The sequence below is a fragment of the Chionomys nivalis genome, chromosome 26 (genome assembly GCF_950005125.1).
Source record: "Chionomys nivalis chromosome 26, mChiNiv1.1, whole genome shotgun sequence".
NCBI lineage: Eukaryota > Metazoa > Chordata > Mammalia > Rodentia > Cricetidae > Chionomys > Chionomys nivalis.
Genome location: NC_080111.1, coordinates 30,157,295 through 30,734,010, shown reverse-complemented (window position 1 = coordinate 30,734,010; position 576,716 = coordinate 30,157,295). Strand labels below are relative to the sequence as shown.

Genomic DNA, 576,716 nt, shown 5'->3' with positions numbered 1-576,716 from the left:
ACTATTTGTGAAGAATGTATGTAAATGCATATAATCCAGGTAGTACTATTATTAGTTCTCCATTTTCTGTCAACAAAACTGTCAAGGTTAGTATAGAATTGACCTAGATTCATAAATTGCTAATATTCGACTATTTATCCATACAAAGTTTATATGTTATAAACTGTTAAGACTCTGCAAAACTATTACACTGAAAATAATAGAAATATTAGTGGAATATTCAGACATTCCACTATCATTATCATATCTGAGAAACTTCCCCTCAATGCTGAGATGACTTTGAATCCAACCCACAAAGTTCCCGAGTGTGCTCTCTGTCTTCACTGAACTCCAACTTAGCACTCACAACACATTTGCTGGTCACGTTTCTTTAGATTCTCTTAAATAGAATCCCCCTTTGTTGTGACACTGGTTTTTCTTAAGGGACAGCTGTACTGTGGTTGTATGTGCTTCAGACTGAGCCCAGATGGAGGTGAGTGCTGAGTAATGGTATTCACAAACCAGATATGTCACTAGGAGAGCTTGTTTCTGATCTCCCTTCTGATGGGCTGAAAAGGAAGAGTCATAACCAGCACACTTCAGTGTGTTTGGTGGGTTCATCAGGCAGCCAGTTCTCGGTCTCAGAGGGTATCTGATGACATTCTAAGGTGTGTGTTAAGGGATGCTTGGGATCTGCTTGGCCTGAGACATAGTTGTGGGAATGCTAGACAGGCTGACAATGAGGGTACTATAGGGGCTGAAGACTGCCTAGGATAATTTGTGAGCAGGTTCTAGACCAGCAACATTCCTACCTCTCCCCATCCTTGAAGTTCTAATCAGTTAATCAGCCTTCGGAGAATTCTGAATGCAAGACATAGCTTCTTTCTTTCTGTGGTAATACAACCACTTTATATAAAAACAGCTATTGGGAGCTAAACAAAATGTAACGTTTGCCTCTCTTTCTTTTGCCACAAACAGGTGATTTCTACAGAGTTTCTTTATCAGAAGCAAAATAATGGACTACGGCGGAGACCCAAGCAGCATATGGCACAGGTGCACAAGCGATCAACAGTGCTCATAAAGCTGAGGTTATAAAACTAAAAGGGTGTGAGCGGTGGCCGGCCTGGAGGCTGAACAGGAGCCTCCTTCGTCACACACGAAGCTGAGGAGTTCCTTCCAGGGACTGGTTTGTGTTTATGAAGGTTGAAATAACAACCACTAATCATTTAGGGCAGTCCCGGAGGCTACAAACTAATTGCTCAAATGTACAAGACATGTTAAGTATGAAAATGAAACAATCCGGCTACCTCTTTTTGCCCATCTTCGACTTCTTGTCTGCTCTTCCGTTCAGGTCCTCTTCAAGCTCCATCACAACCTGGGGAGAAACCACAGTTCAGCAGCTAAATACAAATGTCCGCGGGGGCCCAGAGCCTAGGCTGACCTCACTGCCCCGTGGAGTCCAGCGGTGAGGAGGAGCCCCGCCCTGATGTTCCTGGTCTGGGTCTGGAGTAACTCAGCCCCGGATCCGGGGGAACTCACGTGGACCACACGGACTCTGAATCCTGCCGCCCCTCCTGCCGGGTCCCCCTCGGCCCTAGTGCACTCCACTCCTCCACCCGCCCGCGGCTTGGAGCCGGGCAGCAGGATCCACCGCCCTGGGCTGGCGCCGAAACACAGCTTGGGGGCTTCCGGAACGACTTGGAGATGTGGTCACTTGTTCCCAACAAACTTTCGAAGCCCATGCCCCCCGGACCAGGCTCAGGCATCCAGAGCAAGGAACCCTTTCTGGGAACTGCCTACCTCTCGAGTCTCTACCTCCGCTTTCCTTCGCAAAGTCCGCCAAGACGTGGAATTTGGAAGATGCGACCCTGAGTGTAGTGGAGCCTGGGAAGATGGGGACAGCGGCTCCTGGAAACCGCTGCTTGAGTGTGCTCGGGCTTTCTGAGGACAGGAGAGTACATTTGCTGTGCTCAAGCTACGCCCAGACACAGTCCCGCCCAGTCAGCGAGCATGACCAGGAGGTTAACTAGCTCCCTGCCCAGCTTGACTCAAGGATAATTGCAGGAGAAATTGCGAAACAGGTTGGATTTCTAGACGAAATGCGCAGCCTGGGCTCCCCTCACAAAGGTCGAGTTGACAAACTCATATCTCAGGAATCATCAGAGACACACTTATAGGAGTCGCTTCTCTACGTGTGCACACACGCACCCATATATGGAGTTAGTTGTGTACAGATCTGCACTTGGCTCTCTGCACTTAAAGGACACATTCTATGCATAACATCCGATAGTCAATTAAACAATGCAGACCCGGCCCAGTCACTAAAATTTCCCTTCCTTAAAAAGAATCCCTGTGCGGAAGATGTTCTTTAGTGTATTTCATAGTTTCTCAGGTATACCTGTTTATCTTTTATCAAAAAACAAAACCAACCAGAAACAAAGAGGAAGATTTCCAGCACATAAATGGGTCATTTCGGTGTAGCAATGGTATTTGAAATTATGTGAAATTTTGAGCTTTTAGCTATCAAATCAATGTTCATGTTCCTCCAGGGCATTTGAAATTCTTACAGTTCAATTGGATTACTAAACATAATTTTAACACATTACTTTAGTCACTATTTCTCTCTGTTTACCTTTTATATTCGTTCTGAGATTTTTTCAAAGTGACCAGAAGTAAAAGCAATCTTCCTAATTCAAATTCACAGAGCAGTTTTAAATCCTCTGTTTCATTCTTTTGTAAAACATAAGGAAAGGGTTGTTTTGTAAGCTCTAACTTTCATTATCTAACTTGTACCCTTGCCTCTGGACTTGCTGCAACCATTGAGAAAAAGAAAACGCTGCAGTTGTTTCTGCAGAGTGTGAAAGTGTTACTTCTTTCTTTAATATATTTCTGAAAGACCCCCGGTAGGGACCTTCCCTCAGGTGGAGACCCCGGACCCACAGACCAGGCCGAGACCACGAGTCGGATGCAAACTGCAAGAGGTTTATTAAGTAGACACAGGTACCTGCGGGCGGCAAAGTCTTTCGGAGGACTTGCGCGCCTGCAGACTGGGAGGAGGACTTTTTATAGGAAAGAGGGCAGCAAAAAGCAATTTACAGAAGCAGAAGCTTGGTTATCGGAATGAGGCGGGGGGCATGAATGGTTTTCCTCTCCCAGCATGGATGTCTGGCAGCAGACATCCTGCTCTTATCTTACAGATATCCTACTTTGCAGCCATCTTGGTTTGTAGATGTCCTATCTTATAGATATCCTGTTTTCCTCTCATGAGAGCAGGCTAGCTGCTGATCTTGAGAATCTTTCAAGCAAACAGGACGTTCTCCCGGGGAGCCTGCTAGCTGTGGGTTCTGAGGAGGGGGTCTGTAGGGTCTTTCATTTCAAAGCCATTTTTTTTCACTTTTTACCCAAAAACGTCCTTGCTTTGACTCTTTTGGGAAGGTACATGTAACTGATTTTAAAAAAAAAATACTAATATTGTTATAGACCTTGTAACAGTTAGTTCACTAGTTGTTTTGTTCGTCTTGGTTTTGGTTTGTTTGTTTTAGGCGGGGGTGGGAGGGGTGGGGGGTGGTTGTTTTTCTCTTTTCTAATTGGCTGTTCTCATGTACAGCACCTGTAGTCTACCTGGGGCAAACGTATGTAAATCCTCACATCCATCCCAAGCATTCCCAGTCTTGCTGGTGCTTTTGCTGTTTCTAGAGGCTGCATCTCTCCTATATTTGTCCTGTACACACTTGAAGGGACAACGGAAACTAACATTTCTTTAGTACATAGGAGAAACTGCACCAAGCACATCAACAGGATAAACTCATTTAATCCTCACACGAACCGAAGGAGTTATTATTCCTGCTGTTCTCAGTTCCCGGTGCGGGGTGGGCAGGTCTACAGCATTTGTCAAAAAGCATCAGACACAGGGCTTGAAGGTGCTGGGACAACTATCCTCTTTTTTTCTTTCCCTCCTTATTTTTTGTCTCAATATAGATTTCCAAATTGGCTTTGAACTTCCAGTATCCCAGTTTGAGTCACTGGAATGCTTGGCGTACAGGCACGTACCACCCCACACCTCACGTTAGCCACCCTACACTCTAGAACATGACTGTAGTACATTTTTACCCTACCAGTTTGAATCTCATGAAACTTTTCACCTTAGGACTCGGCTTTGGAAATGCTATAACGGCCTCTTACATCCCATCTAAGAATTTATTAGGTTTTAAGGACGGTAGCACAGTTGTCTCTCTACTCTTCTGCCTCACCTCCTTAGACCATCTCCCCCAACACATCCACGCTCATTCTTATTTCAGCCAGTGCACTGTACCTCTCAGGGGACTTGCTTTTCCTACATGTGAATCTCCCTGTGGTGAAGACTTGGACCCAATGCAGTAGGATTTAGAGGCTGGGCTTTGGGGAGTGGTTGGGCCATGGAGCTCTGACCTAATGAGTGAGTTGATCCAGTGGTGAATTACTACTCTGCTGGGCTATTGGGGTTTCACTGAAATTTAGAAGGTGGAACTTACTTCCAGGAAGGTGGTCTATCCTCATAATTATGTTTTTCCTAGTCTCCCTTCATTGCCTCCCTTTGTTTCCTGAGGGCCATGATGTGAACACTGTGCTGTACCACATAATCCCAGCCATGATGCTCTTCAGCCTGGCCTGTGGACTGACGTCTTGAAAATCATGAATCAAAATAAATCCTTTCTGCTTTGAATGTTTCTCTGAGATATTTCATGACAGCGATGTAAAACTGACATGTGTTCTCCTAAGATTTCTAATTATTCAAGTACTTCTCATAACCCTCTTGTAAATTGTGTCTCTTTCCTTGATTTTTATAAGAATTAATTTCCTCTTCTCGTAGCTCTTATATTTCTACTTTGAGTTCAAATTTAATATATCCTGAAAGAGGAGCAAAGTTCACCTTGTTGAACTTACTTGACTTGAGAGTAAAAGACTATAACAGGATCCCAGGGCAAAGCAGATGATTCACTTGTGCTAACAATAAAGGATCCACAATATTACAGTGTCCACCCATTTATGTGTAACTGACTTTTATGTGTGAAAGACATACAACTCTCTAAGTGACAAGGACATTGAATGACTATATCCTAACTCACATTATCACCAGATTGCTTTTTAAAATCCTGCATTAGAAAAATTCAAACTCTTGTTTTTATTGATATATACTGAGCTCTACATTTTTCTCTGCTCCCCTCCCTGCTTCTCCCCTCCCCTCTTCAATCTTCCCCCAAGGTCCCCATGCTCCCAATTTACTCAGAAGATCTTGTCTTTTTCTACTTTCTATTTCCCATGTAGATTAGATCTATGTAAGTCTCTCATAGTGTCTGCATTGTTGTTCTAAGTTCTCTGGGATTGTGGTTTGTAGGTTGGCTTTCTTTGCTTTATGTTTAAAAACCATCTATGAGTGAGTACATGTGATAATTGTATTTCTGTGTCTGGCTTACCTCACTCAAAATAATGTTTTCTAGCTCCATCCATTTTCCTGCAAAATTCAAGCTGTCATTTTTTTTCTGCTGTGTAGTACTCCATTGTGTAAATGTATCACATTTTTCTTATCCATTCTTCAATCGAGGGGCATTTAGGTTGTTTCCAGGTGCTGGCTATGGCAAACAAAGCTGCTATGAACATAGTTGAGCACATGTCCTTGTGACACAATTGAGCATCCTTTGGATATATACCCAAAAGTGGTATTACTGGGTCTTGAGGAAGAACGTTTCCTAATTTTCTGAGAAATCGCCACACTGACATCCAAAGTAGTTGCACCAGCTTGAATTCCCACCAACAATGAATGAAGTGTTCCCTTTTTCCCCACAACCTCTCCAGCATAAGTTGTCATCAGTGTTTTTGATTTTGTCCATTCTTACAAGTATAAGATGAAATCTCAGAGTTGTTTTGATTTGCATATCTCTGATGACTAAGGATGTTGAACATTTCCTTAAGTGTCTTTTAGCTATTTTAGATTCATCTGTTGAGAGTTTTCTGGCTAGGTCTATACTTCATTTTTTTTATTGGATTATGTGATCTTTTGGTGTCCAATTTCTTGAGTTCTTTGTATATTTTGGAGATCAGACCTCTGTCTGATGTGGGGTTAGTGAAGATCTTCTTCCACTCTGTGGGCTGTCATTTTTTCTTGTTGACCATGTCCTTTGCTTTACAGAAAAATCCAAACTCTTGGCTGGGCAAGATTTCTCATTGGGCAAAGGCACTTCCCACCTGGCTGACAATGTGAGTGGAATTCCCAGAACACACAGGGTAGAAGAGGACAACTCCTGCAGGCTGTTCTCTGACCTCTCTATGCATGCTCACAAACAAACAAATAAATTTTGATTTTTTTTTAGTTAAAAAAAAAAAACTAAACTTTTAAATTTGGTAATTTCCAAAGAGGTGGTCTTGCTCTCATTGAGCCTATAAAGCAGCACTCACAACTCAAGTAAGACGGTGATATTGTAAAGTAACTTAATTTAAAGTTGAGAGGTTTGTAAAATATTCTAGGCAGAGATGATTTCCACCCTTCATCCACTCCTAGTTAGCTTTGCTTTTAATTTGGTAAATACCAGAATTTTATCTGAGGATGGGGTTTTTTGTTATTTGTGGCTCACATAAAGATTACATATCTTATTAAAATACCATGTGCTGAGGGCACAGTGTTAGCAACAGCTTACTGAAGCTGGTCTAGTAGGTTAGCTGCCTGCATTAGCTTTAGCTTTGTGAAGTTTCTGTCACCAAACATCTCCTCGAAGATCCTCTAGTATTATCTTTCAAACTCCCCTACGAAATCATCCCCCTGAGGAAGGCACTGTCTTCTGTACCTACTATAAGACTTTTAAGAGACTAGTATGATGGAAGAGTTAGTTTCATTGGTTAATAAAGAAATTGCCTTGGCCTATTTGATAGGCCAGCCCTTAGGTGGGTGGAGTAGACATAACAGAATGCTGGGAGGAAGTGAGGCAATCGCCATGCCTCTCCTCTCTGGGTCAGATGCGATGAAGCTCCAGCCCAAGATGGACGTACACTAAAATCTTCCTTGTAAGACACCACTTCGTGGTGCTACACAGATTATTAGATATGGGTTAAAGCAAGATATGATAGTTAGCCAGAAGAGGCTAGATATAATGGGCCAGGCAGTGTTTATATGAATACAGTTTGTGTGTTGTTATTTCGGGGCATAAGCTAGCCAGGCAGCCAGGAGCCAGCTGGCAGGAATGCAACCCACTGTTCCTTCTACAAATGGCACCCAGACGTAGATAACTGAAACCACAGAAAGCCTGAGAAAGCTTGGGAAAGAATAGAGTAAAGCATGTTTTCTTGGTAGCAGCAATTTCTCGGGTCTGCTCTGCTTGCTAGAGGAAAGCAAGCGCTCTCATCTAAGAGAGGCTTCCTGACTCAGCTTTAGCTACAAAACCCTGCAACTCTTTTAAGAAGTCCTGCCACAAAACACTTAAATGGTGTTGATAAAAGCTGACTGCATGCTTGTTTGTTTTCAGCCGTAGCAGGAAAAAAGTTGTGCTGTTTTAAAATGCTGGCGTTCTGGTCTGGTCTGCCAGGGCAAACTCTGACTCTTTCAGGAAGGCAATCTGACTACAGAGTGTTTGAGTGTGGTTTCTGAGTGCAGTGCTGCAGCTTGCTTGCTGGCAGGGACCTTGAAATGCCACAGAATTGTGGCAATAAAAATGGCTCCAGCAGTACCTCTGCCATGAGGCTGGAAAGCTAAGGAATGGCCTGGATCCAGCCGCCAAAGCCACGGCTTTAATCCTACCCATATTGCTCAGTAATTTAAAGGCTCATGTGGTCAGAAAAAGAGAGTGAGATACAGTAAAGAGAGATTCAAAAACAAAAAAAAAAACTTTAAATGATTTACAGTGTGTTAAAAATATATGCCGGCTAAAAGTTAAAGTTCTTAAAGTAAAAAACAAAAAAAAAGGAAGAAAGAGAGTAGTTGGGTGTGGTAGTACACACCTTTAATCCTAACGCTTGGGAGGTAGAGGTAGATTGACCTCTGTGACTTCAAGGTGTGGTAGCACACGCCTTTAATCCCAATGCCTGGAAGGCAGAGACAGACAGATCTCTGAGAGTTTAAGGACAGCCTGGTCTACAGAGTTATTCCAGGACAAAGATATACAGAAAACCTGTCTCAAAAAATAAAAGTAAAAATAAATGAAATATAGATTAAAATAAAGCCGCACAAAGATGGAAAACACACAGAGAATCTTGATACTGTATGCTATTATGGTCTCTTTGACTTGTTTGAATGCTGAGGAAGGAGCAACAGCTGCTAAAAGATATTTGTTTATAAATGCTGCTGAACTAATCCAAGATAGATATTTTGAAAATACCTTGACTTTAAAATTTGGATCCAAGGACATGATGCTTTGGAAAGGAGTTTCTTCTTTTGTTTTCACAGAGGATGAGACCCTGTGGATTGCTTCTATCCCAATATGGTATGATAAACCATGCCTTCCTGAAAGGTTGCTGTGAACACCTTCAAAAAATTACTTCATTCAACTGCTGAATGAGATGAACCTGGCACACAGGTTACACCATGAAAGATTAACAGCGCCCCCATTCAGCATGAAGCAGTTTGGAGAGAAATAACTACATCCATATTCCCAAATACTGTTTATAAATGTTCTTTTACATTTAAAGGGGGATACGATATAGGTATGAATAATTTGCATTGGTATAGATTTTTGCTTTATTGATAGAGATTTAAGGTCAATTTTGTTATATGTTTATGTATTTCTGATATTGATTAAGGTATTGTGATTGTGTAGTTCATTTAAAAATGTAATGTATATAGGTTGTTAATGGGTAATCATTAATAATAATCAAGCTTGTAGTCTTGTTGGTTAGATTTTCTAGATGTGCATAGATATATTTTAGATAGACATTCTTCATATCTTTCAAAGACTACAGAATATGACATTTAATGTTTTAATAACTTAGGGCTTTTCATGACAATGAGACACGTCTGCTCCTGGCAGCACCAGCTACTTCAAGAAAAAGATGGGCATTGAAGAGGCTCCTTATGGAGTTTGATAGCCATTTGGGCAAGAAAACCGCTCTTGCCTGGACTGTTACATAAACTGGACACAGAGAAGCCACAGGCCTGGACTGTTGTATAAACTGGACACAGAGAACCCTCAGAGAGAGGACTGCTGAACTTGCCTAAAGGTGAGATGATCTTTCGGTGTTCTTGATTCATAGAGTCTGTGAGACATTCTGCAGGACACAGCAGATAGTGACTGAACTGCCTTTGAAATTTCCTGCTTCATGGAAATGTCTGCTGGAAACTATGGGCCTGTAGGCCGAAGATGGATGCCCCAACGGTACAGAGGAACTTTGGGTGACTGTCCAGGAAGCGAGATGTCTCTGTGATTTCTAGAGTTTTGTAAGTTGCTTACTTCTCATTTACTTAGGTAATATTATATCCTTCTGGAGTCTTTGATGGAGTTGAAGAATAGATAGATAGTTATAGTTGTTTTCCTTTGTTATGATAAAAGATAAAATAGACATAAATATTGTAACTGTAATTGTTACTTGATAACTGTTTAGTTATATGTAATTTCGCTGTGTTAAAGTTAAAGCTTTTTTTTGTTTAAACAGAAAAAGGGGAAATGATGGAGGAGATACTTTCATTGGTTAATAAAGAAACTGCCTCGGTCCATTTGATAGTCCAGGTCTTAGGTGGGTGGAGTAGACAGAACAGAATGCTGGGAGGAAGTGAGGCAATCGCCATGCCTCTCCTCTCTGGGTCAGATGCGATGAAGCTCCAGCCCAAGATGGACGTACACTAGAATCTTCCTGGTAAGACACCACCTCGTGGTGTACACAGATTATTAGATATGGGTTAAAGCAAGAAATGAGAGTTAGCCAGAAGAAGCTAGATATAATGGGCCAGGCAGTGTTTATATGAATACAGTTTGTGTGTTGTTATTTCAGGGCATAAGCTAGCCAGGCAGCTAGGAGCCAGGGGACAGGAATGCAACCTGTTGTTCCTTCTACACTGGTAGAGCAAAGGAGTAAGTTTGGATGGGGCTTAGAATGAAGTGGGCTAAGGAAGGTCTAATTCCAGTTTCATCACTTGTTGCTGGATAGCTCTGGACAAGTTACCCAGCCTCTCAGTGTGTGGATTTCAACATTGTTAAACCAGAGACAATATACAATATATGGCTTGAAGATGCAAATAGGGCAAGTTTTAGAAAACATTCAGTATAAAGCATGTTATTACCTGCACTTCCTGACGATGACCAATGGCCAGACACCAAGGTGAAAGGGAAATTTAAAAACTCAGATGTAAAGTTGTAATGACTGAAAGCAGTAGTGAAGGATCCTTAAAGTAAATATGATGTAGAAATAATTATAAATAATTGTTTTATATACAGAAACACAGAGTCTTTTAATTTTAAATGCAACAATAAGCTGAATGCATATTCATTTGAAACATTACAGAAGACCTATGTTTTAATATGTAAAGAAACTCATATAAATGGATAGGAATAATACAAAGACTCAAATATAACTGGGAAAAAATAAAAATAGGCAATGCATTTATAATAGGAAATAGTACACTAAAAATTAAAATGTTGAATACTGAAATATTCATGATAGCTACAAAGAAGCACAAATTAAAGCACAAATGTATTTTGAAAAAGTGTGGCTATAGAATGTACATAAAAGTAAAATAAGATGGCATTAAGATGAATAGAGAAACATTGTAGCCATATATATATATATATCTTAAATATGTTTGATCCATTAATTCAATTTGAGGAAATTTATCTTAAGTGATTAGAAGTAAAAGATTAAGGATAAAGCACAGATACGTCTATTTCTGCCTTATTTTCTTTTGTTAAAAAAATGAGAAATGGCATAAATATTTGTCCACATGTGCAAGGCTGAGAAAATAACAGTCTGTCTTTTAAATTTTGTTCCTTTGTTACGTATGGGCATTAGTATATGGTGTCTGTGGAAGAGAGTGTACATGCACAAAAGCCAGAGGGCACTTATATTGTAGGTGTTCTCTTTCAAACTTTCCAGAGGCTCCGGGGATTGAACTTGTGTTCCCAGGCTGGCATGACAAGTGCCCCGATGTGTTGAGCCACCTTGCCTTCATGTGATACAGTCTCTTAAAAGAGAGTAGGAATATTAACATCACTTACAGAATTTGTAATAACACCGGAAAATACCCATGCTAATGCTGCCAGGAAAAGGGCAAGGAGAAATTGTGAACTATGTGAAGTGAGCCAGTCTCTGCAAAACTAGAAATAAACACACTAAAGCATCAAAGGCTCTTCCTTTCTAGTGGTGGAAATTAGACGAAGATTTTAAAATTTAAACTTCTTGTATTTTGAAATTTTCCTGCATTAAAAGTGTATTTTTCCATAGTGGAAATGGTAAAGATGATTTTTTTATAAAGCACACGGAGAAGGCACGGGGCCAGAATCCTACCCATTGTTTCTCAATGCAGTTTGCTCGTTATTAAGAACCAGTCCTATCTGGGGAAGGCCAAAATGAACAGGCAAGTGACACAGAATTCCTAGGATCCTTTTTCCTAAAATTTTTCATGCATATTTTTCTCACCATATTTCTAATAAAAGGAAGGGAAAGGGATAGAGCTAAAGAGAACTGTGTAGCATGTGAAATGGGATGACCGAGGTGGCTGATGCCCACTGCTTTTGCCCATCAACTGCTTATATAACTTGGATGCATTTTTTCCCCTAACTGATAATTTCCTCAAAGATTTAAGGAGAAGACCAAAGACCTGATTGTAACTTCCCAGAGTAAACACTGGATATATCTACTTGACGAAGATTAAAGCAGGGAAGTCCTTAAGGAATTAATTGCTATACCTTGGAGTTTAAGTTCCTAGAAGTTGGCATTGTACCCCTTTTATGCTGACTGAAAGCCCAGCACGAGCAGCTAAGTGAATGTGGAGACTGAACGCCCCTAATGGCACTACTTTACATTTTAAAATATGTCCAAACAAAAAGAAGAACTTTAGCAGGAAGTATGTTTCCTTATTGATCCTTCACTTAAAATCGTTGATTACTGTATAGTGGGGACTTTGTTAGGTGTTGATGACACAGACAGGTACAAATGCCCTCAGGCTCTGGTGAGGTGAGAAATTTAGGGTTGAAAAATCATGGGCCAAGAGTTTGGTTTTTGCTTTTGCAAACCAAACTGAACTTACTCATCTAAGGGACTACTATCCATTTCAGAGTAAATATTCAAGGGAACTCTGCCTGTTGATGCCAGTGATGTCTGTCAAGGAATAAGACAGTATGTGTGTGTGTGTGTTTTCAGAGTCTACAGAAGTTGAGTGATGCCAATAGTAAAACTTGACTTTTAGTAAAACTTTCTAAAAGGTTGCAGAGAAAAGACATTCTAACATGCTAGTAGGCAATATGGATGTTAGCATTAAACTGAATTCAAGAGTCTTGGGTCTTTGGATGGCTCAAACTCCTTGGTTCCATTGACCCTTATCCTTTAGTTTCCAGAGTAGTGGAAGCAACTGGCAACAGAGTAGCTAAGTTATGGTGCTCAAACACTGGAAAACTTACTTTTCCTGAGATTCAGATTTCTCATGAAAAGCAGTTCTTTAGTACTTGAAGAGTTAAATTTGCAGGTGGTTATGTTGTTACCATTGTCAATGTACTAGCGAGTACTTTAATTAAGAGTTTCAATTCAAAATGAGATGTGAGTTGGGCATGGTTGTGAACATTTATAACACTTAGGAGGTAAACTCAAGATCAAGAGTTCAAATCCAGCTGGGCTTGGTGTTGGCACACAACTTTAATCCCAGCACTTGGGAGGCAGAGGCAGAGGCAGGTGGATCTCTGTGAGTTTGAGGCCACCCTGGTCTACAGAGATAGTTCCAGGGCAGCCAAGGCTTCACAGTGAAACCCTGTCTTGAAAAAAAAAATTCTCAAAGCCAGCCTGGGATACCTGCAGAATCATGTTTCAAAAATCATGACTAAAAAATAATATATAGAGTTTTCTTACCCCTTACCAAACTTGTTCTCAAGATGACTGTTAAAGGGACTTTTTTAGATTTCAATTACCATTTGGTTGTATCAATCCTAGTGAATAGCCAGTTCATTCTTATCTCAGTTTATAGCCAAACCTTTTACCCTTAGACATCATCACTAAGAAATTCCTGATGTAAATATAACATTATCTTTAAAAGTTATATTTTAACTCCTGGCAGCCATCATAAAAGCATCATTTCCTGTTTAGTTTTTCAATTGCTTTATGATTCATAGACTTTGAACCTGCCTAATCTCAAATGAACTTTCTCATGAGAGTAAGGTCAAATCAGTTCAAAGAGCCAGTGTTTGTTCGTTTATATTTTTCCAGGTTTTTATTATTTAAGATGATATATTTATTTAAAATACGCTTCCATAAATAAAAAGCGTTGCTCTAGGATATAGATTCATTATTGGTTACATCTCATTTTATGATTGAAATGTGTTAGTAAGCACTGTTCTGAAAAGGTTTGTATGAGGTGCGCAGTCATTCACTCCACAGCGCTAACTGCTGAGTAAGCACCTCCTAGGTTTTCTTTGCTGTCCTAGACTGCACGGCAGTGAATGAAAGCAAACGCAAACCTGAGCTGGGCTCTCTTTGTTTTTGCATCTGGGCCGTCAGACCGAAGCTAATAAGTGATCAGTGTGTTCAAAGGTGGAAAGTGCTCTGGGGACAAGGAGGAGGGGGAAGGAGACTGGACGCAGTAGGGAGGTAAGATGTCAAAGGTAAACAGTAAGGACAGAGCAGACCTCGCTGAAGGAGTAGCATTTAACCAAGAGCGAGGAAAGGGTGGCGGATAGTTTGAATGGTGCAGTAAACATTTTAGGAGTCTTCAAAGGTGAAGACTTTTAACCTTGTTTAGCGTGGTTTCTATGATAGGGTGTTTCTCACAAACCAGTGCTTGTAGATGCCTGGGCTTGGGAAGAGCATAGAGGCCATAGCATGCAGTCCTGCATTCCACTGAGTCCCTGAAATGCTGAAGAACCAGGGCCACATAGTCAGGTAGGAAGGTGGCCATGTTAGCAACATGGGTTCTCTGACGTGGAGCTTGGAAGTCTAGTGGTCAGCTTTCAATCAGGCAAGCGTGGGGTGCATGCTGTGGGGACAGGGTAGTGCCTTTCTGCCCCCATTTCCTCTTCACGCCGAGTTTCTCTCACCTTGATTTTATTTTCGCCATTGACCAGCTAAGCCAGCCCATTTTCTTTGTCACTCCCCAGGGTCCGCTAGAGAAGCAGTCAGTAGGAGAAGGCAGACAATGTATTCACCTTTCTAGTGTCTCCCTCCATGTACCTAGGATTCCAAGTCTGGACAGTCATGGAAAGAGCTTATTATAATGCGCAATACTTGAAAAAGAGTGAAAGAAATCTTGCTCGTTACAAGTTGCATTTTTAGTCTGATGATAAATTATCTCCAAAATACACAAAACAATATTAACATAGAAAATGAATTATGGTGCTTACAGCAGTACTCTAAAATAAATTATAAAACTGGGGTCATGGATAAATTTTGATGGTTATCTTTCCAAGAGGAGGGTTCTGTAATTTTGCCAAATATTTGGGTGTGAAGTGTTTATTGTTTGACATGGAGTTGCTATGATTTTGTTGCTCTTGCAGTCACACTGTATACCAAACTGCAGTGTATTCATTCAGGAAGAAGCTTTAATATACAATTGATAGTCTGTCATGTTAAGTTTGTTCCTTTTATTTTCCTTGACCATTGCATATTACAATCAGATAGTTTTCACCAAACCTGGCATGTTGTCCTTAAAGTCAGATTTTCCTTATTCTCCATCAACCTTGTTGTTGTTTCAAACAATACAATGTACAAGTTCTGATGTATGGGGCTGGAGAGGTACCTTAGTCAGGGATATTGGCTGTGTAAGAATGAGAACGTGACTTTGGTCCCCACACTCATGTAAGAAAGCTAAGTGCAGAGCGGGTACCTAACGCCTGGACTGGGGAACTGGAAATAAGAGGGCCTCTCCGGGCTAGCAGCCAGCTAGTCCAACTGAACCAGCAAGCCTCAGGGTCTGTGACTCAGTCTCGGGAAATACGGTGGAGAGAAATTTAGCAAAACACCCAACATTGACCTCTGGATTCCACATGCATGCGCATACGTGTACCCTGACCTCTGAATTCCACACGTGTACATACACTGCCACTTGGACACATGCCCACATGTATGGATATGCACACCTCTCCCACACAAAGTTATATAGTGGAAATTGCTGCTTGGGTGAAATAATGGCACTCACATTGAAGCTACCCCAAGAGAACTCTTGATTCTGTGCCCAGCTGTGCTCCTCTTTCAGGATGTACCTATAAGCACATGACACCATCATCTAGCTGGTGTCTGGGTCCTTGACTCCTCTTTCTTCCTGACGCTGTACATCCAATTAGAATTCGTTATCTTTTTAAATAATGGCACATAATCTTGTCCTAACCATTAAAACCACCTTGTTCTTTGGGGCTACTTTAAGAGTATCCTAGCAAGAAATGGTGACATATGCTTATAATTCCAGCATGTAGGAGATAAAGGCAGGAGGATGTAGAGTTCCAGTCCAGCCTGAACTACACAGTGAAAGTCAGTCCTAAAACAGAAACACCACGATACTACTTTCTCTAAATCCCCTTTAGTCTTCTAGTCCTTTCTCTACACAATAGTAGAAGTTATTTGTAATGTACACACAATACTGTGTCATGCTCCTTGAGCAATGGCTCCTTGCTCTCGGGTTACGTTCCGAAGCCCTATATGATCTGCCTCCTCCTTGGCTCTCCAGCCTCCGTCCATTTCCCGCCTTCTTCTTTCAAGAGGCATCCACCTATCTTTAGCCAAATCACTGGAGTTTTGCTGTGTATTCTGTTATTTTCTCTCTTCTCTCCTGATCCTACTTTCCCTTTCTTTCCTGTTACTCAGCACGTTTACTCTGTACACACACACACACACACACACACACACTTGGGGGGAGGGAGTTGCACCCCTGACCTTGTCAACTGGCTAATAGGGATTCTTTAGGATTTATTTAAAACTCGCTTCTCTAAGGGAAAGTTCCCTGTACTTGATTAGGTTTGGTCTGACTGATAGATATCAATTCTCAAAGTATCTTGTACATCTCTCTTCTATTATGTTTATCATAAATTGCACTTCAGTCATTACAAAATGCATCTTTCCTATTGAATTACGAGTTTTATAAGAGCAGACCATCTCTGTTTTATTATTTCCTGCTTTTCAGCACCTGAATCTTATAGTAGGGACTCATTAAGTATTTACCATATTAAGGAATATCTGGTCAGGCAGTGGTGGCACACGCCTTTAATCCCAGTACTCAGGAGGCAGAGGCAGGTGGATCTCTGTGAGTTTGAGGACAGCCTGGTCTACAGAGGGAGTTCCAGGACATGCTCCAAAGCTACACAGAGAAACCCTGTCTCTAATAAAAATCAAAAAAATAAAGAAAAGGAATGTCTGACCTGATGTGATTCGTCTCCTCATCTAGCTGCTGTCCTTCCCTATATCCTGCTTTTTCAGTTATCATTCTACATTTTAGATTAATATTTCAGAGACTTAGTAGGAGAACACGGTCACTATCATTTGGCATTCCCAGAAAGATTCCTCTTTGAGAATGGCAGTAAAATAATATATCATAGCTTTTACTTTTTAATGCTTAAAGCACATCTATATTCTTTGAATTATATCTTTTTGCATATATTGTAAAGAAACTAAGAAATTATGCCTAATGAAATGATTGCTTTCAATTTATAACTTTATAAAGCACGCTACAGGTGATTCCCTCATCACACATGTAAGAACTTCATAACTCCAAAAATTTAACACATGTTCATTGGTTAATTGTAGTGAACATTTGAACTATGAGGAAAAATTAACCTTTGGGGGTTTTGTTGCTGTTTTCTGGAGACAGGGTTTCTCTGTGTAGCCTCATTGGCCTGAAAATCTTTCTGTAGACCATGCTAGCCTTGAACTCAGAGATGCTCCTCCCTCTGCTTCCTAAGTTCTGGGACTAAAGGTGTGTACCACCAAGTCAGACTGTAAGTCTTTGTCCTCAGAGCAGCGTCTCCTGAACTAGAGAAACGAAGGTAAAATGTTAATAATATTGACCGTGTAATAATTGAGTATTTTCTTAATTTAATCTTGACACCAATTATGATTTTTTTCATTTTAAATAAGGAATTAAGATTCTGAAATGATTGAAATTTGAGGCAAGTATCACACAAAAATTGTAAACTCTGCAGCCCATAGCTTTAGTTACGTCTTAATGTTTCTTCAGGTTCATAATCAGAGTTAAGATTTTTTTATTTGTAACATGGTACTTAAGGTAGAACCATCTGGACTCTGAATTTCTCCTTTTGACATTTTTCTCAGATCATTAAAGATTAATTTAAATGCTTCTATATTTGTGGTGGTTTGAATGAAAATAGCCCCCACAGACTCCTAGGAAGTAGCATTATTGGAGGTGTGGTCTTGTTGGAGTAGGTGTGGCCTTGCTGAAGGAAGTGTGTTACTGTGGGGTAGGCTTTGAGGGTTCAGAAACTCAAGTTCTCTGTCTCCTCCTGCTGCCTGTGGATCCAGATGTAGGACTCTCAGCTCCTTCTCCAGCACCACATCCGCCTGTGTGTCACCATGCTTCCTGCCATGATGATAAAGGACTAAACCTCTGAACTGTAGCCAGCTCCAATCAAAGGTTTTCCTTTATAAGAGTTGCCATGGTCATGGTATCTTTACATAGCAACAAAACCCTAACTAAGATAATATTGAAGTTTGATATTGTAGTGTATCGCTTTGTTGTTGTTGGGCCAAAATTATCTCAGGGCCTGTAGGACAGAGAAAAGCCTGGCTAGAGTTTGAGGGAACCGAGTGAGGAGGAGACGGCAACATCTAGGTAGATGCCCCTCCAGCTAGAGGGAGGGCTTGGCTGTCTCTCATTGGCTGGAAGTATCCCCACATCACATGATGTCACTTAATATATGTAAGCTGATTCTCACAGTAATAAACTGAGTTCTTTCTTTGACTTGAATCCCTATCGCGTCTGATTGTCCTGCTTTGTGTGGAAAAGGCGGATAGGCGCTCACCTTTCCCTGGAGAATAAGGAGACTAAGGAAGCTTAGCAGTTGTTGGGAAAAAAAAACCTTCAGTTTTTCTTCATCAACACGCCAAGGAAAGCTACTCAATATCAATAGGACTTCAAACCATCCTGAAAAAGCAGTTGTTATCTTCCAAAGTAAACTTTGACCTGTCACAATTAACAAACATACTAAAATAGTTTGATGAGCAGGTTTCTGAGTTAGTTACTGAATGACTCAATACTCCAGGTGGCCTTAGGGCCTGGTAAGATGAGCCAGTCCAGAAAGGTGTTGTTCTAGTTTCTAAAGGCAATGTGTATTTTTAGTAGCCGTCTGGAGTGAGGTCGTGGACCTTAGCTTGGGTGTCAGGCTTGTGCAGTCTCATATAGTCAATGACGTTCTGTGGAACAAAAACCAAGATATAATGCCCTGTGTGCTGACTCATGATCCAAAGTATTCTAGTTCAGTTGAACGCCCATCTAAAGACACACCAAGACTTACAGAGCCAGTGGAAATATACATACATATCACATTTACATTTGGTGGACAATTACATGTCCTATCTAGTTGCGTAGTGGGTAATCACTTGCTGCTGTGGGGATAAAAGTACTGTGGTTAAGGGCATATCTCACATGCATGAGTCTCCAGGACATACTAAAAACACAGAAAAACCACAAAGCTTTTGAGGCTGATCAGTCCAAAATCTGTTTGACTTATACCTTAGGTTTTTTGCTGTTTTAACATATACTGATCCTATATGTTTACTCCTGGCAATCCTATGTCATAAAATGTTCTAGAGTATTTACATTCTGATCCATTATCTGTAGGTTTAAAAATAAACTGTCTGAGGACAGTCTAATTATTGGTTCACTAGGCAAACTTTTCCTTAGCTCTTTGGAACAGAGAACAGCTTCTTTCAATGGAAACAATGCCCAGAAAACTTCAATATTTATGCTTTCTGTTTTATTTTTATGCTTTTGCAGTTTATTTTTTAGAAATGGCTAGACTGGGCTAAAGAAACCTTATTACTTTAAAATTTTAAAATTTTATTTTACCAGCTGTGTGTTAGTGGCACACGCCTCTAATTCCAGCACTTGGGAGGCAGAGGCCTGCAGATCTCTGCGAGTTCAAGGCCACTGGTCTATAAGAGCTAGTTTCCAGGACAGGCTCCAAAGCTACAAAGAAATCCTGTCTCGAAAAGCCAAAAAAAAAAAAAAAAAAAAAAAAAAAATTTGCCTCAGATATAAAAAAATGTTTCCTTGGTAAAACTAGCATCTCCACAAAAGAAATTGCCAATGTAGAGAAAGGTTCCTACTTTTCTATGATCTGTGAAAATTTTATTTCTATAAAATTAATACTGAGATCGTGATAAAATTTAATATCTTTTCCTTGCTCTTTGTTTTGATCAAACAATTCTAAATAATTTTACTTTATGAAGCTAGACATCTGCCCCAAACCAAAACCTTAATAAATGAAAACTAAAGTGTGATATTGACGTTTTACAGATTGCAACATTTCTTAGTTTATGGCATTTCAAAATTCATGAGTGACAAGGGATCACAAAATATCAGACCAAAGATGTTCGAGGTATTTGTTAAGTAAGCAGAGTGTTGCAATCTAACATCACATGTGTTAGGCCTGTTGTTTTGTTTCTCATCTGTCACACTGTAACTAACACTGTAGCTCAATAGGGAAAGAAGCGTAGTACCCTGTCCAGTTTTATAATCCCCAAAAGTCGGTGCGCATAATATAGGCCCTCATAAATACTTTCTGAATTAAGTACTATAGTTTGGCTAGTTGACAGAAAGTTAACAAAGGCCTAGGAATTAAGTAGGTAAATGCAAAGTTTTTCTAGAACAATCTACCTTATTAGACTCCTTGCCTGCTAACTCAGTTCCTTTTCACTCAAAGCCAAGCCTCACTTAATACTAGAAGAACAATTCTGACCATGGACTATTTCAGTGATGCCAGGGGAAAAAAAAAAACAGAAAATAACATGTGGTCCAATCTACACATAAACTTCATTGCATCTCTTGTCCAACCCCTTCTTTGTTTAGCATGCCATCCCAGAGACCTTAAAGGAAGGACAGAGAGGCCACCATGCAGTGGAGCATTTTGCTATATCCCCCAAACCGTCCTCTTTTACTCAAAATCTTAAGGTTTTCAAATAACCAATAAAACTGCAATTTACCATATATAGGAGACAAGGAAGCAGGTGCCCCGGTGTTATCTGTCCAATTGCAGCTCCAATACCCCCTGTGCTTCTTTGCTAGTGCTGATTGTACTCTTTGATTGAAGCGGTGTTTTTCTCATGTCCACAGGTGACCACTGTGCTCAAGGAGTCCTTGTTTCTTTTTTTAAACCCATGGTACCCGTCTAAAACCAATAATGCGCTCTTTCCCACTTAAACGTATCATGTATGTGAAGAAATGATGCATGTACTTGTTTTTTTTTTTCTTTTTTTAAATCAGGATTTCCACCTTCTGAGTCAGTGCTGGGAGCGCATTCCTCTGCTACCATACCTGGTTTATGAATACTGAATCCATAGCCTTGTGCATGCTAGGCAGGCGTGAACTCCACCAACCTGGCCACACCTCTACCCTGTCAGTGTTGTTAAATTATTATGTCAGTGCTTGTGCTTCTCACTTGGCCACCAAAACTTCAATGGATGAGAGTGTTTTATTCAATTTTTTCAACCACAATATAATATGTGCACAGTAAATGATGAAATAAAAGAGGTAAAACTGGGAAAGAAAATCAAGGTTCATTTCACTGACTCAGGAATAATAATCAAACACCTTTCATATATCAAGTATATTTAGTACATTCATGACCAAGACATGAATCACTCTCTGCAGGAGTCTAAATATCAGTGAGTAAAAAGTGAATAAATACATGTGTGAAAAACATATTGAGATGGAGATAAGTGTTATTGGGATAGAACAATAAAGAAAATAAGGACAGCCTTACTGTTCTTTATCTCCCCTACCCTGATTAAAGCATCCTCTTTTCATATCCTGATTTGAATCACTTGTACCTAAAAAGCCCAGGAATAAGAAAAATTGTAGGCCTATAGCCTGACAATGGCCTTAAAACAGCTACCTGGCCCTTTGCCCTACATTCTCCCTGATATGGAAGAGCAACGTAAACATCTTGAACTAACACCCTGTAATCGGAGTTTGTAGATCACGACACCAAGAAGCACTTCATAAGAGTTGGAGACCCCAAGCCTTAGAAGGCCCTAAATCACGATCTGCACTCTTTCCCCTGTGTATAGCCTTGCACCATGGAAAGACACTTCATCCCTCATCAGGGTCACAGAGCCAAGTAACTATTCCATCTATACTGGCCCCTGCCGTGGTCTCTTGTTACTTTCTTAATTTCCGCAGTTGCTTCAGGATATATAAACACTTTGGAAGATTTGGATGTAGGAACGGCAGATAAAAGAGACCCTGCAACGGTCTTCCAGGATTTGGGTTACCTCCCTCAATATGATCATTCCTTACAATAGAGTGTCTTTTCCTCTTCCTATGTCCTGTAGGATAATGCCTGTATTTTCTTCTGGTGGTTTCATTTTTCACATTTAGGTTTTGGAGTCATTTGGGATTACTTTTTGTGCAAGGTGAGAGATATCTAGGGTGACAATGTTTTCCCCGAGAGCCATAGATGATCTTACAAAAAAACAAAACAAGACATTAAAGCCAGGCATGTGAAGCCTCTTTTTGAGATGTTGATCAGGATTGTTCAAGAGATTTCCAAAACTTTATAGACTATTGCTGCTGCTTTGGTTGCCTCTCAAGATTGAAAGTAAGTCTCTATTGCAGGAGACATCATGTTCTTTGGACATAGGACCTTGCGGACCAGAGCTGGATCAAACCTGAGAACTAGCTTTCGTGATGCCAGCAGTACCATGCAAGTTTCCAAGAGAGGGCAGCAACCAATAGTCTATTCAGCTATGATGCTCATGAACTACAACACTGACCAGGGCAGCATAATAACCCTAAGGGCGCAAAACTGGCACACATACCTTGGCAGTAACTAGCAGCTTTCTAATTAGACTCGAGGCCCGTTCAACAGGAAAGTACTGTGCCCAATATTAGAAACCTATCCAGCTACCCAAGGCTACTGCAGCCAAGGATCCTGGAGAAGAATCTAGGATATAATTCCTAACTGCATTCTATTTACCCTCATACCCAGAGATAGTATAAGTCTCACCCTTCATCAAAGAAACATCTTTTTGCAACAGATTAAGAACATTACAGAAAATCACAGTTGATTAAAATGCCAAGAACAAGTAACTGCGTAATGCCCAGCCCTGACTGATACATCTACAACATAACTCAGGCTTAGGGATCGCAGCTGAAGATGTGGTGGGAAAACTGCATGAATCAGAAGAGCAGGAAGGTTGCTGTGAGATTGCTTCTCCTAGAAATGTGAGAGACGCTACATCTATGCCATACCGTCAACATGGCTGCCTAGACAAGAACTGAACAAGAAAGACACCAAAAGATAAAACCACGAGGGAACCTCATGGGGCCTTAACCGTTGACAAAGAGCTACAAGCAGCTAAAGAATCCTGAGACCTGGAGAAATACGTTCTGTAGCATGTCTAATAAAAACCCAGAGAGAGATAATGGGGTTCAACCTCAAGGTCAGAAAAGCAAAATGGCCAGCCACTGGCTCTTACCTCTACCTCAGTACGAAATGACGATCCTGCCTCCAGGGATTCTCAGGATGAGACTGACCAACAGCTGTTTCCTCCTGTCTTATAATCCTCTCTAGTGCTGGAATTAAAGGCATGCACTACTACCACCTGGTTTCTATAGCAAACTAGTGTGGCTACTGGGATAAAGGTGTGTGTTACCTCTGCCTAGTCTGTAAGGCTGACCAGTGGGGCTGTTTTACTCTCTGATCTTCAGGCAAGCTTTATTTATTAAAATACAAATGAAATATCATTGTACACTTTCCCAAGGAAGAGGTCCCCAACTGATTATCTAATGTCAAATGATCAGTCCTGAAATTATATACATATAAGTGACATTATAAATATTGAACAGATTGTACTTAGGAATACGCACACACACACACACGGGGGGGAGGGGGAGAAATAGTGGCTATGCAATTGAGAAAGAGCAAGGGAAATAAATACATTGGAAGAGTTGGAGGAAGAAAAGGGAAGAGGAAAATGATGTAACTATATTTTTATTTTGAAATGAAAGGAATTCAGAGGAAAGACATTTGCAATTTAAATTGCATTCCAGAGTGAGTGACTCCCGGTAGATAAAAGAACGAGCCCTGTGGGTTCTCTACAGTAGACAGCTCAAAGGCCCTGAGGTGACAGCCTCCTAGTCACATTCAAGGATGAGTAGAAACCCAGAGTGACTGAAGCCGAGGGACCAAAGGGAGAGAACAAACAGGAGATGATGTTAGAGAAGGGGTGTGTTATTAAATCCTGTAGAGCCTGGTCAGTTATTGCAAGGGCTTTAACTCTGAAGGAAAGAGAAAATGCAGATTTGGGAGCAGAGGCACTGCACAGTTTACCTCTGATGTACTGGCCTCACATGCTGTCTAACACAAGTTGCACATTTGAGTAACAGCTGTTAAGATAACCTATTAATAACACACAGTCAAAACCTATTAATAAAACACAGTCAAAAAGGGGAGGTGAGCAAGAAGAAGTCATGCCAGATTCTCCTATTTGGAGACTTGACAAAGTATAGTTATTTTTACACTGGAAAATTATTTTGGAATATAAACTGCAAAAGGTAAATATCTAGAAAACCATCCAGATAATGGAGTAAGCAAAACTAATTTTATCTTTTTAACTGAAGAGAGAGAGACTAACAACTACCCCCGTGTTTGGCTTTGTTGGTAAGTATGTTCGTAGTAAATTAACTAGCAAATGAATACTCTGAACTAGTAAATTAGCATGTTGGCCATTGTAGTACAAATGTGACAAGTTTTAAAGAGAGTGGATTGTGTGTGTGGGTATGTGCGTGTTTGTGTGTGCATGCGTGTGTCTGTGTGTCTTGGGCACACTCAACCATGGACATCTGTGGAGGCCAGAGGTTGATGTCAGGATGCCTTTCCTGGATTCTTCCTCTTGATTTCTGAAACAGAATCTCTTACTAAACCTAAGATTTCTATCTTGGGTAAACCAGCTGGCTAGCTAGACCCCTGGGATCTGCTTGACTCTTCCCTCCAGAGTTGGGGTTACTGTCATGCACTGGGCAGGAGGCGCTAAATTGTATAAGGATCAGAGACCAAGCCAGTAAGCAGTATTTCCCTGTGCACCTGCTTCGGTTCCTGCCACCAGGATGCTGCCTTGAACGCTTGCCTTGGCTTCCCCAGTGGACTGTGACCTGGGATATGTAAGAAGAATAAACCATTTTCTCTCCAAGTTTCTTTGGCTTGTGGTGTTTTTTTTTTTTTTTGTTTTGTTTTTAATAGAAACCTTAAGTGAGATAATTAGTAAAAGAAGTTTATTGAGATCTTACATGTTTGCTATTTTTCATTTAAGTGAAAACGCAAACATAAGGAGGATAATTTGTACCCAGGCATTCTTGTTAGTCTTTAGGGCCAGGCAAGATCATACAGTTTCAACCACTGGAGAGTCTGATGCATCAGGATCTCTTGGACACAGGAGCTGGCAATATAGAGACAGTCTATCTAGGAAAACAAACAGACCTCAGCTATACAGGAAATTACCGTCTTTTCTGAAATTTACTATGGGTTTTTAATTGAAAGTAAAGGCTCAGGATTCTAAAACTTTGATGAGATGTGTGTCAAGTGGAGATTCTCACGCGAGGGACGAATTTCCCAGTAGCTTCAGCTGTTCTGAGTCAGAAAACACCTAACAAAGGCATATGACCTTAAGACATAAAACCACAGCCCTGGAAAGGCCATAGTTTTCAGCACAACTTGGTGTGCTCTGAGAGACTGCGCAGTACAGCAGCCTGTTATCAGGAAACCACCCGGACTTGTAAGGAAGAAAGTTTCTATCCACAGAGACAAAAATCAACCAAACAACCAAAAATAAAAACCAAAACAAACCCAAATAAGCAAAACAAAAACAAACCCTGAGGTCATTAGTGAAACTCTAATGAAGTCATGCATTTGAGGACTGCTACATTATCGTGGGCTGCACTTGCCAGCCTCCACATCCGCCAGGGTGCCCATCTCAACGTTCAAATCTGATCCTGTTATCACGTCTTTCTAAGCATCTCAAAGACTGCGCGTTGCTCTTAGAATGGTGGTGAAAATGCTAATGTGATCAGAGAACCTGTGTGTAAAGCAGATCCGACCTCTCTCTTAGCCTGGTCGCCAACCCTCTCCATCACTGCTTCCATATTAACCCCGGGCAGTGTATCTCCTTCAGACACAGGTCATTTGGAAGTCTTTTGCCTGGATTCCTTCTCTCAGAAGCTCTTCCTTAGTTCAATCTCCCTTCTTTTCCTCGGCTCAATCATCAGCTCCAGCCTGCCACTCCAGCAGGGCTGTGGTTTGTTAAACTTCCGAAGCACTGCTGACTCTGTTTTTCCCAGAGCGCTCAGATAAAAACAGCCCACTGCCACCTGGATTTCAACCTCAGGAGATTCTGAGCAGCAGCAAACCAAACTGACTGTACATGGCTGACCTCTGACCTAGTGAGTGGATGTGTGTAAGAATTTAAACTGGTGAAACTTGGTATAGGATACAAAACTAACAACCATAATGCAGCCTTCCCAAATCTGCCAAGAAATATTTCAGAAGATAGCATTCTTATTAAGGTCAAGTTGGCAAGCCAGGATGGGGAAGATCTCATGAAGATTCTGGAGCCAGCTCCCTTTACTTAGATTTGTTAATTGACTGAGGCAAATATACTTGGCTAAATGTCTAAATTGAGTGATGTAATTAGTCAATCTTGGGACACCAATCAGAGAATTTTATGGATATAAGTACACGTATAGATTTATATGCACACATATGTGCGTATTTCTGAATAAATTGGCCCCAGTATTTCAAGAAAGAATCGTTACTGTCATAGTCCTGCATGTAAGCTTGTATGTACCAAATTTACTGTGGACATACAAGATTTAATACTAAAATAAAATTTTATTCTTTTGATTTTTATAGATTTCTCAAGAATTTTCTCTCCCCGCCCCCTAGTTTTTCAAGACAGAGTTTCTCTATGTACCAGCCCTAGCTGTCCTAGAATTTTCTCTGTAGGCCAGGCTGGCCTCGAACTCACAGAAATCCTCCTGCCTCTGCCTCCCGAGTTCTGGTATTAAAGACGTGCACTACCACAGTCAAGCCTCAAGAACTTTCTTAAAAATTATTTTAAGGTAACAATGTCTCATTACGACTAAGTCATACCTTCTTGTATCATACTGAAAATCCCACTTACAAATTGATATTGTTAGTTTCCCTACTATTTTTTTCCTATATGGTTGCCTAGGTGAAATGTTTGTTTCTAAGATTAAAAAGTAAATTATGGTATGTTTGGTAATCACTAGCCTACAGAATTTTGTGCTTGAGGACTTTTATGTGCTATATTTATAATTTTATTTCTTTTGATGAGAAGGAGAAGATTGGAGATAATGGTATACACGTAAGAATGCTGTATCCATGAGCATCATAGGATTCCTAGAGGCTGGATTTATCATTGTGTTTTCATAGGGCATCTTATTTCTAGTGTGTATGTGTGCGAAAGTGCCGTTTTATGTGAATGTGCATTTGGAGGTCTGAGGTCACTCTAGGTATCCATATGTCTGTAGTTCCTCAGGGACCTTCTATATTTTTGTGTTTAATAGAGGTCAATTGGTCTAGATTTTGTCAATTAGCCTAGGCTGGCTTGCCATCAAGCCCCAGGAGGATCTGCCTGTGTCTACCTCCCCAGTTTTGAGTTTACAAACGTTCCATTAAATCAGGTTTTAAAAATATGAGTTCTGGGGATTGAACTCAGGTACTTTTAAAAGATTTAAATATTTTGCAAATGTTCAAATAGTGAGTTGAAATATTTACCAAGTTAAAAATTGCATGAAAACTCATTAAAGTTTGATAGTTGGAGTATAATATATACTAGATATAACTGATTTTTAATCTGTTTCATTGCTTATATCCAGATTAATGATCAGGAACACACTCCGAACACGTCACTCATGGGGGGAAATGTTATCAAATGTGACCCCCAAGTGGCAGTAATGATAACTGTCCATGTAAAGGCAAGTGGATTTTTATGGTAAAAGGTTGTTAAGCAAGTATTGTGCCAAGCAAATCCACTAAAAGCAGTGGAAATGAGCATTGTACCTGACAGCTTGAGGTGAAATTCTACTGTTTGTAGTCAGAAATACAACTTTATAGTACAAACAGCACGGAAGTGCACCGGACGCCAGAAAGCCAATCTCACTTTCCTTGTTCTAGAATGACTACTGCCTTTCACCGTCATATACGCTTCCCTTCCAAGCCTACCAAACAAGGTCGCCTGCGATTTGCTTCTCATCTCTTTGAGACAGGCTCTTACCGTCAGCCTCGCATTCACTTTGCGTCAGAAATATTCCCCAGAGGCACAGGTCTCAAATGCTTTGTCCCCACCTGGCGGCTTTCGTTTGGAAGGTGTGGAATCTTTAGGCAGTAGGACCATCTTGGGGGGAGACCGGGCACTGAAGAAGGTCCCAGCGTCGTCTTATTGATGGTGGATTTCCTGTCACTCTGCATCCTCTCAGAATTGCTGTCAGCTTCAGTGCTCTCCTATAGCCAGCCCTCCATGACGTGGAACTTCTCAGAATGGACCCAGACAAACCCTTTCTCCCTTTAACTGTCTCATCACAGCACGAAGCAAGGTCGTCAGAATTCTGGGATTACAAAAGTATGCCATAATCCTTTGCTCTAGAAGTTTGTTTTATGAGACAGGGTTTCTCTGTGTAACAGCCCTGGCTCTCCTGGAACTCGCTCTGTAGACCAGACTGGCCTCGAACTCACAGAGATTCATCTGCTTCTGCCTCCCAAGTGCTGAGAATTTTTTTTCCCCCTAAGACAGGGTTTCTCTGTGTAACAGCCCTAGCTGTCCTGGAACTAGCTTTGTAGACCAGGCTGGCCTGTAACTCACAGAGATTTATCTGCTTCTGCCTCCCAAGTGCTGGGATTTCCAAGCTGTGTTTTCAGGCCTCCAAGGCAGTATTTCCCTCCGACCTTGGTCAAACCTCTGCAAGGCTCGCTAGCTGCCGGCCAGTTCAGACCTCACTGCCCTGGACATACACACTCATACAACACTCTCTCCCCTCTGACTGTGGTCATGGGATGAGGCGAGGAGAATCAAAAATTCAGACTCATGTGACGCGAAATGCCACGGGCACATTCCCTGATGCCATTGTGTCGCTGTTTGTTAGGCTCGAAGAGGGCGTGGGGACAAAAGGAACTCCTCTCTTCTAGGTAATCACTTCCCCGCCTCCTGCACGGTGGCATTCTCCTGCTGGGACTACCGAAGCCCCAGGACCAGGAATCTCAGAGAAAATCTGAGATTTAGCCTTGCCGGGGAGGGAGGGGACTTCGGACCAGAATCGCTGTGGAACCGGCGTCAGTCCGCGCTAGGCCACCGTCTGAGTCGTCGCGTGCCCACTGGTGCAGCACGAGCCGGGTGCCCGGTCTGATAGCGGCCCACGCGCCGGGGCGGGGCTAGGGTGAGCCGCTTTAAAGGCGCCCGGGCTGGTCCCGCCCCCGCCTCCCGTCATTGGCTGTCTCCGGCGCAGCCTCGTTCCCATTGGAGGGGGCGGGGCTGCGCGTGACAGGCGTGGGGCCTCACCTCCGCGGCCCCGGCCCCGCTGCGGAGCTGGCGGGCTCGCCCGCGCGCTAGTGCCGCGTCCCCGGGGAAGTCGCGCAACGCCCGACTCCCACCCCGCACGCGCTTCTCCGGTGCACGGCGGCGGGCGGGCGCGCGCACGAGGGCGGAGGTGGCCCGTGCGTGCGTGTGTGTCTGTGTGTGTGCGCGCGTGTGTGTGTGTGTGTCTGTGTGTGTGCGTGCACGCGCGCGTGGAACCGGGGTACCGGGCGCGGATGCCCCATTGCCTTCCACACCCTGCGTGCTTCGCGGCTCCTGCCTCGGTCCCTCGCGCACCCGGGGGTGGCGTCCTGAGAGAAAGCCGCGGGACACAGGTGTGCCAGGCGTGCGGGACCGCCGGAGACAAAGGGGGCGCGGAGGGGGCCCGTCATGGCCTCCCGGAGCCTGGGGGGCCTGAGCGGGAGCCGCGGAGGCGGAGGCGGCGGTGGCAAGAAGAGCCTCAGCGCCCGCAATGCCGCGGTGGAGAGGAGGAACCTGATCACCGTGTGCAGGTGCGGGGCTGCGGGCGGGCGGGGGTGGGGGAGGAAGGGAGGGAGCTGCTGGGGTCCGCAGCCGCGGCCTCTGCCCTCGCCGCGCCCCGCGTCTACGCGGGCGAGCCGGGCCCGGTGGCGGGGCGGGGAGATGCGCTGCTTGATGCCGGGGACCTGCCTCGGGCTCTGGACCTCCTGCGGGAGGCTGCCTGGCGAGGGCCGGGGCGGAGCCGGGGAGAATCTGTTTTGACCGTGCCCTCTGGAGTCTGAGTAGGAGGGCGGAGGAAGGGCCAGCCGCGGCGGTAGGTCCTGAGGTCTCTCTGTTGCCCCCGAATCCGACTGCGCTCTGCTCTGTCGGTTTCTCTCGTTGGCCTGTGGTTTTCACGCCTTTCATTCCGCGTATATCCGTGACGGATGTTTAAGTCTCATCAACTACAGTGCCAGTCCCTTAGAAGATCTCCAGTCAGTCATTTATTCGAAGATCTGCCCTTCCTTAAAAGCTTTCTTATTGTAAATGTATCCCTTCCTCTAGGAAATACAGAAACAAATATCCACCATCTATAAATTTAGAATTCAGAGGAACTGATTTCTAAAAGCTGATAAATTTTAACTCTCATAAAATTTTAGGCATCCATTTCTTAGGAACCACTCAGCCAATAAGCTCCGTGAAAATTATTTTGTTTCTTCATCCTGTTTAATCATAAACCGGTGATACTTTTCTAGTTATCAGGTAAATGATGAGATCTTTCCCTCCTCTGCGGTTTATGCCTGAATTTCAAATTTTTTCCTTGTTTAGAAGCGTGTCTACTATTTTAAGCAGATTGTAGATATATGTAGTAGGAGTTATACTCAATATTTAATCAGCGTTTTAAATGTTGGATTTAATGAGTGCTCATCTATTAGGAAGACCTTCACTCACAGTTTGCATTATAAAATAATAATATGGTAAAATAATATGGACTGTATTTCTTATTTGTGCTGTATAGAAAACAACCTTTTGGGACAGATAGGCGTTTTAAATTGAGGGAAATTTCTAAGTTAGGCACATAGAAAAATAAGCTAGGTGGATAATTTTGTCTTTAATAGATCTTAAAACGAAAAAAAAATTTTTTTTTAAAGAAATGAGGGTAGTTCCAAAGCGGTTTTCAACCTAAACTGTGCATCCTGTCATTATCAAAGCTCTGGCTGAGTTAAAGTTCTGGATAATTTGACATTGGAGATCGGAAGAAGTCGCTCTAGTGGAAGTGTAACTGAGTTCAGAGTAGATGCTCCGGTTAACTGGTGTCTTTGATGCCACCTCCTCATTTTCTTGTCATGGTGATAGAAAAGTATTATAGCAGCTAGATAGGGCACATGCATTTCTTTGAACAAACATTTGAATTCTGTGAATTGGATTTGAATCAAATCGTTTGTGATTTCTTTTTAATTGGTGTCCTGGGAAAACTGAAATTCATAAAACCAGGAAAAACAACCCCCTCCCACTACTATGTATTGTATCTTATACTTGCACAATAATGCTTTTTCTTCCCTTAAAAAGTTAGGTATAGTTTCAGTTTAGGCTCAATGCCATATCATACAGCTACATAATTCTGCAGATTTAAAACCATATACAATATTGTTACTGTTTTGGATTTTGGAATTAGGCTGTTTGGTTATGTAGGACAGGCAGGAAAAGAGCTGAATGGAGTTTTGGTTCGTTATGGTTGTGCATGTGTATAATTACTTGAGTTTGTTAGAGAAAACATGCATGTATTCTATACTAAAACCGTTGTATTGTGCTTATCTCAGTAAATGAGTGTCTACCTTTTTTCCCCATAGAGTGCACTGTGGAGAAAGTAGGACATTTGAGAACTCTAAATTTTTCACACTCAGCTCCAAAATTTAGTTACTCTGTTTTGTGTAAAGAAACTTTATTTTTTAAAACTTTGAAAATTTAAGGCACTTTCTTTTTTCCCACATTGCTCCTGTCCCTGTTTTTTGATGCATGGCTTTGCTATGTAGTCTTAACTGGCCAGGAACTTGCTGTGTAGGTTAGACTGGCCTCAAACTCACTGAGATCTGCCTGTCTCTGCCTCTGGAGCACTGGGATTTCAGCCCTATGCATCATGCTGGGCCTGCCTTTGGGATTTTTTTGAGACAGGGTTTCTCTGTAGCTTTGGAGCCTGTCCTGGAACTAGCTCTTGTAAGACCAGGGTGGCCTCGATGAGTTAACTTGCAGTTTTCGTCCATAGAAATTCAGGTGTTGGTCATTTTTGCTGTTGTTTTTAAGCTTATGCATTTCCAAAGACGTTTAAATTTTTTATTTTATGTATGGGTGGTTTGCCTACAGGTATGTCTGTGCTACTGTGTGTTTATACTGCCCTCTGAGGCTAGATGTGTCAGATGCTCTGGAGCTGGAGTTACAAACAATTGTGAGCTGTCTCGTGGGTGGGTGCCGGGGATCAAACCACAGTCCTGAACAACAGCCAGGTCTCAGAGCCATCTCTACAGCTCAAGCTTGTGTCTTTCCAGGCTGATGGAGTTCTTTCACCTTAGTTCAAAATGAAAATCTAATTCACCTTTCAGTTTATAATGTTATATAAAATACACATTTTTAAACTTTTGTCAAACTTTTAAGTCAGTCCTTGCACTGCCTAGTTTTATGTCAGCTTGACCCAGGCTAGAGTCAAAGAGGAGGGAGCCTCAATTGAGAACAGTGCCTCTCTAAGATCCAGCTGTAGGCAGTCCTGTAGGGCGTTTTCTTAATTGCTGATTGATGGGGGACAGCTTAGCCTATTGGGTGTGGTGCCACCCCTGGGCAGGTGATCCTGAGTTCTATAAGAAATAGGACTGAGCAAGCCGTGAGTAAGCCAATAGCAGCTCCCACCATGGCCTCTGCATCAGCTTCTGCCTCCAGGATCCTGCCTTGTGTGAGTCCTGGCCAGACTCCCTTCTGTGATGAACAGAGATTAGTGTAAACCAAATAAACCCTTTCCTCCCCAACTTTCTTTTTGGTCATGGTGTTTCACCGCATCAATAGAAACACCAACTAAGGCCGTAGTTAAAAGGCACTTCCCGTACGAAAAAATACACTTCCTGTCTTGTGGATAAAATTACTAGGGTTTAGATGGCTCAGCGGTTAAGAGCACTGCCTGCCCTTCCAAAGCTCCAGAGTTCAATTCCTGCAACCACATGGTGGCTCACAACCATCTGTAGTGAGATCCAGTGCCTCTCGAAGAAGAGACCTGGTCAGTCGTCATCATCAACTTAGACCATGAAACCCAATATGGACAAGTTCAACAGAACCGCCATTACGGGCTGCCCGTGCCTGCTTCACCATTGCCAGGGCATACATTTCATATTTTCACTTTCATACAATAAGTTAAGAAGGATAGAGACAAATGATTTTATAATTAAAGTACTTTAATAACATGAAATCATTTTCTATAGGTCAAATATTATTTCATACCAATATTATTTCAAATTAGAACAGTACCACATTTCTTAAGTGTGGTCAAGGAATAAAGAGTTCATATTTTATATGTAACTAATATCCACTCCTAGCTTAAAATTCTTACCTCAACTGTACTACTTCCATATGTCAGCACTTACTATGGAATATAGCCTTCTGTATAATGAAGCTTGTAAATTAAGACACAGTGGTTAGACATTTTAGATAAATGACTTAACAAAAGAAGCAATCTACTTTCTTTAGAGAAGAATATCATAACTACTGATACCTATATTCTGGATGAATGCATGCTCTGTACAGTGGTTGTCCTTGGAGACTCTTGAGGTACCTTAGTATGGTTTGCTAAACGGCCCCCTAAGACCTGTGCTTAGAGTTCTTTGTTTTTTGCCACTTGCTGTTTCTTCCTATTGATTTCGCTGTTGTTTCTTTAAGGTGTGCATCCAGAATCCCTTTTCTTTACAAGTCACATCTTGACTTGCTGACTATCGTTGTTGTGAATCATGAAAGGGGACACGCAAATCTGAGCCCAGAGGCACAAGATAACTGAGAGAACTTCAGCAGTCTTAGCATTTTAGATATTCGTCAATCAACAGGAAGGGTTTTGCTCTTGAACTTTGTAGGCGTTCAAATGTAGGTATATGAACTTTTCCTGAATATATTGACAGCAATATCCTTTAAATGCAATAACCATTCTTAGTTATTATTTGCTTGAGTTATGCACTGATTACTTCAGTTTTCATTGAGAGTTAAGATAAGCAATCACAGAGGCTCTTCTTGGTGCTCTTATCAGGATCAATGTGTATCATAAGTGTAGCTTATTTTGTGAAGACTTCTGTGAGAGAAGGAACTGTTTTATTTCTATGTCAACAGTTGCCTAATTCTAGGCAGTTGGCCCATTGGCATTTATTGTGCACAGGAAATGTAACTTACAACTTTATCTTTGTCTTAGATAGCTGATAGTGTTGATTTTGTGACCAATTTCTAAAAATATATGTAGAACATTGTGATAATTCATTCAGGTCCACTATACCTCTACATTTCAAATATAATTTAATATATGTATCTGCATGTGTGTACGTACATGTTTTTGCGAGTATAAGTGCGTGTGACGGACCAAGGTCAGTCTCAGGTGTTATTCCTCAAACACTGTCTACCCTTATTTTGTGAAATAGTGGCGCGGAGGTCACCAAGTAAGCTAAACTGTGGGGCTAGTGATCCTCTGGGATCTTTCTGCCTCTGCCTCCCTAGCCCTAGGATTACAAGCACACTATGTCATGCCTGTTGCTTGCTTGTTTGTTGAAACTAGCATCTCTGCAGGTTGCACTAGCATTCTCTTGCTAACAAGTCACATACTATCCTGACCAAGCTAGCTCCTCAGCCACTGAAGATTGTGTTGACTTAAAATATGCATGTTCAAAAGTTTGCATAGCCTAAACATAGTACTCAATGCATTTTTGTTCCTCCTATTTATTGACTTTTTTTTTACTCTGCAATGTGAAGAGAATTCCTTAATTATAAAGCCGTCTGTAAATTTCCTTCATGCTTAATTCTGACCAGTTTATTAAGTCTGCTTCCTCCCAAGTGATCAAATACTCTCATTTTCTTCTAAACCTCTGTTTTTTTGCTTTAGGCATTTATATCAACAATCCATTTGTAGATCCTTTGTATTTGTGGTGTTAAATGTGGGGCCCAATTAAATATTGTCCTTAAAAAATCAGTTGACCTAGTACCACTTATTGAAAAGATCATACTGTATCTAATACCTTCAAATGTTACTTTTGCCTTAAATTAGGTCATAGGACCTTTCTGCTTCTGGTTCTGGGCTCTGTCTCTCATTTCATTAATCTGTTTGTTTCTCTTTGAAGTTATATTATACTGTCTTAATAACTATTGCTTTATAATACATCTTGCCATTTGATAATCAAATTTCTAGCTCTATATTTGAAGATCATCCTAGTCTTAGCCTTTTGTCAGCTAAACTGTGTAATCTACTGATCAGTTTCCATGAAGAGCAATCTGGGTGTTTAAAACTTTACAATTTTTAATATGTATATAAAGCATTTTAGTCATTTCATGTGCTTCCATCACCCTGTCATATCCCTCTCATGCTCCCCACAGAACCTTCTGCCCAAGAAATCCCCCTTGTGTTTATATGTCATTTGTTTGATTGCTTTTTTTGTTATGACTCATTAACTTATTTTCTTCTGGTTTGTTGAGACAGTGTTTCTCTGTAGCTTTGGTGTCTGTCCTTGGAACTAGCTCCTGTAGACCAGGCTGGCCTTGAACTCACAGAGATCCTCCTGCCTCTGCCTCCCGAGTGCTGGGATTAAAGGCGTGCACCACCACAGCCTGGAGTGACCCTTTGAATTTAGTTAAGATTGCTTTTATAAATGTGGATGGGCTGTCATTTATTAGAATATGAACATATTAACAATGGGTGGACCACTGAGGAGAATGATACCCCTCTTCCAGCAGCCATGAACTACCAATAGGAATCTGGGATTTTTCTTATGCTTGCATTTATTCGATAAATCAGTTTTTTGGTAAACTTTTATATCTATAATATTAACACATATATATTCAATAAACACAGTAAATGCTTTTCTATATTTAAATATTATGTTTCTCAGAAATAGATATGACTTTAGGATATATATGATATATATATATCATATGATATATATGATAAATCTCTTGTCAAATTTATTCTTGTATACTGGATATATTTTATATTAATATAACCAAAACCTTTTGCTGGTATGAAGACACACGATTGTTCTTTAAACATAACAGACTTGAATCCATGGTCTCCACTAGATTTATTTATTAATTCTAGCGGCTTTTCTGCAGTTTAAAGATTGATCAGAAGTCATCTATGCATGTGTCAGCTCCTCACTTTCAATCGTTCTCTGCTTTCCTGATCTCCTTCCTCACTGCACTGGCTAGGATCCCTAACAGTGTTAAAGAACAGTAGAGATTTCATGGCTTCAGTGGGCGTTCACAGCAGATTTTCCTTCTCTACTATTTCTAGAATCCTAGGATTTTAAAGTAGGTACCGAATACTATGTTGTTGTTGCATGCTCTTTTTTTTTCCTGACAAGATTAAACACGATGCCCACTCCTTTTTCCTGTTCATGTAATAAATTCTGTTGTTTGACTTTTACATGTCAGATTGCTTTAGAATAAAGCACCAGTGGGTAGATTATATATTTGAAATTTCTGTGCGTTTAGCTGAGGTAATATTTGAGTTTTTACATATTTACTCACGGGAGAGATTGGTCTATACTTATGCTTTCTCGTTATATGGTCATCTAGTTTTAATAAGATTACCTTGTCTTTTTTCCCCCTGTTCTACATAGTTTTTGTAAGAGTGATATTCTTTAATATACAGGGCAATTCACCACGTTGCAATCTAGACCACAAATTTCTTTGTGGAAATAAAAAAATTTCTGTGGGAAAATTAATAACAGATTCACTTTATTTAATAGGTAGTAACAACTCAGATTTCTGGTTTCTTTTCATCATTTCTTGCAATTTTGGGGGGGGCGAAATAAGTTTCTATATCATCACATGTATTCAGGTTTCTCTTAATGTCTTCTTATTTTTTCTTCTTGATGTTGCTGTATATCCTAGGCACCTTAAACTCGGAATCTGTCTGCCTCAGAATCTCCCAAGTGCGAGAGTGCTAATACCTTGTTATTGTTTAAACATGTGTAGAAATTTTCCAGTTTCAATCCTGAAATGGTATCTTCCTCACTGTTTCCCTGGCTAAGGCTTTATAGATGGTATTGATCTTTTTTCACAGAATCATCTTCAAATTTCGTTTATTTTCTCTGTCCTATCATGTATTTTAAAAAAATAATTCTTTAATTTTCAGGTAAAATTATTCTAGTTATCTTTTAAAAACTGTTTTAAACTTAATTCCGTACTGTAAAGACTATATTCTGAAGGACTTCAAGCATTTGGAATTCATTGGTGGTTGCGTTATGACCTAACATATGGCTGGTTTCCATGAGTGATTTCTGTGTATTTGCACATTCTGTTGATTGTTTTGTACATGCCATCTATGTCTAGTGTGTTGTGTCATTCATTACTTGCCTATCCTTACTAGTTTTCATGTACTTAGTCTACCTAGTAATATGGGAGAGGTACCTGGGTTTATATCTGTCTATTTTTCCATGTCACATACACACACATATGTGTGTGTATGTATGTATATGTATATATGCTGTATTACTATATATATTTGCTGTATTACTGAGTGTGTATTTAGAACTGAATTTTTTAAAAAAGATTTGTTTATTTTTTATGTGCATTAATGTTTAGCCTGCATGTATGTCTGTGTGAGTGTGCCGTATCCTCTGGGACTGGAGTTATAGATAGTTGTGAGCCACCATGTGGATACTGGGAATTGAACCTGGGTCCTCTGGAAGAGTAGTCAGTACTTTTAACCACTGTGCCATCTCTCTAGCCCTAGAATAGTGAGTATACTGTGTTTATAATTGTAATCTTTTCCTTGTTGCTTGGTGCATTTGTCATCATGATATATCCCTTTATCTCTCTAACAAAACTATTTCCTTCAAGGTTACTTTGTCAATTGCTAAAATTGTCAAAATAGCTATAGTTATGATTTGTATATCTTTGTCTGTACTTTTACTTTTTCTGGTATTATATTTAAAACTTTTCTTATATGATGAGAAAGTTTTGTTTTTGTGTGTGGTGTGGGGCGTCAAGAAGCTATGTGAGTGCTCCCAGTCTGAACTGACTTCCAAACCTCATGAACAACATGTGATAGAATTCTATATTTTATCTAGTCTGGTAGATTTTTATGTAGGGCTTTTAGCTTACTTACATCTAATGTTATCATTATATTTGGATTTTTAAACTTTTTATACTTTATCCTTACATTATAGTAAAGGACTTTTAGAGTTCCATTTGTCTACTGTTTTAGTTTCTGTCAGCATGTTAGTTACATGTTATTTTGCCTTTCCTATGTATATATTTAATTTACATTCCTTTGGAATAAATATTAAAACAGTTTAAAATTTTAATGCATTTTATAAACCCCACAAGACATGTCTGTCTAGCATCAGATGAAAACACATTTACTTAGTTTTAGGGTACGGTAACAGACTAGATGCCCTCCCCCATGAACTCCTTAAATGAGAAGAGTCAGAGAGGTAAAGGGAAGCTAGATCCTGAAGGGAGAAAGAGAGGATGAGACAGAACAATGGTGTCCATTGCTCCAACTTGACCTGGGGAGGAAGACAAAGTAGAGGACCTCTGGGGAAAACAGACAGCGCCATTTCTACCCTCAGGATAAGCCCAGTTCTCAAAAAGCCTTAAATCTAGGGTATGTGTCTAGGGAGGGCTGGGGTTGGTGTGAGTGTGACTCCTGTGGAGCCAGCATTAGAAAAGAGATGGAGTGCATCGATTGTCGTCTGTCTCAGAGAGTTACATCAGACATCGTCTCGTGAGAAGGCCTCTGATTTGAGAATGCCCTTTGCTGGGACCTGAGAGGAGCGAGCAGTCAGGTCACAGCGTTTGTTTGAGAGACTGCTGTGAGAGGCAGTCTTAGAAAAAGGGAAGGTTTGGACAGGGATCTCTCAATAGCAACTCCACCCCTTCTCACTAGTGTGGAAGATTCGGACTAAAGAGCAAGGTCAGTGACTCCACTCAAAGATTAGCACAATATACTACAGATTACTGCGGGAATTGAGAGCGCCACGCCTCCTCCAAAGCTGTCACCCTGTTACTTGTTTGCTTTGAGGAAGGACTGTGAGCTCTATCCCTTGTCCAGGGGATTGCCCAATATCCCATTTCCTCCCAGATGCAGGTGGACTCTGAAAGAACTGATACCGTCTTAGGATTTCTTTTGCTGTGAAGAGTCACCATGACCACAGCGTGATGCCACACAGGCCAACATGGTGCTGGAGAGGTAGCTGAGAATTCTACATCCAGATTGGCAGGCAGCAGGAAGAGACAGTGAACCAGGCCCAGCTTGACCTTCTGAAACCTCACAATTCACCCACCAGTGATACACTTTCTCCAACAAAGCCACACCTCCTAATAGTGCTACTTCCTGATGAGCAAGCATTCAGATTTATGAGTCTATGGGGACCATTCCTATTCAAACCACCACATTTCAATCCCTGGCCCCAATGGCCTTGTAGACCATAATGAAAAACTGCATTCAGTCCAACTTGAGAAGTCCCTGTAGTCTATAACAGTCTCAGCACTGTTTAAAAGTACAAAGTTTGTTTTGTTTTATTTTTGTTTTTCGAGACAGGGTTTCTCTGTAGCTTAGGAGCCTATCCTGGAACTAGCTCTTGTGGACCAGGCTGGCCTCGAACTCACAGAGATCCACCTGCCTCTTCCTCCCGAGTGCTGGGATTAAAGACGTATGCCACTATTGCCCCGCTAAAATAAAGTACAAAGTTTAAAGTTTCTTCTGAGAGTCTTGCAGTCTCTTAATTCTAAACCCCTGTAAAATTAAAATGAAAAAGCATATAACATAGTTCCAACATATGTTGGCATGGGAGATATACATTACCATTCTAAAATGTAGAGAAGGGAGCATAATGGCAAGCAAATACTGAATAAAAGCAAGACCAGTTGGGCAAATTCCCAACTCTGCATCTCCATGTCTGACATCAAAATGCTCTCTCTACATCTGCAACTCTGTTCAGTTTGTTGACCACAACACACTTCTCTCTCTTGGGCTGGTTCTGCTCCCTGTTAGCAGCTCTCCTTGGCAGGTTTCCTATGGCTGGCATATCCAACATGTTGGGGTTGCCAAGGCAATCCAGATTCATCTTCATAGTTTCACACAATGGTTTCTCTGAGCCTCCCTGCAGGAACATCCTTGATACAGGCCTGGCCGCAGCAATTTTCCTTAGCCTTAGAGGGAGATTCCATATCTTTTTCTTGTATCCTTGACTCTAAAGCCAGAACCATGTGACTGGACCTCCCAAGTTCTGCTGCTTGCTGGGGCTGGAGCATGGCCCCTTCATTCAAATACATTTTCACAAGTTTTCTGTTTTTGATGTTTTTTTATTTTTATTTTTATTTTTATTTTTTTTTGCTGCCTAATCTTGGCTGTCCTGAAACTTGCTCTGCAGACTAGGGTGCCTTGAAATCAGAGCTCCACCTGCCTCTGCTTCCAACTAGTCCTAAACTTTAATTTCTTTTTACAAGTAGGAAGCTTATTCGGGAGGGGTCTGGCCCTGAGGTCACCACTCCTTTTATTCCTTCTAGTATCGGGCTTTTCTTTAGACGTTTTATCTCTTTGAGCACTGGACCTCCGGTGCTCTTTTTCTCTTCCTCCTGTACATTTTGTATTTTTCCTTGCTCAGCATGCTCTTGATCATTACAGGTGTTCATAAGAGTAGCCATTAATAGTCACATGACAGAGTCAATACTAAGCTGTCTTGATACCTCCTCTCCCAAAACTCTTCAATTTAGCCTCAGGCAGATTTTTTTTTAGATAAGAGCAAAAAGCAAACATATTCTTCACCAAAATATCATAAGAACTATCTCCGGGCCACTTATTAATAGTCTTCTCCTCTGAAACCTTTGCGCGGGGCTGTCATAATCTACATTGCTCAAAACACCACTGCCTTCCTTGCTTCTGCTAGTATGTCCCATTAAACCCTGCTTAACGCATTCAACTGCTTTCCTAATCCAAAGTCCCGTAGTCCACATAGTCTGGCCTGCCGTAGAAACACCCCACTCCTGGCACCAACTTCTGTCCTAGTGTCCCCTTGCTTGAGGAGACTCTCTGACCCTGACAGCTCTTATAAGGGAAAAGATCTAATTGGAGCTGGCTTACAAGTTTGGAGGTGTAGTCCATTGTCTTCATGGTGGGAAGCATGGTGGCCTGCAAGCAGACACGGTGCTGCAGCTGAGACTTCTGCGCCTGGCAGGTGGCAAGAAGGGAGAGACTGCTGGGCTGGGCTGAGCTTTCGAAACCTCGCAGCCCACCCACAGTGACACACTTCCTGCAACGAGGCCACACCTCCTAGTAGTGCCGCTCCCTGTGATCCAGCATTCAAAACGGTGAACCTGCTGGGGTCATTCCTATTCAGACCACCACGGGCCACAGAGAGGTGAGATGGTGGATTCCAATTTTAGACCCCCACATTTCAGTGTCTCAAAAATGTTAAACTTTTTGGTATTTTTACTGTACTTTTACTTTTTTTTTTTTAAATATTTATTTATTATGTATACAATATTCTGTCTATATATATATGCCTGAAGACCAGAAGAGGCCACCAGACCTCACTACAGATGGTTGTGAGCCACCATGTGGTTGCTGGGAATTGAACTCAGGACCTTTGGAAGAGCAGGCAATGCTCTTAACCGCTGAGCCATCTCTCCAGCCCACTTTTACTTCTTTTAAAAAAAGATTTATTTTTATTTAATGTTTCTGAGAAAAGCAGGCAGAGAGAGACAGGGAGATGAAGAGAGAGAGAGAGTTAGAATGAATGGGTGTGCCTGCTATGAAGGCCAGAGAGAGAGAGAGAGAGAGAGAGAGAGAGAGAGAGAATATGAAAATGAGAATGACAATGAATGGGTGTGCCTGCTATGAAGGCCAGAGGGGAACTCCCAGAGTCTTTTCTCTCCTCCTATCTTGGTTCCGTGGCAGGGTCTCTAGTTTCTGGCTAGTTCTCCTGTCTCGGGCCTCCCATTGTACCATAGGAGTGCTGGGGCTGGGATTACAGAGGTGAACCATCACATCAGGCTGTTTTGCATGGGTGCGTTTCATTGGATTCTGGGGATCCAACTTAGATGTCAGGGTTGAGCTGTCTTGCTGGTGCCTTTCACTATTTTTAAAAAATATTTTAATTTTTAAAAAATATTTTAATGGCCGGGCGGTGGTGGCGCACGCCTTTAATCCCAGCACTTGGGAGGCAGAGGCAGGCGGATCTCTGTGAGTTCGAGACCAGCCTGGTCTACAAGAGCTAGTTCCAGGACAGGCTCCAAAACCACAGAGAAACCCTGTCTCGAAAAACCAAAAAAAAAAAAAAAAAAAAAAAAAAAATTTTAATGGGAGCTGGAAGATGGCTCAGTGCTTAAGGGGATTTACTGTTCTTGCAGAGGATCTCAGTCCAGTTCCCAGCAACCACAGAGCAGCTCACAGCTGTCTGTAACTCCAGTTCTAGGGATCTGACACCCACTTCTGGCCTCCGTGGGCACCTGGTGTGCATGTGGTGCATATATACATATATATGCATGCAGGCAAAACACTCATATCCATAAAATAAAAAAATCTTTAAAAAGATTTCATGTTTAATATTCTTAATTTATGTACTTTTCCTTTATTTTTTGGTTTCTTGGTCCTTTCTTTGTCCTCAACATTCTTTTCCTTTTCTTTTTTCTTTTATTTAGTGCTGTTTTATATATTTCCATTTTCCTATCTCTTCCTTGGTTTTGTTTTTTATTATTAACACTTGTACATTTATTAACTTTTAACTTTATGGTATACATTATTTTTCTACTTTTCTGTGGTTATTGGTATCATAGTGGCTGTAATAAATTAAAAAATTGTGAGTGATATATATGCGTATGTATGCGCACATGTGCCAGGTCCATGTGGAGGAGAAACAGATGGCAAGTGTTCTGTGTGTGATGTATATGCGTATGTATGTGCACATGTGCCAGGTCCGTGTGGAGGAGAAACAGATGGCAAGTGTTCTGTGTGTGATGTATATAAGTATGTATGCGCACATGTGCCAGGTCCATGTGGAGAGAGAAAAGTGGCAAGTGTTCTGCTCTGGCGTCCTCCACTTCATGCCCTTGGGACAGGGTGTTCTACGGAGCCAGGAATTAGACTGCCACCAGCAAACCCCAGAATCCTGTCCTGTCTTCATAGGCCCAGCTTTAATGTGGGTGTTGGTATCCAAGATCAGGCTCTCTCATACTTGAACTGTAAGTGATTTAACCTATTTAGCCATTTCTCCAGTTACCTAACCAGATCTTTTTTGGTTTGTTTGTTTGTTGTTTTTGTTTTTCGAGACAGGGTTTCTCTGTAGCTTTGGAGCCTGTCCTGGAACTAGCTCTTGTAGACCAGGCTAGCATGGAACTCACAGAGATCCGCCTACCTCTGCCTCCCAAGTGCTGGGATTAAAGGTGTGTGCCGCCACCACCCGGCTTAAGCAGTTCTTCTTAATGATACATATTTTTTTAATTTTTGAAATTATAATCACATCGTTTTCCCCCTCCCTTTTCTTTCTTCAACTTCTCTGTGGACTATCCTTGCTCTCTCTGGAATTCATGGTCTCTTTTTCTTTAGTTGTTGTATTACACACACACCCCTAAATGCATAACTACAACCTGCTTGGTCCATACAGTCCATACTTCTATATGGTCTCTGGGCTGGTCACGTGGTATATGTTTTCTTGTATTCCAATTCTGAGTTTGCTTTGGAGGTGTAGTATGGTAATTTGTTTTCTGCTTTGAGTGGTACTAAGAATTGAGGTCTCAAAAGAAGAATGTTCTTTAAGCGGAGCCCCACAAGAGAAACCTATCCAAATAGATACATAGAAACAGAAGAAATATAAAAACAGAAGCCACTGACTATTTCAGTATGTCATAACACTTCAGTAATTGAATCCAAATAGATAGGAATGAAAAACTGACAAAAAAAACCTCAAAAGTCTGATTTAAAATAATCAATTAACTCAAAATCACATGATATATATAATCACATGAATATAGAAGTCGATTGGAACCTTTATGAGAATTTCAGCAATCAGGATGAGAAATAGAATATTCTAAATGACAAAGATGAGAAAAGATGGTCGCAATATTTATGTGTCTGTGTTACAATGAAAGCTTTTTGAAAACCAGAAGCAGAGGACTGGAGAGGTGGTTCAGTGGTTAAGAGTATCGCTGCTCTTGGAGAAGACCAGGGTTCGATTTCCATCACCCACATGATGGCTAACGATTGTATACAACTCCAGTTTCAAGGAATCCTCTTCTGGCCTTCTCATGTACTAGGGGCACATGCAGTGCATATCCATACATTCATGTACGTAAAATAAAAATAAATCTTAAAAAGTCCCAGAGATCTTTTAAGTTGAATTTAACACGTGCATTATAGTTTATCTCTGCTTAAGGGATACATGGGAAGCATTTTTTCATCAAAATCTTTTTCTTGGTAGATTAAAATAAAAAATAGTGGCTGAGAATTCTTACATTGTTGCTTGAGGAGGAAAATAAAAATGGGAGTTCTTAGATAATGTCTGCCATGAAATATAAAAAAGGAAACTTAGCTGTATTTGAACGGTTATCTCCAGGTATTATGCTTACTGTTTATAGTATGTTTGCTGTGCTTTCTAGCTTGTCATCATGTATGTGCACAAGTGTAGGGGTGTAGTGCACATGTGCGCATGTGCATATGGAGGCCAGAGATTGAAATCAAGTGTCTCTTCTATTGCTCCCATATTAAAAAAAATTATTAAAGACAAATTCTCTCACAGAACCTGAAGCTTAGCAGTTATGTTAAACTGGCCCGCAAGCCCCAGGGGTCTTCCTGTCTTTGCCTCCTAGCACTGGGATACAGGCATGTATGACTGCGCCAGGTTTCACATGTGGACTGGGGGGTCGAACTCAGCTCTTCATGCTTGTGTGGAAAGCACTTTACCCATCAAGTCTCTCTCTAGCATCTCTCGACAGCCATTTCCTTGTTGAATATTTGAGAGTGGAAGTTACTTTTTTCCAAAAGAGGCTGTAGTTACTCTGCTTGTATGGAATTCAGGAAATTTAGTATGAAATGGTAGAAGAAACAACTCTTATCTTTGAATTTGTACATCCTTTATTAAGAGTGTCAGTCTTGGGCGTGTGAGACGGCTCCCGTGGTGAAGGTACTTGTTGTCTGGAGAGCAATAGGGGAAGTTCTTCAAACAGTCAGAGATCAAGCTAAGTTCTAATCCAGCTTCTTGGTGAAACATACCTTGTCATCATTATTTCAGAATGTGTCCAGTTGGCTCCATGGTGCACGTTACTGTTTCAAATGACATCCTTTTCTTCTACTCAAGTCAGCAATGGGGCAGAGGTGAGAGGCAGGGGAAAGGGTGGCGAGATGCCATTTCCTAAGTATGGCATGGCCATGCCGTTGTAAAGCCCCATCAGTTACGCCTACTGGCCTGGGTCACATACAACTTACAGATTCTAGGAGAGGAAGTGTTATTTCTGATTGTGTGCCCACCAGCTCTAGTGGGTAGTTCTAAACTATAAATCTGGAAAGAGATGTGGGGAATAAGAGGGGCTGGCGAGGGAGGGAAGGAAATAAGAGAGAGTGGGGGTGGGTAGTAACTAGAATATACATGTATAAAAGAATCAGAAATTCTATTAATAGAGGAAAGATAAATAGCTGCTTTCCAAGATCAAGATAAGCACCTCTAGGAACTTAGCAGAGGTGCGTGCGTTTATATCACTGAGAAGGTGGTTCTGATAGAAAAGAGGAAGTTGTCCCAAAGGAAGTGACCCTGACAGCTCTTCATACTAAGGACCTGTCAGAGATGTTTCCCTGCTGTAAGGGATACGGGGTGGAGAGTTGCCGCCAGTCAGAACTGCTTGAAGGCTGGCAGGGTGGCTGACTACATCTGGTTTGGCACTAGGTGTTTGTGCTGAGTGGAGATGCTAACTTGGGGAGAACTGGTGTGGTCGTTATGGGATCTTGCTTTGTTGATCGGTGGTCATGAGAGATGCCAACAACAGCTTTGCCACCTCACTTTCAAAGACTTTTGTAACTGGCAAACACGACAAACCCTGTCTCTCTACTCCATGGAAAGGGAATCCCCTTCATTATTGCTGAAGAGAGGAGACTCTAGCAGCCAAACAGTGAACGAAATGGTCTCTAAGTAACATGGGAGAGAGGATTCTACTCTTTACATTAAGTCTCTATAGCATATGCTTTCGAGTGTTTGTATGGCATTCAAGAGAAAGAGCTGGATCGGCTAAAAATGCGGAGAGTTGATTCGAATACAGAAGGGAGTAGGAGAGTTTGCCAAGGTCAGACAGGAGAAGACTGAGACAAAGTAAGAAAATTTAATTCTCAATGTTTCCAATATTTTAAGTTACAATATTCTATACTAAGCGACTTTGCTTTTCATTTTTCTATAATTAGCTAATTAGAGAATTTTTAATAGTTGACAAAACAAAAATTTATAAAGATCACAGAAAATGTAATTTATTTTTCTACTAAGATGATTTCTGCTTTTTCATAGCTAGGGTTATGAGAAAACAGCATGACCAAAGCAACTCGGGGAATAAAAAGGGCTTATTTCAGCTGACAGCTTCACATCACGGCCCACCATTGAAGACAGCACAGGAACTCAAACAGGGCAGGATCCTAGAGGCAGCAACTGATGCAGAGGCCATGGAGGGGAGCTGCTTAGTGCCTCGCTCCTTATGGCTTATTCAGCGTGCTTTCTTATAGAACCCAGGATCAGCAGCCCAAGGATGGCTGAACCAGCAGTGGACTGGGCCCTCACCTCAGTCACTAATTAAGAAACTGCTTCACAGGCTTGCCTATAGGCCAGCGTGGTAGGAGCATTTTCTTAGCTGAGGCGCCCTCTTTCCACATGACTCTAGCCTGTGCCAAGTTGACATAAAACTTGCCTGTACGTGCTCACACTCATTTTTGCAGCTTTATATCACTATGCTAAGGACAAGTTTTGTTTAAAAAAATTGCTGTTTAATATTTTTATTTTTTGAGCATATTATGTAATTACTTAATTTTCCCATTTCCTTTCCTCTCTCCAACACCCCCCCGATATACCATTTCTTGATTTTTTTTTCAAATTCATGGACCTTGTAAGTTGAAAATATTGTAAATTAAGAATTCATTTGTATTAGTTACTTTTCTGTTGTTATATTGAAACACCATGACTGAGGTAACTTATGAAGAAAGAATGTATTTGGGCTTATGGTTCCAGAGTAGAGGCATAGCAGCAGAGCCGGAAGCTACGGAGCTTCAAGATGCAGGGAACCCAGAAAGCTTACTTGAAATGGTGTGAATCTTTAAATTCTCAAGGGCTACCTCCAGTAGCATATTTCCTCCAACAAGGCCACACTTCCTAAGCCTTTTCAAACAGCTCCACCAGCTGGAGATCACATGCCTGAGACTCCGGGTTTTCTCATTCAAACTACCACATATCACTAGACAATAAAAACTATAGCCTGCCTGCTCTTCCAAACTGCTCAGAATATTTCTGTTCATAGTTAGGCAAAATCATCTAACACTGCTGTTTTCTAAGGAAGAGTCTTAAATACTTAGGGTCGTGAAGCAGCTTAGTGGACATAGGCACTGGCTGCTGGCCGTGATGACCTGAGTTCAGTTCACAAGACTCGCATGGTCGGACAATTAAGCTGACTCGTCAAGTTGTCTCTGACCTCCACATGCATATGGTGTGAACTGTGTACACACAGACACACAAACAGAAGTAAATGAGTAAATAAATGATTATAATAAAAAAATATTTTTTTTGTTTTGGTTTTTTGAGACAGAGTTTCTCTGTGTAGCCTGGAACTAGCTCTGTAGCTGGCCTCGAACTCACAGAGCTCTGCCTGCCCCTGTCTCCTGAGTGCTGGGATTAAAGATGTCCATCACCACCACCCAGCCAAGAAAAATTATTTAATGCAATTTATTGAATAATATACTGAGAATAAAAACAGAATAATTATACAGCTACACTTTAGCATTGTCATAAAGTAAAAAAATTGTCAGATTTTTGGTTTTGTTTTTATTTTTCTCTGTGTAACAGCCCTGGCTGTCCTAGAACTCACTCTGTAGACCAGGCTGGCCTCGAACTCAACAGAGATCTACCTGCCTCTGCCTCCCAAACATTAGGATTAAAGGCGTGTGGCATCACCTCCCAACTCAGATATTTTTATAGTATTAAGAAAGACTAAATTATAATTGTGTCATACTTTAATCTGGTTTCAATAGCTGTATTGTATGGACAGAAAATTATCCCAAATTCTTACTTTAAGCGAAAGGTTGTGTCTTAGTCCTTGCAGCATGCTCTGACAAGCTGCCCTCAGACTGAGTAATCTTTGGAAAACAAATGTATTGTTTCCAGCTTTGGAGACACCACCGCCAAGGGGCCAAGTACTACAGGTACACCAAGGGCCCATTCTCCTGTTGGCCTTTTATGTCATTTCACAGCAGAGGAGGCTGCCAAGCTCCCCTGAGCCTCTTCTACAAAGATGCTAATTGGAGAGCCCTTCCTTCTCGAAGACCTAGCTGTTGGTGTGCTGCCCTGGCCTCCCCAGCATTGTAACTGCCACATGGAAGCCTGTCTTCTGTAAAACTTTCCAGATACAGAACACATTGGATAAACAAAATTTTCAGGATTCTTTTCCAAACACCTTCTAACTCTTTTATACTTAAGCAAATGGATTTACTCTCTCTAAAACTAATAATCATCCTTTTTTCATAGATTTTCTGTGAAGACTCTGATTGATCGGTCTTGCTTTGAAACAATTGATGATTCTTCTCCTGAATTTAATAATTTTGCAGCTGTTCTGGAACAAATTCTAAGTCACCGACTAAAAGGTAACAACGTTAATATCTTATTCATTCTACCTAACAAATTCCTTGCAGGGAAATAAACTTTTAGAAATCTTACAGTCTGTTGTGATTTAGGTAGCAATCATGCTACACTTAAAAAAAAGCAACAGCATAAATCTGACTTCTTAACATCTGATCATTAGGTCAATGTCATTTAAAAGGGTCTGTTTTTAATATTTACACTCATTTCTAGAATCATTGCTAATGTTGAGTATGGATATGGTGTCACAGGCCTTTAATCTCAGCACTTGAGAGAGAGAATGCAGATGGATTTGTGTGGGTTCGAAGTCGGCCTCGTCTATAGAGGGAGTTCCAGGGCTAGCATGGCTGCATTAGTGTGACCCTTTCTCAAAACAAAGCAAAGTGTGGTGATGGAGAGTTTGCTCTGCAGTTAAGAGTGTTTGTTGCTCTCACAGAGGACCTGGGTTTTATCCCAGAACTCTTATGGTGACTTAAAAACATCCCTAACTCTGATTACAGGCGTTCCACCAGGCATAAGCATGGTGCAGATACATGCACGGAGGCAAAAGCATTCATATACATAAGGTAAAACAATTAAGTCTAAAAAATTTTAAATGAGTATATCCATTGCCTTACACAAGAGCAAAGCCTCTTGTCAAAGTATTCACACTCAAAGCTTGAGTGCTAACATATCCTAAGCTTACTTACTGGTTTTAAGCATTAAATTGTTATCTATTCCGTAAATTAGATATAGTTGAAAACTTCAGCAATAAGTACCAAAAAGTATGATTTTGACTTTGTTTTTTAATCAGTAAGCATGTTTATATTCTAAATAGGACTCATTTAAAATCTGAAGGGCGGCAGTGTAGTTAGTAGTAACTGCCCTTGCTCAAGTAAATAACATGTACCCATGGTATTCGAACAACCCTGTTCCTAGTTAAATGCAGTGGATCACACATAAAACAAAACAAAGTAGGAAAGTGAAGAAGGGATTTCGTGGAAAAGAGATAAAAGAGAGTAAAGGCGGGATATGATCCAAATATATATGCGTGGAATTGTGAAGAATAAGTTGTTTTATAATTTAAAAAGTTTATGGGAAGCATTGTCTCAGAAGTTACATTTTTTAAATTGAAAACTAATATCTAAAGTCAGGTATGGTGATACACGCCTTTAATCCCAGTGCCCAGAAGACAAAGGCAGATGGATCTCTGAGTTCGAAGCCAGCCTGATTGACATAGGGGAGCTACGTAATGAGGCCCTGTCTCAAAACGGATAATATCTAAAGTATAATTAATGAAAACCAAGAATTATATAGTATGCCTTAATAACAAAAAATAACAACTTTATTACATAATTCCGTTATCTAGTCTTCAAAAAATAACTTGGTTGCTAGATGGCTTTGCTTTAGTTTTCACTTTTTAAAAAGTCTTGGTAATATAGTTTTATGTTTGTAACCATAATTTGCTCTGGTAGTTTACAGAAACTTCGAATTGGAGTCTAAGGGCTAATTCTGTTCTGTGCTTTTCAATGCTGATGAGAAGTTTATGCTTAGTTTTACATCATTTGAGGAAATGAATTAACATGGGAACAAAAATTCTAATTCATTTAGAATTGTGCAGTTAAAATGGAGCCCATAAACTCATCACTACCTTTTCTGTTAAACTTAATTGTTTCATGGGTAAAAAGTGTTACTACTTTTCATTTTTTCATTTCTATATTTCCTCAATTTTCTGCCATGAAAATATTTTAATACAAATTATGTTTTTATGAAAGTGAAGAATATGGACGTATTTTGAAATATTGTTAGAATTTTTACCTGTGTGGTAATCATTTTTAATACTAAAATTTATGACTAAATAGCATATGAAATAAAATGTATTATAATATTCACAAGTACTTTATCTTATGAGAGTCCCCCTCATTACCATTTGTAATATGATTGTTTCACAAAATACATTTTAAAAAACTATCAGTAGAGCTGTGTAGTAGTAGCAAATGCCGTTAATCTTAGCCCTCAGGAGGCAGAAACAGGCAAACCTCTGAGTTTGAGGCCAGCCTGGTCTACAGAGCGAGTTCCAGGACAGCTAGGACTACACAGAACACCCTGTTTTGAAAAGCCAAAAACAGCCAACCAAACAAACAAACAAAAACTATGAGTAGAAAAATATAAGGGCATCTTGAGATTCCGTGTTGAGTAATTGGGCATGCTCACTAATGTAAGTGGACTCCTTTTATATATAACAAATAGATGTTTTCTGAGTTGTGCTGTGGTAAAATATAGATGATGAATGTTCCGAACTGACACAATACAATCAAATCTGTTGCTGTTATTTCTGGGAAATGCTGTAATAAGACTATAAAATCTAGTTAATTTATCAATATAAATTTTAGTGGTATAAATAAGGAAACTAATATAAAGTTGGGGAAATAGCTCAGTGGTTGGGTGCTATATGAGCAGGTATAGGGCCCAACTTCAGTCTCCAGCTCCACAAAACTCAAGAACAAAAATCCCAGGGACATAATAAAGTATTGCAGGTTTAAGTTGAATGAGATCAATAATTCAAAGCATACTTTTAAAGTGTTAATATAAATCAACTATTGTGATTGTTAATAGATATGGATCATGAGACGATTTTTGAGAAATATTTGAAAGTCTCAAGTACCTATAAATTTCATGTTTTCCTATTTTTAATAATGTAATATAATTTATATTTTGAGAGGTTTTGTATTTAATTGTACACTGTAAATGTTTACTTAAATTTTAGTTTTATTTTAATTAAAACTCCTAATTTTTGTTTTGTTTTGGTTTTCAAGACTGGATGTCTCTGTGTAGGTTTGGAGCCTATCCTGGAAGTTGCTTTTTGCCGCAGGTTGGCCTTAAACTTGCAGAGATCCGCCTGCCTCTGCCTCCCAAGTGCTGGGATTAAAGATGTGTACCACCACCACGAGACATAATTTTTTTATGTAAGTGCAAATGAAAAGGATCTTATCTTATCAGATTATAAGATTTATTTTTATCAAGCTACTACTTGTCTTTGAAATAAAGAACATTTGACTTATATATTAAATTTTCTCTAGAGAAAGGTAAATATCTCCTTCAAACATGGTGTAAGCTTGCTGCCATGGGTAAAATGAAGAGCTGACAAAATTATCTACTTTAAATTCATTTTAAAAAGTCTCATGATTGGAGAAAAGGAGGCTTTTAAAAATCTGTCTTGAGTATTATTTGCACTAATCCCTTGATCAAATGATGGTTTTCTCTAGTATATAGTTGAGAAGGGAGAATTCATCACAGGATATTAAAAATAGTAGGAGACCTTAGTTCTGTCTCTTCAGCTCCACAGTATTTAAACTGTAGTCACTTTAAAGAAGTTAAGCAGAGCAGCTCCTCTCTGTAATCCCAGCACTTTAGAAACTGAGACTGTGAGATTGAGGCCAGCCTGAGCTCTGTAGTAACTCTTCTTCATCTGGTTTGTGTCTTTGAATAAAAGCTACTGCGGAAGAGCTGCACACATGAGTGTTCGGCTGAAGTCAAGCTTTTCAGCCTTCTCAGCACTGACGGCATCCTCACCATGGGTTTCCATAGCACTGCCTCAGTCAGGATAGGGCACCATAGGCTGAGAAGTACCAGTCCATTGTAGTCTAATGAAGAAGTGCGCTTAGTAGTCTGTCTGTCCGTTTGTTCATCTTCTTTCCTTCCTTCTTTCCTCTCCTTCCTCTCTTTCTCTCTTTCTCTCTCTCTCTTTCTCTCTTTCTTTCGACAGGAACTTCTATGTAGCCCTGCTGTTTTGGCACTCACTTTATTGACCAAGGTGGACTCTGAACTCACAAAACTCCGTCGGCCTCTGTCTCCCGAATGCTGGATTAAAGGTGTGCACCACCACAGCCAGCCACTCAGTAGTATTTCTAAGTGGTAGACTTACACACTTTTGTTTAAACACATCTGGTCTCTGGGAACTAGGAAGGCAGTTCATCAAAGTTTGGGATAGTTTAGGTAGTTAGAAAATTCTTTTGTTTATGAGTCAGCAAGATGGTTCAGGAGGCAAAAGTGTTTGCAACCAAGCATGTCTTCTACACACGCACACCCCCCCCCCAAATAAATACAATTTTAAAAATTTTAAAAAAGAAATTCTTATGTATGCCAAGCCAATAAATTTGTGTACTTTGACTCTTTCTGCTAAATTTTCAAATATGATGTTAATAACTCTTACAGTTACATCTATAATACATATATAATACATCTTGTAAGAGATGAGTATTATAAACACTTCTCTCAGGCTCTCTTCTTGTCACCCCCGGTAGACAGCTGTCTGTAGTTCCTTGAGTCTTTGGAGCTGCTGGAGGATTGTTTTTCTTCCTGTACATCACTGGTTTCTTACTGTTCTCTTAGAGTCTAGCCCTTGAGACTATGTAAAGTGACTCCAATACTCGAAAGCCTGTAGTACTCATAACTTATGATTCTACTAACGTTTAATTTCATATTCAAATTAAAACCAAAGTACAATTCCAAGGCTTTCTTAAATACTACCATCCATTTATCCATTCATTCATCCATCCATCTATCATCTGTCTGTCTATCTCAAATAGTGTAAAGTGAAACTGTTTTAAAACTCAAACAAAATTAATATACGTGTAATGTTCAGAACAAAATTACAAGCTGTAAACAAAACAAGAAGTGATAAAATATATTGTATTTTAAAACAATAACAACAGCCACCATAAAATCCCAAGAAAGCCCTTTTGTCTCACAAAGACAAAGTTAGTTAAGACAGCAAGGTAAGCTGGACAATGGTGGCACACGCTTTTAATCCCAGCACTCGGGAAGCAGAGGCAGATGGATCTCTGTGAGTTTGAGGCCAGCCTGGTCTGCAGCGTGAGTGCCAGGACAGGCTCCAAAGCTACATAGAGAAACGCTGTCTCCAAAAACCAAAAATAAAACAACAAGAAAAAAAAAAGACAGTGAGGCAAGCCACAGGCCAGGGGAAGGTGTATAAATTACTTACTTGAAGAAGAGTTTATATTCAGACTATCCAAAGACTTGGTATATAATGTGATTGTCAGTACATACACAATAAATACAACAAAATTAAAACTTATGAAATGGAAATAAACACAAGTAGACCAATTATATAAATCAGTAAACAAAGCTGTACACAATAGTGTAAAAATGACCAAATGACAAACTTAGTTAAATACACAAAAGAGTTGAGCAGACAACACACACGCGCACACACACACCAGACACACAAAGATATGTAAGAAGCATATTAAAAAGATGCTGTCAAAATCATTATTACAGATATAAAATTGATCTGAGGAGCTGGGCATTCAGGCATATGCCTTTAATTCCAGCATTCGAGAGGCAGAGGCAGATGGATCTCTGCGAGTTCAAGGCCAGCCTGAACTACATAATTCTTGGACAGCCAGTGTTATGTAGAGAGAACCTCTTTAGAAAACACACAGACAAGCAAACTTTTGTTCTGAGGGTACCTTGGGATGCACAGGCTTTAAGCAGAAGTCTGTTTAGGAAAGCAAGTACTACATAGAAAACAAATGCCTATGACACAGTGATTCACTAAGAATGGCAGATTCTACTAAAAATTTCACGAATGTTATTAGAGTGAACTGTGTATACATGGGGACGTGATAGGCTGTATCTCCCTTTAGGGGTTTATTCTCTTGATCCACTAGAAAAGTATGCAGAGAGGGTGTTGAAACCACGATTTGAGGCATAGATCTGAGGTCTTTCAAGGATGCAGACTTCTTCGTGCACGTGTGGGAAATGTCCTGGCACCTTAGATTTTGGTGTAGGGTGAACACCTGTTTGCAGTCCCACACATGTCTAACCACACAAGAGCGCTCTGACTGTTAGAAGCACAGCTACCAAGACAGGGCTGTTGCTTTGTCAGTATCCATGTCTCACTCCTTTCTGAGACTGTTCAAGGTCTCAGAGCTGAGCTTACAGCTACCTCTTGCTCAAGATATTTTGTGATGTGGAAAAGTGAAGTTTGACAGGGAAGACCGGGTCAGAGTACCGATAAAGCCACAGGGCTCCACAAACGGAACAGAACTGAAGCCAATAGGATTCCCTCTCCCAGCTTTGGATTCTCTACCTTCCATTTAGCGCGCCACCACAGGCTTCCTCTCTGCACTTTGCAAACTGCCAGATGCATGGGGAGGAGCTAGAGTTGATATGCATTGCTGATGGCAGAAAATGCTACACAGCTTCTTTATGGGCACTTGTGAATCTTTTATAAAGATAAATAGAATTTTGTTTCCCAGAAATCCTGGGCCTTTACTCAAGAGACATGAAAACCTATGTTCATGCAAAATCTATTTAGAGCAGCTTTATTTATACTTGTCAGAAACCAGAAACAACCCAGATATCTTCAGTGTGATAAATGGCTAGCTATCATGTTCAGTGAAAAAACTCAGTAATCGAAAACATATATCTACTTAGAACATGTATGAATATCAAATGAATTATGGTAAATATGTGAAGCAAAGTTATGACAATTTGGATAGTGTACGATCCATTTATATGACATTTTGGAAAAGGCTAGACTGTACTGTCTGAAATGTGATTGATGGTTACAGGTTAGCAGGTTGATGCTGAAGGGTTTTCGGGTGATGGAGTGGGTCTGTGTCTTTTGTTTATAGTGTGCGTCTCCTGTGTTTCCCAAATTTGATACAAATGTCTAAGAATAATGAATTTATTCTAAAGAGCTATAAAATAGTGCTGGCATACGATATATTAAAGAAAAAAGCAAGATGTCATGCGATTTATTCTGAATTAATCTGCTCATTGTTCTTACCAACATTGGACCTAAGGACTCACATCCAGTTGAGAATTTTGTATTGATCCTGAGTATTTCTTCAGTTTCTCTTTGTACAGTTAATCTTTTCTTCATCCAGAAGTTACCACACTGTCCTTAGCCTCTCTACCTTTCTGACTGTACCAGGTACATTCCACCAGACAGTCATTGCCTGGCTTCCTAGGGGCCCTCTTCTATGTGACTGGTCAACTCCACAATTTACTTAAAAACTACCCAGTGAAGTCTACTCCATTCACGATACTTAAAAGTATGAATCATCTTTCCATTTCTTACCATCAGCCCACACTCCTGACATCTTTTTTCTCTGCATTATTTTCAAGTCTATTAACATATTTGCACAATTTACTCATTCGTATTTATTCTCCTCTTCCAGGTCTAAAACTTTGTCTCACTCTTGATAGATTCCAAACATCTGATTCATTGATGGGTATTCAGTGAAAGTTTGTAAACTGAACAGTTAATGCAGATATAATAATCCCACCCCCTCCCACCAATACCATTTGAATTCAGACACTTAGAGCTAAAACCCCTGTGATTTCTGTAATCCAACTAACTGAACTGTTCTGATACCTAAGCTTTGGCTTCAACCTCAAAGCGCTTCCTGTCTTAGCTGGTAAATAGTCACCTCCCTATGAGGCCATCTTTTGAAGTGAGTATAAACACTCTTAGAAACAATAGGTAAAGATAAACCTGCCCATTTGGCTTTTGAGTTTTCTTTGTTCATTTCTGACGGCTTTCCAACTTTTGACTCCTGGTTTGCACACAAAATGAGACTTGAATTGTTTCTGTAGTAATATGAACACGTCATCCAGTAAGCGCCCTTAGACTCAGGCAAAAACATGATAGCAGAGATAAGAAACTGCCCCGATTGCCAGGATTTAGTGTTTAGACAATGGACAAGGTCACTCTGAGAAATGCCCTTTTAAGTTAAGTGCTTGGAAATTTAAGAAAGTCTCAGCAGATTTTTAAGTTAAAAAATCATATTTAAATAATTTCTGAAGATAGGATTCTATGTTCTGTGGAAAATTTGATTTACTGTCTTATATTTTAACAAAAATCTTACAAAAATAACTATTAATGTGTCTTAGTAAATGTAAGGTTTAGTTGTTTAACTGTAGATTCTGAAAGTAGAAACTTGTAGATTCTAAGCCAACTATAGAGAAAAAGGTCAGTCACTGGAAAAGATGTCACTAAGTTTCTGTGCTTTTCACATACTATTTTGAGCACCATAATATTCCTGTGCTTCCTTTATTAATGTGTAGCCTTCATCATTTCTTGTTTTTCTGATGCCTGTTGGGTTGACTCTTGACAGTGAAAGTTACTATCATATGGATGCCTGAATTTTTTTAAAAAAAATTCTGTTAAAAGTAGAAAGAAAAGTACGAGGGGAAATGGACAAAAGATCATGCGTCTTAGCCTTTTTCTGTGTATCCTTTGGTGGTGCCAGTTTCTCCTTTGCCTTTTTCCCCCCACCATTCATGAACGAGGTGCATCATTCAAATATAAAGCTGTAATAATATGAAAATGTTAAGACTTACCAAATATAACTGCAAATTACAGTGTTGTGTATTTATCACCATTATTCACGACATGAACACACGGCTTTAATGAAAGTACCCTCCATCGGAGTCTGACGTCTTTGCACTTACGTAGCTGTCACTGGTGCCACCTCCAGACAGTTTTATCAGCCCTGGAACGGCTCCTATCCACTAACTACGTTGTTACCTTTCTCCACCTTCATCCATTAAACTGCCGTCTATGCCAGTGTATGTATGTATTTATTTTTTTAGGACGTTTCATAAAGTATGTATCCTTTTGTACTTGGTTTTGTGTGTACTTTCTTTGACAGCAGTGTTTTCAAACCAGGTTATTGTATATCAGGCTTACATTCTATTTTGTGATTTGATGATGGTCTATTATATCGATATACTCCCTTTATATCCATATAATATTTATTATATGGGTTTTTATATATCCATTCATTAGTTAATGGACATCTGCATTGTCCATTATTGTAATGGACAATGTTATTGTATTTTTGTTATTGTAAATTATGCTGTTAGATGTATCCACGTACAAGTTCTTGGTTCTGCAGGTTTTCAATTCTTGGGAATATTATTGCCATTTTATTTTATTTTTGACAAGTATATAATATTTACTGTGAATTATCAGCAGTTGATTTCTTCTGAGAATTTCCTTTCCGACCATACTATGTGTCAGTCAAATCTATTTTTGCATAGTGCTTTAATTTCTTCATTGTTATTTCCTAATGACAGTCACTAATGAATTGTTGGAATTGTGGTTATTGAAAACAAAGTGTTTATAAAATTTTAATTTTATATCTTGCCAAATTGCCTACCAAAAAGGCTTTTTACTAACAGTAATGTATGTGATTGCTATTTTCTGATATCTCATTTCATTGTTATTGTTAATGTTTAACTTTTTATTTCATGGAGAATAAATATTTATATAGCATTGACAGTCTAAAATTCTAAAACAGAACCCCTGTGTATTAAGGGGCTTGCTTTTGTTTGGATCCTGTGATGTAGTACTAATAGCACTGTATTTGGGGCCTGGAGGAGGCAAAAAGCAAAATCTTTGTCTCAAATATTTGTGTTTGTTAAGAGATAGAGTTAAATGCCCTTCATATTTAACAACTAGATCACTGAGTCATTTTAATCTGTGGATTTAAAATTTACTTATTTGAAGAGAAATTTTCAGGAATATTTATTTTTATATTTATATTTTCCTGAATATTTTATAGTAATATCACTTTTAAAATCCCGAGAAATCATAGGATTCAAAGAAGAGATGTATTCTCCCACATATGGGGGTACTTATAATTTTTGATGGTCTCTAATAATACTTTGTGTTTATTTTTATTTATTTGTCGCTTTTTGAGTTTTCACCAAAGGAATTGAACATTTGAAGTTACTTGCATAAAGTATTTTGCAGTTTATAAATCATCAAAGAATTTACATTTTATTTCCTTATAAATTTTATTATATAAACTTAGTAACAGTTTTGGTTACTTTATTGCTCTGATAGTTCCTCTTATAATAAACATATCTTATTTTGTAAAACAGAGAAGATTACAAAATGTAGGAGACTGTTCAGAGGGTGTCCTAATCTGAATTCTATTGTTTTCTTGCTTTCTAATCTGAGTGAGGTATTTGTCTTAAATTACTGGTAAATTTGTGATATTGTTACCTATTTCTCTTAAAAATAGAAGCCAACTACAAGTCCTCTACCAGAGGACTAGTGATAAGTTCCCATTGTAATCTATAACCTGATTCTTTTGACACTGTGAGGGGGTAGTTAGCGTTTGAAATGTCTGCTGTGCTTGCATATACACTATACTTTAAATTGTTGAATTGCTTTTACAGCTTTCTTGATGCTTTACATAAAACTGAAATGACTGTGTGTTCAGTTATAATTTAGAATTGTTTTAATCATACTCTTATTCATAAATTCAAATACTTTAGTTTTATGGGAAGTATTTCTGTTAACAGTTGAGTCTTATATATTTATTTATCCAGTTGTCATTGTTTATGTAGTCTAATCTATATTGAAATTATATACTTATTTGTTCTAAGAAAATTTTTATTTAAAACTTTTAAGAACATTTGCATGATTTAGGTATTCACAATTTTTAAATTGTTGTGTCCACAAACACTTCTTTTCACAACAATATACCAATACATGTTATATTATATATATGTTATAATATATTATATATGTGTGTATATAATTTTATGTTGCTTTATCTTTTGAACACAGTGTCTAACTTTGTGTTCTGGCTAGCTTGACACTAATTCTGTAAGCCAGGCTGACCTCAGACTCACAGAGGCCCTGCCTCTGCCTAGAGAGGGTACCCAGCTTGCTTTTTTTTATGACAGCCTCCTTCTCCACCACTCATGCTGGCCTTGAACTTGCTAAATAGCCTAGGCTTTCCTAAAACTCATAGTTTCTCTGCTTCAGCCCCTTGTATACTAAATCTAGATATGAGCCATCACATTCAACCTATAAATAGCATTTTAAAGCAGCCTTTTAACAGTTGAAGAAAAGTTGTGTATAATACATTTTAAGATCACAACCTATGAAATGATGAAAATGGCAACATAGATAAGCATTGCTTTATTGTTGGCTAAATGGCAGTGTGAGCTCTCACCCTATCTCTCATCCCTGGGTACTCTGCCCCTTTGTGTACCGCCAGGTTCTTCTGCCCTCTTCTGCAACCCCACTCAGTGCTTCCTTCCTGCCCATTTCCATTCCTTTGGCACACTTGATGACCCTCAGAAATACTTTCTACCAAAGATACCCAGGAGCTGTACTAGGCTGGGACTGAGTTAGGTGACTTTCACTATCTTTCCTGTCCTTACTTTAGTCTCTCCTGTTTGTTGTCCTGCTGCAGCCTGCCAGGAAAAACCTGTCTTCACAGCCTATCTTCATCCTCTAAGAACTCAGCGTCTTTATATGGACCCAGGGAGCCCCTATTCTTTCCCGCCACTCTTTTCAACCTTTCTCTCTAGTACATCTCTATTCCTTTATGACTGGCCAACCTCTAGAAACACTCTTTACCAAGGACCCCATGGATAATGGCAGACAGCGAAACAGAACACCAATAAAGATGAGACCAGATATCTACCAAGAACACGTCAAAAATCATAACTCCAGATGCCTAGGTCCTAGCACAGAAACACAGACATGAACACCCAAGATAATATGCCTTCTCTAGAAGCCAACCACCCTATTGCAATAGACCCTTACAGAGCGATTTAGTTAAAGCACAAGACAAGGATCTCAAAACTGTAATTATGAATGTGGTCAAGGACCTTAAAGAGGACATGAATCCGGGAGAACACAAACAGTTCCATGGAATAGTGAAAACATTTCAAGACATTAAAGTAAAATTTAACAAAGAAACAAAAACACTCACCAGGCAGTGGTGGCACATGCTTTTAATTCCAGCACACGGGAGTCAGAAGCAGTGGATCGCAGTGAGTTTTGTCTACCAAGCAAGTCTCAGGACAGCTAGGAATGTTACACAGAAAAAACCCTGTCTTGTAAAACCAAAAAACTGGGGATCCTGGGGACAGAGGGGACAGACCTCAACATAATAAAGACGGTTTAGAGTAAACCTACAACCAGCATAAACTTGTGTAGAGAAAAATTCAAAAAATTTCCACTGAAATTAGGATGTGCACTCTATCCATACCTAATAATTATAGTACTGTAATCTTTAGCTATAACAGTAAGGCAGTTGGAAGAAATCAAGGGAATAAAAATAGGAAATGAAGTCCAAGTATCTTTATTTGCAGTTGATAAGATTTCATACATGAAAGATCTTAAAAACATCACCAGGAAACTTCTAAAGGTTGATAAATACTTTTAACAAAATAGCAAGATAGGAAGATAACATGCAAAAATAAGTAGCCTTCATATACACATACATGTATATGTATATGACAAGCATACTGAGAACGAAGTCAGGAATATTACCTCTCACCATTGCAACCACAACAACAAAGTCTTGGAATAACTCAACTGAGTAAGTGGAAGACTTGCATGGTAAAAACTTGAAAACACTGAAGAAAGAAACTGAAGAAAGTACCACAAAGTGGAACAATCTCCCTGACTTCAAGTGGAAATATAGGACTATGGTAATTTAAAGAAACAGCATAGTACTGGCATACAGACAGACATGTTGACCAGTGGAATTGAATTGAAGATCCAGATGTAAGAGAACCTGGGGAATAAGCTGAACTCGTTGACATAGGAAAGTACTTTCTGAACAGAACACTGATCACTGATGGCATAGGCTCTAAGACCAACATCAATAAATGGGACTTCATGATGCTGCGAAATTCTTATGTCAAAGGACACCATCACGAGAGCAAAGTAACAGCATACAGAGTGTGAAAAGACCATTACCAATTATATATCTGGTGTGTAGTTAGTATCTAACATATATAAAGAACTAAAATCCCTGAACATAAGAAAACAGACTAACCAATTTAAAAGTGGGTTACAGAACTAAGTAGAGTTCCCAAAAGATAAAACACAAATAGCTGAGAAACTCTTAAATGGTCAGCATCCTTAGTCATCAGGGAAGTGTAAATTAAAACTACTTTGAGATTTCATCTTACGTCAGTCAGAATTTCCAAGACCAATAAAACAAATGACAGCAAACGCTGGAGAAGATGTGGGTAATGGGAAACAATTAGTCATTCCTGGTGGGAGTGCAAACTTGTACAGCCACTGTGGAAATCAGTGTGGTGACACCTCAGGAAACTGGGGATCTTCCTCAAGATAGCTGATACTGCTACTCCTTGGCATATATCCAAAGGATTCGATCCCTTTTACAGAGATAATTTATTAATCCATGTTCATTTCTACACCATTTAAATAGCCAAAATTGAAAACAGCTTAAATGCCCATCAATTGATGAATAGATAATGAAAATGGGGTTTGTTTATACAGTGGGGTATTATTGAACTGTTGGTAAAAATTAAATTATGATATTCTCATGTAAATTGATGGATCTAGAAAAAAATCATCCTGATTGAGCTAAGCCATACTTTAAAGACAAATATGTTTCCTCTTGCATGTGGATGTTAGTTTTTAAGCTAACTAACTTAACTATGTCTGCTAGAATCTGAATAATCACAAAGTTGAGGTACCTCGTAAGGGACCTGGGGAATGAGAGAGTCTCCAAAGGAAGGGAAAATAGAATATAAGGTTATGGAGATTAGATAAAGGGAACTAGAATCCGAGAGTTAAGTAGGGAGGGACGTGGGAGAACAGGATAAAGGAGGGGATACAGGGATAGACAACTAACACTAAAGGTTATTTGAAAAACCTACTGTAGAAGCTTCTGAAATACATACACATATGAAGGACATCTGAATGAAGTCAGCATATAATGGAAACAATGTCCCCAACTAGACATCTTAGGCCACCAAAGAAAATCTCTCAGTGTCAGGAATTGATTGAATTCTACTGAGTTTTTGGTTTACAGGGTCCTGTGGAATCCCCCAAACTTCATTCAGAGGTTATTACTAAGGCTACTGGTTGCCCTTCACAACCTGATGTTAAAACCCTACTGCTGTGTTGTGTAGTCAAACACAGAAGTCCAGCTGGTGCTAGCTAGACGCTTCTCCCCTGCTGACTAATGTTCACAGTGCTGGAAGGTACTCTGTATACTGTGAGAGAAGTAAAGGAATCATCAGTATCGCCCAAATATAATCCATATGACCTTCAACAGCGAACTGGTGCGATAGTGGCACAGATATTATGAAAGTAACCAACTTCTTTTTTGAATGGATTTAAGGCTTACTCCAGGAGATGCACTCCATTCCTGACATTGCTAAAGTGGTCCAGAACCTGAAACTAGATAGGTTATGGCCCTAGGAGAAGCCTACTACTGTTAGTCTGCCAAAGGGACACACTAATAAGATGACTCCTAATGGCACACTGCTATACCTAGACATCCTTCTGCGACCCTCATCGGAGAAGCTCCTTTTATTCAGGGATGGGACCACAGAGACCCACAACTCGACAAAATGCACAGAGTGAGAGACTGAGTGGAACTCTCAGTCCTAAATGAGATGTCTTCATCGAACCCTCCTCTGTAGTTCCAGGGATCTGTGCAGAAGAGGAAACAGAGTGATAGGAAGAGTCAAAGGTGATGGATGGATGGCTCAGTGGAACAGCATATTTCAGATACAGTAGGACTTATCCACATATGAACTCACAGACATGGTGGCAACATTTTTTTTTTTTTATTATTTACATGAGACCAGATATACTAAGTATTTAAATGTTATGCGAGGAAGTCCCAGATACAGAGTATTTCCTTGTTCCTCCTCTTCTTTCTGTGAGAATTCAAAACCGACAGGAAAACCAATAAGCTGATTCTCCTCCGTCTGTCACACCTATGATGCCAGAAGAAAAATAAATACCTGGTTGTCTGTGAGCCTCTCTTTTTCTATTCATCAAGAAAACTTGTCTACAGATAGCATGGAATTCAGTGGATTCTTGTTTGGCCTGTATGGTTCTGTTTACTTTTGTTCTGTCTAAAATAAGATTGTTAATTATGATTAAAACATTTGAGGCTGGAGAGATGGCTCAGTGGTTAAGATCACTGCCTGCTCTTCCAGAGATCCTGTGTTCAATTCCCAGTACTCACGTGGCTATACACAACTGTCTGTAATGTCAGAATCTAACATCCTCACATATAAGCAGAACACCAATAAAATAAAAATATTTTTTTTCAAAAAGTTCAGGTAGTGGTAGTCTTTAATCCCAGCACTAGGAAGGCAGGGACAAGTAGATCTCTGTAAGTTTGAGGACAGCCTAATCTACAGAACAGATTTCGGGGCAGTCAAGGCTACACAAGAAAAACCCTGTTTGAAAAAAATCAAAACGAAACAACAGCAACAACAACAAAAAAAATCCCAAAACACCCCCAAAAAACAAATCCTACAAGGAAGTATAGATTTTAAATCAAATGTTTTCCCATAACCTCTTCTAGTTAAGGGAATAGTAACCACAATAAGAGACTAATAATAGGGCTGGAGAGATGGCTCAGAGGTTAATTTCCTGCTCTTCCAAAGGTCCTGAGTTCAATTCCCAGAAACCATATGGTGACTCACAACCATCTGTAATGGGGTCTGTTGCCCTCTTCTGGCCTGCAGGCATACACACAGACAGAATATTGTATACATAATAAATAAATAAATAGACTAATAACAGTGTACTAACCATGTCATAAACCACAGTAAGAGACTAATAACAGTGTACTAACCATGTTGTAAACTGGGTCCTAGATTTAGAAAGTTTCATTACTTTATGTGATAGATAGTGTGAGCTTTGTTGTAAACTTAGTTGTGTAATGGGTTATTTTCCTTAAATGATATTTAATGGAAATTATCATTACTTTAGTAAGTTTTTGGTTCTACAAATAATAAACAATACAACAAATTTTGCAGGATAGAGATAATATAAGCATCACTTAAACATTAATAATTGATACATTCTTACTATTTTCAGGGGTAAATAATCTATTCTGATTTGAATTTTAATCTTGGAATATTTTTATAGCTGTAGTTTGATGTAGTTGTAGATCCTACCAAAGTTAAACCAGGACCAGGTGAACAATCTAAATAGACCTGTTAGTCGCGAAGAATTAGAAGTTGTTATAAAAAACCTCCCCACCAAAAAAAGCCCAGGTCCAGATGGCTTCAATGCAGAATTCTACCAGAACTTCCAAGAAGACCTAATACCTATACTCCTTAATGTATTTCACAATATTGAAACAGAGAAGTCATTGCCAAATTCCTTTTATGAAGCTGAAGTTACTCTGATACCAAAACCACACAAAGACACAACCAAGAAAGAGAACTACAGGCCAATCTCACTCATGAACATCGACGCAAAAATACTCAATAAAATACTGGCAAACCGAATCCAAGAACACATCAGAAAAATTATCCATTATGATCAAGTAGGCTTCATCCCAGAGATGCAGGGCTGGTTCAACATACGAAAATCTATCAATGTAATCCATCATATAAATAAACTGAAAGAAAAAAACCATATGATCATTTCATTAGATGCTGAAAAAGCATTTGACAAAATTCAACATCCCTTTATGATAAAGGTCTTAGAGAGATTAGGAATACAAGGGTCGTTCCTAACTATAATAAAAGCTATTTATAGCAAGCCGTCAGCTAACATCAAATTAAATGGAGAGAAACTCAAAGCTATTCCACTAAAATCAGGAACACGACAAGGTTGTCCACTCTCTCCATACCTCTTTAATATAGTGCTTGAAATTCTAGCAATAGCAATAAGACAACATAAGGGGATCAAAGGGATTCAAATCGGAAAGGAAGAAGTTAAACTTTCATTATTTGCAGACGATATGATAGTGTACATAAGCGACCCCAAAAACTCCAGCAAAGAACTCCTTCAGCTGATAAACACCTTTAGTAGCGTTGCAGGATACAAGATCAATTCCAAAAAATCAGTTGCCCTCCTATACACAAAGGATAAGGAAGCAGAGATGGAAATCAGAGAAGCATCACCCTTCACGATAGCCACAAATAGCATAAAATATCTTGGGGTAACCCTAACCAAGGAAGTAAAGGATCTATTTGACAAGATCTTTAATATTTGTTAATTTTTAATATTTGTTAAACTGTTGTAATTCAAGGTAAGATAGATGTGGTGTAGCTGTATAAATCTCCCTTTGATTTTTCATGAAATATCACTGTCATTGCTTGTTGTTTGGTTTAATAAAGGATCTCGTTATTTGGAATGGTGTCAGATAATGTCTTACAGGGCATTTCAGTCTTTGCTTATAAGAGAAGGAAATGTCATTTGTTTGGAATATGATTTAAGAAGTTTAGTCTTAGAATTTTCCCATAGAGCTGTACTAGAATTTTTAAAACAAAATTTATAAGACTTTTCCAAGTGGTGAGTGTCAAACACTTTGTGGACTGAGCAGGTCAATGTGAAAGGAAGGCAGCACCGAAGGTGGACGTGTGGCAGGGTTTGGAGGGAGGAAACCATGGGGAAAGTGACGTCATTGTATTTTAGCCTTAAAAACTAAAAAGATTATTTAAAAATAAAATCATCTGAGTGGGAGAAACTTCTTTTAAAGGTTGGAAGTCACAGCAAATAAAAGTCTGTCCTGCAGAGCAGGGATATAGTGTTGTGTTGTTGCTGGAATGCTGATTCCAACGTTCAGGAAAAGGATGACCTGTAACATGCTGGGGCACAAAAAGACCACTGCTATTTCAAAACATGTATTTATAATTTTCAGAAATGTTAAACCTAAAAATGTGTTTTTATTTTTAAAGCTACAAGTTCCTGAGCCAGATAGTTCGGTTCAAACAGCTTCTCTTAATCAGCCCTACAAATTCTGACATGAAAAGTGAGCACATGCATTCGGGCTCCTGCTCCCTTTAGAAGCTCCCCTAAGTCTTGCATTTGGAGAGAGTGGTGCAAGTAAAAGGGAACCCTTGCTGCTTGTTGTGAAGACTTACAACAGCCCAGTAGTAGCTCAGGCCACAGGCAGCAGCTTAGTGTTCCTAGAGGAGCATCTCACATGCATCTTAATTGGGTTCATTTTATTTATGAGATATAAGTGTGTGTTTCTTTCTTCAAGGGTATGGTATGCCTTCTTATTTGAACTATTCAGTGTAGAATGAAGATGGCTGGCTCATCTCCTATATGCTGGTGATGTCTTCTGCCACTGAGCTGCTCAGAGCATGGAACTGATGTACTGAGGAGGACTGTGTCAGTTAAGTCATCTTTCCTGGTACATTGCATGGGCTATGAAAAACTTCTAGTTTTGTTTCTTTAAATCTAGAGGGTCCGAGTGTCTTTTTTTAATTTATAAAATTAAAATCTTATTTTAGACTAATTTATATGAGTCTATTCTTCCTTTCCCACATGACCCCGTATATTTCCATTGTTTCTTTCTTTAGTCCTGGTTTTATTAGTTGTACATATTGTGCATTTATATTTATTAGAACTCATGATGATAACTGTCATTATTTCTCAACATCTTAAGTCTGTACAATAATACTTGATGGTATGGAAACTGTAGGTTCAAGGAAACGGCATGAATTTTCCAGTCATTCAACAAAACATACATGAGTTCTATCACCAGTAACTGCTCTGCATCCATTCACCTTTATCAGGAGAATATTTCTTAGTTTCTTTTCTCCCTCTTAGATTGAATAGCTTTATTTACTCACTGAAAATATCATACTAAATTTCCTACCATATGCAAATGATTGTTGAGCCTCTGTTGTTTTTGTTGTTGTTGTTTTTATTTTTATCTTTTGAGACAGGGTTTCTCTATGTAACAGCCCTGGCTGTCCTGGAACTCACTTGATAGACTAGGCTGGCCTCAGACTCACAGAGATCTGCCCACCTCTGTTTCCTGAGTGCTGGGATCAAAGGTGTGCGCCACCACCGCCCAGCTTTGTTTCATTAGACTCTGTAATATGATTTAACATTTTTTCACATGTTTAATTAGGAAAGTTATTTTTTCAAAGGTTAGAGCAGGACAAGTGATAAAACATAGACAGCAAGTAAATTTTCATTTTTTTAATGTGGATTCCCACAAGTAATCATTTTAAACAGTTACTTTGTCTTATGTGCTGTGTGTATAGCCATAATCACATTGGACATGGGTTATGTTTTATTTCTTTAGAACTGACATTTATTTGACCTTTAAACTATGTCACAAAGTCCAGGCTGGCCTCTGACTCTTCAGTTTTCTCACCTCAGCATCCAGAGGACTGGGATTACAGACATGCACCACACAGCCAAGTCATGTACTTAAGCCTTATGCTAACGATGCCACTGACAGGAAAACATAACCTTAGCACTCTTTTTGGATAGGCAGCAAAATTAGTAAATAAAAATTCATATTAGCAGTAATTCAGTTAGCTTTTTAATGAAACATTATTTTATTTTGTTTTAGATGATTAAATTTACTAGTTTTATGTTTTATATATATATGTATTCAGATATTTTTATGTTTATGCTTATAATTGAAAGCACATATAGGCAACAAGAACTTTTAAAAGATAACTCCAGCTGGGCGGTGGTGGCACACACCTTCAATTCCAGCACTCGGGAGGCAGCAGCAGGCAGATCTCTGTGAGTTCGAGGCAAGCCTGGTCTACAAGAGCTAGTTCCAGAACAGGATCCAAAGCTACAGAGAAACCCTGTCCCTAAACAAAGAAACAAACAAACAAACAAATAAAAGTCTATCTTTAATATTTAAATAACATGAATGAACCAACTGGACTTGTTTCTTAGAGTTAAATTTATTTTTGTAGTTTCAGAAATTATTTAGATAGAATTTGAGAGTATGTAGACAGCTGTGTAAGAGCTTTGTTTGCGACTCTAGCAAGGGATTTACCTTCTCTTTCTCTCGCTCTTTTTTCTTTTTCAACAGAGGTTCTCTCTGTGTAGCCTTGGCTATTCTGAAACTCTCTTTGTATACCAGACTGATTTTGAACTCACAGAGGTCTACGTGCCTCTGTCTCCTGAGTGCTAAAATCAAAGGTGTGTGCCACCACTACCCAGCTGGGAGTTAGTTTCTCTTAAAGTTGATGCTTCTCTGTGTGAAGAGTTTCTTGTCTTAAACCCAGAGTCTTACTTTGGAGATGTTGCATGTACCTGGGCTGAGAAAGAAGGAAGGCAGGTCTATCTTGTGTGCTGAGTTAATTAAACTATTATAAAGATGCCACTGCTTTATTTAAGGCCTTTGCATCATAATAACATGCCACCCCATAAATAAATTCTCAGTTTATTGTACAGGAAATCTTCATTTTTTTAGGCAAGTCATTGAATTTCCTGTAGAATGTTCATTGTAGTAATCTGTAGGGCTTAGTGCCCACTCTGCCGATGAATGCAATTCTAGTTCTGGTTTTCTAGGTCTTTGTTTCTCTTCTCAAAGGGGCTCTTCTAAAGTTTGCACATTATTTTCCCCAGCCATGCGAAACTCTTGAGCATATACGAAGGTTTATAGCTGCATATTGAAGAACAATTTAGGCCCTGTGCAAAGCGCACTTCTCTTGAATATCTCTTTGCAGAGGAAATTCTGCATCAGTACAGACCTTTATATGCCATCTTTCTTCATGGTTACCGTCTACAGCCTGTCAAGTACAGTATTGCCTTTCTCTGTCTACTTTTCTAACTTCTGTTTCTTGTACTTCCTTGTTAGGGAGACTGAGAGCAAAGCGAATTGTTGTGCGTTTTCCCCCTCTGCATCGTATATTACTACAGTTAAGAGAATTAGACACTTGTCCCTTTTGAATTCATAAAATGATCTCAAATACTAGGAGGCAAAGAAAATTGACTGAGGTTGGAAACATTTTGAGGAACTTTAGAAAGGTTGCTTTGAAAGTTCTTTGGAATCTAAGGAAGTAATAAAAAAAAAAGACTCAAATTTGCATCCCATTTCTACTTTGCTTTATGGTACAAGAACTTACTTCCCGTAACTGTGTATGGATACAGTATAACAGTGGCAATATTAACGTCTATGTAGTACTTAGTATGAAATAAGTTCTGTGTTACTTGTGACATGATGTGCTGGCATGACCCTCAATGCTATCAGGTAGGTATTAGCATGACACTACATTGACAGAGAAGCTCAGAAATAGAGTGAAGTTAAAATATTTGTTCAATGTCACATAGCTAGAAAGCGATCTCAAGATCCACGTGTCTCAAAAGCCCCCCCAGCCTTCTTTGCTTCCCTTATGTGATACTTTAGTTGGCTAACAAGTTGATGACATGAAAAGTTCCTAAAAGACAAACATACGGAGCCGTTATAGAGAAACTTTTTAAACACAAGTATAGGGAGCAGATGAAGGAAACAGGGCAATTAGGAAAGTCTAAGGGGATGATAAAGATTATAAATATCCCTGCATATTTTTATTTGTTGGTAGTAAGATTTTATTTTTAAAGAGACATTGACTTTTATAGCCATTTGAATAAAACTTTATAGGCACCTTTTTATTTTTGTTGACATATAGTAAGAATGAGTTTGTATAGAATAAGCAGAGGTAGAGTTCTGATTGCCTGAAGAAAAGTGAGTGAGACAGGGTGTGTTGATAGTAGGACTGGCTAGAAAAATCACACGTGGCATACTGAAGAAAGGGAAAGGCATCGTAAGTGTCCTGGACATTGAGTTACAGGTTGTAGAACTTCTGCTAGTTGATTGTTGCCTGAGTCCTCCTCCAGGGATCTTGATTATTCAGTAGTGAGGAAGGTTAGACATGAATTTGTTTTTAAAACCGTCCAATTTAGTAGCCATGGTTGGGAGTTATTCAGATACTTTAGACATTGGACTCCAAACTGCAATTTTATAAAACACCTGTAGAGAAATAATTACTAGAGAAGGGAAGAGCTCAGACCAATACCTCAGTCCAAATAAAGGAGCACATATTTAAAGTATAAAAGCAAATGTTTCTGTAGTGGGATTAAACAACTTCCTGGGTAACATTTATATTTCCAGGTAACCAAAGTATGAAGATGTTTCTCATGTTCCACTTTAAAATACTAAGTGTGTATAATTGTGTACACATAACACTAAACAAACTCAATGGATTGTATTTATATATGTGTGCATTTATATATTTGTATGTAGCAATAATAAAAAGAAGTTATTAATTTCAGGAATGGGGGCATTGGAAGGGATTGGGCAGAGGAAGGGAAAGGGGAGAAATAATGTAATCACATTTAATTAAAATAAAAAATAAACACACTGTACTATACAAAGAGGCTCACATATACCTGATACTCTTGAGTCCTATTTAGAATTATTAATAATGACATAAGATACACCAAGTAGAATGTCTTTTCAGGCATGTAATTATTCAAATATAAAAGATGAGCTTGGATAGAGGAGCTTCTTCTTGAAGCAGTGTAAGAGCCAGAGGGCAGGGAGGACACCAGAGAAAACAGGCCCTCTAAATTCACATGAGCAAGCCCACATGAGCTCAGAGTCTGAGGCAGCGTGCACAGGGTCTGCACGGCTCTGCACCAGGTCCTCTTCCAGCATAGTGTTTTTATGGGATTCCTGAGTGTGAAAGATTAGGACTTTGTGCCTTATGTGCCTTCTCTTGGGCTCTTTTCCTTCTGTTTGTTTGTTCAGTCCTAGTCTATGTTGGTTTGTGTTTTCTCTTAGTATATTTTATTATTATTCCTTAGAAGCCTGATTGTTTTCTAATGAGAGACAAAGGTAGGTCTGGATGGGAGATGAGGAGAACTGAGAGATAAGGGAGGGGAAACTCTAATCAGCATATAGTATGTGAGAAAAAAAATCTATTTTCCGTAAAAGGGAAAATATCAAATGGAAAAAAGAAAGCATATTTAACAAATGGGGCTGGCATAACTGGATATCGACATGTAGAAGAATGAAAATAGACCCACATCTATCACCATGCACAAAACTCAAGTCCAAATGGATCAAAGAACTCAACATAAAGCCAGCCACACTGAACCTTATAGAAGAGATAGTGAGAAGTATACTTGAATGCATTGGCACAGAAGACCACATCCTAAATATAACCCCAGCAGCACAGACACTGAAAGAAACAATAAATGGGACCTCCTGAAACTGAGAAGCTTCTGTAAAGCAAAGGACATGGTCAACAAGACAAAATGACAGCCTACAGAATGGGAAAAGATCTTCACTAACCCCACATCAGACAGAGGCCTGATCTCCAAAATATACAAAGAACTCAAGAAATTGGTCATCAAAAGAACACATAATCCAATAAGAAAATGGAGTATAGACCTAAACTGAGAACTCTCAACAGAGTAATCTAAAATGACTGAGAGACACTTAAGGAAATGTTCAACATCCTTAGTCATCAGAGAAATGTAAATCAAAACAACTCTGAGATTCCATCTTACACCTGTAAGAATGGCCAAGATCAAAAACACTGATGACAACTTATGCTGGAGAGGTTGTGGGGAAAAGGTAACACTCCTGCATTGCTGGTGGGAATGCAAGCTGGTACATCCCCTTTAGATGTCAGTGTGCTGATTTCTCAGAAAATTAGGGAACAACCTTCCTCAAGACCCAGTAATACCACTTTTGGGTATATATCCAAAAGATGTTCAATTGTGCCACAAGGACATGTGCTCAAATATATTCATAGCAACTTTGTTTGTCATAGCCAGAACCTGGAAACAACCTAAATGCCCCTCGATTGAAGAATGGATAAGGAAAATGTGGTACATTTACACAATGGAGTACTACACAGCAGAAAAAAAAACAGCATCTTGAATTTTTCAGGCAAATGGATGGAGCTAGAAAACATTATTTTGAGTGAATTAACACAGACCCAGAAAGACAGTTATCACATGTACTCACTCATAGGTGGTTTTTAAACATAAAGCAAAAAAAAAAAAAAAAAAAAACCAGCCTACAAACCACAATCTCAGAGAACTTAGACAACAATGAGGATACTAAGAGAGACATACATAGATCTAATCTACATGGGAAGTAGAAAAAGACAAGATCTCCTGAGTAAATTGGGAACATGGGGACCTTGGGGGAGAGGAGAGGTAGGGAGGGGAGCAGCGAAAAATGTAGAGCTCAATTTAAAAATAAAAGGAAAAAAAGAAAAAAGTTAAAGGGATGTGGTTTAATGCAGATAAGTAAAAGTGCCATAAAAATGAGGATGGTGTATAGCTCAGGTTTTCACAGGTCGGTGACTACGTGACAACCAGCGATGCCTCTCAGAGGAGGGTTTTGTAGGGACAGGAGAGTGTGCTAGAAGAGTGTGACTCTTCAGTGGATGCAGGATGCTCAATGGTTTTATTGCTTGTAGGGTCAATACAGCCTTTTAAAGAGGAATAAAAAAACATCCATCATTTACTTTCTGTTCTTCACCATAGAAAAGGTTTATAATCCCACTAATCCCACGTAAAGGAGTGCTCACCCAGTGTCCAGGAAGCTCGGGAAAAGCTTCCTGTGCTGCAGTGAAAACCTCAGACAATGAGATATTTTTAGTGTCCAGTTCCTTTCCATTGCATGTGAATAATAATTCAGAATTAACTATGTCGGATTTGAAAAGTCGCTCAAGCAAATGTCGAGTGAGACTCTGTTAAGATTTCTCCAGACCGCGGCCAGTGCCCTCGCCGTCCATGCTCACACACTCTAGTATCATTCACTGCTCGGAGTCTTACTGCTCGTGCCTTTTGACTTTTCTGGACTAGTGTATTTATTCTGTGTTACAATTATCTCCTGAAGGTCAAGTAACCTGGTTTGGTTATGAAAGTCCTCGTAGCTTCTGGGACTATATCAGAGTGGCTTGCCGGAAAGTTTCTCAAAACTGTATCTGCAGCATTGAAAATATGGAAAATGTCAGTTCCTCCCGAGCTAAGGTAAGGCTTGACAATCTGAACTATCTCTAATCTAATTAGAAGATATTTTACTTGGACAGAAAATATTTGAACTCTGTATTTAAAAAATGTTTCCTTTTTTTTGTTGGAATTTGCACATTACCCAGGTTAACTTTTAGAGGCTTTATTTTTATTTCATTGTGTGTGCTTATTTTATAATACTGTCTGTCGAATTGTCACTGTCGCATCTTGAGTAGCAGGAGGATATAAACCTACTCACTACAAATTTCCTGTTAAGAGACAGTTTTAAAGTATATCCTCGGCAAGCTAGGTATGTTATCGCTTGCCTGTAATACCAGTACTTGGGCAGCAGAGGCAGGCGAATCTCTGAGTCCAGGCCAGCCTGGTCTATATACAGAGTGAAGTCACAGAGAACCGTGGCTACACAGAGAAACGTTGTCTTGGAAAACATATATATACATATGTTCCCGAGGAATCCGTAGAATCTTCAGAGTCCTCTCTGGGTGTCTGTAATCTCCAAACCAACACATCGTGTTCCTTTTCTTTTCTCGGTGTTAATATTTACACTACTGTGCATAAACAGTACAATAGTGACCAGACCTGCACAAATGAAGGTGGTGGCATCAAATGAGACAGGTAGCCACTGAATGCTTTCCTACCATGCAGTTTATATATATAAACAGTTTTACTTCAGAATGTCTACTGAATTCAATTTAAGCTTTCACTAGGTATTGACTACTCTACTTAGTATGACAATGTGTAATATGATTGGGCGTGATTATGCATGTCTGTAATCTTAGCACTAGGGAGGCTGAGGCATAGAGGGAAGATTGAGGGTTTGGGGCCAGCCTGGTAAACATAATGAGTTCCAGCTAGACTAGATGTTATAATAAGCTATATCAGAAAATATTTCTGTGTGTATCTGTATATGTGTATCTGTATGTGTCTGTGTGTGGTGTATGCTGTATTCAGATGCACAGATTGCATATTTGTGCATGCACATACAGAAGCCATAGCAGGATATGATTTCATCACTCTTTGTTGCCTCAAGTCTAGGTCTTTTTCTAACCAAAAGGCTACTAGTTTGGGTTGGGCTGGCCGGCTGGCGAGCTGGAGAATCTCTGGAAATGACTCTCTCTCTCCCTTTGCTAGAGATACAGTCACCCTGGCTTTCTGTGTGGATTAGGACTCATGCTTACAGAGCAAGTGCTCTTACCCATCGAGCCATCAAAACATCTCATTTACTAAGGTTCAGAATGTTAGGTATAGTAAATATTATAGATATAGTCTAACTAAAAGCTTTCTTTGGGTCCTCCATAACTTAAAAATTTGTATAAACAAATCAAAAAAGATTTTTTAAAATGCCTGACATGCTAATGTAAGGTGTTTTAGCATTCATTTCAGAAATATTTTGTGTTTTATTGGGCTGTTCTGAGTAGAAAAATAGCAATTTACAGTTTGAAGATCAAATTAGTTCATTATTTTAGAATTTTAAAATTGAAATTGCACCTCAGCTGAGTTTCTATCAGTTTTGCTTTTAGCTTTCCCTATGACTTAGGAATGGTATCTCAATTTGTTTAGGTAAAAAGACTAGCTATCTTTTAGATGAACTGACTCTATACAAGCAAACCCTTGTGGCACATAAACTTTTTCATTTTCGTAAGGTTTTTTTTCACTGTCTGCTTGAGATTGCAATCTGATAGCTTTTACTAAAATCATTAAACCTGCCAACTCCCCCTGTTTTTATTGTAAATAGACTTTTTTCAGACAATACATTCTGATTGTGATTTTCCCTGCTCGTTGTCCTCCCAGTTCCTCCCTCCACTCCTCCCATCTAGATCTACACCTTTTTCGTCTCTAATAAAAAACAAGCAAGCATCTAAGGAGCAATAATAAAAATAAGACAAGACAAAACAAAACAAGCAGTTCAGAATAAGAGAAAATGAGCAGAAGGAAAAGCTCCAGAAACACATATAGATGCGGAGCACATGTGTTCATGCACACAGGAATCCCTTGAAAGCTCACAACTGGAAGCCATACTGTATACACAAAGGGCCTGCATTTAAGTTCTCGGCTTCTCACTCTTCTATGAGAAACGTGTGTTTTAGAATTACTTGTTTTCATAAAGAAGATCTTTGAAGATAATCAGAACCTTTCAAACACGTAGTTCTTCGGCGTAACTCTCCGCCAGGTCTCGTGATGCTGTCTGCGTTTAAAAACCATGTCTGGGGTTCATTCAGATTCAGCTAGAGGCACTCAGGTGAGGGGAAAAACACCTCCATAAATCTCAGTTTCTGATCTGGTAAAGGGAATAATGACTCGCATTGCCAGGGTCTTTCTTTTAGTTTGTCATGTTTTTAGTGGCCTTCTAGACATTAAATGTCAGTATGAAACAACATTTGTAATAGAGAATCACTTCTTCACATTCTCCATAGTTTTAATTGGACACCAAAATAAATATTGTTGATGATCTAAATGGCTTTGAAAATGCAATAAATGGCAAAAGTAGTTGGGCTTTAACTGCAAATTTAACAGAAACAGAATTTGCCCCATCTTGTTGTAAAATCAGAAACCCAGATGCCTAAATATTGTGAGAAATTAGATTCCCGCAGTGGCTGGAATAAGACTGAGAACCGGAACATGAAAATGCTGGTCACTTCCCCAAGTTGAAAGTGGACATGACCGAAACCACGAGGACAAGAAAGGTGACTTCGGTTGTCAGCCTGCAAGAGCAGAATTTGACAATCAGCTGGCGTGAATTTGGATGTAAATTTCTCCCTGTGGCCCCCATTTTGTGTGACCCTGGACAGAAGGTCCTGGTGTGGCCGCGGACTCGTGACTAGTGTGAGACACGGAGTCAATGTCTTTTACAGCCTCTGAGTTTGCAATTTACTGCTCAGCAAAAGATAACAAATGCAGTTTCCTATAATAAATCTAGTCCCCCTCTCCTGGTTGCATATGAGCAGCGCTTGTTGCCTTTCTTCCCTCAGCACGGCACACGCTGTGTGTAACAGCTGCATACAGAGAGGATTATTTGGCTTGAATAAGTCTCTCACAACAGTTGAATGAAAAAGTTTTCATAAGTTTCCAGTATTGTATTACACAGATTACATCATTTTTAGAAGTGCGGTAATTTGCTTCTTGAAGGGCTTCCTGCATCTGGGATTAGCTCCTTTTCTACTGGATGATGAAATCCCTAAATTCCAGTAAACATATTTTATGGGAGAAATACTTAATCATAGTGTAAGCACACAGAATCATGGAGAAGTAAAACAAATTAATGTTGCAAAGTTGTTGAGTCATTATGAAGGATTACTGGTTAGATCATTATATAATTTATGTTCAGTGACATGTACATTGAATATATATCTGTTGACTTACAATGGGGAAATTGTTCAAGGGAAGTTACATGAAACATGGATTTATGAAGAGTTTAGCTTGGTAACAAAACACTGGATAACATAAAAATAAGAAACTAACTTTCTAGTTTTCAAATTTAAATTAAGCAACATGCGCATAAAAGGTGTTGTAAACTCCTTTAACAGGCTAGAATATACATAATTGGCTTGTCCCCAAAATGCAGAAAGTAATGGAGGTGACAAAAACGATAAGAATTATAGCTTTTTAATACAAAAGTTTGATAACCACAAGGGTCATAATGTAGCCATGAAGTCAGAAAGAATCTGAAGAGACTTTATTTTCCTCAAATCCCAAGAGGAACTACATAGGAGAGATAGCCACCATGCAGAGCATGCGTACCCCTTCTGAAAGGAGAGACATTCCAGAAAAGGATGGGTGGTGGTGTGACACGAACAGGGTTTGGGGGTGAGCAAATTTCATACCACATCTCTCATGGCCTGGCTTGCTCCCAGTGGACATATACAAGGTAGAGCCATAAATTTACCATGCAGGCAGAGAGAGAAGGGAATGGTGGAGAGGGATATGGGGAGAGGCAGAGTCTGATTTCTTGGAGAAAGGGGAGCAGTCAGATGGTCTGTGAGCTTGGACTAAGCAGCAGTTAACTGGCTGAAGGTTTTCATTTTATTCTGTAGAAATAAGAGATTAAGTTCTGGGAAAACTAGGAAGGATGTTTTGTAAATACTCCAGACAGTTCACAAGGATCAACAGAAAAAGGTCTAAAAGTGATGCCCTTCTATGTGACCCCCAAGGAAAAATGTTAGCTGTGGAGAGAAAGGAATAAGTGCTCCAGGTTATTGTTAACAGCACCTGTTATTAGATCAAATCAAGCTTATCAAGGACATCAAGCTATGTGTGGTGGTACGTGACTGTTACCTCAGCTCTCAGGAAGCTGAGGAGGATCCCAAGGTCAAGGCCAGTTTGGGCTGTGCAGCAACACAAAGTTTCCAAAAAGAAAAGAAAAATATGACTGATACCAAGAAAACTACAAAAGAAACCAAACTGTGGGTCATAAATATGATAAACTCTTAAATAATAGCAATGACTAAATAAATGGAAGCAAAGATGAGTATTGGGAAACTGAACATTTAAAAGACCTGGCTATGAAATAGAATTCTCATCAAACTAACCATTTGCTGAGCCTAACTGATCTCAGTGGCCTCCAAAGGACTCGATCACATAAAGTAGGTTCTGTAACCACCGTGGAAGTAAGCTGGACTCGGTACCAACAGAACAACAAAATGCTTTTATGAGTGAAAATTTGAAGGACCTCTAAGTACTCATTGATCAAAGAGGAAATCATAATCAAAAGACTTAAGAAGGCTTTTGTGTTTGAGTAATGAGAAATGTTAGAAATCAGTTATCAGAGATTTCATTTCAAAACACAACCACATAAGTAGTAATTGAGTAGAAGGAAAGAGAATAAAGAGCAACACTCCAGTCACGTTGAAGCAAATTTATCCAGAATAGCAAACTAAAAGCTGTGGGTCCTTTTTGATGATTGGTATAATTAATAGATTTCAGCAAATCTCTTAATGAAGTAGAACAGATTATAAAATATCCAGAATGAAGACAACACCAACCCCATAGATCCCGTAGACCAGTGGTTCTCAACCTCAGGGTCTTGACCTGTTTGGGGCTAAGTACCCTGCACAACTGGTGTTTGCATCGTGATTCATAATAGTAACAAAATTACAGTTATGAAGTGGCAATGAATAATTGTGTGGTTGGGGTCACTACAGGATGAAGAACTGTATTAAAGGACCGCAGCATTTGGAATGTTGAAAACCACTGCTGTAGACAGTAAAATCTGCAAAAGTGATGGAAATTGGAAAATCCCTTGAAAAATAACCACTTGACCCATCTGAAATAGAGAACATTTGCATATCCTGACAGTTAGGCTGAACTGTAACTAAAACGCGCTCCTTCGTGCAGATCCATTTTTAATCTGGTGAAGATCTGTGTGAAATTTAGACTGTCTTTTGTCAAATGTATCAAGGCAGATACCTTTACTGTTTGATGTCTTTTTTCTCTTTTAAATGATGACATCTCATTCTTGGATGAGACAGGAAGGTAGAGTTCGTAGATCAGTCTGTTTGGGGATGAGATGACTTTTTTTTTCTCTCTACTAATTTTGTTTGTTTCATTAACATATAGTAAAGTAAGGATAATATTGTAACCAAATGCACCAATTTTATGGGGACTATTTTAATATACACAGAAGTCTTTCAACGGAGCCTCACAATACTGTCCTTAAGAGCTATCTATGTTCATGATTTTTTTGAAGTCTCAGTGATTTGCCATTGTCAAGTAATAAAGTGTAAATTCCATAATATCGCTTTAGGCTTTCTATATCTTTGTGGCCAACAGCTTTCATAAGTCTTGTTTGTTTTTCCATTCTAGTAAAAGTTCTTTCATTGAAAAAAAAATAAATCATTAAAATTAGCACAATTTGTTACCACAACAGAGAGTTCCACGCAATTCAAGGACAGGAAACTGAGTGCAGCCCAGCTCTGTGTGGACTGGAATTAATAAATCAGGAAGCAGGACTTTCCCCACATTCTTATCTAGCCACAGCACAGCCTCCTGTGCCTAATTTTCTCTGGACGGTGCCTTCGCTTGCTTCTGTACTTGTTACAGGGTAGCCTTTTGATTCCACAGCCCACTACTCGCTTCTGCATCTGTTAGACTGTTTCCAGTGAGAATCGGGGACTGTTGGGCAGCCAGCAGCTTGCCTTTTCCTTCCTGTTTCAATCAGCCCCACCTCATGTGGGTTCCTCCAGGCTCACTCAAAAGGAACAATGGACTGAGTGCAGGGCAAGCTAAAAGTCAGTGTAGTAGGAAGCTTGGCTTGCAGGTACACCCCATTGTTGATTTTCTCCCCGGCAGCATTGAAGTTCTCGCCAGCTTTTTTTTTTTTTTTTTTTTTTTTTAATCACTTCCTAGATTGGCTCCTTTCTTGTCCATGAGTATCTGAATTCATTATATCTGTAGACATTTTCATGCCTTTCTCCAAGTCCTCTGGTTGAGCATAATATACATATTGATCATGATCTTTACTCCCATTGCTATTTCAGTGCTATTGCTTTCTGTGTTAGTCAGTTGTTATGAATTTTCCTGGAGATTTGGGAAGGACTAAGTAGAAATGAAAGTAAATGATACTTTACAGTCTCTTTAGATGTTATTCCTTATATTCTTTCAGTCTAAATAGGCTACAAAAAGGATTGGAGAGGTAACCCAGTGAAGTAAAGTGTTTGCTGCCCAGGCATGATGGCCTGAATTCGAATGTCCAGCACCCACCCCCAAAAATCCTGGTGTGGTTGCCCTGGTCTATAACTGCAGGTCAGGGGTCTGGGGGATTAGAGCAGAGACGGATGAATGCCATGTGGCTAGTCAATCTAGCCAGAACAACCGAATGAACCCCAGGTTCAATGAGAGACATTGTCTTAAAAAGAAATAAAGATATAGAGCAATAGATAAAGAACCTAAAATTGACTTCTGACCTCCACACACAGACAGGCAAGTACAACCACATACATACACAGAAACCTATACATCTGTAAGGAATATTTTGGAGTATTAACAAAGACTAGCTAATGCCAACTACTAAAAAGGGTTAACACTTTCTCGTATTTGTTAAATGATTCACAAGTCAGAATTGTCTCCATGATTCTTGGCTGAAATATGCTGACATCTGAGTTGAGCTTTGTTTCATGTTTTTGTTTTGTTTATCAGTGGGGTGGAGTTAAAACCAGAGCCTGGAGCATGCTAAACCAATGCTGTATCACTGAGCTACATCCCCAGTCCCTGGCTTTTTGTCGTTTTTTTTCTATTTTGAATCTATAGTAGCATCTTTACCAAAAGATTTAGTAGCTGTTGATTTGGGCTTGTGATTGATCATATATTGTAATTTATTGTTGGTATGAAAATCTCTTCTTGGGGCATAAGTAGAAAATTGTCTCACACGTGTTGCTGGAGGAACTACTAAAGACTCTGCTTCATGTGTTTTATAAGGGTCTCATTTTAACTAGCATGTTGCCTTTTGATATTGAAGTAGAATTTTATATAAATATACTTTATGATTCAAAATACATCTCTATCTAACCCAAGTAGCTCATTTTCATCAGAGGACATAGTAGTAGATTGATATGTCATATGTCTTCTGAAAAACAAAATATATGCTTAATATTATCAAAGTTTTCTGTTTTATCTTAGTCATTCTTGATTTTGAATTATGTGTTCTATATTGTTAATATGCATATATTTGACAGTGTATAGAAAGTATTCTTTAAGTTTCTTATTTGATCCTTTCTTGTTCCTCGTAGGGTAGAGCCTGGATCAGAGTAGCACTCATGGAAAAGCATTTGTCTGAATACATCTCTACAGCTTTGAGAGACTTCAAAACAACCAGGTCTAACAGTCCTTTCAACTTTCTAATGTTTATGACTTGAAAAATCAGAATGAAGAGGTAGTCTGAAGTTCTCAACTTTCAGGTCATCCATTTTTCTTACTGCTCAGATAAATCTCCTGTCCTCTTAGAAAAGTGTGATTTGTTACCTGAATGTGCATTTGACTCGCTGATTTGTGTGAAAGGGACTCATGGTGCCTCAGTGTCTTTTCTTTGAGCCATTCTGACTGTCAGTCTTTCAGTGCTCCTATGGGCTTTTCTGTGGCACATTTGAAGGAGGTTCTCCTTCATTCTTAGGTATCTGTCTCTTTCTCCAGGGTAATGCTTCCGTATTTCTTTGCTGGGGAGGACTATAAATAGATAGATCATTTAGTTCTTTCGCTCATGTGCAGAATTATTGGTGGCTTTGTTGTTTTTTCGGTGTACTCTTTGTAGATATTATTTTCTAAGGTTACATAGATTTAAGGGATGGCCTGCTGTGTGCTCTGTAAAAATGAAGACCTTACTGCGTTTTAGTTGGTGGTGAAGAGGTTCATAGTAGGACATCAGTCATGAATGTTTAGTTTTGTCTGGTGATCTACATTTGTTGCTGTTGATAACACTACTTCCCTCCATGTCAGAAGTGTTTGTAAATGAAAACATTTAGTAATTTCATTACCTTAGACATAAACTGTATAGCACCACAGGCACAAGATGCTATATAAGATTAAATTAATTAGGATTATATAAAATTCCAAATTTAGCTGTTTAGTTGCCATAACACATTTCTGGTACTTCATATACAGCAAGTTGTAGAGCATTTTTCCCCTCTCGCAGAAAGTTCTGCTAGCGCGGCTGCCTTAGTACTTCTGAGTGACTGTACTTATTTAACCCCATCTTACTTCTGAAAAGATGGCAAATGACAGCTGCAAATCAGTTTGATAACTAAACAATTAGGTACAAAGAACTCCTGAATCTGGCACCCAGTTTCCATGGTGTAGTGCTTAACATTGTAGATTTTCAGAAAACTTTGGCATTTGCTATGGTGTTCTCTTAGCTAGATAATTGATACGGAGCTCTACTGAGAAGACTTCTTCATTTTTGTAGGTAATAAATAAAACAGTAAGCTTTTAATTTTTCCAGACACAATTATAATGATAATAAATTTGATCAGGAAAAAGACTTTAATTATGAAAGTGTTTTCATAAGATAAATATGATAAATAAGATAAATATTGAGGATATTTTTAGCAACTTAATACTCTTGGCGTCTATTTAAAGATGGAGAGATATTTAGATGATAAGTTAATACCTTTGAAGTGAACCTGACAAAATGAAATATTTAGATGATATCACAAGGAGACAAACTTAATTATGAAAAGAGATATTGAGGGCACAAATGCTTTGAAAAAAACTAGAGCATGGTCTCAGAATCTAATATGCTAAACCAAAAATCCTAAATTAAAACTAAACCTATACAATGATTATCTCTTATGTAATTATAATATTTCATCTTTTCTAACTAAACACTAAAACATCTCTCTTAAGTTGTTAGTCCTTTTTCTTAGTTGAAATAATTGGGTGTGGTAGAAATAACTTTTGAATAGATTGTTTTTGGCACAAGTAGTTTAAATATTAAAGGGAACCGTTTTAGCCTTGTCTTACACCTATCTGTACTCTGATGCAAAGGAAATGATTCAGCTCTAAGCACGAAAGTCTCTGAAATAAAAAGCCTTGTAAAAATATACAAACATTCTGTTCAAAACAGAAACGTGACTTGCTTATTATATGCACGTATGTATACACAAACATATCTGCCCTAATCAAGGTGCTAGCATGTAAATACAGTGACTTCATAATTCACAAGAAGGAAAGTAAGCACAAAGATATTTCAGAGTTCTCTTCCTAATAAATGAGAAAACCCAGAACATTTTTCTTTTCACTACTTAATGTTATGATTTTTACTGAAATAAAACCAAGTAAACTTATTATTATAAATTATTTTGAATGTAAATCTTGACCCACAAACACATTTGGAAGAGTGACTTTGTCAAACATAAGGAAAGTACTGGAGAGAATAATTGTACATTACCTTTTACTTGGCTGCTTCTTGATGTGAGTGCTTATAGAAGGAGAAATGAAGCCTCTGAGGATGGGAGTATCTGGAGCAAGTGGATTTCTTCTTCTTCTGTCTGGCTTCACAGACAAAGAGAAATGATAGTCTTAAAAATAGTGGCAATGTGTTTATCCCAGGGCAAGGGGAGGAGCTAAGGCAGGCAACTTTGAAGCCCTAAGCTGTGACCATCCAAGGATCTTTGTGGGTGGAGGAAGGGTGGGGAGCTGCAGGGCACATTCTTGGAGAACACCACTACCTTCAAAGTATTAAAGAATTCCGTGTGAACTTCTTGCTGGGGTGAAAAGTGTCTTGAGGGGCAACTGGAAAAAAAGTGAAAATAAAAACTTGAAGTGTTTTGCGATGTAGGAATTTGGGTGTTACTGATAGGCGGCCAGAATTGGGAAGTGATAGAGTAGAATCTAAGATTTGTTTTTAAAAGAGGAAAATTGGCTTTGGTAGCATCCTTGGGAAAAAAAAAAAAACCTCAAGTGAAAAGTTACTTTACTTTAAAACTGAATTAATTTGTTCAAAGTTAATTTCTGCCTACCCAGAAACTAATAGTAATTAGAAACAATAAACTAAGTTTTATAAATGTCATATTTGAATCAATATTGAAAATATTTTGGTGATTTTAAGTAATAAATAATGCCAAAAATAAATTTGGAAAATAGAAAGATAAAATTAGCTTTATGGAAACCCACATTTAGCTGCTTCAGCATTTACTTTATAGCTGTAAGTTATGTTATAAAGAAATGTCAGTTTTTACAATATTTGGACTAAATAAGGGAGGAATTACAGTGTAAAATAAAACTGTAAATTCCCAAACAATCCTTAAAGATAGATAAAGTTTCTTAATTTTAGGAAAGTAGATAAAATAGTGATAAGTTGCTGAATTTCTCAAGAACCAAGAAAAAGTTTTAGAATCTATAAATAGTGATAAGTGTTTACATTAAAGTTGTTCTTCAATATCTGTGAATTTGCTTACTGTTTCTGTTACTCATTGCCTGGGAATTATGGAAGTAATAGAATATTTTATTTAACTTGTCTTACAGGTTATTAACACCCTCTTTAATCTAGTGTTACTGTTGGTCTCTTACTGAAGTTGTTTATAAGTTAAACTTGACCACAGTGTGAGTATACAGCTGCTCCTGGCCTCCTGCTGGCTTCTGTCTGGGGAAGCTCACAGTGTGCTGAGATGCCATCACTCAGAACCACGTGTAGTACACCAGCCTGCCAGCATCAGAACTTAGCCTGTTGCATCTCGGTGTTCTCAACCGTTACAGCAGGTCTGTTTATAGAGACTAAGTGTGATGGCATGGCTAACTGGGTGCTCTAGCTCCCTGCTACTGACCAGCTCCCACCTTGGCAAAGATAACATTTCAACATCTGAAGCCCATTGTTGTTGAATTCTCAGTTTTCTCAGTAGTGTTAGGTTAAAAAAAAAATTGGAAGCCAAACTCACATATTGACTGTCAGTACAGATTTTGGTGTTATCGATGGTTTCAGACATTCAGTGGAATATTTTGGGATGTTCTTCATAGGTGAGGAAAGCTCCTATATTAAGATGAAAAAAATAAATATTATTATTGAAAGAAAACATAGGTTTAGATCTTTGATTAGTTCACTATTTCCTTGATGTGCTATCCTATGTACAAAGACAGAAAAAGATAAATTGGACATCAATATTTATAAGTTGGTCCTTCAATGGACACCATCTAGAGAGTAAAGAGAAGAACATAGACTAGGAAATCACATTCTGATAAAGAGCATCATCTAAAATATATAAAGAACTTTTGCCACACATTAATAAAAATAAACAAATTTTTATCTGATGGCGATATACAATTTTTTAAATAGCAGAATGAAACCTGCATGGATCATTTTCATTGTCAGCTTGACAGAACTTGGATCTCTGGACATACCTTTAAGGAGGTTTCTAGAGAAATGTCACCGTGGAGATGATCTGTGAGTGCTGGTGACACCACACTATTGGTGCTGTCCCAGACTGGATAGAAACGCGGACGTGAGAAAGCCAGATGAGAAGCCCCTTCTGTGTTTCTGAATCTGCTAAAATGTGAGGACAGCCTTATGATGCCACCCTGAAGGCGCAAGTCATAAACAATCCCACACCAGTTTGGAATTGTGATTAATAGGGTGGTATTTATTTAAAGGGGAATAAATTTACAGATCACCGTCCCAGACAACAGCCCTCTGCGCAATTAGAAAGAAGTCTAGTCGCCAGAACCAGAGCAGGAAGTAAAGAGAGCGAGGAGGGAAGTAGCTGCTTTTTTTAAAGGGAAAGAGACCACGCCCCAATGGGCTGGTATCTCAGCGGCTATTGGCTGGAGGAGCGGAAGGACCTCCCGCAACACCTCCCCGGGGAAGGAACTCTACGTGCCTACTCCTCTATGGTGGGTTATAGCCTCAAAATGTGAGTTTTTTTTTTTTAATGTAAGCACCTCTCTTAAATTGCTTCTTACAAGTTATTTGGTTATAGCAGCAAGAAGTGGTTAGTGCGAAGCTGGGCATCATTAGCTACCAAGAATACAAATCTGAAGTATAATGATACACTATCTGATATAAAGTGAGATGTATGTATACAGAAAATTGCATGAAAATAAATGTTGATGAGAATTTGGAAAATTCGGATCCCCAATACATTGTTTAAAAATTAAAATGGCATATCCACTTTGAAAACAGTTGGCAGTTCCTCAAAAATTTTAATATTACTATTAGAGCTGTCATCTGACACCTGTGGGTGGTGTGTATGGATGTGAGTGATATATATATGTCAATGCATGTATATAAAATTGATGACATAGTTATAAAAGTGGACATCTGTTTATAGCAGCATTATTTATAATAGCTGAAAGAAGAAACACCCCAAATGTCCATCGCATGATAAAGAAACAAAATATATTGTATCCATTCATTCACCTATAAAAATGTTTAGAGTACTGAAACATATTACATAAAGATAAACCTTGGCAACATGCAAAGCCAAAGAAGCCATTCACAGAAGGCCAGATAGTATGTAATTTCCTTAATTGGAATGTCCAGGACAGCTAAATATATATGTAGGACCAGGAGTAAGGTGAGGGTTTATCAACTGGGATTGGAAGAATTGTTGGCATAAGAGTTGGAGGGAAATGCGTGATAACAGCTGGTAGGTGCTGTGTCAAGTGGACACAAGTAGGGTCTTCTGGGAAGAGGGAAAAACATTCTTCCGTCACACTGGCGCGTAGGCAGATCTGTGGGTCATTTTCCTGATTAGTGGTTGGTACGAGAAGACCTGGCTCACTGTGGGCAATGCCATCCCTGAGCAGGTAATCCTTGGGTGTATAAAAAAGTTAACTCAGCCAGCCAGGGGAAGAAAGCTGCTAAGCAACACGCTTCCATGGCTTCTGTGCCAGTTCCTGCCCCCAGGGTCCTGTCTTGGTTTCCCTCAGAAATGTGACCTGGCATATGTAAACCAAAGAAACCCATTCCTCTCCAAGTTACTCTTGGACATGTTGATTATCTACCACAGTAATTAAAACCAGACTAAGACAGGCACTGTGATAGTTGATCTTCACTGTCGATTTGACTGGATTTATAATCACCTTGGAAACACTTCTAAGGGTGTCTGTGAGGATATTTTCAGAAAATTTAACTGAGAGGAAAGGTATAAGCCAAGCGTGAGCAGCACCATTCTGGGGTCCTGAACTGAAAAGAGGGACAAAGAGCAGTATACCAGCTCCATGTTTCTCTGCTTCCTGAATGTGGGTGCCCTAAGACTTATAGGGCCTCACACTGCTGCCACCGTGCCTTCGCCACAGTGATAGACTGTATTGCCAGATCATGAGCCCAGATCCTCCCTTTGGTTGCTTGTGAAGCATTTGGTCACAGCAAGGAGAAAAGTAACCTATTCAGGTACGTTGTTTCCTGTGATGGAGTTATGAAAATGTGTTACAAAGAATGGAGCTGGTAATTGTAAAACCAGTTAAACTGTGTTGTAAATGTACTTTAAATGGGTTAATTTGTATACAGTTTTTAAAAAGTTTAATGAAGTCATGTGGGTATGAAAAATAACAGGCGTTTATAAATTATGAAAATATTATGAAGTGATATGACCTGTGTTCTAGAATTCTTTTTGACAATTTTACTTAAATTGGATGTACAGGATATTATATTGAAATAAGTATGCATTGTGGAAAGGCTAAACACTCTGTAATGGCTCTTTTCCAGTGTGTTCTATCTTGCTTTCTTCTTCAAAAATCCTAGATGCTACTGTTCTCTGGGCTCAGTCTTGCATGATCTTTTATTTTTCCTCTATTTATGTTTTTTTCAGGAACTTTATTCCCTTTCTTGACTCTAAATATCATTTATATCATCCTGAGTCCACATTTAAATTTCTAGATAAATAGTTCATATATGTGTTCCCCTTCTAATAATATTGTTAATTGTTATAAAATAATTTCTCTATGTACAGATAGTTAAATATGTTGGAAGTGTAAAATTCACATTTGATTTTTCCTTTGTTCCATGCTTATTAGCGAGTCTGGTTGATCCTATCTTTAACTTATTTGAAATCGCTCTCTTTACCCTCCAAGAGTCTTAGAGGGTAAAGAGAGCCCGCTGACCTATCTTAAAAGTAAGAAACCTTGTCAGTTTTTCTGTAGAACATTTAAATGACTGCTTATCAATAGAGCTAGCGTGTTTTTTTTTTTTTTTTTTTTTTTTTCCTTTAACTGCTGCCTGGCTGGGGGACTTGTAATGAGTTGCTTGACTTCTCTGGAGGATATATATATATATATAGTGAAGCAGTCTTTCTCTTAGGCTCCCAGCAGCTCCCAAATCAAGATACAGAGACCTGTTATCAATTATGAAGGCTTCTCTTACACTTGACTTCTCTGGAGGATATATATATATATATATATAGTGAAGCAGTCTTTCTCTTAGGCTCCCAGCAGCTCCCAAATCAAGATACAGAGACCTGTTATCAATTATGAAGGCTTCTCTTACACTTGACTTCTCTGGAGGATATATATATATATATATAGTGAAGCAGTCTTTCTCTTAGGCTCCCAGCAGCTCCCAAATCAAGATACAGAGCCCTGTTATCAATTATGAAGGCTTCTCTTACACTTGTCTCACTAGATCTTATAACTTAAATTATAACTTAAATTAGCCTGTTTCTGTTTATCTATTTGGGGCTTTTTACCTTTCTTTCTTTATGTGTGTCCTACTCTTTGTCTGTCTGGCAGTTGCCTGGCTGACTGGTCCTAGGCAACCCCCTCTCTCCCTTGTTTTCCTCTCTCTCTTCTGCCTACTCCCTCTGCCTTCCAGCCCCACCTTTTCTCTCTACTAGCTAGCTATGGCTGTTCAACTTTATTTGACCAATCAGATGCCTTAGGCAGATAAGGTGAAACAGCAACACATCTTTCCATAGTTAAACAAGTGCAGTGCAAACAAAAGCAACACACCTTTACATAGTTAAAGTAATATTCATAACATAAACAAGTGAAATGCATCTTTACATAAATATTCCACAACAATATAGTAGCAAAATTAAAGAAATCAACATGAATAAAATATGTTCTATCAATATAGTTCACTATTATTGTAAATGTCTCACAGCCTACAAAAATTTCTCTAGTTAGACTTATGTAGGCCAATGTTTCAAATTAAACACTTGAGTGTTTCATTCTTCAATGACTCTAAAAGTATAATCTCATCTTTCTCTCAACAAACTGGTTACTTACCTTTAAGTATTTACCACCATCCATATGGTCTTTTTTCCTTTGTTTCTTGCCTCTCAATTCCCTGGGACTTTGATATGCTCCAGAGAGAGGGGCTGTGTCTGGCTTGTTCACCAGTATAAATGCAGTAGGCAGCATCGTCCTTGTCACATAGAAGGACTTGTTAGTCATTGGAAAAATAAATATGAATCTCACATTCTTAAGACCTTTGTAGATTTTTATTGTGTCCCTGTTTCACATTCATTTTAACTCAAGCAAAGTATATTGCTTATTTATAATGTGATCTTTATCTACCACAAGGGAAGACTGTGTTCCTTACAATTCCTTGTATACAGATTAAACTGGAAACAGGAAAGAAGAAAGTCAGTAACTAAGTTTCTGCAGCTTATAAGTTCCCTCATATTTTAATAATGTACTTTCAGGGTAAAACTTACCTTTACAAAAGGCAAATTTGAAGCATGATACTGTACTGGGCTAGCTATTTCAGTCCCACCCACAGGTTATTTATGGTCCGCCTACCCGAAAGGCCTTAACGAGGCTTACAGAATGAATACTCAGAAGGATTATAGGGACTTATTTTAATTACAGCTAACGTGTGTGATGAATAAAAGTATAAATATGCTACACACTGCTAGTCACTAGCACCTTCTTAGCCGACACATAAGTTGCGGTGCACTCCCTGACCAGCAGGGAAGGATGACCACGAGTCGAGGATTCTTATGTAAATCACACTTTATTGGAGCCTCTTGGTTGAAGGGAGAGCAGAAGCCCCCCCCCCCCCCAGCTGCTATTATATAGGGGGTAAGGGAACTAGTCGTGCATTGGCCGATGCGCGCCTGCCGATGCTCCTGGCCACGGGATTGGCCCTAAGCACGTCATTGCCACTGCGCATGCGAGAGGCACGGTTCCACTGCGTTGCCTAATATGGAGTTGTTCACCAAGTGAGGCCGGGGCCAAGCGCCATCTTGTAATGGCAGCCACTCGAATCGGCTCCCAGCAATAAGTGACTAGAAGGAATGCATCTAATAAAAATACAACTCACCATAATATAAAGATTGGCTTTTAAAATTTTTCTTGCATCTAAAATGTTGCACAGTACCCAATGATATACTCTTATTTGTGTGGAAGTTTTATGTATTTTTACCTCAGTACTTTAAATATTTATCTTCTTGGAATTCAGTGTACTGTTTTTGTTAGTGTTCTCAAAAAATATTTTCTTTAGAACAAAAAATATTGTTAACAAAGGAGTGTTTTCTTAGTGTATGCTTGCTCCTCTCGGGTTCGCTGTCTCAAGCTTTATACTCGGCTGTTCTACTGCATACTTAACAAGGTTTTTCTGTTGCAGCTTTTCTGTGAGACAGTGTTCTCTTGAAATCTTGGAAAGCGATGCTAGAAGCCTTGTTAGGGTGAAGGTTAATTTCCTTCTACCTCTTCCATGTACAAATAACAAACGTCTTTAACTAATGATAAAGGCATAATTTCCTCAGATTAGTTCAGCGTACTGTGGTTTTGCTGTATTACCTCAGGCTTAGAGGTACATTTCTGAAATGTATCTTCATGCAGAAACAGTTGAAACCATGACAGGCAGCCTCCTACGGAATCTTTCTCTTGTATTTGTCCTCTACACTGTTGGATTATATTGTCAGGCCAGTGAGATGTTGGGTTGAATAATGGTTTGACAAGAATAACTTGCATCTTAAAAAATCATTAGCTTAAAAACTTGGCTCATTTATTAATTAGTAGATCTAAATCCCATTTCATTAAAGTAAATTATATAAATATGAATATAAGAGACCCCTGACTCTCATAAACAGTTCTCTAAAACCAGTTAATTTTTTGTCTTGGTTTCTTCAGCAGCCCATAGTACAGTGTTGACAATAGGAAACAAGTAGAATATTTCTTTTGACTTTAAACTGTAATTTCAAGCTACAATTGGCTCAAGATGGGGATTTAAAAAAAAAAAAAAAGACTCGTCAGGGCTGGAGAGATGGTTCAGTGGTTAAGAGGTTGTTCTTCCAGAGGACCTAACACTTGCATGGTGGCTCACACCTATCTGTAACTTTAGTTCCACGGGATCTGATGGCTTCTTCTGGCCTCCAAGGACCTAAGGCACACAAGATGTCCACATACATACATCTAAGAAAATACTCATACATATAAAATAAAAATAAATAAATCTTTAAAAATATTTCTTATAAGAAAATAAAAGGCTATTAGAATATTCCCATTAAGTTAAATAGAGTCTTTTTCTGAGTAATTTAATTACTTATTGTTATAATTATTGTAACATAATTATTATTCGTTAATGTTCCATAGAATTGAATTATCTAGAACCACTGAAAAGAAGGTGGTAGAGAGTAAGGACCAGTACTAAGGAGTAGCAGGACGCAGAGGAGGGAGTCAGTTAGGTGAGTGTGACCTGCACCCAAGCTTCAGAAGAGACAGTGAGTGCTGTGCTCTCCTTGGCCTGTGCTTTATAAAGTGCGCAAATATGCTTTTTGCAAGCATATTACAAAAATCAAGCAAAATGTGTTTTACATCACAATGGTTAGATAAAAACATGGATGGGTGGGTAGAGTCTGCAAATATGTAGCCACCGGTCTGCAGAAACTGACTCATCAGGACAGTATGCAGAAGGGGAAGTCACAGGGGCTGTTCAGGAAAGACCAGGTCTGGACTACAGCAAGAAAAAAAAAAAAACTGTTTCAGGGAAAACAAATACAGCAGAGCGGACACAAACAGCACCAGGAAACAGAGGTGGTGGCAACACCGAGAGACACTTTGGCCCACCTGAGGAAAAGGATACATGGGTAGATTCTCCTGTCGGAATGAAAAGATTTCATGGTAAGGATGGCCACAGACCTTATAACATGGCGTGTTAATGACTGAGCCTGGCTTACCAGACAAATCCAGCTTTTTTTTCAACATTTTTGTAAAAATGTGGATTCCATTCTAGGGGACTTTACAAATGATAGGAAGTCTCAAGAAATACAAATTAAAAAGACTATGATGTTGAAATTGTGGAAGGGATAAAAGAATGCGTCCACGTGGTGACAGGGTGTACTATAAAGAAATCCTCTCAGATTACCCTAAGACCCATGTCTCGGGTAGTGCAGGAGGCCACACCAACTGGGTATTATTGTAAATTAGAATGGTGTTGGCCTGCTCACCTGTGAGCGAGATCTTTGTGTGCTATTTTGATAACTTTGCGCTGAGATCTCTGCTGTGGTGAATGATGCTGAGAATGCACTGTCTTTCCTGACTGCTGGAAAACACTGCAAGGGCACCCGCTCACGCGTTCACAGCTCTGTAAAACACCTCTGCTGTCTGTGGTTCTCATATACAGATGATGATGGACTTTAAGTATGTTGGTAGTTAGCAAAAGTAATGGTTTCTGTTATCTTTTAGAAGTTTATTAATATTTAGAGGACAAAACAATAGCTCTAGTATGCAATGACACATCCATACATGTATGCCATTGTACTTTGCTCATGTTCACCTCTCGATTACCGTTTTATGTCCCCCTTCCAAATATTCTCCTTTATGCTTCATGTCTCTCCTATATAGACATACATACATGAAGAACATGCATATGTATGAGAGAAATATATATGTATATAAAAGAGAAATTTTAGTGTTTGAATCTGACTTTCTTAGCACAATAATCCTCAATTCCTCTCATTTTTTTTAAAAAAAGAACATAATTTTGTTCAAATAAAACCATGGTACTAATTTTCTTTCTGTTGCTGTGATCAACAGTGTGACCAAAGGCAGTGGGGGGTGGGGCTCTTTGGCTTACTTCCAAGTCATACTCTGTTGTTTAAGGAAGTCGAGGCAAGAGCTCAAGGAGAAACTTGAAACAGAACCCCTGGAGGAGCACTGCTTGATGGTTGCTCAACCATAGGCTCATGATTAGCTGGCTTTCTCATACAGCCCAGTGCTACTTCTCTAGAGATTATGACACCCAGAGTAAGCAGGGCCCTCCTGCATCAGTCAATAACCAGCACAGATCCCATAGACGTGGTCATAGGCTAGTCTGTTTCAGGCAGTACTGCAATGAGACTTCAGATGATTATAGGTTATGTCAAGTTAACAATTAAAGCTAACTAGGACACTGTGTGTGGGGACAGAGAATTTTCTTCATCTCTGTTGGTGGAAATCTAGGCTGGTCCCATATCTTGGTTATTGTGATAGTGCAATATAGATGGGATGTGCAGGTGTCTTCGTTGTATACTTAGGTTCCTTTCATAAATGGAGAAAATACAATGGATCGCTGTTCCTTGTACCTGTTCTTTTATTATTTCATTCCAAAGTTACTACCAGTGTATCCAGTGAAATACAGCAGAGTGATACCCTCTAGAGTATTTCTCTGCCTACTTAACAACGCTGCTTTGAATTGTTGATGGTTCTATTATTTGACACTATACACTTTCATAATAGAGTAAAGTTGCTTGGAGTATGCCCCACAAGAAGAGAAATATCTTAGTATATGCAAGACCCTGGATGCAATCCTGTAATACTGAGAAAGAAGACACAATTAAAACAGCAATATAATAACTTATATATTAACAAACTTAAGGATAAAATGTTCTAGAAGCATTAGGAAGTGCTAAAACTTTCAATATAGCCTATATACCTGGAAGTATGCATCCATTTGTGCAGTTTTATGGATTTTATCTAATGGTTCTTTAAAACAGTTTACTTAGAAATCATTTTAGACAATATTCTTTGCCCTCTGCAAGTTCTTCCAAGATCCTCCCCACCGCCCTGCCCACTCAACCTCTTGTTTGCTCCCCCACACATGCCCCACTCCCAAAAACAATAACCAAAAACCAAAAAAACAGGAAAAACAACCAAAATAAAATTGAAATAGATAAGCAAACTAAAGAAAAGAAAAAGAGAAAGTAAATAAATCAAAAAATAACAAAAAGTAAGTGCACACACACACACAGAATGGACTCTGTTTTGTGTTGTCCAACCACTCCTGGGCCTGGGGACTGCCTTGGATTGTTGTTAATATACCCAGTGACACATTGAGGAAAACTGTTTCTTTCCTTTCCCAGCAGGTATCCATTGCAAATTGCTTCTGGTTAGGGGTGGACTTTGTGTCCACTTACCCTTCTCAGTACTGGCATTTTGTCTAGGTTGAACCTGTGCAGGTCTTGTGTGTACCCTCATGATCTCTGTGAGTTCATGTCTATCAGTCTTGTGTCTGGAAGACACCGTTTCCTTGATAATCTCTTCACTTCCTCTTACACGTAGATCCCCGAGCCTTGAGAGGCATTTGATAAAGACTTCTCATTTAAACTTAATTTGCTAGTCTCTCATTCTGTATATTGTGGATCTCTTTGTTAATTGTCAAATACTGCAACAAGAAGCTTCCCTGATGACAGTTGAGTGATGTACTGATCTATGGGTATTTTATTGGCATGCTCCTTTAGTAGAATAAATTACTAGGTTATCCCCTGCACCCATGGCCTCTCTAATCTCAGTTCCTGGCCCCTTTAGCAGTGTCGTGTGGCTTCCTTCTCATCTGGGAAACTGGATTAGAAGGATTAAATTGGGATGGGGTGGAAAAGAAGAGTAGAGAGGGGGATCTGGGGAGGGACGACTGACACTAAAGGCACTTTTAAAAATATGGAAACCCACTACTGTAGAAGCTTTCTAAAATGTACACGTAAATGAAAGGACTCTTACATGTAGTCGCCATATAATGGAGGAAACAATACCTAAGTAGAAATCTTATACCACCAGGTCAAACCTCAGTGCCGGTAATGTGTTACATTTGTTGAATCGCTGGTCAAAGGGATCCTATAGATCACCCCACTCTATATCACAGGTTATAGCCAAGGCTCTTGGTTACTCTTCATAACCTGATGGTAAGACCCTGTTGCTGAAGATGCAACTTCTGTATGTCATTGGATACAGAGATACCGAGCTGGTGCTGAACCAGTAGCTACTACTGATAAGTGTTGATGGTGCTATATTTCACCCAGTTTAAAACCCTGTGACCTACAAGAGAGACCTTCCTGTGAAATACACTGGCACAGTGGTAGCACAAATGGCATCGGAGTAACCAGCCCCTTTTGGAGTGGATTGATTTTATGGTTATTAAACCATAAAGCATTTGGTGTTTTTGGACCCTATCATTTGCAAGTCATCACTCTTGGTATCTTCACACAAAACTGCTAAAGAGTTGTTTTTTCTTTGTGGCTAGTACTTACCAACATGATAGACACAATTCATTGCATGGTTACAGTTCGCTAGAATAGTCAGTCTTTTAGGAATTGTTTTAAGAGAAGAAGCATTAGGAATAGAGTTCTTCTCGTGTCTCTAATGAAACACAAGACAGGAGTGGGATCAAAATCAGATACATGTTCTTATCTAAATGTCTCTTTTGTGGAACACTTTTTATGGAACTTAGAGAAACATCATTAATCTTTGGTAGACTAGAAGTTTTTACGTAAATCAGTGAGAGCAATTCTCAGAAGGTGCAGAGACACAGATAACCTTTGTTCCAGCCTTGTTCCCGGTGGCGTGTTTGTAGGTGTACACCGGTCAGAGAGTGAATGGTTGGCTCTCATTTTCCTCTTCTTGCTTTTTATTAATCAGAACTTCCTTATGAACTATAACGTGGTTAAAAATTTTTTAAATATTTTTGTTTTAAAAGAAGTTGTGTGATTTAGTAGAAAGAATTTAGAGTACTGAGTTACTGCTTAGCAACTCATAAATACGAAATTTAGCAAATTGTCTTGACCTTTAATAGCTGGTACATTCCTTAATATTTTCCAAAGAAACTTTAAACAAGCATTAGCCAGAACAGGATGGCTTATAGGCATGAGCAGAGGCAGAATTACATTCAGTTTTGTTAGAGAATGTGGTTTCTTTCACATACAACATCATGATGACCATCTGCTCCAGTCTTACAGCAGTGTTAGTGTGATTACAAACACCATGCTTTCTAAGTCGTAAACTTGGTTAGTAATGCTTAGAGTTATAGAAAGACAAAAACTCTTCCTGCACATAAACAACTAATGTCTACACAGTTTTGGAAACAGACCGAGAATTGAACCTGAATTTACTGCCTCTTACTTGATATTTATATGACTTTATATTCAGGAAATTTCTGGGCATCTAAGGTCCATTGAGCTATTACTTTAGAGATTCTTTTTCAGAGAGAGAGTGTAAAAACATTTAGGAATATTGATTTTATTTAGGATAATGAGTTTGAATGTTCTTTGTTATTTTTATGAAGGCTCTAAATATCTTTGAGACTGCAGTGGTCAGTTTTTAAAATATGCATTTAACAAAATTGAGCTCTTCCTGTGTTACTTTTGACTGTGATTTCTTCAGGCCAAACCTGAGTTTGTTTTTAATCCGCATGTATTCACTGCATTTTTTCCAGGAGGTTTTATGAAGATGGAGCCATTGTCTTAGGTGAAGAAGCAAATATGCTTGCTGGCATGCTGCTTGGGCTCAATGCCATCGACTTCAGGTACTCGGCGTTCAACAAAACGAGTTCGGTTTTTAAGTGATTATACCTAACAGTTTCTACTCATGATTTTTCTTTTGGTTTGCTAAATAAAGCACGGCTAGACTTTGGTATTGGATTTTTATTGCTTTCAGAACGACTAGTTTTCCGACGTCCTAGAAGAAAGAAAGTGAGGTGTTTCTAACTTAGCGGGCCTACTCTCTTAAGATGGGTGAAAGAAAGAGTAGCCAGTATGGGCTGCAGCAGGACTCTGCTGACAGGGAGGGAGATTTCCGTCTCTCGCTCTTGATACTTTCAGCTACTGCTGTAAAATGTAAAGAAGTAGATTCAAAGCAGATTTAAAGTAAGTAAGAGTCTTCCTTTCCCAAGTCTAGGTAGATAAAATCCTAGGAGGATGTCTTGGGTAGCTTATACATCTTGTATTATTAGCATTAATTTGGAGTATACAATATTGTTCATTTTTCCTTTGGTTCTCAGTAAGATGAACCAGTCCCAGACTGATCACAAATGCTAAAAATGGTTGTGGTTAGATTACTTTCAAGATTCTGAAAGCATCATTTTGCATTTAATTTAATTGTGTGTTGTATTAAAAGTAAAAAGTTGTCTGTAAGAAAAAAATATAAGAATGAAGGAAGAATATTTTATGAACAGTTCAAGAATATTGATACTGAAATGACTTTCAGGTTTTGACTTTTAATAGACTCCTATAATTTTCATTGAGGTTATTTTTTTCTAGTAACTTACTTTCTCTTCAAAATATTTATTACTTCATAGGTTCTGGATTTCCCCTATTTATAATTTAATAAGAAAGTAATAGCTTAATTTTTAGGATGAGCATCATGAAGTCTAAATGTTTGAAGTTTTTATTGCAGTTATTTAATATATGTGTGCATGGTGGGGGCACATGTGAACGTGGGGAACAGGACAGGGTGCTGGCCTCTCCTACCGTGGGGGTCCTGAGGACTGCATTCACAGCATCAGGATTGATGGTGACCTTTACTCACTGAGGTGTCTTGCCAGCCTGAAGATTGTCTTTAACCCTTGAGTGTCGTTAACTCTTCATGTAGGTGTCCCGTCGTCTTAGTCCTATCCGTCTGTCTTGTATGTGTTTGGGTTTTTTTTTCTTTTAGAAGTTTTATTTCATATTCAGATTACAGTGTTTCACCCATGACAGCGATATACTCATGGCCATGTCACAGTACAGAATACATATAGTCTAACTTTTAAAGTCCCCACAGACTTAAAGGGTCCTTCCACTGTTCAGAAGTCTCGAGATTGAAGTGTCTTTTGACTGTGAACCACTATTGAATAAAATATAAATTACAACCAGCTGGTGGTGGCACACGCCTTTAATCCCAGCACTTAGGAGGGAGAGGCAAGTGAACTCTGTGAGTTTGAGACCAGCCTGGTCTACAAGAGCTAGTTCCATAACAGCCAGGGCTGTTACACAGAGAACCCATGTCTCAAAAAAAACAAAAAACAAAAATAATAAATAAAAAATAAAAAAATTATATGCTTTCACTGTACAATGGTACATTCCCATTTGTAGCACAATTAATAAAAACTCAGAGACAGAAATTGATGTTCAACCTGAAGGTCAGAAAAGCAAAACAACCAGCCACTGGCTCTTACCTCTCTATCTCAGTCCAAAATGGTGACCGTGCCTCCAGGAATCTCAGAATGAGACTGTGTGTGAGAATTGTCACCTCCCATTTTACATTCCTCTCTAGTGTTAGGATTAAAGGCATGTACCACTACTGTTAGATTTCTATGGCAAACTAGTGTGGCTACTGGGATTAAAGATGTGTGTCACCACTACCGGTCTTAAGACTGACCAGTGTGGCTGTTTTGGTCTCTGAACTTCAGGCAAGCTTTATTTATTTATTAAAACACAAATGAAATATCACTACACCCACTCTGAAAAGGAAGAATGCAAGCATGCTGAGGTTAGACCAGAGCAGGAACTGCAGCAGGGCAAACACCAAATCCTGTGGTTTCGTGTCTGCGGCTTTAGTTTCAGAGGGTATAGATGGATCCATCCTTCCATCCACCTTGCAGTCTACAATATATGCCACCCTCTTTGGCTGTTTTCAAGCCTAGTGTGCAGCCCTCCTAAGAAATACATTTCATGGCCCTGACATCTCCAACGTCTTGGAATCTATACTGTAACCCTGCTTCCACCCTCACAGCTTCATGCAATGGCCTCAGAGGGCTTCTTTGTAGGTACTCCAGCCTGGCACAGTCACACCTGCCTGCCATTAGCAGTATTCGGAATTCCCGGAAGAAGACCCCCTGATCCACTCATACGTGCATCTTTTATGCCACCAAACTAGACTCACTGCCAAATTCTGCTTCCAGCTTGGGGGGGGGGGGGACCCCGGTCTCCTTGGAGCCCAGTTGTAGCGGTTTCAGTAGGCTACACGTGGTCAAAATGTTCTATATACAGTCACTTCCAAGAACAAGAAAACTATCCCTCTCTCTCCTTTAAAAACTTGGAGCTTGCCGGGCGGTGGTGGCGCATGCCTTTAATCCAAGCACTCGGGAGGCAGAGGCAGGTGGATCTCTGGGAGTTCGAGGCCAGCCTGGTCTACAAGAGCTAGTTCCGGGACGGGCACCAAACCTACAGAGAAACCCTGTCTCGAAAAACCAAAAAAAAAAAAAAAAAAAAACTTGGAGCCTTTGATACTGGGGTCTTCCTCAGGGTATCTTTCCTGTTGTTCTGTGCAGAGCAGAAGGCTTCTCCTTCATGGCAAGAATCTATGTAGCAATTAGAGTCTTTTCTTAGCACCTGCCTTGACTGTAACCGTAGCTTTCTAACGCCCTTTCCTCTCCAGACTGTACATTGCCCCCTTTCTAACTCGTGTTCTTTTTCCTTGTAGAAATCAGTAATGATTATGCCCCCCCCCACTAAATGTTGTGCTGTCTTGAAATTTCTACTGCCAAGGAAATTAGCCCATTACTTTAAAATCTGATCTCACATTCTCAGACTATGAGCCAAATGCAGCCAGATCTTTTGCCAAAATATTGCATTTGTGATAGAATCTTTGTTCCTTGCGGAAACCAGTGTCTCTGGGTTGCTGCTACCGGGTTCTGTTACTGCTGCCTTCTAAGGCTCCATCAAAGTGGCCTATTAAGCTCTGTTTACAGCATTCAGTGGCTTTTCCAGCCCAGATGTCCAAAATATTCCACACTCCTCTTATATAATAAAGGTCTAAAACTACATGCTTGGGTTTTTCACAATAATGGCCCATTTCTGATACCATTTATCTGTTAGCTTCTTCTCTGTGGCTGTGATAAAATGCCCTAACGTGGACAACTTAAGGGAGAAGGAGTCTGTCGTTGCAGAAGAATAAAATCCATCATGACATAGAAGACATGATAGCACTAGTAGGGATGACGTGGTGACAGAAGCAGGAAATGGGAGATCACATTGTGCCCCTGCTCAGACAGCAGAGTGAGAATAGCGGGGGGGGGGGCGGGGGGGCAATAAACCCTCAAGCCCTCCCTCACTGACATAATTCCTTCATAAAGACTTCATAACCATCTCAAACCATGCCATCGGCTGTGAAACAAGTGTTCAAAACAACCATTAGGGATTGAACTACAGTAACCAGACATTGACAGCAAGTGTCTTTAACTGCGGAGGCATCTCACTGACACTGTGTGTCGAGCGAAAGCAGATACCTAAACCATATGTTAGTAATGTCTGTGAAAATGGAGGCACGTGTGTGAAGTGGCGCCACTTTAATTTTGTCCTAATTTGAACCTGGAAAAGTAAATGCATACTTTTTGTATGTTTAAATGAATATTTTGGCAGTCAAACTTTGGAACAAAATCAAAAGATGAGAGTTCACAGGTGATTTTTTTTCCTTTGAAATATCAATCTGATTTTTTATAAATGTTTCTGCATTTATATTTATGGAGGATATGTTTTTTGGTGTTGTTTTAGTTGTTTTGAGCAATGTTTTGTTTAAAACTGGGATAACTGGTGTGCATCACTGAACCAACTCTAGAAGATGTGTTCTTAACAATAGTTATCGTCAGCCAGACACCTTCTTATCTTTCTGTATGTGTTATACAAGAGTGGAGATCTGGATTAGGGGTCAAGAGATTTAGATTTCCTTTATTGGCATTGTGAGCATCACAGCATGCCCCTGGGCATATTGCTTCACCATATCTATGACCTTACAGTCTCAGAAGAAGCTAATTAGAGAGTGGAGGATTTCCAGCCCCTCTTGGAGATCTAAGATCTAAACTTTTTCATTTATTGAGATAGTTGAGAAACTTCTTCTTTGCTAATCAAGCAGACCTTTCTAGGAGATCGTGTTACCTGAGAATTTGTATTTAAACATGGAAAGCAAATCTTTTTTTTTCATTCTCTAGTGATATTTTGAATGACCAATAAAAATCAACATATTGGCAAATAGCGTAATAAAGTTTAGATTGTGTGGAGTTTTGAGGAATAAGGGTCTCCATAGACTCATATATTTGAATGCTTAGTCACCAGTTGATCTGTTTGAAAGGATTCCATGGATTAGGAGGTGTGGTCTTGGAGTGTGCCTTTGGCATTGGACTCTGGGGTATCAAAAGCCCATGCCAGGACCCTCTCTGGTTGTGGATGTAGCTCTCAGCCGCTTCAGCAGCAGCACACCTACCTGCTGCTGTACTTTCTCCTGTGATGATAATGGACTAAGACTCTGAATCTGCAAGCAAAGCTGCCAATTAAATGCTTTCTTTTGTAAGAGTTTTTGTGGTCATAGTGGCTCTTCACAGAAATAGAACAATGATTAAGACCTTGATTTCTCAGTAAATTTTATTGTTGCTTTATGAAACATTATCTAATATATTAATTAACCTGTCGTATAATGCTTGTCATTGATATTGAAAATTAAATATTTAGGATACTTATTTATAGCAAGTAACAGTTATATTATGAACAAAGACATTCCTGTGCAGTTGGAACTTTAATATTTATGTACTAATATGAATATTTATTATCTGCTTTCTTAGCTTCTGCCTAAAGGGAGAAGGATTGGATGGCACCTTCCCTGCTGTAATAGACTATACACCATATTTGAAGTTTGAGCAAAGGTACTTGCCATTTTGAAATATGTTGTTGAAATCTTAATTGTAACTTAATACTTTGAACAATTTTTATCTGATTTAAACTTCGTATGTAACATTTGTTTCTTATCAGAAATTATTAGTTAGAACTAAGGAGATGACTCAGTGGATAAAGTGTTTGCTTTACAAGCATGAAGTCCAGTTGACATCACCAAAACTCATGTAAAAGATAGCCATGGTGGAATGGGTGTGCAATCCTAGTTCTGGGCAGTTAAAGACAGGTGGTTCTCCAGAACTCATGGCCAGGCAGTCCAGGTGAACTTGAGCTGGAGAATCAATAGAGACTTAGTCTCAAAAAGTAACATCGAGAGTAATACAGAAAGACACCCAACGTTGACCTCTGACCTCTGGCCTCCAACACACACACATACAGGAGTGGGAAGACATTAAGAGATCATTAGTGAGTTCTACCTCCAACTGCACTTCCAATATTTATGAAAATATAGTTTTATATTAATCTCAGTATGCTGTTTGTATAAAAATATCTATTTATATTGCTAAAATCATTGTAAAAGAATACCTATACATGCTCCAAACATTGAAATTTCAGGACTGTGATTCATTAGATTGGGTTCCACTTTGTGGAAATAAACTTTACTATCTTTTTGCTGTAAAATTTCACTTATTTTAGGTAAATTCAGTGACAAGACTACTGACCCTTAAATTGTACACTTCTAAAAAATATCTAGCAATGAATCCCACTGCTAGTCTGTGTAACAATATTCTGTAAGAATTCTTGATTTTTATAAGCTTATTGAAAATTAAGTAGCTGAAATCTGTAGGTGTTTTTTGTGTTTTCCTGAAAAAAAAAATGATCTTATGAATAGCATAAAATTCTATTATACTTAAATACTGTAATCAGGCTATAGTTATAATTGTAACTCTGTAAATTCTGTACATATGTAATATAGATACATAATCATTCAAGGTATATTTGATTAATGCATACCTAATCTAGGAAAATCAATCTCTGTCTCTCTCTCTCTATCTCTCTCTCCCTCTCTCCCCCTGACTGTTCTGGAACTCGCTGTGTAGGCCACGCTGGCCCCTAACTCACAGAGATCCACTAACCTCTGCTTCCTGAGTACTGGGATTAAAGGCACATGCCATTATCCCCAGCTTAGAAACACATTTTCTTAAGTGCCGAGGGTGTGTGTGTGTGTGTGTGTGTGTGTGTGTGGAACATTAGAAACTTCTGAATAAAAGTACAGCCCCTGACTCCAAGAAAACCACCCACCATCTAATAAAAGATTTCAAGATTTCAAGTAAAAGTATTTGTGGCTTTTTCTAGATGGTGACAGATAAGAGCAACCTCTGCTTCTTTGGGGTTAATTTTATGAGCGTACAGGAGGGCTCCTTACAGGAAAAGGGTGAAAAAAAGGCGGCTGCATCACAGAAAAGGCCACTCAGAAAGATGCACCCTTGAGCCCCAGGGAAAGAATCTCCCTCCCACAGTGGTACTCACTGTCTTTATAGCCCAGGAGAGGGTTTGTGAATTGAGGAACTTCCGAGCTTCTGGAACCTGGTAGCATGAGCTTGTCCTTCTTTATGGCTGAAAAACATTCAGTTGGGTCTATATGCCAGGTGTTCGTTCTGTGTCCCACTGTTAGAGGACATGCAGGTTGGTTCCAGAACTTGAAGTCCCTAATAAACACCGATGTGCAGATACCCTTGTGATACTCTGACTTGGAGTCCATGTAAAAGCCCAGGAGTGGTTTATCTGGTGCACATGGTAAATCCAGTATTAGTTTTGAGAAACCTTTGTACTGACTTTTATCCATCTGAACTGTTTTACATTTCTACCAAAAGCATATAAGCCTTCCCTTTAATTCACATCCTTGCCGACATATGTTATCTGCTTTCTTTTTTTTATTCATTATATGCTGTAGTAGCTGGTTTTATGTCAGTATGATGCAAGCTAGAGCCATCAGAAGGAAGGAGCCTCATTTGAGGAAATGCTTCTGTAACATCCAGCTGTAAGACATTCTCTTAGTGATTGATGGGGTGGGCTGGTGGCCCCAGGTTCTGTAAGAGATCAGACTGAGCAAGCCGTGTGGAGCAAGCCAGTAAGCAGACAGCCCTCCTCTGACCTCAGCGTCAGATCCTGCCTCTCGGATCCTGTCCTGTTTGAGGGATGGACTCCGCTGTGGAAGCACAGGCTGAATAAACCCTTTTCTCCTCAACTGGATTTTTGGTCGTGAGTTTCATCTCAACCATAGAAACCCAGACTAACACGTATGGTCTCTTCGTTTTTATTTTTTGTATTTTTATTTTTAATATAATATTTTTATTACTTTAAAATGCCATACTTGATACAGTGTATTTTGATCATATTTATCCCCACTCTTCCCCTTAATGCCTACATTCACCCCCTACACGCTCCCTTTTAAGCTTCAAGTCCTCTTTAGTGTACTAAAACCCTCTCAGTCCAATTGGTGACGTCCCTGTAACTCACAGCTGTGGACTATCAGCTGGGGTATGATCCTCTTACCAGAAACCACACCCTAAAATATTGGCCCCACCTTTGCCCACGAACTGTCAGCCATGCCTGCGTGCTCAGGAACCCCCTCTCTCTGCTGGATTGTTTGCTGGCTTGAGACGGAGCAGGCAGCCGCACAACTATAAAGTATATGCAGGGTCTGTGGTTGCTGCTGCGGTCTCTGGGAGCTTCACTTAGTTGCTTCTGTAGGCCATGTTTTTGGGGTGTCCTTGACACCTCTGGCTCCTACAGTCCTCCCTCCTCCTCTTGGGTCGGATTCCCCTGGCTCCACCTTGTTTGGCTATGGGTCTCTACATTGCTCTCATCAGTCGCTGGACGATCTCTCTCTGATGGCAACCAGACAAGGCACTCGCTGATCTATGGGTATAGCAGGATGGCATTAGGAATCTCTTCATTGATTTTTTTTTTTTCCTTTTTGTCCATAGTGTTTGGTTCTACCTGGGTCTCTGAGCCATCCAGCTTCTGGTTCTGAGCCATCCAGGCAGTGCCAGGCATGTGCTATCTCTCATGGCATGGGCCTCCGGTCGGACCAGTCATTGGTTGGCCTCTCCACAAGCTGTGCCCCACCATTACCCCAGCACATCTTTCAGGCAAGACAGATAGCAGGTCAAATGTTTTAAGTCCAGATATATTTTCCAGTCCTACTGCTGGAGTCTTGCTTGGTTATGGAAGATGACCAGTCAGGCTCTGTATCCCCCATTCCTAGGAGACTTTACTGGGGTCCCTCTCACAGATTCCAGGGAGTTTCCACTGTACTTGGTTTCTGCATAGGCCCCCAAGTGCCCGCAATTCCAGTCATTCCTCCTAGTACGCTCTTCCTCTAGCCCCCCCCTGCACTTGATCCCTTCTGTCTGCATCCCCGCTTGCCTGCCACCAGTCCACCCACAATCATCAGTTCTGTTTCCCCTTCCCAGGGAGATCCGTGTGCCTCCCCCCACTTGAGTCCTCCTTGAAATTTAATCTCTGGGGCTGTGGATCAGAAAGCAAATTTTTAACCCATGTGACATTCATGCCATGATTGCAGCCCTGGGCATATCTTGCATGCCAATTATTTCTTTTCTTAGTATCAGTCTGACTAGGGCGAGAATGAATCCCAGGGAAGTTTTTATTTCATTTTACTGATGTCTTAAAGATGCTGACATTTTTTCATGTCCGTTCACCATTTGTATTTATTAAGGTCTTTGATTCATTGGAATTGATTTTTGCACAGGGCAAGAGACAGAGATCCAGTTTTGCACTCTACTTACATATTTTACAACTCGGTTTATTGAAGAAACTGTCTTTTTATTATATATAATATAGTACTATGGCAAAGATGCCAAAAATCTAATGGCTATAGAAGTGTAGGCTTGTAGATGGAGCCTCTCTCCAATTTTGTCACATTCCATGTCTGTATTTATGTATCATGCTGTTTTACTACTGTGATCCAGCAGCATAACTTGAAATCATGTAATGTAACATCAACATTATTCTTTTGCTTAGGATTGCTTTGGCTATCCCGTGTCTTTTGTGCTTCTATATGAATTTTAAGATTTTTTTTTTGTTCTGTTTCTGTGAAGAATGGTTTTGGAAATTTGATTGGGATTGCATTAAACTGATATGTTGCTTTTGTTAAGTTAGTCATTTTCATAATAGTTATTCTTCCAATCCATGAGCATCAGAGACCTTTCTGTCTTCTAGTATCTTCTTCATTTACCTTCTTTAGTATAGAAAAGGTTTATTATACAGTACTTTCACTTCCTCTTTTCTTTTGTTGAGGCAATTATGAGTAGCATTGTTTACTTGATTTTTTTTCTCAATGTATTGGTCCAAGTTGTATGCAAATTTCTAGTATAAATAGCCCCTCATTTGTGCTCTGTATGTAAACCAGACTCATTATTTCATCGAGATGGACTTTGGCCTACATGTACTTTGATATGTCATGTGTGCTCTGTCTGGAGTGAATTAATGCTTGTTCATCTCATCCCAGAAAAAGTTAACACAATGGTTTATCAGCTTAGAGTTTTCTGGTGGGCCGTTTCGTAGGCGCCAGGGAAGCGAGAGCAGGTGCGGGAGCAGATTTGAGCTTCAGCTTTTCAAACCCAGGATCTCGAGATGCATTGTGATTCCTGTCCTTTAGATTGTTAGGTGTATGCAGGTAATCTTGGAAACAATGAAGCAAGACTGAATTAGAACGGGCTTTTGGCTATTGTGGACGGCTCTGAAGTGTGTGGGTTGCTCGAAGCCCTCCTGGCTTTGCTTTCGTTGAATTTGAGGATCCCCATGATGCCGAGAGCTGGATGGAAGAACACGGTGGCTGCCTCGTAAGAATGGAGCTGTCGAAGGGTGAGAAAAGAAGTCGGAATTGTGCCCCCTTTGGGGTCGTCTCCCTCAAGATGATTAACCTAGGAGTCCTCCACCTTGGCGAAGATCTCTAGGGAGAAGCTTCTCTAGAAGGCAGAGCAGGTCACTTTCTAGAGATAGAAGACAAAGGTCTCTGTCTTGTGAGAGAAATCACAAGCCATCTCGATCCTTCTCTAGTTCTCGAAGCCGATCTCGGTCAAATGAAAGGAAGTAGAAGAATAGTTTGCAAAAGAAGTGATGTACAGGAAGTAACTTCATCTGACAGGAGTATGTACAGGACATTCAAACTTTTGAGACTTCATAAACTTGGTACATTTTTAAGATTTTTTTGCTGTTCATGTTCCCTTAAGCAAGATTGAATTTGCTTTGAACTTTAGTTTTTCATAGACTGAAATAAACATAGATCCTGCCCCTCAAAAAGTGTTTTCTGGTGGAGTCTTTAGGGTTCCTTATCACAGAATATCTTCTGCAAATAAAGACCTTGAACATCTTACTTTCCTATTTCTATCCCTTTTTGTTTGTTTTCTGTTTTGTCTTACTGTTCTACCCAGGACTTCAGGCCCTGTGTTGATGGAGGAGAGGGGGCGTGTATGTTCACCACTGCGTATATTCTATACTCTATTCCACTGTACTCACGTAGAGTGCAAGAGATTATTTTGATTTTCATGCTTTTAATAATACTTGCTTGGGTCCTGTTGTGTAATCTATGATTTTTTTCTTTGATTTCTTTAAACATACTTGCAATCATTCTCTTATATTCTTTGGATTTCATTTAATACACTCTCACTGGAAGCCTTTATTGTGGGAGTCATCATTTTTGGAGTAATGTGAGTTTTCATGTTTGTTGTCCTTTGGTGTACGAACTTGTCCATCTGGGATTGGATTGTACTAAATGTTGTTTGAATGAGAACTGTCCTACATAGGCTCCCAAGTGGGTGGCATTAGTAGGAGAAGACATGGAACATTTAGGAGAGAGAATCTCACAGGAGGATGTGCTGGGACGGCTTTGAGAGTTTATAGCCTTGCCTTGCCTCCAGTTCTTTCTGCTTCATATTTATGTTTGAAGATATGATCTCTCTGCTTCCTTCTCTGACCACCTGCTCCCATGTCTTCCTCACCATTAAGGACTCTCTAACTCAAACTCTTACTTCTATAACTTGCTTCTGGTAATGGCATTTTATCACCAGAGTAGAAAAATAACTAACAGAGAAGTTGGTACTAGAGAGTTCGGTTATTCTGAGACAAATCTGACCATGTTGTTTTTGGAGGAACATGGAAGACTGACACTTCAGACAAGGAAGGCAGTTGGATGCTGTAAACAGAGCTAACAGGCCATTCTGGTGGGAGCACACAAACAGATGCTGAGAGAAACAGGGAACGCAGAAATCAGACTCTTGAAAGGGGAGCAAGGTCTCAATTAGCAACTGTGCTCAAGGCCATCTGTGTGATAGTTGGCAAGGAATCAGGCTGCCATCCCCCTTGTCCTAAGAACTGCTTGAGGCTAAATATAAAAGTTAGGGACTAGCTTTTGGTGGAGGCTATTTCAAGGGCAGGTAACACCGGGTCAGTGGTATGGCTGTCACTCATAGCTCTGCAGTGGGAAAGAGCAAGGGGGCAGAAAGAAATACAAAACACACAGCTGGAAGCGAAAGGAGCTCCAGGAAGCTTTATGTTGTAGCAAAGGCATGTGCTGGAAGAGAGGCTTTAATTCAGGAGCTGCACTGCCGAGCTAACCTTCCAAACTGTGAAAAGTGTTTCTTGTTCCTAGACAGCAATTGTTTCAACCCAAAGGGGCTGCTGCTGAAGCGGCCCAGGGGTCAGAGTCCATCCCGAGCTGCACCTGAGATGCGCAGTGTCATTGTCACGGCGATGCGAGAGCTAGGGGCTCTGTTTCTCTCTGAATGGCTTCAGAGAGCACCGCGCCAAGCAGGGTTTGGCCGTGCTAGTGTTGCTATCAGAAGAACACCCCGAGATACCATTGTGTGGGAGCTGGGTTTCCGCGGAGGTGCCTGGACTATGAAATGTCACCAAGGAGAGCTGCATCCAGAGCGGAACCAGGCCAGCAGAGAGACGTCTGCTGTGATCCCTTTGACAGAAGACATAGACCTGCAGTATTTAATATTCCTCCTGCTGTGTTTTGTTCTTCCCATGCTCAGTTTTTCCTCATTTGGGCCCTCATGCCTTTGGAATGGAAATATATGTTCTGTGCTGCTGTATGATGGAAGCATATAATTTCTTTTTCTTTTTTTTTTTATTTAATGGGGTCATAGAAGAGATTACTTTGGGTCTTAGAGGAGGCCTCAGGCTTTGAAATGTTGGTGAGACTGTCAGAGACTGTAGAGCCTTTTAAAGTTGAACTAAATGCATTTTGCACTGTGACATGACTATGAGCCTATGGGCCCAAGAAGTGGAGTGTGGTGGTTTGGATGAGATCTGCTCTTTTAGGCTCATGTACTTAGACACTTGGTTACTAGTTGGTAGTCCTGGGGGTAGAGCCTTTCTGGGGGAAGTATTTTGCTAAAGTAGGGTGTGGTGGTTTGAATGAAAATGGGCCCCCTAGACTCAAAGAATTATTGGAGGTGTAGCCTTGTTAGAGGAAGTGTGTCACTGGGATTGGGCTTTGAGGTTTCAGAAGCTCAAGCCAGGCCTAGTGGCTCACTTTCTCTTCCTGCTGCCTGCCAATCCAGATGTAGAACTCTCAGCGACCTCTCTAGCACCATGTCTGCCTGCACGCCACCATGCTTCCTTCCATGATGAAAATGGACTACACCTCTGAACTATAAGCCAGCCCCCAATTAAATGTTTTCCTTTATAAGAGTTACCATGGTCATGGTGTCTCTTCACAGCAACAGAACCCTAAGACATGGGACATCGAGAACTTACCCCCTTATCCAGTCTTGTTTGTGACTGAAGATGTGCTCTCTGCTTCCATCTCCAGCATTTCCTGTCACTGTGGACCTTGTGTGGGACTCAAACTTCCTTCTGAGGCTGTTTCTGGTCATGATATTTGTCACAGCAGCAGAAAAGTGGTCCAGCTGGATGTTTTTAATGACCTTTTAGTGGGAGTGTTATCAGTGTTCATGGTATAGCTGTGCTGAGGCATAACTTCCTCTGCTAGACTGGTATTGGGACAGCAGGACAGATTTCGAGCGTTCGGTGAGAGTAGAAAGGGCGATGAGGGAAGTCCCTGGAAGGAGCAGCGGTGGAGACCGCGGTGGAGGCTGCAGTAAGGTGGGCTGAAAAGAGAAATAGAGATAGCAGTCAGTTCCAGCTCACAGTGACCCCAGAAACACAGGCTGTCTCCCTGTTCTTGGAGAAAGCCAATCAGAGGAACGGGAAGAAGGGGGAAGGAAAGATAGGGGAGGGAAAGGAATAAAAGAGAAAGCAAAAAGAAGAGGGAAAGGCAGGGAGGAAAAACAGAAGAGGGGGTAGAGTGCGGTCATTGACTGCCATTAACTGGTGCCTAAGTGCATAAAGGGAGAATAACTGAAGGGGAGACAAGAGCGTGATGGGGCTGCGGGGCCGTAGAGTGTGAATGCAATGTAGCCTGTCCATTGGTTTTAACTTTACATCTCTCAGTTTTTCTTCCCGGGCTCCCAGATGCCTGTCACACCCTTCCCTTCTCAAGACCGAATTTCACATTCTGGCAACCAGTGACCTGAACTCTTCACAGGTCAAGTCACAGATGGTCACACCAGCCCCACCTCAAGGTTGTCCTTTGTAAGGTTGAGTCATGGATGCTGGTTCTGGGTTCATGGGTATGGTTGTGATTGCTGCCCCACCCTTGGGAGGTCCTTCCGTGTGTCTGTGGATGCACGCTTGGAATCTGATTCTGTATTCCCCTGCAGGCTCTGCTTCCAACTACGCTTCTCCCACTGGTTCTTACTCAGTTTCTTTCCCTCAGACTAGAAGTACTCCGCAGACCTGGTTTTAGTGTATTGCCCCGATTTGCTAAGAGTTTTCTGAAGATGCTGTTCACAGAGGGTCTCTGGCCACTAGATTACTCACGTAGCAGCGGCAATCTCTTTAAAATGTCCCATGCACGGCTGTTTTAACTTTTCCTGGTAGGGGTACCTCCAGAGCCCCTTGCCACTGTTGCTGCCAAGCACCTTCTATCTGGCTCCTCCCTCTTTTCCTGTCCTTGGAAATGACTGCTCCTAAAAGCTCCGTGTGGCTTTTCTGAGTTTCACTCAGATATGCCTTGTGCTTCCAGCACCTCCTCACAGTAGAAGAGATAATTCCCCAACTTTAGCCCAAGGATCTTAATGTTTCAAGGATGGCTGCGTTAGTTACTTCCTTGTTTTTATAGCTAAATATCTGGCCCAAACAAAGGAGGAAAGATGGGTGTGACTCTCAGTTGCAGAAGGTCAGGCGTGTGGTCATTTGGTGTAGTACTCGGGCACAACCTCATGGAAGAGAAGAGACAGAGAGGAAATGGAATGGTATAATCTCCATAAACATGCTCTCAGGAACCCCCTTCTAGCAGCTATGCCCCCTCCTGAGGTGCCTGCCTCCTGGGGCAGCAGTTCCCCGGCTGCACGCCAAGAACCTAACACTGGCGCTTGTGTGGATGCTTCACATTGGGGCTGTACCATGAGAGTCTCTCCCCCTCCATATTACCGCTTTTAGGTTAAGTAGAGTAAGACATAGCCACTGAAAAAGTTAAAACACAGAAAGGTAGAAAGAATGATTCTGTCACTAATTTTCTGCCCTCAAGAAACAGCTGTTTGAAGCATTTCCATTCTACTCCAGGCACAGACAATTTTCTCTAATAAATACAAATAACACACATTTTCTTAATAAATACAAATAATAACATTTTCTTTAATAAATACAAATAATACACATTTTCTTTAATAAATACAAATAATACACATTTTCTTTAATAAATACAAATAATACACAGACATACTGTTTTCTTCTGTTAAAACCATATTAAGAGCCATTTCAATGTCATAAACTGTCCTTCTATAGCATCATTTACTAAATTGCAAACATTTTAATAATTATGTTTACCTGATGGACTTTTAGATTTTGTTTATTAATTACTGCTTACAGTTATATAGCAACATGCTTATAAAATTTTTATCATTTTATACAGAACCAGGATTTTCTCTTACATTTAAAGAATTACCAATGAAGGAATTCCTGGGATAATTAGCATGTATATTATTAAAGTTTTCCAAATACACTATAAAATTGCCACTCAGAGAGTTTATTCCATTTCAATATACAGCTATATATGAGCATACCTTTGCTTACTCTTTCCAAATAAGTATTAAAAGTGTGACCAATTTATAAGAGAAATTTTTGTCATATTGTTTTTTTTTTAATTAAAATTTCCAACTGCTCCCCATTTCCCTCCCCCTCCTCCCATATATTTCCCCCTCCCCCCGCTCCTCTCCCCCTATCCCCACTCCTCTTCTCCTCCCCCCAGTCCATTCCCCCTCCCTCTCGATACTGAAGAGCAGTCCAAATTCCCTGCCCTACAGGAAGACCAAGGTCCTCCCACTTCTATCTAGGTCCAGGAAGGTGAGCATCCAAACAGGCTAAGCTCCCACAAAGCCAGTTCATGTATTAGGATCGAAACCTAGTGCCATTGTCCTTGGCTTCTCATCAGCCTTCATTGTCCGCCATGTTCAGAGAGTCCAGTTTCAACCCATGCTTATTCAGTCCCAGTCCAGCTGGCCTTGGAGAGCTCCCAATAGATCAGTTCCACCGTCACAGTGGGTGGGTGCACGCCTCGTGGTCCTGATTTCCTTGCTCATGTTCTCCCTCCTTCTGCTCCTCATTTGGACCTTAGGAGCTCAGACCGTTGCTCCAAATTGGGTCTCTGTCTCTCTCTCGATCCATTGCCAGATGAAAGTTCCCGTGCCATTCTGCTTGGCCTCTCGTCAGCTCTCATTGTCCGCCACATTCAGAGAGTCCGGTTTTATCCCATGTTATTTCAGTAGCAGTCCAGCTGGCCTTGGTGAGCTCCCAATAGATCGGCCCCACTGTCTCAGTGGTTGGGTGCACCCCTCATGGTCCTGACTTCCTTGTTCATGTTCTCTCTCCTTCTGTTCCTCATTATAACCTTGGGAGCTCAGTCCGGTGCTCCAGTGTGGGTCTCTGTCTCTATCTCCATCCATCGCTAGATGAAGGTTCTATGGCGATATGCAAGATATTCATCAGTATGATTATAGGATAGGTTCATTTCAGGTTCCCTATCATCAGGTGCCCCAATGAACTAACTGGGGACATTGCCCTGGGCATCTGGTAGCCATTCCAAGTTCAAGTCTCTTGCCAACCCTAGGTGGCTCCCTTAACTAAGGTATGAGTTTCCCTGCTCCCCTATCCAACCTTCCTTTATCCCCAATCACCCCGATTCCCCCAGTTCCCCTCATCCTCTCCTTCACACTTTTCTCTACCCATCACCCCTCATCCCCATCCCACCCCACCCCCAAGATTCCAATTTTTTGCCCATCAATCTTGTCTATTTCCCATAGCTGGGAGGATATCTATATGTTTTTCCTTGGGTTTACCCTCTTGTTTAGCTTCTTTAGGATCACAAATTATAGACTCAGTGGCCCCTATCCATGGCTAGAAACCAATTATGAGTGAGTACATCCCATGATCTTCTTTTTGGGTCTGGGTTACCTCACTCAGGATCGTATTTTCTATTTCCATCCATTTGCATGCAAAATTCGAGAAGTCATTGTTTTTTACCGCAGAGTAGTACTCTAATGTGTATATATTCCACACTTCATCCATTCTTCCATTGAAGGGCATCTAGGTTGCTTCCATGTTCTGGCTATTACAAATAATGCTGCTATGAACATAGTTGGACAAATTCTTTTGTCATATGATAGGGCATCTCTTGGGTATATTCCCAAGAGTGGTATTGCTGGGTCCAGGGGTAGGTTGATCCCAATTTTTCTGAGAAACCGCCACACTGATTTCCAAAGTGGTTGCACAAGTTTGCAGTCCCACCAGCAATGGATGAGGGTACCCCTTTCTCCACAACCTCTCCAGCAAAGGCTATCCTTGGTGTTTTTGATTTTAGCCATTCTGACAGGTGTAAGATGATATCTCAAAGTTGTTTTGATTTGCATTTCTCTGATCGCTAAGGAGGTTGAGCATGACCTTAAGTATCTTTTGGCCATTTTAACTTCTTCTGATGAGAATTCTCTGTTCAGTTCAGTGCCCCATTTTTTAATTGGGTTAATTATCCTTTTAAAGTCTAGTTTCTTGAGTTCTTTATATATTTTGGAGATCAGACCTTTGTCTGTTGCGGGGTTGGTGAAGATCTTCTCCCAGTCAGTAGGCTGCCTTTTTGTCTTAGTGACAGTGTCCTTTGCTTTACAGAAGCTTCTCAGTTTCAGGAGGTCCCATTTATTCAATGTTGCCCTTAATGTCTGTGCTGCTGGGGTTATACATAGGAAGCGATCTCCTGTGCCCATATGTTGTAGGGTACTTCCCATTTTCTCTTCTATCAGGTTCAGTGTGTTCAGATTGATATTGAGGTCTTTGATCCATTTGGACTTGAGTTTTGTGCATGGTGATAGATATGGGTCTATTTTCATTCTTCTACAGGTTGACATCCAATTGTGCCAGCACCATTTGTTGAAGATGCTTTCTTTCTTCCATTGTATACTTTTAGCTCCTTTATCGAAAATCAGTTGTTCATAGGTTTGTGGGTTAAAATCCGGGTCTTCTATACGATTCCATTGGTCGACTTCTCTGTTTTTATGCCAGTACCACGCTGTTTTCATTACTGTAGCTCTGTAATAGAGTTTGAAGTCAGGGATGGTAATGCCTCCAGAAGTTCCTTTATTGTATAAGATTGTTTTGGCTATCCTGGGTTTTTTGTTTTTCCATATAAAGTTGATTATTGTCCTTTCAAGATCTGTGAAGAATTTTGATGGGATTTTAATGGGGATTGCATTGAATCTACAAATTGCCCTTGGTAGAATTGCCATTTTTACTATGTTGATCCTCTCAATCCAAGAGCAAGGGAGATCCTTCCATTTTCTGGTATCCTCTTCAATTTCTTTCTTCAATGCCTTAAAGTTCTTGTCAAATAGATCTTTCACTTCCTTGGTTAGAGTTACCCCAAGATATTTTATGCTATTTGTGGCTATCGTGAAAGGTGATGATTCTCTTATTTCCCTCTCTGTTTCCATATCCTTTGTGTATAAGAGGGCGACTGATTTTTTGGAGTTGATCTTGTATCCTGCCACATTACTAAAGGCGTTTATCAGCTGTAGGAGTTCTTTGGAGGAGTTTTTGGGGTCGCTCATGTACACTATCATATCATCTGCAAATAATGCAAGTTTAACTTCTTCCTTTCCAATTTGAATCCCCTTTATCCCCTTATGTTGTGTTATTGCTATTGCTAAAACTTCGAGAACTATATTGAAGAGGTATGGAGAGAGTGGACAGCCTTGGCGTGTTCCTGATTTTAGTGGGATGGCTTTAAGTTTCTCTCCATTTAATTTGATATTAGCTGTCGGCTTGCTGTATATAGCTTTAATTAAATTTAGGTATGACCCTTGTATCCCTAATCTCTCCAAGACTTTTATCATAAAGGGATGTTGAATTTTGTCAAATGCTTTTTCAGCATCTAATGAAACGATCATATGGTTTTTTTTCTTTCAGTTTATTTATATGATGGATTACATTGATAGATTTGCGTATGTTAAACCAGCCCTGCATCTCTGGTATGAAGCCTACTTGATCATAATGGATAATTTTTCTAATGTGTTCTTGGATTCGGTTTGCCAGAGTTTTGTTGAGGATTTTTGCGTTGATGTTCATGAGTGAGATTGGCCTGTAATTCTCTTTCTTGGTTGGGTCTTTGTGTGGTTTTGGTATCAGAGTTACTGCAGCTTCATAAAAGGAATTTGGCAATGACTCTTTTGTTTCTATATTGTGAAATACATTAAGGAGTATAGGTATTAGGTCTTCTTGGAAGTTCTGGTAGAATTCCGCATTGAAACCATCTGGTCCTGGACTTTTTTTGGAAGGGAGGTTTTTGATAACAGCTTCTAATTCTTCACGACTAACAGGTCTATTTAGGTTGTTCACCTGGTCCTGGTTTAACTTTGGTATATGGTATTTATCTAAAAAAGTGTCCATTGCTTTTACATTTTCCAGTTTTGTGGCATACAGGCTTTTGTAGTAAGATCTAATGATTCTCTGAATTTCCTCTGTGTCTGTAGTTATGTCCCCCTTTTCATTTCTGATCTTACTAATTTGCAAATTCTCTCTCTGCCGTTTGATTAGTTTGGATAGCGGTTTATCAATCTTGTTGATTTTCTCCAGGAACCAGCTTTTTGATTCATTGATTCTTTCAATTGTTTTCTGTGTTTCTATTTTGTTGATTTCAGCCCTCAGTTTGATTATTTCCAGTCTTCTACCCCTTCTAGGTGAGTCTGCTTCTTTTTTTTCTAGAGCTTTCAGGTGGGCTGTTAAGTCTCCAATGTGTGCTTTCTCTGTTTTCTTTAAGTGGGCAGTTAGTGCTATGAACTTTCCTCTCAGGACTGCTTTCATAGTGTCCCATAGGTTTGAGTATGTTGTTTCTTTATTTTCATTGTCTTCAAGGAAGACTTTAATTTCTTTCTTTATTTCTTCCTTAATCCAGGTATGGTTCAGTAGTTGACTGTTCAGTTTCCATGAGTTTGTAGGCTTTCTGGGGGTAGCATTGTTGCTGAATTCTAGCTTTAATCCATGGTGATATGATAAGATACAGGTGGTTATTAATATTTTTTTGTAACTGTGGATGTTTGCTTTGTTACCGAGTATGTGGTCGATTTTTGAGAAGGTTCCATGAGCTGCAGAGAAGAAGGTATATTCTTTCCTATTTGGGTGGAATATTCTATAGATGTCTGTTAAGTCCATTTGATTCATTACCTCCATTAATTCTCTTATTTCTCTGTTAGGTTTCTGTCTAATTGACCTATCCATTGGTGAGAGAGGAGTATTACAGTCTCCTACTATTAATGTGTGCGGTTTGATGGCTGCCTTGAGTTTTAACAATGTTTCTTTTACGTAAGTGGGTGCTTTTATATTAGGGGCATAGATATTCAGGATTGAGACTTCATCCTGATGAATTGTTCCTGTTATGAGTAGAAAATGTCCCTCTCCATCTCTTTTGATTGATTTAAGTTTGAAGTCAATTTTGTTAGAAATTAGTATGGCCACACCTGGTTGTTTCTTAGGTCCATTTACTTGATAAGCCTTATCCCAACCCTTTACTCTGAGTAGGTGCCTGTCTTTGTGGTTGAGGTGTGTTTCTTGTAAACAGCAGAATGTTGGATCCTGTTTTCGTATCCAATCTCTTAGCCTGTGCCTTTTTATAGGTGAGTTGAGTCCATTGACATTAAGTGATATTAATGACCAGTGGTTGTTAACTCCGGTCACTTTTTTAGTAGTAGATTTTGTGTGTTTCCCTTCTTTGAGTTGCGCTGGTGAAGGGTCTCTAGATGTCTGAGTTATTGTGGTCATTGTTGGACTCCTTGATTAGTGATTTTACTTCTATTACTTTCTGTAAGGCTGGATTTGTGGCTACGTATTGTTTACATTTGTTTTTATCCTGGAAAATGTTGTTTTCTCCATTTATAGTGAACGAAAGCTTGGCTGGGTATAGTAGTCTGGGCTTGCATCCATGGTCTCTTAGTTTCTGCAGTACATCTATCCAGGACCTTCTGGCTTTCATGGTTTCCATAGAGAAGTCAGGTGTAAGTCTGATAGGTTTACCTTTATAAGTAACTTGGCCTTTTTGGCCTTTTTCCTTTGCTGCTCTTAGTATTCTTTCTTTATTCTGTATGCTTTGTGTTTTGATTATTATATGGCGAGAGGATGTTTTTTTTTGATCCAGCCTATTCGGTGTTCTGTATGCTTCTTGAACCTTCATAGGTATATCTTTCTTTAGGTTGGGAAAGTTTTCTTCTATAATTTTATTAAATATATTTTCTCGACTGTTGAGCTGCACTTCTTCTCCTTCTTCTATTCCTATTATTCTTAGGTTTGGTCTTTTTATTGTGTCCCATATTTCCTGAATGTTTTGTGATGAGAATTTGTTGGCCTTGCTGTTTTCTTTGATCAGCGTGTTTATTTTCTCTATGGTATCTTCAGAATCTGAGATTCTTTCTTCTATCTCTTGTATTCTGTTGGTTATGCTTGCTTCTGTAGTCTCTATTCGTTTACCTAGATTTTCCCTGTCCAGCTGGCCTTCTGTTTGTGTTTTCTTCTTTGCCTCCACTTCAGTTTTTAAGTCTTGAACTGTTTCCATTATCTGTTTGATTGTTTTTCCTTGGTTTCCTAGGGTATCATTCACTGATTTACTCAATTCTTCAAACTTTCTGTTATACTTCTCATCCATTTCTATAAGGGCATTTTTTACATGCTGTTTAAGGGCGTCAATCACTTTCATAAAGTCAATTTTATCTACTTCTTCATGATTAAGGTGTTCATGTCCTCCTGTTGTGAGGTCGCTGGGTTCTGGTGGTTTCATATAGTTTTTCAGATTGTTGGGTGAATTCTTGCATTGGCGCCTGCCCATCTCTTTCTCCGAATGCTCCCCTATGGATCTTCTTTTACCGGATCAGGTCTCCTTGCCTACTGATATACCTTCCCAGTGATGGCACTCTGCAGTGATAGCTCTCCTGGTGCTCCAGTGATGTCTCTCTTGGTACCAATATCAGATCTCCGTGCCCAAAGACGGCTCTCCTGGTACCGAGATTAGCTCTCCCACTGATGGCTCTCCTGGTGCCAAGATCAAATCTCCCTGCAGGTTGGGTAGTTCGTAAACAAAACCCCTACCTTGCTTGTTGCAGGCAGGCCAGTGAAACAGAGGAAGTCTCGTCTGCCTACTTGCCCTGAGGATTTGCCCCCAGCGCCAGACAGACTGAGCTGGATGGTGTTATGTGCCCAAAGAGGAAAGGAGGCAGTAGGAAGAAGGGTTCTGGATGCAAGCTGGGTGGGACAAGAAGAGAGAGGCAGTATGCGGGGTGTAGAGCCCCTGCAGGGAGCCCAGGGAGTATAGGGTGGGGGATGAGGAACTTCAGAGTTCCCTGCCCAGGGCTGCTTCCGCCGCCAGTCACAAACTCACCCCACTGCTGTCTCTCCTGGTGCCGAGATCAGATCTCCGTGCAGGTTGGGTAGTTGGTAAACAAAGCGCCTACCTTGCTTGTTGCAGGCAGGCCAGTGAAACAAAGGAAGTCTCGCCTGCCTACTTGCCCTGAGGATTTGCCCCCAGCGCCAGACAGACTGAGCTGGATGGTGTTATGTGCCCAAAGAGGAAAGGGGGCAGAAGGAAGAAGGGTTCTGGATGCAAGCTGGGTGGGACAAGAAGAGAGAGGGAGTCCAGGGAGTCTGTCATATTGTTTTGATGCTAGTAAAGTTGATTTGTTTTTCTGAGACAGGATTTTTCTGTGTAACAGCTCTGGCTGTCCTAGAACTTATTTTGTATACCTTCCTGGCCTCGAACTCACAGAGGTCTGCCTGCCACTACTTCCCTAGTGCTGGGATTAAAAGCATGCACCACCACTGCCTGACTTAAAACTGAATATTGTACAATGTCAAATGAAATGTCTTCCTTTAAATAGAGTTTATGAAACTACAATTTGAAATCAGTAAATAGAAAACATCTTAAAATATATTACATATTTAAATCAGTGTTTCCAGTTATATACCAGTGAGAAAATAGTTGCGTTTTTATATAACGTTAATCATTTTTTTCACTGAGTAGAGGGCTTCATACCTAAGGGTCCCAGCATGTGGATGACGAAGGCAGGATGGTCTCAAATTCAGGGCCAGCCTGGACTATATATCAGAACAGAAAAAAGTATATTTTTCTTGAGTATATCCTACACCGAAACTTCTAGTAGGTAGTAATCGCTTTTCTTCTATGCTGCCTTCAGTTTTACTATTTTCCCTTCCATCTCACAATTTCTCCATCTTTTTTTTTTTCCAAGAGAGAGTCTCATTATGTAACAAGGGTAGCCTAGAACTTACTCTGTACCCTAGGCTGGTCTTAAACTCAGAATCTCCCTGCCTCAGCCTCCCAAGTAGTGCAGTTACAGGCTTTGTCACCACACGTGGCTTTTGTGGGTTATGCACTTATTTTCAAAAATTATTTTACATTTTTGTGTATGTATGCATGCGAGTATGTGGTATGCGTGCGTGTGTGCATGCATGCCTGAGTGTGTGTGCATGTGTGTGTGTGTGTGTGTGTGTGTGTATGTGTGTGGCTTTCCATGCAAGTGCCTTTGTCCACTGAGCTGTCTTGCTAGCCTCAATTTTTACTTTTAAAAAGAATGATATCAGCATCTTTTCTTTAAATATTATTTTCTATATTTATATTATTTTCTATAATTGCCTATAAATGTAAATATCTAACTTATCTAAATAAATATATGTATTAGATAAATTTGTCTAAATAATATAAGTATCTATAAATATAAATCTATATTCTTGTTTTATAAAAATATCATTCTTTTCTTTAAATATTATTTCCTGGAGAGTTGTTTTTCCACATACAGGGTTACTCAGTCAGACGTTGTCTGATCACATATGCTATTAAGCATTCCTTCCTAGCCTTAGAATCCCAAGTTCTCTGCTTCTTTGCTCCTCTTAGTATGGTTAATGAACTGTTTTCCGTGTGATTCCAGCCCTTTGACCTGTGAGCTATATCTCATCCTCTATTAATGTCCTTCTCAGCAATTGTTCCCTCTCCTTCACTATCTTTTCTTGAGATCCTCCCTCATTTTACAGCTTGAAAGACATACAGGAAAGCACGCTCCCTTACTACACAGTCAACAACCCAGATCACTTCTGGTGACCTGGAAATGTAGGGATTTCTCTCCGTCAGCAAGCAAGCGTGTAAGTCTGCAGTGGACAGCAGCAGTGTGTCTGTAACTCAGTTAAATTCCTGTGCTGTCTACTTCCTTTATGGCTCAGTGAAGCCTGCCTTCCTCCCAGGTATGAGGAAGCCTTCATCTGAAATAGGATGTTTTCAGCCATGGTAGATAGGTCAGAGAACTACTCAGAGGCCAGTTCTAAGGGAAAAGGCGAAGGGTAAGGTATAACCTGTGGCTTTAAGGAAGAGCAGCAGTTCTAGTCTAACAGATGAATAGGGTGAAAGGGAGGGAACCTGGGACGTCAGGGAGGGAGGGAAGGATAGAGAGCTAGAGAGGAAGATGACAGGGACAGGGACGCTCGGTCTGTTTCTGAGACTCCCGGGGCCCCGTGTTAGAAGTCCAGCCTTTCATCTTTGTTGCTCTGAAGCTGTTCCAGAGCTGCTTCAGGAGCCAAGGACAAAAGGCCAAATAACATTAACCTTATTGTTCTAATCACTTAGGAAAAACAAGGACGATGGGAATTATACGCCAGTAGCTATGGATGGAAATAAGTAAACAAGAAGGGGTTTGGGGTTCCTTCCTCCTCTGAAGTATATAGCCTTTTGTATGAGGCTCCAAGTTTGACTATCCAGAAAGTCATCAAGCCCAGCCTATCACACAGCATATAAACATAAGCACCTTAATTTTCCCTACCCTGAAAATCAGAAAAATATTCCTGGACCTTACGTCTGTTCTCTATCCCCTCCTTTTGTAGAAGCAGTTTCTCAGACCTCTGCCATAGTTTCTCTTGACCTATTTCAGCTTTGATACACACACCTAAAAACCGCTGTTGCCAGTATCAGCAGCCATGTGTTTTGCCGCGTGTATCTAGGATTTGGTGGTGGGTCGTTTCTCCTCAGAGATCCGTGGCTCCCCCATGTTTGTTCCTTCTCTCTTTCCTTTAGAGGTTTGTCCTCACCTCTGTCCTCTGTTATTTCACGCCTCATCCCTGAACTGTCTACTCTGCTGATGCCCTTTCTCCCGGTCATTTCTCATCCAGTTTCTTGACTTTGCATACTGTACGTGTGCTGCTCCTTTGTAAGCATGTATTTTCACCTGGGACGCCACATAAACTCTAGACTTAGCCCTAGAGCTGCCAACTGCACACTTTGGGAGGTAGAATAAGTATCTCAAATATGCCATTATGAAAGTGAACCCCTAATTTCTCCCAGATAAGACTTTTCTTCCTTTAGGTTTCTTCATTCTGAAAATGAAAGTTCTATCATTTATAGTTGCTACAGAGCTATTCTTCAGTTCTCTCGGTCATCACCCACATAACCTCCATCAGTAAATCTTATCAGCTCCACTTTAACCTGCCCCTGGACATTTTAGCATCTCCCTACCTTCTACCTTAGGCTGCAGTAGTTGGTTCTTGACAAAGCAGCTAGAGACTTCTTTGGATATGTGAGGCATATCTTTGGATTCCTCTTTAGAAAACTTCTTTTACTGTCTTTTAGTGTAACAGTCTGGTTTCCGCTGCATTTGTGACCTCGCCGTGTGCTGCTGGCCCTTCCCACTGAGCTTCGGCAGGCACGGCTCTTGTTTCTCAAGCATTCTAGACACATTTGCCCATTGTGTCTGAGTCTTCTAACCTTGTGCACTGAGAAAGCAGTCTCAGTTATTTTTTACCCTTTTCTAGACTAATTACAGAAAACGAGAGAATGAAGAAACAGTCTGTATGCCAGAAAAGCTATAGAAAGACCATTTCCTCTCCATCGTGTTATTGTTCTCTATGAAAAACCAAGACCTTTATAAAAGCCACAACCAACATTTTCCATTGACACTTGGAGTGAGGTCAAAGGTAAACTTGGGGAAAGTAGTGGCTTATTTGGTATCAGTTAAAATAAGTCTTAGGGAAGGAAATAGGAACCGGAGCTCCCTTAACAATGACAATTAGCACGCTGCGAGGTCAGAACACTCTTGGCTAGGATTAAAGCTTTGCTGGATACCACATTGCTCGTGCTGCCTTCACTGAGCTAGCTGCCCTCCTGCAGTAACTGACGCCCACCCACCCAGACTGCCTTCCTCCTCAGCTCCTTTTCGCACTGTTCATGTCTGATACTGGCTAGATTCTATTCTTGTTTCCTCTGCTAGAACAGAAGCTGCCAAAAAGCCAGTCAATCTTTTTTTTTAAAGTTTGCTCAGGTATATATTACACATTGTGCGTACGACCCCCACAGCCTCCACTCTCCCTTTTCTCGCTCCTCTCCTCACTTTTGCCCCCTTGACCTAGTCGGTTTCCAGTCTGCTTTCATGTATGCGCACATGATCTTCTTGAAACGGCAAATGAGAGAAAACATTTCGGGATTTGCCTCTGCGACTGGCTTAATTCGCTTACTGTGATTGTCTCCAGTTGCGTCCACTTTCCTGCAGGGGCAAACGACCAGGGCTTTTGTTATCCTTGGTGCACAGCACACATGTGCAGTAAATACACTTGGAGATTTACGTAATGGATCTTCTAGATTTTTTCTAGTGTTTATAAGATTAAAAATATTTATTTGAAGAAGATAATACTCGTAGAAACTTCAATAAAGCTTACCAGGTTAGATATCTTATAATCTATTTTGTATTTGTCATGTCTTTATAGAACTTAAATTTTAATTCATAAAGAAGTTAAAAAAGAATCACTACCCTATAATAATTATAAATGGTAGCATGGGGCAGAGACCCAGCCCATCAATGCCTGAGGCAGAGGGGAGAGTTGTCTCATTAACTCACCGTCACTTGGCAGCAGGAGCAGGAGAACAATTACCCGCCCCCGCCCCCGCCCCGCCCTCTGCCTCAGGTGGGAGAACTGGCCCTGAGGTGCGAGAACAGGAGGGCAATTACCTGCCCCCGCCCCGCCCTCTGCCGCCCCGCCCTCTGCCTCAAGTGGGAGAACTGGCCCCTTATCAGCTGCTTCCTGCTTTCGCTTGCAAGAGAGCTCCAAAGCCTCACCTAGACAACACTGCCGAGCTGGCCCTGTGGGAGAACCGACCTTGAGGATGTGAAAGCAAGAAAACCCGCCCCACCCTTTGCTTGGCACTGTAAAGGGTGAACTCGCCAGGGAAAGCTGGAGAGCTCGTCCTGGTGGTGAAGATGCGGAGAGCTCGTGGGTTGGCCAACCCAGAAACTACCCAGGCCCAGACCAGGGTTGTGTGTCGGCCCACCCCAACATCCACCCCTGTGTGACTGCTGAAGCGCAGGCTGGGATGGGGGATGCGGTCCTGTAAACCTAGGGCTACAGGATCTCCATGGCACAGGGCAGTAACTGGATGTCCAGAAGTCGTGAGGGCCCAGTGTCGATGGGTAACAGAGACACGGGGCTCAAGCCAAACCACCGATTCTTCGCAATGTTTCCTGCTTGTAAAAATGTATCGATAAAGGTTTACTGAGGGACTCCTGTGTCGGACTGCAGCTTCCATGACGAGATTCCCCCCCCCCGCTTTTTTTTTCCTTTGTGCCCCCTTTTTTCTCTTAAATTTTATTTTGTGGGGAGAGGTGACAGGGGCAGAGGATGGATGGGAAAGTATGGGAAATGGTGGGATTGTGATGCATGATATGAAAGACACAAAGAATAAGTAAAAAAGTTAAAAAATAACAAGATATTGCTATTAAATGAAAATCTTTTGTATTAAAATTCCACTCATTCTTCAGTATAAATTCCTAATATTTTGTTACTTATATTGAGATTATTTTTCTTATTTATTTTTGAGGGGGCATGTTTTAGCAGCATCTATGTTCACCATGTGCATGCTGCCGGCATCGGGCAGAAGAGGGCGTCAGAGACCCTGGAACTAGAGTGGAAACCAATGTTTCCAGAGGAGCAGCAAGAGCTCTTAATCACTGAGCCATCTCTCCATAGCCTTATTTTGAAAATTCTTAAATCTGATTTTCTATTAAAACATTTGAAGAATTTTTGTGTCTTTTAGACTAAAATATACTTTAAAGAATTGTAAATTAAGTATACTGATAAATAAGTATACACCATCAAAGCCCACAAATTCTCCTGAAGTTTCTATCAGCTTACACCTATTTAAATGTTTTATTTACTTATTTTTCCATTTTATAGTAGGATTACATCATTCCCCTCCCTCCCTCCAGTCCCTTCCACAAGCTTTGGCCATTAAAACATTGAAAGAAAATAATATCTTGTCAAGGGCCTGTTATGTAACACCATTTCTTATTAGGGTGACCTTGAATGAACTACTTATTCTTGCTTTCTTCCTTTGTAGGATTAATGTTTATTTAAAGAATTCACTAATGGTTCTTGGTGCAGTTTTAAAGAGAATTGATAAAATGTTATGATGTATATGTAATGCTTGAATAAATGGAAAACATCATGGATTAAATATTTCTTCTCTTTCGTATCCCTAGAAAGAACTTTATTGTTATCCTTCCTTTCTATTTTTATGCATTATCATTTCTTGAGTACCTAGGAAATTAAGCACTTGAATTTTAATGTCCTTACATAATTATCTTCCTGGTTATTAATAGAACTACTATGTTGAAGGGGGATCTACATGTCTCATTTCTATTTTTAATGTTAGTATTTAAAATTTTTTTAATTAAATTTATTTTATCTTGTCTGACTCTGGGAGTGGCAAGAGAAAGAGAAGGAAGTACAGTTGCTTAGGTCACGGCACGTACATGGAATTCAGAGGATGTTGTGTTGGTCCCCTCCTTCCTCTGTGAGAGTCCTGCAGGGAAATCAGCTTATAGGCTTGGTGGTTCTGCTGAGCCATCTCAACAGCCCTGGTTGTATATCTGAGTTAAACTTATACCGCTGCGTATGATGAAAGGAAAACTGCGCATTGATGTCTTGTGCTCAGACTGTAAGTTTATTCAATTAATTGTATTTAATTAAAAGTGATATTATTAGAGAGGACATAAAAGATTTTAAGTTTCACACATATATTTATCTTGTGATTCTACTGAAATAATGCTGTCAGCTACACATATAAATATGCAGAAACAAGGAGTACAGGAAGGTGGCCATTGGTTGGTAGGAGAAAAAACACTATCAGTTGAAAGCTTACTAAGTTCTAAGCCTTGTTCTAGCTGCTGAGGAAAAACCTGTAAACAGCACAGACCAAAATCTGTTCCCACTCTCCTTTCTGTAGCAGAATATTTAGGGTATCAATGGCAGTAAATGTTGCGGCATAAAATAAATGAAAGAAGCTAAATTGATGTGTTTGGTTATGGTATAGTTTGAAATCAAATGGTGAAAAGCTATGCGGGGAGGTAGGAAGAGAAGGAAAGAAAAAGGACTGTTTCCTGGGGGCAGATTTAGTGTATACACTACAGAAAGCACATTTTTCATCTGGGAGTGGTAGCTCATATTTACGGTCTCTGACTGAAGGGTAAGGTGGTAGCATCTGGAATTTGAGGCTAACCTGGACTAGAAAGTGAGATCCATTCTCAGAAAACAAAACAAAAACAATAATTTTTTTGAAAGAAAATAATAAAATAACTACCTGATAAGCACAGGATTTGAGGAGGACAGAAGTGGGGCAGGAGACTGGTGCCTTCGCTGTAAGACAGTGTGTCTCTGAGGGGCATCTCATGTGGGATCCAGCCACTCAGCTAGATTGACACCGCAGCTCTGTTGGTGTAAGTGAAGATTTGGAGCTCGTATCTCCCCCACCGTGAGCATTAGCCGTGATATTAGAACATCTTTTTCGGGTCCTGAGTTTCTCACCTGGATCTCACTTTCAGGTCTTTTGGGAACTTTTTCCCCCTAGAGAACAATGGAGGATAATTATTTTAATCTCTTTTATTAATAAAGAGGTTGGTTGTGATCTGTTTTATTTATGAAAATTTAATATTCCACGTAAGTAAAAGGGGGCAGAACATAATTGAATATTTACTGATGTAATTGGATATTGTGTAAAACTGATGGCACTTCCATGTTACTTATTCAATATTTCTGCACCAAAGATAAAGTGTCAGTAACAAAAAGTGATATTTACATAAGTATTCTATGGTATTGCTTCAGTCAGATCACAAGATAAATGCATGCATTAAAGTCATAACCTCTTACAAGTCACTCTCTAGGTTAGACAGCCTTTGGATGACACTGAAGCCAGCTTAGCAGTTTGCGGTTTATTTACATACATGACTTATATGTACAGATAAATTTCTCATATGCCAAAACCGTGTTAGTGCCTGATGTAGGTGGGTCTCTATCTATCTGTTGCTTTCATTGGTTAATTAATAAAGAAAACTGCTTGGCCTGATAGGTCAGAACTTAGATAGGCGGAGTAGACCAAACAGAATGCTGGGAGGAAGAAGGCAGTGAGGCAGACGCTATAGCTCTCCTCTCCAAGATGGATGCAGGTTAAGATCCTTTCCGGTAAGCCACCACCTCGTGGTACTACACAGAATATTAGAACTGGGTTAAAGCAAGATGTGAGAATAAGCCAATAAGAGGCTGGAACTGATGGGCCAGGCAGTGTTTAAAAGAATACAGTTTCCATGTAATTATTTCGGGGCAAAAGCTAGCCGGTGGCCGGGAGCTGGGCGGTGGGAAGCGGCCCACAACTCCTTTTACATGTGCCTTTTTAAGTAAATGTATATCTCTCTAGCATCATCTTACAACACTTTATCAATAGAAATTTGAATCCGTGATAACTTTAAAGTTAATGTCTGGGTTTGTATTTGGTGCTGAGGCTTGAGACCAGGGCCTCATATATATAAGGGACGAACTCCATCACGGAGCTGTACCACCAACCCCAGTTTTCCTCTGTGTTCTCTGTCTTGTGGGCCTGAAGATGTACTCCTTTATTTCACATTCAACATTTCTGACAGTGAATGGCCTTGCATAGGTTTAAGCAATACTTTTTCTTTCTTTTATTTGATGTTGTTCTGGGGTGTATAAAATAGAGGACAGCTGTGAAGACTTGCATAGTTTCTCAGAGTCATCCTAGTTATGAAAGTCCTCGCTCCTGGTTCTCCTTCCAACCCACGCAGCCCTCACAGAGGTTTGCAGGAAATTGTAAGTGGATGACCTGTTTACATTTGTTATTTTTTTCCAGACAGCATTTCACTGTGTAGCTCTGACTGTCCTGGAACTTGCTTTGTAGACCAGGCTGGCCTTGAATGTGAGCCATCCACCAGCCTCTGCCTCCCCAGTGCTGAGACTAAAAGCAGATGCTACCACCACCTGGCTCTGTTTAGATTGTTTAACCTATTGCATGAAGTAAAACTCTTTTAAAAAATAATTTACTTTTTCTTTGTATGCATTGGTGTATTGCCTGCACATATATCTGTGTGAGGGTGCCAGGGCCCCTAAAAATAAAGTAGGCAGAGTGTGGTGGTGCCTACCTTTAGTCCTGTACTGGGAGGTAGAAAAAGATGGATCTCTGGGATTTGTAGGCCAGCCTAGTCTACAGTGAGTTCCAAGATAGACAGGGCTATGTAGAGAGACTGTGTTCCAAGAGACAAAATAAAAAACAAAACAGCAATAGCTCACAGAGAAGGTATATGAGACATGAGCGTGTGAGATAACAAATCATCAAGCACATACTGAGTCCTCATTTGCACAGGCAGAGAAAACGTCAGTATTAGGAAAGTCCTGTTGTTTGTAGCCTTTTATCACAACCTCTGTTAGCCACTGAAGAGTCTTCCCTCTGACATTGTGGATAATCATTTCATGTCCTCTAAAAATTGACTTAACTCATAAATACTATAGTTACACTTATGTGTGTGTGTTCAGGTGTTTTTGTATAACATTGTAAGACTCCTTAAAGTTCCTTGTATATAGATGCCACTCATCTCCACAGCATAATGATATTTTGTTATATAATACAACGCAATATTATGTATCTATTTTGGTTTCAAAAGAGCAGTGTCTCAGTGTAGAACAAGGTGTTTAATGTGCCTATGAATTTTATGTATATTTTCTCATATGCTTTGCATACACATTTGTTTATAAAATTGCCAGAACCAAAGGTATTTACCTTCAACTCTAGTACATGATGTGAAATATTTTTTGAAAGATTTGTAATAACGTAGACTCCCATTGCTGACACTCCTCACCATCAGGTGTGGGTGTGATGAATGCAAGCCTGTGGTTTCAAGTGGTTGTTCCTAGTTACCAATGAGATTGAGCACACATCCATGTACTCATTGGCTCTAGAATTTCTGTTTTGTGTGAATTGTATACTCAAATACTCTCTCACACATACTTTGTGTTGTCTTTCTTTTCCTTACTGATTTATGGGAGTCATTTACGTGACTGGAGATGAGCCCTTTGTTATATGTATTATATTTTCCAAAGCTAGTTCTTGTTTTTTCCCCTCTATCTGATGGTATCTTTTGATGTGTAGGAATCTCTAATATAAGGTTGTTTTGAAGTCTTCAGAGTTCAGTTTTTGTGAATAATCTTTGAGATCTTTTCAATGAAAACTGTTCTTTTCATTGAGGTCTATTGTGTTACATGGATTATATAATCCTTAATTTTTTTCCTGGTGTCTATAGATAATTGACAGTTTCCAGCTAACTATGTTCCAGTAAATATGTTGTTTTCAGTATGTTTCATAGATTTTCCTTTTTGACTATCAATGCTATGTTACCCTGTAAACAAATTTAGAATGATCATATTATTTACTGCTATCATGTACACTTTGTAAAGAGGTGATGTGCATGGTTGGCAACTGTGTGGCAGGTACACTTATACTTGCCAGTATGTGGAAGCCAGAGGTCAACCCTTATTTTTTGATTCAGGATCTCTCCCTGGAACTTTGTCAGGCTAGGCTATCTGGCCAGCAAGTCTCAGGGATCTTCCTGTCTTTACTTCGTATTCCTACTGTGCTACAGTGCCCAGTTATTTTCCATGGTTCTGGGTGCCCAGACCCTGATCTTCAGGCTTGTGCACTAAGCACTTTATCAACTGTGCCGTCTCTCCATCCAGCCACTCACAGTTTTCAACACAATGGTAGCTGCTTTCGATGAATTTAACCCCGGGTCTTTTCTTATGTTTATCTGATATATACGTTTTCAGACCTGTTTCAGCTAGCAAGATTGACCTCTGCTGAATTTTAAAATAATTTAACATTTTGAATTGATTACTGTTGTGTACATGATGTATGGGGGAGTATATGCATGGCCCAGCACATGTGCAGAGGGTACAGGACAGTTTTGTGGAGTCATTCTTTCCTTCCACCTTACATGGTTGTAGAGCCGTGGGATTATATTCTGAACACTCCTAAAATGTTTGCTTCCAAAGGGAAGCTCGTTAGCTGAGGTTAGTGACGTAATTGAAAATCACCAGGTCCATAAAAACAGAACATATGGAGGAAAATGCTGCAACCGGTTGAGCACACAGCAAGCAAATCAAGTTCTCAAAACCGAGTAGACACAGTGGCACCAGGATCACCGGAGCTCAGGAAGCGAGGTCTGCCTGAGCTAAACAGTGACATTTTGTTCGTGCTGAACCTGGTGACACACAGGTATAATCCCAATACTGAGGAGGCAGGGCCAGGCTGAACTCTACCTGAAGACCCTGTCAGGAAAGAGAGGGGCAGAAACAGGAGGAGATGGTATAGGAAGAGAAAAGAAAGAGGGAGTCCTATTTGAAGTAGGAAAGAGGGAGGAGAAAAAGAAAGAAAGAAAGCAAACAAAACCAAAAATCCCCATAACAAACAAAAATAACAGCCCTCAGTCAGAAGCACATCGAAGGTCATTGTGAATAATCTGAAACTACTCCTTAGGAAACAAACCACAGGAAACAAAAGCAACCATATGTTGTACCTAGAAAATGAATCTAAAGCATGTTCTTAAAGTGTTGCTTAAAAAAAGTTGTTTCTCTGACCTCCACATGTCTACACATGCACATACCACACACACACACCACACACATCCTCTCTCTCTCTCTCTCTCTCTCTCTCTCTCTCTCTCTCTCACTCACTCACACACACACACACACAGTGTCATCAGGTCAACAAGACTCCTCCACTGGTGAAGAACTTGCCAGTCAGAGCAGTATCCTGCTCTTTACTCTTGTTTCTGATGCTGGTGGTTGAACCTGGGTCCTCATGAATGTTAAACAAGTGCCCATCCACTGAGTTACACCTCCAGCCTGTGTATTATCTTTTAAACTATTTAGTATACTTCATTTTATGCGCTTTGATCAGTTTTTTATGTACATGTATTTTATTTTATGTATTTGTGAATGAAATTGACTTTTTCTTTCTTATATAATATTGCCATATGAAATAGTTATATTGGGGATATCATGAAAATTTTTCTTTGTTATCTAAACTTTTATTGAATTACAAAAAAAAACAGCATCACGAACATTTGATAAAACATGTTTGTAGAAATTATTGTTTCTTTTATTTTTGAGATTATAATTATGTCATTCCTCCATTCCTTGTCCTCTCCCAAGCCCTCCCATATACCTTTCCTTGCTCTCTTTCAAATTTGTGGTTTCTTCTTTCATTGCTTGTTCTTATGCGCATATATGTAATATGTGCATATGTGTAATGTGCGCATATATGTAATGTGCGCATATATGTAATATGGGTATATATGTAATATGGCATATGTGTGATGTGGGCATATATGTAATGTGCGCATATATGCAATATGGGCATATATGTAATATGGCATATATGTAATGTGGCATATATGTAATGTGCGCATATATGTAATATGCTCATATATGTAATATGGGCATATATGTAATATGGCATATGTGTGATGTGGGCATATATGTAATGTGCGCACATATGTAATATGCTCATATATGTAATATGTACATACATAGCTAATCCTGAATAAAACATGGTCAGCCTGTGTAATGTTACTTGTATGTGTGTTTTCAAGGCTGACCTGGATAAGCAACCAGTATGCATTTCTCTAAGAAAGACTATTTCTCTGTGAGATTTTTTAAATTACTGATTTACTGTCACTCCTAGTCATATGAATGTTCAAGTTTTCTATTTCTTCTTTTTTATTTATTTTATGTGCATTGCTGTTTTGTCTACATATATGTTTGTGTGAGGGTGTTGAATCCCCTGGAACTGTAATAGACAGTTGTGAGCTGCCATGTGGATTTTGGGAATTGAACCCAGGTCCTCTGAAAAAGTAGTCAGTGCTCTTAACCACTGAACCATCTCTCTCCAGCCGCCCTCCCCAAGTTTTTCATTTCTTCCTGAGTCTATTTTGGCAAAGTAGTTCATTAACATTTTCAAAATTTTTATATCATGATCTTCAGAGAACTACTTAATATTGTAACACTCTCTATTTTTTTTCTTTCTTTCTTTTGTTTTGTTTTGTTTTTCGAGACAGGGTTTCTCTGTGTAAACCTGGCTGTTCTGGAACTTGCTCTGTAGACCAGACTGGCCTTGAACTCACAGAAATCTACCTCCCTCTGCCTCCCCGAGTGCTAGGATTAAAGTTGTGTGCCACCATCACCTGGCTTTAAAATTCTCTTAAACTGGGAGATGACATTACTTTTTGTGTTTAATTTTTAGCTTTGCTTTTGCCCGGTTCAAAACCCTGACTCAGATATTTAGAATTTTCCTTTCCACTTCCTTTCTCATCCCTCATTTTCTCGCCTTACTGTGTTCATTTCTGCCACACAGGTACCATGCAGAATTTTAAATAGGGATTACGATGGGCATGCTCTCTGTTTCTGTGCCTGTCCTGCTACAGATGCTGAGGAGTGACTGGTTCTTCTGAACTTGACTTCCCTCTGACAGGGCTGAGCTGCCCTTGGTGACCTGTATCCACAGCCATTAGCTGGTGTAGAGAGTGGATGAGCATTGGCCGCCTAGGGCATGCCCAGCTTCTCGAGTTTCTCACATTCTCTGAGGAGCTTTTTCTTCTTTGGGTATTCTGGTGTTTTTTATGGTAATGCTTCAGATTTATAAATCTCACTTTAAGTGTAGCTAAGTAGACTTGACTCTGTGACCAACAAGTCAACAAGCTATGCTATCTTGCCATTTTTAAGACATATAAGTCTTTATAGTAGAATTATTATAATTCTGTCTTTACTACCGAGTATTTTAGAGTTTGTCCGCTGGTGCTTACAAAACAGAAGTGTTAATTTTAAGAATATGCCGTTTCACTTTCTTCTTTTTACCTTTGATCTCCCTAGCTCTGATAGTATTAGCAGTGATGAGGAGGAACTCAGGACTTTCGGAAGCAGCGACAGTGAAAGCAGCACCCCAGAGAATGTGGGCCCACCCCTCATCATGGATGAGAACAGCTGGTTCAACAAGTGTAAGAGAGTTAGACAGAAATACCAACTTACCCTGGAGCAGAAGGTATTTATCTGTTCTCAAAAGTCACTTCATTTGGCTTTGTATTTTACCTTTGGATTCTCACTATTCAAAGATCTTTTAACTAAAGAAAATCATGTACTCATAGCTATATCTCCTTTATTTCCGAAGTGAAATCTTACTTAAAATCATAGAGATACAAGGCGGCAGGTTAGAGGTACCCAGAAGAAAGCCTCTACAAGACACAAAACAACTGAAGGGGCTGGACATGAAGGACAAGCCCATAGTCTCTCAGCATTTAGGAGAAGACAGAAGGATGAGAGTTGGGGACTAGCCCAGGCTACATAGCAGCAAGACCCCATCTTAAATAAAGCCAAGGGCTGAGTAGGGGCAGCTTAATGGTAGAGCATTTACACTGCATGCACCAATCACCTGACTCAATACCCAGCATCCCAAAACAGCCCTCGGGGAGAAGCTGCTTGAAGACAAGACTGTAAGAAAACAGGAAAGCTCAGCACCATGCATGCCACTTGGAGAAACCCATGCACCTTCATAGCGAGTCAGTTTATCAGCAGTGATTATCAAAGGACTTGGAGGTGAACGATAAAGAGACCTAGAGAGCACAGCTGCACTGTACAGAGGTGCCGTGGGAACGCAGTGGCCCAGACTGAGCAGGATGACTTGGCACTAGAGAAGTTCTCTGCACTTTCCAGCGTATGTTTGGGAAGCTATTTTTAAAAAGTCATGCCTGAGCTTGCTGTGCCAGGAATCAAAGTGCCTTCCAGGAACTGGCAAGAAACATGACTATGCTGACTGAGTTGGAGCCTGGGAGACTCTGTGAAATGAACTGAATGAGAATCCTGTTCAAATGAAACCTGTCTGAGTACAGTTCCACTTTAAGACTGCCAGCTGATTCTGCTCTTGAGATAAGCAGAAACACTAGAGCCCTGGGCATTAGCAGTGACTGGCAAGGCCCATGCTGCTGCAGCCTGTGTTGACTTATAACCTCATGTCCTCTCACAACCCTCTGAGTGGCCACCACAGATAGTGCCAGGGATCATGATGCTCACAGCACCCTCTACACCCGCTTCGCCCCATGAAGTATGCAGGGCAAGTGTTTCCAGAATAAACCTTCAGGGAGGTGGAGGCTGTATGCTAGCTCTAGATCTTACTCTAGAGCAATGGTTCTCACCCTTCCCACTGCTGAGACTCTTCAATACAGTTCCTTATGTTGTGGTGATCCCAACCATAAAATTATTTCCGTTACTACTTCATAACTGTTATCATGTGAACGATTCTGGTGGTCTTTGTTGACTCCTGTGAAGGGACCACTCGGCCCCCAAAGGTGCGACCCACAGGTTGAGAGTAAAGGCACTACAGGTTTGTCAGATGCTGGCGCCACCTGCCAGGAACAGAGTGGACCAAGGAAAGGAGTGAAAAGGTTCGGGATTGCACATCTGCACCTATCCCCGTAGCTGGGGTTGCTTTAGTGGAGAGGAAACTTTAATTTTTCTTTTAAAAAGTTGAATTTTTTTGTTGTTAGTGTGTTTATATGTGTGTATGCATCCACATGTATGTAAGTGCCTCAGCGTGCATGTGGAAGTCAGAGGACAACTTTGGGGAGCAAGATTTCTCCTTCCATGGATTTCAGGGATTGGACCTAAATGACCAGGCTTGAGCAGGAAGCACTTTCACCTGCTGATCCATCCCTCTGGCCTTTCGTAGCTGATTTGCTTCTATTTATTCTTTTGTTGTTGCTGTTTGTTTTCCTGTATCTGTGTGGTTCTGAGGAGCAAGCTTAGCATTTTGATCACATTTGCTTGACTCTCTATTGCTAAACTGGGTATTCCCAGCTCACCCATTAATGTACCCATGACCCACTGATGATAAACCTTGGTAGATACTTAAAGCACAGAGAATATAGGCCCCCAGCTGATGACCTAGCTGCAGGTAGGCATGGCTGCACTTAAGATCCATTCCTAGACATCCATCCCATAGCAGCAACAGAGAGAAGTTGTTGTAGACACTATACCTGAAAGCCTTCTGCATAGGTTTTCTCCCTTCCTGTGTCAGACTGTCCCTTGCTAACAAATCTGGAAAAGTAGGCATAAAGCTTTTGGCCCATATATCAAATATTCTACTGTCTATATCACACCACAGAAAGACTACTCTTCTGAGGCCTACAGAAATTGCGGGTCCTTCAGACTCTAAATTAGTATACGTTGTATACAAACCCCATTACCAAGCAAAGGAGCTACAGGGAAGTAGACCATTAAAGTAATCCTACAGGCAAGGTCACGTTACCAAGAGAAACTGCTCACTATGAAGACTCCCTCATAAACACTGTGTTAATTCATCTCTGTGGCAAAATGCCTTACTTGAGAAATAATTTAAAGGAAAAAATGTTTTATTTGGTTCCCAGGTTCAGAGTTTTGGGTCCATATTTGGCTTAGTCCGTTGCTTCCATGGTGGTAGTCAGGCAGAGCATGGCTGTGTCATGAGCCTATAGCAGACAAAGCTGCTCACCTTATGGTGATAAGAAAGCATGTAACTCCCAGAGCATGCATCTGCCCTCTTTTCTCAACTAGATCCTACTTCCTTCAACTCCCAGTGGTTTCCAATTGTCTATTAAACTAAGTGGATTATCTCAGTGAATTTTGTGTCCTCATAATCCAAAATTCTCTGAGCAGGGCTATATTGGGGACCATGCCTTCAATGAATGAGCCTTTGGAAGACATTATATACTAAAACTATAATAAAAGTGGAAAAATATCCATCTCAACAGGTGTTTATGAATAAAATTTAGCATACAAATAGGAGAGATTAGTGCAAAAGGGATGATTCCTTTAAAAGTTCATAATTCTCTTGTAATTGATTCTAAAGATAACAAAATGAAAAATATACTGAAGAATTTAAAAAGAATGCTTTTTAAAAATACTTAATAAACAGTCATAGTTTCACATGAATTTAATCCAAGCACTCAGGAAACTGAGACAGGAGCATCACTGTGGGTTTGAGACCACCCTGGGCTACTTAGTAAATTCCAGGCTAGCATAGGCTACATAGTAAGACCCTTATTTTAAAAATGAATAGCTGTTCTGAAAAAGAGCCAAACAAATTTCTGGGGAATGAAAAGCTTGATAAGAGTGTTTAAAATGAAGACGGAAGCCTGCCCCCTAGAGTGGATCAAGCAAAAGAGAAGATATCCGGGCTTAAAGATACACACGTGTGTGTATGTGTATATGTATATATGGGTATATGTATGTGTGTATTTATGTGTATATGTGTATATATATATATATTATGTGTGTGTGTGTGTATGTGTGTGAGATCTCTGGGACCCCATTCACACGTGTGTGTATGTGTATATGTATATATGGGTATATGTATGTGTGTATTTATGTGTATATGTGTGTGTGTGTGTGTGTGTGTGTGTGTGTGTGTGTGTGTGTGTGTGAGAGATCTCTGGGACCCCATTCAAAGGCTAAAAGTCAGTAAGTCAGGTCGATGTGTGTATAGACTAAACATGTATATGTTGACTAGACATAGAAAAGAGGCTAAAATTATAGAAAACCCTTTTAGTGAAATAGTAAAAAGTTTGACACAGAGAGTATTTATGACCCCAAATAGACATGACCGTAGAATAACCTCTTCATGACATAGTTGAGCTGCCAAAAGTACAGAACAGCCACAAAAAAAGAGTATTAAGAGCTGAAGGAGAAGCTTCAACTCACAGTTAAAGGCAAACCTGTCAGAATGGCAGCAGCCTTCTCAGCAGAAACTCAGAGCCAAGAGGGCATGGAGTCGTGTGTCTGGCATACAGGGAAAGAACAATGCCAGCCTTACCGTGCGTCCCAAAGTTAACCTTTAGGGAAATAGACTTCCCCGATAGCATGCGCTAAGGCAGTTCCTGACCACTGACCCAGCGCTGGAGAAGTAAGGAGGGTGGCGTGTTGCTCAGATGGTAGGATGCTTGGCCAGTGTACACAAAGTTAGAGAAGGTGGGGGAGAGGCTGGAGATACGATCAAACTGTGTGTATGCATGTATAGAAATATCTCTGTGAAACCCATCAATTTAAACATTTATTAAAAACAGGTATAAAAATAACAGACAAGTTTTAGGAGAGGTTTCTGTTAAACTTTTCTTAATTTTTTTGTTATAAAAAAATGAAACTTTTTTAAAATTTACATTTTATCTCTATATTTGAGATGTTAATTCTTGTGAGAAATTTTATGAAATATTATTTATAAAATTCAGCGATTGTCTTAGTGCATAGATGTCTGCCTTTTAAATTTGATTATTTTAGCACTTCTTGTTTCCTAAGGATTGAACTAAGTAATGTAGATGAATGACAAAAAGAAATAAAAAGGAAAATAAAGAAACATGTCTACTCCTAGGTATGCTAGAGGAAATGGTTTATTTTAGATAAAGGTAGACATAGTCAGAGGCAGGGACATTTGGGAGAGTCCCGAGTAGAAATATCCAGACTGAGCTGTGCCAAGTGGGGTGGGAGGGAAGGGAGAGGGGAGAGAGGGACCAGGTGCAGCAGCCAGGAGACCCAAAGGTACAAAGAGAGTGGACAACCAGCATGGTTGGATTATATAGGGAAGAGCAACCCAGAGCCCTGGGCTAGAGAATTTTGGGTAGTGGTAGAGACAGGGATGCAGGGAGAACCTGGCTGCAAGAGTCTACTTTGATATGTTAAATAGGCACCTAAGCCATTTGTGTGTGTTAGCTTTGAAACCTAACAGTAGACTCTATAGTAGAAACTCAACCTCAAGTCCATTGAGTTTGTGACCTTCGCTTTTTAATCACATTATGTTTTATTTTATTCCTTCTTCAAATTTGACAGTATATGTAAGAAAATCTGGAGAGAAGTTGCAATAGAAATACTAGAACAATAAAAAAAATACAATCAGGAAAATGTTGACAAAATAAATTTACAAATATAGATTTTTATTTTTTTAAAAAAAATCTTTATTTTTATTCTGTTTCTTCCTTTCTTGTATACATTTATATTTTTACATCCCTACCAGTTTCCCCTCCCAGCTTCTCTCCCCTACCTTCCCTCTGCTCCCCATCCACTCCTCCTCCATTTCTATTCAGAAAAGGGCAGCCCCCCCCCCCATGGATATTAACAAAACTTAGCATACCAAATTGCCATAAAGTTAAGCACCTCTTTGCATATAAAGGCAGGACAAGGCAACCCAGTATGAGGAAAAGAGTCTCAAAAGTTGGCAAGAGTCAGAAACAGCCCGTGCTCCAACTCTTAGGAGTCCCACAGGAAGACCAAGCTGCACAGCTGTAATACAGATGTGCAGAGTCATGTGCCTAGGTCAGTCCCATGCAGGCTCCCTGGTTGTCATTTCAGTGTCTGTGAGCCCCTGCAAGCCCAGGTTAGTAGGTTCTGTAGTCCCATGCAGGCTCCTGGGTTGTCAGTTCAGTGTCTGTGAGCCCCTGCAAGCCCAGGTTAGTAGGTTCTTTGGTTTTCTTGTGGCAGTCTTGATGCCACTGGCTCCCACAGTCCTTCCTCCCCCTCTTTCATAAGGTTCCCTGAGCTCTACTGATGGGGTTCCATCGGTTGCTGCATGAAGCCTCTCTGATGTCCGTTGGGCTAGGCACCAATCCCAGCACATCCCATAGTTAGGACAGACTGTAGGTTAAAGGTTATGTGGCTGGGTTGGTGTCCCAGTCCCTCCACTGGACGTCTTGCCTGGTCACAGGAGCTGGCCAGTTCAGACTGTATATTCCCTATTGCTAGGAGTTTTAGCTGGGGTCATCCTTGTAGATTCCTGGGAGTTTCCCTTGGACTAGGTTTCAACCTCACCCCAAAATGTCCCCCTTTTTCCAATCTCTTTCACTACTTTTGCCTTCTATCCCCACCAACTGATCACCCATGTTCCCATCCCTACCCCCTACAGTCCACCCACAAAATCTCTTCTCTTTCCCTTTCCCAGGGAGATCCAAGCTCTTCTTGTTTCCTAGGCTGAGTCTGTGGATTGTACCATGGTTATCCTTTACAGCTAATACCTGCTTATTAGTGAGTGCATACCATGTTTGTCTTTCTGGGTCTGCGTTACCTCCTTTAGGATGATTCTTTTCTAGTTCTATCCATTTGCCTTCAAATTTCATATCATTGTTTTTAACAGCTGAGTAATACTCCATTGTACAAATGGACTACATTTTCTTTATCCACTCTTTGACTGAGGGTCGTCTAGTTGTTCCCAGGTTCTAACTAATACAAATAAAGCTGATGTGAACATTGTTTTAAGCAAATGTCCTTATGGTATGATTGAGCATCCTTTGGGTATGTGCCCAAGAGTGGTATCGCTGGGTCTTGAGGGAAATCAATTCCCAATTTTCTGAGAAACTACCATATTGATTTCTAAAGTGAATGTATGGTTTGCACGCCTACCAGTAATAGGGGAGTGTCCCCTGGTTCCACATCCTGTCCAGCAGGAGCTGTCACTTGTGTCTTTGATCTTAGCCATTCTCACTTATATAAGATAGAATCTCACAGTAGCTTTATTTGCATTTCCCTGACAGCTAACAGTGTTGAACATTTCTTTAAGTGTTTCTTGGCCGTTTGAGATTCTTCCGTTGAGTGTGCTCTGTTTAAATCTGTACCTGATTTTTAACTGTTTAATCTGTTTTTTTGATCTCGCAGACTCCACCTACTCTCTCTCTCCCCATCCCTTTTTGGATTTCCCACCTGGCTTTATTCTACTAAGCCATTGGCTAAAAGCAGCTTTATTCATTAACCAATATAAGCAACACATATACAGAAGGCTTCCCACATCAAACCAACTCTTTGTTCCATTGATTCTTTGTATTGTTCTCTCTGTTTCTATTTTATTGATTTCATTTCTCAGTTTGATTATTTCCTATCATCTAATCCTCTTGGCTACATTTGCTTCTCTTTTTTTTTGTAGAGCTTCCAGATATGCTGAGACCTCTCCAAATTCTTCATGAATTTAGTTAGTGCTATAACTTTTTACTTAGCACTGCTTTCATTGTGTCCCAGAAATTTGGGTACATTGTGCATTCATTTTTGTTGAATTCTAGGCAGTCTTCAATTTTTTTTTTAATTTCTTCCTTGACACAGTAGTCATTCAGTAGGGAGTTGTTCAGTTTCCATGAGTTTGTAGGCTTTCTGTTATTGTTGAAATCCAGCTTTAATCCATGTTAGTCTAATAGCTAGGGGTTATTTCAATTTTCTTGTTATCTGTTGAGACTTGCTTTGTAACTGAGCATGTGGTCAGTTTTGGAAAATGTTCCATGAGATACCTGGAAGAAAGTATATTTCTTTGTGTTTGGCTGAAATGTTGTATAGAAATAGTTAGGTCCATTTAGTTCATAATGTCTGTTAGCCCAGTATTTCTCTATTTACTTTTTGTCTGGATGATCTGTCCATTGGTATGAGTGGAATATGGAAATCTTCCACAATTAATATGTGAAGCTCAATGTGTGATTTAGGCTTTAGTAGTGTTTTCTTTACAAACGTGGTGCCCTTCTGTTTGGGGCATAGATGTTGAGAATTGAGATGTCATCTTGGTGGTTTTTCCTTTGATGAGTATGAACTGTCCTTCCTCGAATCCTTTGATTAAGTTTGGTTTGAAGTCTGTTTGATTCGATAGTAGAATAGTTACAGAAGCTTGTGTCTTGGGTTCTTGGGTCTGTTTGCTTAGAAGATTTTTTTCCATCGCTTCATACTGAAGTAATGTCTGTCTTTGGTGTTGAAGTATGGTTCTTGTATGCAGCAGAAGGATGGATCCTGGTTTTGGATTCATTCTGTTAACCTGTGTCTTTTATTGGTGAATTGAGTCCATTGCTATTTTCAGAGATATTAATGACCAGTGATTGTTAATTCCTGTTGTTTTGTTGTTGGTTGTGGTGGTGTGTTTGTGTGTATGTGTTATTTCATGTGTTATTTTCATGGGTTGCAGTTAACCTGCTTAGGTCAGAGTTTTTATTCTGACACCTTCTGTAGGCCTACATTTGTGGATAGATACTGTCTAAATTTGTCTTTGTCATGGACTATCTTGTTTTCTCCATCTGTAGTGATTCAGAGTTTTGCTAGGTATAGTGGGTAAATAGTGGGTATAGTTGGACTGGCATCTGTGGTCTCTTAAGAGCTGTAAGACATCTATCCAGGCCCTTCTGACTTTTAGAGTCTCCATTGAGAATTTGGGTGAATTCTAATAGGTCTGTGTTCATATGTACTTGGCCTTTTCTCCTTGAAGCTTTTAATTTTGTTGTTGTTGTTTTTGTATATTTAGTGTTTTGAGTATTATGTGTTGGGGGGGGGGGCTTTCTTTTCTTGCCCAATCTATTTGGTGTTCTGTAAGCTTCTTGAACCCCTATAGGAATCTCTTTCTTTAGATTAGAAAAGTTTTCTTCTATGATTTTGTTGAAAATATTTTCTGTGCCTTTGAAATAGGATTATTCTTCTTCTATTCCTATTATTCTTAGTTTTGTTTTTATCATAGTATCCCAAATTTCCTGACTGTTCTGTGTTAGGAACTTTTTTATATTTAACATTTTCTTTGACTGTTGTATCAATTTCTTCTATCGTATCTTCTATGCCTGAGAGTCTTCCTTCCATCTCTTATATTTTGTTGGTGATATTTGCATCCATAGTTTGTGTTCACTTACCTATTTTTTCCATCTCTAGGGTTCCCTCAGTTTATGTTTTCTTTATTGCTTCTATTTCCATTTTCAGGTCTTGGGAGGTTTTATTCATTTATTTCACTTGTTCGTGTCTTCCTAGATTTCCTTAAGTTATTTGTTCATTTCCTGTTTAAGGGCCTCTAGCATCTTCATAAGGTTGGACTTAGGGTTACTTTCTTGTGCTTCTGCTGTGTTTGAATACCAAGGGCTTGTAGTAGGATAACTTGTTTCTGGTGGTGCCATGCTGCCCTAGGTGTTGCTAATTGTGTTCTTACACTGACCTCTAGTCATCTGGGTTTGGTGCTGATTTCTGAGGTTATCTTTGTTGAATGGATACATTTTGGATGTATTTCTCCCTTGCTTCCTGGCCTGAGTGGCCTGTGGTTCTGGTGACCAGCGAGTCTTCAGGTCCAAGAGTAAGTCTCCACAGTTCAGGTCCAACAGTGTATCTTCATGGTTCAGGTCCAATAGCAAGTCTCCATGGTTCAGGTCCAATAGCGAGTCTCCATGGTTCAGGTCCAATAGTGAGTCTCTACTGCTTCAGACCCAATAGCAAGTCTCCATGGTTCCAGTCCTCACTGGGGCTGTGGGTGCTCCTTTTGTTTATGAGGTTCTGGGGTTCTGGATACTACTGCGGTCTCTGGAGCGTTATGAACCTAGGCTTTCTGGTATTTCTGATAGCTGTGTGACCTACAGTAGAGCAGGAGTTATCTTCTGTTGGGGACTGCTGGGTGGGGCTTAAAGGGTTCTAGGGGGCATGTCTTAACTGGGGTTCCTGATACAGGCGTGGCCTCTGGGGATTGTGGGCAGGGATATGGAGCCAGGGAAAGGGGTGCTACTGGAGACTGCTGGGCAGGGTTTAGGGGTATTAGAGGGTGGTGGGTGGTGTCTTACCTGGAGTTCCTAGTACTGCCGTGGCCTCCAGTAGACTAGACTGACCTCACACTTGCAATAATTTCTCTGCCTCACCCTCTTGGGTGCTAGGATTAGAGGCATAAGCTTCCATGTATGGTAATATTGTCTTTTCTTTTAAATATTTTAATTTTGAGAATTCATTTATGAGTAGTATAATTGTATCATCCCCATCTTTCTTGTCCCCTCCCCTTCCTACTATGTCCCCCTTTCCCTCTGAAATCCATGACCCCTTCTTCTTTAGTCATTATTGTTAGACACATACATGCACATAATATGCAGCCTACTGATACTGTCTTTTAAAAAGGAACAATTCCCAGGAATATATAATAATGCTGAGTTCATAAACATCTAATAATATATCAATAAAAATGTGAACCAGAACTTAAGAGAATATCCAGAAGAAATAATCCAAAATTATGATTTCTTTTAACAACTTTCAGAGTAATTTTTAAATTAAGTAAAGATTAATAAGGATGTAGTGAACTTTAACAAAACAGCTAATAAACTTAATCTGAAATACATTAAGTTCCGATGGCTAGAATATTATTAATATTAACTAATTAATTTAATGCACCTTCTTGTCAAGCACCAGTGGAATGGCTGTATAACTTTCAATAAGTAGAGGAAGGAGCAATGTTGATTTTTCAAATTCCAGATATCAACCAGCGGTCACAGTATCCATGCAATAAAGGCAGACAGCAGTTCTTAGGTATCTTCTCTTTGCTGTCATAAAATACTCTGAGCAAAGCTACTCCGGGGAGAAAGGCTTATTTTGTTTAGCAGTGTGTGGGCATGCAGTCCATCATGATGAGAAGAATGACAGAGGTGTTGAGAGGACCGTGAAGATAGTCAGATTGCATCCAAACTCAGAAAGCAGAGAGTTAACAGAAAGTGGGGCCAGACTTTAGAACCTCAAGTCCTGCTCCCAGTAACCCACCTCCCCCAGCAAGACTCCGCCTTCTGAAGGTCCCACAGCCTTTCCAAATGGCACCACCAGATCAGGATCAGATGTTTAAACAGATGAGCACAATCAAACTCCATCAGCACAAAGTTCGTTATCACCCACATTTATCACTTACTTAGGTATAGGGCAAAAGTATACTAGAGCATATAGGGTATATACTAATAATCTATATTTCAAAGCTGGGACATTTTTACCTGCCACTGTTAACAAGACTTGGAAATTTTAAAACAAGATTTGCCTTAAATTGTGTATAAGATTTCTCAAATTGAAAATATAGGGTATACTCAAGTATAGGGCAAAAGAAGCAAATAGTAGAAATGGATGAAACTAAAAACAGTGCAAACTCACAGTTATAAATGGCAATTATGTGGTATTGTAGGATTTAGAAGAATTAAATTAGGAAGATAATTATCTGAAATGCAGGCAGAGAACAAACAATTCAAAGGAAGGGAAATAATAGAATAATCGATATGGACAAAATAAAAAAAGAGATGAACAGAACCAAATGTTGATTATTCGCCACATCCAGTGAAACAGAAAGATTTTCAGCAGAATAATTTGTTCTAAAAAGTTAAGATACATATAAACAGTTTTTAATAAAGAGAGTAGGAAGTATAACTAAAAAGTGGCCAAAATCTTACCAGTTGATTAGGTAGTAATTGTAACAATTCCATGTCAGTGCCTCAGAAAACTGAAATGAAGAATTTCTTAAGTATCTCTTATCAAAACTGACAGAGTTGCATACACTTGCATGCTTTTGAAAGCTAAGCTTTTAAAAATCATTTCCCAGAAATGATTGAGGGAGCCGTTATGGGGCTAGCAAGAAAAGTGGCACTAGGGAAATTCCCAGGAATCCCAGGAATGACCCCAGCTAAGACCCTAAGCAATAGAGAGGGTGCCGGAACTGGTCTTGCCCTGTAATCAGATTGATGGCTATCTTAAATGTCGCCATAGAACCTCCATACAGCAACTGATGGAAGCAGATTCAGAGAGCTGCAGTGGAGTACTGGGCTGACCTCCCAGAGTCCAGTCGAAGAGAGGGGGTAGCAAGAATATGAGCAAACTGGTCAAGACCATGATGGGGATACACACTGAAACATCTGACCTGAGCTAGTGGGAGTTCGCTGACTCCAGACTGACTGCAGGGGAACCAAACTAGGCCCTCTGAATGCAGGTGACAGTTGGGTGGCTGGGACAGTCTGTGTGCCATTGACAATAGGATCAGGTTTCATTCCTAGTGCTTGAACTGGCTTTTTGGAGCCCATTCTCTTTGGAGGGATACCTTTCTCAGTCTAGATATAGAGGGAGAGGGCCTTGGTCCTGACTCAAAGTGAAGTGCCAGGCTTTGTTGACTCCCCATGGGAAGCCTTAACCTCTCTGAGGAGTAGATGGGGGACAGAGTGGGCAGGAAGTGGGGGGAGGGAGAGGGAACTAGGATTGGTATATAAATGAGAAAAGATTGTTTTAAAAAACAATAAAAAGAGGGGGAAAAATCATTGCCCAGAACTAACTAATGAAGTCATCAGATTCGTGGTTTGGAGATACACTCTAGCAACTATTGTAACAACGGTGTTGCCTACTATACAGTGACTGTCTCTAATACCAGACAGAGCTGAGATACTCTCTTGTTAACAACATCCTGCCTACTGTACAGTGACTGTCTCTAATACCAGACAGAGCTGAGATACTCTCTTGTTAACAACGGTGCTGCCTACTATACAGTGACTGTCTCTAATACCAGACAGAGCTGAGATACTCTCTTGTTAACAACATCCTGCCTACTGTACAGTGACTGTCTCTAATACCAGACAGAGCTGAGATACTCTCTTGTTAACAACGGTGCTGCCTACTGTATAGTGACTGTCTCTAATACCAGACAGAGCTGAGATATTCTCCAGTGGACTAAGTGAATCTAGTATACCACTGATATCTGTGTGAACCCATAGAAGTATTACCCATGGTAGGAATATGATCAGTATAAAATATAAAAACATAGTAAGAACAATTAAACCTCTGACCCTATGCCCCAGCAGTTCTGTTTCTTAGAACAGTGGGATGTGTGGTCCAAGAAACATATAAGTGTGTTCATAGCATTATTGTTACTATCAAGAAAATTCTGAAATAATTCTAATGGCCATTGACTGGACAGGGATTAAGCTGTAATATACAATGAAATAATATACAGTATTGAAAGTCAATGGGCTGTTTGGCTAAACTCATCAATGTAGATGAGAAAGGATGTTTCAAAAGAGTACATGTAGACAAAACTCAGGGAAACTAAGCAATATGTTAAGACAATATTTGTGATAAAAGCCAGAGAGAAAAGGAGATAATAAACACATATCTCAATATACTGCCCTTCCTGCAGATTGTAGATAATTATATTGGCTCCTACTGTAGTGGTAATTTATTGAGATAATAATGTATTTTTTAATTACTAATGCTTGAAAATATCTGTATATAGTTTGTATTAAAACATACAAAAAGAAAGATTTCTTATAAAATTACTTTCAATCATTGAGATTCGATTATGAAGTGGATATATGAAATTTACTATGGAAAACAATCTTCAGGGGCAAGTAGAAAACAATCTTCAGGGGCAAGTAATACTAGCCCTTTTAACAGGTACGATGAAGCTAAAAGAAAGGAAGCAGTTTGTCACAATTGAGAGTGTGTACTGTGGTGAGTGGTAAAACTGGAATATGACACTCGGTAGTTCATAGCAATTAGCCTGTCGTCCTGTGAAAGATTTATACTGCCTCCTGCTGTTAGGCTAAAATGTTAATGTCTATGTGATTTTGAAAACTGATCACATAGAATCAGTTTTCTAATAGATCTATATTTCAAAGCTGGGACATTTGTACCTGCCACTGTTAACAAGACTTGGAAATTTTAAAGCAAGATTTGCCTTAAATTGTGTATAAGAGTTCTCAAATTGAGAAAACAATAGTTTTAGGCACTGGGGAGATTTCTCAGTGTTTTGAGTACCTACTGCTCTCACAGAGGAATTAAACAATTAATTCCCAGCACCCACATGGCAACTCACAGCCATCTGTAACTTCAGTTCCGGGGATCTGAAGCCCCCTTCTAGCCTCCATGGGCACCAGGCATGCACACAGAACATACACATGTGATGCAGTCAAAACACTCATCAATAAACATAATAAAAATTAAAGTTTTTCTAAAGTAGCTTCAGCACTAGAGAGATGGTTCAGTGGTCAAGAGTTCCTGCTGCTCTTGAGAAGATCCAGGTCCAGTTGCTAGTACCCAATCAGGTAGCTCACAGCCACCCTTAACTCCAGATCCAGGGGATCCAATGTCTCCTGGCCCCTGTGGGGAACCTTCATGCACAGTGGTACCCATAAACTGACTCAGATACATCTATAGACACATGAATAAAAAATAAATCGAAGACCTGGAGGACCACAGCATGCGTCAGGGACAGAGGCAGGGAGGGAGATCCAAGCTGCCAGAAGAAGCTTTTATTCTATGGTTTCTAAGTCCTGTAGCCAGAAGACAACTAAACTCAGAGATGAGCCTGGAATAATGGTGCACACCCTTAATCCCAGCACTCAGGAGGCAGAGACAGGCAGATCTCTGAGTTCCAGGACAGCCGGGGCTACACAGAGAAACCCCGTCTTGAAAATCAAATGACACCTCACTGAGAGCTTAAGAACCTTCGAGGTTTAACCTTGACTACAGGAACAATAATCTAGCAGAGAACAGCAAATGAATTAACAACACTGAGGAGAATTTAAACGCAGGAATGGCTGGCTTACCAGTGTCACACGTTAGAACTGACCCTTGAAGGCGATGTGCTTGTGGAGACTTACCTAAAGGAAAAAAAGCAGAATTTTATTTGGTCGGAGAAAACCTAGCCTCGTGGTGGCAGAGTGTGACTGTTCAGTGTTTCTCACTTGAGAACTGTGAGGTAGAGCAAGATGTGTGTGGAGCCCGTGCCTTGGCTGGTCCAGTTCTTTGCGCCACGTCATAAAACTTCCTACTTGAAGTCGTTCACGCTGTTGAACAGCTTTATTGCAACGAAGTGAGAGGCATCCAGACTTTAGGTACATCCAGATTCATAAATGCACAGAGAAGTTTCTTCCCATCATGAAAGGATGTTTTGAAAACCTTTGGGGGCAGCTGTTTTGCAGACAATTTTAAAATTTTCTGAAACATCCTGCTTCCTGAAGGTAAGTGTCAGGAGATTTATCCTCTTAGTGAAGAGGAATCACAGCTTTCCCAGAAAGGAAACTGCAGAGATGCAGGAGTGTGCAGTGAATACTGGAGCTGAAGATACAGGATTGTACAGCGAATACTGGAGCTTCAGGGATGCAGGAGTGTGCAGAGAATACTGGAGCTGCAGGGATGCAGGGGTGTGCAGAGAATACTGGAGCTGCAGGGATGCAGGAGTGTGCAATGAATACTGGAGCTGCGGGGATGCAGGAGTGTGCAGTGAATACCGGAGCTGCGGGGATGCAGGAGTGTGCAGAGAATACTGGAGCTGCGGGGATGCAGAAGTGTGCAACAAATGCTAGAGCTGCAGAGATGCAGGAGGGTGCAGCGAATACTGGAGCTGCAGGGATGCAGGAGTGTGCAGAGAATAGTGGAACTGCGGGGATGCAGGAGTGTGCAGCAAATGCTAGAGCTACAGATACAGGATTGTACAGCGAATACTGGAGCTGCAGGGATGCAGGAGTGTGCAATAAATACTGGAGCTGCGGGGATGCAGGAGTGTGCGACTGAATATTGAAACTGCAAAGATACTGACTGGTAGCTTGAATGTAATTGGCCCCAAAATCTCACAGAGAATAGCACTATTAGGGGGTGTGGCTTTCTTGGAGTAGGTATGGCCTCACTGAAAGAAGTGTGTCACTGTGGGGGAGGGCTTTTTGAGGTCTTTTATTTAGGCTTCCTCAGTGTCACAGTTAGTTTCCTGTTGCCCGCGAGATGTAGCGGTCTCAGCTCCAGCACCATCAGCCGCCATGCTTCCACTGCGATAATAATGGTCTGAAACTATAAGTCACCCCAATTAAGTGCTTTCTTTCTGAGAGCTGCCACGGTCATGGTGTCCCTTCACAGTGTTAGAAAACCCTAAGACACTGAGTATGTGGCAGAATTACGTACTAAGCAGGCATTTCTTTAAGAAGAGCAAAAATCTGGTCCAGCCAAACTCAGAAACTTTATCTGATGAGCTTGAAAATGGTGCCAAGATCATGGAACTAGTGATTTTAAGGAGAATTTGGTGTCCCTGGTCCAGAACTCCTGAAAACTCCAGAACATTAAAGACAGCCTTACAGAAGAGAAAGTGGGAAGTACACTTGAACACGTTGGCACAGGAGACCACTTCCTAAATAGAACCCCAGTAGCACAGATACTGAGAGAAACAATTAGTAAATAGGACCTCCTGAAACTCAGAAGCTTCTATAAAGCAAGTAAACAAGACAAAATGGCAGACTACAGAATGGGAAAAGATCTTCACCAACCTCACATTGAACAGAGGACTGATCTCCAAAATATACAAAGAACTCAAGAAGTTGGTCATCAAAAGAACAAATAATCTAATTTAAAAAATGGGATACTGGCCTAAACAGAGAACTCTGAACAGATGAATCTAAAATGGCTGAAAGACACTTAAGGAAATGCTCAACATCCTTAGCCATAAGAAAAATGTAAATCAAAACTCTGAGATTCCATCTTACACCTGTAAGAATGGCCAAGATCAAAAACACTGATGACATCTTATGCTGGAGAGGATGTGGGGTAAAGGGAACACTCTTCCATTGCTGGTGGGAATGCAAACTGGTACAGCCCCTTTGGATATCAGTATGGTGATTTCTCAGAAAATTAGGAAACAATGTACATCAAGACCCAGCAATACCACTTTGGGGTATATACGCAAAGGATGCTCAATCATACCAGAAGGAAATGTGTTCAACTATGTTCATAGCAGCATTGTTTGTCATAGCCAGAACCGGGAAACAACCTAAATGCCCCTCAACCGAAGAATGGATAAAGAAAAAAATGTGGTACATTTACACAGTGGAGGACTACACAGCAGAAAAAATGACATCTTGAAATTTGTGGGCAAACAGCTGGATCTAGAAAGCATCATATTGAGTGAGGTAACCCAGACCCAGAAAGACAGATATAAGATGTACTTACTCATAAGTGGCTTTTAGACATAAAGCAAAGAAAAACCAGCCTACAATTCACCATCACAGAGAACTTAGACAACAAAGAAGACCCTAAGAGAGACACATATGGATCTAATCTACATGGGAAGTAGAAAAAGACAAGATAGCCTGAGTAAATTGGAAGTGTGGGAATTATGGGATAGGATGGAAGGAAAGAAGAAAAGACAGGAGGGAAGTGGATAAAAATATATAGCTCAATAAAAACAGTAAACAAGTCAAGGTGAAAGGGGCCTGGGAAGATTGCTCAGTGGTTAGAGTCCTGCTCTTCCAGAGTACCTCTGGGTTCAATTCCAAACACCTACAAGACCGGCCAAATGCGCCAACTCCAGTTCCACGGAAATAGGTAACAGGCATGCACATGGTGGATAAACATTCGTAGAGGCAAAACTCCCACACACTCATAAAAATAAACAAACAAATAAAAGACAATGTGGGAAGGAAGGCAAATATCTTCATTTCTCAGTAGTAAAAGACATGAACATTTTTAAAGTAACTTTTCTTTGCTTATGTTTGCTTCTTCTGTTTTAGTCTGCATTTCTAAAGTGTTTACACAGAGCCTTGAACTAGTCTTGAAAATATCTGTCAGTGAGGTCTCTACCCAATGTGTGAGAAGAAAGTCTTGGTTCAGCAGTGCCTATGTTTTGGGCATGCCTAAAGAAATGAAGCTAGAAGACACTTGTAAAGTTATCCTTTAGTCGTGAATGTTTTGTGGCCTCCGTAGAAAAAGGGTTAAACAGGTAACTCCTTCATCACCCAGTCACACTGTGCCAGCTAACACAGACCTTTGTTTTTGCTAGTCATTAATAATTTCATTTGTAGGAGGAAGTTTATAAAAGGTTGAAAGAAGGAAGTAGCAAAAACCAACGTTGGTCTTTGATATCGAAGGAAGAAGTTGTTTCTGGTCCCAAAATTAATATTTCCAACGAACAAGCCCCTGGTAGTGTAAAGCAGTTAGCCTTGGAGTCCATCAGGAGAAGATGCAGGACAAGGAAGCAGATCCCAAATGGAGCAGAAAGCGTGGGCATGCATACCCAGAAATGAAAGAGTGTTTTCATACTCTTGGGTTTACACCAATTTGTTAGTAGTATAGTTAGTTGTGGAACATGCCTTGCACCTACTACTTAATTTACTTATTAACTTCTGTAAATATCAAATATATAGTGCCCAGCAGTCCAGGAGAACATCAGTTATTGCTTTGAAGTGATCATCTGCCATCTGTTTCTAATGAGTGGGATCTGGAGTTGGTTCCTTGTATATACAAAGTATAATTTAGAGTATTGATATTTGTGGACTTAGAAAACCTGTGTTTATCATCACAAAGTCCTATTTAAGTCCTGTGCATTAAGTAACCCTTTCACTCTGAAAGGGAGAGGTGAGGGCAGGAGGTGAAGTTCAAGGTCATCTGAGACTATATACTAGACCCCACTTCCCATTCCATTTCCCCAAATAACAGTCAAAAATGCAGAGTGCATATTAAGCTTCCATGTTCAATTAAAATCATTCATCAGTAGTATTTTGAGATGTTTCGTTATGAAATAGATGGACATACTGCTGACGGTGTTCATCCTTGATCTTAAGATGTCTTAGAATTTCTACAGTTGACCTTACCCTTGTGCTACTGTGTTTCCAGGGTTATCTTGAAGAACTCTTACGGCTTCGTGAGAACCAGCTTTCTGAATCTGTCTCTCAGAATAAAGTGCTGCTTCAGAGGATTGAAGATTCTGATCTGGCCCACAAGTTGGAGAAGGAACAGTTAGAATATATCATCGTGGAGCTTCAAGATCAGCTGTAAGTGAGGTTCTTTCCTAAGAATGGCGATACATAGACATGAGCATGGAGTGTACTCTGCTCTACAATCTAATTCCAGACATCTACTTGCCGCTCAGATCTTCTCGCTCTTTGTAAGAAAGTGGTTTTGTTCCTTACTAGAAAAGTCATCTGTTTTCACTGTGGGGAAATTAGAAAACACAAGGTGAAAATTAAAATCACCTTCAGTTGTTCTGTGTAGTACGCACTAAAAATGCATGATTTCTACTTAAGTCTCTGTCTCTGCAGGCTGGGCATCAAGCTTACTGACGCACAACCTCAGCCCTGAAGCACTCGTGGAGCTGAATTAGTTACTGATTGACTGCAAACATTGTACCTTAGACCAGTATTACTCAAATGCAGTCCTGATGGATGGAACTGAAGGCAGGCTCTGCCATGGCATCACTGTGCACATTTAATATGGTCTCCTCTGGAAGAATTTTGCAGCAGGCAGTTTTTAGATGAGCACAGCTATGGTGTGTGGAGCTGCCTTCTGGTATGAGCTCCTTCACCTGTCACTGCTCAAAGCTACCATTTTGTCAAAATTATGTTAATTTTTATAGTGAAAATTCTCCACATAATAGATTTTACTCTTAAAGGATATTTTTTTAGTTTAAAGCAAGTATATTTATATTTGGGGGACATTCAACCTTAATAGAAATATAATCATTCCCATTATGAATCATTCTGCTTTGTGATTCATCTCCATGTTGTTACCACCTGATCATAAGGAACAAAGCTACCCCTTGCAGTCCAGTTAACAGGAGGTGGAAGGGGGAGAGCTGAACTCAGGGGCGACCTTAAGATCATGCTAGTCACATACCACAAATAAGTAGTAAACTTCTCGAGTCTGCCTTAAAACAACCTCTTAGTCAGAGATGTGAGCAGAAGCTGTGGCTGGCCATGCTAACCTTCAGTGAGGGAGACGATATTCTTTTGTGAGCACACACTCTGGTTGTCAAAGGAGTCCTTTGTCTCTGTCCCTGCTGTCACTTCCTGTAGAGCCTTACCTGGCTGAGTAGTTCATGAAGAGCTGAGTGCCCGCTGGGCAGTGTGTGGTGGAGGACTGCAGTGCCTGGGACTCTGCTGGGCAGTGTGCGGTGGAGGGCTGAAGTGCCTGGGGACTGAAGAGCAGAGCTGAGTGCCCACTGGGCAGTAAGCGGTGGAGAGCTGCAGTGCCCGCTGGGCAGTGTGTGGTGGAGGGCTGAAGTGCCTGGGGACCTGCTGGGCAGTGTGCGGTGGAGGGCTGCAGGGCCCGGGGACTGAAGAGCAGAGATGGCTGATAAACGGCAGCTTCGGTAGGAATCACGGCTGCAGGAGATAGGATTGTGCAGGAGGAGACAGGCATGTGACTTTCATGGCAGTGGGGATAAACCATTTCAATTTAAAGTGCCCCCCATTTGCACAGAGTATATCTCCTCAGCTGAACACTGAAAGACTGCCACATATCTCTCCTTCATGGTTTTTTTTTTTTTTTCAAATGATACTTCTATGCAGCCATGAATGCTCTGTCTGCAGACTTCATCTGGGTAAAGGCATCTCCTGATGGGCAGCCCGGGTATTCAATACCATGGGAACCCCATGCATTGTCCAGAATGCCCTCTACTGTGGCAGGATAGGGAAGTCCTCACACATATAGTCTCTTACGTTTGTGGGGAGCACACATTGCTGAGGTAGTACCGGGATAATGGGAGGGCTTAGAAGTGGAATCAGAGGGGCTGAGGAGAACCCATTCAGCTCCTGCTGCACTTCGGCGGTCGTACTTCTAAAAAGCTCCATGTATCTTTTACCAGCAAGTAATTATGCTTCCGCAGGGTATTCTGAGTGTATTCCTTACAAGCAAAGAGCACAGAAGCATCTCCTGTCATTCTCCCATCAGGATGGGTAACAAAGATGCCTTCCTTTCCCCCGGTGATGGGACAGTGCTGTCCTTGGAAGGCTACCACCCTTTCAGCTGTGGCTGTGAAAGGGAGCATGCAGGTGATGACTTGATTTTCCTTGGAGAGGTACTAGGCTACCTCACTGGATGTCCCTCCAGAAATTTTAAGAAAATCTTCACCCATTGCTTTGTAAACCTCGATGTACCGGTTCCCATGGTTCCCTCTGTGATGTTTGTGCCTCTGTAGAACTAGATCTCTGTGCTCCTCACTTACAGACCTAACCAGAGCTTCTCCATCGCTCCACTCCTGAGCATGCAGAGTGCTGCACCTCCCTTGGCGATATTTAGTCCTTTGAAGAACCTTACAAGGTCTTAATCAAAAGACTGCCAGGGCAAACCTCAAGCCCTCACGACCTACTGTGTTGTCAGCAGTGAGCTCCATCTTGCATGTACCACTTTCAGATTGTAGCTTACTCCCTCTGGATCTGAAAATCTGTGATTGTAAGGCTCTGAGATCATCGCTAAAATTATGTTCCCCATATCTTCAACTTGAGATGCTCCATATCAGGAGACAGGGTCGTTCTACTCAAAGTTTAGGCTTTCCGCCATCGCTGCTAGGTCCAGCTTGTCGATATGAGGTGAGCCAAGGCAGTATTTCTTGAATTCTCTTTGAAGATAAAAAAAAGGAATAGAAGCATTCAGGTAGTAGTAATGCATTCTTCTGGGAAGCCTCGGGATGCAAGATTCCCCTGACATGAAGCTGCCCATCAGTACACAGACAGAAGGAAATGCCTACCCCAGTGTTCAGTTCATTGCTCACTGATGGTTAAACTGTCCTGAAGGCTTGGTCCAGCTGTGGCATGAAAGACAGGTTTTCAGCATCTGTTTTGGTTTCTTCTTTGCTGATCCAGTCTAACTAGTACTTTGTGCAACTGTCCCACCTTCTTGTTGGCCAAATCTAGGACTTTCCATAGCAGCAGGATCAGCTCCTTCTCATCTGAACCTGGCTTGGCTCCGGTGGCCCCAGCAGTAATCCAGAAAAGCACCTGCAAATAATCCGGAGAGCCATCATGCCAATAGGTGGGGAAGGGAAGAAGGAGAGTTGGAAGTGAGAACAAGAAAACCTGTGCTAAAACCTTCTTCCAAGAGAAAAAGCACCCACCCCTGTGCTCATGGCCGCCAGGGCAAAAGGCAGTATCCAGCAACCCAAGCCTCTGGCAGGAACTCCACACCCAGGGCAGAAAGGGGATGGATGGAGGGAGCAGCAGCCCTGCCCTTGCTGTATCCAATTGCTGGTGCGCCTATGAGAAAAGCTGAGGAGCCAGTGGTACCCCCTTAAAGGATAAATTTTAAACATTAGACTTTCAGAAAAATTATAAGAACTAGTACACAGAATTTACATACTTACTTTGCAGGATTTACCAGATTTTAACATTTTGTCTTTAATTCTCCTTCTCCTCACACATGCATGCAATTTTTAACCATGTAAATGCTGTAAACATTATCATGCCTTCTGCTTCTGTGTGTCTGAAGTTTACTAAGAATAAAGACATTCTTGTAGATAGCCAAAGTTCGTGAATCAGTTTTAACAGGTCAGATTGACTAGGTATTCTAACCTCCATCACTCGTATTTGCGTTTCATTGAATATTCTGAAAGCGTCCCTCGGTGCGCTTCTGTTTCCCTGTGACCAAATCCAATTCAAGTCCGTGTTTTCTATTTGGTTCCATTTTTTTTCAGTCACTTTAACTTGGAGCAGTTTCTCAGTTTGTCTCACATGAGATTGATGCGGATTACAAATGCAGGCCAGGGATTTTTATTGTACTGTAGTGTTCCTTTGCGTTTGCTTTGATAAACTTGTCTTCCCCCCCCCCCCAAAATCTAACAGAAGTTACTTTCGCCTTAAGGGTGTAATATCTGCCAGGCAGTGGTGTACACCTTTAATCCTAGCACTCAGGAGGCAGAGGCAGACAGATCTCTGAGTTCAAGTTCAGCCTGATCTACAAGAGCTAGTTCCAGGACAGGCTCCAAAGCTACAGAGAAACCCTGTCTCGAAAAACAAAACAAAACAAAACCCAAAAGTAAGTGAAGTCTTTTGACTCTTTGTCAATGCTATAAATTTTAATGAATTGGACAAATATTCTGAAATGTGAAATGTTCTGTCTTTTGTGCCACTGCTGCTATTCCCCTTTATAGTTCATACATAAGATACGGTAAAAGGTATTATGAGGCCAACTAAACAGGTTAGGTGACTCTTTATTTTACCTACTTGCTTATTTATTTACTTACTTACCCATTGGTTTTCTGAGATGGAGTTTTACTGTCAGCAGTGAGTCTTGGCTGTGCTGGAATTCAGTAGGTAGAGCAGGCTCATGAACTCACAGAAATCCATCCTCCTCCGTCCGCCTGATGAGTGCTGAGGGAAAGTGTGCTCCACCTCACCAGGCAGGAGATGCTTTTGTAAGTAAACAAAAACCAGTGTTTTCTAGGCATGTGTGTCTTGATAGGAATGGTTGTGTCTCCTCATTGTTCCTGTTCCTCCTCATGTAGGAGGCTCCTCGTGCGTCAGTTGAGGGCAGGTTAGCACATTGCACATGCATGAGCTTCTGTTAAGATGAATGGAAATAGCAAGACAAAATAATAGAGATGGCTGGATTTTCCTTTATAATGAAATGATTAAGAAGGTAATTATGCTTTTTAAAAGTAATACTCCTAGGGCTGGAGAGATGGCTCAGTGGTTAAGAGCATTGCCTGCTCTTCCAAAGGTCCTGAGTTCAATTCCCAGCAACCATATGGTGGCTTACAATCATCTGTAATGAGGTCTGGTGCCCTCTTCTGGCCTGCAGACATACACACAGACAGCATATACATAACAAATAAATGAATAAATATTTTTAAAAAATAAAAGGTTAAGATTTAAAATAAAAGTAATACTCTGAGCTCATCTAAATATTTTCACCAGTGTTTGTGAGCTAGACTCATAGCATGAGCCTCTTTTCTCAGCACAGAGAGGCTGAGAAGGGTCAAGACTGTGTCCTTAAACATTAAATATAAATAAAATAAAGGTTAATTTTACTTTATTAAAATATTTCAATTGAAAAATTAAGTTTTATAAGTTTATTTTACTTTTGATAATTAAAATGAAGACTCCCCTTTTTTATATGCAAAAATAATTCACCTCTGTTAATAGTATAGTAAAAAAAACTGTGTTATAGATCGTTTTGATTTTGTAAAGGAACTTTACAGTTATTCCTAATACCTTTAAAAAAGATTTTAACCAAAATAATATTAATAAAGGAACAAATAAAAAGTTATGTCCAAGGGTGTAGAGGTGGCTCAGTGGTTAAGAGCATTGGCTGCTCTTCCAGGGGACCCAGGTTCAATTCCCAGCACCTACATGGTGGCTCACAACCATCTGTAATCCCAGTTTCAGGTGATCTGATGTCCTTTTTTGGCCTCCATGGGTACCAGGCACAGATGTGGTACAAAGACATCATGCAGACTAACCATCCATAGAGATTCAATAAAATTAATATTTTAAAATGTGTTTATTGCTAAAAATTGAACTATTCTCTTGAAGTTAGAAGTTAAACATTTACCTTGAAGTAACAGAGCTGTAAGCTCCAGATTGTTTTAAGCTGACTCACGAGATTCCTTTGCATAAAACTACTTTAAAGGAAAATGAGCAGGAGATGGAGATAATTCCTATATGAATATTCTCATTTTACTACTTAATTAATGCAAATAATTTGTATTAATTGTTAAATTAGTTAATCAATAATTAATGGTTAATAATGCTAAGTATTAACGATGAAATTAATCAGCTACTGCAGATTAGATTTAAGACGCCGAGGAGTGTGAGCACTTCTGCAGCTATCGGGAGAAAGAAAATGTCTCCCCTTATTGTTGACGACCTTTATCATCCTTGTGAAGCCTGCGGCAGAGCTGGAACTGGAGTTCCTTGTTCTTCTGAGAAGACAAACATTTAACTGCATCAGTGTAAAATTAGAAGAGGAATATTGAGCAATAGAATAAAAGACGTGCAATGCTTGTTCCTGCATGGGTTGTAAACTTTTCCTGATGATTTGAATTCTTTTCTACTCACTTGTTTGTTTTTGTTGTTGTTGTTTTGTTTTGTTCCCCCCTTGCCCGGAGATGGGGTTACTCTGTGTAGCCCTGACTATGCTGGAACTATCTCTGTAGACCAGGCTGTCCTTGAACTCACAGAGATCTGCCTGCCTCTGCCTCCTGAGTTCTTGGCTTAAATGCATGCACCACCACTGTCCAGCAACATTTCTTAATAAATGTAATCTAAATTACTACTATTCTTTCATTGTGTTTTGGACCACTCATTAGACATGAACATTTTGTATTTCTGGTAACACTGAAAATTAGTGATGCATGGTTTTTACAATTCAGGATTGTCTTCATATAAAATAGCTAGCCCTCACCCACAGTAAGCTTAGTCTAAATTCATGAATTCATGGTGGCGCACATGGGTAATTAGTACTTAGGAAGTGGGAACAGGAGAGTTAGGAACTTGAGTACAGAATGAATCTTCTTGATACCCTATGTCAGACAACCAAGACATGAAGAGAAATGTTAATGCTGACAGACATAGTACTAGCAGGAGCACTTCGATTATTATTTTTTCTGCTTTGCTTTTGAGTTTCAAGATATGAACTTTAGAGGTATAACTTTTAAATGCCAGTTGGATGAATGATCAAAATCATTATACATGGTATGTATACATCCTGTGTAATTACTAATCTACAGGAGTCACCTGTAAATGTAATCCTTTTTCTCCTTCATATATTTGATAAAATGCTGAGTATCTTACATCACACTGAAAAAGGAGCACATTTTAAAAGTTGAGTTCACAATTAATAAAGTTTTAAAATTTTTAAATTTTAAAATTAAAACTAATTTTTAAATCTGAAAATTTTAGTCATATTTCTTCATTGTAGATACTACAATTTGATTTTCATGGTTTTAAGATATGTGGTTCAGACTGATTTTTTTTTACTTCAGTAATTTTTAACTCCAGTTCATGCATTGAACTCATCCAATAAAATATTACTTATACTTTAGATTAATATACATCAGATTTTTTTATAGTGGGGGAAATGAATTTAGCTCTAGTTAGTAGTCACTTATTTATGTGTTTGCTTTTGGGATCTCTCATTTAATAGAAGCTAAGAACACATGATCTTTTCTTACAAGAAGTTTGCAAGATAGTAATGTAGGAGATTGACATCATCAGTTCCATCATTATTTAAAGAGTATCATATATAATAGAATAGTTTGTTAACAGCCATGGATTTAGACCCTTGGGTAGAAGATTTGCAGTAAAACATGTACTGCAAACCTCAGAAATAGAGATCCATAAAACAATGTGTAAAATCTGAAAACCTCGTCCTATTCAACACCAATAAATATGAAAAATTCTTAACAACCCTGGATGCATTTTTTCCGTTAATGACTTGAAAATTTTAGTAATGGTAAATGTTCTGTGTGGTCTTGTGAGGGAAGGAACTAAAGAGTCTAAACAATATAAGAAAGAATCACTCATTGTTGAGGTAATTCAAGAACCAACCACATAGCTGTGAATCACAGTCAATATTGATGGTGACATCTATCAGCTAGCAAAACAAATCAGTGATGCTGTACCTCCTGGTTCACAGTTGAGGATGAGTGGTGTAGATACCAGCAAGAGCGAGTGATGATGTCATCATGGTCTACTTAAAAATGGATGTTGTGACCTGTCATAATCATTTGGTCATCTATAATTTAGCAGATGATACTTGTTAATAAAGTTTAACTTAGAATCATGTTATATTAACACAGTTGCATACTTCATTGTCCATATTAGAACAGAAACTAAGAAAATGCAGCGAGGACTAAGGAGATGGCTCTGTTGGTAAAGTTCTGACCTGAGTTTGATCCCATAACCTATGTGAAGAAGCCAGGTCCTGTGACACACACTTGTCATCCCAGCACTGGAAAGGGAAGGCAAGACAAGCCAGTCCCCAGGGCTCGCTGGCCAGCCCTCCACCCTGCTTGGCAAGCTCCAGGCTAGACGTAGATGCTGTTTGAAAAATAAAAGTGGTGGAGGGTGCCCAGAAAGCAGTACCAACAGTTGTCTGGTAACCTATACACGTATATATGTGTGTATATAACCTGTATACACGTGTGTGCAGATACAGATGTACACACATAGACATAAACACGCACACAAAGCAGAAAAAAAGTGCAGTCAGACTAGAAAGGTAAACCATGTTGTATTACTTCTTTTGAATATTGTTGGGAAATCCAGTAGCATACTAAATTTTCAAAGATAACCATATGATATGAATAGTACTCCATTGCTTCTTCACAGGATATATACCATTAAAATGTATATTCTTCTATTATTATTTTCAGCTTATAACACTGTATTTTATTTTCACATAATTTGCAAGATTTAAAGAATTTAAAAGAATCAGGTTCTAGTTGTGGGCAAAAAAATATTTAAACATGTCATTTGTAGTATTGATAACTGGAGAGAACAGACCTAAAGGAGAAGAGTTATTTTATTTTAATGAAGTTATGTTGATATAAATTCAAATCAGAGCATTATAACCTTAAAATGTTAAATGTAATCTTATAGTAACCAAAGAAAATATAGAGTATACGTGAGAGGAAATAAATTAAAACATTATGTTACAAAAACATGCAAGAAAACAGGAATGCCAGTAAATGAGGGAAAATAGCTGACAGTCATGAAAGCAAACACTAAATCTATCTGAATCTCTATGTATTAGGAGTTAGACTCTCTAAGAAACAGATTGGAAGCATAGGAGAAGGAATCATCTAGTCCAGATGAACAAGTCTACAAGAGACTGTAGGCTCAAAGACAAAGAGGGGAAGGGTAGTAATTAAGAGAACAGCTATAGTTACATGAGAGTCAGAGGAAATAGTTTAAAGCTGCAGAATTATGACTTTGAAAGACATTAATAAAAGCTCATATAGCTATACATTAATTGTTAGAGCATCAGAATTTGTGTAGAAAAAATGAACAGAATTGAAGACAAAACAATAGTTATATAACAATAGTTTGAGAATTCACTGCCGTTCTGAGCAACACATAAAGCCAGTTAGCATTGTACCCAGCATATACATTCTCAAGGGCCGGTCGAAGACATGCCGTCTGTGAGATTTTTAAAGATAACATGAAGTGTCTCCTCTAGCAAAAAGAAGCAGAACACCTGATTTTCGATAAAGGAGCTAAAAGTATACAATGGAAAAAAGAGAATTGTGCTGGCAAAACTGGAAGTCAATCTGTAGAAGAATGAAAATAGATCCATATATATCACCATGCACAAAACTCAAGTCCAAATGGATTAAAGACCTCAATATCAGTCCAAACACACTGAACCTGATAGAAGAGAAAGTGGGAAGTACTCTACAACACATGGGCACAGGAGAACACTTCCTACGTATAACCCCAGCAGCACAAACACTAAGGACATCATTAAATAAATGGGACCTCCTGAGACTGAGAAGCTTCTGTAAAACAAAGAACACTGTCACTAAGACAGAAAGGCAACCCACTGACTGGGAGAAGATCTTCACCAACCCCGCAACTGACAAAGGTCTGATATCCAAAATATACAAAGAACTCAAGAAATTAGACCGCAAAAGGTTAATCAATCCAATTATAAAGTGGGGCACTGAGCTGAACAGAGACTTTTCAACAGAAGAAGTTCAAATGGCCAAAAGACACTTAAGATCATGCTCAACTTCCTTAGCAATCAGGGAAATGCAAATCAAGACAACATTAAGATACCATCTTACACCGGTCAGAATGGCTAAAATCAAAAACACCAATGATAGCCTCTGCTGGAGAGGTTGTGGAGAAAGGGGCACTCTCATCCATTGCTGGTGGGAATGCAAACTTGTGCAACCACTTTGGAAAGCAGTGTGGCGGTTTCTCAGGAAAGTCGGGTTCAACCTACCTCTCGACCCAGCAATACCACTATTGGGAATATACCCAAGAGATGCCCAAACATACAACAAAAGTATATGCTCAACTATGTTCATAGCAGCATTGTTTGTAATAGCCAGAACCTGGAAACAACCTAGATGTCCTTCAATGGAAGAATGGATGAAGAAAGTATGGAATATATACATATTAGAGTACTACTCAGCAGTAAAAAACAATGACTTCTTGAATTTTGCATACAAATGGACGGAAATTGAAAACACTATCCTGAGTGAGGTAAGCCAGACCCAAAAAGAGGAACATGGGATGTACTCACTCATATTTGGTTTCTAGCCATAATAAATGACATTGAGACTATAATTCGTGACTCTAGAGAAGCTAAATAAGAAGGTGAACCCAAAGAAAAACATATAAGCATCCCCCTGAATATTAACCTTCATCAGGCGATGAAAGGAGACAGAGACCAACATTGGAGCACTGGACTGAAGTCTCACGATCCAAAGGAGGAGCAGAAGGAGAGTGAGCACGAGCAAGGAACTCAGGACGGCGAGGGGTGCACCCACACACTGAGGCAATGGGGATGATCTATCGGGAACTCACCAAGGCCAGCTGGCCGGGGTCTGAAAAAGCATGGGACAAAACCGGTCTCGCTGAGCATAATGGACAATGAGGACTACTGAGAACTGAAGAACAATGGCAATGGGTTCTTGATCCTATTGCACGTAATGGCTTTGTGGGAGCCCAGGTAGTTTGGATGCTCACCTTAATAGACCTGGATGGAGGTGGGTGGTCCTTGGACCTCCCACAGGGCAGAGAAACCTGCTTGCTCTTTGGGCTGAGGAGGAAGGAAGACTTGATTGGGGGAGGGGGAGGGAATGGGAGGTGGTGGCGGGGAAGAGGCAGAAATCTTTAATAATTAAATTAATTAATTAATAAAAAAAATAAAAACCAAAAAAAAAAAGAAGCAGAATGTGATTATCCATAAAATAGAATACTATCTAGCTTAAAATGGGAAGAAATTTGTGATACGCTACAATAGGGATGAAGGATATGCTACAGCAAGGATGTTATTCCTGCCAAGTGAAAAAAGTCACTCACAAATAACTGACTCCACTTACATGAGCAACATTGATCACTTTTCTCCTTGCTGTGTCCAAATAACCGAGAAGCACCAGCTTCGGTGGGAGAGGGTTTTATTTTGTAGTTTAAGAGGATGGACTCCATCATGGCAGCAAAGTGTGACTGCAGGCACTGTGAAGCAGCTGGAAACAGTGCGGCTTTCAGAAGGCAGAGAGCACGAGGAGGGCCTGCCTACCAAACCTCAAGTCTGTCTGCCACGGAGTCTCGCTCTCTAAATATTTTACAGCCTTTCACAAAGTGGCACCAGTTGGGGACCACAGCTAAAACATGAACCTGTGGGGCATAATTTACAGTTGAAACAACAGTGAGTCAACATAGTAAAGGCACAGAGACAGAAAGTGGAATAGCAGGGCATTGTAGCACAGGCCTTACTATTTTCCTCCTGTTTTCATGGTGTGTGTGTGTGTGTGATTTTAGGGATGACAGGGTTTTTTTGTTTTGTTTTCAATACATACTGACTGTATTTCTGCTCCTTCCCCTCCTTGAGCTCACCCCTACACCCCAGATCCACTCCTTCATTTCCCTTCAGAAAAAAGCAGGCCTTCCAGGGATATCAGCCAGACATGACATAACAAGATACAAAGCCTCATATCCAGGCTGGATGAGGCAACCCGGTAAGAGAAAGGCGATTCCAAGAACAGGCAAAAGAGTCAGAGACACTCCCACTCCCACTGTTAGGAGACCCCCCAAGAATACCCAGTTATACAGCCATAGCATATGCACAGAGGGCCTAGGGCAGATCTGGGTCCTTGCTGCTTCAGTCTCTGAGCCCCTATGAGCCCCGCTTAGTTGATCCTGTGGGCTGTGTTCTTGTGGAGTTCTCAACCACTCTGACCCCTACAGTTCCTCCTTCCTGTCTGTGGGGTTCCCTGAGCTCTGAGGGGAGGGACCTCATGGAGATTTCCATTTGGGCTGTCTCTCCATCTAATGTTTGACTATGGGCCTCTGCTTCTGCTCCCATCAACTGCCAGCAGAGGCCTCTCTGAAGACGAATGGTGTAAGCACTAATCTGGAAACCAGAAATACTAGTCTTTAGACAGACTCATAGGCAGCTGCCTACAAGATACAAGTGTAGGAAATAGGAAAGGATTTTCTGCTAGGACTCTGTTTGCTGAGGATTTAAGACCTAAGTTTGACAAGTGGGACGCATAAACCTAATAAGCTTCTGTACAACTAAGGAAGCAATCATTATCCGTTGCGGAAGAATCCCACGGAGTGCAGCATCTTTACCAGCTGACAAAGAATTAATAGAATATGCAAATGTCTTTAATCCCAGCACACAGGAGACAGAGGAGGTGGATCTCTATGAGTTCCTGATCAGCCAATATTAAACAGACCTTGTCTCAAACAAAACAAACAAAAAACACAAAACCACCACCACCAACAACAACAAACAGTAATGGTTTCTAGGGCTGGGGAGAAAATCACTATTGCTGCATAATGGATAGATCTCATCTCAGGTTTACAAGAGCAGAGAGGACAGGGCCTGGTACTTTGCAGGCTCAGACAAGGGGATCCATTTGCCTACTCTGCAGAGTGAGTTCAAGGCCAGCCTGGGCAATGTAGTGAGACCTTATCTCAAAATGAAGAGACAAAAGATAGCTAAGGCCATGCCTCCAACCATACTAGGCCCAAGGATCTCTCAGCCAACAAGAGAGGAGGAAAGAACAAGTGGTTGATGACGGCACTTGGTTTCACATCCTGTGAATGTGTCAAATATCACTAAACTGTGGCACCAAAACTGGCAAGGTGTTTTATGTTGTGTGAATTTTACCAGGAAATCACTTTAAATTTGAAACGTATCATTTGGAGTCTATAGCTATTAATGTTTTCATCGAAAAAGTGTCAGGTGTTTATATAGAGTGACGTGAGCCCAGTTAGCCATTGCCCAGACTGGTCCTTTTCTTTTCTGAACTGTTTCTGAGGCAAGTCATGTCCTTTCATTCCTACATTCTTTACTAGACATCTCTTAAAACTAAACATTTTCTCACATAATCACAGCCAATGAAATTAGAAGCATTTTTTATCACTCAATCTTCATTAATAACAAAATCTTTGCAGCTGTCTAAAAATACCTTTTCTGTAGTGTAATTTATTGAATCAGAATTGCCTCTCTTACATTTCTTACAAGTCACTTTATGTGCTCCTTATTCAAAGTCACCGGCTTCATTAGCATCAGCTCTGGGTGGATTATCAGACTCCAGCCTTGGCCAGAACCTGATTTTAACAGGTTCCCCAGGGAGTTAAACGACTCACTAAAGTTTGAGGCATTCTCATAGTTTGTAAAGTAGATTCTTTGCATCATGATTAATGAGTTCTGGTTGTTACAAGTCACATGTATAGAAATAATGTGAGAAGGATTGGAGACCAGGAGAGAATATAAATATGACATTAAGCCTGATCTACTCTGTAAGTAGCCAGCATGTGTCCAAATAGATGGAAGAGGCTAAGAGAAAGTAAATAAATGTTTGGCCGTGATAGAAAAGGTAGAGAGATACTGATGACTCGCATTAAGGTCAAGAACCAAAATACTAAAGGTAAGTGGGTGATTGTCTGACGTATTCCCGCTGAGCTAAGAGCTGTAGGATCTGCTCTTAGTTTCACTTCTCACAGGTCCCCAAGCACATATTGTTCTGGATTCCCTTGAGAATTTGTTATGTCGGATTCCTGCCTCTTACCATCCTTCCCTCCCCTCTATTATCTCAGCCACCCTATTTCTCCCTATTCCTGTATCCCCTTTGTCTTCTTCTTTGTCTCTGATGTAGTTGTTTTAATATAAACCTTTTATTATGTGTAATGGAAAAAATATAACAAGACAAAAAATTATACAGGGACTGAGACTTTCCAGTTATTGCTTTAGTTGGTGAGAGGCAGGATCCAGACGAATGTATACTAAAAAGCCTTCCTGGCATTATGTATTCAGGGCAGAAAATTGCTCTCAGGGGGTTCATGTAAGTATCCTATAGGTAGTATGTATTTCAGATCCTATCATGGCATATTTGGGAAGCACGGTGATGATCTGTTTTAATGATCATAAGAATGGATGCTGGGTTCAGATGGTGACACCTGACTACATGCCATCTGTCATCTGATGACTTGAGCCACGGGTGAACAATACCTAAAGCTTTGAGTCATTGATTAACTGGGGCGTACATAGTGGTGCTACCTCACTGTTCTCCTTCCATACCTACTGGCTAGAATTGTATATGAAGAACTTTACTGATTGGGGCTCTTTGATTTCTATAGGACATTCCACGGATAAAGATATAGAAATCCTCATTACTCTTGCTTGTACTTAATGTTTGCCTTTTTAATCTCTTGCATTTGGTAAGTATTAATTGAAAATAGTGTGATAAGCCAGGCCCATTTCCAGGTGCTGGTGATAGAAGGCAAGTAAAACTGTCAGTGCCTTCGCAGGCTCACCTTGGTTCCGAGCAGTGACTAGCAGTAACTAGTAATATCTGGAAGATGGTTCTGCTTCTTCCTGTAGTAGTAACTCCTGATGAAATTGCTTCGTCTTTGATGACTTTCTCTTTTTTGAACTTTATGCCTCTTCCTGAGATGCCCTGCATTAAATGCATAAAACTCTGTGTTTTTATAGTTTTAATATGTTCCTTAATTTCATAAAAGATTATAGCCCAAGATTTTTTTTTAGGCTGCCATGTCTCAGAGCACCTGGATACACTAAGAATTGTGACACATTAGACAAGTAACGGGAAATCACAGGTTTGCTGTAGTTTTGTCTCAGTTCATTCTCTGACGTTGTAACAGAATACCTGAAATGGTGATTTGTCAAGAGCACAGTTCTAGAGTCAGGAAGTCCAAAAGCATGGCACAGTATGTAATGAAGTTCCTTCTTGTGCTGTCATTGCACGAGGACACAGGAAGGAAAAGTAAGATGTCTACATCCAACCACAAGAATTGGTCCATGTGTGGATTAAGTGGCACTCATATGCCAGTCTGTGACTTGAATCCCTCCTCTGAGTGTCATGTATGACACTTTGCCTTTAGAAGTAAGTTTCTAGTAAATACTTCTGGATGGATGCATTCAAAAAATAGCCAGTCCTGGTGCAATTTGATGTTCACCTTTAAAACGTATACCCGGGCTTCCATGAAGCAAGTGTTTTGTCATATCAGCATTAAAGATTGTTTCATGTTGCTGGGCACTTGGTGGTACACTTTAATCCCAGCACTCGGGAGGCAGAGGCAGGTGGATCTCTGTTTTTTTGAGACCAGCCTGGTCTACAAAGCAAGTTCCAGGACAGCCAAGGCTACACTGAGAAACCCTGTCTCAGAGAAACAAAAACAAACAAAATTGTTTCATGTCTTGGACCTTTTGAACTTTTTATGAATACTTGGAACCACAGAGGTTAACTCCTTTAATGCAAAGGATCATAAGCCTTATATATAGTATTTATCCACCAGATACAAGTATGAGGTCATCATGAGCACGAACATGGCCTCTGATCTGAGAAGAGCAAAGTAAGGAGGAGCGGATGACCCTTCTTAGAATGCATCAGATGCCTGAGAATTTCCATGGGAGAATCAGAAAGGGAAGTTGATCTTGAGGAATGGGTAGAATTTGGATTTATAAAAAGATTTTTTTCATTATGTATATATGTGTATCTGTGTGAGTGTATGCCACATAGGTATATGGCCTCAGAGTCCAGAAGTGGGCATTGTGTCCCCTGGAGCTGGAGTTGCAGGGGTTGTGAGCCCCCACGTGGGTGCTGAGGCTTTAGCATCAGATGTGTCAGAATTGGTTAAACTTGATGGGATTAATCTAGCTTAAAATCCATATCATGAAGTTCTTTCCTTATGATCTTTTAGGGAAATAATGGGGTTGTTTAGTTTGGAAGTGGCTGTAATTGATTCATGGCTACCATAAAATTTAATCTTTAATCTTTTAATCTTTGTATTCGTTAAAACTGAATTATGTTATTTTGAGGGATAAAATTCCTGAATAATTCCTATTAAAACTCCAAAGACAAAGGAGCTTATATTAATTTAGAGATAAATAACCACAGAAAAGTTTTCAAATGGGGCTGATAATATATTATTGTTACTTAGTCTATTAAAAATTTTCTTTATTGAACCTTTCTGTAGAACCTTAGTGTGAATGATAATTTATTTCCATCACAATGAATGTTTTCACATTTAAATTAGCCAATTAGGTTCAACACTAATTAGCGTTCTCAGTAAAATATGAAATAATGCATATTTATCTCTTGTCACTGATTTAACATGATGAATGATTCTTTGGTAATTTAAGGTAAAATCGATTTTAGGCTGAGCACAAATAAGAAAAATGCTCTTGTTTTTACTGACCTCTATTGAATTACTTTGCATAGGTCTTGCTATACATTTGCTATAATTTTTAAGGGAAATAATGGGATTGTTCAGTTTGGAAGCAACTGTAGTTGATTCATGGCTACAATAAAATTTGCTGGGAAACTTCTAGACATTTATAGGATAGAACGGAGAAGGAGGTCTGGGGAGAGGTAGGCTGCTCACTGTTCACAGGATAGAATGGAGCAGGAGGTCTGGGGAGAGGTGGGCTGCTCACTGTTCACAGGATAGGACGGAGCAGGAGGTCTGGGGAGAGGTGGGCTCCTCACTGTTCACAGGATAGAACGGAGCAGGAGGTCTGGGGAGAGGTGGGCTCCTCATTGTTCACAGGATAGAACGGAGCAGGAGGTCTGGGGAGAGGTGGGCTGCTCGATGCTCACAGGATAGAATGGAGCAGGAGGTCTGGGGAGAGGTGGGCTGCTCTATGCTCACAGAATAGAACGGAGAAGGAGGTCTGGGGAGAGGTGGGCTGCTCGAAAGTAGGAGCTGTGGAGAGTTCTCTGCTGATCTTGATCAAGGCCCCACTGCTTGTCAGTCAAATTAGATTCTGGTCAAGATCTAAAATACAGAATGGAATTTTTAATCTATCAACTCATTTGTCTGCTCTGTGGTGTCCCTAAGAATGGAAACCTAGCTACAGTTTCCTGTGGAATTCTTAGGGATCAATCTGTTCCATAGGGGTAGGACAAGTGCCAGGGTTTCTTATTTGCACATTGCCCATAGGAAGCAGGTACGCCATGAACCAAAACTATGGCTGTTTCACACACTGAAGTCTCGTAGCTCATTTCAAAGGATCAAGCAGCTGTGCATAGAAACGGTATCTTTGGGATTTCTAAAGACAAGGGTCTAAACATAATACTGAGGACCAGCGAGATGGCTCAGTTGGTGAAGGTACTTGTTGCCAAACTTGATTTCCTTAATTCATTTCCCACAACCCACATGGTGGAGGCAGAGAACAACTCCTATAAGTTATTTTTATACCGCTGTGTACCAATACACTAAAGAAATAAATTTAGCATAATTCCTCCGTTTGGTTTAGGCGGAAGTTCCCTCTGGACAGTTGTTGCGTTGTTACCTTTCTGGCAGCACTTCTGCTCTGTGAGGCTGAGGCTGCTTCACTTACAAAAGAAACTACATTATAGACTGGAAGTTGTGATGTTACTTCCCCTCAGCAAACCCTGCCGGTGCCGGTTATTCAGACATACTCAGTTGCATTTCTCACACTTAGTGGTAAGGTTGCCTGAGATCCACTCCTGACATTTAAGTTGAGTTTTCCATTGGTTTTCAGTAGAAACCTCCAATGGAGCAAACACGTAATAGAGAAAAATCTACTAGAAAAACCCAAAATAATGCAGTGTATTGTGGTAGATTATCAGGCCAGAAATTCTTGTTTCTACTTTTTCTAACAATCCTAGGATTTCTGTAAAGTTTTATTTGCAGTAAGTAAACAATGTGAAAACTCCCTGAAAGCCTTTTAAATGAGTTTTATGTTTTTTTCCAGAAAGGACTTGTGTCAGCGGCCCAAAGTATCTTAGATTCATTCTCACCGACTTCTTAGCTTAATGAGACAAGATCTAGTGTTTGTATTAGATGTTTCTTTCTGCATATAGCGACACATATTCTTAAATTCTGCAGTTATTATACACTATGTAAAATCAGAAGTATACCCTTGATCAAGTAACAAGTAAACTGTAAATGTGGTTATTGTGTAGACGCTGCTGGCAGTTAATCTTTACAGCAGGACTGTGCCGCCAGCTACTCGCGGCCCCCTCTCTAGACTCCAGAACAGGACTATGAGCTGTGGAGGTTAGCAGAAGGCATCCATCACTTCCTGCCCCTGGTGGGATGACTTGGAATCTTAGTACACAAAAATCGTAGGCTCCTGTTTGAGAATGCATGCGGCCAAGATGTTCTGTAAGAATTTTAGAGATACAGTAAGACCATTGCTTTTAAATTCTCTTTAATCAGTTCCAATGTTGAATTAGTCTCATGACAATAGTCACTTGATTTGTGTTAACTGAAATTTTACCAAAACTCCCATTCTTTTTCAAGTTGTTCCAGTCAAGTCACAATTCTATAACAAGTCAAGAAAAGCACGGTGAAACATTGCCCGTTGATTATAGCAAGTGTTACAGATTAATATTGATTTCATTACTTTCATGAAACTGTTAGTAGTCATTTCTGTCAAAAATATTTTGGGTCTGCAGAGATGGCTGGGCAGTTAGGAGCAGCACTTGCTGCTCATGAGAGGACCCGAGTTTAGCTCCCACCGTCCTCATCAGACAGCTCCAGGGGATCAGAAGGCTCTTCTGGACTCAGAAGGCACTGTATTCGTGTGTACATACCACATGCAGACACACATTCAGACATAGTTAAAAATTTAAAAATTAAAAGGGAAAATAAGTAAAGGATAACTTTTAAATAAAAATATTCTTTTAAATATATTGCATGAGTTTTTAATAGTCCTATTTTTAATTGATTTAACTGATCTTTTTAGTTGAATTAAATTGCTTTCAGTTATTACTCTGAGTTATTAAGCCAGGAGATCCTTAGACATGGAACCTGTATTTTAGCTAGCTTCTGATAGTCTATGTCTAGAATACCGTTGCTTTGGATTTAGGTTTAAAGTGCTGATGGACCCTATAATTATTAGCAGCACCTCACTTTATCTTAACCAGCACAGAAAGTCTGAAAAGCATGTACTGCGGGAGATGAAACAGTCCGAGGCTCCGGCATCCTTGCTGTTTCTGCTCAGTCTATAGACATACCATTTGTAAGTGATTACTTAGGGGCCAGTTAGGTTCCCTGCCATTGAGGGAATAAAAGAGAATAAAGACAAAAGCACTCACCATCTTAATATTCACAGGACTGTGCTAAAGAATAATGATTTAAGATCAAGACAAGAGTTAACTGCCCACCTCACCAACCAGTGGCCTTCCCCAGGAGCTCTGGATGTCAATGCTGTTGCCTTGGATACGTTGCTTTACCGAAAACACAATAAACAGTGGTATGAGTAAGTGTAATATTTTTTTCCAACTAATTACATATTTAGTTGTACCAAAACATGTGGCTATCCACTTTGGCATCTCGGTTATTTTTCTGAACTTATTATTAGCAAAGATAGGCTTTAGGACTCATTTGATGAGGCTCCCTTAAGACGCAGGCAGATGTCTGAACGTTTGAAACCAAGGCACCCTGGGGAAGCAGAACATCCGAAGAATTTCTAGGTAATGGTGTCGGACCAGAAGCTCCTGCTTCTGTTGTATTTCTGGTCAGTCTTTTGTTGTACCTATGGATTTGTTTTCATGATGCATTTATTCTTAAATTTTAGCTTTAGGATGTAGTAGCCTGGAATTAATTTTCCAGATTGTTAAAAATAGTCCATCTCCTAAAAGTATAAAGTTACAGCTCTCAGTGGGTCTGAATTTTGCTAATTTTAATCCATCTAATTTTTAGAAGCTATAATACAAATCACTCTACCTCTGGGCTCAAATTTCTTTGTCCTAATCAGCCTTTTTTCTTGGTTAGGATGTGTCAGTATTGAATGGACTGCACTCAAGCACTATTAGCATCTTTTGGGTTTACCACTTTTCTATCTTGGTCACTTGTTTCTATTATATTTCTTCTTCATTTAAGTTTCTAACTTTTCTCCCTAACCTTCCCTCCCAGCCTCTTATTTTTATCTCTTTCCCTTCTATTTCTCCCTTTTACTCTTTTTCTTTCTCCCTCCTCCTCTCCCTTCTTCTTCCCCACTCTCTTTATCTGCTCTTCTGTGGAGCCCTGAGCTGAGAAGTCACTGGCCCCACACATTCTCACTTCTGCCTCTTAGGATGCCCTAGGAGCTAGAGAGTTACCTTGGTTTCTATTTGTCTGTGTGTCTGTCTAGCACTCATCTAGATTTTCTGCATCTTGCCTAGTTACTCAAACAGACATATTTTAGCAGAAGCATGACTTCCACCTTCTTTATTCTCATGATGTTGGGGGTTGTTGTTTATCAAGGATAGGGTGCAAATTAAATTTGACCTTTTGTTAATTAAAAGCAGTACTAGACACTTGAGCTCTTTTTTTTTTTTGTCTCATTGATTGTTAGAGACAGGTAGAGGTGAATAAACTCTTTGTGGAATAAATCTGAATTCTTTTATCAATGAAATAATTTCTTAGTATGACTCAAGATATTGGCTGTGGACATTCCATAAACTAGCATATAATTCCTTTATATACTTACATAAAAGTTTACAGTAGCCTGGTGTGGTGACACATGCTTTTAATTCCAGCACTCGGGAAGCAGAGACAGGCGGATTTTTGTGACTTCAAGGCCAGCCTGGTCTACAGAGCTAGTTCCAGGACAGCCATGGCTACAGAGAGAAATCCTGTCTCAAATAAAACAAAACAAGAAAGTTTACAGAGCTATAGCTTATGCTGAGTATAACTTTACCTTTTTGTGTCATAATGAATTAATAAAACAATATTTGCATTTCAGATTTATGATTAAAAGCATACTTTAGAAATATGTAGTATACTTACTTCATATGTGATGTGAGAAGCTCTTAAATTTACAGAGATGAGCTGGAAGCATGCTCTGCTGATAGACCACTTGTGGAAGTGCGAGGACCTGAGTTTGGATCTTCCTCACCCATATAAAGGCCAGTCGGGTTACATATCTATAATCCTAACACTAGGGAGGCAGAGAACCCACTGGCCAGCTGGTTTTGTCTAATCCAAGGAGTCCATGTTCAGTAAGAGACCCTGTCTGGAAATTATGCATGTGAACAGTAGTGCACACAGACGTGGATTCATACGTATCTATGTAGCGTACACATTGCTCACTATTGTGACAGGACAGTGGGCAGAGCTCAGTCATTACAGTGTTGAATGTGCAAGCGTGAGGATCTCTGTTTGATTCCTAGCTCTCATGGGAAAAGCTGGATATGGTTGGCCGTACTTAGTCTGGGGAGGCAGAGTCCGGTGGATCCCTGGGGCTCACTGCCCAGGCAGCCCAGCATAGCTGAGAAGCCTTAGGTCTGTTTTCAGAAAACAAGGTGGAATAGTATCCAACCAACCTTGTGTGTGTAGATGTGGTACCGACACCCACACACATAAACACGAACACATATGTTGGGATTGCATTAAATCTGCTGAATTAAGACTTTCTTTATAACATCTACATTATTGTGAAAAGGTAAAATATTTTCAACAGAATATGTGTCCTTTTACCTAGTCACATGATACCTATTGTAGTCAGTAAAGAACCCAAAGTGGGCCTGGCATAGCCGTGAACCCATACATACACATACAATTGTAGTAAAAAATGAAAGTTTAAAATGAACAACCACAATGGCATGTTTGTTACTAGTTTACATCTGCGTGTGTAATGATGACTTACGTCGCAGCAGTCCAACGGATTGCAGTCTTGAAACAAAGGCAGGGACCAGCCTGTCTGATCAGCACAAATTTAGAGTCTGTGCTTCTTGACTCACAACCTCAACTGAGGATGCAAAGTACCCTTTTCTAGTATTATTCCATTAACTTGACTTGCCCTCATTATGTTCTTACTGTTTTTAGATGACCCTGCTATCTGGTGTCAGGTGCGGTGTAGTACAGAGGAGTCAGGACCTGGAGTTCAAACACAATGATTGGCAATAACCACTCCTCATTGATTACTTTGTGATACTGAATGGTGCTTCCTTTCCTTAACTTTCTCTTTCTGTACATATAATGCATAATCCCCATCTAACAATCAAGTGCATCGTCTGTCACTTCATAACTTCTCAGCAAGTATAATAGATGACATCATCTTTTCTTCATTAATCTTCCATGCTGAGGAGTGCACACCTATCTCACATTCGAAGATCTGCTTTCTGAATCTTATAGAAAATTGGTTTATCCATAATAGTTCTGAATATGTAATCCCAGTTACTTCACTTTTAGAGGTTAAAGTATGGACTTTCAGGATAGGGAGCTTTCTCTAAATCATGTTTGAGATTAAGTAGACCTTTCCATCTTTGATGAGAATCTACAAATTATGGAGGGAATGGCTGCTTCTCTTTAACAAGCATTATCAGCTCTCTTGATAGGTGGCTCTACAGTTCAGTAGTTTTGGTGTTAAGTTTCTCCTGCAAAGGATGTACATGCCTGGGAAATTGTTCTACCAACTAGCCTAAGTTGTATTCAACAAGAAGGTTCCAGAAGCAAGCTTACTTGAGCTACCAGCAAATGTGTGAATTAGGCAGCACGAGGACCAAGTTCAGGGAACACTCACCCCACAGCAGAAGAAGTGGCTTTCATAAAGCGAGCAGAAAACACAGTAGAAATATGAGCTGAGTGGTTCTGGCTACACATGAACCTCCCTTGAATGCAGAGGGAAGAGGGATTGGTCTCGTTTGGTCTCGTATGACAAGGGGCCCTCTGGAGTTGGCTGACACTTGGCTTGTTGTTACTAAATAGTATAGGCCTGAGTTAGGTTTCAGTTTGATTACAAAACTGGCCATTGCAATTTGTAGAAACCAAAAGAAAATGGTGGTACCATTTGTGTGCATTGTGAGCATGTGTGTCTGTGTGAGGGTGCCAGATCCCCAGTAACTGAAGTTACAGCTGTGAGATGCCATGTGGAGGCTGGGAATTGAACGTGGGTCCTCTGAAAGAGCAGTCAGTACTCTTAACTGCTGAGCCTTCTCTCCAGCCCCAACAATTTTATTATTTAAATATATCCCTACAAAAAGCAAGAATTAGAAATAACTTCTATGTGTCCACGTGCATATGCATGCCTGTGAATATCCCGCACATAATTTTTTTCTTCATTCTTCTCCCATACAATATATCTCAACCACAGCCTTCCCTTCCTCCACACCTCCATTCTCCCCCAGATCCACTCATTGCTCCTCTGTTTCCCATTAGAATAAAGCAGGCTTCCCAGGGACATCAAGTGAGCACAGCATAATAAGATGCAGTAAGACTAAACACATAACCTCATTATTAAGGATGGACAAAGCAACCCAGTATGAGGAAAGGGGTCCCAAAGGCAGGCAAAAGAGTCAGAGATATCTCTCCCCCACTGTTAGGAGTCCCATAAAACACCAATATAAGCTGGGTGGTAGTGGTACATATCCAGCACTTGGGAGGCGGAAGCAGGTGATCTCTGTGAGCTCAATGCCAGTGTGATCTACAGAGTGAGTTCCAGAATAGCCAGTACTACACAGAGAACTCTTACAAAAAAGGCTAAACAAGCACAACATATACAATACAAAGGAACTAGCATAGACCCATGCAGACTCTGTGATTGTCACTTCAGTTTGTGGGGCCCCTATGAGCCTGCTTAGTTGATGTCTGTGGGCCTTATTCTTGTGGTGTCCTGTACCCCTCTGGCTCCTACAGTCTTTCTTCTCTCTCTTCTGCAGGGTTCCCCAAGCTCTGCCTAATGTTTGTCTGTGGGTCTCTGCATCTGTTCCGCTTACCTGCTGGAGGAAGCCTCTCTGATGATAATTGGGCTAGGCACCAATCTATGAGTTGTAAGCAGAGACAACACTTTCATTTCCCAATTGCCCAGACCTGAATAATCACATAGAAACTATATTAATCACAACATTGTTTGATCCATGGCTCAGGCATATTCCTAGCTAGCTCTTACACCTTAAATTAACCCATTTCTATTAATCTATGTATCATCACAAGGCTGTGGCTTACTGGTAATGATCTGGCATCTTTCTCCCTTGGCAGCTACATGGCGTTTCTTTCGATTGAACCTATTCTCTCTCTGTCTCTATTCAGATTTCCTTCCTGGCTTTACTCTGCTAAGCCATTGGCCAAAAAAGCTTTATTCATTAACCAATAAAAGCAACACATATACAGAAAGACATCCCACATCATCTCCCTTTTTCTGTCTAAATAAAAAGAAAGGTTTTTTAACTTTAACATAGTCAAATTACATATAACAAAACAGTTATCAAGCAAGAATCATACTTGCAATATTTAGTTCATTGTTAATTTGGCAAATTAAGGAAAATATTCTATCACCTATCCTATCTTTGTGAGTCTAAAGTTTTATACCTAATTTATCTTTTATCATAACTAAGGAAATCTATAATTATAACTATCTGTCTTCTGCTCCATAAAAGAACCCGGAAGGAGATAATATTACCTAAAAAAAATAACAGGAAGTGCATTATAAGCAACTTCCAAAGTTCTAGAAGTGACAGAGACATCTTGCTGCCTGAACAGTCACACAAAGTTCTTTTGTAATGTTGGGGCATCCATCTTCAAGCTATAGGCCTATAATATTTGACAGACTTTTCAGTGAAGCAGGAAACTTGAAGATCTGTTCTGCCTTGTACTGACAAAGTTCATGAGTTGCTTTCTTTTGTGTCCTGCAGAATGTCTGGCAGTTTCTTTTTTGAAACAAGAAAGAACGCTGAAGGACCATTCCATCTTGTAGGTCCTGCATGTCCAGACCCTCCCTGTGTATTTTCCATCTTTTTATGGCCCATGATGATTTTTTGTTTTACTTTTTTCTTTAAGAACCTCAGCTTAATATCCCTAAATTATTTTTTATCTATGACTCTGTCTAAATTTTATCCTCTCTGTCTGAAGCCTATGCACCTTTATTAAACTTACTGTGGCCCGTTAGAGGCCTTCTTTGTCTGAATCTGTCTTTACTGTGAATCTGTAATCCTTTTCTGAGCAGGAACACTTTTTAAAAATGCTAAGCAGGTGTGGCTAGGACTAATACTGCAGCTTTGCCTGTTGGCTCTGTCCTGTGCAACATGGCAGAGATATGTTTACCACTTTTGCAAGCCATGCTCACCACTCCAGCTCCAGGGACTCAGTGGGGTATATGTTGCTATTAAGCGACTAGTAGCATATTAATCACAAACCCCATTTAGGTGCTCCATAGCAGGACCTCCTGAAGGAGCCAAAGCCATTTCTGCCACCAACATAAACCAGGAAGCTCTCTCTTAAAGAAGTCATTGCTCAACCATGCAACTGTCAACCACATTCAGAGGAACTAGTTTGGTCCTATGCTTCTTCCTTCCCAGTCCGGCTGGAGTTGGCAAGCTCCCATTAGCCCAGGTAGACTGTTTCAGTGGATGTACCCATCATTGTCTTGACCTCTTGGCTCATATTCTCATTCCTCCCACTATTCAACTGGACTTCCAGAGCTCGGTCCAGTGCTCCAATTCGGGTCTCTGCCTCTGTTTCCATCAGTTGCTGGATGAAGGTTCTATGGTGACATTTAAGATACTCATCAGTCTGATTACAGGGCAAGTCAAGATCGGTCCCCTCTTCTCTATTGCTTAGGGTCTTAGCTGGGGTCATCCTTGTGGATTCCTGGGAATTTCTCTAGAGCCAGGTTTCTTGTTAACCCCATAATGGCTCCCTCAATCAAGATATATCTTTCCTTGCTTTCATTTTTGTCCTCCCTCCGTCTTGACTCTCCCATTCCCTCAAGTTCTCCTCCCTTTTCCCTTCTCCCCTCCTCTTCCCCTTCCACCCCCATACTCCCAGACTTGGGGGCCACTGGCAGTGGCACCAGGATTTATCCCTACTGCATGTACTGGCTTTTGGGGAACCTATTCTCTTTGGATGATGCCTTGCTCAGCCTATATATAGTAGGGAGAGACTTGGACCTTCCCCAAAGCAATGTGCCTTACCCTCTCTGAGGATTGGATGGAGGTGGGGTGGGAGGGTATGTGGAGGGAATGGGAAGAGGGGAGAGAGTTGGAACTTGGATTGGTATGTATGTATAATGAAAAAAGATAGTTTGCTTTCTTTAAAAAAAAAATTTAAAAAGTAGTCATGCCTCTGCTCACTGCCAAAAAACAGAGCCTATCTGAAAAACTGCAGCTACCAAGAAGCTACAATTGACTCCTATTTTTGTGGGTCTAGAAGTGTTTTGTTAAAGCTTTTTTAGGCTTTATATGGATGTGCATTGCCCCGTGTGGGGTGCCTTTATGTAAGTGGAGTCTGTGCTTTTGTATCCCAGCCTCCCAGGCCTGAATAATCACACAGAAACTATATTAATTACAACACTGCTTGGACAATGGCTCAGACATATTCCTAGCTAGCTCTTTGATCTTAAATTAACCCATTTCTACAAATCTATATATTGTCACAAGACCGTAGCTTACTGGTAATGTTCTGGCATCTTTCTCCCTTGGCAGCTACATGGCATCTCCTTTAACTCTGCCTATTCTCTCTCTCTATCTCTGTTTAGATATTTTCCATCTGGTTTTACTCTGCTAAGCCATTGTCCAAAACAGCTTTATTCATTAACTAATAAATGCAACATGTAATATACAAAAGGACATCCCATATCATCGAGTATAGCATAATATCATTAAGAATCAATTTATTGACTCCCCATCCTCCACCCACACCTCTTTGGCCAGTCGTGTTTGGTTCTACCCTAGGTCTCAAAGCCATCCAGCTTCTGGTTCCTGACCATCTACACAGTGTGAGGCATGAGCTTCCTCTCCTGGTGTGGGCCTCAAGGTAGACCAGTCTAACAAGCTCTGAACCACCATTGCCCCAGCACATGCTGCAGTCACGACAGAAGGTCGAAGGTTTTCCCAGTCCCACCACTGGAACTCTTGCCTGGTGGCAATGGATGTCTGGTCAGGCTCCGTACCCACATTACTAGGAGTCCTTATTAGGGTCGTGCTCATAGATCCCAGGGAGTTTCACTGTACTAAGTTTCCATATCTTCCCCCATATGCCCTGCAATTCCAGTCGTCTCTCTCTCTCTCTCTGTACTCCCTACCTCTCTCCCTCTCTCCTCCACCTCATTCCTCTTGTTCTTGTCTCCAGCTGCCTCCAGTCCACCCACATAATCTATTCTATCTCCCTTCTCAGGGAGATCTGTCCATCCCCCAGAGCCCTCCTTGTTACTTAACGTCTCTGGGTCTGTGGATTGTAGCAATCCTGCGCATGATTTCTCTTCTCCCTGTGGATAATACTTTCCTCTGCATTACACAGTGCGCTGCTCACTGACTACCAGATAACACAGATTACTTACTTTAGAATCTACATCCTTTGAGAAAATTTATAATATAAAAGGTATACCAGTTGTTTCTAATCATTGACTGAGGGATTACCCATGACTTTTTTTTTATTAATTAATTAATTAATTTAATTATTAAAGCTTTCTGCCTCTTCCCCGCCACCACCTCCCATTCCCCCCCCCCCAATCAAGTCTTCCTCCCTCCTCAGCCCAAAGAGAAAGCAGGTTTCCCTGCCCTGTGGGAGGTCCAAGGACCACCCACCTCCATCCAGGTCTAGTAAGGTGAGCATCCAAACTACCTGGGCTCCCACAAAGCCATTACGTGCAATAGGATCAAGAACCCATTGCCATTGTTCTTCAGTTCTCAGTAGTCCTCATTGCCCGTTATGTTCAGCGAGATCGGTTTTGTCCCATGCTTTTTCAGACCCCGGCCAGCTGGCCTTGGTGAGTTCCCGATAGAACATCCCCATTGCCTCAGTGTGTGGGTGCACCCCTCGCGGTTACCCATGACTTATGACACCATTCTTTTGTCTTGGTTTTTTAAGACAGGGCTTCTTTGTGTAGTCCTGGCCATCCTGGCACTTGCTCCATAGACAGGTTTGCCTCAAACTCACAGAAATCCTCCTGTCCTCCTACTGAGTGCTGGGATTAAAGATGTGTGCCACCATTGCCCAACATGAATCCATTCTTACCAATTTAAATTATATTTAGTGACATAGTAACATGTATTAAACTACAAGTTCTTGTGTTACAGAAGGTGTGCTTCTTGCTGTCTTGGATTCTCATTTTTATGACCTTAAACTACTTACATTTTAAAAATTCTGTTCTGAGAAACAGCAGTATGTATCTGTTTATGTGTCTCTCTGGATACATTTAAATCTCATGATGTTAATGAATCTAGAATATTCAGGACTTAACTCTGGCCTTTTAATGGCAGAACTTCCATAGGTAGTTTACTACAAACCTACAAATGTTTAAGAGAATGAGTCTTTTTAGAAATTGGGTAAGAACATATAATCTAAACATCATTCATCATCTGAAGCTGAGGTCTCCTTCATGCTGGTGGGTTTACACTTGTCTTCAATAAGGAGGTAGAGTGTACAGTAAGGTACTGCGATTCATGTCTTGTGAATAAAGGTTTAATTCCAGGGTGGAAGTATTTGTTGTTGTTTAAAGCATCATTGTTTCCAAATTCTGTTTCTATATTCATCTCCCTTGATTAAGCAGCAACTATAAACTCAAGGATTGAGGATTGGCACTAACTGGGAAAAACTAAAGGAAGAGTTTCAACATCAGTCCCTCTGACTTCAGCTTCGGGGGAAGCTCATCTGACATTATTATAATGGCATCTTTCACCGTTCCCTTCCTCCAGCAAGCAGCAGACCTCTAGACTGTTGTAAACAGTGCTGCCCACTCTGTTATGGTATTCAGTACATTCCTGCCTTTTGTTTTGAAATGTTTCTTCATATAAATTTTAAATTAAAAATATTAACACATTTCTTAGCATGAAAATAGTGTCAGAAACTCATCTGAAGCCACCAGTCTAAAAGCAAGAATTCTGCGTGTTAAACATAGAAAATAATTTGTAAAGAAATGTTTAAAATTACTTATTAGAAGGCAGTGTCTGGGCCAGGAAATGGCTTGATGGATAAGAGTGCTTGGTCTGTGAGCATGAGGGCCTGGACTCGAATCCCCAGCACCCATGTGGAAGAGCTGGACATGGCTGCTTGTAGCAGAGATGGGGGGCGTCAGCTCAGAAAAAAATGACACAGAGATTTATATTAGTTATAAAAGTGCAGTTGATAGCCTAGACTTGTTTCTAACTAACTCATAACTAATTCGTCCCTGTCTATTCATTTATTTTCTATCTCATGGCCTTATTACCTTATCTCCACATTGCCCATCCCATTTTCTCTGTGTCTCCTGGCATCTCCACCCTTCTTCTTCCCAGCGTCTCTGTGCCTGGAAATCCTGCCTAACTATTGACCATTCAACTTTTTATCAAACCAATCACAGTGACACATCTTCACACAGTGTAGAAGAATATTCTCTAAAAACTGCTCATTGCTGTAACCCCCAAGCATAGGGTAAGGCTGGATCTCAAGAGTGATCTTCGCTGAAACAGCCAGCCTGCATGTCAGGGAGCAGCCTCACCTCAAGTAATGTGAAGAGGCCAATAGAAGAACACAGTTGTAGGCCTTCTGTGGTGTGTGCATGTGCACAGGTGTAGGCCTACATACACACATCAAAAACAGACCCCCACATTCTTACTCTCCTCTATAACTAACAAAATATGACTTTAATGAAAGCCAGCTGAAATTTACTGGGACAGAATAATTAAATATAGTTCTCAGCAAATGAAACTGTTCTCTGAGAAGACCTTCTAATAACTTAGGATGGCAGGTTCTTCTGTGATGCCAGAATGGAGGTGGGGGAGCTAGAGGAACAGTTGGCTGCAAGGCCAAACTGCCAGTTTACTCTGTGTGAGACCCCGTTCCTTTCGACAAAACAGAGACAGTAATAAGCTAAATCCTAAGGTACTGCTCAGTACTAAACAAGATTTTATATGTGTGCATATGCTCATACGTGTAGCATCATATACATTTAATTTAAATGTATAGCCCTGTATTTTAACATGTGCCAAGTACTTTATAAATATTGGGTGTGGGCTGGAGAGATGGCTCAGAGGTTAAGAGCATTGCCTGCTCTTCCAAAGGTCCTGAGTTCAATTCCCAGCAACCACATGGTGGCTCACAACAATCTGTAAAGAGGTCTGGCGCCCTCTTCTGGCCTTCAGGCATACACACAGACAGAATATTGTATACATAATAAATAAATAAATATTAAAAAAAATAAAAAATAAATACTGGGTGTCAGTTTATTGTGTAACATGTAGCTTATAAATGCATTGTCTTCTCTATCGGAGGTTTCCCGATTTAAAATTATAATTAAGGACTTTTGTACACAAAACATTTAAGAAGTCATCTTACTACAAATTGAGAACACTGTTCTGTAAGTTAGTAAAGCCATTCTGCCATCTCATTCTTCTCTTTTGAGAACGAAAGAGAAAAAAATGCATTCCTCATAAATGTATTCCATCTCTATGGCAGCCTATAAAGTTTTATCTTAATAAGATTGATGGGAAATAAATACAAGACCAATTTATAGTATTATTTTAGTAGATTTATTGGTTGTTATTATTAATGCAATTTGTGTTCAAGTTATTATTAACATACAATCTACTTTTAGTAAAGGAATACTTTTCTTTTTCCTCATTTAGTTAAGAGCCCTAACTAGCATAAGATAATATCTGAATGTAAGCATTCCAAACTTTTTTCCTTGAGACAGGGTCTCACTGTGTTGTTCTTGGTGGCCTGGAACCTGCTGTATAGACTAGGGTGGCCTTGAACACACAGAGATCCATTTGTTCTGCCTCCCAAGTGCTCAGATTAAAGGTGTGTGCCACTACACCCAGCTTTCAAAACACCTTTAGTATATATACCTTTGTCAACTCTGTGGCCACGTCTGCATATGACAACTATGAAAAGAGGTCATTTGATTCATATGTGCTTTCCTGTAAATATTATAATAAAATGTTTATTTGTGGATTTTACATAGGATCTGACTATTGTATGAAAGACATTCAGCTTGAAAAACCTCTTCTTAGTCCACTTGTATTGGTAAACAGCGATCAATTCTGATTTTACATGGGCTACAAAGGACACCAAACCTGATTTTATCTTTATTGGCCTTATACTGAAAACTAAATTTGAGGAAAGGCTAATAATAATCGTTCACTAACTTTTGGTTTCTAACTGAAATATGCTCTGATATAATTAATTTCTAAGTAATTAGCCAAATACAAGAGGGTCTTAAAACAGATGAGAGGAGATTAATTGCCTTGATGGTATATTAATACAATAGCTATTTATTAGTCAGCCTTTTTAACTTTTAAATTGCAGGAGTGTACAATAACTATTTTGTTGCAGAACAGCTGTTTGAAGGCACTGAAGACTCCTGAAGCACTTGAAATGATAGGTCATTATTAAATTATGCTATTTGTTTCTTTTGTTTTGTTGCTTGTTTTGTTTTGTTTTTGAGATAGCATTTCTCTGGCTGTCCTGGAACTCGCTCTGTAGACCAGGCGAGCCTTGAACCTAGATTCAGCTACTTCTGCCTCCCAAGTGCTGGGATTAAAGATGTGCGCCACCACTGCCTGGTCCCATTTGTTTCTTTTTTTTTTTTTTTTTCGAGACAGGGTTTCTCTGTGGTTTTGGAGCCTGTCCTGGAACTAGCTCTTGTAGACCAGGCTGGTCTCGAACTCACAGAGATCCGCCTGCCTCTGCCTCCCCATTTGTTTCTTTATTGGTAGTATTACTTAGATTAGAAGTTCTTATTTTAATTGTCTGGATAATAGATAATTAATTTGATAATGTTAATTTGCTTGGGGAATTATTATTTTCTGTTTTTCAATGAACAACATAACATAGATAAGCTTCCAAAGTAAATAGGGAGAACAGTATAATGGAAATCCAGAACCCATGATGAAGGCAGAGTTTAGGAAGATGTTGTGAGGAAATGAGTCACGACTTTAAGGCATGACACCATTGAGGACGGTCATAAGGTGTGCTCTGTAGTGAGAAGAAATTTTAATAGTTTTTTTATCCTTATTTTCAGTAAGAGTTACCAAAGCCTTGACCAGCTATCAGCAGAAGTTAGCCTTTCTCAGGCCTCGCTGGATCCCAGCCACTCACAAGACGGAGATGGGAAACAGGACTCACTGAATTTCGTCGGTGAAGGTAAGTGTGCTGGCTAGTTTTAAGTCAACCTGATACAAGCTAAAGTCATATGAGCTTTAACTCAACTTGACCGAAGCTAAAGTCATTTGAGAGGATAGAATTGCAATTAAGAAAATGCCTCCATAAACTTAAGGTGTAGGCAAGCCCATAGGGCATTTTCTTAATTGGTGATTGATGCAGGAAGGCCCAACCCATGGAGGGTGGTGCCATACCTAGGCTGCTGCTGGTCCTGGGTTCTGTAAGGTGGGCTGAACAAGCCTTGGGGAAGCAGCAACCCTCCCTGGCCTCTGCATCAGCTCCTCCCTCCAGCATCCTGCCCAGACTTCCTTCAGTGAGGAGCTAGGATGTGGAAGTGTCAGCCAAACAAACCCTTTCCCCCCAGCTTGCCTTTGGCCATGGTGTCTCATACTGCAGTAGTCACCCTAACTGAGACAGGAAGGAAATGACTGTGGTATTTGTGAGTAGATTAACATATCTGGTCTCTGAGAACAGTGTTCTTCTGTAGCCCACACCAGCCTTAAACTTGGAATCATTTTGACTCTGCCTCTGGTGTCTGAGATTTACAAATATGTCTCAAACATGCATATATGCAAATCATTAAATATAATTAAAAAGTATTTATTCTTAATTAATAAATTGTGCTCATTGACAATTTCATACATGTTTTAATACATTTTGGTTGTCCCTTCAGCCTCTCATTTCCCTCTCGTACCTGCAGGCCCCCCTCCTCTTCCTTACAAATATTTTTCTCGTATTCATTACTGTTGTTTTGTGTCTCACAGAGTTTAAGTAGGGCTGTCTGTGTGACCCTGTGGGTGTAACTCTCCATCAGAGCCCTGCGTACTCACCAGGCTCTATACACTGGAAGCTATGGCCCCTGCTCTTCTCCCTGAATCCATTATGTCGCCAGAGATCAGCAGTAAGTGGTAGGGCCCTGTGAGCTTCTGCCTTTCCACGGCTGACTGCGCGGGTCCCACCTTGTGTAGACACATTTGCTCAGGGTCGCTCACAGGATTGCTGTGACCCTGTTGTGACTAGAAGTTGGCATTTCACAGGCCTGCTCAGTACCTTCTGGTTCTTACGTACTGCCTGCTCCCCCTTCTGCAAATGTCACTTGACCTTACGTGGTATAAATGTCTTAATCAGGGCTGAGCCCTTAATTGATTTTTATTCTCAACGTCTTGCACAGCAGTAGATCTCTGCATTACTTCCGCTCACCACGGAGAGAGTTGCTGTCATTAAGCCCGAGAATAGCCTTTGTCTAGTCTGTCCTGAGTAGGCTACCAAGAAAAAAAACCTGTTTTTTGTTTTTCGAGACAGAGTTTCTCTGTGTAACAGCTCTGGCTGTCCTGGGACTTGCTCTGTAGACCAGGCTGACCTCAGAGCTCATAAAGACCTGCCTCTCTCTACCTCCTAAGTGATGGAATTGAAGGCCTGCACCATCACTGCCTGGCTTATCTTAAAAAAAAAATTAACTGTGTATTTATTTCATTATTTTGTTAAATTTACTTCTAAGTATTCCATTGTTTTGGATTATATTATAAATCAAATCACTTTTCTCAATTTCTTTTTTTCAGACTTTTTAATTGCTTCTTTTAGATTTTAAGCATACATTTTTTTAATTGCCCTTTCCCCCGTCTACCTGTAAAAAATAATAAAAGTCGGGCTGGAGAGATGGCTCAGAGGTTAAGAGCATTGCCTACTCTTCCAAAGGTCCAGAGTTCAATTCCCAGCAACCACATGGTGGCTCACAACCATCTGTAATGGGGTCTGGTGCCCTCTTCTGGCCTGCAGACATACATGGAAGGAATGTTGTATACATACATACATAATAAATAAATAAATAAATAAATAAATAAATAAATATTTTTAAATAATAATAATAAAAGTGACTTTGATTGCTCATAGTATTCTCAGAATATTTTATTTTATTTATCCATTTATGTATTGTGTATGTATGTACATTTGTAGTTAGTTAGTTTTTCAAGATAGGGTCACAGAGATCTGCCTTCCTCTGCCTTCCAAGTGCGATTAAAGGCGAGGCTACCACTGCCCAGCTTTTAGTTTATTTTTAAAACGGAATTTCATATGTCTCAGGCTGCTGAGAACCTTCCATGTCACTCAGGCCAGGGATGATGCTTAATGTAGAACTTCTTCATGCTCAACTTCTCATTGGGGATGTTTGGTGGAAAGTGAGAACTAACTCCTGAGAGCTGTCTTTTCACGCACTCATTGGCACATATACATAAGAAATTAAAAAATATATTATATCTAAACACATTTATTTAAATATTTATGATTGAAATTTACATGTAATACATAATATAATATATGGTTTAATTTATATATAACATAAAATTATATAATTAAAACATGTATATATGTGTGTATATGTAATTAAAAACTCAGCCCCCAATGCATGTAAAGTGAGCATTGTCTGATCAGGATAGTTTGGTTCTAATGCCCTCCCCCCCCCCCCGAGACCCCGAGACAAGGTTTCTCTGTGTAGTTCCGACTGTTCTGGAACTCACTCTGTAGACCAGGCTGGCCTTGAACTCACAGAGATCCACCTGCCTCTGCCTCCTGAGTGCTAGGATTAAAGACATGCGCTACCCCCTCCCGGCTGTGTCCTTCTTAATGTATATATGGCCTTCCCATGTTCTCTCTGGCTTGGCCACAGTTAGTGTTATTTAGCTGAGTATTCTTCTTCCTTTACTGGATGACTGGGTGTCAATATATTGTCAAAAACAGGGGGAGAGGCATGTGAGGTAGAGGATCTGTGAGTTTGAGGCCAGCCTGGTCCACGTAGTGAGATCCGGGACAGCCAGGGTGGCCTAAAGAGATCTGTCTCAGGAAGTAAGTAAACAAAAGACGCGAGCGTTCCATGTTTGCTCTAGAATGCATCATCTCGAACATCTATACCAATAAGTCTTAAGAGAAGCGCAAGTACACTAATGCTTTTAAAGGTGAAATTAAAAACTGCAGAAAGGTAAAGTATATTTAGCCACGTGGACACATCTTCACGCCCTCAAAAGCTGTGCGAGTTTTCATGGTGTTATGATCTCGCTGTGTGATTCATGGAGGCTGTAACGTTTATGTGATTTTGTCTTAACTTCCAGGTAAAGAAGATACCCCCTCACTGCTTGGTCTCTGTGGGTCACTAACATCCGTGGCGAGCTACAAGTCCCTAACGAGCCTAAAATCCAATGACTGCCTTGCGAGCCCCGCAGCTGAGATGGCGAGCCCAGGCCTGACTCCATCCTGAAAGACTACATAAAAGCCCAAAGTTTCTGATTGTAAATATTCGGTTTCCATAAGTTTGGCTGCTTGGGGAGATCTTTGAAATTTTTTATTATTCTGGTTCATACGTGGCATTCTGTTGTTTGGGGATTTCAGCCCAGCCTGTGTAAAGTCTGAGGGAAAAGCATAGTAGATCTGCTGTTTTTCTTTTTAAAATCTTACATTTGTCATTGAAGATGTTTAAAATTGAATAGGCTTTAAAGAAACAAAGGTTGTTTGAATCCATTGTAAACTGTACAAAGTTATTACTCAACTGATTTTTATAAATTTGTTTAAATGCTTCTTGGTGTGCAGAAGTTGAGCTCGGGTTTTATTCGAGACTTAAAATGAGTGTTTTCTTTCACTCCTTTATTTGGTGGTTAAATTTGCACAGAAGAAAACTGACTAATTTCATTATTTCCTAAGTTCCAATGTCCCCGTGATACGTCTGTACCAGAGAAGGCGCTCAGCCATAGCGGCACAATGGCTCTTTTAGTTTTTCTTTTATCATTTATCATGTGGTAACAACTTTTAGCATTTCATAAATTTTGTAGATATGTACCTTTTTAGGCATTTGCTGACTTAGGAAAAGCATTTTATATCCAAGAAAACAAATCCATTTCTTAGACTTACTTTCTCAGGATTTTCTTTTGAAATTACCGATTTTTAAATGTGATCAGGTGTGCCTGAGAAGTTGGAAACACTCCAAAATGCAGAACAAATGCTGGAAAGGTGTTACTTACATCACAACTTCCGAGTTTAAGGGTTAGAGAAGCTTTTAATGAAGAGCTCACGCGTGAGCAGCATACCTGTGATTGTATGTCAGAGCTACACTGCTGTCTGCCCCGTGTGCGGCAGTGAACTGTATCATGGATGTTTCGCACCATTTACCATTATACCACAACCTCATTCTTAAACTGGTCTTAGTGTTTAAAAAGTCTGTACATCTGTGGGAAAAGTGTTTTTTTTTTTTACAGCCGTGTTTCCAAATCTGCAGTTTTTGAAACAGCTACAAGTGTCCCTAAAAATTCCAGCCTACTGAAAATGAATGAAGTATATTTTCTATAGTGCGTGAGATGAGGAAAACAGTGTGCCAAAGAAGTTTTCTATGTTGTTTACAAGAAGTCACAATCCTTACTGGGGACTTCACGTGGCATTTCTGTTTGTTAATTTTTACATTTAAACCTAGCAGCTGTGATGTGTAGGGAGCAGTTCCTCCTAGAAAGCTGTCTGAGGAGAGCTGAACTCACACGGCCGTTCCTTGTGTCCAAAGCATAGGGAGACCTTGGAAATGCTCCTGTTGTAAAGTAATTAATAGTGATGTGACCAGTGCTGCAGTGAGGCAGTACAGACAGTCATTTCCTGGGCAAAGGAGGCATTTCCGGAGCAAAGGAGGCCTGGAAGCTCATGACAGACTTCATATCGGATGTATCAGAATACACCAAGACTTTTCTTCCTAAAGCTGAAGGCTTTATTTCTTGTACAAATGCATACATTCTTTAAAAATGTACACTGCATTAAGACAGGCAGGCCATAGTGGTGCACTTGGGAGGCAGAGGCAGGCGGATCTCTATGAGTTCAAGGCCAGCCCAGCCTACAGAGCTAGGTCTAGGACAACCCGGGCTGTTACACAGAGAAACCCTGTCAAAAAAAAAAAAAAATAGTGTCCAAAGATGCTTTTAATTATTGTGAGGGAGAACAAAAGAAGACCACGGGGCCTGAGGGAGGGTACATGAGGAAACAGATGGTCAGGAGAACTTTGGGGATCTTAGGCTGGCCATGGACACACCTCTACCTTCCTAAGAACTATCTGAATGTTTAATGCTTTATCATCATGACTGCTCTCACCTGACATTTATGATTCTTTCATATATTAAAACCTTGTTAAGATCTTTTCATACATTTTTTACAAAGTAGAAGGGAATATAAGATTCCCTAACTGGTACACTTTCTCAGACTTGTCTGACAGAAACACTGGCTTGTGCAGGTAGCACAGGTAACCCTGCTGCACACTGCAGGCCAACACCTGACACCTGAGGATGCCTCCATGCCCGGAGCCCTTGTCTCAGATCCATCCGCTGCTATGGCATCCAGGTTTCTGCAGTTCATTTCAAGCTAGGGCACCTTATAAATGTTTGCATGAATAAGCAGCGTGTGTCTCATTCGTTCATTTTCAGTTCATTTTCAGAACCCCGCAAAGAGTGCCGGGTTATGTCTACCCTTCCATGTGTGTTTTCAGTGGTAGTCTTTATTTTCAGAACCTTGCGGAGAACACTGGGTTATGTCTATCTTTCCATGTCTATTCTGTTGCCTTGAAGTACTATATTTGCTGCATGTATATTAAAGGTTTTTAATAATACACTAATGGTCTTGTTCCTTGACGAAAAGAATTACACATTTCAAGCGTTTGCTAACTTCTATTTCATCAAATATTGTGAACAGTGGGGATTAATTATACCCAAAATATTAATGAATGTGATCTGAAGAAATCCTTTTATTCAAGCCGAATTACTTTAAAAAATACTCTTTATAGACCACATGACATTTTGAGAATTATTGACTACATATAGAACAGTGGTCCCATGTACTAAATGGAGTTAAATTCCTATCCCTTAGTGACATCACAGCTCCTCTAATTGACAGAAAGTCTGACGTACTGTAAATTTATCAAGCACCAAAGGATAGGGGAAAGATAAAGTTAAATCAATTAGTGGTTTACAGGAAACCTCCCCACCCCAAAATTTAGTCATCTTCCCGAAATCACGCTGACATGTCATCTTGTGGCCATGTGATGTAATTACAATTTGGATTTGGCTGCACTAGTAAGGTTAAAATTCACTGACTATAGGACAAATTTGTCCTTTATCCCCCTCAAGGGTGCTTCTTGGAACTTTCCACAAGTATCAGGACATTGCCCATTGTAGCTGGGCCCTAATGTCTTCCTTGGGGGAGGGGGTGAGAAAGCGTGACATCAGCGACACAGACATTGGGATACAGCAGGAAGAACCTTATATACCTTCCCAGCACCCAGGCCTTCTGATCCGCTGACTTTGTGTGGTTGCCCCTCATTGGCTAGGTACGCTCAGGACCTCTGACAGCACCAGGCAGTCCTCTAGGCCTGGGAGGCCTTAACTTCCTACAGCCCGTGATGTATAATGGACTCAGAGATTCCTACCAAAGAATCCCTTCTCATCACAGTACGGACCATCTACATATCTACATGAGTGTACTTCCTGACTCCCCCACACACCCCTGTGTGTTGTAACAATGTTTTTTTCTGACAAACTTTGGCCTAAATTATGTTTAATTTCTTTTTCTTGTACCAGGCAGCAGGCAGTGAACCTCAGACTCTAATAACATGCTTCAGCAAGCTGGCAAATTGTTCTTTCTATAATATGAATTATAACTCAAATGTGGTAATCACAATGGAAAGCTGTGTCACCAGTACATTAAAACCAGTAGATTACAGAGAACCCCTGTCTCAAAAAACCCAGTAGATTAAAAGATTAACTGTCATATATTTGTTATATGTGATAGTTTCATTATGACAATGATCTGCACATTTTAATAATGCTCTCCTGCAATATTCTTTCTAAAATGATTGATGTTTTCTGAAGCTATTTTGGATTATTTTCACCAAGCAGATTGGTCTACAGTCTTCTCTTTCGTTGTGTCTTTATGTGGCTTTGGTGTCTAAAATGGTCATCCCTTTCTTTTAGATTTTCCCAATTTAGCAGAATATATAATATGTATTCAAGATTTCTCATAATAATTTTCTGAATTTCATTTGCATCTATCATAATGGCTCTCTTTTCATCTCTAAGTTTATTAATCTGGGTCTTCTTTCATGCTTTTGGCAAAGTTAATCTTATTTAACTTATCAAACAACTACCTTGTTTCATTAATTCTGTGTATTTTTCATTTCCATTTCATTACTTTCTGTTCTGATTTAGTTATTTATTTTGACCTGATTTTTAGTTCAGTCTTTCTGGTTTTTCCAAGTCCCTAGGGTATGTCATTAAGGTTTTTTTGTTGTTGTGTTTTCATTTTCTTCTTTTTTTAGGAACTTCTGGATTTTATTTCTGATCTCTCCATCATTGACCAATCCATCATTCAGTGGTGTCATAGTCTCCATGAGTTTGCGACTGTTCTGTAGTTCCTCTTGCTGCTGATTTGCAGCTTTATCAGTCCATTGTGGACAAATAGAATTTAGGAGCTTTTCCAGTTTCCCTGTATTTAAGACACACTTTCTGTCCTAATAGATGATGTATTTTAGATAGAGTTCTGTGGCCTCCTGGGGAACTGTGAACGCTGCAGTGTTCAAGTGGGATGCTAGCTAGGTGTCTGTTAAACCCATCTGCTCTGTGAGCTCGTTTAATTCATATGTTCTGTTTTCCTTTTGCCTCAGTGATCCATCAGTGGATTAGAATGGGCTATCACAATCTTCCGCTGCTGACTTTACCGTTTCGAGAGTCTGTTTTTTTAAATTAGAGAGACCCACACTTGATATCTATGTTTAGGACTGTAATGTCTTCTTGGTGGATTGTTTACTTAATAAGTGGCCATCTTTATCTCTTCTGAGTAATTTTGGTTTAAAGTCTATTTTGTCAGGTATTAAAACAGTGATTCCCGTTTGACTCCTGCTCCCATTCACTTCTAATACGTCTTTCTATCCTGTCCCCCTAGGGTAGCATCTGTCCTATCTGTCTTTTAAGATGAAGTAAGGTTCTCAAAGACAAAAAAATAAAAAACAAAACAGAATGGGTCTTGCACTTTAATACTCTCTATTGATCTGTTTCTTTTCGGTGTTGGGATTGAGACCCTTAATTTAGAGTGATTGTCCAGTGATGTATATTTATGTTCCATCATCTTGTTGATTTTCTAGAATTTGGTGTTTCTTACTCCCCTCTTGCTTAACAGTCATCTCAAATGGTTTACAGGGCCTGGTGGGCATGTTTGCCTTTCTATTTAGTCCAAAGAATTCCTTCAGGTATCTTTTAGAGTAGTAGATTTAGTTAATTCCTGCAGCCTGTTTTTGTCATGGAAGGTTCCTTTCTCTTTCAACTGCGACGGATAGTTTTGCTGGCGTAGATGAGGTAGCCAGATGTTTTCTTTAAAACTTGAAAGATTCATGCCAAGATCCGGCCTTGAAAGTCTCTGGTAAGATGTCGTCTTGAAGGTCCTGTCTTCATACAACTGTCCTGAAGGGTCCTATCTTCATACGTGGCTTGGTGATTATTTCTTCCTACTTTCAATATATTTTGTGTTTTCTTAAATTTCCATCAATATATTCTCTTTGTTCTAATTTTAATTACAGAAATTCTTTTTTTTTTTTTTTTTTTTTTTTGGTTTTTCGAGACAGGGTTTCTCTGTGGTTTTGGAGCCTAGAAATTCTTGTCTGGGATCGTCTAATTGGTCTTCTAAGTACTTCCTGTGTCTGCAGAGGCATCCCCTTTGCCCAGGTAAAGGAAATTTTCTGCTATGTTTTCATTGAAAACAGTTTTTGGCTTTTGTAAGGGAATTCTTCACATTTATTTTTAATATCCATGATCTTAGATTTGATATTTTTGCTGTGTTGCAAATACCTTAAAAAACCCAGCCCACACTGTTTAATGTTTTTGACCTGTTGGGATGTCCCAGTTCCTCTACCTTGTCTTTGAGCTCAGGATTTCCAGCTCCTCTGTGATCTGTAGTACCGGTGATTCTGTCCACGGGATTTTTTATTTGACTGAGTCTTTTCCATTTCCTGTGACCAGTTTGGTTTATCTCTGCTACTTCCATCTCCTCACTGAGTTCTTTCATATGCCTTCAGCTCTTGGAATTCTTTCAAGAGTGTACTTTTGTCTTTGAGTTCTTTGAGCATTCTTCCAGTCTTTTTAAGTTTGTTTTCTAGGATTGCATCTAATCGCTTCCCTGGAAGCCATTGCTATGGACCTGAAGTTCTGGAGGTGTTAAGGGGCCTTAGTTTTCATGTTATTTGTGCTTTTGCTCATCTGGAGTAAGGCTCTTGGTTGGATTTATTTATTTATTTTGACTCACTCATGTTGTCAGAGCAAATATTCGTGTTACATACAGGGTACCAGGTGATCACCATGGGGTGGGATGCATGGGGCTGAAACCTCAGGTAGGCACTGACTTTACCAGAGCAACAGGCAAGCTGTGCTCACTCAGCAGGTAACCGAGTTGGGTGGGGACTGAAGTCTGTGGAAGTGCACACTTACCCTATTGAGCCAGTGAGCAAAGCTGAGCCTCACAGGTCCACTGATCTCACCAGGACACTGGATCAGAACCTTCTGAGTGTGCTGTGTTCAACAGGGAAGTGTGCGGCACTGGAGCCTCCCAGGCATGCAGTCTGCAGGGAATGATGACAAGCAAGGCTGGCACCTCCTGGCCATGCTGTACTAACCAGGGACATGGATGGAGCTGGTTAGATATCTCTCACTTACCATTTACTTTGTTGGTGCAAAGTCTCATCTCAGAGGGAGTAAGTTTATTCTGGAGACTCAGGCTGCCCTAAACGTTTCCAGTGTGGTAATGTTGCAGGCAGGTCTTCAGTGTCCCTGTCTTCACCTCAACTGCACTCTCTCCTCGGGCTCCCAAAAGAGAATCCAAAGCAGACAGCAGGCAACACAGCAGGCAGTCGAAAGTTGACTTTTAGCAAGCAGAAGCACAAACACACTCATTAGGGAAATGTGGGCTGAACTGAGCAGCGGTGACCTCGCCCCTAGCAGGTGTGTGACTTCTCTGTCTCTCCCCATTTGTCCCTCTCTTATACCTCCCTGGGAACAGCACTTCCAGGAAAGAGGCATACTTTTCTTGGAAGTGATTTTATACATAATTCCATCTGCTCTCAGTAGATGTAAAAGATGCAGTAGCATGATAGAGTTTTGAGTACCAGTAAAACTGACACTTTCACTAAAGAAAACTTATGTGCTCCCTGGAGAAAGAGTCTTGAAATTACTTAGATGTGGCCTCGCTAGCATGGCCCACTATCACCTGTTGTTCATTGCATCCTGTTTGGGGGCCCTAAGCTGGCTCCCCTGAACCTCACTGCCACCACCACCACCGTTTCTGTGTTGGTTACCGGTTGACCCCCACCATTAATTTTATGCCATCCTATTTCAGTATCCCAAGAAGACACACTCACTGTTCTTTGTGTCCTGTCTGGGGAAAGCGGCTGTTATCAGTCCAAACCATAGCTAACCTTCTACCTACCAGTGATAGTTTCTTAAGTTTTTATAGCTACACAACAAAAGGAAGAGTCATAGATGAAAACATTTTTAAAAATATATTTATAGAAGCAGCAGGTTATAGTGTAGTGAGAAAATCTCTGCTGCGGGTTTTAGATTCTGTACGACAACATGCTTAGTTTTTTGGTTGGTGCAAGCTAGTGGCATGTTAAACTAATACATTCTAAAGGTTTCACACAATAGTCAAAAGGATAAAACATGGACGAACAATTAATTACTGTGGCTCAAGCTAACCCAAGATCTCTCGTACTAGTTAGAGGTTTGGTGGTGGTGGTGGAGGTTGTCATTTTTGTTTTTGTTGTTGTTGTTATCAACTTGATGCAAAACAGCATCAACCTGGGGAAAGGGTACCATCCGCCCGGCCTGTGGGCCAGTCTGAGAGTGGGGTGGGGAGGCATATTCTAATGACTGATGTGAGTGGTCCCAGCCTATTGTAGATGATGCCACCCCTGAATAGGTGGTCCTGGGGTGTTCAGGAAAGCAGGCTGAGCAAGCCATGAGGAGTAGGTCAGTAAGCAGCCCCTTCCTGGCTGATGCTTCACTCCTGCCTCCAGGTTCCTGCCCTTGCTTCCCTTCATGGAGGACGGTGATTGTGAGGTAAAAGCCATATAAACCCCTTTTCTCTCCAGGTTGCTTTTGGTTATGATGCTTGATCTCAGCAATAATAAGCAATCTAGAACAGCTCTGGATCAGCCATATCCCAGCGCCCCACAGTCACAAAGGTCTAATAAGCTTTGGAATCTCTAACATAGGCATGGCTTTTTCTCCTGGTACCCTGGCATATATATTTCCTTTTACAGAGAACTTGGTCATAGTGGGGGCGGCATCCTGAGCCCTTTCAGCCAGTACTATGACTACACGTATGCACATGTTCTCACGTGTACACTGATGTGTAAACATGAACACAGGATTGCATATCCATGCGAGGGCCCACTGTGTGTTATATTAATTACTTTTCTTTCTGTTATAAAACATGGCCAAAGTCATTAAATGGAGAAAGAGTATTTGCGCTACAGTTTAGGAGGGTTAGAATCCATGACAGTAGAGTCAGGGTAGCAGCCAGTAGGCGTGGCCATGGGAGCAGCCACTGAGAATTCACCTCTTAAACCACACAAAGCAGAGAACGCAAACTAGAAATGACACAAGTCTTTACATTCCCAGAGTTTGCCCCCAGTGACACCTTTCCTCCAGCAAGGCCACACCCCCTAAACCTACCCAGTCTATGCTACCAACTGAGGAACCAGTATTTTAGTGCCAGCAACCATAGGGGGGCATTTAGCATTCAAACTACCAAAGTTATCTTCCTTGATTACTCTCTGCTTCATTGAGTCGGGTGCTTTTGAGCTTGTCAATTCTGGCCGGTCAGCTAGAACTGTCCCTTCAAGGATCCTGTGTTTGCCTTCCACCCGCTTGCGCTTGCATTACAGGCTCTGGTCCTCACAACTGTGTGGCACACACCTTATCCACTGAACCATCCTCCCAAGCCCCCACTACTCATCTCTAGCTGGCATATTAGAATGGTAGCCTAAAAGCCTCAAGAGACTGATAGAGATGGAACCAGGGCTTTTGCCCTAAAACTCTGGGCATCTCAACCACACTGTCATAGATAATGACTCTCCTTTGCAGTTCTGTTCTGTGAGGATCATTGTTTCTTGGGGATATTCATAAAGGTGGTCTTGGAATCCATCGCGTTTTCAGGTCCAGCACAGTGAACCTTCAGACGTCTTTGGAGTCTGAACCAAGGCATTGTAAAAGCTGAAAGCAAGATAGCTAAAGGAGAGAGCTGCAGAAATGCCAGGCGTTGTTTGGCTTTTAGTTATCTTCTGAGCCCAAGTAAGGCGTCGGTTCCTTCTGGAAAAAACAGTGTCGGTGTACTGTATGTCGATATGGGAATTTGGGGCTGCGGCTGAGAATGATGGAAATTTCTCCGTGTAACCAGGGGTGTGGCAGACTCAAGGGCCAACAAAGCTGCCTTGAGTCAGTAGCTTTAGAGTTCTTTCTTCAAGACTGAAATTTGCAGACCATAGAATGTGAATTTTAGAGACTTAAAGTGCAGGGAGTGAGGGGGCAAAACTTCATCTTGCAAGAAAGGTCCCAGGAAATAGGATGCCATCGAGCTGCCTGTCAGGAGGTTTTGCAGGATTTATGAGGTGGGGGAGAGGAATGAGCTGGTCAGCCTGGTTGGCCCAGCCAGGTGTCCACATGCCAGTGCGCAGTAACAGTAGCAGAGGCATTTAGGAGAGGAGCATTTTGGGAGTAACACAGCAGGGCCCGGGGCTCTGCTTCCGTTACCAGCCTGGGACTGCTGTTTAGGGGCCCCTGCCCTGCCTGACCAGTTTCGGTGTCCTGTACTAATCTACTCTTTAGCCCATTTATGAAACTCTCCTCTTTGGAATCTGGAAACCTAAAGAAAGCTACATATTTATGCTCAAGTAGAGACACCACGTCTGGTCCAGTTTCTGCAATCAGAGTCACTATTTGAGCTCTTGATAGTCGACTGTCATTCTCCATGATCCGTCGGTCTGCTGCACTGGCCAGATAGGAGAGTTAAAGGGAGATGTGGTGGGTACCACCAGCCTGCATCTTTCAGTCCTTGATGGTGGCATTAATTTCTGTAGTTTCTCCAGGGATGTGATATTGCTTTTGATTCATTACTTTCCCTGGCAGAGGCAACTCTTAAACACTTGCATTTAGCCTTTCCAATTATAATAGCATAGCCCTCACTGTACAGGTCAGAGAACCAGTGTGAGAATTATGCATATATATATATATATATATATATATATATATCCCAATTATATGTTCGGAGACTAGGGAAATAACCACAAGATGAGTTTGAGAACCCATTGGACCTACTGTGAGTCAGATTTCGGCCAAAACTCCATTATCACCTGACCTCCAGCAATCCCAGACTTTAACTGGAGGCCTGCAATGTTTCTTGCAGTCTCCCCGAATCAGCGATCATTCAGATCCAATGTCCAATAGACCCCAGAAAGTTTAATTTTTACCTTTTCCCCAGTATGCAATTACCCCTGTAAAGTGCCATAGGTTCCTCTAGGGAAGGACTGGGGAAAGGCTATCAGTAAAACCCTTAGGTATTTTATCAAGGTCCTTCTTTAGGTGAACCTGGCCATCTCTTCATTAAAGGGGTCTGCAAACTGGCTCAATTCTGGAGATTGGTTAATGAGTCGAGATTCCCTTTTGCCATGATCAAATAGAGCCTCTCATTTGTTTGAAAATTTTTCCACTAACTTGGGTCAAAAGAAAATGCAGTAGGCTTCTTATCTATTTCATACCTGGAAACGCCATGATTGATTAGCCAGTGAAGGCACCCGAGCCGTCCTGAGGATGGCAAACACGGTTCTGACAGGCCTTGCCCTTCCCCCATTCCTTCTGCCTTGCCAAACCCTTAGATTATACCCACAAAGCTAGCCACAAGGTCTATTTCCTTGTTTGGCCACTTCCTCCTCCTGAGGCTGACCACCAAGGTCCAGCTATCAAAGCACTGAACTCCAGCAATCAAACCCCCCCTTTGGTTCACCTAATTAATGTTTTCAATTAAAATTAAACACCTCATCCTAATACGCGGTTTCCCCTTGCACCTTTATAAACTTCTATTTCCCTATGGGCCATGTCTGTCTCCTCTATATCCAGAGAAAATTTGTTGTCCTCCGGGATAAATATCCCTACTCCCCTCCCTTGCCCCCTTTCTTCCTTCTCCCTTGTTTCCTTCCTGCTATCCTTCTTCGTCTATCTTCTGTCTTTATCCCTTATCCCTGCCCTCTATGACAAATAAAACTCCTTTGTACAGAGAACTTGATCTTGGTGGGGGCGAGCATCCTGAGCCCTTTCAGCCAGTACCAAAGGGAGTGTACCAAAGGCATAAGTCTGGCTATAGGTCTAGAGGCAACTATCGGTAGGCCCTGAGGGACATCAGTATTGTCTGGCCTGGCTTCTCCTTCAGAGAAAGTCACTGTTGGTTTAGCAGACAATGAAGGATTAATTTTCTCAGTCAAAGGCAGAATTTCAGGGTCTGGGGGTGGGAGTACTTCTTCTGAGAGTGGAGAGACTGTTTTTCCCAGGTAAAATAACCCACTGAGACTCTGAGTGCACAAAGTTCTCAGATTCAATAAGATCAATACTCATTCCTCTCCCAGGTTACGGGATGCCATTCTTTACCAACTAATGCCCTTACTTTAACCACCAACACCCTCCCCTCTGAGGCTGGGACTTGAATTTTTGCTGTAATTCAGCCAATCTTATAACAAGAGCTCTGGTTTGGTTTTCTTGAGCTGTGTGGCAGCTGGAGAGAAGATTCTCTTCCAGGGCACACTTAGAAGTCTTTAGGATGTTTATATGCATCTGGAGCCAGTTCATTACGACTGAGTTCATTCATTATTGTCCATCACCACATTCTGAGATGCTAGAAGTTGATTGATCTTATCACAGAGCTCACTCTTTTCCTCTGTCAGTTTACCCAGATGCTGTGAGCGACCAACCAACAGCAACATTTTCTTTATTTCCCACACTGTCGAAAGTTTTGGTAAGTCAGGATAATGAAATGCATTTGTCTCCTTATATTTGTAAAGTAGTTCACATGGCGAGCCTTCTTTCAGTTCTCTCTGAGCCCCCAGGGGAGGCTTCGGTAACTGTAGACGTCAGCAAGTTAGAAAGCCTATTCCAGCTACTCTAAAAATCCCCTTTTACTTCTGTTGCTCTAGAACCATGTCTAGTACCAAAATCTGTATTAGTCATGGCTCTCTAGGGTGCCAGAACTGATAGATCGAATTTCTTTATATATAGAAAAGGGATTTATTAGAACGATTTATTATTGTTATCCAGCTAATTAAACAATCATGCCTCTGAATGGAAGGCTTCAAGAAACCGGCAGTTGTTTAGTCCGGGAGGCTGGATGTCTCAACTGGTCTTCAGTATGTGCTGGACTTCCAAAGAAGTAGGCTCTACTGCCTGGAATACACTTGTCCACAAAGATAGAACAAGCAGGCAACAAGAGAACTCCCTTCTCCCATGTCCTTATATTGGCTGAGTAGAAAGTGTGGTCCACATGAAAAGCCATTCTTACCACCTCAAAAGATCTGGACTAAAGGCTTATCTTTGCACCTCAAAATCCAAATTAGAAGCATGTCTTCAAATGATTTAATTTAAAAAAATCCCACACAGGTGTGCCCAGCCATTCGGATTTTGGCTAATTCCAGATGTGGTCCAGTTGACAACCAAGAACAGCCATCACAGTAGGAAACAGGTGTGTGGGGGATTTAAAGGAAGAGGTAGAGAACACAGGTGAGATGAATGGAAAAAGCAGAAGAATGGAATAGGATGGGTTCAATGGGGTTGGGGTGGTAGGGCAGGCTAGAGAAGGGAGTGTGCGGAGGAATAACACTGAAGGCCTTTGAAAATGCCATCTGGAAACCCATTATGTAAACGAGTAGCGCAGAGACTTCCTGTACAATTACACACCTGATGGTGGTGGCGCACGCCTTTAGTCTTAGCACTTGGGAGGCAGAGGCAGGCAGATCTCTGAGTTCAAGGCCAGCCTGGTCTACAGAGTGAGTTCCAGGATAGCCAGGGCTATACAGAGAAAACCTATCTCAGAAATCCAACACACACACACACACACACACACACACACACACACACACACTTAAATAGAGTTTCTAGAGGACAACATCTCCCCTAGAAGTCATAGGCTATGAAATAAAAGGCCCCATTCCAGGAATGGGTTACTTCTTTCCAAATTTTTGTTAGCCAGCAGGGTCCCATAAACACCTCTACCCAATATTTCTTTGTTACCCTGCACAGCCTGGTATTAAGACCAAGACCGTGTTGCTGAAGATGTGATATGTCACAGAACATGAATAAATGAAGCTAATCCTAATGAAGGTTCGCTCCTGCTGCCTTGCTTTCCCAGTGCCGGAAGTTTCTATGCATGCAATTGGAGTGGAAAAGCAATCAATGGCCTTACCCAGCTATTAATACTGGGAGCTTCAATAACAACCATTCTGTCAAGACACGCCCACTGGTGCAATAGTGGCATAAACGTGTGAATGACCAACCACTTTCTGGGTGGATTTAAAGCTTGCTTTATAAGAGGGAACTCATGCCTTTTTGTAGTAGGAGCTGCAGGCCTGCTTTTCGTCCTGCCCGGCTCCTGCACGGCTAGCTTCACACCAGAAATAACAACACACAAACTGTAATCTTTTAAACACTGCTTGGCCCATTAGCTCTAGCCCTTACTGGCTAATTCTCATATCCCGATCAACCCATCTCTAATAATCTATGTAGCATCAGTCTTACCGGGAAAGATTCAGCATGTCTGACTTGGCGGCTTGTTTCATTGCGTCTGCCCGGGAGAGGGGAGCATGGCCTCTGCTCCAGAGAGCAGAGCTGTCAAGTTTGAGCTCACTTCCTCTTCCTCCCAGTATTCTGTTCTGTTTACTCCACCCACCTATGTTTTAACCTATGAGGGCCAAGCAGTTTCTTTATTGCTTAACCAATGAAATCAACAGATTGATATATGACACTCCCACAGCACCTTTTACCATTAACTCGACCAAATATTCCTGTCCAATGAGGTCATTGGCCACAGGAGAATTTACTACTATTATGCTACATGGACTTGGAATAATACTACCACTCTCAGATTTGCACACCTCTCAAACCTCATCAGAGATTCCTTTCTAGTAGATGGCAATTAATAGAGACACCCGCAACAGGCCAATGTGCAGAGAATAAGAGTGTTGAGAGCTCATCTAGATTGGACATCTAATTACCCTTCTCCCTGCCGAGACTCAGAAACCACTGGAGGAGAGTTGGCAGAAAGATTGTAAGAGCCAATGGTAGTGGACGTCTACAGGAAAACAGTGCTTGCCGGACATCGCAGCACCACTGCACACAGGAACCCACAGTGTCTGTGACTGATGAACAAGACCTGCACAAGATCAGGCCAGCAAAAATCCCAGAGCAAATGGGGGAGGGGCTCATGAATTCCACACCCACAGGAGGAGCGATTGCCAGCTATGGCTTCTGGGGGAAGCAGAGGCAATTTTTTTCAGGAATGTGACCACTGAGAAGTACCCATGCTCCAGTAGATGGTCCCACACACAGCACTCCGTGGACTCAGGACTTGCCCTAGCTAATTTATTAATCAATTTGAATTTGACACACATTAGGGTTACTTGGGAGGACAGACCCTGAGTTGAGAAAATGCCTCCATAAGATTTGCCTATAGGAAAGTCTGTAGTGTGGATTTAAATGAGTGAATTTGCCTGTAGGAACGTCTCTAGTGCATTTTAAAACAGCAGCTCTTTGTGGGTAGTGCAACCGCTGTGCAGTTGGTCCTGGGCAGGTAAATAAGAAAGCAGCCTGAGCAAGCCAGAGGAAGCAAGCCTGTCAGCAGCACTCCCCCAGGGCCTCTGCATCAGCTCCTGCCCCCAGGTTCCTGCCCTGACTTCCCTCTGTTGGACTGTTTCCCAGGCGAGTAAGATGTTCCTCTCCAGGTTGCCTTTGGTCAGGATGTTTTATCACGGCAAGACAGGGTTTGAAACAAAGAGCACATGAAGTTAGGAGGAGAAAATCGTGGAAAATCGTGGGACACTAGAGCAGGAAATGGGGGATCTTATTAGATTCATACATACACATGTATGAATGTTCAAGGTATAAAAACAAAATTTAACTCATATTTAAGACAAAAAGCATATATATATACATACACACATATAAATATACACATACATCATATAAGTATATATGTGTGCAATGGGGAGCTGCATAATGTTTCAATACATGCATACATTGGATAATATTTAAATCTGGTTAAACAAATCTCTTCAAACAAGTACCAATCCTTTATGTCGAAACTCTTCTGGGGATAAAATTATATAATGCTGTTTTCGGTTGCTTTGGTATGAAACAGCACATCAGAATTTCTTCCTTGTGAGAGAGAGCACGAGCAAGGAACTCAGGACCGCGAGGGGTGCACCCACACACTGAGACAATGGGGATGTTCTATCGGGAACTCACCAAGGCCAGCTGGCCTGGGTCTGAAAAAGCATGGGATAAAACCGGACTCGCTGAACATAGCGGACAATGAGGACTACTGAGAACTCAAGAACAATGGCAATGGGTTTTTGATCCTACTGCACGTACTGGCTTTGTGGGAGCCTAGGCAGTTTGGATGCTCACCTTACTCGACCTGGATGGAGGTGGGTGGTCCTTGGACTACCGACAGGACAGGGAACCCTGATTGCTCTTAGGGAGGGGGACTTGATTGGGGAAGGGGGAGGGAAATGGGACGCAGTGGCGGGGAGGAGGCAGAAATCTTTAATAAATAAATAAATTAATTAATTAAAAAAAAGAATTTCTTCCTTGTAATTGTGAGTTCCTGTTGCCCCAATTTCCCATGTTCTCTTTCTCCCCTTACTCTCCCTTGGGTCTGCTAACTAGCATCCTACTCTGCAGAGTTGTAAGATCAGCTCTTGAACCCTGTGTGAGATTATGTGGTATTTTTCTTTTTGCCTGACTTATTTCCCTTGATATGATCTCTCGTTCTACCCTTGTGCTGAGAATGGTGGGATTCCACTCTGTCACAGTTTTCAGCTGTGTGTATGCAGTGTTTTCTTCACGAACTCATCATTTGCTGGCCACTTGGATTGTTTACATTTTGTGGTTATTATGCCCTGGAGCTGGCATCCAGATGCCCTTTCAGCATACTCAGCAATAAAAATCAATAGTAGGAATTAACATATGCCAGTCTATTTGAGTTTTTTGAAGAATCTCTTCCACGTTTTTTCATAAAGCCTGTGCTGACCAACAGTCCAGCCAGTGCATGGAAGACAAGGATTTTCTTTCTATCCACACCACGTTCAGTACTTGTTAGTGTAAATGTTTTTGATAATAGCCATTATTACTGAGATAACACAGCATTGTGAGTTTTGACTTCAGTTAATGATATATTAGAAGATGCCTGTTACACAAGTACTTGGGTATCTACATATTCTCATTTGAGAAATGTGTAAAGAATCTTATTAATTTGTATGTGTGTGCACATGTGTATATGTAAGAGAACAACGTGTGGAAGTCAGTTCTCTCCTTCCATGTTGTTCCCATGGATCCAACACCTTTACCTGCTGAGCCATCCCGACAGCCTCTATAGCCTGTCTTTAAGGGTTTTGTTGTTTTGCTGTTGAGTTTTTGGAGATGTTTATATAGTCTGGTTTTGAACAGCATATCATAGGTATAGTTTGTAATTTCCCCCTCTCTGTTGGGTTGACTCTCCACTCTTGTGAATCTTTGCCATAGCTTTTGGCTTATTGTAATGATGTATGTTTTTGCTTTTGTTGCCTGTACTTCTATGGTCTTGGCCAAGACAACCAACCCTGCCCTTTCCAGGGTCTTGACACTTCCCATGACTTTCATGAGTTCATTGTTTCGATTTCACATCATGACTTTAATTTCCTTGATTTTTAAAACTGGCAATAGATTTGAGTCTAGCTCTTGGAGCTTTCCCCTACCTGGTACTGGAAACACCAAGCTTTAAACATTCTGGCCAAGCACTACAATCACTGCGACTTTCCCAGTCCAGCTAGGAGCTCAAGTGTCCTTATGCTCACAGATAGCACTAGAGACGCCAGGAATGGTAAACACTCAGAGTTGTCTTTTCAAGAGAAAAGATGTGTCACCTGTTTTCCGCCCAGAAGACTGGGTCTGGAAGTGGTTAATAGCCAAGGTGATCTTTGCGCTGCCTGTAAGGCCAGGCCACGTTAAGTTTCCACAACCAGGACTGGAGATACCTAATAGTCTAGGGGACCCTTGCACCCCTGTACAGCTAGGGGCTCCCCCAAGGTCTCCCAACCAGGACTGGATGATCTCGATGCTACCTGTATGACTGAGATCACAGATAACATGAGTAGCCTATCTCTAGCTATGCCACCTGTACACACAGGGTCATGTTACATGAGGAAATTGTTTTCCAAATTTTACTATACTTAAATATGCCTAAAATAACCTGCCTGGTGTTACACTCCAGGAGTTTGAATGATTACTGAGTAATGAATTGAATTTCCTTCTTGCCTCCACGGATCATTACTCTGGCAGCCCTGGTGTTTGCAGACACCCCACACAGTCCTAATGACATTCCTCTGGATGCTCATATCCGATTTCCCCAGAGTCACTTACTAAGAGAGCTCTCCTTTCTCCAGGTGTATACTTAAAACCTTTGTCAAAAAGTCATTTATGTGCAACAGTAATGAATCAGAAGATGGCATGTTAGTGCATGGGTTTATTCCTAGACTCAATACTTTGTTCCTTTGGTATATGTGTCTTATGCTAATAACATGTTGTTTTGATTAGTATAAGTTTTGTAGTAGCTTTTAAGTGGGGAGTATAACACCTCCAGTAGGTACTTTTTGTTTAAAATGGCTTTGGTTGATGAGAGAGAAACAGCATGGTGTCCTGGCTCTTTCTCTTACTGTTTATTCCTGCCTACCATGTGGGTTCTCTTTTGTTTGCTGTCTGCCTAGCTAAAGAAGCTAATCTGGCACCACTCCCACCATTCTTAAATTCTGCCCAGTGCTTTGGGCTATGCAGTCATAGACGGAACTTTCCGAAGCTGTGCCAACCTAAGTCTCTCCTCCTGTCAAGTTCCTTTCCTCAGGCATTTATCTGACCATAGTCATGTAAAGATAACTAAAACACAGTATTGGTATTTTCCTAATCTAAGAGCATACGTTTCTTTTTATCTTTCTGTCTTCAAAATTTTCATGAATATTTTATAATTTTTATTGAGCAGACCCTTTTCTAGCTAAATTTACTCCTAGGAATCAGCGTGCACGTGAATGTGAGGGCAATTATTGTAAACACGTTTGCTGTATTGGGTTCTAGTCCAGATAATTTGCCATCGGCATATAGGAATACTACTGTTTATTTTGCAGCCTGCAACTTTGTTGAATTCACTTCCTGGTTCTAATAGTTTAGGGTGGGTCTTTGGTGTGAGAAATGAAACATCTCTTCTAGTGTGGAAACTCTTCCTCTCGCCTGAATGTCGTGTCTAGACTTCTAGTGCGTTGAGTGCCAGTGATGAAAGAGTGATTCTTCTCTTCTCAGGGAAATGCTTAAGGGAACAGAGGGAAGAGTACCTATTTTTAAGCAAGACCAGGACACAAGCCACAAGGGATAATGAAAAGAATGTGTCAGTCCGAGGTGAAGAGGCATTGCTGGGCAGGTGTCATTGTGGAATATTTCTGTAAGCCTGTGGAGATATATACATACATACATATATATAAAAGGATATATATATACATATATATATACCTTTTCTATTATTTTTTTATTTTTTTGGTGAGGGTTGATATAAGCTATTTGAGTCTGACCACTTTCACAAGTTTTAATCAAATCACTGCAAAATGTTAGCTGCTATCAGTTACACTTTGCAGAAATGAAAAAATAATGAAACAAATAAGTTTTTGTCATTCTAGGTTTTGATCTGTATTTCCAAGTGATTATCAGTAATCTCAAATTTGTAACTACGGAGATCTTTGCTCAAGTCACCAGCCACAGGTAAAATTCCAGAACATGCTAGGCTTCCATATAGTTCAAGACGAGCTTGACCCTCAGGGCCTCTCAAAAAGAAAGAAAAAAATTAAATCAGTGCCCTTTGTTCTCAACAAATAAGCAGCTTTAGCATTTATTCTTTATAACTGATAAAAACAAAAAAATTGTAGCTTTGTTATAAATTTAATTATTTAATCATAAATGAAAACTTAAAAACTGCTTTTAGCATTATACATTCTATTTTCTATGCTTTTAGTCTTCTTTCCCATTTACACCTGTGCCTCAGGCCCCTGGCTCCCTACCATCTGTCTCCCCTCTGACATACAAGCATGCTGGCCACATTTCCCATGCAGATACGCTACTCAAGCCACATCAGCTAAATACCACGGCTACTGACTTGTCACTTTTTCTCTGCCTCAAGATTGGATTAATTCTTCAAATTACCCATAATTCCTTCTGTAATGGTCTGTCCTGTCCCTTTAAGAGACAAGCCACGCCCACTCCCTCTCTCACCCCCCCCATCTGCTGAGGCAAGCAGATCTTCCTTCCTCTTCCAGCCTGAGTTTCTTCTTTTCTGTCTCTCTCCCAAAGAGGCAGCTTCTGCCTCTCTCTTCCCCGTTCTCTCTCTCTCTCTCTCTCTCTCTCTCTCTCTCTCTCTCTCTCTCTCTCTCTCCCCTCTTCCCCTTTCCCCTCCATAACCCACTAAATAAATACCCACTTTCTCTGCATAGTGCATCTGTCTATCACCCACCAAGCAGCTCTCACCTACCACGCAGCTCCCTGCTTGTGACTTGTTGCCCCTCGTGGCCTGCAGGCCCCTTGGGCTGTTTTATTTATACCATAACACTTGGTGTTCATGACTCGGCCAGGCTCTCCATGTGCCCTCCTGCCCACAGGCGGGCTGGCTGAGGACATGTGGAACCCTGGGCTCCGGAACCAGGTTTCTTTACAGCAGCTCTACATTCTGTCTGCCTGAACGCCAACCTCTATGCACACCGGCGGCTTCGGTGGTGAGTTTTCCCCTTCCAGTCAGCCAACCCCAGCCTTCATGGCTACAGTTGAGCTCTTTGCTGACATTCATCTCTGGTTGTTTCCCATAGCTAAAAATGTGATCGGATGACCTGGGATAGTCCACCCACACTAGCACTGTACACACAGAGCAGTGCAGTCGCTTTGGGGCCCAGGGTCCCTTGGATTTTTTTTTCTCTTCTTTTGGACCACTTGTAAGTGGTCCTCACCATGACAGACCACTCAGAGCGGCCTCTAGCCGCTGGCTTCCAAGTCGCCTGGACCAGAGCCAGTCAGGTTTTGACACCTCACTTGCAGAGAGGAGATGCCCTCTGTAAGCCTTGCAGTGTTTGTTGTTTTCACGTTTTCTGCTACGGTATAAACCCTCGAACTATCAGCCACCTGCCTGTGAGTGCTCTGCCAGTGTCCTGTGGGCTCTGCTCTGCCTCAAACTGTCCTTGCCACTGCTACACTGGTCTCACAGAAACAAGACAGAAAAGATTAGTCGGATCTGTGAGGCAGCTTGTGGTGTGGCAGCACTGCGACAGAGAAGATCATGCCTCTAGGTCTCTCTTGTTATTATGTTTAAAACTCCAGCGGCTCAATAAACATGGCTTCACATACAGTATGTGACCACCACCATTTTGACTAAGGTCAGGTGACCTTACCTCTATCTTAACTGAGGTCAGGTAACCAAGTCCCACCATCTTTACTGAGGTATTCCCTGCCTGGTCCTCCGGTGCTGACTCTGTTGCATGTGTGTTTTGCACAGTGGCATGCCTTGGGTATGGCCCACCAAAGCATCCACTTCGCCCAATTCCTGTTCACTCTGTGTGTGTGCGCGCATACATGCAACTTAAATGCACCTATGTTTACAGTTAAATGTTATAATTGCCTGTTCATTGTATCTCATTCCAGACTACAAAGCAGTAAGTCTCATGTTTTAAATTACTATGTACTTTTAGTCTGTTAATCCAACCCTGCTTTACCTGTTGACAGCCAGTACAGTCAAGCTTGGACTCAAGTCTCCAGGCAGATTCTATACTGTAGTTATAACTTATCTATACCTGGTAAACAGTCCTCAACTGCTCAGATGTTGAAATAACCAGGCTAGCTAATGATAAAACAATTATATTTTATTTATTATAAGGGGAAAACTCACGAATCAGGAAACAAGAAATCCAAGCACAGCAATGTCCCATGGGGAAAAGGCGTGGAGGGCATGCACATGAAGGTGTTTACCTGGGTCCCAGAGAAGCCACGCCTTAACTAAAACCCACCTCTTAAAGATTATTGGTTAACAAGGCTTTCCCCATCACTCAAAGATCTGGAGGAATATGCTGCAGGAGCTCCTTCTGCTCCTTCAGCCAATAGCCTTTAAGGTACCAGCCTACTTGGGCGTGGTCTCTTTTACCTCAAAAGGCAGTGGTAGCCATGCGCTTGCTCTCTTGCCCCACTCCTACTTCCTGTCTGGTTATCCTGCCTATACTTCCTGCCTGGCTACTGGCCAATCAGCGCTCATTTAAAACATAATTGACAGATACAAATTATTCCACACCACTTTCCCCTCATGTTACAGGAATATGGCATTTAAATGCTTAATTATTAAAAAATTTTTCATAACAAGAGACAGGTTGGCTCTTAGCAGCAGCACTCTATTTCCTCCAAAGAAGACAGAAGGGCCCAGAACAACATCCATCCACTATTGCTTCAACTGCTGAGCACTGACCATTGGGAAAAACTGCCTTTCATCTAAACTGAAGATCTCCAGACAGTGGACAGAATCACTAGAATTGACAGCCTAGCTGCTCAGGTCAAGGTAGGCTTATCTTCCTACAGATTTCTTAGCCCACAGGACTTTCTGGAGCCTGGTAGGCCCTGAGCCAAAGAGCAAAAGAAAAATACAACCTTCAGCAACCATGGAGAACCCTAAGGAGTAGGTCTAGGTACCAACCAAGTAAGTTCTCTTTTGTTTTTAATCAAAAACTCAAGTAAAATTTTATCCTTCTCTAAGATCTGATACAGTTTGACAGCTGAGAGGCTCCGTTGATTTGAAAGGACAGCCTCATCAAACAAATTTCAGGAAAATATAAATACAAGTTATAAAGGTATGAGGACAAGTGCACGATATCAAATTTCTCTCTCACGCTGCCTTTCAGTCTTAAAGATATTTTTCATTATGTAAAAAATATCTGTCATAGTCATTATGATATAAGTATGCTATTGTTTAAAACTTATGTTTTCACAAACCTCAAAATTCTTTTGAGTTCCAGGGTGCCACATTGAAGGATCCACCTTAAACAGGTAAGATACACCCCTCTCAATTCCCTGGTCCTAAAACTTTTTCCCCCTAAACTTAACTTTGTCCTCTGTTCTGCCAATACCTTAAGCAGGTGTAAGAGACACCAGACATTTCCAAACCACAAACACCAGAGAGGAGCAAAGAGACCAGTTATGCCAGGATGTGACCAGCACCCAGCTTTCTCAACCCCACCCCCACAATGATGCCCACAAATAACTAGGAAGTTGCCTTGAGAATCTGATGGAGGAGGGTCATCTGTCTATGTGTTACTCTCATTGGTTAATAAAGAAACTGCCTTGGCTTTTTGATAGGGCAGGATTTAGATAGGTGGAGACAGAACAGAATGTTGGGAGAAAGAAAGCATAGTTGGGCAGACGTCATGGGACCAGCCACAAGGTCAGACATGCTGAATCTTTCCCGGTAAGCCACCACCTCGTGGTGCTACACAGATTATTAGAAATGGGTTAGTCAAGATGTGAGAGTTAGCCAATAAGAGGTTAGAACTAACGGGCCAGGCAGTGTTTAAAAGAATAGAATTTGTGTGTTGTTATTTTGGGTGTAAAGCTAGTCATAGGGCGCCAGGCAGGACGAAAAGCAGGCCTGCTCGCCACATCACTACAGAGAATCTGCTGTCCCTATTCCTTTAACCTGTTGTACCTAACCTGCCTTTTTATTATAAAAGAGATGGGAATGTAATTGTTCTGTCCCTTCAAGAGACAAGCTCCACCCCCTCCTTCCCCTGTCTGCTGAAGGAAGAAGATCTTCCTTCTGCTTCCATCCTGAGTTCCTTCTTTTCCGTCTCTCTCCCAAAGAGGCAGCTTCTGCTTCTCTCCCTTCTCCCCCTCCTCCTCTTCTCTCTCTTATTTTCCCTTCTCCCTCCATATAACCCACTAAATACCAACTTCCTCTGCACAGCATGCCTAATAGGTCTCTGTCTCTCACGTGCCACGCCGCTCTCTCCCACTGCACCACGCCAACTGAGGTCTCATGGCCCGCTGCCCACTGCTGCCACTTGGGAAACAGCACTGTTGTAGTTAAACCATAACACTTTGAACATAATTCTCCCAATCATACCTTTGAAACTTCCTTTAAGACTGGCAATTTCAACGTATCTTCTTTTACAAGATATGCATGTATAGGTCAGAACTGATTCTCTCCTATATGGAACCTGGGAATTGAATAAGCTCAATTTGTTAAGCTTAGAGGCAAGTGTCTTTACACATTGAGTTATCTTACCAGACCTAAAAATGTCTTAATACTGATAGGTTAACAAATAAAAGCAATTGTCTTTATTTTTAAAAAGTTCATGTTAGAGAAATGTGAAATCAATACATTGAACAAAATTTCCATGTATCCCTAAATTTGTGCCCAAGAAAAACGGAGAGAAAATTTTGTAGGAGTCTGTCAGTACACACACAGAAGTGAGCTGATGGTGGGTCTTTTATCATCTGTTGCTTTCATTGGTTAATTAATAAAAAAACAGCTTGGCCCTGATAGGACAGAAAATTAGGTAGGCGGAGTAGACAGAACAGAATGCTGGGAGAAAGAAGCCGAGTCAGGCAGTCACCATGATTCTCCCACTCCAGACAGACGCAGGTTAAGATCTTCCCTGGTAAGCCAGCTCGTGGTGATACACAGAATATTAGAAATGAGTTAGATCAATATGTAAGAGCTAGCCAGTAAGAGGTTAAAACTAATGGGCCAGGCAGTGTTCAAAAGAATACAGTTTCTGTGTAATTATTTCGGGTATAAAGCTAGCCGTGCGGGCGGCCGGGCACCAGGAACGTAGCCCGCAGCTCCTACTACAGTGAGCCTGCTCCACCTTGTCTGAAGGGCAGAGGTTTGAGCTTACTTTTACTTTCTCAAGTTGTTGACAACAAGTGTGACTGCACACCCTGACCTAGGCTGTGGTGACTTGGAGTTTGGGCCCATAGAGGTGGATCTGCTCCACCCTGGCCAAAGGTCAGAGAATTCAAGCCTACTTCTCTTTTAAAATAGGAGGTTTGACATAGGGAGTGGCTGCCTATAGATTACTTAGTCTAAGGTGTGTTCACTGCCCCAAACATCAAGTACTTAGGAAATAATGGCTTGATGTCTCAAGTATTGAAGCAAGTAACTGTTCTGACTGTTCTTCCCCCCCCCTTGTACTGGGTTATAAAAGTGTATGAAAAATAAACATGGGAGAACTCAGAATTTACCATTCAGTATCTACTGAGTTGCCCTTCTAGTACTATACTGTGCCTCTGTGTTTCTTTCTTATCTCTATCCCTCCTACCTAACATTTTTAATCCTCATGCCCCTTACCCTGGAACATACGAACCCCCCATATCTGGACTGCAGAAGAAGTCACCCCAAAAGGTGGCTGGCTTACAACAGAATATGCTGTCAAAAAAACAAAAAAAAACAAAAAAAAACAAAAAAAAACAGAGTCTTTTTTAGGAATAAAAATTCAATTTTACTCCATATCTACCTACTTTTTATAAAAAGCTACATGTGTATTAGGTTAATGTGTATGTGTCAAAGCTTGTAATACCAGAATATCCTATGTGTTTCTTTAAAAACAGAACATTTAAATAATAACGCATACGAGAATTTACCATTTCTTTACTATTAAACCTGGAAGGCTGTCCTTTGTAACCATCACTAGTATTGCTGTGGTGCCCTAAGCTCTGAGAAGCAGCAACGTGAGAGATGGTCCACGTGCTGTTATTTCCTGGGGATAGAATTTGTCATGGTAGCAGCAAGAGTGAGAAGCAGGCTGGTTATACAGAACTGCAAATCAGGGGAAAGTGACAGGAACCGGCACCGAGCTATGGAAGGTGAGGCCCTGCCCAGTGTTTTTCCAGCAAGATTCTAGCTGCTAAAAGATCTACAACTTCCAGAACTAGGCCACCAACTGTGGACGAATGTTTGAACGTTGGGCCTCTGAGGAACATTCACATTCAGGCCACAACCAGTCAACATTAGAGAGAACACTATGCTTGTACAAACAGCACCTCCTATAGCATATGCCTCAAAACACCCAAGAAGCACGTATGTTTGTCTAAATTGTGATATCTGAGAATATCTATTTACGCCAATAATGGTTACAGTATTTTAGAAGACAAAACTTTTAGAAAAAATTAAAAGTGTGATATTTTAGCCATTTTATAGACCAAGTTTATCCAAATACTCTTACAACACAAAGAAAGTTATTTTTAAAGTGTTAATGCTTCTTTATGAGTTAAATGTAGGGGAAGTGTCAATTTTTATTTCTTTTAAAAATTATTGTGTATGTTTTGCTTACATATATGTATACCATGTGTGTACGGTGCCCATGGAAGCCAGAGAGAGCCGTGGATGCCCCGGAACTGAAGTTCCAGACAGTTGTGGGTACTGTGAACTGAACCCAGGTCCTCTCTGGAAGAGATGCTATTGCTCTTAACCTGGGTCATCTCGCACGTAGGGAGTTAGAAACACTTCTGGAAATTAGATTTATTTAACTGATTGTATCATAATCCTCTTTCCCAAACGCAGTACTGAGGGCACGGGGAACTTTTCACATAACAGGCGATACTATTTTAAGTACGTTTCTGGCTCAGTCTCTTGTCCTTGTCTAACAACAAAAAGAAATATAAGAAAAGTAAGGGAAAGGCTAAGTTTACTAATGAACTTTCATGTATGTGTTTCATAGCATCATAAAGTGACTGAATATAAAAGCCATTGCCAAGAAGAATAATGGTACTTTTAAGCCACATAAAATATTTTGATGAAAAAAATTGCAAATACATATATGGATATATTAAAATTTTAATGTAAATCAACACAGGATTGTAACATAAAATCCATGATACAATAAACCCTGTATCATTTATTTCTGATGAAACATACAAACACTTTCTACATTTATGGACATTTATTCTCCCCAACACTAGAGATCACTGTCACCAAACACAATACGCTGTTGGGGCAGGGAGGGAATACTTCCTGTTTCATAGAACGCACACAGAATGTAGTAAAGTGCTTTTTGCTTCACTGGAATAAATAAAACAACAGCATTTCTTACACTGCCATCTCATTTATTTATTTAAATTATCATCTGTGCTGGAGATCAAACTCAGGAGGTTCACATTTCAAAGGCAAGTGTTCTACCCCTGAGCTACATTCCAATCATACTTAAAATTCTCATTCCTGGGCCATTAAGATGGCTCAGTGGGTAAAGGCACTTGCTGCTAAGCCTGGGGACCTCAGTTCAAATCCCAAGACCCACAAGGTGGAAGGTGAGAACTAGCTCATCAAAGTTTTCCTCTGACCTTCATATATACACAGACATACGCACAAAAAAAATGAATCTAATTTTAAGAACCTCCTTCCTACTTAGTGATAAATAGGTTCATGTTTCACATACAATTTATACAAACAGCCGGAAGGCAATCTGTATGGTATCTCCGTGTGCCTACATTCTATATGCTGTCACCCGAAGGAAGGCCGCGCTTTTCCACTTGTAGCAGCATCATCTGGGGATATCACAGAAAAGACTTGAAACTTTTGGATCGTTTTATATTTTGGTCTTTTAGATTAGGGTATGTTCATTTTATCAGAAAAAGTTGTAGAAGTGACCTAAAGAACTCTACGACAATGACACTTGGAAGAGAAGCCAGGTAAAGCGCACATTCCTGGGCTCCAGACTATTTACTCCACTAGTCTAAGTACAGCATGGGTTTCTACTGCAGATCCAAATCTGTGTGGTTATACATCAGTGAAAATATGCCCCACAGAAACATTAGAGAAGGGGAATGCTATATGCACTCAGAAATCTCCTTTCTCTCCTAAGAAGTAATTTTCTCTGCAAGATTACAAAGTGGCTGCAGCTTCTGGATTATGTTTTTAAAATCTCATAAAATTAAAACTAGGATTATGGTTTAGAGGTAGATTGGAAATTATTATTCATTTAAATTATAGGGAAGACAGATAAATTCACACTGTAAGAGAATAATGTTGAAAAAACCCATCTTGCCTATCAATCTTCACCTTGTTTGGCATTGGTTGACATTTTAAGTCAAAAGTCCATCAAGAGAATTCCTGCCTTTTAACATTTTGTTTCTGGAAAAAAGCCTTTCCAAATTCATATGTGCTGATCATAATGGCACAAGCAGGAGCAATTTTAATTAATCGAGGAATTAGACCTGAAAAAAAGAATGGGGGGAATAAATATTATTTTATTTTTTTCTTTTTGTTTTTCAAGACAGGGTTTCTCTGTAGTTTTTTTTTTTTTTTTTTGGTTTTTCAAGACAGGGTTTCTCTGTAGTTTTTGGAGCCTGTCCTGGAACTAGCTCTGTAGACCAGGCTGGTCTCAAACTCCCAGAGATCCGCCTGCCTCTGCCTCCCGAGTGCTGGGATTAAAGGCGTGCGCCACCACCGCCCGGCTCTCTGTAGTTTTGGAGCCTGTCCTGGAACTAGCTCTTATAGACCAGGCTGGCTTTGAACTCACAAAGATTCACTTGCCTCTGTCTCCCAAGTGCTGGGACTAAAGGCGTGTGCCACCAGCTCATGGCTAATTTTACCTTATTTATGTATTTATTTATTATTATTTTGGTTTTTCGAGACAGAGTTCTCTGTGGCTTTGGAGCCTGTCCTGGAACTAGCTCTTGTAGACAAGGCTGGCCTCAAACTCAGAGATCTGCCTGCCTCTGCCTCCTGAGTGCTAGAGGATTAAAGGCATGTGCCACCACTGCCCAGCTTTTTTTAAAATGCAGCATTATGACCAAATTTAATGAATTACAATACCAAATCCAATTATCATAAATAGGAAGTAAAGAGCAGAACAAACTGCTCATTCCCAACTTCAAATTCAAATTGTACTTATAGCAATAAAGCTACTATTGAACATTACTAACATAACAACATTTAAGAGAAAATAATAAATATAAAATATTAAGTATCACTTCTTAGAAGTGAATTACAGAAAATTTAAAACTCATCATTGTGTTCAAAGACTGTAAAGCAAGGATTTTTACCTGTAAACAACCCAGAAAATCCATTTTCAGAAACAATGTTCTTCATTATAGCCCAGGTTGACACATGCAAAGGCACAGGAACTATAAATGTTAAAAGAAAAAAACACCGTAAAACCCAACGTAACAATCTGTCCTGGTTCTTGCTCTATTGCTGTGAAGAGACACATGACAAAGGCAATTCTTGTCTAAAGAGACACTTAATTGGGCTTCCTTACAATTCTGGAGTTGGTCCATGATCATCACGGCAGGGAGCAGAGAGGCATGGTGCTGGAGAAGTAGCTGAGAGTTTTATTTCCATCCTGATCCTCAGGCAGCAGGTAGAGGGGGAAACACTGGGCCAAAGCACAACCCCCACTGGTACATCTCCTCCAACAGACCACACTTATTCCCACAAGGCCACACCTCTTAATCCTTTTCAAACAATTCCACTAACTGGGACCCAATATATGAGCCTATGGGGCCATTCTTAGTCAAACCTTTTCAAGATCATATATAAATAAAAGTGTGTATTATCTTTGGTTATTTCATTGTAATAAAATATGTTCTTAGTACATAGCCTAGGCTGACCCACTCTCTAGCTGAGGCTAACCTCAAGCTCACAATCTTCCTGCCTCAGCTTCCTGAGTGCTGGGATACGAATGTGAACCACCAGACCCAAATTCAATTTTTAATACCTGGCTTCCTTAAACAGGTGGCAACCCTCCATGCAAATGTGTACTCAGTATACAAGCAAGGAGGAGCACACACAATCAAATCAGTGGTGTTACTGTTTGTACTTTTTTTAATGTTCAGAGTCTCAACAACGAAAAATGGAAGCTAGAGAAAACCCACCTAATATATCTAATGTATTCTCATCTAAGGCAATTCCAGAAACAACATTTTCATTTCAATTTTATTATCCATAGTTTTAACAGAAGAAAAAAAATGTCTCTGTCTAAGAATGGTTCTGAGGATGAGTCTTTCTCCTAATGCAGTTCTGTTTCAAACACAGCTTTCTAACCTGATCTGTAATATTTCCTTCAAATGATAGGTTCTAGGTAGCAACACATCTCAGTTATTCCACTCGAGTATGGGGGTGAGGGACAAGATATGAAAACTTCGCTAAAAGGGATGACACTAAATCCAAATATGAAGTCTCTAAATAACTGTGCACACCTTCACCTTCATTGCACACAGTTTCTAGCCAGTCCACAGAATAAAGACACAGTAAGTTTGGAAACAATCCTCAGAGGCAGGCAAGCTCTCCTGTGAACAGCCCACTCCCGGCCGGATAATGAACAAATGACCCTATGCTGCCTCCTCTGCTCTTGAGAACTGCATAATAAGATTTTATTTAGCAATGTTTATACCAAGGCCAATCTGTCGTCATGAAGGCAGACTGAAGGACACAAGACGGAAGCAAGCAAGACAGATAGAGAGATTACAGAAAAAAATCCTCTAAAAATGCCTGTTTTAACTGCAGACTGGATGAGTAGATTAAAGAAAGCCCAAGACCTAGCAATATGCTGACTAGATAAAATCCACATCACTCGTGAAGAAACAGACACACAGCTTAAGGCGCTGGCAGACTCTCCTCCTCTCATAAAAGCCAGAGTCTTCCTATGTAGGCAGCCAGGCCTCAGCTCAGGATCTTCCTGCCTCAGCCTCCCTGGTCTTGGGATTATAAACATGCACCACCTCCCAGTGACTGACAAAATAGATTTTAAGGCAAAAAGGATCCCAAAAGACAAAAATCGCTACATTGTATTAATTCCCTAAATATTTAAGAAGAATGAAAATCATTAACAATTTAAATAATATTTAAGTTATCAAATATGTTTGGAGAAACTTAAGCTCTAGTAAACAGACAAATTTGGGTTAAGTTTAAAATGGCGACATTAAGTATCACGGTGTTTAAAAAGTTATTAATTAATCTGTGCATTTATGAATATGTACCGTGCACACATGAGGAGGTCAGAGGACAACCTGCTGGAGACAGTTCTCTCCTTTCACTGGCTGGAACCTGGGAACTGAACTCAGGTCATCGGGCTTGGTGGCAAGAGTCTTATCACTAAGATTGGTAAACAATCTTAGTGGCCCAAGTTTTTAAGAAGTTAAATAGAAATGATGTATTCATAGATGAGGTAAATGTTATAGAACTGACACTTATACCTATATGCTTCTGAATGTTCCCTGTCTTCTGGTAGGTTTTTGAATACCTTAATTATTGGTGCTCTGCTTCCTGGTACCTAACTCAGAACAGACACTCAGTAACTGAGTGACAGATGAAGACTGGGCATATCATTCCATACATAGTTCACTGACTCTATGCCTGGTTTGGGGCGCTTTGAATGGGAATGGCCTCTACAGGGTTTCAACCCTAGGTTCCCAGCTGGTGGAATTATTTGGGAAGGATTAGGTATGGCCCTGTTGGAGGAGATGTGTCACTTGGGACTCCACCATTCCAATGTCTCTTGTCTGTCTCGCTCTGCCTCAGATGTGAGCTCTCAGCCACTGCTGCAGCCCCCTGCCTGCCTGACAGTCATGGACTCACCCTCTGAACTCCGATCCCATGAAATGCTTCTTCTGTAAGCTGCCTTGGTCATGGTGTTGTCACAGCAACAGGAAAGTGACGAAGACACTTAGAGATAAATGACATCACTTTAAAACTGAGCAAAGTTATTTGGGGGGGGGGGGATAAGTAATGTGTAATAAAAATGATGTGCAATACAAAACAGCTCCGGACTATTTATTGTATAACTTTGCAACCCATATGTACATTGTTGGAGTGGTAATCCATCAGTTACTCAAGAGGAGCAACAGGTCAGAGTGGACAGTGGGGGCCTAAGAAAAACAACCCAGCTCTCCTTTAAGGTTCCGCACTGTGAGCTGACAAAGAGAGGCACTGACTAGAAAAAAAAGCAGTAACTGGTAAGACTTCAGCCACTGAAAAGGTCGGCTTCCTTGTCTCGGTCTCAGCGCCACCAACGCCACAGCCACACTGCTTATGAGAAACGATACCAGACAGAAGACTCCTGCCACAGACACTTAATGGGCAAAACGCATTTTGAAGAGGAGGAAGGAAAACAAAATAATTCTAAGTTATCAAAGGTAGACAGTGCTTAGGCAGCTAGAAGGCTCACCATGGGAAAGGAGACCGAGAGGATAAACTATAATTAACCCCCAGGCTTCATTAGTGTCTAATATTACAGGAAACTTTGCATTTAGTAAGTCAAAGATAAAGCCATTCAGATTAATTTATAGGGATCTATAAACAAACAATGCCAACTTTATGTGAAATCAATCACAGGTTAGAAAATATTATTTACATTAACTTAAGTCATCATGAAGCTTATACAAAACATTTTTATAATGGACAATTCCTTTAGGCCTGTTATATACCATTTCTTTTTCCTTTTCCTCTCATCTCTCCCTTTTCTAAGCAGGTCTCACCATGTTCACTAGGATGGTTTTGAACTCACGATCCTGCCTCCATGCCCCAAATGCTGGGATTACAGGCTTGCACAATCACAGCCAGGTTCGCTAGACTTTTAAACCAAAATGAATGTATGAGTGGCAGGGTCTAGTAGGAGTAAATAAGAGCACACTTCATTCTAGATGAAGTACAGGTCACAAAGACATGAAAAATAAAGAGGATGAAACAGATAGGGAAAATAGTAAGAATTAAGGAAACTAAACATCAACTTCATTATAAAAAACTTCCTAAGTAATTTCTTACCATCCTTTTGGGAGATGAGGTCTTACTATGTAGCCATGGATGGCCAGATTTTTTTTTTTTGGGGGGGGGGGTCATTCATACTGATCTGTCTTAATTTATTTAAAAGAGTATTTACATGGTGAATAAAAATATAAATTTGAGATAGGTTTGAAACAAACTACAAGAAAAATTATAACAGTGTAGCTTTTCATGATAAAAGCAATCTTTTTGTCTTCATAGCAGTTAAGAGGCTTAGCTTTCTAGGTATTCAACCTAAGAGTACACCTTTATCAGTTTCATTAAAGAGGAATAAGGTCAAAGAGAAACAGCAGTGTCTCCTGATTTTCTGTATCCCTAACAAGTCATGTGAGGGAAGCAACGGCATCTTATAATGCCTTAATTGAACTCACCTCTACCACTGTTGTATGTCCAGAGTTGTGTTTGCTTCTGTGTTTTCACCACATCAAATGGCAAAGTTGCAACAGCTGCAAACTATCAAAAAGTAGGTTTAAATCCTTAATTTTTAAAAAAATATTTAAAAAATGTGTTAGCACATGATTTAATATGGATAATCACAAAATCACAAACTGAATTTTAAAATAAAGCAGATATACGTAAATCTTTTATTGACGAAAACACATTACATCTCCAGGATTTATCATAAAAGTAAACTGCCTCAGAAAGTCCTCCGTGGCTTTATACCCAGTGTTCATAACTCTGATTCTCCTGTGCCATACAATGCTATTGTACTACGTGTTGTCAGTGCGTATGGGGGGTGGCTCTCCCAGACCTCAGACTCGCCTTCCACCTCAACTGAGGCCCCAAGGATTCTTGAACTCTTGACACTGATGTCTATATTTGCCAAGTGTTGGGATTACAGGCATGAGCCACCACATTTAGTTTTTAACATATTTTAAAGTAGAAATTCTTCAGTCTGTATTGAGCATATGAAAATTTCCAGGAAACATTTTCCAAATATTAGAAAAATTAAATTTAAAAGTTAATGAAAATGTAGTTCAAACTTTTAGTTTCCATATACCTTTGAATCGATCTTATAGCTGCAAGGGTTCAACAATCACATTTTCTAAACTCTTCTCAAAGTGATGTAATTTAACACCTTTTTCCATACTGCCTTAAGATTTAAAAAGATAATTAAATTCCTTTAAGAATGTTCTCATATCTGATACAATATCCATATACAGCATTTTTGCTTCCTAGCTCATGTCTGAATAAATACATTCATAAAATGTCTCTTAAAAATCACATTTTATTTCATCGCAGCAGTGTGCTGTTCTTGCAATCAGTTGCAAAGATTGCAGACAATATGAAAACATTGCCATTTTCTCCTCCCCACAGTCAAGAGGCAGCAGGCTGATCCTGTGCATTCTAGTGTCAGCTGAGACACTTCTGATGTTTGCCATCACAGCCATGAGCCGTTGCCACTGTACAGACAATCTTCACTTGAAAGATTAAAAATTAACAATTTTGTTCAGTAGCAACACTAAATTGTAGTCGTTCCTATTCCTGTAGAGCTGGCGTACCCCGAGGTCATCATTCAATTCTAATTATTTTTGCCCCTGTGTTTACTGCTAGCTGAACTGACCAAGATCTGAACCTGTTTTCTGATTTCTGCATGTTCAACACCAGCTGCCTTATCCTAGTTTTCTGGCATATTATTCCAGTTTTCCTGCAACTTTCCACCTCTCTACTCAGCCCTTTAAATCTCACTCGTTTGCCGGGCGGTGGGGGCGCACGCCTTTAATCCCAGCACTCGGGAGGCAGAGGCAGGCGGATTTCTGTGAGTTCGAGACCAGCCTGGTCTACAAGAGCTAGTTCCAGGACAGGCTCCAAAGTCACAGAGAAACCCTGTCTCGAAAAACCAAAAAAAAAAAAAAAAAAAAAAAATCTCACTCGTTTTTTTTTAAAGACAACGGACGTCATCATGTCGCCCAAGCAGGCCCTGCACCCAGGTCCTCCTGCTTCCGCCTCTCAGCACTCAGTGCTGACTCAGCCATGCTGCTCTGTAACTACGATCTGCTGTGTCGTGCGGCAAATGACCACACATTAATTTTGGAAGTAATGGATCTAAGAAAACTCTCTGGCCAAGGATGAACCTGTACCACTTGGAGGGTGAGGAAGGGATGAGCTTCCTAGTCCCAAAAACGGTCCTTTATGATTCTTCCCTTCTGCTTTCAACATTTCTCGAATTCCTTTAGAAATTTCTAAGTAGCCAAAATGTTTCCAAAGAAGCACAGCAGCAGAGGCTAGAACACCGTCTGTTTAGTTTGGTGATACATATTAGATAAAACTCTGTGACAATCAGCTATCCATATCTAGTTCATTGATTGACCTAATGTACTGCAAAATATTCTGTAAGAAAAAAGGGCTGCATCCACATAATCATGATAACTGGAATTGTCTAACCAATACAAGTTTGTTCAAAAATGAATGTGTGCAGAGTAAAAACATAGAACGTACATTTGAAAATAATTTAATGGCTAATAGTTTATTTTCTGAAAATAGGAAAAAATGTGCTTTTAATATACATGAAATGCTAGATAAGATCTTGTTCTGTTTCAATACTAATTAGCAATCTTCTGGAACAGTAACAACAACAACAACAAAAACAAAACAAAACAAAAGAAAAAACAAAACTTACAGAACCAGACAATGCCCCTGAAGCAAAGTTGATCATAAATGTCGGTTCGTATAAACCAGATTTCTCACACAACCACTTCTTTAAAATTTCATAGTTATACCAGTACATTGCTATAAAACAGAGAATGAAATGAGCACAAATTTAGAAACACAATGCAGACTTTAGAGAACAGAGCTATAATGTTACAAATCAAAGTAAAACAGAAACTCTAGTCTTGACACACCGTTATTTATGCTTAAGACTAAGTGGGACTAAAAAGGGGGGAACTGAAATTCTGACTAATATTTTAAGAGTCTTTTAAGAAAACAAAAACTTCTACATCAATATAGCTAAAGTATGAACAAACACCTGACAGGGCAAGCAGGAGAAAGGACAGGGACAGTGATCTAGAGCACAGTGCAGGAATTCAAGCAGGAGAAAGGACAGGAACAGCGATCTAGAGCACAGTGTAGGAATTCAAGCAGGAGAAAGATAGGAGCAGTGGTCTAAGGCACAGTGCAGGAATTCAAGCAGGAGAAAGGACAGGAACAGTGGTCTAGGGCACAGTGCAGGATGCAAGCAGGAGAAAGGACAGGTACAACGTACAGCAATCTACAGCACAGTGCAGGAATGTATAGCGAGACAAAGCACACTGAACACACATAAAAGGCCATACATGGTGGCTAGATGGAGGTATTCCATAAATGAGGGTAGTTAGGATAATTCATGTTATATACTGCATTAATAAAGCCATGGGAGAGCCTACTTATGATGGTGAACATTTAATTAGCAAACTTAAATTTCTTGAAAATATAGAGACAAAAAGTTATTTCTTCAGACTGATAAAAGATATGTAGCAAAAATTTTAGCAGCAGTGACTACTAATATATAAGAAGAAAAAGTTAAGAAAAATAAAGTTCTAATGTATATTATCTACAAAAAAGCTCAAAAGATATTTAGAAAAATGGCATTTATTCACTTTTCTAAAAGGCAGTCAGATATCAGCTAATAGGAAAATCTCAATTGCAACTATACTACTCACAAAGCCTTGTAAAGCATATTTATTATAAATATACAATTTAAAAAAGAACCAGCAAGGTGTGGTGAAGTAGCTCAGAGAGACTGGCTGTGGAGCAAGATGAAGAACTCCTTCTCCAGCACCATGTCTGCCTACAGGATACCATGTCCCTGCATGACAATCATGGACTAAACCTCCGAAACTGTAAGCCAGCTCCAATTAAATGTTTTCCTTTATAAGAGAAAAACAATTTTGATTTTATATGTTTTTGCCTGCATGTGTCTGGCACGCCTGGTGCCAGATCAGAAGAGATGTCAGATCAGGAACTGGTTAGGATGGCTGTGAGCTGCCATCTGTGAGCTGGGAACCAAACCCAGGCTTCCACAGGAAGAGCAAATGTAGCAAGTGCTCTTAACTGTCGGGCCAACTCTTCTTCCTCTGTAGTCTTCTAGCCTCGCCTCAAACTCATGGAGATCCTCATCTCTCTGGATCTCAGTGTTGCTATTACAGACATGAGATTTTAAAATGTTTATTTTTAATTACTGAAAATTAAGAGTTCAGTTAACTTAAAGTTGGTCTTAAGTATATTTTATAATAGTTTGATTTGTATTTTATTTGCCTTATGACTTATTTAGGACAGTGTTAAGGTAGTTTGTATTATCTGAGTATGACTATGTACCAACAAATGATTAGCAGCAATTAGACACAAGAGAAAACACAAGGACCCGAATGAGAAACTGGTCCATCATTAAAGGCTTGTGCAAATCTCAAACAATGAGCAACACATCTGTGGTCAATACAGAAAAAAGTTTACTTTAACCATAAAGAGTTTAAAACCTAGTAAAATTCATACACGACCCAAGACAGAGGTCTAAACCTAGCGGCGGCGAGTAAGACAAGCCCACCTGAGAAAGGCACATCTCTGAGAACAGTAGGGGCCCAGCCCTTCCAAAGGGAGATCCAGCCGTCTTCAGACACTTTCATGCTCACAAACTGGTGCAGCTCCTTGTAAGAAAACTTCTTAGACTGTATCTTAGTTCTGATCAACTCTAATGGACTTATCACTGTTACTGCGCCAACTAATACAAACAGGAGAACAGAAACATGAAAGCAGATATGATGGGAGCCAAAATTAACGTTTAGGTTTTGCTGTTTTAATCCCCTCCCCCACTGCCAGAAATCATAGTTTCCCGCATTTGGGGAGCTTGCAGGGGTCAGCACACCAGGAGCACAATGAACAAACCTCACCCTGGAGAAACTCTCCTGCCAGGTTAAGTCTATACTTTGTATTTTTAAAAATTTAATTTGCTGACAAAGTAAAAGGTTCCTGTGGCATTTACAAATATACTTGGGGTTTTTTCTTTCAAAATTTTAAATGAATATATTTTGTTTTGGTTGATTCCTGTTTCCTGTCCCCATCTCCACATGAACCCTCTCCTCCCTGCATCCTTCCGCCCCAGTTATTCTACCTTTCTACATTAATACTTCATGTGTCTATGTTATCTTCAGTTATTCTTAATGTCTGTGAAGAATAAAATAGAATCGCTAACGATGTCAAAAGATTTTTTTCTCATGATAATTGTGTTAAAATTGACATATTCTTGTTCACTTTAGCTCTTTCAAGGGTAATACTAGAAAATGCTAGAGTCAAGCGGAGAGCCCAGAGGGCCAATAGAGAAACAACTGCTTCTCTTCTCATGCTGATGCAGGGTCTCACTATGTAGCCCTGGCTGGCACACAACTCTCTCTACAGAGCCAGCCTCAGTGACCACCTGCCTGTCTCCCAGGGGCTGGCATTGAAGTCATGTGCTACCAAGTCCAGCATAAGCCTCTTTAAAAGAAAATGTTTTCACAGACACAATCTTCCTTCTAATTAAGCTTTGAATCATTGTGATTAAAGCTTTGACCTGAGTCATGTATGGGCTCAAATATATTGAAAATTTAGGTGAATAAGAATAAATTCTAACATCATTCTTAATAATTAAGATTTAAAGAACACGAGATAATCCCATCTCATTCTGATGGCAATCACCTACTTACTACATGACTTCTGGAGTATGGATATCAATAATTAATACAAACTAGAATGCAAAATACATCATACCAGTATTTTGTATATTAAACAGATTCTCTGTAAATGTCAGAATTTAAATAGATGTTCTACATAGAAATCAAAATGAAAACAAATTACTTACATCTGGCAACAGTTCCAGCAACTATTGGTATTCGGGTTTCATTTTCTCCTAATTTAGCTCTCAAAAAAGCACTTAATTGATCATAGCAGGTAAAATAAATAACTGTGGCAGGAATTGCCATCACTCTGTTAAAAACACAAAATAAGTTAGGAATTATCAAAGGCCTCAGCTATACTGTTAAGTTCATATATTATAAGTTTTTACATGGGTTAAACTAGAAATTATAACTACCCCCTGAAAGAAAGGTACTTGTGTGCACATCTGCGTGTATGTATGTGTACGTACCTGGACAGGTGTGTGTGTGATAGTGTGTGCATGCACAAAGACACAAGGTCAATGTTAAGTGTCTTACTCAGCTGCTTTCCATCCGACTTCTTTTGGGGATAGGGTTTCGCACTGCACCTCAAGCTAAATGATCTGGCCAGCAAGGAGCAGGGACATCCTGTGTCTGCCTCCCCAGTGGTGGACTACAGATGCGCGTCAATGTACCTGACATTAAGTGTGTGCTGGGAACCACACTGAGGTCCTCAGGCTTCCATGGAACGCACTCTACCACCATTTGAGCCATCTTCCCAACCCCAATTTTTCTTGAAAGTCTAAGAACTACTGTAAAATTTTAAACCACAGATCACATATCACAGCTGCCTATAAGCAGCAGATTCCAATTGCATTGCCAGGATCGTGTATGTTAGTTGTGAAGGAATTCTGATGAGATTTTAGATGAAAATATCAAAGGGAATTATTAATTAAATTCAAATAAAAATTTCAGGCAACCGTTTGTCATAGAGATGAATGCAATAAGCAATCATTTTATGTGTATGGAGTATCACAGTCACAGTGACAGACCACAGTTCAGAACTCTTATACTCTACAGAAATGGCCAAGGACTGAATAGTGGCCGTAGAGCTGTCACTGGCACTATCATCTTAGCATTAGAAGACATGCCTCAAGTGTGACTCAAGACTGAATAATCCCCTCCACAAAAAAGCAGAGGAAGTTGTGAGAACAAATGAAGCAGGGGAAGCCTGCCAGAGCTTTTACATTCAGCTTTTCAAATTGACAGTATTCATTCATAAACCTGTACTTAACAGAGAACTAGAACTGGATACAAAGATATTCAGTAGACCTAACAGTTTTAGTACAACAACAACAAAAAAAACACCAAATTATTTATTTTCAAACAAAAATAAAACAAAATAAAAATCATGGACAACAAAAACTTAACAGAGCGGGCTTGGTTCTTAAATTTTCTATAGTACCTTCATGAGGGCCTATTTGTATGCTAACCTTTAGCCACGAGAATATTTCTGAGGAGACTACTTCAAGCATGTCTAAAGCTCCTCAACGGTTTGTCTAGACTGATTATGCAAAGATGTGATTTGTGGCATGCAACTACTCTACTTTCTTTCTGGGGTATGCCATGTTTTCAGTTACAAAGAGAATGCTCCATGTAGCCAACATGCAAGAATAACCATACATTCTGAAACTCAGGTCAGTTGCCCAAGGCAGAAACACGTGACACACTGCAGGTACTTGTTGCCAGAGTAAGCACATCCTGTGCTACGGCAGGAGAGGGCTTTAGAAAGTGTCACATGTCTTTTCCCTTACCAATTAGACCTGGTGTGCTGTAACTGTAACAAACCACATACATGAGTACACCCTTCCCTGGGTTCTGAGTCCTTCTCCAACACCACACGTACAGCTGTGAGACTCATGAGACAGTACTTCAGGAAATGAAAGTCCTAATATTAAAATGCAGCTTTGCTCAATGGTGATGAACAGCCACGATTCAACCATGCCTAGTAGAAAATTTCAACTTACAGAGTAGGAGGGAGGCCACTCCACAGGGACTTAATGCCCTCATTTCGAAGAATCTTTAAAAAGGCATCCTAAAATTATAACAGAAAGATAAACAAAATCCATCTTTAAAACTGATCAAATTTATGATGATAAGTAACTGGTAATTTCAATATTTTAAACATTCATTTCTAAAATACAAGTTTTTGTACTTATGGTCATCCTTTAGAAACAAGAGAAATTTCATATGTGTAAGGTAGAATGTATTCTTACAAACTAAAGTCTCTATTACTTGTTTTTCTTTGTTTCTACCTAACAAGCTTTTGAGGGGCTGGAGAGATGGCTCAGCAGTTAAGCCTGCTCTTCCAGAGGACCTCACAACTGCTAGAAGTGCATCTCCAGGGCATCCGAGGCTCTCTTCTGGCCCCTGTGGGTATACTCACACACATGTGGCCATAGATTCACACAGACACATATACAGAAATTAAAAATTCTTTAAATAAAAAGTTTTTTATAGCATGACTATAAAAAGGAAGTGCAGAATTGATCACAGAAACTCTCCTAAGTATGAAATCTGAGAGTGTCATTAAAGACCACTTTGGAGAGGAATCAGAAACTAAAGCAAATAACAGACAAACTCTTACAGTTTAATAAAAAACTTTAAAAGATAGAATAGAAATAACACCATGAAAAATACGTTCGACATCATTAACCACTGTGAAGTGAACTGCACACCACTTCAAACACACCAGACGACTGAACCAGACAGACGAGGTAGGTGCAGCCGCGCATGCCTGGGACCATCTGTGGGGCTCGGCCAGGAAGAGCAGCCAAGCAGCAGACTGAAACCTCCTCCCAGAAAGGAAGGACAAAGGGAAGAAGGGGGAGGAGAAAGGGAGGAAAGCAGAGAAGGAAAAAAGGGGTCCTGATGACGACTGGGTAATTTTAAGCCTCATATATTACTTATGGGAAAGTAAGGTGATATACTCATTTTGTAAAACAGTTTGGCAGTTTCTCAAAAAGTTAAAGTGGTACCACACAACCCAAAAATTCAACTCTAGATACACATGCAGGAGATATTAAAACACATGTTCACATAAAAATTTACATGTTCAGCCGGGCAGTGGTGGCACACGCCTTTAATCCCAGCACTCGGGAGGCAGAGGCAGGCGGATCTCTGTGAGTTCGAGACCAGCCTGGTCTACAAGAGCTAGTTCCAGGACAGGCTCCAAAACCACAGAGAAACCCTGTCTCAAAAAACAAAAAACAAAAGACAAAAACAAAAACAAAACAACAAAAAAAAAATTTACATGTTCATAACTGCATTATTTCCATTATTAGTGGAAATAACCTAAATGTCCACCAGCTAATAAACACAGAAATAAAACAAGGTATATTTATAAACCAGTACACCTAAAAAGATGCAGACACAATCACAACTCTGCAGCTTTAAGAGCCGTGTTAGAAAAGGCTACTCACAAGCTGGGAAGAGAAGAGAACTTTTAAGATACACTTGCTCAGAACCACGCCAGCAAAAGCCAAGGAGGTCATCGTCTAGATCCCCTGTACGGCTGGATGAGGCTCTGCAGCACCTCCAGGGGTTGGTGTCACAGAAGATCACCACGATAAACTTCCATCCCCAGGGAACACTTCTGTCTACTACACTAAGGCGGTGGTGACAGAAGAGGAATGGAGGAGCAGGAGGAATTGTGCCATCGCCCGACAGTAATGATGTCACTCCATCCCAGAGCCAGAGGAAAGAGCCCAAACTCCCACTTCTGCCCATAGTCATTTCCCCCAAACTTGCTGCCAACTGGAGGTGAGTGGAGAACCTAGGTTTCCAGCTATGCTGCATTAACCACGTGGCACTCCCTCTTCCTCTGTGAAACCACGCCACCCCCTCAAAAAAGTTTACACAAAATGTTTAACTAGAATGTGGAGTTTAATAACAATACTCAAGGTGCCCGTTCTAAGAACTAGAAAGGTGTTTTAATACACAAAGACAAGACAATAATAAACACGGAAATTGGGATAAGATGTCTGAGTTCCCTGATAAAGATTTCAAAGGCGCTAACATTAAAAACAAAACAAAAACACAGAATGATCATTTATCAACATACTTGAAGTTAAAAAAAATTAGACTGCTTCAGCTAAGAAAGACTAGACAAAAACACTACTGCTAAAAATGGAAAAGATAAACATGTAACAGAACGGAAGGCAAGAAAAATAACAAACAGAAACAAAAACAAAAGAAAGGGAAAAGGCAAGCGCTTACATCTGTAACTGCATTCATATAATCCGTCTATTAATTAAATAACAAAAACTGACAGTGAATTTAAAACCTACATTGAGGGAAAAATGTTTCAATGATAGTGTTACAAGTTAAAAAACACACTGGAAGCTGGGCATAGTGGCACATCACTTCAATCCCAGCACTTAGGAGGCAGAGGAAGGCGGATCTCTATGGGTTTGAGGCCAGCTTGGTCTACATATGAAGATCCAAGTCAGCCAGGGTTATATAAAGAGACGCTATTTCAAAAACCAAAACAAAACAAAATTCACTGCAAGACCCAACATAGTAAAGATTTCATTTTACCCCAAGTCGGGATAGAAATTTAAAATATTAGAGATATTAAGAAATAACTTTATCTCACATACCATCCCACCGGCCCAGACAAACAAAATGAATGTACCAGCTTTCATCCCAATATTGAGAACTGCAAACAACCCTGAATGGAAATGTAGCGCACCCACACCAAACCATCGAGCGATTGACCAGAAGCAAACAGCAGGCTCATACACAGCCTGGATGAATCCAGGGGTCCGGGTGGTGTGCAGTGAAAATGCCAACCTCCAAAGGCAGCGTATGACGCCATGGTTCCATTTACATAGCATTCTTCACATCATGAAGTTTTCTAAATTAAGTACAGACTAGAAGCTGCCAGGGGTTACAAGCGGCTGAGAGCACCAGGAAACGGGTCTTGTTCTTCAAAGGAAACAAGCAAAGTCCTCATAGTGCTCTCTTTAAAAGTGCATTGATGGTAATACTACCAAGGATACGGGACAAGCATACATGACGCTGTATGTTTTTAAAAGCATGGGAGATCTACAAATCTCAAAAAATTTAAAAATGGCTTTAAAAGTTACTTCTTTTTCCTATATAAATAAGAGGAACATATTAAAGTTAGCAAGTTGTAAAGAAAATTCTTTACCATGATATAGTATGATGGGCTTTTAATTCCCTTATAATTAGAAAGTCACACAGAAGAATAAATATAAGAACAGAAAACATACAAAGATTCCAAATAAAAGCATCTCCTTACCAGTGTTCCCTGGAAATTTCCTGGCTTCTTGTACCATGCTTTCTTGCTCCCATCTTCACAGACACACATATGATCCATGAGTCCGTTACTGTACACAAAACACTTTCCTAACAAAGAGGAGTCCAACACCCAGTGGTTACTTCATACACCGACATTATTTTTACAGATAAGCAGCAAGTATAGCGAGACTAGAAAAGTATAGAAAGAGGAGGAGCATTTTACATGTCAGCTCTTGCACACGAGGGAAATCTGCTGTCAGAACTCACAGAACAAATGCCACAGCCACAAGCATGCAGTGCTTGTCCTGTTATTTGTACTGCCGTCTGGACAGCTGTCAGCGCTACTAACTTACCACAACTGGTCCCAATGGACTCACACTGCTGACAGAACTGTCTGCTCTGTTCAGTGAGACAGAATTCTGTGTCATAATGTACAGGTCTAAGCATTCCCTTCTGCATCCACAACTTTCTTTAATGTGTACACATAACCTTTTGATCTCTTTTTACTATTCTCTTGCCCTTATCTGCAATATGACTGCTCATCTCACCATATTCCTACATACTCAACGGGAAAGCTTTAGCTTACTTTTAAAATAATAATAATAATAATCATTATTATTATTTTCTCCTCACACATGGTAGGAAAGCAATTCACCCACTCAGCTACATTCTCATAATAGGGAGGATTCAAATAAGACAACTTATCACAGCTCAGTCAACTTTCTGCTACCTCTGTTTGATATGCTACCTTTACAAAGTTTTCAAAGATTGATTATAGATTGGTGTTCTTGTCCATCTGATAAAATATAGAACTACTTTTATCCAATTCCACATAAAGTCATGAACAATACTGCATTATAAAATGACAGAGAGAAACAGGTATGCTAACTGCAGACCTTCCTCTCCCCCTTCTCTCCTCCAAATCCAGTCCCCCAGTCTCACCCTCATCTCAGACACCTTCTGCAGCCTCCCCTCCTTTCTGTCCCCATGTCCAGTTGATCAGAAGGACCTTCTTCTCCAACCTCCCCCCTACTTATCCTGTTATTCAACCCAACTCTAGCAGGTCTTCTCTGGAATACTAAACATACAGAACAAAAAAAAAATTATTAAAAGCTGCAAGGGACAAGTAACATATAGAAGCAGACCTATTAAAATAGCACTTCTCAATAGAGATGCTCAAAGTCAGAGGGCCTAGACAGATTAATGTTTTACAGACTCTAAGAGAGCCCAGACTGTAAAACTTTCGATCACAATGGAGAAATAAGACATTTCATGATAAAACCGAGCCCTATAGAAGGTGCTAGACAGAACAAAACAACGAAAGTGGTAATCCCCCCCCACCCCCAAACACAAGGAATAAATAATCCCAGAGGGGAAACATACACACTTAAGACCTATCCTTCTGTTGTATACAAGAAACACACCTTAACATCAAGGATGGACATCAACTCAGGGTAAAGAATGAAAACAAGATATTCCAAGGAGATGCACCTAAGAAGCAAGCTGGTGTAGCCATTTAATATATGACAAAATAGACTTCAAACCAAAACTAATCAGAGAGATAGGGAAGGACACTACATTCAATTCTTAACATCTGTGCCTCAAACACAAGGGCACCCAAGTTCATAAAAGAAACACTACTCCAGCTAAAATCACACATTGACCCTCACACACTGATAGTGGGAGACATCAGCACCTCACTCTCACCAACAGACAGGTCATCTAGACACAAACCAAACAGTGAAATGTGGGAACTAACTGATGTCAGACACCAAATGGACCTAACAGATATTACAGAACATTTCGCCCAAACACAAAAGAAAATACCTTCTTCTCATAGAATTTTCTCCAAAATTGACCACGTACTAGGACACAACACAAATTCTAACAGATATAAGAAAACTGAAACCCTCCATCCTATCTGACCACCACAGATTAAAACTGGGTATCAACAACAGAAACAGAAGAAAGTCTACAGACTCGTGGAAACTAAGCCAACTGGATCGACATATGAGTTAAGGTCTTTCTAGAAGTGAACGACAATGAGTACAAAGCACACCCACTTATCGGACACAAGGAAGGTAGTTCTGAGAGAAAACCTATAGCACTAAATACCTACATTAAAAAAGAAGAAAAGGAGAGACCTCCTTCTAATAACAGAACTCCTGAAAGCTCTAGAATAAAAAAAAAATGACACCCAAAAGGAATAGATGGCAAGAAATAATCAAACTCAGGGTTGAAATCAAGAAAACCAATAACCTCTTTAAAACACTTGAAAGAAATCACTTTGATGTGACGGTTTTGTTTTATCTTACTATATTTTATTATGTTTTGTTGTTATCTCTTAGAAACCTGTTCTTTTCTAAAGAGAGATTGAAAAGGACTATTCTTGTCTGAATAGCATATACTCACATATGCAGTCATTCTCTACTTCAATAAGGTTAATAAAAATGTTAAGATACAGATGGATAGATGTATTTATATACAATAAATAAGGAAGGATAGCTACCATATACATTTTTTCTGCCTACATCTCATTAGGTATAATTAGAAGGTGAAAAAATGGTTTTAGATAACATATCAATTCTAATAAATTAACAGAAATACTATGGAAACAAAAATGAGTACAGTAACAGTTTAAAACTCTGACAATACTGTCACGGTATCCAACATACATACCTTTGGGGAATGGGTTATTCTGGGCTTGGAGTCGAATTTTAACAACATCCAGGGGTGTCACTATGAATATAAAAGTTTTTAATTAAGATATTATATCTCTAAATCTCTAAGAGGTGCATGGTCATTTAAAAAACCACCCATCAGCCGGGCGTTGGTGGCGCACGCCTTTAATCCCAGCACTCGGGAGGCAGAGGCAGGCGGATCTCTGTGAGTTCGAGACCAGCCTGGTCTACAAGAGCTAGTTCCAGGACAGGCTCCAAAACCACAGAGAAACCCTGTCTCGAAAAACCAAAAAAAAAAAAGAAAAAAAAAAAAAAAACACCCATCAATCCATACTTTTCCTAGTTTCTATGTGATGGGTAAGCTGTTTAAGAACAACACTGAACGTGTGTCCCACCACGGAGGAGTTCTGCTGCTCCTACGTGTGGCTCTCTGCATGTGTGTCCTCAGCTAGCGAAGACAGACGGCTAACCACGTCTCAAGCACAGGCATTTCTATCTGCAGCTACAGCTCCATTAAGACTAAAGCACTACAATGTTAGAAAATATTAAAGCAATGACTGAATCTTCTAAGTCTGAAGCTTTGAGAACAGCTTCCTATTACAAGTGACTAAAAACTGTACTGGTCTTCCCAATATGATCAACATATCTGCATCAAATAAAGCCTTTAGGAAATGAAATTCAGGGTAGGCTAGCCAGAAATCATCTTCAGCATTAGGTTATGCCATCCATTTGGGAACAACAAAGAAAATTTGCATCTTATTTTTATTTGTATGTTCTAGTTCATGAAAATAAGAAAAAAATGTCAAACTGTGGTTTCAAGAAAACTATTCCTCATCAGAGAACAAGAAAATCACATTAGATAATTTGTAAGGTCATAATGAACATGAATTCTGACCTAAAGATACACCATAAAACAATTGCTTTACATGTTCTAATCACTTGCTATCTTAATTAAATAGTCAACTTAAAATCATTCAAATGCTATGGTATCATCTATGTCATTTGGCTTTGTCTGTAAAAAATGCACTCTATGAAACATAAAAAAGTAATCCTTAGAAATTTAAGAAACTCTTGAGTGACCCAAAATTATATTATTCTATATGCAAATATTTTATTCCTTTTCTATTTTGAAAGACCTAAAGGAACTGTAAAAGTTTAATAATGCTGATAGAGACCTCCAATAACTTATTTTAAAACTAATTTTCTTCCTCCCTGTTTTTTTTTGGGGGGGGGGAGTCTCTCTATTATTGTCCTGGAACACCTATGTATGCCAGGCTGTCCTACGAAGATCCACAGGCCTTTGCTTCCCAAGACCTGGGATTAAAGGCATGGCCAGCATACCCAGCTGAGACTCCTAATTTTCAATGAAAAGATAAACCTCAGAAAAATAGGTATCATTCCCAAGTGCAGCGGTAACCCGTGAGCGAAAAAGCAAGGACAGAGATTCGATTCTCTTCATTTTCTGTTCTTTTCACATCATCACGCTGATGAAGAAATACTGGCATCCTCCATAGCGTACACGATCGTTAGCCTGGGGACTCGGTAAAGTGCCTGCCACAGGAGCACATGGAGTAGAGTTTGAATCCCCTGCATCTATGTTAAACATTCGGCCCAGTGGCACTGGACTGTAATCCTAGCAAAGACTTGGGGTTTGCTGATCAATCATTAACCTTTGGCTTCAGTGAGAGGCTGTCTCGAACTGGCCTCCACACATAACTGCACACACATATGCATGCCTGCGTGCGTACACACATACACAGGCACACACACGAATATGGGGAAGAGCAACAGAAGACACTGACATTGACTTCTGGCTGCCACATGCACTCATACACAAACAACAAACACGTATACATACACACATCCCATACACACACCCCTCAAAAATACCATTACTTCACAGATAACAGACTCAAATGGAATATTCAAAGGCACACAATTTTACCCATTAGTGATGTCAATATAGCTCCAGTACAAGAGGCAATCATTTGCTGAAGAGGCGTTACTTGTATTGTTGGTGGCGGCCCCTCGGTTTCAGGCTCCATATTTTCAATAAGTTTAAAAAAGGATCTGTTGAAGCAAAGATAAGACAATACATGTATACATACAAATATAATATATACAATATATGTATATATGTAATAAGGTTTAGTGGAAAATATCTTCAAAATTACCTGCCGAACTATAAAAACAATAACCAGGAGTGCTCGCTTAACATACTCAAGTCTTGGGTTTGCTCCTCAGCCCTGCAAACATAAAACATAATAGAACAGAATAAAATTTATATCAAAGCACATGCTTTATCACTGTTAAAAGTAATAAGTTACAGAAGAAAGCTAGTGTGCCGCTACCATAACGAGCACATGCCTATGGTAAGACGGGTTTGGCTAAGCTGTGTGAGTAGCGCATTTGCAGGACAGGTAACCAACAGGTAAGGAAACAGCCTCTGACCAAAGCCAGAACAAAAGCAGCTAACCACTCGGAATTTACAAACTCGGTACATTTAAGATGAACATGACTCAGACCCCTTCTCTAGTCTAGAATAGAGCACAATGCAGCACAATTGCTACTGCATATTAATAGTTGTTTCATAGTTATAAAATTAAAAACACATGGCCTTAATGGGTATCTCATAAAAACTTCACGAGACAAGCAATATTTATTACTTTTTGGAAGACATATATACAGATATATGTATCTATACATACAAACAAATTTAGACTTTGATATATGAGTACATGATGTTTTGAGAAAAATAGTAAATAATATTTAGGTTGTTACTACTCTGTTATAAATATAATACAAATATTGATAAATATTCATATCATTTTTAATGCTCTGCAGAGTGTATAAATAATGCTTAAACAATCTCTTATACTTAGGTTATTGTCGAATTCTCAGTGGCAAGCCATCCTGATAATCTCTCTTTTTTTTTTTGGTTTTTCGAGACAGGGTTTCTCTGTGGCTTTGGAGCCTGTCCTGGAACTAGCTCTGTAGACCAGGCTGGTCTCGAACTCACAGAGATCCACCTGCCTCTGCCTCCCGAGTGCTGGGATTAAAGGCGTGCGCCACCATCGCCCGGCCTGATAATCTCTTATTCGTGTATCTTTTTGTAGTCTTCCTATACTTACCTTAGTGAGGAAACTAAGGCAGTTAGGCTATAGTATTTCTGATGCACACCTTTAATCCCAGCACTCTGGGAGCCAGAGGCAAGTGGATCTCTCTGAATTCAAGATCACCATGGTCTATAGAGTGAGTTCCAGGACAGCCAGAGCTACACAAAGAAACCCTGCCTCAAAAACAAACAAAATAATAATACAGAGCCAGGTGTAGTGGTGCAGTCCTTTAATCCCTGTTGTGGGAGGCAGAGATAAGAGTTCAAGGCCAGCCTGGTCAGCAAAGTGAATTCCAGGGCAGCTCGGAATATACAGGCACACCCACTTTCAAACAGAACAAAACAACCCTTCCTACAAAGCCTAGTGTGGTGGTGAACGTCCCAGTTCTCAGGAAGCTGGAACAGAAGCGAGGGCCTTACAGACCAGTCTGGACTTCACAGCCAATCCGTGGCTCACTCACAAACAGACTTTGATAAAAACTTCCTTTCCAGAAAGACAGACTATTCACTGTCATTCCAATCATTCTGTGCATTCACAACTCTCCCCTCTGGTCTCGGCCCCTCCCTGTCCTCTGCTTCCTGGATGCCTTGAGTTGAACCTCTCTGCCTCTGCACTTCTGCCTCACACACACAGTTGGTAAATGAACCTAATACAAAGAGCTACTATTAGAGGCCTCAAGTGAGCAGGACAGGAAAGAAAACAGGAACACTTTTTGGCGAGAAAGGCTTCAAGTGGAAGAAAAAAATGATAGGTATTATTAAAGTATTCATCATGTAAACTCAAGAATATAAAGCTTCATTTGGTTATGTGTGACTTAATCTGAAAAGGGGGAATTAGGCTACCTTTGATAATCACAAAAGTGAAGTAGACTGAGCAGATATTAACTTCATTAACAGCAAAAATATTACAGAATAAGGGGGGTGATATTTGGCTATAGATGTAACTCAGTGGTAGAACACAAAGTACCAGTTCAGTGCCCAGAACAAGACAAATACACATACACACCACACTTAGAATTTGCCCATGATCACTGTAAAATTACTTTAAGGCTAAATGAATTTATTTCTCTTGATTCATAGCCAAATACATGTTCAGTTAGTTCCAGCAGTGTCTAAATGTTTATCTTTGTGACATGATATGGTTATCTAAAAATGTGTTGGGCCACATTCTTAGCTATCATAGAATGCATATAGTTTATGCGCCACAAGTTGGCTTCCAGCTTTAATCCTAGAACTTGGGAGGCAGAGGTAGGCACATCTCTGAGTTTTGAGGCCAGCCTGGTCTACACAGTAAGTTTCAAGACAGTCGGAGCTACATATGAAGACCCTGTCAAAATCAAAACAAAAAACAAAAAGAACCAAAAATAAACGAACAAGTTGGACACATAATTCTGCTCAATATTCCCCAGTTTTTCTCAGCAGGATGCTTTAATACAGTTTCTTACTATAAATAACTCCAGCCCCGTTCATTTATTCTTTTTTTTAAAAATATTTATTTATTATGTATACAATATTCTGTCTGTGTGTAATACATGCAGGCCAGAAGAGGGCACTAGACCCCGTTACAGATGGTTTTGAGCCACCATGTGGTTGCCGGGAATTGAACTCAGGACCTTTGGAAGAGCAGGCAATGCTCTTAACCTCTGAGCCATCTTTCCAGCCCCCGTTCATTTATTCTTGAATGGAAACCCTTCACCTGAAGGACTCTTCTCTCTGGGGGGCTGGAAGGCCACCCGGGGAACTTTGGTATCCATTAAACGTGGGCTTTTCCTAATTGGGTTTGATTTGGTCTGATCTGGACTACTGCGTCTGTAGTGCAGAAACTTCTACTTCCCCATATTATCACTCAGAGTGTCACTAAGGAAATGAATGACATTGCAAAGCCATAGGTCTACATTTCAAGTGTTAGCCGTTCTGAACTCTTGGGAATGGAGTTGTGTGAGCGGAATGACAGCAGTTACAGATCTCTTCCCTGTGTGAGATTTTTACTGTGCTTTCAAGGCTACTCCCCCTAGCTCCCACAACAGCTAACAACTATGTCCCTTTTCAAACTAAAACCGAGCCTCAAAATTAATCAACTCCTATAGTTTAGTGACGCTGGAACCACCTCAATTCTGCAGAAAATTCCATGACTTCCCACCATTGCTTTGTCCCTGGTTCTTTTCCAGCTCCCAGTTCCTTTCCCCAGCCTCTGACTATCCCTACTTCTGTATTCCATGTGCTCTATCTACTCCAGGGCATTCCAGCCCTCCCTTGGGCTTCAATTCTAGTCTGTATTAACATTTCTCAAACATTTAAAGCATCTTACAAACATGGACATTCTGTGTTCTTTCTGTAGCTTAATTTCGAAAACCGAGTTTTCCTCTGAAAATGTTAAATGTTTGCTAAACCTCTCTCCTTCTAAAGATCTGTTAAGCACGTGTATAGAAACTCAAATCCATCAGTAAAATGTCTCAATGTGTATTTCCCCTTCCTGGCTCCCGCTCCCAGACTCTGTGAATACAAATATCTCCAACTGTCTACTGAACAGTTTAATAAAGTCAGACAGTTCCATGAACAGTTCCTCCGGGCTCTATCCTTAACTCGTTCAAAACAAAACCATTCCCTTTAGCAATCCTAATCCATCTTGGTGTCCTGTCTTTGGCTAACAGTTTCACAATTCACTTGTCTGTGCTTCAATATACTTATTTGTATTGACTGGTCTGAGGTACTACATCAAAAATCAACATCAAAACAAAGTCAATTACGGTCAGGAGTTAAGAAATGCAAAACAGAACAAAACACAACGGCTGTAAGGGTGAGCAAGCAGAAGTATACTCAAAACAAGTTTCGTGACGCATTTTCTCATCTATAAAGCAAAATTAGAAAAATCACAAACACCTCAATTTCGTCTTGACATAACCCTATTACTATTACGGTTTTACAGATGAAAAACCCTGAGACTTCATTTTCTACTATTGTTGCAAAAAGAAAAAAAAAATCACACATACACACAGAGGGAACAGATCTGCACAGAACAAAAGTTCCCAAGGGCAGCGAGGGTCGCGTCCGCCGGGTGGACCCCCGCCCCGCCACCACCCTGGTCACGCAGGACCTCTGCGGCCTGTCTGCGGGTCAGCCGGAGCCCGGCCCTGCGTCCCACATGCGGTTCACTGGCATACCTGGTGGCGCGGCGACTGCAAGGCGGTGTCCCAGCAAACCTAGCAGGTGCTGATGGCCACCCGGCCTGCGAGGCTAACTGCGACCACCGCCGGGGCAGCTCCCCACTCCCCACTCGCGAGTCCGCAGCGCGGCGCGCGAAGCCCAAGGGCGCTCTAGCGAGCCTGGGTCTGCGGCCCCGCAGGCCCGCGCGCGGGGCGGAGTCACGGCCAGGGGGCGTGGCCGAGTCCCGGGGGCGGGGCCCGCGGCGCGCGACCCCGGCAGGTGGAGCTTGCGCGAGGCGGGCCCGGCGCAGGAAGGGCGGGGAGCGTCCGGGCGCCGTCGTCGCGTGACGCGTTTTCAAATCTTTAACCGCCGCGGCTCGCTCGTCGGAGCTTCGGCCCCTTCCTGCTGGGAGGCTCGGCGCCGGAACCGGCCCCTCACGGCGGCGCCGCGGCCTGGGCCCGGAGACCCTGCAGCTTTGTGTTCGCGGCCGTCACCGGCGGCACCCGGTGCGGACCCAGCATGTAGGTGCCTGGTGGCTGCCATGAACCTGGAGACCATGAGGATCCACAGCAAGGCGCCCCTCCCGGGTACGGAGCCCCTCCCCCGCCGCGGTCCCTTTAATCCTTCCCTGCTCTGCCGGCTCCACGGTGGATTCCCGGGAGTCGCCCCTGCGGGGGCCTCGGCCGCAGTGACACTTGTGGCTTCTCGGTGGCGCCCTGAAGGCGTTCGGTCTCCGTGAGGGGACAGCGCGGGCCGGGCCCCTCGTGCCCTCCCGGCCGCAGCTGCGACCCCGCATTCCCGGGGCTGCAAGCTTGAGACAATGCGCGGGTCCCCGACGGCCGAGGCGCCCGCCCCACTCATAATTAAAGCTGTGTGTGTGTGTGTGTGTGTGTGTGTGTGTGTGTGTGTATGTATGTATGTATGTATGTATGTATGTGTGGAGTGTGTGAGAAAGAGAAACACGCCGTGTTTCCTATTTCAGTTGCATCGTATCGATTAAGATAAAAATTCATGGTAAAAAGTTTTCCTGAGAGAGATGCATAGATGAGTGTCTATTAACCAGGTAATGAGATGCAGGTTGCGTTTGAAAAGTGTATAGAAGTTGCTTGATTCTCATCTCCTTTTCTTTTAAAAGAAGGAGATGAATGGCGATGTCCTTTGTGGGCCTGAGTTCCAAATATGTAAGCAAAGTGCATGAATTAGATTATTTAGTTCTTTGTAATACTAGACAAAACCATGAAACCATAATTTGAGCACTCAGTAACCCTTAAGAATTGGGTTCTTTATTTTAGATACTTTTTTTTTCTTCTTGCTTTTAAATTTTGTTTTTTTTGTTTTGTTTTGTTTTGTTTTTGTTTTTCGAGACAGGGTTTCTCTGTGGTTTTGGAGCCTGTCCTGGAACTAGCTCTTGTAGACCAGGCTGGTCTCGAACTCACAGAGATCCGCCTGCCTCTGCCTCCCAAGTGCTGGGATTAAAGGCGTGCGCCACCACGCTCGGCATTGCTTTTAAATTTTGAAACCCTTGTGTTGAGATTTCACAGCACTGCTGACATGAATATCATGAAGCTACATCCTGAGAAAGTAAGCCTTCCAGAAAGACTGTCGAGTTCCCTGCCTTCATACAGAAGCAGTAATAATGACTGCATCCCGTCGGTTCAGCTCTTGGTCTCCAGTATAGAATTTGTGGAAAGCATACAAAGGCAATTGGCTTTCATCCTATGGAGTAATATTTAGGAACACATTTAGGTTCCAGTTACTTAAGTTGATATAACTCATAATTTCTCCTTTCTGTTAAATTTTTGTATGCATAAAGCATTACCTGATTTCTTTTCTTAATCACAGGTGGCATCCAAGACAAAAATGAAAAGAACAGACCGTCCTTGAAATCCCTGAAAACTGATAATAGACTGGAAAAATCCAAATATAAGCCTCTCTGTGGAAAAATATTTTACCTTGACTTGCCTTCTCTCACCGTATGTGAAAAACTACAAAAAGACATAAAGGATCTTGGTGGGGTAAGTGAAAACTGCACACTCCCAAAAAAGTTAAAAAAAAAAAAAGCACTTTATGGAATCATTAAAGAAGTTCATGTTTGGAATATTATGGCCATTTAATCAATATCAGCCTAAAACTATGAATTGTTTATTAGTGAATCATTTAGGAACTGGGAGTATGCCCAGTGGTTTAGCACCTACTGCACATGTGCAGGATTTTCTGTGTTCAAGTCCCAACACCACAGGACAAAGAAAACTTTTTAGACTTTTGGAACCTGACAGAATGTTCGTATTTCTGTAATAAATGGTTAAGTATGAAGGAAAAAGAGGGCTTGGTCCTGGTGACCTGCCTTCCAAATATATCTATGACTTTTGTAATATTGTGTGTGTGTGTGTGTGTGTGTGTGTGTGTGTGTGAGAGAGAGAGAGAGAGAGAGAGAGAGAGAGAGAGAGAGAGAACTCCTGTGTCAACAGAAGCCCATCATTGGGGAAACAGCAGTTTTGGAATTATAGTTAAACTGTCTTCCCTGTTCCATACATTACTTAGATGATCAGAAAACTTAGACAAAAATCTAAAAGATTTCATAGGTGTAATATTAATATTACCTAAATACTAGCAGATGAGCTTATTATGATTTTTATTGTTCCAAAAGTTTCTCCTGGCTTGGAATTTTGAGTTTATGAAAGTTTGCCTGCTTCCAATCGGAATTCAAAAGAGTAGTTCCCAGATTTCTTAGAATTTTTGTTAATGTGATATTTTACTTACCTGCCCTTGAAATTTTTCTACTTTTCTTTACAGGGGATAAATAGAATTTTACTTTGAATATGAAAAAAATTTCATATTCATTTTTTGAATGAATTTTATTTTTGCTTTCTTGTCAATTACATTCATATACAAATGCAGCATAACCGGTTACCCCTCTTACCTTCATTGTCCTTCCACTCTTGCTCTCCAACTCCCCTGAACTTCCTACTTTTCTACTATTCATTTTGTTGACTCATCATCACATATTTATGGTAGCGTTTATCATAATGGCCCATATGGCTGCACGTATAGAGGTCTTGGTCGATAGACATGCCACCACTGACTGGTCTGTCAAAGGTATGGTATATGTACTTGGTACCTTAGGTATGTGTAAACATGTTTTTAAACTTAAGTGCTGTCTGGTAATCTCATTCCCAGAGTAACGTGGCACACCACCATTCTTTTAATTATTGGTGGCTACCTTCATACTTTCTCAGATATGTTGCCCAGTCTTTAACTTTAGGTTTGTGTTTTCAGCAGTAGATGGCTTCAGACGATGGTATATCCATAAGCCTAGTGTGGGAAACATTTAAAAAGGAAGCTGACCACTGCTCCTTTCTCCCCCATCCTCACAGCGCTTCCTAAGCTATGTTCAAGAAACAAATTTTGAATTGCTTCTGCAATAGATAATAGTTAAGGAAGGTTTTGATTTTTTATGTTATCAGATTTTACTGTCATCGTTTCAAGTATCTCAGTGTACATAATTAAAAGTGTAAGATTTATACTTCCGGGGCAACGGAGTTACCATGATCACAAAGGTGATTTTCTCAAGGTGAGGTTTCTCCATGGCACTCCAGATGCATGGACCCCTGTGATTTCCTCAAATGCCGAAAACTTTGCTGCAGAATTGGAGATCACAGCTGTACTCTCCCCCTAGGGAAAAAAGTACTGGGCCAGTAAGGTAGCTTGCAAGTAAGGGCATTTGCTGCCTAACCTAAATAAATAACCCATGTGATCTTTGGGACCCATATGGTAAAAAGAGAGAGCCAACTTCCACACTTCACTAACTTTCTTATTGGGAAGAAGTACTTAGTTGTGGTCTTTAGAATTTCTTTCCTATAATTCAGTGATGTTGATTCAATTCCTAGATCCAAACTAATTTTGTCAAAATATTATGTTTTTCCCCAATTTTTAGTTTAAAATAACCCTTCTTTCCTTTTTATTACTTACTGTTGCTTCAGATCACCCCAAGAGTGTCACTGTTTAATTGACTAGTTCTGGTTTTTTCTAGTCTTAATAAAAACATGTTATTTATTATCCTGTTGATTTACACAGAACTGTGTAGCAGTCAATTTTCACACATAGCAAACTTTGTTTTATAGTGTTAAGAAAAGTAGCTAAAGCAAAGCCATGTAAGGACATAGAGCCAGGTTTGTTAGTGAGACCAATTTAAAGAAAATGATAGGCCTATTTCTAAACAGTTTAGACTAGAATAAAACATTTGGAGAAAGGTAAGTATAAGGGTAGTTGGATTCATGAATCTGGGAGAGCAGGACCTAAAAATGAGGTGAACTGAAGTTTCATGAAGTAACCAACTTTATTCAGAGCACCAGGCAATTTATACTCTGAAGATTAAGTAAAAGAGACTATTATTGGCTCAGGACACCCCAAGACCAAGTTCTCAGCACAAAGATTTATTTGCCTCAGAGGGATAAAGGGCAGGGAATTAGAGGCAAAGACAAGAGATAGAGGACAAAGGAGAAGGGGAAGGGGTATTTGTAGGGGTAGAGAGGATGATAAAGGACTACCTCTGGATAGAGGAGAAAGATATGGCCCGTAGGAAAATAGAAGTACAAGGGGAAACCCTGTGTTAGGATGGGCATATTAATTAGGGTAACCAAAGGGGGCTTTTGATTGCTGGACTTAAGTACTTGGATAGCTGGACCTTGGTAGTAAGCCTTAGGAGGAGGAAGTAGCCAAATGGAAATAGACCTTACCTTAATGGCTAGCTCTAGGAATGTAATGTAATGGTTTAGCAATGCAGAGGGTATACAGGAGAAGGGCACAGCCTGCCAGAGTCATGTTTGCCATGCTTGGGCTGGCCAGAGTTCCTTCATTAATAAGAATCACAAGGACATGCCAAACATGGCAAAAACAATGTACCAGCCTCAGTACCCCCTCAGGACTCAGAATAGGATGTGTATGGCAGGCAAGGATCTGAGGGTTAAAAAAAAAAAAATAACTCAAGTACATTACCTCTGCATGTTCTTTATTTTGTGTGGGGAGGGCACGGAGCAGAAGTAGTAGCTAGGAAAAGAAGAATAAGGGCTGATCTCCACGAGGTTTTTGGTTTTTACAGACATAGTTAGAAAATTCCATAGGTGAAGACAATGATAATATGCATATCAAAATCAAATAAAGCACAGGTAGAAACTGACAAAGCAGTAGTACTCCAGTACAGGTGACCCTACCCAGGAAAGAGCCAGCATTCAAGGGGAAATACCTGACATCGGAAACCATTAGATAAGTTACTAAGCATCCCTGAATCCTGAATTCACTCATTTTCCTCATCCAATCTCTTTTGTGATAATCAGCTTTGGGGACACCCAGATTTGTTTGTTAGCGAAGGTGGAGCATGCTGCTTTCCTGCTTAGTGCTTGTCTTCTATAGACATTTATATGTGGTCTGTTAGCAGGTAATTTTGAGGGATTGACTCTGTAAATTTGACTGTTAGAACAAAGACTGAATGTTTTCGCTCTAAGGCCTCCTGGTGTGGGGGAATGGAGCAAGGTTATTCCACTACCCTGCAGAGGTTACACTGCTGAGGTGTTCTGGGAATGAATCCCATTTTGAAGGGAAGAATCCTGGCTTCGCAAGGTTTTTGCAGATGTGACAGTGACTTTCCCAAAAGACAAGTGTTCCCACAGCTCTGCAAAACGGATACCCCATAAGTTGTACACTTGTGGGTCTGTCTTTATGAATCTGTCAGCTGTACATTTACTGTTTAGTCTTTGGGTTCCAACATCTGCCCTGCTTTTGTTTAGTAAATACAGCATGTATGTATCTCTCTGTGCAATGAATAGTATATTTTTTTGCAGACATGAGTACTTTATTGTTTTAGTCCAAACACATTCAAAATGGAAACTCAAAAAGAATACTTTGCGCCTGAAACAATTAAACTAGATTCTACCAGCATATAATGTTTAACACATTACAAAATAAAGATGGTAATCCATTGTCTTCTATACTTACTAAAGCCAAGATGGTAAAGCCAGTTTGGTTTCAGTAATGTCATAAGGATAGAATATTACCATCAAAATAAAATAAAATCAACAAGTAACAGTAATGGTAGATGAGTAATGTTTTAGTTTGTCTCTGAAAGGGGGACAAAATGTTGAAAGTTCACAGTTCTGCAGATGAAGTCACCATGTAAACTTCTTCGTGTGGTGTGTTCATGTCTCATCTGTGGTATGTAAAGGCTAGATGAAGCTGAATGGCTCTGAGCTCCACTTGTCTCTCTATTAACCTTAACATCTCTCGTCTCTTAGTGGTGTAACAGTTTCTCTGGGTTACAAGGCAATGTCCTGGATTTGAAATATATATGCTTGTGTCCATGTGTTTCTATGTGTGTGTAAATAGTTACACATACAACAGGAAGAGGGAAATAAGAACAAAAGAAAAGCACACTTTGGGGGAAAAAAACACTGACAATAGAGCCACTTATTTCAAAGCTTTGAATAAAAGCTTCAAAACTCCAAAGTATTTTTTTAGTACAAACTTCAAGTACTATACTTTATAAAGTCTAAAACTATTTCAAACAAACAAAAAAACCTTAGCCTTCTAAAATTAAAACTACAAAAATTTGTGTCTACAAAATATATACAATAGTGCAAGACGTTTCCTCAAACATGGAAGACCTCATTTAAAGGGGAAAGAGACAATAAATTTTACCCATATTGCCCAGCTGACAAAAACAAAATAGTTTAATAGCTAGCAAACAGTCACATAGTTCAGAAACAATTGGCTACCGTGTCAGGAGTGTGTTTTGTTTTCACTAAGGTAGGATGGAGAAGTCTTCCATGTTAACTAACAAGCAGCTTTGAGTGGTCACACTTTTTTACTCCTCTTCTTGCTTGAAACATCAAAAATGTGGTACACACTTATTATTCCAACCATAATACTGGATAATCTTTGTCATTCTTGTGGTTTTCTGGAACCTGCTATAAAGACAGACAGTAAATCAAGCATTTAGAAACATTGCTCGCAGAATTGTTTAAAGATTTATGTAAAAATAAAAGGCTGTTGTCCCAGACTTAAATTTAGGAGCCATTCGGGTGCTGACATCAGTTTAAGAACTGTACAAAATCAATGACAGTTCCCTGTTCCCTAAATCTTCGGAGCTGCCATTCTCTCCTCTGAAGACTGCAGTTCCCTCACTTAAGTTTACTTGCCATTTTTGGGAATCTGACTACTTTTAAAATATGACTAAAATGTACATCAAGTTTGACTTTTCCAAGCATTAAGTGATAACATTTTATAGTTCATATTTGAGCTAAAAGTCAACAAGATTTACTCAGCTGACTTCCTCTCCCTTCAAACACATGAGACTCCCTCCCACATAAAACATAGAAGATGTTAACTGAAGAAAAGATAAATAGGCATCCATTGTACTGATTTTAAAGATACTACAATTTTTATACATCAATGATTTTCTTCAACGTTTTGCAGCCAGTTGGCTTTGCAGCACAGTGACTGATAACCACACTGCACAGAATCACAGCGAGACTGGGGTGATGGGTTATAGAAGGCACCATCATGGTTGTTACAGTACCAGAGATCCAACCAATACAGGAAACAGTTTTCATTTTCCACAGCTTAAAGAAAGAAAAGAGGAGTGTGTTGAGCAGCCAGCCATCCCTGTACTTAAGAGGACAAGTCGGAAACTCTTATGCTACAGAGCCGCTAAATCTGGCCTAGTATTTGAGACCACAGCATTTTAAGTTCTCGTTTTTGTTATTTCATTTATAACTAAATGTTTTCCTTCTAGAATATTTACAGTCTTATTAAGGTTGGTGAATGCACATGCTGGCCACAGCAAGCAGATAAAATGCCCTCATCATTTTACAAACTATTCTCTACTGAAAAAGAAGTTGAAAGATATTTTTCCCTGTTATCTCTTGGTGCAGATGTCAATGTTAATACCCAATAGTGCACTCTGATGAGTATATAACAAGTTACTGTTGGTTTGTTTTGGGGGAAAGCCAAGAAAAAAGGCAAGATTTTCCAGTTGCACAAATTGCATTATTTGTGTTTCTAGCATCAATAACAGAAACAGTTAACACTTAAATAAAATGTGCAGCAGAGGATTTTTTTTAAAACTCAAATGACATGAATTTAATAGGCATGTCCTTTAAAGTTTATTTTGTTATAGACAGTTTAAGATATGGTCATTTCCCGGTCCTTAATTCTTCAAGTCTAGATTTATGAATTAATAATATGAATCCTGTTGTAAAATTGGGGAATAATGTCCATTTAAATTTAACTGATGATCAAAAGATGCTTTTCACATCAAAGAAAGGATCAAAAAGGCTGTGTCACATTTCAAAAGCCAAAAACTTAACAAGAATGCAAATGCGATGAGATAGGTGCCATTACCAAAACTTTGCCAACAGTGGAACTTCAATGACGCTGTCCTGTGAAGCAGCCTTCCGTTTGCCCGGTTCCTGTCCAGAACCAAGTCTCTGTGCCATGCCACTTTGTGGAAGTCGTCTTCTTCCGTCACGGTCATGCGTCATTTCCCCACTCACAATTCCACGTGGACCACCAGGAGGGCCTCAAGCTTTGCACCTGATACCCCTATGGTCGTCACCTCCACCCCTGGTTTCTCGCTCTCTGGCAGCTCTCATTTTCTTCTCTTCCACATTTTAGCGTACTTCTTCTCGAAACATAATTGGTTTTGTAATTAAAATTCTCTGAACTGTTCAGAGTCATCAAAAAACCACAAAACCAAAATTTGGCAATTTTCCCCTAACAATCTTGGTATTAATGCAAAGTTCCACAACGTTTCCAAAACTCATAAGAAATTCTTTTTCATCAATATCATGAGGCAAATTACCAAAAAAAAGCTGGTGATTATCTAGATAATGGATTATTCTCTAGTTGTCAGAATCATTCTGTTCTTTATCTCCTCTGCCTGTTCTCAGTCCTTTGGGGGGAGGGGGGACGACGACCAGGTCACTCTCGAGGAACCCATTGTGGCTGAGATTGAATTTCTGGTTTAGCGTCAACCCTTGGCTTTGGCAGGTTTTTTTTTTTTTTTTTAATTTATTTATTATGTATACAACATTCCTTCCGTGTATACCTGCAGGCCAGAAGAGGGCACCAGACCTCATTACAGATGGTTGTGAGCCACCATGTGGTTGCTGGGAATTGAACTCAGGACCTTTAGAAGAGCAGGCAATGCTCTTAACCTCTGAACCATCTCTCCAGCCCGGCTTTGGCAGTTTTTGAGGGAGAGAAGCGGGTTTGGAAGGAAGAGGAGTGGTAGAGAATATTTTACAAATGATTAGTGCTCACTCAATGGATATTGCTTGCTAGGCCTACATGAAGCTCTGGGGTTGGTCCCTATCATTGCATAAAATGCAAACAGTGGTACTGACCAGTCATCAGAACATTAAGGGTGGGCTGGGGAGGGGCCTAAGGACTGGAGAATCAGTCATTTAAGGCCATCCTAGACTATATGAAATCTGTTTAGAAGAAAAATTGTGTATCGTATATCTGATAAGTGATTTATGTACAGAATTTATGAAGACCTACATTTCAACAGAAGGATAATCCAGTGGATTAAGGGGGCTGTAGAGGTGGCTTAGAAGTTAAAACCCAGGGGACCTGGGTTCAGTTTCCAGGATCCACATGGCAGCTCACTATCATCTATATAGAGTTCCCTCTATAGTGACACCCTCTTCTGGCCTCAGGCACCAGGCATACATACAGATACATATATAAAAGCAAACCCTCATACACATAAAAATAAATAATGGGTGAAAGGCCTAAATAGGCACTCATAAAAGATCTATTAGTAACCCCACAGTATCCTAATCAGGTAAATTAGCTATTGGTAAAGACCAGAAAATACAGTGTTAGTGGGAATGTAAATTGAGACAACAGCTGCACAAACAGTTTGGATGGTTTCAGGCGGGGGAAAGGGGTTTTAAGCAGTTTACTTTAGGGTATATATCTGAAAGAATTGAAAGTAGGGTATCAAAGATATGGATATCTCCAAGCTGAGCCAGCCATGGATAGCAGCATTCCTCCATGGTCCCTGCTTCAATTATTTCAAGCTCCTGCCCTGGCTTCTCCTAGATCAAGTGGTTCTCAACAGCTAGGTCGAGACCCCCAAGACCATTAGAAAACACAGATATTTACATTATGATTCATAACAGCAAAATTACAATTATGAAGTACCAACAAGAATAATTGTGTGGTTGGGGTCACCGTGACATGAGGAACTATACTAAAAGGTTGCAGCCTTGAGGAAGCTGAGAAGCACTGCACTAGGTGGTGGGCTGTCACCTGGAAGTATAAGCTGAGAAACCCTTTCCTCCCCACGTTGGTTTTGGTTTGTGTCTTAGCACAGCAACAAAGTAAAGTAGGACAAGGAGGCACTACTCCATGAACTCCATGTTCATCCCAGCACTCGGGAGGCAGAAGGCCATCCTGGACTACAAGAGCCAGTTCTAGAACAGGCGCCAAAGTTACAGAGAAACCCTGTCTCGAAAAACCAAAACCAAAAAGAAACCATTGTGAACACTAGCAGAGCAGTGGCCCCATGACTTCATCATGATCAGTTGCTTCATGCTCCCGCTGTCATACCTTTTCTGCTGTGTTGAATTGATATTTCCTCAAATTCTGAGTCAGAATAAACCTTAAGTCACTTTTGTGAGGTATTTTGTTAGAGTCAATGAGAAAAGTAACAATATAGTGACTGACTGATCATCCCTTCTTAGATCTCTTCCTTTTGTATAGCCAGAGCAGCAGCACTGGCGCTTGATCCTATCTTTACGGCTTCATTTAATTTTCAAAGCGTCTGTCCAAAGACCATAGAGCAGTGATTCTCAACCTTCATAATGCTGTGATAGTGATGGTGTAAAGCATCATAAAGATGGAGATTGCCTTTGACTTGTCCAGCACTCGGGAGGCAGAGGTAGATGGATCTCTGAGTTCAAGGCCAGCTGGTCTACAGGGAGAGTTCCAAGACAGCCAAGGCTACACAGAGAAACCTCATCTCTAAAAACAAGAAAGAAAGAAAAAGGAAGGAAGGAAGGAAGGGAAGGAAGGAAGTTGAACTAGTATATACGTATACTAATATCTTTCCTGCCTTTATACAAGGCTTATATTTTCTCGAATAAATAAATAAATACTTTATTAGCTGGTCAGTAAAAATGAATATTGCCTGGGAGAAAAGATAACAGATTGCATTTCCCTAAGGTTGCTCCTCTCAGCAGCCAATTCTGAGTTAATATAGCTTAAATTAACATCACAAACTTCATTTTTTTAGCCTCTTAAAAAATGTTTACACAGTGTGTGTAAGTTTGTGTGTGTGTGTGTAAGTGTGCACATCTAAGATGTTCAGTCATAATGGAAATCAGAGGAGAACCTTACAGGAGTTTGTTTTATCCTTCTGCAATGTTTTTCCAGTTGGTTAAACTCTGATCAGGCTTGGCAACATGTGCCAACCCATTGAGGCCTCTTGCTGACAGACCTTGTTATTGCCTTTTGTGATATGATTCCTGAAGAAGTTAGATTAGATAGAGGTTGTATAAGGTCTCCTTACTGAGTATTAGTTGTTTCTGCTTAGTTCTCAGTCTTCCATGGCAGTTGTGTTTATATGACATGCATTTTAATAGTACTACTAATGTTAGTAGACTTAGTTTAATTCTTCCCTGGTGATGAGTGGTCTTTAATAACATTGACTTTGGTACATGTGATACTACAAAGCATGTTGGGCATTTCCTTTTAACAATTTTATGCTTGTAGAATGTATTTTTTTTTCTATGTTTAAGCCTTAGAATATGTTTTAAACTTAATGATTTAGAACTGTGATTACCAGCTGGTAAGATTAAGTAAAATTTAAAATTCGATAGTCTGGTTATAATAACTACATTTTGAGTGCTTAGTAGCCAGTTTGTGCAATGTTTTTACATGATACAGGTAAAGAACAGTTCACCTCTGTAGAAAAACTTTGTTGGTATAACTCCAGCAAGTTGCTTCAATTTTCATCTCCAAAATACATAGAGAAGTACCATGGGAATACATGGACTACATTATTAGGATAAAGTACTTAAGAATAGAACTACTGGCTTGAAAAAATATCGTTCGGAAAGTACCAATTTGTAAGATACAAATTGCATCAAATTGTAATTTGTATAATTTTTAAATAGCTTTGGAGTTTTTATTAAAAGTACTTTGTTTTCTTCTAGCGAGTTGAGGAATTTCTCAGCAAAGATATCAGTTATCTTGTTTCAAATAAAAAGGAAGCAAAGTATGCACAAACATTGGGTCGAATTTCTCCGGTACCGAGTCCAGAATCTGCTTATACTGTGGAAACCACCTCACCTCATCCCAGCCACGATGGGAGTTCCTTTAAGTCTCCAGACAGAGTAAGTGTGTTATGCTTTGAGACAAGATCTCACTGTGTAACTCTCTCAGGCTAGTCTGGGCTCTCTACATAGCCCAAACTAACCTCAAAATTGTCAGCCCTCCTGCTTCTACCTCTCTGGACTTTGAATAGCAGGCTTATAGCACATAGATGGAGCAGTTATAAAGCTGGAGCTCCACGGCTTCCTCACTGTGGTTAATGTCGACTGTCTTTTTCTTAATGATACAGTGTGCTCAAGTCATACCCTGATTCCATACATACATACATACACACTTTTACTTTAGAAGGTAGCTTTGTTTTTAGAATAATTTACAAAGAAAGTTAATAGCCAGTCACTCTTTTGAAGAAATTTGAAAGTAGAGAAAAACAAACTGACCAGTTCCAGCTTACTGCCTGTTTCACACAGTTTACAAGTTAGGCATAATTTTACACATCCAAGAGCTTGGTGAAAAATCAAAACAATATTTCGTGGCAAATAGAAAATGTGTGTGTGATTACTATATAAATGTTAGGGTTGCTTTCATGCTTTAGGTAGAATTTTAGTCTGTGGCAAAGATCATGTGACATACAAGGCCCACAAAGGTATTCTGCTTGACCCTTGCATAAACGAAATTATAAATCCATGCAAAAAATGACTGGCAATACTCTCCTGTCAAGTCATTGCCATTAAGGTGGAAGGCAAAAGGAAGGAAAACTAATTGACTTAAATATTTTCAGAGTGAGAGATAAAACACTTAATGTATCTAAATTGTTAGATTGACATATAATTAAGTTGCTGTTTAAAACATACCTTCCTTATCTGTTGTAGCCATATGAAAAGCAGTTTAAATATAGAGCAAAAAGAGATCACTTGAGAAAAGGAGAAGGATGGAGGCTGATGCATAAAAATTGACCCTCTTGGGTCTCATCAGTTTCTTCTTTTGTTCTTGATGTTTTGTTGTTGTTTTCTCCTCTGGGGAAAAAAGAGGGAAAAAATATTTTTTAAAACATCTGTCTTGCCAAGAGAATAATGAAGTCACCTTTGACCATAAATTTGCTGTAATCTTAGCTGTTGAGACTTTATATAAACCAAATTTATCTACTTTATTGATTTCCCCTTTCTATCCCTTTCTCCAATGAAGTATTATAAATCTTTATGCTTGCTTTTTCGGTCTTCTTATAGATGTGTCTGAGCAGAGGAAAGTTATTAGCTGAAAAAGCTGTCAAGGATCATGTGAGTATCAACTTGGAATTGACACTGTGTGGGCTGCAGCTAGAGCTTAGTTGGGACAGTGATGATCTAGCACTCATGAGCTCCTTGACTCTTCATAAGCCAGGCATAGCAAACAGCATATGCCCATCCTCACAACATTAGGGAACTAGAGGATGAGAAGTTCAAGAGCGCCTCAGATACTTAAGAAGTTCAAAACCAGCCAGGACAGGAGACAAGAAGGGGAAAAAAAACATCTGTACTAAACTCTCTTTTTGCTTGTTTGGTCTTCTTATAGGTGTGTCTGATTTTTCTGACACAGATTCTTTTTTTTTTTTTTTTCTTGCTGATTTTTTTATTAATTAATTAATTTAATTATTAAAGATTTCTGCCTCTTCCCCGCCACCACCTCCCGTTCCCTCCCCCTCCCCCAATCAAGTCTTCCTTCCTCCTCAGCCCAAAGAGCAAGCAGGTTTCTCTGCCCTGTGGGAGGTCCAAGGACCACCCACCTCCATCCAGGTCTATTAAGGTGAGCATCCAAACTACCTGGGCTCCCACAAAGCCATTACGTGCAATAGGATCAAGAACCCATTGCCATTGTTCTTCAGTTCTCAGTAGTCCTCATTGTCCATTATGTTCAGCGAGACCGGTTTTGTCCCATGCTTTTTCAGTCCCCGGCCAGCTGGCCTTGGTGAGTTCCCGATAGATCATCCCCATTGCCTCAGTGTGGGGGTGCACCCCTCGCAGTCCTGAGTTCCTTGCTCGTGCTCACTCTCCTTCTGCTCCTCCTTTGGATCGTGAGACTTCAGTCCAGTGCTCCAATGTTGGTCTCTGTCTCTGTCTTCTTTCTTCGCCTGATGAAGGTTAATATTCAGGGGGATGCTTATATGTTTTTCTTTGGGTTCACCTTCTTATTTAGCTTCTCTAGAGTCACGAATTATAGTCTCAATGTCCTTTATTTATGGCTAGAAACCAAATATGAGTGAGTACATCCCATGTTCCTCTTTTTGGGTCTGGCTTACCTCACTCAGGATAGTGTTTTCAATTTCCGTCCATTTGTATGCAAAATTCAAGAAGTCATTGTTTTTTACTGCTGAGTAGTACTCTAATATGTATATATTCCATACTTTCTTCATCCATTCTTCCATTGAAGGACATCTAGGTTGTTTCCAGGTTCTGGCAATTACAAACAATGCTGCTATGAACATAGTTGAGCATATACTTTTGTTGTATGTTTGGGCATCTCTTGGGTATATTCCCAATAGTGGTATTGCTGGGTCAAGAGGTAGGTTGAACCCGACTTTCCTGAGAAACCGCCACACTGCTTTCCAAAGTGGTTGCACAAGTTTGCATTCCCACCAGCAATGGATGAGAGTGCCCCTTTCTCCACAACCTCTCCAGCAGAGGCTATCATTGGTGTTTTTGATTTTAGCCATTCTGACCGGTGTAAGATGGTATCTTAATGTTGTCTTGATTTGCATTTCCCTGATTGCTAAGGAAGTTGAGCATGATCTTAAGTGACTTTTGGCCATTTGAACTTCTTCTGTTGAAAAGTCTCTGTTCAGCTCAGTGCCCCATTTTATAATTGGATTGATTAACCTTTTACGGTCTAATTTCTTGAGTTCTTTGTATATTTTGGATATCAGACCTTTGTCAGTTGCGGGGTTGGTGAAGATCTTCTCCCAGTCAGTGGGTTGCCTTTCTGTCTTAGTGACAGTGTCCTTTGCTTTACAGAAGCTTCTCAGTCTCAGGAGGTCCCATTTATTCAATGATGTCCTTAGTGTTTGTGCTGCTGGGGTTATACGTAGGAAGTGTTCTCCTGTGCCCATGTGTTGTAGAGTACTTCCCACTTTCTCTTCTATCAGATTCAGTGTGTTTGGACTGATATTGAGGTCTTTAATCCATTTGGACTTGAGTTTTGTGCATGGTGATATATATGGATCTATTTTCATTCTTCTACAGATTGACTTCCAGTTTTGCCAGCACAATTTGTTGAAGATGCTCTCTTTTTTCCATTGTATACTTTTAGCTCCTTTATCGAAAATCAGGTGTTCATAGGTTTGTGGGCTAAAGTCAGGGTCTTCTATTCTATTCCATTGGTCGACTTCTCTGTTTTTATGCCAGTACCAAGCCGTTTTCAGTACTGTAGCTCTGTAATAGAGTTTGAAGTCAGGGATGGTAATGCCTCCAGACAATCCTTTATTGTATAAGATTGTTTTGGCTATCCTGGGTTTTTTGTTTTTCCATATAAAGTTGATTATTGTCTTCTCCAGATCTGTGAAGAATTTTGATGGGATTTTGATGGGGATTGTGTTGAATCTATAGATTGCTTTTGGTAGAATTGCCATTTTTACTATGTTGATCCTCCCAATCCAAGAGCAAGGGAGGTCCTTCCATTTTCTGGTGTCCTCTTCAATTTCTTTCTTCAAAGACTTAAAGTTCTTGCCAAATAGATCTTTCACTTCCTTGGTCAGAGTTACCCCAAGGTATTTTATGCTATTTGTCTGACACAGATTCTTAATGTAGTTTAGGCTGGCCTCAAATTTGCTATAGAGCTTGACTTCCAAGTGCTGACATTATAGATATTATTTAAAATGTATCTGTGGGCAAGCTAGATTTTTCATTGGGAAAACAGCTTACTGCCAAGATTAGTGGCCGTAGTTTGATACCTAGGACCCAAATGGTGGCAGGATGATACAAATTGTCCTCTGATTTCCAAGTGTGCACTGATATGTGTGCACGCAGACACACATACACACACACACAAAGACATGAACATATGGAGGATAAGTAAATGTAATAAAAAGTATTTAACTTGGGGCTGGCAGTGAAGTTTGTGAAATGCCTGCCATGAAAGCCTGAAGATCTAATTTGGATGCCCAGAATCCATAAAATTTTTTTACTTAAAAGCCAGGCATGGCAGCAGGTGCTTTGAATCCCCAGCCTTGGAGTATTTTGGGGGTGGGGGTGAAGCAAGTGAGTCCCTAAAGCTTATTGACTATCTATCCTAGCTGAATTAGTGACTTTCAGGTTCAGCAAGTGACTGTTTAAAAGATTAAAAGTGGAGAGTGATTGGAAAAAGACACCTAGCATTAACCTTGGCCTTTGCTTGCACACAGACATGTACACCCCACATACATGCAGAATTTAAAATTAAAATTGCGGATATTCTGAAGATAGTCTTTAATTTTTAATGAGAAAAGCTTAAATTAAGGCATCATTTCATTCTAGCTGAAGCAGAAGCTGCTTTCCTGGAGAAACACTCCCATCTTGTGGCCTTCAGAAATATTACTGAAAAACCATGGTTTGCCTTAGACTACACAGTAATTGTTAAGCCAGGCATAATGGGCATACCTTTATTCCTAGCATTTTGAGGAAGAGGCAGGTGGGATTCTGATTTCCAGGCAAGCCAGGCCTACAAAGTGAGACCTTGTCTCAAATAAAACATAGGCATATTTTAATTGGGATTGATTTAAGAATGCCAAAATAGAAAACAAATCCTCATTACTTTAGTAATTCTTTGGTTTTCGAGACAGGGTTTCTCTGTAGCTTTGGAGCCTGTCCTGGAACTAGCTCTTGTAGACCAGGTTGGCCTCTAACTCACAGATACCTGCCTGCCTCTGCCTCCGGAGTGCTGTGATTAAAGGCATCCCCTACCACTGCCCAGCACTTTTGTAATTCTTGACTAACACTTACGTATAAACTCTTCAGTGGCATTAACATTGATATGTCTTTTTTACAATAATAATTTTTTAGATAAACTTTTTGTTGTTGTTGTTCTTTTTTTTTTATAGGATTTTATTCCTGCTAATAGTATACTATCAAATGCCTTATCATGGGGAGTAAAGATTCTTCATATTGATGGTAAGGATCTTTTTATAATATTTGTCCCTTAGTTCTTAATTTTACATAGTAAAAATTTTGGCATTAGGGGGTACCTCTGATGGTAAACCCTTAACCTAAGTTTACTACCACTTAAGATGTCATTGTAAATTTACTAACCTTCAGTCCTTCTGTCATCAGACATTAGATACTACATTGACCAGAAGAAGAAAGAGTTGTGTGCTCTCAAGAAATCAAGCACTTCTGTGAAGGATGCGGTATGGTCTTTTGTTTTTAAAGTACTGTTAAAAATAATAGCTTGGTTTTTTTTATGTATATATCTAATAAGTCAAAAAGACTTTGTCAGAATATTTTACGGGTAAGCCTATGTAATGTTTGTTCGTCGTTTGTCTTGAAGCTTGCATTCATGAAGTGAAAATTGTTTCTGGGGTAATGACGCACAGTGTTCTCATCCTTTTTTTTTGTTTTGTTTTTTTGTTTTTCGAGACAGGGTTTCTCTGTGGCTTTGGAGCCTGTCCTGGAACTAGCTCTGTAGACCAGGCTGGTTTCGAACTCACAGAGATCCGCCTGCCTCTGCCTCCCAAGTGCTGGGATTAAAGGCGTGCGCCACCATCGCCCGGCTCATCCTTTTTTCATTCTTTTGTTGCTACTGTTTTTTAAAGAGATACTTTTGTTTATTCTCCAGGAAAACATTCAAATTAACTTATTACATAAAATCCAAATATACATTTCATTTGCTATAAATGGTAGTATATCAAAATCTTGTGCGGACTGGCTGGTTAGTCTGAGTGTAACGTATTTGCTGATGGCTTTATAAAAAGTGATGGATGGCGCACGCCTTTAATCCCAGCACTTGGGAGGCAGAGGCAGGTGAATCTCTGTGAGTTCGAGACCAGCCTGGTCTACAAGAGCTAGTTCCAGGACAGGCTCCAAAGCCACAGAGAAACCCTGTCTCGAAAAAACAAAAAAAAAAAAAAAGTGATGGAGATAGAGTAGTTTGGTAATTTGGGCCAGTAGGCATCTTACACTTTCTACAGCTCCAATAACACTAAGGACTTGTATCTGGGGTTCTGTTGGTTTTGGTTTTCCTGTTTTGTTTTTTCCACCTCTTGCAGTTGGAAATGGCTGCTCAATATCTTTGCGTTGACTGGCATTCCACTTTGTCATTTGCATTCTGGTATTGAGTCCACCCAGTAAATTTTGTATCATGAGTACTGTACTTTTCAGTTGTATAGTTTCTGTTTGGCATGTGTGCATGTATGTGCAAACATTTATGTAGCAGCTAAGTTTTGACTAAGGTACTGCCAGTGTTGTGAATTTTCCATATCTATCACAATAGTTAGACAAAGCTGCTTTTGTTTTTGCTGTTGCTATTTTTGTTATTATTGTGTTTTTTTCACTACGTAGATCAGACTGGCCTCAGACTCACAAAGACCCACCTACCTTTGCCTCTCAAGTGCTGTGATTAAAGGTGTGTGCCCCTGTGCCTGGCATTACTGTTGTTTTAACAGATGTAGCCATCCAGTTTTTGTTCACAGGCTGTGAATTCTCTCTTACTTTTGTAATTACCAGATCATTTTAAATCTGTTATGTTTTCAAAGACTTGCATGCGTCTAGGGGTTGTCTTATATACATACTACATATGGGTTAGTCTGAGGTTTGAGCAGTGATTTGAATCTTAGTTCCATTTCCAAAGCCCTTTCTGTCTTGTACTTTGGATTTATTGATAACATGTGCAATGTTGAGTTATAACCGTCGCACATGTAGATCCATACAAGGAGTTGGGGATTCCTCTCTCCAGCCTGTTCCTTGAAACCTCTATTTAAAGATCCCTTCCCCAGCTCTTCCAGTAAGAAACTGGGGATTTCCCACACTACCCACACTACTGTCCATTCTACATTTATACCTGGAATGCACCCTTAGGACAGACTGGAAGGAAAAAAGGAAAAAAATCCTGAGGCATCTTTGGGCTCCTGGGACCTCTTTTGTTGTTTCTCTAGTGAGAAAGATGGAGCTAGGTTACTTTTTTTTATATATTGATTATTATTGAGCTCTACATTTTTCTCTGTTCCCCTTCCTGCCTCTCCCCTCCCCTTCAACCATCTTCCAAGGTCCCCATACCCCCAATTTACTCAGGAGATCTTGTCTTTTTCTACTGCCCATGTAGATTAGATCTATGTATGTCTCTCTTAGGTCCTCATTGTTGTCTAGGTTCTCTTACATTGTGATTTTTGGGCTGGTTTTCTTTGCTTTATGTTTAAAAACCACTTCTGAGTGAGTATATGTGATAATTGTCTTCTGTATCTGGGTTACTTTACTCAGAACGATGTTTTCTAGCTCCATCCACTTGCCTGCAAAATACAAGATGTGGTTTTTTTTTTTTTCTGCTGTGTAGTACTCCATTGTGTAAATGTACCACATTTTCCTTATTCATTCTTCCATTGAGGGGCATTTAGGTTGTTTCCAGGTTCTGGCTATGATAAACAAAGCTGCTATGAACATAGTTGAGCACATGTCCTTGTGACACGATTGAGCATCCTTTGGATATATACCCAAAAGTTGTATTACTGGGTCGTGAGGAAGGTTGTTTTCTAATTTTCTGAGAAATTGCCACACTGACTGACACCCAAAGGGGCTGTACCAGCTTGCACTCCCACCAGCAATGCAGAAGTGTTCCCTTTACCCTACAACCTCTCCAGCATAAGTTGTCATCAGTGTTTTTGATTTTGGCCATTCTTACAGGTGTAAGATGGAATCTCAGAGTTGTTTTGATTTACATTTCTCTGGACTAAGGATGTTGAACGTTTCCTTAAGTGTCTTTCAGACATTTTAGATTCCTCTGAGAGTTCTCTGTTTAGTTCTGTACTCCATTTTTATTATTTGATTATTTGATCTTTTGATGACCAATTTCTTAAATTCTTTATATATTTTAGAGATCAGACCGCTATCTGATGTGTGGTTAGTGAAGATCTTTTCCCATTTTGTAGGCTGTTGTTTTGTGTTGTTGACCTTGTCCTTTGTTTACAGAAGCTTTTCAGTTTCAGGAGGTCCCATTTATTAATTGTTTCTCTCAGTGTCTGTTCTACTGGGGTCATATTTAGGAATTGGTGTCCTGTGCCGATGCATTCAATTGTACTTCCCACTTTCTCTTCTATAAGGTTCAATGTGGCTGGCTTTATGTTGAGGTCTTTGATCCATTTGGACTTGATATGGCTCTATTTTCATTCTTCTAAATGTTGATATCCAGTTATGCCAGCACCATTTGCACCATTTGTTAAATATGCTTTTTTTTTCCATTTGATATTTTTACTTCTTCGTCAAAAATCAGGTGTTTGAAGGTGTGTGGATTAACATCCGGGTCTTTGATTCTGTTCCATTGGTCCTCCTGTCTGTTTTTATGCCAATACCAAGCTGTTTTGTACAGACTGTAGCTCTGTAGTAGAGTTTGAAGATAGAGATTGTGATGCCTTCAGAAGTTCTTTTATTGTACAGCATTGTTTTAGCTATACAGAGTTTTGTTTTTGGGGTTTTTGTTTTGTTTTGTTTTGCTTTTCCATATGAAGTTGAGTACCTTTCTTTTGAGGTTGGTGAAGAATTTTGCTGGGATTTTGATAGGCATCGCATTGAATCTGTAGATTGCTTTTGGTAAGAAGCCATTTTTACTATGTTAATTCTACCTACCCAAGAGCATGGGAGATCTTTCCATTTTCTAGTGTCTTCTACAATTTCTTTCTCCAAAGATTTAAAGTTCTTGTCATATAAGTCTTCTACTTGTTTGGTTAGAGATACTATGAGATAGATATTTTATGCTATTTGTGGCTATTGTGAAGGGTGATACTTCATGATTTCTTTCTCAGCCCATTTATCATCTGTCTATAGGAGGGCTACTGAGTTTTTTTTGTTTGTTTGTTTTTTTTTTTGAGTTAATCTTGTATCCTGCTGTATTACTGAAAGTGTTTATGAGTTGTAGAAGTTCTTTGGTAAAATTTTTGGGGTCGCTTATGTAAACTATCATATTAGCAAGCAGTGAGAATGTGACTTCTTCTCTCCCAGTTTGTAGCCCCTTGATCTCCTTTTGTTGTCTTATTGCTCTAGCTAGGACCTCAAGAACTATATTGAATAGATAAGGAAGGAGTGGACAACCTTGTCTTGTTCCTGATTTCAGTGGGAATCACTGGGAGTTTCTCTCCATTTAGTTTGATGTTGGCTTGCTGTATATTGCCTTTATTATGTTTAGGTATGTTCCTTGTATCCCTGCTCTCTCCAAGACCTTTATCATAAAGGGATGTTGTATTTTGTCAAAAGCTTTTTGGGCATCTAATGAGATGATCATGTGGTTTTTATTCTTTAGTTTGTTTATATGATGGATTACATTGACAGATTTTTGTATATTGAACCATCCCTGCATCTCTGGGATGAAGTCGACTTGATCATGGTGGATGATGGTTTTGATGTGTTCTTGGATTCGATTTGCCAGTATTTTATTTAGTATTTTTGCATCAATGTTCATGAGTGAGATTGGTCTATTATTCTCTTTCTTAGTAATGTCTTTCTGTAGTTTGGGTATGAGGGTAATTGTAGCCTCATAAGAAGAGTTTGGCAATGTTCCTTCTGTTTCTATTGTGTGGAATAATTTGAGGAGAAATCTTGTAGAATTCTGAGCTAAAACCATCTGGTCCTGGGCTTTTATTGGTTGGGAGACTTTTGATGACTGTTTCTATTTCTTTAGCAGTTATAGGTCTGTTTAATTTGCTTATCTGGTCTTGATTTAATTTTGGTAAGTGATATTTATCCAGAAAGTTGTCCATTTCCTTTAAGTTTTCCAATTTTGTGGAGTACAGGTTTTCGAGATATGACCTGATGAGTCTCTATATTTCCTCGATGTCTGTTGTCTATTTTGTTGATTTTCTCGAAGAACCAGCTCTTTGTCTCATTGATTCTTTGTATTGTTTTCTTTGTTTCTATTTTGTTAATTTTAGCTCTCACTTTGATTATTTCCTGCCATCTAGTTCTCTTAGGTGAGTTTGCTTCTTTTTGTTCTAAAGTTTTCAAATGTTCTTTAATTCACTAGTATGGGATTTTTCCAGCTTCTTTATGTAGGCATTTAGTGATACGAACTTTCCTCTTAACACTGCTTTTATTGTGTCCCATAAATTTAGGTATGTTGTGTGGTTATTTTCATTGAATTTTAGGAAGTCTTTAATTTCTTCCTTTATTTCTTCCTTGACCAATTGATGATTCAGGTGAGCATTGTTTAATTTCCATGTGTTTGTGAGTTTTCTGGAATTAGTATTGCTGTTGACTTCTAGTTTTAAACCATGGTAATCTGATAAGGTACATAGGGTTATTCCAGTTTTTTGTATTTGTTGAGGTTTGTTTTGTTACCGAGTATATGGTCAATTTTTGAGAAGGTTCCATGAGGTGCTTAGAAGAAGGTATATTCTTTTCTGTTGGATGGAATATTCTATAGATGTCTCTTAAGTCTATTTGAGTCATAACATCTGTTAGTTCTCTTATTTCTCTGTTCATTTTTTTGTCTGACTGACCTGTCTAGTGGTGAGAGGGGAGTGTTGAAGTTTCCCATTATTAGTGTGTGGGGTTTAATGTATGATTTAAGATTCAGAGTGTTTCTTTTACATATGAGGGTGTCCTTGTATTTGGGGGCATATATTTTCAGTATTGAAATTTTCTCTTGATGGATTTTTCCTGCGACTAATATGAAATGACCTTCTTTGTCTCTTTTGATTTTAGTTTGAAGTCTATTTTGTTAGATCTTAGGATAGCTACACCTGCTTGTCCATTTGATTGGAATATTCTTTGAGGCTTAGGTGTGTTTCTTGTATGCAGAAAAAGGATAGATTCTATTTTTGTGTCCAATCTGTTAGCCTGTGCCTTTTTATAGGTAAATTGAGTCCATTTATATTAAGGGATATTAATGACCAGTGATTGCTATCTCCTGTTAATTTAGTTTTCGTTGTTGGTGATGTTAATTTGTGTGTTTTCCCCTTCTTTGTGATTTGCTGCTATGAGACTATCAATTGTCTGTGTTTTTGTTAATGTAGCCAACTTTCTTGGGTTGGAGTTTTCCTTCTAGATTTTGTGTAGGGCTGGGTTTTTGGCTAGGTATTGTTTAAATCTGGTTTTATCCTTCTATGGTGATTGAAAGTTTTGCTAGGTATAGTAGTCTGGTCTCTTAATGTCTGCATAACACTTGACCATGACTTTCTGGCTTTCATTGTCTCCAATGAAAAGTCAGGTGTAATTCTGATAGGTTTACCTTTATATGTTACTTGGCCTTTTTCCTTTGCAGCTCTTAATATTCTTTCTTTACTCTCTATGTTTAGTGCTTTGATTATTATGTGGTGAGGGGACTTTATTATTATTATTATTATTATCCAGTCTGGTGTTCTGTAAGCTTCTTGTATCTTCATAGGCATATCTTTGTTTAGGTTGGGGAAGTTTTCTTCAAATATATTTTCTGTGCTTTTAAGTTGAACTTCTTCTTCTATACCTATTCCTAGATTTGGCCTTTTCATGGTGTTCCATATTTCATGGATATTTTGGGTTTTCTCATGATTTCTGTTTCTAGAATTCCCTCTGCTTGTGTTTTCTTTATTGTCTCTTTTTCAGTTTTCAAGTCTTGAATAATTTCTTTCATTATGTTTGATTGCTTTTTCTTTAAAGGATTTGCTGATTTCTTCAATTTTTTTGTTTGTCTTTCCCTTCATTTCTTTGAGGGAATTTCTCATTTTCTCTTTAAGAGCTTCAAACACTCTCCTGAAATTATTTTTTAGGTCATTTTCTTCTGCTTCATCTATATTTGGTTGTTCAAGTCTTGCTGTTGTAGGGTCTTTTAGGCTTTATTGGTGTCGTGTTGCTCTTTGTGGTGTTGTGTGTGTTCTCACCTTTTCTACTCCTCTTTTTCTGGGGCTGTCTGTGATTCTATTGATTAATCTTCCAGGTGCCAGTGAATCCAAGATTCCGATGGTTGTTCCTCGTGGTACAGTCAGTGCCAGGGGTCTAATCCCCCCCCCTTGGTCACTCCGTTTTCCTGAAGGTCGCTCAGAGGTCGCTCAGTGCTCAGGAGCTTGTTCCACTCCCTTGGAATTTGCTGTCTCTAGCCTAGGTTGTTGGCTCAGACCTGTTTCTGTAAATGTCCCTGGTCTGGATCCATTCCTGCAGAGGCTAGGGTTGGTCCTGCAAAGGACTCTGGCTCCAGTCTACTTTCATGAATTCCCAGGCTTAGATGCGCCCAGACCGGCAGAGGACCTGGCTCAGAGGTCCCAGACCAATGTCTGCACTCACAGAGATTTCTGGTTCCTGCCTATTCCCTTTGATGTCCCAGACCAACGCCCAGACCCACAGAGGTCCTAGCTCAGGTGTACTCCTTCTGAGGTCCCAGACTCACACCTGAACCTGCAGAGATATTTGGTTCCTGCGTACTCTTTTGGAAGTCCCAGATTCTCACCCAAACCTGAAGAGGTCCTGGCTCAGGCGTGGTTCCTCGGAGTTCCTAGACTCACTCCCAGACCCACAGGGGTCCTGGCTTAGGTCTACTCCCTTGAAGGTCCCAGATTGACATCTGGACCCTCAGCGATCTCTGACTCTGGTTCACTGGCTTAGCAGTTGCTCCCCTCTACCTGTTCCTGTGTAGTTTGCTGTCTAAGGTCTGCTCTGGCCCTGGACTGGATCCGCTCCTGCTCCTGTGGAGCTTGCTTTTTCAGGCCCACTACAGCCTAGGTAGCTGGTTCAGTCCAGAGTTAGTTTAATATTTGAGTCATTCACTCAGACACCTTTATGACTGGAGGTCCACATTTGACACAATCTCCACAATCTGCTTCCTGTTTAAAAATTTTATATGCCTACCTAGTTGCTTATTGAATGGTGTCCAGAGTTTTGTTATAGTCAGCGGATTATAACTATCTGTTTCTCATAGCTCTAAACTGTACCCTTTTCTTCATATGTTGAAGGCTAAGACTTAACCTAGAATGTAAGGGCTGAAAATAGAGCTAGGACTGCGAGGCCCTGTGTTCAATACAAGTACCCAGTAAAGAATGTCAAGTAGGACTGAGTTCTGTATAATGATCAAGATCTTTAGTTCTTGAATAGTGTTCAGTGTATTTGACTCAACTAATTTTAAGAAGCAAGATTTTTGAAAAATAACCACCCACTTTGATATAGTACTTTTTCCTATGATTTTTTTTTCGCTTGACAGTACTGAACCATTGTCTGTGCAGTTTTTGCTGTTTTTAAACCCAGTATTTTCACTGCATTTTTTTTTCTCTTTTTTAAAGGGAAAAAAAGCTGGTACTGGAATACAAAAGGCAAGAAGTAAGTATTCTGGTAACAATGTTTAATTTTCTTTTAGAGAGCAGAAAAAAAAATGTATGAAGATTGAAGTTTGGGATTGTAGTAGTGGGAAGCTGCGGGCTGCGTTCCTGGCGCCTGGCCGCCCACACGGCTAGCTTTATACCTGAAATAATTACACGGAAACTGTATTCCTTTAAACACTGCCTGGCCCATTAGTTCCAGCCTCTTACTGGCTAGCTCTTACATATTGATCTAACCCATTTCTAATAATCTGTGTAACACCACAAGGTGGCTTACCAGGAAAGATCTTAACCTGCGTCTGTCTGGAGTGGGAGAATCATGGCGACTGCCTGACTTGGCTTCTTTCTCCCAGCATTCTGTTCTGTCTACTCTGCCTACGTAATTTTCTGTCCTATCAAAGGGCCAAGGCAGTTTCTTTATTTAACCAATGAAATCAACACAAAACAGAAGACTCTACCCCATCATGGAATGCTTAATTCTGTAGTAGGGCCTTATCCCAGATACATGAAGCCCTGGAGTCAATTTCCAGTATATCCAAATATACATACTTGCAAAGATTTTCTAAGATAGTCAGTAGTTCTTTAAATGATTTATTTGAGGATTTCTTAGTAAATTTTAGGACACGAATTCTATGACAGCCTGGCACTCACCACTACCCTACTCTGTGTTAGTGGTTGTTTTGGATTTTGCTTTTGTATTTTAAGATACTTGGTTTTTTTTTTTTTTTTTTTGGTTTTTCGAGACAGGGTTTCTCTGTGGCTTTGGAGCCTGTCCTGGAACTAGCTCTGTAGACCAGGCTGGTCTCGAACTCACAGAGATCCGCCTGCCTCTGCCTCCCGAGTGCTGGGATTAAAGGCGTGCGCCACCATCGCCCGGCAAGATACTTGTTTTATGATGTGTGTGGGAAGGGGTTATGAGTGCATTAGTACAAGTACCCGAAGAAGCCAGAAGAGGTTGTTGGGTCCCTTGGAGCTGGAGTTACACCTGGCATAGATGCAGGAAACTGGACTCCTCTGGTCCTCTATGAGACCGTTATGTGATCTTCACTGCTGAACTTTCTCTCCAACCCCCAAATTAATATTTTCAAGAACATTTTTTTAAAACTCAGTAGGGTTCCAGGAGAAACAATTATTCAAACCTGTTGTAATATGAGCGGCAGGGCTGCTTCCCACCGCCACCCGGCTAGCTTTACCCGAAATAATTACACGGAAACTGTATTCTTTTGAACACTGCCAGGCCCATTAGTTCCAGCCTCTTATTGGTTAGCTCTTACATATTGATCTAACCCATTGTGATAAATATAAGACAATGCTTTGAGATAGTTTTGCAGTGTGAAAATATCAGCACCATTCAGTTTAAGAATCTTGTATGGCTGGCTATAATGGCACCTGTCTACTCCAACACTGCAGACCAGGCCTGGAGTATGAGCAGTTCCTGCCCAGCCAGGGCTACAGTGGAGACAGTCTGTCTTACAGACCCAGACAAATTCTCAGAATATGATAGATCTGGTATATGGGGTGGTGGTATTGGAAAATATTATTGCCTTAGGGCTACACCTTTCTACTCTATAGGTAGAGTCTGCAAGTGTCTAATGGTTTTCTCTTCTTAAGCAGGGAGACTCAGAAAGCCTTTTTTAAAGGTTGAAGATGTGAACCGGTAAGTGTCAAAGCCCAGTGTGTGGAAGGAGAGTTGGTACTACAGAGAAAATCTCATTAGACTTATTTCTATTAATATGTTTACTTCCCTTGTATGATGATGATGTGTACCTAGAGCATTAATTCACTTATGTTCAACTGAATTTAGTTTCATCCTATGTAGATTCAGAGTATCTGCTCTAGACTAATCATAAAACCATCTCTTTTATTATTTTAGATAATCTCTCCGGCTAAATTCAGTATCATTAGTTTGGACAATCATTAAAAATTTCCTCTATAGAGCCGGGCGGTGGTGGCGCACGCCTTTAATCCCAGCACTCGGGAGGCAGAGGCAGGCGGATCTCTGTGAGTTCGAGACCAGCCTGGTCTACAAGAGCTAGTTCCAGGACAGGCTCCAAAACCACAGAGAAACCCTGTCTCGAAACCCCCCCCCCAAAAAAAAAAATTCCTCTATAATTGTGTGGGGGGGATTATTAATACTGCTTGGAAACATAAAACCTAAATATGATGTCTACAGTAATAGCTTCCCAAACTCTTACAGTTTTTGAGATGGTCTTAATGAAATCAACAAACAGAGCTAAGTTAGATTACTTCCTCTTTGCTTTCTTACCTTTTTGGCCAAGTGTATTTAATTCTCTTGGGTCTTCACTGAGGTGACTAAACAGTTGAAAGCTTCTTTTTAAAACTGTGTTACGGGACTGGAGAGATGGTTCAGTGGTTAAGAATGGTGGCAGTTCTTTCAGGTAATGTGAGTTTAATTCCTGGCATGCTTGTTGAATGGTTCATAATCACCTGTAACTCCAGTGCTGAGGGATCTGATGCCCTGTTCTGGTGTTCTTGACACCCACATACATGCATACACAAGTAAATAAAATCTTTACGATACATAAAATTGCAAATGTGTTATTGTGAAGGAAAAAGTACAATTTTTCTTCTAGGTTTGATGGTAACCTAACATGCCCCAGGAAGATCTCATTCTAGTCCGTTCTGATCAGCATAGCAAGATCCTGCCACAAAATTAAGTAATGGGTCAGATATCCTATAATCATAGACTGTACTAGAAGATTTAATAGTGTGGATAACTCTGCCTTAGCATGTGGTCCTGGATTTTATAAAACAGGCTTGGGTCTGGAGAGATGACTGACTCAGTGGTTAAGAGCACTGGCTGCTATTCCAGAGGACCAGGGTTCAATTCCCAGCACCCACAGGGCAGCTAGCAATTGTCTGCAACTCCAGTCCCGGGGAGATGTGATGCATTTTGTTGGCCTACATGGACACTACATGTATATGATGCAGAGATGTACATTCAGGCAAGCACCTATACACATACAAATAAGTAAAAATTAAATAGATTAAAAATAATGATAAAAAGCCAGGCAGTAGTACCACACACTTTTGATCCCAGCACTTGGGAGGCAGAGACAGGTGTGTCTTTGGGTTTGAGGTCAGTCTGATCTACAGAGCTAGTTCCAGGACAGTTGGAGCAATACAGTGAGACCCTATCTCTAAAAATAAATAAACAAACAAATAAATAAATAAATAATGATTTTTTAAAAGCAGTCTGATCAAGCCACAGGCAGCAAGCCAATAGGCAGTGTTCCTTAATGGCTTCTACTTCAGTTTTTGCCACCAGATTCCTGCCTTGAGTTTCAGCTCTGCCTTCTCTTCATTATGGCCTGTGATTAGAACATGTAAGCGAAAATAAACCCTTTCCTCTTCAAGTTGCTCTTGGTCATAATGTTTTATCATAGCAATAGGAGCCCTAAGACAGTAATATAAAGATTTACCCAATAAATGGAAGAAGGCAAGTCATATATATAGTATGGAGTTAGTATCCAGAATACAAAAATAATCCCTATAGCCAAAAGAAAAATAAAATATACTAGAGAAATACATATCCAAATCAGAGTGAGACTTAGAGTTAGGGTGGTTCCATATGTATATCAGAAACATAGAAATAGCCAAAAGGTATAAGCAACCCCAGTCCATCAGCAAATGTGTAGATATATGAGGTGTGCAAGATACAGATCTGTGTGTTCTGACAATAAAATGTTTTAAAGAATGAAATTCCAGCATGCCACAACACGGATTAGCCTTCCGGACATCATCCTAAGAAGTTGCATTAGCCCGTGTATCTAATAAAGCATTCAGAATACTCAGATTTCAATCACTGAGTCAGCAGAGGCCTTGAGGGAAACAGTTATTGTTCAATGAGTAGGGTTTTCAAATTTGCAAGGTAAGCACTCGAGTGATTTCACAGCCTCATGCTTAATATGACTAAACCATGCAGTTTCAAATAGTATCTATCTAGAGCAGTGGTTCTCAACTTGTGGGTCACAGCAACCCTTGACCCTTTTCACCGGGGTCATCTAAACCATTGACAAACATGAGTATTTACATTACAATTAATAACAATAGCAAAATTACAGTTATGAAGCAACAACAGAAATAATTCTGTGGCTGGGGTGACTAAAACATAAAAGAGCTGCATCACTAGCAAGGTCACTGATGTAGAGGGTGGCGTAGTTGATTCCACAAGTTAATGCTTAATGTGCTAAACAGTACAGTTTCAAAAGTTAAGGTGATAGATGTTTTGGTATGTTTTAAATGATGTTTTTTCAGTGGGAGGATCTGGGAGGCGATGAGGGAGGAAAAACTGTGATCAGAATATTGTATGAAAAAGTTATTTTCATTTTTAAAAAGTGTTTTTTAAATGTAAAGGAACAGGCCTACAAGCCAGGTGGCAGCACACACCTTTTAATCCTAGCACTGGGGAGACAGAAACAGGTAGATCTCTGAGTTCAAGGCCAGCCTGGTTGAATTCCTGGATAGACAGGACTACACAGAGAAAACCTGTCTTGAATCCCTGCACACATACACACACACCAAAAAAGAAAAGAAAAGAACAGGCCTACAAATTGATTCTTTGAAAGGAATATGACCCCTAGCAAGTCTCAATTGTTTATTTTAGATTGGGGTGAATTACATACTTTTGAAATACAAGACTTTAAAACCTTTCTTTCATTCCAGAGAAGCTCACATATTTGTCTTTATTCCTTTAGGTCTTACAGACCGTTCTACCTTCAGCTGACCAGTATGCCTTCCATAAACTGCTCTACTCAGAAGCCTTGCAGCCCATTTGACATAGATAAGCCATCCAGCATCCAGAAGCAAGCTCAGCCTAAACCCAGGTTGGCTTGAAACTTTATTTTTTGAAGAAATGCTATTTAAGCTATTTAGATTCTCAATTATTATTGTTTTTCTTTTTTTCACTTCATAATCACTTGGGGTATCGTATATTGTACCATGGTAGTGTTATGTGTGCTTGCTTTTTCAGTGAATATTTGTAATGCCTCTTTGCTACATTTAGTCTGAATCTAATTGCATTATTTAGAAAATGTTAGATAAGAAATGGGCTCAAATATGAAACCTATTTCTCTTGACCATTTGAACTGTTCTTCAGAGCAGCCCTTACTTTTGTTTTTATATTTCTTGAAATGTCCTTAAAGATATTTGCTTTTACAAGTCTCTGATTATGGCAGATTCTGCATATGACAGTTTTATTTTAAGAAAATAAATTTTTAAGTTATTCATTGAGTTTAGCAGTAATTTTGTTACCATATATTTCTATTACTAGAATTAATACAGATGGCGATAAATGTGGTGGAACCCCAGTTCAACTCCAATTGAAGGAAAAGAGAAAAAAAGGATATTGTGAATGCTGCTTACAAAAATATGAAGATCTCGAAACTGTAAATGTCATTTTTACACTTGGATTGGTATTTCTAAAAGCATAAAAACATTTTTATGTTTAAATCTTGCCTTACTGTTCTGATTTTACTTTGGAGCATGATGGAAAGATATTCTTTGGTAGAAACCTAGCTCTTGCTTAATGATTATCGTAGGGATGGGACTCAGAGCTTTACACATTATGGACATGTGCATCAGCACTGAAATTTAGCCTGAAGCAGTTGAAATTTTAAGAACCCAAGGAAGGAAATCAACATTGAAAAGAATACTTTTTATTCATTCTGTTGCTGTCTATTGAGCACTTAGTATATAACTACTTGATAAAAATAACAAAATCTATGTAATAGCATTAGGTCAGTGCAAGTACAAACAGAGCAGGAGTGAGATGTTGCTTTTTATTTAGGCTTGGCAAAGAAATACCTAAGTAATGTCTAAGTAGAACTACAGAGAAGTTAGGTAACCAAATTTCTCAATACTGACAGAAATCGGCCAAGGGAGCGCCCAGAGCTGGGTGAGAGAGTCAGAGTACAAGATGATGGTCAGTACCAAGCCGCGGTGGGGTTCTTAAGGCACAGTCCAGGCTGTTGAAGCACTTCAGGGATGAGGCTGAGAGGGTTTATATGATCCTGGGTTGAGAGGTGGCAGATAAGTGAAAAGTATTTTGGTCTGAGCAATTACAGAAGACTTGTAAGAACATGTTAGATGATGGTAGTTTTTAAAAATGAGGACAATTGAAGTTTGTAAGCTGATTAAAAAATAAGAACTTTGGAATCACTGACAATCTGTCCATGTGGCCTTAGAGTTTAGTGCATAGCAAGTGCTTATTAATCATCGCAGTTATTATTTGAATTCTTAACTTTTAAAGGAGTAGATAGACATACTGGTGTACAACATACACCTCTCTAGTTTCAAGTACTCAGGAAGCTGAGGCAGGATGAATATTTGAGTGCATAATCTATACGACATGAACAATATGACAAGACCTGTACTCAGAGACTCAGAGAGAGAGAGAGAGAGAGAGAGAGAGAGAGAGAGAGAGAGAGAGAGAATAGTTGGAAATATGGAGTATTAAGCCTGAAAATACTGATTCATAAAGCATCTGACTTCATCTTAGATGAATTAGAGTTTGTTTTGTAACCCAAAATATATTAATACTTACCAGGGATTTAACTTTGTTTTGTTTTACTTACATAATAAAGGAGAAAATATAGTTGGTTTAAAATTGAATTGACTCAGAAGATAGTTTCTTAAATTTTTTCCTTCTTCCTTCTAATTGTTTTGAAACTACGGTCATTGATTTTTTTTTTCTTTCTGAAATTAGTTGGCATTGTAAGAACAGAATAATCTAGAATTTTGAGGTTCTAATGTGATATTCAGAAAGTATTAAGAATAGCAGGAAAGTTGTTCACTGGTTGCCACAATTTGAGAATAAAATTAAAAATCATGACTTTAAGGGTTTTTTTGGTTTGTTGTTGTTGTTGTTGTTTGTTTTTTAATTTAAACTAAAGCTGAGTTGGGTAGGTCACTCTTGTAATCACAGCACTTTGGAGACATGGCTAAAGGAAGGGTCTTGGGTTTGAGACCAGTTTGGACTACATAATATGATCTTTGGAAAGAAAAAGTACATTGTTTTTGAACCTTGAATTTCACAGTGATTCTACACATGCCAAGAGACTGAATAAGCAAATATTTTTGAGGACTTAGGAGATGGCTGTCAGTGATGTGCTTATAAAGGAACTAAGATTGATCCCCAAAACCCACATACAAACTCTAGACATGATTATAGCAGAATAGTAAAGATCCAGATACAGATATCAAGGTTCAACCTGAAGATCAGAAAAGCAAAGCAGCCAACCACTAGAGAAACCTTTTACCTCTACTGTATCTTCAGACTGAAAGGGCAAGATCCTGTCTCCAGGAGTCCTCAGACTCCACACTCCAGTGAGTTCCTGTCTCTTCCCTTTTATAGTCCTCTTTCTGCCTAGCCATATCGCTCCTATCTACACCTCTCTGATACTGAGATTAAAGGTATATGATCCCAAGAGTTGGCATCACTTTTGCCTGAGCTCCATTTCTCTTAGACAGATTCAATCTTGTTTAGCCCAGGGTGGCCTTGAGCTCACAGAGTTCCAGCTGCTTGTCTCCCAAGTCCTGGGATTAAAGGTGTGTGCCACCACCTCCTGGCCTGTATGGCTGACTAGTATGGCTGTTTTGCCCTCTAATCTTTATGCAAGCTTTATTTATTAAAACACAAATAATATACCACTATATATGGGTGGACTTGAATGTATAATTTTAAGCAAGATCACACAGTCTCAGAAATAGAAGCCTCTTATGTTCTTCCCATATATAGAATTTAGCCATTAGTATATGTACTCGTGTAAACAAATGTGAGTACAGCATGACATGTAGAGACAGAGACCAGGAAAGGCTGAGTATATGGGGTACGGACAGTCTGGATACAGGTAATGGGCATGAATTATGAAAGATGATGTAAAGCTAATTGTTTTTCTAGTTCTAATTCTAGCTTAGAATGTTCAAGTTATGTGGACTAGAACATACAATGGTAGTAAATGATGAGAAAGGTATTAGACTGTGTAGTTCAGTAGTAGAACATAGACTTTGTATATGTGAGACTGCGGGTTCAGTTCCCAGACACAAAAATAGAATTAAATAATAAATAAGATTGCTTGACTTAGAGTGTTAGAGAAGGGACAGACAGCATTTAAATCAATACCTAAGTAATGAAAAAAAATCTTTAGATATAGAGAGGAACTATGTAAAACTGAAATTTCACTTAAAATTAATAAATGGTTCTTTAGCCGGGCGGTGGTGGCACACGCCTTTAATCCCAGCACTCGGGAGGCAGAGGCAGGCGGATCTCTGTGAGTTCGAGACCAGCCTGGTCTACAAGAGCTAGTTCCAGGACAGGCTCCAAAACTACAGAGAAACCCTGTCTCGAAAAACCAATAAATAAATAAATAAATAAATAAATAAATAAATAAATAAATAAATAAATAAATAAATAAATAAATGGTTCTTTTTCTTTCACAGAGTTTAAATGAACTTTAAGGTGTGATTTTTAGATTTTTCCCCCCAAGAAGGTTTCTCTGTGACTGTCCTGGAAATTAGCTCTGTAGACCAGATTCGCCTCAAACTCAGAGATCTTCCTGCCTCTGCCTCCCAGATGCTGGGATTTTAGACGTAGGCCACCACTCCCAGATCTAGGCTTTAGATCCAATATCCTGAATCAGCTGACAGACAAATGGTAGAATTAGCCTGGAGATCTCACTCATTCGCAAGGAACTTTGTTTCCTGTGAGTTTCATACTATAAATTTGTTTGTATTTTATTTGACAGGGTCTCACTGTGTAGCCTTGGCTGGTCTGGAACTCGTCATGTTGACAGGAAGGCCTCTCTGCCTCTGGTCCCTACATGCTAGAGTTAAAGACATGTGCTACATGCTGAGCTTATGTTTCCTTCTAACCACTCTTAAGACTAAAAATTCCTCTGTTAGGAGCAGTAGGTAATGAGATAATTTGCTTGCTCATACTTGGATGTTTCTTCAACAATGAGTCTAATTGTAATATGTATATTTTGTAGCATTTCTCATAGATTTTGGGTTTTTAAGGTTTACTTTTACATAAGTACGTATGCGAACATATGACACGTGTAGAGCAGTAAGCGCTTGTAACTGGTGATCCAGCTCTCTAGCCCAGTAGATTGTTTTTTTAAACTCTTATTGTCTAGACTCTTATAGATTTTAGATTCTTGTGTATTAGGTTAAAAGACTTCATTTAATTCTGTAAGTCCTACCTTGGTAATTATATGCAGCAGTGGGTGAAAAGATGTTTTATAAAATATTAGTATGTTACTGGTTGCTAAAGGTAGTTCTTAACTTTTTATCTTGAGAAAGGGTCTTTCCTTTTTTCTATTTTTGGTTAATTTTGAGCCAGAGTTTCTTGTGTAACAGCCCTGACTGCCCTAGAACTCACTTTATAGATCTCAGACTCACAAAGATCCTCCTGTAATTAAAGGTGTGCTTACCCACACCCAGCTGAGAAAAGGTCTCTTTGAAAATATTTAAATTAAAATAATAAATACATCATTTCCCCTTCCATTTCCCACCCATTCCAACTACTGCCACTTGCTGTCTCTCAAAAATTCGTGGGCTCTCTTTAAAAAAAGTGTTGGTTTATTTATATATTCTATTCAGTCCAGCAAACATTACTTGTGTGTATACACTATCAGGCTGACCACTTTGTGTAAGGTAATTAGTGTTCTCTTCTCTGGGGAAGACTACTCTACCCTCAGCAGTCCTTAGTTGTCTGTAGTTCTTTGTCTAGGGTTGGAGCCTCGTGAGATTGCTACTTCCATCTTAGCATGCATATTGATGTTGTCCTTGCCCCGCTCATGATTGGACAACTATCTTTGAGACTTTGTAAGTGTTTACACTGTCACTTGTAGGGATGCCATCTTACAGCAGACTTTCTGTTCTCTGCCTTCTACAACCGTTTGACGTCTTCTGTGATGTTCACTGTACACCACACAATCTCTTAGTCTCTGCATTTGCAGTTGTAGTTTTCTGTGATCTCCATCCATTGCAGAGACAGATTTTTTGATGGGGGGTAAGAACTACACTTAATCTGTGGTTATAAAGATATTCAGAATAGAATCAATAATTATGCTGGTTTATTAAAGGGGAGGTAGTAGCTGTGTGTTAACTGACACACAGCTGTCATCCCCCCTTTGCCTCCCAAGTGCAGTGATTACAGACTGAGGAACAGTGCCTGCCAAGGCAGTTCTGTGTTTGTTGTCAGAGTAGATACATACAAAACTGATAGAGACATTTATATGACAGGGATTCTTTATTTGATTTGGAATTATTTTTTTATTTAATTTATACAATTATTGAATACAGTTTAATGATGTTTTTTGTTTTGTTTTAGCATCTTCTGAGTGAGAAACACAGAAACTTTGCACAGAGTAACCAGTATCAAGTTGTTGATGATATTGTATCTAAGTTAGTTTTTGATTTTGTGGACTATGAAAGAGACCCACCTAAAAAGAAAAGGTAATTAATTTGCCAAAGTTCTACTTATGTTGTTAAACTATTTTAAACTAAAAGTTAATCTCGTTTATCTGCTCTTAGAAGGAATATAGTTTTTTTTACATGACATAAATATGGTTTAGAACTAATACCTTCTTCCCTTCTTTTTCCCCTACCACCAAAGGTATTTAGTCTCCCTCTAACATGGTTTTGAAAGGGAGTTCACAATTTTTTCTATTAAGGTCAGTCTAGAGTTGATATTTTAGGTTTGGTGAACTGAAAGAGTCAGTGGCCTCTGCTCAGTTTTGTTACAGAATGCGGCTGTCTTGCAGCAAAACATTAATTAATAAAGAAAGTGAAGACCAGATATTACCAGTAGGGAATGTTGCCAACCTCTGATATTGAACTATGGAACTCAGTGTACTCAGATGAAAAATGTTGATTCCTAACAAAGACATTGTCAGACTTTGAAATGTGAATATAGTAGTGTTTAGTTTCCAGTAACTGCACACTGACAATTTGAGTCCTAATTAGATTATTTTCATAAATCTAAAATTTTAGAAATGCTTTTCTATGCGTGTACAGTTGTCTAATTTTATGCAAGATTAATCTTAAGCAGTAAGATTAGAGATGAGATATTAAAGTAGAGCTTCTGAAAGGTGAGCAGGAAGTGCTCCATCTTTAGGTCTTGATTTGGGCAATACTTTACTTACTAATGTGTCCATGTGGAACCAACTGAAAATTTACATTTTTTGAAAGTTTAGGAAAGGCATGAGCTTTTAAACTGGTCATTCCCTAATCATTTTACAGTGTCATTTTTACTTGTTGCCAGTCCGTATCCATCTCTGGAGTTACAGGTGGAGCAGTGTCATCACTCATGTTGAGAGGAACTCTAGACCCCAGTTTGGTTTTGCTTTGCTTTGTAGGGATCAAACCTAAGGCCTCACAGATGAGGCACAAAAGGAATTTTAAAGAGTAAACCCCATTTATAAGTAAAGGAAACCAATCTGGTGGTAGAGACAGTGAATTGTATATTGCTCGTGGTTTCCTGTGACAGATAAGGCAAAGTGTAACTGGTGACCAGATAACTTACCGTTCATTTGTGCATAATTTGGGATTGTTCAAGAGAGTAGTATCCCAATTATTCTAGATTCTACATGAAGAAGAGTTTTGGCTCAAATATTTGTGTGAAATTGAAGGACTACTTTGTCACCTTTAGAAATACAAATATCTAGTTCACTTTGATATGAAATGTTTTAAATATAAATGAAAATCATAGGGTTCTGCTTTCAGTTTCTAGTAAATACTTTCTGTTTAAAAAACTAGAAATTGTACATTAAAATATGAAGCAAAGTGCTAAAGTGTTTACGTTTTCTCAGGATAACAACAGAGTTGGGCAGATAGAGAGTCTGTCACCTAATTCCTGCTGTTTAAGCTTCTGATGATTCAGGATGTTGGTTCTCTAGGGGAAAGAAAAAAATGTGGATGAGAAATGGGTACATTTTAAAACACCTGAAGTAAATGTTAAGATTTCTGTATTGAGATATCTTAAATGGGTTTTTAAAATAAGTTAAAGACAGTTTTACAATTTACAACTTTTGGTTTCCTTTTTTTCTTTATAAAGAATAAAATACAGCACCGGATCCCTTTCTTCTGTTTCTCAAAGTGTCCTGAAAAACACGCAACGTAAGGAGACACTACAGTTGGAGCCCGTCTTTCAGGACATGGGAGAAAGCAGTGGGCAGCTGCCCAAGCAGGATTTTCAGTGTGAAAAAACTCAGAAGCCTGAACAAAAGCTGGTGTCTGCTTCAGAACCTGTGCCCTACTCCTCAGCTGGAGTGGAAGGGTGTGATGGGAAAACAGTGAGCATGCTACATGCAAGTGACCCTGACCTAAGACAGGATTTTACACCGCTACCTCCATGTAAAAATGAGCAGGAAGGAATTCTTGATGTTTCTGGATATAAATTAATTATTAATAGAAGCAATTTAGAACAGAGGGTAGGTGACTCTCCAGGTGTGCCACGGTCATGTGTAGAAGTTTCTTATCTAAGTACAGAAAATAGTCCACCCCAACCAAAATTAACAGCAGATAATACACATTTTTCAGCAAAAGATCTACAGAATAAGGAAATTCATTATGACCAAATTATGTTTGGTCATGATTCTGACCTGGTGACTTTAAATCCACCAAAGGAACACCTACCAGTGAGGGCCAGAACTCCACCCTGTAGTCCTCAGGGCCCTGACGAGCGTGACACTGAGAACACGGATAATTTGCCTTGTGGTAGGATCCAGCGGAAAGTGAGAATGTTATTAGGGCAAAAGAAAAAAACTGTGGACTCAAGTGCTGAATTGGATACGAAAAGAACTGAGTATCCTGCATGTGAAGACAGAACTTGTGGGTCACCCGTACAGTCTCTACTGGACCTCTTTCAAACAAGTGGGGAGAAATCAGAATTTTTGGGTTTTACAAGCTACACTGAAAACAGTGGAATATGTGATGTTTTAGATATTTGGGAGGAAGAAAATTCAAGTAGTCTGCTGTCGTTTTTCTCTTCCCCTTCAGCTTCTACATTTGTTGGATTTTAGTATTTAATGTGTTTTTCAGAAGTCAAAGCTATATTCTTGAAATTTTTATAGATACATATATAATTGTTAGGAGTTGTTTTGGGTTTTTTTGGCCAGCTTTGTATGAAATCATATGTAAATATTAATTAAGATTATAAATTTTTACAGAATTGAGTAGCTGTTGCAAATTATACAATAAATCTTGTGATTTATTTTATGTAACTATGGTCATAATTGTTTCCTGAGAGTTGTAATGAATATCATTTGCTTTATCACTGACAGTAATTTCAAGTGAGATTTCAAATAGATCAAAAATTGAGCACTATACATTATATGCTATTAACCATTGCCCATTAGCATAGATTTTCATCATTAACATGTTAGTGCCTAAAATAAAATTTCAGATAGAGAGGGAAAACAATATTAATTGGTGTATTTGGATTCTTGAAGTTACTAAAAATATTGACTATAAACACTGACCCAGCTAGATTCTGCCAGGATCCTTATACTGCAAACTGAGGTTAGTGAAGGGATCAGAACAGTTCCAAAAAATCGTAAAGGATAGCTTAAACCACTGACCTTTGCGGAAGTTGTAAGTTGAAAATGATTTCTTTAAAAATAATTTGTTTACTATTAGATGATTAATGATATAGTGAATTGTTGGGATTGTTTGAAATGCCTGGGAGGACTAACTTGATTACTTGACTATAAAATAACTTGGAACAGGGAAAATTTAAGGTGAAATTCATCTTACCTTTGAGTATATTTGGTAAGAGGGAAATATTTACTGTTGTAATTTTTTAAAAGTGGCACACAAGAGAAAGACACCATGCAACAAAGCTCAGGTGGAAAGGTTTTTTATTGGAGGAAAGTAAATGAGAGAAGAAGAGGGGAGACTGGCCTCTGCAGGTAGGAGCAGCACAAGAGAAGAGAAAGGCACAGAGAGACAGGCAGAAAGAGAGACAGGAGGTGGGCAAGGCCCACCTTTTAAAAGGGAATGAAGTCAGTGTGCGCAGAAGATGCTTTTAGTGATTGCAGCTAAGGACAGGCTAGTACAGATGCCTGAATACTAACATTCCTCCTTTTTTATTACTATAAAAAAGGTGAGGATGAGGAAGCAGTATTCTCAAAACGACTTCCTGTTGACCTGGGGGACAAAACCAACTCCATTTTGTGCTAGGCCCCAAGGTGGATATCAGCAGAGTGGAAAGTCCCCTGGACTGTGCCCAACCAGAGTCAACTGTACCCTTATGCCCATAACTGTAGATTTGTCGGGGTTTGCCTTTAAAAACCCTGCCTAAGAAGAGTGGGGCACCTCCTCTGGCCCCCAGTGCGTCACTGTAGAAGACAAGGTCTCTTCCACGGTTTATACTTCATGAGTAAACCTTGCTTTTGCATTTTAGTGAGTTTGTGGGTCTTCTTGGGGCCTCCACAACCTGGACACAGCAGATTTGGGGCATCCTTGACTCCGTCTATTCTATTTCTGTTCAGATTTCCTGCCTGGTTTTACTCTGCTAAGCCATTAGCTGAAATAGCTTTGTTCATCAACCAATAAAAGCAACACATGCAGAAGAAAATCGCACATCATAGAGCTGTAACAGCTCTCGCAGCATAGCAGAACTACATTTGTGTGGGAAAATTCCCTTAGAGCAGAGCAGAACCATAGCACTGTCTGGGGAGACTTTCCATTGCTGGCACAGAATCGTTCAACTCTGGGGAAGCAGAGCATTTCTCTGGAGCAGAGCAGAGCTGTGACAACATTGCTGGAGAAACCCTCTGCTGCTGGATCAGAGTTGTGACACTTGCATTAGGGAAACCTTTCCTGGAGCAAGGCTCGAATACTACTGGGGAAACTGTCCCCACCAGACAAAAGCTGTAACACTTCTGTTAGAATACCTTTGCCTTCCAAGCATTAGGTAACCCTTGGCTTCCTGCTGCCAGGATACCAGTCCCTTCTGAGCTTTAGCTAATCCTTGGGGTGTGAGTGCCAGGATACCTTCTGAGATGTAGGTAACCCTTGGCTTCCAAATGCAAGAGTACCTTTCCCTTCCAAACTATAGGTAATACTTAAATTTGTATCAATATACAAAACTACCTTAAAAGAGTAGGAACATATATAAGGTATGTTTTAACAAAAAGCTTGTATCAATATACAAAAGTCCATACCAATGTAAAATATTTGGGATTGATAGTAGCTTTTTATTTTAAAGTAGATTAAATGATCCACACTTTTATCCTAGCCTTTCCATATACCCCCTTTTTTCAGAAAGGGATCCTTAAATCTAACCTTTCTTAGTTTTCAACCAATCCCCCCTAAACGAAGACAAACATTCATAACCCACCAAACAACCAAAAACCACCCACTCCACCTCTTGGGAATGTAGACATTGTATTCCTAAAATTACATCATGATATCTGGGGGCAATAGCATCTTTGGGAACCCCTGAGAAAATTGAGATAATGATCAAATCCTGGGGAGACTAACTGTACCATTGTTTGTCCACTCTGTGTGTAATGGGAAAGTGAAGGGCTTATCTGAAGTACTGACTAGAGTAGCCTATGCTGAGGTGTTTATCTAATTACTCTTTTGTCAATAAAAAATCAGAATTCAGCAATCCAAATTGGCTGAGATCCTCTCTCTGCCTGTCTTACTACTTTCTATCTGTCCTGTCCTCCAAAACCTCTATGATTAATTTTGTTCAGCTAGTGACTAACTTTGCCCTCTGACTCAATGCCAACTTTATTATAAGACTGTGATCAAAATATACATTTCCCCCTTTGGTCTAAATAAAAAAGGAAGGTTTTTAACCAGCATAGTAAAACTATATACAATAAGTACAATAACTATATGCAAATATATTCAGATAAGAATTACATTAACAATGTCCAGTACATTCGGACTTAGCAAATTCAGATCCTGGTTAGTCCAAAGTTTTGTTCCTAATTTACTTTCTATTTTAACTTGTATTACCAATCCAAAACTATTTTCTTATGTCTCTCAAACGTAAACCACCACTCTTGTGAGTTTCTTTTCTAAATTTGGTAACAAGGAAAACTATTAACTATATCAACTCCATCAGAGACATGAGAAGGATATATTACCTGAGTAAACAGGAAGTGTGGAGCAAGCAGCTTCTAAAACTCAGAAACGACAGATACGTCTGGCTCCCTGAGCAGTCACTCAAGGTCCCTCTGCAATATTGGAGTACCCATCTTCAACAACCTACAGGCCTAGAATATCTGACAGACTTTTCTGTGAAGCAGGAATTTTGAGGGATTATCCTGCCTCCTCTTGGCAAGGTTCAACAGGCACTACCTTTTCTGTTGTGCTTTTCCAATTTGGACAGCATATGGTCAGTAGTACAGGTAAGTGTAGTTTCTTGCCCAGTGACTAACTGTTGCCACAAAGAAAGTAACTTCCATATGGAGTTTCTGCGATGACCATTATCTTCTCTGAATTAGTTTGGAGTTGCTGGGAGCATACATTTTTCACTGTCATAAAAGTCCTTATATTATTAAAACATCTTAAGTACCATATTCTGTAGCTCTCTGTAGTGTTGGAAGACTACTTGTCTAAAATAAATCCCTGTTTGATCTTGAAAACATACCTAACTGACTACAAGTTTGATTGTAATAGGTGACTAACAACCTGCATTTCTTAATTTTCATAGTTTGTAATAATAACATAAGGATTAGAAATTTATATTACATTGTTAAATGAACTGCATAGGTACAATCTTTAAAAAGTGTAGAAACATGCACAACTGTAATAGGTGACTAACAATTTGTATTTCTTTATTATCATAGTTTGTAATAATAAGGATTAGAAATTTATATTAAATTGTTAAATGAACTGAATAGTACAATACCTTAAGAGTAGGAACATATGTACAATATGTTCTAATGAAACTAGCCTTAAATTTGTATCATATGGGGGGCTAGCCTCTACAAAAATTCCTCTTGCCAGGGTAGAGGCATGGGGATAGAAAAAAATAGTAAAGAGGATGAACACATGAATAAAAATAATAAAACAGAAAACATAGGATAGTATCAGGAGGGAGTTCCAGTGAATACTGAAATTGCTCATGTTTAATTTTCCATATACTTTTATACCCCAATACAAAAAGGGGAAGAAGGCAACAAGAGACTTCTTTAGTATGATGATACTAAGGACAACTCGAACAGTTCATTGCTTCAACACTTTGAGACATCAAATCATTAGCATTCTGTTGTTTAGGCAGTGAACATACCCTAGACCAAATATCCTGAGCGCAGTCATTCCCTAGGTCAAACCTCCTGTTACAAAAGAAGGAGCAGAAGTATGCTTGCATATTCTGACCATTTGTTAGGATGGAGTGGATCTGCCAGTATGTGCCATCTTAATGTGAAAACAATCAAGTAACCACATCCTGGGTTAGGATGTGTAGCCCTGGTTGTCAACAATTTTTAGCAACCTCCAAACTCCCTGACCATCAGACAAGGTAGAAATTGGCTCACATTTTTGGGCCTTCACAGTATCAATATACAAAAATATCTTAAACAAGAGTAGAAACATATAAAATATAATAAAAATAACCTTATGTAACTGGAGGTTTCTCTTCCACCTGCCAGTGTGTAAATAACCACTCTGAGGTTTAATATTAATTACAAATGTTTAGACTGTTAGCTCAGGTTTATTATTAACTAGATCTTACAACTTAATTAAACCATTTCTATTCTATATTTTGCAGTGAGTCTCATGGCTTGTTATCTCATCTTGCTTCTCTGGCAACTGTTGTCATCTCCCAGACTGCACCTTCTTTTTTCCTGTATGTTTGGATTCCTCACCTAGCTATATTCTGTCCTGCCATAAGCCAAAACAGCTTCTTTATTAAGCAATGGTAATAAAACATTCACAGCATGCACAGAGGTATCCTACATCAACCTTAAATTTGTATCAATATGCAAAAACACTGACCAATGTAAAATATTTAAGACTAGTATTTGCTTTTTGGTTTAAAAGTAGATTCAATAATCTACCTATCATTTCTAAATCCTCCACTTTCTTTTCAGAATAAGAATGCTAATTAATCTTTGTTCATCTTTTTTTCTGGCTATTACCAATAACAACTTATAACCAACCCCCATAAAAATGACAAATATTTAAATCACTTTTTTTTCTATTATTCAATGTCTCTCCACAGACATTATATCTTCTTCATTAGAATTTAGAAATTTAAAGTCAATTAAGCACAGTGTAATCTATCTCTGGGGTCTTTATTACTGCTTTCTGTTTATTAATCATATTTTTAAAAGTTTGGTTAGATCTATCTATAACTGCAATGTCCTGTAGGATTGGGCAGTATACCTGTAATATGCTTTGTGTTGTTCTATACAAAAAAAAAAAAAACCAAACCTGTTTTATTTTACTAGAGATGTATGCTGGAACATTTTCTGTCTTAATTTGTAAAGGTATCTCCATAATGGCCATGACTTCTAGTAAATGTGTTATTACAGAATCAGCCATTTTAGAACTTAAGGCAGTTGCCCATTGAAATCCTGAATATGTATCTATGCTATGGTGCATATTTAACTTTCCAAACTGCAAAATGAAACACATCCATTTGCGCAACTTCATTTCTTTGAGTACCTTTTGGGTTACTTTCTATAAGTAATGGAGTTTGATTATACATAGAACTGTAGTTAGAAGGCCACTTGTTCGTTTCCTGGCTGCCCAGACTCCTGAAATAATCGCACAGAAACTATATTATTTAAATCACTGCTTGGCCCATTAGCTCTAGCTTCTTATTGGCTAACTCTTACATATTAATTTAACCCATTTCTATTAATCTGTGTATTGCCACATGGCAATGGCTTACCGAGTAAAGGTCTGGCATCTATCTGGAGGGGCTGCATGGCTTTTCTCTAACTTGTCCCCCCCCCACCCGCCCAGCATTCAGTTTAGTTTTCCCTGCCAACCTCTATTCCCTGCACAGGCCCAAGACAGTTTCTTTATTAACCAATGGTATTCATAGCATACAGAGGGGAATCTCACATTATAGAGCTAGTAGGAGATTTCCTTGCCTTGTCAAGTGATGGAAAAAATATTTCTTTAAACATTTTCTGTTAGCATTGTATTTCCTATTTAATTCTGAGACTTATAGCCCATTTCTCACCAAGAGCTGATTGATTTTATCATTACTTTGTACTAGAGGGTATGGCAGACAGATATGTTATATACAAAGGATGAATTCTCTTTCTAATTACTTGTTGCTGTTGAATAAATTCCAAAGTTGTTTCTGAATCATATGGAATAAATTCAGATGTTTCAATGTGTAAAACACCTCTTTCTGCATATTGAGAGTCAGTATCTACATTAACAGATTCTGGAAAATCTAATAATACCCCGAGAATACCATATAATTCTGATTTCTGAGCTGAATCATAGGTTGTTTGAGCCAAATTACTTCATTTTCTTGACGAATAATCTTTCTTTCCTGATGTATTTGCATCAATATAAAATGTTGGAGTTCCAGAAATTGGTGTTCCCTTTATTTTATGAGGGAGAATACAATTGGTTCTTTTTATAAACTGAAGTTTCTTGCTTTTGGGATATTTGTAGCTAATCTTTCCCAAGAAATTACTTCAAGCTCTTTGTCAATGCTCATTTTCTGCCCATAATGAGGCAATTTCAGTATTAGTAAAAAGGTACCACAATTTTTGATGGGTCTATTTCTGCTAGTTGACAAAGTCTTAATTTTCCTTTCAGTATCAATTCAGAAAACTTTTTTAAATAGGTCTTTAGTTTTTCTTCCATTTATGTGCTAAAAATACTCATTCTAAGATATTGTCTTCTCTCTGCATAAGAATACCTCTAGGAGAATGAATGGAAGGTAAAAATAACCTGGATATACTTAAGCTCAGATCTAAGGGATACCTTGTGCATCCTGTAATTTCTTTTCTACCAGTGTCAATATTCTCTCAGCCTCAGCTGATAGTTTTCTTGGATTATTTAAGTCCTTATCACTATGTAAGGTTTGAAATAAATTACTCAGTTTTTGAGTTTTCAATCTAATTGTGAGCTGTAGCCAGTTAATGTCTCCCAGCAATGTTTGAAAATCCTTAAGAGTTTATAATTAATTTCTACTTATTTGTATTTTCTGTAAACCCATCTTATATCCTAAATAATTATCAGAATCTCTTCTTTTTTTTATGAAGCAATGTGTAATCTCCAACACGGCAAAATTCTATTTACTTCATCAAACATTTTTTTCTAAAGTATCTGTGTCTGAATTAGTCAATAAGATTTCACCCATGGCCAGGCAGTGGTAGCACACACCTTTAATCCCAGCACTCAGGAGGCAGAGGCAGGTGGATCTCTGTGAGTTTGAGGTCAGCCTGGTCTACAAGAGCAAGTTCCAGGACAGAATCCAAATTTACAAAGAGAAACCCTGTCTCAAAAAAAAAAAAAAATCATCCACTGATGTGGGAGTGTCATATCAATCTGTTGTTTTCATTGGTTAATTAATAAAGAAATTGCTTGGCCTGATAGATTAGAACATAGGTGGGTGGAGTAGACCAAAGAGAATGCTGGGAGGAAGTGAGGAAATTGCCATGCTTCCCCTCTCCAGAGCAGACGTGATGAAGTTCCAGCCCAAGATGGACGTACGCTAGAATCTTCCTGGAGGGTCACCACCTCATGGTGCTACACATATTAACGGAGGTGGGTTGATAAGGATGTGAGAGTTGGAGCTAATGGGCCAAGCAGTGTTTATATGAATACAGTTTGTGTGTTGTTATTTCGGGACATAAGCTAGCCAGGCAGCCAGGAGCTAGTGGCAGGAACTCTACCCGCAGCTTCCTTATACAATCCACATAATGGTAAATTATAGATTCAGGAATCTGCTTATGAATTAGTTCTAATGGCAGTTGTTCAAAATATTGATATAAGGTGGGGCTGTTTAATATTCCTTGTGTCCTTGTGGATGATTCTTCTAATGATACCTTTTAACAGGCTGGGGATTATTATCAGTGGGAACCATGAAGAAAAATTTCTTCTTGTAAAAAATAGGAAAAAAAATACAATAAAAGCAATCTTTTAAATCAATCACTATAATAGGCCATCCCTTAGTTAATAAAGAAGGCAAGAGAATTCAAGGCTTTAAAGAGCCCATTGACTGAATCACCTTATTTATGGTTCTTAAATCTGTTAACATTCTCCACTTCCCAGATTTCTTTTTAATAACAAATATAGGTAAATTCCAAGGACTAGTCTATTCTTCCACATATAGAGCAATTAGGTGCTCCTGTGCCAGCTGCTCAAAGGCCTGTATTTTTTCTGATGTCAAAGGCACATGTAATTTTTCTGATGTTTTTAGAAATTACCTCCCTATTCAAGTGTCATCATAAATGTGAGATCCAATATCGGCTGTGTTTGAGATCCATTCATCTATGGGGGCTGTTCTTGCCTTTAAAGGCCTAATCACCATTTTGCATTTATGAATTTGTATTTTCAAATTTTAAGGATTTAATTAATATTTGTCTTCTGGATTTGATATCATTCTATTTACAGTTGAAATCATTCTTTGTAAAAAGAAATCAGTGAAAACCAGTGTTTTGGGCCTTTTATAATTTTAGTAAATGACTCAGTTCTCTTTCCTGATTCTTCAACCCTGTCCCAAGAATTCAAAGTTGCTATACATCATAGATTTAAGGTGTTATTATTAAATATAGACTGGTTTTGTAAATCAGCATACTGGCTTTCACTGAGAAGCTGGGCTTGGGAAGTTTCAATACCTTTAGCCATACCTCATTGTTCTAGGACCCTATCTTCCTCTCTCTACCATGCTCTCCATTGTATTTGAGAGCCAAATTCCAGTATTGCTGTAACTAAATTTTTCCAGTCTTGTGAAATAACTATGTTCATAGTTGCCCATGAATTTAACATCTGCTTCACAAAGGATAAATGCATACCATATGAAAAGAATACTTCCTTAAACCTCTTCAAATTTAACATATCTACAGGATCCAAATTAATTTCTGCATAGCCTTGTTGGGGGAGGAGTTCCTATCATCCATGTGGTCTTTCTTGTATGGTAACTCAATAAATTAAGGTCCAATTTCTAACAACCTTAGGCAATGGTTTCATACTGCTGTAGGTTCTGCTCTAAATTCTTCTGTCTGTATTTGAGTATTTTTCTTATTTTCATTAGTAGTTCTTCCTAAGGCTTTTTATCTTATCAGTAATAGGTCTTTCTGAAGCTTATATTTTACCAATAGTAAGTAAGTCCTTCTAAGACTTGTATCTTACTAGCCTAATTTTTCTTATTTTCATAGTCTTTCTCAGACTTGTATTTTATCGGTAATCTTTCTAAATCTTGTATCTTATCAGACAAATTATCATATTTGGCACAGTTATCAAAACACTTTTTAAAGGACAAAATATTAATTACCAAACTGATAATAATTACAACCGACATGACAACTCCAACTAAGTCATTTATCCCCTCATTTAAATTTTCCCTTATCAAACCATCCATAGTAGCTCTATATTCGGTCCTAGCATCCTGCATTGTGATGTTCCCTATTCTTGATGCAGGAAAGATTTTTCTTTTTAATATTATTTAACTCTTCCCAGGTATCTCACCAAATCTGCTGATTTCTACTATTTGTGAACGGTGTTGTCGGTGAACTCAAGCTCCTCCGGTCATTTCCAAGGGCAAGCCTGCTTTCTGGATACCCACGAGTGGAAGCCAACCGCTATGAGTGCCTGCACAGAGAGGCCAGACTGCAACTGCCGCAGAGCTGACTGGCATGACTGCTCTGTGTGGTCATGCCACACGATGGAGTGCCAAATGCTTTATCTTCAGCACAGTGGCTGTGCCTTGATCTACTGCTGTTTCAGCCAACAGCTGTGACTCCACAGTTACCTGCCTGCTTCTCTTGCAGCCCTCTGTCCACTCTGGCTGCAGCCTGGCAGGAGTTCTGTATGCCCAGGCACTGGCCCTCTTGCTGCTACTAAAGGTAGCTTTACCCAAATCTCTATTGTTCTATTCATAAATGAGACTCAAGGTTCAAGGCTGGCATGAAAACCTGTGAATTCAGAGACTAAATGTCCTTGCTGGTGTCTCCAAAAGACCTGTGCTTCCACTCTGCCAAAACTGAAAAGGCCTCATCATTCCAAATCCCTCCCTCTACCACTTCCTGTGGCTCTCTATCTCTCCTGAATGCCCTGTGGTGTTTTTATGAATAGCTTCTCTCAAACAGTTGCTAATACAGCCTCCTGACCCAAGGTTGATTTTATTTAATCAATGCAAATGCAAACCTGGGGCTTACAGTGTGGTTGAATACCCCCCAACAACAATGCTACAAGCATTGGATTTTAGAACATCCCCAAGAATTTCCTAATGAGTACAGGTCCTTAAAGTGTTTAAATGTTTGGTAAAAACAAGTGTATAAAAATGGTGGAAGAACTGGAGCTACATGGGTTGTATGGGTTGGGCTATGCAGAAGGCACTTGACCAAGATACTAAAGCAAGTAAACTTGTAGTCTGCAGTGTGCTTAGGCCATGACGGTACATCACACGGAGAAAAATACTCAAGTAAGACTTAGTCAAATCTCCCTTCCTCCCTTGGAACTTCTTGTTTGGTTCTAGGTTTTCATCTTTACCTCTGAAATTATGACAAAGCACCATTAAAGGATCATCTTCAAATATATTTTAGCAGGACAGACACGTAAGTCAATTTGCTTGGTCAAAAATAACATGCTTTACCAGATAGTATCCATGGAGGAAATATCCATGCTTGCATTTAAAAACAATCTTATTTAGTATTGTTTAAGGAATTAGTTTATTTCAAGTCATGTTTTTTTTTATGGTGTGTATACCTTGATCTAAAATAGAAGAATTACATTGGTGGTTCTGTTTGCTAAGTTTTTGTTTGTTTGTTTGTTTGTTTGTTTTTTGTTTTTCGAAACAGGGTTTCTCTGTGGCTTTGGAGCCTGTCCTGGAACTAGCTTTGTAGACCAGGCTGGTCTCGAACTCACAGAGATCCGCCTGCCTCTGCCTCCCGAGTGCTGGGGTTAAAGGCGTGCGCCACCATCGCCTGGCTTGTTTGCTAAGTTGTGACACAAATTTTTCTATTTTTTTTAAAACAACCTTTTTTTTTTAAAAAAAAAAAAATTACATACCAATCCCAGTTGCCTCTCCTGCCAGAGCAGAGGTGTTGCTTTGGGGAAGCCTTCCCTAGAGCCAGGGTTGTAAGCTGCTACCTTAATGTGGCCTGTGCTATTCCCTGGCTCCTGACTGCCAGGATCCCTTTCCATCTGAGTTGTGATTCTTACATACCTGAGACCATGCTGGTGTCCAAGGGCCATGCTGCCATACCGATGCTCCCAATGCCACTGGGATGAGAAGAGGCGTTGAAGAGGTTTTTGTTTGGTTTGGTTTGGTTTTTAAATTTTTCTTTTGGGGAGAGTTTTAGGTGAGTGAAATTGAGGGGCCATGATGTGAAATTCCCAAGAATCAATATAGAAATTATGTTAAAACAAACAACCCCTGAGAAGGTTAAGGGGGAGAAAGCCTATCATGTAAGTTCTTATTTCCCCTAAGTTCAAATATACTCTAAACTGTTGTATAACATTATTTTAAGCTATGTTACATTTGTTTATGCTGTGGAACATTTGTTTAATGATACAAAGATGTGTTGCATTCTTTTATGGTGCATTTAACTCTGTGAAGTTGTGTTACTTTGCTTGTGTAAACAATTTGCTGATTGGTTTGATAAAGAGCTGAACAACCAATAGCAAGGCAGGAGAAAGGATAGGCGGGGCTGGCAGGCAGAGAGGATAAATAGGAAATCTGGGAGAGGAGGACAAAAGAAAACAAGGGGCCAGATACACAGTCACACAGTCAGACAAGGAATAAGAAGGAAAGAAAAGATATACAGAACAGAGAAAAGTAAAAGCCCAGAGGCAAAAGGTAGACATCTTGTTACTTAATTTAAAGTAAGAAAAGCTGGCAAGAAACAAGGCAAGCTATGGCCGGGTATATATAAGAAAGAATAAGTCTCTGTGCAACCCCCAGAGAACAGAGAGGCAAAAGAGTAAAAGCTAAAACTGAAAAACAACCAACAACTCTAAACTTTGTTAATTTTTCTTCCACACAAAGGGAAGACCAAGGACACTGGGAAGGCTGTCTGTTAGAACTGACTTCATGAAACTCCTGAATAGAGCTGTTTGACAGTTTTATCTATTTTTCTTTTGTTTCCACGAAGTTAGCCCATCCATGGGCTATATTTTAGGTTTTCTCCCTTGTCAGCTGGTCTTAGGGATGGTCCCTAGGGTTGTGGATATGACCACATCTGTACAACAGAAAGGGGTGATGGAAAACACTGAGCTACTTGCTCATGTAACTTATTGGGCCCTCTGATCTCATTTTTGCCCAATCCTGGACAGCTTATAGTGGGCTATTGCTTTATCTGCCTAGTTTCATGACTTGAGAGATCTTATAAAACCCCAGCTTGTCACTGGCAAGTGTGACTACATGAATGTTGGGTGTTTCATTAGCCACATGTTTTATTTCAGATACGTGATAGTATCACTGTAACCGGCCCCTAGACCTTAGCACGGCTAACTCCATGGAGGAAGTGTCATTCAGTCTATAAAACTCAGCGTGTCGATAGCTACACCAGCTGAAAAGACCTAATCCATCTAAGTCATAGTTCTGGGAAATTCTTTAAGTGCACTAACCTTGCTTTTTTGCTTCTGTGGTTCTACTTTTGGATAACAGTTCTTGTCAACTAAAGTATGTCAACTCAAGATATCATGTGTGCTTAAAAGCTCACCCTAAGAGAGACTTCATGTAAACGGAGGCTTTTTGTCCTGTCCAGTCCCTCAGCCACTTCTAAAATAACCATTCAGAGCTTAATCTTACTTATAAATACTTGGCCAGTGACTCAGTGCTGTAGGAATTCCTACAGCCAGTAGCCTTTAAGTTACCCACACACTTGGGCATGGCCTCTTATACTATATATGCCGATGTAAAGCACACATCTGGCCTCTCTTCCGGCTGCGGGATTCGGTTGCTGTTCTCCATTCGAGCAGAGGATTGTGATCTATGAGTCCCCCCTAAATAAATAACCCTCTATTATACTCAATTCTGAGCTAGTGTGGGGTTTCTTTTAAGCATCCTTCTTCAATTCAGGCTTGGTATTAACTAGCTCTTACATTTAAGTTAACCCATTTCTTATTAATCTATGTATCACCACATGGCCCATGGCTAATAAAGACTTTCTATTGTGTCTGAGCAGCTTTCTATGGCAGATACTCCACATTTCTGGAGGTCCCACTGAGATCCCCAGAGAGTAGTCCTTGAGATACTGGTGGTCTCGGAGTGCAGGAAGAGTGTGGTGGTCAAGGGACTCCTAGGGGTTGTGCAACCTGAGATATTCTAGGCCCCCAAGACTAGAATCCCCATCTAATGCTCCAGAGGATTCTGACACTGCCACTCCTAAAGGAAACAAATTAGAAGGTTGCCTAGTCTCTGGAGTAAGTCTGGTTAAAGCACCTTCTGTTTGGACACTTGGGAGAAGTAAGATGTGGCCATTGATCCAGTCACATCACTGGATTCCATGCCCTCTTTTTCAGAATAGGATTATTGCCTTCCTTCAGATTAAAATTCCAAGGACTAAGAGACAAGTTCGAGGTTCTAGGTATAGCTAGGTATTGCTGCCTCTGAATAGCAGAGTTTTTGGAAATACCAAAGCCTCTATACACCAACACAAGGTGGTGGTAGTAGCAGAGGTTTGGGTTGGGGGAGGGAGTGACACTGAGTCCCCTAATTTGGAATCAAACTAAACAAAAGGCATTTGAGGCTTTAAAATCAACTTTGACTTTTGCTCCAGCCCTAGCACTTCTGGATATCTCAAAACCTTTTCATCTGTTTGTCCATGACAAAAGGGATTTTAACCCAAACTTAGGGGCCATGAAAGCACCCTGTGACATACCTGTCCAAAGGACTGAACCCTGTAGCCACAGGATGGCCTTCTTGTATAAGAGCTGTGGCAGTTACTGGTATTCTAATGAAAAAAGCAAACAAGTCAAGATCTACTGATAGCACCCCATGCTGGTGAGGCCCTCTTCTAAGGGACACCAGAAGCTGTGAGTCCAGTTTGAGAAGCCTCTAGCCTGATGATGACATGCACGTGCTCATCCATGACTGTCATGGGATGAAAGATGAAATCAGGCATGTGGGAGTTGCAGTAGTCACCTTAACTGAAATGATTTGAGCCCAAGCCAACAGAACCAACCAACCTAACCCAGGCTTCCTTAGCCTCCTTATTCCCTAGGGAAAGGTGAGTGTGATATCTGCCCTTTCCACAGCCTCACGATGCAGGACAACCAGACGCGATAGGGAGTTAAGTGAAAGCAGGAATTCAGCTTATTACAGTGAGCATCACGTTAAGTGACATGGTGTGATGCAGGGGTACCTCCACAAATGGCGCCCAGACATGGATAACTGAATCCACAGAAAGCCTGAGAAAGCTTGGGAAAGAATAGAGCATGTTTTCTTGGTAGCAGCAATTTCTTGGCTCTGCTCTGCTTGCTAGAGGCAAATGCTCTCATCTAAGAGAGGCTTCCTGACTCAGCTTTAGCTGCAAAACCCTGCAGCTCATTAAGAGGTCCTGCCATGAAACACTTACATTGTGTTGATAAAAAGCTAACTGCATGTTTTTTCGTTTTCAGCTGTAGCAGGAAAAAAGCTGTGCTGTTGTAAAATGCCAGCTTTCTGGGCCATCCTGCCAGGGCAAACTCTGACTCTTTCAGTTAGGCAGTCCGTGTGGTTAAGCACACTGCTGCAGCTTGCTTGCTGGCAGGGACTTTGAAATGCCACAGAGTTGTGGCAATAAAAATGGCTCCAGCGGTACCTCCACCATGAGGCTGGAAAGTTAAGGAATGAACTGGATCCAGCCGTCAAAGCTACGGCTTTAACCCTCTCCTTAAAGACTCATGTAGTCAGAAAGAGAGAGATATACAGTAAAGAGAGATTCAAAGGAAAAAAACCTCTAAATGGTTTACAGTGTGTTTTAAAAATATATGCAGGCTTGAAAAGAAAAAGGTTAAAGTTCTTAAAAAAGAAAAAAAAGAGTAGTTGGATGTGGTGGTACCTTTAATTCCAACACTTGGGAGGCAGAGGTAGATTGACCTCTGTGACTTCAAGGAGTAGAGGTAGATTGACCTCTGTGACTTCAAGGTGTGGTAGCACATGCCTTTAATCCCAGCACTGAGGACTCAGAGACAGGCGGACCTCTGTGAGTTCAAGGACAGCCTGTCTACAGAGTTATTCCAGGACAGAGATATACAGAGAAACTGTCTCAAAAAAATAGAAGTAAAAATAAATGAAATAAAGGTGAAAATAAAGCCACACAAAGATGGAAAATACACAGAGAATCTTGATACTGTATGCTATTATGCTCTCTTTGAATTGTTTGGATACTGAGGAAGGAGCAACTGCTGCTAAAAGATAATTGTTTATAAATGTCGTTGAACTAATCCAAGATAGATATTTTGAAAATACCTTGACTTCAAAATTTGGATCTAAGGTTATGATGCTTTGGAAAAGTCCTTTTTTTTTGTTTTGTTTTCACAGAGGATGAGACCCTGTTGATTGCTTCTATCCCAATATGGTATGAAAGGTTGCTGTGAACACCTTCAAAAAATTACTTCACTCAACTGCTGACTGAAATGAATCTAGCACACAGGTTATACAATAGAAGACTTGAATAACAGCGCCCTTATTCAGCACAAAGCAGTTTGGAGAGAAATAACTATGTCCATATTCCCAAATATTGTTTATAAATGTTCTTTTACATTTAAAGGGGGATCTGATATAGATATGAATAATTTGCATTGATATGAATCTTGGTTTACTGATACTAATTTAAGGTCAATTTTGTTATATGTATATGTATTTCTGACCTTGACTAAGGTATTGTGATTGTGTAGTTCATTTAAAAATGTAATGTATAATTAGGAAATATAGGTTGTTAATGGTTAATCATTGATAATAGTCAAGCTTGTAATCATGTTAGTTAAAATTTCTATATGTGCTTAGATATATTTCAGATAGGCATTCTTCATATCTTTCAAAGACTACAGAATATAGCATTTTAAATGTTTTAATAACTTAGAGCTTTTCATGACAATGAGACATGTCTGCTCCTAGCAGCACCAGCTACTTCTAGAGGAAGATGGGCATCAAAGAGGCTCCTTATGGAGTTTGATAGCCATTTGGGCAAGAAACTGTTCTTGCCTGGACTGTTGCATAAACTGGACACAGAGAACCCACAGAGAGAGGACTGCTGAACTTGCCTAAAGGTGAGATGGTCTTTCAGGGTTCCTGATTTATGAAAGAGTCTATGAGACATTCTGCAGGACATAGCAAAAAGTGACTGAACTGTCTTTGAATTTTCCTGCTTCATGGAAATATCTGCTGGATACTATAGGCCTGTAGGCTGAAGATGGATGCCCCAACGGTACAGAGGAACTTTGGGTGACTGTACAGGCAGCGAGATGTCTCTGTCTTTTCTAGAGTTTGGAAGTTGCTTATTTCTTGTTTACTTAGGTAGTATTATATCCTTCTAGAGTCTTTGATGGAGCTGAAGAATAAATAGATAGTTATAGCTTTCCTTAGTTATGATAAAAGATAAAATAGATATAAATATTGTAACTAATTCTTGCTTGATAACTGTTTTGTTATATGTAATTTTACTATGTAAAAGTGAAACCCTTCCTTTTTTGTTTAAACAGAAAAAGGGGAAATGATGTAGGAGAGTCATCTGTCTATGTGTTATTTTCATTGGTTAATAAAGAGACTGCCTTGGCCCTTTGATAGGACAGAAAATTAGGTAGGTGGAGTAAACAGAACAGGATGCTTGGTAGAAGGCAGTGAGGCAGTCGCCATGATTCTCTGACCCGAGAGGGACATAGGCTAGAATCCTTCCCTGTAAGCCACCACCTCGTGGTGCTACATAGATTATTAGAAATGGGTTAAGCAAGACATCAGAGTTAGCCAAGAAGAGGCTAGATATAACGGGCCAGGCAGTGTTTAAAAGAATACAATTTGTGTGTTGTTATTTCAAGTATAAAGCTAGCCGTACGGGAGCTGGCAGGAATGCAGCCCGCTCATCCTTCTACACCTCCAGCCAATGAGAGACAACCAAGCTCTCCCTCTGGCTGGAGGGGCATCTACCTAGTTTTAGCTGTCTCATCCTCACTCATACTTGAGCAAGGCTTTTCTCTGTCCTAAAGGCCTTGAAGTACAGGCCCTGAGATAATTTTGGTCCAACAGTTCTCCATGGGGTAAACAAAACTCCACTGACATATACACGGACAGTTGCAATGCTTATACTACCATATATGTCTATGGTATGACCTATAAAATGAGAGGGCTTCTTACCACTGGAGATACAGCATTAAAAACAAAGAGAAAAATCTTGGTCCTCCTAGAGGCTGTCTGGCTTCCTCTTTAAATTGCTATTCTCCATTTCTCCACTTGAGGACATCAAAAAGATGATTCCTCTGAGGCAAGAGGTAACTGGGACACTGGTCTGGATGTCCAACAAATGGCCCTATTGTCGGTGGGGCCTATTGATAGTCTAATGACATACACATGCCACTGACATACCTCCAATCAATGCCTGAGACTCCATGGAACAACCAAGAAGTTACTAAATTAAACAAAATAAACCACTCAAACCCACAGGGAAAGAGTGTTCTTCCAGAGACAACTGGACGGACTCTGGTAACTAACCTTCACCAGGATACTCAACTGGGGCCCACCAAACATTCTGAGTTGCTCAGGCCAAGATATATTATACCTAGCCTGGACAGTCTGGTGAAAGATATCTCAGCCAGATGCCAGGTTTGTGCTCAAGTAAATCCAAAACAGAGAACCCTTACCCAGGAATGGGTCTAAATAAGAGGTCAGCACTCTGGCAAACTCTGAGAAAACTGATTTCACTGAGATCCTGCCGGCCAGGGGAGGATACTAGTACTTGTTAGTTTTACAGATACCTTTTCTAGGTAGGTAGAATGTTCCCCACCTAGACTGAAAATGCTTAAATAGCATCTTAAAAGCTCCTCCAGGAACTGGTCCCCTGATCTGGCCTCCCGCTAGCAATGGGGTCCGACAATGGCCCCACTTTCATAGCCATTACTCTCAGTAGTGAAAGCTTTAGAAATAGACCAGAAACTTCAGTGTGCATATAGATCTCAGAATTATGGGCAGGTAAAACAAAACAAACAGAAAAACTAACAAAATCCTCATTAGAGTCTAGTGAGAGCAGACTCTTCCTTTGCTTTACTCCAGGCCCTCTGCATCCCATATGGGGGCGGGGGAGGAATTCAACTCCTATTGATGTGGGAGTGATTTCTTTCTAATCTGTTGCTTTCATTGGTTAATTAATAAAGAAACTGCCTTGGCCCATTTGATAGGCCAACCCTTAAGTGGGCGGCGTAGACAGAACAGGAATGCTGGGAGAAAGAAACTGAGTCAAGCAGTCGCCACGATTCTCCGCTCCGAGATGGATGTCCGTTAGACTCGTCCCGGTAAGCCACACTCAAGTGGCAATACAGATATTAGAAATGGGTTAGATCAATATGTAAGAGCTAGCCAATAAGAGGTTATAACTAACGGGCCAGGCAGTGTTTAAATGAATACAGTTTCTGTGTAATTATTTTGGGCAAAGCTAGCCATGCGGGTGGCCTGGCGCCAGGAACGCAGCCTGCCGCTCCTTCAACATCCTATGAGATTATGTTTGTAAGACCTGCTCTGATTGCTTTCAAGGCCATCCAGCCCTCCACAAAGGCTGTTCACTGGAGCATCCGAGAAACCCAGCCCATTTCTAAGTTTCCCTTTGTTTGAGTTTGATGATACTGTCTAGGTCAAATGGGTAGCCAAAGGGGCACTGGAATCAGCTTGGGAAGGCCCCTAAAAATGATTCTTTCCAGTGAAAGCCTGGGGGATCAGGAAAAGGTGATTCTTTTCACTGTCTGTGAAAATAGGTGGCATCACATCATGGATTTACCACAACCAGGTCAGAAGTCATGAATGATGATGAGGAGGAGGACACAGTTCCTCCTTCCTCTCCTTCTCCTTCTTCCCCTTCTTCCCCTTCCTCCTCCTCTTCTTCTTCTTCCTCTTCCTCTTCTTCTTCTTCCTCTTCTTCCTTCTCCTCCTCCTGCTCCTCCTCCTCCGCCTCTTCTCCTCCTCCAACTCTCTTCCTCCTCCTCCTCCTCCTCCTCCTCCTCCTCCTCCTCCTCCTCCTCCTCCTCCTCCTCCTCCTCCTCCTCCTCCTCCTCTTCTTCTTCTTCTTCTTCTTCTTCTTCTTCTTCTTCTTCTTCTTCTTCTTCTTCTTCTTCTTCTTCTTCCTCTTCCCGTCTTCCCCATTATATAGGTATATCTAGGGCAGAATATCTTGCTGATGTCCAGATGAAATAATCTGCAAGGCAGAATGGCAAGCATCAGAATAAGTCAAAGTGTTAAGGCCAAAGTATATTAGACAAGTTTAAGTCCCCTGTAAGGCCTCTAAGGTTAATTTGGGCTGCCCCCAGTCACAGTGAGTTTTGTCAGCCAATGGCTTGACAGTCTGGTTAGTTCCTAATGCTGTGTAGTATAGAGGCAAGCTGCTTAAGCAAAACCAGCCATCCTGGCCAATTTTTAATTCTATATCCCCAGGGTCCCTTTCTGTGCATACCATCTGATTCCACAGGTTTTCCCTGTTTTCCAAAGACTGGAAACTTTTTTATAGAATTTCCAGATTTTTTAATTTTATGGTCATTGAATTACGTATTTGTATTGTGCATTTCCTGGGAGGAGGCTTTCTCTCTTTCTATTCATCTGTGAGTTTTCAGGAAGCCACTGTTTTACAACCCCGATTTTTGCAATGGAAACTCCCTTGTTCCTGGCAACTAGGAGGCCAAGCCACAGTGTATGCATAGAGTTGTAAACTCTATTTTTATCTCAAAAGATAAACTCCAAAGATGTTCCTTTTCCCAGTATAAGCAAACATTTAAAGTGGGCATCAGTGAGGAAAGGTCAAGATGAATATGGGTGGCTGGTCCATAGTCACGCTAGCTATCACTTTCTCTGCATCTGTCTTCCTTAGTTCCTAGGTCCAGGGCTGAGGGTGGTGAGGGTTGGATCATAATCCTGTATTCATAGCAAACAGAAGACTCAGGAGGAGGTGGGAGGGCAGGGAGTGGAAGGGCCCAGGGCCTGATGAAACTTTGATGAGTTTGGACAGTCCATTTTAATGAGTTTGAAGAAGACGTTTTGCCCTAGGTAAGAAGGGAGAAAAATTTTAGCATGAATATCCTGGATTATGAAGAAGAAGAAGAAGAAGAAGAAGAAGAAGAAGAAGAAGAAGAAGAAGAAGAAGAAGAAGAAGAAGAAGAAGAAGAAGAAGAAGCAGCTTTTAAAAAAATATTTATTTATTATGTATACAATATTCTTTCTGTGTGTATGCCTGCAGGCCAGAAGAGGGCACCAGACCTCATTACAGATGGTTGTGAGCCACCATGTGGTTGCTGGGAATTGAACTTTGGAAGAGCAGTCAGTGCTCTTAACCACTGAGCCATCTCTCCAGCCCAAGAAGAAGCAGCTTTGCCTGTCCTCCTCATTGTACTCCTGGCTGGAGTGGGCTATAGCCTTTATCATGGAAGACAACAACTTTAAAAACTAAATAGGCAGGATGTCAGGACCTAAAGGTATTATGAGTTCCCATCTGAGTGAAAATAAGTTAGATTCTCTTGCAGCAGTGGTCTACAAAATTAGAGGGGTTTAGACTTCTTATGAGATAAAAGGACTGTGTATGACTTTGGGAGAAACCTGTTGTTTCTACATTAATTGATCAGGAGTAATTAAAATGATCTTGCCATGGTTGGAGAAAAACCTCAAAAAGAATAAGAAACAAAGATATATATCCGATACTTGGTACCAGTCTCTGTTCTTTTGCTACCCCTGCCTAACTGCTCTGCCATCAGCACGGATTGGACCTTTCTCATTCTGATTTTATTAATGAGGGACCATTCATCTTAAACTATAGAGCAGGATGAATCCACGATTTGACTCATTCACAAAGACCATATTTTAGTAGATCTCCAGACCCTAGCACAACTGACTCCGCGATGGAAGAAGTATCACTCAGCCTATAAAACTCAGCACCACAAGTCAAAACGAAAACAAAGCCCAAATCCATCAACGTTTGTGGTTCTGGGAATGGCTCTAAAATGTACAAGCCCTGCTGTTTGGCTTCTGTAGTTCCTGTTCTTGTTAGCTGAAGTCTGTCAACCCAGGATATGGTTTTTGTGTTTAGAAGCTCAGCTTGAGAAAGGCCTGGGGCTACACTGGAATCCCAAACACTCTACACAATCACAGAACAGACTTCCTCTTTCAGAAAGTACATAACTCTACCCTGAAAATAGTTTGATCTTATTCTAGATTGCCCAGGGCCTGGGCTGTGACTTTCCTCTTGGGGCTTGCTGTAGCTTCTTTTTTATTTTTAAACATTTAAAATCTATTTATTTTGTGTATGAGTGTTTCACTTACATGTATGTTTGTGTCCACCATGTGTGTGTTTGGTGCCCACAAAGGCCAGATGAGGGCATCAATCTCCACCCCCTCAGAATTGGAGTTACAGGTAGTCCGGAACTGCCACACGTTGTTGGGAATCTAACCCAGGTCTTCTAGAAAAGCCGTCAGTGTTTTTCCTGTTGAGTTCTCTCTCTAGTCTCTTACCATAACATCTCAATTTCTTGTTTCTACCACCGGTCATGTACAACCTTTGAATGTACCTGGTATGTGACTGCAAAGGCATTTTCTGTTTAAGGGTTTCGCTTGTAGATGACCATCTTTCTTATTGGTTCAATACACCGTTCCTGATTGAATTGGAATTTACTATATGGGGCACTGCTGTGGAATATTACTTTAACTATGCAAAGATTTGTTACATTTGTTTATGCTGCATTTGTTTAATGATGTAAAGATGTGCTGTTTTGCCTAAGGCAATTGAAAATGCATAATAGCCAGTAGGCAGGCAATAGAGGGACAGATGGGGCTGGTGGGCAGAGAGAATAAGTAGGTGGAGGAATCTAGGCTTGAGAAAGGAGAGAGAATGAGGGAGAAAGAGAGGAAGATGCCTGAGGCCAGGCAGTCAGGCAACCAACAGTCAGCCAGATGCGGAAGAAGCAGGGAAAGTAGGACATACAGAATGAAGGGAAGGAAAAAAGCCCTGAGGCAAAATGTAGATGAAGAGAAACAGGTTAAATTAAACTGTAGGAACTAGTGGGACAAGCCTAAGGTAAGGTAGAGCATTTATAACTAATAATAAGTCATCACGTCATGATCTGGGAGCTGGTGCATGGCCCCGGAAGAAAGTCGGTTACAGGGAACTATACTTCCTTTTACGTGTTTGGTAGGTTCTGTGTGCACTACATTGTTACTTTGGATGGGACGTTCTGGAATGTTCTGGAACAACTCTAACCACTGTAACTCTGCAATGATACTGACCTACCAAGGTAGGTTCCCTGTGCACCCAGGAATGCATGAAGACACAAAGACAGCCATGCCTGTGTACCCAGGAATGCATGAAGACACAAAGACAGCCATGCCTGTGTACACAGGAATGCATGAAGACACAAAGACAGCCATTCCTGTGCACACAGGAATGCATGAAGACACAAAGTCAACCATGCCTGTGCACCCAGGAATGCATGAAGACACAAAGACGACCATGCCTGTGCACCCAGGAATGCATGAAGACACAAAGACAGCCATGCCTGTGCACCCAGGAATGCATGAAGACACAAAGACAGCCATGCCTGTGTACCCAGGAATGCATGAAGACACAAAGACAGCCATGCCTGTGTACCCAGGAATGCATGAAGACACAAAGACAGCCATGCCTGTGTACCCAGGAATGCATGAAGACACAAAGACAGCCATGCCTGTGTACCCAGGAATGCATGAAGACACAAAGACAGCCATGCCTGTGTACCCAGGAATGCATGAAGACATAAAGAGAGCCATGCCTGTGCACCCAGGAATGCATGAAGACATAAAGACATCCATGCCTGTGCACACAGGAATTCATGAAGACACAAAGACAGCCATGCCTGTGCACCCAGGAATGCATGAAGACACAAAGTCAACCATGCCTGTGTACCCAGGAATGCATGAAGACACAAAGACGACCATGCCTGTGCACCCAGGAATGCATGAAGACACAAAGACAGCCATGCCTGTGCACCCAGGAATGCCCTGAAAACAGGCAAAGAATCTGGAAGGTTTAAAAAAAAGTCCCACCAAAATATTAGGAGAAAAAAAACCTCCACAGATACAAAGATGCCACTGGGTTTGTTTGTATCATAGACATTTCTAATTGCAGTGATCCTGGATCATGCTTTCGGTTCTGGGTCTCACAAGCCACAGGCAAGCCAAGGCTAGCTGGCTTTTCTTCCTTATCTTCCAGGAGGTTCTATTTTATTTTATTTTCATTTTGTACTTCAGCTATTCATAGCTCGCTTTTGTTGTTGTTTTTGAAGGTATCAGGTTGGCATCTGCGTTCATTTTCTGCGTGTGTGTTACGGCCGAGTGATGGCGAGGCTATCCTTTCTTCTCATGTTGAGTAGAGGAGTGAGCTTCCACATTAGAGCCTTGTCCCTGGTCTGAGAAGAGCAGCATCTGGGTGTTCACCATTAGGTACATTTTAGATTTATGCTTTTAATGGCTGCTCTTCACCAAGCTGAGTCAGTTCTTCCTTTTCCTGATTTGGTGAGAGTTTTCACGTCAATGAATGATGATTTGTTGTCCTCTCGTTTTTCTGTATCTATTAATATGCTCATATTATTTTCCTCTTTAGCTTGTTGTTATGATAGATCACAGTAATTTTTATGTATTTGGCCAGCTTTGCATACCTAGAAGTAGTCCCATGTTTTACTTTCTCTTTTAGAGACTGAATCTCATGGATCCCAGACCGGCCTGCATCTTACCCTGTAGCAAAGACTGACCCTTAAACCTCTGTCTCCCAAGTGCTGAGATCACAGGCAATTGACCCAAGTTTTTTATGTGGGGCGGGGGAATCAAACCTAGGATTTCAAAAACACTAGATAAATATTCTATCATCTGAATCTTTTTTTTTTACTTCGTTGAACACAATTTGCTAGTTTCTTCCTGAGGTTTTCCATGTCTGTGCTCATGAGAGATCCTGGTCTATAGTTTCTCTTTCTTATAATGTTTTCATTTTGTGCCCTGGCAAAATGGCAACCTCATTTATGGATTTTAAGAACTTCTTCTGCTTTTATTTTCTGGAAGAAATTTCGCAGAAATTGTGACCATTCCTTTAAAACTTGATAGAATTTGTCAGTCAGTGTACCAAGGCTCTGTAAGCTCTGGGTTCTGAAAGGACAGTATCATTGACTCAGTGTCTGTGGTGATTGGTTTGAATATAAATAGGCTCATAGGGATTGGTACTATTAGGAGGTGTGGCCTTGTTGGAGTAGGTGTGGCTTTGCTGAAGGCAGTGCATCACTGGGGGACTGGCTTTGCCTAAATCAGGTCTTGTATGGTATTCTCTTCCAGCTACCTGGGGATCCAAATGTAGAATGCTCCACCCCTTCTCGAGCACCAGGCCTGCCAGATGCAACCATGCTTCCTGCCATGAAGACTAAATTTCTGAACTGTAAGCCAGCCCCAATTAAATGTTTTTCTTTATAAGACTTGCTGTGGTGCAGTGGCGGTGCATGCCTTTAGTACCAGCACTTGGGAGGCAGAGGCAGGCAGATCTCAGTGAGTTCAAGGCCAGCCTGGTCTACAAAGCGAATTCTAGGACACAATAAAACCTTAACTAAGACCGTGTCTTTAATGTTGTCTATAATATAGCTTTGTAATCTTTTTAATGTCTATGAGCAGCAGTCATTGATCCTCTTTCGTTTCTACTATTAGTATTTCTGCCTTCTCTTCTTATTAGTTAACTTGACTCCATGTTAATCAGTGCTACTGATCTTTTTACATAGTCAATTTTTGGGTTTGTTTCTGTCGATTCCCTGTTTTCAATTTAATAGATTACTGCTTTAATTTTTTTCTGTTACTTACATATATTTCTTTTGAGACATTTGTTAACTAGAATGAGTTGTTTAATTGTTTTGGTGGGTATGGGTCCAGTTACCTTCTGATGGAGGAAGGTCATTGGCTAATAAAGAAACTGCCTTGGCCCATTTGATTGGCCAGCCTTTAGGTGGGTGGAGTAAACAGAATAGAATGCTGGGAGGAAGAGGAAGTGAGCTCAGACTCGACAGCTCTGCTCTCTGGAGCAGACGCCATGCTCCCCTCTCCCCGGCAGATGCGATGAAGCTCCGACCCAGGATGGACGTAGGCTAGAATCTTCCCGGTAAGCGCTCCTTGGGGTGCTGCACACATGAATAGAAATGGGCCAAGCAGTGTTTAAAAGAATACAGTTTGTCTGTCATTATTTTGGGGCATAAGCTAGCTAGGGAGCCATGAGCCAGGCTGTGGGAAGAGGCCCACAGCTACTACTACAACCTTCGTTAGTGATCTCTGGTTTAATTCAATTAGATAAAAATAGAGGAGCTGGAGAGATGGTTCAGCAGTTGCTACTTTTGCAGAGGACCCAGGTTTGTTTGCCACCATCTGCATGGCAGCCATGAGGGCCTGAAACTCCAGTTCCAAATGATCCAAAGACCTCTTCTAGCCTCTGTAGGTACCAAGCTTGAACATGGTACACACACTTACATGCAAGTCAACACACATTAAAATAAACCAAATAAATTGAAATAATAGATAGACATATAAAACAGGTAAGTAACTGTAGAAGCACCCTCATTCAGAAAGATCTGAAGAGTTTTTCCTGGCCCTTCCAAAGTGCATCTTGAGAAATTCTGTATATTTTGATTACATATATTGTTTATATTATAATTAATTAATATAATTAAATACAATTAATATAATATGAATATATTTGATTAAGTATATGATCTTTGTACTATTGTGGTATATTCAATTGTTGTGCTTGTTCTGAGCCACACAGAAAATACATTCTCTGATACAAACACACTTTATTTTTCTGTTTCTGGCTTGGAAATCAGGCTGTACCATTTTATTATTTTTTTAAATAAAAATGAATATTTATGTGTTTCTCGTTTTTCATAATATTCACTCATTTCAAATAAGACAAAAGTTTATAAACTTCTTGTCATTTTATTTTAAATAATTTTTGAGAATTTTGTACATGAGTACTATATTTAAAACATTTATTTTTTTTATTATTTTGTTTTCTTTGATTTTTTTTAATGAATGAGTCTTTTTTTTAAGATTTATTTATTTATGTACACAGTGTTCAGCCTCCATGTATGACTGCAGGCCAGAAGAGGGCGCCAGATATCATTACAAATGGTTGTAAGCCATCATGTGAGTTTCTGGGAATTGAACTCAGGACCTCCAGAAGAGCAGTCAGTGCTCTTAACCTCTGAGCCATCTCTCCAGCCCCTTCTTTGAATTTTTTTTTTTTAATTTTTATTGAACTCTACATTTTTCTCTGTTCCCCTCCCTGCCTTTTCCCTCCCTTTCAACCTTCCCTCAAGGTCCCCATGTTCCCAATTTACTCAGGAGATCTTGCCTTTTTCTACTTCCCAAGTAGATTAGATCTATGTGAGTCTCTCTTAGTGTTCTCATTGTTGTCTAAGTTCTCTGTGATTGTGATTTCTAACCAGCTCTCTCCCCATTCCAGTTCCTTCGGTGTGTCCCCTCAAATTCATGACGTTTTCATCTTTGATTATTATTATTACACAAACACACACACACACACACACACACACACACACACACACACACACACACGTACAATCTGCTGAGTCCACTGAGTCTCCCCAACGTGAAGGCTATAGGCAACTAGTGACCATTAAGAGGAGGAGAATCAATCTTCTCCAGGGATGAGAACCCTGATGAACTATCAGTCCCAAGTGGTCATCTTTAAACACATGTACATATGAGTTTATGAACATTTTAAACAACAAAACTTTGTTTTTTCTCTTAGGGACCTCTCTATTGAAGCATATGTGAAGAGACGGGGTGCAATGACCTATTAAACCCCAGGAGAGGGCTTCCACATGTGCCCGTGATGTACATACATACACACAAAAGTTTAAATTTGTATATATATTAATGAAAACATAATTTGTCATTTATTAGTGTTTTCTCATATATGTCAAGTGTCTAGCAATTCAGACTTGGAAATCTGATGGGAGAGATACTTTAACCTCTACTAATAACTGATTGTATCACTCCAAAATGAATATATCGAAGTCCCACTGTGATGGTATTTGAAGATGGGACCCTGAGAAATAATTAGGTCATGAAGGTGAAACCTCCATGGTTGGATTAATGTCTGCTTTACAAAGGGGAGCAAGAGATGGTTGGGGACAACAGGAATGCTCTATTTGTGTCTCATCAAGACAAGGACAAGGTGACTGCTGTCTATGGGGCAGGAAGTAGCCCTTACCTGACACCAGGTCTTGCAGCTCCTTCCTTGCTAAACGTTCCATTGGTACTGTGTTTTGCTTTGCTTTGTAGTGCTAATGGTCAAATCTAGAACTGTTACATTTCAGTTCCTTAAATGTTAGATACTTAAGTTACCCAGTCTATGCTATTATTGCTGTAGCGACACAAGCTAAGACAAACTTAAAAAAAAGTATTTAAATTTTTGTTACATCAAACTGGTATGCTTAGCTTTTGAAATTATTTAATATATTCCAAACATGCTAAAAAAGTGAGAAGTAAGCACTCTGTTTAGAGCAATGTCATAATTAAAACACTTACACAACCCATTCTTTTAGCTAAGAGAAGCCAGATTAGGAATGGAACTCATGACATTGTGGGAGAACACAAAACACATTCTTATGCCCCAGGCTCTAATTATCTTTTACTGTAGTCATTACAGAATGCTGTGTGATAAGGTCCAATAGACTCTTGAAATCTTGCTCAAGCTGTAGACAACTGCATGCGAGATAAGATTCTTAACCATCTCATTGACTTGAAGACTTACACATTTTTGAAATTCCAATATGCTTCATGACATGTAGTTCTCAAAAATATGACATCCAATTTGATCAACACCATTTGTTGAAGATGCTGCCTTTTTTTTCCAGTGTCATTTCTGGCTTCTTAGTAAAAAAAAAAAAAAATCAGGTGTTCATAGGTGTGTACATTTATGTGTGGGTCTTCAGTTTGATTTCATTCATTAACATGTCTGTTTTTGTGCCCCAGACTATATTACTATAGCTCTGTAGTACAATTCAAGGTCAGGGATGGTGATATCTCCTGCAGTTGTTTGGTTATGCAATTTTGCCATCCTTATGTTTCCTTATGAACCTGGAGATGTTCCCTTCAAGATCTGTGAAGAATTGTGTTGGAATTTTGTTGGGGGTTGATCTGTAGATTGCTTTTGGTAGGATGGCCATTTTTACTATATTAATCCTATTAATCGTAAGCATGGGAGATCTTTCTAACTTCTGATATCTTCTTCAATTTCTTTCTTCAAAGATGTAATGTTTTTATTATTCAAGTCTTTCTTTCGCTTGCTTGGTTAGAGTTACTCCAAGATATTTTCTATTATTTGATGTTATCTTGAAAAGTATTGTATTGTTTCCCTAATTTCTTTCTCAGTCAGTTTGATGTTTGTATATGATAAGGCTACCGATTTTCATGAGTTAATTTTGTATCCAGCTACTTTGCGAAAAGTGTTTATTATCTGTAGGAGTTCTTTGGTGAAATTCTTAGAGTCACTTATGTATACTATTATATGACAGGCAAATAAAGATACTTTGACTTCTTCCTTTCCAGTTTGTATCCCCCTGATTTCCTTCAGGTACCTATTGCCCTAGTTAAGACTTCAAGTACGGAGAGAGTGGACAGTCTTGTCTTATTCCTGAGTTTAGTGGAATTGCTTTGAGTTTCTGTCCATTTAATTTGATGTTGATTATGGCTTTCCATAAACTGCCTTTATTATGTTTAGATATGTCCTTTGTATCCCTAATCTCTCCAGGACTCTTACCACGAAGAGATGTAGGATTTTGTCAAAGGTCTTTTCTGCATCTGATGAGATGACCATGTGGTTATTTTTGCCTTTCAGTTTGTTTATATGGTGGATTACAATTATTACTGATTTACATGTGTTGAACCATCCCTGGGAAGAAGTCTACTTGATTTAATTCTTAATTTCCTCTTTTCTGCTGTTCAGATTTTTGACCTGAGGCTGTAATGCTAGTGTATGTGAATCTCAAAATCTGTAACATGCAAGTGCTAATATGTAAACAATTATTACTATTTTATCCCTGTGAGTCTCTAACATTTGCAGTGGGGTGGGTGGGGTAGGACTGCCTGAGAAAGTCAGTTCCCCTACCTGTTTTCTGTACACGTTTGAGGCTGGCAGGTATCGGAGGAGGCAAACAAACCACCGAGAATCCAGCTTATTCCCACTTTACATGTCTGCCTAGAGCTTTGGCACATGTCTTCTGATTCTCCTGGAGTTGGTTCATGGCCCTCCTCTAGATATCCAAAATAAAATGAAATTAAAAGGCATTTAAAAATATGACTTGCGAATGGAGACATGGCTCAGGGGTTAAAAATACTGGCTCTTCCTCCAGAGGACATGGGTTGGATTCCCAGAACACACAGGACCTTCTGTAATTCTAGTCCCAGAAACTCAAGCCTCTCTTCTGGTTGCCAACAGTACTGCGCACTCACGGTGCACAGACACACCTGGACTGCAAAATAACCAACCATTCAACCCTTTGCTCAAAGTCTTACCAAAACAGTCATTCTTTTTTTTCTCTTGCTGATTTTTTTTATTAATTAATTAATTTAATTATTAAAGATTTCTGCCTCTTCCCCGCCACCACCTCCCATTCCCTCCCCCTCCCCCAATCAAGTCTTCCTTCCTCCTCAGCCCAAAGAGCAAGCAGGTTTCTCTGCCCTGTGGGAGGTCCAAGGACCACCCACCTCCATCCAGGTCTATTAAGGTGAGCATCCAAACTACCTGGGCTCCCACAAAGCCATTACGTGCAATAGGATCAAGAACCCATTGCCATTGTTCTTCAGTTCTCAGTAGTCCTCATTGTCCATTATGTTCAGCGAGACCAGTCATTCTTAATTGCGTCTGAGAGCAGGTGACTGACTCACACTCAGCTTCTTTATCATTGTAACCACCTGGCACATAGTAGGCCCTCAGTTCATTATCTGTGGAATGCAGGGCATGGTCGCTTGGTAACTCAAGCAAAACCAACTCGTGAACAGCAATGCTGTTCTTTGTGGTCGCTGGTGGAGAATTCCCGCTACTGTGACCCTGCAAGGTGGTGTCCCCCACCTTTCCTAAGTGCTTTCCCTTCCTGGGGTCTGCAGTCCCCGGGTGGCGACGGTCGCGTCGTTGTGGAGACCAGCGAGATGCGGAGAGGGAACTACATTTCCCAGCTACTCCGGTGCGAGCGAGCGGCCGGGTGCGGCGAAGGGTGGGGGTGTTGGGGGGGGGGGCAAGTGCACCAGGCCCGCTGCGCACCCGGCTCCGCTCCCTGCCGAGCTGGCCGCCCGCCCCGGCCTCCGCCTGTGGATGGAGTGGGAGGCGCTAGAAGCCACTTAGCTACAGCCTGGCGCCCGATGCGGCGCTCCATCGCTGCCCCCGCCACCGAAGCGCCCGCGAGGCACAATGCAGCACTGAGGCAGCGGCGGCTGCGGCAGCGGCGCGGGCCGGGAAGGAGCGGCGGGGAGCCGGAGCCCGTGGCCGGGACACGAGCAGCTGAGCGCCGCCACCATGCAGGCAGCGGCGGCTGCGTCCTTCTGGCTGCTCTGCGTCTTAGGGACCTGCCCCCTGGCGTGCTGCGGTCCGGCAGGTAAGTTCGCAGCTGCTTGGGCTTCCAGGACTCTTTGGAACCCTGAGGCCCCCCGAAAAGCCGCATCTGCGTTTCCACAGTGCGCGGTTTATTTATTTTATTTATTTATTTATTTTTTTTTCTATTTGTATTTTTTGAAGGGCGGTGAGAAAGGAACATCAACAATCTGGGGTCAAATGCCTTTTTTTTTTTTTTTTTTTTTTTTTTTTTTTATTCCTCGAAGAAGAGGAAAATAGGGAGAATGGGAAACGGGTGCCGTGTTTCTGGGCCCTGGCCCTGGGATGCTCTCGGATGAGCTGGTCCAGAGCTCTCCAGCTGGCGTCTTTGCGTCCTTCCCTGATGGGGTCCTGGAGGGAGGAGGCGGGGGAATTTTCGTAGGGCTTTATTTATTTATTATTTATTTGCCATTTCTCTCTACTCCCGCCTGCCCTTCTGCCTGCCTGCAAGGAGACGCCTCGCTGAGGGAGCTGGAGAGGAGGAACGAAAACCGCTTCCTGGAGCGCCAGAGCATCGTGCCACTGCGCCTCATCTACCGCTTGGGCGGCGAGGACGAAACTTGGCACGACCGGCTCAACACACGGGTGCGGGGCCACCCTGGCGGCCGGCAGGTGAGGGAGGTGGTCCGTGGCGCAGCCTCACGACCCCACGTTTGCTTAGGGTTGCCCTGGAGACGCGGTGCATAGGGTGAAAAGAGCACAATCCTAATGCGACTCATGCATGATGCTCTTGGTGCAAGAAGGAGGAGAAAAGGAGACAGAGAAAAAAGGAACCCAAAGAAGCACAGGCCCAGGGTTTAGCAGAAGGGGCGGGGGCTGTTTGGAGGGGGTGGCGGTGGTTGCTCCTAGTAGCCCAGTAACCTGAGCAAGGAGCTAGGGGCTAGAGGCCAAGACCCCATCCCCTTCCTCAGGCAAAACTGCACGGGGTAGGAGGACATTCTGGTTGGGTAGGATTGCATCATCATCTTCGTTGTTTTAACTGCGAGAGAAGGCTTTATAACACAAGATACGCAGAAAGAAGGGAAAAAAAGGAAACTAGGCACCCCTAAGAAACCCAAGCAAAAATAAACTACACTGCAAAATTGCCTGCTCACTTACTCTGTGAACACCAGAGATATGCCTATCCACTCCTGAGTTCTATAAACTGATCCTCCCTACTTTTTCACCGTTGTAATTAGGGCTGTATTGTTATCGAGCACTTAATTTGTTAAAAAAAACCCCGTAATTTATTGCATTAAATTAATCAAACTAATGTACCTGCATTTAAGTCAATACCAAACATCTATAGATATGTTTGAAAATCATTTTGAAGTTACTGGCTAATTCTAGCCAATATTTTTCTGTTTGTACGCACCAACCTGACGTTGATCTGCAAGTACATGTGAAGCTCAAGTAGTTGAAGATTGTTGTAAACATTATGAAGATAAGCTGGGCACTTTCCGATCGTACACGCACACGACACTAACATAACCGTAATGTGTTAATGTGCTTCACATGTGTGATTTGTAAAGTCTGAAAAATATTTGTCTAGATTTGCAGCCAAATAATTGGCTCCACTAAAATTTTGACATAGGTAGAAATCCAGGGTCACTTGTAGTATCCTCTGATGTTAGATTATTGTAGTAGAAAACCTTATATGACCAGCCCTTAATGAAGGAGTTTATTATCCGAATTAATGTTTGACAGCTGCTTATGTTTCTTTTTATTTTGACTTGTTTCCATGGAAAAGCTGTATAAGCAGGGAACCTGTGTTTTATTTTTCAGTTAATAAATATTATTCCTGTGAAGCAATATTCTGATGTTTGTTTGTAGCCTTTTACTAAAAGACCCAGATACACAGAAACTGGACAGAGGACTATAATGAGTTCTGGCCTCAGTGACTGGTAACTCACAGGCTGTCTTCTTTAGTCTGAACCCTACTATTCTTCTTGCTCTTTCTGTATGAATTTGAAGTAAATGACATATTATTTATTAAAATTTTCAGTAGTCAAAGTCTGAAAGGTAAGGATTATTTAGAAAAATGTAACCCTGAATTGTCATGTTAAAAATAAGATTCGTTAGTACTGTAAAGCAACTATTCTTTCAGAATAACTTTCACCTGTCTCAAAAATATGCTTCTATGTGTATAGTTTATATGCACATTTTCCCTCATTTTGAGCCAGAGCTGCAATAAAGTGCATACTTAGTTTATTTTAGTCTCTTTTACCATATGGTTTCTTCCACCCATTCCTTTATTTTTTATTTTTAATTTTCCTTGTAATTTATTTACTAAGACACGAGGTCATCCATTCTCTATAGAGTTTTCCATGGTCTGGATTTTGCTGATGTAGGTGGTTTGCTAAAACAAGTCCTAGAGAATTAGGAAAGCAAAGGAAAGACAGACAGGGTCAGAGATGCAGGAGGAGGAAGCAAAGGAGCAGACTCTGGAACTCCGGGTCTCTGCCTGCTGTGATCACGCCCGAGTGCCTACCCCTTCTCTATGCAGGTGGAGCCTCTGCCTCATGCTGATCATGACCCCAGTGCCTTCCTCTTCTCTATGCTGGTAAAAGACCACTAAGTTTGAAAAACAGGCTATTCTTTTTTTCTCTCAGTGTTTCTAGGATAACACTTCTGAGATGTTTTGACTCATAGCCCTCTCCACTGGGGCAGAAGATAATACCATAGGCTCTTCAGAAGTAAACTCCACTATTGGGAGAATGTTTGATGTGCCATAATGACTTGGTAGAATTTATATTAAGCAGCATACATAGATTATTAATTCAAGTCTGAAGTGGAAGTAATGCTATTTATAACTAAGACAAATTATCCTTGGTTTCTAAAGGTGCAGACAGTGTATGTTGTCTGCAGCAGGACACCATGGGGAACTGACACAAAGGCCTATGCATTGCTGCATACCCAGTGTTTCCTTCAAGGAAACTCAGGGGTTTTCTTGTCTGCTGGGCATTTCTGGTTTCAAGAGAGCTGTAATTTAACCTGAAAATGTGTTGATTCTATATAGCTCTTGTTATTATTATTTGATAAATAGACAGAACTTTTGGCATTGTAGGTACCCATGGATATTTTTTAGCAACTTCCCTTGTATTTCAGAAATAACATTCAGATGATTTTTTTCCCTGTGAGCTCATAAGGCATGTGTGTGTGTGTGTGTGTGTGTGTTTGTGTGTGTGTGTGTATTTCATTTATTGACTCATTAAAAGGATTTTATTCAGTTGAACTCTTGATATTTAGCATGTTAAAATAAACCAAGACCACGGGGATTAAGAGATAAAAGACACTTCTAGCCTTTAATGGGTTTACAGACAGCTGGGAGAATGAATGAGTGTATGAACAATTACTCTTTGCCCTTCAGTCTTGAGGTGATCACAGACTGCTGTGGAAAAAGAGAAAGCCCAGCACTTAACCCCTCGAGCAGTCAGGGGGCTCTCCCAGGAAGCGCTGTCTGGTCTGTGTTTTGCGAATGAGTTAAAAAGTTGGCTAGATTACAGAGAGGGAGTGGGGACAGCAAATACAGAGCCCCATGGAAGTCAGGACTTGTCTTTGTTAGCTGAAGATGAGATCTGGGGGACCAGTGTGAATAGGAGAAGAGTGTAGCTTCTAGCTGCTGCCCAAGTTCTTGACTTTGTGATGAGTCGGGACTTGGTTCAGCAGGCTGTGTAAGCGTTTTAGCAAGATTAGCTGGCTCAAGTCATGATCCTGTGTTCTAGTCATAAGGTCACAGAAGAATCATTGTAGTTCCTAAGAGTGAGCAGGCTTACTTATTCATTTTTATTCACTGATAAATGCTAATACTTACCGTTGAGCTTCACGGGACTGAGCTCCCAGTCGTCCTGAAACTGCTGTGCCTGAGTAGCATTTACAAAGCGCTCAGACCCATGCTGGGCACACAGTGGGCCTAAGAGTCCCTTAAGTAACAGTAGCTCCCTTGCACAGCTGGGAGACTGTTCAGAAATTTTATGATGTCATTTGAATGCAAATGATGCCCTGATTACCTGAATTTAACACATTCCCCGAAATTACAAATTACTCATGTTTTACATAACGCAGTGAAACTGAATAGCCTTAGAAAGAAGAGCGCTTATAGGCCACTTAAATTAGTTCAGAAATTGCTTCTTGCTTGACAAACAACTGCCCAAGGGATGGTAGTCGGCTATGTAGTCTTCAAACTCACAAAGACTCCGTGAGTATCAGGCTTCTTTGATTGTTGCTGTGAACTTGTTTCAGCTTTCATCCATAAATGGGAGTATTATGCTTTTATCTTAGAAGAAACTTTATTTTGCTTCTGGTTGAATGATGACAGTTTAGTGTGAAATGATGGCGTTATTGCTACAAATCCATATCGTGAAGTTTGTTTATTGCATGAGTTACTCCATTGCTAATTCATATCGTAAGTGGGAGGATCAGTCCGTGTAGAAGCTTATTATGCCATAAAATACTAAAATTATAGTCAAAATAGTTATACTCGATTGTGGATAACCTGGCTGTCTTTGGGGTTGTCAAATAGGAAGTAGCTCCAAGCTTGGAAAAAAGCCCTAGGATATTCAAAATATTGAGTCTTTTTTTCTTCCGTTGCAATAGTATTTATACTAAAACAACTGCATGTTTGTGGATAGTAACGTAAAATTTACAATTTTATTTTTACCAATTTGTGTAAGGTATCATTTACTGATTTTTACTGATGGTTTAATATTGATAACCCTGTAGTTGTTATTTAGAATATGCTTACTAATGATTGCTCTTTTTGCAAGCTAAGCATCATAAATTTACTATATCTTCAGAAATGGGTTATTTGATAGCTTATTTTTTTACATAGTTACCTATAAATTTTGTTATTTATTTTAAATCAAGTAGTTTTATATTTCTGTATACAACATAATTTCTCCTATCAGAAGTGTTTGTTGTCCGTGAGTAAAAGATCTACTCTTTCTTGTCTGATCTTCTACAAAGTGTTGTTTATTTTTAAGGAATTGTCATGTGGCAATAAGAATGTGGATCTATAATTCCATAGTTTTATAATTCCACTAGTGAGGGGGAAAAAAGCAAAATGAAGGCAAGATGGCAGCAAAGGTGTGCTCTATTTCTTGTGATTATTTATACATATGTTATTGTATGAGTGAGCTGTTCTTAACGTTATGTTGCTTCATATGGGGCACGGAGTCATCTTGACTGTCAGTTGTCACAGCACAGCTTCCCCAGTGGGAAGGGCTCCTAGGAGTACAGCTCTGGTGGTAGTTTGTCAGGATAGCACAGATATCTTTTCAAAAATGTGCATTTGTTATAGTACGCAGCTCAGTATTAGTAAAGTTTGTAAGCAGCAGGAAAGAGATGCTTCACAGTGCACTTTTGTTTACCTGCCAGTGACAAATGGTTAAAGTAAAATCAGAATTATAATATCCCTTAAATAGTTAAAAAACAAGCTTCTTCTAATTTTCCATTCATCCATCCTCTCTCTCTCTCTCTCTCTCTCCCTACTTACCTACCTACCTATTATGTGTGTGTACATATGAATATCCCAGCACACATGTAAAGGTCAGAGGGCAACATATGAGAGTCATTTCTCTCCTTTCACTGATGTGGGATTTTCTTCTATATACTGTGAATACATTGGTTAATAAAGAAACTGCCTTGGCCTGTTGATAGGGAAGAACTTAGCTAGGCCAGGAAAACTAAACTGAATGCTGGGAGAAAGAAGATGGAGTCAGTGAGAAGCCCTCCAGAGATAGACGCCGAAATTTTACCTGGTAAGGCACAGCCTCCTGGTGATACACAGATTAATAGAAATGGGTTAAATTAAGATGTAAGCACTAGCCAGTAAGAAACTAGAGCTAATGGGCCAAGCAGTGATTTAATTAATACAGTTTCTGTGTGATTATTTTGGGTCTAAGCAGCTGGGAACGTACAAGTGGCCTCCTATATTTCACCATGTAAGTTCTGGGAATTGAGCTCGGGTCACCAGGCTTGGCAGCAAGCATCACTATTTGCTGTGCCATCTTGCAGGCTTTCCTTTAAATCTTCATTCAAACTTATATAAATGCAGTAATAGAATCCTAGGTGACAATAGAGACCTAATTCAGGCATTGTGCTTCTTATCTTTGATAGCCCAATCTGTGTGTGTGTGTGTATATATGTGTATATGTATATGTGTGTGTGTGTGTGTATTCAGATATACATATAGCTATCTATAAAATTCCATGAAATTATTTTACTGTGCACAAGGAACCAGTTTTGGGCCATTTCTTCATGGCTATATAGAGAGCAAGCATGAATGACTCTAAGAGTGTATGAGTTTCTGAAGTGTTCTTAGTTCTGTTTGCTTTCTCATACTGCAAAACATGCCAAGTGTTCTTTTGATTGTTCTAGAGCCCATTTGAGAGAGAGCGAGAGAACGCTGCTCTTTTTCTCCCCCCTCCCTGAGAAAGGAATGTGTAACATGGGCATTACTGCACAGCCGCAGTGAGTGTGTCCGGCCACGTTTATCACAGGGAAAGCAGATGCTCATCTCAGTGAATGAGGGGGAAAAGGAGAGACTGGGGAGGATGGTGGGAAGCAGGAAGGAGAAGGAAGCAGAGAAAAGATGTCAGTGAACTCTGTATACTATATAGTAAAATACCTAATATTTGGTAATTTTGTAATATTGTGGTTACTTTTATGTGTCAAATCAGCTTCTTCATGCGTGATGTGTATTACCTTCACCGAAGTCCAGTCATAACTTGTCATTTTTAAAGAAGCTAAGAGGGGATTTGAACTTGGAAACTTCAGCTCCACTGCACTGGCTGAATACTCACTTTAGATGGCATTCAAGACATTTAGATGCCCTTTGTCATCGGAATCAAAATAAAATTTCCCCCTGTTAGAATTACACTCTTCTTCTAGTGCATCGGAAATACCTGTGTTTATATTTGAAGTTATACGGTAGTGGAGAAGCTTGCTGAACACAGTAGGGACCTTCAGTTTTCTACCTCAATAAATAATGGCTATATGGGGAGACATTTGACATCCACAAGCAGCTCTTGAGGGAGGTGTCTGTGGACACTGTACTGATGCTGTCTTTCATTGTAAATTCAACTCTTGGTATTCAATAGTCAACATCAAAATTATATATGCCTTGTTGCCAGAGTTTTGCTGACAGAGACAGTAAATGCTAAACAGAGACCTATATTCATATATTCCCCATAAAAGAAAAGATATGGAGTATCTCTTGTGTCCATATGGTACCAGTAGCTTAAGGGTCCCAAATGCCAAATCGTTCAGATAAAACAGATACGTAATAACCGAAATGATGAGCTCTGTGAGCATCTGGTTGGATGTGTTTGTTTTGGTAATGAAAGAACTAGGAGAAAAACCATTTGGAGAAAGTTGAAAATACAGGAGCTCAGTTTTCCAAACACAGGCCATGTACCCTAAGCACTGTGGTGAATGATTTATATTCATTATTTTTAATAATGAGGTTGATGCTATTATACACACTTTGTAGTTGAGTTGATTAGCTTTTCCATGGTCTTATAGCTTAATAGAGGGTAAGATGGGAAAATAATTCTGAAAGGAAGTGTTAAAAAAACAAAGTAGTGTTTTACAAAGTTTCCATTACTAAGTTTTCATGGGTTTCTCATATATCTGTGTTAAAATATACCAACATTAATTCTTTAAGAAACTCCTGACCCTTATTGATCTCCTTTCTTGATAACTTGTAATTATTTTTCATGTAACTAAAAATTACATGTATTTAAAGAAATATTTAACATCAAAATGGATTTTAGGCTTCTATTGCCCTTCGCTCCTGACTTTAGTTCCTTTTAAGATAAAAATCTGTTTTGTCTTATCCATGACAACTGGATTTTGAAAATAAAATTAAAAATTCTGTATCTTGATTCAGAAATACCAGCAGTTCTAATAGGAAAGACAGGGAGTTTAGAATTTACTCATTCCCTTTTCCCCAGAATCTGTTTGCTGTTTGTGTCTTAGAGTCATACATATGAACAGGTTAAATAAATATATTTCTTTTCCTTTTAAAAAGTTAATGTTGTACCAGGTCATTTTACTTCTTAGCTGAAGCTGCCTTTTCATTTCATTTCTGTTGTTTTGAACACAGATCCCTAGATAGCTGTGAAGATTGTTTTCTGAACCTAGGCCTGTAGTGCGCTGCTTTCATGGGTGATTTTATAATGTTCTACCCATGGTGGTAGAACTTAGGGCTGGCACTTTTATTGGATCACCTCTCAGTTTGACACTGCCTGGTGTGGAAGCTTTATCACTAGTTGTTGGTTTCGCCTTCTCTCCTCCTCCCCTTCTCCTTTTCCTTTCTCCTCCCCTCCTCCTCCTCCCCTCTTCCTCCCCTCCTCTTCCCCTCCTCCTTCCCCCTCCTTCCCTCCTCTTCCTCTCCTTCTTCCCTTCTCCTCCTTCCTCCTCCTTCTCTCGTCCTCCCCTTGTCCTCCCTTCCTCCTTCCCTCCTCTTCCCCTCCTCCTTCCCTTCTCTTCCTCCTTCCCTCGTCCTCCTCTCCTCCTCCCTTCCTCCTCCCCTCTTCTTCTCCTCCTTCTTCCCTTCTCCTCCTCCCTTCCTTCTTTCCTCGTCCTCCTCCTTCTCCTCTTTCCTCCTCTTCCTCCTCCTCCCTTCCTCCTCCTCTTCCCTCCTCCTCCTCTTCTCCTCCCCTTCTCCTCTTCCTCCTTCCTCCTCCTCCTCCTCTTCCTCCTCTTCCTCCTCATTTGCTCACTAGGTAGGCTCTCTCCCCCACTGGCAGCATTAGTGTGCTGGGGCTGTACTGAACTGATGGGCAGTTCCTGGTGTTGATTAAACCTTCCTCTACAGTTTCCCTTTTCCTTGGAAGGAGAGGAGCTGCTCCTTTATACAACCTTGTTCTGCAGATTTCCTTCGATCCCCTGGTGTGTTTTTGTGTCCTGCCAGGGTTCTCCTAGAAACATAATTGTGGATCTTCAGCAGGTACAAGTGACAGTCAAAGCTACGCATAGTCTGGCTTTATTAACGTACGGTAGCCTGGAGGAATAGGAAGGGGACATCTTGCTAAACAAGTGACCTAAGATCATCCAGATGTGGGCAGGAGTGGATTTTGAGTAAGGGTGGGGAGAAGATGAGGCTCAGGGTCACCACAGATCCATTACAGAGAAGAGACTGGGCCCATTGCACGAGAAGGACCCAGCATCCTCCTGACTCAGCTTTGGCAGGGCTGCCTGGGAAAGTCTGATACATTTTAGCCTCAGTCATTGGGATTTTAGTGACGAACATTGATTTTGATTCTAAGGTTTGTGTTTAGCAAACAGGAGCCTGCGTTTAGCCAGGTTTGCCCTGCTGGCCCTGGGAGTGCTTCTGTTCCCCGTGAGGACTGGGTTTGTGGTTCTGCCAGAACGATTCTCTCCCATTCCTTTTCCTTCTTTCTTCTTCCTTCCTCCTATCTTGTCCACCACCCACTTACTTCTTCCTTCCTCTTCCCTCTTTTCCTTCCTTCTCTTCCTTTTTATTCTTGGTGGGTCTTTTTTAACGTGGGAGAGGACGTAAACACCTCATAATTCAGGAGCCCATACTTTTTCTCCCCATTATGTAATTGAGACTGTTGCACTGGGGCCCATCTGGGTCAGGAGATGTCACCCAGTGAAAAGCTGGTTTCCTAACTTGTGCAGGGATTTTTTTTTTTTAGTCTCTAAAAATTATAGCTCTAAAATGCTGTAAAATTGTGTAAAATGAAAAAAAAAACAAAAAAAAATAAAAAAAAATAAAAAAAAATTGTGTAAAATGAGTAATAGTTCATTTTGAGTGATATGCAATGCTTGTTAATTGAATGTTCAGTGAATGAGTCTGTGTAGAGTTGAGTTTAGAAGGTAAACAGTCATTGAGATGAATAATTATTCTTAATTGTTTGCCTTACTTGCTGAGTTATTTTCAAGGAGATTTCAGTGTTTCCTGCAACTTAGCTGTAGTTAGTACTTTGAAATGTGTTGCAGAAAACTTGAGAAAATATTTAATAAGAACCGTGGGTATTTTGAACAACTCATTTTCAGAGCTTCCAGGATGCTGATAATTAAGTCATTGTTCATAGTAAGACTTTTTATTGATGTTGGTAGAAACTAAAACATTACCAAAGATGATAAAAGTTTGGATTCTGAACCAAAATCAGCATTTATTATCCCGTTTCTGGCTTAACTATAAATAGATCATTGCTTTCACAATAAAAATGATTTAAGTTGGATGGCTGTTGATTGGGTGAGACATTGCAGAAATCCATGATGTATTTATTGCTCTCACCAAAGCTGCCATTTCTGACTGGGTAAGCCACTAGAGCTAAGACTGTTTTAAACACAGTGTAGAGCAAATGTTGACTGTCACCGAGCTGCCAGGGAAAAACTGGCAGAAACACTGACATTGAATTCCTGAGGTAGGTAAGATTAGCGCAGTGATGTTACAGCTCTGGATGATCTTGTACAGACAGTGTTCTCTCATCATCAATGAAGGAGAAGTTTTATTAATTTATGCCTTAATCAGTTTAGTATGAAACATGTTTGAGAGTATTGATTAAGGGGTTCAAATGTTTCAATGATGACATCTTGAAGTTTGCGGTTGTATGGGTTGAATGGAGTGAAAATATTTTATTTTAGCTTAACTGCATAGAGAAACATATGGCAAAGGCATGTATGAACTTGTTTTATTGTGTACCTCCCCAGCATTGAGTGGAGACAGTCATGTAACAAGCACCCAGCAAGGAGTGCTAATGCCATGCACTATGGACACTCTGGGTGTTTCTGCTCCAAAGCCTTGTTCTATGGGCCTTTCTCTGGTTGGTAATGCTTTCATGTGACCTGTCTGTAAACTCCCCCACTCTCCTGTGACCCCTGGAAATGCTTCTCTGTAACCTTTGGTGTATTTTGTCTTTCTTCATCTTTCTGTCAAGCACTGCTTTTTCTCTTAACAACAAACATAGGCCTCTGGAAGGTTGCTTGCATTTAGTGATGGTGCTATCTAACACTGAACTTTACTTATTTTTGGGATTTAGAAATGTGTTATAGATCAACAAGCGCTTCATTTCACTACTTACTGACCAATAGTATTTTGTGTGATTTCCCCTTATACTCCTGGTGCTTTTATCTTAGATTCCACTTAAGTTGGCTCTCATTCGTTTTCTTCAGTGTGTGTGTGTGTCCCGGCTTCCAGCTTCATGTGTTCAGTTTCACTCTGTCCTGGCTGAGCATGACATGTTGAAGGTCGTGGACAAGAACAGGGACCCATTAATGCAGGAGGGTGAACCTGTGCCATGATGCTGCAGAATGCATGTTCAGTGTAAAGGAACAACAAGGCATATTATATGGCACTCAGAGTCAAACCTGCCTCAGGCTTGGCTAGAATTGTGTGTTCTTATGTGTATGCCGTGGAGGGGATGCAGACACCGATACCTGTGTGAAGTTATTTCGGTGAGACAGTCTTGATCGTATACTTGCTCATGTATAGTTACTGTTGTCCGCCTGATACTCAGCATGGTACCTCACCCACAGTAGGTGCTCAGTAAATATTTTTAGTCTCTTTTTGTCATAATTTTCTGTCTCAAAGATATAAATATCTTCCCAGTAGATATTCCCAAGTTTTTAGTCAGGATGTGGCAGAGAGTCATGGGCCTCCTCCCATATTCATGCCTACTCTCTGCCCTCTCTCCCTTCTCTCCCACAAGTATCCCTGTTGCTCCAGCACAGCCTCTGTGTTCTATATGCCCTGGTTCTCTGGATGTCTGCACAGTGACCCTGTGGACTGAAATCAGAGTCCTTCTTGCTTAGACCCCAAGGCAGAGCTTACCAGAAAAGTCAGAGCCATGGTACCAAGGGGACAGGGGACAGAGGGAGTGGCAGGAACTTGGACCATTGTGAGCTCACTGGGGGCTGGGGGTACACCAGGCTCTCCTAGTAGCCTGACAGAAATCTAAGCCTTAGTTTTGGTTCACTTAAATGGGACAGAGCTAAACAGACAGTCCTCAGGAAAACCACAGCTTTCTGCTAGCTCAGCAGGCACCCCACGACTTCTTCTGCTGGCTCAGCAGGCCCCCAAAGCCCCTTTCCTGGCTCAGCAGATGCCCCCAGTCTCCAGATAACTTAAGATAGCCTTCCCTAAGCTAACCACTAGGACCTTCCACCGTCAGCCCCCATACTAATCTTTCCGCCACCAATCAGCCTCAGATTAATCCCTCCTCTCTGGCATTCCCCTAACTCGCTTAAAAGGAGCTTGTGACCTTTAGGGATCACCATGTGCCACCCCCACACTGGAATTAATAAAGCACTCTTGTCATTGCGTATGTGGCTGTTGGTCGTCTTTGGGGGCTTCTCTCGGACCCTAACACCATTCCACCACATAAAGCTATCTTGCTGTGTCATGGACGCCTTAATCACCGGGCACAATCACTCATGTCAGTTTATAGCCCAGTTTCTCCCAGCGAAAATAAATCCAAGCTATTTAACCTCTGCGTCTGGATTTATTCACCAGACTTTGTCATTTGCTGCCGGGAGCAGCATTTTCTTTGAGACAATGTTGTGCGTCTTTTGCAAGAGTGTCAGATAGCATTTTTGATAGGTTTGAGTTCATGGGACATATTCAGGTGAGGATTTCTCTGAACAGTTAGTTATTCTTTAATTTTTAACTGCAGTTTTAAACTAAGGCCCTACTTAATTTTTTTTTTCTTGGAGCTAAACCCCTATAATTCCTGTCTTAATATTTTGCTTTAACTTTTTCTAATTTCTTTCTCTTTTATGAAAATGTGTTATTTGATACTAATGAGTTAGTCATATACAATTAAGTAGTTTAAATATGTATAAGATGCAGGCATACTATGAAATTTAATACTAATATATAAATTAATTCTTTTTTTTTTTTGGTTTTTCGAGACAGGGTTTCTCTGTAGCTTTGGTGCCTGTCCTGGAACTAGCTCTTGTAGACCAGGCTGGCCTCATATAAATTAATTCTTTATCAACTATGTAATAGACTTTTAAAGAGCATTTAATTATGTGTGTGTGTGTGTGTGTGTACAAGCATGATGAAAACTGTGGAAACACTTCTCTCCTTCCATTACGTTGGTCCTGGGGATAGAGCACGGGTCCCCAGGCTTGGGGCAGACCCCTTTAGTTTCTGAGCTATCACTGCATCTCTCCAACTGCCTTTTATTCTTGGAGTGCTTGCTCTGCAGCTCAAGCTGGTCTTGAACTCTCAAGTCTCTTGTCCTTGTCCCCACACCTGTACCAGTATTGCAGGAGGGAAGTGCTATTCTGGCCTAACTTAATATTAGTGATGAATGCAAATTCAAGATGTTTTACTATTTTTAAATATATGAGGTGGTCACCCACGTGGCACACCAGGAGATCTCCATGTTTCCTAAAGAGCTGCACATGCTAGTTTAATCCTGGGAAAGAACCAACAGAGGACAATACTGTAGTCTAAGGAGTTTCCTGTGTTTATAGTGTCGTGTAACGGAGGCTCTGAGAGTAAAGGTGAAGTGGAAGAGAGATTCGGGATTTGTACAGGGAATATATCATATTAAAGGATGAAGTCCAACACCGTTCTGAAGAAATGAACTCCTTAGCTATCTCGACTTCAGGTAACTTTTGATAATCTCAGAAACAAAAGAATTCTTATTTTACTTATAAATAGTATGTATACATATATATTTACATCCTGTCTATGTAGAATTGTGTAGGCACATGTGTGCCATGCTGTACCTGCGGAGGTCAGGGGATTGGTTCTCTCCTTCTCTCCTTCCACCATGTGGGTCTTGAGGATCAAACTCAGGTCATCAGCCTTGGTGGCAGGTACCTTTACCTGCTGAGCCATCTCCTTGGCCCCTTTTAAAACAACTTTTTGTCTCTATCGATTTGCCTATTCTAGATACTTCAGATAGACTTCACTTTTTTCACATAGCTTGTATACTCTTTTCCTTTTTATTGCCGAGTGGTCATTATTTATTCATTGTCTTGGTAAACATTTGTATTAATTAAATTCTTTCATTGTGAGTAGCGATGATACATAAAAGATTTCGTGTGCACATGTGGAAATCTGAGCATTCCACAGAGCAAAATGTGTGTCATACAACATTGCTACAAGCAGTAGGGTGCTTCTTGTTTTTCCATGTTCTATTTCATGTTTCCCAAAACTGCTAGCCATGATACATTATGGCGATTTTATAGCTTTTTCCTTTTTAGAGAAAGCCCAAATTGCAGCACTGGGTGGGGGAGGGGGGGTGAGAGTTATCCTGCTGTGCTCTGCCCCAGTCGCTGGAGTTTTCTTTCATCTGTCTGTCTGTCTGTCCATCCAGCTATATAACTTTGCTGTTAAACAATTCCTATGCCATAGAAATTCCCCTTTTAAATGTGTAATTTAATCTTAATCTTTTTTTTTTTTTAAAATATAGCTTTTAGTAAGGTTGCAGTCATTTTCAGTGTGGTGTTTTTCTCTTTAGGGGGTGAGACTCCCTGGCTTTTATCACAGCAGCATCCGTGGGTGCTGTTGCATGCTCATGAGATCTTCATTCCTCAGCTCAAGTTCCTATCAACAGAACTCCGGGCCACTGTTGGATGCCGTCTTCAGCTTAACTGAGCCAGTTCCATTTTCTTGCCGTGGATTCTCTTATTTAATAAATATTTCAACACTTAATCAATCAACCATGTGTTCCCAGATTTCTAACAGTTCTCAACAAACATTCTCTCCAAAATCTGTTATTTCAGAGTGAATTGTTTGTGTTGTTTCCCTCAAGAAATAATTAGGTTAGGAAAAGCCCGTATGCTTTCCTTTGAGCCTCATATGTTCGTGGCAGAAAGGGTTCAGGAAGAAGGCTCCAAATGTGTCTAGGATTGTTACTGCCGCTATACTGGTGTGTGTGCATGTGTGTTCGTGCATGTGTGTGCAAGCGTGTGTGTGTGTGTGTATAATGGGGTGTTTCATCTCTGTGAGGCCTTTGGGTCAGCTTTGGTCTTGCATTTCACTTGAAGAGAGACATGACTGCTTTCTGTGCACTTCTCTCCCCTGTTATTGGGTTTGTCAGGTACGTCTGAGCCTTAACCACAGCTTCTTAAGTCCCTGCTCTCTGCAGTATATTGTCACCAGAACTGCAGATCCTTTTTGTCTCTTTCTCCTTCCATCCTTGCAAAATATGAGAACTGAACTGAGATTGAAAAGTATGGAATAGACTTGAAATCTTCTTTCTTTTTGTACAAAGTTTTAACATGACAGCTCTTGCCATGGCTCCTTGACTAGGCTAGTGCTTGCTTTCTCACCCAGGCTGACCTTAGGCTTCCTGAATACTGGGAACATAGTCATGTGCCTCTGATTCTGTTATTTCACGATAACATATGCACGTATGTTTGCCTATGTCTGTGTGCATGTGTGTGATAATTACTTTTTATGACTTGGTATGTAAACTGGCATCCATTGAATTCACTTCATTGATGCTTACTGAAGATGTACTATATGGCGAGAACTGTTTCAGGCCCTTGGATTATGTCAACCACTATTTTTCCTTTATTTTGAGGTTCATATTTTAGCAGGTTTATTAGCTAATAGAAAGTGCTATGGGAAGAAAACAGCATGGCAGGGGGGATTTTATAGTCGGGATGGCAGAGTAGCATGAAGGCATAGGCTGTGATTTCTTTTTCAGTGTTGGAGATTGACTTTAGGGCTTGTGCATGTTAGGCCAGCACTCTATCATGGCGGTAATGCTCAGCCCTCTATTGTAAGCAGGGTGCTTGCTCCCCGAGTCCTCGGAGACGACCTCCTTGGAAGGTGAGAAATGAAGCTGCAGGCATCCAAGAGGAGCATTCCAGCTGGATAACCAGTAGCATGACTCCAGGGCTTAAATGTGTCTGTCAGTAGCAAGAAGGTGGTGCTTGCTAGGCGTGGTGGCACAACCTTTAATCCTAGTCCTCAGGAGACCAAAGTGGGCAGATCTCTGTGAGTTCAAGGCCAGTCTGATCTACTTGGAGAGTTCTGGGTCAGAACTAAAGAGTAAGACTATCTCAAAAACAAATAAACAAGCAAGGAAACAGACTACCACACACACACACACACACACACATACACACACAGAGAGAGAGAGAGAGAGAGAGAGAGAGAGAGAGAGAGAGAGAGAGAGAGAAGGTCGGATGGGAAAATCATTGTTTTGTTTTGTGATAGGTCCTTGATATTTAGCCCTAGTTAGCCTGGAACTCACAACCTAGGCTGGACTCAAATCTTTTGTTGATTCTCTTGCTTCTACTTGCTGACTCTTGGAAATATAGTTGTGCTACCACAGCTAACAGGAAAAGTCTTATTGGAGAATGGTGTCTGTGATTATCCTTATCTGTGGCTGGGGATGGTGTTTGCAATAATTCTTATCTCTAGACCTATTTGTGTTCCATCCCTGTAACCTACTGGATAATCTCAGCAAGGAAGACCAGGTAGATGCTCCCTGGGTCTCTGGATGTAACCTAGTCCCTTCTTGTTCCTCATATCACAGCATAATGCATACGGGTTCTTCTCTGTGTAGTCACATTATTTTTTGTGCTCTTAAATATACTTACATTTTACGGTTAATGCATGCACGGAAATAAGCTTCCCTTTTTGTGTTTGTAGACTTTGCAGTGCTAACGTGATGTAAGAACTTACTAAGTAGCATGGACTTTTTACTGTGCATAAAAGATGAGAAGGACGCTTCCAACTCACCTTCGAACAGATTCTGTTTCACCAAGGGAGGAGGTAGACACAAATTGCATTAGGACACTTTTATTAGCTGTCTAAGAGGGAACGCAAGATGATTCAGCATTGGAGCAGACTGAAACAGGAGTTGAGAAACCGAAGAGCTTGAGCAGGGGCATAGCTTAGTGGGAGAGTGTGTGTCCAGTGTATTCAATCGCTACCACCCTCAAAATGAACAGGTAGATAAAAAGCCCCTTTTAAAAAGCAGACTCATCAGTCAATTTCATAGTGGAAGAATGAATCCCATAACTCTTTGAGGCTCCCCAAAACTCAGCCGCCCAGCCTCTCCCTGTCCTGCAGAGAGTGCACATTAAGGGTCTTGTAGTTGTCTGTCACTAGTGAACTCAGCAGCGGATGTGACGGCACTAATTCCATTGAGAGTAGGCAGAGTGCAAACACCGATAAGGACTGTGCTCTCTAGGACAATGGTATTGCTTATAGCTACCCAGTAGCAAACCAATAAGGTAGTTTATATGAGAGCAGTGTTTACTGTAGTCCTGGGAAGTACTTCACACTTTTGCCTAATCACTACATCTAAGGTGACTTTTCTTCAAATCGTTATCCTATCGTAGTTGCCAGAGTTGAAATTTCCAATGAGCAAGTCCTCTGTACCAAGCAGGTTGCCGAGCACTGGGGGCCCAGGGCGCTTGGTATCTTGTTGAGAGTGGAGGACTGTGCCGTTGGATGACATGGACTACTCAGACAGAGGCTGGAGGGATTGTCAGCTCGAGAAGCCACAAGGGAAGCAGAAATAGTCTGGCCGCTGATTCCAGAAGGAATTTTGTTCACATATGCTTAGTCTTTTGCTGCTTATACATATCTTTGCTCTTAAAGCTGTTTAGTCTTTACAGCATCTCAGAGGCTGCCACTTAATAAATAGAAAGCCTGAGGCATAGAAAACTTCAGTAATTACCCAAGATCACTCATTATACAAGAGGTAGAGCTTGGGTTTAGGAAGGAAATGTGTCTGTAGAATCAGGAGTTCTAACTGCTGCTCCAATGCAGCTTTTCTTAGTTATCGTGGAGAAGGAATGCTCTTTGGGGCCGGTTTTAAAAACTGGGTTATGTTACTGCCTTGCATAACAGAAACATGCCTTTCCAGGCAACAGAGGTCTGTGGGCAGGACCTTCTCTTCCTCAGAGTCCGCTGAGGTTTTCAGGGAGTCCTAGGCACACCTTGCATTCAGGCTTGAAGTTGTCAGGAAGATGGTGGAACATTCCAGGAAGATCAGCGAAGGACAGAGATGGTGCAGAGACAGTTTGCTGAGGATGCTGGTCTGGGGAATGTTGAGTCAGGAGCCTTTGCCAGGAGGCAGTTTCTGAGAAACTCAGTGGGGGAGGTACAGAGAGAGGCTACCTACATGACTTTGAGACGTGAATAAATGCTCCCTCAGGATGACTTAATAAGTTAAATGAATTAAATAAGTTAAATGACCTCTGTGGCACTTTTGAAGTGCTCATTTGTGTAGAGTAACAAGAAGTAAACTGTCTTAAAACCCAACTTGGCTTTTCCCTTTGTAAAAGGAATCGAGATTCCTGCAGAAATCCTTTCTTTTAACTCAGTATGTTGTACGCATGGAGTCCTCATAAAATTATTCTAATTTGTCCCCAATAGAGGCAAGAACTAGGGATCATAGTGTATTCAACTTTGTATCAAAACATTGAACACCAGAGACCTGGATCCCACAGTGGAAAGCCAGCAAACAGTACCTTAGACCCCGTGTTTGTGCAGTTTTGTTAAGGTTTGGCATCTGCACAGAGGGAGAAAATGGCTCTGGTCCAGCTCTGGGCTCGGCACTTCCACCATCCTGCTCTAATGAGGCCATGGCTCCCAATTATTTTATTTGGTTTTATTTCTGTTTATGACACTATGGTGCCCATGGTCCACCAGCCTTTGACATAAAATTGTTTGTTACAGGTTGAGTTCGTGCCAGAAAGGTCAGGTGAACAGTTTCATCCCTTTTTGTGTTCAGGCGTGGGGGCGGTCATGATGCTAAGGAGAAATCTTGAGGATTATGGGCCTTGTGCCCTTGGAGAAGGATGTCTTTCAGAGCTAACAGGATGGCCTGTGGTTCTCACTTCCTGTCAGTACCTACTGTGAGCACGTCTGAGAAGCCCCTCAGGAAGGCTCTCATCTTTCCTCATTTAGAGCACTAGCAATCCCTTTTACTTACGCTCTTTGTAGGTGGACTCAGCAAGCTACAGAGTTTCCTCCTTCCAAAATGTAGGGATATAGTTGGCGCCATTTCTTGCCCTAATTTGTATGCATGTTCACATACATGTGTACACACGAGCATTACAAGGTATGAATTGGTGGATTGGTTTGTAGAATTTCCATGTGTTTCATAAAACAGCATCTCTTAGTGTTTTTTTTTTTCTTCAAGACATAATTGAGACTCTATGTTTTTATTTCTTTATTTTTTGAGACAGAGTTTCTCTGTGTAGCCCTGGCTGTCCTGGAACTCATTATATAGGCTAGGCTGGTCTTGAACTCAGAGATCCACCTGCCTCTGTCTTCTGAGTGCTGGGATTAAAGGCGTGCACCACCACTGCCTGGAGTATTTTTGAAATGCATTCCACTTTTTAGGAAAAGTGTTTCGTGATGAGGGTTAAGTGACCAGATTGATCTTTCTATGGCAGAAGCCAGTAGTGACTTGCTGCGGTAAATAATAGAAGCATGAATAAATTTACATTCTAGAATCTCTTTATCTATTCTATGACTGAATACTTTTATTATTTTTTGCCATCCCTTAGATTTTTATCACCATGTCTATGAATTTTTCTTCATTGGAACTGTTTTCACATAGGTTTCTGTGTTTGTTTGTTTTGAGACAGGGGCTCACACCGTAGCCCAGGCTATCCTGGAACTGAATGTATAACTCAAGCTCACATCAGACCTGTGTCATTCTCTTGCCTCCCATGTGCTGAGATTTGAGGCATGTACCACCATGCCTGACTTCATTAATATTTTTAAAGGCAGTATTGCTGAAATGACTATATACCAGATATATGTAAAATAAGTTTTTAAAATTGATATTTATGACTTACTTTAAACATATACAGTAGACAGATTCTTTGTTTTCCCTTTAACTTAATGGTAAAGAGTCGCTCTTTAGAGCAGTCTGGAGATGCTAGCTGGTAGTATGTGAAAACCCATTAATTACATTGTAGGACTAGATTTATGTTATAATTTGCTGTTCTAATTTCTTGCTGTGTTCTGCCTGTGACTATGTTCAATAACTCCATACTTTAATTTTTTTTAAAGATTTACTTATTATGTATACAATGTTCTGCCTAAAGCCCAACAGAGGGCACCAGATCTCATTACAGATGGTTGTGAGCCACCATGTGGCTGCTGGGAATTGAACTTGGGACCTCTAGAAGAGCAGCCAGTGCTCTTAACCACTGGAGCCATCTCTCCAGCTCTAAATCTGTGCTTTTAAGGCAGATTTTTTCACAGATGGATGATATTCTGATCTCTTTCTCTTCCTCCACTCCCACAATACATATATGCACACACACATGCACACACACATGCACATACAGTATTCATTCGCCTTCCATCACTGTGGTAATTGGGTAATTGAAATGACTATTGTGTTCCTGGTCTTCATCCCGCGACCTGGGAGGCAAAAATACGATGACTTTGCAGTGGTCCTTGTTTCTAGAATGCTGTCATTTCATATCACAGGAATGAAAGCTTTTGGTGGTTGCTGGAGGGTTACGGATGAAAATACTCATTGTCACTGTGCACCATGACAGACCACTGCGATGACTCTTCCTCTCCAGTATAAGTTTTGCTCTTTTAATATTTTTCTTGGATTATTTCTTGACCACACTCACGAAAAAAATTTGGGGCAGTTGAGATATGTAGTAAAGAAGGAATTTGTTTCTTTTAAAGGTTATTGTGCACATGCGCAGATACATGTGTGTGTGCTTGCGCACACGTGTGTGCACATATGTGTATGAGTGTGTGGAAAAAAGCCCTCTAGAATTATGTAACTTTATTTCCTAGCCAGAAGAGTGAGCAAAGGCTCACCCTATGGGGATTTGCTTCCTACAAAGGTGCAGTAGAATTGATGCATTTAACATGAGGTTTTGTTCAGTGATAGTCTTGAGTTTTCCTTTTGCAGACACTGGAGGAAGCCCCTCAGTGCAAGTGATCTTAATTCTCAGGCACCTCTAGTATCTGTAAGTGAGATGAAATAACACAATCATAGCAAAAAGATAGAATAGGGTCGGCAGAAATAAATCTTAACGTGAAGAATCCCCCATTCTTAGTTCTACTCTTTGGAGCTGGCCCATTTCTGGTGTTCCCAGGGCACACTGTGGGCTTATTTACAAGTTTGCTTTTGAAATTATTGGCTTGGGGGCTCAACTGCCTAAATATTTATTAGAGTGTGAGCTTCACGGCCCCGTCATATTTCTTCCTCTGATTTCCCCCGTCTTCGGCATTTCCCACCGGCATTGCTATCTGCAGCAAGTCTCTCCACTGCAAACTCATCCTTTTACAATTACAACGCTATGATTGTGGCTCTTTCCACGTCTCACATGTGAGCAGAAGGTGGAAGGTAGGGAGTTTTCCTGACTCCGTTTTCAGTCAAATGTCAAGCCCACTGTGGGCTGGGAAGAGTGTGCTGGGAGGCGCTCTAGCCTCATGTCTTCCAGGTCTTCCCTGCACTGAGGAGCAGCAGCCGTTTCCCAGGGCCGATTCACCTGAGGGGTTTTCTCTACTCCTTACGGATTTTAGGACTCCTTACGCTCAGGTTTAATCACAGCCCAGCGTTGTTCCCAGGCTACTGAGTATCTGCAATGTCCTCTTTGACCTTCAGAATGAGGCAAGTGAGCATTTCCTTGTCCAGGCCTGAAAGTAAAGGTCTAGTAATGGGCAGCTAATGGCTGGGATGATTGAGAGAGCGATTTATCAGAAGATAGTGAGGCATAAATAGGTAATGAGGCTGCCTGGCTTCCTGAATGGAGAGCTGAGAAAATGGGAGCGGATGCCAGGGTCAGCACAGTCCACCTTCCTGCTTATTGGAACAGGGGCCACTGGAGCAAAGGACCTCAGCATCCAGGAAGTCACAGGGTCCAGGGCAAACTCAGCAACGCAGATGCAGGGCCTCCAAAGAAGTCATCGTATTTGACATCCGCACAACATAACCTTTGTCCCTCAGTAGAAAAGCCCCAAATAAGAGCACTATATGATGCTTACATCCTTGTTCGAAACTCCACATTAAACAGAAAGGACTGAAGTTTGATTTGGAAAGCAAAGAGGAAGGAGGAAATGGGAATAAGAGAGCCAAGTGATTCCAAAAACACCTCTACAAGGACCTTGGCACATTGTTTACCACAAAGTAGACACTCAATAAACTTGGTTTTGGTTCTTCCTGTTTTGATAAAATGGCAAATATTGGAATCTCTGTGTTATTTATCATAGAGTTCCTCCTGTGACCCCACAGTGTGCCGGCTCCCACTCACCTTTTCCTTCTCTTCCTTACACAAAACTTCAAAACTTCCGTTGTTTTGGTTAAACTCAACAAAGTTTAGGTAGCAAATTTTCAGAAGAGCCTATATTGTACTTGTAAGAAATACTTGGGGTGGTTGAATGTGTTGTAATCTTGTGGTCTGAGCATAGAGGTTAAAGCAGGGATATTGCTGTGAATTTGAAGTCGCCCTGGACTAGATCGCGAGTACAAAGTCAGTTAGGGATAGACAGTGAAACTGTTAAGAAAATGAAAGGTTATATTTAGTAAACCAGTGAGTAGATGTGGATCACCTGTTTTCCAAAGCAGACTTTTGTTATTGCTGTTCCTAAGTAGCAAAGGAAAGGGATGGGAATTCTGTGTATTGAATACCCGCTGCCATGAAGACCTTCACTTCCACTCTTTAGTGCTCTCAGGATAAACTGCATTTCTCAGATGAGTTTACAGTGGCAACTTTTAATCTGCCACTCCTCACACTGACATGGTACCACTCTCAAAATGTTGTCTTCCCATTTCACTGTGGAATCTAGGAGTCCACAGCACAGGCTTTCGTGCACTTAGGCGAGTTTTCTTAGCAAAATCAGTGTGGAGTCAGTGTTGAGATGTCCCTCGGTGCCCACAGTAGGCCTGACCTTCCACAACCGATTCTTCATGCTACCTGACTACATCCCAGCGCTTCCCATGATTTTCTGTGCTGACTATACCTGGTTTTGTGCCCTTGTGGGTCCTTTGCAAGGTATGTTTATCCAGTTTCCTCAGTTTGGGGAGCAGCACATCACCCCAGGCTAGCTGCAGAGGGTGAGCTAGTGTTGTAGCTCATACTGTTAGGGCACATATCCATATTTAGTAATCATTCGGTTCCTTTTGACTGTGAGGTTTGGGGAGGTGGAGGGTGCAAGGATCACATCTCAGTCGTTTTCTATCCTGAGGTCTTCGCTGTGGTCAAAAGTCTAAAGGCTAAGTGGGCCCACTGACTTGCACACACCCACAGAGTGCACACTGCTGCTCCTGACTTGAGAGTGTGCACTGCTCCTCCTGACTTGCACATGCCCACAGAGTGCACACTGCTCCTCCTGACTTGCACACGTCCACAGAATGCGCACTGCTGCTCCTGACTTGCACACGTCCAGAGTGTGCACTGCTCCTCCTGATTTGCACACGTCCAGAGTGTGCACTGCTGCTCCTGACTTTCACACATCCACAGAGTGCACACTGCTCCTCCTGATTTGCACATGTCCACAGAGTGCGCACTGCTGCTCCTGACTTGCACACGCCCACAGAGTGCACACTGCTGTTCCTGACTTGCACATGTCCACAGAGTACACACTGCTACTCCTGATTTGCACACGCCCACAGAGTGCACACTGCTGCTCCTGACTTGCACACGCCCACAGAGTGTGCACTGCTGCTCCTGACTTTCACACATCCACAGAGTGCACACTGCTCCTCTTGACTTTCAGAGATGAACACTCCCAGGTTGAGACTCTGAACAACTTGTTCTAGTTCATTCCCTTGTAACTGAAATCCCAGGATTTCAGCCCAGACTAGCTCTTTCAAGTTCACTCTCAAGAGCGTGACTTTTGTTGTTGTTATTGTTGTTTGTTTCATTTTGTAACAAATGACCTACTGGCAGGCACTGTTTTGATTTCTGTAATAGTAATGCAGAAGGCTGGACTTAAAGAGCAGTTTGCTTAAAGATAAAGTATAAATTAGATGCAGTCTATGACAGAACTCATGACAACTATGGGCACAATTGAGTTGGCCAGAGAGAAACCAGAGCTGGCTTTACCCGAGAGTCATCATCACCACACACATGTGAATAATATGACTTATTTCTCATGTATGCTGTGTTAGCGGACTCTCCTAGCTATGCCTTCTTGACAGTTCTTCACACAGTTATCGTCTATCTCAGCTGCTTGGCTACTCCGACTCTTGTGGCTGCACAAATGCTGCAGTGCAGCATAGCAATCTTGGGGAATCTCCCTCCTCTGACAAAAGTTTACTTGAGGCCGTGGGGTAATGAGTAGGGTGAAAGAGAGGCTATTGCCAGTGGTGCCAAAATAGGGCTGATACGTACCAGTGTGGCTTGCTCTTGGTAGTTCGTTATTAGACTTCAGGAATCCCTTCTGTGTTGGCTGTGTAGTGACACAGTATTCCGGAAACAGGAGGAACTAAGGGCTCTGCTATATACTTAATTCTTTTTTTTAATAATGTTAATTCTTTTTGCAGTTACGTTGCATAATACCATTTGGTTGGTAATCTTCCTAATCCATTACCAGTCATCGATTTGTTTTCAGGTTGAAGTTAACTTAGCCTTTGTTTTCTCAAAGGCCTGATTTTACTGTGCATGGTTTAATGTCAATTTGCTTTTCTTTTCTCTTTTTCTTTTTTGAGAGTTACTAGTAAAGCAGTCTTGAAAAATTAACTTTTAACCTCTGGCAAATGTGGGTTGGCTCTGGTTTGCTGACTCTAGACTGTGTCAAGACAAAAGGACAAGTGCCAAGAAGCTGAATTTGTAGGGAATTTGGTGTTATATTAACTTTATATTTAAATTTTGGCTGTTTCTGTGAATAATGAACAGGTCTCAATCTGGAGATCATATCAAGTCCCATAGGTCCTACAATTCTATGATTCATTTTTGAAATTAGAAATTAAAATTAACTTTATATAATTATACTGATTTATCAAGATTCCTTGCCATCTGGATTGTTTGAAAAAAATTATTGCATTTTTCTTCTGCATCTTTTGTTTCACAACTTCTATAAATTGTTAGCCATATTTTGTCATACCTATGTCATCTTTTCATGGAAAATGGATTTTCATTTATATTTTTAACTGTAATTCTCAGGTTTTTTCCAAGGCAGGGTTTCTCTGTAGCTTTAGAGCCTGTCCTGTCCTGAAACTAACTCTTGTAGACTTGGCTGACGATGAACTGAAGTTTGATTTTCTTTCTGTTGCCTCTAAAACACGCCGCTCAGAGAATTCTCATGTCTCCAAGGATGCTCCTATCATAATAAGCACTCACCAGAAATCCTGAAAACCTGCATACGCCTCCAAACCACAGAGGGACAGCAAGGAGCTAAAGTGTGCTGGTGAGGCCTTCTGGGAGCTAGATGCCTGGCCTGCCCCGACTGTTGTACTTGGAAATGACTTTTGCCCATACATGCCTCATCTTTTCTGTTTGTAAAGTAAAACCGTCTATTATTTGAGTTCTAAGGATCTTTTCAATATTATTCAGTAACATTGAAGTGTTTAACAGCTTTAAGATAAGAAATGAAGTACTGGGAATTTAGGTGGTAGAATTCTTGCCTATTTTGTGCAAAGCCCTGATCCAGTCCCAGCATCACCAAAGGAAGAAAGAAAAAACAAAACAACAGAATTTGTTCTTATGTAGTAATTTGAAGAAGTGTATTTTTATAAAATTTTATTTCCAAATATGCCTCAGATATACTTACTGTCGTCATCATCACCATATTCTTCTTCCTCTTCCCCCTCCTTCTCCTTCTTCCCCCTCCTTCTCCTCCTACTCCTCTTTCTCCCTTCTTTCCCTCCTCCTCTTCTCTCTCTTCTCCTTATCCATCCACTTCTCCTTCTCTTCCTCCTCCTCATTCTCTTTGGTGGGCAGGGCATGCTGAAAATTGAATCCAGAACCTTGCTCATGGGAAGAATGCATCTATCCACCAAATCACACACAGGATCTCTGCTATTCCTGTCTTCAATGTAAAATTGGTAGTATCCATTAGCTCCTCTTTCTTCCCTCAGAGGAAAGTCCTGTACCACATTTTCTTCTCAACCACTTCGTTTTCTTTCAATTTTTGACAGCAAGGTTTAAGGTTAAGGTTTAAGGTTGGGAATGACCCTACCTCATATTGATGCTGTTGAGTCATAAGTTGTGCTGTTAATACTCTAGAAACTCAGTGTAATCTGCTTAATGTATTACTTCTACAATGTATTTAAAGGAAGTACCAGTTTCTTCTCTTTGGACTACTTATACACTAGACATATGAAGTCAGCTCCTGAATGCTAGAACATCATGCATAATGCAAAGAAATTATGCTTGCGTGTATCTTACTGCGAGTTTGGTTTGTTGGTATTGTGGCTGAATGAGGTTTGACTGTGTTTCTCAATATTTTGTGAGCTGGAAGTATGGCCTCCGCACTGCTAGTGCTGAGAGGGTGGGTCCCGTGAAGTGTGGGGCCTGGTGGGAGCTAATTAGGTCATAAACACTGTGTGGCCAGATTCACATAGGCCTCCTTTGGTTGAGTTAGTTCTCAGAAGAGGGTTTTGTTTTGTTTCTGAGATAGGGTCTCTTACTGTGTAGATCTGGTTCGCATAGAACTTGCACTGTAGACCAGATTCACAAAAGTCCACTTGGTTTTGTGTCATAGTCCCAAGTGTTTGGGTTAAAGGCGTTTGCCACCATGCCTGACCCACGGAGCCGGGATTTTTGTAAAAGGAGGCCATACTATAGCTTTGGCCCCTTCTGTATGTTCAGGCTCCTTTCCTGTCTCTTCACCCCGGGTTACAGCTCAGGGCCCCTCGAGGACGCAGGTGCCAGATCCTTTGAACTTTCCACCCATCAGAACTGTGAACAACATAAAACCTATATTTTTATCCCTTGCCCGGCATTGTGTGCTTTGTTCCAGCAACACAAACGTGCTAATGATTTCTGAAGCCTGCCTGTAGCACGTGACTCCTGCAATCCCACGCGCGTCAGTCCTGCTGCTCTGTGCACCTCGATTTTAACCCAGCCGTGGAGGAAAATAACATACGACACTGGTTCATGAACTCGCTGGAGCTGTTTTCCTAACTGTTCGAAAGCAGTGCCAGGGACTCATATCCACTCCTTATTACAGTTATAGCACATTGCTCAAAGCTTAGTGTTTTAGAATAATAAAAAATATAGTTCTGGGGGATTTTATGAAGCTAAGTGGAAAGTATTGTCTGTGCTGTGTTCCTTTGGGAGGCTTTTCTCTTCAAATCATTTTTAAGTTTACGCAGAGGTCAGATCATATCTTGACTTCTTCTGCCACATGGGTCCCAGGGATCACATTCGAATAGTCAAGCTTGACAGCAAGTCTCTTAAACCACTGCTGTGCTATTGCCTCAGCCTTTTGGAGACTGCTTGTGCTCCCTGGTCATCCTGCCAGCCTCACGTGGCTCTGTTCTCTACTTTCACTGCCGTGTCTTCTCTGTGGTCTTCTTGCCCCCCTCTTACAAAGACAGACATTATCAGAACCCATGTGATGCTGGATAATCTCCCCAGTAAGTCTTCGGCTTAATCATTGCTGTGGGATCCCTTTTGCTGTGTTCACAGTCCCAGGACAAGAATGTGAACTTTGTGCAGGCCTGATGTTCTTCTAGGTGACTTTTAGTCACTGGCGTTGCCTCATTGAAGTCACTCTCAGAAAGGTCTTCCAAGACCACTTTAGGACTACCACCCATTTTGGTAATTTTGACTACATTGCTTGATTTTATTAACTCTTAAAAGAGTGGATTAATCATTTTCTAAACGTTTTTAAAGTCTAATCAATGGCTCACTTTCTGTCTCCCTCTAGCAGGCAGGTGGAACAGAATGTGGTCAGTCTAACTGCTTCCCAGCACTAGGGGACCCGTCAGAGAAGCTTGTCCAGGTGATCATTCTGCATATAGTCTATGAAAAACATCTTATCTCAGAGTTGTACTAAGCAAAACACACTTAACAAACTGAACCTTAGTTAAAATAAACTTTCCCTGTATATTTGCTTTGCATTTCAGGGTCTCCTTGGAACCCGACTGAGGTCTGTAAAATTAAAAAGGCAGAAGTAAAAAGGAACTGCAGGAAAAATTATGTAAAAATCAGACTGAATTATTCTGTGCGAAGTGAACGGTACTGGGGGACATTGTGTTCACTGAGGTAAACCAGACAAAGAGACAAGTACTTTCTATTGTGCTTCTCACATATGGTAGTTTAAAATGTTGGTTGAGAAGAGGAGGAAGAGAAAGAAGAGGAGGAAGAACGGTAATTCTTAGAGGCTAGCAGAGGGGTGAAAGGAGGGAGTGGGAGTGGGATGGCAGGCACAAAGCACACGACAGAGGGATGAGCTCCAGTATCCTGTCGCACTGTAGATGATGGCGCTCACGGTGAGCCCTTATGTCTTTCATGACAAAGTGTAAGAGAAGAGCTCAGAGGTGCCAAAGTTTAAGAAGTGCTAAGGAAATGGAAATGCTAATTGCCCTGGTAAGATTTTATAAATATTTTGAAATATTACTTTATACCTCATACAGATAAACAATTATGGTGTGTTAATTAAAAAGGAAAAAATATTAGAAATAATGCAAACAGTAAATACTTTGCTAAAAATAATGGTAGCATTCCCTTGGTCTGAGCCATCATCCCAAAGTGGCCTGTTCACCACAGACTTACTGTGCTGGCGTTTGTAATCCGAGGAGACAGGTATAAAAGTTGGTATAGTCACACAAGGGCCTGGGAGGATGGAGGAGGGAAAGGTTCATTTTAATTGAGACATCAGTTCTGGTAAGTAGAGCTTTCTGATGCTGTTTCCAAAACATAGTCTTAACTTTAGGAAACCTGAAGCGCTTTTAGTCAGGAAGAACACTCTTGTGTTGTAAGCAGGTAATTGGTAGTTGTATTGCTGTTCACTAATGAAACAGCCTCTAGGACCCACTCAGGAAACACTGAGTGAGTTCCTGATGTGTGCAGCACCGAGTCTCTGTGATCACCCTCACCTGCAGTGAGTGAGGAGAGGGAGGTGGGAGACTTTACGGCAGAGGAGTGCTGGGGACCGAATCGTGTTCCCTGAAAATTCATGTGTAGGAGCCGTCACCCCCAGAGTAGCCATACATAAAGACAGGACTTTATTTTTATTTTTTTTAAAAATATTTTTTTATTTATTATGTATACAATATTCTGTCTGTGTGTCTGCAGGCCAGAAGAGGGCATCAGACCTCATTACAGATGGTTGTGAGCCACCATGTGGTTGCCAGGAATTGAACTTAAGGACCTTTGGAAGAGCAGGCAATGCTCTTAACCTCTGAGCCATCTCTTCAGCCCCAAGACAGGACTTTAAAAGAGGAGGTTATCAGGCCGGTGTCCCTAATCCAAGAGGACTCATATCCTCAGAAGGGAAGTGACCGAGAGTGCACAGAGCATGTGAGGGCATGGTGAGACCACAGGGAGGCCTTGCGAGAAACCTAGTCTGCCAGCCCTTGTCTGTGGACGTCTGCCCTCCGGAATTGTGAATACAAAGATCTCCGCTGTTTGAACCACCACGCCTGTGCTCTTCTCTTAGGGTGTCTGTGGCAGATTCAAGAAGGGCTGCGAACCTGAGTCCTGAAAAGCAGATGGGGTTGCTTTCAGGAAACCGCCCAGGTCAAGAGTGGTTCGAAAGCTTCCAGCAGGGGTAGTGAATAAAAGATACACGTGATGTGAGTCAAAGAGCAAATGAAAGACGTAGGCGTGGAAAAGATGCAGGGAGGGGCTTGGGGCCTAGAGCCCTATGCCTGGGCGCTGGGGAGGGTGGGGGGCCTAGAGCCCTATGCCTGGGCGCTGGGGAGGGTGGGGGGCCTAGAGCCCTATGCCTGGGCGCTGGGGAGGGTCGGGGGGCCTAGAGCCCTATGCCTGGGCGCTGGGGAGGGTCGGGGGGCCTAGAGCCCTATGCCTGGGCGCTGGGGAGGGTCGGGGGGCCTAGAGCCCTATGCCTGGGCGCTGGGGAGGGTCGGGGGGCCTAGAGCCCTATGCCTGGGCGCTGGGGAGGGGTCCAGGGGCCTAGAGCCCTAGGTTTGGGCACTGGGGAGGGACTCGGGGCCTAGAGCCCTATGTCTGGGTACTGGGAGGCAGCTGAGGAGCATCTTGAAATGCGGGGTCAGGATGGAGATCTTTGGTTGAGTAGCAAATGCGCAGCTTACACTGGGTCTTCAGCAAGGGTCTTGGGAGATCAGGGGCTTGTGGTGTGTGGCAGCGGTAGAGCTGAGAGTAAGATGCAACTCTGAGGACCCTGGGAAAAAAACAGGAAACCAGGGCTTGGTGGGAGTTGTAGTTATCTGAGAAGAGTGAGGGGAGTTAGGTTTGCCCGAGTGAAGAGGCTGAAGTACCCTGTGAGCACCTTGTCTTCCGGTTAGAGGAGGGCTGGTGGGCCCGACAGCCGAGCAGGATTCCCCAGCCCACATTCTTTCAAATCCTGTCGGGTAGGAGATTCATCCTGTTGCATTTGCCCATTGGGCCCTCTCTTTTCACCTAGCACTGAGTGTACTGAGTGTGAAGTCAAGACATTTTCAAAATATATAGGCTGGTTTAATCCAGCAGTTTTTATAATCCAATGTGTTTTAGCAGCTGTTATTTTTCCATTAGCAATCAGAAGATCTAAAGAGAGTACAATAACTTATAGAATCTCTGTATTTTCCATCTTTATGTGACTTATATTTTTTATTACTCTTCCTTTTTAAGGACCTTATTATTTTAAAACTATATTTTCAATCTAAAACCGTATGTACTCTTTCTCTTCTCTCTCTCAAGCCTATGTATATTTTAAACACACTGTAACTGGTTCAGAGTTTTTTTTTTTTTTTTTTTTTGTCTTGTCTGAATCTGTCTTTATTGAGTATCTGTAATCTCTTTCGGTCCACATGAGCCTGTAAACTGCTAAGCGGCATGGCTGGGATTTCCACCTCTGCTTTGGAACTTGCCCTCCCACAAATGGCTGCCAGGAGATGCTTTTCTGTACTGCGACTGGCAGGAGCCACATAGCATAGCTCATCAGGCACTGGCTGCTCAGGTTTACAAGCAGCAACCAGGAGACACATCCCAGTATTGTGGCCAGCATCAGAGACATGAGACTAGGAAATGGCTCTTGACTCCATTTCTGAGTGTCTAGAACCCAAAGCTCTCTCAGGTTTTATGTGGTTGTGGTTGCTGAACGTTTGGGTGCCATTTGTAGGCAGAGTTTCTCTGTGTCTTGGCAACCGTTCCCGAATAACCAGAGTTAATATTAAGTATAAATGCTTTGACAATAGCTTAGGCTTATTACTAACTAGCTCTTACATTTAAATTGACCCATGTTATCTAACTTTTATGACTTGGCTCATGGCTTGTTACCTCATTTTGTACACAACTTGCTTCCTTTGTGTCTGGCTGGCAACTCCTCTTATTCTGCCTTCTTTCTTCCAGAGTCCTCTGTCCCTCCCGTACTTCCTGTCTAACTACTGGCTATCTTTGTATTAATCCAGTCAGAGTGACGAATCATTACAGTGTACAGAGGATTATGCCACAGCAATTAGGGAGTAAGTTTACTGAAGTAAAGTTGGATATGCAGTGTTTCAAGATGAGACAAAGCAGAAAAGTAGGGCCCTTGTCTCCTTGACTGGATGGTAATTAACTTTGGATTGGTGACTGATTGGTTTCCAAGAAGGCACACAATTTTGTTTTGCTATGCTGTCGTTTATCTTCCTTGTTGAATTGCTTTCTTATTTGTGATACGATGAGCCTTTCAGGATGACCATAAGAAATACTCACATAAGAAATCACCACCACTGACTGTAAATATGTTCTACCTTTTTGATATTGCAGTTGACTCATGTGGACAAGGCAAGCTTCCAGGTGGATGCCTTTGGAACCTCGTTCATTCTTGATGTCCGGCTAAACCAGTAAGTGCTTGCCAAGTTGTCTTCACTGTAATTATGCTATCTAGTGACTTCAAGGTGTTAATGTTGGTAATAATAAGAAATATATGTGCATTCAAAATTGAATAGCTTTAATAGATACATAATTTTTGCTAATATATAATAGAAGATAGGAGTTCTTCCAGCATTTTGCATAGAATCTGTATGACTTGCGCTTCCTATGAATGATAGATTATGAAGATATACTTAAGGCAGTAAAAGTCCTTTCTCTTTCTGTATGTGTGTGTTCATGCTCATGTGTACACGGTGTGCGGCTGGGTGTGGAGGGTAACGGACAGCCTCAGATGTCATTCCTTGGGATTTATTCAGTGTGCACACATGTGTGCACTTCCTCCTAGATGCCTGCTGCAGTGCTTCTGTGGAGGTCAGAGGACAATTAGTGGAAGCTGGTTCTCCCCGTGTGGGTCCCATCAATCCACATTAGATCCTGAGGCTTGCTGGCAGGCACCTTTGCCTGCTGAGCTATTGTTCCAGGCCGGGTCCAACTTCCTCATGTTCTTAAAAGAATTCTTGTGCAAAAACTTTCATTTTCTGAGGAAGAAACTCATATGGCCATATTTATCAGAACATGAATAACGTGGTTACAATACTGAGAGAAAAGTAGGTTTTTTTTTTTTAAAAAAAGATATTGGCATGAAATTGTTAGATATTTTCTTTTTGGCCTGAGATCTTTACTAAATGTTGGTAGTGGGTAGCTATTTTCTTTAATTTTTTTCTTGAATTTCATTCATGTGTACAATGAAATATGATCACATTAATTTGTTTTTCCATACCCACTCCCTCTATATTCCTCATAGCACCTCAACACATTCTTTTCCCAACTTTTTATCCACTAAATCCAGCTAGTACTATCCATATATATATATATATATATATATATATATATATATATATATATATATGAGTATGGGGCCACCCACTGGAACCTAGGAATTTTTCCAGTGGCCACATCTCAAAAAAGACTGTCCCTGCCTCAGCAACTATTAACTACCAATAACTGTTTAATAATCACTTACAGTGCCTATGCTGGAATGTTGACTGCTTGATCGTATGCAGGTCACTACAGCTGCTGTGAGCTCATGGGTGAAATAGCTGAGATTTCGACATCCTACTCTGCAGGCAGCAGGCAGAGAGAATGCCTGATCTGCTGGGAGCTTTTCGAGACTCCCAAGCCCACCTCTAGTGATGCATTTCCTTCAACAGAGTACACACCTTCTAATCCTTCTCAAATAGTGCCACTCCCTGGTGACTAAGCATTCCAATGTGTGAACCTAGTATGTGGGGCCATTCTTATTCAAGCCACCACAGTCTAGAGGACATCATCTCCCGGTGTTCTTCCCCATCTTCCACCTCTTACTTCTTTCTACCTCATCTTCCAAGATGTTCCCTGAATGCATGTATCTGGAGGGGTGGGGATAGTAATGTAGACATCCTGTTTAGTGCTGGTCACTCCATCCCATGTTCTCAGCACTGACCGGGCATGCATCTTCCTATTGAGTATATGTATACGGAAGGATGGGAGGTAGTAATGTAGACATCCTGTTTAGGACTGGTCACTCCGTCCCATGTTCTCAGCACTGACCGGGCATGCATCTTCCTATTGAGTGCATGTATCTGGAGGGGTGGGGATAGTAATGTAGACATCCTGTTTAGGACTGGTCACTCTGTCCCATGTTCTCAGCACTGACCTGGCACATGCATCTTTCTGTTGACTGCTGACCACTGAAAAAGAAGCTTCTATGACCAAAGTTAAGAGCAGCCAGGGTTTTAACACAAATATTTGGAAGGCACTTTAGCACAATGACCATTTAGTAAAATAAAAGTAGAGGGTTCTTCTCAGGACCCTTGCCTCCCGGCTAAGAACTTTTGTCCAGGACCACAGTACCAGAAAAGAAATTTCACCTTGTGGAGCAGACTTGAAATCCAGTTAAGGATATTCCTTATCCCATAACAGCTATGGAACTTTTGCAGCATTGGGTACACCGTGCCTGGCAGGTTGGTAGTGCAGCATGCATAGCCCAGCCCTGGGTAAGACCGTTGGTGCATTTTCTCCCCCACCAGCAGCCTGCATGGCATCTTCCAACACTGTGTGAGCTGGCCATCCGGGAGGAACTTTCTTGTTCATGTTTTGATTAACAGCTTCTCTATGTGCGACAGCCAAAGGATGTGTTGCTTTCATTAATATGGTCTCAGCATCCAGTAAATCCTTGTAAGTGGTGAGGGTAAGAGCATAACTAGATGATAATAACCAAGGGCATGACCATACTCTGGTCATTTTTCAGACCTCTGGGACCTCCCTGACCAATAACTTGTAGGGAGGAATCCCATGCCTTGCACTGCAACTTTTATTTAATAGCCCATGCAGTCATCAAGCTAACTGTGTTCCATTTTTATTTATTTATTTAAATAGCTATCTTTTCTCATTTTTCATACCAATCCCAGTTCCCATTCCGTCCCCTTTTCCTGCTTCCTCCACCTCCCCCCTCCCCCCACCCCCTATTCAGTCCTCAGAGAGGGTAAGTTTTCCCATAGGAAGTCACCAAAGTCCACCTCCTCCCTCCCCCACCCCCTATTCAGTCCTCAGAGAGGGTAGTTTTCCCATAGGAAGTCACCAAAGTCTTGCACATTGTTTGAGGCAGTACCAAAGCCCTCCCCACTATGTCCAGGCTGAGCAAGGTATCCCTCCAAAGAGAATGGGTTTCAAAAAGCCGGAGTAAACAGTATGGGTAAATTCTGGTCTCACTGCCAGTGGCCACACAGTCTGCCCCAGCCATACAACTGTCACCCACAATCAGAGGGCTTAGTTTGGTCCTTTGCTGGTTCCCCTGATGTCAGGCTGGAGTTGGTGAGTTCCCATTAGCTCAGGTAAGCTGTTTAAGTGGGTGAACCCATCATGGTCTTGATCTCTTTGCTCACATTATCACTTCTTCCTCTTTTTGACTGAACTTTGGGAGCTCAGCCCAGTGCTCCACTGTGAATCTCTGCGTCTGCTTCCATCAGTTACTGGATGAAGGTTCTAAGATGGCATTTAAGACAGTCATCAATCTAACTGCAGTGCAAGGCCAGTTCGGGCACCCTCTCCACAATTGCTTAGAGTCTTAGCTGGGGTCATCCTTGTGTATTCCTGGAAATTTCTCTAGTGCCAGGTTTCTTTCTAGCCCTGTAATGGCTTCCTCAATCAAGATATCTCTTTCTTTCATCTCCTTCTGTCCTTCCTCCATCTCGACTATCCCGTTCCCTCAAGTTTTCCTCCCCGCTCTCCTTCTCCCCTACTCCTCTTGTTCTGCCCTCCCTTCTTTCCCCACCCTCATGCTCCCAATTTTCTCATGAGATATTGTCTATTTCTTATTCCCAGGGGGAGTTCATGTATGTCTGTCTTAGGGTCCTCCTTGTTAGCTAGCTTCTCTGGGGTCATGGGCGATAGATTCATTATCTTTTGCTTTACATCTAATATCCACTTATGAGTGAATACATACTATGTTCATCTTATTGGGTCTTGGTTTCAAAAGAACAACTCAGGATGCTCTTTTCTAGCTCCATCCATTTGCATGCAAATTTCAAGATGTCATTGCTTTTTACCACTGTGTAGTAAGTACTCCATTGTTTAAATGTACCACATTTTCTTTTCTTTTTTTTTCGAGGCAGGATTTCTCTCTGTTGCCTTTGAGCCTGTCCTGAAACTAGCTCTTGTAGACCAGGCTGGTCTCGAACTCACACAGATCTGCCTGCCTCTGCCTCCCAAGTGCTGGGATTAAAGGCTTGTGCCACCACCGCCAGGCTAAATGTACCACATTTTCTTCATCCATTCTTCGATTGACAGGCATCTAAGATGTTTCCAGGTCTGGCTATTACCACTAATGCTGCTATGAACATAGTTGAGCAGATGTCCTTATAGTATGATTAACATCCTTTGGGTATATGCCCAAGAGTGGCACTGCTGGGTCTTGAGGTAGGTTGATTCCCAATTTTCTGAGAAACCACCATACTCATTTCCAAAGTGGCTGTACAAGTTTAACTCTTTTTTTTTTTTTAAACTTGTGTTTTGAAACTAGCTTACTAACTAGTAGGTTTCCATGGGCTTTTTCATATATCTTTAGTTTTGCTTAATCCAGTCCACAAGACTGTCCACCTACCGGTCATTTTCCATTTCTCATGTGTTCTTCTATCCCTGTAATTATTATCTTTTAGCTGGGTTGTGAGATAGTCAACCTTTGGAGAGTTTTTAACCCACCCCTCCTTTGGGTTATCGTTCCCTCCAATCTGGGTTTCCCCTATACTCCTACTTCCTCTCTCCCTGCCCTGAGCATCCAACTTCCCTGTTTTAGTCTTACTTATAATCTCCCATCTCCCATCTCGTAAGCATCCTCTCAAAGACCTCTGCCTCTTTTCCTGGCTTCCACTTGTGCTCCAAGTTAAACATACAAAAGAGAACATTTGAAGGTAGGATATATCAGATTCTGGGCAGCCAGCCTCCAGATAGCACAGGGCCCGAGAGAAACCCACCGCATCAGTGATACTAGACTTTTCTGTCTGAGGGGGTTAGGGAAAAGGACACTCACACTCTCTCAATGGCTTCCTTCTTTAGTCTCTACTCTTCTCTGAATCCTCCATTCTCTCTATTATGTGCTGTATTTATCTTCTACAGCTTATATACCGCCAGCAAGTTTTTCAGGCAGCATAGGAATTGCAATGTTGTTACATTCTGTTTTTCAAGTGAGTGAATACAAGCGAAAAACAGCGTGTTTTCCATGTCCCTTATATGATGAAACATTTTACATACTACACATGAAAATCAAATTATTCCAAGAACCCATGTACATTCGTACCCAAGCCACTTGTTGTAGATCAGTCGTGTGCGCAAACAACACAATCTTCTCAGTCAGTTCTCTCACTGGCAGGCTGCGCTCTGCAGTTACAAACAAAGGGCCAATTACTTTATTACTTATATTGAAAGATAATCTTATAACGAAACTTAAATGAATCACAAGCTTAAACTTTTCTATATTAAAAAGAATCTGTCAGCTCTACTTTAAATCTTTAGGGTACATACCCATTCACCAATAGTTTACCTTTTTTTTTTTTTTTAATATCAGGAGATTGAGGGCAGAGATGGGTATAAGGAATTAATCATCACCTTTGATCATCAACCAACCCTAGCAAGGAAAGTACATCAGCTAGTAACAACTGGGTTGCTTTGTATGTTTGACCTCAGCTCAGCTATTTTCCTTGTGAACTTTAGATTGTTTTCTGGGATTTTTCATCTCAAAGCTATTATCAAAACATCTGGTCTAACCTGAAGTTATTTTAAAGCTTTGTTTCAGCTAATGATGCACACAAAACCTGTGACTGCCTCTTTAAGCCTTAAGAGAATTAGAGCCAGCCTGGTTCCTGGGACTCAATGCTTTTCTTAGTCATTAACCTGAGCTATAGCCCATGCAGCTCCTTAGGTGAAACTCATAGGCCCTGGCATTTATATATATACATATATATATACATATATACATATATATATATAGATATACATTTCCTTATATTTATTTTTTTCCCCAAAGCTCTGTATAAGCTAGCATTATTATCAACTAGACAGTACAGCTTAGGGAAGAGTCATCTTCTTGATGATCTGTAGCTAAAAATGCTCAGTAGATCGGGATGTTTCCAATAAGATAAACACACCACATTACAGGCAGTGAGGGTCTCCCTACATCCACTCACACCATGGAAGATACCAGAGCAAGATGATAGCAAACATGTAAAGGCAAGGAGAAACAAAAGACATTCTGGGGTCTGTGGCCTTGCCTAACTGAGATTGACCCATCAGAGAAGTTCCTCCTGGTGGGATAACACCTTGAACTTCAGTTGCTACCTGCTGCTTCTCTGCCATGACCATCAGCAAGGATCTGCGTATGAGAGAAAACAGTATTTATGCTCCTGGGCCCGAGTTACCTTATTCAGTACATTTTTTTCTTGTTCCATCTATTTATGCAAATTTTATGACTTAATTTTTTTTACAACCCAATAATGTTGTGTATTTGTGCCATATTTTTTCTTGCCTATTCATCTCTTGGTAGTCGTCGAGGTTGATTTTATTCCCTAGCTAGTGTGAATAGATCTAGACATGAATGTGCACATGTGTTTGTAGTAGGGTGTAACAGTAGACATGAATGTGCACATGTGTTTGTAGTAGGGTGTAACAGTAGACATGAATGTGCACGTGTGTTTGTAGTAGGGTGTAACAGTAGACATGAATGTGCACGTGTGTTTGTAGTAGGGTGTAACAGTAGACATGAATGTGCACGTGTGTTTGTAGTAGGGTGTAACAGTAGACATGAATGTGCACGTGTGTTTGTAGTAGGGTGTAACAGTAGACATGAATGTGCACATGTGTTTGTAGTAGGGTGTAATGTTTGTTAGTAACTATTTTCTTTATGCCAAAAACCACAATAATGTGATAGTTTTTTTCTTTTTCATTTTTTTGTAGATTTTTTCTTGTGCAATTTAATGCTTTTGGTTTGACTTACCTTTATGGCTCTATTGGTTTAGGAAGAAGGAAGGTGGAAATTGAATATGCTTTGAAAAACTTTGGACTGCTCTCTCATAAAGCAATTCTAGGCCTGTGGAACAAGTCAAAAAATTATTTTTAACTAAGGGATAATTAAGTCTGTATGTAGCTGGATATCAGTTGCAGAATAGATCCAATAATATTTTAAGATGGGAATTGAAGAAAATGAATTATTACATAACATTCCTTCAAAATATTCAGCAAACCAGATTTTCTATAACCAGATTATACAAGAGTTCATTCACCCTTTGGGTTGTAGTTCTGTGGAAGTGGTTTAAAAATACAGAAAGGCTAAAAGCAAGAAGTACAGCCAGTTCCTGCTTTGTCAGTTATTAAGTGTGGGAGGTAGTTTCCTTCATGGGTCATGGCTATGAAATTTCACTCTTAGGACAGATACATTAATAACACCAAACGTATTATTTGCTCTGCTCATATTAGTTCTGAGGCTACATGGAACCTTCCAAAGGTCAGCAGAGGGTGCTGTATTTTACTGTGAAACATTCCTTAGAAAGAAGAGGGCTCAAAAGGACATCTAATCATATTATCTGAGCTACTCAGGCCCCGTCTTTTCCTGTGAGCTACTCCGTTGTTATGCAGTAAGCGAATAATTAAATGCCTCATGGAGAGGCAAGGGTAGTGGGGAGGTTTTCTCTTCAGCTCCCTGAGCTTTAATGGCGGTCACCTGTCAAACTAGAGGGCTTTCTTATTTCTTTATTTATTGTGGATCATCTCCTTTTTTTATTTCGATAACATCAAAATAATTTTTCTGTTACTCTGTGATTCTTATTCCAATCTTTTTATTCCCTGTTTCACAGCGGGGGATGGCACCCAGAACTCAGCATGTGGGTTAACCATGCAGAATGGGAGGTGGTGGGGGTGGGAATGGGGAGGCTGAGGCAAGGTCAGGGAAAGGGCACTCAGATTCAGCTTCTGTTGAAATGGGCAAGTGCAGTCTTTTATTTGGGGGACTCACCTGACATTTCTTCACCCTTTGCCTGCTTTCCACTGGGACTTTGAATTTCTGGGAAAGATCTGAGTCCTGGTAGATAAAAGGCAGGATATGAATTCAGGTGGACCCAAAAGCTTGTTCTGCAAGTCCTCATTTATTTGACTATGCTCCATTTATAAAGTAGTTAATGCCAATAATTAAAATAAATGCTGAGGATAAGAGTATAATTAGATGATGATGTTTTATGATAATAATAAATAGCAGATCTTTCATTGTTATTAGTAAAAATGACTATTTTGCTTTTCTAGTGATTCATTATTTGAATACTTATTCATATATACATTTACTATTGTGTAGAAGACAAATCTTTGTTGAAAAACTTAAGATTCTTATTTTCATTTTATATATGTTTGCAACCATGCATGCACATGTATATGTACATACATGTACATGTATACATATAGACATGCTTAGCTTATATACACACAGATAGACATATACACACATTTGTAATCCCCTGGGTATTGCTGAGGGTTCTTCTGGAACCTGAGAGCTTGGGAGACCAGAAGAAAGGAAGTGCTTTAATTTTGAAGAGCTTGCCTTCTGGCCAGAAAGGTCATAAACTTATTAAATAAGGTAATGTCAGAGAGTGGCCTTATTGTTAGCAGAGCCCTGACATAGGGATGGAGGTGATAGTTAACAGTTACTGTTAGGACATGTCATCTCTATGAAGGGTGATATTTAAATGTAAGGGGCCCCCAAGCAGAAGGACCAACAGCAAAAGTGAAGCCAAGAATAAGCCTAGCATGGTTGAGAGAAGGAAGGACAGCTGAAGGCCAATGAACTGGGAGTCAAGAGTGTCAATCAGTTGAGGTCAAAAACAAAAAGGAGCCCAACTATCTGGGGCCTCTTAGACCACAGAAAGAAGTTGCAAAGCGTGGGTTATTGATTTCTTTATACTTTGTTGCATTACTGACTTATTCCCTCATTGGCTTGTGATAATTCAGTTTCAGTTATTCGATATTGAAATTTTAGAGTGATGTCTCTGAAGACATACAGGGTGTACTGGTTATTTCTTTATTGATTTCTTGTCAACTTGACACAAACTAGAGACTCCTGTGGAGAAGGAGCCTCGGTTAGGAATCGTGTCTATGAGACTGGCCCGTGGGAAGCTCTGTAGGGCACTTCTGTGATTAATGATTGCTGTGGGAGGGTTCGGCCAACTGTGGGCAGCGCCACTCTTGGCCGTGTAGACTTGAGCTGTCTAAGAGGGCGAGCTGAGTGCGCCACAGGCTTTAAGGCGGGAAGCGGCGTTTCTCTGCGTCTCTGCTTCACTTCCGGCCCTGGCCTCCCTCAGTGATGGACCGGGCTGTGGACGCATAAACCAAATGAACCCTTCCCCCTTCAAGTTGCTTTTGGCCTGTGTCTCACCCCTGCAACAAGCAAACAAACGGACATGCAGGGTTGTCACCATGCTCTTCTTTGTCCCCTTGTAAGGAGGGCAACTTGGAAAAAGATAATTTCCCAAAGTTGGCTTAAAATTAAGTAAAAGGAAAACACAAACAAACCTTGTACACTAATAAAACACCAAAAATTTACTTGTCAAGTATTTAAGTCTTAGAAAGGATCCCAGAGATCTGGAGTTGGTGAAGCATGCCTGTAACCCCAGCACTGCAGGGGCTGAGGCAGGACGATCCCGAGTGCACAGCCAGCCTGAACTGAACAGTGAGATCAAGGAGAGACGTCGATCCCAGAAAATCCTTTCCTCTAGTGCTCAGGATAAATACAAGGACATTGAAATGTGTGTGTGTGTGTGTATAACTTTAAATATTGTATCAGAATAATTTAGGTAACTGTGAATGTATCTGTGCTTAGTTTTGAATAGCTTTATTTTTGTCTCAGATCTTTTGGTAATGGGACTATCTGTAGTACTCACTGGGCAGAATGTGATTACTTACCAGGGTTAGTCTAATCATAACAACACTTAAAGTAATAGAAGTGCCTTTAGGTGAGTGTAATGATTATCTTAAGGTGTATTTTACTGTTCATAAAATTCACTCTTTTCAAATGTACTATTCAGTGATTTTTAAAGTAACTTTACCGAGTGATACAATAGTCATTGTTAACCAAGGTTTGTTTGTTTTCTTTTTTGGAGACAGTGTTGTCTCAGACTGTCCCAAACTTGCTCTGTAGTCTTGGTTGGACTCTAACTTGTGATCCTCCTGCCACTGCCTAGACAATGCAGGGATTACAGGTATCTCCTGCTGTGCCCATGCACTGTAAATCAGTTATAAAAAAGGCGCACGCCTTTAAACCCAGCACTTGGGAGGCAGAGGCAGGCGGATCTCTGTGAGTTCGAGACCAGCCTGGTCTACAAGAGCTAGTTCCAGGACAGGCTCCAAAGCCACAGAGAAACCCTGTCTCGAAAAAGCAAAAAAAAAAAAAAACAAAACAAAAAAAAACCCAAACATCTGAATTCCTCCGAAAGATTCTTTTCCCCATTTAGATTTAATTCCATTTCTGTCTATAGCTCCTAGTCAATAACTAATTTACTTTTTCTTTATAAATCCCCCCCACATGTATGATATGTGTTCCTTGCCTTATTTCCTTCATTGGCAGGCATTAGCGTTCATGTAGGATGTAGCATGTCCCAGTAGTTCATTCCAGCTCTTTTGTTTTTGCTTTGCATGTGTCTGTGTGGGGTTTGTGTGCATGCATCTATCCCTCCCTCTCTGTGCATGTGTGCTGTGTCTATGTGTAGTTCATCCTCCCTTCTCTCTGTGCATGTGTGCTGTGTCTGTGTGTAGTCATCCTTCACTTCTTCTCTGTGCATGTGTGCTGTGTCTATGTGTAGTTCACCCTCCCTTCTCCCTCTGTGCATGTGTGCTGTGTCTATGTGTAGTTCACCCACCCTTCTCTCTGTGCATGTGTGTTGTGTCTGTGTGTAGTTCATCCTCCCTTCTCTGTCTGTGCATGTGTGCTGTGTCTATGTGTAGTTCACCCACCCTTCTCTCTCTGCATGTGTGCTGTGTCTATGTGTAGTTCACCCACCCTTCTCTCTCTGTGCATGTGTGCTGTGTCTGTGTGTAGTTCACCCACCCTTCTCTCTGTGCATGTGTGCTGTGTCTGTGTGTAGTTCACCCACCCTTCTCTCTCTGTGCATGTGTGCTGTGTCTATGTGTAGTTCACGCTCCCTTCTCTCTCTGTGCATGTGTGCTGTGTCTGTGTGTAGTTCATCCTCCCTTCTCTGTCTGTGCATGTGTGCTGTGTCTATGTGTAGTTCACCCACCCTTCTCTCTCTGTGCATGTGTGCTGTGTCTGTGTGTAGTTCATCCTTTTTGTTACTTTAGACGTTTTCATGCACAACTTTATAGTTTTCTTTTAGTAGATATTCAAAAGTGAAATTGTTGAGTCATACGGTACCTTTCTTGTTTAATTGCTAGAGACATGCTCAACTGTTTCCCTTAGAGGACTTTTGAAATTTTACTGGTGGGATGGCAGGAGTTTCTTTCTGCAAATGCTATGTCTAATATAAATAATTACTAAGGCTTTAGGGTTTTGGTATTGTGCCTGTTGCAAGTCTGGAAAGGGTTCTATATTTTTAGTGCTATGATTTTATTATGTTTCATTGATTCATAATGAAACTATTCCTTTGAAATAGATATGGAGCTTTTGAAACTTTTACAGGGTAAGAGTCTCCCATTGATAGACTATCCTAAGGCACTTTGTGTGGCCCTCACATATTTTAGTGTTAGCTGAAACATAGTTCATTTCTTCTGGTTTTTTTTCTTTTTTTGTTTGTTTCTTTTTGTTCTTTTTTTTTTTTTTTTTTTTTTTTTTTTTTTTTTTTTTTTTTTTTTTTTGATCAGGGTTTTGGTATGTACCTCAGCTGGCCTCAAATTTTTTCCAAACCTCCTGCTTCATCCTTCCGAGTTGGTGGGATTGTAGTTGCACTGCTGGCCTGCTTTCATTATCCTCCTGCTCCCAGTCATCACCATCATCACCATCATCATCATCATCATCATGGTGAAGGGTTTCAGTTTTAAATTGTGAACCCCACTCTAGGATTTTTTTTAAGTATACGTGCAGTTTTCTCTCAAAAGCAGGAGATTTCTTGAATTCAATACAGGGTGGTTTTGGTTGTTAGTGGGACTGCCTTTGGCTTCAAAGCCCAGAATAAAGAGAATTGAATTGGGGGCACTGGAAAGATCATTGGAAATGCCTGCTAATGAGCCAGAGAGTGGTCGACCACGGAGACCAAATACTAAAGTTAAGGCCTGGGAAGTTTTTCTGAAGGAATGGGTTGAGGGTTTGCTAGAGTCGTCAGGACGAATTTTTTTTTTTTTTTTTTTTTTTTTTTATGGAGTGTGTAACACAGAATTCTTGGGTGTGGACGAGAGGGAGAGGCCCAGAGTGGGGCTGTACCCTACACGTCTTTGTATCATTGGTTCATGTAAACTTTGTAGCATTACTGCCTGGAATAATGGCATCTGACTATAGTTCTAGCACTCAGGAAACAGGTGAGAGAATGGTGAGTTGTAGGTTTAGGTCTGTCTGGGCTATCTAACCAGATTCTATGCCTCACAGAATGGGAATATCATCCATAGCATCCCATAGCAAAGCCTGTTACTTTATACTAGTAATACATGCTAATAAAAAGAACAGGGCCAGGCATGATGGCACAAGGAGGTAGAGGCAGGTGGATTTCTGAGTGTTCAAGGCCAGCCTGGTCTATATAGTGAGTTCCAGGATAGCCATGACTTTGTAGAGAGTTGCTAGCTCAAAAACAAAACAACAGAACCCAAATAAATAAATAAGCAAACAAATATACCAAAAGAAAATGCAGCTATTACTTATAGATATTTTAAGCATTACTATCTATTTGATTAATAGGAAACTCTGGAGATGATAGCATGCTTATGAGCATATTACTTAAAATTGTAAATAAAAATATAGAATTGTTTAATAAAAGCAAGACTGGGGCTAGGTTTTCAAGGAAATTATCATAGAAATACTATTTTTATTTCAAAATTATTGCTGTATATATTTTAGTGTCACATTTATTAGATGAGTTGAAAATGTATTTGGTAGATTGATTCAGTACTTCTAATGTGAAACATTGAAACATACACTGTAATTAAATGACTTTGCAGAATCGAATAGGTTCTCTTTTCAGTTTTTGCAGTGATTAGGGGACATATTGAACACTGTATCATCAGCGTTCTCTGCTGTCTTTCAACAAGATGCCAAATGATTGATCTTATTCCTAAAATAATGTGCGGGAGTCCCCTGGGGGGCTCACGGAGCAGCAAGCTCCAGCGGGTCCCCAGCGGTGCCTGGTGCCGGCTCCAGGGTCCGGCACCCGAGCAGCGGCAGAGGGAAGCCATGCGGCAGAATTCCCAATGTGCGGCGGTTGTGAGCAGACCCACGGACACACAGAAAGTAGCCATAAAAGCATTTATTAAAAGGGGAGAAAGGGGAGAGGGAGGGAGAGAGGGAGAGAGAGAGAGGGAGGGAGAGCGGGAGAGAGAGGGAGAGAGAGGGAGAGAGAGAGAGAGAGAGAGAGAGAGAGAGAGAGAGAGAGAGAGAGAGAGAGAGAGAGGGAAAGAGAGAGAGGGAAAGAGAACCAGAGAGAGCGCGCGGCCACGCTGAAGAAACAGAAGGAGAGCCAAGATGGCGCGGGCAGGTCAGAGGTCATGGGAGTGGGTGTGGCTTGTCCCTTAAAGGGAAAGGAAAGCACAACAATTGATAATGCAAATTATCAGCAGTTATAGATGGACAGCATGGACTTTATTGGATACAATTAATTGGATTTCTTAGATATAGTCAGTGTAACTTAATTTTATGATATGGCTGCTAAGGCCTTGGCTGGACAGTGGCCTCTGGTGGTGAACTCCTTTATTCCCATTTGTCTGGGAAGCTAAGGAGGAAGGTTCACTTGATCTGGAGAGTTCAGGGCCAGCATTGCTAAATAGTCTTTTTCTCAAAAATCAAAGATATTAATGTATTACCAAAGCCAAAGTCAAACCAAACTGCTCCGGACAAAACAAAATATATTGGATGAATAAAATGTTTTTTAAATAAAAGAGCTATGTTGAAAGAACTGTATTTGCTTTTTAGTTGTTGGACTTTGGAATAAGGTAAAAGGTGCATGCTTGGTGCAAGTGATACTGCTTCCCAGAGGCAGTCGCTCTTTGTCTCTGAAACTGTTTTCTCTTTATGTTATGTGATGTATGTATGTTTGTATCAATCTGTTACCACATACTGTGACTATGTGTATTTTCCCACATATAAACATATTTTTCAGACATTGAAAGCTGGTATGACAGATGTATTGTACACCCTGTCCCACGAGTGTGAATTATTAGCTATTTTCAGAAAAGAAGTATATGATAATCATTTCAGTGATTTTCTTTGAAGCTCTTCTGTTTTAATTATCTGTATATCCATCCCCAAACTACATTCTTTTTCCTTGTCCTTTAAAACTTTGAAGGTAGAATGGTCTTGGGGATTTTTATTTAGGTAACATTTATATCCAACTGCAGGGTTAATTCCTTGTAAGCCTCGCGTTGTCCTAACTAACATAGTAGGAGTCCACTAAGGTCCTGGGTTCTCATCAGTTAAGTACTTCTTAGCTTCTGACACACCAAGAGAAACTGCTTTCTGGGACAACTGGTTTGACTCTTTACTGAAAATGGGATTCTAGATTTTTATGGTGACTTGCTATATTATTTGTATATCATAGTCATCTTAGTATGAAAGAAGAGTCAGACTTTATTCTAATGAAACATTGAGCCAACAGGAATTATAAACAAGCATTTCTGCTTTGGAAAGATCGGCTTGCACATATCAATTGAACCGCATGGCTCTAAGATCTCAGATATAACTCCACTCCATATCACAGATAACCAAGTGATGACTGTGAATTTAAGGAAATATTATAATTCCAAATTATTAGTTCTTACGATTCTCCAAGAGGGTCTATTCTTTCAGTAGCCTTGAAGCTCACTAGTAAACAATTTGATGTCCATTTAGAGTTTCCTCCATAACTCTAAATTTTTTTTTTTTTTTTGGTTTTTCGAGACAGGGTTTCTCTGTGGTTTTGGAGCCTGTCCTGGAACTAGCTCTTGTAGACCAGGCTGGTCTCGAACTCACAGAGATCCGCCTGCCTCTGCCTCCCAAGTGCTAGGATTAAAGGCGTGCGCCACCACCGCCCGGCCATAACTCTAAAATTTGACCAGAGATCTATAGTCAAGTTCATTTTAGGTCAGAGACGCTGTCCTCATGTTATGATCACTCTTGACCATGGGAATAGGTACTGTCCAGTGCACAGTGACAAAATCTGTGGCTATCATGCCATCAACTTGGAGAAATGAAGCTTTGTCTGAGAAAAGATTTCAGATAAAGCTTTACAAAAAGTTGACTTTATTTCCCCACATGGGTTTTAAGCTGTGTAAGATTTAGCTGGGACATTTTTTTTTCCTTTTTTTTTTAAAGCAGAGAAAGTACTTGTACAAAGTCCAGGGCTAGGAGACAGTGTTTTAGTAGCACTGTGAGAAATCACTCCAGGCACTAGAGACTAAGTGTTAATGCCTGAAGTAGCTTAGTGGCATATCCCTCTAGTTCTACTTGGGAGGCTGGCAGAGGGATTGAAAGTTTCAGGTCAGCCTGGGCTACATTGTAAACACCGACTGAAAAAACTAAAAATACATTCCTATACTTTTAGCACTTGGGAGGCCGGCACAGAATTGTTGTAAGTTTAAGGCTATATAGGTGAGCATTGCACCACCCAGAGATACATGGTAAGATCCTGCCTAAAACAAAAACAAAACACCCTAACATACATACATATATACAAACGTACGTACAAACATTGGGCTTTTTGTTGTTAAATCGTTAGTAAGCTTACTGTCATTGTTTTGGAGTATCAAAATTTTCTAGATCTCTATATTTGATATTACTTTTTAGTTTTTATTTGTTTTATGAAATTGTTTTTCTCTCGCTTCTTTTGATACTGCTTTGAGCTAAAAGTGAGAAAATAGTCATACTGTGTAATATTGTTCATTAGGTTTCTTACCTATTATAACTGTGTCTCCAGAGGCTAGGCAGAGCCATGCGTGAAAGGCAAGGTTCCATTTCCTTTATCTGGTCCACTTTCTCCTCTCAGAGCTGGGACCCCATCTGGCTTAGACCTGGGCAGGCTCTGTATGTCCTGCCACATTCTCAGCCTTTTGGTGAGAGCAAGTCTAGCGACACTGTTAAACAAAACATACAGTTTTCTTGCCCAGAACTGAGCCAGTCTACCTACTGAAGCAACTTTGGGAAGGAAGAGGTTCCCGGGCAACTAGTTGCTATCCATAAAGCTTACCCTGGGGCTCGGATGAGTTCGCCTATTCCTGATGCAGGTGGGAGAACAGAGGTGTCTGAATCATCCAGGTTCTGCAGCCACGGAGAGGAAGTGTTTGGAGAGATAGCCAATGAGGTCTGACAAAGAGAAGTTTGGATAAAGCCATCTTTGAAGAATGAAGGTGCTGATGGGTTGTACAGTTGCTGCTGAGAGCATTCTACAGACTTACTGAAGTGAGAACCCTTGCATGCTAAGCACCTGCTCCTTTGCATTTGATCCAAGAAGAGCCCTGGGTATCAACGGTGAGTCAACAGCAGGAAAACCTGGAGATTCTTACTGAACTCTAGTTATTAGTAGATCACCCAGCATATAGTCTTACTTCACAGATCCAGTGAGGCCCTGTGATCGCATGTTTTGATTTTTTCTCATTTTCATAGCTTTTGCTATAACTAGATAAATATACAGAGTATAAATGCTAGATTGCCCAAGAATGGGTTTTGGCAAGCTGTGAAATTCAGCCTCCAGACGGATGACTGTGGACCCACCGTGAGCCATGAGTTTCAGTACATCAGTTAGTATGTCTTAGGCCACCCCAGCCTCTGTAGTCAGCTAGACTCAGTGTTTTCCTCGGGGTGAGTGAGGAGCTAAGGAAGAAACAGGGTGTATTACCTGCTGCCTGTGAGGAGAGCCAGGGGTTCTTTCACAAGGAGCGTCCTTTGTGAATAAAGAAACAAGGAGATTTTACTCAGGGAGCAAACATAGATACATAGATAGATAGATAGATAGATAGATAGATAGATAGATAGATAGATACATACATACATACATACGTACGCACAAACACACAAATGAAAATACTTTAGTGGCAGGCATATTTCTGAGCATGCTCCATTTAAGATGTACATTACTAATGTGCTGAGTTTAAGGCCTTAATTCGATTAACAATGAAGCCAAAACACATTCCTCAGCATGCTTAGCCCCAAGCCATAGGTCACGATGGAGCGTCAAATGGTTGACAGGAGTTTTTGTGATAGCTTCTCAACATTACTGTAAAATAAGAGGCGTGGGTTTCCTCTCTCTCTCTCTCTCTCTCTCTCTCTCTCTCTCTCTCTCTCTCTCTCTCTCTTTCTTTCTCTGTACTTAGAGGATAATTTGAAACCATGAACTCATATTCACTAAACTTTGCTGAGAGATTGCAGACACTCAGGCAAGAAAGAACCAAAGCAAACCATTAGTTAATAACTAAGGAAGTTGTTGCTAATGTGTGGTGTTGATCATGAAAGTTTCTGAGTTTTCTACTGTAAACAGCATGGTATCCCTCCCTTTTCGCATGACATTTTTCAGTTTGTAATAACTGAAGTCTGTTCTGTAGTTGTCAGATTCTTCCATGGAGAGCTGGTATCTCCACTGTCACTCCAGTTACCTAGCCCCCCATTATTTTCTCCCTCTCAGGATCTAACTTTCACAAGCCTACTACATCTCCTTTTGTCCTTTTAAAGATTTATTTATGGTTTATATATATGGGTGTTTGGCTTGTATGTCTGTCAGTGCACCATGTGCCTGTCTGTACCTGTGGAGGTCAGAAGAGAGAATCCCTGAGTCTGGAGTGACAGGTATAGTCATTCGCCACTATGTGGGTGCTGAGAACCTGGGTCTTCTGCAAGAACAGCGAGCACTCTTAACTGCTGAGCCATTTCTCAAGACTGCAATGCCCCACTCCTCCTTTGGCCGTTGGACCAGTCTTGGTCCTTTTACAGAAGTCAATAGTATATTTTATATCAGAAGATAAAGCTTAATAAAGTCACAGAATATTCCAGTTCCTCTCAACTTTCTACCTTGTCTTAAAGATCAAATCATTCCACTTTCATACAGTTTATCAAATGGATCAATATTTTTAATGACAGCTGGTGAAATGGTTTTGAAACTGCCCTTCTAGAATTTTTTATATTTATTTATTTATTATGAATACAGTGTTCTGTCTGCATATATGCCTGCAGGCCAGAAAAGGGCGCCAGATCTCATTACAGATGGTTGTGAGCCACCATGTGGGTGCTGGAAATTGAACTCGGGACCTCTGGAAGAGCAGTGTTCTTAACTGCTAAGCCATCTCTCCAGCCCCCTTCTAGAATTTTTTAAGGGCTATTTTAGTTAACTGGTTACACATGGCCATGGGTTTGACTACCAGAGGATTTGAGAGAGGAAGCAGATGTTAATCTGTCCTTCCATCTTGGGAGTCAGTAGGATGGAGAGGCCAGGCTTTTCTTCTGTTGATTGCTACTGGGCAATGTCTAGAAAATCTCTTTTCAATATCAAAAAGAGATATTCCATAGATCATAAACTATCTGAAAAACAATGACATTTACCTTTCGTGACAAGTTCTTGCAGGTAGGCAAAGTCAGTTTTTGTTGTCTTTAGTGGTCTCAACCATGACTGCATATTATAATTTCTTGAGTTTTTTTTAACTGTTGGTTTTTCAAAGGCATATTTTATTTTAATGGTTGAGCTATGTGATCCACCACTTAGACCACTTAGTTCACTATACACATAGAGACACCACTTTATGATCTAGCTCTGGGACTTCAGGTACTTTTCTAGGGCATTTCATACTTCCTTGATCTAGTCCTGCAGGCCTGGCCTTGTCAGCCAGGATCTTCATTCAGGCCCCTTCTGCCTCCAGTGCTTGGATATATTCCAGGAGAATATTTTTTTTTTTTGTCTTTACACACACTCCTTCACCTTCAGGTTAGTCTGTAATGCATGTGGTGATACATTTTAAATCTATGGTATTTCCTGCACAGCCTGTTGCAACATTTGCATCATCTTCGTCCAGTTTACCTCTTTGGGCATTCTGTCATTGACAACATTCATCCACTCACCCGTGTCCCTGTGCCCACATTTCCATAGAACCAATGGGGTTTTCTAGTATGGGGCCTGGGAAGATAGAGCCACAGGACTGTAGGTGATCAGCCGATCTTTGATCAGCTTCTGGATCTTTCTATAGAGTTGGCATTGATGTTGATCTCATTGGTCTCCAGCCAGACCTTTTTACCACAGCACAGCAAACTAGAGGCAAGCTGAAGCACGATTTAATAAAAAACTCAGGGACTGAAATTGGGCTTCAACCTGAAGGTTTGAAAAGCAAAGCAGCCAGCCACTGGCTCTTACCTTGACTTCAGTCCGAAAATGGTGATTCTGCCTCCAGGAATCTCAGAATGAGGTTGTGTCTGAGAGCTGTCCCCTCCCATAGTTTTATAATCCTCTCTAGTTCTGGGATTAAAGGCATGCACCACTACTGCCTGGTTTCTATGGCAAGTTAGTGTGGCTACTGGGATTAAAGGTATGTATTCCTGCTGCCTGGTCAGTAAGGCTGGCCAGTGTGGCTGCTTTACTTTCCTGATCCTTAGGTGAATACCTCTTCTGAAACCTTAGCATACTTATGACTGATTGCAGCTAGAATAATGAAAGGAAACCAGAAAAGGTGCCTTTTTTTTTTAAATAGCATCTCGTAACTCAGGCTAGCTTCAAACTCCTTACAATAACCAAAGATGACCTTGAGCTTCTGATTTCTTCTTTCATCTACTACCTGAACGTCAGGATTGCAGTCACAGGCTTCCGCAGGTGTTTTGTGTGGTTCTGGGGATCACACTCAAGAGCTTTGTGCAGGCCAGGCCCACACCTACCAGCTGAGCTGTACCCCTAAGCCCCTGGGGAGTTTTAATGACTACCAACACTTGTCCTCAATTCTGGGCAACCCAGTACAGTTGATGATCTCTGGACAACAACTATCATCTTGAGAAACTGTTGGAAATATACACTTATTCAGGAAAACAGAGTCAGAATCTTTTATGAATAGGATGTGGAAACCTATTTTCAATGCTTTCTTGGTTTGATATTCCAAGTTTGAAAACTAATAATCTAGTGATTTTATTTTTAAATCACTCCAAACACTCCCTTTGTAACAGGGATTCTGATGTTAGAGTTCATTCAGTGGGACAGGCAAATAGTTAACTAGTTGGGAAAGAAAATAGACCAAAATGCAGAGAAAATGAAAGTTAACTATCTTATGGAACATAAGTTTAATTCTATTGGGTTGGGAGAGGAAACTAGAGTTGGGAGACCTCTCTGGGGCACTGGTAAGGCATAAAATGAATGAATAAATAAATAAATTTCTTTCTTTTTTTTTTTTTTTTCTTTTATTTATTTTTTTATTCTTTTTTAATTAAAATTTCCACCTGCTCCCCGTTTCCCATTTCCCTCCCCTCCTCCCAAATATTGCCCCCTCCCCCCACTCCCCTCCCCCTATCCCCACTCCTCTTCTCCTCCCCCCACACCATTCCCCCTCCCTCTCGATACTGAAGAGCAGTCCAAATTCTCTGCCCTGCGGGAAGACGAAGGTCTTCTATCTACGTCCAGGAAGGTGAGCTTCTAAACAGGCTAAGCTCCCACAAAGCCAGTTCATGTATTAGGATTGAAACCTAGTGCCATTGTCCTTGGCTTCTCATCAGTCTTCATTGACCGCCATGCTCAGAGAGTCCGGAATCAACCCATGCTTATTCAGTCCCAGACCAGCTGGCCTTGGTGGGCTCCTAATAAATCAGTTCCACTGTCACAGTGGGTGGGTGCATCCCTCGTGGTCCTGATTTTTTGCTCTTGTTCTCCCTCCTTCTGCTCCTCATTTGGACCTTAAGAGCTCAGACCGTTGCTCCAAATTGAGAATCTGTCTCTACCTCGATCCATCGCCAGATGAAGGTTCTAAGGTGATATGCAAGAAATTCATCAGTATAGGATAGGGTCATTTCAGGTTCCCTCTCCTTAGTTGCCCAAGGTACCAGCTGGGGACATATTCCTGGACACCTGCGAACCCCTCTAGAGTCAAGTCTCTTGCCAGCCCTAAGATGGCTCCCTTAGATAGGATATATACTTCGCTGCTCCCGTATCCATCCTTCCTATATCCCAACCATCCCAATCCCCCGAGCTCCTCCCATCCTCCCCTTCTCATATTTCTCATCCCATTTCCCCTTTGCCCCATGCCACCTCACCCGCAAGTTCCCAGTTTTTGCCCTGCAATCTTGTCTACTTCCCCCTCTCCATGCGGATGACTATATGATTTTCTTTGGGTTCACTTTCTTATTTAACTTCTATAGGATCACACATTATATGCTTAATGTCTTTTATTTATGGCTAGAAACCGATTATGAGTGAGTACATCCCATGTTCCTCTTTTTGGGTCTGGGATACCTCACTCAGGATAGTGTTTTCTATTTCCATCCATTTGCACGCAAAATTCGAGAAGTCATTGTTTTTTACTGCTGAGTAGTACTCTAATATGTATATATTCCACACTTTCTTTATCCATTCCTCCATTGAAGGGCATCTAGGTTGTTTCCAGGTTTTGGCTATTACAAACAATGCTGCTATGAACATAGTTGAACAGATACTTTTGTCATTTGATGTGGCATCTCTTGGGTATATTCCCAATAGTGGTATTACTGGATCTTGGGGTAGGTTGATCCCAAATTTCCTGAGAAATCGCCACACTGATTTCCAAAGTGGTTGCACAAGTTTGCATTCCCACCAGCAATGAATGAGTGTGCCTCGTTCTCCACAACCTCTCCAGCAAAGGCTATCATTGGTGTTCTTGATTTTAGCCATTCTGACAGGTGTAAGATGGTATCTCAAAGTTGTTTTAATTTGCATTTCCTCTAGCAATAGCAATAAGACAACATAAGGGGATCAAAGGGATTCAAATCGGAAAGGAAGAAGTTAAACTTTCATTATTTGCAGACGATATGATAGTGTACATAAGCGACCCCAAAAACTCCAGCAAAGAACTCCTTCAGCTGATAAACACCTTTAGTAGCGTTGCAGGATACAAGATCAATTCCAAAAAATCAGTTGCCCTCCTATACACAAAGGATAAGGAAGCAGAGATGGAAATCAGAGAAGCATCACCCTTCACGATAGCCACAAATAGCATAAAATATCTTGGGGTAACCCTAACCAAGGAAGTAAAGGATCTATTTGACAAGAACTTTAAGTCAATGAAGAAAGAAATTGAGGAGGATACCAGAAAATGGAAGGATCTCCCTTGCTCTTGGATAGGGAGGATCAACATAGTAAAAATGGCAATTCTACCAAGGGCAATTTATAGATTCAATGCAATCCCCATTAAAATCCCATCAAAATTCTTCACAGATCTTGAGAGGACAATAATCAACTTTATATGGAGAAACAAAAAACCCAGGATAGCCAAAACAATCTTATATAATAAAGGATCGTCTGGAGGCATTACCATCCCTGACCTCAAACTCTATTACAGAGCCTCAGTATTGAAAACAGCTTGGTATTGGTATAAAAACAGAGAAGTTGATCAATGGAACCGAGTAGAAGACCCTGATTTCAACCCACAAACTTATGAACACCTAATTTTTGATAAAGGAGCTAAAAGTATTCAATGGAAAAAAGAGAGCATCTTCAACAAATGGTGCTGGCAGAACTGGTTGTCAACGTGTAGAAGAATGAAAATAGATCCATATCTATCACCATGCACAAAACTCAAGTCCAAATGGATTAAAGACCTCAATATTAGTCTGAACACACTGAACCTGATAGAAGAAAAAGTTGGAAGTACTCTACAACATATGGGTACAGGAGATCACTTCCTACGTTTATCCCCAGCAGCACAGACATTAAGGGCAACATTGAATAAATGGGACCTCCTGAAACTGAGTAGCTTCTGTAAAGCAAAGGACACTGTCACTAAGACAAAAAGGCAACCCACTGACTGGGAGAAGATCTTCACCAACCCCGCAACAGACAAAGGTCTGATCACCAAAATATATAAAGAACTCAAGAAACTAAACTTTAAAATGCTAATGAACCCAATAAAAAAATGGGGCACTGATCTGAACAGAGAATTCTCAACAGAAGAAATTCAAATGGCCAAAAGACACCTAAGGTCATGCTCAACCTCCTTAGCGATAAGGGAAATGCAAATTAAAAATAAATTTCTTTAAAAAATTCCTTAATTAAAAAATTTATCCTTTTGAGAATTTCATGCTGTTATTATATTCTTTACTATGGCCCAACTCTTCCCAGATCCTCTACTCTGTACCCATGTAAGTTTGTGCTTTTTCTCTCTTAAAGAAAAAAATAAAAAGAGGTCTGCCGGTGGTAACGCACACATTTAATCCCAGCACTCTGGAGTCAGAGCAGGCAGATCTCTGTGAGTTCGAGGCCAGCCTGGTCTACAGAGTAAGTTCCAGGACAGCTAGGGCTGTTACACAGAGAAACCCTGTCTCGAATAAAAATAAACAAACAAGTAAAACAAAACAAAAAAAGAAGAAAAAGAAAAAGCCAGTAACCACAGGGAGCGGGCTCTCTCCTGCGTTTGGGATTTCTGTCTGGCTTCAGCGGGTCTTTTGCCTGCTGTCACCATCGCTGTGAATCTAGACAATACTGTCTCCTTACAGCTGGACAGCACCTCTGCCTCTTACAATCTTTCTGCCCTGGGCAAGGCATTTTGTAGGATCCTGGTCTTTGCGTCTTCCTCACCGTGTCACCTAGATGTTTGTCCCTCAGCCAGTCTTTTCCTGCCCACCACAAGAGAAGAATCCTACCACCCAGGAAGCCTAGTTCTGTTCTCCCCGCCAGCCTGTGCCCTTAGTAACCTTCAGCTTGTTACTGCTTCTTCTCACCGTGCTGATGCAGCCTGAACTTCATTCCTGCACCTGCAGGCCACCCTTACAGATGTTCTAGGAGAAATTTTCTTCCTTAAGGTTCAGTAACTGAAAACTGTTCCCACTCACACTTTAGCGAAAGATAGTGTCTTCTGGATAATTCTTGCTGAAAATTTTGCCTGGTTTTGTTCCATAAATATGTGCAGCCATTAGGATTTAAGTCAAAGGCAATTCCTACTGGGCCTTCTGAAGCTTTTTATGGCCTGAGGAGTCACCCTCATGAGCAGGAAAATTGTGCATTAACCACTCGGTCACAGGACCGTGGCCATGGTAGCAGGCTATTTGAGGCTGTAGATCTAACAGTAGGGAAACATTCCCAACAATCTCTAAAGGAACAGAGGGAGAATGGCAACATGACAGGAACCCTGGGTGGAAGACTGGACTGCTTGACTGCTGGATACTCTGTGCCCTCGGGATGTCTTGTCGTTCAAGCTCATCTAGTGAAAGTCCCTAGGAGGGGTGATGTGGCCAACAGAAGTTCCACAGTCTGCCAAGTGCAAGGTCAAGGCTCATGCCAGCTTTGCAGATGGCAGCCTTGCTGTGCTATCTGTGGTGGCACTGGCAGAAGGATCACTCACATCCTATATCAGTTCAGGATACTAATTTCTGATTATTTTCATGAACCAGAGTCATGATTCAAAGGCCCTGTTCCCTTCTACCATCACCCTGGAAGTTGTTAGTTCAGGGTGTGAAATGAGGGGAATGGACACTTGACTTAGAAGAAAATATTGGTTCACATAACAGGATTAGTACATGAGCTTGTACAGAAAAAATAGTCTATACATTTTGGGATCCTAGGCCAAATGAAGATATTTGATTAAATTGCACCTCTGGCCAACAGAAGCAGTGTGGTCCTAGTGGTTAGCAGTGCAGAATGTGGAGCTGGACTACATGTATTTAAAGTCTATCGCACTTATTAGTGGTGAGATCTTAGCCACACCGTTAACTGCTATTAATTGCAGTGTGTGGATCGCTCCACTCATTGGGCCAGCTTGGCTAGAATATCTGCCTTGTGTGAAGAGAGTGAGAGACCTTGAAACACTTAGCCGTCAATGGGATGTCTCCATAAACCTCTCCCCTCAGGGCTCAGGGCGCAGGGAACCGTTCAGAGAAGGAAACAGAAAGATTGTAAGTGCTAGACGGGATGGAGGACTCCACGGAGGCAGTGCCTTCTAGACACGGCAGGCCTGATGCACATATGAACTCACAGAGCCTGTGGCAGCATGTGCTGGACCCGCAGGGCCAAGCCAGATGGGATTCCAGCGCCAAGGGGAACCGGACACGAGCCCTTGCCTAACCCAGAAGATATCTCAAACTGACATCTGCTTACTAAGAAAAAAATGGTTGGGGAGGTTGGGGAATGGAGCTTGGGGAACAGGGAGGTGGGGAGGAGATGGGGGAGGGGGAATTGTGATCAGAATATGTATATGAAAAACATTTAAAAGAAAAAGAATACCTGTTGCATAGGGAATTTCTAGTACAGGCGGTTGCTCAGAGGTGTGCCTGAGTGTGGAGACACTCATGAATTGTTCAACTGTAGTCAATTAACAGGAGACCCTTCCTTTGAGAGATTGCTGTGAACTCAGCTCTCATGAAGGGGCTGACTAACTAGGAAATTTGGGGAACTAAGAGAGAATGAGGCACTAAGATTATTCTTGTAGTCTTTGCTTGTTTGTTTTTGAAAAGGCATATTCAACAAAGCTTATGGCAGTCCTAAAACCTTATTAGTGCTTATTAACTTGATAAACTCACTGAAAATACCCAAATAACAGAAATAGTTGTGAATCTTTTCCATAAAATTCTATGCAAAGTGTCTTCATGCAGAACTGTGTAAGTGAATAATTGAAGAGTCTGCATCTCAGGGGCATCATGGGGTTGTGTCTACTGCAGGAGCTTTGACTCCGTGTAGTCTTTATCCCACGTGCATATGGCCGGGCAGAAACATCGGCCTGTCTCATTATAGGTGGTTGTCCTCTCTTATCGCGGGGCTGAAATAACTTGATATATACACATCGCTACCATTCTAAAATTAAACAGTTTCCCAACTCCCAAACACATCTGGCCACAAGGATTGTTGAAGGGACCGTGGGCGTGTGAAGGAAAGTTGCTGGCGAAAGATATTTTTGAAAGCATTTGTATTTTAAGACACCCTGAAATGGTTCATGTGTGGCATCAGGCTTGACAGAGGCTGCTAATGTATTCTCCAGGTTCAAATTTAGAAAACTAGAGAGGACTTGGGAAACAGATTATTTATCTTATTTGCATTTGACACAAGGTATCAATTACTATGTAGCCCACGCTGGTCTGGAACTCACTGTGTAGCCCGGACTGGTATCAAACTCCTGACCGTTCTGCTTGAACCTCTTGAGTGCTAGGATTGTAGGTGTATGCTATCATGGCCATCAAGATTCTTTACTGTAGAGATTCAGAGGGATCCACTAATATTATAGAAAGGAAAGGGAAATATGAAAGATGCTAATTTTAAATACTTACTTGTTTTACATACAGGAATAACACATGTGGTGTGTGTGTGTATGTGTGTGTGTGTGTCTGTATGTGTGTCTGTATGTGTCTGCATGTGTCTATGTCTCTTAAATCTTAGGCTATTGCTCAGGGTACCTAGTCAGTATGTGGGAAAGGAATTTGAATCTTATTCTGACTTCCAAGTCCACTTTATTTGTTAAAGAATGGGGGCAGATCTCGGATTTAAACTATTTTCCTGTCTCATCCTGAGAATGCCCAAATCACTTTTTGTAAATATATAATCATAATTCACAAGTGTCCTTTTGAAATGTTTTAGATACTCAGAATCTTTTAATGGGATATCATAATGCCAGAATTCACTTGGGTTCAGGTGCAGTTATGTGGCAATAAAGATTTCCATTGTTTTAGAATCATTTCATAGTAGAAGTCTCCTATTTTAACTCTCAATGGAATACTCTTGGATACATTTATTATTGAAAATTATGTGCTGTAAAATGTTAGTACTCAAACTGCCTTTGTTTCTGGGAAGATAGCTGAGTGGTAGAGTACTTACTTCACTCACGTGAGGTCTTGGGCTCAATTCCTAGCTCCATAAAAAAACTGGCAGTTTATCAATGTGTTAGTCAGGGTTCTCTAGAGTCACAGAACCTATGGAATGAACCTCTCTCTCTCTGTCTCTCTCTGTCTCTCTGTCTCTCTCTGTATCTATCTATCTATCTATCTATCTATCTATCTATCTATCTATCTATCTATCCCTATATATGTATATATACACACATACATACATACATATATATATACATAATATCTACATATACACAGATACACGCACATATATATGAATTTATTGTAGTGACTGGCGGGCTGCAGTCCAACCATGGCTAGTTATGAATGAGTAGTCCAAGAATCGTGGTTGCTTAGTCCCCGAGGCTGGGTGTCTCAGCTAGAATGATGTGCTGACAAGGAGCCGGCAAGCAGACAAAGAGTGAGCCTTTCCTTCTTCCCTTGTGCTTACATAGGCTTGCAGATGAAGGTGTGGCTCAGTTAACGGTGTGTCTTTCAACCTCAAAATCTGGGTCAAAGGCATGTTGTCTTCTTGCCTCAAGAACTGGATCGTAGGCGTGCCCCTCCTTGAATTATAGTTCATTCCAGAAACAGTCAAGTTGACAACCAAGAATGGCCATCACAACCGGCTTAACAGTCTTTATACACTGGAAATACTAAGGATTTCTTTTCTCAATGCTGCAGTATTTCTGTAGTTCCTCAGTTTCTCTCATTTTTTTCTTTACAGTCTAAGAAACAAACAGATCCCCTGCCGTTGACAGATACTCCCCTGCCGTTGACAGACACTCCCCTGCCATTGACAGACACTCCCCTGCCTTTGACAGACACTCCCCTGCCTTTGACAGACACTCCCCTGCCTTTGACAGACACTCCCCTGCTGTTGACACTCCTCCCCTGCTGTTGACACTCCCCTGCCCTCGCTGTCCATCTCCCTCTTCTCTGTGTATGAAGTGTTGACAGAAAGCAGCAGCACAGAGAGATTAGGAATACACTCAGTCAGAAGAGCCCACTGCAGAGTGGTTATCAGGCCAGTGCTGGAGCTGCGACACAAACAGCGCAGCTGGAACATGTGTCCAGACAGGAGTTCTTCTCACTCAATGCTGAATTTATACCTTGGGGATAAAAAAATTGGAATGGATGTCTGTCAGAATCTACTTCATCCTGAGCTATGTGTGAAGACTAATGATTTTAATGTCTTTATTCTGTGCCTATTACTTTGTTTTTATACTCACAAAGAAAATATCTACTCTTGCATTATTCATGATGATTAATTTTTTTAAAATGTGGGCTTTTTCGCCACACTAATGATGATGTGAGGATTTGGCCATTTAGTTTAAAGCTTAGAGAAATCCATGCTTCTCTCATCAGGATAAATACAGTTTTAATTACTTGGGCTTTGCTGGAGAACAAAACAGAGGGAAGATAGAAAGAACAGACGTGGGCTTCATTTTCACCACTGTGTGAAGAAAGGTAGCTAGCTAGCTCCTCTGTCTTCTGTTTATTTGCTTTCAGCCCCCTAATTCAGGCACTAGGATTGTACTGTTGTAGCTTACAAATGCTTCTATCGCTTGAGAGTTGGGAGAACTTGTTAGATTTCATGTGGCATCCTCAAAATGAAGAAAGGTACTTAATACTCTGGTATCTGCCTGTCTTTCCGCTAAAAGGAATGAAGACACATGCAGGAAAAGAATGTAGAGGCTCATGAATAGCAGCTGAAATTCCCCAAAGTAATATTCCGGAATAAGAAAGCCCCTCTTGCTTAGACACTTTGTATATCACTCTCTCGCAGGGAGAGGGTGGGCCTCTGGGTGTTATAGGTCTGTAGACTGTACTTCAAGTGGGAGGATTTGGCTTTGAGGCTCAAGGCTTCTATTGATGCACGATATTCTCATTCCTAAAGACTGTTCTTAAGACCACGTTTCTACTGCTATCGACCGCACTTGCCCTGTGCTGTGGTGGCTGCATGTCTGCAGTATGCGTATTTATCAGGGGCCAGCCCCGTGCAGTCTAGCCTTTGGCCAGAACCCTGGCAAATGGAGACTTGCAGTGTTGGGAACACTGGATATCTGTCTCACAGGGAAGCAGAATGTACGGCAGTTCTGTGACTCAAGAGACCTAGGTGTGGGCAGTAGCTCTGCTGCCAGTTATGCAATGTTTGCCGTGTTGTATAATCTCTGGAAATCAGTCTTCTTGACTTTAAAATGGCAAGCGTTCTTGCTCTGCTTGAGCTGACAGAGAGTTTATGAAAAGATATATATGTTATCAGCGTTGCCAAGTAGTCACAGGTGATGTGTATTGGTTGCAGATAGCAAGATCTAAACTCATGTGCAAGGAACAGGAGGACTTCCCGAGTCACGTGTGTGAGGGCCTGGGTGGTCTGGTTGTTTGTAGCCTACAGTTCTGTTCGCTGTTCGCTTGTTCGCCTCTCATTCCTGCTGGGTTCTGTCTTTTTCTCTAATTCACTATGTATGTGGCTTCAAGTTCAGCCCAAGGTGGAACTGTCTGCGTCTACCTTGTTATATCAGTGAATCTTATTGCCTTCATCCCACTCCAGAAGAGTCAGAGGCTCATCTCTAAACCAGACACTGTAACTCAGAAATAACCATGTGGCTGTTGTAGGCTACTCTTCCCCAACCACAGATGCTGAATAGGGAGGGATGGCTTCCCAGAGGACCTCCAGGACATACATGACAGCATTAAATAATGACGACTGAACAAGATATTCTTATTTTATTTTTCTCTGTGAAGAAAATATACATGTGATTTTAAAAGACTGTAAAGAAATAGATGACATATGAAGAAAGGATTACATTTTCTTTTATAAAACACTTTAAACATTTTGTTTTCTATATTGAAGATCTTTGCCATAACTTTATGTTGTAGAAGAAAACTCTAATACTTTATTTTTTTAAACTGCTCAGGATAGAAGGGTAGGTCTTCCAACCAAATGTTGATCACATGGCTAGGATCCCGGGATCGAGGTGCTCCAAGAACTAAATGTTATCTTGCATTCTTATAATTTTTTTATTGTGATGACGTACGCCGTACACTTTATCAATCTGAGTATAGTATAGTTATTCATGAGGTGCCACCATTGCAGTCATTGTCTCTAGGGCTCCTTTGGTTTTGTGGAACTGAACCTAGAAAAGAAAGGAAAAAATTCCTGTGGTATGATGAGGACAGATTGCCCCAGCAAGTGGCACCAAATCCCATCCACTTAGGTGTCTTTCGTGTGTGATACTTGGGGCCTCGAGTATGCTCATTGGGTCCTTCATCTCTGATCTGTACCCCAAGCTGGCCCTGATTTATTCTGTAATCCGAGCAGACCTTGGGTCTGTGATCCTCTTCCCTCAGCCTGCCAAGTAGCTGGAATTGCAGGCCTGTTCCCCAGGGCTGGCTAGATGACTGGTTTATGAAATGCTTTCTCATTTCCTTCTTGATTTTCACCCAAGATATTATCTACTGTCAAGGAGGTTGGGCTTAGAATAAAGTAACAGCACTGGTAAAACTCCATCCCAGATGAAATGAGGGAATATAAATCTGGGAAGCGCTGGATCCCTTAGAACCAGAAGTTCTTTGTCAGGAATGTACACGTGATTGCCAAAAAAGTAGCTGCACAAATTGTGAAAACGATTCCAATTTTCCCTGACCAAGTGGGGTCAGAATGAAAAGAGTTGAACAGAGAAAATCATGAAAACTCTAACAACATTTTATTTGGGAAGGGCACACAGCTGCAGGAAGCATATTGTGACTGCCCCCCCCCCCCCAGGATAACAGGGAGTCTTGGGAGATTTAGGGTAAACAAACTTCAAAGAGATTTTAGTAGGCAGAAAGTTAAACAGCTCTTCCCCAGGAAGGAACTGGACAATTCACAATTGCCTTCTTTGTTACTCATTATCCACTCAGCCCTAATGATGATTCTGTTTGACTGTAGTAGAGTTTAGGGCTCTGCGAAGGCCTAGAAATAGAAGTAGGGGGTTAGTAAGGAGGACTTGACTGCTGTTGCTGTAGCTCAAGAGCTGGTGGAGCCTCTGCGGAAGGAGGGTCAGCTTTCTGCCTTTGAAGCTGACTTCCACTGCTGGTCACCTTTTGAGCGCTAGCCAGATGGAGCTGTAGTTAAGAGCACTTGCTCCCCCCGAGGACCCACATTCAGGTCTCAGCATCCACACAGTGCCTCATAACGGTCTGTGATTCTCTTGACCTCTGGGCAGTACCTGTGTGTGACGTGCGCGCTTGCATGCAGGTGAAACATGCATGCAAATAGAACAAAGATAAATCTTCAAAAATTCCACTGTTTGAGTTTTTCCAAAAGGCACAGTTACATGTCAGAATTAAATAAGATATTGTGAAACATTTGACGATTTCACAATCGAAAATGAAGTTCGATGAATGAAGTTTGATTATAGTCTCCCCTTGGAGGGAGGCTTTGCTCTTAAAGAGGAGAATACCCGGGGTAGAAAGACAGCTCTTTTCAGAAACGTAAAAGCCACCGATTGCCACTGTTTAAGAGCAGCTGGTCTTCCTTGAGTTATTTCAAATGTTCCTGAAACAAGTTTCTAATATTGGAGAAGTTTGGTGAAAGCTCTGTATTCTGCCTGCCTCTTGGGTCTGTGTGGAGGTGAATGGTATGGAGAGGGGCATGCAGAGTCCAGGCTATTGCCTTTCTGCAGCCTCCAGCGCATGCTCTGGAGTGGCTGGAGACAGGCAGATGCAAGGCTGGTGACTATAGACCTGGAGACCTGCTTGGGAAGTTGAGGGAGATGTGTCTTTAGACTGGAATGTCTCCAAGGGACCTCTTACAGTCGAGGATCCTGTGACTGGATGACTTTGTTGTGACTTCGTGTTTGTTAGTCCGTGAGCTTAGATGCTCAATAACTTCTGGGACTGAGAAATGGGTTTAATCCAAGATGTTTTGAGTTTTCTGGTTATGAGTTATTATTATATTTGTTTGAGGTATCTTTTAGCTTCCCTCACAAAGGAGTACAAGGCCCAAGAGGTGACATGTCGGACAATGGCATTGATACCTATATTACTGAACGGAGTTGGTGGCCTTGTCAGATTTATCTTAAAAGAACACTAACCCTTAAAATGAGGGAGACACACACTTTTGTTGTTTCATGGGACCGGCTCTTGCTTTGTATTCTAGGCCAGCCTCAAATGTGAGCTCTCGTGCCCCTGCCCCTTGAGTGCTGATATTACAGGCATGTATCACCACATCCTGCCTATAGTTCTAAGTTTACAAAAGATGAGAGCACTTCTCACCTACTCGGGTACTTCAGCTGTATAAGTGTTATAAGTGTACTCAGCACTCACAACAATAAACTGAGGGACAGAGGTTAAGGAAACACCATTTGGCCACTGATAATCTCTGTGCTGAAACTAAGGTACAAACTGAATTTACGATGCTCAATAATACATGCTCTCCTTCTCAGACTAAGAACTTTTGGGGGAAAGTGATGATGCCCCCCAACACCTTTTCCCTCTTCCTTGTTCCTTTCTTTCCCTACCTTTCTCCTCTCTTTCTCTTTGTTAGAAATATTTCTTAAGATGAGCCTCTCCGCCAGCGCAAAGAACTCCAATCAAACCAAATTAGACTAAATCAAAGATGCCCACATTTAATGAATGCTCAGGAGGCTGGGAGCATGAGGGGGAAGGGAGACAGAGAGGGAGCACAAAACCTGAAACCAGTGAGCCTAAATAGCCTGTGGGAGTGGTCCTGACCCTCCCTGGGGAGGGCTCATCATTTGGTGGGTTTCCCCAGAGGTGGAGTCTGACCCAAGGCAACGCCCAGGAGGATGGGGCTTGAGATGGAGCTTTCTTGCTCCATTGGCACTCCATTGGCACTCCTGGATGATTGCCAGGGACTGGAGTGATGCTTCCAATCACTCTTGGGAAATGAGCATTTTCTAGCGCTCTGTCGTTTTAGTTTGGTATTCATATAAACGAGCACCGACTGTTACTCTACTAATATGTTATTGGTACCCTTTGTTTCTCCATCTTTTTGCAATTAAATTTATATACCACAGAGCTAGGAGAGTGTTTGAGCCACCCCGGGAGGTACTGTGCTTTGTTCTGAGTTAAGGGAAAAGAATCATTAGTTTTAATCAAAAGTTCAAGTGAAGCCATGTTCAGTTGCTTCACTAATGAAAGTACAATTCAAGGCTTTGGGATTGTGACTGGCAGGCTCTTCTTATTTGACCACCCAATATAGTGGGAAGGTTCTTGGTGCTCCTAACAAGGAAACAAGGCTTAGAGAAAACTGAAAACGGAAATCGTGAGAGGCAGCTCCTTAACTTACTGGGTACAGCAAGGCTGAGACCTGATGCTGAGCCCTGGGGGTTGGGGAAGGGGAGCAACTAAGCATTGAAGGGTGGTAGAAGCCGTCTGTATAAAGTGATGGTGTCTATCCTGTAGGACTGCTTAGAATATCTGCCCTTACCTCCCTCAATGGTGGGCTGTGGTCACCGTGTAGAAGCTGTTATTTTCTCTCAAAGTTGGTTTTGGCTGGTATTTTTAATGACTGCGCTAAAAAGCAAACTAAGAGACTTTGTAATGATTTCTTAATGTATTGTATCAATAACTTTAAAAGCCATCTTCTCTGCAGTGTATATGGAAATAGTAAGACTTTTCAGCGGCACGGTAGTTTAAAGTTTGTTTTCAGTTATTGATTGTTTAGACAGATTTCCTTTCGGCTTTCCACCTTATCGTTTGTGTCTTGTAGATTTTATGTTTTTTTTGTTAAATTTGAGGAAACCTCTAGCAAAGGGGGTTCTGTGATTTTATGCATTGCAAGTTTTGGGGAGAAAGTAACTGATCTTGCATACTTAGACTTGAAGCCCTCAGTCATGCCTAATTATTGGCGTCCTCGCTGGGGGGCATGCTATGGGTTTCACATTATACCTATTGAAATTAGTCCATAACAGACCAGGAAGAATCACATCCTTCCCTAGTGTTATCACTAGCCTTGCATTCCTTTAGGACTTGACTGTTAAACACTCAAGAGTCTGTTCATGATTCTTAATTTCTTCTTGATAGATTACTGCTTTTCATATAGTCTGAAAGGAAATCTGTAACATTTGATTCTCAATGTCAAAATAATTTCAACTGGTTGGTCACATGACTGCTCCTTGTCACATTTGATTCAGATTGCATTTTTCCTTTGAATTTTCTTTTAGCTTTCAAAACATTTTAAAGTGGAAAAAAATTACCATATATACACATATATATATCCAAATATGGGATCATAATTTCTCACTGGTTGTATTAAAATTTCTTTCCAATTTTCAGCTACATTGATGTATTCAAACTTTATACAATATGGCATTCTCATCAAGCCCTAAAAGTATAGTGTATTTATCTGAAGTAACTTTCTGACAGAGGAACACTTCAGAGTTTGACTAGGCATTCCAGTAATGGAATCTAATTATTTACACATCTGAGTACTGAGATTTTCTTGAGACTCTCATTTTTAACGTCTCATTTCCACCACATGTGTCCTTCAGCATCACCCGTCACAGGGCACACCACTCTGATGATTTCACATTCTCTCTCTCTCTCTCTCTCTCTCTCTCTCTCTCTCTCTCTCTCTCCCTCCCTCCCTCCCTCCCTCCCTCCCTCCCTCCCTCCATCCCTCCCTTTCCCCTTCATAGTCTAATACTTCTGAAATTTTACCAGTGATTCTTTGATATTCTATTCTTATTTTTCAGTTTTTAATTTTTGCTTTTAATCTGCAAAGTCTCTCTTGACACTTCTGCAGTGTCATGGATTCTTGCCTCAGCCGCGCCCAGTATACTGACGGGGCTATCAGAGGCATTTTTTCATTTCCTGTGGTTCTTTATTTGCTTTGCATTATTTCCTAGACTTCACCTCTCTCATCACTTGCTCATTAGTCCTTACATATTACTTATTAAAATGAATGCATGAATAAATGAATGAATTGCTTTGAGACAGGGTCCCCTACGTAGATCAGGCTTGTTTCCAACTCAGAACTCACATGCCTTTTCTCCTGAATCCTGGGATTAAAGGTGTGTACCACTGTGCTCAGAACCTTTAAGCTCTACATGAGGATTCTTTTTTTTGGGAGGGGGGGTTTCGAGACAGGGTTTCTCTGTAGCTTTGGAGCCTGTCCTGGCACTAGCTCTTGTAGACCAGGCTGGCCTCGAACGCCCAGAGATCCGCCTGCTTCTGCCTCCCGAGTGCTGGGATTAAAGGCGTGTGCCACCACCGCCCGGCTTGCAAGAGGATTCTTTACTGAAAACACGGAACAGAAATATTTGGAACATACTTCCAAATGTTGTGAGTGGTGAGAATACATTGTTAGATGTATCAAAATACATAGTATTTCATTATTTATTTACTGTTTTCATGACATTGTTTCACTTAAATTTATTTATTTATTTATTTATTTATTTATTTATTTATTTATTTATTTATTTCTGCCTCCTCCCCGCCACCGCCTCCCATTTCCCTCTCCCTACCCCAATCAACTCCCCCTCCTTCAGCAGCCCAAAGAGCAGTCAGGGTTCCCTGTCTTGTGGGAAGTTCAAGGATCTCCCACCTTCTTCCAGGTCTAGTAAGGTGAGCATCCAAACAGCCTAGGCTCCCACAAAGCCAGTACGTGCAGTAGGATCAAAACCCATTGCCATTGTTCTTGACTTCTCAGCAGCCCTCATTGTCCGCTATGTTCAGCGAGTCCGGTTTTATCCCATGCTTTTTTTAGACCCAGTTCAGCTGGCCGATAGAGCATCCCCATTGTCTCAGTGTGTAGGTGCACCCCTCGCGGTCCTGAGTTCCTTGCTCGTGCTCTCTCTCCTTCTGCTCCTCATTTGGGCATTGGGATTTCAGTCCGGTGCTCCAATGTGGGTCTCTTTCTGTCTCCTTTCATCGCCTGATGAAGGTTAATATCCAGGAGGATAACTATATGTTTTTCTTTGGGTTCACCTTCTTATTTAGCTTCTCTAGGATCACGAATTATAGGCTCAATGTCCTTTATTTATGGCTAGAAACCAATTATGAGTGAGTACATCCCATGATCCTCTTTTTGGGTCTGGCTTACCTCACTCAGGATAGTGTTTCTATTTCCGTTCATTTGCATGCAAAATTCAAGAAGTCATTGTTTTTTACTGCTGAGTAGTCCTCTAATATGTATATATTCCATACTTTCTTCATCCGTTCTTCCACTGAAGGGCATCTAGGTTGTTTCCAGGTTCTGGCAATTACAAACAATGCTGCTATGAACATAGTTAAGCATATACTTTTGTTGTATGATAGGGCATCTCTTGGGTATATTCCCAAGAGTGGTATTACTGGGTCCAGGGGTAGGTTGATCCCGAATTTCCTGAGAAACCGCCATATTGCTTTCCAAAGTGGTTGCACAAGTTTGTATTCCCACCAGCAATGGATGAGTGTACCCCTTTCTCCACAACCTCTCCAGCAAAGGCTATCATTGGTGTTTTTTATTTTAGCCATTCTGACAGGTGTAAGATGGTATTTTAAAGTTGTTTTGATTTGCATTTCCCTGATGCTAAGAAAGTTGAGCATGACCTTAAGTGTCTTTTGGCCATTTCAACTTCTTCTGTTGAGAATTCTCTGTTCAGTTCAGTGCCCCATTTTTTAATTGGGTTAATTAGCATTTTAAAGTCTAGTTTCTTGAGTTCTTTATATATTTTGGAGATCAGACCTTTGTCTGTTGCGGGATTGGTGAAGATCTTCTCCCAGTCAGTGGGTTGCCTTTTTGTCTTAGTGACAGTGTCCTTTGCTTTACAGAAGCTTCTCAGTTTCAGGAGGTCCCATTTATTCATTGTTGCCCTTAATGTCTGTGCTGCTGGGGTTATATGTAGGAAGTGTTCTCCTGTGCCCATATGTTGTAGAGTACTTCCCACTTTCTCTTCTATCAGCTTCAGTGTTTTTAGACTGATATTGAGGTCTTTAATCCATTTGGACTTGAGTTTTGTACATGGTGATAGATATGGATCTATTTTCATTCTTCTACAGGTTGACATCCAATTGTGCCAGCACCATTTGTTGAAGATGCTCTCTTTCTTCCATTGTATACTTTTGGCTCCTTTATCGAAAATCAGGTGTTCATAGGTTTGTGGGTTAAAGTCCGGGTCTTCGGTAGACTTCTCTGTTTTTATGCCAATACCAAGCTGTTTTCAATACTGTAGCTCTGTAATAGAGTTTGGAGTCAGAGATGGTAATGCCTCCAGACGATCCTTTATTGTATAAGATTGTTTTGGCTATCTTGGGTTTTTTGTTTTTCCATATAAAGTTGATTATTGTCTTCTCAAGGTCTGTGAAGAATTTTGATGGGATTTTGATGGGGATTGCATTGAATCTATAGATTGCTTTTGGTAGAATTGCCATTTTTACTATGTTGATCCTCCCAATCCAAGAGCAAGGGAGATCCTTCCATTTTCTGGTGTCCTCTTCAATTTCTTTCTTCAAAGACTTAAAGTTCTTGTCAAATAGACCTTTCACTTCCTTGGTCAGAGTTACACCAAGATATTTTATGTTGTTTGTGGCTATCGTGAAAGGTGATGATTCTCTGATTTCCCTCTCTGCTTCCTTATCCTTAGTGTATAGGAAGGCAACTGACTTTTTAGAGTTGATCTTGTATCCTGCCACATTACTAAAGGTGTTTATCAGCTGCAGGAGTTCTTTGGTAGAGTTTGTGGGGTCGCTTATGTATACTATCATTTCATCTGCAAATAACGAAAGTTTAACTTCTTCCTTTCCAATACGAATCCCCTTGATCCCCTTATGTTGTCTTATTGCTATTGCTAGAACTTCAAGCACTATATTGAAGAGGTATAGAGAGAGTGGACAGCCTTGTCGTGTTCCTGATTTTAGTGGGATGGCTTTGAGTTTTTCTCTGTTTAATTTAATGTTAGCTGTCGGCTTGCTGTAAATAGCTTTTATTATATTTAGGTATGACCCTTGTATCCCTAATCTCTCCAAGACCTTTATCATAAAGGGGTGTTGAATTTTCTCGAATGCTTTTTCAGCATCTAATGAAATGATCATATGGTTTTTTTCTTTCAGTTTATTTATATGATGGATTACATTGATAGATTTTCGTATGTTGAACCAGCCCTGCATCTCTGGGATGAAGCCTACTTGATCATAATGGATAATTTTTCTAATGTGTTCTTGGATTTGGTTTGCCAGTATTTTATTGAGAATTTTTGCGTCGATGTTCACGAGTGAGGTTGGCCTGTAATTCTCTTTCTTGGTTAAGTCTTTGTGAGGTTTTGGTATCAGGGTGACTGTAGCTTCATAAAAGGAATTTGGCAATGACTCTTCTATTTCTATATTGTGAAATACATTAAGGAGTATAGGTATTAGCTCTTCTTGGAAGTTCTGGTAGAATTCTGCATTGAAACCATCTGGACCTGGGCTTTTTTTGGAAGGGAGGTTTTTGATAATAGCTTCTAATTCTTCGCGACTAACAGGTCTACTTAGATTGTTCACCTGGTCCTGGTTTAACTTTGGTATATGGTACTTATTTAAAAAAATGTCCATTTCTTTTGTATTTTCCAGTTGTGTGGCATACAGGCTTTTGTAGTAAGATCTAATCATTCTCTGAATTTCCTCTGTGTCTGTGGTTATATCCCCCTTTTCATTTCTGATCTTATTTATTTGTGTGTTTTCTCTCTTTAGTTTAATTAGTTTGATAGGGGTTTGTCGATCTTGTTGATTTTCTCCAAGAACCAACTTTTTGTTTCATTGATTCTTTGGATTGTTTTCTGTGTTTCTATTTTGTTGATTTCAGCCCTCAGTGTTCTACTCCTCCTGGGTGCGTCTGCTTCTTTTTTTTCCCTAGAGCTTTCAGGTGTGTTGTTAAGTCTCCAATGTATGCTTTCTTTGTTTTCTTTAAGTGGGCACTTAGTGCTATGAACTTTCCTCTTAGCACTGCTTTCATCGTGTTCCATAGGTTTGAGTAATGTCTCTTTATTTTCATTAAGTTCAAGGAAGACTTTAATTTCTTTCTTAATTTCTTCCTTGACCCAGGTGTGGTTCAATAGTTGATTGTTCAGTTTCCATGAGTTTGTTGGCTTTCTGGGGGTAGCATTGCTGTTGCCTTCTAATTTTAATCCTTGGTGATCTGATAAGACACAGGTGGACACTGATTTTTTTTTTGTATCTGTGGAGGTTTTCTTTGTTACCGAGTATGTGGTCAATTTTCGAGAAGGTTCCATGAGCTTCAGAGAAGAAGGTATATTCTTTCCTATTTGGGTGGAGTATTCTATAGTTGTCTGTTAAGTCCATTTGCTTCATTACCTCCAACAATTCTCTTAATTCTCTATTAGGTTTCTGTCTGATTGACCTGTCCATTGGTGAGAGAGTTGTGTTGAAGTCTCCTACTACTAGTGTATGTGGTTTGATGTCTGCCTTGAGTTCTAGTAATATTTCTTTTACATAAGTAGGTGCTTTTATATTAGGGGCATAGATATTCAGGATTGAGACTTCATCCTGATGAATTGCTCCTGTTTTGAGTATAAAATGTCCATCTCAATCTCTTCTGATTGATTTTAGTTTGAAGTCAGTTTTGTTAGAAATTAGTATGGCCACACCTGCTTATTTCTTAGGACCATTTGCTTGAAAAACCTTTTCCCATCCCTTTACTCTGAGTAGATGCCTGTCTTTGTGGTTGAGATGTGTTTCTTGTAAACAGCAGAATGTTGGATCCCGTTTTCGTATCCAATCTCTTAGCCTGTGCCTTTTTATAGGTGAATTGAATCCATTAATATTAAGTGATATTAATGACCAGTGGTTGTTTACTCCGGTTATTCTTATTGTTTTTGGTAGTAGAGTTTGTGTATCTGTCTTGTTTGAGTTGTGCTGGTGAAGGGTCGCTAGATGCCTGAGTTATTGTGGGCAGTGTTGGCAATGTTGGATTCCTTGGGTTGTGATTTTCCTTCTATTACTTTCTCTAAGGCTGGATTTGTGGCTATGTATTGTTTAACTTTGTTCTTATCCTGGAATGTTTTGTTTTCTCCATTGATAGTGAATGATTGCTTGGCTGGGTATAGTAGTTTGGGCTCGCATCCATGGTTTCTTAGTTTCTGCCGTACCTCTATCTAGGACCTTCTGGCTTTCATGGTTTCCATAGAGAAGTCAGGTGTAAGTCTGATCGGTTTACCTTTATAAGTTACTTGCCCTTTTTCCTTTGCAGCTCTTAATATTCTTTCTTTAATCTGTATGTTTTGTGTTTTGATTATTATATGGTGAGGGGATTTTTTTTTGATCCAGTCTATTTGGTGTTCTGTATGCTTCTTGAATATTCAAAGGAATATCTTTCTTTATGTTGGGAAAGTTTTCTTCCATAATTTTGTTGAAAATATTTTCTGGGCCTTTGAGCTGTAACTCTTCTTCTTCTTTCCCTATTATTCTTAGGTTTGATCTTTTTATTGTGTCCCATATTTCCTGAATGTTTTGTGATGAGAATTTGTTGGCTTTGCTTATTTCTTTGATCAGTGCGTTTTTTTTTCTCTATGGTGTCCTCAGAATCTTGAGATTCTTTCTTCTATCTCTTGTATTCTATTGATTATGCTTGTTTCTGTAGTCTCTGCTTGTTGACCTAGATTTTCCATATCCAGCTGGTCCTCAGTTTGTGTTTTCTTCCTTGCTTCCATTTCAGTTTTCAATTCTTGAACTGTTTCCATTACCTGTTTGATCGTTTTTTCTTGGTTTCCCAGGGTATCATTTACATATTTACTCATTTCTTCAAACTTTTTGTTATACTTCTCATCCATTTCTATAAGAGCATTTTTTACATGATGTTTAAGGGACTCTATTGCTTTCATAAAGTCAATATTTTCATTTCTTCTGTGTTAGGTTGTTCAAGTCCTTCTGTTGTAAGATCATTGGGTTCTGGTATTTTCATGTTGTTTTTCAGATTGTTGGGTGAATTCTTGCCTTGGCGCCTGCCCATCTCTTCCTACTGATGCTCTCTAATGTGTCTTCTAAAACAGGATCAGGTTTCCCTGCTGGCCAGAGGCCCCCCTCCCCACCCCGCTTACAAAATGCTCTTGCTCCGTTTCCTGGCTCCCGCTGTGGGCCAAGCTCCTTCTCACCACTCAGAAGGGTCTTCATGAACAGGACCAGGATCCCCGTTCGCCATGGACCTCGCCAACAAAAGGCCTACCACTCTTCAGGCCAGCCACCAAAACAAAGAAACTCCCGCTGCCCTCTGCTCCGAGCACCCCACCCAGCCCCCAAACAGGCTGAACTGGGTGATCCCGTGGCCCCGCGGAAGGGAGGGAGAAGGAAGGAAGCCCCTGGGTGCAAGCTGGGATGGGCCAGGGAGAGAGAGGTCGCAGCAGAGGAGGAGCAGCCCCAGCAGAGGGGAGCAGCCCCCGCAGAATGACCGGGGAGACAAGGGGGTCAGGGAATGCTCCCGTTTCATTTCCTGGGTCCCGCTGCGGGCCAAGAACACTCTCTCCATTCAGGAAGGTCTTCAGGGACAGGACCAGGCTCCCCGTTCACCAGGGACCTTGCCAAAAAAAGGCCTACCACTCTGCAGGCCAGCCACCAAAAAACCTACTTGATTTAATTGTAGTGGGACGATCTACTCTCAGTGTGCGTTTCACTGTTTCATGCTTGGACCTTCGCATCTGCCTCACTTAAATTTTTGAACATATATTTTGCCCTCTTTATAGGGAGTAACAACCTCTGTAACCTCATAGGTTCGAGATGTTAATTGTGTGTTTGCCATGTTGATACAACGTAGATAAAATGTTCCTTGGTTCAACTAAGGCCTGTGAGCCCAGGATGGCCGACACATCTCTGAACGAACAAGTAACATGTGACAAACTGGCACATGGAGCTCCTATAAAGATCAGCTGGCAAGAGTACCCATTTATCCAAGGAGGATGGGGGTAAATGTTCTCTGCTCTACATCAATGTGGGGTGTGATGAACCCTTGCTGCTGCTTCTACCTGCACAAACTTAGAGTGTCCCAACTTCCTACCAAGTATTTTTCCCCAAGGATATACTGTTCTAATGTTCTTTAAATTTCTAAGTCAATTGAGGAGCTTTTCTCCGAATTTGAAGCCTTATCAAGAAGTTAAGCTGGGGGATGAGTGGAGATGCAGCTCAGTTAGCTGGGTGCTTGCTTAGTGGTCACAGATTCCTGGGTTCAGTCTTCAGCACTGATACTGGCACTGACCACATACACTGGGCATGGCAAAATCTTATAATTTCAGAGTTCTGGAAGTAGAGGCAGGAAATTTATGGTCACCCTCAACTACCAAGTGAACTTGAAGCCAGCCTGGGTTTCCTGAGGCCCTGTATCAATCACAATCAAAATTAAGGTGCAAGTGGTGATATACACCTTTATTCCCAGTCCTGAGGAGGTGGAGAGTGAAGATTGCAATTTCAAGGTCAACCTGGGCTACGGTGTAACTTGAAGGCCAGCCTAGATAACTTAGAACCTGTCTCAAAATAAGAAACAGATGGTGGGGATACAGTTCAGTGTTAGACCATTTGCCTAGCATGGAGGAGGCCTTAAATTCAATACCCAGTAGTACACACACAGACACACACAGACACACACACACACACACACACAGAGTTTTATACTCTAGTAACACACTAGATGCTGAGAATTGGCCACTTTCAATCCAGAAGTTGTTTGGGAGAGAGCTTCCTGCCTTCAGGATGTAAACAGGCCTTGATCTAATAGCAGAGTAACATCTACCAAGTCATTGCGATAAATGAGATTCCAACAATCCCCACATACTTCTTCCCAAATTACTGTGACATGGTTCTTTGCAGAAATTCTACAGAAGTAACTCCCAGGCCGGTATCCACACATAGAAATTCCACATAAACCTACTGGGAGGAACCGGCTATTTGCAGGTTTACAGAGCCTCCGGGGATCCTGACAGCCACAGCACATATATTCTGTTTTATTCCACACTGATTAATGACACGGTAGAACCTCACTCACGAGTTTAATGTGCACTTCAGCATTGTTTTTTTTTTCTTTTCATTCTAAGCGAGGTAATAAGGATTTAATTGGGAGGTAGATTGCAAGCTCTGAATGTGGCATTCGCTGGAGTAGACAAATCAGCTCAGGAGGAGCGAGAGGCTAAAGCCGCTTGAGCCGATTTAGCCCTAAGAAATGTGATCTGTGGATTAAGAAGCACTTAATAAACATTAGCAAGCTGTGAAGGAGGGACATTCCATGTGGCCTTTGCAAAGATGTGAAGAGATTCGTAAAATGACTAAACAGTTACCCTGTATGATGGCAAAATCAAACAACCGTGGCCTCTGCCTATGCAGTAGAACTTGGCCGTCTCCGCCCTCTGGACGCCCTTCATTGTGCATTTGGAAGCAATCATCACGGCATGTATAGCTGGAAGCATTGGGTTTCAGAAAAGAGGTCCAGAAAGGCTAAGTGGCAGGTGGAATGGAATATGGTTGGATCAAACACAAAAGCTGCGCCGACAGAACTGGAGCAGGAACTGGAAGCTGGCCTCCAGCTGCCACATTTCAACTGAGTCTATTACACAGCTCTCACAGCACAAGGCGTGGCCAGTAACACTGAAAGAATCCCAGCCTTCCTTTTGTAGTGCTGAGGTCTGTGGGACAGAGCAGACATGCCCACTGTTCACTGTTTTCCCCTTTGAATTTTCTGCGATCCAAGTTGTGTGTGTGCATTTTAAAGCAATTAGTTGTGTACTTCTTTTGCCAAGAGACAAGTGCAGTCAGATTTTAAAGAGGGATTTGTTTTTGTTTCTTATTTGTGTGTGTGTGTGTGTGTTCAATGCATATGCGCACATGTGTATCAGGGTGTGTGCATACATGTGACAATGTGTAGGCCAGAGGACAAAGCCAAGGGCTTCCTGACTGCTCGTCACCTTTATCTTTTGAGACACGGTCTCTCATGGACCCTGGAGATTCACTGATTTGCTTAGACTGGCTGGCCAGGAGTGGGGGTGGCAGGTCTAACTATCTATTCTCCTGTCTCTGCTTCTCAGATGTTATGCCTGGCCTTTTGTGTGGGTTCCGGAGATCTGCACTAGGGCCTCATGCTTGTGGGAAGCACTTTATTGACTGAGGCTTCCTGAAGATACCCCCGTGCCCCGTCTTTAAATCTTTCCCCTCATATATAACAAAGGGGAAGGAATGGCCCAGAACATCTTCATTGTGCTTTCCCCTAAAACCGTGTTCCTCCAAGCATGTTCTACAGAGACTGTCAGCTTTGTTTGGGGCTGGAGAGGTGGCGCAGAGGTTAAGGGCACTGACTGCTTTCACCAGGGACCCCAGATCACCGGGCTGTAAGAGGCATTGCCTTTACTAGAACACAGCTTCAGAGAGTAGGACTTGGATCTGAGAATGCTTATTGTTATGACTGTGCAGCTTCTAGATCTTTCTGTGGGTAGATTAAAAAATTATGAGTTAATTATAATCAAGTACATTGTGGCTTATTAAATTATAATATGTATTTTCTTACAAAATCCCTATTTCCTAAAAACTGACATAAGTAATCACTCCTTACTAGTTATAAAATTTTTAGTATTTGTGGTTACTTTGAATCTTAATGTGTTTTGAAGGGGGCAATAATACACTATGCTTTGGATTTATCCTAAATACTCATTTCCCTGTTTGGCTGTATTTCCAGTTTGCTGTATACGCAGCTTTGTTTTGAAAAGGCAAGTAATTTTCCCTATTGCTTTAATTTTTGAAATGTATAAAATGTATGCCTACACATTCAAAACCACCTAAGATACATAGAGCACACACTTGGAGAAGTTTTGTTGTGTCTTTTCCACCCACCTAGCTTTGGTCTCCCCAATTCTAGGGAATTATTTTGTTTTAATTTCTGACCTGTCTTTTAGTTGTTTGTTTTGTTTTTTGAAAATGTGCATATACACATTTAAGTGTGTATTTTCTTTTATCTTCAGTTTTTAAAACAAAATTACAACACACACACACACACACACACACACAATCTACATGTATATCCAGGCCATCAGGGCACATTCTTACAAACTATCACGTTTCTCCTTAACTACTAAAGATTGAGATGGTCCTGAGTTAGCTGTTTTTTGTTTGTTTGCTTGTTTTTCTTAGCTCTGTTCTTTTTTTAGGCTTCCTGACTTGAATTTAACAAAGATACATGCTTTGGTCAACGGTTAAAACTCAGGTTAATGGATAAGAATCACGATGTATGTTGTTAGTGTGTTCATTCATGTCTTGATTAGGCGGGTATTGATAGCAGGTGGCCAACTGTCTTTGCCTCCTTTCTGTCCTCTGAAAACAGGGAGGTGAGGCAACCAAAGGCTGTTACTTCTTTTCTGCGTTTCATTGTGTTTAAGATGCCACGGTGTAAATACATTTAAATACAAAAGCATTTAAACGTTGAGTCATGCACTCGGGAGGTTGGGGCAGGCGGCTTGCCTCAAGTGTGTACTCCTTGATGAGTTCCCACCAAGACTAGGCGGAAATGAAACAAACCAACTGCCAGAACAATTGAGCTGTTGCTGAGAACCACTACAAAGAAAGGTCTTTCATTATTCGAGTACTTTCTGGCCAAATTTATGGTTAAATTATATCAGGTACCTGAGGCCCCCAGTCACTCACTATTCTACCAATTAACACATGCACCCTGACAAATATAATATGTACACCAGCAGAGAGAAACCATTTATACTGAAGAGCTGGTTGGGATTTGGGAAGAAAGATAAAGAATTCAGTTTCCCTTTGGTTGCAGCCTTCATCGATACTGCGTATTGTAAAGGAAGAACACAGCTTGTTTCAAAGAGGGATTTTTCCCTTCAAACTCATTCCCTACGGTCCCAGAAGAGATGCTTGCTACCTGTTTTCCTGCCGAGGCACATACACAGTTGGAGCATGAAAACCCCCGGAGTTCAAATACATTTTCAGTTATTTCTTACCAGTGAAAATTGGTTCCTTAGCAACAGTTTTTTATTTAGCAGCCTGTACGAAGCATATTTTTTAACAGAATTTTAAAGAAATGAATGTGTAACATTACCTAAATCTTTGAACAAAAGTTACATAGTACACATTCCTTTTGATAGTAGTTTATTAACTTTGGGAGCCTGTGTTTGAATATAGTTATGGTGTCAAAGTATCTTATCTCATGATATATCCAGTGATTTTCTTTTCTGAAATCTTGAAAAAATATGTGAATAACTAAGAAAAATGGATTATTATCAAATATTACATTTTTTAAGAAAATTTAACATTGAGCTAGGAAGAGAAATCAGCAATTCAATATTTAACATGATGATTATGAAAGTTCTAAGGGTCTTAACCTACTTATAAATATATTTTGCTCTATAAATAAAAAAGGTTAAATCATAAGCTATGAAAGAGTGCTTTGGTGGTCTGTCACCTTCCAGAATACAGATGAAAATATTTCTAAGCTTTTGAATTTTTTAAATGAGTTTAACAAAAAAATGGTGTATGCCATATTTTAAATGTCTGTTAGATTTTTTTCTGGGGAAATGCTATTGGCCAGTCAGATATAGTGGTGCTGGCATTGTCAGGAGTATTGGTGCTGTGTTAATGAGTAGGTACCTGGCTTTAGTCACACTGAGGGACAGATATAATGCCCTCCAGTGGGAAAGAAGCCAGCACGGTGAATGGATTGCTCCTTTGCCTGTTGGCTGTGATCACACAGAAGATGACAAACTTATTCGTACATGGTCTCCTGGAACTTTACTCAGAACCAGTCTCTGCCACTAGGACTGGCAATCAAAAGCCAGAAGGAGAGGAGCTTCAATGACTCAGTTCAACCACACCCACGGGTGATGCCGTGCTTCAGATGGCCCTGTTTTCTCTCTGAAATGCACTTTTATGTTTGGAGGAGCATGCACGTTTGCCACATGCATGGATGCACAACTTGCATGTCTGAGTTTTTACTGGGAAGGCAGGAAAGTACTGTGGCTTTGATTTGCTTCTTGTGCATATTGGCCTTGGTCACATACCCTCCTACACTAGTCTAGCCGTGATGGTCACATACCCTCGTACACCAGTCTAGCCATGATGGTCACATACCCTCCTACACTACTCTAACCATGATGGTTACATGCCCTCCTACACTGGTTTAACCATGATGGTCACATACCCTCCTACACTAGTCTAACCATGATGCACCCTTTATTTCTCCCACAGCCTCCAGATGGGACACACTCAGATAGTCAAAAATTGATTGAAACATATATTTAAGTATATATAGTTAATATATAAGAGCATATATTAAAGTATATTTAAACAAGTAACATGTCTTTTAAAAATTTAAATTTCCTGACTTCATATAGTCTATGATTCAGAATGTAAAAAGGATTGGATCAGGCTGAGCCCAACAGGGAACAAATACCACTCAAAATAGGATTATTCTGGGACAATTTATTTGTAATGACCCTTTTAGAAAAGCCTGGGAAGGAAAGGAACCCCAGGGTATAATGCAGTAACCTGGCTTTTAGTACGGCCTACTTCAAGGCGAGAAAATGGAGTAATAATGGGACCTAGGGCCTGAGCTCAGCCATAGAGCCAACAGCCCTGGAGAGAAGGAAACAGCAGCCTTCTTCAGACTACAACATCTCTGCATGCTGTGGCTGAGGGAACACGATACTTTGTTTCATCCATCTTTCTTTCTTTGATTTCTTGTCCTGTTTCCCCTTGTCTGATGTTTTAGTTGCTATACCAAACTTCTCAAGGCTGGGTAAGTCCCAAAGAAAAGAGATTCATCTGCCTACAGATCCGGTAAGACCATGAGTCTGCAGCCAGATTCTGTGGCAGGCCTCACAGCGCATGAGCCTCACAGTGGTGAGAGCTTGTGCAGAAGAGACCACAGGCTCGGCTGGGATCAATAGCCTTGAGAAGGCTGGGGTCCTCTTTACTATGACAAACCCTCACCTAACAAATGCGTTCCTCTGAGGACCAGCCCATGCTATGAGAACAGAATTAATCCATTCATGAGAATACTCGTGACTCAGTCACTTACCATGAGGAGAAAACTACTTTTCAATATTGCCATATTCAGGGTTTTGGTGGGGACAGCCACACATCTTAACCATAGCACCCAGCCCCACTAGAAGGCAGAAAGCAAGAAACCCTTTGCTATGAACCACGAAGATCAGTCTCGCGGGTGCAAGACAGGGGAGTGGGTGCATGCCTGTGGACACCTAGTTCTCCATCTCGGCAAAGGCCTCTTAGAGACCCTGACCCACGCCTGTCATCTAATATGTAAGCAAGAGTAGGGAGCACTTTTATAGGCTTTCCAAGTTTTCTAAATCTTGCTGCCGGGAAGCAGCTCTTAATGTGTGCTATGGCTTACCTAAGACATGATGACATACATCCTGCTAAAATACTAGGGGCTAAGTGTTTGTATTGTGGCCCTTTGTTTCTGTTAGTGGTCTGGCTCAGAAAGAAAACATGTGAAAAAAATATTGACTTTTTCAGACAAAAAAATTTTTTTTAAGTGGAAAATTTCAAACACAGTTTGATTTATCCTCATCCTTACCCTGTTTATGTATTTATTATTTCAGGGCGTCTATGCATGGCTCATGCTGTTTTCCAACTTGCGATCTTTCTGCCTCTGCCTCTTTGTGGGCATTGCAGGTGTGTGATGTCATGTCTTCATATTCATTCTCTTCTAATTAGTTTTTATTCCTCTACCAGCATAGACTCTACTAAATGATATAGGAAAGAAAAATTTTCTTTCCCCATGTAAGAATAACCAAAAGTTCAAGAGAAAGGAGGGCATTGATTGGTCTTGATGACTGGGCAAATTGCTTTGACCAGTACCTTATTCCTTGATGAGGTGTAGCTATTTCTTAAAAGAGAAGATCGGGCACTGTTACCAGAGTACAGGGGTGTGATTGGTGGGCTGGCCTAAGTCGCAGAAACCTATCACTGTGCTTCACTGCATGACGGTGTCAGAAAATGCTGCTTCCAAGTGCCTAGCTAGAAAGCTCTCCTCTGACACTGAGCTCAGAATCAAGTCACTTTGTTCTTCCTTAGCTAAGAACACAGTCTGGGGAGCATGGGTCCATTTGATTGTCATGTGTTCCCGGTCTCCTTGCCAAGGCAAGGCAAGTAGGTACCATTTAAATCTAGTCACCAAATAATCTTCGATGTTAAAGCTTAAAAAGAAAGCTTTTTAAGTTGCTGGCAAAATTAAATATGAATACAAATGAGAAATAAGAAGCACATTACATTTTATACCTCTGGCACATTTGGGAATAGTTCCTGCATGGATATTTTTGCCTACAATAGGCTTACCCTCTGTACTTTTCCTTATAATCCTCCCATTTTGCTCCTTTATAAGTTGCTTGAAACCTTCATTAAGGAATGAGAAGAAGCAAGAGTTACAGTTCTTGCAAAGCTTATCTCCCCTTTTTGAAGTACAGAAATCCTCGGTTGTGAATGTCTTCATTCGCCTAATACCTTTGTTGGGGAAGCCGCCATTCTTCTTGGTAGCGTTCTGAAGAAGCTGAAGAGAGATACGGAAAGGAATGAGGACAGGAATGGTTTTCACAGTCCTACTTACAACACAGCGTCTCATTTTGTCCCCACGTCCCTTAAAATGCTGTGTGCTCCATGATACCATAGTGATGTATGGATAGTGCTGCCAGCTGTGTCTGCACCATACACCATGCATGAGGACGTGGCCGCACCTCCTTCGCTGTGACTCTGACACTTTGGTAAGACTGTGTTGTGCCTGTATCATCATCTTTGGTATGAAACCCCCGGGTAAACTGAGCCCGTCCTTGTTTCTTTTAAGAACGCTTTTTCTTTCTTTCCTACTTAACAATGATTAATTAATGGGGTAGAATAAGATGAAAAGGTCTCCGGATTGAATCACACATTTTGGAGGATTGTTTGACAACAATATGATAATAAAGACGTAAAGAAGAAAGTAGTCTTCTATCTTGTTATCTAGAGCAAACAGCTGCTGCGATCCCTTCATGTTTTCCTGTGCATCTTCTGATTGGAGCATACGTGGTTAAGTCATTGTGATCATTTAACATTTGCCACAGATGTCTTTTTAGACATAAATAAATGTCTACATTTATTAATGGCTTTGTAAGATCTTATTTCCCCATGTTCTGTAACTTATGATAAAATTCACTTCTACTACATATTTTTATTATTTTTTAAATCTTGAACTTTATAAATGATGCTATTAGGATTTTGCTGGGGATATTTTTTCAAGAAAAAAACTTAAGTCAGAGTTATTGGATAAAGGTTAGAAGTGCTTTAAATCAGTTTAACAGTGAACTTGAGATAATTTTGAAATTTGAAACACATATAATAGTCTTTATGATTGGAACTCACAAGGATTTAATTCCATTCTTCGTGGGGGGCATCATACATGTTCTACCAATTCACCTCTCTTTAGTCTATTTCTTATGAGAAATGAAAATCTAAGGCCTAGGTTCACATGCGAATGAAAGGAAAGATGAGGCACACATATTGACTCTTTCCTCTTCCGTCCAGATTCTGTTGGGTGTCCTCTGTCTTGTGTCCTTTTTATTGCCGTATCTGTCCCTCAGCCTAGGACTCAGTAGTGATTAGTGGAGAGTGATGGCTTGATGTTTGCCCTTTAGAAGAAACTTGGATGGCTTAGCTCATCTCTACATTCTTTGTCTCCTGGGAATTCAAATAGATCTCTGTTTTTTTGTGGTGCTGTGATCACATATACTCTCTCTGTAAGACTGGGAAATATACTAATATTCAGAGAAATAAATGTTGGACCATGTAGAAAACAAAAGAAAGTGGGTTAATGCTGAGCTTACATCGCATGAACTTTTTTTGTTTTGCATTTCATGGCCATTGTAACTAGCTGTCATGGGTATTGTAACTAGCTGTTGTGGGCATTGTAACTAGCTGGCATGGGCCTTGTAACTAGCTGGCATGGACGTTGTAACTAGTTGGCATGGGCCTTGTAAGTAGCTGACATGGGCCTTGTAATTAGCTGGCATGGACATTGTAACTGGCTGGCGTTGATGTTGTAACTAGCTGGCATGGACGTTTTAACTAGCTGGCATGGGCGTTGTTAGTTGCTGGCATGGGCATTGTAACTAGCTGGCATGGACATCGTAACTAGCTGGCATGGACATTGTAACTAGCTGGCATGGACATTGTAACTAGCTAGCATGGACATTGTAACTAGCTGGCATGGGCATTGTAACTAGCTGGCATGGACATTGTAATTAGCTGGCATGGACATTGTAACAAGCTGGCATGGGCATTGTAACTAGCTGGCATGGGCATTATAACTAGCTGGCATGGGCATTGTAACTAGCTGGCATGGAATGTTGAGGAGTCATGAACTGCATGATCGAAGGAATTGAGAAATCAGAGGGCACTTACGTTTCTTCCTGTATCTCAAGGATTTAGCTCCTGGCATATGAGACTTTTCAGCATATATCTAGAGAGATATATTCCTTCCATTCTGCGGACATACAGTCTCTGAAGGGGCACCTGCCATAAATAATTGACTTGTTTTAACTTAATTTACAGTGATAGGGGTTGGGAACAGTCAGTGGCAGATCACTTGTTCAATATGTGTGAGGTACTGAGTTTTACCTCCAGCACCTCTCTAACTCCACCCAAAAATTTATCTCATCCAAACAGTGAGCAATGTGTAAAGGTCAAGATATGCTGGTTCTGGTTGTCAGGCATATTCATTGTCCCGTGAACCATGACATCAGCAGACAAACTCTAAAAATGTCACATAAAGCAGAAAGATGCACCTCTGTCATTTGTATAGCAATTCTGTAATATATTTCTTATCTTGCTGGAGAGTTCCACAGCTTTCTATCACTGTGGTTCTGTAAACAATGGCAACTGTAATCATCAAGTTTGTGAGACAGTTTCAAGTTGTAAAAAAAATCATATAGGGAAGCTATAATCAGAACCCAGTTTTGTGTTCACATCTTTCCAAGTAGTGTAGAGTTCAAGGATCATTATAAATATAGTGGAGAACTGGAGAGATGATTCAGTGGTCAAGGGTGCTGGCTGTTCTTCAGAGAGTCTGGGTTTGGTTCCCAGCACCCCTATGTGACTTTCAGCTGTCGGTAACTCCATTTCCAGGGGAATCTCACAACCTCTTTTGGCCTCTTCAGGCAAAAGGCACACACATGGTTCATAGACATACAGACGGCAAGCAGCCATACACATAAAATAAGAAATAAGACATACCTAAAGAAGTATACCTGGGTGGGGTGGCACACACCTTTAATTCCAGAACTTGGGAGGTAGAGGCAGTGGCTTCTCTGAGTTCAAGGCCAGCTTCATCTACAAAGTGAGTACACAGAGAAACTCTGTTTTGAAAACTTAAAAAAATAGTATAGTGGAAATATTTTTATCCTTTTATAAATTCATATTTTCTCATTTAAAACAATTGTTGGTGACCACTGTTAAAAAGATTTATTGCCATCTTCAAAATGAAGGTACAAGAGCCACGTTCTGTTTCCTCACCACTTAAGCTCTGCAGTGCCCCCTGCTGGTTCTGTCTGCATTCATGCCCTCAATGGTGTTCCAGTCTTCACGGTTCGTGATGTTGTGTTCATTATTCTGCATCTTCTCCGTATGTTCTAGAAAATATCAATGCTCATGTCCTCAAAACTCCTTTTGTTACTCACATTTCTTCCTTCTCTAATGCAGCGCACCCAAACAGCCCAAGCCAGTGTCCTTTCTGACCTTCCACTCATGCAGTGAGCCCAAGCCAGTGTCCTTTCTGTTCTTCCACTCGCTGTCATAACTCAACCTTTAGGTGTCTTTCAAACTTGACCTCTTTCCTACACCTCTCAGTAACCAGGTTTTCAGCTGCCACTTCAAGAGCAAAGTGGTTAAATTCATTGTCCACCCTCCTGTCACAGATCTTCCTGTTTTTTATACATCTTCACTGTAGCCTGACTCTGCTCTGAAGCAGTAGCTGTCCCGCCATCCTGAGTTAATAAACTTCTGTTGCAGGTGGTCCATAAAGAGAGAGGAGTGTTTTGGATAGGGTGAATTTCCTGTTTAACAAACTACAGAAAACATAGTGCTTAAAATAAAAAGTTAATCATTGCAGTTTCTGTGGGTCATAAGTCCCCTTCAGAGGAAATGGTTCCTCTGGTCATGGTGGATAAAGCTAACCTTTGAGGCACCAACCGTGGCATGGGCGTTGGTGAAATCCAGCATCCCTCCTGGCTTTATGACTGAAGTCCTTGTTTGCTTTCTAGCTGGTGGCTAGGCCCTATCTACGCAACCAGAGGTCCCTCTCAGGTCTTGCCTCATGATTCCTGTCGTAGGCAGCTCAGAATACAGTGACTACTTTTTTTTCTAGATTAACACATTTTTTTTTGTTGCTTCTAGTCAGATTCCATTTCCCTGATTAACTTAAGTCCACTCAAGATACTATCTTCCTCTGCATTAGCATAAAGCCAAATGATGGGGACCTTAATTAAATCTATAAAGATTCCCTTTTCTATCTGACACAACTTAGTCCTGAGAATGGATCCCATTCCTTTGAAGGTCTCACCCACAGCAGAGGGTTGGGGGCTATTCAGAATATGTTTAACATAAAGTACTAAAGGTTGGATCTGAGGTCCTCATGTGGTAAACATGTTCTCTGCCCTAACCTGTAGCTCTTGGAATGTATGATTAGTTCTGAAGTATTGTGTTTTTATTGGGATATGTAGGCAGCTTCTTCTTTGCCTTATTTTTTTGTTATATAATTCATATAGTTTTGCATGCTTTTGTCCCTGTCTGGGCAGGGTGGAATGTGATGTGGCTGTTCTCATTTGTTGTAGCAGATAAGGGTAATTGCTTTTGGCTGGGTAGATGATGGCGTTCATCCATTTCATCTCTGGCCTTTAGAAGAAGGTCATTTGTCTTCTCAGATGTGTGTGGACCAAGCCACATTTTTAAATGCTGTTTTACTTTGGAGGAAATATGTTAAAAGAAATAAAAATATAGCTGTTTTGTTTCAATAAATGGAATTCTATTCTGGTTTCCTAAAAATGTGTTCATAAATAGCATCTGTTTCTGTGTAAATATAGGATTGGTATTAATTATTTTCTGCTTGTGTTGCTAAAATTGGTGATGGAATATTTCTCTGAGTCCTGCCTGATGTGTATTGTGTGCTTTGCTGTCTTTAACTGTTTTTCCAATCTAAGAAGGGGACATTTGCGGGGGGGGGGGGCTTTTCTACTGTTTCTTGTTGATTTTGCATAAATCTATGGTTATTTTTAATTCTTAGCAACTTTTTTTGTTATATTCTAAACAAGATTCAGTGTTAATTCTATCTCACAGAGCAGGAAATTTTACCTGATTCCTTAAGTACCGCTTAAAAAATTGTATAATTTAAGACAGGGTTGGCAGCACATGCCTACAAATTCAGGACTTGTGGACTGAAATAAGAGGGTGAGGAGTTGGAGACCCATTTGAGTTACATAGCAAGACCTTGTCTCAAACAAACAAAATTACATGTGTTTAAAAATATGGTATATTCATTTCACTGTATAGCAATACAAGGAGAAGTTTTACCTTTGCTTTATGTATGTATGTGTTTTTTTATTGATCTGGTGTTTAACTGGTATGAAATACATACTGACACTGGCTTAATGCTTTTGAAATTACGAGCAATTTACAGCATCAATTCTACTTTGTGGACCAATCTTTTGTATGTGTATTTATAGATTATTCTGCATCTCACTTTGTGCTTGATCTCAAGGACTTTTAGGTGCAATTTCAAATTAATATCCTTGTCTCTCTCAGTCCATAAACCCATTTACTCCTCACTACTCTGGACTGACTAGACATTTCATCTCTCTTAGGAAGGGATGAGAGGAAGAGACAGAAGAAAGAGGGGGAGGGAAGACTCGTGGCTCAGCCAGTGATTGTGTTTGTTGTTCTTACCATCCTAACAACACAAGGAGGAATGTTTATGTGTGTCTTCCGCTAAGATCGTCCCCAAGTTGGAGACTTAACTTACGCTCTTGCAGCAGAACTGCTAAAAGCAGCCCTCTTTGCTGATCCTTCACACTACTGCTGCCAGGTTATTGTTTCTGTAGTTTTGCCTCCATCCTTTCCCAGTCAATTAAGGTAAAATTGGCAATGAAAATGGTACAGATTAAAACATATGATGTATTACATATATATATATACATACATACATACACATTATGGAATAATTAAAGTAAGCCATCTAATATACTTGTTTGTATGTTTCATTTAAATATATCTGCTATATTTATCATTCATATATTTTGATATATTTAAATGTTACTACGTATTTTGCAGTGCTGAGGATTTAACCCAATACCTTGCCTGTATTAGGACCTATCACTGAGTTACATCTCTAGCCTACATCACATTTTTTTTTTTTTTTTTTTGGTTTTTCGAGACAGGGTTTCTATGTAGCTTTGGTGCCTGTCCTGGAACTAGCTTTTGTAGACCAGGCTGGCCTCGAACTCCCAGAGATCCGCCTGCCTCTGCCTCCCGAGTGCTGGGATTAAAGGCGTGCGCCACCACCGCCCGGCACATTTTTTATAATTAGAATATTTAGAGTTTTTAAACCTATAATATATCATTAAGCATAGTCACCATGTTGTACAGTAAATCTCGAGATCGCCCTTCTAGTGTAACTAAGATTTTATACCCTTTACTCGACACGCCCCATTCCTCTGCTCAAGTCCCACCTGCCACATTTTAGATTCCTCATGCAAGTGAGATCACTTGGTATTTGCCTTTCTAGGCTGGTATTGTGGGGTATTTTATTCTGTTTACTTTTTAGACTCTTTTGGGGGGCTCACCACCCAGCTCCCAAATAAATCATACATAGAGTCGTATTCTTTGTTATGAATGCCTGGTCTTAGCTTGGCTTCCTTCTTGCCAACTTTTCTTATCTTAAGTTATCTTGCCTACCTTTGGCCTCTGGACTTTTATCTTTTTTACTTCTGTATATCACACTTTACTTCTTTCTCCGTGGCTCGCTGTGTAGCTGGGTGGCTGTGTGGCTGTGTGGCTGTGTGGCTGGGTGGCTGTGTGGCTGTGTGGCTGTGTGGCTGGGTGGCTGTGTAGCTGGGTGGCTGGGTGGCTGTGTGGCTGTGTGGCTGGGTGGCTGTGTAGCTGGGTGCCTGGGTGGCTGGGTGGCTGTGTGGCTGTGTGGCTGGGTGGCTGTGTAGCTGGGTGGCTGGGTGGCTGTGTGGCTGTGTGGCTGTGTGGCTGGGTGGCTGTGTAGCTGGGTGGCTGGGTGGCTGTGTGGCTGGGTGGCTGTGTGGCTGTGTGGCTGTGTGGCTGTGTGGCTGGGTGGCTGTGTAGCTGGGTGGCTGGGTGGCTGTGTAGCTGGGTGGCTGTGTGGCTGGGTGGCTGTGTGGCTGGGTGGCTGTGTGGCTGGGTGGCTGTGTAGCTGGGTGGCTGAGTGGCTGGGTGGCTGGGTGGTTGGGTGGCTGGGTGGCTGGGTGGCTGGGTGGCTGGGTGGCTGTGTAGCTGGGTGCCTGGGTGGCTGGGTGGCTGTGTAGCTGGGTGGCTGGGTGGCTGGGTGGCTGTGTAGCTGGGTGGCTGGGTGGCTGGGTGGCTGGCCCCTAGTGTCCTCCTCTCCGTTCTGCTCTCCTTGTGCTTGGGCCTCCTTCTATTTATTCTCTCTGCCTGCTTCTATTTATTCTCTCTGCCTGCTGCCCCACTATCCTTGCTCCTGCCTTACTATTGGCTGTTCAGAGCTTATTAGGACCACCAGGTGTTTTTAACAGAGCTTCACAGAGTTAAACAAATGCAGTGTAACAAAAGTCACACATCTGAAAGCAAGATTCCCCAGCAGGCTGGCTTTTCTCATTTAGCATGCTATCCTTCACGTTCATCCGTGTGGTTCAAATGGTAGAACAGTGGTTTTGTTTTTTCCTTCACACTGAATACTATATATTCAGCATCATCTTTATCCGTTCATCTTTGGTGAGCACTTTGTGTTTCTTGGCTGCTGTCAGTGATGTTGCACCAGGTACAAGTGCAGGCATTTCTATTTGCAGCTTTAATTCCTTTGCACATATTTCCAGAAGTGGGGTTGCTAGATCCTGCGGCAATTCTACCTTTAATCTTTTGGGGACCTTCCTTCTTATTTGCAGTAATGGCTGTTCTGATGTACAGTTCTCCTAACTCCAGATGTGCCTTTTTCTTGGAATCCTCTCCACAATATTTATCCTTCTTGTTACAGCATCTCTGATACATGTATGGAGATCTTGCCTTTGGTTTTAAGTTGCGCTCTTTGGTGAGTAATGATGTTGAGTACCTTTTCACATATCTGAAGGATGTTTGCATTCCTTCTTTGGAAAAGTGCTTATTTAGGTTCTTTGGCTTCTTTTAAAATTAAGTTATTTGTCTTAGTTTGTGCCGAGTTCCTTATACATTTTGGGTAGTTATCCTATTGCCTTATCAAATGAAGGGTTTGCAGATATTTCTCCTTCTCTAGGGTGTATCTTTTGGTGTCGCACCCTGATGATTGCTCAGCCCACTGTCAAGAAGCTTTTAGAAGTTTAAAGTTTCAGACGCTTGGAAGATTCTGGGAAGGCGAAATGGAGGGGAGTGTGTCTAACGTAATGGTCTGCAACTTGGCCTACACCGGGAAGCTGGATGAGTTGAAGGAGAGCATTTTGGCCGATCAGTCTCTAGCTACTAGAACCGATCAGGACAGCAGAATAGAATTGCACTGGGCATGCTCAGCCGGTCATACAGAAATTGTTGAATTCTTGCTGGAACTTGGCGTGCCGGTGAATGATAAAGATGACGCAGGCTGGTCTCCTCTGCATATTGCTGCTTCTGCTGGCCGGGATGAGATTGTAAAGGCCCTTCTGATGAAAGGTGCACAAGTGAATGCTGTCAATCAAAATGGCTGCACTCCTCTCCATTATGCAGCCTCAAAAAATAGGCATGAGATTGCTGCCATGTTACTGGAAGGTGGAGCTGATCCAGATGCTAAGGACCATTATGAGGCTACAGCAATGCACCGGGCAGCAGCCAAGGACACTTAGCCTGTGATGAGGAAAGAGTGGAAGAAGCAAAATTACTGGTGACCCAAGGAGCGAGTGTTCACATTGAGAATAAAGAAAAAAAGACACCCCTGCAAGTGGCCAAGGGTGGCCTGGGCTTACTACTCAAGAGAATTGTAGAAAGTTAAGCAGCTTGGATTTATTCTTTATATGTTTTGTTGTCCTCTCTGTCCTGGAAACTGTTGTATTGTGCACACGGCATCTTGAACTAACAAACATGTTTTCTCACCTCCATAATCTTAGAACATGTTGTATTGCTCCTGCTGAAGTACCTGTTCCAAGCTTACCACCCACTTTTAAGGCATCGGAAAACTGTTGGAATTGTTCTATTGATGTCATTTATTGTTCTCCATTAAATCTTGAAATTTGGAAAAAAAAAAGTTTCAGACGCTTTAACTTTTATGTCCTCTGATTCTTTTTTTTAAAATTTTTTCAAGGTTAAAATGAAGTTTATTATGTTTTTGATTTTTTTTCTGATTTTTTTAAAAAATAAAACTGTTTATAAAACAGTTATTTTATCCCCATGGCAGAGTGACCCCTGAAAGATGCACATATCCCTTTTCAAGACCTTAACAAGATTTTTTGGTACTTTTTTCTTTTTTTAAAACTCATATATTAAAGAATTATACATTTCAAACTAATTTTTGTGTGTGTTGTAACGTGAGTGGTGTGGGAGGTTCTTCTGTCTATGTGTTACTTTTTTTTTTGTGTGCTTTTTTTTTTTTTTTTATTCTTTTTTAATTAAAATTTCCACCTGCTCCCCGTTTCCCATTTCCCTCCCCTCCTCCCAAATATTGCCCCCTCCCCCCACTTCCCTCCCCCTATCCCCACTCCTCTTCTCCTCCCCCCACACCATTCCCCCTCCCTCTTGATACTGAAGAGCAGTCCAAATTCTCTGCCCTGCGGGAAGACGAAGGTCTTCTGTCTACTTCCAGGAAGGTGAGCATCTAAACAGGCTAAGCTCCCACAAAGCCGGTTCATGTATTAGGAGCGAAACCTAGTGCCATTGTCCTTGGCTTCTCATCTGCCTTCATTGTCTGCCATGCTCAGAGAGTCCGGAATCAACCCATGCTTATTCAGTCCCAGACCAGCTGGCCTTGGTGGGCTCCCAATAAATCAGTTCCACTGTCACAGTGGGTGGGTGCATCCCTCGTGGTCCTGATTTTTTGCTCATGTTCTCCCTCCTTCTGCTCCTCATTTGGACCTTAAGAGCTCAGACCGTTGCTCCAAATTGAGACTCTGTCTCTACCTCGATCCATCGCCAGATGAAGGTTCTAAGGAGATATGCAAGATATTCATCAGTATAGGATAGGGTCATTTCAGGTTCCCTCTCCTTAGTTGCCCAAGGTACCAGCTGGGGACATATTCCTGGACACCTGCGAACCCCTCAAGAGTCAAGTCTCTTGCCAACCCTAAGATGGCTCCCTTAGATAGGGTATATACTTCGCTGCTCCCGTATCAATCCTTCCTATATCCCAACCATCCCAATCCCCCGAACTACTCCCATCCTCCCCTTCTCATGTTTCTCATCCCATTTCCCCTTTGCCCCATGCCACCTCACCCGCAAGTTCCCAGTTTTTGCCCTGCAATCTTGTCTACTTCCCCCTCTCCATGCGGATGACTATATGATTTTCTTTGGGTTCACTTTCTTATTTAACTTCTATAGGATCACAAATTATATGCTTAATGTCTTTTATTTATGGCTAGAAACCGATTATGAGTGAGTACATCCCATGTTCCTCTTTTTGGGTCTGGGATACCTCACTCAGGATAGTGTTTTCTATTTCCATCCATTTGCACGCAAAATTCGAGAAGTCATTGTTTTTTACTGCTGAGTAGTACTCTAATATGTATATATTCCACACTTTCTTCATCCATTCCTCCATTGAAGGGCATCTAGGTTGTTTCCAGGTTTTGGCTATTACAAACAATGCTGCTATGAACATAGTTGAACAGATACTTTTATCATTTGATGGGGCATCTCTTGGGTATATTCCCAATAGTGGTATTACTGGATCTTGGGGTAGGTTGATCCCAAATTTCCTGAGAAATCGCCACACTGATTTCCAGAGTGGTTGCACAAGTTTGCATTCCCACCAGCAATGAATGAGTGTGCCTCTTTCTCCACAACCTCGCCAGCAAAGGCTATCATTGGTGTTTTTGATTTTAGCCATTCTGACAGGTGTAAGATGGTATCTCAAAGTTGTTTTAATTTGCATTTCCCTTATCGCTAAGGAGGTTGAGCATGACCTTAAGTGTCTTTTGGCCATTTGAATTTCTTCTGTTGAGAATTCTCTGTTCAGATCAGTGCCCCATTTTTTTATTGGGTTCATTAGCATTTTAAAGTTTAGTTTCTTGAGTTCTTTATATATTTTGGTGATCAGACCTTTGTCTGTTGCAGGGTTGGTGAAGATCTTCTCCCAGTCAGTGGGTTGCCTTTTTGTCTTAGTGACAGTGTCCTTTGCTTTACAGAAGCTACTCAGTTTCAGGAGGTCCCATTTATTCAATGTTGTCCTTAATGTCTGTGCTGCTGGGGATAAACGTAGGAAGTGATCTCCTGTACCCATATGTTGTAGAGTACTTCCAACTTTTTCTTCTATCAGGTTCAGTGTGTTCAGACTAATATTGAGGTCTTTAATCCATTTGGACTTGAGTTTTGTGCATGGTGATAGATATGGATCTATTTTCATTCTTCTACACGTTGACAACCAGTTCTGCCAGCACCATTTGTTGAAGATGCTCTCTTTTTTCCATTGAATACTTTTAGCTCCTTTATCAAAAATTAGGTGTTCATAAGTTTGTGGGTTAAAATCAGGGTCTTCTACTCGGTTCCATTGATCGACTTCTCTGTTTTTATGCCAATACCAAGCTGTTTTCAATACTGAGGCTCTGTAATAGAGTTTGAGGTCAGGGATGGTAATGCCTCCAGACGATCCTTTATTATATAAGATTGTTTTGGCTATCCTGGGTTTTTTGTTTCTCCATATAAAGTTGATTATTGTCCTCTCAAGATCTGTGAAGAATTTTGATGGGATTTTAATGGGGATTGCATTGAATCTATAAATTGCCCTTGGTAGAATTGCCATTTTTACTATGTTGATCCTCCCTATCCAAGAGCAAGGGAGATCCTTCCATTTTCTGGTATCCTCCTCAATTTCTTTCTTCATTGACTTAAAGTTCTTGTCAAATAGATCCTTTACTTCCTTGGTTAGGGTTACCCCAAGATATTTTATGCTATTTGTGGCTATCGTGAATGGTGATGCTTCTCTGATTTCCATCTCTGCTTCCTTATCCTTTGTGTATAGGAGGGCAACTGATTTTTTGGAATTGATCTTGTATCCTGCAACGCTACTAAAGGTGTTTATCAGCTGAAGGAGTTCTTTGCTGGAGTTTTTGGGGTCGCTTATGTACACTATCATATCGTCTGCAAATAATGAAAGTTTAACTTCTTCCTTTCCGATTTGAATCCCTTTGATCCCCTTATGTTGTCTTATTGCTATTGCTAGAATTTCAAGCACTATATTAAAGAGGTATGGAGAGAGTGGACAACCTTGTCGTGTTCCTGATTTTAGTGGAATAGCTTTGAGTTTCTCTCCATTTAATTTGATGTTAGCTGACGGCTTGCTATAAATAGCTTTTATTATAGTTAGGAACGACCCTTGTATTCCTAATCTCTCTAAGACCTTTATCATAAAGGGATGTTGAATTTTGTCAAATGCTTTTTCAGCATCTAATGAAATGATCATATGGTTTTTTACTTTCAGTTTATTTATATGATGGATTACATTGATAGATTTTCGTATGTTAAACCAGCCCTGCATCTCTGGGATGAAGCCTACTTGATCATAATGGATAATTTTTCTAATGTGTTCTTGGATTCGGTTTACCAGTATTTTATTGAGTATTTTTGCGTCGATGTTCATGAGTGAGATTGGCCTGTAGTTCTCTTTCTTGGTTGTGTCTTTGTGTGGTTTTGGTATCAGAGTAACTTCAGCTTCATAAAAGGAATTTGGCAATGACTTCTCTGTTTCAATATTGTGAAATACATTAAGGAGTATAGGTATTAGGTCTTCTTGGAAGTTCTGGTAGAATTCTGCATTGAAGCCGTCTGGACCTGGGCTTTTTTTGGTGGGGAGGTTTTTTATAACAACTTCTAATTCTTCGCGACTAACAGGTCTATTTAGATTGTTCACCTGGTCCTGGTTTAACTTTGGTATATGGTACTTATCTAAAAAAGTGTCCATTTCTATAACATTTTCCAATTTTGTGGCATACAGGTTTTTGTAGTAAGATCTAATGATTCTCTGAATTTCCTCTGAGTCTGTGGTTATGTCTCCCTTTTCATTTCTAATTTTGTTAATTTGCGTATTCTCTCTCCGCCGTTTGATTAGTTTGGATAGGGGTTTATCAATCTTATTGATTTTCTCCATGAACCAGCTTTTTGTTTCATTGATTCTTTGGATTGTTTTCTGTGTTTCTATTTTGTTGATTTCAGCCCTCAATTTGATTATTTCCAGTCTTCTACTTCTCCTAGGTGAGTCTGCTTCTTTTTTTTCTAAAGCTTTCAGGTGGGCTATTAAGTCTCCAATGTGTGCTTTCTCCGTTTTCTTTAAGTGGGCACTTAATGCTATGAATTTTCCTCTTAGCACTGCTTTCATAGTGTCCCATAGGTTTGAGTATGTTGAGTCTTCGTTTTCATTGAATTCAAGAAAGACTTTAATTTCTTTCTTTATTTCTTCCTTGATCCAGGTGAGGTTCAGTAGTTGACTGTCCAGTTTCCATGAGTTCATAGGCTTTCTGGGGATAGCATTGTTGTTGAATTCTAACTTTAATCCATGGTGATCTGATAAGACACAGGTGGTTACCGATATTTTTTTGTAACTGTGTAAGTTTGCTTTGTTACCGAGTATGTGGTCTATTTTCGAGAAGGTTCCATGAGCTGCAGAGAAGAAGGTATATTCTTTCCTATTTGGGTGGAATGTTCTATAGATGTCTGTTAAGTCCATTTGATTCATTACCTCCCTTAATCCTCTTATTTCTCTGTTAGGTTTCTGTCTGATTGACCTGTCCATTGGTGAGAGAGGAGTGTTGAAATCTCCTACTATTAGTGTGTGTGGTTTGATGACTGCCTTGAGTTTTAGTAACGTTTCTTTTACATAAGTGGGTGCTTTTATATTAGGGGCATATATATTCAGGATTGAGATTTCATCCTGGTGAATTGTTCCTGTTATGAGTAAAAAATGTCCATCTCCATCTCTTTTGATTGATTTTAGTTTGAAGTCAACTTTCTTAGAAATTAGTATGGCCACACCTGCTTGTTTCTTAGGTCCGTTTGCTTGATAAACCTTTTCCCAGCCCTTTACTCTGAGTAGATGTCTGTCTTTGTGGTTGAGGTGTGTTTCTTGTAAGCAGCAGAATGTTGGATCCTGTTTTCGTATCCAATCTCTTAGCCTGTGCCTCTTTATAGGTGAGTTGAGTCCATTGATGTTAAGTGATATTAATGACCAGTGGTTGTTAACTCCGGTCATTTTTCCTTTCTTTCTTTCTTTCCTTTGGTAGTAGAGTTTGTGTGTTTCCCTTCTTCAAGTTGTGCTGGTGAAGGGTCATTAGATGTCTGAGTTATTGTGGGCATTGTTGGATTCCTTGGTTTGTGATTTTCCTTCAATTACTTTCTGAAGGGCTGGATTTGTAGCTACGTATTGTTTAAATTTGTTTTTATCCTGGAAAACTTTGTTTTCTCCATTTATAGTGAACGAAAGCTTGGCTGGGTATAGTAGTCTGGGCTTGCATCCATGGTCTCGTAGTTTCTGCAGTATATCTATCCAGGACCTTCTGGCTTTCATGGTTTCCATAGAGAAATCAGGTGTAAGTCTGATAGGTTTACCTTTATAGGTAACTTGACCTTTTTCCTTTGCGGCTCTTAATATTCTTTCTTTATTCTGTATGTTTAGTGTTTTGATTATTATATGACGAGGAGATGTTTTTTTTTGATCCAGTCGATTTGGTGTTCTGTATGCTTCTTGGACCTTCAAAGGAATATCTTTCTTAAGGTTGGGAAAGTTTTCTTCTATAATTTTATTAAATATATTTTCTGGACCATTGAGTTGTACTTCTTCTCCTTCTTCTATCCCTATTATTCTTAGGTTTGGTCTTTTTATTGTGTCCCAGATTTCCTGAATGTTTTGTGATGAGAATTTGTTGGTTATGCTGTTTTCTTTGATGAGAGTGTTTATTTTCTCTATGGTATCTTCAGTGTCTGAGATTCTTTCTTCTATCTCTTGTAATCTGTTGGTGGTACTTGTCTCTGTAGTACCTGTTCGTTTATTCAAATTTTCCATCTCCATCCTTCCCTCGGTTTGTGTTTTCTTTATTACTTCCACTTCATTCTTCAAGTCTTGAACCGTTTCCCTTACCTGTTTGATTACTTTTTCTTGTTTCTCTTGGTTTTCTTGGGTATCTTTGAGAGATTTATTCATTTCCTCTACCTTTTTGTTTGTAATCTCTAATTGGTTGTGGCAGTTTTTCACCTCCTGTTTAAGGTCCTCTATTATTTTCATAAAATTCACTTTTGAGTCGAATTCTTCTAATTCTTCTGGATTAGGGTGTAGACTTCTCATTTCGGGATTCCTGGATCCTGGTGATGTCACGTTGCCTTTCAAGTTGTTGGGGGAATTCTTGCATTGGCGCCTGCCCATCTTTTCCTTCAAATGGAGGCAGGAGAGGCCTGATGTCTTGGACCAGTCTTTGCTGTGACTAACTCTCTAGGTGTATCTCCTCAGTGTAGGGGCAGGAACCGTTCCCTTCCAGATGAACTCCTCAACACCAAAACATGGATGCGTGGTATTCCAATGACCCGCGTAAAGAAGGCCGGATGCAAGGGGTCGGGCGGGGTCCAGTAGAACACAGGCGACACTGCAGTACAAGCTGGAGGTGCCTGCGCTCCCTTTCGGGGGTTGCTGAGGCCTGCCCGCTAGGCAGGCACTCACTGCTCTGGTTGGGTAGCCTTAGTGTAGGGGCGTTTGTGCTCTCTACTGGGACAGTCCGCCCCAGGATAGCACACACTCACCGGTCCCGATGAAACTTCTCGGCACCTACACAGGAACTCCTGGATGCCCCAATGAGCCAGGGACTAAGGGAAGTAGGGCGCAGGCAGAGCAGGTCCAGCAGATCACAGCAGAGACTGCAGACCCAGCAGCCCGCTTTCCCTGGCGGGGACCTTGAGGCCTGCCCTCTAGTCAGGGACTCACTGCACTGGGTTGGTAGCCTTAGTGAAATGGCAGGAAACTGTTCCACAGCTAAGGACCTTGTAGACAAGGCAGGCTTGGGGGTGGGGGTGGGTGCGGGTGTGTAGGAGAGAAAGCCCTACAGCAGGTGCTGGGGGAGGGGCGTTTGTGCTCTCTACCTGGACAGTCCGCCCCAGGATAGCACACACTCACCCGTCCCGATGAAACTTCTCGGCACCTACACAGGAACTCCTGGATGCCCCAATGAGCCAGGGACTAAGGGAAGTAGGGCGCAGGCAGAGCAGGTCCAGCAGATCACAGCAGAGACTGCAGACCCAGCAGTGGGGGCTCGCTTTCCCTGGCTGGGACCTTGAGGCCTGCCCTCTAGTCAGGGACTCACTGCTCTGGGTTGGTAGCCTTAGTGAAATGGCAGGAAACTGTTCCACAGCTAAGGACCTTGCAGACAAGGCAGGCTTGGGGCTATGTGTTACTTTTATTGGTTGATGAATAAAGAACTGGCTTGGCCTGTAGCATGGTGGAAGGAAGGCGGAGAGAGAGACGTCATGGATCCTCCACCTGAGACAGATGCTGGGAACATTACCCAGAAAACTACTACCACATGGTGATATACAGAATAATAGAGATGGGTTAGTTTAGGATATGAATTTAGCCAGAAATACACTTAAGTTATTGGCCAAACAGTATTGCAAATAATATGGTTTTCTGAGTGGTTATTTCATGGCTGGGCGGCCGGGACGAACAAGCGACCCTTCTACTAACATGCGAGTCCAGTTTTATTCTAAGATGTGCACATCCTGTTTTCTAGCATCATTGCAGGTTATTTTAGAATCACTTTTGCCTTCAATGGTCCTTTCAGGTTTATTGGCAAAACTCTTAGCAGTTTAAGCTTAACTGATTCCATTTAATAAAGGAATCTGCTTTAAAGCCTGAACTGGAGAATTGGGCTTACCTGGGAATGAATCTTGATACTGTTATAGATCATCTGGGGAGCCTAGATTGTTACTTGAATTGTCCACTTGGGTAAACTTAAGACTTTGAGCTTGACCGTGAGATGGCTGTTTCCTTACCTATGAAAACAGATCATACTGTACCTACCTTATTGATTTGATGCTTATTTCTGTAACCAATTAATGAATTTAAAGGGCTTGGCACAACAAAACAAGACACAGAAAACACTGGCAAATAAGCTCTCCGCACACTCTGGTTACTAATGCTGTTTTTTCAGTTTTAACCGTGGGCACTAGCAGGCTCTTTTTCCTTTGGCCCCAGAGTCACTCGAACTCCGTTTCCTGTCCAACTGTGCTGTTATTATTATTCCTTTCATCGGAAGTCTCCTTTTCTGCTTTTCTCCAACCCACGAACATTTTATCTATCTTAATGCAGTTAAATCTTTCCTCCTGCACGAACCCTGATAGTCCTTTATTAGATGTCTTTTCTTTTGGGGGTTCACGGGTGCCTACCGTGAGTTCCATTCATCATGACTCACAGTAATATATCATACTGGGGTGGATTCTTTATGGCCTTTTGTTTCCTTAATACAACCCAGAGTTTCTCAGTCAGCTGCTCTTTATAGTCTCACATCTTTCTAAGAATGGAGCATACAGACATAGTTTTGAATTTTGTTTCGTGTTTTTTGGAAAAATAATTTTGGGTTATTTGTCTGGAGTAGTGTGTATTTGAGAAGACTGATTATGCTACTAAATGCTGTAATTTTGACAAACTTAAAATATATATCATAAATATATATTTATAAATATAAAATATGTATCAGATAAATTTATCATTTACGGTTTGCAGGGTCTTCAATAGTATTTATTAAAATGTGTAATGACTACATAAAAGGCATGGCTCTGAATGTGTAAACAAATGGACCAGATAAGTAATATATACATTTCAGTAAGATTACATATTTATACATATGAGAAAATATTTTTTAAGATAAAAGATAACATTAGGAATAAAAGAGAAGTAAAATTTAAAACAGAGGTTCCTTGAGTGCCTCAGGCTTCTGTAATTCTTGTCTGGCCATGGTTTCTTGAGTCTTGTCCTCTTTCAGGACTCCAACCAGCTTTTGAAAAAAGAGGCTGGCCTCCTTGCACAGAAAAGCGGATTTACAGCAGTTTAGTTTAAGATCTTGTTTGGTTTTGTTTGCTGTAGAAACGGAAAACATTTCATCCCATAGAGTAGAGTAAACATCCCAGGAAGCTGGGCAGAGAAGGCTGTTTTGATTCATCTGCTTGTGTGAGACCCACAGCCTGGGCTGCTCTCCGAGAAAGAAGATAAATGCAAAGTTCTCAGACATCCTTGGTATCAAGTTGGTCACTTGGCTTAGAAACGCAGGAGAATGTAAAGTCATGGTTCAAGGTCAAATAAGGTTTCTCGGTTTTTATGGCCTTCCTCTACATCCTCTGTGATTGTCTTTTCCCCCTATCAACTGATATATAATGATGTCATTAACTGAGTTTATTGTTGCATATGAGAGTTTATTGTCATGAATGTACTAGTTTTCATGCTGCCAAATCAGCAAGGACTTTTATTATATTTGATCTTAATTTTGATTTTAATTTTAGAAAGGCCTTCCTCGTTGAGCAAATAGTCAGTCATCCAGCTTCTTTTCCTTCTATAATAATTTTAGTAAATAATTGATATTTAATCCACATACAACACACACACCCCAGTGTGAAGTAAGTCCAGCTGTATGTTTCCAAATGGCCTGCCAGTTGTTCCCGGAAGAGGGCTTTCCCTGAGGATTCAGTGACATGCACAGGGTCTTGGAAGCTTTGACCTCTGCCTGCGTCAGTTCTCACAGCTACAAATTAGGAAGTTGTCCTTTGCTCAAACTGAAGTGTGTGCCGGGTAAGTCACTTGTCCAAAGTCTAGCGTCTTACCTTATCCAGAGCAGAACTTTTCATCTGTACTCTCTCGTGTGCCTTTTTGATAGCTAACATATGTCTTTACCCTGACCTTAGAGAAATCTAAGATTGGATGGAGTTAGTGAGTAGTATATAAATTCCTTTTTAAAATTTTTGTTAGCAGATTTTATTTTAAACTCGCTGCTGAAATATATCATTTTATATAAAATGCTTTTTTTTTTTTTTTTTTTGAGATAGGGTTTCTTTCTGTAGCTTTGGAGCCTCTCCTGGAATTAGCTCTGTAGACCAGGCTGGCCTCGAACTCACAGAGATCCTCCTGCGTCTGCCTCCCAAGTGCTGGGTTTAAAGGTGTGCCACCACTGCCTGGCCCACATAAGATGCTTTTAATAACAGATGTTGAAGTATAAAGTGCACTTGAAGAAGAAGTAGCAATGATGTCTGTGGAAGAACATTACAGAGAAACATAATGTAGGTACATCTTGTTCCCAAGTGCTGTCCAGGTTTAAAAACAGTGAACATTAGAGAGAAAACAAAGAATCGCTGTTTTGCCTAGAGAAACTTGTAGAACATTCTTGGTTGTCTGTCCTTGAACTGTGGCAATCACTTGCGTGGTTTCTAGTCTCTAACGACAGTGCGTGTTACACTTGCTGTTTTGGATTTCCAGTCATCTCCTAAGTCTGCCAGCCTCAATTACTATGGCCCAGGAATATGCATGCAAGATAAACTGGAGATGATTAAAAAACATTTCACAAAAAGTATTCCTTGAATTCTGTGCAATCTCTTGTTCCTACATACATATAATTTCAATTTCATTGGATTTTTAAAGTGTAGATTCTTTGTTACTTCATAAAGTTTGTCCTTTTGGATCTATTTGCATGCAATGCTCCTAGGTATTTCTTCCCTCCTTTTACTTCCTAGGCAAGGACAGTGCTTTAGTTTTATTAAGTTATTTACTTCAAATACCTGATTAATTTGATATTGAAATCTAAAATTAGAGTAGAAACTAGAGAGAGTCAGGGAAGACTGTAAGTCCTGCACATGCATGGTTCTTTCTCAGCTTCTTCAGGGTGGGTCTGGACGCTATGTTGTGACAAGGTCTCCATTTATTCTGCAGTAGCTGAGCACGCTCTCTTACCATTATTCATTGACGCCTCCTTTATCAAACGTAATATGAAATTTATGGCTCAGAGGCATCAACGAAAACACTGTTTTTCCTTTGTTGGGTTAGTGGTTGAATTTAGGTAAAGAAGAACACAATGATTTATCAGATAATTGTGAAGAGTTCCCCGAGCAAAGGCCTTAGTCCCGTATGAGCACAGACATTCACAGTGGCTCTTCACATAGCACATTCTCCTGGCCATACCATTCTTCAGGTCAAGACACTTTAGTGATTTCCTACAAAAATTTACTTAAATTTTTTCCAGGCATAATTTTGCAATATGGAAGGACACAGGAAAATCAAGCCCTTATCCGCAATTGTGGCACAACTGTTAAATCTTAGAACATAGATGCTTACTCAGGGCAGCTCATTACATCGTCATTTTAATTATTGTTCATCATTTATTGCTTATTTAAGAAATTTTAATGATGATCATAAGATATTTGGAGGAATTTGCTGTCAAAGTCTTTAGTACCTTTGTGTAGTAAAGTATCATAATTCAGATATACTTGTGTTTTAGAAGCAGCCAAAAGCACCCAGAATCACCTTTGGATGTGTAATTAGCTTAATTATAGAGAAGACATCTTAAATGTAAAAATCTGAAATATTGTGGGAAATTCTGTATTAGATTTCCTGATGCAGGTCACAGTGAAGGTATGAACTTAAAAGTACTATATAAAATTGCCTTTGGGCTTGTACACTTAGAATATATGAAAAATAAATGATTTTTTTTGGTCTGGACTTGGGTCCCATTCCCAAGATGTCTTATTAGATATTTGCAAACGTTACACAATGGAGTACTACACAGCAGAAAAAAATAACGACAACTTGAATTTTACAGGCAAATGGAGGGAGCTAGAAAGCATCGTTTTGAGTGAGATAACCCAGATACAGAAAGACAATTATCACATGTACCCACTCATACGCGGTTTTTAAACATAAAGCAAAGAAAACCAGTCTACAAACCACAACTCCAGAGAACTTAGACAACAATGAGGACCCTAAGAGAGACATACATGGATCTAATCTACATGGGAAGTAGAAAAAGACAAGATCTCCTGAGTAAATTGGGAGCATGGGGACTTTGGGAAAGGGTTGAAGAGGGAGGTGAGGTAGGGAGGGGAGCAGAGCAAAATGTAGAGCTCAATTAAAAAAAAAAAAAAGAGTAGCCAAATCAGAGAAATGTCTGAAAACGCAAACAGTTCCCGTCCTCAGAGTTTCAGATAAGGACGCACGAGCTGCGTGTGCCCCAGCCTTCGGCAGGTGTAATGGCCTCCTTTCACTCAGGTGATGCTTTATTCTCTTTGAAGGCAATTCCAAAGAGAAATTTTATAAACATTTTGAGCGGCTGCAGTATCCCTGACTGGCCTTCGGCAGGTGTAACGGCCTCCTTTCACTCAGGTGATGCTTTATTCTCTTTGAAGGCAATTCCAAAGAGAAATTTTATAAACATTTTGAGCGGCTGCAGTATCCCTGACTGAAATGAGATGATCTCAGGTTGACAGTGTGGAAATGAAAACTAAGCTGACTATTCAGTTCTGCCATAGTTTGTTTTTTTAAAAAAATAGTGCCCCCCCAATAAATAAAAATAATTCTTTATTGTAATATTCTGGTACTGGAAAGAGGGAGACATTTTAGTGGAACCCAAATAAAACTGGCTCGGTTACCCCTTGTCTCGTCTGGTATTTCCTGGAAATGGCCCTTGGGTAAGAATTGACGGCTAATGGAGGAGATGGCAAAGGTCCCCTTTTAAGTGCAAAATGTTGAGCGTCAGCTTTTGTTCCTTGGTGTCCAGTTCATGCCTGTATTACCGAGATTCCCCTGGGTCTGACTGAACATGGTAATACTCAAGCACAGAAATTATATGCTCTGAGTAGAAGAATGAAGATTTGACTTCCATCCTGCTGGGTGTTATAGTCCACACCGTTAATCCTAGCTGGGTGTGGCATGGGCGAGTGGAGGAGTTCAGGACAGCCTTGGTCTTTATGGTGAGTTCCAGGGTATCCAGGGCTACACAGGGAGACCTTGCTTGTTTCTTTGCTTGTTTTGCTTTTAAAAATAAAACTCCAGAAGCCTTCCTTCTTGTAGGTAGTGCTGACGTACTGAATCCATGCATGTTGTGTCCACTATGGCTTCATTCTAGTGGCCATTCCATTATAGTGTTCCAGTTCCAGGAACAGGCAACATTTCAGAAGCTATAAGAACGGACTTAACAGGGTAGAAAGTTGATTCAAGTAGACCTTAGGAAATGTTTGAAAGCCAGAGACACCACATACCTCAAAATTTGGTTGTGTTGGGTAACTGGGGGGTTACTTTAATTTTTAAGACTATTGAACTCTAAAGTTTTGTAAAATGACAAATTTTCATAATTTTGTTTTATATCTGTAAGGATATGAGAGAAGAGAAGAGGGAAGTGTCCATACTTCTCTTGGATTAACAATTATTCATGCTTTGTGGCAAGTAGAGTCGTCTGTCTAAATGGTATTAATAGGATTGTAGATTATTAATGACACCAAAAAGGAGTTGCAGACATTTAGAGGCTCCACACATTCAGAGGACTTGGCAGCACATTTCCCTATTTTCCTGGACAGGCCGTCTGCTGTAGGAAGTCTTTTTTTTTTATTTTTTATTTTGGTTTTTTGAGATAGGATTTCTCTGAAGCTTTGGAGCCTGCCCTGGAATGAACTAGCTCTTGTGGACCAGGCTGGTCTCGAACTCACAGATCTGCCTGACTCTGCTGGGATTAAAAATGCTGGGATTAAAGGCATGTGCTACCATCACCTGACCTAGGAAGTCATTTTTGCAGCGCCCATTCTGTGCCATGCTAGTGTTTGCTCCTCTACTGCTTTAAGGAAAGGACATTTGTTGTAGTTCACCAAAAGATGGAAGACCCTGCAGTGTGCCAAAGCTAACTTCTGGAATTTTAGTAATTAGAGACAAAGCGGATTTATAGCTTGGAAGCAAAAATCTCAGAAATCTGAACGAACAGATTATAGAAGATGTACAGTGTAGCATCTAGAGTTTGAATTTTGCTTCTTTTTTAGACAGTTTCAAACTCTGTAGCCCATCCTGGCCTTGAATTTGTAGTTATACTCTGGTCTCGGCCTCCCAAGTGCCAGAATGGCAGGCATGAGCCCGCAAGACTGGCTCTCGAGTTGGAGTGGTAAGGAGCAGTAGCGGTAAGAAGCCTAGCTCTCTCTGAGTCCCAGTGATTGGGGGAGCGCGTCTCCATTACCCCGGCAGAGCAGGTTTTCTCTCTGCATCAGGAATGACTGTCATCTCTGCATCAGGGATAGACAGCTGGCGACAAGTATAGCACTTACAGCAGGTGGTGCAATTAGGCCAGTTTGGGTGTCTGAGTGTTGGAACTATGCTATACTATCCAGACAAACAGAAAGCTCCCTTTTTAGGCCAGGTGACCAGCCTTGGTGAGGAACACACAAGTAATCAGCCCCCGGTAAGGAACGCACAAGTGACCAGCCCCAGTAAGGAACACACAGACACTGGCGTTTGCAGGTTTTCTGACAAGCTTTCTGTCTGTCTCCTCTTAAGAGGCCCGCCTGTGCATGTCCATGCTGCATTTCACACAAGCCCTGCACTGTGCTAGTGACTTCTGTCTTAGTTAGGGTTATCATTGCTGTGATGAAGCACCGTGACCAAAGCAACTTGGGGAGGAAAGGGCTTATCTGGTTTACCCTTCTACACTGTAGTCCATCACTGGAGGAAGCCAGGACAGGAACTCCAGCAGGGCTGGAACCTGTAGGCAGGAATGGATGCAGAGGCCATGGAGGGAAGCGGCTTACTGTTGTTACTGACTTGCTCATTATGGCACATCCCTGCTTTTTTTTTCCCCTCCTAAGGCATTTTTTTATTAACTAAAATTTTCATTTATTTTTCATCTCATCAACTCCTCCTCCATCTCCCTTCAGAAAGAGGCAGGACTCCCATGGGTGTCAATCAAGCATGGCACATCAGATTGAGGTAGGACCAAGCTCCTCACTCTATATCAAGGCTTGGGAGGCAACCCAGCATGAGGAATAGGTCCCCAAAAGCCAGCAAAGTTCCAGGGACAGGTCTTGATCTTACTGCTAGGAGCTCCACAGACGAAGCTATACATGTGTCATACACATGCAGAGGGCCTAGGTTGTTCCCATGCAGGCTCCCAAATGTTGGTCCTGTAAACAGAGACTGCACTTTCATTTCCTGGCTACCCAGACCTGAATAATCACACAAAATTATATTAATTACAACACTGTTTGGCCAATAACTCAGGCGTATCCCTACCTAGCTCTTACATTTTAAATGAACCCATTTCTATTAATCTGTGTATCGCCACGAGACTGTGGCTTTATGGTAATGTTCTGGCATCTTTCTCCTTCAGCGGCTACATGGTGTCTCCTCGACTCCACCTTCTCTCTCTCTCTCTCTCTCTCTCTCTCTCTCTCTCTCTCTCTCTCTCTCTCTCTCTCTCTTTGAATTTCTGTCCTGGTTTTACTTGGCTAAGCCCTTAGTCAAAAGAACTTTATTCATCAACCAATAAAAGCAACACATATATGGAAGGACATCCCACATCACGGTTCGGGGTCTATGAGCTCAGGTCAGCCATCTCTGGGCTCCCCTAACATGACCTTGACACCCTCTTCACCCCACTCACACAATTCCTTCTCCTTCTCTTCAACAGGATTCTTGAAGCTTGGCCCAGTGGTTGGTTGGCTGTGGATCTCTGCATCTGCTCCTATCAGTTATTGGATGAAGGCTCTCTGATGACAATTAGGATAGTCATCAATCTTTTTACAGGAGAGGGCCAGTTTAGGTATCCTCTCCACCATTGCTAGGAGTCTTAGCTGGGGTCATCCTTGCGGATTCCCGGGGATTTCCCTGGCACTAGGAAATACACTCCCCATCAAGACATCTCTTTCATTACTCTCCTCCTCTGTCCCACCTCCATCCCAGTCAACCGGATCCCTCATGTTTCCATCCCCCATCTCCTCAGTTTACCCAGGAGATCTCTTCTATTTCCCCTTCCTAGGGAAATCTACATGTCCTTCTTTGGGCTCTCCTTGTCACCTAGCTTCTCCCTAGCTGTAGACTGGTTGTCCTTTTCTTGATATCTAATATCCACTTATGAGTACATACCATGTTTGTCTTTCTGGGTCTTTGTTAGCTTACTCAGCATGATTTCTTTCTAGTTCCATCCATTTGCCTGCAAATTTTATGTCCTTGTTTTTTTTGTTTTTTTTGTTTTTTTTTTGTTTTTTTTTTTTTTTTTACAGCTGAGTAAATGTACTATTGTGTAAATGTACCACATTTTCTTGGTTGAGGAGCATCAGAAAAGTTGTATAGCTCCACTCAAAAAACTGGGATGCTAATTCTGAGAACGAGGTGGTGATGAAAAGAACAAAAACAAAACTTGGAGCTAATGGATGGATTTTTGAACCGCCTTGTGTGAATCCCAGAAGGTATCATGAAAGTCTGTAGCAGCTGAGTTGTGGGAGGAGACAAAGCTATGTGGAGATTAGAGAGTTGAAGATGGAAGGTGACTTGGGAGTCTGAGCTTTGTAAGGTAACTGACATCCACAGAAATGGAGAGCCTGACTAGATTAGCCTTCAGCATTCTTCAGGAAATGGAGGTGACGAGGCTGGAAGTGGTAGCTGTACTCTCCTGCAAGGAACATGCTGGCTTTGCAGTACAAACCCAACTTGTGCTCGTGAGGTCTTGTAAGCTTGGATGGTGAAGGCAGTTGTGGGTGTGCAGTTTGCTTTGAACACATTTCTGGTGGTGAAGTAAAGAGATGTGCTTCACTACCAGAATATTATAGAAACAGTAATGTTCAATAAATACAGTTAACTTCAACTACTCTACTAGTCTAAGTTCATTCTTTTTCTTTCTTTTTAAGGCCTAGTGTCCACCCTGCTGGCCTTTGATTCCTGCCCTTCCTGCCTTACAAATACTGAGATTACTGGCATACACCACCACCACATCTCGTTCATTTTTAATACACAAACCTCTTATTTCTGGAATATTTATGGGAAATCTAGGTAAATTTTGGCATAAGACTGGTAATATTTGTCTTTGGAAGCTAGTCCTACTCCTGAGTGTGAGAGCAAATAGGTCTTTCACTCCCGTTGCTGCTCTTGGGACTCTTTTCCTCTGGTTAGATTGCTATGTCCAATTTCAGTGTGTTAGTTTTTCTTTTATCCTATTATATTTTTATTATGTTTGGTTCTTATCTCTTAGAAGCTAGTTCTCTCCTAATGAGAGACAGAAAGGGAGTGGATCTGAAGGACACGGTAGGAAGGGAGGAGCTGGGAGGAGCAGAGGGAGGAAAGACTATAATGATGATCTATAGTATGAGAAGAGAATCAATTTTTAATAAGAGATAGAACAGGAAAGGAAATAGTGGAATAGGACATGTTAAATTTGGTTGGGGAGGAGAGCAAGGTAAAGAAGGAAATATAGAGTGATAATACTAAAGATATTTCAGAAGTCATATGAAAATATACTGCTGTACAAGTTTCCATAAACATAAATATGTATGTATTTTCCAAATATATATTCCACACTTCATCCATTTAGTAGCATAATAGTATATATATGTATATAGAGACATATATATATGTGTGTGTGTGTGTGTGTTAAGGTACAATTAGCCTATAGCCAGACAGTAATCCTGCTACTAGACACCAGAAACTAACAAATAGAAGGCCCAGTGCTGAGAATGGGTTGCTTCTTTAGATGAAGTTGTTGGCCAGTGAGGTCCCATAGATACCCCAAATCTGTAAAGACTGTTGCCAAAGTGCTCGGCTACTCTCCGGATTGCTCTAAACCTGACAGAGACCTCCCAAAACTGTACACACTATTGCCAAAGGTCTTAATTACTCTCCAGAACAAACTTAACAGTAAGAACCTGTTACTGAAGACATTGCATACTTGAGTCATAAAACATGGAGAATCAAACTGTCACAGGCCTGGACACTTCATCCTAACTGACTAGTTTTCATAGTGCTAGAAGTTGGTGAGCAAGCTCTCAAAAGAGAAAACTAATCACCAATTTCATTCCGCTGTGAAACTTGGGACCTAGGACATTGACAGACCCAACATACCCACTGCTGCAGTAGTGGCATGAATACCAGGGGCGCCCAACCACGTCTGGTTGAACTTATTCTTTGAGCCATCAGATGAAACCTATACCTGGCACTGTTATCAGGGTAGACAGGCCATGTACCATGGGAAGAACCTACTACTATTATGTTGCTCAATCGGTATAGTATAAAACTGACTCCTAATCATTTATCATTGTACAATAGATCAGTGCATTTCTCAGTCCTCATCAGGGAATATTTTATTTGCAGCAGATGGCACAGAGACCCACAACTGGCGAGGGTGCAGAAAATAAGAGATGTCAGAATGCTAAGCCTTGAGTGGATATCTATACTGGACCCTTCTTTCCAAGGCACAGGGATCACTGGAGAAGAGGGAACAGAAACAGTCTAAGAGCCAGATGTGGTGGTCGACTATAAGTAGATGGTGTGTTCTGAGCACAGCAGGGCAAATGTACATGTGAACTCATGGTGGTTGTGAACAGTATTCACAAGTCTTTTGTAGGTCCAAGGAAGACCAAGTCCCAACATGGTGAGAAAAGTTGGACACGAAATTCCATTCCTACTTGCAGAGCTATCAACAATTGTTAGCTGCTGAGAGAAAAATAAAAACTTAAGTTTTCTCCAAGAGAGTAGCCTTGGGATGTAGACCAGTCGAAGATCACATATCCAAGAATATCTGGACTGCACAAATTGGTCTTCATAGGTTTTTTAAAAAAGAGAAGAAAAGGACATAGAGGTGTGAGGAAGGGTTTGGATCTGGGAAAAACTGAGGGATAAAGGTGAATAAAAGCAAGACACATTTTATGCAATTCTCAAAGAACTAATTCAAATTTAAAACATTAAAATGGGACTGGGGAGATGATTTAGTTGATCAGTTGCTTGCTGTGTTAGCCTGGGGACCTAACTTTTATTCCTGAAGCCCATGTTAAAAACAATAAATAAGGATATGCAAAAGTGTCCTAAGTCAACAGCATTTGCCCTAGACTTTGCTGTCTCGGAGAGAGGTGTGTCTGTCGCCCTTGAATCCCATACATTTCACCTGGGGCTCCTTTTCATTGCTTTACTCTTGTGTGTTCCCTGGTATCCCTGATTATCAAAGAGGCAATGAGTTACAACAATCAGAATATGCAACACATCATTATATGCTGATAAACCCTTACTAGGGTATTTGTAAAATGTAGTTTGATTATACATTCATGTTTGGTGACATTTTATAGTCTATAGTAAAGTTAGAAAGTCCTGATTTTGTAAAATGCATATGATCTGGCTTTTTTTCTTTATATATAATCCTTTAACCCTACTGCAAAGCTAGACTTAGAAGTCTTTATTAGAAATAAGGAGTCTATAAATAAGAGCTAACATCAATGACAGTTCCCATCTCTATGTTCACTAAGTATATATTTATTCCGATCATGCACATTGAAATTTCACTGGTAATTTTCATCAGATTTTGACTTAGTAGAATGTCTTAGTGAGTCTCCTATGGCTGTTATGAGACACCATGACCAAGGCAACCTATAAAAGGTACTATTTAATTGGAGACTTGCTTACAGTTTCAAAAGGTTAATTCATGAACATCATGGTGGGGAGCATGGCCTCAGGCAGGCAGGCAGGCAGGCGTGGTACTGGAGCAGCCTGAGAGCTCACATCTGATCTGTAGATTGCAGGCAGAAGGAGGGAGGGAGGGAAGAAGGAAGGGATGAAGAGAGAGAGAGGGAGAGATACACTAGATCAGTGTGAGTTTCTGAAACAGCAAAGCCTACCCCAGTGACATACCTCCTTCATTAAGGCAACACCCCTCCAACAAGGCCACACCTCTCAGTCCTTTACAAACAGCTCTACCAACTGGGGACCAAACATCTAAATACACGGGTCTACCCTTTCAGACCCCCACAGTACCTAAAAATCCCTCCTTTCAGCACAAGCATGTTCCGTAGTTCCCTTGTAAGTACACAAGTGGGAGGAATTTTCATGTTTACAGCTTAGAAAGTAACAAAATGGAACTCTCAACCAAAATGTATGTCGTGGATAAGCTTTTAATTCACTTTTGTAGCTTCAATTTCATGTAGCATAAATAAAACACGACTTTTATACACGGGTTATTATGTGCTGAGGGAATAGATAATAATTTTGGCATAAAACTAAGCTGAAGAATGAATAATTAACTCTTGATGTTACAGATGCCCAGGAACTTAGCTAGTTTCTGTATAGTGAGGACTCTCAACAAGACAGTTCTTTCCCGAATAGTATTGGACAATTAATTCTTGCCTAAAAGGAGTAAGAAAAGTAAAAGTCTAAGAGAGAGAAGATGAATTGGTAGGGTCTGGAAGAAGAGGTACATGGAATAAAATAGAAGAGAAAGGTCAAAGTTCTTTCTTTAAAAAGTTCTCAGCTTAGTATTTATTTCTCAATAAACGTGGGTTATCCATATGTTTTTCTAATAAGTTTTTCATAGCTAAACATTGAATGACATCTCTGATTTTCATTGTGACCCCTATCTTTATTAGATGGCTTATAATCATGTTGGAAGTTTTATGATTCTTTTATAGTCATATTATCCCAACTATTTGGGAACTGCTCTAAAGAAAATGCTTTGCTTTTCTGTAATATATCAGTTACTGAGTGTGAGAACATGAATGTGTGATCAGCCTCTGCCTTGCAGTTTATTATTTTGCATGGTTCCGTGCATGAACTGTACAGATAGGTTTATTATTTGTGTGGTTCCATGTCTGGGCTGTACAGATAGGTTTTTACACCAGCTGGGGCACTAGTGTTTTTAGAATCCAGTAGTGTTTCTAGATTCTAAATGACCTCGGCCACAAAAATTAAAAAGTTAAAATAAAAAAAATAAAGAAAAGGATAAAAGAAAAAACAGTCATGCCAAGAAAGGGCTGAGACCATGTGCAGCCAATTCGCTGCGCAGACTGCGCCTGGTGCATGCCCAAGGACAAGGCCACTAAGAGGTTCATCATTTGGAGCATTGGAGCGGTTGCTGCTGCCAGGGTATTTCTGAAGCAAGTGTCTTCGATGCTTGTGTGCTTCCTAAATTCTATGTCAAGATGCATTGCTGTGTAAGCTGTGCCATTCATAACCAGGTATTCAGGACTTGATCTCGTGAAGCCTGAAAGGACTGTACACCCTCACAATGATTTAGACCTTAGTGCTGCACCACAACCTTTGCTAAAGTCCATGTAGAGAAGTGGCTTTCTAAGGCCAGAAGAAAAGAGCGCACTAGAAAAATAAAATGGAAGTTATACTTAAAAAAAGGAAGGAAGGAAGGAAAGAAGGAAAGAAGGAAGGAAGGAAGAAAAGGAAGGAAGGAAGGAAAGAAGGAAGGAAGGAAGGAAGGAAGGAAGGAAGGAAAGAAGGAAAGAAAGAAAGAAAGAAAGAAAGAAAGAAAGAAAGAAAGAAAGAAAGGAAATTAGTGCCAGTGTTGACTGGGAATTCAGGTATTGCTGTTGGTTAGGGACATGATTTGTTTCCTCATGCTGCTTGGGCTTCTTGACAACATATTGCTATGATTCAAAAGAGAAGTTTTTCTCTCTCATATGTATAGATTAAATATATATATTAAAGCATTGGGTCACAGATGATACATAGGATCGCCTTTTTCATGTTATGTAAGAGCCAGCTCAGATATGGGAGGAAGGGAGAGACAATCTATACTCCATTAATAGTGGAGTGGCCACAAAAATAGCCATTTTTAATCAATAACTTCTGCCGGCCACAAAGTCTTTATATTTTCACTCATGTAAGAGGTACTGAATTCTTTGCTCCGTTAAAGCATCAAGAGTAACTTCAAGGGTCAGAGTCTCAGCATCTGAATTAGGTCTCAGCATCAGGAGGGCTTCTAAGGGTAACAGGTATAAGCATTGAGCCTAAAAATTAAGCTATTTATTCCATATAAGCTGAAGATAGAGAAGGACAGGATGACCGTAAAAGACAGCGCTGTCCAAAATGGGACAGATGGGATCTACCAAGAAGCTACTGATCCAGAAAACATGGGACCCTGAGCCAAGTGTGTCACCTGGTTCTCCTGCTTTGGTAAAGGGGATGTATTTTATTTGGTTGTTGATATTTCCTACTTTTCTTGGAGGAGTTTTACTACATAACCCTAGCTGGCTTCAACTCAGACCTCTTGCCTCAGCCTCTCAAGGGCTGTAAATAGGGGCATGCATCACCATGCTTGGCTGGTGATGATTAATTAGGGGTTTGTTTCTTTCTTTGGAATGGTTCTTTGTGGTCTTAGCCTCCCTCTCTGATCATATATATGTAATATGAATATATATATGAAATAATATATATATGAAATGGCCTACGCTTTAAGTATCTTTCCAGGCCCAATTTCTGATTATAAACAATTAAAATGACTTTGTTTTTTATCCTAACTAGTATTCTAGAAATACTACTCTTAATTTGGTGAAATTCATGTGAATCTTATTTGAATCTACCCCCATTAGTCAAAATATAGCTATAAATTTTTTAAGATAGCCCCTCTCCACTTCGGGCTGCAAGCAAGGCTCGGTGAGACAATGTCTTCAAGGTTCTTATTAGCATTTCATTTATTTGATCATATGTATGAATCATATACATTTAAGATTTTTATAGAGCTGGGGAGGTAATGGGACAGTCCTTGTTTTGCATGTATGAGGGCCTGGATTTTGTCTTTATCACTGAGCAGGGATCCCTAGGAATTTCCATGTTTAGGGGAGTAAGCAGGCTCTTAGGAGTCTTGGAAAGACTTTTCTATTGATATATGGTCTTGAGAAAACAGCCTAAAGTCTTTCTGAGGTTTAGTTAAGAGTCTTCATATTCTTAATCTCAGTCTTGTGGTCACATTTTAGGGACAGCACCTGAGGTTATGTGGTTATCCTGAGGCTGTTCCTTTGAAAATGGTGGCCAAGGCAGATTGTTTGTTACTTATACATATTAAATTAGCATACTGGAGGTGGTGTGTCCTTCCTAGTATAGCACTTCAAAAACATAAGACTCTGACTTTTTCCGTACATGGCTATGTTAGTATGATAACTTGGATACAGTGATGTCTGCATGTTTTTGTTATCCTAAAGCTATTGCTAGGACACGCTTTGGGCACACAGTTGATTGTTGGTTAGGAGAGCCATGTGTTTGAATTCTAGCGAACACTGTCGAAGAACAGGGGTATAAAGTAGACTGGAAAGGTCATCAGGAAGTCACCATGACTACTTTGAAGATTTGAGAAGAGACAAATACGGAGGATCTTCTCATAGTAGAGAGACTAAAAAGATGTAAAGGGCTTCTGGGCATTACGTGTTATGCTGAAGGACCGACTGATAACTGTGGTCATGAATGGAACCCATGATCACTCACATGCTGTGGTGAAGTGCAAGGCTTTGGCAGATGAATTAAATTTCATATGGTTGAAGTTTCACAGGACCTGTACAAAAGTATAACATAATGCAGATGAGAAAGGGGCATTGAAAGTTTGAAGCAAGTGCAAGTGGATGATTTTCCTGAGATCAAAGAACACAAGCAGTTTAACTGGACAAGACAGAGGTGAACGGCAATGAGAAATCATAGGTAGCTTCAGTGGTTAAAAAACCCCAATAAGGGGCTGGATATAGATCAGGGGCCTTGTACCAACCTCAGTACCCCCTCAGGGCTCAGAATTGGATGTCTATGGCAGGTGAGGAACTGAGGGTAAAAAATTAACTCAGATACGTTACCTCTGCATATTCTTTATTTTTTCATGTGAGGGGAGAAAGTGAAGCAAAAGGGGGTTCTGAGGAGAGGAAGAATAAGGGGAAGAATAAGGAGAAGAAAAAAGGAGAGTAAGGGGAAGAAATAGAAGACATAGCAGGGAGAATAAGAAGAAGAGTAAGGGCTGATCTCCACATGGTTTCTAGTTTTTACAGACATAGTTGGGAAATTCAGTAGGCAAAAACAATGATAATATGCATCTCGAAACCACAAACAGGGCAGGTAGGACCTGACATCCTGACCCAGAAAGGAGCCAGCATTCAAGGAGAAGTACTGACTCAGTAGGTAGAGCCCTTGTTCTGCAGAGTACTTGGGTTTGCCTGCCAGCACCCACGTGGTGGCTCACAACCATCCATATTCCAGTTCTAGTGGATTTGATACTGTCTTCTGATCTCCATGGCACCTGGCATGCATGTGGCACATAGACATACATGAAGGCAAAACCTTTATACAAATAAAATAAATAAATCTAAAAAAAATAAAAATGATAAAAAATTTCAACAGGGAATTCTAGAGAAAGATTTGTAGTTACAAATTAGTGGTTTGGTTGAAATCAAGATTATCAAAGTCATGTGAAATCACTTAGAGGCAGGCTTACTATCATATCAGATTTATAGTCTCCATTTTAAACATGGACAAATTATATTCATAAAGATTAAATGATTTATCCAAAGTTACATAGCCAGTAAATGGCAGCGGGCAGATAGAAGATCAGATACTTGGTCTTAGCTCCCCAATTTTTGTATTATACAAGCTACTTCTGGTTTATAATAGTTTCCAGCAAACAAAACATAGTCATTATTGACAGAAAATGTTTGCTATTATTTAGTTCTTTGAGACAAGGTTTTCCTTTCTTAGTTCAGGCTGATCTCAAACTTGTAGCAATCCTGCCTTGACGTCGTGGATACCTAGATTACAGATGTGGGCCACCATGTTCTGTGTTGACTGAACACACGTACGTTGTATTGGTTTTACTGTTCTAGGCTTATTATACCATGCCAATGAAAAGAGAAGTAGTGTTCAGAATACATTCCTAACTTTAAAAGTGGTCTTATCTTTTAAAGTTCATAAAGAAGCACCCATACACAAGGTGCATGAATGAACTTCTCTTAGTACATTTCTGGTAAGATAGCATTTTCTCTATGCAATGGAGACTGTCTCATTTTCTATGTTCACAGTGATCTAAGTAGAGCTTTGCTTTACAATAAATAATGTCCTGGGGAAAAAGACAAGATAATTTTGATTATTTCTTTTTCATGAGACTCTATGAAAGTGTACTTAGTCCCTGTTGATGGCAATAAGTACTATTTTATGTTTCAGTAGAAGGCACAATGACATCTTTAATGGATGGTTTTCCAGTCCAGTCATTAAAATAAGAATACTTGGCATACTTTCACAATACTACAAACAAACAAAACAGAATTGCACGCACTGTTTCTGGTGTAAATTACAAGGGGCCTTCCCTTGTAGTGGGTGTAGCTGTGGGTGCTTGATTGGAATGGCTACATGGTTCCTGAGCGGAGGGCTTTATCTTCTCTGTAATCACTCTCCTTGTGATTCACGGTGTCTTCCCACCTGGATTTTATAATTCGAATGAAAATATTCTCTTGAAACTTGAAAATCTAGAATACTCCAGAGCTGTTTTTAAGGAATTATGATAATTATTACTACTGCTACCCCTGTTGTTCTTCTAAAGACTATCCTAAAGAAGACCAGCGTCAATGTCCTTTATCAGTTGCATAAAGATATGCACCTCCCTCTTCCCGGAATTTGCTAGCTCAGATTCCCTAGAGCTGGAACCTGGCTGGTTCTGTTAATAACATTGCCTCTATGCGGTAGTGCCCCACCCCCACCCCCACCCATTTCCGGGGAAGATGTGTCCTATAGTACCAAAGCCAAGGGAGAGCTCCATGTAGAATTCTGGCCAGAACCTATCCTGTTTGGGACACAGGCTGAGTTAACCAAGTGTGGTGTGGATGCTGTTGCAATCCCCTGTTTTGTCTGAGTTAAGTCTGCACTACGTAGATTACCGTTTTGTCTAAAACACTTAGAAATGTGTGAAATATTTAACATACCTAAAAAAAGAAGTAGAAAGGCGGCTTCTGTTGTCTGTGCGACAGTTATTCTTTCTGCTGCCCTTTCCCCCTGATTCCTGTTCCCCGAAGAAGACTCTAGAGCATTCAGTGATTAATGTCCTTGTCAAAGGATTGGCCTAGGTGTGGCCATATAACGCAATTCTAGAAAAGACGTCTAAGGAGATTAAATCTAAGTTTTGTAAAAACATTTGTTTACCTTTAAAGAAGCGTGGACTATAGGCTAGCCATTCCTCTCTCCTTCCCCCTCCCTCTTTCATTCTGTTAAGTCTTGGGATATATTTGTCTTCATGAGGTTCTTAGAAATTGCAGCAGCTACATTAGGGCCATTAGAGAAGCCAATTAAGAGAACAGCCCAACCACTATACTGATGGATGACAGAGCAGAAAGTTAAAAATTCTCTTGGGGCTGGAGTGATGGCTCATTGGTTAGAGCACTGGCTGCTCTTCCAGGAACCCTGAATTCAATTCTAAACACCCACATGGCGGCCCACAACAGTTTGTAACTCTAGCTCCTGTGGCTATGATGCCCTCTTCCGGCCTCTGTAGGCACTAGGCACACCTGTGGTACACAGACATACCTGTAGGCAAAATAACCATATGCAAAAGGAACTTCAATAAATTTTAAAAAACAAAGTGCCCTTATTCTCAGTGGTGTTGTGGGTGGGCCAGCCCTGTAAGTACCCTGATGTGGTCAGTGGCAGGCTCCAGGCTTGCTGCTGAGAGAGCTGCCTCAGAGGTAGAACAGATGAACAAATTAACCCTTAAACCAAAGAGAAATCAGCTTAGGCACAGAGCGAACGTCCAGAGGTAGAGGTTGGCAGACTTAGGATAGGGAGTGAGCTGGGGAGAGGGAGCACACCAGCTCTTTCTGAGGCATACTGCTTCTCTCATGCTGCGTCTGCCTTCTCTTCTGAGGGTTCCCAGAAGGTCCAGAAGTGACTTAAAGAAAGAAAAAGACTGCTAGTTCTAGTTGTTTATACAACACTTTTTCTTTCAGTTATTGGGCAAGTTCATAGATAGATGGCACCTACATATAACACAATTTACCTATTACCTAGTCATCCATACTTAAAATATCTCAAAGTACACACATGTGCATGTACACACACACACACACACACACACACACACACACACACACTAAGGCTCAAGTTTATTCATCTAACAGAGCTGAATGTTAACTGAAAATTCAATTATAATTGCCCTGGAATTTATAATAAGATGATGAATGTCTTGCTATTTTAATTACTTTTTATTTTATTTTTTTAAATCTGCAACACACAATCTAGCACATCCTAGCTGGCTCTCACTTAAAGCAAAGAGGTAAACCTGTTCTATGGAGTAGGCTGACGGCTCAGTAAATAAGAGCACTTGCTCTGACAGCGCTAGGACTGAGTTTGAGCCCCTAGTACCCACAAGAAGCTAGGCATGGCTGTGTATTCCTGTAGGGGGGCAGAGAAAAGAGGATCCTAGGAGCTCACTGGCCCGCAACACTAGGCAAAATGATGAACTTCATGTGCTCACGCACACATGTGTACACAAGCACACGCACACATACACACTCATACATGACAGGTGAGGGGAAATATAAATATACATTATCAAAAGTGAATGACACTTGAACTTTAGTTTCCTGAGCATATAATCGTAGATTCTACAGCACTGTAGGTATGCTTTAATGTAGCACTTACTTGTACATTTAGTTTACATTTCAAAGAACTGTAGGCATGGTGCTCATGATGGCGGGCCGTGTGCTCACGATGGACTGTGTGCTCACGTTGGGCCGTGTGCTCAGGGTGGGCCGTGTGCTCATGACGGACCGTGTACTCAGGGTGGGCCATGTGCTCATGACGGGCCGTGTACTCAGGTGGACCCTGTGCTTTGGGTAGGTCGTGTGCTCACGATGGACTGTGTGTTCAGGGTGAGCCGTGTGCTCACGACGGGCCGTGGGCTCATGATAGGCTGTGTGCTCACGACGGACTGTGTTGTGTGCTCAGGGTGGGCCGTGTACTCATGACGGGCCGTGTGCTCACGATGGACCATGTGCTCGTGATGGGCCGTATGCTCAGAGGTTTGCAGTTGGGACAATTTGACTTGATGATTCATAAAGCCATTTTTAGAAGATTTTTAGAAAGTTGGCTGAGCGTGTATAAATAGAGTGGCATTAAAAATTTATAGCCTCATGTATTCTTTTTAGTTATTCATGGTAATTTTATTTATATTTTAGTGCTTTAAAATATCTAAAGACCTTTTTGGACCTGGGAAGATGGCTCAGTGGGAAAAGGATTGGATGTACAAGTGCTACAAGGACAAGGTTGCCTGTAACCACAACTCTAGGATGAAGAGACAGGCAGTTTGTGACCTGCCTAGAAGACACACCCACCAGTAAATAGTGGCATGAGTGTGAGGTGGATAACTAACCATTTTAAAACTGGATTTGAGGCTAATTTAGTGAGATGGAACCCATGCCTGACACTGTTAATGAGGCCAAGAACCCAAGACGAGCTAGGCCGTGAACCTATCTAGTAAACCTACTTTTATTCTGCTAAAGGTGCATAACCGTGAAATGACTCCTAGTGATGTATTGCGATACCCATGGACCAGTGCATTGCTCGGTCCTCAGCAGAGAAGCTTCTTGCAGTAGATGATAAGTAACACAGAGACCCATCACTGGGCTATGTGTACAGCGAGAGACTTAGGAGCACTAGCGCTAAATGGGATGTCCTTATCACTCCCTTTCCCTCAAGGCTCAGGGATCTATAGAGAAGAAAGGTGAAAAGATGTAAGAGCCAGAAGTAATAGATGACTCCAAGGAAACAGACACAACAGGACTCGTGCACACGTGAACTCATAGCAGAGATTGCCTGCCATAGCATGCAGAAGACCTGTACAAGTTCTAGCCAGAGAAAATCCCAGTACCGAGAATGGAAGTGGACGTAGAGTCCCACAACTAACAGAGAAATGATATGTAATTGATAACTTCTAGGAGAGAAAAAAAAATCAGTGTATTGCTGGGTGAAACTGATGATGATTTTCTCCTCTTACTTTTCTCCAGCACTGTGAATGCTAGTCAGAAGGGATGAAGCTTCTAGGAGAGCCCAACCTCAGTTCCTCCATGTTCAAATACATGCGTACGTGCTGTCTTCAGCAGTGGGGTCGAGAGGGTAACCAACAGCATTGCCAATAGTCCGTGATGTCTTAGGAGTGCTTATGGACCCCTTTGACAATCACTGAAAGAGTTGTATCCCATTTCTGGTACTGGGGATTTAATTTGGTGGCATGCGATGTCTGTTTGCGTTATTCTCTCCCCCATTGTGTATTTCCACTTAAATTCATTATATACAGGTGTATATTTTAGGAACCTTCTTTAGTAGTAGTTTTCTTATACAAGATGGTGCAGCAGTTAAGAGGACTGTCTGCTCTTGTAAAGGACCTGGATTCAATTCCCAGCACCCACATTGTGCGTCACAACCATCTCTAACTCCAGTTCCATGCTATTTTACATTCCATTCTGGCCTCCATGCACACTGCATGAGTGTGGTACACAGACATGCATTTAGGCAAAAAAACCAACACACATTGTCTAAAGTAAATAAATAGATAAGTATCTGATTAGGTGAGCATCCAATCACACGATAAGATTGTTTAGAAGACTTCAAGAATAGCTTCAAAATGTTGATGAGGTTTTACTTTTCATTTCGTTGTTTTTATTAGTGTGTGTGTGTGTGTGTGTGTATGTATGCCTGTAGATGTGGTGCTTGGGCGTCAGTGTGCATGTGACAACTTGGGAGAGGTAGTTGTCCTTCCACGATGTGAGTCCCAGGGACTGAAGTCAGGTTGTCAGGCTGGGCAGCTTGGCAGTTGTCAGGTCTTTACCTGCTGCCCCATCTTGGCAACACTTTCCCCATTCCTTTTCTTTTTTTGTGTGCTATAGGAACTAATAATTTATAAGAAAAAAGTAGAATACGTGACCCATCTGGTAAGATATGAGTAGTAAGAAAGCTATAGTAAAAAAACAAGACTAAAATATCTTTAAAAAAATTTACTGGTGTTGCTACAGTTTCCTGGCCTGGGTGCTGAATGGGGGAATCAGCTGTGCTCTGCCATGAGCTAACAGGTGGTGGAGGCAGTTCTATTTCCTCATAGAAGCACTAGCTGTCTAGCATATTTCCACCTTGCTGCCTCCTTCCTTCCTCTTCCCTCTTTGCAGAGTGTTGATTTTGTTTTAAAAATATGAATTAAAGAATTGTTAAAGTAGATATATGTGAAGCTGATGCAAATTTTCAAATGTGATGTATATTTAAAGCCACCCATCCCCCGCCCCTGAAGTACTGGGACTCAAACCCAGGGCCTGGAGAGTGTGCTGGGCAACCTCAGCGGCAGTATCCTCCTTAATTGCCATCTCTTTTTCATTGTAGTGAGTTGCTGTCCTCTGGTTATGTAGAAAGACACATTGAACGTGGAGGCAAGGTCGTGGAAAACAAAGTAAGTGAGAATTTCCTTCCTTTGGGAGCAATCTTTTTAAACACTGAGTTTGGGACCCAGGACTTTGTGCTCACTGAACATGTGTTCTACCAACTGAGCAGGACTCCTTACGTGATATTGTGCCTGCCGTAAAGCATGCCTCGCAGTCAGTCTCTGGAAGGTGGACTCCTTTCGTGAAGTTTTACGTGCCATAAAGCATGCCTAGCATCAGTCTCTGGAAGGTCTCTGCTTGGGAAAAGTTGAGTGCAGCGCATTTGATTTAGGGCATGCATATGAATGCCAGGAGAGGAATACGGTCCCACGGAAAATGTCATTGCTGCTTTGGTAAAATTGTAATTTTAATATAAAATATTTTAAAATGTAATACTAACAGAGATGTACATAAACCATGTATGGACTGATGACTTGCTATGACGTCCATCCTGTTCAAGCTGCAGAGCCTGGTTGTCCAGCGCACCTGTTGCTTTGCACATCCAAGCCCCGCCTCCTTGCCCTGCAGAGCCTTCTCAAAATCATCTTCACTGTGAGGCTGTCCTTTCAGCACCGTGATTTATAGTTTGATCACCAAAGCACATGGCTCTTTAGTTTTGTCTATGTGTGCTTTAACTTGTCGCCAGCTTTATTTGATCTTTTCATAAGTTTACTTGTTGCAGAAATGACATTTTATTTTATGCAGTTTCTCATAGTTTAGATTCTACTGTTGATTACAATTTTATATTTAGAGCAAGTAAAATCCATTCAAGTGGATTATCTTTAACAAATAACCGCTTAGGACCTTTAGGGCCTTTTAGGTTTCATCGAATGCAGTTTTATCTTGCACAATCCTGATTTTAAAGTTCTTTCTTTTATAGCTGTCTTTATAACTTTCCCCTCCAAGGTTATAAAAAGTCTTTATGTACAAAAGAGATACTTGTTTTTATTCTTTTAATAAGACAAAAGTTTCATCTTTAACTTTTGCGTATTTTTGATCCATTAAAAACTAAGTTCTGCGAGATATGGTGGTGGCTCAGTCAAGCAAAATGTCTAGCATACAAGTGTGAGGGCTTGAGTTCTGGTACCTGGCGCTGTGTGGAAGCCCGGCAGGAAGCACCCACCTGGAACCCTGTCAGTGCGGAGGCAGAGATGAGACAGAGGAGTCCAGGGGCTGGTTGACCAGCTAGGTTTAGCCAATTTGTTTAGCTCGATGTTCATTGCGTCTCAGACTCAGTCTCAAAAGAAGATCCTGATGTTACAGAAGATCCGACGTTGGCCTCTGGCTTTTACATGCACAGGCACACATGTGCGTGTGTGTGAAATCATACACATGTACACGTGCATAATCACATATACCTCTTACAATAAAAATCACAATGAGATTCTAAATGTAACATTTTGTGTTCGGTATGAACTTTATTGTTTGTCTAGGTCTACACCTGTGTTCCAATTAGGTTTCCTTTATAAATTGTGATGGCTCTTATCTAAGTATTTATAGTATGACATTTGTTCCCTCTCATAATCAATATAACAGTCCCTGCAGATATGTATTATTTCCTTTTTATGAAGTAAACGAGTAAGACTTGTGAAGTTTTAAATTCTGCCCAAGGTAGATTAGGAAGTGACCGCATCAGAATTTAAGCCCAGGACATCCAATGTTAATTCATATGGACTTTAAAAGTCCATTGTATATTTGTATGCTCATATCTTTTCACATTTTTGTTTTTTGAGAAAGAGACTTATTCCTGTAGTCTGGGCCTGTCTCAAATTCACATCTATACTTCTGCCTCAGCCTTCTAAGCGCTGAAATTACAGCTGTGAGCCCCCAGACCTGGCACCTAGAATGTGAAAGCACTTGCTAGTTAGAATATAATAGGGGTGCAGTTTTCAGTTTTGAGAGTGGAGAACAGCAACTTTGGATTTGAAAGAGAGGAAAACTGAAGACATGAATGGTGGCAACAGATTCCAGACCACACAGTTTGCTCTTTTTAATTTTGACTTTGTTGTTGTTTCTGTTGTTGTTTTTGTTTGTTTTGATTTTTTGAGGGTGTGGTCTTAGAACTGCACTGAACATGTTGATATTCTGGGTCTCTGAAATTTCCAGTTACAGAGGCCCAGTATCCATTACTGATAATGAAAACTGACATTTACTGCTGATGACTTGGTTTTGTGCACTCTTGTGTGCATGTGTTCCACCCTCGAAGTGACTGCTATCATTAATGTAACTATTCCTGCTTTACAGAGAGCTTATATAGACACAGTGTGAGCCTCGATTAATTTCATGGCCAGGCCATCTGCCGGAGATCATCTACCAGATGATTATAGTGCACAAAATAGGAGGGCCATGAAAAGTTGGAATGGATTTTATTAGGCTTTTTTATGCATATGTAACTGGTTTTGGAGGTTTCTAATAACAGTGACAATACATCATTGCTTTTAATCCATGAACTAGAGTGGGAATTTGTCTAAAGACCTTATAGATTTTCTTTCAGCTTGGGTTAAACTAACTTTGTTTAGTTTTTATGAGTTGTCAGTTGCTTTGGGGCAATGCTGGTGACACACCCACTTCATTTTCCCTGCATGACCATCTTGGGAAGATAACCCTAGCACAAGTTTTTGAACACTAATTGAGGAATGGAAAATCACATTCTTGTACCAGTGGGTGAGGGGACAGATTTCCTCAGGGTCATTTCTGTGGAGCTGTCGTTTATCTACCGCTAGTGAAAGATCATGGCCATTCTTTAGCATTATTATTTCTGAGTATTTTTAATTGTTTTATTTCTAATAATAATAATGAAAGCAATGGCCAATGAGTGTCTATTTTAATAGCACAAGTATTTCTAAATCTAATAATTCCAGATCGCCTTTGTGTTAGAGTTCTCAATATTAAGGTTAGGCGTGTAGAGAGAGTATTGACTTTAGGCTGGCAACTAACTGGTTACTACTCATTGACTTGGGTACATTTGATTTTCTCCAGAAATCATTGCTTCAGAGTCTTAATTGGGTTCTCAGTGTCAAGGGAAAGATGGATAAGAATACAAAGGAGTTTGGGTCAAGGTTACAATCTGGAATGGGTAAAAAGATTGCAGAGAATGCTGTGTGATGGGGAGCAGGTGTCAGAGGAGAAAGTACTTAATGGCAAGAGAGGTTATTGTGACACTTGGGGAGCCTTTTAGGCTGACAAAATGTATTGTAATTTCATTAGAAATATTTTAAGGCAAACTCAAATGGCCCTTCTTTCTAGAAACAGATAGGGGAGTTGACACAGGAGCCAAGAGGAAGCCTTGGGTTTTCTACATCCATCTTTCTTTCTTCCATAAGGGCATGCATGCTATGAAAGATTTCTTGAGTATGTATGTGTGTGTGTGTACGCACATGTGTGCATGTACATGCCCCATGCCAGGTTGCACGTTCGGAGGTTAGAAGATGACTTGTAGGAAGCCTTGGGTTTTCTACATCCATCTTTCTTTCTTCCATAAGGGCATGCATGCTATGAAAGATTTCTTGAGTGTGTGTGTGTGTGTGTGCGCACGTGTGTGCATGTACATGCCTCATGCCAGGTTGCACGTTCGGAGGTTAGAAGATGACTTGTAGGAAGGCGTTAGCTCTCTCACCCCACCTTTGGGGTCCTGGGGATTGAACTCGGGTAATGGGGCTTGGCAGCAAATGCCTTTATCCATAGAGCCATCTTGCTGTCCCCCCAGGAACTATTTCCTTCTTGGCATACTACCATCTTCCTGCAGACACCTGTTCTACTAAATTCCTTTTGCATTTATTTTCCTAAATCAGATTCCCAGCTCATTTCTTCCTTCCTAAAATAGAGATTTTTTTTTTTACCTCTTTAAAGTCCTACCCTAATCTTTTTGTTTTCTTTAATGAACAAGTTAGTAACGGGGGATGGGGGAAGCTACTAAAAGGACAGTTGTAGGAATTCATTCAGAAAAAATTTAAATGTGGTGATTGTTAGGACAGCAGATATTTTCCTAGCTTTGTATTTTTCCCAGGAACCTAAGCAGCACCAGAAGATCTCCTGTCATTGCACTTAAAGTTTCTCCTATCTCCTTTTCTAGATTGCTCTCCAAGAAGCACAATTTCTATCTAACCTTCTAGCAATTCAAAAGCTTCCTGTGTGCTGAAAGAACGGTGTTTTTGACATACTCTTGAGGTGTTTTATTTAAAAAACAAAACGAAACCCAAAACCCTTTACAAGTAATTCTATATTGTGATGAAATGCTGTAGACTTCTTTCTTAGATCAAGCACAGTCAGTTTTCATTAGTGATAGAATTTGGTTCATCTAAGATGTCATTGTTTAGTGAGTACATTCTATTATTTCTACCTTTTTTTATTAAAAAAATGACAGGAAATTTAGTTCATGTATCCTTTTATATGCAACTCAAATTTCACTCAAATTGTTTTATGTCACTGAATAGTACGAAAGTACTTGAATTGTTTCTTTTGCACTCCAAGAAGTGCAGATTAAGTACTGTCAGGTCCGTACATCTCATAAACATATTTGTTACAGCAGAAAAGATGAACACAGCTGTAGTTGGTTGTTTTGTATTCATTTACTCTTTTGGGGAGCCCGCCACCCAGCTCCCAAATAAGTGGAGACTTACTTATGAATGCCCGGCCTTAGCCTGGCTTCTTTTTAGCCATCTTTTCTTAAATTGTCTCGTCTACCTTTTGTCTCTGGGCTTTTGTCTTTCTCAATTTTTGTATTTCTTTCTTGACTTCTTACTCCATGACTTGCTGTGTATCTGGGTAGCTGGACCTTCAGGTCCTCCTCCTCTCCTCCATTTCTTAGTTCTCCATCATTTCTGTCCATATTTCTCCTCCTATTTATTCTCTCTGCCCCAGCTCCACATGTCCTTTCTCCTGCCTAATTGTTGGTCATTCAGCTCTTTATTAGACCATCAGGTATTTTAGACAGGCAAAGTAGGACAGCTTTATAGATTTAAATAAATGCAACTTAAAAGAATGAATCAAATATTTGCAACAAATATTTGTTAAACAGCATAAACAAATGTAACCCATCTTTAATATGCTACAACACACAGAAGTCAATCTGCTTTTGCTTATTTTGGATATTGAGTTTCCTTATTGATTCTCAAAACTGCTTTAACCTTACAGAATCACAGTTCCATCTATAAAACAAGAATAGTAAGCCATTAAGTAGGAAAGAAAAACTGGGCTTTGATGTTTAGTGACTTCTGCTGAATGTGTTAGGCAGAGCCATCCTCACCGTTGTCAGTAGCTTTTTAGTGTAGCTTTGATTTTAGAAGCTACCTTGGAAGTCCAATGCAAGCAGCAGCTGCTGGCGCCAAATGATTTATGCCAGGCTACACTCTCCATCCCTACCATCCCCTCTCCCCCCTTCCCTCCCCTCCCCACCTTTCTCTCCCCTCCCCTCCTTTCTCGCCCCTTCTTCTCCTTCTCTCACCTCTTACTTTCAGGCTCTACTATGTAGTTCAGGCTGGCCTTGAACTCAGTTTTCCTGACATATCTTCTTGAGTGCTGCAATTGCAGTGTGTATGCCACCATACCTATCTTACTAAGTCATTTTTTATTTAATTATTCTGTGTTTTTAAATAACTCAGCAACAGCCTTGCTCTTCCAAGATGCCTCTTACTTACAGCTGTATCTTATATTTGAGAGACACGTGATTTAGAATTCTAAATACAGTAGCTTTTGCAGAGACTCTTGGATAATGCTTAGTTACCTCCAGAGTCACTGAGTCATATGGCTGGGGAGATGGTTTTAGAAAGGAAAAAAATATGAATTTATTTATAGAAGCTGTTACTTAAGCTTAAGTCATGGGCTGTGTGGAGATAGGGAGGCTTCCATGCAGTGAAATGAATTCAGTGATGTGCATTTTAAGCCTGGCTGGTAGGAAATGTCAACTGAAGATCCTAGGTCCCTGGAGGAGCTCTACCCACTGAGCTGTATCGCCAGCTCTGGAGCAGAATTGTTTACCAGAGCGTAAACAATGATGACAAACATTCCCCGATGCAATGACAGGAATATTTGGCAACTGCAGCTACCAAGTGTTATACTCTGTAGTTACATTATTTTGGTAGCTGCACTTTCTGTCAACACTAAGCTTGAATTCTGAGAACAGAACCTTTATTGCAGGACAGAAGTCAAGTTCAGATGTGGGAGATACAAGTCAAGACCTGCACATTAACACACCTTGCCGAAGTTGTGTTTGCCAGAATAGAACTGGTACAGTCATGGTGTGTGTCTCAGTTACCTTTCTACTGCTGTGAGAAGACACCAAGTAAGGCATCTTTCAAAAGAAGGAATTTACCTGGGCACTTGCTTACACTTTCAGAGTGTTAGTGCATGGCCCCTGTGGTGGGAATAAGGCAGCGGTCAGGCCAGGCACTGGAGCAGTAGCTGAGGGCTCACTTCTGATCCACAGGGAGAGGCGGAGAGTTGGGGGATGGAGAGCTAGCCTCAAATCTCACTTACATCAATCAAAACTAGGTACTACAGATAAATACAATTTTAGAATAGGATTACTTAGAAAACTTTCTTCTCAAGTCCCTTCTCTAAGACAGTTTAGCCATGACTTACTTAAAGTTGGCCAGTTAATAAGATTAGAATGATTTAAATATTTGTGTTTGTTTATACATCTTTGTTATAGGTGAACATTTGATTATCAGATGTGAGTATATTAGCTTTAAATTCTATTATTTTAATTTTATTTTACTTTATTATTTTATTCTATTTTTTAAAGTATTTATTTATTATGTATACAATATTCTGTCTACATGCATGCCTGAAGAGGGCGCCAGACCTCATTACAGATGGTTGTGAGCCACCATGTGGTTTCTGGGAATTGAACTCAGGACCTTTGGAAGAGCAGACAATGCTCTTAACCACTGAGCCATCTCTCCAGCCCTTCTATTTTTGGTTTTTTGAGACAGAGTCTCACCATGTAGCCTTGGCTAGCCTAGAACTCACCATATTCATAAGACTGGTCTCAGATGCCTAGAGATCTTACAGTTTTTGCCTCCTTAGTACTGAATTAAAGGTTCCACCATGCTGTCATTTTATTTTTTTAAGCCTGGCTTACTGTGTGATCAAATTAGCCTTTAATAATCTTTCCTCCTGCCCCTCCTTGCCTCCTAATGCTAGAATTTTAGGTTTGCTCCTCCATGTCCCAGCTGAATTAATTCTGTTTACTTTGTGATTCTTTTTTTTTCCAGTTTTTTTTGAACTTTCTTATTTTTATTTTATTTTATTCTTTTTTAATTAAAATTTCCGCCTCCTCCCCGTTTCCCATCCCCCCACATATTGCCCCCTCCCCCTATCCCCACTCCTCTTCTCCTCCCCCCCTCCATTCCCCCTCCCTCTCGATACTGAAGAGCAATCCAAATTCCCTGCCCTGTGGGAAGACCAAGGTCCTCCCACTTCTATCTATTTTTTTAAATATTTATTTATTTATTATTTATACAATATTCTGTCTGTAGGCCAGAAGAGGGCACCAGACCTCATTACAGATGGTTGTGACCCACCATGTGGTTGCTGGGATTTGAACTCAGGACCTTTGGAAGAGCAGGCAATGCTCTTAACTGCTGAGCCATCTCTCCAGCCCCCTACTTTGTGATTCTTTAACTACTAGCATTGCTTTAAAAAGTATTGCAATAATTTTATTTGTCCTTTGAGAAGGTCACACAATGTATTTTGGTTGCATTCATCCTCTACTTGCCCTTCTAACTGTTCCAGATCCATCCTCAACTCCTTACCCACCCCCAACTTTGTGTCCTCTTTTTTCTATGTACTTTGTCAAATTTCATACTCAGTGGTTGTGAGACCATTCAATAGAGCATGATCAACCTACCAGGGGCCACAGTCTTTAAAAAAACTGATTCTCCCTTTAGAAGTCATCAATTATTAATAGCTCCTGTTAGGGGTGGGGCTCCGGAACCCCTCCCTCCTCTGTGCTAGAAGGTTACCTGGCTTGATCTTATGCAGTCTTGTGCAGACAAGCTCAGCCGCTGTGGGGTCATGAATGCAGTGGTCCTGTTATCCAGAAGACACTGCTTAATTCTGGTCTTCCGATAGCTCTTACAATCTTTCTGTGCTCTCTTTTTCAATGGTCCCTGAGCTTTGTGTGGGTGTGGGACATGATGTTGGTGGTCCATTGTTGGGGAATATTTGTTTAACTATTGAAAGATGAGTTGCATTTGTTTAGCTGTGTAAAGATGTGTTGCTGTTTTGCCTTGCCTACCTAAGACACTTGATTGGTCTAATAAAAAGCTGAATGGCCAATAGCGAGGGAGGAGATGTAGGTGGGACTTCTGGGCAGGGAGAGTCAGTAGGAGGAGAAATTTAGGCTCAGAAGAAGAAAGAAAAAGAGACATCACTAAGACGCCAGGGGCCAGACAGCTGCATGTGGGGGAAGCAGGAAAGCAGGACATACAGGATGAAAGAAAGGTAAAAACTGCAAGGAAAAATGTAGATGAATAGAAACGGGCTAATTTAAGTTAAAAAGATAGAGTGGGACAAACGTAAGCTAAGGCTGAATATTCGTAATTATTAATAAGTCTCCGTGTCTTTATTCAGGAGCTGGTTGGCAGCCCAAAGAGAAGGCCAACTACAGCCCGTTTGTGGCTGGGTACTTCATGGATACTTGATCAGTTTATATTTTAACAGCAATCTCTTGCACAGAGGAAATCTGATAAGGACTGAACAGTCGACCGGTCTATGAACATCGATATAAAAATTTAGACAGCAGTTGAATGCTGTGTTCGTTTAGCACGATAATAGTACGTTATCCCTGGCATCTGCGTTCTACTCAACTATGGGTTCTTGGCAAGAGTTACAAACCAGGCACACATTTCCTTTTGCGAAACAGGCCTTAAGTCAAGCAGAAAGTTGTTGATTAACCCAATAACATCCATGCCCCTGTTGCACCCATGAGTGCATTGCTGTACAGTTATTATTGTAATTCACAGGCTTTACAGCTGGATTAGTCTCTTGAAGACATTTTGGCTCATCAGCCTTCATGGCATCTTCCAGTTTTATGAAACCTACTCATCAGGAAAGAAGTTTCCTAGCCAGTACCAACTTTCGTTTCTTTGTGTATGACCAAAGTGTGTAGTAGCCTCAGCAATAGGGTCTTATCATCAAGTTCTGGTGGGCAACCAAGGACAGTGGCAACAGCCTGTATTGTTTTGGCAGTGTGGGGGACAGCTCTGACCAACAGTTTAAAGGGAGATAGCCCACACATGGCATTGGGCTTTTTACTTGGTAATCTGTGGCTTCCGGGAGCTGCATTCTATCCCCTGTGTGGGTTAAGTTCAATGAAATCACTCATATGGATACCTATATTTTCAGGGAGCTTATAAAATAAAAACATTCTTGTTATCCCTTCCCTAATACCCTGTCTGCCATACTTTTTTATCCCTGTCCCCATCTAAACATCCCTCCCCTTTCAAAGTTACTGTTGGTGGTGTTTTTTTTTTTTTTTTTTTTTTTTTGAGACAGGTTTCTCTGTGTAGCCCTGACTGTCCTGGAACTCACTCTGTTGACTGCTAATCTTAAACTCAGGGATCTACCTACCTCTACCTCTCAAGTGCTGGGATTAAAGGTGTGTGCCACTACCTAGCTTTTTTCTTTTAAAGTATTTTTTTCAACTGTCAATATTAAAATGTAGTTGTACCATTCCCCTTTCCTCCTTTCAAGTCTTCCCTCCCCTGCTCTCTATCAAGTTCTTCCTCTGCTTTATCCTGACAAGGCCTCACTGCATAGCTCATAGTAACCTCACTCTGTAGCCCAAGCTGATCTCATACTCTTAGTAGTCAGTTTCCTCTGCTTCCCAACGGATGAGATTGCAAGCATGAGCTACCACAATTGGCGCCTAAGAAAAATTTTATTTCTGTTGTTCTTAAAACTGAGGCTCATGTAGCTCAGGCAGGCCTTGGACCCAGTATGTACCTGAGGCTGGTCTTAAATGTCGACTCTGGCTGCCTTCATCTTCCAAGTGCTGGGGTTGCAGGTATGTATCGCTACACCGTCATTATATATGACTGTGTGTGTGTCCTCAAGATAACCACATAAGAATGAGGTTGAGACTTTCTAAAAGACAGGTGGAAAGAAGCTTTAACCTATGACCATTTAATAAATAATTGAATTGAACTTCATAAGTGGTAGTGGGGTTCAGTTCCAATATCTTCTTATTTAGAAATCACTTGTAATTGCAGGTGGTGTCAGTACTGGAAACCATGCCCTTTGCATCTTCTGGGTTTGAACTGTTGCCAATTTTAAAACTTTGTCACTTGAACTAGTGAATTGAGTTAGAAGGATAACTCAGTTTTTGTTGTTGCTAGTGCAAAATGGTATTTTCCATAGGTATTTTAAATCTTCCATAAAAATATGGCTGGACTAAACAGTTTGGATGTCAATGTACTAGAATCTTGGGTTACTGATTTTTATTTGCTCATAATTGCCATATATTGGTATCCAATAGAAAGAGTTACTTTAATTGGCTTTTTGCTAATTCATACTTCAAACTAAGTCTTATTTTATGGGTAAGTATGAGGTCGGTTGTTTAATGTTAATTTCTTGGGAGACTTAATGGCTTTTTCTAATGAATACAAACCCTTAATACGTCTACTGGTACCATATTTTCTCTTGAAAATGAAACACCTATTTTCAGTGGTTTTAAAATGTATGATGATTAGGCCGGATGTGGTGGAACATGCCATAAATTCCAACACCCAGATGACAGAGGCAGGTAGATCTCTGATTTGGGGCCAGCCTGGTCTACAAAGTGGGTTCTAGGTCATACATGGCTACATAGCAAGACCTTGTGAGGAGAAAAAAAGATTGTGTTCTTGTTTTACGTTACCCACATTTTATATTTTATAAATTAATACTTATTTTTTTTTATAAAGCTGATATTACTACTACAGAGTTCCTATCTTCATAATATTGACTTTAGACTATATGTTGACTTGGGTGGACATCTGGTCACTTTAGGGAGCAGGTGCCGTGCAGAACCCCCCTGCCCCGAGACCTCAGATTGCAAAGCGTGATGGATCTCAGTAATACCATCTCTCTGTCCCTCGAGGTCACTGAGGTAAAGGAGGTCCAGACCCAGGCTCGCCTCTCGACCTTTTCATTTTGACCCTATCCTTTCAGGTCTCCTCTGCACACACAGCCTCTGAATCTGAGCCGGTGTGGGTTGAGGACTTGGTGACCCTGCACACAAACCTAGAGAGTGAGAATCCATGTTCCAGTTGGGCATGGTGGCACATGCAGGTGGATCTCTGTGATTTTGAGGCCAGCCTGGTCTGTGTAGTAAGTTCCAGGACATCCAGGGCCATGTAGAAGGACTCTATCTCACCCCCACCAACACACACGAGGGAGAGAGAGAGAGACAGAGGGAGATAGAGAGAGACAGAAACACAGAGAGAGAGACAGAGAAGAGAGAGGAAGGAGAGAAGAGAATGAACCTTTGTTTCTATCTTTCTCATGAGAAAAATGAAAACTCGGCTTAATTCATTGGCTAGGCCCAACTGCCCAGAAAAGAACTGATTTAAAACAACAACAACAACAAAACCCAAAACAAAACAAAACATATATTGACCTGATACTAATACTGATAACTGGGCTGCAGAGTGATAAAAGACCAGAGTTGAAGCAGTAAAAAGAGCAAGTGTTTCCTATGTCCTGGAAACCAGCGAACTCATTTCACATACCTATTAAGCGCTCTTTTCTTTGTTACCCTCAATTTACATATGCAGAAACGGAGGCACAGAGGGTTGAACTTACTAGCCCAAGAATTTGAGGCCAAGAAGTCTGGTACTAGAATTTATGTTCTTATTCAGCACAGTCTGGGCTCTCCGGAGACAATCATAATAGCAGAGGAATTAGAATGTCAATCTTTGTACTCCAGCACTTCAACAGCATCCCCTTTGGCGGTTGTGTTTAATGAGCTATGATGTGAGGATGGGATTAGTTCAGATGAGTCTCAATTACTCCAATAGAAAAGTACCATTCTTTCAGAGACGACCAAGTCCCTCTAAAGGGTGCCGATAGTCTCAACCGTTTGTTCTTGCAGTTATTTTTAGCTTCTCTTTATTCTCTACAGAAGTTAAATTGTGCATTGTTCTCCACTGAGGAATATAGTGGCTTCCAAGTCATTATGTCTGAAGTATGTTTCGGCCTTGCACATGGCAAGCACATGCTCCGTCCTCATGCCCATCTTGTGCCTACACATGCGTTTATCTGCATCTGGAGAAAATGTGAAATTTTATGAGCAAGAGTAATGAAGCTGAAACATATCATCATCTTGCCAAAAACTCGAAGAGATTTGATTATATCCTTGCCAAAGTCATTAAAGTGTCCATCCCCCCCTTCCTCTCCCTTCTTTTCAACACACAAAGGAGCTACACAATCTCGTAAACAAACAGAAGATTGGTCCATCCTCACGCATGCATGAACTGTTCCAGGTCTTCTGCTAACCGTATTTTTGTCTACTACCAGGCGTTTGTGTATCGCTCATCTCCTCTGAGGGCTTGATGGGGTATGCATTTCCTCTCTGGCAGACTTAGGCAAACATATGCTCCTCTACCATATTGCAATCAGCGTGGTTCAGGAAGGTCTTGGATTTCATGATTTGATTCTTTTTGAATTATGGGAAAAAGAGTTCTTTGAGGAGTAAGTAAGTTTCCTTTCCTTCTGGGCTGAAGGTTTTGCCCTCAGTTTCTCATCACAGATAATGTACCACCTCCTTAGTGGTTTTATAAAGATTATGAGTCGTCTTCACGCTGTAACCTAAAGAAAATCTCTTGGCTCATCACCAGCTGATACAGGTCAGGCCCCAGTGCTGGGGCTACAGAGAAATAAAGTGACAGCTGCTGTCCCCATGAGTTCTGTCCTCGAGCTTTGCTTGTAAGCTGAGTAGTAGAAAGCCCCCGTTATTTTCTTTCTAGTGTAACGTTTCTGTTTGCCCAGCTAAGTATCCCAAGAATTCTGCCGTTAGTTAACATTCGAGATCTTATCTCTAGAGATAGATAACATTAAGATCTTATCTTTGAAACAGTTTCAGCGAAAAATATTTAAAAAGCAAAGTGACACTAATTGTGTTTTGTATATAGAGCTAATTACAGTAGAAGAGCTTTTCTATTTTAATTCTGAAACCAGCCTTTTCATTATGTAATGCCTTTTCAAATATACTCTTGGCAATTTCTTTTTGTATCAGAGTGCACTGTTATTAGAGTAATTATAATCAAACAGGAAGTTTTAGCAGCTTAAAATGCGCGTGTGTGAGAGCGTGCACACACACAATTATTCTCTTGGTGTTGTTCCAAGATATAGTTATTTTCTTGTTCATTATTAAAGGTCCTTGCTTTCCAGTGAATGTTACTATAAAAATAAAAACACATAGTAAAGATCCGAAATCAGGATCCTAGGCATCGAGTGGTTTGAATGTTTATAGACACTTTAAATAGTAACCTATGAGGGGTCCAGCCGATATTTTTCACAGAAGTCCTGCATCAATGGCGTAAGAAAGGAATTAGATGCAGATAATGACAGTTGGTGGTTGTGACAGGAAACTCTCAAATGCTCACATGTAGAGTTTTAGAGGCAAGAACACTAGAAACTAGCAATGGGAAGTCATGCAGAGTGGAAAGAAGCCCTATTTCTCAGGTATACCATTTGTTTGCAGTCCTTACTCATCCAGTAACACGAAGGCAGTAAGTGCTGCGGTTCATGCGTAAACTCAGTTCTCGCCCTTGTGACGCTTGTCTCTAAGGAGCTGCAGATACTCTTCAGCTAGTTACCCCTAACTCTTGCAAATTATATAACTAATAAGTTATAATGAAGCTCATGCTGCTGGGAGGGCGTTTGTGGTAGACTTGATCTAGCTGGTGGCTTGAGAAAGATATTTTAATTCTTCAGGACAGAAAATGAAATTCAGGACCCTCTTTAAGCTTGTCAGGCAAATCCTCTCCCACTGAGCTGTTCTTCCCTTCCACGTCCCTCTTCATGAAATGATGCGACCTCCGAAGTTTGCATAACTGGCAGGTGAAGTGGGAACAGAACGTTTTCTGGCAGTAGGATGAGTATGTTCTGAGGCCCGAGGCCTTGATGTGGGATCTTGTAACAAGTGAGCATAAAGAAAGCAGAGGGTGGACCGCGAGACTATAGCGGGTGGACCGGAGGGGGGTGCATATGGATCTACACATGTTACTCCTCTCCCAGCCATCTTTTTTTTTTTTTTTTTTTTTTTTTTTTTTTTTTTTATAGAAAAGCAATTTATTCCATTATAAGCACTTACACAGTTAGTCATGGAGAGTATTAACAGGCCTGATGGTGAGACAGGTCAACCAAAATGGAGACGGCTTCAAACTATGGTGGTCAAGGACTAACTCCTAAAAAAGCAACTCTTAAGGATTAATTTAATTTTAAAAACAAATACAAACTAGCAATTTACTCTTTCTCAACTTGACAGTTCACCAGTGGTCTGACTGTCAGTTAAAAACATACATTTCACAACTTGGTGGTCCCAAGTTCAAAAAACAAAAACAAAAAAACCGTACAACAAAAGCCAAGTGAAGAAGTAGGTGTCTGAGCCAGGAGTATAAATATTGCAAGATGTCATTTTTATTCCTGAATAAAATTTATTCATTTATAAATTTATAAATTTTTCCTCAGGAATTTTCCAGCAACAAACCCAGGTCCAAAGCAGCTTCAGAAATGGGGCATATCATGTATGATTATTTTTCTTAAGCTATATTCCAAAATTTTCATATTTTCAAGAAAGTGACTAGAGTGGATAAGGAATAGTGAAGTAGGTGTTCAAGCCAGGAGTATAAATATTGCAAGATGTCATCTTACAATATTTATAGAAAAATAATCACACACAATGCCCCACCTCTGAAGCCACCCCAGACCTGGGTTCATTACCAGAAAACTCCTGAAGAAAAATTTAAATATAAGTCTGTGGCTTTGTTGAATTAAGCCCCCCAGTTAAAGATTTAGAAAACACCCATGGTTTGGGCTAATAGTTTTGTTGGTGGCACCTATTGTAGCCGGATAGCTGAACAAAGTCTGTGTCTCAAACCAGTGTTAAATCCATCTCAGGGTCCAGAAGAAAACAAGGGGAGTCTAAATCACAAGTGCAGACATGTCTAGGATCCTTGTCCTTCCGGATCCACACTTCCTTCAGGGTCTTCATCATTGTAAATGTTCTCTGCCATCTGCCACACTTGCATGATATTGTCTTCTGATACAGAACAAATCACCCAAGGTTCATTGGGATTCCAGGAGAAATCAGATATCTTGGCAGTATGACCACCATGAATAAACAGCAACTCTGGTGGGCCATCTTCTGCATCTTCTGGGGACTGTTCTTCTCCAATTTTACTTAAATCCCACACATTCAACCTACGATCAGTACCGCTAGAAGCCAAAATAGTCTCATTGTGAGGTGACCACTGAACTTGGAATATTTCATCCTTATGTGATTCAAAGGAATGCAACTTGAGTTTCAGATTTCTCAGATCCCACAAGGCAACAGTCTTGTCAGCTGATCCTGTGGCAAGAATGAACTCACTGTAAGGATTGAAAGACAGGCAGTTCACTTCAGCAGTGTGAGCATCAACTGAGTGGCTTGGCTTGGAAGTATTGTTTGAACGAGTATCCCAAATCATAAGTTTCTGGTCATCAGCAACTGACCCAAAAAGAGACTCGTGGAGCAGATGCCAGGAAACGTCCTCTACTACTGCTGTATGCCCCGTGAAGATGGTCTTTGCATCCACCACTTTTCCTTCCTTTGGAACTGCACTGATGTCCCACAGGCAGATGGTACGGTCATCTGAAGCACTGAGTAAGTGCCCGCTGAGATTTGGATTCCAAGAAAGACCATAACCTTCCTTCTGATGTCCACGGAGACGCAAATCTGGGTTGCACTCTCCAGAAGGGTCTGGTTTAGAAGGATGCTTTGTGTAGTCAAAAACAAGCACATCACTGGATGGAGTCTTTGTTGCAATGATGCAAGGGTTCTGGGGCATGTACCGAGCCCTGTTTACTTCTCCTTCATGGTTGATCTTGATTTCTATTTCAATTTTCCCACTGACAGAGCCAAACCCTCCAAATTCTCCTTTCTCACTGTCATAGTGTGAAGCATCAAACTGAGCATCATCATTAGGGAGCTGGACACTGGCTATCACCAGGTGGTTTTGTTCATCCGATGTGTGTGTTCCCAGGACAAGTCGATGAATGCTGAAATCTTTCCCCTCAGGCCTGGTAACATCTGGAAGCCACTGGGCAGTTAAACTGGGCCACTCCAGGGCATGGGTCATCACCAAATCATAAAGAAAAGGGGTGTTTTTCTTCCATATTTTGTACTCCTCGTTGATCACACGTTCTTCCACCGCGTCGTCAAAGGCAGCTTCCTTGTCAGCCATGGCGGTAGGAGAGCCGGGAGGGGCTGGGGGGGGGGGGATCCCGGGGTCGTGCGTTGCAGGAGGGACGGGGAGGCGACCTCTCCCAGCCATCTTTATAGCGTGGCTGCAGCTGATGCTGGAATGCTGAGTGCTGGCTTGACGGATCCGAGGTTTACCACATCACAATCCTTTAGATAAGGTCTGTTTTGAGGTCGCACGCTACCTTTCTCACTAAGTAAAAGTTTTAAAATGTCTTCAGTAGTGTTCACAGATGAGGCCTCAAGGCCAATCTGTAGATTGCAAGCGGAAAAGCCCCTGCGCTGCCGATATTGTTAGGGTTAGGTGGACTCCGCTTCTCGTTGTACCAGTTAGTATGTGGATTGTGGATTTACTGCCACCAGTGCGCTTCATTCTCCTTTTCTGATAAACAAGACGATGCACAGAGATAAACAGAACTTGGGCCGTGGGAGGAGCACTGTTAGTTAATGCAGAGCTCCAGAGTGAGGCCGCATCTGCCGTGGATTTGCCCATGTTTGCTGCCAGTGTCTGTGTCTGCTTATGACACAGGCAGCAGGTCAGCCAGGGATCTTCACTTTGCTTACAGCAAGTCTTTGGCATAGCATGCATGCCTAGAACACATACTAGTTCGTGTCCACTGATGATAAAATAAGGACTTAACTTGCCCATATGCTAGAAGTGTGGTGATTTCTCGTGACCTCCAACAGTGTGTATGGGAAGTCCATTTTGACAGGACTGAGGGATATATTATTTTTCCTGTGTGATGAATGTGGACAGGATCAGTTAGTGTACCATTTGCTCACCCTTGTAAGTTTACTTTCTTTCCCAAGGCTGGCTCAAGTTCTATAGACATTTGTTAGTTTATTTTAAAGTCAACCTATAAAGTATAACCAATTAACTTGTGGTAAAATGTCTATATATATATATATATTTTTTTTTTGGATTTTTCGAGACAGGGTTTCTCCGTAGCCTTTGGTTCCTGTCCTGGCACTAGCTCTTGTAGACCAGGATGGCCTCGAACTCACAGAGATCCACCTGCCTCTGCCTCCCAAGTGCTGGGATTAAAGGCGTGCGCCACTACCGCCCGGCAAATGTCTATAATTTTAAGGTATTTCACACATATAAAATTATATCAGATATTTTAAAAAGATACCTATGTGAGAGTTAACATATTTGGCTATTATTATGCTTATTTCCATTCTCTGTGTGTGTGTATGTGTGTGTTGCATATGTTGTGTGGTGTATGTGGTAGTGTGTGGGGTTTGTGTGTGTGTGGTGTGGTACATATGTCATGTGATGTATGTGATGGTGTGTGTGTGGTGCATATGTTGTGTAGTGTGTGTGGTAGTGTGTGGGGTTTGTGTGTGTGTGGTGTGGTACATATGTCATGTGATGTATGTGATGGTGTGTGTGTGGTGCATATGTTGTGTAGTGTGTGTGGTAGTGTGTGGGGTTTGTGTGTGTGTGGTGTGGTACATATGTCATGTGATGTATGTGATGGTGTGTGTGTGGTGCATATGTTGTGTAGTGTGTGTGGGGTTTGTGTGTGTGTGGTGTGGTACGTATGTCATGTGATGTATGTGATGGTGTGTGTGTGGTGCATATGTTGTGTAGTGTGTGTGGTAGTGTGTGGGGTTTGTGTGTGTGTGGGGGAAGGCTAGTGGGATGGAACCAGCCCTTTGTCAGGTGATGGATGTGTTCTTCCGTTTAAACTCCAATCTCAGCACCTTCACCAAATCTAGCTGTGATTCCTAATGTCTACTTTTCTCTTTTTTAGGTTATTTACATGTATTTATTTATTTTTATTAATTTTACATAGCAATCACACATTCCCCTCCCTATCCCTCCTCTCACTCCCCCCTCCACCCCCCACCAGTTCACCCTGCAACCACTCCTGCAAAGAGTAAAGTCTCACACAGGGAGTTAACACATTAAACTGAGACAGGACAAGCCCCTCCCCCTGCATCAAGGCTGAGCAAGGCATCCCACCATAGGTAATGGGCTCCAAAAAGCCAGCTCATGTACCATGGATAGATCCTGGTCCCACTGCCAGGGACCCTTCAAACAAGCCAAGCTACACAACTGTTGCTCGCATGCAGAGGTCTTAGTTTGGTCCCGGGCAGCCTCCACAGCTGTCGGCCTAGAGTTCATGAGTTCCTATGAGTTTGGTCCAGCTGTCTCTGTAGATTTCCCCATCATGATCTTGACCTCCCTTGCTCATAGAATCCCTCCCACCCCCTCTCTCCCCCTGGCTGGACTTTGGCAGCTCGATCTGGTGCTTGGCTGTGGATCTCTGCATCTGCTTCCATCATTTACTGGATGAAGGCTCTATGATGACAGGGTATTCACCAATCTGATTACAGGGGAAGGCCAGTTTAGGCACCCTCTCCACTATTGCTAGGAGTCTTAGCTGGGGTCGTCTTTGTGGATTCCTGGGAGTTTCCTTAGCACCAGGTTTCTCCCTAGTCCTATAGTGGCTCCCACTATCAAGATGCTCTTTCATTGTTTTCCCACTCCATCCCTCCCACAACTGACCATTTCGTGCCCTCATTTTCATCCCTCATCCCCTCCCCTTGACTGCTTTCCCCCACCAGTTTACCCAGGAGGTCTCATCTATTTCTCCTGACCAGGGCAATCCATGCATCCCTCCTTGTTACCTAGCTTCTCTGGAGCTGTGGATTGTAGTTATTATTTATCCTTTGCCTTACATATGGTATCCACTTGTGAGTGAGTACATACCGTGTTTGTCTTTCTGGATCTGGGTTATCTCATTTATGATGATTTTTTTCTAGTTCTACCCATTTGCATGCAAATTTCATGATGTAATTTTTACAGCTGAGTAACACAATAGTGTAAATGTACCACATTTTCCTTATTCATTCTTTGTTTGAAGGGCATGTAGGTTGTTTCCACGTTCTGGCTATTATGAATAATGCTGCTATGAACACAGTTGAACAAGTATCCTTGTGGTATGATTGAGCATCCTTTGGATATATGCCCAAGAGTGGTATCACTGGGTCCTGAGGTAGATTGATTTCCAGTTTTCTGAGAACTTGCCATACTGATTTCCAAATTGGCTGTATAAGTTAGCACTCCCACTAGCAATGGAGGAGTGTTCCTCTTATTCCTCTCCAACATAAGCTTCCTCAGTATTTTTGATCTTAGCTATTCTAACAGGTATAAGATGGTATCTCAGAGTTGTTTTGATTTGATGCCTAAGGACGTTGAGCAATTTCTTAAATGTCTTTTGGCCATTTGAGATTTTTCTCTTGAAAATTCTTTGTTTAGACTTGTATCCCATTTTTAAAATTGGCTTATTTTATATTTTTGATGTCTAGGTGTTTTAGTTCATTATGTATTTTAGAGATCAGCCCTTTCTCAAATGTGGGGTTAGTGAAGATCTTTTCCCATTCTGTAGGCTGTCATTTTGTCTTATTTACCGTGTCCTTTGCCTTACTTTTCAGTTTTAGGAGGTCCCATTTATTGATTGTTGCTCTCAGTGTCTGTGGTAATGGTGTTATATTTAGGAAGTGGTCTCCTGGGACCATGCATCTGAGGCTATTTCCCATTTTGTCCTCTATCAGGTTCAGTGTAATTCGATTTATGTTGAAGTCTTTGATCCACTTGGACTTGAGTTTTGTGCATGGTGATAGATATTGATCTATTTGAATTCTTCTACATCCAGTATTGTTAGCACCATTTGTTGAAAATGCTTTCTTTTTTCCATTTTACAGTTTTGGCTTATTTGTCAAAAATCAGGTGTTCATAGGTGTGTGGATTAATATCATGGTCTTCGATTTGATACCGTTGGTCCACATAACAGCTTTTATGCCAATACCGAACTGTTTCTATTGCTATAGATCAATAGTTGAACTTAAAGTTAGGGATGGTGATGCCTCCAGAAGCTGTTTTATTATACAGGATTTTTTGGGTATCCTGGGTTTCATTTTTCCATATGAAGTTGAGTATTGTACTTTCATGGTCTGTGAAGAATTGTGTTGAGATTTTGATGGGGATAGCATTGAATCTGTGGATTGCTTTTTGTAAAATTGCCATTTTTATTATGTTGAACCTACCTATCCAAGAACATGGAAGTTCTTTCCCTTTTCTGAAATCTTCAATTTCTTTTTTCAAATACTTAAAGTTCTTGTCATACAGGTCTTTCACTTGTTTGGTCAAAGTTACCCCAAGATATTTTATATTATTTGTGGCTATTGTAAAGTTTGATATTTCTCCGATTTCTTTCTCAGCCCATTTGTCATTTGTATATAGGAGGGCTACTGATTTTACTGAGTTAATCTTGTATCCTGCCATATTACTGAAGGTGTTTATCAGATGTAGCAGTTTCCTAATACAATTTTTGGGGTCACTTATGTATCATCTGCAAATTCTGAAAGTTTGAGCTCTTCCTTCTAATTTGTATTCCCCTTCATCTCCGTTGTTGTCTTATTGCTCTAGCTAGAATTTCAAGTTCTATATTTAATAGATATGGGGAGATTGAACACAGTCTTCTCTTGTTTTTGATTTTAGTGGAGGTGTTTTGAGTTTCTCTCCATTTAATTTAATATTGGCTGTTGGATTGCTGTAAATTCCCTTTATTATGTTTAGGTATTTTCCTTGAATCCCTGATCTCTCCAAGACCTTTATGGTGAAGGGGTGTTGGATCCTGTCAAAGGCTTTGCCAGCATCTAATGAGATGATCATGTGTATTTTTTTCCAGTTTGTGTAAATGGTGAATTATATAAACAGATTTTTGTATGTTAAACTATCCCTGCATTTCTGGGATGAAACCTACTTGATCATGATGGATGATTTTTTGATATGTTCTTGGAATCAGTTTGCCAGTATTTTATTGAGGATTTTTGCATTAATGTTCATGAGGGAGATTGGTCTGTAATTCTCTTTCTTTGTTGCACCTTTTTGTGGTTTGGTTATCAGGGTAACTGTGGCCTCATAAAAAGAATTTGGCAATGCTCCCTCTGTTTCTATTGTGTGGGACAATTTGAGGAGTATTGACATTAGCTCTCCTTTGAAATTTGGGTAGAATTCTGCACTGAAACCATCTGGTCCGAGGCTGTTTTTGGTTGTGAGATTTTAATGACTGCTTATATTTCCGTACAGGTTATAGGTCAATTTAAATTGCTTATCTGGTCTTGATTTAATTTTGGTATGGGAACACATACAGAAAATTGTTCATTTCTTTTAAATTTTTTAATTTTGTGGAGTACAGGTTTTTGAACTATGACCTGATGATTCTCTGGATTTCTTCCATGTCTGTTGTTATGTTCCCCTTTTCATTTTTGATTTTGTTTATTTGGGTATTCTCTCTCTGCCTTTTGGTTAATTTGGATAAGTGTTTGTCTATCTTGTTGATTTTCTTGAAGAACCAACTCTTTGTTTCGTTGATTTTTTTTGTATTGTTCTCTTTGTTCCTATTTTATTGATTTCAGTCATCAATTTGATTATTTCCTTGCATCTATTGCTGGGTGAGTTTATTTCTTATATTATTGTTATAGAGCTTTCTGGTGTTCCGCTAAGTCACTAGGGTGAGATTTCTTCGGCTTCTTTATGTAGGTTCTTAGTGCTCTGAACTTTCCTCTTAGTGCTGCTCTCATAGTTCCCATAAGTTTGGTATGTTGTGCTTTCATTTTTGTTTTGTTTCTAGGAAGTCTTTAATTTCTTTCTTATTCAGTTTTCATGAATTTGTAGGCTGTCTGTAATTTGTGTTGTTGTTGAATTCTAACTTTAAGCCATGGTGATCTGATAAGATACAGAGATTTATTCCAGTTTTTTTTTTTTTTTTTGTATCTGTTGAGATTTGCTTTGTGACCGAGTATGAGGTACTGAGAAGAAGGTATATTTTTTTTGTGTTTGGGTAGAATGTTCTATAGATGTCTGTAAAGCCCATTTGAGTCATAACATCCATTAGTTACCTTATTTCTCTCTTAAGTTTCTATTTGGCAAACCTGTCCCTTGGTGAGAGTGGGATGTTTAAGTCTCCCACTATTAGTGTGTAGGGTTTGATGTGTGATTTAAGCTTTAGTAATGTTTCTTTTACATATGTGGGTGCCCTTGTATTTGGGGCATAAATGTTCAGAATTGAGGCTTCATCTTGATGGATTTTTGCTGTGATGAATATGAAAAGTCCTTCTCTATTTCTTTTGATCAATTTTAGTTTGAAGTCTATTTTGTTAGATATTAGGATAACTACATCAGCTTGCTTCTTAGGTCCATTTGATTGGAAAATCTTTTCCCAACAGTTTACTGTGAATTAATGTCTCTTTTTGAAGTTTAGGCGAGTTTTTTATATACAGCAGAAGGATGGATCCTGTTTTTATGTCCATTCTGTTAACCTATATCTTTTTATAGGCAAATTGAGTCCATTAATATTAAGAGATATTAATGACCAGTTGTTGTTAATTCCTGTTATATTTTGGTGGTAGTGTAGTTGTGTTTCCTTTTTCTGGGATTTTATGATGTGGTATTGTCTATTGCCTGTGTTTTTGTGAGTACAGATAACTTCCTTGGGTTGCAGTTTCCTTCTAATGCTTTTTATAGGGCTGGATTTGTAGATAGGTACTGTTTAAATATGGTTTTGCTTTTTTTGTCTATGCTGTGTGAAAGTTTTGCTGGCTATAGTAGTCTGTGCTGGCATCTGTGGTCTCTTACTGTCTGCATAACGTCTATCCAGGACCTTCTGGCTTTCAGAGTCTCCACTGAGAAGTCAGGTGCTATAATGAGTCTGCCTTTATATGTTACTTGACCTTTTTCCTCTGCAGCTCTTAATATTCTTTCTTTATTCTGTATGCTTAGTGTTTTGATTATTATTTAGTGAGGGAACTTTTTTTTTGCTTCAGTCTGTTTTGTGTTCTGTAATCTTCTTGTATCTTTATAAGCACTTACTTCTTTAGGTTGGCAAAATTTTCTACTATGATTTTGTTGAATATATTTTCTGTGCCATTGAGCTGGTATTCTTTTTCTTCTGCCCCTATAATTTTTTGGTTTGGTCTTTTCATGGTGTCTCAAATTTCCTGAACATTTTGTGTTAAGACTATGTTGGCTTTAATGTTTTTTTGACTGATGAATCTATTTCCTTTATCCTCAATGTCAGAGATTCTGTCTTCCATCCCTTGCCTTCTGTTGCCCATGATTGCAACTGTAGTTCCTGTTCATTTACTAGACTTTCCATTTCCAGAATTCCCTCAGTTTGTGTTTTCATTACTGCCTCTGTTTCAGTTTTCAAGTCTTGAACTGTTTCCTTCACCTGTTTGATTGTGTTTGCTTGACTTTCTTTAAGGGATATTGAGTTCTTCCAATTTTTTGTTTGTTTTTTCTTGATTTTTTTAAAGAATTTTTTTATTTCCTCTCTAAGGTTCTCTATCATCTTCATAAAATAATTTTTAAGGTCGTTTGCCTCTGCTTCACCTGTGCTGGGCTCTTCAGCTTTTGTTGATGCCTAGGATCACTAATGGTGCCTTATTGGTCTTTATGTTGTTGAATGGACTCTTGTACTGTATTCTATCCATCTTGTCCTCCAATGGGTGCAGGTGGTACCTGTGCCCCCAGGGGCCACTGATGCTGCCGTGGATGGTTTGGTTTGGGGTTAGAGTAGGCCTTGTAGATTACAGGGTCCAATGGGGGTAGAGGTGGAGCAGCCTGCCCACAGGAGCATTTCCTGGCAACCAGCTAGTGGACTGTGATGGATGGGCATGTCTGCTTTCCCTAGTCATTGTTTCTCCTGTTTTAGTCTTGTCTTACTGGATTTATCCTTCATTCTTTTGTTTGATGAACCATTTTAGTTTATTGTGTTTTTAGAATGACTTTATTTTCTTTACTAGTGTTTCCTTTCCAATAATTTCTTCTCTTATCTTTGTGATTTCTTTCTACTTAAAAAAATTTCCCCAACAGACTCAGTAGTGTGTGCCTGTAATTTCAGCACTCTAGAGGCAGAGGCAGGAAGATTCCTGCATATTTGAGGAGAGCTTGGTCTATAAAGCAAGTTCCGGGCTATTCTGAGTCACTTAATGAGACTTTGTCTCATAAAAACAAAACAAGAGAAGCAACAGCAAAACTCCCCTGTTGTTCTCGTGTGACTCAGTGAGTTTAATGTTAGATTGCTAAACACCAGTTTCCTTTGGTCTATAGTTGTAAACACCCAGCATCTAATTGAGTTTAAGAAAGCCTCTCTATGTAGTCCCCAAGTGTTGATATAACAAGCATGCACCAGTAAATGTAGCTAAAATGGACTCCTAAGCTACATTCTAGTCACGTCCTGGAATGCTGGCAACATATTTAGATTACTTAGGCTCTTTTATTTGACTCACAAATTGTTTGTATTTTTAGAAATAAGTCTCAATTGTTTAAAATTTTTATATTGAGCATTTTTTAAAAATTCCAATCATATATTTGTTGGCTTGGAAATTTATTCCTTTGTAGTAAGTGTAGTCTACAGGATAATGATTCTTTAGAAGTTGGCTTGCTATTTAAAGTAGAAAGGCTGGTACTCTTCCAGTTTCCAAATAGCTTGTGAAACATTGACCCAGAAGGTTCTCCAGTTCAACTTCCCCCTTTCCTTTGGAAGGAAAATAGCAACAGAAAGACGCATGATTAGCTCAAGCCCCATGACAGTTTCTGAATAAAAAGAATAAAAAGTCCTTTTTTTTTCATGCTCAGCATTTATACAACCTTAAACATCTACTTGCATTTTTGCAGTGACACCGAGAAGTTCTTTCCTCCCTCAGGAAGATGACACTTTGTGCCTGTGTCCGTCCTGGGTGACTCCACATCATGGAGTGAGGGAGGGCTGGTGAATGAATGCTTTAGGACTGGGGGTGCAGGAGAGAGGAGAAAAGCTTCATTTGGCTGCTAGAAGAATCTCTTTATCTTTCTTTCAATGAAGTAGTAGGTGGAAGAAAGATAAAATGGAGGTAAAATTCAAGTGAAGTAAATAGACAGCAAAAGCAGACAAAAAAAGCAATTTTGTTTTCTTCATTACTTTAGATTCTCATATAGCAACAGCATTCCATTATTTTCCTTTATTTATTTGTTTGTTTGTTTTTGATTTATTAAGACAGGGTCTCTTGTAAACGAGCTTGGCTTCAAGCTTCCTGTGTAGCCAAGGTTGGCCATGAACTCTACTGTCCTTCCTTCCCGTACCTCTTAGGCCAGGCTTAGGGGAGAGTAACACTGTGCCTGCCCCCCTTTTCCCCCTCCTGTCCCCTCCTCTTTCCTCCCATTCCATGTATTGTTTTGTAAAAAAAAATAGTAGCAAAAATTGTATTCTTCCTTTATGTTAGAGATAAAAAATAAATTTTCTCTTGATATGTGTGTCCTTATCATCTTGTTCATATTTAAATGTCCAATACAACATGAGGTTTAAGGTAATATATACCTTTTATGTTAAAAACTCCATTGCAGCAACATATTTAAATTTAATTATTTATAAAAATGATACTATTACGGAATAGTTTCCTGGAAATAGCTAGAATTTCATGGGTTTATAATTACATAGTCGGTGTCATGTGTCCCACATTGATTTTCCATTCTCCCAATTTAGAACCATGTCTGAGCAAACCTGGTGAGAACCTTCTCTTATTACAGTAATTTACTACAGAGAAGATCTTTGTGAGAATCTAAAATTTTCAGTAGCCTTATAAGACATTTATTATCTTTCTGTGTGTGTGATGATTATTGACAACTGAAAAATAATTTCTCTTGACAGCTCTGTAGTTAAAAATAAGTAATTTTGTAATCTCTGGTTGACTTAATAACAATGGAAGCTTTTCTTTCCCATCCTTTTGGTAAAAAGAAATGAGCACTTTGTGGTGTGTGTGTGTGTGTGAGAGAGAGAGAGAGAGACAGAGACAGAGACAGAGACAGAGAATGTATGTAAGAGTTTGTGTGTGAGAGAGAGAATGTCTGTATGAGTGTGTGTGTGTGTGTGGATGGGTGTGTATGGGTGTGTATAAGAGGGAGAGAGAGGGAATGGATGTGTGAGTATATGTATGTGTGTAAGAGAGAATGTGTTTTTTAAAAATATTGTCCATGTAACTTTACTGTTTTGCTTCTTTAAAGTTTGGTATTTATGTGTTCATATTTTGTTACATGTAATACAGCGATAGAACAGAGGGCATTGTTCATGCCAGGTAACAATCTGCCATTACACCACCTCAATGTTTCCTTCACATTTGGCTAGTGAAACAGGTAGATATAAGTTCCAGCTCAGATGTACTCATCTTTCCAGTTAAGATACAGAAAACCTACCTTGGTGTTTAGCATGACAGAATTATAACATCATCTATACAAATAAGGGCATTGGAATTCTTTTTTTTGTTTGTTTTTTTTTTTGTTTTGTTTTTGTTTTTTTTTTGTTTTTTTTTATTAAAATTTCCACCTGCTCCCCGTTTCCCATTTCCCTCCCCTCCTCCCAAATATTGCCCCCTCCCCCGACTTCCCTCCCCCTATCCCCACTCTTCTTCTCCTCCCCCCACTCCATTCCCCCTCCCTCTCGATACTGAAGAGCAGTCCAAATTCCCTGCCCTGCGGGAAGACCAAGGTCCTTCTATCTATGTCCAGAAAGGTGAGCGTCCAAACAGGCTAAGCTCCCACAAAGCCAGTTCATGTATTAGGATCGAAACCTAGTGCCATTGTCCTTGGCTTCTCATCAGCCTTCATTGACCGCCATGCTCGGAGAGTCCGGAATCAACCCATGCTTATTCAGTCCCAGACCAGCTGGCCTTGGTGGGCTCCCAATAAATCAGTTCCACTGTCACAGTGGGTGGATGCATCCCTCGTGGTCCTGATTTTTTGCTCATGTTCTCCCTCCTTCTGCTCCTCATTTGGACCTTAAGAGCTCAGACCGTTGCTCCAAATTGAGACTCTGTCTCTACCTCGATCCATCGCCAGATGAAGGTTCTAAGGTGATATGCAAGATATTCATCAGTATAGGATAGGGTCATTTCAGGTTCCCTCTCCTTAGTTGCCCAAGGTACCAGCTGGGGACATATTCCTGGACACCTGCGAACCCCTCAAGAGTCAAGTCTCTTGCCAACCCTAAGATGGCTCCCTTAGATAGGATATATACTTCGCTGCTCCCGTATCCATCCTTCCTATATCCCAACCATCCCAATCCCCCGAGCTCCTCCCATCCTCCCCTTCTCATGTTTCTCATCCCATTTCCCCTTTGCCCCATGCCACCTCACCCGCAAGTTCCCAGTTTTTGCCCTGCAATCTTGTCTACTTCCCCCTCTCTATGCGGATGACTATATGATTTTCTTTGGGTTCACTTTCTTATTTAACTTCTATAGGATCACATATTATATGCTTAATGTCTTTTATTTATGGCTAGAAACCGATTATGAGTGAGTACATCCCATGTTCCTCTTTTTGGGTCTGGGATACCTCACTCAGGATAGTGTTTTCTATTTCCATCCATTTGCACGCAAAATTCGAGAAGTCATTGTTTTTTACTGCTGAGTAGTACTCTAATATGTATATATTCCACACTTTCTTCATCCATTCCTCCATTGAAGGGCATCTAGGTTGTTTCCAGGTTTTGGCTATTACAAACAATGCTGCTATGAACATAGTTGAACAGATACTTTTGTCATTTGATGTGGCATCTCTTGGGTATATTCCCAATAGTGGTATTACTGGATCTTGGGGTAGGTTGATCCCAAATTTCCTGAGAAATCGCCACACTGATTTCCAAAGTGGTTGCACAAGTTTGCATTCCCACCAGCAATGAATGAGTGTGCCTCTTTCTCCACAACCTCGCCAGCAAAGGCTATCATTGGTGTTTTTGATTTTAGCCATTCTTAATCCCAGAGGTAACTGTGTTCTGCCTCTGTTTTGTTGACCAGCTTTGCAAAACATACTTTTAAAATGTCACTGAGTAATTTACTAAGAATTACTAAAAATGCAGTGAACCCTCAAACAGCCCGCCAGCAAACCCAGTTCTGTAAGCCCTGGATCTTCTGTATTCACAACATGGGTTTAAGAGCAGATTGTATGATCTGCTGAGCTTCTGCGATGCAGTCAGTAGTGCGTCTGCCCTTGAGATAGTTCTCTGTTGTGCTTTGAGGAATTAGAAGGCACAGCTACTCAGTCTTCTTTCTTGCTTACAGTCCCTGAAGTGCCTTCTGCACACTGGTGCTGGCAAGTCCATCATGGAAAATACATTGCCGAGAAGGGGATGAAGGACAGCGAAGTTTAATCAAATGCATGGAACAAACAGAATGCTGTTCTATATACCTCAGAGAATGTGTGTTTCTGTGAGTGTGTGTGTGTGTATGAGAGAGAATATGTGTGTGTGTGAGAGAGAGAATGTGTGTGTGTGTATGTGTGTGTAATGTATGTATGTGTCTGTGAGAGAGAATGTGTGGGTGTGAGAGTGAGAGAGAGAATGTGTGTGTGTATGAGAGAGAATGTGTGTGTGTAAAAGAGAGAATGTGTGTGTGTGTGTGTGAGAGAGAGAGAGAGAATGTGTGTGTGTATGAGAAAGAATGTGTGTGTGTAAAAGAGAGAATGTGTGTGTGTGTGTGTGAGAGAGAGAGAGAGAGCGAGAGAGAATGTGTGTATGTGTGTGAGAGAGAGAGAGATTGAGAGAGAGAGAGTGCATGTGGACATGTGTATGTGTGTTTGAGTATGTATGTGTGAGTGTGTATGTGTGCATAACTGTTTGTGTGAGTGTATGCATATAGAAGTGTGTATTGTGAGTGTATATGTATGTGAATGTATATGTATGTGAGTATGTATATGTGTGTGAGTGCGTGTTGTATGAAGATGTGCTTGGGGGAATAGGGATTGAACTCAGGTGTCGTCTACACTGAGCCAGGATCTCTCATTTGAACACAGAGCTTACTGTATTTATGCGGGTTCTGGGATCTGAACTTCTGTCCTTGCCTGTGCTCCTAGCTGCAAGCACCTGTAACTGCTGAGCTCTCTCCAGCCTCTAATAAAAACTGTTTCTTTTTTATTATGTGTATGTGTGCCCACGTGATTTTATGTGCATCATCTGTGCGTGCCTGTGCGTGCATGTCTGGGGAGGCACGTTTCCGCGGGTGACACCTGAAACTATGGTATTGTGAGCACCTGGTGTGGAGACTGGGAAGCAAACCCAGGTCCTCTGTCCTCTGAAAAATCACTAAGTGTTCTTCACCACTGAACCACCTCTTCAGCCCCTAATTGGACAATGTTAAGTGAAGTTCTAAGACACTGGAATAGCTGGCTACCAGTTAAAGATTTATTTATCATACCGGCTTAGTAATATTGAAGAAGATACCTCCACTTTATAGAAGGGAACTGTTTGAAAATTATGGGTCTAACAACTTGCTTGACTATAAAGAGGTGAGAAGCTGAAGAATATTTGCACAAAATTCATGTCCCCTGGCAACTGTGGTTGTGACTTTAAACAGGAATGTTTCAGATACCATTAAGTTTCATGAAGCCACACTAGATTCAACAACTTGAGAGGAAGGAATTCAGACAGAGACACAGTGACAGACACTCAAGAAAGTTTGATGTGAAGACGGAGGAAGAGATCCGGGTTACACTGGAACAGTGAAGTTGTTGGCAGCCACTGGAGTTAGGAGAAGCCAGGAAAGATTCCTTCTCTGGAGACTTCAGGGAAGTGCAGTTCTGTCGGCATCTGCCTCAGATTCTGGGTCCAGGAGTGTGAAGAATAAATGTCTGTTGTCTTGAGCCCACCCAGCTTTTTTCTTTTTATTATTTGTTATGTTAACCCAAAGAAACTAGTTCAGAAGAGATTTGCCTCTGTTTTATTATGAACGATATAAAAACCATTAGTATATCTAGTGGAGGTCCCCGAGTCTTCATACAGGAGACAGGCTGAGTCCACAACCCTGGAAATGCCCTGCATCTCAGAAGACCCTCATGAGCCGGAGCTGCTGGGAGCCACCATATCGTAGCCTCCCACTTTATTTTCCATAACTGATGTTACCTAGGGGAAACCAGCAGAAGGAAGACGCCTGCACAGCAGTTAAACAGATGTGGAGTTCGCTGTGTCCCTGGACGGCCGTTTGTTGTTCAAGCAGGAGCCCGGGAAGTTACCTGCCCAGTTTTGTGATGTTCATCCTCTCCTAGTGGCGTTAGGTCCTTCCTTATCGCTTTTGTTCATCTCACAGTAGTTCTGCCTGTTTCTTTTAGGTGAAATTTTTTGCCACAGTAATACTTCATGTAGGCTTTTCTCTCCGATAAAATCCATGAATCATTTTAAATGAAACTTTTGGTTTTGGTCTGGTAGCTTTAACTCATTAATTTTTGAAATGTTTTTTCTTTAATTTCTTCCTTCCTTCTTTCCTTCCTTCTTTCTTCTCTCTCTCTCTCTCTCTCTCTCTCTCTCTCTCTCTCTCTCTCTCTCTCTCTCTTTCTCTCTCTCTCTCAAATAGCCTTTCCCCATTCACAAACTATATCCTGGTTAGTTTCTCATCCCTCCATTCATCCCAGTTCTCCACCTCCCCTTCCTTCTAGATCCACACCCTTTCTGTCTGTCATTAGAAAAAAAAAACAGGCTTCTAAGAGATAATAAAATAAAATACAACAAGATAAAACAAAACTAAATATATTGGACTAGAAGAAAACAAACAGCAAGAGCCCAAGGGAAGGCACATGAGGCTGCTAGAGATGAAGAGACCCACTTGTTCGCACACTGAGGAATCCCATTAAAAGACTAAACTGGAAGTCATAATAAACATGCCAAGAACCTATAAAGTTAAATTAAATTAAAATAAAAATAAGATTAAAGAGAGCCCTGACATCATGTTTTGAGATACATTGATGCCATCATGATGCCATAAGATAAGCTGGTGCCCGCAGTGACACCACTGAGCTCATTTCCCCTTGGCCACCTACTGCTGGGCGTGCAGCTGCCCCTATCAGTAGCTTGTTCCCCAGTGAGACTCACTTAGAGAAACTACATTTTTCATTTGCAAGTTACTGACAATTTGAGGTGGCTTCTGGGTTAGGGATGAGGCTGTGTCTCCCTCTCCCAGTAGGTCTAGGACCCCGTCTGTTTTAGGCTTGTGCAGGCCCTGTGCATGCTGGTTCTACAAGATAGAAGGTCCCCGTGCTATCTTGTCTCAGGGTGTTAGTGTGGGATACGGGTTTCTTCTCGTAGAGTGTTGTAATATGAGCGGCAGGGCTGCTTCCCACCGCCACCCGGCTAGCTTTACCCGAAATAATTACACGGAAACTGTATTCTTTTGAACACTGCCAGGCCCATTAGTTCCAGCCTCTTATTGGTTAGCTCTTACATATTGATCTAACCCATTTCTAATATTCTGTGTAGCACCATGATCTGGTGGCTTACCAGGGAGATCTTAACCTGCGTCTGTCTGGAGTGGGAGAATCATGGCGACTCCTGACTCGGCTTCTTTCTCCCAGCATCCTGTTCTGTCTACTCCGCCTACCTAATTTTCTGTCCTATTAAAGGGGCCAAGGCAGTTTCTTTATTACTTAACCAATGAAACAACAGATAGAAAGATGACCCACCTCCATCATTTCCCCTTTTTCTGTTTAAACAAAAAAGAAAGGCTTTCACTTTAACATAGTAAGATTACATATAGCAAAACAGTTATCAAGCAAGAATTAGAGTTACAATATTTATATCTATTTTATCTTTTATCATAACTAAGGAAAACTATAACTAGTCAAATCAGGTATTGATTGATAACTACCACAAGCTTTGAGCCACCATTGCACTAGCCTGTCTTGCCAGCAGGACACCATTGTAGATCAAAGGGTTTGTGGCTGGCTTGGTGTTTAGGTTAATCTTTTGGTAGCCTGCGGAGTGCCCTCCTGTACCTAGGATGCTGGAACATGGGGGTGACAGCCCTACAGGCAGCAACTCGACTTCTCCATGTTCAGTGAGTTGTGTTAGTGTTGTCCTCAGCGGTGTGGCTTAGCTGTCAGTTTGTGGAGAGTAACCTATAGTCTTATCAATAGTATGTGTTGTTTGGGGGTCATAGGACACCTTTCCCCAATAATATATAACCCAGTGCTGGTACTAGGAGCTTTATTTCATGACAAGAGATGCCTAGTTGGAGCTCTGTCTCCCCATTATTTGGCAATTTTATTTATATCCCTTTCATATATCTGTATTTTTTTTGTGAAGCTTCTCCTGTATTAGGTTTTCATACCACATCTCAAGTGGCTCTTCATTTTATTGCTTCTCCCCATATTCCCTCCCCTCCTTTTCTATCCCCCTCTTCACTTGATCCTCCCATTCCAGTCCGCCCGCCCACATCCATCCATAGCTATCTATTCTGTTTCTGTTTCCTAGGGAGATCTATTTGCCCACCTCTAGTCCCTTACTCTATCACCCACCCTCTGTGTTTCTACAGATTGTAGCTTGGTTATCATTAGCTTAACAGCTAATATCCACGTGTAAACAGATATGTAACCAGATATATATCTAACATATTTGTCTTTCTGGGTCTAGTTTACCTCACTCAGGATGATTTTTTTTTTCTACTTTCATCAATTTACCTGCAAATTTCATGATTTTTTAAAATTGCTGAGTAACCTCCTACTGTAAATGTACATTTTCTTTATCAGTTCATCTGTTAAGGGATATCTAAGTTGTTTCCAGTTTCTGTCTATTATAAATAGAGCATCATTGAACTTGGTTGAGCAAGTGTTTCTGTGGTAGGATGAAGTGTCCTTAAGTTAGAGCTATTTCCATCTTCTTGGGAATCAGTCACACTGATTCCCATAGTGACTGTATGTGTTTGTACTCCCAACAGCAATGGATGCGTGTTTCCCTTACTCCATATCCTCACCAGCATGAGCTGTCATTATTTTTTTTTTTTTTTACTGATCTTAGCTATTGTGAAGGGTGTAAGATGAAATCTCAAATTAGTTTTGATTTGCATTTTATTGATGACTAAGGATGTTGAACATCTCTTTATCAGTCATTTGAGTTTCTTTTATTGAGAATTCTCTGTACTCCACTTCTTTGATTGGGTTATTTATTTTCTTCATATCTAGTTTTTGAGCTCCTTATATATTTTGGATGTTAGTCCTCTTTCATAAATGATTGCTACATGTTCTCAGGCTTATCAATAAATACAGAACCAGTCCAGACCAGGAATGTAGCAGATACAGAGCCTGAGTCCAGTCCCTAGGACCAAAACCAATATAACTATTAAAAAAATCTTCACTCTAAACCATTTCTTTGTCTCTGTCTCTGTCTCTTTCTCTCTTTCCCTCTTCCCCTCCCTCCCTCCCTTCCTCCTTTCCTCCTTCTCTCTCCCTTCTTTTCTCTCTCTGTCTCATTTTCATATTGGACCTTTCTGTATAGTTCCGGCTGGCCTGAAATTTTCAGCCCCCATGCCTCTGTACTGCCAAGTGCTGAGATTCCAAGTGTGCAGCAACACAGCTGGCTTTGGAATTAGTCATAACAAAGAATAAGATTCATAGCTCAGGGGATACTGAAGCTCTGCTCACTCAGGAAATGCGACCCCAGCTCTCTCCCTCATTTCTTCCCTCCTTTTATCTCTCCCTCCCCATACACACATGCACACACACATGGATTTAGTGTATTTCATTTTGTTAGGGTATGGAATCCGCTGTATTCCCTGGTGAGGCATCTTAAGTAGGCATGATGCTTGTTTAACTGATGCGCAACCTGAAATTCACAGCATGCATCTCTTTAAAATGATGATTGAGAATATGAATACACATCAGGAATATGGTCATCTGAAAGAGACATGATCTGCTTGATCAAATAAGATAGAAGCAGGAATGTAGCAAGAGGAGATAAAGTACAGTCTTAAAAATTACAGTATCTAGGAAAGGATGAAAAATGGAAGAAGTGGGGATCTAAAAAGGCTTTTGGCAAATGCGACTGTAGCCCCTTTAAAGTGGGGAAACTTACTGAATTTCCGCTTGAGCATCTGGGGGAGGGCAAATGGCCATGACCTCGAAACTTACTCGAGTGGGTTTTCTGCTGTGGGTTTTCATCATTTTATAATCCAGACTCCTTTTGTGTTATCTCATTTTGTTTATAATGAATTGTAATATTCTTTTGAGATCTTGTGGGCTGATTAATAGAAATATTGGTATGACTTTGAATTTTATAAATAAATGATCTCTTTGAATTTCCTAGAATAAAAATATATGATAAGTTTTTTTTTTATCCAAACAAACCATTAAATAGACACAAAGGTAGGGAACTTCTTTTAAATAGTACTGTCTAATTAGTTAAGACTAAACATCTGTACTATTATGACTGGGTTATTGTATCAAGAAGTATGAAGAAAGTTTCCAGCACAGTGGATTTATTTCTTGAACAAAATGACAGCAAGGGGTGGGGGTGGGGGGTTGGAGAGATGGCTCAGAGGTTAAGAGCATTGCCTGCTCTTCCAGAGGTCCTGAGTTCAATTTCCAGCAACCACATGGTGGCTCACAACCATCTGTAATAAGGTCTGGTGCCCTCTTCTGACCTGCAGGCATACACACAGACAGAATATTGTATACATAATAAATAAATAAATATTTAAAAAATGACAGCAAGGGAAAAGCTCTATGACTGGCAACCAGATGTGGAGCCCATCTCTGTGAGGATATATTGATTTTCCTACTTTTCTACAACATATGCCTTAGATTATTATATGTGATATGTAATACCTACTTACACAGTAGCTGGCTTCTTAAAGTCAGATGAAGGTCTGGAGAATTTTACACTTGGTTAGATTTGAGAAACTTGGTATACGTCAGTGGATGTTATTGAAACATGGGATTCTAATTGTGTGTGTGTGTGTGTTTATACACATGCACACCACAGCATGTGTGTGGAGGTCAGAGGACAACTTCCAGCACTTGGTTCTCTCCTCGCACCATGTGTGTCCTGGAGACTAAACTCTGGTCCTCAGGTTTGACAGCTCATGCCTTCTCCCCACACCATCTCCCTGGATACAAAACACATAAGTTTAAGTAGAATGCAGTTTCTTAAGTTCAGTTACAATGTATAGTATAAAATAGATATGTGTATAAAAGTATAATTGTATTTGTCTCTCTAATTTACTGAAATTTAAAATGCGCTTGCTGTTTGACTGACTCGGTCAATAACCCTATGTATAGACTGTCACAAGTACATAGAAACACGCGAGAAAGTGTTTGTTGCATCATTGTTTATGGCAGCAGACATTTATCCAGCTATGTGTTAGGACAGGACTGTCATGAATTATTTTCATTCCACAGGGGAATATCATGACACTATTGGAAGAATGGTGATATAGGAAGATGTCAGGGTTGCTTTAAGGGAAAGACAAATTAGGCAGAATGATGTAAATGGTATCAAACCATTTGTATATTGAAAAGGTTTTTTGTTTATTTTATTTAAATTTTTTCAGCAATATAATTTGATCATGTTTCCCCTACCTCAAAGCCTCCTATTTCCTCCCCACCTTCCTACCTCCCCAACTTCATGTTCTCCCTCTCTTCTTAAAAAAAAAAAACCCATAAAACACAAAAACTGATATCAAAACATGCAAAAAAAGGCCTAGTAAGTCAAAACAACAACAACAACAAAAAACAACAACAAAAAAACCACCCCCCATACACACATACAAAAGAACATGAAAACAACATCGAATTCATTTTGTGTTGGCCTACTGCTTCTGGACACGGGGCCTGCCCTGGAGTGTGATTGATAAGCCAGAGACACTCCATTGTAAAAAGTGGATTTTCCCTTTGTCAGCAGGCATCATCAATTACAAATAGCTTCTTAGTCAGGGGTAGGACTTTGTGTCCATGTCCCCTCTCAGTGCTGGTCCCCTGCTAGCTTGAATCTGTGCAGGTCTTATGAACCCTGCCACAGTCTCTGTGAGTTCTTATGCGCCTAAGTCTTATTGTTTCTGAAAGGTGTCCATTAACCTCTGGCTCCTGCAATCTTTTTGCCACTTCTTCTGCACAGATCCCTGAGCCTTGCGAGGAGAGGTTTGATGAAGATATCCCGTTTAGGGCTGAGTAATCCAAAGTCTCTCACGCCTGCGTATTACCCAGTTGTGATGCCTTATATATTGTGGATCACAATGTACGGCAAGAAGCTTCTAGTTGAGTGATGCGCTGATTGATGGCCACAGCAGTGTGTCCTTAGGGGTCATTTTACAGCTCTATACCTTTAGCAGAATAATCACAAGTTCTCCCCTAGGCTCATGACTTATGAAGTCTCAGGTTGGGCCACTTTAGCATTGTCAGGCATGGGTTCCACCTCATGGAGTAGACCTTTAGTCCTATGAGAAAGTGGTTGGTTAATGCCATCACATTCTGTCATTCTTGTACCAGTACGTCTTGCAGGTTGGTTGCTGTTACAGGTCACAGTGTTTGCATCTAGCTGAGTGATATTGATGATTGTTTTTCTCCTCTGGTAGCATGCATGGTGCCTTCCAGTGCCAATTGCTAGTCAGCAGGCATTAAACTTCTAGTTGGGTACCAGCTCAACTTCTTCATGTTTGATGACATAAATAAATGTTGGCTTTAGCAATAGGGTCTTACCAACAGGCTGTGAAGAGCAATCAATAACACTGGTGGTAGCCGGTAATATTTGTGGGACTCATTTGGCCAACAACTCAACGAGATATAACCCCCTCCCCTTTTTGCCATGGAGGTTTTACTTGGTAGAATATATCTAGTTGGGGTATTGTCTCACTCATTATATGATGACTCAGTTTAAATTCCTGTCGTATATTATCTATTTTGGGAACTTCTACTGTAGGTTTCCATATGGTTTCTCAAAAGTCCTTTAGTGTCAATTGTCCCTCCCCATATTCTCTCCTTTACCCGGGTCTCCCATCTCTTTCCCCCTTTTTTTTCTAGTCTAGTTCCCCCTACATCTCTTCATAACCTATGTTCTATTTCCCTGCCTTTGGAAGATCCTCTTCTCCCCTCTGGTCCCTTACTAGGTAGCTAACTTCTGTGATTATTTGGATTGTAACACACAAAACAAAAGCTTAAAAGTTGACATTCAAATACTAGAGAAAACATACATATTTATAAGCTGTATAGGGACTACAGCATTTCTTTTAGGATTGATATTAGAATTTATTCCTTCTATAGATATTCTGTATATGCATAATATATACACAAACTATTTCAAAAAGGCTTATTTTTTGGTGGTACGTATGGTTTACACAGAGTACATAAGGGATGCAATTTACTCTTTACTATAATTGGTATAAATTCTTAGCACTTTTATCCTAAATGTATATTATTTAAAAATAACAAACAAAATAGTTCTTAAAATATAAAATTATTTGTTCATTTATATTGGTAATAGGACATGAATGAATTAAAATGCCTCATTAGCATTAAATGAAACACTCCTGCACCTAAAGCTCGGGGAACACCGTGGAAAGATTTTAAGAGTCAGGGAATCAGGGAGTTTGCTGTGAGCTTGTTTTTCATAACCATATTAGAAGCTAAACCCATAAAGATTCTGAATGCTTAACCGTGATCTGAACAAGGAAAGACACACAATGAGTACACATACCACTTGCAAGCTGAGTGGTCAGGAGGCAGAAAGAGGAGGTTGGGAAGCCGGCTGCAAAGTTTCCTTTCTGGCCTGAAGTTGGTCATGGCTGGATATTATAGGATGTTGGGGTGATCAGTAACATCTTAATATTTCTTGGGGTTCATTGGGCAGGTCAGTCAAGAATCTAGGGGAACAAGTTAATTTACTTCTACAAGTCAGATTGGAGTAGTTACTGGAATTGTCACAGTTCAGCCAACATGGAGGAGTTCACAAAATGTCATTGCCCTGACCAACAGTAGGGTCAGGGACTGCGCTCTGCCATTTTACTGGAATTCTCCAAAGCAGAGTGTTCCCAGCTTCTATGGGATTATCTCAGAAGCAGTGGCAGGCATCGGATTTTCAGTCCTATTGCCTCCTGTATCTTCTTACTCTCCCCTGTTAACTGGCCAGCATGGGGTATTTTAACGGGGTTGGTCCTTCAGGCACACTAACGCGGGTAACATTTCCACTCCATCTACTCATCTACTTCCTTCCTTCCTCTTTCACTTTTTCCTTTTTTTTTTTTTTTAAATTTCTGAATATCAATTTAATGACAGGCTTTCTGCTACAGAATAAATAAGTTATTGGGTGAATGGGAAAGGTGGTTTAGAGCAGAACTTTCCGAACTTTTATGTGCACATAAATCACCCATAGACTGCGTTAAAATGCAGATTCTCATTTGTAGGTCTGCTGTGACAAGGGCTCTATATTTTGAAGCTGCTCCACGGTGCTCTGGTCTTTGGACCATTCTCTTACTGCCGAGTGTTTCAAGACAACACCAGAGGATGCAGTTCATCTGTGTACTGTTTTTTTTTTTTTTCAAGTTGTGTTGAGAGAATTGCATTCAGTTGATGTAACCAGTTGCAGAGGGAACTTTATTTTATTTATTTATTTTTAATTAATTAATTAATTTATTAAAGATTTCTGTCTCCTCCCCACCACCGCCTTTCATTTCCCTCCTCCTCCCCCCATCAAGTCCCCCTCCCTCGTCAGCCCTAAGAGCAATCAGGGTTCCCTGCCCTGTGGGAAGTCCAAGGACCACCCACCTCCATCCAGGTCTAGTAGGGTGAGCATCCAAACTGCCTAGGCTCCCACAAAGCCAGTATGTGCAGTAGGATCAGAAACCCATTGCCATTGTTCTTGAGTTCTCAGTACTCCTCATTGTCTGCTATGTTCAGCGAGTCTAGTTTTATCTCATGCTTTTTCAGACCCAGGCCAGCTGGCCTTGGTGAGTTCCCAATAGATCATCCCCATTGTCTCAGTGTGTGGGTGCACCCCTCACGGTCCTGAGTTCCTTGCTTGTGCTCTCTCTCCTTCTGTTTCTGATTTGGACCTTGGGATTTCAGTCCGTTGCTCCAATGTGGGACTCTGTCTCTGTCTCCTTTCATCGCCTGATGAAGGTTAATATTCAGGAGGATGCCTATATGTTTTTCTTTGGGTTCACCTTCTTATTTAGCTTCTCTAGGATCACGAATTATAGGCTCAATGTCCTTTATTTATGGCTAGAAACCAAATATGAGTGAGTACATCCCATGTTCCTCTTTTTGGGTCTGGCTTACCTCACTCAGGATAGTGTTTTCTATTTCCGTCCATTTGCATGCAAAATTCAAGAAGTCATTGTTTTTTACTGCTGAGTAGTCCTCTAATATGTATATATTCCATACTTTCTTCATCCATTCTTCCATTGAAGGGCATCTAGGTTGTTTCCAGGTTCTGGCTATTACAAACAATGCTGCTATGAACATAGTTGAGCATATACTTTTGTTGTATGATAGGGCATCTCTTGGGTATATTCCCAAGAGTGGTATTGCTGGGTCCAGGGGTAGGTTGATCCCAAATTTCCTGAGAAACTACCATACTGCTTTCCAAAGTGGTTGCACAAGTTTGCACTCCCACCAGCAATGGATGAGGGTACCCCTTTCTCCACAACCTCTCCAGCAAAGGCTCTCATTGGTGTTTTTGATTTTAGCCATTCTGACAGGTGTAAGATGGTATCTTAAAGTTGTCTTGATTTGCATTTCCCTGATTGCTAAGGAAGTTGAGCATGACTTTAAGTGTCTTTTGGCCATTTGAACTTCTTCTGTTGAGAATTCTCTGTTCAGCTCAGTGCCCCATTTTATAATTGGGTTGATTAACCTTTTACAGTCTAGTTTCTTGAGTTCTTTATATATTTTGGAGATCAGACCTTTGTCAGTTGCGGGGTTGGTGAAGATCTTCTCCCAGTCAGTGGGTTGCCTTTTTGTCTTATTGACAGTGTCCTTTGCTTTACAGAAGTTTCTCAGTCTTAGGCGGTCCCATTTATTCAATGTTGCCCTTAATGTCTGTGCTGCTGGGGTCATACGTAGGAAGTGGTCTCCTGTGCCCATGTGTTGTAGAGTACTTCCCACTCTCTCTTCTATCAGGTTCAGTGTGTTTGGACTGATAATGAGATCTTTAATCCATTTGGACTTGAGTTTTGTGCATGGTGATAGATATGGATCTATTTTCATTCTTCTACAGATTGACATCCAGTTATGCCAGCACAATTTGTTGAAGATGCTCTCTTTTTTCCATTGTATACTTTTAGCTCCTTTATCGAAAATCAGGTGTTCATAGGTTTGTGGGTTAAAGTCCAGGTCTTCTATTCGATTCCATTGGTCGACTTCTCTGTTTTTATGCCAATACCAAACTGTTTTCAATACTGTAGCTCTGTAATAGAGTTTGAAGTCAGGGATTGTAATGTAGAGGGAACTTTAAACTCTACCTCCAGACTGTTAGAAGAACAGCAATTCCCAACTTGAGAAAGAATGCTATAAACTTGATGTGAACATCACAAAAACAGATCTTTTCCTCCATCATAAGAATCTGATGACTCTCAAGTGATGCCCGTTTCTTTTTGCTCAGCTGGGTGCTAAATTACACTGCAATGTTGCTCAGGAGGGAATCCCTCAGAACTGGGAGATAGGTCATTAAACCTGCCCTGGCACACGGGCCACACACTTATCTCAGCATTTTGGCTGCTGTAGCATCAGCATAAAAGCAAAGTTAAGTCCACCTTTATTCCGCTAAGTCCACCTTTATTCCGCTAAGTCCACCTTTATTCCCCTAATTCCACCTTTATTCCCCTAAGTCCACCTTTATCCCCTAAGTCCACCTTTATCCCCTAAGTCCACCTTTATCCCCTAAGTCCACCTTTATTCCCCTAAGTCCACCTTTATCCCCTAAGTCCACCTTTATTCCCCTAAGTCCACCTTTATCCCCTAAGTCCACCTTTATTCCCTAAGTCCACCTTTATTCCCCTAAGTCCACCTTTATTCCGCTAAGTCCACCTTTATTCCCCTAAGTCCACCTTTATCCCCTAAGTCCACCTTTATTCCCCTAAGTCCACCTTTATCCCCCTAAGTCCACCTTTATTCCCCTAAGTCCACCTTTATCCCCTAAGTCCACCTTTATTCCCCTAAGTCCACCTTTATTTCCCGCCTTCTGATTTGGCGTCTGCTCAATAGACACGTTCATAAATAATTCTGTTGGAACTGGCTGGACAATGCTAATCTGGGTGATGAAGCCCTGTGCAGCGTATTTGGAGGTGCAGTGTAAGACGCTTCTGGGGCCAGGCTCATGCCCTCTCTTTCTCTTTCCAGGGAGGAGAACACTGTTACTACCAGGGCCAGATCCGAGGAAGCCCTGGTTCATTTGTTGCCCTGTCCACATGCCATGGACTCCAGTAAGTGCCACACAAATCATTATACATTTGCTGTTTCAGTAACTTTTCTTTATGTTTAATGAATTAGTAATATTTAGAGTTTCAGAATGTACTAGCACAGTGTTAGAGTTTTGGGAGCCAGAGGCTTTGAAATTATGCCGCCCTACAGTGATACTTGGAGAATTTTTTTAGTTTCACCCAGATACAGACTGGAGTGGCTTGGGTTACTTTGTTTTCTGTTCCTCAAAACCAATTCAACCCTCTACTATTCCTTGGTTTGAGTCTTTCTATTTTCCTGAAATGATAGAAATCCTAGCAGATGAACATTCATGGCTTTCTGCACAAACAACACAGATGACCCCAGAAGCTCTGTGTTCTGTAGAACCCACGTAACTCACAGCACTGTGGGAGGGGACACACACAGGCATGGAGCTCTGAGGGCGAGTTTGGCTTTCCTTGCTTCCTTTCTCACGACCTCCCCCCCCCACAGAATGTGTGCTGATGGTGAACATGGGAATACACCTCTCTCCATCCTGTCTGGGATAGTGATGAATGTGTTTACGGCCTCTTGGGAACTACCGGTTCATCTCTGAGCATCCTGTTTAGACTGAATCATTTGGTTCTTTCTGGCGTGTTTTACTTTGTTTGTTGTTGTTTGCACAGAGTGAGCTAAGACAATTACTTTTTTTTATTCTTTTTTAATTAAAATTTCCACCTGCTCCCCGTTTCCCATTTCCTTCCCCCTCCTTCCTCATATTGCCCCCTCCCTCCACTCCCCTCCCCCTATCCCCACTCCTCTTCTCCTCCCCCCACTCCATTCCCCCTCCCTCTCGATACTGAAGAGCAGTCCAAATTCCCTGCCCTGCGGGAAGACCAAGGTCCTCCCACTTCTATCTAGGTCCAGGAAGGTGAGCATCCAAACAGGCTAAGCTCCCACAAAGCCAGTTCATGTATTAGGATCGAAACCTAGTGCCATTGTCCTTGGCTTCTCATCAGCCTTCATTGTCCGCCATGTTCAGAGAGTCCAGTTTCAACCCATGCTTATTCAGTCCCAGTCCAGCTGGCCTTGGTGGGCTCCCAATAGATCAGTTCCAGACAATTACTTTTAAGTTTTGTTGCTAGATATCCTTTTTGTACTAAGTTGGAAATGTGGCCTTTTCCACTAATCAACTGGTACTGTGAGCCGCTGTGTATCTGTCACTAGAAACGTTACGGCAATTTTAGCTTGGGTGAGTCTTGAGACCTCAGTGTACTAGTATGCAGGGCAAATTTGCCTGGCTTTATCTTGTGGAATATTATAGGTATATTTAGGTATATATTTTTTATTTGAGAAAGTAATAATAAATAACACAAGGGCCAGAAACAAACAGAAAATTGGTGCTGAAGGACAGGAAGAGCCTGAGCTCCCCCAAGGTGCCACTGCAGCAGGTGGAGTGGGCCCTGCGGCATGCTTTCAGAGAACCTTGAGTGGGTGTTAGATCTGCAATCTGCAGTGGCGATGGAATGAGAAAGGCTGGAGAGTCTGGCTAGTGGCCCAAGTGACAGCTCTGGCCAAGCTCTGGAGAGAGGTCCGTTAGACAGATAGACAGAGAAACTGCCAGGGTGAGTAGATGGCCAGAGAATGGAGGCCGTGCATTCGCTTAATGTAAAGCCTCTTGCTTCTTATGACAAATATATGCATATTTATTTTGCATATGTTCCTCAAGTGAAGAGAGATTAGCGACACGGCATCTTTGCTTATTGTTCAAGGACCTTGATTTTCTTACCTGATGAAAGAAATGTTGAAATCATTGCCATAGTAAAAGTGGTGTACCTTATCTCAACACAGCAGGCCGGTAGGCTTGGTATATTATGTTTGATCTTGCTGATGTTTATATTAGCAAATGTGTGTTAGAAGGAAGAGTGATATAAAAGAGGCCTTCCCCACCTCTGTATTACTCACAGAATCTCAGCCCGAGTCACAGTGTGAGCATGGTGCTCACTGCTCTCCGGTTTGTGTCCCAGTTTCCCAAATGGACGCTGTCTGAGACCCAGGAGGAAGTGATGAGCTTCTCCTATGGGCCCTACTGGGCACGAGCGTCTAAGACAGGAACTGGTTCTACCCTCCCACAGTCCTCTAAGGAGGGTGGGAACTCCTGCCTCAGTTGCTTTAAGTTAGTATATTTTGTATCTACCTTTCACTTAAAACTAAGCAAACTGAAATTAATAGAAAAGTCCATGACGTGTCTCCAAGTACAAACGGAATTGTGTGCTACGGTGCTTAGACTTTCTTAGATGGTATAGACATGGTCCGTACTTTTTGTTACTGATGAACCGTATTATGATCATGATTTTACTTCTGAACACAGTTGCCTCTAGCAATATGTTGGAGGGATATTGGGAACATTAAAGGTCATAGGCTATCTCAGTATAATGGTTTAGGTATAAGCCATATTACTTCATACAGAATTCCTCCATTATGAATGATCAAGTACATAATGAGGTTTGTTTATGTTTCTGATTCACTGCATTTAGTTGAGGAACATAAAATGGGAAAATTATATTAATAATCTTTTCTCATAGAGTCTGTAGGGGTACAGTTTTACAAATTCAAAGGATTAATAGCAATATTTTGGTCTATGATGTTTGATGTTATCACAAAATCTTGTAACTATGGGAACCTAAAAAGATGAGATCAAATATAAGTTTATTGCCCCCTTGTGGAAATTTGTAAAAATGACTGTTTTCTTTCAAAATCTTACTTTAATTCAGCTTTATAGCAATTTAACTCAACTGTTCTAGTTATTTGGTTCTATCTATAGGGTGTAATTGCTTTAGGCTTAACATATGTAGAATTTATGTCATAATGTAAAGCTGTCAACCCACAAAGCAAATGAAACAGTTGTTTTACTATTATTATTTATTATTATTAAGGTATTAGTAAAAACATGTTATGAGGAATCAGAATCTTTTTATTTTTTCTCATACATTACATTCTAACCACAGTTTCCTCTCTCTCCACTCCTCTTTGTACCCCCCACAACCTCTCCCCTCCCCAGATCGACTTCTCCTTCATGTCCTTAAAAAAAAGATCACACTGGAAATGTGGTGGCACATACCTTTAATCCCAGCACTTAACAGGCAGGGCAGGAGGATCTCTGTGAGTACGAGGCCAGCCTGGTTTACAGAGAGAGTTCCAGGACAGCCACGACTGTTACACAGAGAAATCCTATCTTGAACTTCCTCCCCCACAAAAAAATGAGCAGGCCTCCCAGGGATACCAACTGAACATGGCATAACAAATTACAATAAGGCTAGGCACAAACCCTCCAATCAAGGCTGGACAAGGGAACGTAGGAGAAGGAAAAAAGTCCCTCTGGCTCCAAGAGTCCTTCTTCCCCTTCTCTTTGTGGGATTCCCTGGCTCCACCTAGTGTTTGACTGTGGGGCTTTGCGTCTGCTCAGTTGCTGAATGATGCCTCTCTGACAACAACGGGGCTACGCAGTTGTCCGTGAGTACAGCAGAAAATCATCAGCAATCCTTTCATTGACGTTTTCCTTTGCCAGTAGTGTTTGTTTCTGTCCTGGGTTTCTAGGCTGTCTGACTTCTGGTTCTTGGCCATCCAGGCCAACCAGGCGTGGGCTCCCTCCTGTGGCCTGGGCCCACATTTCTGTGCCACCATTAGCTTAGCCAATATTGCAGGGAGGACAGACTGTAGGTTGATGTCCCGGTTCCACCTCTGGGAGCCTCACCTAGTTATAGATGACAGTTTGAGCTCTGTATCCCCTGTTACTAAGAGGCGTCACTAGGGTCACTCTTGTATATTCCAGGGAGTTTCCACTGTACTAGGATTCTAAGTAATTTCCCAAATGGTCTTCCAATTCCAGTCTGTTCTCCAGTACTCGCCCTCCATCCCACCCTGACCTCACCCATCTCATACCCAGCCCTACCCATTCCCAGTCCACCCATAAACTCTGTTCTATTTCCCCTTCCTAGGGAGGTCCACAGGTGTCCTCTTGAACTGTCCCTGTTACTTAGCTTCTCTGGGTCTGTGGATTGTAGCATGGTTATCTTCTACTTTATACCTAATATCCACTTAGGAGTGAGTACATAATGAAAAAACCTGATTTTCTCGTTTGACATTATCCTAGTTTCCTTTCTACTGCTGTGAAGGAACACTGACCAATTCAACCTGGGGAGGAAAGGGCTTATTTTATCTTATACGCTGTCGTCCATCTTCAGTGGACGCCAGGGCAGGAACACAAGGCAGGGCAGGAGAGGAGAAATGCTGATTTCTGGTTTGCTCTCCCTGGCTTGGTCAGCTTATCTTCTTATACAACCCAGACCCATCTGCTCAGGCTTAGTACTGCCTGTAGTAGCCTGGACTCTCCCATGTCAGTCCGTGCTCAAGAAAATGTCGCGTAGGCTTGTCTGCAGACCCGCCTAGTGGGGGTAGCTCAATGGTGAGTCCTTCTTCCAAAGTAGGGCTTGGTTTTTGCCAAGTTCACAAAAACTGTGACAGGTAGCAAAATAATCTGCTTGCCATGTGAACACTGGCAAAGATTAATAGTTATAGAATGTTCTGGGTAGATCTGGCCAGTTCTTTGCGTGATAGACAAAAATTTCTGTCATACTTTGCCTGTTTTGAAGAGGAGTCAACACAGTCATATATATGTAGTATTATGGTAATACTACATTAAAACTACATCTACTTATTTTTAAATTCCAATTCTGTGATATTCAAACATTTGCATTTGAAAGCTGTGCAGATGTGCGAATGTCTGTTCTGTGGGTATATTAGAGTTTAAGGCATGTGGAAGATGTCCCATCAGGGGTGAAAGAATTTAGACAGAGGGAGACCTGGAAACGGTTGTAATTATAGCTCAGGGAAACCAATAGATTTCATAGCATTATCATCGAGAGAAAAATAGTATTCTGTATCTAACAGTGCTGCTATCATGTGAACCTTTAAACCCTAGATTGAAAAGGTAATGTAGAAGATCACAGCTCTGCTCCCCTCAGGGGCCTGAACAAAGATGAGTGTCAGTGACACCACGAGGCACCTGATCTCAGTAGAAGCACTGCATTTGTCCGACCAGAGGGGTATCAGGAGTTTTCTGACCAGGAGATGATGCCTTGTGAACTTCAACACTCCCTGTGGTAGTTGTCTTGAGAATGGCCCTGTGGCTCATATATTTACATACTTAGCCTCTAGTTGGTGATAGAAGGATTTGGAGGTGTGGCCTTGTTGGAAGAAGTGTGTCACTTGGGATGGGCTTTGAGTTTCAAAATCCTAGTCTCTCTGTCTCTGCCTGCTACCTGAGGATCAGGATGTAGCTCTCAGCTACTTCTCCAACATCATGCCTGCCTGTTGTCATGCTTCCCACCATAGAGATCCAGGACCAACTCTGAAACTGTAAGCAGGTCCCCAGTTAAATGCTTTCTTGTATGAGTTGCCTTGGTCATGATGTCTCTTCACAGCGATAGAACGGGAACTGAGGCACCCCCTTTATAGGATTTGTAAATAGCAGATAGCCATCTCCAGCATAAGAGTTCCCAAGCGCTCCTGATTTGTGCCTCCTTCCTGTCCTCTGCCTGCTGGGGCTGCCCACTGTGTTCCTTCTGAAACTGTTACTTTGCTTAGTCAGTGCTGTCTTTACACTGCTTAGGTTAAAACCTTAGGGTCTTTGTTGATATTTTTTTCTGGCAAAGTCTACATCAAACTTTTCAATAAAATCTTTTTGGTTCTACTTTCAAAATATATCTTGTCTGGGCCTGTGGGTCAGTGATATAATGTGCTTAGCCTGTGAGGCCCCGGGTTTACTCCTCAACAGCTAAAAGAACTGCATACACGTGAATGCATACACACACACACTCCAGAATCTGGCCAGTTCCCACCACTTCTGTAATCACCACTATCTTCTTTGAGTTATTATAGTAATCCTTTTCTACGAACCCCTGCCCTTAGTCTTGCTATTCTCTGGGGTATTCTAACATTGTAGCAAGGACATTTTAAGACAGGGAGAACCAAGCACTTATCCCTGCCCCTAGTCTTGCTATTCTCTAGGGTATTCTAACACTGTAGCAAGGACATTTTGAGACAGGGAGAACCAAGCACTTATCCCTGCCCCTAGTCTTGCTATTCTCTAGGGTACTCTAACACTGTAGCAAGGACATTTTGAGACAGGGAGAACCAAGCACTTATCCCTGCCCCTAGTCTTGCTATTCTCTAGGGTACTCTAACACTGTAGCAAGGACATTTTGAGACAGGGAGAACCAAGCATATTGGCTCTTGCCTGCGATTTTAGCACTTGGGAGGCAGAGGCAGATAGATTGCTGTTAGTTCAGAGTCAGCCTAGGGCTGACTGACACTGTCTCAATAAACAAGCAATAAAACAAAATAGGGAGAAGGCATTTCCTCCCTTTAAAAGTCTTCTTGTCAGTCTTCTCATTAGAGTAACAGCAAAGACCCTCAGAAGAGACTACCTACTGTAACCACCAATGGGCCTCTGACTGCATTTTCCCATTACTCTGTCCCCTGCCCATCCTGCCCTCACCATGTTGTCCTCTTACTTTTCCTGGATCATGCCATGAGAGCAACTGAAATGCCCTTTGTATGGTATAGGTAAGCCATCTTCCTTGTGGAGCCGTACCCTGAACTCCTAGCAGAAACCCCGTCTTCTTGTTCAGCTCTCCCACACCCAGGCTTCTAGTGCTAATCACTAACTTGAACCTGCTTGATTTCCACCATAAAGTCCATGTTCTTCTAACTTAGATTTCCTTCATTATTGTGTATTTATTTTTTTATTCTCCACAAAATGTAATTCAACAGAAAATTGTTCCCTTATGGCCCACTCCCTGCATCTGCAGCCATGCCTTGTTGGTTCCCTGTCGGTTCACTCTGAATGAGTGAGCAAAGGTGGTCTCTGGTTGCAGATGATCAGTTCGTGTGCCCAGACTGCCTAGTTTCCTGTCTTCCTCATGTGAGAGATGGAATCTAGGAAGGCTACTTCAGTGTCTCTCCTGGACAGGCGGTCATGGGTTCTCCCTTTACAGTTGTGAAAGGATTTAGTTCAAGTCGTGCAAATGCATTCGCCTTATTGCCAAAGCACCTTCCAGCACCTTCCACCCATTCTCAGAGTGCTCTCAGGCAGCCCTTGTCGTCAGCATCGCCCAGGTGTTTCTGCTGTTGTGTGCTTTGTTGGTCTTCTCAGTACTGAATGGCTGTGTAACTTGAGGAACGCTCAACAACCAAGCTGTATCCTTACCTGCTGTAGCATTTGATTTTTGGACAAGCTGCTGAATTTGCCCAGGTCAGCCTTGACCATGAATCTTCTTGCTGCCGTCTCACTACAAGTACTTGGGATTGCAAGCTTATTTCCGCACTTCCAGCTGCTGAGACTTGTTTTAATTTCTGAGGCAGACCTAACAGAGCACACTATAATTACAGGAGTCTGCTGCCACTCTGGTCTGGGACTTGTTTTAAATACGGCTTCCAGAGTCCCGGCCTTGAAGTCTAAGGAGGGTTTTTGAGAATTACGCTTTCACAGATATTCTAGGGTGGCCTTTATTGTAAGTCTCAGAATTCCATGTTAGAAGAATAACGAAAAGCGGAGAATTCAGTCTTGAGCTTGGAGTTCAAGGCGGGAGGATCTGCCTTAGTGAGGTCAGAGACAGAAGTGTGTGTGCTATGCCTGTGTGATGTCTCACCTGCTGGTGTGATGCTCCACCTGTCTGCTGAGGATGGGGGCTCTGGGAAATAGACACTGAAAGTGACCAGGCCTGGGCTGCGGACCATAAAACGAGCTTGCTCTGACTGAGACTTGGTAGCTCTGTCTAATTATTTTCTTGTGCTCGGCAGTGGGATGTTCTTTGACGGGAACCACACATATCTCATCGAGCCCGAAGAAAACGAGACCTCCCACGTAAGTGCTCCGCCTGCCGTGCGAACGGCAGCATTGGTGCCGAGACCTTCGTCTCATTCATTCCCTTTCCACCTTTCATGTATGTTATATTGTTAGGGCCAGGACTACACACACACACACATACACACACACGATACTGAGTATGTTGGGAATACTTTCTCTGAAGTGTCTTCTGAAGCCACGACTTCTCTCTGTTGCATGTCTGGCTATACCAAATACCATGACTGTGTGTCTTATACCACAAAGTATTTTCTCATAGTTCTCTAGACTGTGACATTAAAAATCGAGGTGACAGTAGGGCTGGTGTCCTCCGAACGCTCTCCCCTCGGGTGGCAACTGGTTGACTTCCCGCTGTATTTTTACTTGGCAGAGAGATATTTCTGATCATCTCCTCCTTTCCATATAAGGACATCAGCCACACTGATCAAAGTGCCATCGTTCCAGCCTCATTTACCCTTCGTTATTTCCTCCTATTAGGAAAGGACTAAGATTATAGACTACAATGCCCTCATTGCTCTTTGGCTAAGGCCAAATCTGTCGGGCTACAGGGAAACAATACAGTTTTTGATCTTTTTTTTTTTTTTTTTTTTTTTTGCATATACAAACAAACTTTCTTGTTTCATGCCATGCTGGTCAAACATTTACAGAGGAGGTAATTTCCATGAATGCATTATTTTTTTCACATCTTAAACAACCCTGTTTGGGGAACCATCTGATGTGTGTTCCCTGAGGACCTACTAAAGCTGCTTTATCACTTTGCAGGACACTGACTTTTTAGAGGCTGTAGTTAACTTACATACTAGGACATTTTATTTCTTTAGCACTTAGATGAAGCCAGATGAAATCATTTGAATGTTTAATAGTTTTGCTTAGAAGAAAAAGTGTTGTGTTATTTCTTGCCTTCTGGAACTGTCTATGTCAGGATTCTGGGCATTGCTTGTGTCTGTTGTTTTGCTTGCAGTCACCAGGAAAATTGGTAGCCTTGCTGGCTCTTAATGTAGGGGCAAGAATCATGAAAGAAGCCAATCATTAACCCATTTTCCAAGAGGTCTTACATTCCCTTGGGGAATTTATTTTCCGTTACTGCAGCTTTGTCCTTTCTGCCTGTGAGGCTTCTTGGTTGCAATCGGTGACTGCAGTGCTAGAAGAATGGGGCTGTGCAGCTCATGAGCCCTTATAAACATGGAACACTGTAGTCAAGCTGCAGTTCCCTAGTCCTAGCTTCTCCAGCTACGATCTCCTAAAGCCAAAGATGCTTACTTGCCATGCGCTTAATCTCTGCCCTTTGCCTTTCAGGAGGGGTCTCAGTTTCACTCGGTTTACAAATCCAGACTGTTTGAATTTCCCTTGGATGATCTCCCGTCTGGTATGGTATTCATATTGGGGATTTCTTTTAAACAACAACCCAGTAATTCAGTTGCTACTTTAGAACGAATATATATCCTAAATAATAATTGAACATTGCTCTTGACATTTTAGGGGGTCTATCGAGTTGCACCAAAGGGAAGAATAAAATGCAAACTGACTTCTTGTTTACAATTGAAGAAAAATATGGCTTAAACACACAGAAGGAATACTTAAGAAATTAAGACTCAATATTAGGAATGAGACATAATTTAGAGTAAAACTGGTAAATGATGTGAAAACCCATCCTTGGGAAAATGATGGTTTTGTGAACACAGGCATGAATCATCTCTCCATGTGCTGTTTCCTTTCTCTTATTTTGCTGTAGCATTTTAAGCAAAAGCTATAATTTAGCCTTTTATATAATTGTTTGCTACTTGTGAAATGGGCACATATTTTCCTCTCATTTGTGTTTATAGCTTAATTGCTGCAAATGTCGATTGGAGAGGGGCATCGACAAGTCACATGGCAAGCGGAGCTGACCTGGCTGCTAGCACCCCATGTTTGTGGAGCACTGAATATGCAGTGGGCATTTGTCTTTAACGCCTTTTAATTAGCTTTGTTTTTGCCATAGCTTTGTATGTTCATGTAACATGAAGATGAAGAAACAGAGGTTCAGCTAGTATGTCTTTTCCAGGGTCCCACAGCTACTGAAGGTCAAGGATCATGATACTTTGAGAGACTCCTGTGAGAGACTCACAGGAAGACATGAAAACATTGCCAGCCTAAGCTCATAGCATCTTGTTAGAGAATGAGGTGAATGCTGAGTTTTAATACCCCTTCCTCTCTGGGTCGAGTTGTGACTCCCTGGCCTCCTGTAGTTCTACCATAGAGAAACTAGCACTTTCCACTGTGGTGAAGGGATTCAAGATCCCGTTTGATAGGATCCACTGTTTTGGAGGCCAGCGAGATTGCTCAGTGAGGAATGGCACTTACCACAAAAGCCTAGTGATCTGCTTCGGTCCTCAGAGCCCACATGAAAGCTGGAGAGAACAGACTCTGGGAACTGTCCTCTGACCTCCCTGTGGGGTGTGGCACGTGCATGCCCCCAGCTATTGCACACATAACAAAAGAGTAAAATCTGAAAAAGAATCCATACTTAGGGTAGTCTGCTGATAAACGCACAGACGCTCTTGCTCTACAGAGAAGCGTGTGCTGTCCTGTCACCAACCTTAGGAAACTTCTCGTAATGCCAGTTATGGGAACAGAATTAATCATGAATAGCTATGTGAGAATAAAGCTGCAGTGTAATAGGTCTTACTGGAAGCAATCAACATTGATTAATATTTAAAGTAATAATGATTCCCCACCAAAGACTTCAGTATAGAAATGTAACCATACAATTTTTTTAAGGCTTTGTTCAGGGTTCTTTTTCAGAAATAATTTCAGAGGTGACTTGGCATTTTTTCTTTCCTTTTTTTTCGGATAAGGTCCAACTTTGTAGCCCACCCCGGCCCCAGGCTTGCAGTGATCCTCCTGTCTGACCTCCTGAGGGCCAGGGCTGCTGCCCTGACTCTTCGTGCTTGACCTGTTTCTAGATTTTCACTCAGAGGTTGCTGCTGTTGATTAGGACAGTGGCATTGTCTTTCAAGATTACTTAGAATTTACTGTGACAAACTAGATGAAGACAAGCGAAAGTCAGAAATACGTTTCTTTTATTTTAGGTCGAATGAAATTGAACAGGGTTATAGGTCACCATTACCACTTCATCTTGCTTGGTGTTATCTATTTCCTAGAGATAGAAATAGTATAATCAACATTTGTCAACTTGTATTTTATTTTGTATACTATGTCTTTAGGACAAATGTTCCTTAGAACATGTTTTGGAGGGAAAAGAATCTTGCTTTCAGTGGACTAGTTTAAACTCTTTTAGAAACCGATAAGCACAAAACACAAGCCCGTGTGTCACTCATTGGGCTCCAAGGTGACCACTATTGAAATGCAACATTTTTATTACTGAGACCCTTCCTTGTGCCGTTCCCACTCCTTGCCTTCAGCTTCTACAATCTATTTTCTGCCTATTTTTTCCTATTGGCTAGTCTTGTCTTTTGTAGGGCTTTAAACATATGAAACCATGTATTATATGTAGTTTCTTTTGTTTAGCATATTTCTGTGATGTTTATGTTGTCAAAATAGCAATCACTTATTGATTTTATTATTGAGTGTATTCTGTGGTATGAATAGACTACAATTCTTATGAATTATGTTAATGGGCATCCAGGTTTTTCCAGTTTGAGGCAATTATTAATCAGCAACCATGAATATTCTTGTATGACTGTTCTGTTTTTCCATCCCCTTTACCTTCCCCCCATTCATTTCTTTTTTGTAGAGGCATGTTTTTATTTCTTCTAGTTAATACCCTAAGGAGGGCCTGGGAAGGTGTATGTTAAGCTTGGGATCAATGTCATAAAACTTCAGCCTGTTACCAAAATAACAGGTTAGGTGATAGCCACATGTTGCTGGCCTCCTCCCAGGGCTTTCAACTCTCCATATTGGGACTGTAGCTCCAGCATGTCCCCAGGTGATGCCAATTTTATTGACCCAAAGATTCTACGTTGAAAAGATTGTTTTATGAGCAGTTGAGTGACTTCTTCAGATGCTTCTATCACTCTGCTCGCACACGGCGCCATATGGCAGCACTGTTTACTCCAGAACTTGAGCAACAGATACCGAGGCATATCTGTGGTTCGTGGTTGTTGGCCGTTCTGCTGTGCATGACGCTATGCATTGCACTTCATCTGACAGTTTCCTGACTGGGGGTGATATGTAGTGTGTGCTTGATAGTCACCATTGTGTTTTTCTCCTTTGGTTTTTGCATTGTACAAGGATTTACATATTCTGCATTTGATCTTAGCCAAAAATTAAAAAAAAATGATTACATAGTCTGAACATAACGCCTTTGTTAGATATGTTATTAACACTGAATATTTGGATTGCCACTAAGTATTAAAAATAGGCTTCTTCCTTTGACTCTTGTCATTTAGCCACCTGTGTCTACTTTTTTGCTTATTGTGGCTTTATAGTGTATTTTGAAATCAGGTACATATATCCTTCAGTGTTGTCCTTTTTCAAATTAATTTAGCTCTTCTAGGTCCATTGCATTTTCACATAGGCTTTAGAACCAACTTGTCAGTTTCTGAAATTCCTCTTAGGAATTATTAGATCATCCCGAATGTTGAGATGGTCTGCGCGAAACAGCTCAGCAGTGAGTCTTCCAGCGCATGGGGCAAGTGTAGTGTATCTCCTCATCTATCTAGCGTAGCACGTCTCCTCGTATATCTAGGGTTCGTTGTTTGTTTTGCTTGAGTCCCTGATTTAGTCCCTAGCACAACAAAACAAAATGAATTCTCAGCCCTTTCCAGATATACTGAAACACAAAAGATGGCAATAAACGTTTAAGACATTTACAGTTTGTGTTTGCCATTTTTAGTACAGAGCTTGCTGTGGATAAACACTTATATCTCACAGTTCCCGAGAGGCAAGGGCCCGACTGGGGCTCAGCGGAGTGCCCATTGCTGATTTTTGTAATGTAACTGTCAGCTGGAGTTGTAATCCTCCAGAGGCTCTAATAGGAGAGATTCCGAGCTCCACTCACTCAGGCCTGATTAGTGGGAGTGCTATGTGCTTTTAGCATTATGCACTATGACTCTTTCATATTGAGATATTTATTGCCGTAACGTTAACTATCTGGTGTTAATGTTTCTAAGATGTTCTTTATTAACTCTTTGAGAATTTCATACATGCATATAATATATTTTGGTCACACTCATCCCCTAGTCCTCCCCCAACTATTCCCAGATCCATCCTCCTACCTCCCCACTCTCTCCCAACTAATTTTTAAGTAATAACCTCCAAGTCCAATTTAATATACTCATGCATGTGAGACCAATCATTTTATAGCTAATATCTACTTATGAGTTAGTACGGACTGTATTTGTCTTTCTGGATGTGGGTTGCCTCACTCAGGATGATTTTTGTTAGTTCCATCTGTTTTCATCACTCTGTAGAAAGTTCTCCCTTACAGCTAACCTAGAATCTAGAGATGAATTTATCTATATCCATGAATAGTCTGTGCGTGATCTGACATGCAAGTAAGAGGGACTCGGATTGTCCCATTGCCCTTTAGTAGCAAAGAAGGTCTTAGATAAATCTTATCTTGGAAGAGAATGTCTGTGAGTTGGAAACAATTGAGTCCAATTTTGGTGTCCTGTATCAACTTCCTAAGAGGTCATGTTAAAAGTGTGTTCCATATCTCCTCTTTATTTTGCTGCCCCCAGACAAGGTGGAAGCGAAAATCAGGCTGGCTACTTAGCAGATTTTGAATTAAAAATGTGTTGTTATTCATAGAATGATCATGAGGAAATTGAGCTTTTGTGTATTGCATTTACCCATTAGATACTTATTCATGGTTAATATAACATAATTGCTTAATGTTTCATGTACTCACTAAGTAGAAAGAAAAACTGGTGAAATTTTGCCTTCTAGCAAAAGTCTGGAAAATGCACTGTTTGTTTTTATTTTCTTGTAGAATTTCAACAAGTAAATATTACTCCACCAAAATTTATTTTGAAGCCAAGACTAAAGCGGAGTAAGCGACAGGTATGTGTTTGCAGGTGCAAGCTATGATATGTAGAACGCTAGGCCACTGGCGATCATTTGAGTCTACAGTCAGTGTCTGCAGGGTGCGGGTTAAGAACTAGTGCAGCCTATGTGAGGGTGGGGACACAAACAGGTGACAGATGTGTGAAAGCAGCCACAAGATGCGTTCTTTTACAAGTAGTGGCTATCCGATGAATGAATATGGAGTCCCCATTACCGTGGGTCGTGAGGTCTCTGCATGAAACACAGCTTCTCTTCTCTTGCTCAGGCATGAATCACATCATGGGATCTTCTTTGCTATTCCTGATAGGTTTTGAAGCTACAAAATGCCTTTTTCTCACTTGAGATGCCTTGGATTTAGTATATAAATGACGACATAGCTTTAGGACTCTTCAACTGGACATTGTGATAATAGCACTGTCCTTAAGGTACCTTAAACCACGGGGGCAGATACTGTTCTTTACATGGCTCTCACATCTGAAGATGACTTGCCCTGTGTCTCACAAAGTTGACAAATGGCCTGGAATGTAGATCTCTTGTCAGGGTCAACCTATCACAGTCATGGTGATGATGGTTTGTGGGAGCTTACACGTGCATGAGGCATAACAAGAACACAGGGAATGAAGCAGATGACAATTAAAGCGAACCTGTTCAAGGTTATGTGAAGTGCTTGTTTTATAGAGAGGACAGGGCATAATCTTTATGCATGTGCTTGTTCCTCATACACATGTCAGCATCGCGTCACCTCCCAGGATTGAACCTAGCAATGCTCACATGTCAAGCAAATGTTCTATCTCTGAGCTACATACACAGCCCTTTTAGAAACAGGATCTGCTTAAGTTGTCCAGTATGGGCTTGAACTTACTCTATAGGCAGGTGTAGAACTCGTGAACCTTTTGCTTCGGCCACCCCAGTCACGTTACTAAGGCCCGGGCTTCCATTACCTTCCCATAAAACTGTTGCTGTTTTGTTTCCTTTTGTCCTCTGACAGGGTCTCACTCTGTGGCTTAGGGTGGCTTCAGAGTTACAGCATTCATCCTGCCCTAGTCACCCTAGTGCTGGGATTACAGGCACAGGCTTCTATGTCTTGTAAAATAGAATGTAGTTTCAGACAGATTCTTATGTGAATTACTGTTGATGATATTTGTTGAAAACTTAGCATGCACGTGTCCATATTATAAGAATCTTAACTGTTTAACTGAAGAATTGGACAGAATCTTAACACTTTTGCTCCCCGTGATACCCTTATGAAGGTAGTGCTATGATCCCTGTTTACTCATTATATAATAATAGGATAGGATAAATGCACATGACTCAAATAGAAGGGGACTCTCATAGAAAGTCTGGTCCCAGGGGTGTCTCTAGCCACCCACATTCTCTGAACCACCCTTCAGAAGCCAGTGTGGTCCCCAAGCCACTCCCACAGGCTTGAAGTTTGTTGTTTAGACACAGACACATGGATGTCTTGAGTTAAATTAAAGATAATTTACCTGAAGATTTAATTTACAAAATTGTGTATTGTTATGAATGCTGAGTTGAGAGAATAGGAATTGTGAATAGGAGAAATATCCTATTACCGTGTGCTTTGGAGTTCTTTTAGAAGAGTCTCAGCATCTTGTCATTGGCTAAGAAGGGGAAACCCTTCACTCCTTTATGAACTCATGCAATTGAGTCAGTGTGATACTGTGTCCAAATGCAAGTAGCAGGCATTTAGAAAAATGCTGGGACTCATTCGAAAGTCTTCTCAGTTAACTAGGAGCCCAGAGTGAGCAAGTGAGATCTTGTCTTAGTAGGAGCGTGTTGTTGTTGTTGTTTTGTTTGTAAAGATTGTTATCATTGGGTGCAATTTAGTTTTCCTGCTTAGTTTTTAAATACAAAAATACAGTCCATTATCATCTGTGAAACTACTGTTGGAAGAGTCTTTTTTTTTTTTAAAGATTAGAAAATGCATTTAGAAAGAGACAAAAATCTATGCGGCTGTATATTTTTAGTTAGTTTAAAATGTAGCACTGAAACATGCATGCATTAATTCTGGTTTGACTTGATGGTGTGCCTTTATCACAGAGATAGTCTTTGGGCAAGTGAACAAGATTTACTGGAGGAAAAATACCTCCTTTATTGACCCGTGTCATAAAAGAACAGTCCGTTTCACAGATCCTGTTAATGACTGTGTGATGGATGGGCAGAAGGGAAGCCTGCCCTGGTAACTTTGCCTATAGTGTTGATTGATTGTGATTTGGAAAGTGAGGAGAACTTGTGAGCAGAGAAGTGGCAGTTAAAGACACTCCAAGACTACTTGGGGACTTCAGGGCTATGCTGACCACACCCTGTAGCTTGTGGGATCCGATGGGCTACACCAGAGGAAAGTCATGGACACTCCTAGATTTGGAGGTGACTCGGAAAAGTACCAGCCTCCTCACTTTCTGAAATTTGCTGCTGGAGTTGAGCTAAAGCAGGAGCAATGCTCCTCTGTGCTGCTCCCATGCCACTATTGGGTAGACATGTTTTCATGAAGACAAGCGTGAAGTACGTAGGCGTATGACGCATATATCCATATTTAGTTGTATTTGTGTAAACATTTTGGGAAAAAATTAGTAATTTGCTCTACCCCCAGTGGAAGAGGGAAATAGAGGCAAGAGACTATTTCACCCTTGATTTTTATTCTTCATTGATTTTTTTCAAACCATGCACATTTTTGTCTACTCAAAAACTAAGAAAACTGATGAGAGTTTAAAAGTCAATGCTGAAGTAAAAAGGGAAATTTTGTTTCATTGATTTCTTCTGTGCTTTTAGTTTTTGCAGCTAAATTTACATGTTTAGTCTTTTTTCTTCTCTTTTCTTTCTTTTTTCCCCATGGTGTCATAGCTTCTTCGATTTCCCCGTAATGTAGAGGAGGAAACCAAATACATCGAACTTATGATTGTGAATGATCATATCATGGTAAGATTCGCCTCCCCCTTTCCTTCAATCCTTGCTCCTAACTGTTGTATAAAAGGTGTGTTAGGTTATGTATAGAAGAAACAAAATTCTTGTCAAGTTGTGACTTGGAAAAGCCATTTGTGTAAACACACACACACATACACACACACAAACACACCACTTCTGAAGCCAAGAACAATTTTGTTAGAATTTAATATAGAAGTACCCATGTCAAACAGGCTGTACATATTGACAACTGCCCACATGTGCTACCTGTATAGAGGTCTACCACATACAGCCTACACAGAGGTCTAGCTGTACACACAGCCTACACAGAGGTCTAGCTGTACACACAGCCTATATAGAGGTCTAGCTGTACACACAGCCTACACAGAGGTCTAGCTGTACACAGCCTATATAGAGGTCTAGCACACACAGCCTACACAGAGGTCTAGCTGTACACACAGCCTACACAGAGGTCTAGCTGTACACACAGCCTATATAGAGGTCTAGCTTTACACACAGCCTACACAGAGGTCTAGCACACACAGCCTACACAGAGGTCTAGCTGTACACACAGCCTATATAGAGGTCTAGCTGTACACACAGCCTACACAGAGGTCTAGCTGTACACACAGCCTATATAGAGGTCTAGCTATACACACAGCCTACACAGAGGTCTAGCACACACAGCCTATATAGAGGTCTACCACACACAGCCTATATAGAGGTCTAGCACACACAGCCTACACAGAGGTCTAGCACACACAGCCTACACAGAGGTCTAGCTGTACACACAGCCTGCACAGAGGTCTAGCTGTACACACAGCCTGCACAGAGGTCTAGCTGTACACACAGCCTATATAGAGGTCTAGCTGTACACACAGCCTATATAGAGGTCTAGCTGTACACACAGCCTATATAGAGGTCTAGCTGTACACACAGCCTATATAGAGGTCTAGCACACACAGCCTACACAGAGGTCTAGCTGTACACACAGCCTACACAGAGGTCTAGCTGTACACACAGCCTACACAGAGGTCTAGCACACACAGCCTATACAGAGGTCTAGCACACACAGCCTACACAGAGGTCTAGCACACACAGCCTATATGGTCTAGCACACACAGCCTATACAGAGGTCTAGCACACACAGCCTATACAGAGGTCTAGCACACACAGCCTACACAGAGGTCTAGCACACACAGCCTATACAGAGGTCTAGCACACACAGCCTATATGGTCTAGCACACACAGCCTACACAGAGGTCTAGCTGTACACACAGCCTACACAGAGGTCTAGCTGTACACACAGCCTACACAGAGGTCTAGCACATACAGCCTATATAGAGGTCTAGCACACACAGCCTATATAGAGGTCTACCACACACAGCCTATATAGAGGTCTAGCACACACAGCCTACACAGAGGTCTAGCTGTACACACAGCCTACACAGAGGTCTAGCTGTACACACAGCCTACACAGAGGTCTAGCTGTACACACAGCCTATACAGAGGTCTAGCACACACAGCCTATACAGAGGTCTAGCTGTACACACAGCCTATACAGAGGTCTAGCACACACAGCCTATACAGAGGTCTAGCACACACAGCCTATATAGAGGTCTAGAACACACAGCCTATATAGAGGTCTAGCACACACAGCCTACACAGAGGTCTAGCACACATAATCTAAGTAGAGGTCTAGCACACACAGCCTATGTAGGGGTTTATCACACGCGACCTATACAGCGGTCTACCACATGCAGCAAACAGTCACACAGTTTGGACAGGAGTTTTAGAGAAGACAGGGAAGCCCAGCTAAGAGTGTTTTTGACCAGGAACAACTTATAAATGGAAAACATGCTTAGGTAGAAGTAACTAGCAGTTGTTTATGAGGGTTCAAAAATACTTCTTTTAAAGGTATTTTTATATATTATATATACATAATAATGAGCTTGTTAGGATGTTTTCATTGTGTGTAATGCATTTTCACGATGTGTACCTCTTCACCACCCCATTATCTTCTGTTATCTTCCTTGTTATCCCTCTCCTAGTCCTGCTTCCCCCTTCTTTTCTCATCTAGCCCATTTCTACTATTTTTATGGTTTTTTTTTTTTTTGAATTTTTCGAGACAGGGTTTCTCCGTAGCTTTTGGTTCCTGTCCTGGAACTAGCTCTTGTAGACCAGGCTGGCCTCGAACTCACAGAGATCCGCCTGTCTCTGCCTCCCGAGTGCTGGGATTAAAGGCGTGCGCCACCACCGCCCGGCTTGTGGGTTTGTTTTTGGCCCAATGTATTTTACTAGGGGTGTTCCCAGGAACATGGATGAGAGTTGGTTTCCCAGAGCGTGGACTCCTTATCTACAGGTTCTCCTTAGTGTTGCCATGTGAGGGCGCTACTTGAAAAAGATTGAAATTGGGTTGTATGTGATGAAGCCTTTTAGACCACCACTGAGGCCACGCAAACCAAACGTGACCCACATTTACTGAGCCATCTCCTCGTGGTAGTACCTTAGGGTTCTAGAAGTTCTTGTTCTAGAACCGTGTAGAACTTGTGAAGTCTTACACACGTAGCCACATCTGCATTGGTCATTTCTCACTTGCATGTCTTTCAGCTCATAACAGCTTTCAAGTGAACAGCCCCCCAAATAAACCGTAAAACAGATGGAGTGGATGTGGTAGTGGTGAACCCCAAAGCTTGTGTGCACCAAGCTTATATATTTATTATATAATATATTCTAGCCCCTTCATGTGAAACTGAATTGAACTTTTTCTCGTAGATGTGATAAAGTCATCTTTTCCTTTAGTCCCCAGCTTTCAGGCTTCAGAGCAGATAAAGAAACAGGTTCTTCCCTGTGGTGTTTTGGTTTTTGTGTTCTTTTGACAGAAAGCCAGAGGGATTTTTCTGATATTTTGTTTTCTGTCCTAAGATGATTATTTCCTGGTGACTTTGAACACCCTTCCCTTTTGTCTGTTGCTTTCAGTTCAAAAAGCATCGGCTTTCTGTTGTACACACAAATACCTACGCAAAGTCTGTGGTGAACATGGCGGATATGGTGAGTACAGCCCCGTCCGGCATTGCCCCTTATGGCAGCCGGTGGGTACCAAGGTGCCTATATTCACATTCCTCCAAGTTACACTTTAGCCAGGATGACCTCAGAGACCCTGGCGATCTTGCCAGGGACTCTACTGCCTAGTCTGTCTGGGAAGATGGGCTGACCAAAGATACGGTTGCTTTTTCTCTTGTGTGTTTCTTACTGGTAAAGACAAAGGTTGACCCATAGGCTTTAGCAAAGAAACTTACAATCTACTTCTGGACATCAGCGCAGAGATGGTGCAGGAGCTGAGCCTCTTCAGAAACACCCAGCACAGTGTTGAGGCTGCCCCCAAATAATTCTCTCTAATTTTCCTCAACACCACACAGGTTGTGTAGCAGTCGTTTCCTTAGAGATCCTTTATCCTGCTTTTTTGTTAGAGAAACTCAGATTTCATAAATTATTTATGTAAGATGCTAAAAGCGGACTTAGGGAAAGCCTCGCATTCAGCATAAGTATTTATCAAAAGAAAACCCTGTTTGTGTCTAAAATTTCCTTTGTTCAATGGGTTTTCCTTGGTTAGTAGTTTGATTCTCTGTTCTTTAAGGAAAATGCATTCAAATTGGGAAAGTAATGGTCTCCTTTAGAAACAGTGATTTCTTTAATTAAACAAAGGCATGTCCAGGAAGGAACCTGATACTCTGACTTTGCCACATGTGTAGCCCATGTGTTCATTTCGTTAACGCCCTAGATCTATAAAGACCAACTTAAGACTAGGATAGTATTGGTCGCCATGGAAACCTGGGCTGCTGACAACAAGTTTGCCATCTCTGAGAACCCGCTGGTCACCCTGCGCGAGTTTATGAAGTACAGGAGGGATTTTATCAAAGAGAAGAGTGACGCGGTTCATCTTTTCTCGTACGTAACATTTACATTCTCCCATTTCTCCTGGTTCTACGGCGAATGCTCTCTTTCTTCTGACTGAAATGTATCCTTCTGTGATAAGGCAGTTGCTATGTGATGTGGCTGCATTTGGAAGGAGATTTGAAATCCAGATTGTTTGTAATGTTCATGTGGTTTAAGTGACTTAAGCTTTGAGGTGGGAGCGGAGTAAGTTTCTGGAACTTATTGCCAGCTCTTCTCCAGCTCTTAGGTTCTTTCTCTTCATAATGCACATATTTGATAGAAGAGCAAAGCACCTCCTGTAGAATTTTAAGACCTCCTCTAAAATCAGAGCTACTGAGGACAGTTGTGAAAGATGTGTTTTAGGTGTTATTTTTAATTGTTATCGAATTCCAAATTTAGAGGAAAGATGCCAAAATGCTGTAAGGAAATTACCTGTATGCTTTACCCAAACTCAAGATTTGCAATTTTTTCTCATTTCCTGTTCAAGCGTGAATTAGAAACAGCAAGTTTGCATTTACTACTAAGTACTTAGTCATTCAGTGTAGTCCCTTAAAAGTAAAGACATTCTTTTAAATTCCACAGTAAGTCTTGAACAGCAGAATATGTAACACTGTGCGACATTCGTACATAGTTCGTTGCCTGTGTTAGGTCTGTGTTCAGACTTCATCAGCTGTCTCAATGCCCTTCTGTAGCCAGTTCCCTCTTTCAGCATCCTGTTCAGCGCTGCACAGTGTGATTCATTTTCATCTCTTGAGTCTCTTTTACATTGAAACATTTTCTCAGCCTTTGCCCATGTTGAACTAGATAGTTTTGAAGACTATCGACTGATTGTCTTCTTGATGGCTCTTCATTGCAGGGATGTCTGATGCTTTGTCAGTAATTATATTTAAGTCATTTATTTGGGCTGAATCTCAAAAATGTGACTTTTTGTATTCTCAGAGTATTATATGTGCGATTGATTTCTAACAGATGTGTTTCCATATAAGATATGCATTGATCATGTGGGGAGGCAGCCCTCAGAAACCGTTTTCTTTGATCATGTGCATAAATGATTTTCACATTCCTTCTTCACTTTTGGAACGTATTGCCTGTGCTGAGAAAATAAATGTGGTACATTAACTATGAGAGGGGCTTGGCTGTGCGAACTGTGATCAGTAAGCATTTTCCGTTTCCTTTTCTAAAAGGGGAAGTCAATTTGAGAGTAGCCGGAGCGGCGCAGCTTATATTGGTGGGATTTGCTCGCTGCTGAGAGGAGGAGGCGTGAATGAAGTAGGTGTGAACATCTGTGCAATACAAAGTGGTATGATGGCTGCAGGTGGGAACATCTATGCAATGCAAAGTGGTATGGTGGCTGTAGGTGGGAACATCTGTGCAATACAAAGTGGTATGGTGGCTGTAGGTGGGAACATCTGTGCAATACAAAGTGGTATGGTGGCTGTAGGTGGGAACATCTGTGCAATACAAAGTGGTATGGTGGCTGTAGGTGGGAACATCTGTGCACCAGAAAGTGGTATGGTGACTGTAGGTGGGAACATCTGTGCAATACAACATGGTATGGTGACTGAGAACCGTTTCCTAATACTTCACAAGTAAGGTCTCAGTGGTCCACACTTACCAGCTGCTAGATTAGTCATCAATACTGTGCCTGTGTGTGCCCAGTGCAGGATAGGAAAGAATAAAATATAATACCTGATCATTGTGCTCGTGTTCTGCATAGAAGAGTTTCCAGAGTAAACACTTCATATAGAGAGAATCTGTACATGAACTCTCAATGAAAATAAGAATAAAGCCCAAGGATTGACATCGTTGAATGAGGATTCTTCCAGATTCGAGTAATCCCTGAAGCACTGGCTTTCCCGCTAACAAATCTGCTGGCTGTTTTCTTCTTTGCTCAGTATTTAACAAATTTGGGGAGAATAACAGAGAAGGGTTTTCTGGAGAAGGGTTCAGTCCCAACACACTAAACTTAATGGACACAATGTAAAGGAAAATGCTTCAATCTTTGGAAGGCCACATATTGAAAAAGTCAAGATTCCGTTGACCACAGACCATCCTTACTTCTGACTCTCATTGTGTTTGCTACAGATGCTCTCTGTTCCACTCGGGAAGAAACCTGGGCCCAGATAATTTGACACTTAGCTTTATTATGTATTATTAAGAGACTGGCTTAATAATATACAGTTATTAAGTTTTTTTAGGAATGATATCAGGTGAAATTTGGAGTCAGAATTTCATTTAAGTTTCCAAACTAAAAAATGAATGCCTCTCTGGCTGGTAGTGTTTCTTGTAAGACTTAATCACATAAGAATTTGTTTCCTACTACTTCATCCCAAATGCATGTTCAATATGAGCTACAGAATGCTTACATTTGACTAAAGAAAATGTTTAGGGCATCGTAGTGCATGCCTATAGTGACAGCAACAAGGAGACTGAGGCAGGTGGATCACCATGGTTAGAGGTTGGCCTAGGCAACATAGAGAGGCCCAGTCTCAAAAACATCACATCAGAAAAAGGACAAAGAATGCTTAGAAATGACTTGTTTTCAATTGTTCCCTACCATTTTCTCTAATCTTTCTTAAATGGAAAACAATGTTCATTTACATTTCTTTTGGTTTGTTTTCAGTTTGGAAAAACCGATTTGATGGCAGTCACACTTGCTCAGTCATTAGCACACAATATTGGTATCATCTCAGACAAGAGAAAATTAGCAAGCGGTAAGTTTGGGTCTTGTGTGGTTTAGTTGTATTTATTAAGATAGACAGCCTGTTAATTATTTTGTAGAATGAGATTCCTTTTAATTCAGTTGCTTGATCAGGATTGTGGGAGGCAGAGCAGGATATACAAACTAGCAGCAAAAAGTTGCCTTCAAAAGTAATAAAGGGAATATTTACATCATAGGTGAAAATTTCCCCATGTATAATGAACAGCGAAAGCTGGTGATAAAGTCAAAGCTAGATTTAACTCAAGAAGGGACAAAGGTACCTTTGGAAGTTTGAAATTTGCTTGTGGAGGATTCTAGGTTGTTTGGGGCCCAGATCATGTTGTATTACGGTTTCGTTAAGACATCTCTGCATGTGGTCCAAGACACAGGCTTCCTTGTTGAGAGCAGACCGGATGAAGGGCTGAGGAAAGTGTAGGTCAACTAAAGTATGCTGGCCTTAACATCCATGAAAATAATTTCCAGAGTAGGTAACGCTACTTCTCTGTGAATGGCCTCACACTGTGTATTTGAGGTAAGAATTTCATCATAACTGCACTCATTTAATTATTTTAGCAGCAAATATTGCAGGTGTGGATACTTGTAATAAGAATACTGATTTGGAGAGCTATTGTTTCCTGGATGATGGAATGCCGAATTACATGTACCCACCCACTCATCTGAGTTTCAAGATGATCCTGCAGGATGCCTAGTCTCATTCCCACTCTACAGATGCAGTGTCTAGATCATAAAAGGATATTGTATTCAGAATTAAACATGTGTTAAGTGACAGATTAGGCTTTTCAAATGAGGCAGCCTTTGATTCTGGGGACGTCTGGTTAATCCAAATCCTCTCCTGCCTCCTACTGGAGCCTCCAGCACCGAGGAGTTTAGGAGCGGGAAGACCCTGCAGCATCTCCCTCAAAGCTGGTGAAGCTGGGCTGCCTAGTGAGGTGCCATTAGGTTTTCACTATTGCGTTGGTTCTGGTCATCTGTCATGTAGCTATTCAAAGTGAAGGAATAGAAACACAACCATTTGTGAAGCACTGGGGCGATGTATATGACCCCCGTAGGATCAAGTGCATTTTGTTTTACACATTACTTTTAGTGTAAGTAGAAATGGGAAGCAGCCTTTAAAAACCATTTTTGAACACAGATTTAAGATACGATAGAGGCTACCTCACTGCAACTGCATTTCATGTATAACCAGATGTGTGTTTGTTTTCCCTTAGGTGAGTGTAAATGTGAGGACACGTGGTCTGGATGTGTAATGGGAGACACAGGGTGAGCCTCTCTACTTCACCTTCTTGAGAACGGGACACTCCATAACTTAGTGCATGGAACCGCACATGTAGGAGAGAAATCAAAACTAAGTGTCTTTACAAGATAACCTCTTATTTGAGGCAAAACACAACTACTCAGTGAGAAGACCCTAGGAACTTTTCAGACCTAGATCTAGGCTAGCATTATAATGACGTAACAACTTTTCTTCTCCTGTTAGGTTTGCTCACTAAATCCCTTTTCTCTTATCTCCAGTTCAACTGCTAAACTGATTCTCCAAATGAAATAACTGCAGCCTGCATCTGCAGCTTTCTCAGGTCCACGTTGCTGATGGTGTGAGGGCTTTCACAGCGCAGTGTCATTGACCACGGGGTTGGGAAGAAAAATGGAGACTTATCTCAGAAAGATTCTCAGTGCTCTACTGTCCTGTCTTCGCACAGTCAGACTTCAATTCTTGTCTTTTTTTCTAAATAAGTTGTTAGAACCATTCCTTGCGTTCCAGACGTATGCCTCTGCCCTCCTTTGGAGTTTGTTTCTCTTGCTATTATTATTTCGGTACTGTTCCACACACTGAGGCTTCTTTCAGGATTTTATGTTTTACCTCCCAGCAGCTTCAAAAGGGCATAGAGAAGAAAACAGTACACACTCATGTCTCAGCTTTCAGAAGGGAAACACTGACGGTGTCCCTGCTGTCACTGTCTGCCTGCAGCCAGGCAGCCACCTTCGATTTTGGGTATTGTCCTTTGTAATACTTTCAGTCTTTGCATCTGTGAATTGTGAGGCAGTTCTGCACCACATGGTAGGATTCCTGAGATGTTTCAGATGTAGCTTTCATGCCTCTGCCTTCTGGGATAATGTTATGCCTCTAAGATTAATCCACGCCATCAATTTGCAACATTGGTTTGCTAAATACTGATATGCTGCCCAGAACTTTGGTGAATCAAAACTGTCTGAAGAATACATTTCTGCCAGGTGTGGTAACCTATGCCTGTAATCCCAGTGTTTGGAAAGTGGAGGCAGGAGGATCAAGAGTTAAAGTTCGCCTACTGTGAGGTGGATGCCAAATATTCATGAGGTCACCATCTCAAAAATAAACAGGTGAAGAAGAGTAAGGTTAAAATGTCTTACTTTAGTATTTAGATGGTTTATATATCCATATCATTATTATCATTCACCATCTTATTTCCCAGTATTCCTTTGTTTTCTGATCATAATTGCTTGTGGTTTCTAGTGTTTCTGATTTGCTAAGCACAGTCTTACATAGATTTGTTTTAGCTTCTCCAATTTTTGCTTATTATAATTATATTTGAACTTCCAACTCCTTTTGATTTCCCAGAGGAGTTATTTTTCTTTGGAAGCCTCCCCTGTTTCCTCTATCCAGTCACGTTTCCATCTTTGAGGTTTATCATGATTTGAACCCAGGCATGCTAATTCTGCGTGTGGTATATATGTGTTGGTGTTCATGCCGAGAACACGGAGACCAGAGGTCACTGAACCTGGGGCTCATCAGTTAGGCTGGCTGGTTATTCACCTCCAGGGATCTACTGTGTATCCCCAGTGCTAGAGTTAGGTGGGTGGTGCTGGCCGCAGCTCTTACGTGAGTGCTGGAGACGCATGCTAGGTCTTCATGCCTCTGCAGCCGGCACTTTACTACCTCAGCCATCTCCCACAGCGCTCCCTGCATTATAATGCAGTTCTGTATGCATGCGTTATCCCTCCCAACATTCAGTCATACGTGCTTAAAGAATTATATTTTTACTAATTTTTGTTCCATACCTCTTTAACTAGACTTGACATCCAGTAAATGTTTATTGATTCAGTTTGAGTTTTGAACCCTAAGGATAACAAGGACAATAAGTGGTGGGAGGAAGTATATGTTTATGAAGTACTTTTTAATTTTTTCTTATATATTTTGTTCTTTAATGACAAACTTTGTATTTGCAGTTTTCCAGTTATTAATATGTTTCATGTATAGATCTTTTTCATTAGGAGTTTTATTTAAGGTAGGCCTGGTGAGGGTAGGTGATAGCACATACCTTCAATATCAGCACTTGGGTGGCAGACGCTGATAGATTTTCGTGAGTTGTAATCTAACTCGGTCTAGATGGTGAGTTTCAGGCCACCCAGAACTAAACAGTGGGACCCTGTCTCGAAATTTGTATTTAATATGTCTGATTATTTTTGCTTGGTGACATTAAATTTGTATAGACAATCCCCATATTGTGAAGCACAATTACAAAGCAATCAGGTATCACTTTAATATATATATATATATATATATATATATATTATATAAGTGTATGCATATATACATTTTATTCCTTGAAATGATCCTTATATGAAATAGATACATTCAAGAGAAGACCCCATTGTGTAAGTGGTATCTGCTATGGCTCTTTAATTTGGTTCCTGCTCAGATCATCTGTGTACCCCATAGGTAAATGCCTCCACATTTGCTTCCTGAAGTTCACTGGCTCTGCTGATGTTCGAAACACAGCTGAAATAAATCCGTACTATCAAGTAACTTAAGGGTCCATTGAATGCAATTTATACATTACCCTGAAAAAGGGAAGACAACTTCTGTGGCCTACACACTTCAACTCTTGATAAATAAAACAGATTCACTGTTGAAAATGTGGGTTTGTTTCCCATTACTGCTGAGGGCCAAGAAGTGGGTCAGGTTTCCTACTGTACAGTGTGCTAGACTGTGACCCCAGTGAGGACATTTGCAGGACTAAAGTCACAGTAGATTGTTTTCTGTTCCGAGGCAGGGTTTCATGCCTTCCAGGCCTCGAATCCTGCCTCTACTCCTCGGAGTTTGGGATTTGAGGCATGTTCTGCTGTTGAGGCTTAAACAAGACTGATATCTAAGGCTGGTGTGGGAGCCGGTTCAGCATTGAGCGGTAGAAGGAAGAGGGAACTTGGAGGGAGTCCTAATGATAACCGATTATCTGGCAGAGACATGTAGGATGACCTAGAAGGGAAGGTGGTAAGAACACCTGTTCAGACTCTGAAAGGAAAAGGGAAGTAAGAGATGAAGAAGCTTTATGTTAAAAATAATTTGATCCTTTAGGGAAAGGGAGCAAAGAAATTAACATAGTGTAGATGAATTATACCTGTTAGAACTTTATCTGGGGAGTGGTTTAGTAAAAAATAAAATGAGTTTCAGCATATACTAATACATTATATTAATTAATTTGTGAAATATCAACTACTATGCTTGAAAGAAGTAATGCTATGGATAGAAACAAGTCTTTGAAGGCTGGGGAGAGAGGCTTAATAACATGTGTTCACTGTCTAGGCACAGGGGTCATCTATCAGCCTGTCAGTGGTAAGATGGAGATAAAATTGTCAGTTCAAGCCAGTGCGGACCATACCATAAGACCCTTCTCAAAAAAAATATAATAAAAGCTATTATTATCTTGTCATTATTATCTTGTCTTTCCTTTTAAATAAAATCTTAAGACACTTTTTGAAAATATAAAAAATATAAAAATAAAATCTAGTGGTGATAATAGTTGATTTTAAAAAGTTATTACATTTTAATTAACTTTTTAACTTCCACTTATTGTTTATAAATTTTGCCTCCTGCTGGATATATAAATATTCATTTTCCAGTTGACACCGCGTAGCCATCCTTTGCCCAGCTAGTTTTCACATTGGGGCAGATAATAGCTCTGTGCTGATTTATTCCAGGCACCTGTCAGAGCTTTAGTCAGCATCTGAGCTGCTGCCATGCTCCTCCCTGTTATACATTACGCCGTCTGTGCCTATAGCTAACTATTTTCCTTTTTTTTTTTTTTTTTTTTTTTGGTTTTTCGAGACAGGGTTTCTCTGTGGTTTTGGAGCCTGTCCTGGAACTAGCTCTTGTAGACCAGGCTGGTCTCGAACTCACAGAGATCCACCTGCCTCAGAGGGAAAAAAAAATCTAAAACCAAGAATTCCCAGAGGTGTGTTTATTTTGAGGATTGCAAATTTTTATCTCACCACAGTTCTTCTTTCTCTGGGCCATTACTTACTTTTTTCTGTTGCATACTTTTAAAATAATTTCAAACTTTAGAAAAAGTCACAAGATTAGTGAGAAGAGATCCCATCGGTACCCTGAATCATATGTTGCTAGTTGGGTGCTCCGTCACCCTCAAACCCTCCGGGTGCACTTCCTGTGACAAGAACCCTCCAACAAGTCAGAGAAGAGCCATGAAAACTGTGTAATTCCCCACATTCAGGACTGACCCATCTACCAGAAATGCCACTTACAGCTGAAGCTTCGGTGTGAGGCGTCGTGTTAGGGTTCATGTCTTTACAGGCCTTCAGACTGCAGCACTTTCCTTTGACTTTCATGGCCCGACACGTATTATAAATTTATAGGCGGTTGTTTTATAGATTCTCTGATGTTTGAGTTATAGCTAATTGTATATTATTCATTCATTATGAAATAAAGCTTTATTGTCTTTGATATAAATCATAGGTACTGTACTATATCTTTCTTTTAATTCATGTGCAAATAAATGAGCAACCAATAGCCACTACACATCACTAAATGAAAAGTATAGAAATATAATGGTTGACTGGATGTGTAATTTTAACACTGTTCGAATTTAAGACTAGTAAGTAAGCAGGAACACTCCCGCTATACTGAGGCGCTCTCCCTCTGTCCCCTACAGGTACTATCTCCCTAAGAATTTAAGGCTAGTTAGTAAACAGGAACCCTCACCCTGTACTGAGGCGCTCCCCTCTGTCCCCTACAGATACTATCTCCCTAAGAATTTAAGGGTAATAAATAAGCAGGAACCCTCACACTGTACTACCCTCTGTCCCCTACAGATACTATCTCCCTAAGAAGTTCTCTCCGTGCAGCATTGAGGAGTATCACGACTTCCTGAATAGTGGTGGTGGCGCCTGCCTCTTCAACAAGCCTTCTAAGGTAATAAGTGTGGCCAAGACTTATTAGTTATGAGTCATTGCACAATTTCATACCCAACCTTTATGTACTGAGTCTACAAACGAGAACTTTTCAATTCGACCCACTGGGCATATTCTAGAAATGTCGCGTGTCTTGGCAAGGCCAGCTTTCGTCTGGGACAGTTGGAGTGTTTCTGATGGTATAACTAGCAGGCAGAAAGGAGTGGGGGTTTTGTTTGTGTTTGTTTCTTTCGCCCTTTCTAGTTACAAAAGTGTGGGCTTCTATTTTCATTCTGTAATGTGGAAACTTTGGTTAACTTCTAAATGATTATCACACAGCCGGCGATTAGTAATTACTGTGTACTGATGATGTATGCCATCATAGGATAAATTATATTCAAAACACAGAAAATTGATGAAGATTTAAAAGTAAAATAGGCTTAAAAACCTCCCCTTGATTAGGTCAAAAATTGCTTTAGTTATGGGAGCTGTTTGTTACCACCGTTCTCTGCAAGTCTGTGCTCATGGCTGTGGTCATGTTCATATGGAACAGGTCAGTGGGCATAGCAATATTGGGATCACCTTCTAACTTGTTTGTTCAAGAAGCAGATTCAGACCCTGGGATCCCTGTAGTTTCAGCACTGTGCTGTAACATGGGGGGCCAGGCCTACTTGTTTGGGTTTCTGTCCTGCCCAGTACCCCCGGCTGTTTAGCCCCAAAGAAAATCACACATAGGTCTCCATAAATTATAAGCTGATTGGCCCATTAGCTCTAGCCTCCCACTGGCTAACTCTCACATCTTGATTAACACATTTTTCTGATCTATGTTAGCCATGTGGCTCAGTACCTTTTTCAGTGAAGCAGATCACATCCTGCTTCTTCAGAGGTCTGTGCAGGAGTGGGAGGAATCAACTTCCTCCTTCCTAGAATTCTCCTGTTCTCATTACTTCATTTTTATTTCTCATTTCTACTTCCTGTCTGGTTTTCCCGCCTGTATTTCTTGCCTGGCCAATCAGGGTTTATTTATAACACGATTGACAGATTACAGACAATTATCCCGCACCACTGTGAGGTCAAAGCCAGCTTGAACTACAGAGCCAGGCCAACGTGGGATACACAGTAAGATCTTGTCTTAAAAAGGAAAAGAAGGAAGGGAGATGCAGTCTGAAATGTCACTGTGAGAACCATTTCAAAACTAATTTAAAATATAAAGCAACAAATGAAAGTGACTCAGTGGTTAAGGGCACATACCAGTCTCCTGTTACTCAGGTATGTGGCTTGCACCTTCCTGTAACTCCACCTCCAGGGGCTCCACTGTGTCTGGTCTCTGAAGGCACCTGCAGTCACGTGCATCTTACACGCACACATGCACGCACACATACACGGGAGAGAGATATATAATTAAATCTTTTTTTGTTTTGTTTTTTTGTTTGTTTGTTTTTTTGTTTTTTCGAGACAGGGTTTCTCTGTGGTATAATTAAATCTTAAAAGAGAAAATTTAATTTTTTGAGTGTTTGTTTGCATATATGTATGTGAACCACATGCATGTGTGAGTCTGAAGAGTCCAGAAGAATCTAGATCGTCAAAACCACAGTCACAGATAATTGGAAGCTGTCATTTGAGTGCTAGGAAATGGACCCCGGTCTGTTACAAGAGCAACAAGTGCTCTTAACCACTGAAGCCTCTTTCCAGATCTACAAAGTTATTCTTAACCGGCTATTAGCAAATTGAAAACAGTAATAATGAGATTTCACAAGTGATTAGACTTGATCCTCGTGGCAATTTTCAACAGCTGATTAATTAGATTGACAGTTTATACTACTGTTCATGTTTCAGGTAGTAAGGTCTCCACTGAGTTACCTGTACCGGGTTTCCCTTTATCGTTTTGTGCCTTCTTCTAGTGTGTCGCATTGTGTTGTCCTCTCACAACCAAATGTGTTATGTTGTTAAACACCACCCTACCCTGTGCTAAGATTTTAATCTAGGCTTCCTGACTGCAAATTTCTTGCTTTCTCACCGAAATGGATTTTCAGATGTCAAATTGGCTTGGTTTCTCCTCAATGGCTGCATGCATCATGTATTTGGTGACATTTACCAGAACCAACGTGGTATAAATATTATATACATACATTATATAATGCAAATATATAATGTCTGAATATCCAAATAAAAACCAAAATTGATCTTCTAAAGTTCCAAGTTCTAAAGTTGTACTTTTTATTTTGCGGTAAATGAAATTATAGTTCGAATGGACAGCATATACACGGGCCGTGTTGATGTGGTGTCAGCCCTCGGGGTCTTTGCTACTGATGTTCCTGTATTTCACCCTTTCTTGGTTTTCTTCCCACAGCTTCTCGAGCCTCCTGAGTGTGGAAATGGCTTCATTGAAACCGGGGAAGAGTGTGACTGTGGCACCACTGCGGTAGGTTCCCTTCTTTGAAACTGGGGAAGAGTGTGCCTGTGGCACCGCTGTGGTAGGTCCTGGGGAAGAGTGTGCCTGTGGCACTGCTGTGGTAGGTCCTGGGGAAGAGTGTGCCTGTGGCACCGCTGTGGTAGGTCCTGGGGAAGAGTGTGACTGTGGCACCCTTGCTGTAGGTCCCCTTCATTGAAACTGGGGAAGAGTGTGACAGTGGCACCCTGGCTGTAGGTCCCCTGTCATTTTGAAGACCAGTTTTGGGTAGCTAGGGGTCATTCTAGCTCCATGCCCTTGAGATAATACTGAGCATTGTACCTAGAAATTTTATAGGATTTGTGGGCGAATGATTGTCATTGTGAGCTTGAACATTTACTTTAAAAAAAAAAGTCTTGGTGTTTTTGGGAAAATGAAATTTTCTAGTGTTTTGCAACGGCTTATATTCCTTAGGAATGTGCCCTTGAAGGGGCAGAGTGCTGTAAGAAGTGCACCTTGACCCAGGATTCTCAATGCAGTGATGGTCTCTGTTGTAAAAAGTGCAAGGTAAATAACTGGCCGATTAGTGGCCAAAGGTTGAAGGGGAGGCGTGTGCTCAAACTGTTAAGTCTAGGTCCGTATAACCTACTAGCGTTATCTAACAGGGGCAATGACTGAACTCCTAGTGGTTACCAGATCCTCCTGTAGTCTCCTGAAGTGTGGCTTTCTTAGCATTCTCATGTAATAGTTAACTTACCCAGTGTCTTAAACCAGAATATGAGAGAGCTGGGACCTGACCTGGTTACTTCTCCAAGGCTGTTCTTCTCATCCTGCCTCCTTAAAGAGGACCAATTTCAGAGTAGAAGATGTCCAATATAGTCTTCTTTTCTTTCTGTGCATCTTTGTACATCCTACAGCATCAGTATCTTAGGCAACAAGAGGCATGTTTTAGATAAGATCATACTATATTGACATGGAAACATGCATGATTGTCTCTTAATTGGTGTAGTTATCAGTGCATGTTTGTTAAGTGCATAAGTGAACATGCATGTTACTTCCAATGAATATCTGCAGATCGGATAGCTTTGATGGGTTAAAGAAAGGTGGCATATAAAACTGTCATGGCAACTGTCCTCTTTGGGCTAAGCACTTTTGACTTGTGTCATCTTAAATCCGGGTTTCCTGACTGGCACCAACACTCTTGTCTGGCTAAGAATAAGACACTGTCTGTAGTCAGGGCGTGCCTTCTGCTTTATCGGACATTAGCAACATCCTTGGGTTGCACCCATTAGATTGTAGAAGAACTTTCTCGCTTGTGACAACCCAGAATGTCTCCAGATGTTGTAAAAATGTCTCCTTTGGGGCAAAATCACCCCTGCCTCCTACTGCTTACATAACACTCACAGGCACACTTTTGGAATAGGCATGGCCATCCCGATTTTGACCATTGAGCTGTTCTGATCTAATGGATGCTAAAGAATCTGCAGAGGCTGGCTCAGAGGAAAGCACAGCTGTCTGCTGACCCCCAGCCCTGCTAGCAAGTGGTTCCATCGTTTCCCCTCCATTGCGTTGTCTCTGGCTGCTTTTGTGGGGTCTCCGAAAGCACTTTCTTCAACGGGAGGGTAAACCACATGTGATACAAATGCTCTCTCTCTCGGCTTGGGTGCCTGGAAGGTTCTGAGCAGTGAGTCAGGGAGCAGGGTCCTGGGCACAAACACAGAGATGGGCCCAGTCCTTGATATCAGAAGTTCTGAGAGGAAAGAGGAGAGGGGGGACGTGAGAGAGCTCTGACAACTACACATGTCCCTGTTCTGCTGTGTTATAAGAGTTAGATTGCAGTCTATAAATCCAGTGACACTCCAGGCTGACTCCACAGCATCAGACGTGCAGGAAGTATTTGAGGTATTTGGAAACCAAGAAGCACAAACACTTGTCCAGAGGTTCTAATAAGAGAAAATCAGAAGAGATGAGGCAGGGGGATAGGAAGGAAAGCTTGGGGGAAACGGCTTTGCTGGGAAGTAACTGTGATGAGGTACAAAATGTAACTTTAAAATTCTCGGCGGAGAAGACAAGAAACAGAAGCAAAAGCTCAAAGATAAAGGTGTAAATAAGAAAGGAGGCTAACGCCCCAATCTGGATTGCTTGACAAGAATTCCTGGAGCGTGGGCTAACTCTTCCATGAAGCTCTGCCCCATTTCCACAGGATACTGTGACACTTATGTGTGGTGACTCACCTACGAGAAACTAGGACTTGCAACTAATTAAAGTAGCAGTTTATTGAATAAATTTGTTTTGTGCACCCTGCCATCTTAAAGTAGTTTAAGGTGTTCTTTTCCAAAGACTTTTCATTTTGCTTTTTATTCCTATGAGACTATGAGAGTTTCTTTCTATCTTTTCTTTTCTTTTTTTATCTTTTCCCAATTTTGCACACTGAGTGATGTTCTTTTCAGTTTCAGCCTTTGGGGACTGTGTGCCGAGAAGCAGTCAATGATTGTGATATTCGTGAAATATGTTCAGGAAATTCAAGCCAGGTAATCTATACAATAATTACCCCACACAGGGTAATTACAGGGGAAGTGGGGACAGCTTGGGTGTGTTACAGTAAAAATGCACATGAGGCAAGATGTCACTTGACTCTGTCCCATCACACCGGAGGTTGGGGATCAGACCAAGACCTTGTGCATATCAGGCAAATATTCTATTAAGATCACATCTGGCTCTAATTGTTTCATTGTTGGCCAGCATCTGCTTTAATTATTGTCTTGCAAAATCTTACATGACATCACTAAGAAACAAAGAGACCTGTTGTGACTGAGGAAATACACCGGGAAGATGGGACAAGGTGGGTCACTGATCACGAAGAGCATCTTCCCCTTCCCCAGTGACCAGATGACACAAGGCTAGGAGAAAGGTTGCCGTTTTGTGGTGTTTGTGCTTTGTGTTTTGTTTAGCAAAGCCATAGAAACTGAGATTCATACATCAAGGACTACTATCATTCTCTTTGCTGCCAGAGAAGACGAATTAAGTAATGACATCCCTATTGTTGTAAAGATGAGAGATCTTTATGTAAGCGTAGTCTCCTTTCTTACTCTGTAATTAGCAGCCTTCCCAGCAAATGCCTCATGGAAATAAGGACACAATAATTACCACCAAGGCTCCTAAACATGAGTATACTGCACCAGTATGATTATAAATAAACGGGAATTGTTACAAAGCCCTAAGCCCAGGCTTCTCAGAGGTGCTGTGTAGGGTTAGGTTAAACAGGATTGCTGTAGGGCATTGTTCTTGCACACTCATGGTTACCTTCACTTCATATGTTGCATTCATTATGAATGATATCTGTAAAACCATACAGCAACGATACAAGGAAGTTTATGTGACAAAAAAGGGAGCAGAAAGTTATGTGTCTGTAGTTTCATTTCACTTTTATCTTAAACATCAGGGTTTTTTTAGACTATATATTTTTTTTATTAAATTTTTTAATTAAAAATTTCCACCTCCTCCCCGCCTCCCTTTTTCCTCCCCCTCCCCCCACTCCCCACGCCCCACTCCCCTCCCCCTCCCTCTCCAGTCCAAAGAGCAGTCAGGGTTCCCTGCCCTGTGGGCAGTCCAAGGTCCTCCCCCCTCCATCCAGGTCTAGGAAGGTGAGCATCCAATCCGGCTAGGCTCCCACAAAGCCAGTACATGCAGTAGGATCAAAACTCAGTGCCATTGTCCTTGGCTTCTCAGCAGCCCTCATTGTCCACCATATTCAGTGAGTCCGGTTTTATCCCATGCATTTTCAGTCCCAGTCCAGCTGGCCTTGGTGATCTCCTAATAGATCAGCCCCACCGTCTCAGTGGGTGGATACCCCCCTTGCGGTCTTGACTTCCTTGCTCAAGTTCTCCCTCCTTCTGTTCCTCATTTGGACCTTGGGAGCTCAGTCCAGTGCTCCAATGTGGGTCTCTGTCTCTATCTCCATCCATCTCCAGATGAAGGTTCTATGGTGATATGCAAGATATTCATTAGTATGGCTATAGGATCGGGCCATTTCAGGCTCTCTCTCCTCTGCTGCCCAAGGACCTAGTTGGGTACATGTCTCTGAACCCCTGGGAACCCCTCTAGAGTCAAGGCTCTTGCCAACCCTAAAATGGCTCCCTTAATTAAGATATATACTTCCCTGCTCCCATATCCAACCTTCCATTATCCCAACCATCCCATTCCCCCAAGTTCTCCCCATCCTCCCCTTCTCACTTTTCTTTCCCCATCTCCCCTTTCCCCCATCCCACTCCACCCCCCAGTTCCCAAATTTTTGCCCAGCAATCTTGACTACTACCAATATTCAGGGGGATAACTATATGTTTTTCTTTGTTTTTCTTCTTATTTAGCTTCTCTAGTATCACGAATTATCTCCCTTCCAAAAAAAGCCCAGGACCAGATGGTTTCAATGCAGAATTCTACCAGAACTTCCAAGAAGAGCTAATACCTATACTCCTTAATGTATTTCACAATATAGAAACAGAAGAGTCATTGCCAAATTTCTTTTATGAAGCTACAGTTACCCTGATACCAAAACCACACAAAGACCCAACCAAGAAAGAGAATTACAGGCCAATCTCACTCATGAACATCGATGCAAAAATTCTCAATAAAATACTGGCAAACCGAATCCAAGAACACATTAGAAAAATTATCCATTATGATCAAGTAGGCTTCATTCCAGAGGTGCAGGGCTGGTTCAACATACGCAAATCTATCAATGTAACCCATCATATAAATAAACTGAAAGAAAAAACCATATGATCATTTCATTAGATGCTGAAAAAGCATTTGACAAAATTCAACATCCCTTTATGATAAAGGTCTTGGAGAGAGTAGGGATACAAGGGTCATATCTAAATATAATAAAAGCTATTTACAGCAAACCGACAGCTAATATCAAATTAAATGGAGAGATACTCAAAGCCATCCCACTAAAATCAGGAACACGACAAGAAACACTCTCTCCATACCTCTTCAATATAGTGCTTGAAGTTCTAGCAATAGCAATAAGACAACATAAGGGGATCAAGGGGATTCGAATTGGAAAGGAAGAAGTTAAACTGTCATTATTTGCAGATGATATGATAGTATACATAAGCGACCCCAAAAACTCTACCAAAGAACTCCTATGGCTGATAAACTCCTTTAGTGATGTGGCAGGATACAAGATCAACTCCAAAAAAAATCAGTTGCCCTCCTATACACTAAGGATAAGAATGCAGAGAGGGAATTCAGAGAAGCATCACCTTTCACGATAGCCACAAATAACATTAAATATCTTGGGGGTAACTCTGACCAAGGAAGTGAAAGATCTGTTTGACAAGAACTTTAAGTCTTTGAAGAAAGAAATTAAACATCAGGTTTTCTGGGAAAGGGTGGAGATGGATGTCTAGAAAGTAAAGCTATCCTCATGGGGTGGTCTCTGTCACATCTTTTTTCTGTCCCTCTGCCTCTTCCCCAAGACACTATGTAATCACATGGTTTTCTCTCACTGCAGTAATGAATTGTACACGGCTGGTTGTATCCTCACCAGATACTTTACAATTTTTAAAGTACTTCAAGGAAAAATAATGATAAAGCATAACATTCTTTTCCACAGTTAATAGCAGAGGAAACTGAGTCTTTCCCCCTCCCTTCAAGATACTCCCCATGTTTGTCTTTTTCTCAAAACATTTTTTTTTCTAAATTTCTCTGACGAATAATGAGTTCATAGTAGATTTTGAGATGTTTCTCCCTTTAGTTGATATGTCTCCAGCTTCCTTCCTCTGCTTCCTCTGCTGTTCCTTTACCCTCAGCATTTTAAGTGAAAGGCTATGTTGTTCCTGGTGTCCAAAGGGAGGAAACTCTACTTACTGCTTCTCTGATGGGGGCCTGCTCCTCCCTTTTGTCTTAAGCCCTGCCTTTTTCTCTAAGGAACAGTGTCTCTGAATGAATCGTACACTAATGCGTATGTTATTTGACGAGCCATTCTCGTAAGTTCTCTGCTTTTGTGGCTGTGCAATCAGGTTTTACCTTGACTAGATGTCATATTTTTAAAGTGATGCTCAGCAACTCTATTGCCTCCTACCTGCTTTTAATCTTCTGCTTTTTATTTATCGGTAGTTCAAGGGGCTGGGTGTATTGTCTACTGTGATTTATAAACTGAAGAGCACTGACAGGAATTAATCCGTCTTGTGTTTGGTCTGCGTTTGGATGATAATTTGTTCTTTCTCCCTAGTGTGCTCCCAATGTACATAAAATGGATGGATATTCCTGTGACAATACTCAGGTAGGTCACTCGCTTTTGCCTAAAATTTCCCTGGGTACCAGCATGAGAGAAATACTGAAATTTTATCTCGATAAGAAGATGCAGGGGGGAGAGGGGCTTAGTCCTGCCCCAATTTAATGTGCTGGACTTTGCTGACTCCCCATCAGAGCCCTTGCCCGTTGAGAGGAGTGGATGGGAGATGAGCTGGGGGAGAGGCGAGGTGGAGATGGGAGGAGGGGTCCCGGAAGGGAGAACTGCCATTGGAATGTAAAATGAAATTTTAAAAAATGAATAAAAAAGATCAGTTTGAATGGTTCATAATCACTTCAGATGACCACACTCAAGGGCTGTTCTCAGCTGTATGTTCTTTTTCTGTTGTCTAACACAGCAGAGATTGTTTTCACCGATGGCTATTCACTTTCTCATTTTAGGGAATTTGCTTTGGAGGAAGGTGTAAAACCAGAGATAGACAATGCAAATACATCTGGGGGCAAAGTAAGTTAAGTCACATGATTTGATTGTTTTTCCACACAGTTTTGGCAACTCCTTTAAGGACATACGGGCTAGAAAAAAACTGCTAATACTTAATAACTAGGGGGCTTCTTAAAACCACTTCAGCGTTAGGTAGGTAATTTTCTTTTCTAGAAATTAGAGAAGGGCTCTTTCCTTGGGAAGCCATGGCCCCAAAGTTCTGTCTAGTTGGCAGTGCCTGTGGATGAGACAGCAGGTGCCTTTGCTGCCAGGCAGGTGAGCCCACCTGGTGCACAGCTTGGAGAACAGAGCAGACTTGATTTCAGCTCCTCAGCTCAGTGCCCTTGAGCGAAGGATCCCATATGGCCCTCGTACAGCCATATGGAGTGGCCATGGTCTCTGGGTAGGGTATCCTTGCCTTAGACCTAAGCATTTTAACTCTGTTGCTCTTTCCTCTTCTACTATCTTCCTTAAGCTCCAACTGACTTTTGTAGTTAGAGGTGACCTTCTGCTGAGGTCCTGCAAAAGACAAAAACGCTAATTTATTCTCTTCAAAATCTGTCCGGATTTTAAAGGAGAATATATAAATTTGTATTTAAATAATAGTATTTAAGTCTTACTAAATCTGAATTAACATTTAAATGTATTGTGTATTTTCCCCCAGAATTTCTAGGCAATATTTTTGGAAGATGTTTTTGTTCTAAACTCTTTAAAAAATATTTCTCAGGTGGAGTGTTACTATGTAGCCTAGCCGTGTATCTTGGCCAATTAGACCTTGAATTTGTAGCTTCTTGCCTCAACTTCCCAAGTGCTGGAATTACAGGCTTGGGCTACCATGTCTAGACTATTCGAAGTTCTTTTGAGAGATTATTTGTACTAGAAAAAACTATAAAGTGAATCATAATCCTTAGATCAGAGGTAGTGACTGGAATCCTTTAGGTTAGGAGCATGTGTTCTCTGAGTCTCTTGAGAAGCATTGAGATGAGAAAAAAATTTAGTTATGCTGGTTTGTACTCTCAGTTTTCCTTCCTCTACTTGAGCAGAATGGCTGAGGACCTAGTGATGTCATTAGCTGCTGTTCACTATGCGCACCTCTAGTGTCCCTGCTCTGAAGTGCCTAGTACCAGAGGTGTGTAGGATTGTGCAATTTCAGTTTCCTGGTCCCAAGTCTAACCATGAAGTTCATTTGTGATTTATGTATACATACATATCCTGAAGATAATTTTATATAATATTTTTAGTATATTTAATGCATCTGCATTTTTAATGAGACTTCTTATATTGGATAAGGACATGGACTTTACTTTTGAAAAACACTTTTGTGTGTGTGTGTGTGTGTGGTATGCACGTGTATTTGTGCCGGTATGCATGCCTGTGTATCCACAGAAGGCCGAGGAGGACATCAGATGGCCTGTTCCATCACTCTCCACCTTATTCTATGGAGATAGGCTCTCCCTGGACCAGGAGCTAAGCTGGCAGTCAGCAGGCTATGGCCATGCTCCTGCCTCTACTCCCATAGCTCAGGGGTCGCAGGCACATGCATGCTCATGTCTGGCTTTGTACATGATTTGAGCCCAAGTCCTCCTACTTCCACAGTACGTTCTGTTACTCACCGGTCCATCTCTTCAGCCTAGGTCATGGGATTTTCTACATGTGGTCGTGGTATCGTGTGAGCTCTTGAAAAGTTTTGGAAGATGAAACATTTCAGAATTTGAATCAGCAAAACTTAACTTATACCACCAATTGGGATTTGATTAATTTACAAAAGTCTTCATTATTTTTTGTTTGGTTGGTTTTTATTGTTGTTGTTTTTCCTCTCTTTTGCACATAGGACCCTTATTTGGTCTAGGCTGGTCTTGAGTCTCCTGTGTAATTTGGGAGGATAATCTTGAACTCCTAATCCTCCTGCCTCCATCTCCGGCTTGCTGAGATGAGATTGTTAACCCGCCCTCTCTGGCTGGAAAACCGTTTCTTTCTAGCAGGTGACTCTGACAGTCAACACTGGCTTCAGAAGAGATCAAAGCGTGCAAGGATGATGTAACACCTTAAAACGATCTTTGCATTTATAGATAGCATGAATCCAATCTCATCCAAAAGCAAAATACAGGTTTTTTATTTATTGCAGTTAAGAATTGGTAAGCAAGGTGCCGTTTCTTGAATCTGATTGTACTACATAGATACTTGAATAATATTGCTCTTCTTAGTAATAAAGTTTGTGATTGAGACTCACGCATTCGGTACTGAGATTAAAATGTGTTCAAGGATAGCACCGTGTCCTAATTCGTGTCAGATCCTAGGGCGTGTTCCCACAGTCTGTAGTCTAATTCCCCTCAGCCACGTATACTGGTTTTCCGATATCACATAAGGTTTCGTGGAAGATGTGCTCAAGCCGTGTCTGCGGTATGGTTCGCTTTTGGAAGTGATGGTGCAATTTTTGTGTTTGTCCTGGATAGCACTATAGTGAACAACTCCTTAATCTGCAGCTTTCTTCGCTGCAAACCTGTGAACGGCTCCCGAGTTCCTTCCGTCTCTGACGGGACATTCTTTCTGCTTCAGAGGTAACGGCATCAGACAAGTACTGCTATGAGAAGCTGAACATCGAGGGGACGGAGAAGGGTAACTGTGGAAAAGACAAAGACACCTGGATACAGTGCAACAAACGGTGAATGCTGACGCTAACCCAGACCTCAGCCTTCATTCCGTATACAAGCATAAGTTCCGAGTGGGAACCTTCCTGCTTTGGGTGCTTAATAAAATGCACTTGTCTGTTCTCCTCATCTTTCCCCAGTGCCCCAGCATCACTGATGACCCTGATTCTTGAAATATACCTGGGCCTCTTTTTCAGGGTCTAGGTTATTCTTGTAGTTGCTATACTTTCTCACATAGACAGGACCTCCCAGCATCTTCAGATTGAGGAAGAATAAAGCCGCCATCACCAATACTCTTGAGTAAATTAGCTAGTTCTGACCTTTCTTAACTACCTCTTGTCTTTGCTGAATGTCTCAGTGTTTCACTCTCCCATGTAGATAAGAATAATTGACCCCATCTCTCTGTCCTGACCCCATCTCTCTGCACTGACCCCATCTCTCTGCACACTGACCCCATCTCTCTGCACTGACCCCATCTCTCTGCACACTGACCCCATCTCTCTGCCCTGACCCCATCTCTCTGCACACTGACCCCATATCTCTGCACACTGACCCCATCTCTCTGCCCTGACCCCATCTCTCTGCACACTGACCCCATCTCTCTGCACACTGACCCCATCTCTCTGCCCTGACCCCATCTCTCTGCACACTGACCCCATATCTCTGCACACTGACCCCATCTCTCTGCACACTGACCCCATCTCTCTGCACTGACCCCATCTCTCTGCACTGACCCCATCTCTCTGCCCTGACCCCATCTCTCTGCACTGACCCCATCTCTTTGCCCTGACCCCATCTCTCTGCACACTGACCCCATCTCTCTGCACTGACCCCATCTCTCTGCCCTGACCCCATCTCTCTGCACACTGACCCCATCTCTCTGCACTGACCCCATCTCTCTGCACTGACCCCACCTCTCTGCACACTGACCCCACCTCTCTGCACACTGACCCCACCTCTCTGCACACTGACCCCATCTCTCTGCACACTGACCCCACCTCTCTGCACTGACTCCACCTCTGCACTGACCCCATCTCTCTGCCCTGACCCCATCTCTATGCACTGACCCCATCTCTCTACACACTGACCCCATCTCTCTGCACTGACCCCATCTCTCTACACACTGACCCCACCTCTCTGCCCTGACCCCATCTCTCTGCATACCGACTCCTCCATCTTTCTGCATACTGACTAACTCTGTCTTTTTGCACGTTGACTCCATCTCTCTGCATGTTGTCCAAACATGAATCATGGTTGGTTTCCCCCTTTGCTCCTTACCATGTATTGTGAATTTATCCTTTTATTTCCATTGTTATTGTCATTGGCACAACTAAGCCCTATAATGTAACCACTACAAGAATCCCTTGAGTGTTCTCTACCGATATTCTCAAGCATACTATTATACTATAATCTTCTAAATCCTTTGCTCAGATTTTGTTAGCTCCTCATAGCTAATTAGGAGAGTTGTCCTTATCATATAGCAAACACACACTGTGTGCTAGGTACTTCATCTCACTTTGATGAGCCTGCCACTTAAACATCATGACATCCCTCTCATTTTAGAGATGAAGAAGCCAAGGCAAACTTAGTTTCTGTGCCCAAGATCCTGTAGCTAGGACTAGAGAAATATTTAATATCTTATATTCTTTCTCTATTTATACATTATATGTATATGTAATTTACATTATATATGTTATTATGAGGAATAAGTTAATACCTTTTATACATTGGTGATAAATAAAGGGCCCATTTTTTTCTCTTATCCATTATATAAAGTCTGGTGTTTCCACTGCTGAACCATCTCTCTAGCTCCTAAGTCTGAAATTTCCATTTGTGATTTTGCTGCTATGTTAATTTTTCTGTTTTTATTTTACTTTGTTTTGTTTTTTGAGACAGAGCTCTGTGTGTAGCTCTGGCTGTCCTGGAACTTGAATTATAGGCAAAGCTGGCCTCAAGCTCACAGATCCACCTGTCTCTGCCTCCTGGTTGCTAGGACTAAAGGGGTGTGCCACCACCATCTGGCTTTGTGTTTATAAGATTTTTATCTAAATATATGTCATCACTAAATAATAACTAAAATGTGTTTGGTAAAAGAATATATAAAGCAGTTTTTAAATTCTGAAACATAACTTCTAAACACACATGATGTCTTTAGAAGGCTGCTGAGGCTGTGGCTGAGAGTCTGTTGAGCAGTAGGTTATCTCCTCTGGGCTTTGGGAGACGGTGCAGAAGCAGCTCTATGGCTCGTGCACAGTTTATTTACCCAGATTTTAACAAGTTCATCATTCCCAGCAGTACACTGTATGCAAGTACACTGTATGCAAGTCATTCTGATAAAAAGGTGTTTTTGATGGATAATTTTTTAAAAACAAATATTTGAGCTAATAAGCAGTAGGAGGTTATTAGGACTTCGGATCACCGTTTGAAGTTTAGGGAAGTCAGTTTTGAGAGCAGGAGGCAAACTGGCAATGTCTTGTTATATTTTGCTTAGCGTGCACATAACTAGTGTAGCTGATGGATAATAAATACTAGCAATAGGGAAGACATTACTCTAAAAGTACAAATTTCCTTTTTTCTTTGCAGAAGAGATCAAGTTAATAATTTTGCTCTTTTAACACAGGGATGTACTTTGTGGTTACCTTTTATGCACCAATATTGGCAATATCCCAAGGCTTGGAGAACTCGATGGTGAAATCACATCTACATTAGTTGTGCAACAAGGAAGAACATTAAACTGCAGGTAATTACCTAAACATCCTATGATCAGATTAGTCCCTTTAAATTCCAAGGACACCGCTTGGTCCTGCTATTGTTTCCAGTGTGTGTGCAAGTTCATGGTCAGAATTTGAATCTAGTTCATAAAGGTGATTGAGTCAATCCTAACAGGCGAGAAATGAAAGCTAGTAAGAATGATTCATGGCGGCTGTTATGTGGTTGCTGGAATTCTGTTTAGTCGCTCAGCAAAGTCCTCTAGGATTTGGCTTGCATTTCCCTCTTATTCAGGATGATTTGCGACTTATGGGCAGAGTTACTCAGCACATGACTGCTCATTTTGCTTCTTTCTGAAGCCCCACAAAATTAAATTTCCTTTTGTAGTTATATATCTGCAGGAAGAGACAAAAATGGAGTAGAGGCAGTAGCAATCCAAATCTAGAATGCATACACATAAACGGCTCACACTTAGAGGAGCCTTTTGAGAGAGTCGAGTTCATAGGTCAGGAAGAGGGAAAGCTGAAACCCAACCCGAGATGTCTAGTAACATCTCAGAAAACTGAGAAATTGGCAGCATAATCTGCTGTTTACGGAGGAATTAGATGAGTTTCAAGGAAGGTTTTGGATAAAGAGGCTATATGGAAGTTTGGGGAAGAAAGAAAAAGAAAAAAGGGAGTCTAATGCACAGATTCCTCTCATGATTCAGCCACAAAGGGGCTAGCCCACTTTCCCACTGGGGATTCTGGCTAGCCCACCCTCTCATTGGAGACTCAGGCTAGGCCACTCTCCCACTGGAGATTCAGAATTTGTCTCCACAGGGAATAAAAGAGAATGTTCCAGAGTCGAAGGGTTGATATCAGGGTCATGTGGAAGTGGTTCAGCCTTGAGGAATGCTCTCTGAGAATGTCCAGAAAGTTCCAGTCGTCTGTCTGGTCGGTACTGACAGGCATGCAAAGAAAGTTTCTAACATGAAAAATTGGAGTGATCAGATAGTAAATGCATAGGAAAGTAGACAAATGAAAGAATAAGGTAAAATAGAAAGTAATTCAGAAAGTGAAAGTTTAATTATTAGCATTTGTATAGTAATAATAGCGTACATATTTATTGTTGATTAAATCAAGTTTATTATGAAAGGATAAGGAAAGGAGAAATTGCATATAGAACTATCAAAGGAAATGAGATAAATTTGCTTGTATATGGAGAAATGAATTGATAATACCTAGAGTTAAAAATAAAATAAATCAGTATAGTGTACATTTTTTGAGGCATAAAAATAGCAGAGGACCAGTAGTGTGGAAAGTGGCTTTCTCCTAGGAAGGCTGTGGGCAGGGATAACTATTTCATTTAAGAACCCAGTTTACCTAATGCTGGGGAAATGACTCAGTTGGTAAAGTCTTAGTATTTAAACACGAGGACCTGAGTTCGATCCCTAGGACCAGCAGCATCCATGTAAAACATTTGAGCACATTTCCCAATGCAAGGTACAGACAGAAGGGTCCTTGAGACTTGCTAGGGAATCTGTGAGCCACCCTTGTGAGCTCCACATTCAGTGAGGACACCCTTGTGAGCCACCCTTGTGAGCTCCGCATTCACTGAGGACACCCTTGCTCAAAAAATATGGTGGAGAGCAATTGATAAAGACATTCAGCATTGACTTCTGACCTCCACACATGTACACATTCATATACACATGCATACACAGGCACACATGTATACAAACACATGAATGAAAACATGGACACAAATGCTTTTGGTTACACATGCACAATAATTTTGATAAAAATTAATATGGAAATTTTTGTACTAGTGTTGGCAAGGATCATATGAAAATATTAGTTATGGTTATATACTTTCAGCTCTTGTTGCTGTTTAATTCTTCTGAGAGAAAACATGTGAGCATGCTATCATGAGCAGTGACTACAGTGGTTTTAGCAATCCCAGATAGAATTTGCACATATACAGTTTTGGGGAGCATTGTAAATCAAATCCAATTCCAATCCTTATTTGAAACACATTTGAAATCTTGACGCCTATGCAGTAAAGCAATTAGACTTGCACATGGTATGCAAGGCAAAATAATAAAACTAGCTCAGTTATGACCCTTACTGTAATAATTTTTTACAAATTTTGTTAAATTTTAAATTACATTTTAAATTAATTTATCTTTCTTTAACTAATTTAATTAATTTTAAATTAAATTTTGTTTAAATTCAGAGATAATACATTTATCCCTGAAAAGAGTTAGATCAAAAGTTTCTACACCTTCAAGGTATTTCTGGGTGTGATGGTGTATGCCTGTAACCCTGGCACATGGAAGCGGAGGTTGGAGGAGCAAAAGTTCAGGCCAGTTTTGTTGACATTAAGAGTTTGATGCCAGCCTGGGCTACATGAAATTCTATCTCAGTGAAACAAAAGAACAAGTAATTAAACACCCTTTGACTACAGGTTTTTATGAAATCATAAATAGAAGGCCAGAGAAGGAATATTTCCTGCTTTTAGTTTTATACTCAAGATGAATGTAAATTAATGGAACCCTGTTTTCCTCCTTGCTTCCAATTTATTGTCAGTGGTGGGCATGTTAAGCTTGAAGAAGATGTTGACCTTGGCTACGTGGAGGACGGGACGCCCTGCGGCCCTCAGATGATGTGTCTGGAGCATAGGTGTCTTTCTGTGGCCTCCTTCAACTTCAGCACTTGCTTGAGCAGTAAAGCAGGCACCGTTTGCTCGGGAAACGGGGTGAGTGTCAACGCACCCATTTCCTTGGATACAGAAACAGGTGGAATCCCGTAATCTCCTTCAGGATGGACAGTTGCTTATCCACGTTTCTGGTTGGCACGTGAACACTAACTTTATCAAAGCTACTTGAATATTTTTGTTGTATAATCGAGAAAGTCCAGCAATAAGAAAATTGGCAATTTTCCTAATCATTTTCTTCAGTCTTCCTTTTTTATGCTAAGAGGACATCATACAGTGTAATGACAGGTTTTCTGCGAGACAGATTTTAGCAAACTATAATGGAATTAAAATTTTTTTTATTGTTAGTTTTTTTTTTTTAACATCTTGACTGCAGTGTCTCCTTCCTTGCCTCCCAGTTCCCCCTCCCTGCCAACCACTCTGGCCTCCCATCCACTCCTCCTTTGTTTCTATTCAGAAAAGGGCAGACTTCCCACAGATATCAACAAAACATGGCATATCAAGTTGCAGTAAGACTAAGCACCTCCCTTTATATTAAGGTTAGTCAAGGCGACCTAGTATGAAGAAAAAGGCCCCAAAAAGCTGGCAAAAGAGTCAGAGACAGCCCCTGCTCCCACTGCTAGCAGCCCCACAGGAAGAACAAGCTACCCAGCTGTAATGTAAGGTGTGAGAACAGAAGAGCGAGCCAAATATTTAACTACTTAGGTCGTCCGGGTACAGCTGAGTCAGCACTGACCATAAATAACCACTGTAGCCTCACCAGAGATGACAGCCAAGGCTCAAACTCGGAAATAGCAGTCTTCAGCGAACGTGCTGCTCATGGACGAACAGAAAGAGTGATACATTTGACATTTGAATTCTGTTCTTCCAGAATTGTGTATCGGCTAGCTTATTTACATTATAAGCCAAACACCAGTCCCCCCCTAAATGAACTCTCCGTGAATATATCCAGTTTTCTCATTTCATCAGGAGTTCCTCCTTACTAGAAGTTGTCTTGATTTTGTTGTTGTTGTTAGCATGTGCTGTGATTTTCTTTTTGCTGGCATTACAGACTCTTTGATTAAATTGCGTGTATTATCCAGTTGAGGCAAAGGACCCTGTTTGGCAATTTGAAGCTTTCAATCCTGATCATTCCACACGACGGATATCAAATGTCTTTGGGAGCTATGCTTGGGCTGACAGTCAAAGGGTCTCTTTACTTTAGAATTTACCTTGGGAAGTAACCAGTTGTATCGTGTGGCGGCACATAAGAAGGGGAATGCACATAATTCCATAGCTCCACTCCTGTAATGTAAGAGGGGTATTTTCTCTCCTCCCTGTAAGGACTAGGAGGACTCAGGGAAGTAGTTCTTGTGGGGCCAAAGAAGGAAGTCATGAATCACATTTTTGTCTTCCTCCTAGTGAATTTTAAATACACGCTAAAAGAAAATACAGCTTATCTAGTAATGCTTAGTTTAGGAGATTAATAAGAATAAGATAATGTAAGTAATATTATATATCGCATAAAAATAATTTACAATAATAATGTGTTATAAAAGGCATTATCCTATATAATCAAAAGTGTTTTATTCATTATTTGTGTATATGGTATGTGCGTGGGTATGTGCAGATATATGCCGTGAGATATGTGGTGTCAGATAACATCTTGAAGGAGTCAGTTCTTTCCTATGCATGGAGTCCTGGGATTGATTAAAGTTACGAGGCTTACATAGCAAGTGTTATAACCATTGAGTTGCCATGCCAGTCCCCTACATGTTTTTAAATTGTAGTAACTCAACCGTATGTATGGCAAGAAGCTGAAATCAGGATGGAGCTATTCTCTCTGGATACCATCAAAGCCCGGGTGTGGTTGTTATGAGTACGGTTTACTTGCTTCCGTGTGACAGAGAACTGACTTTCTGCCGGCTCACCTGTGCCTTTTAGGTTTGCAGCAATGAGCTCAAGTGCGTGTGCAACAGGCACTGGACAGGTGCCGACTGCAGCACCCACTTTCCTCACAATGACGATGCAAAGACTGGCATCACCCTGTCTGGCAACGGTAGGTATCACAACATCTTTCCAGGTAACTGAAGAGGAATTTCTCTATGGACATTTGCATTTGAGGTTTTTAGCATAACTCAAAAATAGATGGTACTTACGTAATGAGGGGGGAAGTCTACTTTGTGAGACCAATCATTTTTATTAAAGTATAAAGATTTGTCACACTGAGTATAATTTTGCCTACTGACTTCACCTTATTCTGTCCTACTGCGGAAACTTTTCAAGTATTGTAATTACCTGAGGCTATGAATACACCCTAGCATCTTTTAATCAATTTATTCCTTGATAATTTCATGCACGTGTACAGTACACTGCCACACTCGTCCCTCCCACACTCTGGAGGGCCAGGAAGGGTGGGCATGCATGCTGAGTCTTAGTGTAAAAAAGGCCAGTGCCTTTCACGAATCAGATGATACTGCTCATGCGATAGTTACTCAGATGATACTGCTCGTGCAATAGTTACTCAGATGATACTGCTCGTGCAATAGTTACTCAGATGATACTGCTCGTGCAATAGTTACTCAGATGATACTGCTCGTGCAATAGATACTCAGATGATACTGCTCGTGCGAGAGTTACTCAGATGATACTGCTCACATGATAGTTACTCAGATGATACTGCTCGTCGAGAGTTACTCGTGTCACTGATTTTCTTCCTTGTTTTCCCTTCTAGGTGTTGCTGGCACTAATATCATAATAGGAATAATTGCTGGCACCATTTTAGTGCTGGCCCTCATTTTAGGAATAACTGCCTGGGGTTATAAGTAAGTCAAAGTTTTCAGTATTATTACTATAAAAATTTACTTTAAAGTATTTTGATTAGGGGTTAGAGACATGGTGTGGGGGTTGGAAATACCACTGGCTCTTGCAGAGGACTCAGTTTTGATTTCCAGTACCTGTCTCGGGTGGTTCATAATTCCAAGTGCCTCTAGTTCCAGGGGATCTGACACTGTCTTCTAGCCTCCGTAGGTACCTGCACTCACATTTGTACACACACACACACACACACACACACACACACACACACGCACGCACGCACACACACCCATGATTAAATGTTAACTGGAAGGTTGTATATCGTTACCTCTGTATTTTTATTGAGCATCAGTCTGGTCCAGCAATCAGAGATTACCCACCCTTAGTATGGTTAGAAGTAATGATAATTCGTCACATTTTAGGTTTTGAAACAACTCTTTTCCTATTGGGACAATACTGAATATTGTTTTAAGGTCACTGAAGTGACTCAGTCTTAACTGTGAGTGAATTCTGCATCATGCATCACATCCAGAGCACAGCCCTTTGTCCTGGCAGCCATTAATAAGTGTGAGTTTCTTCCTGTGAAGAGCAGACTCTGTGAGACTCAGTTTCATCTGCAAAATTCAGATACCTAATTCCCTCTTCAATTCAATTCAATTCTAATTCAAAATTTGTTAAATAATTTTTTGTCTTAATTTTTAAAAGTTGAGAGTAATCTGCTTTTGAATATTTAGTAGCCTCAGACATTTGCTAAGTGATTGATTCCAAACATTTATATGTCTAGTACTTTAAATTTCCCTTATGAAGACTTATAATGTAAATTTTTCTTTAGTATTCTAGTAACTATTTAATGTCATGGCTTAAATGTAGTGTAAATCTTTCGTTCTCGAGTTAGGTTTTTATTGTCAGGGCAAATACCCAAGAAAGGTTCTCTATGGCATACATTTGAGAGGTTCCCATCATCACGTGACTCTGTTGCTTTGGGCCTGTGCCGAGGCAGAAGAGCTTGGCTGGGATCACGTGGTGGAGGCAAGCGGCTCACCAGAGAAAGAGCTCACCACCATATCAGTCCCTCTACCCCCCAAACTATTGGGCTGTGAATCCATGAGTACATTCTAAAGACCCCGATTTCAAGCACTGCTCCGTGGGGACCACACACCAACACACAGCTTTTGGGACATCCAGATCCAAACTCTAAGAGCTCTCTTTAATATTTCGACCTAAGGTCTCTGGTGAAGTCCCAGTCAGCGCCCCATCCTGGGCTTTTCCTTTGGAAAGCCTGCATTCTAGATGTTCACCCCATTTCATTGCATATTCCATCATGCATCAAATGTGGATCACGAAATTGGGAATTAAAATAGTTTAGATCTGGGGACAGAAAGATGGCTCAGCAGTTACGAATGCATACTGCTCTTACAGAGTGCAGTTCCCAACAGCCACATTAGATGACTCAAAACTACTTGTATCTCCAGCATCAGGGGATTTGACAACCTCTTCTGGCCTCTACAGACTCCTGTACTCATGTGCACATACAATACACACACACACACAGACACACACACGTACACGTGCGCGCGCACACACACGCACGCACACACGCACACATGTACACACGCGCGCGCACACACAAACAAATACAACTTTTAAAAGGTTTTAGAATTTACTCTGTGTCCTTTTTAAACTGATCTTTGTTCTGTGAGTTATTACATTTGGAGAACATGTGGAGTAGTGACCAGCTCACAGTGAGCAATATGATTGTCGTCTGAAACCAAATCAAAGGAGACACCTTTAAATGTGTATCTACAATTGTTTGTAAAACTAAAACTCTGCAAGTGTTTTACTAAAAATGGAGAGCAATTATTTCACGGTTTGTATGCTGCCATAACTAAAAAGCCACTTGTAGATGGCTGTATCACAAAACCACAGGCTGGTTAGATAGTGTTGCTCATGTGTGTGGGGTAGCCTAGAGAAGGCGCTGGCTCCATTACACAGGCTCTGCCCTGGTTAGCCAGTGTTCCCTCTGTGTCAAGGTGTAATTCTGGCACTCATGAAGTTGTATGTCTAGAGGGGAGGCCTTTCTTCATGCAACAGGCAAATGGGCTCTGTTCTCAACTTCTTTGATGTAGGACACACACACGTATGCTTATCACAATTATCGCTGTTTCATTATACCTCGATAATTTTATTTGGTCCCATGAAAATGGTTCTAGAATTATAGATTTCTACCACTTACTGATATAGATGGATATTTAATTTTTATAATCCTGGGAAAAGGTATGGATCAAAAAAGATGTAATGAAAACATGCTTATTGCTAGTGAAATTACCTTTGTAGAAATTGCCTGTTTTCTTCAGTGAGTTTACATTTTGTCTTTTTAACATTTATAAATGTATATTTCTAAATGTACTTTGCAGATTGTTTAAGAAAAAAGCCAGATATTGTAGTATCCTTCTTAGACATGATTTGAACCTAAGACCCAAGTTTTAGAGTTTTTCAGGAATAAATATTCCTGAAATAAAGTATTCAGGATACGTGGACTTGCTTTGCTTTCTTGTTTAAGATAGGATCTTTTTAAGATAGTATCCCTGGCTGACTTGATTCCATGAAAAATGTAGTTTATGTGAATAATTTGATTAATTTTGCCATTTAAATCAACATTTAATCATCTATATCTACCTACCATCCGTCTATCATCTATCTATCTATCTATCTATCTATCTATCTATCTATCTATCTATCTATCTATCATCTCTATATATGCATCTGTCTATATTTATCATCTCTATATGTGCATCTATCTATCATCTATCTCTATCATCTATCTATCTATCTATCTATCTATCTATCTATCTATCTATCATCTATCTATCTATCTATCTATCTATCTATCTATCTATCTATCTATCTATCTATCTATCTATCTATCATCTATTATATGAAAACCTATATTTAAAGTAGAATTGACAAGGCTGGAGAGATGACTTAGTGGTTAAGAGCCTTAGTTGCTCTTCCACAGGACCCATTTTCAATTCTCAGTCCCAGGGAATCTGACACCCTCTACTGGCTTCTGCAGGTACTGCATGCACGTGGCGCATAAACACATGCAGGCAAAACGCCCATAAACATAAAGTAAAATAGATAAATTTAATTTCAAAAACAACTGTATTGACTCTAGATAATTATTAAATATCTGGCAGGCACAATAAAACTGATATTGAGAAAGCAGTTACCATTTAATGATTACAACCTAACTGATGCTTTTTGCTGCTCTTGCCGAAGACTCAGGTTTGGTTCTAAGCACATAGATGATGTGTTACAACCTCCAGTTATGGGAGATTATATATTATCGTCTGTCCTCCAAGGGCATTAAGCACACATAGAATAGACACATACATGCAGGCAAAACAAGTATACATAAGTTAAAAGGAAATAAATTTTAAGATAAATAAATAATAAATTAAAATGGCAATTGTTGGACAATATTGTCACTAACCCTTTAGTATCCTCTCTCCTTATATGATAAAGTAAAATTTTGTGTATATTTCTCATCTTAATTTTGCAATTTGAATTTCTCTATGTAAGAAGGTTCAATGAATGCTGGGGTTTTATGTTTAATGCTATGCTCGTGTGCCTCTGGCGAGAACTAATGCTCTTTTTTTTCCTTTCTTCTGTCTGTGAGCAGAAACTATCGAGAACAGAGGTATGTGTGGCACTGATCTGAAAAGATGACTGGAAAGTCTGACCCTTTGTATCTCTGTTGAAATTCATACATGCAGTTTCAAGTGCATCTTTGTGTTTTGTGTAATAATATCCTTGATCACTTATGATTTTAAAATGATAATTAAAATTATTTTTAATAGCAATGTGTATATAGAAATCGATTTTCTCATCAAAAGCAAACTTTTTATGTTAAGTTGTCATGTTTGTTTACATTGGTTTATTGGCTTTCCTTCATGTTTATAATGCTTTTATTCCTAATAGTCTGAGGGAAATGATTTTTGTTACTGTTGTAGTGCTAACTTTCATAAGTTACAAGATTTAGTACTTGTTCCTATCAAGGGATGTTCTGCAATGTTCTTTATAAAATAAAATATTTTTATATGACTTGGTAATCATAAAGGTAGCGAAGGAGGAAATTTACATGGTTAGAATCTCTGCCCTGTTGAGCTCCTGTGCTATTATTACATAAAGAATATAGAGAAAGTCAATCACCTATTTACATCACCTTAGGATTTCCATTTAGTAAACTGTAAAAGAGACAGAGAGGTCATAGTTTCTTTTTAAATAGGAATTTCTGGTTTTGTCGAAGTTGACATAATGCTGAGATAGACATTTCACTTCTCACATTTTAAAAATTATTAATTCTACTTGCTGTTGGTACCTGAAACTAAAATATTATCTTGGAAACAGATGAGCCCACACCAGGTGTTGCACATACACACTTATTTCTGGGTTCAGAGTGGTTGGTACAGATTCCTGCTGATTTCCTGTCCCACTGGGTGCCCATGTCACCCTAGGATAGATATGATAAATATAGTTAGACCTTTGCAGATTCTGAACACAAGACTTATTTTGTTTCAGAAAACAAAATTTTAATCTTTATTCTTCTATTTCCTTTATTTTACAATTTGCATTCTATAAGGCTTTAGTTTTAAATATCTACAGAATCTTTGTGACTACAAGATATCCAAAGGTATCAATTGAAATCCTGATCATAACTTAGATTGAAAAACTATCTACAATAATCCTAACATTAGACATTAGAAATCTTTCCTTTGGTTTAACAAAATCATTATTAGAAAGAGTGAAACTTAAGCAAAATTATTAAAGTTTTAACACAGCTGGGTTTCTTTGTGACATGTCTTGAACTCATGACAATTGAAGCATGTGAAGAAAGCAGGGCCTGTTTAGGTTTCCTGTGGGTAAAAGCTTCCTAATCTTATCAGAAACCTAAGATTTGTGAATTTCTTCAGCAGAAAATTAAATTGATGAGATGACGATGTGATGATTTCAGAACCATTTCTATAGGAACTAAGTGAAACTATGATTAATTTAATACTGCCGAGTACACAGAAAGGGAAGAGCATTCTGCAGATGCATGACATCACAAAGCTAAACCCGTGCTCCAAGCTACCGTGTGGGTGTTCTCCAGAGCACGGAAACTGCCTACCATGCAAAAAGGATGGACATTTAAAAGCATATACCAATTTAATATTCTGACTAACCACATGCATAGTTAAAAACATGTTCACACTCTCACTATCCTTTTTGTCTGATGTGATTTGACACCTCCTGGTGCTACAGCCTCTGTTTCACAGACAGGACAACTCTTCTGAAATCCAGTCTGTGTCTGGGGAGTCAGTCCATCTTCAGAGAAGTTTACTTTAGATATTTTGTTATAGGTCAACAAAACTTTACCCTCTCTAGAGAGCAGGAAAGGGTGGATGTTAGATCAAGAAGTTATGCATGGAAGTCTCTTTATTGTTCTTTTAGGTGATGCGCTTTAATGAGTAGAGGGGAAATGGGTGGGCAAACAGACACAGCATACATCAGCACATTTTCAGTCCTATAGTATTATCCACAGACATTCAAAGAAAGCCCCATCTGGTTCCAAAGATGCAGGCACTAAAGCTAAGAACTTGATGTCATCTTTACCTTTAAATTAGGATTGCCTTTGCGGTTCTCTGGTGGGAAGGCCATTGACAAGGAGGTAGTAGTTGCTCTGCTGTTGTGTGGTATGGGGAAATGACTACTGTCTCCCAGCTGTAAAGTCTGAGTTCTCTGTAACCCTTAATGTGCTGGTCGAGGAAAAGGACTGCGGGAGTCGCCAGCCCAGCTGCGGCCCACACACTCCTTTTTGGCTGATAAAACGTGAGGTTTTGCTTTGGCATTTAGTGCTTCAAGCAATATTAAATATATGGGCATTTGCCAGATGACTATTAACATAGAAATGGCCCAGAAATGCCAAATTGGGCCTAATGTTCAAAATTTTAGAGAAGATAGCCAAGCAATTCAATAAATGAATCGGATAGCAAACTTCCTACTGAACAACAAAAATAGAAGCCGCACATTGGGACCTAATGGAAGTGTGCCCCCACACATATATTATTATAGTAGTTCACGTCCTCTGGTGGCGTCCTGGGAAGGCCATGAACCATGGAACCACAGAGCCACAGTGAAGCCTTAGATACTGAGTCATTGCAAAGAGGATCACTTGCTTTTTTCTTTAAAAGTCCAAGGACAGAAAACCTCTTCCTTTTCCCAGTCAAAATTATTGGCCTTGAGGGATAATCTCGTAGACCATGTCAGCTGTATGGTTTACAACAAGAACTTAAATTTTAGTTTTCACTCCGGTTTGCAGATACAAGCAGAATAAGGAATATTGGATGGGCTTAAATTTATAAACCATCTACATTTGGTGGAAATTCTTTCCCTTTGTTTGAAATGAACACACATCATGTGGCCAATGAGGTGTGTGATCGTTAGACCCCATCCTTCTGCTCTGGGGTTTCGCCTTAAGCAGAATCTCTCCTACCTCCTTTCTTTATCTCTCATCTGTTTTATCCATTTGTTTTCTTTTTGTGAACTCCCCACCTTTTCTTTCCCAAACCATTTTTGACTTTTTTCTTTTTCTTTTGCATTCTTCATATTTCAGTGATATTCATGCATCTGTCAACATGAGTTGGTATAACTTACAGTATTTCTTAAAACAAGGAAGTAACAAATCCTGTAAGAGACAGCCCAGGCACTAAGCAGGGACAGGAGAAATGTCTCCTTCACACTGAGGTTATGACCTGGACACCTCCCCCCGACTCCCGTTTTCTAATTTTGAGTGTATATATGGATTGATGGTATAAACATCACTGCTCAATAGATTCTTTTAGGAAGATCACATTTCTCTCATAATCAGAGCAACCATTTATCTAAAGGTTTTGGGGTTATTGCAAAACAAAACAGAAAAAAACTTTTTTGATGTTTAAATTTATAGGGCTCAGTACTAACTACTTTATAATTATGAACACATAGTTATCTGAGGTAGAATAAAAATAGTCACTAAGCTTATAAATTGTAGATTTGGGAAAATAATAATTATCATTTGCATAGTCTGCCCAAAATCAAGTTATAGGTGTTGATCTTTGTGTTAACAAATAGAAATTCTTTAAACAATGTTATTTAATAAGGTGCATCAGTTCAACTAAGAGGTTGTAGATAAAGAAAAAAATGACACTTTGTAACTAATGTAGGAAAGGTTGATTTTTAAGAAAAATGAATTCAATTACAAAGCATTTTTTCTTTTCTTAATTATTTGCACAAACGTGTATCTAAAATATTTGCATATAGTGTAATAAAAATAAAAAAAATTCCCATTTGAAAACCTACCGCTTAGTCAGTCCAAATAATTACTTTCAGGATCCAAATTGGGAGTAACATAAAAACACTCAAATTTTAAGACAAAGGCCGTAAAAGAGAAAACAATTAGGAAAAAAAGAAGTTCAATTAAAAATTTTAAGGCACTCATCTAGTTGGCTTTCAATGATTTTTCTTAGCAAATGATGGACTGTTGTATTGATCGCAGGAACCTGGGACTCTCTCCTCACTAAAGCAGGAAGTAGCGTTCTGCTAGGATGCAGTAGACACTGTAGAGGGATTGATTTTGAGACACTGAAGCATGTTCAGTATTACTCTTAAGGACGCTGTAAGGAAATTGATAATTTATTGCTGGCATTAACCGTGTAAGGAGAGTTACTCCTTTCCTTGTGGGGTTTTGAAGGGACTGCTAAGATGTAATATGTGCGTTCTAGAGATGTTTACAGTGAGTTTAGATAAGAATCCAGTGTGGACCAGGAGATAAAAGGAGAAGCACCCTAGAACTCCATTAAACTGAAACTGTTCTAACTCCCGGAATGATTCCTTTATTTTGCTGGAACCTGTATCCGTCAAGCGTGGAGCTAGTTTTAGAAATTAGTAAGAAAGTTTTTCTTTAGTTAGTGTATGCAGAACTAGATAAGGTCATACAAATTAAACTTAAAATACATGCTTTATTTACATTCACTGAACAATCTTTTTCTGATTTGTAATATATGAACCGTCTAAATAATCTAGGAGAAGATGTTCAGTCAGAAACAGCTAAGCATTTTAAATAATTTCCTAATTAATAGGAATCAAAATAATCCAGGAGCCGGGCAGTGGTGGCGCACGCCTTTAATCCCAGCACTTGGGAGGCAGAGGCAGGCGGATCTCTGAGTTCGAGGCCAGCCTGGTCTACAAGAGCTAGTTCCGGGACAGGCACCAAAGCTACAGAGAAACCCTGCCTCGAAAAACCAAAAAAAAAAAAAAAAAAAAAATCCAGGGGACATCTGAAAAGGGTTTCTGAGGGTTAAAACAGTATCTGTAAACAATCACGGTAATTAAAGGAAACCGAATTGAAAGGGACTTAGGGAGTATATGCTTTTGCTGGAGACTTACTGACAAATAGCTGTTTGAAATTCTTAGCCCATCCCTAGCTTTTGACATCTCCACCTATAGCACGAGTGAAACTGGTCATGATTGGGATGCATTTGGCTCTTTGAGGCCACACACTAAATGGCTGCAGTGGCTGTGGGCAGAGGCATCTGGGGTATTTTGTGTCTTTCCAGTTCTCTTAGGAGAAAGAGTGAGCTGTTGCTGTCTTAGCTCATTCAGAATGAGACAAGAGGCTTCAGTCCTGCACCGGCTAAGCAGATGCCCGTGTCTTCCTCCCCTCCTGCTGTGGTGGAGCTAGGCAGTGTCACCATCATCTGTCACAGATGCCTTCCATAGTCTCCCGAGAAGCTCGGCTACTTTTCAACTCTTTCTTCCTCTTGCTAAGTTATGTTCCTTTACACAGTCTACTGTCCAATATAAAATTACTGCTTTGATTCAAACTTCGATCTCAAATTCTCTTTAAATAATGAAGGTGCAAACTGAACACCAAATTCGAGTGAGGTTTTATTTGGACTTAATTATAGAAAGCAATCCAGTCTTTTAAAACGAAGACAAGGTAATAGTCGTCATATATTTCAAATCATGAATAATTTATTCACCACATTTGAAAACAGCCTGCCTTATTTGAGCAAGGAGTGTGTAAACAGATCTTCAACCTCAATTTTTAAAAGGAAAAAGTTATTGCAGTTAACATCTCCAGGTAGGGTGATGTTGCGTTGACAATAACTCATTGTTCCATATTTCTCCGAAAACAAGGCTTTATTTGTCTAGCCTGCCTAGACTTCATGATTACATTTCTGACCTCGGCAGCTAGGATGAGTTGAACTTGTCGCATTTATTAATAATCTCATGTTATAGGTTTGATCATGTAGCCCATTATCCCTACCTCTCTTTTTCCTGAAGTAATATTTGTATATGTCTGTGTTCATGTGTGTGTCTTGTTTTCTGACTCTGAAATGTTTATTATGCCTTAGACAGTTACCCCAGGGAGATTATGTAAAAAAGCCTGGAGATGGCGACTCTTTTTATAGCGACATTCCTCCCGGAGTCAGCACAAACTCAGCATCTAGTTCTAAGAAGAGGTCTGCCTTTCTGTCGCATTTTCAGATTTCCACCTGTTCCATCACACATTATTCCATTAGTCAGAACATTTCATTATTTTGCAGCAGGTTTGGTTACTTCTTCCTTCTTTCTTGAATGTTAAAATAGTATCCCTTGTTCTTTGATTACTCCACTTCAAAATGCCATATGCTCAGAACCACTTTGTGTAAAAAAATCAGGCTACAAAACGGAAAACAAAATGCCACAACTCTAAATCTGTGTAGAAACCCCTGGGTTTTCCCTGCCATGTTACACATGGCTTAAGAAGTAAAACATAGTATTTGAAAATATTTTTACATGGTGAGCTTTATGTCATGTTTGGTAGTCAAAGAAAAAGGGTGCTGTCATGCTTCAATAAAGGCAATTAAGATAATTAGTAATATAAGTGCTGCATTGAATAGTTTTTTAACTTTGTGTATTTCAAAGCTAAGCTTGCTGTGAAAAAAATGATTGCTTCTCTGTGAATCATCTATTTTAATATTATGATTTTTTTTCTGGAATGGTTATTTGTAGACTTTATAACTTTTATCTTAGTTGAAGAATTAAGTATAGGTAGCATTATAGTATTATTTATGTCTCAAACTCTAATGATATATTCTTGTTCTAGCATCTTAAGATGTATGACACCTTTTAACATTCAGTTTGCTTTATAATCAGTTGACAGGATGAACTGAGAACTAGAAGAACTAAGCAGGATGTCACAGGGTGGGATCTACCTTCACATGAAGGGAAACCAAGATATCGTAGAAAACAGGCTTTAAAGTTTCCATTGGGGTTTCAAGGATAGCGACAGCGTTTCAATTGGCCCGCTCATAACACTGGGCACACATACTGCTTGTAGACTGAGGAACTCGTTTACGGAGAGGGAACATGGCCTCTTCTGACAGTCTGAATAGAGTGGATGGTCCTTAGAGCAATCTGCTCAGACCTTGTAGTTACTGAATACGAACCCAGAACTGTTAGTCCCTAGGAACTTTCTTAGGCACATTTCCTTAGATTAACCGAACTCAAAGCAAAAGTCGTGCTGGTTTTGAGCCTGGGAGCACACACGGTAACATACACTTTACAGAGTACAGAAATGACTTTTCATTTATTCTTGAGGACTTGTCAGCTGAGAGATGATGACTGGGGACCTACTAGCATTCTCTGATACAAATATTTGCTTGGTCAAGTATAGAATTTTAAATTAAATAACAGTAAAGAGTAGAGAAATCAGTGGGTTCCCAGACCATTCATTTCATACAAAATATGAGTGACTTTGTGATTAGGAGAGTAGTGTGTATGTATTCATTGTGCCAAGTTCTGTTTCCTTTCAGTAAGAGGATCCCTTTCAAACTGACATTATTAGGAACTAACCAGAGTGATCGTAGGGGAGTGGCTTAAGCTAGCGCTGTCCCTACAGTCTCTGATAAGGAGCTTTCCAGTGCTCAGGACTGGCTCCCAGATTTTGAGAACCAGTACACTAGGTTCTGATCAGTCAAAAGCATATCAAATTATTAGGCTCCAGACTAGGTTTGTCACATTCCTTTCATTATGAAATGTCATAAAAGTTTTGTTTTGTGGTGTAAGGTAGGTATATTAATTTGATTCTTATAGTTAATTCATTTAGTAATAGCAGGATACAAATAGCGGAAGGACTCAATGGTGCATGGGCTTTGTGAGAGATATCTCCATGATAAAGATCTGGTTCAGTTCAGTCATTGGACAGTTAACTGGTATACATCATATTCATTGGAGGCATATTTATGTGGAAAAATACCAACTCTCTGATGATAATTTCATTAATTTAAATTTGTGTATTACTTTCATAAAGAGAGCCAGGTTCATTTGGGCACATTTTATGTGATCTCTTAAAAGTCCATGTTCTCATAATATTTGAATGAAAATCATTGCTTTACAATTAAGAAACATCTATGGTGGGACCCCATTATAACCCTGCTGCTGGGGTTATGTGACTGCAATACTTGCTGAATTTGCTCTGTGGTTGCTGTGTTCTGGGGAATGTAAATTGGCTTGCATTATATCCCGCTGCTTTTCCATTTATGACTATTGTAATGGGGTTCCATTGTATTTGACTTTTCTTAAATTGAATGTTGTGTAATTCTGCCTTCTTCATGAAGACGTTCATGTTTTCTTCATTCTTTCATTTCAGATTTTTTTAATTGATTTGTTTTATTTAATGCACAGTAATGCTTACAAATTTTGCTTAGTGATTCCAAAACATTTATCTGATTATATTTTTGAACAATATGCAAATGCTTCTGCTTTCAGGTCAAACGGGCTCTCTCATTCCTGGAGTGAAAGGATTCCAGACACAAAACATATTTCAGACATCTGTGAAAATGGCAGACCTCGAAGTAACTCCTGGCAAGGTAGTGACCAGCGTTCAGAATCTAAGATCTGACTTCTGGGGCCCTGTAAAGACGTGTTCTTTCCCATAAGCCGTTCAGCTCTTCTCTCAACAAAGAGCTTTAGAAGGAGAGGCCAGCTGTTTGTTTTGTTCTTTGAAATCTCCTTCATGGGAAATGGTGGCGTAGTAGCTAAGTAGGCAGGAAGCAATGGAAGGCCATGCAATTCCACATATTTGGAGGCGATGCTGGTTATAAATGACACCCATTAGAAGTACCATATAATTATACATAAAACAATTATTTATCTGTATGAAAACTTAGCTTAAATCATCTTTTTTTCAGGTAACCTGGGAGGCAACAAAAAGAAAATCAGAGGCAAAAGATTTAGACCTCGATCTAATTCAACTGAGTAAGTTGTACATTTAATGGGAAAGGCATTCAAAGGCCCTGTGCTATTAGGAGCGACTGTTAACTAAGCAGATAGTCAGAGAACCACCTGCCATGCCTCTGTACTGGGTTTTGTCTTTTTAATTCTCTTTGCCCTATAAAAATTAACCTTGGCTTTTCTCTTTTACATAGGCATCTCCGCAACTGTGCCCATACCAATATTCACTGATAGTGGGGGTATCACCCTTGCTGCGGCTTTTTCCTCCAGTCACCTGCCATTGTGGTGTTTTGGTTTCCTTTGAAAGGAATTACCATAGCTGTCTTTTTTTCTCATCATTGGGTATCCAACCATCTCAAAGGGCCCCCCTTCCTCTCCTCTCGAAGCGCCAGGGCGAATCCTCACTGTATTAAAGTGTGCCGTGCTCACAGTCTGAAGCCACCACTCAGAGGTCTCCATGGCTGCTATCTAAGCATTCTCTCAGACTAATGGGAAGAGCTTCCCTTTTAAGTTTTCCTCCTGGGAACGTCCCAAAGGCCATTTACCTAAACTTGCTCTTTATCTGACTCATTGTCACTAATGTAACATTAACTGCTTTAAATGATAGACATATATTTTAGTGGGGTTGAAAGTTACATTTAAAGTCTTTTATTATGAAGTAAGCATCATGCATTTTTTCGTGGTGTTTCTTTCTTCACTTAAGAAAGTGCAAGCAAAGCGTCGCCCCCACAAACCTTACCCCCTTCATAGGGTGAAGCACACCCTTGGTATTTTTCCCAGCCGACCATGCCCCACACATGATTATGATTGCCCTTGCTGTTTCAAGTCCCCTGGCATCTCTGCTCACACCCCACTCTGGCTGCAGTTCTTCCCAGGACCTCTGACTACTTTGAACAAAACAGTCTGAGTAGCAGGTGTCTGTTAACTGCTTGTTAGAAACTTACATTAGCTTCTCCATCATATACCCTGCCTTTTTCAGTCCAGGAATAATAACATTGCCCTGAAATTTGGACCTTCCACCTGAATGGTATTGTCTTGTAAGTGGCTTGTCAACATTTACTAGAGGATCCTTTTACCTTAGAAACAATAGCAGTTTCAAGTGATACCATTGCATGGTCCAGAATGGCATCATAGACTTCCACCATGACTAACTAACCTACTGGAGTTTATCTTCTGCATTCCCAAGTGCTTGGGTGCTGTAGGGCTCACTGCAGATAAACTCTTCCTGGAATGTTATTTGGTTTGTTTTGCATGAGGCCACCTGGTAAGAGGGCTCCTCAGCTTATCCTGGTTGCTCATAAGATTACGACTACATTTGTGAAATGTTCTTTGGAACTTCCTCTGTGGACTTTTAGTGCTAGAACAGTATTTCTGTGACTAGACTTTGACATTTGACAGCTCCTAAGAAGACAAAAGGTCAGCAGTGTATCAAAGTCTGGGTCAGGACCCAGAGATCCTTTGAAGTTCACCAATATTCATATAGTGTTTTCTAGGGAAGGCATTGATTTTAAAAAATGTATAAAATTCTATTTATATCATATGATAAAATTGTATTAGGGATAGCCTTTATGAAATCTTGCCTGTGATATAATTAGGTTCTAAGATTTAATGTTACAGTATAATAGAAATCTCTCAGTAAAGCAGGTTCCCTCAGCTTTCTCAGAATTTTCTGAGTTTGGGTGCATGACTCATATTCATTCATTGGAGCCAAGTTTATGAAGCTGACTGTCCATGACCAGAAACTTTCTTGTATGGGAACTCTCTTTCCATACACGCATACACATTTACATATTTCTGAAAAATATGAATTTCTGATACATAACATATCAAGAATTAGGTTAGCAACTTTTTATACTTTCTCTCTAGAAGTCATCCTATTTGGTGATGACATAATACATCCTTTTTTTCTGTAGCAGGAACTGTTTCAGGTCTGTTATTTCACCACCCCCTTAGAACCACATCATCCCAAAGGATGATGAACAATTTGGGCCTGGATTAAAACACCCAGGATGCTCTATCAATTAGAAAACAAAACAAAACACTAACTGCCTTGGTTTTACTGGTTTCCCACACAGAGATTTTGCATCTTCCTTGCTGTTGTTCACGCTATAAATTTTTTTTTGGCTTAGACTTTGTATTATATATTGTGTTTTTACAGGAGGGAGCCCCAAGCTCCTGAGCCTGGGCACTCCCTCGCCCAGACAATCCCATCCCAAGGCATAAGCCCAGGGGGCTCTGCCAGCCCCCAGACAGGGAGTCGGGATCACAGGTCAGTCTCCGCTTGCCCCTTCACTTTGGGCTGCCACGTTAATCCCCCTCAAAGCCCCTCCCTTGGCTGAGAGCAGGGTCATTTGATCTTTGACAGAGCCCCCATATCTGCTCAGTGGTGCTCCTGACCCAGTCAGCACCCGCTTTCCATCTTGGAGAACACGAAGAGGTTCTCCTATCCTGTCCGGCGCATTATTTTTTCTTTTTGCATGTTGCACTAACACGCCGTGCTAAGTCAAGCCATATAGGCAGGTTATTGTAGTCGATAAAGGCCCATCGCTCTCGTGTCAGGTCCCCACAGCGCTCCAGCACAGATCTGAAACCGAGGTGAAGGTCCAGCACATGCCGAGTCAAGCTATGTGTTTGGAATTTTTGCGGGTCAGCCATAGCCCTTGACCTTTGAGTTTCAGAGATTGCCAGTGAAAGGAACAAAGGTCTCCCCCAGGAAGTGGCTTCCTGCCTGTGGGACACCGAGTTTGCCAGGTGGCAGTTTCCCTGACGGCGGCTGCATGAGCTTTCCCGATGGTCACCAGCGGCTGCACTTGCTTTTGGACTTTTTCGTGCTATTTCAAGTCTCAGTGGAAATGTTCACGCGGATTTTCATTGGCTATCTCTGTAAAAAGTGCAAGTTGGCAAAGGTTGTGGCTAAAGGCAAAACTAATGTGAGCTCTTCCTAAATCGGGAGACGTATCGTAGCAGAAATGGTCTTATAAGCATAAGAGTCAACAGAACCTTTCTTCCGGGGTGGAATCATAATTTTATTTTACAGAATACCTTCTTAATGGCTCAAAATGAGGAAAAGAGCTGTGGAGAAATAGTCTGATTTTTAAATATAACTGGAAATATAGTAGTTTTGGTTTAAATATATTTATAAATAACTCAAAGATTAAATATGGAGGAAAGAAATAAATCTTAACTAAAAATTAAAATGTTTTATAATTTCACCAGATTTGTTTTCAAATAAATGTTATAGAAACTGGATCTTCGTTGACGATAGTACCATGGAGCTACTTTTTAGAAGAGAAAGCCCAGTAAAACCTCCAAATTCTTCCAATGCTGAAACTGTCAAATCGCTGTTGTTTTATAAGAGCAGATCCTAAGGGGATGTGTTTTTGCTTGGCTCCGCAATAAAAATCAAAGGGCCCTGTGGAAAGCAGCCACTATGCCTCCAGTTTTGCTGCCTCTGAGATTTGCACGGCCATCCTGGTGGTACTGCTACCAGGCCCATCAGGGAGATGCTAGCATTACTCGCTGGCAGCCCTTCTTTTGGAAAGCAACTTCTGAGGGCTGTTTCCTCAAGCAATCATGAACATTTTAATGTGGAGTGCACAAAGAGGAGGGCGGAACTGTGGGGCTGCAATTAGATCTCTGATCCTAGCTTTAAAATCATGGAGGCCAACTTGGACTGCAGTGAGTGTGCTTGCGGACTCCAGGGTTGGGGCCAGACCCTGTCTGTTCCTTACAGAAGTCAGCTGGAGAGCGCCCCTCAGACTCTGTTACAGAGAGTAACACAGTGGGCGTGTAAGAGGCTTGTCTTGACTATAAATAGAACTTGGCTCCTTTAAATTGTCTGAGGTTATATGTGCCTAAATAAAATACCAGATTGGAATTGCAGCCACCCTGAATATTTTCAAAGAGCACCAATATTATTTGAAAACCAAGGAGCCAATTGAGAAGTGGCTTGGGAAAAAGAAGCTGCTTTTGATGTGGGTTAATGAGCCTTTTGATAAAGAGAGAGATTCTGACTGACAATGGAAAGCCACTGGAAGAGGCTTTCCTCGAAACGTCATACTACATTGTAGAGTGCCTTGTGCCTTGTACCTGACATTACCTTCATGCCATTGTGCAGAGGGCCTCATAGTCACCTGGCCAGTGTCCATCCTGGTTTATCTGCCATAGTCACTTGCATTTGGAGGGTGAAAACATCGTGGCTAAGCTTGTGCTGTGTATTTTCAGATTTTCTATCTTGTTCTGCTTTCTTGTTCCTTCCATTGCTTTCTGCAGGTATTTAAACCCATGGTTCAAAAGAGACTATAATGTAGCTAAGTGGGTAGAAGATGTGAATAAAAACACTGAAGGACCCTACTTTAGGTATTTTATAAATTCATTTTCTCTTCCTTTCACACCTCCCAGCACATACACATACTGTAGTGTGACTGGCTCTCTCTCCCTTGTTTCTCCTAATACAAGTTCCTGTAGGCGGAAAGGCCCCTCATTCATTCGCTGCCTTTTGATGTATTTGGCTTCCTGAGCAAGTCTAGTTCTTCTCTGAATGTTTCAAATGAAGCCATTTGAAAAGGGTTGCCATTCAGTGCATGTCCCTGTCACCTTTTGGAGCTTTTTAGTAGCTTTCTCTTCATTTTATGCTATGTAGTGTTCTATGGGCATGAAACATACCCCTCACTAATAAAGAACCACTATTAACCTCAACAATTTAATTTTCATAATCTAGAAGTTCCATAATATATTTTTCCTGCTTACCATTAAGAGTGCATAGTGCATAGAAAAACTCAAAGAAAACTTGCAAACAAATTAAACTGGAATTTTATTTCAAGCAGAAACAATGATTTGATTGAACTGGAAAACAGCTAAGATATTATTGCTCGTGTGATAGCATGTGGTGAGCTTAGCTTTCTCTTCCTGTAGAGCCATTGGCTGGCATTGGGGCTGTGCTGAGAAGAGTATGCTATAGATTCTCCACAAAGCAGTGGAGGACTTTCATGTTCAAATGCAGGAAGCAGATAGAAAACAGCCGACTAACAATAAGAGCCTCACGCATTCTAAAACTATCCCATCTCCCCAATTCCCTGGAGCGTGTACTACAAACCAAAGGCCATTTCCTAAGCCTCGCCATGTCATCTTCCCCCACTCTTTTTAATATAGCTGATTACCTAGAGGTAAATGTCTACTTTATATTAAATTACTTTATGGAAAACTAATCAAAGAGGAAAACGAGCCTTGGTCCCTGCCTCTTCCTAGCACAATTGGAGTTCTCATGCTCCTTATTGCCATCACATGGGTCAGCACTGAACAGATATGACATGTGCTATGTCTCTTTAACTCTCGGCACCCACCCCAGGTGGACTTTCTCTTCCAGTGTACCGTTTAGTTTAGTTGTGTATAGTTTGAGAAAATGATTAGACCTCCCTGCATTTTACTTTGATCCATAGCTTTTGCGTATACCCCAGGGAAAGCATAACTCCTGCCTGCTCACGAAAATACATCCTGCTTTTACAGTCCACCTTCCTCTCCTTTCCTGCCCTCTGCTTACCCCACACTGCCCCACACTGAACCTCATAAACATATACACTCACATTCAAACACCCCACCTCCACCCGTAGCTCCCAAGATGGCCAACAGCAAGAAGACAGGTAAGATGGTTTTGATGTTATGTGGAATCTTGGCTCACCTGCAGTCCTATTTTTTTTTTCTTTTTCTTTATCAGGCTTTTGGGCAGATTGTAATTTGTCCCATCCATGGAACCAAAACAGCATGAGTTTGGTCCTACATAGGTTAGGACTTTTATTTCTAAATTGACAGCATTTATACAGAGTAATTTATGAAATGGTACCCTGGAAGAGTCTATGCACCTCCCCTGGGTGAGCTGAGAAGTTGGTGTAACTCAAGAGAGTCCCCATTTCTTAAAGTCACTCCCCCTAGTCTGCCCAGAAGCTGTCTGACTGAGCACCATTTGGATGGGGAAATGCTTCAGCACCCCTGGTTGCACGAGCCAAGCTTTGAGAGAAATCCAAGAGGGTTTCTTTATCTCATCTTTTAGTCAGAGATGTTGGTACCTACAGCACAAAGTCACGTTAGGAATTGATAATGAGAAATTATATTTTGTTTAAATGATAAAGCTCCTGGACAGTTGTGATCTCGCTGTCTTTTTAGATCAATAAGGTTTGTGCAGGTTAAGACTTGGAGGTCAGCTCTGCATCTCAGTGGCAGTGGAAAGTAATTGAGATTGTTCCCAGCTTGAGCACCATGATTCTGTTCTACCCTCCAACCAGACCAGCCCCTCCCAACCCTAAGTGTATTCTCGCCTAGGCCTGGGCTTCACCAACCTTGTACTTGAGCTCTCTTGACAAAGTCCACAGACAAGGACACAGGTCACCTTCTTAATCATGCATGTGGAGTTAGATTTGTTCCATTCTTACAGCATGTAGTGGAGATGTGGTGGCTGCAGCAGACTGGTTTGCCAGTGAGAAGGTCCTATCCCTGAGCTGAGGACATATTGCAGAGCCTACAGGAGGGCTTCAGCTCGCTCTCATATGACAGTGCTCGCCCTAACTGTGCTGCCAATGTATCCAGACCACTGCAAAAGTGCAGGTGCAATCAGAGGAAAAGCTTTGGATCACCATCCCCAGATCCTTTTAAGTCCCCAGGAGGTGTCCGTGCTCTTGAGAGCTGTCCAACTGATCACTCATTTCACCAGATGATCTATGGAAACCACAATAGCTCTGCAAGCAAATTCTAGAAAGTAAGGTGTCAAATGCCCATTGTATATCTGTTTCTCACATCCCAAGAGGTAGGCATTCTTGGCTCCTTTCTGTGCACGGAGGAAACTGGGGTACAAAGACATATCCAAAGTAGCCCATCTCATAAACATCTGAAACAGAACTGGAGCGTGACTGTTCACTGACTCTCAAGACCGTTCCCTCTCCCATCTCTCAGTGATGGCTGTAAGACTGTAGAGGGTCTGGACACTCAGTTCCTCACCGAGGACACTTCAGTCCTTCTGGAGCAGATTATTATAAAATTAGCATGTGAACACAAGTGTCCCCTTCTGGGATTTACAGACCTGTCTGTAAAGGAGCCCAGAAGTCTGATATAGTCCCAAGGTGCACCACAGTCCATTGACAGACAAGCACGCCTTCATTACATAATTCTAGGGTGCCCCCACTGTAGTTATTATGGTTTTAAAAACTGCCATAAGGATAAATGGCTAATATTTATCCAGAAATTCATTTTGCTTTGTAACTGAATGAGAGTGGCTGATACTTGGCTAAACGGAAGCTAGATTAGAATTAAAGGACTTCCATCAGCAGCTGTGATAGATTGTCAGTTCATTTTCCCTAAGCTAACTGACCTTGCCTTGTTCTCTTCCATTTTGATCCACACCAGAATCCCTTTTCTGTCTTTCTACCACTAAAAATGTCCTGCTTGGCTTCTCACCTTCCCTTCAGGGCCCAAAGTCTGCATTCACTAGAGTTCTGCTGTGTGAAGTCATGCAGAACCACTTCTGTGGGGGTCTGAAGAACACCTCCTGTTTTGTTTGGTTTTTAACTCACTATTGTTGGTGCCCATGCAAAGATGATTTCAGAACAAGGCCGAGTCAGCTCTCATTGGAATGGTTTTGAATGTTACAGTGTTGATCATTTGAGCCCATGGCCAAGTTAAGGCTGATATGGCTATGACGTTGTAAGCTAACAGCTCATACTACACACACACACACACACACACACACACACACACACACACACACACACACACACACCTGCTGCAGCAAACTAAAATGAGCACTTGGTTCCATGACCTTAAAATAAATAAAATTTATTTGTATATCTGACTACCCAAACTTTGAATCTTTTAAATCTCATAATGATTTAGCTAAAAAGCTGGATCAGGGTCATTTTAGAAGCATCTACATGCAAGTTTCACACCCCTTTTATACATATTGTGTCTGCTTCCTAACAATCATGGTCCTATTTATTCTTAATTTACTTTAAAAACTACTTAGTTTTTAAATTATAAATCTGTGTACCAGGAGCACACTTTCTGCACCATATGAATTCCATCCCCAGAACCCACACGAAGAAACTAGGAATGGTACCTTGTGCTTGTAATCCCAGTTCAAGGGCTACAGGCACAGGTCCATCCCTGGTGTTTAATGACCAGGCAGCCTAGCTTAACCCTAGGCCTGTGAGACACAGTCTCAAAAGATAAGGTAGGTTGTACCTGACGAACAATACAAGAGGCTGAAGTACCCTGTGCACATGTACTTGTGTATACATGCACATCTTCACAGACACACACACACACACACACACACACTATGCAGAACTGAAGCAATATTAAAGTACTATTACCCTTAGTTACTTCCACCTTCCCAGTCCACAGAGTGTCAGCATAAGAGAAGCCTAGTAGCCTTCTGGCTGCCTTCCAGCAGTCCCTGGTAGGGAGCCATCCTGAGTAAGTTTCGAACAAACACAGAAGGAACATTAAGAGTTAAGTTTAAAAGTGAATAGAGCCACTCTTGATTTTTAAAATCAATCAAGAATGTTTACATGGAACTCAGAGTATATAGGAAAAGGCATTTTCAAGTGTTAGATTGAATTCAGCATCTTAAAAATGAAAATTAGTTTGAGAGCCATGGAGTCTTGCCCTGCCTGGTGTTTGATGGCCGCAGTACCAGGCTGATGCTTCACGGCAGAGGAGGACTTGAGTTACCATGCAGTGGTCTGACCAGTTCAGTGGTCTTCCATTCGAGCTCTCGCAGATAAGCCTGGCACAAAGACGTCTCTCCTAGCGTGCTCAGCACAGTCACAAGTATCGCAGCTGCAATAGGAAGAGCCAACCTCTGCAGTGTATGGCTGCTGCTTTCCGAGAAACGCTGATCTAGGGATGAAGTAGACCGTTTTTGTATGTTCTCATCAGACTTTGTTTGGCTGAAACTCTGCACTCCTTACTGCTTGCATGTCTACTAATTTGTTATTAAAACCCTTGTATTCCCCTTTGCTCTTCACAACTAACACACGGGCCTCTGATGCATGAGTTTTGTGTAGAGTATGACTTAGCAACCGATGAATACATCCGTGGTTATGTTTTAGGATCTTATTTGAGATTATTGTACTTAGAGAAGCATTTTAAGTGGTAAAATAAAGTAGAATGTTAATATGCTGTTTACTTAATTTACTGTGATGAGTTCTTAGAAGATTTCCCCCTTTTCCATGTTATCTTGTTATTGTAAATGAAATTTCATTATTGGCTTTGTAGTTTAAGAGAATGGTTCTGTGTAGTGCCAGCTAGACATTCCATCACTGCTGATGAATTAGGAAGCTAAATTCACAGCATTCCAGAGTGACAGTTGTCTCCCTAGTAGCTAAAGCTCTGCTGTAGACGCTCAGTGAAAGTAGCTATCAGGGGCTTGCTCTGAGTCTGCTCTGTAGATATTTGGAGAGTGATACCAGGCATGACATAATATGTATTCCTTATATTCTCAACATCTCAGGACCCTGTCTCCTGCCAAGTCTCCTTCTTCATCCACTGGGTCTATTGCCTCCAGCAGAAAATACCCGTACCCGATGCCTCCGCTTCCTGATGAGGAGAAGACAGTGAACCGACAGAGTGCCAGGGTACACAGCCATTCCCGCATGCTTTATCCTTGGTCATTATTCGTTGTATTTGAGCTTGCTTTTCATCTACTACCCACCCCCATTTTTGTGACAGAATTTGGTTATGTAGCCCAAGTCGGATTCAAGTTCATGAGAATCCTCGCTCCAGCCTGCTGAGTGCTGGGATCACAGACATGACCATTACACCTGGTTCTAGAAATATGTGTGTGTGTGTGTGTGTGTGTGTCTGTCTGTCTGTCTGTCTGTCTGTCTGTTTATACCTTTTTTGAGACAGGGTTTCTCCATGTAGTCTGACCAGGCTGGTCTCAAACTCTGAAAACCATCTGTCTCTGCCTCTTGAAAACTGGAATTAAATGCATGTGTCCCCACTGCCCAGCCTAGTACTCTATACTTATGCCTTTATTTATCATTATTGTTTTACTCATCTCTGGGTTTGAAAAAAAAGGATGTGTTTTGCTTTAAGAAACGTTGAAAAATCTTTTTAATATCCCTGTCATGGAATTCCAAAGACTAAGTTAGTTCCTTCTTCATGTCTAGTTGATTGCTCAGGCCTCCCACTGGCTTGTTACAACTCAACAGGAGTTTAGAAATAGGAATCTATGACAGAAACCCAGATTAGTGTCTTGGTACCAAGGGTAGAATTTAGATACAAAGGGGAAATATTTGAAAAATCTGTAATATTGAAAAAATACTACAAAGGGGTATGGTAAAAATTTAACAGAATTTTCGATTTTTTTTAAAGTAAACATGGTTTTATGGTAAGGAGAATTAGTCCCAGGGCCTTGATGTCCTGGTAGAAAATGGCTCTAACTCTGTGCCATACGTATGGCCTCCAAAAGCCAAGATTTAACAAGGTTGATTTTTATTATATTTATTTATGTGCCCATGTGTGAAAGGATCTGGGCATTTGAGTGCGGGTCCCACGGAAGCCAGAAGAGGACATCATTGGATCTCCTGGACCTAGAGTTGCAGGCAATTTTGAGCTGCCTCACAAGAGTGCTGGGGACCAAACTCCAGTCCTCTGCAAGAGCAGCATACATTCGTAGGACTGAGCCATCCCTCCTGCCCCCAGAAAGCCAAATTCAAAGCAAGTACAGAGATATTCATCCTGATGATAAAAACAGAATTTACCAGAAACTCTATTTAAACATTAGCTCCCTCGTCCACCTTCGTCGGTATACCCTACCTCACAGCATTCCCCAGTGCATTCATTCTGTGAAATTTGGGATAAAGTGGAATTTGGAAAGTCAGTCTAGCTAGCCCTCAGAGGCTTCAGTGAGATGAAGACCTGGAAAGAATGATCACTGATGTCCAGACATCTCATGGCCAGTTATATTATGATGTTACTCTTAGGAGAAAAAAAAAAAAAGTCAAAGGTGAGGCTTTTACAGTCTCCACTGATTTATCCAGCACAAGGTTCTGAGAATTTTTATACCTGAAGGAGTTTCAGAGCCTAAGAGATAGTGAATAAAAATTATGGGGTCATTTGTGCCTTAACTTGACCAACTCGGGGGCGGGGGGGGGAAGCACCAGATAAACAAGCAAACAAACACCACCACCAAACAAAAACACAAAACAAACATAGCTGGTCAGGTCACTGTAAACATAAAACTGTACAAATAAAATGACATTTTTTCATTGTGAAAACTACGTCTGTATATCAGTGCTGGATATAGTATAAGATGGAATTGAAGAATAATTCATGTAAACACTTTTTTCTTTTTGAGCCATCGGCTCACAAAAATGCCACACAGACTTCTTATTATTGATTATGGATGCTCAGCCTTAGCTTAGGCGTGTTTCTAACTAGGTCTTATAACTTAACCCACATTCTTCCACATGCTTGTTACCCCATCTCCATTTTGGCCTTTCTTCTTCCCAGAGTTCTTTCTGTCCAGAAGTCCTGCCTACACCTCCTGCTCAGCTATTGGTCAATTAACTTTTTACAGAAGCAATCACAGTGACACATCTTCACACAGTTAAAGAAATAGTCCACAACAAACTCAGATTCCCGGGACTAGATTTTCAGGCTTTGTTGCTTGACGTCAGGTGTTTGTGGTATGCTCTATGATAGTCAAGTTGCTGTGGTCCTTCCCTCCCCATAGCGTGAGTCTAGCACTTGACGTCTCCTCCAGATAAATTGTCTGCATCGCTGCTTTGCTCCATCAAGCTGGGGGTTCTCTCAGCTGTCACCGTGGCCAGTGTAGATTATTAAAGATGTTAACATATAAGAACTCACGGAAATGACAGTTCCCAGGAGAAATGGGTGCCCCATGCTCTTCTCATGGGCTGAGCACTGTGATGGTGAGGACTCTACGCCGGGACAGTGGTATAGAAGTTCTGACTTGGTCTGTGTTACATGGTACAGTCATGGGCCATCTAGAAGAATCCTGCTGAGTAGGTGGCCCTTGACTCCCAGACGTCTTGGTGGGTTGTGGCAAACTACATCAGTGAGCCTGCCGTTACAGCCACACAGGTGTGGGCAATCACGTCTGTTGCTACTGATGATGTTGTAGTTGTCTTATTTGTTTCTGTTCGGGATAATTATGACTTTTAGTTTTCTTCATTCAGCGCTTTTGTTTTTTGTTTGCTTGTTTTTTCCTGCAAGCTCGCTGAGGCCAACGTCCATCTCCTACCCCAGACCACTGTCTAAGCATTCATACTTTCCTTGCCTGAGACACCCTGTAGTACTCTATTTCCTCTCTACTTCAAAAGAGCCTTTAGATTTGAAAGTTCCCATTGGGTTCCAAATAACAAAGGTTTTTTAAAAAACATTTACAACTTATTTCCATTTTCTCTATATGAGTACACATATGCATGTGTGTGCATTGTGTGTATTCCTGGTACCTCCAGAGGCTAGAAGAACATGCTGGACCCACTAGAATTGGAGTGATAGACAGTTGTAGACTGTCACCTGGGTGCTGTGAATTGACTCTGAGTCCTCTGGCGCGGGGGGGAAGGGGGCAGTAAGTATTCTAAACCACTATACCTCTCCAGCTCCAGAACAGATCTTTTTACTAGGAAAGATATATAAACCTGACCGGAGGAAGGTAGCTCAAGTGGCTCTGCCATGCCTGTGGAGTGTGCTGTAATTTCTGTTGGAACAAAAATTCCATGAAGGTTTAGGCAAGCATGTTAAAGTAACCTACCTAGAAAGATACACTTAACTCAGTATGGCACCATGTGACTAAAGCCCTTGATAGGTAGAAGAAGGAGGTCAGGCGACTAAGGCAAGCCTCAGATACATAGTGAGTTTGAGGCCAGCCTGGGCTACATGATACTCTGTCTCACAAAATAAGACAGAAAAGAAATATACTAAATGTGTTGTCTCCTTTTCTTCCCCCCAAATTTACACGCCATGAAATATCTCATATATCCTGTTAAAATGGAATTTGGGTGGAAGTCAAATATAACCTAAGCCGCTCTAATAATACTTCCTTTGTTTTTGTGTAAAATATTTATATATGAGTCATATAGCCTACACTATATTTCACTGGCAGACTCCCTTCTCTGGTGCCTGTCTGAGCGTGCCAGAGTTGTTTGAGGTCCATGAAGGCAATTGGTGCACAAAGTAGATCTGACCAGGCTCAGCATGAAGAACCCATAGTAGAAGCAAAGAAGAGGGAGGATGGGGAAGCAAGCATCCTTCCACTCCAGCACGTCGGCTCCTAGAGAACAGTTGCTACAGTTGGAAGTGCGTGGAGTGTTCATAGGCCCACAGTAGTGTTTATGGGACGGTGTTGGTATGAATGGAGTCAAACTTCTTAGCCTTGACTGGACATGGGAATTGTCTGTAGAGCTCCAGAGTATTTTAAAGCTAAATCCCACCTGTGGGAGTTTGATTTAGTTGGTGTGGATTTTAAACCTTCTGCATATTAGGACTGAGGAGTTGGCTCAGTTGGTAATGTGTTTGCTGTGCAAGCATGAAGACCGTAGTTCAAATTCCCAGTACCCATGTAAAAGGCTGGGTAGGGTGGTGCATGTATGTAATCCTAGAGGAGGCAGAGGCAGAGGCAGGAGGAACCCTGGAGCTTGCTGGCCAGCTAGTCTTGCCAAACCCATGAGTTCCAAGTTCAGAGACTTCATCTCAAAAAGTGAAGTGGAGAATCTTGAACAAAGACACTTGACTTTGATCTCTCATCTCTACGTGCACAGGCATGTGTGTGTATACATCTGTTATGTGCACATACATGGACAGACATGCACACACACACACACACACTCTTTCTCCAGATGTGTTTACAAAGCTGTGATTGAGAAGAACTATTCTGCTGGGGAAATAAAGGGAATAGGCAGCTTGAAAATAATATTTACAAGTTTGCAATTTGAGAGATATAATGTTTATTTGAAATTTTAAGTAACATGAAATGATGATGTTTTTCATCAAAAGGTAGCAATTGTTAGAACGGTTGGTATTGGAGCCAGGAGATGGCCTAGTGAGCAAGGAATTTGCTGTGGAGGCGTGCAGACCTGAGTTTGGTACATGTGCCTTTAGAGGCAAGGTGAATTCCAAGAGTTCACTGTCTTAAGGAAATGAGATGGGGATCATTAGGGGAAGATACCCAAAGTCCTTGTCTGGCCTCCTCAGGCCTTTACATGGGCATGTGCACATTCTCATACATGTGCCCATCACACATGCAAAGAAGGAATGTTAATAGCAGGTTCAGAGAGAGCTAAAAGTTTGTGTATTTCTTTTATCTGTTTATTAGATGAGAGCATGCACCATCGCTACTGACGTATGGTTGGAATCCTTTCTAACAGCCCAGAAAGTTTGCTTTCTGCTTTCCCAGTGTCTGATTTTGCTTTCCTCTCTCTGCAGCTATGGGAGACATCCATTTAAGAACAACTGTTTACATGTGTCACATCGAAACTGTTTACTTCAACTTTTATAGGAACCCAGCCACCCAGACTCACTGCAATCTGTCTGCTCTTCAGATGCTTTGAAGGCCCTCTGAGATGCCAGAGGAGAGGAAGCCACGGCTCATACCTGAATGGCATTTCCTTTTTGTCATCGGCATAAGGTTTAGCCAAACAGTAAAGAACTCCTGAAATGTCACACTATGACACGGAACCACTTATGGTCTGGTATTGGTATGTTAATGGATAATCTGCATGACAGATATATGTAGAATATCAATAAAATTAACTCACATGACCCAAATGTCGCAGGTTTTCCTGAGGGACCGAAGTGGATTCAGAACTGGGCATTCTGAAACACATCCTCATTGCAAGCAGTAATGCCATATGCATGAAGCTTCTGTTTATTGTTTTCCATAGACAAGGAAACAACATCCCATAATAGAACTAGCATGCAGGGCTGAGGCATATAGGACTTTTATGCAGGTTGCAGGACTGTAATGCTTTGAAAGGCCAATACCCATATGCTAACTTTAAACATGTATTTTTATTTTTTTTTACTTTTCATATTTATACTAGCATACAAGGACAACTGTACATATGTAAACATTTTTAAATTTAAAAAGTAACTGTTACATATAAGTGTATTTTGCCAAATGCCTAAAAACAGTCAGTCACGACTCTATCATTGTCCTTCATCCTGCGGTCTTCAGAGTGTCAGTGGACGGTGTTGTGAATATAGTGGTCAATGCTGTAAAAGTATCTTTCTGTAACTGGCATTCGTCTAAAGTGTGTGACTTCCCTTTCAAGTGCGTACAGTCTGGAGGAGGTTTTGTTGAGTAAGTGATCAAAATGCTCAGACAAACGTCCGGCCTTTGCATCTCACTGAAGGTGGAGTCCAGATGTGTGGTAGCCGTGCAGCCTCAGGACACCCTGGAGCTGGCAGGTTCTCTCAGAATCTGCCAGCTTGTCTATCCATGTCTAAGATGCATGGTTCCTGTCACAGTACCTGTTCTCGCTTAGTACCAGGACACATCAGCTAATCTTACCTGGAAGCCATGGAGTGCCTCCCCTCCAGAAGGTTCTTGCTGAGACGGATTGGATGCACGAAAGACACAGACCACTGAGTGGCTAGCTCCCATCTGGCCAATACCTGAGCCCTTTCGGGCCTGAAGTTTGGGTTTCTTAACAAAATCCTTGCAGCCATTATTACCCGTGGAAGGAGTGATCTGTTTTCACAACTTTAATGCATTTCTCATCACTGGGATGTAAGTCCCCGCAGGCCGTTCTGGCTGACTTTGAAGAAGATGGTGGATAGAAGACTCAACAAGGCATATAAGTTTAAATGAAGTCTAAGGCTACGTAGATGCAGTAGCTGCAAAGGTAACCATCAGCCTGCAGGGAGAAGAGCCACCAGGGGTTTTGATCCTTTAAAAAAACGAGTATTCTATGTGAAATCTTGTCATTTAAAATGAAAAGTTAATAGCTTTTCTAATGCAGTTTTACCACTCAAATTTGATAGCTCAGTCACATGCTCTGCTGTGGAATACACTTCTGACCCCGCCCCCATCCTTGCTGCTGTATATGAGGATGGGGCTATCAGACCAGACCTCAGGAATGTGCTCTACATTTGGTTTCTTCCACAAGTGTCCAGGGACACAATTTGTCTCACCTCCGTGTGGATATTCTTAGATGCCCAAACTGAAGAGCCAGATTAGAAGGCAGTGGTATAACTCAGTTCATGTCTTTTGTAATGGTCCACTCTTCAGAAACACTTTGAAGATGTTAGAAAACCAAGTTAATCAGACAAAATTATACAGTAAAAACAGCGTTTATCACGACAGGAAAGGATGGAGTTTGCTGATGGCTCACTAAGACAGCCTCAGACAAAGGCGTGGATGAGTTGAGCAATGTCTCCACTGAGCTTCAGGCTAGGACAGAAGGGCAGGCAGATGACCGAGGAAAAGATGTAGCAAATGAAGTGGCTTTTGAACAAGATCATGTCAAATGTGCACTGAGTGTTTTCTGGCATTGCGTATATAGAAGGCTAGTGTAATATAAGGTTTATTTTGGCTACAAGAGAAGAGTTTATACCTTTGAATGAAGATGCCTCGTGTAAATATGCTTTGTATTAGAGTTAGTTACATAAACCCTGGCTTGGGAATTCACAAGTGGCTAGCTAGTGAGCTGGTTATCTGTCTCCCCACCTGTCTTTCCTCATCAATATTTTTTTCCTGAAGTTATTATTGAAAATTACAATCATTATCACGTGCCTTTTGGGAAAGACGGCTGCTTTCGTTTGTAATCCCCTTATGTAATGGGATGAAAAGGATTTTCTTGACTTGCAGAGTGATTTTAGGAATATAAGAGCTTTAATGTTTTCATCAAGGTATCTGTCTCCCATGTTTAAGCATTCTTAGAATTGTTTCTGGAATTAACACGCTTTAGTGTTGACGACTAGCTTCAGGAAGTATGTATCAGTGCACTCGCCAATATTGGTGGTGTAGATCGTTCCATCCGACTATGTATGACTTCCTTCACTGACGTAGACAGAGTAGACTCATGGAACCAAGGACAAGCACAATGATTATTTCATTTTTAAATGTCTATTTTGAAGGGGAACTTTGAAGCTTGGTAGTTTGAGTCACACAACTAACATCCACACTTCCCAGTGTGCTGTGGGGTCATTAGTCCATGAATAGGGGCAGTAATGTGTTTGTTGGTTGCCGTTTCTCTTTCTAGTACTCTTGGCATCAGTAGGACTGCAGATAGCCCGAAGGTCTGGGATGTTCTCTATTATCATAAAGGAACGTTTAAGTCTTCCCAGTGTGTGTTCAGGGAAGGCCTGCAGTAACAGAGAATCCTTAAGGAACAGACTGGCCAAACCAACACTTCCCAGCTACGTTCCTTAGGTGGGAAACCTTCCTCCAGCATCAGCCAGATAGAAAATGACTGCAGTACATGCAGTCTGCAGAAAGGGGAAGATAGGCGCTCCTTGGACGGGCAGCACACCATTCTCAGTGTTCTGCAGTGGCTGAACCATACATCCCAGCCCCTCACTTAGATGCTAAATGAGGAACAACACATCTTTGGGTTCCTTAACAGAAGCATTGCCTGGGGTCGAGATGCCTTCTGAGTGCTGTAACCTGGGCGCTTTATTTTGTTAAGCAGTTTCTTTTCTTCGTGTTTCACACAGTTTTTAAAATACTGTTTGCACAGAACATCAGCCCCACATAGAATTTACGTATGAAAGATTGATGGTGTGTCTCAAAGCAGTCACAGTAATGAGAGAATTAAATATTCTCTGTCTTCCCAGGGTGTGGGTGGGAGGCTGCGGTGTGTTCCAGGACAGATCCACATGGCTTCTTCTGCTATCCTTACATATCTGCATGATTTCTTCCTGCCCGTTACCCTCTGCCTCTGGAGTTACTTTACCTGTTGTCCTTTGCTATTTTTTCATGGTTTACCTTTGAGCCAGGGAAAGTATACCATTTCTCCTCTCTTCTTCCAGGATTCCAGCCAGGTTCGTTCATTTATTCATTTCATCCTGCCATTTTCTATGGTCATATAGTTCTATCTTAACCTTAAATTTAGACAGTCCTTTAGATATGCCCCTGTTTTTCAATATAATAATTGCCTATTTAAAGGTAAGATTATTTTTATGTTACTTAAATGTAAAGGGAAAGAAGGCTGTCTGGTAGTTACTGTCTGCAGGAGGAGGAGAATAAAGTTTGGAACTGATGGGAATAAGGAGGAGGCAGGACCCCTGACCCCTGTCTGCACAGCCAGATGACACCACTGTCACCTGTACCCCACCTCCTCCCCTGACAATATATAGTCAAGATAAATTTTTCATTCTTATTTTACTAGCTTTGTATGAAAAGCTGCCGTTTCTGTGGAAAAGGGCTTCATTCAGGGCTCAAGTACTCACTTTCCTCCTGTAGGGTAGTCAAGACTACTCTGACTTCAGATACAGGGTCTCTTTTCTGGGCACCAGAGAGCTAGGACCTGGGGTGAGCAACTTCTCCTTTGCTGTATTGTAAAGAACTCAATCAACAGTTGTGAAATTTGGCCGAGGCAGCAGTCCATCTGCCTGTGTGCACAGCATGTTGTTAAATTGTCCCTGCTGGTCGCTGTTGGCGCTTGCTGACAGTGTACGCTCTGTGGGACAGGCCCTTGCAGCTCTCAGAGTTTTCCTGCCATGCCTGTAGGTGCAGAACAAAACTGCCGAAGACTTGGAAAGCAGAAGGTAACATTTCCATTCCCGTATCGGTCATAGTTATGTCAGTCCTCAACATGTAAGTAGAAAATCAAAACTTAAGAAGCCAGGGGCCATTGTATTCCTGCCCGTCATAGCCATGGCCTTAGAAAACAGTATCATTACTATGGGGTCTGATGGCTGCTTCTTCTGTAGTTCCCCATTCAGTAGCTGTGCAGGACTTTTCCTCTCGATAAGAAACGTCCCCTAGCGTGCAGGTGAAAGTTGGGAGAAACACAGGCAGGCAGAGGAGGGGAGGTTAGCTTTCATTTCCTTTTCACATGCTGCTTTGACTGTGCACCTACGAAATGGGTTTCAGGGGATAGATCTCAGGAAGGGAGTTTGGGAGATGCTGGGTCCTTTAGCCCCAGCACAAGACCACAGTGCATATCCATTGAAGCAGGCACAAGAGCTCAGGATGGTCACTGGCCATGCTGGCCGTACTGGGCGCCAGCAGCAGACTTAGGTGCTTTGCGGTCTCCTGGAGTGTTAGTTCTCTATGTAGTCCACTGTCCAGTGCAGTGTCCCGGTTGCACCAGTCATTGGCCTGCAGCACACTGGGAGGGGCTTTGGAAGTGGTAGGGGTGTTGATCACAGGCAGCCATGGAACCAAATCCAAACAAAAGTGTATTTTATTCTGTTTGTTTTTACAAAAAGGCATACAGTGAGATGAAGCACTCTTATTAAGTTAACACACACAAGGCCCTCAGGTCTGTGTTTGTGAGCAAAGGTTAGTCTCCCCCAAATGTATGCAGATGCTTGTGTGCATATTCTGCATTCAATTTACACCATTTCTGGGATATGATGTGTTCTGATGGTTGAGTTTTAAAATAATGCAAATAGCCCAAATCTTTAAATATAGCGGTGCTACGTTTTATCAGATAACACAATACAGAAAGTGCTGAAATGAATCCAGACACTTAGGAGGAATACAAGAGTTCCTGTTAAATTATACACTTGTATCACTGCCTGATATGAACCCCACTTTTCCTTTTTAATCCAGCACAATGTCAAACTGTGATTCTGTAGCTCCTCTTTTTAATGGGTACAAATAACCCAACACTTTTTTTTTAATGGAAAAAAAATTTTTTTAAACACTAACTGTGAAGTGCTTAGTGAAAGGTTCCTTCAGGATTCAAAGCATTTTTTTTTAAACTTGTTGGAAGACTTTGCCCTCCAAACTAGCATTTCCAATGACAATCACCAGAAATGGCTCATTTCACCTAATTAAAGCAATTCATGCTAGTGGACATTAGGTCTCTGCCAGGGCTTCCCCCACCACAGCCTCCAAGACAATAGACGCCACCCCATGGGGCGCGTTAACAGCATCAGTGTGGTTCACTTCACGGAAGTAGGTACTCAAGTGTATATACTTAGATTCACATCATTTAAGCCTCCTCTCTGCTACTCGGCACGCACGTCAGGTTCTTACGCTATTTGAAAACTCCTGGGTTTTGGCAAACACCAACAGAAATGTAAATGGTGGTTGCCGTCCTAAACAAGCGTTTATGGCCGTTCAAGTTAAAAAGTTGTTCTCATATTGTAGGTAAACAAATCTTGCTGTTTTTAAAAGGTCACTGTAACTCGAGATTTAACTTCCTGGCACAATTTTATTAGTGTTCACTTCTGAAGCTAATAAGATATCAGAGTTTTCTATGTTACTCTCATTGTGACATCAATAAAGTGACTTTCAATAAAAGCTTTATGTTATTTTGATGCACAGCTCTTTCATGTTTTTCTTCCTGGCCAGTGTCTCTGAGAAGCTATCAGAAGATTCTGTTCTCATGGTCCCCAAGGAGACAGTAGAAAAACTGGTATTCCATTTGTTGGGCTCTTCCTTTGGTGAGGAAGCAAGGGACTTGCCTCCCGAATTTTCTCCTGCCCTGTGATGCTCAACTCTTGATGGAGACTTGCCTTGAACTATTGATTGCTAAAACCTGCATCCCAGAAACACAATTTATAATGCTTGAGGATGTACCCAAAAGCAAATTCAGAACCAAAATCTAAATAGCACATCTTTGGATTTATTCAAATGACAGGGCCGCTTAAATATGGGTCATCAACTTGGGGCAGTTTCTCTATCGTTTATATTCACTTAGGAAATTATTTCTTTAAACTATAATTTGCTTAAAAGATCTTGGTCAGTTTAAACCCAGCTTCCTGGCCCTCCTTGGTCCTTTTCCGGGCAGCCTGGTCCCAGGTTAAAGCAGTGCTTTGTGACATTGCAGACAAAACACTTGAAATGACACCCACACTTGCTGCCACAGAAGACACAGCAGGCAGCTTCACACTCCGACGTATAACCTGAGCATATTTACTGACTAAACACATAGTAAATTAGGGTCAGTAAACACGAAATGACTAAATATAATATACACACACTATGAACATATATTTGTGGACTGAGGCTGAAGACGCTTATGAAATGTTTATTTCACTGGTTTATAATTAATCATTCCCTTGAACAGTCATGTTCACATTGTGCCTGAAACAAGACAGATGCACTGCTAGCGAGAAAACAGTTTACCATTTTTAGCTAAACTGTTAAAAAAAAAACAAAAAAGGGATACAACAGATGCTTTTTATGTCAGCATACTTTTCCCATACTCAGAACTACCCAGTGGGGTAAGAATTCTCTGCAAAGATGACCGCACTGAGTGTCTTGTCCTTACCCAGAATGACCAAGTCACACACATAGCAAGGCATTGCCGGAAAGCCAATTATTTAAACATTTGAAAAAGTTTTTTCCCAAGTGTGTGTGTACAAAACCTGATTGTAGAAGACTTGGAAATTTAGTGGGAAGGGAGATCCTACTCCAGTGGTTTAAGCCAGGATAACGATTGATTCATTCACTTCAGTTCCTTTCTTGTATATGTTTCAATAAATAATACATGGCATTTGAAAATCAATGTTAACAATGTTCTAAAATTTATCCCATCTGGTTTTACTTATTTTTATTACTTTTAATTATGTGTGTGCATATACATTTATGTGCATCTGAGTGCAGGTGCCTGTAGAGGCCAGAGGCAGAAGTTGAACCACCCAACATGGGTGCTGGGAACTTGAGTCCTCTGCAAGATTAGTCCATGCTCGTAACTGCTGAGCTGTCTCTCCACGCCCAACATTCGGTTTAAAATGGAAGCGTACACATTATAAAAATTTGTGAGATAGGGAAATACATCAAGGAAATTAAAGTCATCTAGAATCCCATTATTCAAAAATAAGCAGTTAATATAGTTTTATTTCCCTTTGGTCTTTTTCTGGTAATTTTAAGCTTAGAATATACAAGACTTTTAAGTATAATGAACAAAAGTTTGGATGGATGACAAAGAAGGACATGGTGATGGTATTTTTGCCCCTTAAATTATCTATAGGTTTTTAAAGAGGCAGATGATAGTCATTCAATATCTCTGTCCACTCAAGGCTTTCAAACCTGTGAGTTCTAAAGCTCATGGTTTCTTCCTAGTATGCGCACTGGTTTGTACAGCACCTCCGTGGATCTACAACACTTATATAAGAATACCCCTCACAAAGCATTTAACCACATTCCTCAGGGCAAGAAAGAATAGCTGCTAAGCCTGATGAAAAGATTCCGTATCTCATGAGAAAATATATAATTTGCTTTACATAATTTTCATACTTAAATTTATATAAAAGACAGCAGGAAAATAAGGCATGGTTAATAATGGCTCAAGGAGGTTCTGACTGGTACAACAGACTTGTTCTTATATTATTGAACTTCAAGCATTTATTATCAAAATTAAAAATGAAGCTGCAGCCGTATATAAAGTCACGATCCCATTCGGCGGTTGTCGGGGAGTGTTGGTGGGAACCTGCACACAGCACTGAAAGCCAGGAGAAAGCAAAGGCGGGCTCCAGTTGGAATGTTGAGTGTATTCAGACAGCTTCCTCTTGACTTAGATGGTCATGACACACTGAATGAACTTAAAGAGGAAAATTAGTGTTACATTACAGACTGCAAAACACTAAGGGTGCCATAGCCTCCCTGTGGGCAGCTTCCATTTTAGTTCTCCATCTTGGCATTGTGGATAAACAAGAAGAATAAACAAATCCGAACTTTCTAAGTTATGCATAAATGAAACATAGGGTGGGGAGAGTCTTCCTAGCAGAGGAACTTTCTATTGGAAAGTCCAATGAGTTCCTCATTTTATGGGAAGGAGGAATCACTTCCACAGTTAAAGGATTTCAATCCAAAATGGTATTTAAGGGTCTAGAAAGAGTCATGGTCAAAAGTACTCTTGTCCACAAGAACAAAGAACAAATTTACACTGTCTCATCATGTGAGGACTTCCAAACTGACTTCACCCTGTTACTCTAGCCAGGCACTTTTGACACCATGGTCCTGTGAAGTCTGCTCTTGTCAGCGTCAAAGCCACACAGAGAAAAGCCAGCCCCGCTCCAGCAACTCAGAATTGCACATTTAGCAACATCAGTCTTGGCTGTGCATTGCTGTCACCTCCCCGCAGGCTCACTAGACCAGTGGTTTTCAGCCTTCCTAATGCTGTGACCCTTTAATACACTTCCTCATGCTGTGGTGACTCCCAGCTATAAAATTATTTTCATTGCTACTTCAAAACTATAATTTTGCTACTCTTATGAATCGTCGTGTAAATATCTGATATGCAGGATATCTGATACGTGATCCCTGTGAAAAGGCTGTTAGACCTCACAAAGGGATCACAACCCGAAGGCTAATAACCACTGCACTAGGCCCCGCCCCCTTAGCTTATTTTCAACATTGGTGGGGAGGGAGCCCCACTGCTAATTCCTGCAACAATTCTGCTAAACCAGCTCATCGGTTCTTATTTGACAGAAAAAGAAACCAAAGATTAGGACATTTAGAAACCTCTTTAGTGGTCCCCTCTGATGCCAACGTCTATTCCTTTTCCCTCCCTGGGTTATCACTGTAAACAATTAGTCTAAAATCGTGATTTCAGTTGGTGCCTGCCTTATGTTCTCACGGAATAGCACAGGTATGCAAAGCACCACTGGAAGCTACCTAAGTGATGTTTGCTTTATACAGAGAGAGCAGATACATGTCTGCATTTGCACAACACCTCAAGACACAGCTGACTGAAACCTGTCAACTGCTCTTTGAAAGAGGCCGTGTTATTACTTCATATGTGTGTGCATGTTGTGTCGGGATGGACATGTATGTGGAGGCGAAGGGACAATCTCAAGCGTCATGCCTCAGGTGATGCCGACTGGCCTAAAACTCACTAATTAGACTTGACTGGAGGGACAGCAAGCCCTGGGAACCTGTCTCTACCTCCCTAGTACTGGGGTTACAACAGAGTGCTGCCATTCCAGCATTTGCACAAGGGTTCTGGGGATTGAACTCAGGTCCTCATGATTGTCTGCCAACCAAGCTATCATCCCAGGCTGAAAGAGACATCATTATGATGACACCTGCTTCACTCGGTCTCAGAGTAACCAGGGAAATCTACTTATAGGACTCAGTCAATAAGAGCAAGTTTTGGAGTAATCCTCCTGCCTCATCCTCAGAAGTGTTGGGATTACAGGCATGAACCACCATATCCTGTTATGTTTTCTGTTTATTTGAGGCAGAGACTCACAAGCATAGCGCCGGCTGGCCTTGAACTCATGGCAATCCACCTGCCTCAGCCTCTTGAGTTCATGCATGAGCCACCATGTCCATATTCTTAATAGAGAACTTCAAAAAGTAAAGCTGTTTTATGTACACTATGTCTTCTAGTAAGCGCTTATTCACTGAGACTTACATCATCATACGAGAAATTCACCATTCCTTGTTGACCAGAATCCCGTCTTCGAAAGGTATCTGCAAAACAACACAGGAAAATGTAGTTTTTCTTTCAACAGTTTTTCCAAAATCACAACAGCTATTTGGCAGTAGGATCAAACTTGAATAGCATCTAAATTCAACAACCAGTCAACATAAGGCCAAAGAAAAACAGTCAGCTATAGGAATATCAAAAGATTTATTATAGCAGTGATATCACGGGCGGAAGGTGGTCCATGGTCATGGATCTGAGAAAGACGACTGGTCTCAGCAGAAGCATTTGAGCTTTCAAGGCCCTTAGCTGCAGTGAAAGCTTAGGGTTCCAGATACTGTAGTAACACATACGCTACTTAAGCAAAGAAACAGATGGGTACAATACAATGGTGACCCAAAATCCCACTCATTTCAGCCCCGCTGACCAAAGCGGATTAGTTTTACTCTTTTCAAGGGTCCCACAGTTGAGGAGAATTACTCGTAACTGCACTCCGACTGAAACGGCACAAACAGGGCTGTGGGTGTAGCCCCCCACATTCACCTGGCAGTTTGTGTGGGCAGTTTGTGACTGCAGCGCCAGAAACAAATGCACTTAAATGCAGACAGTTCTAGCTGCAGCACCGAAATAAAATACACCACAATTACTCTCTCATCTAAAAATATCTGCGTAGCATGTTAGGCTCCATTTGCTTAGTGGTTGTGGGAAGGGTCTACCTGATGGAGGAGTTACTTTCATTTAATAAAGAAACTGCCTTGGCCCATTTATAGGCCAGCCCTTAGGTGGGTGGAGTAAGCAGACAAAATGCTGGGAGAAAGAAGCCGAGTGGAGGAGTCGCCATGATTCTCCCACTCCAAACAGACGCAGGTTAAGATCCTCCCTGGTAAGCCAGCTCGTGGGGCTACACAGAGTATTAGAAATGGGTTAGATCAATATGTAAGAGCTAACCAATAAGAGGCCGGAACTAATGGGCCTGGCAGTGTTCAAAAGAATACAGTTTCCGTGTAATTATTTTGGGGCATAAGCCATGCGGGCGGCCGGGTGCTGGGGACGCAGCCCCGCCGCTCATATTACAACACCTACCAATGTACCCCTTAAAACCACAGAAAAACTGGGCAGAATGCAAGTTCAGAGGCATGGAGAAATGAGAAATGTCATAAAAGGGTCTCCTAGGGTCCTGCTGTGCTGACAGGTTTTGGGGAACACACCTGTGAGAGCCCTCAGTTTGACACAGCAGGCGATGTAGTCGTCAAAGGTGATCTTCCCGCTGGTGCTGTACCGCTTGGCAATGAAAGTCACAGTTTGCGGGTTCAAGCGAAATCCTGGAAGGCAGAAAAATCACCCAGCCAGAAAAAGATGAAGGCATGTAAAAACAACAAGAAAATCCAAAACAACAACAAAACACTAAAAATAGACAATTGAAATGAAGAACTGTCTTCCAGTTCTTTGGCACACGTGTAGGGAAAGAAAATGCAGCGAGCAGTAAGTGGAGAAGCTCTGGTTGGGAATACGAACCCATCGCCATCAGGGCTTTCTGCAGCTCCTGGGGATCCACTGTCCCACTCCTGTCGCTGTCAAAGCTGATGAAGTGCTGTCTCCAGCCATTCAGCACAGCCCAGAGCTCCTTAAATTCATTGAATCCCATGGTGCCAGACATATCTCTCTGGACTACAGTCAAGGACCGGAACTGTCTGATTCCACAGCTTAATAATTTCATGAGAATGAAGAAGGTAAGAACTCAATGTTCTTTCTGTTAAAATGGCAAAATGACAAAAATGGCAAAAAGATACCCCAAATTTTACAAAAGCTATTCTATATTCTTGTTGCTATGATATAAAGCATTAGTGATAACTGATGTAATAAGCGGCCTATGGCTTTAAAGCTCTGAACACCTGATGACATGGCATTATGAGCCTCAAGTAAGAAGCAGTTTTCTTACAGGAACTGGGTGTACTTCCTAGGTGCTCTAGGTTTTGGGTTCTGATATTTCCTTGCTAAGCCCTCAGACCCAAGGATTTCACCGGAAGAAATGTGTTGCAGTGGAAAGTACCGCGGGTGACACACTAGTCAAACTGAGACTAACTGGCCGGGTGACACACTAGTCAAACTGAGACTCACAACTGGCTGGCATTCTTGTCTCCTTTGATGCCTTATTGAACTAACACACACACTTTCCCACCTCTCTCTCTTGAGGAAGGATCTCCAGAGTTCAGGCTAACCTCCAACTCACAGTATAGCCCAGGTTGCCCTCAAATTCACAGTGATCCTCCTGTCTCAGTATCCTGAGTGTTATGATTAACAGGCATGAGCCATGGCACCTCTGGAGCCTTGTGCAATCTTGAACAACCTTCCATTTGCTAAACTTCCTGCCTGTTCTTCACCAAATTACATCCTAACGGCTAGTCATTTCACCAGGCTTTTTGGTGGTTGCTTGCTATTTTGTAATTACTTACTATTCATCCTGAGATGACTTGTTTTAGAAAGATGTTTTTTATTTATTTTCACCAAGGAAAAACACTCTAGACAACCATCAAGGTAAAGGATACATCCAACATTGAAACCATAAGGCGACAAGTCTCCAGATTAAAAGCTGGTAAAAAGAAAGTACATGAATAAGTTTTTCAAAATTTCATATTACATTGGAATCATTCAAATTATGAGTTTTAAAACATGCTACCCGGTTTGCATGCTACTCCCTTGCCATTTTGTGGTGTTTGGCTTGTACCCATTTTGCGGGACCATGAGTCAAACATGGCCCAGGTTCAAAATGTTTACTACACGTATTGGCCCATGTTATAGATACCTGTGGGAACCCCAATTCTCAATCACCTTGAACGCAGGGCTAGGATCACCCGGCAGCCCCACTGTTACTCCTGGTCTTGTCATTTCCATAAGCTGTAGGGCTCCGTGGCACCTTAAGAAATATCCCTGATTTTGTTTTGCTAAGCCTCTCCCCAGTTCCTAAGATCTGGAATTATCTAAAGAATCTGTAGCAATACCAAGGTCCTGAAGACTACTGATCTTGGCTGAGCAGAACATTGTGTAGACAGAATGCAGTGTTCCCCCATACAGAGGGCTCTAGGGGGCTCTGCTCTCAGGGTCATAGCCAGAACCCCTACATGTGAGGACATCCTTGAATTTTCCCAGTTCATCAACAGCCAGGCAGGATCGCCACAGGAACTTTTTCACTTCCGTAATGAAAGAACCGTGCTCCCTCTGTCTTTCGTACATACTGTCCTGTCATGTGCATACAGCATCCCCAGCCTAGGTACCAGTTCTGCAGATACTTCCATCTTGACCATGTGCCTGCGGGAGGATCCCAGCCTAAGAATTTATCTCAGTCACCTTCACTGGGTGGAACTGTTTCTGTCCACCCAGTGTAACTGTCCATCAAGACTGGACAGGTTGTTTGAAGGGATGAGTGGCTGGATGGACTGAACTCTCACCCCTCGACAGGAGCTGCAGTTTAACGTAGAAGGATATCTCTTTCAAGAAGGCTAAGGAGAAATGTGGGTTATTATTATTATTATTTTGGTTTTTTGAGATAAGGTTTCTCTGGCAACAACCTCTAACTGTCCTGGAATACACATTGTAGACCAGGCTGGCCTTGAACTCAGAGATCTGCCTGCCTCTGCCTCCCAAGTGCTGAGATTAAAGGTGTGTATCACCACTACCCAGCAAGTGTTATTATTTTTTTAATAGAATATTTTGGGTTTGAGTGATACATAAAAATTGTTTATTTTAAATCAAATACCAACACAGCTATAGGCCCATGGTTTCCTCATTTTATTAAATGTGTTTATTTGGCTTTTTTGAGATAGAGCATCATTGTAGCCCAGGCTGCCTTCAGCTCCATGTAGGTGACGACCTCCACCTCCTGCTCCTTCTGCCTCCACCTCCCAAGTGTGCAGACTGCAGGCACAGATTACCACGCTCAGCTAATTTCTCTGTTCTAATGTAGGGACATAGCCCCACCCATTGGGGGCGTGTTCGCCTCGGGCTAATGTTTATGGATAAATCTGCCGGGCGTGAGCCCAGCAGCCCTTTTCTTTTGCTCCGCTTTTCCAGTACTCCTTGAATTTCCTCAACGCTAATGAGAAGGGAACATCGGCTGCAGAAAGACATTGGATAATGGAAAAGTCTACTGAACTAAATCAACCAGTTTATTTCAAGGATGTGCTGACCTCACAATGGAAGCCAGGAGATGTGCTGCGTTGGGGAAGGGGATTTGCTCTTGTCTCCACAGGTGAGGAAAAATTGTGGATTCCATCAAAATTGATAAAGGTTCGTTTTGATGAAGAGAAGCCAGTTGGGAAAGATAAATAACAATTCAATCACATGGATGGCAATCATACTGATGGTAAGTAATACAGATAGGTTGGGGGCAGGGTTCTCTTCTTATCTCCACAGGAAAATACCCATCTTCAAAGAATTTAAGGTACCCCTAATATTTAATTACTGATGGAGGGACTTGTTCTGTAAGTATTAATTTATATATATATATATATATATATCTTAAACTTTCTTTGCTTTTCCTCATATCTGTGTCTTTCTTTATATGTCAGTATATGTCCTTGTTGTTAATGTTTAAATTTCCCATAACAAGCAACAAATTTTCCTACAGTAATCTTTGAAGTTTCCAGGATGAAGATGGGGCCCCACAACATCAACTCCATCTGGTTTTTATGACGTCATGAATTTTTTTTTTTTTAAAAGCGCTAATATTAGACCTGTTTTTTGGTACCAACTACAAGAGACAATTTCGAATGGTGCACATTTTTGACAACACTCTGGTCGGACCTTCTCAAAACGCTCTGAGACTAGTTACAATTTTCTTAGGTCAAAGGTTAATTTGGGAATTTTACCATCATTTGCTTTCACAGGACCCCCTAAGAAGAACGTCGCCCCCATGTCAGCTAGAAGCAATCTTAGAGGACGACATCCCTCTCCCAACAGAGTTTGCCCTCAGGGTTGGGGACATCTTTTAATGGTTGGTTTAGGGTTGAGGGGATGGGGTGATATTTTTTTTTTTGAAAAAAAAAAAAAGAAGAAGAAGAAGAAGAGGAAGAAGAAGGGGGTAACTGGTTTTTTGGGATGATTGGTATTTGTGAATTACTGTTTATAGAAAATTGTACTGGTACTGTTTCTTGTATATTGATATGTTGAATATTGAATGTGAGTGTTCCTACCTCTATTTTTGTATGAGTATGCTTATAACTTTGTCTATATTGTATTGATACATCTACCATATTACATTGTACATTTCTACCTCTGATACTATGACATTGTTTACAGTTGAAGATCATTGTCTTCATATATTGCACAGTTGTTTATTCTTTTAGTCTTCAAAGTTAGATAGGTATTGAGAATTATATGTTTGTCATATTTTAAGTTTATCAGGTCTTTTAGTTACATAGAGATTATATTTAGTATAGATAGTATGATCTTCAGCCTCTTCGAAGAGCTGTAGAAAATGGCCTTTAATCTAACCTAAAATTTCTGTGCCAAAGAGACACAATTACTCCTGGCAACACCACTCTACTCCCGAGAGAACGTTGAGCACCAAAGACACTCCACTGGGAGCTTGTCTTCTTGGCAGAACTGGCCTTTGGGTTAAGAAAAGCCCATACCTCAACTTCTGACAAAGATACAGAATATCCCTAAGTGGATGAAACAGGATTGTCTTATCTTGCCAAGACAGGGTAGGATAGTCCTAAGAAAGTTCCTTGCCTTTAATAATGGTATGCCAGTTATGTTAGGCCTTAGCCAAAGTTGGTTGACTCAACATTGCAAACGAGACTTTGGGTGATTGCCCAGGTAGTCAGTTGTCTCTGTCAATTGTTGCACATTTTGGATATCTCTCGATTGTTAAGTAATATTTATTCCCTTCTCAGATCTTTGACGGAGTTGAAGATTATATAATTGTAGTTACTCTCTATGTTATTTAGACTCCTTGAGATAGAATGTTTAGCAAAAGTTTTGTTCTCAATATTGTTTGTTATATTTATTATTTGTTATTATTGTATATAGTTGTATTTGGTTTGGTTCTATCTTATTTAGACAAAAGGGGGGGATGTAGGGACATAGCCCCACCCATTGGGGGCGTGTTCGCCTCGGGCTAATGTTTACGGATAAATCTGCTGGGCGTGAGCCCAGCAGCCCTTTTCTTTTGCTCCGCTTTTCCAGTACTCCGCGGGAACCTGTGGTCCTGTAAGTCTATTTCCTTATTAAAGCTGTATATATCTATATAATCTGTCTACATTCATTTGCGCCACCACATTCTAATGTTTTCTCAACTTATTAGCCAACATCCAGCCACCAAGTGATTGACAGATGCAGGGTGTGTGAGCTAGGGAACACACAGTGAGATGAAGCTGAGTACAGGTGTCCCGTGAATCTGGGGGAGGCAAACAGGCCTTGCTCAGTTTTGCTCACTATATTCTCATCGGAAACAGCTCTTATTAATGTCAATCGTTCAAGATAGTCTCAAAACCATCCTTGTGTGGCCACTTCCCCCCCGCTGCTGCTTCCGTTTGCTTCTGCAGTGCCCCAGGCATCTTTTCATCCTGTAGAAGCAATGCCTAGGAAGGAAGGAAGCCTACTCTGCCCGCATCTATCAAGCTGCTTACTGAGGAACCAAATTCAAGCAAAGGAGAAGCAGAATTTCTGTTGTGGAGACTGGAACAAGCCCCATCAAGACCCCTCTAGGGATGGCTGCTTCTTGTTTGGAGTATCCCAGATGCCCCCATCCACTCCAAGTCTGTGGGTGATGACTTGGAATCTGGGTCTAAAGAGATGGATGTCTGTAGGGTTTCTGTACTTCACCTCTTGGCAGCCCAGAAACTGGGTGGCATATAATTAACTATATCACATGGACCTTGCATTTCGGGAAATGTCTTCTTATAATGCATTGGTTTAAGGTCATCACAAAATTGACTTTCAAATAAAAATGTTAAAATGTATTATTACAATTATTTGTTTGCTGTGTGTGTGTGGGGGGTATAAGGTGTGTGTCAGAGAGTCAGAGGACAACTTTCAGGAGTTGGTGCAGAACCAGCGTTTGAACTCAGGTCATCAGTTTTGGTGGCAAAGAGCAGCTGAGGCATCTCACCAGCTCTCAGGATGAAGTCCTGCAGGAACTGCTCTCTAAGGCTACAATTCACTTTGGTCTGTTTAGAATCTGGTGCATCCCTTCTACTTCGAAAGGCTACAGGCTGATAAGACACCTCACTGGGTAAACTCCATTAGATCTTCCTCCTTTACCTCAAATGCCTGACGTTAAAAATTAACAGCTTAAATACAATACTCACAGTTCAGTTCCCTTCACCTAGAAAGGGCTTCTCTTGGTTAGGACCAAATTAAAATGACAGAAATTTGAAAGGCCCTTTTCTTTTAAATTAATTCCCAACCAGGGAACAGAAATAGGACACTGAGTCACACAAGACAAGGGAACAACCGAAACATGAGTGTCGTAAAGATGGCCATCTAGAGGACACAGTGCCTCAAACAGCTGACGGTGCCCCGCAAATGCTTAGCTGTGAATTCTAGTTGGAACATTCTAACTTACATTTTCCTAGGACGTGGAGGTGTCAGTTTGATGTCATGACTAATTCACAAGTGGAAAAGAAGTGAGAAGGGAGCCCACTTAAGCTAAGTCACTATTATTTGTCCTAGAAACTTCTCGTGGTGAAGGCTAGATTTTTAAGGAAAAAAGATTAAAACAGCAGAGTGTAAGACGATAAGCCCTGGCCAGGATGCAGGATCTCGGCCATGTTTCCTTCTCTGTGCAGCTTGAAGCACAGTACTGAAAGGAGCAGAGTGGAACTGTGCTGGTTGATTGTGCTGCACACTCAGTGTACAAAGATGGAGGAAGGAGCAGAAGGGCTAGTAGGAGGTGACCTCAGCAGGAACACATCTTCTCGGGTGGAATGTCACAGCCAGCAAGCGTTGGTATTGACAAGTAGCAAGCCAAGGGCCTGGAGATCAAACTATAAGTCTGGCCACTCTCTCAGGGCCACCAAAGTTAGAACAGAATAAGCACTTGGCAAATGGTCAGTGGTACGTGTTAGCACTTATCATTAACGATACCTGATCTGGTGGATTCCATTTCAGCACCCTAACTTGTTCTCTGTTAGGGAGGCCACCCGAACTGTGTCACTGGTTTGAATGGCTTCTGTACACAGGGAACCCAAATCCAAGAAATCCACTAACCTGTCTGGTAGACTAGTGACTTAGAAACTATGCTCAATTAACATGCAAAAAAAAAAAACCAGTAGTGTGGTGGATCAGAAAAGTTTGATTTCTTTAAAGGAACAATCACAGTTAACAGCTGAAGTACAGAGAAGCAGGTATGATTAGAAGAATCTGGGACCATGAGCTTACGTTTGTATCCTCCAGCAATGCCAGACTGCGTTAGACATCTCTGCAGCTCATCGGCATCAATTTGTCCATCCTTATAAAACAAACAGACAAAAAACAGGAAGTGGGAAAAAATGACTGTGAGCTGTAGCTTCATTTCCTTAGACAAAGGCAAGGGAAAATGATGATGTGTAGCATTTTTTTTTTAATTAAAATTTCCAACTGTTCCCCGTTTCCCATTTCCCTCCCCCTCCTCCCACATATTGCCCTCTCCCCCCACTCCCCTCCCCCATCCCCACTCCTCTTCTCCTCCCCCCAGTCCATTCCCCCTCCCTCTCGATACTGAAGAGCAGTCCAAATTCCCTGCCCTACAGGAAGACCAAGGTCCTCCCACTTCCATCCAGGCCCAGGAAGGTGAGCATCCAAACAGGCTAAGCTCCCACAAAGCCAGTTCATGTATTAGGATCGAAACCTAGTGCCACTGTCCTTGGCTTCTCATCAGCCTTCATTGTCCGCCATGTTCAGAGAGTCCAGATGTATAGCATTTTTAAAAGGAATGTCTTTCAAAATTGGGCACTCTTCTCCCTACCCTACCCTAATTCCAAAAAGAATTTGACGATGAGAAAATATTTGTCATAGCAGAAAGTCTCTACTCAGTTTGAGCCAAAAAATGATCAAAACTAATCATTTTAAAATATAATTAGTTGCGGGATTGTTTAAAAACATATCCTTCAACCCCTTTTTGAGAGAGAGCGAGAGGAAGAAGGGTATATAGTAGACCTTTCGGGAATCAATAAATTCAAGGCCTGGCCCAAGGAGAAAGAGGCTCACCCTTGAACCAACTTATGGCATAGGAGACTGTTTTCTGAGCAGTTATATGCAGAAGACATATGGTAGGTATGGTAGGCTCTCGGACTTTCTTATTGGCTGACTGGGGTCAAAACTGTCTCATTTTTAGGGATTTTAAATAAAACACATAAATCTAAGTTGGCAAGATCTATTATGTTATAAATAAGGCACAATAATTTGGAATTATTAATGACGAGTGTGTGGAATCAAGGCCAGGGCTGCGGAAAGTCAAGCAGGTAGGGTCACTTACATGCTGGAGATAACAGCAGTCTAAGAAAGCTCGGCTTGAGGTGTGCTGTGTCTTGTGGTTTCAAAGACACAGATCAATAACAGACTAAGTAGCTACTCGAGAAGAAAGTCTCCCAGTCTTCGGCTCAATTTTCCATTCAAATTCTCAACGCCGTGTTTCTTAGAGTACCACTTTCAAAGCGGCCTGGGGGTTTTGCTTACCATATTCTATAGCATCTACAGTATTTTTTTTTTTTTTTTAACCAGATCTTGATTCCATTCTTCCATTCTTTCTGGCTCTTGTTGTTAAAACTAAGGTGAACAAGCAGGATAAACATCCCTTCTGGACACGTTTGGATTACGTCAAGGGTACATTTACCAAACACAGAGGTCATGACCTTGCAAGCTGGTCCTTCCTCCCAGCATCCTAGACCATCACACAGGGAGGGAAGTGGGACTTAGGACTTGAGTAAGTGGCCTGGATTCTTTCTCTGGGTCAGCAGGCCATATACCTAATAAGGACAGAAACGCTAGCAGGGGAGATCATCTACAGTAGGGAGAGAGGTCACCTTCCAAACTGACAGTAACTCCCCTTCCCAGAAGCCTGTGGCTCTTTACACCTCTCTACTTCCTAAGGGAGTAGATGGCTAATTATCAAATCCAACTGAAAGTAGATATCATAATTGGGCTACAGAATCACTAAGGCACGTCTTTGGTTGGACAAACAGAGGTTTTATGTTCAGAACTTGAATTTCTTCCCCCCCTCCCCAATGCAACTTTACCCTGATAATATGGTTCCACAGGCATCTTTCTACTTTATAGGTCTTCAAAGTATGTTTATAATATATAATATTTAATACATAATCCCCTTTGGTTCAACCGAACCCCTAGTTCAGTCACAAGGTGAGCTGTGAGCTGATCTAGCATGAATACAGATGTTCTCTGCCCAACTTTGGCCAGGACTAAAATAAGCATGTTTTAGTTTTCCTTTCCTTTTCCTTCGTTGGCCCAGGCAAAGGGACTCAACTCCAGGGTGAAGTTCGTTTAGCTGCCACCACACTGAACGGTAACACAAACAGATGTAACAATGCTTCATTATTAAAAGGAAGGTCTAACCTGTCCAGCAACAGCAGCGAAGTAACCATAGAGCGGATCCTGAGTTTGTCCGGGGAACGCAGGCCCTCCAGGAGCTCCTCCATACTGCTTAAAGGAAAAGAAAAAGCATCAGAACGGAATCTAGTTTATTTCACCACGCACAATTTTGCACAAAGCCGAGGCAACACAGAATCTCCCTCCCCACGACCTCACACTCCAGCGCAGTGACCCACCCCACTCTTCCACTCCTGCTCCACTGATATTTAAAAGCCGGCGAGTTGGTCCAAACTAAGATTCCCACGAAAGTGATGCCGCTATATGCGAAGCCACATAAACTCTATCAACTAGGGGGTTGCATAGGTGAACGTAACAGAAGCAAGCGATTTAGCAGCAAGGATCAGGACTGTTTTCCTGTTGCTTTTTCTTTTTTCTTTTTCAACGATGTTTTAAAAGTGCTTGAAGTACTAGGTAAGGCTGGAATTGGCACAGGGTTGACAGGTATGGCCTGGGAGGAAGGAGGATGGCACCGCTGTATCTCAGACGAGGATCCTCTGTCTCTGACAGTACATCCCTAGCACCTGGCGAGGTGGTCTTTCTCTGGGGCTCCACTTCATTTCTCTAGACTTTCTGGTTTCCCTGTCACTTTTTGTTCAAGAGAGTGACCACAGACAGGACCGTGCTAGATCAAGAAGGCTGTTGTTGCTTTGGGGGCATTCGAGAGAAAGCAGGAAGTGAGCACACAGCCTGCACTATCTCACGCCACATTTCCAAGTTACCGAGTGGGTTTCCTGGGTCGCAGTTCACCCACCCGTTGTCCCGAGGGAGCCCCTAGGAAGATAGGGACAGAAGAATGCAGTGGAGCCGAGGATGGACTTCAGGAGCCAGGCGTACGCGCTGGGAGCATCTGGGACGGGGATCCCCCGGGCAGCGCCTCCTCCCGAGCGTCTGCGACGCCCTCTCGCCCCGGGAGCAGCGAGACTGCGGTGCCCGCGCTCTGCACTTACCCCGCCTGGGTAGTACCCGCCGCCGGCGCCAGGGTGCCCGGGGTACGCCATGGTGCAGACTGCGCCTCCGCCCTGCACGTCTGCTGCTCCGCCCGTCTGCCTGTCCGGAGCCGCCCCGGAGCGCACCACGCCGCCCCACGGGGGACACCTCCCGCCGCCACCCACCCCTGACCCCTCCGTCCCATCCTGCGCGCCGCCAGCTCTCTGCTGCCTCCGAGCTGGGCAAGCGTCCTGCGCGACCCTCGGTCCGACGGTGACCAGGGCCCCAGACGCAGTACACTCCAGGACCCGTTCTCCCTCCCGGCCTAGTGGCACATTCCGACATCCACGCACCGCCCTGGGTGTTTTTTTTCCCTCCTTCTTCCTACTGTGCTATTTTGTGGTACATTTGTTATTTTACTCCGGTTATTGGACCGGGGTGGGGTGGGATAAGAGCGCTGTGCAATATTGTAGGGGAAAAGTTGAAGAGCAACTCAATGGATGAAAGAAGCACTTTAAAATCAAACTAGGAAAACACCTTTGAAAACCGGATGAAACTTCAGAACTATGCAGGGGGAATTTAGCTTTGAATGAGGGTGGCGTGTTTCTTTGCCAACTGTTAAGCTGGGGTGTAGCTGGTGCGATTGCGAAGTGGGTGGAGTGGGGTAGGAGAAGGGCACATTTTCTAGGCATGACAGCCTCACCCAGATCATTCGTAGAAAATTGAATTGATGTATTTTCTGGATGATTTAAAAAGAAACAACTGGCCAGGCGGTGGTGGCTCACGCCTTTAATCCCAGCACTCGGGAGGCAGAGGCAGGCGGATCTCTGTGAGTTCGAGGCCAGCCTGGTCTACAAAGGGAGTTCCAGGACAGGCTCCAAAGCTACAGAGAAACCCTGTCTCGAAAAACCAAAAAAAAAAAAAAAAAAAAAAAAAAAAAAAAAAAAAAGAAAGAAAGAAAAGAAAAGAAACAACTGTTCTCGTGAGCACTCCTGGAAGGGATATGTAACTCGCTTGGGTTGTTCAGAAAATTCTTCACACAGTTTTCTTTTTCGGTTTTTAGTATAATTGAGGCATGAGAAGTCGTTGGCTCCCCCTTGACTACTAAGGACTACACAGAGCATTTCTGTTGTTTGCTCTCTTTCCCTCTGGGGACCAGGCTCTCAGGCTAGCCCAGATCTCCTGTCCTGCTGGGTCATCAGGCCTGCCTGTTTTTCTGATTTTGCCCTTTTGAGAAAGACTTCAATGAACAGGGTTGACTATAGTGTGAGACCATGGCTTGAATCACCGGGTAAATCATCAGCACCTCTCGCCTCCCCGTTTGGGATACATGAACTCCAAAAAACCCCAGAAGTTCTGAATAGTGACAAAAATTCTAACAGTTCTCGTTGTCACATAGCAAAAGCATGACATGTGGCTTTTTTGTGTCTGATTCCGGAGATAAAATTACTGTTTTCAAGATACCATGGGAGTCCGTCCAGGTGGATCAGACGTTCTGAGGCTTTGTTTGGGAACGTTAATCAGCTATTTGATCAGGGCTGAATTCACATTTGAGTTTAAGCTCTGTCAGGGCTCAAGCCTGAAAACAAACAAAAATGTGTCCCTAATAAAATATTTATAACTAATACGGGATTCGTTTTATGAACAAGTGACTATACTAATTGTTATATTAGGAGTCATTAGACTCTTACTCCCTCTCCCTTAAGAAGTGAGTTTTAGTGGAGTGCCATAAATGAAATTCTTACAATGATTGTCAACATTAATAAGCCCCTGCTGCTTTGGGTTCAGGAAAAAAAATGAGGCAACTAATAGTGACTATATACATTATATATATATATATACACACACATATATATATACATACATACACACGTGTATATATAAAGTAATTAATGAGTATCAAACCTTTAAAAGCATTTTACCTATTTGTGTTGGTCCTCATAAAATCCTGGGGCACCTGGGCAGTGGTGGCGCACGCCTTTAATCCCAGCACTCAGGAGGCAGAGGCTAGTGGATTAGTGGGTTTCTGTGAGTTCAAGGCCAGCCTGATCTAGAAGAGTGAGTTCTAGGACAGGTTCCAAAGTTACAGAGAAACTCTGTCTCAAAAAACAAAACAAAACAACAACAACAAAAAACCTAAAAGGGAAAAAAATCAGTCAATCAATCAATCATCAATCAATCAGTCAATCAAATCCTGGGGGACAGGTGCAATAGTCAAGGCCACCCCCCACTGCAGCTAAACTACAACTGGTGCTTTCGTTTTGCAGTCAAGGAAGAAAAAGGAGGAAATGATCTCAGAGCTGGGCTGTGGTTTTAGGTACTCTGCCTCTGCTCCCCTGGACTAAAAGGTCCAGGTAGTAAATAGTTTCCCATCACAAGCTCCCAGCAGCAACTTCTGGGCTCTCGTAACCCATAGCCCAGTAGTCTGCAAGGATAGAGCACAAATTAACAGTGTGGCTGTATTCCAGGGCCGCCTGATTTATAACCGCAAAGTTGAACTTCATACAATTGTCAAATGTCAAAACAACCTTTCCCCGCCATTTAAGAAGAAAGTATCATTCTTAGCTTTCGGCTGCACCCAAAAAGAGGAAGGCCAGATGTGGCCGTCAGGCCACACTGTGACATTCCTAGACTATATTAACTCTGAGTCAGGGGGCGGGGCCAGTGACTAGTGACTGAGCTTACCCTTAGTGAAACCAGGAATACAGGAAGGAGAAGGGAGGGCCTTGGAATTTTCTGCTCTCTGTTCTGTGAGAGTCTGGACTCTGGCTGGTCTCCAGTAAGAAAGAGAAGGTCAGCTGGTCACTTCCTCTCTGTATTTTTTGATCTATAAGGTTTTTATTTCAGTATCTGATTCTCGAGTTTTTATTGGTAATAAAACAATTTAGCAAAACACAGCAAACCACTGAGAGCTCAAGACTAGGTGTTTGCCTTTAGCAAACACAGCACTGCTTTTAAGGTTATGGTGGTACGAGTCACCTTCAGGAATGGTGACCGCCTCAGTGTAAGAGCCTGTGATTTAAAATGCCTACTCCAGAATCTGCCCACTGGTCAATAAAATGTGCTTTGGGAGCTGGGCAGTGCTGGTGCTCGCCTTTGATGCCAAGGCCGGCGCAAGTGAGTTCGAGGCCAGCCTCGTCTACAGAGTGAGTTCCAGGACAGGCTCCAAAGCCACACATAGAAACCCTATCTTGAAAAACTAAAAGAGAAAAAGTGTGCAATAGGAATACGGTGAGACCATGCTATTTGCATGTATCCTCCTATGTAGTAGTAGCCAGAACATATGCAGGATGACAAGGCAGCATGCCAGGTTGTCCTTTAAATGTTAGGCTTGCAACACAAACCCTTTTATTCACGGCCTGAGTGTTACAGAGCTTAAACAATTCATGGAAGGATAAAGATTCAGTATCTCCATTGCACACTGAAGAGCTATTTCTCTCATGGTTTCCGTATTTTTCCCCAATGGAAGACGTGGAGAAGGAATGAAATAATCAACTTTATCACACTCTTGTCATGTGCCAAGTGCTGTGCCAGATGCCTCCTTATGACATTGCACCTAAGCACACCACCTTCTAAAGAGATAGACTTATGTCTTATAGATCAGGAAACTGAGAAGCGAGTAACTTTCCCAAGGTCACCCACCAGATTTTTGACTCCCAATATAAGTCTAAAGCCCAAGTGTTTTAAAATAAAAACAGATTATAAAGACACTAATCCATTCTCATGTTCTTCTCTCTGGCAGAGCTACCCAGAGCATCAGGACAGAAAAACCTTAGAGACAGAAAAACTCTGAAGTCCTCATGTCTATCTTGGCAATATCAATGAACAAATACCGAACTTATTTTATCACTAAGAGGAACCTATAGGACAATGATTACGTGCCCTGCTCTGTTTCATTTTAATATTGAATCGAATAAATTTCACAGTGGAATAAGATAACACCTGCACCTCCAAATCGTGAGTCCTATATGTAGGCACTGCAATCCACAAGGCATCCAAAGAAAGTCAGCAACAGACGCCAAGCTGTGTGTGTGTGCAGAAGAGGGCTTTCTCTCGAGAGCCAGAATACTGTCATTTGAAGAATGCACTATGTCTTACAAAAAGGCCACTCAGGCAAGTCGGCCTTACTGGAGGCTGTGACCAGACAGAGGCTAAAGATTCAGTTTTGAAGCTAGAAGAGAATCAGTTTTCCTGAGAACCACAGAGACTTTTGTGATCATCTCTAATCATTGTGTTTTGGGAATTTCAAAAAAAAAGTCTAAAGGAGCCAGTGAGTGACCCATACTTTTGAAGGGATGACCAAACTGAATATAAATAGTTTGCCCTTCCTGGTAGAAGCCCTGGCATTATTTGGCTTTGACTCTTGAAAGACATTATCTGAACAAGATGTTAACCCCGCCCCCCACTTTCTGTTTGCCTCCCCTGTCATCACAGGCTGAGTTTGCTTCACAACACACTCCCACCATGACGTTGGGTCTCATTATCAGCCAAAGAAGCAATGGGGTGAGGAGACCAGTAGCTGTGCACCGAAACAGACCTTTCCTCTTCACAAGCTCTTTGTCTGAGGTATTCTGTTACAGTGATGGAAGCTAACTAACACCGAGAGGATTTTATTCTTTTATGATATTCCCCAAGGCAAAAGGAAATGGATACTCTTGGTCCCTAAAGAAAGGCTAACATAAACCTCACATGTAACATTCGGGCAGAATTTCCTCATTTAGATAAGGATGAAAGGCACTGTGTTGCCGGGTAACCACAGGTGTTTGGCCACTTCCTGCAGTTGGCTCAATCAAAGGTCTAATGTATGAGGAGACGTGAGCAATGCCTTTGCCAGATTAAGGGCTCAGCTTTTAGTTGTAATTTAGATGAGTCAGCTTCTTATCTAAAGCCATCTCTCTGGGGCAGGGCTATAAGACTGTGTTAACGCACTTGGACAGTGACCCAAGGTCCTGATTGGATCACCAGCACTACACTCACTAAAAAATAAACTAAGAAACAGAGGCTAAAAGAAAGACACATTATGACATTCTGGAAAAACTCGGATTTCCAAGTTTGAGTGGGAATGAGGATTCAATAATAACATAGACAATGAATATAAATCCTGTTTTTTTTAAGCTACTAATACACTAAGTAGTACATTAGTGAATAGAAGATGACCTTTCCTCATTGCCGAGAATAGAGCTCAGTCATGTAATTTTGTTCACGGGATGAAAAAGTCCATTGCGGAAGGTTTAGCGTGTATGTGTGCAGTGTGCACTGGCTTTTCAGGGCATTATAGGGATGATGTGTTAACCACAGCCAGTCAGTAGAATTTCCTGAACAATGAAAACACTAACCATGTGTGCTATTAAACACAGTACAAGAAACTAAAGTTTTAATTTCAGTAGCACTGTTAACGAATGACTCCTTTTTGGGCAATATAGGAACAGGTTTGGTTTGTGTATGCTGTCATCCCTAGATCTAAGAGGAAGCAAGTTCACTTTACTTGCCTGGAGAAGCCAGGATTGGTGAGCTATGGTTTCATTAGCATGAAACAAAACCCAGCCATGGCAGGTGACAAATGCCCCTAAGTTAGACCATTAGAGTATTTCCACTTTACGAAATGAAAAAAACTGAGGTCCTGCGCCCATGGTCTCCCAGTCATTGCAGTAGCCAAAGCAACTGAAGTATTTCATTCTCTTCTCAGGCTCGCACTTCTCGCTCTCTCTGTGACTTTTCCCTCAGATGACGGCTTGGGGAGAGAGGGCCAGTGAGATGGCTCAGTAGGTGAAGGCTTGCTGGTCAAGACTGTTGACCTGAGTTCAACTTACAGAACTCATATAAAGACAGAAGGGGAAGCCGACTCCACACAGTTGTGCTTTGCCGGCCATACATCTGCTGTGGTACACGCACCTTTCACACGAATCACACACACACTCCGCTAAATATATGAACACAGCTGCTCAGTTCGGGAGCCACTGCAAACGAGGGGCAGAAAGACTGTGAGACGGTGTCTCCTAGAAATGTCAGAGAAGCTACACTCATGAAGTCTCACAAACATGGCTGCTTAAACATGGCCTGAGCAGTGAGGACACACCAATAGGCTTGCTAACATGGAAGGGGGAAGAAATCTCATGAAGCCTCAGCCCGAGACAAAGAACTCCAGGCAATTGAGGAGTGCTGGAAGTGAAAAGTCTTTCCCAGGGAAAGTTCAGCCATTGATCATCCAGTACCAAGTGGTCAGCTCGAAAACCATGGACACACGGCAACACGGTATGGGTTCAGCAATAGGAGACTTTTACCTACTGTGTTTGAAGCCCTAGGTTCCACTCCCAGGAGTTACAAAAAAAAAAGTATGATATTTCTTAGTTTATATAAAAAAATTTCCCAGAAGTTCCTTGTGTGTCTTCCTCAAAGTGGGAAAGGATCCTTAGTTGATTAACCCTGATCCCGAAATGATGACATTAGTATTTTGGCTAGGAAAGCTTCAGTTAAAGTAAAGTTGAATGCCACATGCATGCTAGATTATTATACTTGAAAACAGTCAGATAGCTAAGATTCTTCAAAGAATGGATCTGTCTCTACCTCAAACATATTTCTGGAAGAACTAGATGTATCAATGTTACGTTACACGCTTTATTGAATTTTCTGGAATTTTTCTGAAACCTATCCTGCTTCAGCCTGTTTAAGTGAAAGGCAACTTTGAAGTGAGAGGAGGGAGCTGAGTTTGTTGGAAACTGTTGAGCTAGCTACCCAGCTCAGCAGGCTTTTAGTTTTTCCTACTTTTTTCAGCAGAAATTCCAAAGTTGAGAATATACTTTTTTATTTTAATTTTCTTCACCATAATTAATAATTTTAGGTTTTACATTTAAATTCTAGCCACCCTCTAGAAAATATTGTATAGAAATAAACTTTGCAGACACCTTTAGCCTGATTAACTGTGTCAGTAGGCTCATGTGTTAAGAACTTTGTCTTTTTGTTAGTAGAATTAGAAACTTAGGTTGTATGGAACTGTCTAATGTTAAAATTGTATTTTTACTTACCTGCATCTTGCAGTTAGGTCTTCCAGGAAGGAGTGGTGATTCTTGGAGGAATGTGTATCTGCTGGCTGACCAAACTGCAGAATCAAGAAGTCTGAACCTTAACAGCCAGTATACTGTTTCCTCGTAATCCTTGACAATCAGTAACTAGCCATGACCATGTTCAGACTTCCTATAGGGGCCAGTGATGTTTTTATGAAACACACCCGCTTCAGTGGCAAAAAAGAAAGATCTTAGCCAGGATAACCAGACCCTAGCAGCAATAGCAAGCACCCCCCCCACAACATGTGTCAATATTAGATACACCTTTTGAATTATTACCTCTTTAAAAAAATCTCAAGACTGCCGTGCTGTGCGTTGCAGTGGAGGTGGTGAGAGCTAGCTCACACTGACTGCTGGGAGCCAAGTCTCAGAGATTTCGCAAGCTTGTGATTAAAGAGGATCAATATTTAAATTAATTTTTTTAAACCCCAACCTTCTGTTAGCTTAGTTAAGTAAGAAGGTGCATGGAACTACGAAAATACAGGTTAACTATTTCTATCATATAAACCATTGTTGCTGTTTGAATGTCTTGAATTCAGTTTGTTTTTCAAGTCCTTAAAGCTCATCTCGCTCCCTCAATAAGCTGCGCCGTATTTGCTGAGTGTTCATTTTTGAAAGGAGCTTTCTGGAAAGCTCCTTGCTGCACCTGGGTCTTGCTCTCCTGGAGCTGGTATCAGTTAGGTTCCTCTGTGCATGTTCCCAGAATGTGGGTCTTTGCAGTTGCTTGAGATTTCCAGGAATCAAAACAACCTTAAAGTCTCCAAAAACCATACAATTAGCCCAGGCTGTCATTGGCTATCACAAATTCGATACAGTGAGTTTTCTGTATATTCAGAAGAGGATGTCTAAGTTTGTTGCAGTTGTCATGGGAAGACCTTATCATACTTCTTTCCACCTACTAGTTGGGGTCTGTGTTAGCATGAACTTAAAAACTGGATGCATTCTGGTTGGAATGGCCTGTCAGAATAAGAATTTACTAAAGAAACATGAGCAGTGCTTAAAATTCCATCTGTTTTATCGGAATCAAGAGTTGTTATACCAGTAGTCACAGGTGTGAAACGCCAGAGCATCCAAGGTCAGGTATGAAAGGGGTGAAATTTGTGGTAATTCTGGGATCAAGGTCTGGGGCTCTGTAAGGTGAAATTTGTAACAATGAAAACCAAGGTACTCAAAGAATGCCGATGAACAGTTTTGCTTTGTTTTAACTATGTCATTATGTGCTATTGAATATTAATTCCCAACTCTGAGGTCATATCATTCTGTTAGGAGGTTGAACTTTGAATGGTAGAAACACACCATGGAAACCTATTACAGAAACATTGGAGAAAATGTTGATAGGGGATATTGAAGTTTAAATTGTATGTCTCCAGCCATCCTAGTATACATGGCACAAACAAATGAAATATTCTTCCAGAATTTTAAATTGTCTCAATTAATTAAAGTCTTGACTTGGCTTTGTGAAAAAGTAATTCCTCCCTATTACTATGAAAAAGTGTTGGGCGCACAGGCAGGCCCGGGCGACGGAGGCACCGGCAGGCAGGCCCAGGTGGCGGAGGCACCTGCAGGCAGGCCTAGGCGGGGGAAGCACCGGCGCGCAGGCAGTCCTGGGCGGCGGAGGCACCGGCAGGCAGGCCCTGGTGGCGGAGGCACCGGCAGGCAGGCCTGGGCGGCGGAGGCACCGGCAGGCAAGCCTAGGAGGTGGAAGCACCGGTGCACAGGCAGGCCCGGGCGGCGGAGGCACTGGATGCAGGATAGTGCGGGCAAGAAACAGTGAAGCCAGCACTGAGAGCAGATTGCCCTGCTACAATTAAATCAAACCCAATAGATAGCATCAGTAAGAGGAGATGGGCAGACGCCAAGGCAAGAATTCACCCAACAATCTGAAAAACAACATGAAAACACCAGAACCCAATGATCTTACAACACAAGGACTTGAACACCCTAACACAGGAGTAGAGGAAAAAACTGACTTTTTGAAAGCAATAGAGTCCCTTAAACAGCATGTAAAAAATGCCCTCATAGAAATGGATGAGAAGTATAACAAAAAGTTTGAAGAAATGAGTAAATACGTAAATGATACCCTGGGAAGCCAAGAAAAAACGATCAAACAGGTAATGGAAACAGTCCAAGAATT

General features: G+C 40.8%; 7 protein-coding genes and 4 pseudogenes across 22 annotated transcripts in view; 5 read left to right on the top strand and 6 right to left on the bottom strand.

The window, feature by feature from the left end:
- Abcb1 (ATP binding cassette subfamily B member 1) overlaps nt 1–83,145 on the bottom strand; it is a 164,083-nt gene extending 80,938 nt beyond the window's left edge. Inside the window, exons 1-2 of one of the 2 annotated variants that reach the window (XM_057758772.1) lie at nt 83,009–83,145; nt 1,287–1,354 (exon numbers count right to left, since the gene is read on the bottom strand). In XM_057758772.1, the coding sequence (XP_057614755.1) occupies nt 1,287–1,348 (62 nt within the window). In that variant the 5' untranslated portion in view covers nt 1,349–1,354; nt 83,009–83,145. Of the gene's footprint in view, nt 1–1,286; nt 1,355–1,779; nt 1,903–83,008 lie in introns of those variants that run through there. The other variant, XM_057758773.1, reaches the window with a different exon arrangement.
- On the top strand, nt 28,887–188,645 carry Rundc3b (RUN domain containing 3B). 3 transcript variants are annotated; one of them, XM_057758774.1, is made up of 11 exons: nt 28,887–29,396; nt 48,276–48,391; nt 73,001–73,134; nt 80,856–80,941; nt 96,179–96,268; nt 101,276–101,356; nt 132,201–132,369; nt 150,702–150,859; nt 170,094–170,240; nt 182,898–183,019; nt 186,139–188,645. In XM_057758774.1, exons 1-11 carry the CDS (start codon nt 29,275–29,277, stop codon nt 186,282–186,284), a joined length of 1,371 nt encoding a protein of 456 aa, XP_057614757.1. In that variant the 5' UTR covers nt 28,887–29,274; the 3' UTR covers nt 186,285–188,645. The 3 variants fall into 3 exon arrangements, with proteins under 3 accessions (XP_057614757.1, XP_057614758.1, XP_057614759.1); XM_057758775.1 differs by lacking the exon at nt 101,276–101,356; XM_057758776.1 differs by lacking the exon at nt 170,094–170,240.
- Nucleotides 105,984–106,446, top strand: LOC130867042 (serine/arginine-rich splicing factor 3-like; annotated as a pseudogene).
- Nucleotides 151,884–154,191, bottom strand: LOC130866724 (epithelial splicing regulatory protein 1-like; annotated as a pseudogene).
- A 23,559-nt stretch (nt 188,646–212,204) lies between the features above and the next one.
- Slc25a40 (solute carrier family 25 member 40) lies at nt 212,205–238,229 on the bottom strand. The gene is made up of 12 exons (XM_057758708.1): nt 238,047–238,229; nt 233,945–234,016; nt 233,716–233,840; nt 231,769–231,828; nt 229,091–229,197; nt 225,792–225,859; nt 223,971–224,095; nt 222,681–222,854; nt 220,779–220,888; nt 218,530–218,611; nt 214,423–214,503; nt 212,205–213,591 (listed from the first exon to the last, which is right to left on the bottom strand). Exons 3-12 carry the CDS (start codon nt 233,813–233,815, stop codon nt 213,476–213,478), a joined length of 1,023 nt encoding a protein of 340 aa, XP_057614691.1. The 5' UTR covers nt 233,816–233,840; nt 233,945–234,016; nt 238,047–238,229; the 3' UTR covers nt 212,205–213,475.
- A 183-nt stretch (nt 238,230–238,412) lies between these two features.
- Nucleotides 238,413–276,985, top strand: Dbf4 (DBF4 zinc finger). 2 transcript variants are annotated; one of them, XM_057758651.1, is made up of 12 exons: nt 238,413–238,616; nt 239,872–240,044; nt 250,248–250,427; nt 251,589–251,639; nt 255,410–255,479; nt 255,639–255,715; nt 263,753–263,789; nt 265,403–265,445; nt 268,507–268,635; nt 269,082–269,196; nt 274,143–274,267; nt 275,868–276,985. In XM_057758651.1, exons 1-12 carry the CDS (start codon nt 238,571–238,573, stop codon nt 276,832–276,834), a joined length of 2,013 nt encoding a protein of 670 aa, XP_057614634.1. In that variant the 5' UTR covers nt 238,413–238,570; the 3' UTR covers nt 276,835–276,985. The 2 variants fall into 2 exon arrangements, with proteins under 2 accessions (XP_057614634.1, XP_057614633.1); XM_057758650.1 differs by having other exon boundaries at nt 265,400–265,445.
- Nucleotides 246,448–248,084, bottom strand: LOC130866723 (ras GTPase-activating protein-binding protein 2-like; annotated as a pseudogene).
- A 30,408-nt stretch (nt 276,986–307,393) lies between the features above and the next one.
- Nucleotides 307,394–551,035, top strand: Adam22 (ADAM metallopeptidase domain 22). 11 transcript variants are annotated; one of them, XM_057758312.1, is made up of 33 exons: nt 307,394–307,747; nt 308,195–308,355; nt 339,490–339,566; nt 427,890–427,956; nt 469,507–469,589; nt 477,409–477,472; nt 478,769–478,838; nt 483,405–483,475; nt 486,341–486,415; nt 489,380–489,451; nt 490,182–490,348; nt 491,521–491,605; nt 492,960–493,050; nt 494,267–494,318; nt 499,140–499,239; nt 501,568–501,639; nt 502,081–502,173; nt 504,057–504,137; nt 507,845–507,895; nt 508,306–508,369; nt 510,902–511,007; nt 513,614–513,733; nt 516,273–516,441; nt 518,323–518,437; nt 519,113–519,203; nt 522,878–522,895; nt 531,031–531,131; nt 531,453–531,519; nt 533,654–533,764; nt 535,768–535,854; nt 537,105–537,134; nt 540,995–541,118; nt 545,938–551,035. In XM_057758312.1, the coding sequence occupies exons 1-33, from the start codon at nt 307,669–307,671 to the stop codon at nt 545,956–545,958; spliced, it is 2,835 nt and encodes a 944-aa protein (XP_057614295.1). In that variant the 5' UTR covers nt 307,394–307,668; the 3' UTR covers nt 545,959–551,035. The 11 variants fall into 11 exon arrangements, with proteins under 11 accessions (XP_057614295.1, XP_057614297.1, XP_057614296.1 ...); XM_057758314.1 differs by lacking the exon at nt 533,654–533,764 and having other exon boundaries at nt 545,938–551,034; XM_057758313.1 differs by lacking the exon at nt 537,105–537,134 and having other exon boundaries at nt 545,938–551,034.
- On the top strand, nt 396,687–397,604 carry LOC130866748 (26S proteasome non-ATPase regulatory subunit 10-like; annotated as a pseudogene).
- On the bottom strand, nt 442,224–444,421 carry LOC130866747 (histone-binding protein RBBP4-like). The gene has a single exon (XM_057758324.1). The coding sequence runs from the start codon at nt 444,355–444,357 to the stop codon at nt 443,080–443,082; it is 1,278 nt and encodes a 425-aa protein (XP_057614307.1). The 5' UTR covers nt 444,358–444,421; the 3' UTR covers nt 442,224–443,079.
- A 1,612-nt stretch (nt 551,036–552,647) lies between the features above and the next one.
- Nucleotides 552,648–567,645, bottom strand: Sri (sorcin). Of its 2 annotated transcripts, none has more exons than XM_057758325.1 (8): nt 567,542–567,645; nt 566,559–566,645; nt 564,390–564,459; nt 558,554–558,597; nt 557,523–557,670; nt 557,216–557,329; nt 555,996–556,054; nt 552,648–554,177 (listed from the first exon to the last, which is right to left on the bottom strand). In XM_057758325.1, the coding sequence occupies exons 1-8, from the start codon at nt 567,590–567,592 to the stop codon at nt 554,151–554,153; spliced, it is 600 nt and encodes a 199-aa protein (XP_057614308.1). In that variant the 5' UTR covers nt 567,593–567,645; the 3' UTR covers nt 552,648–554,150. The 2 variants fall into 2 exon arrangements, with proteins under 2 accessions (XP_057614308.1, XP_057614310.1); XM_057758327.1 differs by having other exon boundaries at nt 566,559–566,642.
- Between the last annotated feature and the right edge of the window lie 9,071 nt (nt 567,646–576,716).

Excerpts from the sequence above, each read along its gene's own strand:
- Rundc3b (XM_057758774.1), top strand. The coding sequence starts at position 29,275 with ATGGCCTCCCGGAGCCTGGGGGGCCTGAGCGGGAGCCGCGGAGGCGGA. Across the intron at positions 80,942-96,178 it reads AGAGACTTCAAAACAACCAG|GAGGTTTTATGAAGATGGAG; the intron begins GTCTAACAGTCC and ends CATTTTTTCCAG. Across the intron at positions 170,241-182,897 it reads CACAATAAACAGTGGTATGA|TAAGAGTTACCAAAGCCTTG; the intron begins GTAAGTGTAATA and ends CCTTATTTTCAG.
- Slc25a40 (XM_057758708.1), bottom strand. The coding sequence starts at position 233,815 with ATGGAGCCTGAAACCGAGGGGCCGCCACCAACAATACAAGTAACGCCT. Across the intron at positions 231,829-233,715 it reads TATATTGACATCACTAATGG|TGACACCCCTGGATGTTGTT; the intron begins GTAAAATTGTGT and ends TTATATTCATAG. Across the intron at positions 214,504-218,529 it reads GACATACAACAGTGGTAGAG|TTCCTGTGCCTTTGCATGTG; the intron begins GTGAGTTCAATT and ends TAACATTTATAG.
- Dbf4 (XM_057758650.1), top strand. The coding sequence starts at position 238,571 with ATGAACCTGGAGACCATGAGGATCCACAGCAAGGCGCCCCTCCCGG. Across the intron at positions 255,480-255,638 it reads AAAGATTCTTCATATTGATG|ACATTAGATACTACATTGAC; the intron begins GTAAGGATCTTT and ends TTCTGTCATCAG. Across the intron at positions 268,636-269,081 it reads CAAGCTCAGCCTAAACCCAG|AATTAATACAGATGGCGATA; the intron begins GTTGGCTTGAAA and ends TTCTATTACTAG.
- Adam22 (XM_057758312.1), top strand. The coding sequence starts at position 307,669 with ATGCAGGCAGCGGCGGCTGCGTCCTTCTGGCTGCTCTGCGTCTTAGGG. Across the intron at positions 493,051-494,266 it reads CAAGAGAAAATTAGCAAGCG|GTGAGTGTAAATGTGAGGAC; the intron begins GTAAGTTTGGGT and ends GTTTTCCCTTAG. Across the intron at positions 531,132-531,452 it reads TCGAAGTAACTCCTGGCAAG|GTAACCTGGGAGGCAACAAA; the intron begins GTAGTGACCAGC and ends TCTTTTTTTCAG.
- LOC130866747 (XM_057758324.1), bottom strand. The coding sequence starts at position 444,357 with ATGGCTGACAAGGAAGCTGCCTTTGACGACGCGGTGGAAGAACGTGTG.
- Sri (XM_057758325.1), bottom strand. The coding sequence starts at position 567,592 with ATGGCGTACCCCGGGCACCCTGGCGCCGGCGGCGGGTACTACCCAGGC. Across the intron at positions 556,055-557,215 it reads CAAACTGAGGGCTCTCACAG|ATACCTTTCGAAGACGGGAT; the intron begins GTGTGTTCCCCA and ends GTTGTTTTGCAG. Across the intron at positions 554,178-555,995 it reads TGAATTTCTCGTATGATGAT|TTCATTCAGTGTGTCATGAC; the intron begins GTAAGTCTCAGT and ends TTCCTCTTTAAG.